The sequence below is a fragment of the Schistocerca gregaria genome, chromosome 4, assembly GCF_023897955.1.
Source record: "Schistocerca gregaria isolate iqSchGreg1 chromosome 4, iqSchGreg1.2, whole genome shotgun sequence".
NCBI classification, from domain to species: Eukaryota; Metazoa; Arthropoda; class Insecta; order Orthoptera; family Acrididae; genus Schistocerca; species Schistocerca gregaria.
Window position 1 is genome coordinate 654,866,930 of NC_064923.1, and position 515,861 is coordinate 655,382,790.

The 515,861-nt window shown below is 39.9% G+C and overlaps 2 protein-coding genes and 1 long non-coding RNA gene across 10 annotated transcripts; 2 read left to right on the forward strand and 1 right to left on the reverse strand.

Moving 5' to 3' along the window:
* Positions 1 to 17,923: 17,923 nt before the first annotated feature.
* LOC126267401 (condensin-2 complex subunit G2-like) lies at positions 17,924 to 284,146 on the reverse strand. 8 transcript variants are annotated; one of them, XM_049972609.1, is made up of 31 exons: positions 284,044 to 284,146; positions 274,273 to 274,475; positions 266,446 to 266,571; positions 263,132 to 263,281; positions 244,073 to 244,195; positions 229,836 to 230,009; positions 209,162 to 209,275; positions 207,742 to 207,933; positions 199,245 to 199,418; positions 180,267 to 180,449; positions 159,498 to 159,644; positions 147,755 to 148,124; positions 138,377 to 138,600; positions 136,367 to 136,636; positions 125,181 to 125,348; positions 124,907 to 125,088; positions 95,412 to 95,620; positions 89,668 to 89,855; positions 89,114 to 89,257; positions 88,879 to 89,022; positions 77,991 to 78,157; positions 58,369 to 58,620; positions 56,883 to 57,113; positions 55,779 to 56,033; positions 52,517 to 52,735; positions 42,760 to 42,993; positions 41,273 to 41,491; positions 36,996 to 37,229; positions 35,509 to 35,727; positions 25,823 to 26,053; positions 17,947 to 19,510 (listed from the first exon to the last, which is right to left on the reverse strand). In XM_049972609.1, the coding sequence occupies exons 2-31, from the start codon at positions 274,378 to 274,380 to the stop codon at positions 19,264 to 19,266; spliced, it is 5,898 nt and encodes a 1,965-aa protein (XP_049828566.1). In that variant the 5' UTR covers positions 274,381 to 274,475; positions 284,044 to 284,146; the 3' UTR covers positions 17,947 to 19,263. The 8 variants fall into 8 exon arrangements, with proteins under 8 accessions (XP_049828573.1, XP_049828566.1, XP_049828567.1 ...); XM_049972610.1 differs by lacking the exon at positions 52,517 to 52,735 and having other exon boundaries at positions 284,044 to 284,131; XM_049972615.1 differs by lacking the exons at positions 52,517 to 52,735; positions 55,779 to 56,033 and having other exon boundaries at positions 284,044 to 284,131.
* Positions 284,147 to 332,072: 47,926 nt separating this feature from the next.
* LOC126267404 (translin) lies at positions 332,073 to 334,790 on the forward strand. Its single transcript, XM_049972632.1, has one exon. The coding sequence runs from the start codon at positions 332,218 to 332,220 to the stop codon at positions 332,926 to 332,928; it is 711 nt and encodes a 236-aa protein (XP_049828589.1). The 5' UTR covers positions 332,073 to 332,217; the 3' UTR covers positions 332,929 to 334,790.
* A 34,281-nt stretch (positions 334,791 to 369,071) lies between these two features.
* Positions 369,072 to 372,490, forward strand: LOC126267406 (uncharacterized). Its single transcript, XR_007549002.1, has 3 exons — positions 369,072 to 369,596; positions 369,686 to 369,803; positions 369,960 to 372,490. It is a non-coding gene; the product is annotated as an uncharacterized LOC126267406 (long non-coding RNA).
* The last annotated feature ends 143,371 nt before the right edge of the window (positions 372,491 to 515,861 follow it).

Here is a 515,861-nt window from a genome sequence, read left to right on the forward strand (position 1 = left end):
TAGGAGCGCTCGGCCACAGCGGCCGGCTGTAGTAACAGTTGGACTGACAGATGGAATTTACATCTACATCTGCATCCATACTCCTCAAGCCACCTGGTGGTGTGTGGCGGAGGGCACCCTGAGTACCTCTATCGGTTCTCCCTTCTATTCCAGTCTCGTATTGTTCATGGAAAGAAGGATTGTCGGTATGCCTCTGTGTGGGGTCTAATCTCTCTGATTTATCCTCATGGTCTCTTCGCGTGATATACGTAGGAGGGAGCAATATAGTGCTTGACTCTTCGGTGAAGGTATGTTCTCGAAACTTCAACAAAAGCCCGTACCGAGATACTGAGAGTCTTCCACTGGAGTTTATCTATCATCTCCGTAACACTTTCACGATTACTAAATGATCCTGTAACGAAGCGCGCTGCTCTCCGTTGGATCTTCTCTATCTCCCCCATCAACCCCACCTGGTACGGATCCCACACTGCTGAGCAGTATTCAAGCAGTGGGCGAACAAGCGTACTGTAACCTACTTCCTTTGTTTTCGGACTGCATTTCCTTAGGATTCTTCCAATGAATCTCAGTCTGGTATCTGCTTTACCGACGATCAACTTTATATGATCATTCCATTTTAAATCACTCCTAATGCGTACTCCCAGATAATTTATGGCATTAACTGCTTCTAGTTGCTGACCTGCTATATCATAGCGAAAAGATAAGAGATCTTTATTTCTATGTATTCGCAGCACATTACACTTGTCTACATTGAGATTTAATTGCCATTCCCTGCACCATGCGTCAATTCGCTGCAGATCCTCCTGCATTTCAGTACGATTTTCCATTGTTACTACCTCTTGATATACCGTTGCATCATCCGCAAAAAGCCTCAGTGAACTTCCGATGTCATCCACAAGGTCTGTATGTATATTGTAAATAGCAACGGTCCTACGACACTCCCCTGCGGCACATCTGAAATCACTTACTTCGGAAGACCTCTCTCCATTGAGAATGACATGCTGCGTTCTGTCATCTAGGAACTCTTCAATCCAATCACACAGTTGGTCTGATAGTCCATATGCTCTTACTTTGTTCATTAAACGACTGTAGGAAACTGTATCGAACGCCTTGCGGAAGTCAAGAAACACGGCATCTACCTGTGAACCCGTGTCTATGGCCCTCTGAGTCTCGTGGACGAATAGCGCGTGCTGGGTTTCACATAACCGTCTTTTTCGAAACCCATGCTGATTCCTACAGAATAGATTTCTAGTCTCCAGAAAAGCCATTATACTCGAACATAATACGTGTTCCAAAATTCTACAACTGATCGACGTTAGAGATATAGGTCTATACTATACTTCTGCACATCTGTTCGACGCCCCTTCTTGAAAACGGGGATGACATGTGCCCTTTTCCAATCCTTTGGAACGCTACGCTCTTCTAGAGACCTACGGTACACCGCTGCAAGAAAGGGGGGCAAGTTCCTTCGCGTACTCTGTGTAAAATCGAACTGGTATCCCATCATGTCCAGGGGCCTTTCCTCTTTTGAGCGATTTTAACTATCTATCCCTCTGTCGTCTATTTCGATATCTACCATTTTGTCATCTGTGCGACAATCTAGAGAAGGAACTGCAGTGCAGTCTTCCTCTGTGAAACAGCTTTGGAAAAAGACATTTAGTATTTCGGCCTTTAGTCTGTCATCCTCTGTTTCAGGACCATTTTGGTCACAGAGTGTCTGGACATTTTGTTTTGATCAACCTACCGCTTTGACATAAGACCAAAATTTCTTAGGATTTTCTATCAAGTCAGTACATAGAACTTTACTTTCGAATTCATTCAACGCCTCTCGCATAGCCCTCCTCACACTACATTTCGCTTCGCGTAATTTTTGTTTGTCTGCAAGGCTTTGGCTATGTTTATGTTTGCTGTGAAGTTCCCTTTGCTTCCGCAGCAGTTTTCTAACTCGGTTGTTGTACCACGGTAGCTCTTTGCCATCTCTTACGATCTTGCTTGGCACATACTCATCTAACGCATGTTGTACGATGGTTATGAACTTTGTCCACTGATCCTCAACACTATCTGTACTTGAGACAAAACTTTTGTGTTGAGCCGTCAGGTACTCTGAAACCTGATTTTTGTCACTTTTCCTAAACAGAAAAATCTTCCTACCTTTTTTAATATTTCTATTTGAGAAAAACATACATCTGCTGAAGCGATGCTGCACTTGAGACAGATAACTGCAGTGATCTGACTTAGTACGGATAAAGAGTTGTCCTAACATGGCGGTGCTGCTAATAATTCTCACCGTAAGTCATCAGCATGAGAGGTGCAGAAGACTGCTGACATGCCTGCCTCTGGAGCACTGGGCGAGGGCCTTACTACTGCCGAGAGCAACTCTGGCCCTGGACGGCTACTAAGATGCACACCAGATCTGCCCTCGCCTCCAGACAAACTTCAGATTTTTTAAGTGACCTCCTGTGCGGCCTACTCTTTCCTTCCCACCTAACAAGACATGACCGCCAAAAGCTGAGTAATAACACGCAAGACAGTCAATGGCTTGATAGCTTCTTCCGCAAATATCCCGCCAAGAAAAACACATCGCCTTAAAACTCCAATGGCTTTCCGATCCAGCCCTCTTAAAAAAAAAAAAAACACTACTGCTTATGCACTGACTTCCTGCTGTCGCAAGCATCGTAATGAAAGAATCCCTGGTCATTTTCTTCTTCCTACAGTATTGTCAACACTTGCATCACCAAGTTGGCGACTGCTCCTTACATTCTACATTACGCTCACTAAATTAGTACGAGGGCAATCCCAAAAGTAAGGTCTCCTGTTTTTTTATATATAAGTACATAGACCTGCTTATTTCTAAAATGGTTTAAATCAGTTTACAGCTTGAACATTTATCTATTTTTCGACGTAATCACCATTTCTGTCGATGCATTTTTGTAGGCGCTGTGGCAGTTATTGTATGCCCATGTCATATCAGCTCGCCGCCATGCTGTTTAGAAAGTTATGAACCTCTTCTTTCACTTCGTCGTGGGAGCTGAATCGCTGGGACCACAATTAACGCTGAGAGGTACTGTGAGACTCTGAAAAAACTCAATCGGGCAATTCAAACCCCGGGAAAGATGAATGTGTGCACATTCTCCATGCCAACGCTCACTCAAACATCGCTCGGCGAACTGTTGCTTTCCTGCAACAGTTTCAGTGGAACATAATCACCCACCCACTCTATAGTCCTGACGTCGCGCCCAGAGACTATCACCGGTTCCCTAAGTTAAAAGAACATTTGGCCGGAAAGCGATTCAACTTCGACGACGAGGTGAAAGAAGATGTTCATAACTTTATGAACAGCATGGTGGCATGTTGGTATGACATGGGCATACAAAAACTGCCACAGCGTCTACAAAAATGCATCGACAGAAATGGTGATTATGTCGAAAAATAGCTAAGTGTTCAAGCTGTAAACTGATGTAAACCATTGTAGAAATAAACAGGACTGTGTATTTATAAAAAAAGGAGACATTACTTTTGGTATTACCCTCGTACTTCCCCGTAACATGGAATAAAATGTATTTCGTTGGTCAGATGACAAAGACAATGTGCCTTGTCATTGATCACAAGGATACTTCACTATCCCAAATTTTGACATTAGCTCCTCACTTGTCTTTAAATGAATATCCTGCATGTCAATCATTCTCCTTATCTTCCCAATAGTGGATCTGGCCAACATCATTGTCTTAGAATGTTGCATACTAATAACTAACTACAAAGGTCCATCATGCAATGGATAGAAGTTTTCAACTACTTTCTCTAGCCATGGTTTGATTTAATTGCTAAGGCCTTCCAACATTTCTAGTCATGACCTTTTCTAGATTAATTTTTGTCTCTATTAACTGTTTTTCTAATATGTGCACTCCATTTGCTTCAGTATCCTGTATTGATTTTCTATTATGTACAGGTTCATCTTTGTTTTCACATTTACTTCCACCATTCTAAACAATCAACTAAGTTCTGTACATGCCTGAATCCTAATTCTACTTTCTTTTCTATTTTGTCTATTCTCCCATTTATCTGAGAACCTAAAGCAAACAATTTTTCATATATTTGAGAAAATACTTCACCCATTTGAGAAAATTTTTCATTCGTTTGTATAAACTTTAATTCTATGCATGGACAGGTGTGTGTAAATGCTTTCGCTACACTGAAAGCCATGTTTGTGAATCCCACCACAATAATTAAAATCCTCACAAAATAGAGACAAGGACAAAAGTCAAGAAGGTGATAAAAGTTAACAATACCAGGTTTTCTTATTGAAGTTGTACCATCAAACTGACTTCATAAACACGCCGTATGAATTTGACAGCACGGTAACAATACACCACTAAAAATTGCTTTCCTATCTAAATTGAATCCACGTGTTTTGAATTAGGGAGTCCAATGTCGAGTTCATTTGGGCTATGTCTGCTGTCCATCTATACACCCTGTGTCAGCTGAACCAGATATAGTTGGCAGCCACACCAGCTGTAAGCAGATAGTGTTGCTTATCGCCACTGCATCAGTGTTGAAAGCCACTACACCCTGTCCTTGAACATCACAATTTGTTTTTCTTGGATCAGATTAATTAGAGCTCCAGAAAATCTCCTTTTTATGTTAATTCGACTGGAAAATATTGTGGAATGATTACTATAACATTTTACTCTGATGTTGAATGTCTTGATGACTCCTTGTTAATTGTTATAGCTATAAAAAATATCATGTTTATATTTTCCATGCATACATTACTAATTTTTTCAGATGTGCTTAAAGTTAAAATCAGTATTCATAAAACAACTTTTGATGTAGAAATTAAACATAAATCTGACTTTTGATGCATGTTACAAAATTCATATTGTACATGAAATTTCATACAATTCAGAACCATGGTACTTCCTTCTTGGTTGCACTGAATGTAGAAATATTGTTATTGGCACCCGTTGTACTCCCAGAACGAAAACATTTTCCAAAATGCAATCAAACTGCACTCTGTATGGCGAAAGAAACTGGTAAGGCAAGCGAAACAGACGAAATAATTCCCCCAATAATCACAACTAAACGAATTTCTGCTTGTTTTAATACAGCGACAGTTTTCACATCACGTATACTTAGCTGTTGGGCATCTAACTGAAGAACTTCACAGCATCAGGATGGCAACACTTAATAAGGCTTTGCAAATCTTTATATTTTAGCCTGGAAATTGGAAGAACAAAGAACAGAATTGGTCGAGTTAAATAACGTCGAACAGAAGATAACTGTGAAGCTATTGAGGATTAGACAAGAAAGCGATTCTGAAGTAAAAAATACCATTATAAGCAGGTGTGGGCTGTTTCAAAGAGCCCATCCATAGGTTGAAAATGACATTTTGTCCTTCTGATGCCAGTTTGTATAAGTTGTATAATATTTCAACATATGACACATTCAAGTAAACTGGTCAATATTAGCACTAAAGGGGGTGATACTACATCCTACTCTACACCAATGACAGCAATACATGCAGACTCTTACAGTAAAATAAATAATACTACTTGAAACAGAAATATAAACAGTTACTGTACAATTCTTTGCAAATGTAATTATGACTACTTAATTACTCAATGTATATAAGAACAATGTGACTAACACGAAAGATCATTCTTTTGAGTCCTTCAATTATTTCCCTTTGTTAGTTGGATAGAAGACGTGTTTATTTTATTTGCGCAGTATAAGATAATTACTTCGGCAGCTACACCCTTTCCTCATTCTTCAGGTACGAAATTGATTGTGATAAAAAAAATCAGTTTTTTTTTTTAAGAGAACCACTCACGGAGCCAGTTTTTAAGATCATTAAAGGATGTGACATGCTGTTCAGAAAGATCATACTTAATGCACTGAAATAAATGGTAATTAGAAGTTGCATTGTCTGTCAAAAAAGGCGGGTGGAGTAAGGCATCTGTATTCAGTCATATTATTTTTCTTTCTTTTCTTATATATAAGCTATATGTAAACTGAATGAGCTATAAACCAAAGACACCGCCAAAAGTAAATTGACAAGTTGTTTTGCAAGGGCAATGTTTTGATACATTGTTAAATATCTGTATTAAACAGAGTAAGAAATTTATTAACGCATGTATCTTCACCCTTTTGTTTCGGGAGTGGGAGCTTATGGACGTATGCTTGGATCTGTCGTACCAGCATTGTCAAAAACGGGTATTTAACCATTTATTAAGAGAATTATAAAAAGTTATTAGAAAAGGAATATTTATTCGCGGGTTTATAAGTTCAACTCCTATCTGTCCATCATTTCACTCGCCGTTGAGATCCTGCACCAAGAGTTACGTTGCTGACAAGAATAATAACGCCGTATTTGGAGAAGCGCTCTTGCAGCGACATTGTCACACTCAAGATTAAACACAGTGAAATTATTGTGGAGGTAATGATTCAAATTTGATAGGTGCCTATTGAACTTGATTTACTTATACTAAAAATATTGTGTTTAAGAAATTATAGACAGATTGACAATTTCATTGGTTGCGGTGATTATTTGGTACCGCACACTACTGGAAGCAGCAGTACGAAATGCAAATTATGTTTATTGACCTTGAATGTCATGATATACAAGGTCTGTTGATGTTGGTATCAGTTCAAGTTCACACAAAACTGTGCACAGATTCATAAATTACTTTCAAGAAACTAATGGAACTTTCATTGTATTTATTACATGTCCATGAGATTGGGAAGGATAAAGCCATTGAAAGAGCAAATTAAAATTAAATTCTTACTGCAAATGAGAAGAGTTGGGAATGCTGATTTCTGCAGTAAAGGTAGGAAGCTACTACACTGTTGTGTGTATATGGCCGTGCTTGGCACCTTCTCTCTGGCAGTAGATAACCAATTTTCCATCCAATTAATATCCTTTAAGGAAAGAGCATTTTTACAGAAAAGACAAAATTTTGTACAAAGTCATTAAACTGCAAGATAAGTAGTTTAAACTCTATAAGACTGTGTCAGATAGTAACCATGTTCATTAGTGAATACGCAGCTAAACCTACTTTAATTGAAAAGTACCAATAAAGACAAAATTTCGTTCATAATTTTGTTTTCACAATGGAGTCACAGAAAATGATCATTATTGAAAATTCATTACAAAATGCAATACCAGTATGCTAAGATGTGGGAAATCCGAGCTTGGCAGCAGGTGAAGGTAATGCGCCAACTCTGGAACTGGCCGATAGCTACCAAAACAACGAGTTTGGCGTCCCACTATCAATAAATGACGTCACTAGTAATATGGTTTGTTGGTTGGTTGGTTTAAAGGTGGGGCAAGGGACCAACTGTGAGGTCATCGGCCCCTTGTTCCTAACAAAACAATGCCACAAGTGTGAGAATAAAACGGATGAAACATATAACACAAAACGGAAAGAAAGGAAAAGTCAAAAGAACGAAGGGAAGGCAACGGACACCAAAAGGAACAAAAGAGGACAAGAAAACAACAGAGAGATGCTAGAAACAGAAGAGAGTAAAACATGAAAGCAGAAGCAGATTACAGTGGCTGGCCAACCACGAGAATAAAAAGGGAAAGCCAGCCACTCTGCAATACATTAAAACCTCCACCCTAAAAGTACTAGAGTGGAGGACACAGAGGGACAAAGGACATGCGCTAAAACCTACACAGAAGTATAAAACCCACTCTTATGGATAAAACGTAAAACTAAAGCTGCTGTGGATGCATTGTCGCCCAACACCGAGGCAGGGTGCTGGGAAAAGTTAAAAGTCTGCCGCAGAGCAGCTAAAAGTGGGCAATCCAACAAGAGGTGGACGACTGCCATTTGGGAGCCACAGCGATACTGAGGTGGGTCCTCGCGATGGAGTAGGTAACCAGGGGTTAGCCACGTATGGCCAATGCGGAGCCGGCAGACGACAACTGATTCCCTGCGAGAGGCCTGCATGGAAGACTTTCAAACATTCATAGTCTCCTTAATGACATGCAGTTTGTTGTGCATGCTGCTATGCCATTCCATCTCCCAAAGCCAGAAAAGCCTGTGGTGTAAGACAGAACGAAGGTCAGCTTCGGAGATGCTTCAGAAGCAGTTTCCGTGTCGCCTGTTTGGCCAGCCTGTCAGCAAATTCGTTGCCGGGGATTCCGACGTGTCCTGGGGTCCACACAAACACCAAAGAATGGCGGGACTTTCCAGGGCAAAGATGGACTCCTGAATGGAAACAACCAGAGGGTGGCGAGGGTAGCACTGGTCGATAGCTTGTAGGCTGCTCAGTACACAGGAGAAATGACTCGCCAGGCCATGAGCGGATGTACTTAAGAGCACGAGATATGGCCGCCAGCTCTGCAGTGAAAACACTGCAGTCAACTGGCAAGGAGTGCTGCTCAATGTGTCCTCCATGAACATATGCGAAGCCTACCTGGCCATCAACCATTGAGCCGTCACTGTAAACCACTTCAGAGCCCCGAAACATGTCAAGAATCGAGAGGAAGTGACAGAGGAGAGCGGTGGGGTTAACAGAGTCCTTAGGACCATGCGAAAGGTCCAGGCAAAGCTGTGGCCCAGGCGTACACCATGGAGGCGTACGTAAACGGACCACAAGTAGAGGTGGTAAAGAGAAGGAATCGAGTTCGGAGAGAAAGGACTAGCCCCGATCTGAGCTGCCGATGCGGGAGATGGACTGCCGTGGGCGGGAAATGGAGACAGTAATTTGGATGGTCAGGGAAGCTATGAATGTGTGCTGCGTAACTGGCGAGCACTTGGGCACATCTGATCTGCAGTGGAGGGACACCAGCCTACACCGGTACGCTGGTCACCGGACTCGCCCTAAAAGCTCCTGTCGCTAATCGAACCCCACAGTGGTGCACAGGGTCGAGTAAATGCAATGCTGAAGCCGCTGCCAAACCATAAAACACAGTCCCATAGTCAATTCGAGATTGGACAAGGGCTCTGTAGAGCTGCAGCAGTGTACAGCGATATGCACCCCAATTGGTGTTGCTCAGGCAACGGAGGGCATTGAGGTGCTGCCAGCACTTCTGCTTAAGCTGACGAAGAGGAGGGAGCCAAGTCAATTGAGCATCAAAAATCAGCCCTAGGAACTGATATGTCTCCACTACAGTGAGTGGATCATCATTAAGGTAAATTGTGTGTTCTGGATGAACGGTTCGACGATGACAGAAGTGCATGACACATGACTTTGCAGCTGAAAACTGGAAGCCGTTGGCTAGAGCCCATGACTGCGCCTTGTGGATGGCTCTCTGGAGGCGCCGCTCAGCAACAACAGTACTGAAGCAGCAGTACGAAATGCACACACCGTCTGCATACAGAGAAGGTGAGACAGAGGGCCCAACAGCTGCTGCTAGACCATTAATGGCCACTAAAAATAGAGAAACACTCAATACAGAGTCCTGCAGGACTCCATTCTCCTGAATATGGATGGAACTATGGGAGACACCAACTTGGACATGGAAGGTACGGAGCGACAGGAAGTTTTGATTAAAAATCGGGAGTGGTTCCCAGAGACGCCACTCATACAATGTGGCAAGGATATGATGTCACCAAGTCGTGCCATATGCTTTACATAAGTCAAAAAAGACAGCAATCAGGTGTTGCCGTCTGGAAAAGGCTGTTCGGATGGCAGACTCGATGGACCCAAGACTGTCAGTGGTAAAGTGACCCTGGCGGAAGCCGCCCTGACATGGAGCCAGCAAGCCACTTGACTCCAGGACCCGACCCAACCGCCGACATATCATACGTTCCAGTAACTTACAAAGAACGTTTGTGAGGCTGATGGGCCGATAGCTATCCACATCAAGTGGGTTTTTACTGGGTTTGAGCACCGGAATGATGGTGCTCTCCCGCCATTGCTATAGAAAGATGCCATCGCACCAGATCCGGTTGAAGATGACGAGAAGATGTCGCTTGTAGTCAGATGAGAGATGTTTAATCATCTGGCTGTGGATGCGATCAGGCCCAGGAGCTGCTTCGGGGCAATGTGCAAGGGCACTGAGGCGTTCCCACTCTGTATATGGGGCTTTATAGGATTCACTGCAGTGTGTAGTGAATGAAAGGACGTTCCCTTCCAGCCGCCTTCCAGCCGAAAGGCTGGGGGGTAATTCTTCGATGCAGAGGCTCAAGCAAAGTGCTCAGCAATGTGCTTGGCAATCGTGTTTGTGTCAGTACATAACACGCCAATTATGGCAACACCGGGAACAGCTGTTGGGCCTGGTACCCGAAAAGACATTTGATCTTTGCCCAGACTTGGAAGGTGATGTGTGGCACCCAGTGGTGGAGACGTATCTCTCCCAACACTCCTCCTTCCATTGTTTGATAAGGTAGCGTACACAGGCATGGAGCCGTTTAAAGGCTATGAGGTGCTCCGGGGAAGGGTGCCGCTTTATAGCTTCAACACTCCTTAATTTCTTCAGCGACTACCAAGGGACTGCCTTACGCCTCGGGCACCCTAAAGAGCGAGGGATCGCATTTTATGCCGCAGAAGCAATTGTGCTAATCACCTGCTCAACCATCACATCAATGTTACCGTGTGGAGGAGACTCAGTGGTGACAGCAGAGGTGAAAGTTATCCAGTCCGCCTGGTTCAAAGCCCATCTGGGCAGGTGTCCGTGTGCCTGAGGTCAGGGCAGTGACAGTAAGATGGGGAAGTGGTCACTACCACACAGGTCGTTACGTGTTCTCCAGTGGATAGACGGGAGAAGTCCTGGGCTGCAGATTGATATATCAATGGCCGAGTAACTACAATGAGCCACACTGAAATGTGTGGCCACCCTAGTATTTAAGAGGCAGAGGTCAAATTGCGACAGTAAAGTTTCGACATCTCTGCCTTGGCCAGTAAGTGGAGTACCACCACACATGGGGTTATGGGCATTAAAATCTTCCAGAAGTAGGAACGGTTTAGGGAGTTGATCAATCAGTGCAGCTAATACATTCAGGGGTACTGTACCATCTGGAGGAAGATATACATTGCAGACAGTTATTTCCTGTGTCGTCCTTATTCTGACAGCCACAGCTTCAAGCAGAGTTTGAAGAGTCATATGTTCACTACAGACCGAGTTTAGGACACAAACACAAACTCCACCTGACACTCGATTATAGTCGCTAGAGTTCCTGCAATATTCCTTATAGCCGTGGAGGGCAGGGGTCTGCATTGCTGGGAACCATGTTTCCTGGAGCCCAATGTAGATAGCAGGTGTAAAGCTTAACAGTTTCCATAGCTTAGGCAGGCGGTGGAAAAAACCGCCGCAATTCCACTGGAGGATGACATCGTGAGACTGGGAAGGTATGGAACATTCAATGAGGCAGTTTACACTTCAGTCACTGGCTGCCACCGATTTATTGCCTGAGCAGTCTGTATCCACTGTGTCTGAGGGTCTGGCGAGATATAGGTCCTAAGCAGACACCAAAATCTCCAACCCATCCTCAGAGTTTGTAGGTAGCAATGGTGTGGGCGCCACCGCAATTTCCTTGGTCTTAGGTGTTTCCTTTTTGGATTTCTCTTGCTGCTCCTTGGGTTTCCCTGGCTGGGAGGAATTCACTGACTCAATCTCTGGGACTTAGGATGAGCATAAAGTCCTACGACCAGCTGCTTTTGGGCTCTTCAACCACTGGCGGGTGTCGTCTTTCCCACTAGAAGAAACCTGGGAAGGGAGTGACCCAAGGGAACCCTTCCTAGCGAGAGAAGCCAAACAAGACCTATGCTTCTCTGGCGTAGAAGTGGGGACGGACGTCCCCGATGGTTGAGGGTTTGTTGCTCCCAAAGTAGATGGTACAGGAGCAACGGGAGGGGGGGGGGGGGGGGGGAGGGAGGAATGCCCCCACCATCAAGGGGGCAGGTGTAGTCTTCCAGCTCTGAGAGGTGACCTGGGTTGGCAGAGCTGATGGTGCCAGAACTGTTGTAGTGGCGGCGTAAGATGATGTCATACGCACAGGATGCAGGTGTTCAAATTTTCTCTTAGCCTCAGTGTAGGTCAATCTGTCCAGGGTCTTGTACTCTACGATTTTCCTTTCTTTCTGGAGAATCTTGTAGTCAGGCGAGCAAGGCGAATGGTGCTCGCTGCAGTTGACATAGATGGGAGGCGGGGCACATGGAACATTGAGATGTGATGGGTATCCACAATATTGGCGTGTGACACTGGAAGTACAGCAGGAAGACATATGGCTGAACTTCCAGCACGTTAAGCACCACATCGGGATATAGGGCTTTACATCACACTGGTAGACCATCACCTTGACCTTCTCGGGCAATGTATAACCATCAAAGGCCAAGATGAAGGCACTGGTGGCAACCTGATTATCCTTTGGACCCCGGTGGACACGCTGGACGAAATGTACACCTCGCTGCTCTAAATTGGCGCGCAGCTCATAGTCGGACTACGAAAGAAGGTCTCTGTGAAATATGATACCCTGGACCATATTTAAGCTCTTATGGGACATGATGGTTACAGAAACATCCCCCAGCTTGTCACAAGTGACTGGGCAGAGAAAGCTGTTTTGATCAAGACTGACCCAGGTCTCATTTTGGACAAGCCCTCCGCCACCCCGAACTTGTCTTCTAAATGCTCAACAAAAAACTGTGGCTTCATTGTCATGAAAGATTCCCCATCAGCTCTCCAACATACAAGGTAGTGGGCGAACAAGATCTGCTGCCATCCTTAGCCTGACATTCCTCCCATGGTGTGGCCAGGGAGAGGAACAATTTGAGGTTGTACTTCTGTGCGTTAAATTGAGCTCATGATCGCTTAGAGACTGCTGGTATTTCACCATCAGCAAGAGATGATGAACTACACTTCATCACGTGTCATCTGCCCTGATGTCACCCACTCCGACCAGGGGCCTCTCCATGGGTACCACCTAGCTGCAGTAAAGGCAACCTGGCACAATGGACATTGCCGGGAGTCCCGATGCCCCAGGGGGACGGGTATCTAGACCTTGGCATACGTGGAGAGTTAATGGCACAGGCATCAGTTGAGCGATCCTTATGTGGTCAGGGGGCTACAACCAACATGATACATGGTGGCCCTACCACAACAAACTGGCTACCGTGCTGGATATCAGGTGCAAAGAAGTCCATGGTCATCATCAATGCAGAAATCGACACAGCGTAGTGCATGGTGGAAAACGCACCAAGGAAGGTGTCCTCGCCCAAGAGATGGAGAATGCGCAGACTGCAATGCAACGACAAGAAAGTGGGCTAAAGATCTCAATGCACGATGGACACGATGCACCATTCCCCAATTGTCTCGCTCTTCGGGAAAAATTTGAAGTATGGAGGTCAAACCCTACAGGGGACCATCACATAAAGGCCGAAACGTGTGAAACTCCTTTTAGTCGCCTCGTATGACAGGCAGGAATACCTCGGACCTATTCTAAAACCCGGACCCGCAGGGGGGACCGGTAGTATAACCAATTATGATGTCAATAAAATAGAAAGAAACTTCCACATGGGAAAAATATATTAAAAACAAAGATTCCAAGACTTACCAAGCGGGAAAGCGCCGGCAGACAGGCACAATGAACAAAACACACAAACACACACACAGAATTACTAGCTTTCGCAACTGATGGTTGCTTCTTCAGGAAAGAGGGAAGGAGAGGGAAAGACGAAAGGATGTGGGTTTTAAGGGAGAGGGTAAGGAGTCATTCCAATCCCGGGAGCGGAAAGACTTCCCTTAGGGGGAATATGGATGGATGTGTGTGTGTGTGTGTGTGTGCGAGTGTACACCTGTCCTTTTTTCCCCCTAAGGGAAGTCTTTCCGCTCCCGGGATTGGAACGACTCCTTACCCTCTCCCTTAAAACCCACATCCTTTCGTCTTTCCCTCTCCTTCCCTCTTTCCTGAAGAAGCAACCATTGGTTGCGAAAGCTAGTAATTCTGTGTGTGTGTTTGTGTGTTTTGTTCATTGTGCCTGTCTGCCGGCGCTTTCCTGCTTGGTAAGTCTTGGAATCTTTGTTTTCAATTATGATGTCACTTTTATGGCGCTCGATGAGACAATTTCTCAGTTCTTACCGGGAAACATTTTGTCAAATAGTGAAACTGAAGGGCATGACAGCGAAAATTCCTTTGATTACTGGCTCTCAACATTGCGAACGCAAGAACAGGTAACAGTTCGTAAAAACAATGTAAATACTAGTGAGTTGCACAACTGACACAAATAACGCAACAAATAACACAACAGTTTACAAAACAACAGGAACTTCAGGAAAGTGTAACATATCTTAAAGGGTATGACACAGCAGTTCACAAAACATCAGGAAAGTATACGACAACAGTTTACACAGCAAGATCAGGCATTTAACGATTTCAAGAATAGTATTAGTCAACAGTTCAGTGAGATGAGAAAAACTATACACACTTCATTATCTGACGAACTATCTGGGAAGTTGACAGAGCCAGGCAAACAACTAAAACAAGAAATAATTAGCAACATATCCCGCAATATAAATATGTTAACGCAGAGTATCATCCGTAGACGATAAACATGTGCAACTTGCAGATGAGTTACAAAACCTTAGTGAAGCATATTCCAAAATTCAGGAGACACTATCCCAGTGAAAAATGTGATGGACGTACTCAGCGAGCTGCAAGACGTGTGCAAAAACTTACCTACAGAAGTACAAAATTTAAGTCTGAGTGTGGACCAGTTAAGTTTCGAGTCAAAATTTGCCAAAAAACAAAGGGATATGTGCAGATGTAAAGGAAATAACTGAAAAAGCTGAAGCCGGGATGCTGGATAAGGGCAGCACCCTTGCTGAAAAGATAGTGCCAGAGTGCAAGATTTATGCAGATACAGTAGAAGCAGCTCTAAAAGAGAAAAAAAGTCAATTTCTAGCTACAATAGATTCAGGTTTGAAGGAAGCAGAGGAAAGGTTAGGAGGCAGTATTCCTAAAACTGCTGACATTCCAAAACAATTGACAGAAAACAAACCCATGTTTTTAGAGAAGTTAGATACTTTCACTGCTTACCCACAATACGTGGCTGGCCCATCGAAGAAAAACAGCAACAGTTGCAGAATGCAACAACAGTTGCCAGCAGCTGTACCTGTCGACCAAGTGCAGTTGCCATGTGCTAGGTCACAAACGAACATATACACGCCTGTCACTGACAGTGCGGCATGTTTGTCAACATTACTTGCAGACGAGGGATTACTTAGGCATCGACAATTTCCGGTATTTACCTCTGAAGGGAAAACAACAAACCCTGTTGTCTGGAGCATTTTGAAATGTTTTACCTTGTACCTGGACCGAAGTCCAAAAAATTAGATTTGTTATTGGATACACACAGGGTGATGTTCTGCTATGGGCTACGGACATGGCAGAACATTGCCACTACTATAAAAAGTTTGAGAGAGGTCTTTTTATATCTATAGTGGTCTGAGACCATACAAGAGAGGCTCAGATGTTACGTGTTCAACCCAAATCCATTAAATAGCAAACATGGAAGCTTAAGGGGCTATTTCAAAAAATATTTGAATAAAACCAGATACTGGTATCTCAAGTAGAAATTCTGAAAATCTTAAAGAGCTGTCTACCTGCCCAGGAATAACTCCTTCACATTCCGGAACACGACACCAAATAGTTTCTACCTGTACTGGACTCAATAGGTTTGATATATGAAGAGAGACCAGTGCAACCCAAGCCTGTTAATGTGCAGATAGCGCCATTGGGATTCACGGACTAACAAGTGAACAACGTATTCATAGTACAACACGGATGGCAATCCACACAGACCTATGGTAATGGTACGGTAATTGCAATGGCAAAAGCAAAAGCAGTAAATTCAAGGGTGGATGTAAAAGAAATGGGCAAAAATTTGACAAAAACTACTAAATGGGCAAGTAGCATTCCGCCAGCCTGTACAATATGTACAGACACAAGCTACCGGCAATAATCAGCCGACTGCTTTGCAAATACATGACAATACCAGACAGTCAAATAATCCACAGACAGTGGGATTTGGCCGGCAAAGTAATGCACATATGCCAAATAACATGCAAAGGCAAAGAGAATCTGAGTTGAGAGCCTCACAGGATACTAACTGGCGTAATCAAACACCAACAGTCCATATAGTAGAAGTTACGCCTAACCCAGAGACCAACGCCACCATGACGTGCTGTGACCTGGGAGGAGAGTGGGGGCATGAGCTTCATCAACACTTGCTTCATCAGGTATGATCAAGGTAGTGAAATAAAAGATGACCTGTATCAAAGTAATGAGGATACTCAGGAAAACTTGACAGAGGACAAGATACAAGTTACTATTAAATCCAAAATATTTACCTTAGACGTACCCATTGTGCTTGATACGGGTACTATGACTAATTTGATATCAAAGGGATTCTTTCAAGAACTGAAGAAACGTGGGCGTATACCCAGACTACCGGTGCAAAATTGCAAGGTACAAACTGCAACTGGCCAGAAATTGAAAGGAGTCAAAATACAAGCTTTAATTCCTGTCCAATAAGGGCTGTTTTCTCTATAACACAATTTTTTGATTAGTACAGAAATTAATAGTTGACTGTTCAATTGATATGGATACATTTAGGACAGTCCAAGGACAAATTGACATTGGCAAGGGTCAAAGTCATTTCACAGTAAATAACCAATTATTTGCAGCAGACCTAATCAGGAGAAGTACTGACAGACATAAAAATTGAAGTTACTCATGATTTTGAGGTTCAATTGGTGAATCCCATGGTCATATTTATCAGCACATACAACAACGAACAGTTGGCAGCACATACAACAACGAACAGTTGGCAGCAGAAGAGGTAAACGTCGACATAATAAACATGAAGGTAAGTGAATCAAAATGCTTGTCTCAAGAACAGCAAGAGGAACTTAGGGACCTGATACTTGCTCGTATATGTGTATCTGAAAAAAGACTATGTTTCATTAAGAATTTTGTGTACAAAATGGAAGTTTATCCTCACGAAACTTTTTGTTCTACTTCATAAACCTGTACCATAGACACGGAGGGAAACAGTAAGAAAAGATATTAACAGGATGCTTGAATGAGGTGCAATGTAACCACCATTTTCCCTTTATTGTAGTCGTATATGGCTGTGAGTAGGCCAGATGGCACGATGAGCTTGGTCCTTGACACATGTAACATTAATAAGATCTTTGTATCAGTAAAAACATGTCCAGACAATTTAGAGGAACAGCTTATGAAATTACATTATGCTAAATTTATTACTATAATCGATCTCTGGTCCTCTTATTGGCAAATAAAACTACAAAACAAGTCAGAAATATACTGCCTTTGTATGTGGGGGCAGGAGCTTCAAATTTCAAGTATTACCATTTGGATTGAACATAAAGTGCAGGTGTATTTATCTCTGCTCTGGACAAAGTGCTAGGACCCGAACTTTTCAGTAAGGTAACAGTATCTGTGAAGGAGCTTTTAGTTGCCACACCAACTTGGGTAGAAGACTTAAGCTTAGTTGAACAAGTATTGAACCACTATTCCGAACATGGAGTTATAGCAAATCTCAAGAAATCTTAATTTTGTACAAGAAAAGGTAAAATTTTTAGCACTCACAATCTCTTCAGAAGGCATACTGCCATATCCTACAAAACTTGATGCCATTAGGAATTGTCCTTTTCCTCAAAACAAGAGGCAGTTAAAGGCATACTTAGGCCTAGTCTCATTTTTTCCAGGAAATTTACCCCTAATCAACTTATGAACAGTGATGCTTTACTCAATCTTCTCTGTGATGTAAACCTGTATAAACGTATATTTCAGAAACACACTTTTAAATCTTATACTTCCATTATGTGCACAGGCTTCTAGAATGCAAATGGCAAAGGAATTCAGTGTAGAGGTTGCCAAATATATTGTCATTTGAGCAGAGCACTTTATTGTGGCCATCATCTCGATTCATCCTGAGAGAAAAAGCCAGAAATTATTACGCAAAGATTCTAAGATTCTTTGTTGATTACCAAATTTTAATGGATACTCTTAGACAAGAAGATTCAGCTCAATGTCCATCATCAGAGTTCAAACCATGAATCTGTTGAGTAATACATGAATTGTCTTCGTAAAAAAGGCAATACTTTCACATAAACGAAAGCCACTTATTAGGAACTTGAATATATATCAAAATTTTAATTTAAACTATATTTTAAATTTATTTCATAAATATTTCAACTTTACAAAGATATTAAAACAAATGTGAGTAAAGAACATTGTTCATTTACTGAAACTTAACACTGATGAATAGGTACTAACGCGTGTATAGTGACAGTGAATCATAATACCTAAAAAATTAAAACCAAAATAACAAATTATGGAATAGTGAAATATCTATGACAGATTTTAATCCACACAATAAAATTTTTCTCACAATAAATAATGAGAATTAAGTCTTATTTACATATCACATAACATTATTTATTTTTTACACAGAAAACACTATAAAATTACAAAGTACGGCAATTTTATGTATGGGATATACTCTCTCTGTACAAATTTCAAATAATATTTTTATTTTTTATACATCTGAAAATAATTCTGTTAAAAAAATAATCACATTCACACCACTTATAAATTATGTACTTGATTTTGTGTGAAAAAATAAAACTAATTTTTGGTTCCCAGTTAAATATGTCAAAATTAATGCTTTTTAATGATAAAGTGTTGTGTTATCGTGGCTTTTGATTATGTCATACGTCAAATCTGTCATAAAAACACATCTCTGAGCAACACTGAATGCATGATTTCTTACAACAGTTCCATCAGAACTTGAGTCATTAATGAGGTTTAGAATTTTTTTTTAAATGTGTTGTTGTACTTAAAACTTTATTTTTTCATGGGTGTTAACTACTTTGATAGTAAAACCTTCACATAATGAACAATTTTGTAATTGAAAATCCACATGATTTTTATGTGGCATTCACTGTGTCCTAAGAAGTGAAGTACCTAGACGAAACCACAATTTTGCAAGAAATGTGTAAATGAAAACTCACTATACTTCTAACTGATAGGATAACAGTACTAACAGAAAACAGAATGTAATAAGTGTTGGTAGAGCACAACTGTCGAATATATAACATTAACTATTACTAATGATAATGTGTAGGGCGGGATGAAGAGTTCTGGTCTCCCAATCTCATAACTTTTATCAAAATGCAGAAACTTACACTGTTTTATGTACAATTCTTATTATAAAAATTCATAATGGGCAATGCATGCCATCTGAGAATGCTGACTATGGAATGCTTGTGGATTCATAGTTTGGAGACTACATTTCTCATGGCCTATTATAAGTTCTTGATTTTCTTTGACTCCTCCTCATTTTATTTGCATCTTCAGGATTCCGATTATTGTTTTTATTGACTGGTTGCTTTTGCGTTTCACATGCTTTTCGTTTTGCACCATCTGGAGGGTCAACTTCTTGCTCCTCTTCCATTTGTATATTGGTTGGCTCAGCTTCCTTTTGTGCTTTTTTCATCTCAGTGTGAGCTTCCTTTAGAACGTCCACCGTCTTCTCAAAAACTCTGCAATTTTGAAACCACAGAAGATAACATAAATACTAAGTTGCTTTGCTCAAAGAGAACCTAGTGTTTAGTGGTTTACATGTAAGAAACAATAAGTGATACTCTTAGTTTATGAGCATGGTAATAGTTTGGAAGTCTCTTATTTATTAACACATAAGATGGACTAAAAACAACTTGTCTGGTAGATGTAGTTGGTAGTGATCAAAGAAAACACAACACTGTCTAGTAGATGCAGTTAGTAGTGACCTAAGAAGTCAGTAGGCATCAAGAACAGTCTATTTTAATTTTCCTACTCGCATCAATCACCTATTTAAACATCTTCTTAGAGTTCTCGTTTTATCAGAGTCACGATGGCTTTGAAGCCAGTGTAAAGGAAACTGTGTAAGCCATGGTTTGTGTCACAAAAAAAGATAAGAAACAAAATGTCAACCAAAGGAACACTTATGCAATAAACAAGAGCCTTAGGCTCCTCATCCTGCCAGAAATGATTTCTGTAAGATTAGTGTCGTATCTCTTTCAGGACATGAGACAAGTAGCTCTAACAACATCATGGCAGAAGTTTTGCAGCCCAAAAAGGAAAATTGTGAATTTAATCTAATGTATACTTTACTGCTAACTTGTTTGAAAACAGAACATTGAGCTGACTCAAAGATGCAACTACAATATGAATCTATTAGCACACCACATCACTGAAATACTTTGAAAGCCTCTGATTTATTGATGAGTAAGATGCACTAAATACAATGTTACCTGGTAGCCAAAATTCGAAGTGACCAAAGAAGTCAACAGCTTTCAAAATCAGTCTGTTTGACCTTAGATACTCTCATCAGCCATCCAGTCAAGCGTCTTCTTAGACTTATTGGTTAAACAAAGTCACAATCGCTATGAGTCCAATGAAAAGAAAACTGTGTAAAACAAGTTTTGTGTTATAAAAAGAAGATAAGAAACAAAATGTGAACCAAACGAACTATTATGCTTTCCGCGGGATCCTCAGGCTGCTCATTCTGGCAGAAGAGATGACTGTAAGAGTAGTGCTCTCTCTCTCTCTCTCTCTCTCTCTCTCTCTCTCTCTCTCTACAAGAATGAAGTAGGCTTTAACAACATCAAGGTGACAGTTTTGCTGTCAACCAAAACTATACTGGAGCTTTGTATGAAAACATAAAATGGTAAGTAGACTCTGAATCAAACAGCAGACCATAAACAAATACTTCTTGGCTGTACAAAATTTTGGAATTCAACCACCACTGACTATAATGAGTAGGTCTTTTTTGCACAATTTTGCTCTCAAACCTCAGGATATTTATTATAAGCAGAAACTTGCAATGAAGTACTTACAACTCATTTTACAAAAATTCAAAATGCGCAATGAATTCCTTCAAGGGAAGGAACACGTTTCCGGTGTTTCACATTATTTTTGTTTCACACTAACTGGAGACTCAAGTTCTCACTCGTCTTCCATTTGTATATAAGTTCCATAGTCTTCTCGACAGGTTCACAATTTAAAAATACACAAGGTAACAGAAATACTAGGTTGTTGTGCTAGAAGGGAACAGAGTGTTTAGTGCTTTACAGCAACGAAAAGTTTTACCTTAGTTTATGATCACTCATATAGTTTGAAAGCCTCTTATTTATTAACATGCGAGATGCACTAAACACAATGTCACCTGACGCCTTAAGTTGGTAGCGACCAAGGTCGCTACCAAGCCTTCGAAAGGTCAATCTATATGATATTAGCTACTCTCATCAACCACCTAGTCAAGTGTCTCCTTAGACATCTTTGTTTAACAAAGCCATAATGGCTCTGAACACAATGACAAGAAAACTGTATAAACCATGTTTTGTGTTGCAAAAAGAAAATAACAAACAAAATGTGAACCAAAGGATCTGTTACACCATCAGCAGCTGTTATGCCATCTGCCAATTCTTACAGAAGAGATGTCTATAACACTAGTGCCATCCTCTCCCCCCCTCCTCCACCTTCTCTTCTCACTCTCTCTCTGCACAAGAAAGAAGAAGTGGCTTTAACAACTTCAATTTGATAGTCAGGCAACAGAAATTTTAAATTAAAGCTCAAGTATATAAACACTATTGCCAAAATGTATGAAAACAGACCACAGTAAGTTGACTCAGAGATACAACTGCAATAGGAATCAATAGAAAACTAGATAACAATACTTATTGGCAGTAGCAATTGAATTGTCAATTATTGAAATCAAATTAGTGAAAATGTTCAGTTTTCATTTTTTCATTGAATACTACATTTAAGTCTATAGCCAATCATTTGGAATTAAAATGAGACGTGTCACGGTACTTGAAATGATAGATATGGGTTGCATTTAACGCTGTTTGTTGTTGACACCAAATATATCACTGAATTCTTTTGTTTCAACAAATATTGCTCATACCCACACTGAAACTGTTTATATGCACTACTACACTCTGTTGATAAATTTGCCCCCTTTCCTTTATTGTGGCACAAACAGTCATTGTTAGTGTTGACTGTCTTTCATTTGAATGGCAGCTGAAATATAACTATGGCTCCAAAAAAGAAGAATAGCAGTGCAGAATATAACAGAAATAAGTTAAAGACAGCGCATACTAAATTACTACATATCAAAATTACAAAGAAAATTATGTTCCTGGGAAAGCAGTCACAGAATTATACAGGTAAATTTAATCTTACTTGGAACAATAGCATGAAAATGTGAGAGATGTACATAGCTATAATATTGGTTTTTATCTGCAACACGAGTCCTTTATTAACAATTTTGTTTCAACTGCAGACTGAAAAATTTATGGTTATGTTGACGTAAATCATCAAAATGATATTTTGGCAAAATTTCTCTGTCGTCGCCCTACCAGAGATGCCCAGGACTTACACCTGCAGCAGCTTACTGAAGCAAAGGAAGTAAATAAGAGGCATCCTCGGAAATTTGATCCAGAATGTGGTGACAAGAGTAGATATGCAATGTTTCTTTACCATGTAAAGCACAGAAGTGAAAGAAAACAGATTTGCAAGAAATTTTTCTCAGATGTACGTCCAGTGACGAAATTGTGTCTGTTTCGTACCTGTATATTAATAAAGTGAATGTCAGCTGTTGATAAAAGTGGGAAAAATCTGAACAATAAAAACACACCAGATTAGACCATTGCACAAATTCATGAGCAATATAATATCTTTCCCCACAAAAACTCACATTATTCACAAAAGAAGGTAACATATTTAAACTCTGAATTAAACATATGGATCATGCACATGTTCAATGAGAAATATGCAGATTGTAGAGTATGATGTTTATCATTATTATTGGGACAACTTTAATTACTCCATGTCTGTTGTAAATGTCAAGAGATCGAATTCAAATTTAAAAGGACACATTTAAATAAAACAGCCAAGCTTGCCGCCAGAGTGAAATTAACTTTCCTTAAGTACCATAGTTCTAAATTTTACAATTCACTTCGGGATGCTAACAAAAGATGCCAATCTAATGATTATGTGGGAGCAATAGTTTTTGATTTTATGCAAAACTTGCCACGTCTGCATACCCAAATCCAACAGATAGTCTCCCTGTGTCAACTGTGGGTGTACTGTTCCAGCACACATAATATGATAACCCAGGACATTCTACCGTGTACTTGTATCAACAGAGTTTAGCAAAGAAAGTTGCTAACAAAGTAATGCCTATATATTTTATTGCATAATAAATGATCTCAGTAAAAATATAGCCAAAATACTACAAATATAGCCAAACTACATTTGTACTACAAACATGTAATTGCAATATAAGAGGAAAATAAAAACTCATGATCACATTTAAACCCCTCATGAATGCATGGAACTAACAGCAAACATAAAAGGAATGTGACTGTAAAATTAATTAATTGACAGGAAATACTAGGTTTTGACGACTGGTGGCTCAAATATGTTAGAAAAAATGCTGATTCTTATAAGATAAGAGAATGGAATAATAAAAAAAAATCTTGTTTGCTCCCAGTACCTTCAAAAATATACACTGCCAGAAAAAAATTGAAACACTGAACAATAATTAATGTAGAACAATGGACTTTCAGGAATACATTTGTGTAGGTAACATATTTAAGTGATTAAACTGCAAGATCACAGATTAATGCAAGTGCAAGATAACCTATTATAAATGTGAAACACTGGTACGTTTATAACCGGTGTAAGCGCCAGAATGTTTGATGCAAGTATGCAAACGCACATACATTGTTTTGTACAGGTGCTGGATGTCAGTTTATGAGACGAAGTTCCATGCATGTTGTACTTGGTCAGCCAATAACGCTATTTGTGGATGATGGTGGTGTTGTACAATGACATCCACTATGCACTCAATTGGAGACAGATCTGGTGACTGAGCAGGTCAAGGAAACATGTTGATACTCTGTACAGCATGTTGGATTACACCAGTGGTATGTGGATGCACGTTACCCTTTTGGGAAAAACCCTGGAATGTCAGTACAACAGGTCAAATCACCAGAGTGATGTACAAATTTGCACTCTGGGACAAGCACGAGACTGCTCCTGCTGTCACATGAAATCACACTTCAGACCATAGCTCCAAGTGCAGGTGCAGGTCCAGTGTCCAGTATGCACTGGTTGACTGCAGGTCCTCAAACATCCTTTTCCTAACCAACATATGACCATCACTGGTTCCAAGGCAGCAGAACCAGCTTTCATCAGAAAATACAACACCCTGCCCTCCAATGAGCTCTCACTTGACACCAATGACATTGAAAATGGTGGTGGTTTGGGGTTAGAAGAATGCACACTATAGCACATCTGGCATGGAGCTGTTCTGGTTGTAACAAATTTGTAACAATTCATTGTCTCACTGTAGTGCCAAATGCTGCTCAAACTGCTGTTGCAAATGCACTATGATGTGCCAGAGCCCCATGTCAAACACGATGGTCATCCCCCTTGGCAGTGTGACATGTTGCATGGTCATCCAGAGCCCAGTCTTCTTGCGATCGTACATTCGTGTGACCACCACTGACAGTAAACATGTACAACAGCTATATTTTTGACAAGTCTTTCTGCAATATCACACAACCTCATTCAAACTCAGTGAAGTGTTGACAGTGGCGTGTTTATTGCCTTAAATACACTCTTGACTAACATCAACTCACCACATCCTTCTCAAAGGTAACTAACACTCATGACCGTTATGGTGTGTATTTAATGCAAATGTGATTTGCATCCTCATAACAGTGCTACTTGTGTCAGTCTTATGTGACTAATGTGAAATCTGAATAGACATCATGTTTCAGATGTCTACGTCATACAATTCCTTCTTTGTGTTGCGAATTTTTTTCTGTCATTGTATAGTACAAACCGTTCTATCTGTATAATACCTGGAGAAATGAGAGTTGGATGGGCTACTGTATGTTGATGATTAGCATGGCATACATTCTGTTTAAGAAAAAGGCACATGCCCATCATACCAGGATTAATGGACAGTATCCCAATGGCCTACCCAATTTACCAAATACCTATTTCCACAATGAAGATGGAAGATGTAAAAAAGTCGTTGAAAATGTGCCTGCTGCAGTGAGATCACTCCATGAGGAATTGCTTTCGGCCAGCAGTGGCTAAGTCATAGCTAAAGCACAGTTAATTACTATTGTTGTTAAAAGTACTTTATGCTGTTTTGTTACATCATGCTGGTATATTTTTAAGTGTTTGTACAATTAAATCACAAAAAAGTATTTGTACTGGAACTTACTGGCAGATTAAAACTGTGTGCCAGACCGAGACTCGAACTCAGGACCTTTGCCATTCGCGGGCAAGTGCTCTACCATCTGAGCTACCCAAGCACAAGTCACGACCCGTCCTCACAGCTTTACTTCTGCCAGTACCTCGTCTCCTACTTTCCAAACTTTACAGAAGCGAAGTTTGCAAAACTAGCACTTCTTTCTTTCAGGAGTGTTAGTTCTGCAAGGTTCGCAGGAGAGATTCTGTAAAGTTTGGAAAGTAGGAGACGAGGTACTGGCAGAAGTAAAGCTGTGAGGACGGGTCGTGAGTTGTGCTTGGGTAGCTCAGATGGTAGAGCACTTGCCCGCGAAAGGCAAAGGTCCCAAGTTCGAGTCTCAGTCCAGCACACAGTTTTAATCTGCCAGGAAGTTTCATATCAGTGCACAATCCGCTGCAGAGCGAAAATCTCATTCTGGAAGTATTTGTATTGTTTGTCAGTTGTTGAAACCAAATATGTCAATAAACTTTGAAAACATTAAAAATCAAAACGATGTACACTAAACTACTTCTCATTGAATATGGCAACCAACAATTCTCACCTTCTTTTACGAGTGCTCGATTTTCTGCCACTATGGCTAGTTCCATTTGCATCTTCAGGTGTTTTACTGACTGGTGGATTTGGTGTTTCACATTCATTTTGCTTCACACTATCTGGTGGCTCCACTTCTTGTTCATCTTCTGTTTGTCTTTTTCCTGGCTCAGCTTCCTTTCGTGGGTTTGTAATATCAGTGATAGTTTGCTTTATGACTTCCACCTTCTTCTTCAAAACACTAAAATTTTAAATATATACAAAATAACATAAAAACTAAGTAGCTTTTACAGTATTTAGGGAGCTTACACTGAAGAAAGAACAAGTGTCACTTTCAGTTAATGATTATTGAAATAAATGGAAACTAGCGACTGGTCCCAATATCACACATACAGCACTAAGTACCTATGGCTAAAGGGATTCACTCGCATATTGGTAATAGAAGGTACACACAAACTTTCTTTGTCAATCAGTCAATATATCAGTGAAAATTCTATCAAAATCCTTACAGCTGTTTCTGAGATGTGTTTTTACATACAGATAGAAAAATGCAGTGGTGGCTTTCTTACTTCATAGTTCAGCCAATTTGCACAAAATATTTATAAATTATACACCAATGCCTTCTTTGTGAATGTTTATCTATTAGGAAAACCATGTCAAAATCTAAAAGGTTAGCCTTCACATATGGACAGAAAAATGTGGCAGGGAATTTTTTAAAGTTAGTGAAACCCCTATTTTACTTTTTTGTGTGGTCCATACATAAAAAATGCGATACTGAGGAAAATGCAGGATGGAAGTAAAACTTTAAAACTCCAAAATATGAGCAAGAACATATGTAATTGGCACATAAGATAAAAAATCGTAATCCTCTCCAATAAATTGTACGTATAAAAACTGCATAAGTGAAGCAAATTAAATGTACAATACAATGTTTATACAATAATTTGTGGTAATGAATTTCATCAGTTCTTAAAATTCACAGATTTGTAACAGCAAGTAAAAGTGCGTCAAAAAACTGAAACAGGTATCTCGGTACAAGGTAATCGAGTTCTTTTCTGACATGCTACGACCACAAATTATATGACAAATCGCACGTCTTTGAGAGATCTTTATTTGGGACCACCCGGAAAAAAAGCAAAAATTGATGAACATGTTGAATTTAACTGAAAATTGTGAAGTATGATGAAAGACATCGGAATCTAACATATGGGGAAGGGGTTTCCTTGTGTAGCCAATGGCAGCACAACATACTCTGGTGACGTGAGGACCCTGAACTCTAGTATATTGCTTGTAAACTTTTCCTTGTTCATCGTGGTGAGTGGTCAAAGGGACTGAGTACGCTTCATGCTAGTTTTTGCGGGTAAGTCTTTCCGCTCCCGGGATTGGAATGACTCCTTACCCTCTCCCTTAAAACCCACATCCTTTCGTCTTTCCCTCTCCTTCCCTCTTTCCTGAAGAAGCAACCGTCGGTTGCGAAAGCTAGAAATTCCGTGTGTGTGTTTGTGTGTGTTATTTATTGTGCCTGTCTACCGGCGCTCTCCTGCTTGGTAAGTCTTGGAATCTTTGTTTTTAATATATATATATAGAGGGAAAAATATATCTAAAAACAAAGATGACGTGACTTACCAAACGAAAGCGCTGGCAGGTTGATAGACTCACAAACAAACACAAACATACACACAAAATTCAAGCTTTTGCAACCAACGGTTGCTTCATCAGGAAAGAGGAAAGGAGAGGGAAAGACGAAAGGATGTGGATTTTAAGGGAGAGGGTAAGGAGTCATTCCAATACCGTGAGCGGAAAGACTTACCATAGGGGGAAAAAAGGACAGGTACACACGCACGCGCGCGCGCCCACACACACACACACACACACACACACACACACACACACACACACACACACACACACACATCCATCCGCACATACACAGGCACAAGCAGGAATTTGTAAACACAAAGTGTTTGGGCAGAGATGTCAGTCGAGGCAGAAGTACAGAGGCAAAGATGTTGTTGAATGACAGGTGAGGTATGAGTGGCGGCAACTTGAAATTAGCGGAGGTTGAGGCCTGGCGCATAATGAGAAGAGAGGATATACTGAAGGGCAAGTTCCCATCTCCGGAGTTCTGACAGGTTGGTATTAGTGGGAAGTATCCAGATAACCTGGACGGTGTAACACTGTGCCAAGATGTGCTGGCCGTGCACCAAGGCATGTTTAGCCACAGAGTGATCCTCATAACCAACAAACACTGTCTGCCTGTGTCCATTCATGCGAATGGACAGTTTGTTGCTGGTCATTCCCATATAGAAAGCTTCACAGTGTAGGCAGGTCAGTTGGTAAATCACGTGGGTGCTTTCACACGTGGCTCTGCCTTTGATCGTGTACACCTTCCGGGTTACCGGACTGGAGCAGGTGGAGGTGGGAGGGTGCATGGGACAGGTTTTACACCGGGGGCAGTTACAAGGGTAGGAGCCAGAGGGTAGGGAAGGTGGTTTGGGGATTTCATAGGGATAAACTAAGAGGTTACGAAAGTTAGGTGGACGGTGGAAAGGCACTCTTGGTGGAGCGCGAAGGATTTCATGAAGGATGGATGTCATTTCAGGGCAGGATTTGAGGAAGTCATATCCCTGCTGGAGAACCACATTCAGGGTCTGATCCAGTCCCGGATTAGATTAGATTAATACTTGTTCCATAGATCATGAATACGACACTTCGTAATGATGTGGAACGTGTCAGCTTAATGAAAGATGTCTGTACAAGATATTACATTACACAAAATATTGCATGACACTAATGTTTAAGTTAGTTTTTTTTCCCTCCCTTAATGTATATCTAAAAATTCAGCCAATGAGTAGAAGGAGTTGTCATATAGAAATTCTTTTAATTTATTTTTAAATTTGGTTGACTATCTGTCAGGCTTTTGATGCCGTTTGGTAGGTGACCAAAGACTTTTGTGGCAGCATAATTCACCCCTTTCTGTGCCAAAGTCAGATTTAACCCTGCATAGTGAAGATCATCCTTTCTCCTGGTGTTATAGCTATGCACACTGCTATTACTTTTGAACTGGGTTGGATTATTAACAACAAATTTCATAAGTGAATATATATACTGTGAGGTTACTGTGAGGATCCCTAGATCCTTAAATAGATGTCTGCAGGATGACCGTGGGTGGGCTCCAGCAATTATTCTGATTACACGTTTTTGAGCAATGAATACTTTTCTACTCAATGATGAATTACCCCAGAATGTGATACCATACAAAAGCATGGGCATAGTGAGCTAATTTACTAAGATTCTTATCACCATAATTTGCAATAACCCTAATAGCATACGTAGCTGAACTCAAGACGTTTTAGTAGACCATCAATGCGTTGCTTCCAGTTCAACCTCTCATCAATGGACACACCTAAAAATTTTGAAAATTCCACCTTAGCTACAGACTTCTGTTCAAAGTCTATATTTATTACTGGAGTTGCGCCATTTACTGTGCGGAACCATATATACTGTGTTTTATCAAAATTTGAAGAGAGTCCGTTTGCTGAGAACCACTTAATAATTTTGTGAAAAACATCATTTACAATTACATCACTTAGTTCTTGGTTTTCGGATGTTATTACTATACTTGTATCATTGGCAAAAAGAACTAACTTTGCATCTTCATCAATATGGAATGGTAAGTCATTAATGTATATCAAGAACAGTAAAGGACCTAGGACCGAACCCTGTGGGACCCCGTATTTGATAGCCCCCCAGTTTGAGGAATCAGCTGTTGTTTTAACATTACATGAACCACTTATTTCAACTTTCTGCATTCTTCCAGTTAAGTATGAATTAAACCATTTGTGCACTGCCCCCCTCAAACCATAATGATTTAGCTTATCTAAAAGAATTCCATGATTTACACAATCAAACGCCTTTCAGAGATCACAAAAAATACCAATGGGTGATGCCCGGTTATTCAGAGCATTTAATATTTGATCAGTGAAAGCGTATATAGCATTTTCTGATGAAAAGCCTTTCTGAAAACCAAACTGACATTTCGTTAGTACTTTATTTTTACAAATATGGGAGGCTACTCTTGAATACATTACTTTCTCAAAAATTTTTGATAGAGCTGTCAGAAGAGAGATTGGGTGATAGTTGTTGACATCCGACGTATCCCCCTTTTTATGCAATGGTTTTACAATGGCATATTTCAGTCTATCGGGAAAACACCCTGCTCCAAAGAGCTATTACATACGTGGCTGAGAATCCTACTTATCTGTGGGGAACAAGCTTTAAGTATCGTGCTGGAAATGCCATCAATTCCGTAAGAGCTTTTACTTTTCAGTGAGTTTATTATTTTACTGATTTCAGAGGGAGAGGTTGGTGGAAATACAGTTGTTTCAAACTGCACAGGTATGGCCTCTTCTATTAGAAGTATCCTGTCACAGGTATGGCCTTGTATTAGAAGTATCCTGTCACAAGTGGGGCACTTGAATTTTGTAGCAAATGTTGAATACAAGAGTTTTATCCTTCTGCTGTCCTGTGCTATATGAACCACCAGAGTTTGGCTAGTGCTGTACATGATATGAGCTTATTTCAATACCATTGTTATGCATGTGTCTTTTTGGTACAGTTATCATGTCTGACAAAATGCGAAATAAAAGCACTGGACCCAGGATTCAGGATCCAGACACATCAAGAAAGAAAGCCAGACAAGGAAATGGACATTTGTGACAGTTCAGTAAGAGCAAACAATTCGGGTATAATGCTGAGTGCTCTGCTTGCTGGAAACTAGCTCCACACGTGAAGTCTCAACTGACAAGTTATTGTAATCAGACTATAATAATTGTTGTTTTTTAAGCATTTAAGACATATTGGGCAGTTAATAATGAGAGCGAAAGTTTGACGTAATGATGTGTGGAAGGATGAATGAGTACAGATGGGCAAGAAACCAATGTAGAATAACCGTAAAGCCTCTGAACTTTGCAGTTCAAGCTATGTAATGTTAAGAAGGAAACAGTAAATAATATATGTTTTTGCCATGCAAGGGAAGTCTTTTGTTGTAGACCGGTCACAGGAGATACCCAGGGCTGAGTTTTCCATAAGTTGGTAGCCATGTAGTACCGTGGCTATTTTTTGGGCACTGTTGAGAAAATAGCAGCTCTGCTAAGCCTGTGTTGAAAGCAATGGACAGATGACGGGTGATGAGTAACTGCCATGCTGATTTCATCAACAGGCCTGTTTCCCCACCAGAAGATGGGCCAGGTTCCGCCCTGTGATCCTGGTGACATAGCAGAAGTGCAGCACAGCTGTGGGCTGGCCTGGGTGTTACTATAACATTTATCTACGTAGGTGTTGATTCATACATGGTTAGAAGCATTGCATCAGTGTAACATATGTCCTACTAACCCACATAAATACTCATTGGTTTTAGCAGTGATACGAGCAGTCTGGCAGCACCCACTACAATGCGAGGGCCATGCCAGTGATAACCAGGTTATGGATCAAAAAGCAGGCAATGCCGTTCTGGTCCGACACGTCTACCAGACCAGATCCCAGAAGCAATAAGGAACCCACTGAGTGTGAGGTTAAACTTCGATCTCTAGTAAGGCTTATTTGAAAGTGTTGTGTTAACAATTATGACAGGAATAACATTAACTGCTAGTAATTCACCATCTGTATCAGGAGGGTGACAGAAAATAAGCATCAACGAGGTGCAGAGATCAACCTTCTATGGGAAGTATGAATTACACTTCACAAAATGGACATTGTCAGTATTCAAGAAATGTTCAAAACAAACCATTAATTTGCACCACAAACACTGAATGAAAAATGGCATACCAAGTGATCACAATGGTTCGGTCTATCAAGATTGAAGGTGGACTCCTTGGGAGTTAAAAACTGTGCAGGACATTCAGCTAGCTATACACTCTTTCAGAATGCATATCAAATCATACTGATGTAACAGGGTGATGCGAACTGATGGGATGTGATGGCATGCAACTGAAAGCGAAAAAGTCTGTCGAGGAGCTTATCATGAAACTGGGTACCCTTTAAGGTGCAGTTGCAGATAGTGTGATAAACTATAGGCACATAAAAAACTATAGGCACACAAAAAAATCCAGAATCTGAATTTGTCTAGTGGTTTCAGGTTGTGAGAACTGTGATGTCACACACTTTTCAGGAGGGATAGTTTGCTCTAAAGGAGTATGATTTTTATACACAGACTAGGAATCAAGCAAAAGCAATTTATTTAGCCAGCTATTCCCCAACAGCAGTGATCACACCACACTTGTAATTCTCTTGTGTCATTTTCCCGCTCTTGCTTGCTGTGATGTAAATATTCCCTACTGATCTTGCAAGATTACGCACACGCAAAAGAATCATAGGGGGCAAAGCACAATGAACTTCTCGTCGCAGCACAATAAATAACTTTCCAGCCAATTTACCATCCAGATTAGTAATTGGCATAATTGTCTATGAACGTGTTAAGGCACAGATGTTAGTTGATCTCAATACAACTATGTTGGTACCTTTAATTTCCAGGGTTCCTTTCATATGCATTTCCCCTTCAAATCCTGACTGGTTGGAGATGAAAACAAACTCTTTACTGAACAATGGAGTAAGTTTGTTTATATCATGTATATATATTTTTGGGCCAGTTCCACAGTTTTTTGTACATCGTCAAACTGACGCTTTATTTGAAATTTCATTATTTTAGGTCTATCATTCCTGTAGCACTATTTGAAGTTATGCAACCACCCACTGACTCCCTTGGAATCGCAGTAATCTATGTCACATGTAACTTAATGTGCATAACTTAGTAGGTCACTATCATGTACATCCTATAAATTACCTTGAGCATGCTTGAAATGCACAAACACTAGTTTTGTAACAAGTGCACCTTGTTCTGTCTTGAATATCCGTGGTTTATCTTATGTACTACGAGGTCATATTGCTGTGGACTTATTCGAAATCTGTTCATAAATGTTTTTTACTATGCTGTGGATGATCTTCCATGTACATAATTATGTTTACTACCCACTCCTAGGACAATGATTGTCTTGAACTATGTTTCACCAGAGACAGGATTTCTGGCTTCCTACCTGAGGAGGATGATGAATGACATGGCTCACCACCTGTATCAGTATCACTTTCATTTGTTAAGCACATGTCGTAATCTTTGTACTCCTCATGTAAATTTTCCGCACAGTCAAGTGTATACAACACCACACATTCCACTAACTCATCTTGCAGAAACGATAATATTTCATTTGCCACTTCTTTCTCGCACTGAGAAATTCCTCGGGCTTTTTTCTGGCAAAATGTCAACTGCAGCAACTATTGTTGTAGATATAACACAATGTTTGATTTGTTTATCGTTGCCATTGCTCAGCTCTTTATCAACATCACTAGCACTGTTATGAGTTACTTGTCGACTAAACAGTTCAACTAAGCCCTGTAGCCTCATGCTGTGCTCACCATTGGATACCTCCAGTTTCACCCCTGTTGCCATTAGCAGCCAATATTGTGATTGTATGGTAGACAATATATGAAGCATATAAACCTCTTGACTTTTTATGACATTGCACTCAAGGGCTTCCTTTAAGTCCATTACCTGGGAACTACTGCTTTGCGATGGGTAAGCCATTTCCTGGCTCTTTTATAGCGGCAGCTGAACTTCTGTCTAGCAGACCAGTGGTTCATCTCCAGGGAGATGTGGCTGCCCGCATATTAACACAGGGTAACTGCTCCAGCATCTGTCATTATTCCCCACCGTGTCGATCTCTTCTTCCAGATCATGGCTGTCGCCATAAGAATTCTAGAAGTCATACCAACTGTCACTTACCGCTTGATGCCACATGGGACACTAATTGCTAAATGGGCAAAACAGAGGTGTAACACACCAATGCAGTACCTAAATATAAATTTTTTCCTGCCTTATTAACAATGTACATTTAAATGAAGCGTATAAATATGTGGAGTAAATGATGTATATATGTTTTAGTAATTTCCTGTGTGCAAATACCAATGAAAGAGAATGTAAAGAATTGTAGGTAGGTTCACTGACCAATCCAGGGAATATTGTTATGCAAACCAAAGTGATTAATGTTATTGTCTTACTGACTATCTGCAACTCAGCATGTATATGGTGAGTAGCAAATTCTCATTTCATAATACTGTTACATCCCATCCTAGATTTTCTATTGATTGATTATCAAATTGAGTAATAGCTTAAATGAAAGTGAACAAAGAAGTCCCTTTGAGAGCTGATTATTGACAAATAATTTGACAAAGCAGTACAGTTAACAATATTTCATGTTCACACAATTTTGTGTGAGAAATAATTCATGCAACAAAAAGTTGGTTTTTTGATTTGGTAAAGCTATATATTTAACAATATTTCATATTCAGACAATTTTGTAAGAGAAATAATTTACGTATCAATAAGCCACCATAGCAAACTCCATAATCGTAACAAAAACCAGTTATCATTGTAGAATAGTACATTTAAATACTAAAATAATTCTTTTCAAAACGTTTTCCTTTTGCAAAACAGTATAACAGCAGAAACATCACAGTGAGAAAAGCAGTAGTATATAGATCTAATAATAAATTTCATGAAGTGGTTGCAAGTTAGCTTTTGCCCATGACTGAAATTTTTCTGGGTGATCATTGCGTTTTGATAATGAATGCAAGACTGTGTCTTTGCAACTGTCCACAATTGACAACTTGCTACAATAGTAATGTGATTTAATTTGAAAGTCAAGAGTACTAACTGATTTTGCTCACATTCAGTGAGATGTCGATCGTTCATTTACACTAATTTCCAAACAGAATCAGAATTAATTCACCAAAATTTCACTAGCTAAATTCATATTATTTTCCACATTTTTTTATTTCTCTCAATCGTTGTGGTGCAAAGTAAACTGCACAATAGCGATCAAGTTATGACAGCAGACGACTTCTTCCAGGTAATTCTGTCACTTTGGACTTGAAGCCGTATCCCAAACTAAAATCGAACCATTATCAACACAGTAATTTTTTAATTAGTCCTCCACCCAGAGAGAAAGGAGTGTGTTATACAGTCAGCATCACTAGGCATGGATGTCACAGCCAGCTGTGCGCTCTGCAGCCAGCTTCTGCAGCTGTCAGCAAGGCCTCTAAGTGGCATTCCATAGCATCACAGCTGTATGAATGTTGTAGCAAAATACTGCTGTTATTTCATTCACTGCTATAAGGCTGTGCTCCAAAGCAGTGAACGTCTGTGTTCTAGCACAAGTTGAATGAAAATGTTTTATGCTCCAGCTGTGTTATCCTAGCTGCCACCACCACAATCTCCATCCTCTGCTGCAACTCAACCTCTACAACATATTGATGCCTCACCATCAGGACATTACAACTCTGTTGCTGTCTTGTATGAAAACTATACAAACTGGACATGACTGATTGACTCAGATACATAATTACAATGAAAACATCATAACAAACTACCTACATACTAGTTGGTTGTACACAACTGCAGGATTACCATAACTGATAATGAGTATTTTGAAGTCAAACCTCATAACCTTTAGTATCAAGCAGAGACTTACACTACGTTACTTTGAATTTATTTTCTGAAAATTCAAAATATGCAACGAGTGCCTTACAAAGATGTAAACTACAGAATGCTTTCTAATGAATAATATGGCAACCAATATTTCTCACCGTCTTTTACGAGTACTCGATTTTCTTTCATTACTGCTGGTTCTATTTGCATCTCCAGGTGTTTTATTGGCTGAAGCCTTTGGTGTTTCACATTCATCTGGAGACTCAATTTCTCCCTCTTCCATTTGTATATTTGTTGGTTCAGCAGCCTGCTCAACTTCCTTTTGTGCATTTGTCATCTCCTTTTCCTTCAGACCTTCCACTGTCTCCTCAAAAACTCTGCATTTTAAAAGAACACAAGATAATACAAATACTACATTGTTTTGCAAAAGGAGAATATAGTGTTAGGTGTTATTACACATAAGAAAGAGGATGTGACACTTAGTTAACAATCACTAACAGAATTAGATATACCCTTACTTATTAGCCTGTAAGATGCTCTAAGCACAATGTCGTCTCGTAGCTGAAGTTTGTAGTACTAAAGAAGTGATAGCCATCAATGCGAGTCTGTTTCTACAGATTCTATCTAATCCCATAAACAACCTAGTCAAGTGTCTTCTCAGACATATTGGTTTAACAATGTCACTGGGCTGTAAACCCAGTGCAAAGAGAGCTGTCAACCATGTTTTATGTTACAAAAAGAAGGTAACAAATAAAATGTGAACCAAAGTACTGTTACGCCATCAGCAGAATCCTTGAGCTGCTCATTCTGCGAGAAAAGATGGCTATGACAATAGTGTCCCCTCCCCAACCTCTCTCTGTGTGTAAATAGAATCTGATGTATGTAAACCCTATTACTGAATTGTATGGCACTGTAAGTTGTGTCAGAGGTTCAACTAGATTATGAATCTAATAGCACACTAAAAAACAAATACTTCTTGGCAATAAGAAATTTGGAAAATAACGAGTAGGGACTACACTTCAGAATGAGATTTTCACTCTGCAGCAGAGTGTGCACTGATATGAAACTTTCTGGCAGATTAAAACTGTGGGCTGGACCGAGACTCGAACTCAGGACCTTTGCCTTTCGCGGGCAAGTGTTCTACCATCTGAACTACCCAAGCACAACTCACGCCCCGTCCTCACAGGTTTACTTCTGGCAGTAACTTGTCTCCTACTTTCCAAACTTTACAGAAGATCTCCTGCGAACCTTACAGAACCAGCACTCCTTTCTTTCAGGAGTGCTAGTTCTGCAAGGTTCACTTCTGTAAATTTTGGAAAGTAGGAGAAGGGGTACTGACAGAAGTAAAGCTGTGAGGATGGGGCCTGAGTCGTACTTGGGTAGCACAGATGGTAGAGCACTTGCCCGCAAAAGGCAAAGGTCCCGAGTTCGAGTCTCGGTCCAGCACACAGTTTTAATCTGCCAGAAAGTTTCAGGAACTACGGTGACTTATTTTTTGAACAATTTTTGCTCCCAAACCTCACCACTTACATTGAAGTATGTACAGTCCATGTCCTGAAAATTCAAAAGGAGCAATGAGTTCCTTCAAAGGATGTAATTTACAGAAAGGGATGAAACGAATAATATGGAAACCAACAATTCTCACCGTCTTTTACGAGAGCTCGATTTTCTTCTACTACTGCTAGTTTCATTTGTATCATCAGGTGTTTTACTGACTGGTGGATCTGATATTTCACATTCCTTTTGTTCCACACTATCTTGCGGTTCGCCTTGTACTTTGTCCTCCACCTGCCTATTTCTTGGCTCGGCTTCCTTTTTTCGAGGATCTGTAGTCTCAGTGCTCGTTTGCTTTATGACTTCCACTGTCTTCTTCAGAACACTGAAATTGCAAATATATGCAAGATAACATACAAATTAAGTGGTTTTTCCAGAAGACCACAGTATATAGTGAGCTTACATCTAAGATAGAATAAGTGTCACTTTTGGTTAATGATCACTGAATAGCTGGAAACTAGCAATTTGTCTCGGTATCGCACAGATAGCACTAAGTACCTATAGTCAGAGGACTTGTCTGACATATCAGTAATAGAATACACACACAAACTTTCCTCATCAATCAGTTTATCTATTAGTGAAAATCCTATTAAAATTCTTGCCTGTTGCTCTTGAGCTTTGTCTTTACATACAGACAAAAACACATAATGTTGGCTTTAATTCATCCTAATTAGCCAGCTGCACAAAATATTTAGGAATTACACACCACATATTGCATTGTGACAGTTTATCTGTTAGTGGAAACTGTATTAAATTCCCTATAGCAGTACATGAAATTAGATTTCGCATAACAGACAGAAAAATGTGGCAGTGGTTTTCAATTTAGTTATGTGTACGCACATGAAACTGCAGCTCTATTTTTGCTAGAAGATTAGAAATACAAATTTAAAAGGTTGTCATGCTATGTGCCTGAAGACAAAGCCTTAGTGTGCTGAAACTGACTGACTGACTGAGAAAACAAAATGGAGTGATGGGAGAGCTTTTTGTATGGATTGTTTGCTTTTGCAAAAGCTTCAACTCTATTTTTTCAGAATGACCTTTCCTTGCTTTCTTCCTTTCGTTGTATTTAAGCTTCCAACAAATGACTGCTTATGTTGAGAAGCAGTAGCATTTTCCCACCACTGAACAGAATGCTTCTCCAATTTAAGGTGTTTGTTAACATTATTTTTCTTTTCACCCCAATTCGATAATTACAAAATCAGCAGATTATTGATTTCAACCTTTTGTGGCCATTCACATTTGTCCAACCCATACTTTACAACACTAAGAATATAGCCACCAGAGTATTTTGTGTAGAAGTAGAACCAAAGATAGATCTATTCGCACATTAAGGAAGGACTTTCAACAAGGTCAAAAGATGTTGACAGGTTGTGTTTTCTTGTCGTTATAATGCAGAATGAGGACACTACAAATTAGCAGTCAGTTGCTATGGTAAATAAACGAGAATTATGACCAGCCAAGGAGAAAGTAATAGGGATTATCAATCCCTCAGGCACTGTGTGTGTTGTGTTCAAACTCCTTGAGGACCAGGATTAGTCTTTTCACTCACTTGAAATTAAGAAAGGAAAGCACCCAGTACTGGCTACTGCGAAGTTGCTTGTATAGATTAGCAGAGTACAGTGGACCTCGCCACACTCACTGCACCACTGTGAGAAGTAATTTATGTAACAACAAGTTAGTTTCTTCGACTTTTTAGTTAAGTGCTCATTAGTGACAAATACACTGAAGATCCAAACAAACTGGTACACATGCCTAATATCGTATAAGGCCCCCGCGAGCACGTAGCAGTGCTGCAACACAACATGGCATGGACTCGACTAATGTTTGAAGTAGTGCTGGAGGGAATTAACACCACAAATCATGCAAGTCTCTCCATAAATCAATAAGAGTATGAATCTCTTCTGAACAGCACATTGTGAGGCACCCCAGATATGCTCAATAATGTTCATGTCTGGGGAGTTTAGTGGCCAGCGGAAACGTTTAAACTCAGAGGAGTGTTCCTGGAGTGACTCTGTAGCAATTCTATCCTGCTGGAATTGCCCAAGACCATCAGAATGCAGAATGGACACGAATGGATGCAGGTGAACAGACAGGATGCTTTCGTATGTGTCACCTGTGACAGTTGTATCTAGACGTATCAGGGGTCCCATATCAACCCAACTGCACACACCCCACACCATTACAGAGCCTCCACCAGCTTGAACAGTCCCCTGCTGACATGCGAGGTTCGCGGATTCAGGAAGCTGTCTCTGTACCCACACAAGTCCATCTGCTCAATACAATCTGAAACAAGACTCATCCGACCAGGCAACATGTTTCAAGTCATCAACAGTCCAATGTCGGTACTGACCGGCCCAGGTAAGGCATAAAGCTTTATGTCATGCAGTCATCAAGGGTATACAAGTGGTCCTTCAGTTCCGAAACCCTATACTAATGATGTTTTGTTGAATGGTTCACACGCTGACACTTGTTGGAGGTCAATCACTGAAATCTGCAGCAGTCTGTGGAAGGATTGCACTTCTGTCACACTGAACGATTCTCTTCAGTCATCGGTGGTCCCATTCTTCCAGGACCTTTTTCCGGTTGCAGCGATGTCGTTGATTTGATGTTTTACCGGATTCCTGATATTCATGGTACACCTGAGTATGGTCGTGTGGGAAAATCCCCACTTCATCACTACATTGGTATTGCTGTGTCCAATCGTCAGCTATAACACCATGTTCAAACTCACTTAAATCTTGATAACCTGCCAATGTAGCAGCAGTAACTCATCTATCAACTGCACTAGACACTTGTTGTCTTATATAGTCGCTGCTGACCACAGCACCGTATTCTGTCTGTTTACGTTTCTCTATATTTGAATACTCATGCCTATACCAGTTTCTTTGGCACTTCATTGTAATTTGACAAAGGAGTATAGTTAACAATATTTAATGTTCTAACACAAAATTGTGTGAACTAATTTATGTAACAAAAAGTTAGTTTTTTGTACTTGCTAATCAAGTGCTGATTATTGCCAAGTAATTAGGCAAAGCAATATATTTAACAATACTTCATCATCAGACAATTTTGTATAAGAAGTAATTTATGTAACAATACGTCAATGTAGCAAACACCATAACTGCATTAACAAGCCAGTTATTATTGTACAACAGTCAATTTAAATACTAAAACTATTCATTTCGAAAAAGTCTTCCTTTTGCAAAACAGCTTAATAGCAGTAGCATCACAGTGAAAAATGCAGTTCAGATGCTATGTAACTGATAGCGTAAACTAGTAATTAATTCCGTGAAGTGCTTTTGTCCATGACTGAAATTTTTCTGAGTGATCACTGTGTATTGATAATGAATGCAAGACTGTGTCTTTGCAACTGTCCACAATTGACAACTTGCTACAATAGTAATGTGATTTAATTTGAAAGTCAAGAGTACTAACTGATTTTGCTCACATTCAGTGAGATGTCGATCATTCATTTACACTAATTTCCAAACAGAATCAGAATTAATTCACCAAAATTTCCCTATCTAAATTCATATTATTTTCCACATTTTTTTAAATTTCTCTAAATCGTTGTGGTGCAAAGTAAACTGCACAATAGGGGTCAAGTAATGACAGCAGACAACTTCTTCCAGGTAATTCTGTCACTTTGGACTTGAAGCCGTATCCCAAACTAAAATCGAACCATTATCAACACAGTAATTTTTTAATTAGTCCTCCACCCAGAGAGAAAGGAGTGTGTTATACAGTCAGCATCACTAGGCATGGATGTCACAGCCAGCTGTGCGCTCTGCAGCCAGCTTCTGCAGCTGTCAGCAAGGCCTCTAAGTGGCATTCCATAGCATCACAGCTGTATGAATGTTGTAGCAAAATACTGCTGTTATTTCATTCATTGCTATAAGGCTGTGCTCCAAAGCAGTGAACGTCTGTGTTCTAGCACAAGTTGAATGAAAATGTTTTATGCTCCAGCTGTGTTATCCTAGCTGCCACCACCACAGTCTCCATCCTCTGCTGCAACTCAACCTCTACAACATATTGATGCCTCACCCTCAGGACATTACAACTCTGTTGCTGTCTTGTATGAAAACTATACAAACTGGACATGACTGATTGACTCAGATACATAATTACAATGAAAACATCATAACAAACTACCTACATACTAGTTGGTTGTACACAACTGCAGGATTACCATAACTGATAATGAGTATTTTGAAGTCAAACCTCATAACCTTTAGTATCAAGCAGAGACTTACACTACGTTACTTTGAATTTATTTTCTGAAAATTCAAAATATGCAACGAGTGCCTTACAAAGATGTAAACTACAGAATGCTTTCTAATGAATAATATGGCAACCAATATTTCTCACCGTCTTTTACGAGTACTCGATTTTCTTTCATTACTGCTGGTTCTATTTGCATCTCCAGGTGTTTTATTGGCTGAAGCCTTTGGTGTTTCACATTCATCTGGAGACTCAATTTCTTCCTCTTCCATTTGTATATTTGTTGGTTCAGCAGCCTGCTCAACTTCCTTTTGTGCATTTGTCATCTCCTTTTCCTTCAGACCTTCCACTGTCTCCTCAAAAACTCTGCATTTTAAAAGAACACAAGATAATATAAATACTACATTGTTTTGCAAAAGGAGAATATAGTGTTAGGTGTTATTACACATAAGAAAGAGGATATGACACTTAGTTAACAATCACTAACAGAATTAGACATACCCTTATTTATTAGCCTGTAAGATGCTCTAAGCACAATGTCGTCTCGTAGCTGAAGTTTGTAGTACTAAAGAAGTGATAGCCATCAATGCGAGTCTGTTTCTACAGATTCTATCTAATCCCATAAACAACCTAGTCAAGTGTCTTCTCAGACATATTGGTTTAACAATGTCACTGGGCTGTAAACCCAGTGCAAAGAGAGCTGTCAACCATGTTTTATGTTACAAAAAGAAGGTAACAAATAAAATGTGAACCAAAGTACTGTTACGCCATCAGCAGAATCCTTGAGCTGCTCATTCTGCGAGAAAAGATGGCTATGACAATAGTGTCCCCTCCCCAACCTCTCTCTGTGTGTAAATAGAATCTGATGTATGTAAACCCTATTACTGAATTGTATGGCACTGTAAGTTGTGTCAGAGGTTCAACTAGATTATGAATCTAATAGCACACTAAAAAACAAATACTTCTTGGCAATAAGAAATTTGGAAAATAACGAGTAGGGACTACACTTCAGAATGAGATTTTCACTCTGCAGCAGAGTGTGCACTGATATGAAACTTTCTGGCAGATTAAAACTGTGGGCTGGACCGAGACTCGAACTCAGGACCTTTGCCTTTCGCGGGCAAGTGTTCTACCATCTGAACTACCCAAGCACAACTCACGCCCCGTCCTCACAGGTTTACTTCTGGCAGTAACTTGTCTCCTACTTTCCAAACTTTACAGAAGATCTCCTGCGAACCTTACAGAACCAGCACTCCTTTCTTTCAGGAGTGCTAGTTCTGCAAGGTTCACTTCTGTAAATTTTGGAAAGTAGGAGAAGGGGTACTGACAGAAGTAAAGCTGTGAGGATGGGGCCTGAGTCGTACTTGGGTAGCACAGATGGTAGAGCACTTGCCCGCAAAAGGCAAAGGTCCCGAGTTCGAGTCTCGGTCCAGCACACAGTTTTAATCTGCCAGAAAGTTTCAGGAACTACGGTGACTTATTTTTTGAACAATTTTTGCTCCCAAACCTCACCACTTACATTGAAGTATGTACAGTCCATGTCCTGAAAATTCAAAAGGAGCAATGAGTTCCTTCAAAGGATGTAATTTACAGAAAGGGATGAAACGAATAATATGGAAACCAACAATTCTCACCGTCTTTTACGAGAGCTCGATTTTCTTCTACTACTGCTAGTTTCATTTGTATCATCAGGTGTTTTACTGACTGGTGGATCTGATATTTCACATTCCTTTTGTTCCACACTATCTTGCGGTTCGCCTTGTACTTTGTCCTCCACCTGCCTATTTCTTGGCTCGGCTTCCTTTTTTCGAGGATCTGTAGTCTCAGTGCTCGTTTGCTTTATGACTTCCACTGTCTTCTTCAGAACACTGAAATTGCAAATATATGCAAGATAACATACAAATTAAGTGGTTTTTCCAGAAGACCACAGTATATAGTGAGCTTACATCTAAGATAGAATAAGTGTCACTTTTGGTTAATGATCACTGAATAGCTGGAAACTAGCAATTTGTCTCGGTATCGCACAGATAGCACTAAGTACCTATAGTCAGAGGACTTGTCTGACATATCAGTAATAGAATACACACACAAACTTTCCTCATCAATCAGTTTATCTATTAGTGAAAATCCTATTAAAATTCTTGCCTGTTGCTCTTGAGCTTTGTCTTTACATACAGACAAAAACACATAATGTTGGCTTTAATTCATCCTAATTAGCCAGCTGCACAAAATATTTAGGAATTACACACCACATATTGCATTGTGACAGTTTATCTGTTAGTGGAAACTGTATTAAATTCCCTATAGCAGTACATGAAATTAGATTTCGCATAACAGACAGAAAAATGTGGCAGTGGTTTTCAATTTAGTTATGTGTACGCACATGAAACTGCAGCTCTATTTTTGCTAGAAGATTAGAAATACAAATTTAAAAGGTTGTCATGCTATGTGCCTGAAGACAAAGCCTTAGTGTGCTGAAACTGACTGACTGACTGAGAAAACAAAATGGAGTGATGGGAGAGCTTTTTGTATGGATTGTTTGCTTTTGCAAAAGCTTCAACTCTATTTTTTCAGAATGACCTTTCCTTGCTTTCTTCCTTTCGTTGTATTTAAGCTTCCAACAAATGACTGCTTATGTTGAGAAGCAGTAGCATTTTCCCACCACTGAACAGAATGCTTCTCCAATTTAAGGTGTTTGTTAACATTATTTTTCTTTTCACCCCAATTCGATAATTACAAAATCAGCAGATTATTGATTTCAACCTTTTGTGGCCATTCACATTTGTCCAACCCATACTTTACAACACTAAGAATATAGCCACCAGAGTATTTTGTGTAGAAGTAGAACCAAAGATAGATCTATTCGCACATTAAGGAAGGACTTTCAACAAGGTCAAAAGATGTTGACAGGTTGTGTTTTCTTGTCGTTATAATGCAGAATGAGGACACTACAAATTAGCAGTCAGTTGCTATGGTAAATAAACGAGAATTATGACCAGCCAAGGAGAAAGTAATAGGGATCATCAATCCCTCAGGCACTGTGTGTGTTGTGTTCAAACTCCTTGAGGACCAGGATTAGTCTTTTCACTCACTTGAAATTAAGAAAGGAAAGCACCCAGTACTGGCTACTGCGAAGTTGCTTGTATAGATTAGCAGAGTACAGTGGACCTCGCCACACTCACTGCACCACTGTGAGAAGTAATTTATGTAACAACAAGTTAGTTTCTTCGACTTTTTAGTTAAGTGCTCATTAGTGACAAATACACTGAAGATCCAAACAAACTGGTACACATGCCTAATATCGTATAAGGCCCCCGCGAGCACGTAGCAGTGCTGCAACACAACATGGCATGGACTCGACTAATGTTTGAAGTAGTGCTGGAGGGAATTAACACCACAAATCATGCAAGTCTCTCCATAAATCAATAAGAGTATGAATCTCTTCTGAACAGCACATTGTGAGGCACCCCAGATATGCTCAATAATGTTCATGTCTGGGGAGTTTAGTGGCCAGCGGAAACGTTTAAACTCAGAGGAGTGTTCCTGGAGTGACTCTGTAGCAATTCTATCCTGCTGGAATTGCCCAAGACCATCAGAATGCAGAATGGACACGAATGGATGCAGGTGAACAGACAGGATGCTTTCGTATGTGTCACCTGTGACAGTTGTATCTAGACGTATCAGGGGTCCCATATCAACCCAACTGCACACACCCCACACCATTACAGAGCCTCCACCAGCTTGAACAGTCCCCTGCTGACATGCGAGGTTCGCGGATTCAGGAAGCTGTCTCTGTACCCACACAAGTCCATCTGCTCAATACAATCTGAAACAAGACTCATCCGACCAGGCAACATGTTTCAAGTCATCAACAGTCCAATGTCGGTACTGACCGGCCCAGGTAAGGCATAAAGCTTTATGTCATGCAGTCATCAAGGGTATACAAGTGGTCCTTCAGTTCCGAAACCCTATACTGATGATGTTTTCTTGAATGGTTCACACGCTGACACTTGTTGGAGGTCAATCATTGAAATCTGCAGCAGTCTGTGGAAGGATTGAATGATTCTCTTGAGTCATCAGTGGTCCCATTCTTCCAGGACCTTTTTCCGGTTGCAGCGATGTCGATGATTTGATGTTTTACCGGATTCCTGATATTCATGGTACACCTGAGAATGGTCGTGTGGGAAAATCCCCACTTCATCACTACATTGGTATTGCTGTGTCCAATCGTCAGCTATAACAACATGTTCAAACTCACTTAAATCTTGATAACCTGCCAATGTAGCAGCAGTAACTCATCTATCAACTGCACTAGACACTTGTTGTCTTATATAGTCGCTGCTGACCACAGCACCGTATCCTGTGTGTTTACATTTCTCTACATTTCAATACTCATGCCTATACCAGTTTCTTTGGCACTTCATTGTAATTTGACAAAGGAGTATAGTTGACAATATTTAATGTTCTAACACAAAATTGTGTGAACTAATTTATGTAACAAAAAGTTAGTTTTTTGTACTTGCTAATCAAGTGCTGATTATTGCCAAGTAATTAGGCAAAGCAATATATTTAACAATACTTCATCATCAGACAATTTTGTATAAGAAGTAATTTATGTAACAATACGTCAATGTAGCAAACACCATAACTGCATTAACAAGCCAGTTATTATTGTACAACAGTCAATTTAAATACTAAAACTATTCATTTCGAAAAAGTCTTCCTTTTGCAAAACAGCTTAATAGCAGTAGCATCACAGTGAAAAATGCAGTTCAGCTGCTATGTAACTGATAGCGTAAACTAGTAATTAATTCCGTGAAGTGCTTTTGTCCATGACTGAAATTTTTCTGAGTGATCACTGTGTATTGATAATGAATGCAAGACAGTGTCTTTGCAACTGTCCACAATTGACAACTTGCTACAATAGCAATGTGATTTAATTTGAAAGTCAAGAGTACTAACTGATTTTGCTCACATTCAGTGAGGTGTCGATCGTTCATTTACACTAATTTCCAAAAAGAATCAGAATTAATTCACCAAAATTTCCCTAGCTAAATTCATATTATTTTCCATTTTTTTTTATTTCTCTCAATCGTTGTGGTGCAAAGTAAGCTGCACAATAGCAATCAAGTTATGACAGCAGACGACTTCTTCCAGGTAATTCTTTCACTTTGGACTTGATGCCGTATCCCAAACTAAAATCGAACCATTATCAACAGCCCCCAGGGGCTCAGCATTCATTTGCTGGGTACGGGCTTGCCGACCCCGTTCCTGAGCTGGGGACTGGTAAGCGCTGCCAGCCCCCTGTCACCGTAAGCTCTGGGCATACTTCAACGACCACGGTGCGGCGCGGCGGTGGAATGTTGTGTGTCTCAGGGTGTTGGGATCTTGGCTTGTCCGCCCGGATCGCGAGGATGGAGAAACCTCTATAAACAACCCCTCAATCTCAAGGTGTGCTGCGTGCTGATGAGATGCATGGCTGTTGAGGTGGAACAGTCAATAACGGGCAACCTCTGGGGAACCTGCCGCACCTCAGTTGTGTAAGGCTTACATAGGCACGCGGGGCTCTGTCTAGGTGGGCTTCTAGTTCCCTAGCTGCTCGTGGGACCGAGATGGATCCTTCGAAATCCTCTTTTCCTCCTCCCAGTGGAAAGGGTGGGCTGCTGGAAGGTTCTAACACCCAGTCTCTGAAGAGGGCTCGTGCAGTCAGCCCCCTGACTGCAGCACATCTTTGACAAGTGAAGTCTTTAGTAACAGAATGCATTCTGGTACTCAGAATGTGTTTCTCATTGTGAAACGGAAGGACGGTAGTTTAGAGAAGGTTTCGCCCCTCTATATACAGAAGGGTCTGGAGGGCATCTGTGGCTCCTTAAAATCAGTGAAGCGTTTGCGTAATGGGACCTTGCTCGTGGAAACTTCCACTTCCCAGCAAGCCACGAACCTGCAAGCTGTTAAATGCCTTGGGGAGTATGCCATAGACACTGAACTGCACAGCACCTTGAATTATAGCAAAGGCGTTGTGACATGCCAGGATCTAGTCGACATTCCCAAAGACGAACTGCAACGTGAGTGGGCTCCGGAAGGTATCGTTGATGTTCAACATATCATGAAGAGGGTTGATGGCAATCTTGTGCAATCCAATTCTTATATTCTGAACTTCAGTAGCACGACACTTCCAGAACATATTAAAGCTGGCTTCCTTCGCCTTAGTGTGCGCCCTTATTTCCCGTCACCAATGCGCTCTTTTAAATGCCAGCATTTTGGGCATACCAACTGAGGGTGTAAAGGTGAAGCGACTTGTGGCAACTGTGGTAAGGCTGCTCATGAAGGAGTTGGCTGCTCGTCTCCAGCCAGATGTATTAATTGCTCTGGAAACCACCCTGTTTGGAGTAGGGACTGCCGAATATTTTTAGAGGAACGAAAAGTCCAGGAAATAAAAAGAAACAAGCGTATCCCCTACGGTGAGACCAAGAAGATCTATAAGTCGATGCAACCTCCCACATTTGCTACATCTTTCGCATCCCTGGTTCAGAAGCCTACTCCAAAAGTCGATGCCTCAACACAGGTGGTGAGTGTTGGCACTAACACCTGCAGCTGGCAGTGCACTTGCAACGCAGCCAGTGTTTCAGAGCCGGTAACCCCTACTCAAATGGCAGACAAGGGTACAGTGGCGAACTTGGGCCAGCCCCTATCGCCTCCAACAGCTGAGACTGTTCCCAAGCCCAGTGCACCAATTACCACTCCCACATCAGCTCCCCCAAAGCCCACCAAACCACAGAAAGCTCCTGTACAGCAGCAACACCGGGTCAGATCCCTTAGTAAGCCATCTGACCAAGCAACTGTTGTTTTTACGTGAGGCTTCATCTGACTCTTCCCCAGAGTTAATGGAATACAACATATGTGTGGGGCAATCATCTCGCCCCACACCTGCCCCTCCACCTGCTGCGGTCTCCCCGCCCCGTCGGAGAGGCAGGATGAAGGTGCTACCCCCAACATAGATGGCTCCCATACTTCAGTGGAACTTGCAAGGGTTCAGGATGCATGTGGAGGAACTTCGTCTTCTCTCTCAGGGTAGACCATTGTGTCTCTGTCTCCAGGAGACTTATTTCCATCCCTCATACTCCCATGAGCTGCGAGGCTATACACTCTACAAAAAGGATGACCTGCGTGGAGAGAGAGCTAGAGGAGGTGTGGGTATTTTCATCAGGATGGACTACCACTCCTCGCCTCTCTCGCTTATGACTACTTTACAGGCTGTCGCTGTGTCTGTGCAAGTACGTCACCTATTGACTGACTGTTCACTTTACTTGCCCCCACATGACGCACTTGATGAAGTGGCCCTCACCAACCTTCTTACACAGCTCCCCCAACCATTCATTATTTGTGGAGATTTTAATGCCCACAATGTGCTTTGGGGCTCTGCAATTACCTGCCCTAGGGTTAGAGCAATTGAGAGGCTTCTCCTGTCGTCCTGTGCCTACTTGCTCAATGGAGGACAGAGTACTCATTTCTGCACAGCGACTGGGTCGTTCTCGGCCATTGATCTCTCGCTTTGCTCTCCAGCACTTGCCGCCAGTGCTCACTGGGAAGTGGTCGCTGACTTGCATGGCAGTGATCATTTCCCCATCTGGATTCACCTGCCAGATGGCGTGGGCCCCGAAAGGAGACCACCACGATGGGTGCTCAGTGGAGCTGACTGGACACTTTATAGCCAGTTGGCCCAATTCGAACACTGTGCGACTGTTGAGGTGTGGGTGGATCATATTACCGAAACGGTCCACCACGCCGCTGCAGCATCCATTCCACAGTCCAGGGGTCCCGGAAGAGGCCACCTGTGCCTTGGTGGAGTGCCAAATGCCGCTCTGCAATCAGGACCAGGCGTGCAACTCTGCATCAGTTCAAGTCTCAGCCGACTGCTGAGAATCTTGCAGTATTTCGGGTAGCGAGGGCAAGGTGTCGCCGCATTATTCGTGAGAGCAAGAAGAGGTCATGGCAACAGTTCCTGAACACCATTAATCATTCCACCAAAAGTTCCATTGTGTGGGAGACCATCAGCAGAATTTCTGGCAGAGGAGGGAGGTGCCCCATAGCTGCTGTAATGAATAATGGCACTCTCCACACGGATCCGCGAGACATTGCCCAGACTATGGCAGCGTATTTTGCCACAGTTACTCAACAACCAGTCAGGATCCAGGTTTCCAGGGCCATAGGGCCATTGCTGAGAGATGTAGTCTGGACTTCCAGTCTACCTATCATGAAGTTTACAACTGCCCATTTTCTACGTGGGAGCTGGATTCTGCATTGTCTCGAGCTCGTGACACATCCCCTGGTCATGACAGGATCCATTACAGTATGCTATGGCACCTCACAATGCGCAACAAAGAAATCCTCCTCACACTTTTTGATGCAATTTGGGTGTCGGGTCACTTTCCTGACGCGTGGCGTGAGGCAGTTTTAATCCTTTTTTTAAAAACTGGGAAAGACCGCACGAGCCCAAGTAGCTAATGTAGTGTTGCCCTCACTAGTTGCATAGGGAAGACCTTGGAACGGATGGTCAACCGCCACCTTGTCTGGATGTTAGAATCCCGGCAACTCCTTAGTCGCTTTCAGTGTGGGTTCAGGAGGTTTCGTTCCACCTTCGATAACCTTGCCCTCCTGGAGGCGGCTACACAACAAGCTTTCCTACGCCGTCATCACCTTCTAGGTGTATTTTTCGACATTGAGAAGGCCTACGATATCACTTGGAGGCGTCTCATCCTGGAGCAACTTCACGAATGGGGTTTTCGTGGTTGTCTTCCTCTTTTTATTCAGTCTTTCCTCTAGCCACGATATTTTAGATACCGAATTGGTGACGTCCTGTCTGATCGCTTTGAGCAGGAGAACGGTACCAGGTCAGGAGGGTAGTTACGGGATGCAACCTGGTACAGAAGCAAATAACCAGAGCCACTTCCTCATCCCCTCAAACCCACAACCTCTCACAGAAGAACCCCAAAAGTATCCCACTTGTGACAGGATACTTCCCGGGACTGAATCAGACTCTGAATGTGGCTCTCCAGCACGGATACGACTTCCTAAAATCCTGCCCCGAAATGAGATCCATCCTTCATGAAATCCTCCCCACTCCACCAAGAGTGTCTTTCCGCCGTCCACCTAACCTTCGTAACCTCTTGGTTCATCCCTATGAAATCCCCAAACCACCTTCCCTACCCTCTGGCTCCTACCCTTGTAACCGCCCCCGGTGTAAAACCTGTCCTATGCACCCTCCCACCACCACCTACTCCAGTCCTGTAACCCGGAAGGTGTACACGATCAAAGGAAGAGCCATGTGTGAAAGCATCCATGTGATTTACCAACTGACCTGCCTACACTGTGACGCTTTCCATGTGGGAATGACCAGCAACAAACTGTCCATTCGCATGAATGGACACAGGCAGACAGTGTTTGTTGGTAATGAAGATCACCCTGTGGCTAAACATGCCTTGGTGCACGGCCAGCACATCTTGGCACAGTGTTACACCGTCCGAGTTATCTGGATACTTCCCACCAACGCCAACCTATCCGAACTCCGGAGATGGGAACTCGCCCTTCAGTATATCCTCTCTTCTCGATATCCACCAGGCCTCAACCTCCGCTAATTTCAAGTTGCCGCCGCTCATACCTCACCTGTCTTTCAACAACATCTTTGCCTCTGTACTTCCGCCTCGACTGACATCTAAGCCCGAACTCTTTGCCTTTACAAATGTCTGCTTGTGTGTGTGTGTGTGTGTGTGTGTGTGTGTGTGTGTGTGTGCGCGCGCGCATGTGTGTGCACCAGTCCTTTTTTCCCCCTAGGGTGGGTCTTTCCGCTCCTGGGATTGGAATGACTCCTTACCCTCTCCCTTAAAACCCACATCCTTTCATCTTTCCCTCTCCTTCCTGAAGAAGCAACCATCGGTTGCAAAAGCTAGTAATTCTGTGTGTGTGTTTTGTTCATTGTGCCTGTCTGCCGGCGCTTTCCTGCTTGGTAAGTCTTGGAATCTTTGTTTTTAATATATTTTTCCCATGTGGAAGTTTCTTTCTTCCACATGGGAAAAATATATTAAAAACAAAGATTCCAAGACTTACCAAGTGGGAAAGTGCCGGTAGATAGGCACAATAAATAAAACACACACACAGAATTCCGAGCTTTCGCAACCGGCGGCTGCTTCGTCAGGAAAGAGGGAAGGAAAAGGAAAGATGAAAGGATGTGGGTTTTAAGGGAGAGGGTAAGGAGTCATTCCAATCCCGGGAGCGGAAAGACTTACCTTAGGGGGAAAAAAGGATAGGTATATACTCGTGCACACACACATATCCATCCATACATCTGTATATGTATGGATGGGTGTGTGTGTGTGTGTGTGTGTGTGTGTGTGTGTGTGTGTGTGTGTGTGTGTGTGTGTGTGTGTGCGCGCCCGCGAGTATATACCTATCCTTTTTCCCCCTAAGGTAAGTCTTTCCGCTCCCAGGATTGGAATGACTCCTTACACTCTCCCTTAAAACCCACATCCTTTCATCTTTCCTGACGAAGCAGCCGCCGGTTGCGAAAGCTCGAAATTCTGTGTGTGTGTGTGTGTGTGTGTTTTATTTATTGTGCCTATCTACCGGCACTTTCCCGCTTGGTAAGTCTTGGAATATTTGTTTTATATACACACCTTGGGGGGGGGGGGGGGGGGGGGGGGGGAAGGATAGATATATACTAACACACACATATCCATCTATATATATAAAATAGAAAGAAACTTACATATGGAAAAAATATATTAAAAACAAAGATTCCAAGACTTACCAAGCGGGAAAATGCCGGTAGACAGGCACAATAAACTAACACACAAACACACACACAAAATTTCTAGCTTTCGCAACCAATGGTTGCTTCTTCAGGAAAGAGGGAAGGTGAGAGAAAGACGAAAGGTTGTGGGTTTTAAGGGAGAGGGTAAGGAGTCATTCCAATCCCGGGAGCGGAAAGACTTACCTTAGGGGGGAAAAGGATAGGTATATACTCACACGCACACGCACGCGCGCGCGCGCGCGCCCACACGCACACACATCCATCCATACATATACAGACACAAGCAGATATACACACACACACACACACACACACACACACACACCACACACACACACACACACAATGAAAACATCATAGCAAACTAGATACATACCAGTCGGTTGTACACAACTGCAGGATTACCATAACTGATAATGAGTATTTTGAAGTCAAACCTCATAACCTTTATTATTAAGCAGAGACTTACACTACGTTACCTTGAATTTATATTCTGAAAATTCAAAATATGCAACGAGTGCCTTACAAAGATGTAAACTACAGAATGCTTCCTAACAAATAATATGGCAACCAATATTTCTCACCGTCTTTTATGAGTACTCGATTTTCTTTCATTACTGCTGGTTCTATTTGCTTCTCCAAGTGTTTTATTGCCTGGAGCCTTTGGTGTTTCACATTCATCTGGAGACTCAACTTCTTCCTCTTCCATTTGTATATTTGTTGGTTCAGCAGCCTGCTCAACTTCCTTTTGTGAATTTGTCATCTCCTTTTCCTTCAGAACTTCCACTGTCTCCTCAAAAACTCTGCATTTTAAAAATACATGAGATAACTTAAATACTACATTGTTTTGGAAGAGGAGAATACAGCGTTATGTGTGTTTGCAAATAAGAAATAAGATGTGACACTTAGGTAACAATCACTGATAGAGTTTGAAATTCCCTTATTGATTGACATATAAGATGCACTAAGCTCAATGTCGTCTCATAGCTGAAGTTTGTAGTGCCAAAGAAGTAAATAGCCATCAACGTTAGTCTGTTTCATCTAATCCTATAAACCTCCAAGTCAAGTGTCTTCTCAAACATCTTGGTTAAACAATGTCAAAATAGCTATGAATCCAGTGCAAAGAAATCTGTGTCAACCATGTTCAATGTTACTAAAAGAAGGTAACAAACAAAATGTGAACCAACAGAACTGTTATTCCATCAGCAGAACTCTTGAGCTGCTCATTCTGAAAGAGTAGGTGTCAATGATAGTAGTGTCCTCGTTCCCAACCCTCCCTCTCTCTCTCTGTGGGAAAAAATTTTAATGACGTCGGGGTTATATTTTTGCAAACAACAAAAGAAAATTTTAAATTGAAGCTGATGTATTTCAAACACTATTAGTGAATTGTATGAAAACAGAACATTGATAGTTGTGTCAAAGATAGCATTACAATATGAATCTCATAAGCATATTAGATAACAAATACTTATTTGCAGCAAAAATTTGGAATTTAACAATTACTGACTATACTGACTTATTGTATAGAAGAATTTTGCTCCCAAACCTCATAACTTACACTGAAACTTCCCTCATCAATCAGTTTACCTATTAGTGAAAAATACTATTAAAATACTCACTGTTGCTCTTGAGCTTTGTCTTTATGTACAGACAAAAACACACAACGTTGGCTTTAATTCATCCTAATTAGCCAACCTGCACGAAATATTTATGGCTAAAAAATGGCTCTGAGCACTATGGGACTTAACATCTGAGGTCATCAGTCACCTAGAACTTAGAACTACTTAAGCCTAACTAACCTAAGGACATCACACAGATCCATGCCCCAGGCAGGATTCGAACCTGCGACCGTAGAAAAATTTATGAATTACATACCAGAGACTACCTGGTGACAGGTTATTAGTGAAAACTGTTCCAAAATCCCTACAGTAGTTCCTGAAATTAGTTTTCACATAACACGCAGAAAAATGTGGCAGGAGATTGCGATATAGTTATGTGTATGCACCTGAAACTATAGAATTTAAAAAGTTATCATGCTATGTGCCTGAAGACAAAGCCTCAGTTTGCTGAAACTGACTGTCTAAGAAAACAAAAGGGAGTGCTGGGGGAGTCTTTTGTCTGGATTGTTTGCTTTTGCAAAAGCTTCAACACTTATTTTTTCAGAATGGTTTCCTTGCTTTCTTCTTTTCGCTGTATTTAAGCTTCCAACAAATGAATGCTTATGTTGAGAAGCAGTAGCGTTTTCCCACCACTGAACAGAATGCTTCTCCAATTTATTTTTCTTTTCACCCCAATTTCATAATCACAAAATCAGCAGATTATTGATTTCAACCTTTTGTGGCCATTCACATTTGTCTGGCCCATACTTTACAGTGCTACATATATAACCATCAAAGTACTTCATGTAGAAGTACAACAAAATATAGTTCTACTCACGCATTAAGAGAAGACTTTTGGCAAGGTCAAAACATGTTGACAGGTTGTGTTTTCTTGTTGCTGTAATGCAGAATGTGGGCACTATGAACTGGCAGTCAGTTGCTATCATAAACAAAAAAGAATTATGACCATCAGAGGAGAAATTGATAGGAACACAATCCCCTCTGGCACTGTGAGTGTTCTAATCAAACTCCTTGTAGGTCAGGATTAGTCATTTCACTCATTTCAAAATAAGAAAGGAAAGTATCCAGTACTGGATACTGCAAAGTTGCTTGTATAGATTTCCAGATTTTTAAAAGAGGTAGTTCAAGCCTGAACTCTACTGGTATCTGATGCAACCACAGTTCAAACCCCCACCACCTCAAACTGGCATGTTAAAGAATCTGCAATCACTGTTTAGCTAGCACACAAATGTACGTGTTCCTCTATTCTAAAAATGATAGCTCCCATGGCTGATTACTACACTGCATTACACGGTGTGTACAGAGATCATTTAACCACCCTTATTAAAGGGGCAACAGAGCATCGAGTGCACTGACATGCTGTTGCATTTGTGCAGTTTCAGTTTTGCATACACATTCTTAAGCATATTATCTTTGCAAATTGGGCTTTCCCAGATGATATTAAATACCACTAACCAACAAGTCATTACAGTTTCGATATTTTTATGCAAAAAATAGTTCACTGGATACAAATAACTATGAAATAACATTTCTTACAAAAATTTTGTGTTTTTGAATTTTGAATCAGAATTCACAGTTATTGCAAGGTGAGAATTTTTAGGTCTTATGTAATACATATTATAGATCCTCTTATTTAGTATCATGTAAGATGTAAAAAACGAAATATTGTATGCTACCTGAAACTGGTAGTGATTAAAGAAATTAATAAACATTGTCAGTTATTTCTACAGGCTTAGCGATCCCCAACAGCCACCTAGATGAGTAAAGTCTTCAACTTTTTGGTGTAACAAAGTGATAATGGTGAAATTGGCTCTGACCTGCTGGTGTGTGTGTGTGTGTGTGTGTGTGTGTGTGTGTGTGTGTAAAATGTTTGGTATCATTAAAAATGTACAATAATCAAACAAAATGTGAAGCAACACATCTGTTACATTATCTTTGGCAATACCATTGGGTTGCTTCTCCTATAAGAAAAGATGGTTATGTAAGTCGTAGTCCTCCCCCCATGCCCACCCCCAACCAAGAAGTGCAATTATCACCACTAATAACGAATAGGTTGTGATGAGTATTTTGCTCCCAAAGTTTAAAACATTTAATATACAGCAGAAACTCACACCGTATTAATTTGAATGCATTTTCAGAATATTCAAAATATGCAACAATTGCCTTCCAAGGATGTGAACTACAGAACGCTTTCAAATGAATACTGACTGAGACTGACATTTCTTACCGTCTTTTTCTGTTTTTCAATTTTCTTCCAACACTGCCGGTTTTATTTTCATCTTCAGGACTTTGATTATTGTTTATATTGACTGGTGGCTCTGGTGTTTCAAATTCTTTTTGTTTTGTACTATCTGTAGGCTCAACTTCTTCTTCCTCTTCCATTCGTATACTGGTTGGCTCAGCATCCTGCTCAACTTGCTTCCGTGCATTTGTCATCTCCTTGTGAGTTTCCTTCGTAACTTCCACTGTCTTCTCAAAAACACTGCAATTTTGAAAACACACAAAGTAACACAATTACTAAGCTGTTCTGCTAGAAGAGAATGAATGCTTTAGTGGTTTACACCTAAGAATGAATAAGAGAGACTCTTAGTTTGTGATCACTGAAATGGTTTGGAAGTCTCTTATTTATTCACACTTAAGATGCACTGAACACAATGCTGTCAGGTAGATGTAGTTGATAGCAGCCAAAGAAGCCAGTAGGCATCAAGAACAGTCTATTACAATTTACCTACTCCCATCAACCACCTTTTCAAATGTCTTCTTAGAGTTCTCAGTTTATCAGCGTCACAATGGCTTTGAACCCAATGTAAAGGAAACTGTGTAAGCCATTGTTTGTGTCACAAGAAAGGGAAGATAACAAACAAAATGAGAACCAAAGGAATAGCTTGAGTTCCTCCTCCTGCCAGAAAAGGTGACTGTAAGAATAGTGTTATCTTTCTTTGCGCACATGAAAGAAATGGCTTTAAATCATGATACAAGTTTTGCAGCCTAACTAAGAAAACCATGAACGTAAGCTAATGTATACTCTACTGTTGATTTGTATGAAAACAGGGCATCAAGTTGATTCAAAGATACAACTACAATATGAATCTAATATCACGCCATATAACAAACAGAACTGACTGATAGAACTCAAATTTGGAATCCAACCAGTGCTGATGATTATAAGTAGGTTTTGATCCCAAACCCAATAGTATTTATTGAGTAGAACCATACATATACATACTTACAACTCATTTTATGACCATTCAAAATTAGCAATGACTTCCTTCAAAGGATTCAAGGTACAGAATGCTTCAAAACGAATAATATAGTAACCAACAATTCTCACCGTCTTTTACGAGCACTCAATTTTCTGCCACTACTGCTAGTTTCATTTGCATCTTCTGGTGTTTTGTTGACTGATGAAGCTGATGTTTCACATTCACTTTGTTTTGCATTATCTAGTAGCTTAACTTTTTGTTCATCTTCCATTTGTATGTTTCTTGGTTTAGCTTTCTTTTGTGGATTTGTAACCTCACTGCTAGTCAACTTTACAACGTCCACCAACTTCTTCAAACCACTGAAATTTTTAAAATATGCAAGACAGCATAAAAACAAAGCTATTTTCTAGAAGGGACTACAATATTTAGACAGTTTATACCTAAGCAAGAACAAGTGTCACTTTTGGTTAATGATCACTGAAATAGTTACAAACTAGCAACTGGTCCCAGTTCACCTAGGCAGCACCAAGTATCTACAATCTGAGGACTTGGCTGGCGTATCGGTAATATAATACACACATCAAATTTTCTCATCAATCAGTCTATCTATTAGTGAAAATCCTATCAAAATCCCTTCAGTTGTTTCTGAGATTTGCCTTTATATACAGACACGAAACACAGTGATGGCATTAATTCATCGTACTTCAGCCAATTTCTAAAAAAAAAATATTTATAAATTATATACTGCAGCCTTCCTCATGAATATTTACGTATTAGTAATCTGTCAAAATCCCTAAAGTAGTTCCTAAGATTAGCCTTCACATAGACAGAAAAATGTGGCAAGGGACTTTAATTTAGTTATATGTCTACATCCTCTTATTCATTAACATGTAAGATGTACTGAACACAATGTTGTCTGCTAGTTTACATTTGCAGTGACTAAAGAAATTAACAGCCATCAATATCAATTATTTACATAGATTTAGTGACTCCCAACAACCATCTAACCAAGTAATTTCTTAGGCTTGTTGGTGTAAGGAATTGGTAACAGCTTTGACACCTATGTAAAGAAAAGTGTGTAATATGTTTCTGTATCATGACAACAGTACAACAGTCAAACAAAATCTGAAGCAACACATATCACACCATTAGCAGGATCCTTGGGTTGTTCCTCCTATTGGAATAAATGGCTATGAATATAGTAGTCCCCCCTCTTCACTCTCGCTCTATGTAAAACAAGTGTTTACCACCAAGGTGGGAGTTTTGCAATGTAGTGCCAAATTTGTAAATGGATAGTTATGTAAACACTAATAGCCTTCTATGAAAATGAAACAAACTTAACATGTTTGGATGACCCAAAGATACAACCTCACAACAAACTAAATAAATGTTTGTTGGTCATTCGCAATTGTAGAATGACCACCATTGGTAATGAGTAGGTTGTGAAGAGTATTTCTCTCACAAACCCCATAATGATCATTGTAAAGTAGAAACTTACCCTGTATTACTTTGAAATCATTTTCTTAAAAATTCAAAAGATACAATGATTGCCTTCGAAGAATGTATACTTCAGAATGTTTCCAAAAGAATATTATGAGGACTAACAGTTCTCACCGTCTTTTAGCAGTCCTCAATTTTCTTCCCCTACTGCTGGTTTTATTTACATCTACAGGACTTTGATTGTTGTTTTTATGGACTGGATTGTCTGGTCTTGCCCTCTTTTTTTGTTTTACTCTCTCTGGCTGTTCAACATCCTGTTCTTCCATTTGGAGATCTGTTGGCTCAGCATCTTGTTCAGCTTCCTTTTGTGGATTTGTCAGCTCAGTACGAGCTTCCTTTAGGACATCCATCATCTTTTCCAAAATCCTGTAATTTTGAAAATATGCAATACAATATAAACACTAAGATCATTTGGTAGAAGAGAACACTGTCTGCAGAGTTTTTTCACCCTGGAAAGAAAAAGAGATTGTCATAGTTTTGATCATTAATAAGTTTGAAATCCAGTTAATGATAATTGAAATAACATGTTAGGTGCACTAAAAGGCGATGTTGTCTTTTAGCTGAAATGGGTTGTGCTTTGGAACAACGTATTTTTTCAGTACTCTTTAAACCACTCTATATAAGAAAAATATTTTAAAAACCAGAGATTTAGTTTTATCAAAGACGTCAAACTTCTTGAGAATTTTGTAGAACTGCTAATCTACGTTGTTTTTAACAAGCAAACGTGTAACTTCACTTGTCTGATAAATGTTCCTGTACCGTTTTTCTTGTGGAGCGTGAAGAGATTGATTGTAAGTCTTATGCACTCCAGTCTGGTGGCAATAATTACTCTATTCCTTATAATTAATTCTGTGTAATTGCTATACAACCAATTACTTTCCTTGCCTCCACTGTCATGAATAGAATTTTCATTGTATTCGTATGATATTCACAGGCCCTTGGTGTGAAATCAGAAGTGGACTGTTCGATGATAAAACGACACAACACTTTTTGTGTTCTGTGGTTAACTCTTCATTAATCAACACAGAACCCTTTCCCTTCAAAGATTAATATGCCTATCATTTTCTTTATCTTCCATTATCTTCAGTAAGATTGTTTTCAACTGATCAGTCACATGTCATCGTACAATGATGTAACCAAACATGTTCATTGGTCTGATGTGCATCCATATTTTTCTTACTGATGGTGGTAATTTAAATGTCTATAATTTTCATTTTTCAGAATTATCAACCAATTTGCACCTCATGGCCCTTTCATAAAAAGTTTTTTTTCCCACAATCATTGGGATGTACTTTCTTTCTGTGATAACTAACTTATACAAAGTAATATTTTTATTCACTATTTGTATTGTCACTTATCAAGAAACTTCTCACTGAAATATCTCAATAGCCAAGAAATGCACACTTCATCTCGTACCCAGTGCCCCCCCCCCTCCCACCCAAAAAAAAAAAATAAAAAAAATAGTTACCTCCAACAAAAATTGTGTGGTTTCTCTGTTGCACGTTCAATGACCAACATTGGAGAGGAATAACAAATGAATATTTAGAGGAAACAATGGAAAATCCACTTTAATATTTAGATGACATTCATCAAGAACAACGATAAAAAGAAATAAGAATAACATAATTCTATTGCTGGCATTTGCATCTCACGATTTTTTCGCTTGTATTTGCACGTTATGATTTTTCGAACATTGCAATGAATGGTCCATGATCCATATTTGGTCACTACAAGTTTTAATTTGCAAAAGATTTCAAACAGAAAATTTCACCATTTTAAAAACAGACAGAAGATGCTGTTCTGTTGTTTTATATTGTGGCATCCATCTTGTCATTTTGCATATTAAGTTAACTCTGCTGCAAGTAATTTAGTTGACTTAATAATAAGCATTCTTGTTGTGTGGTATGACTAAATTTGGGAAGTTAGTGAAGATGTATACCATGAATGATGTAGACACTGAACCTAAGGCTGATGGCGGTAGTGTTCTTGATCCGACAATGCAGGACGTGAATTCCGCCACCTCTGAACACGAATTGGATGCACAATTTCAATCTGGTGAGGAAGTTCAGCTAGCTAGTAAAACTAATGATCCATTTACAGAGATGTTTGACAAATTAACCATTATGATGAACGCTAATTTTGACTGAGTAGCATGGGAGCTGGCCAGTCAAATTAATACTGCTCTTGGTCTTGTTGCTACAGAATGAATGTAACAGATTAAGATGGAGATATCCAATTTAAAACAAGCCAACAAAGAAATACTGGAAATGGCTACAAGCTAACAGATGACATCAGTGTATTAAAAACGGCTCAAGTTCTGTTAGAAACTAATGTCAAACAGCTGACTGAGCAATTTAATGATTTGGCCACTAAACAGCAATGCACAATTAATGAAACCCTGGCTGCACAAGGAACAAAGTTTTCAGAAGAGTTTAACAGATGGATAAACAAAAAAGATTTTCTGATTGCCGGAAAATTTGAGACAGATGTTCTTGCAGTGGTACAGTCTGTTAGTACAGAAGTCTCACTAGAACCAAGTACTTCAGGTGGAACTATCTGAGATCAGGGTAAACTGAAATTCAGTAAATTGCAAACAGCTGTTATGTGATGATTTATTAACAATCTGTTTCGCTGGGTTAAAGCAGCATCTACAGGTTGTTAGCAATGTCACATAGATACAGACGTGGAGACGCCCGCACCGTTCATTGTCACGTATTCAAACCGTATGAAGAGGGGAAGTAATCAACAAATAATAAGTGGCAGAGCATTGGGGTGAAGAGAACAGCAGTTGAGGCACCTGTATTTGATCATCACAAGAGTAAAGCATTGGAGGTAGTCAGCTGTATACAGCTGCAGCTGCAGCGAATATGACAGAGGATGAGGCACCTGTAGTTGGTTATTGCGACGTTAAAGCAGATGTCTCATCCCCAGCACTATTCGCACCAATGCTCTGCTATTTATTATTTGATGAGACTTCCTCTCTTTATGGGGTTTGATTATGTGACAGGTTGGGGGTGTCTCCTCTATTAATGTGGCACAACTAACAATCTGAAGATGCTGTTTTAACACAGTGAAACCATTATTCAAGTCCAATTTCACATGAATTTCAATGGCCATAGCTGCCATATTATAAAGTTGTATGTGTTGTTGTGGTCTTCAGTCCTGAGACTGGTTTGATGCAGCTCTCCATGCTACTCTATCCTGTGCAAGCTGCTTCATCTCCCAGTACCTACTGCAACCTACATCCTTCTGAATCTCTTGGTCTCTCTCTACGAATTTCACCCTCCACGCTGCCCTCCAATAGTAAATTGGTGATCCCTTGATGCCTCAGAACATGTCCTACCAACAGATCCCTTCTTCTAGTCAAGTTGTGCCACAAGCTTCTGTTCTCCCCAATCCTATTCAACACCACCTCATTAGTTATGTGATCTACCCATCTAATCTTCAGCATTCTTCTGTAGCACCACATTTCGAAAGCTTCTATTCAATTCTTGTCTAAACTATTTATCATCCATGTTTCACTTCCATACATGGCTACACTCCATACAAATACTTTCAGAAACGACTTTCTGACACTTAAATCTATACTCGATGTTAACGAATTTCTCTTCTTCAGAAACGCTTTCCTTCTCATTGCCAGTCTACATTTTATATCCTCTCTACTTCAACCATCATCAGTTATTTTGCTTCCCAAATAGCAAAACTCTTTTACTACTTTAAGTGTCTCATTTCCTAATCTAATACCCTCAGCATCACCCGACTTAATTCAGCTACATTCCATTATCCTCGTTTTGCTTTTGTTGATGTTCATCTTATGTCCTCCTTTCAAGACACTATCCATTCCGTTCAACTGCTCTTCCAAGTCCTTTGCTGTCTCTGACAGAATTACAATGTCATCGGCAAGTTTTTATTTCTTCTCCATGGATTTTAATACCTATTCCGAATTTTTCTTTTGTTTCCTTCACTGCTTGCTCAATATACAGATTGAATAACATCGGAGAGAGGCTACAACCCTGTCTCACTCCCTTCCCAACCACTTCTTCCCTTTCATGCCCCTCAATTCTTATAACTGCCATTTGGTTTCTATACAAATTGTAAATAGGCTTTCGCTCCCTATATTTTACCCCTGAAACCTTCAGAATTTGAAAGAGTATTCCAGTCAACATTGTCAAAAGCTTTCTCTAAGTCTACAAATGATATAAACGTAGGTTTGCCTTTCCTTAATCTATTTTCTAAGATAAGCCGTAGGGTCAGTATTGCCTCACATGTTCCAATATTTCTACAGAATCCAAAGTGATCTTCCCCGAGGTCGGCTTCTATCAGTTTTTCCATTCGTCTGTAAAGAATTTGTGTTAGTATTTTGCAGCCGTGACTTATTAAACTGATAGTTCGGTAATTTTCACATCTGTCAACACCTGCTTTCTTTGGTATTGGAATTATTATATTCTTCTTGAAGTCTGAGGGTATTTCGCCTGTCTCATACATCTTGCTCACCAGATGGTAGAGTTTTGTCAGGACTGGCTCTCCCAAGGCCGTCAGTAGTTCTAATGGAATGTTGTCTACTCCTGGGGCCTTGTTTCGACTCAGGTCTTTCAGTGCTCTGTCAAACTCTTCATGCCATTTCATCGCCATCTACATCCTCTTCCATTTCCATAATATTGTACTCAAGTACATCGCCCTTTTATAGACCCTCGATATACTCCTTCCACCTTTCTGCTTTCCCTTCTTTGCTTAGAACTGGGTTTCCACCTGAGCTCTTGATATTCACACAAGTGGTTCTCTTTTCTCCAAAGGTCTCTTTAATTTTCCTGAAGGCAGTATCTATCTTACCCCTAGCGAGATAAGCCTCTACATCCTTACACTTGTCCTCTAGCCATCCCTGCTTAGCCATTTTACACTTCCTGTCGATCTCATTTTTGAGACGTTTGTATTCCTTTTTGCCTGCTTCATTTACTGCATTTTTATATTTTCTCCTTTCATCAATTAAATTCAATATTTCTTCTGTTACCCAAGGATTTCTACTAGCCCTCGTCTTTTTACCTACTTGATCCTCTGCTGCCTTCACTACTTCATCCCTCAGGGCTACTCTTTCTTTGTCCATTGTATTTCTTTCCCCCATTTCTGTCAATTGTTCCCTTATGCTCTCCCTGAAACTCTGTACAACCTCTGGTTCTTTCAGTTTATCCAGGTCCAATCTCCTTAAATTCCTACCTTTTTGCAGTTTCTTCAGTTTCAATCTACAGTTCATAACCAATAGATTGTGGTCAGAGTCCACATCTGCCCTTGGAAATGTCTTACAATTTAATACCTGGTTCCTAGATCTCTGTCTTACCATTATATAATCTATCTGAAATCTGCCAGTATCTCCAGGCTTCTTCCATGTATACAACCTTCTTTTATGATTCTTGAACCAAGTGTTAGCAATGATTAAGTTGTGCTCTGTGCAAAATTCTACCAGGCGGATTCCTCTTTCATTTCTTACCCCCAATCCATATTCACCTACTATGTTTCCTTCTCTCCCTTTTCTTACTACCGAATTCCAGTCACCCATGACTAGTAAATTTTCGTCTCCCTTCACTATCTGAATAATTTCTTTTATTTCATCATACATTTCTTCAATTTCTTCGTCATCTGCAGAGCTAGTTGTATGTATCTGAGACCAATTAGGGGACATAAAGTGTCTATTAAGGCAAGGCCTTCCTGAGTGAAACTACCCAAGTCACTGACCTGCATCACAAACTTATAGCAAGGAAAGCCACAATGCGTGATCTGTCATAGAGTGTGTCATGATGATGTAGGGCAAGTTAGCCCGCACACCAAATATTAATCTGAAACGGTGAGGGCAGCACCTATTTTGATGGCAGTGCTTTTAGAAAAAAATCTATGGCTTTGTCAATTTCAAATCTCCTCTCTAGAGAAAATGTCACCCCATCCTGTGGCTCTTTAAAAGCTTTTAGAGGGGTCCTACCCAAGACCTGGAATGTGAAACATATTTCATTAAATTTCACAAAGATAATGATTTTATAAACAACAAAAAGCATTAACTCATTTCACTATGTAACTTTTCATCTAAACAACAAAAAGCATTACCTCATTCACAGAATTTCACTATGTAAGTTTTCATCTATCACATGATTGTGTGTGTATATGTACACCGCCAGTTTCTGCAAAACCCCGCACAGTGTAGAATTTCCCTTAACCCTCCCAAACTGTGTGGAGGCCACCTTTTTAAGAACTAACCTCTAAATTTTTGTGCCCAAAGTTAAATGGATAATGTGAAAATTATGGCCTTAGACTCTGTTGAAGAGGAGAATTGGCACAAAATTTCATTCTAACATTATGTGACTGCAGTAGTTTGTTGGTTATGATTTTGAGCTGTTTGCTAAATTCTTTGTGGATATATACTAAAAGTCTATAACTTAACATAAGTGAAGGGGTCAAACAGAAACACAGCTTAAATTCAGTACTAATGCTTTTTCATAAACACCTTTATAGGATCAAAATATAAGTAATCAAAAACCTATGACAATTACATCCATCCTAATTTGGACGAATATTATATGGAAAGCAGCACCTCTCTCACATCAGTTAAATTAAATCTTTTCCTCTTAATAATTTACTCTCTTCCAAAGTTCAACGATAACTGACAACTACATAATCTTGTAATTCCTGATTGGAACAGTGACTGGAAGTCAGTGACTAAAACCCAGAACTCCACACATTCATTACCAGTGGAAAAGGAGATGGGACAGATGATTGTCCTACATTCCACAAGTGGGAAATCAAACTGAAATATTCTGTTGCTGTGACTTATGCTTACCATAAGTACAGCTGTGCTGAGACATGCATTGCAGATGTGCTTGCCCCTTTGTGAAGAGTCATTAGCACCTTTGTGGGTCTCTAAGATGTGGCTGCAGCTACCGCACCACTACACCAAGTCAATTAGCACACCAAGGCATTCCAGTCTGAATTCAATGTGTGCACTCTTGTGTCCTACCCCAATCTGCTTCCCTTGCAACATTCACTCACGCTCTGCCTCTCCCCCTTCACCACAAAGGTAACAGTTGCCAATCACAAAACTGCTGTCCAATCACAAGGACTTCATCTGACAGAGAACTCCACAAAAATAGCGCACCTTCTTCAGCCTCCAATGACAAAATGCAACCCTCCTCTACTACCAAGAAGTATTCATTTCAGTCCTGTGATATGACATCACACATCTTTATAACACCTGAAAGTTCTCCCGCCAATGCTCATAGCCTCACAACAGGGTTCAAGAAATTCAGAGAGGATCACTACAAGGCTAGAGTTTGTTTCCCGTGGTCCTCGCTCTCTACAAGCAGCAGATACATATCTTCAAAATAAGTCAGAAAACACGGAGAAGCACCCCCAACTCCTGCACTTGGCATCATATTGCTCTCCTACTGGACATTAGCAACAAGCAGTCATGTGGGAGGACAATGACTGCCGCCCTTGTTGGTTCCGGGTTGACCTCACTTCCCAGAGAGATAAGACATGAGAACTTACATCCCTCACTAGAGTTTTTTTCTGACTCTTGTTCCCATGAGCTACGCCCAAATGGGGAAGGAGAGAACTTACAAGCCATATAGAGAAATTCATTTCTAAATTCTCGTCCAATGCTGAAATTATGTGAACGCTGTGCCAACACAAACATGCATGACGTAACACCACCTATCAAAATCAATTTCAAACAACAATTGTCACTGCAAATTTCCAACAAATTCTGTCTCACCCATGATTTAGGATTTCAGTTAAAACTGATATGGTATATCAGATTGAAAGTTATTATGACTGAATGATGTGACTGAAAGCATGAAGTGTAGGTTGTTTACACCATAACTTCCAGCATTCAAGGGGGCGATGAAACATTACATTTTTAAGTACCCTTTAAACCACTCTGTACAACAAAAACATACCGAAAACCAGAGATTAATTTTTGTCAAAGATGTCAAACTTCTTGTGAATTTTGTACAACTGCTACCCTGTGTTGTTCTGATGAGTGAATTTGTAACTTCATTGGCCCGATAAACACTCTTGTACCCTTTTTCTTGTGGGAACTCAAAGATACTGGATGTCAATTTGTGTACTCATGTTTTCTGACAACAATTAACTCATTCATTATACATAATTGTCATTACTGCAAAACCAATTAGCTTCCTTATTTCATTGTCATGAATATAATTTTCGTTGCATTTGTGTAACTTTCCTCGGCAGACAGAACCCCTCTGAGATTAAATATGCCAATCGTTTCATTATCTTACATAATTTTCCATGTACACTGATTGTCACACATCACTGAACAATGACACCACCCAATATGCTCACTGGCCTGATGTACCCCACATTTTTCTTACTACAGGGGGTATATTTAAATATCTATAATTTTTCAAAATTATCAACTTACCTGCACCTTACAGTGTTCTATAAAAGAAATTTTTTCCACCAACACTGAGATGTAAGCTTTTTTTAAAATACATCAGTATCCTTTTCTCTGACATTTATGTGCCTTTTTAACATATTGTCATGCAGTTTCACATATTTTTGTATATTTTACGTATATGGACATCTTTATGCATCTTTGCGCTTATCCAGTTCCTCTCACCACCATCAAAAACTATTTTGCCCATTTCTGCATCATTCCTATTTCCTTTGCACCATTCTTGCCACAATAGACCTTTCATCCATCTTTCTGCATCAATTCAGAAAAGTATCCCTTTTCCTGGCTAAAAACCAGTCAGCATCCTGTTTCTCAAATGCTGTCTAACCCATGGAACCCCCAACCATGCTAACAGTAAGGATTCTTTTCTCTGGATCCCACCCATCCTTTCATAATGACTTACACCTTTTCAGATTCCACCAATTCCTGGCTCCCACAAACCTGGTACTTCAAAAACATATTTCCATGGCACAGGGATCCCACAACCACCTCTGCTCCCTCTGTAAGATACTACTATTCTGCAGTCCCTGCCCCATACATCACATCTCTGAAATTGAATTCCTTGCTTTCAGACACCACCTCCATAAGTTATTCAACCTGCTAACATTCTAGTACTGCCTCAGGACACCACTATCCAATTCCTATTGTACCCACAGTGTTCCTGCTCATTCATCCCCCCCCCCCCCCCCTCCCACAGCTGATAAACCATGCCTAGCTGACCTTTTCAACTTGCCACATCCCAAAAACTCCCTACCAACTCTCCAGCAAATCCAGAGCCAAAACATTCCTGTAACACAGTTGTTAACCTTTCCATCAAAACCCTCAGCTCCACAGAAGTTTCAGTCCTGTCCAAAGGTCTCACCATTAGCCATACACCCAAATTTAATAATGTTAGAATTATCAAAGATCTACTCTCCTTTTCCCGATTTCTGCAATGGAAGCACTTCTTTGCTGCCAATCCCTCCAGCCAAAACCATCCTAATTCCAACATTGAACCATGCCTCTTCCAGTTCATACCACCATCCAACTGTGATCCTCCCCCTCTGCCACCTAACCATCTGTTGGTCACCTTCTATGAATTCCTTACCCTCAATTTGGCCTCACCATCCTTCCCCAGATTCCTTCCACAGAATACTGTGACCTTTCAGTAAAAGAAAGAACAGCCATACAAAATCAAAAAACAAATCCTGCCTAATCATCCTACCTGCAGACAAAAGGTTCCACTACAGTTGTTATGAATTGCAGTGACTGCCTGGCAGAAGGCCTCTGTCAATTATCTGACTTTTGGTCCCTTCAACCCCCCCCCCCCCCCCCCAAAGCCAATTACCTGACTCCTCCACCAATAAACTCTGCCACAATGATCCCATCCCAGAAGTCCAACACAACCTCCAATCCTGCTTTAAGCCTTAGGTCCTCCCCAGAACATTTCCCTCTTCAACCCTGTGACACCCCACATATCCATCTACATGCTTGCCAAAATCCGTAAACCCAACAATCCTTGATGACCTACTGTGGCTGATTATTGTGTCCCCACTGAAATAATTCCACAACCTCCTCCCCTTTCTCATCTCCCACCTTGTTTATTTGCAGCCCTCTGCCAATGCATCTGCCAAATAAGTAAGCTTTCGTGCAAAAAGGCCTTCACTGGAATTAGACAACATATACCCATACATTCATGAAAAACACACACACACACACACACACACACACACACACACACATTGTCAAAAACTTCCTTGTTTGACAGTCTTTTTGTTGTACCTATCTGCAACTTCACATCTCCACCACATCTATCCTTTTCATAATACTGTCATTATTTCATCCTGGGTTTTCTATTGTTTAAAATTCAGTATTGACTTTTCCTCCTGTTAAAGGTGATGTTTGCATCAGACAGTACAGTCCTCTCTTTCTTTGTATGTGAAAGAAATGGCTTTATAATGACATTAAGATCACAGCTGCAAATCAACTCACCATTTCCTACTGCGTGAGGAACTTCTTGTAGTATTAATTTGTTGCTTGTACCTTCAGCCCTGATTCTTTCATTTACTTATGACATTTCTAGGCAACTACATTTTTTCATTGTTTGTTGCAAGTAGCCCATGCTGCCATGTCAGCTTCTCTGACTTACAATGGCAAGGATATCAGGTCACATGGTAATATGTTTTGTGCCATTTCAATTGCTGGACACATTTTCAGAATGGTGTGATGTGCATTTGTGGCATCAGAGAAGAGAAGTAAATTGGTCCACGCGCTACACTTCAATTTTATGATTTTAGGTTCGCAGTGCATGTAAACTTGCTCAGAATCTAAATTCTACAGGTACTTTCAGTGAGAACTGCTGTGCAGACAACTGTGTCTCCTTGCTTAAACTCATCAGTGCACAAAACTAAAAATGAATAAAAAGTTTGTTTGAAAATAAAATATGCTGCTCACGATTTTTGTATCTCGTCAGGTTTACAGACAGCCTGACTCGTATTACCAACCAGCAAACACACTTAATCTGACCTCATTGTAACAGTTTCATTACTAATTTCAGCTTCCTAGCACACCACAATCAGACAACTTAAATATGTCGACTAGAAAGGTGTCAGTTGTTTAATATTTGTGTGACCTGAGGCATGGTAATGGTCGGGTGGGGATGATGGGGTGGAGGGATTAGAGGCTGGAAACTGTGGCACTGACCAGACTTCATACGTTTGTCATTCCACCCTATTGTTTGGGGTCCTAAAAGGCTGGGTATAAGGCTCTTCATGACTGCTTCTGACAGCAGTCTAAAGCCCTTGTGGTGTACTTAGTCCAAGAATTTCAGATAGGAAGGTCACCACGAGCTGTACACCCTACAGCCAAAAACCACCTGTGGCCAAGCAATGGCACTGTAAGATAATAACCGACAGGATCTGCCTACCAGCAGGAAATGCTACTAAGGCACTTTCAACTTGTTTAGAAGCTTTAGAGACCTAACCTTGTGAGGCTGCAGTTGAATCCAGGCGAGTTTCTTGTCGAAGGTGAGGCTTGGAAACTTTAATGATTTCTTTAGTTTTAAGAGAGTATCGTACCAGTCACAATTTGGATTGATTAAAAACATGATGATAATAGTTCAAATGTACACATAATAGATTTATCTCGGACAATTTGAAACCTGCAGTTTATGTCTATAGTTTCAGCCCTCTTAACATTAACTGCAGTTGCTGAGCATCACAGGACTGGAATGTGATGGAGGAGGACTGAAATTCCAACAGTAAACAAGGGACATTAGACATGATATTCGAATTTACACAGTAAATTACTTTTGAAATGAAGTAACATGTTAAATGCACTCCAGAGGGTTACCATCATTCCTGGTACATCATTTTATGAACTGTTAACAGTGACACTAAAGTATCATTCTGAAAGGATCACACTATAATTGGAAAACAATCCCAACAGTCCCTTTCACACTGCACTGGCTGGAAGTTATCTCTGTCTGTATGTATGTATGAAAAAAATGACGAGGTAGCCATTCTAACATATGACTGAGCACTTGCCTATTCCTGTATTACAAGACACAGATAACATATGTGTTAACTACCCAATTTAAAATGCGTGGTTGTATTCTTTGACAGGACTAGAGCTAAAGTTCAGTTCTCTGCCGATTTTCACCTGTGTTGGATCTGCTAACTCTTTAAATTATAATTAGAGTTCAAAACTTAAGTGCTTTAATGCTGCCATTATGTGTGTGTGTGTGTGTGTGTGTGTGTGTGTATGTGTGTGTGTGTGTGTGTGTGTGTGTGTGTGTGTTTGAGGTTTACGGGCGCTAAACAGCGTGGTCATCAGCGCCCATACGCAGAGAAACAGGAACACAAGCGGCGAAGGGACGAAGACGGACGCCGAACAAGGAGAACGGCTAAAAGACACAGGCCTGACGCAGTTCCAAATGCGCACATACAGAGGCAAAACAAGAGGAGAAGAAACACACTAAAAAAGGAAAGGAAACACAAGGAAAAGAGAACAGATACCGAAGGGAAACAAGGAGGTAATCGTGACTGGCGGACCTCTTACCTAAAACCTGGGTGAGCCAGTCACCCAGCAGCACATTAAAACCTTCTCCCTAAAATCCGAGGCAACAGATTGGACAGGACACAAAACCGTAAGACCTTAACCACAGTCGCTGCGTCGTCTTGCAAAATAGAGGGCAAATCCGGTGGCAAGGAAACCACCGCCCTCTGGTCAGAGAATAAAAGACAGTCAAGTAAAATGTGGCGGACAGTAATCTGGACGCCACAAGCACTGCAGATTGGGGGGTCCTCCCGCCGGAGTAAAAAACCATGCATGAAGGGACTGTGTCCAATGCGGAGGCGAGTGAGGAGAACCTCATCCCGCCTGTATGACTGGTAGGACGTACGCCATGGTCGCGTAGTGGCCTTTACCAGACGCAGCTTGTTGTCAGAAACTGCCAACCACTCCTCTTCCCATTGATGCATAACACGAAAACGCAAAAGGGAGGTTACAGCATGGAGGGGGACGGCACATTCAACAACGTGAGGGAGGGAACATGCATCTTTGGCAGCCACATCCGCCAGTTCGTTTCCCCTAATACCCACGTGCCCCGGCACCCAGCAGAAAGAAACCTCCTTCCCCTGCCGTTGCAGGTGTAGTAGGGCATCATGGATGTTCTGGACGACCGTATCCGCTGGGTACAAGTGTTGCATGGTCTGAAGGGCACTCAGGGAGTCATAAAAGATGAGGAACTTAAGACTGGTAACACATCTCATCTGCTCCAATGCCCGCAAGATTGCAAACAATTCGGCATCGAGGATGGTAAACGCCGCAGGAAGCCGTAACTTGACGACTCGATTAGGGAAAACAACAGCACAACCAACAGAGTCCCCCTGTTTAGCGCCATCTGTGAATACAGGTACATGGTCCGGATGCTGGTTTAAAATATCGTAAAATAAGGAGGTAAAAACAAACGCCGGAGTGCAGTTCCTCCGGTTCTCCGACAAGTCTAGAAGGATGCTGGGCCTCTGGAGCAACCAGGGAGGCAGGCGAGTAAAACCTTGTCGTTGGGGGGCCACACGCTCCACACCAAGGGACTCAAGCAAATGCTTGGCACGAATCCCAAATGGTTTTGTTGCCCTGGAACGACTGGAAAAGAGACGTTCCATAGGTGGTCGGGCAACGGTAGGGTACGCAGGGGAGGTAGGACAGGCAAGGAAATGACACACCCGTCGCACCATGAGGAGTTTCCGCCGGATGGCGAGCGGCGGTTCCCCTGCCTCAGCACACAGGCTGGGGATGAGACTGGTACGGAAGGCACCAGTGGCCAGCCTGATACCCTCATGGTGTACTGCGTCAAGGATCTTCAGATATGAAGGCCTTGCTGACCCATACACGGTGCAAGCATAGTCAAGACGCGATCGGACGAAAGCCCTATAAAACTGCAGCAGACGCGCCCGATCTGCTCCCCAGGACCGATGGCTCAGACACTTCAAAATATTCAGTGCCTTCAGGGCCCGCACCTTGAGGTCTTTAAGGTGAGGCAACCACGACAACTTGGAATCAAAAGTGAGGCCCAGGAACCTCACAGTGTCTCTAAAAGGAAGAACGGTGTCCCTCAGACGCAATTCAGGGGAGGTAAAAAGACGCCGAGAACGATTAAAATGAACACACACAGATTTGTCTGCAGAAAAGGTAAAACCCGTCTTTGCAGTCCATGCCTCTAAGCGCTTTATCGTAAGCTGTAACTGCCGACTAGCACTGACAAGACTGGAGGAAGAACAGAAAACAGCAAAATCGTCCACAAACAAGGAGCATTGGGCAGGACTCCGGATAGTGGACGTGATACTGTTAATAGCAACGGCAAAGAGGGTGACACTTAAAACGCTGCCCTGAGGAACACCATTCTCCTGCACGTACAAATCCGATAGCACATTACCAACCCGATACCGAAAGAGGCGGTGAGAAAGAAAGGACCGAATGAAGATGGGGAGATGGCCACGAAAGCCCCACTCATGGAGTTGATTGAGGATAAGGCGGCGCCAAGTAGTGTCATACGCCTTATTAATGTCAAAGAAGACCCCTAGACAATGATGGTTACGTAGAAAGGCCTGCTGGATGGCGGCCTCAAGCAGGGTCAAGTTGTCTATAGTGGAACGACATCTCCAAAAGCCACACCGAGAGGGGCTAAGGAGCTGCCTGGTCTCGAGCAGCCAAACCAGGCGGCGGTTGACCATGCGTTCCAACGTCTTCCCAACACAGCTCGTCAAGGCAATACTCCGATAACTACTGGGATGCGTTCGGTCCTTCCCTGGTTTGAGGAGGGGAATCAAAATTGCCTCCCTCCACGAGTCAGGGTACGTGCCGGATAACCATATCATATTGAAACAGTTCAGGAGAACTTCCGTGGATGGCAGCAATAGGTGCCGCAGCATGCTGTACCGGATTTGATCATGACCAGGCGCAGTATCATGAGCCACAGACAGCGCAGAATCCAGTTCCCACATTGTGAAGGGGCAGTTATAGGGTTCAGAATTTAGAGACCGGAAGTCCAAGTGACCCCTTTCGATGGCAGTGCGGTAGCGGCAGAAATCTGGATCACAGTTAATAGTGGCGGTAGATTCCGCAAAATGCATGGCCAGTGTCTGGGCAATGTCTCTCGGCGCCGTGAGGAGACATCCCTGATGCAGCAATGCCGTGACAGGGAGCTGGCTGAGTTTCCCGGAAATCCTCCTGATGGCTTCCCATACTTTCGTAGAACTAGTGGAGCGAGAGATGGAATTCAAGAACGATTGCCATGACCGTCGTTTGCTCTCTTTAATCACTCGCCGCGCTCTGGCCCTTGCCACCCGAAAGGCCGCAAGATTGTCAGCTGAGGGACGGCACTTGAAGCGGCGCAGTGCTGCATGGCGGGCGCGGATGGCTGAGTGGCACTCAGTGGTCCACCAAGGGACAGGACGCCTCTTGGGATGACCGGATGACCGTGGGTTTGACAATTCAGCAGCATGTGAGATCACGGCTGCAACATGGTCTACCCATTCGTGGACGCTGGCACGGTGTTCCAAAACAGCCAATTGGCTGAAAAGTGTCCAGTCAGCTCTGCGAAGGTGCCACCGGGGCGGCACTGGTAATGCCACAGCCTCATCCAGGAGGCGAATCCAGAGGGGGAAGTGGTCACTAGAATGGAGGTCAGCTGCAGCCTCCCACAGAGCAGAATCCACGAGTGCTGGAGAGCAAAAGGAAAGGTCAATAGCCGATGACGATCCGGAAGCAGTACAGAAATGAGTGGGAGCACCAGGGTTGAGGAGGCACAGTTCTTCAGACATCATGACACTTTCCAGAATGCGACCCCTGGGGCAAGTAGTCGGAGAGCCTCATAAGACATTATGAGCGTTGAAGTCCCCCAGAAGAAGAAATGGGCGGGGGAGTTGGCTAATAAGGTCCGTGAGAGCCTCAGAGTCTATCGCATCCGGAGGTGGTAAATAAACTGAACAGACTGTGAGCCTCCGACCCACAAGAATGTCAACTGCAACTGCTTGCAAGTCGGTGACGAGAGGAGGTCAGATGAGGGGTGCATGTCACGGACAAAAACCGCAACACCACCCTTTCCCCTTTGCCCCGTCAGATCATCTTTTCGATATACGGTATAGCCGCGTAAAGAAGGAGAATCAGTGGCCCGAAAATGTGTCTCTTGGAGACATAAGCACAAGGTGCACTCTCGTATAAGGAGTTGTAATTCGGCCACATGCGTCCTGAACCCATTCAGGTTCCACTGTAATATGGGAGCCAGTGATCAGGGTGGCTGAACTTTCACCCTGCCTCTGTGCTTTGGAGGAGAGACCGTACTGGCCGGAGATATATTCCTGGGGCGAGAAGATCGCCCCCGGTCGACATCAATGTCCATAAGCTCCGATGACGACCCACGGGAGACAGTACGATGGCCTCGTCATCGGACCGAGGCTGACTAGTCTCCTCAGGTGGCAGAACCTTCATCTTCTGAGGCTTTGTCTTGGGGGGCTTGGAATGCAGAGCCTTGTCAACAGTTGGAGGTTGACTCGCCTGGGCAGAAGGCGCCATATGGGGGGAGGCTGGAAGTACCTCAATGTCAGCAACCACGGCCTTGTCCGATGTAGCGGGGAGAGCCGCAGATTGCAAAACAACCGCAGCAGCACAAGTGCACTGGCAAGCGCAGGTTTTAGTGCTAACACTAGCAACCTCCGTTTGTGTAGCAACAGTGGCCAGTTGTACCGGTTTTTTGAGAGCGGAAGCGAAAGATGTTGAAAACACAGGAGGTTGCATGGCCTTAAAGGGCTTCTTGGCCTCACCATAGGGGATGCGCTTAGATGTTTTAATCTCCTGTACCTTCCGTTCTTTGAGATAGATGGGGCAGATCCGGCTCCAGACAGGGTGACTCCCAGAGCAATTCACGCACTTCACAGGCGATGAACAATCGGCTCCGTCATGGGCAGGCTGACCACATTTACCACAAGTGGCTATCCCATTGCACCCCAACGTAGTATGCCCAAAGCGCTGACATTTAAAACAGCGCATTGGGTTGGGGAAATATGGCCGTACGGGCAAACGTAAGAACCCCGCTTTAACATGCTCCGGGAGTCTCGGGCAACTGAATATGAGAATAAACGAGTCAGATTTGACAAGGTCCCCATTGACTCGTTTCATAATGTGCTGCACGTCAACAATTCCTTCGTCAGCCCACTCAGATTTTAGCACGTCTATGGGGATATCCACCAAGTCCCTACACGTCACAACACCCTTACTATAATTCAAAGTGGAGTGGAGCTCGGTCTCGACAGCGTACTCTCCTAGACAATTTGCTTTCCGCAGGGCAGCGACTTGACGGGAACTAGAAGTTTCAACTAACAGAGTCCCATTGCGCAGTCACTTTACAGATTTCAGTGTTCCTGAAATTCCCTCAAGACCCTTGTGGATGTAAAAGGGAGAAACCCTCTCAAAGCTACCCTCCTTCCTTTTAATAATCAAAAACACATTCTGATTATCAGCATGTGCTCCGTTACTACATTCTGTTAAATCTCTAGCAACACCAGGCGCTGGAGGACTCGCAGCGCGTAGCCGCTTTTTCGATGGGGTGTGTTTTCCTACCAGCGGCCCACCCAAGCCACTGGTAGGGGGAAATGTAGAGGTCGAAGGGTCCATTGCAGTCCCACGAGCAGCTAGGGAACTAAAAGTCCGCTCAGACAGAGCCCCGCATGCCTGAGTAAGCCTTATACAACTGGGGTGCAGCAGGTGCCCCAGAGGTTGCCCGCTTGCGACTGTTCCACCCCAACAGCCATGCATCTTCTAGGCGCGGAGCACACCGAAAGATTGAGGGGTTTTTATAGAGGTTGGCCTTCCTCGCAATCCAGGTGGTCAAGCCAAGATTACCATTCCCCGCAGCACACAACATTTCACCGCCGCGCCGTACGGTGGTCGCTGAAGCATGTCCGGGGGTTACGGTGACAGGACACTGGCGGCGCAGACCAGTCCCCAGCTCAGGACCCCGGGGTCGCCAAGCCCGTACTCAGCAAGTGAATGCTGAGCCCCTGGGGGCGCCATTATATGTGGCTCTGCTAATATTTTACAATCAAAAGGACTCAACCCTCCAGGATCCCATATCTACCAAAGGTTACAGTTTGCCAGAAGGTAATATGCTCACTCATTAACTGAAGATTACGTATTATGTCAAAACAATGACTGTACGGACTCTCACCTACATAAGTTTTATATTGGAAATTTGATTGTCTTTCACAAGAAATTCTCTTGAAGTGTGGATTTTTAATTTAAACTAAATAAGTAATTACCTTCATCTCAAAAAATGAATGCAATGCTGCACATATTTCAGACTTCTCCAATTGTAGGAAGAAAACCCACAAAATTAAGTTGAAAACATACAAACTTGTGGACCAATGTTGAGATTCAAATAAATTTCACATGGCGTGTTAACACACTGACTGCTTGGTGAAGTCTTTGCTGTACACAATGAGGCAGAGAATTTTCAACATACGATGTAGTGAGAAAAAAATAAATAAAATTTTTTAAAAAATTGGTCGGTAAAGGGCACTGAATTAAAAGAGTTATGTTATTTGGATTATAAAAAAAGAGAAAGTTCTGTATAACATGGATGTACATTGGAATTCTATAAGGGCATGTGGAAAAGTAATTCCCCCAAATTTTTTATGTGGAAACTCTTAAAGCTTTTTAAATGAAACAAACATTATTAATATTCTACATCTTTATTCTTCATGACTACCGATTTGCAGCTCTCTATTGTGTGAGGGCTCCAAATTGTAGGGTGTAACATGGTGGTGTGAGACGTGTCTATGTCAGTACTTGAGAAACTGCATGCTCTAGTTTCGAATTTGAACAGTTCATCACACTTGGACCACCCTCTCCTTCAGCATGACAATGCCAGCATCTGCAACAATCCCACACCTTAGGTTCACTGTCATTAATCATCTTCCATACAGTCTCAACTTGATCTCATCCCATTTTCATCTGTTTCCAAAACTAAAAGAACAACTTCGAGGACTTCAGTTTCATAGCGATAAAGTGGTGTAAGCAGAGGTGACGTTGTGGCACCATCAACTAAGTCAAACATTCTACAGTATCAACAAACTGGTCTCTGATTGGCAGAAATACATTCTTCACCAGAGTGACTATGTTGAGAAATAAATACGCATACATGAAGAATAAAGATGTAGAATGGTACTTCCTGGCAGATTAAAACTGTGTGCCGGACCGAGACTCGAACTCAAGACCTTTGCCTTTTGCGGGCATGTGCTCTACCATCTGAGCTACCCAAGTACAACTGACGCCCCTTCCTCACAGCTGCAGTTCGCAGGAGAGCTTCTGTAAACTTTGGAAGGTAGGAGACGAGGTACTGGCAGAAGTAGAGCTGTGACGACAGGGCGTGAGTCGTGCTTGGGTAGTTCAGACGATAGAGCACTTGCACGCGAAAGGCAAAGGTCCCAAGTTCGAGTCACAGTCCGGCGCACAGTTCTAATCTGACAGGAAGTTTCTTATCAGCACATACCCCACTGCAGAGTGAAAATCTCATTCAAGATGTAGAATGTTAATAAGATTTGTTTTATTTAAGAAGCTGTAAGTGTTTTCACATAAGAAATTCAGAGCATTACTTTTCAGCACACCATCATACTAATGAATTTTTTCAGCACACCATCACACTAATGAATTCAGGTGAGTGATAGAAAAACATAAAACCAAGAAGATACACAAGGACACAAATGAGTCAAGTTCATTGTTAATAGAACGCAATTTTACTTACGTATCATCAGTTTCCATATCTGCTTCCTTTGAAATCTGTGCATGGTAGCTGACTACTGCAGACTCTGCACTGTTAAGCGCACTCTTAAGGCTTTCAACTGACACATACCTCCGGTAGCGTACAAAAAGGAGCAGTAACCCTAATGCTGCTAGTAGCTTTGAAGAATCCTGCACAATAATAAAATTGAATAAAAGTATATTTTATACATATCTACCCCAAGAAGAGATGTGTTTGGAAAGTACGGTTATGACACATTTCATCAACAGATAAATGCCTACTTACTCAAGAAAAATACTTGGTATATACACAAGTATAGTACCATACTACACATGTATACTACTGCGCTTCATGTGACCATCATTGCACATCAAGCTTCTGTATGCTCGTGGCACCCGTTCCTATTGGCTATTAACCTCCTTTGTTGCAAGTGTTTTCCTTCAAAATGGTGAAAATCAAGAAGTTACTCTTCACTATGTCATGACTATGGAATTGGCCTCTCGTCAAGAAAAGTCAAACAGCTGTCATAGCATCACCTGCAGTTTCAATTCCATTAAGTGGTGGGCTACCCAGATTTCATCCCATTTCATAACAGAGTAAGAATTCTTCACCTGCTCCACTCAGTCACCCCAAATGAAATTTCTTTTGCAATTTTCAGCTGACCCTTTTGTTGCTGCAGGTGCCTTAAAAAAGACACAGTGCCAGAGCTTTCCCCAGGTGCTGTAGACAACTTGATGTACACCAGTCCTTTTTTTTTTCAAAGTACTGTAGATACATGTAATTATGGTACAGATAGACCCTATAAATGACAAGACACATTTAAAAGCGGTGTTACTCAGTTACCTGTGGGATGTAGATGCCATAACACATTCACCACATATCATGCAGCTTTGTTGCATACTGCCCGACTTCTGGCTGTGTTTCTGCCCTATTTACCCAGTGGCTCTTCAGAGTTTCAGTTGTTTAGTTGGAATATGTAGGGGCATTTGTTCTTGGGGTCTCCTTTTGACATTTATGGTTTCTCTTTAAGTTTCTGGCTATTCTTCAAAACTGGCATTATTGCACAGTGGCAAATGTCATAGCAATAACTAGCTTAGAAACCCTGCATTGCCTGGGTATTTGTTTAGAGCTGTGCCCCGGACTTTGTATGTGTGGAATTTATTTTTGACTTATAAGCTTCTTTGTATTCAATGTTTGGGGTACTATGGTTGGGAATATGAACGAAGAACTTATTTGCTTAATTATCACAGGGGAGAGCCATGGAGAATTGGTCGTGTGAAAAGCAACTGACACAAAGGTCCACACCTGTAACACACAGCCTCTGGCCTTGTTTATGGTCACGGCAGAACATAAACCACCACGAATTTTACATGTTTAAAGTGAAATGGTAAACTGTCAGGAATAAGCAGGATGTGGGGTATAAAAATTCGCTAGCCTGTGCCACTTCCCATCAACATTTGCACTTCTGTACTGTTATGATGGAGAGAAGTGATGTTCTCGAGCTGCAGCAAGTCTCGCTTCATTGTATAATTGAGACCACATTGTCGAGGTCTTTTAGCCATTCTGGTTTATTCAGAAAGACTGTTCCCTAGGCATTTTTATGACCACATTGTCGAGGTCTTTTAGCCATTCTGGTTTATTCAGAAAGACTGTTCCCTACGCATTTTTATTTGTAAAAAAATGAAAGCAAAATGTTGTGAGAAGGAAACCACATCACAAAGCAAACTTAATAAATTCATTTTATCTAGCAAAGAATATAACAAAAACCTACTGAAAGAAGCAAAGTAGAGCCATTAAGTTTTTAACACACAAATTGAAATCAGTATATCTGTATACTTTAGCCAAGTAAATTCAGTGCTAGTTTGTATTTTTAGGATGACTGTGGTGCTTAATTCTCTCACTGACATAAACTTCCGAAAATACTTCTGGCCTTGAGGCAAAAAAGACTTCCATGGGAAGGAAGTCAAATATAAATAAAACCTATCACAATAAGCACAGCAACACTGCCTTGTTTTTAATGCACAACGTAAAATTGGTAAATCCTGGTATTCCAGTCAAGTAAATTTGCTGTTAGTTTATATTCAAAAAGATAATATTGCAGCGCTTAATTCTGTCACTGGCGTAAATTTCCAAAAACACCTCTGTCATTGAGTTAAAAAAAAAACTAACAGTGCCATCTATTGGTTCTTTTTGTGCTATGTAGTGAGGACTGAACTTCCTAACTACTAAGCTGAGCAGACAAAGTTAAATAAAACTTTAAATTATATATGTTGCCCCATACTAAGCTCAAGTCATCCACGAAAATTTGTCTAGTAGTTTTGGATTTTAGCTTGTTCAGACAAACAGACAGATGCAATAGTTTTAGATAAACTTTAAATCATTATATATTTGTTTCCATGATCCAATTTTGATGTAGTAAAGCCTACACATTACCCCAAGCTACGCTCAAATTACTAGTAAAACACTATGCAAACTCGTCTAGTAGTTTAGGAGATTATAAAGTAATTGGATAGCCAAAAGATCTACTCACCAACCGGCAGCAGGAGGCCACATATATAAAAAAAGGTTTTAGGTACGCAAGCTTTCTTCTGGCAGAAGACTTGAACCCTAAGGAAAAGGAGTAAAGGAAAAGGGCTGGAGAGGTTTAGGAATAGCCCACTGGCTACGGAATCTTGCATACCTAAAAGAGTTTTTTGTATGTGTGTTCTCCTGGTGAGTAGATTTTTTTTACTATCCAACTACATTATATTGTCAAAAATTGGTTATTTCCATCGTTATATTAGTTTAGGCGATTAGCATGTTCAAACAGACAGACATGAAGGTTTTATGGCTTTATTCTTAGTATTGATACACACTCCTGGAAAATGAAATAAGAACTCCGTAAATTCATTGTTCCAGGAAGGGGAAACTTTATTGACACATTCCTGGGGTCAGATACATCACATGATCACACTGACAGGACCACAGGCACATAGACACAGGCAACAGAGCATGCACAATGTCAGCACTAGTACAGTGTATATCCACCTTTCGCAGCAATGCAGGCTGCTATTCTCCAATGGAGACGATCGTAGAGATGCTGGATGTAGTCCTGTGGAACGGCTTGCCATGCCATTTCCACCTGGCACCTCAGTTGGACTAGCGTTCATGCTGGACGTGCAGACCGCGTGAGACGACGCTTCATCCAGTCCCAAACATGCTCAATGGAGGACAGATCCGGAGATCTTGCTGGCCAGGGTAGTTGACTTACACCTTCTAGAGCACGTTGGGTGGCACGGAATACATGCGGAAGTGCATTGTCCTGTTGGAACAGCAAGTTCCCTTGCCGGTCTAGGAATGGTAGAACGATGGGTTCGATGATGGTTTGGATGTACCGTGCACTATTCAGTGTCCCCTCGACGATCACCAGAGGTGTACAGCCAGTGTAGGAGATCGCTCCCCACACCATGATGCCGGGTGTTGGCCCTGTGTGCCTTGGTCGTATGCAGTCCTGATTGTGGCGCTCACCTGCACGGCGCCAAACACGCATACGACCATCATTGGCACCAAGGCAGAAGCGACTCTCATCGCTGAAGACGACACGTCTCCATTCGTCCCTGCATTCACGCCTGTCGGGACACCACTGGAGGCGGGCTGCACGATGTTGGGGCGTGAGCGGAAGACGGCCTAACGGTGTGTGGGACCGTAGCCCAGCTTCATGGAGACGGTTGCGAATGGTCCTCGCCGATACCCCAGGAGCAACAGTGTACCTAATTTGCTGGGAAGTTGCGGTGCGGTCCCCTACGGCACTGCGTAGGATCCTACGGCCTTTGCGTGCATCCGTGCGTCGCTGCGGTCCGGTCCCAGGTCGACGGGCACGTGCACCTTCCGCCGACCACTGGCGACAACATCGATGTACTGTGGAGACCTCACGCCCCACGTGTTGAGGAATTCGGCGGTACGTCCACCCGGCCTCCCGCATGCCCACTATACGCCCTCGCTCAAAGTCTGTCAACTGCACATACGGTTCACGTCCACGCTGTCGCGGCAAGCTACCAGTGTTAAAGACTGCGATGGAGCTCCGTATGCCACGGCAAACTGGCAGACACTGACGGCTGCGGTGCACAAATGCTGCGAAGCTAGCGCCATTCGACGGCCAACACTGCGGTTCCTGGTGTGTCCGCTGTGGCGTGCGTGTGATCATAGCTTGTACAGCCCTCTCGCAGTGTCCGGAGCAAGTATGGTTGGTCTGACACACCGGTGTCAATGTGTTCTTTTTTCCATTTCCAGGAGTGTAGATGACAGTAAGATGGACGTTTTGTGTCACAAAATGTGATGACTTTTACAAAATCTGAAGGTGACATTCTCTATATCCTACAGCACATCATTCTTTCCTTCCTCAAGAAGTTGTATTAACTCTTTAGAATTGAAGAGATGGTGAAACTTTCGAAAAAGGAGCAGCTTAGCAAAATGTTTATCTGAATCAATCTGTAGTGAATTTTATCTAGATCAACAGTTTTTCAATGGCACAAGCCTATTTTAGTTAAAGATCTTTATCTTTGAAACAGTTTATTCCATGCAAATCAAGTAGCTTGTGGGTGTAGGTCAATGACTAACAAAGTTTAAAGCCAGGAGGGTTATGGGAACGTGGAATATATTGCATGGAGAGTCCCCCCTGCACAATTCTGAAAATCTGGTGTTGGTGGGAAGGATCCCGATGGCACAGGCTGTAAAGCAGTCTTTAAACTGAAGAACATTATGTTGGGTAGCATGCTCAGCAACTATGTGGTCCAGCTGTTCCTTGGCCACAGTTTGTCGGTGGCCATTCTTGCGGACAGACAGCTTGTTAGTCGTCGTGCAAATATAGAGCGCAGCACAGTGGTTGCAGCTTAGCTTGTAGATCATTGGCTAGTTTCACAAGTAGTCCTGCCTCTGATGGGATAGGTAAAGATTGTGACTGGACTGGAGTAGGTGGTGATGGGAGGATGAATGGGACAGGTCTTGCATATAGGTCTATTACAGGGATATGAGCCATGAGGCAAGGAGTTGAGAGCATGGGTTGTGTGTGGATGGGTGAGTTTGATGGGTGAGAAGGATAGTGGGTAGGACATTCCTCATTCCAGGGCACAATAAGAGGTAGTCGGAAGTAGTCGGAACCCTGGTAGAGTATGGGATGCAGTTCCTCAAGCCCTAGGCGGTACCAAGTTACCTGAGGAATGCTCTTTTGTGACTGGATGGAGGGGGGGGGGGGACTTTGGGAGGTGAGGGCTGACTGGAGGGATAAGGCGTAGGAGATCTGTTTCTGTACAAGACTGGGAGGGTAATTATGGTCTGTGAGGCCTCAGTGAGACCCTTTGTAAATTTCGAGAGGGACTGCTCATCACTACAGATGTGACAGCCATAGATAGTAGGCTGTATGGAAAGGCTTCTCAGTACAGAATGGATGGCAGCTGTCAAAGTGGAGGTATTGCTGGTGGCTAGTAGAATTCATATGGCCAGAGGTGCTGATGTAACCATCTTTCAGGTGGAGATCGACATCGGGGAAGATGGCTTGTTGGATTGAGGTGGAACAGGTGAAGTGAATCAGAGAGAAGATGTTTAGGTTCTGGAGGAATGTGGATAGGGTGTCCTCACATTGGTCCAGATCACGAAGATGTCATGAATGACTCTGAACCAGATGATGGGTTTGGGTGGTTAGAAAGGATTCCCCTACATGGTCCATGCACAGGTTGGCATAGGATGATGTCATGCAGGTGCCCATCATCATGCTCCAGATTTGTTTGTAGACAGTGCATTCAAAAGAGAAGTAATTGTTGGATGAGAATATAGTTGTAGCATGTAAGTAAATAACAGGTCAAGCGCCAAAAAATGAAAATTTGAGTTAAAGGTGAAATTCCACTGTAACCCCAGTGCCAATAACATCTACTCTGATACAAGTGCCAGAACAGTGCAAACAGTATTTACAGCTGTCACAAGATGGCACTCACATCTAACACCGACATTGATGTTCAAATAACAAGTCATGCGCCCTATGTTATTGTCTTGGTGCATACTTGCGTGAATTGTTGACAGTTGAAGTAGTTCTGTGGTTTGTTTGCAACAATAGGACACTGCTGAAGTAATTATTACAGATACATAATACACAATATTGAAAAATGGAAAGGATAACTGCACCAAAACGGAGGAAGAGAGGTGAAGGTAGTGTTCAAACTGAAAGGAAGAAATTACGCAGCGAAGGAATGGAATATACTCGAAAAGACAGCACTGTGGTTCCAGCTAAAGAGGCTCCCAAGCACCATGTAGGCCTTGACTGCTGTTTTAATTTTAATTACAAGGGTTGGAATCTGAATAAGTTATGTTCTAATATTTTAATGCATTTAATTTGTTATTGAAACAAATTTCGTGTGGACAAAAATCATCTTTTTGATTATGAGGTTATAGTTAACTACTTGAATGAAATTATTTACTTACCTGCAAATACCTAGGCATGTTGATTTAAACATATAATATACACTGCTTCACTCTTTCAGGTCTCCTGTAAATGTCAGTTTAAGTGCAGGCACCTTTCATATGACCATTAACTTAAGGTGTTTAAGGAATTCTACTCACTAAAAATAACTATGCAGTGTCTCACATACATGTTTGTAAAGTGAAGAGGTGAAGATCAAAAGCAATAATGATAATAACGAAACTGCCCAGTTGTCTACTGAGGAAGGTGCAGGACAACTGGTCATCTCCAAGAAGAATAACGTAACTGTATGTTACACATTGCCTGATGGTGAGGTTCTTGCTTTGACCAACATTAACACAAATGATACAGAGTGGTGAAATTGTATATGAAGAAAAGCGAGGAAATAAGACAAAACAGCAGAAATATACAGAAGATGAAAAGCTGGTTGTTGCTCATATTAACACTACACCAAGACAAGAAAGCCACTATTCAAGGGAAAAATTGGGTGACACACAATACTTAAGTGAAGACCTGACTGTTTATCATTTATTTAAGGAATTTCAAAGGCAACATGAAGACACTTAACATTACATAATGCTTCTATGCAAAAGTCTTTAAATACAAACTCCCCAAGCTAAAATTTCATCATTTGCCAAGTGACACTTGTTCTACATGTGACCTTTTTAAAGCCAAATTGAGGTGTGATCCCAAAAATAAAGACAACAAACTGCAGCTAGAATGCCATCACCGAAAAGCAAAGAAAGCTTCGGATTCCATGAAAGCTGTCACAATCGAGAGTCAAGGGCCTAACTTTGAAGTATGTACAGCTGCAATGGATTTGCAAAAAGTGATTTCTCTTCCTTCATTAAGGCACAGTGAAATGCACTATTTACGACAGCTCTCTAATTACAGCTTTTGCATTCAAGTTGGTGATAATCAAACTGGTCACATGTTTCTCTGAGATGATGCCCTATGTGGCAGGGGTGGGAATGAAACTGCTTGCTATGTGCACAAAGCTTTTACTTCAACACTTAGTTGTAAAAATAAACTATTAATGTGGAGAGCTGTGAGCAGAACAAAAACAAGATGATGATGTTTCTGTGGGTTTACCTTACAGCAAAGGGTTATTTTGAGGAGGAGGAGGAGGTGGTTAGTGTTTAACGTCCCGGTGACAACGAGGTCATTAGAGACAGATCGCAAGTTTGGGTTAGGTAAGGATGGGGAAGGAAATCGACCGGCATTTGCCTGAAACGATTTAGGGAAATAACGGAAAACCTACATCAGGATGGCTGGAAACGGGATTGAACCGTCGTCCTCCCGAATGCGAGTCCAGTGTGCTAACCACTGTGCCACCTCCCGGGGTTGGAATGACTCCTTACCCTCTCCCTTAAAACCCAAATCCTTTCATCTTTCCCTCTCCTTCCCTCTTTTCTGATAAAGCAACATTGGGTTAGAATTTAATGTTGTTTCCTCAGTTGTTTCATAAAACTACCAATTTTTACGCAGAGTATGACTGTTGTAGTTGTTTGCACATAGTTTCTCACATATCCCTGCACTAGCACCAAGAGTCACACTGCACTAGCACCAAGAGTCAAATGTTACGTGATTGTTCGACCAAGGTCAATACCGTATTGAGTGCTTCGGCTTACTGGGAAATCTCAAGCTGACTTTGAATGCAAACATTGTTTGTCAAGCCCCATCCTTCTGGATTGTTCCAAATAAATTTGTATCAAACCTCAATTGCCAAAGCTTCATCTTTAAATGAAATGTGACCCCTATATGAGTCTCTTAAACAATGTAAAAATGTTTACCTCAGCAGCAATAGAGTAATCTGCGAATATAAACTCGGCCTCATATTTTTTGAAAGACAAATCTGGAAAAAAAACCTAAGCAAAGAAGGGAAAGCTGAAAGGTGGAAGGAGTACCATATATTCTGGAATAATTCACAGATGTTTTTCCTGAATTTAGTGGACAAAAAACTGGGATGTGCAGATTATTCGAAACAAGGTTGGTACTGATCTGCCTCCAACAATAGATCCCATTACACTATTGCATTGTTGCGGCCCAAGTCTGTGACATTTTATTAGCACATTAGAAGTGAAGTATTAACAACGTCTTTTAAACTTGTTAATTATGGCTACAAGTTCTCATTATTTCTCATACACTGTTAAAGAATAACTGAAAATTATCAAATGGAAAAATCAAATGGCTGGATTTGTCCCAGATTTGTGAGTGGGTGAAAAGGCATGGGACTCCATTCCACAACCATTGGTGGAAAATCCTTCAAAAAATGTGTCATAAATCCACTGTATGGAACAGAGGATAACACTCTATGGGAAGATGGTGATGACAATTATTCTCCTGTTAGTGATGACAATGAAAGTGATGAGGAATAGGGAGCATATGTACTGACTAAAATATTTTATTGCACATATTACATTCTTAAACATGGTAACATGCATATTATTTTTTTTTTTTTTTTGCAGGTAGGCCTAGACTCCCCCCTCCCCCCAGCTGGCGGGGTTAATGTAACCCGGCTGCCTAATGGGCCAGATGGCAGGCCCGCTGGCCAGCCAGCTGTATGCTGCTGAATAGGTTGCATTTTAATGATTCATCAACCTGTACAACAGCATGTGAAGAGTATGACATGGTTCTTCAAATCAATTGATACTTTGAACCCATCATTACATTAAAACAAATCAAAGCAACAACAACAACAAAATTTTTCCCTCCCTCAAAATTAGGATGCGCAGATTATTCGAGGGCGCAAATCATTCGAGTATATACATTATATAGAGGATCTACATAAGGGAGGTGAACTTGAAAGCAGTATTATAGAAGTGGACATCCGTGAAGATGAAATGGCAAATACGATAACACAAGAAGAATTTGATTAAGCTCTGAAAGATCTGATCTCAGTCAAAACAAGGCTCCGGGAGTAGACAATATTCCATCAGAACTAGTGATAGCCTTGGGAGAGCAAGCCATGATAAAACTTTTCCATTTGGCGTGGAAGATGCACAAGACTGGCGAAATACCTTCAGACTACAAGAATTCCAAAGGAAGCAGTTGCTGGCATGTATGAAAATTACTGAACAATCAGTTTAATAAGTCATGGTTGCAAAATACTAACATGAATTCTTTACAGAAGAATGGAAAAACTGGCAGAAACACACCTCAGGGAAGATCAGTTTGGATTTCTGAGAAATGTAGGGACGGTGAAGCAATACTGACCCTACGACTTATCTTAGAAGATAGGTTAAGGACAGCCAAACCTACATTTATAGCATTTGTGGACTACGACAAAGCTTCTGACAGTGTTGACTGGAATACTCTCTTTGACATTCTGAAGGTAGCAGGAGTAAAATACAGGAAGCGGATTGCTAATTAAAACGAGTACAGAAATAAAATGGGCATGAATGGAAAGCAGTAGTCGGGAAGGGAATGAGACAGGATTGTAAACCATCCCAGATGTTATTCAATATGTACATTGAACAAGCAGTAAAGGAAACCAAAGAAAAATTTGGAGCAGGAATTACAGTTAAGGGAAAATAAATAAAAACTTGGTTTGCCAATGACATTGTAATTCTGGCAGACAGCAAGGGACTTGAAAGAGCAGTTGAACGGAATGGACAATATCTTGAGAGGAGGACATAAGATGAACATCAACAAAAGCAAAACAAGGAAAATAGAATGTAACTGAATTCAATCATCAGGTGATGCTACAAGAATTAGATTAGAAAATGAGACACTTAAAGTAGTTTGCTATTTGGGCAGCAAAATAAATGATGAAGGTCAAAGTAGTGAGGATATAAAATATTTTCTGGCAATGACAAGAAAAGCACTTCTGAAGAAGAGAAATTTGTAAACATCAAATACAGATTTAAGTGTTATGAATCCTTTTCTGAAGGTATCTGTCTGGAGTGTAGCCATGTATGGAAGTGAAACACGCATGATAAACAGATTAGATAAAAAGAGAAAAGTAGCTTTTGAAATTTAGTGCTATGGAAGAATGCTGAAGCTTAGAGGGGTCAATCACGTAGCTAATGAGGAGGTATCGATTAGAGTTGGGAATACAAAGAATTTGCAGCGCAACTTGACCCCAAGAAGTGATCGGTTGATAGGACACATTCTGAGACATCAAGGGATCACCAACTTGGGAGAAAGTGTGGGTGATAAAAACTGTAGTGGAAGACCAAGAGGTGAATACAGTAAGCAGATTCAGAAGATGTAAGTTGCAGTAGTTATTTGGAGATGAAAAAGCTCACACAAGATAGAGTGGCACGGAGAGCTGCATCGAACCGGTCTTCAGAGGGAAGACCCCAACAACAACAAGTGCCATCATGATTTATTTTACTAATAGGCAAACCTGACAATATTTCACACAAATAAGAAAACCTCATTTTATCTCTGAAGATTAATATTACTTTCTTATTTATTATGTAGTCATCTGTGGCTCACCTCTTGATACTCTCTGGAGATATTCCTCTCAAGTGCTTGAAACATCATTTCTGTAAGAATTTTGTTGTTATAGAAAGATGTCACAAGCTGAGATGCTACGTATGGCAGATCCTGTACCTTCTTCAAGATTGCTATATTTTCTAGCTGCAAAAATGGTCAAATTAATGCTTAAGCATTGACTAACAAAAGAAACCACCTTTAAACATATTTCATCATTAGGTGCACTTGTCCTTACCAGTCCTGCATCTTTCTTCATTATTACTAAAATTGCAGTAACAAATTTGTTGAATGTTTTAACAAACAAATCATTCGAAACGCCAAACATTTTTGACAGTAACATCAGTGTATTAATCATTGCTGTTCTTGTTTCAGCAAAATTCTGTAAGATAAAAAATATGGTCAGAGAGGACTGTCAAGCTAATACAATTATTAGCATACAATATTTCAAAATCTCCACAGGAACTATTACTCTGTAAAACTATATATATATATATATATATATATATATATATATATATATATATATATATATATGTGTGTGTGTGTGTGTGTGTGTGTGTGTGTGTGTGTGTGTGTGTGTGTAACATTAAGGAATGTCTGAGTCACACACATTACAGGGTTGTGAATTCCGCACAACAAACTTGCACCCTAGCACTGATGGCAATGTGGGAATGTGCTCGTCTAAGGTGAGATGAGAATTTCTATTAACTACTGGAATTACATCATTATTCTGTTTTGTACAAAGCTTAGCAAAAATAGAAACTTATCTTTACTACACAAAAGTTTTACCTCAATATGTAATTTCAGGCCTTCTTTTGTAAATGCCAGGTCTGTCAGCGACGAAACACAGTCCCCCAGTAAATTAGCTACAGTATTGAAAAGCATCGATAAGTTCTTTCCACTCAGGATCTTCTTATAATAGTCAGAAATATGATGCATCACTCCACAAGCAGAGTAGACAAACATAACCCTACAACCTGCAAGGTTACAAATCAACCAACATTTAAAATAAGAATTAAGTTGTGCCATATTAGCATAGCATAAATTTTATGAATACTAGCAGTTTGTGATGCTTACACTACTAGTACAAGTCTAATACTCTTAATACTCTACCAGTGTTTTAAACAATAGCCAAAAAAGCAATATTAATGTGCCCATTACTTTCAATAACACCACTAATCCTTTAACAGCAAAGGTGAGGATTGACAATGGAGGAGAGCAGAAATGGAGGGGAAGGGGATAGATAATGATTGGTTGGTTGATTTAGTGGGGCGTTGTGGGGTGGGGGTGGTGGTGGGAGGGGGGGGGGGGGGGTAGGGACCAAACAGCAAGGCATCGCTCCCATTGGATTGGTGAGGGATAGGGAAGGAAGTCAGCTGTGCCCATTCAAAGGAACCATCCTGGTATTTGCCTGAAGCAATTTAGAGAACCACGGAAAACCTAAATGAGGATGGCTGGATGCAGATTGATAGAGGCCAACGACAGACTCACAAACAACACACCTCCAAAGCCCTCCTGGCCACCAGCATTTAGCTCAGAGTCAGGCAGCACATAGCGACCAGAGTAGTGCACATAACGGACTTGTACGTCGCCAGTAGTGGGGCTAATGTAGACTATTACGGAGAGCTTGTACCCCAATAACTAGCTTAAGTTAAAAAGCTTTCTTATTCTTATGAATAAAGAACCCAGTTAATACATGCATGCAGTTTGTGTTATAGAAAGATGATAACGGCCACCAAACAACATCCTCTCCTTGTTTTTGGTGGTACAGCTCTATAGGGACAACAAGACGACAAAAAAATTGGCAAAAAGTATAATTCAATGCAGATTTTGCTTGGTTCTCTTGTGTTTTAGCTTGCAGGGGTGCTTATTTCTATTTGCTAATTTCTTGTTGTATCTTGCATGTATTCCAGGAGGGGGGCCGCAGCACTAATCAAATTTCTCTTTTCAGCAGCTTTGCTTGCTTTTTTCTATAAAGTATTTGTGTAAACCATGACTACCTCCACCCTCCACCCCCTGCAGCTGCACCCCAGCTGCAGGTGGCCAATGTGATGGCTCTAAAATAAATTTTTCAGTTTCAGAAGCAACAAATTGTTGCCCTACTAATGACGGTACAACAATCTCTTGCTGCACAAGCCACATCGGCCGCACAACAACCGACTGACTGTGCCACTAACCAGCATACCAACATTCCGGCAATTTCACAAAACATAAGAGGAATGGCTCGAATACCTGACACAGTTCCAAGCACATTGTGAAGTTCATTGAGTTCAAGGTACTGTGAAGCTATAAAACTTCCTATTGACTGCAGAGTCCCCAGTGGTCAGGTTAATACAAAAACTATTCTCAATTGTGTCTCCCAATTAATTCAGTTTTGACAAAGTAATCGCTGCATTAACTTAACATTATGGCCAGCCAGTCCAAGTAGCTACAACCAGATATCAGTTCTTTTGCTTGCAGAAAAAGTCAGAACAGATGTACTGTCAGAGGTACACAGAATTAATGGGCATGGTCATGGAGTGCAAATTTATGTGTAGTTGTGGCAACTTTTACAATGACTTAATGATTTGGAATGCAACAACATGCAACACATAGTAGAATACAGGAACAGATCCTAAAGTACTCTGGTCCATCACTTTCTCGAGTATTACAAATCTGAGAGCAGTATGATTTGAATGAAACAGCGGCCGAAAAGTTTGACCAGGCCCCGATTTGTCGGGTCGAGTCACCCCTTGCTCGCGACCGCCCCAAGTAGCCACAACAACGAGCACATACACAGCCATGTGGACAGCCACATAGACAGATAAACAGGCCTGTGAACTTAGTGAAGTCTTGTGCTCAATGTTTCGCTCACCATAAAAGACAAGACTGCCCATCACATAACGCAAAGTGTTACACATGTGAAAAAAAAGGCCATGTCCAAGCAATTTGTTTGCAATGAGACATAAACGCCAATTTTGTCCGCTCTCAGAAAAAACAGGCCTGTGCACCTGCAGTGAATGTTGTGTTTTCCAAACCAACAACAGGTTCTGACAAAAGTAAGACTAAGGTTGTGCCTCTTTCTCGCCCTAGTGCTGTGAAACAATGTTCTAACAAACTATTTGTCTCATTATGCATTGCTGGCCATCGTGTGTACTTTCAATTAGACACAGGTGCCTCAGTAACATTGCTACATCATGCCACATGTGAACACTTGGCTCACCATGCCTTTCTAAATCCAGCGAGCACCTTACTGCTTACAACAGACAGGAAATTCCAGTGCTTGAACAGTGTAGTTTGCCTGCCACTTACATATCTTTCACCAGGAAGTGAATTTTACTGTGTTGCAATCAAGAGACAGTGAGAACATAGTCGGTTTTGATGCCTTTGATTTGTTTGGACTTAGCATCCATGACAATGTACTTTCCATATCCACTTGTGATCCAAAATACAGTGTCACTAGCTGGCTTACAGAATTTCCTGAACTATTATAGAAGTAATGAAAAACGCTAATAACTTTGTATCACATGTTACATTGAAATACAATGCACAGCCTAAGTTTTTTTTTGGGCCTGCCCTGTTCCAATTGCATTAAGAGACAAAGGTGCCAGTGAACTGAAAGAATTGCAAAATAATGGTGTACCTGCTCCCATTCACACTAGTCAGTGGGCAAGTCCTGTAGTTTTGCTGCCTGAGCCTTCTGGTCACAATCACATTTATGTTGACTTCAAGTCTACAGTCAACCCACAGGCAGTAGTTGACACTCATTCCTTACCTCACCCCGGGAAACTCATGGACAGGCTTGGTGCATGACATTAGTTTTCTAAGACAGATTTGTGTGATGCCTACTTGTAAATTCCACTGGATGAAGAATCACAGAAAGTGTTTGTTGTAAATACACACTTAGGACTGTTCAAGTATTTGCATTTGCCCTTTGGCAGTGCTTCCGCACCCACCATTTTTCAATGTTACTTGGAACAGCTGACCACAAAAGTGCTGTTTTGTTCAAACCACCTTGACAATATTCTTGTCTCAGGTCGTACACCAGAGGAACACATTGCCAATTTGCATACTCTTTTTCAAGTGTTGTCAGAAGCAGGACTCGTGTATCATCTCGAAAAGTGTGACTTATTTCAAACTGAACTACAGTACTTAGTGGTGATGGTTAGTGTTTAACGTCCCGTCGACAAAGAAGTCATTAGAGATGGATACAGTACTTAGGTCATGTGATAAGCAGTCAGGGTGTGCACTCCCTCCAACCTCATTTGCTTGCAACTGAGGCCTGTCTGTTCATCTCAATGTATCTGAACTGCAGTCCAGTACTAGGCAAGATGACGTGCTACATTCGGTTCATACCGAACGCCACCCAGATCGCAGCTCCATTGCATCGCAAGAATGTACCTTCTGTGTGGTACTGTCAAGATGCATTTCAGAAACTCAAAAATGCCTTGCTTAGTGACAGGTGTTTAGTGCATTTTGATCCCGCAAAGCCGGTACTTTTGCAAGTCAAGCTTCTTCCTACAGAATCGGCACAGCACCTTCACACAAAATTGGTGCACAAGACAGGCCTATTGCTTTTGCCTCAAAGTTGCTCACTCAAACTCAATGCAATTATTCTCAAATAGAAAAAGGGGTATTGCGTATGGTGTGACAAAATTCCATCAGTATCTATACGGACGCAAGTTCTATTTAGTAGCAGATCAAAAGCCTTTGCAGTTCTCGTTCATCTGTCACAGGCAGTTCCTAAACACACTGCTCAAAAATTGCAATGCTGGACTTAGTTGATTTCACAGTATCAGTAGGATGATGTGTACACATCTACGGCAAAGCATGACAATGCAGACGCTCTATCTCGCCTTCCGATTGGCTCATACTCTGATTTTTATGCATCTCCTGAATTGTGTAACCAAATAAATGCGCATAGCTCTGATTTGTTGGAATCTTTTCCCTTGCACCATAGAAAAATTGCTCAGGCCACGGAAGTAGACCCATATCTCATAATTTTGTTGCTTTACATTCACACGTCTTGGCCTCGTTCACTGAACAGTCTCCAGAACTCAGTTGTGCGTCGATATTTTGCACATCAGCATAACCCTTCGCTACAACATATGATCTACAACATATGAACACTTGTTGGCTCATAGTGATAGATTCTTTTAGCAAGTTTTCATTTGCGGTGCCTATGAACTCTACCACATCAGGAAGCACCAATCAGCATTGTCCTCCCTATTTTGCATCCAAGGTTTGAGAGCCAAGCTTCACACCCCCCACACACAGGAACAGGTGCTGAAACTCTTTCTCACTTCCTATCACTTCCACCATGAGTCAGACCATCACCAGCGGAACTTCGGCACGTTAGATGCCGTCGGACACTGCTACATCCAGCACAGCATTCGACACCGCCAATGGTCCACAAGTATCAATTTGCATCATGCGATCTTGTTCTTTTCAGGGTTTATGGCAACCGTTGGCAGTGGGAAAAAAGATGTGATCCAGGAACGCATTGGTTCTTCTATGTATTTGACTGCAAGTCCCAATGTTCTGCAGCGCCACCACCAGAACCAACTCCGCACATGTCATTTGCTCTGTGATTCTGCTGGTTTTCTTCCCCCCGATTCATTGTCTGACAGGACTATGCAGCCTTCACAGCTGCCCGATGGTGCCACCAGGGCACCCCAGGAGGAGCAGATGGACAATGCCCCCCCTCACTAATCCCATGGACCTGGACCCACCATCACTGTCGCCGTCATTGCCCCAGCACATGCGTCAGGCCTAGATGTGTGGCCTGACAGCAGTTTTCATGAGGATGTTCCCATTGCCTTGCAAGGCAGATGGTGGGGTATGGATGGGAGTACACCATCCTCCACAGCCATGGCTCCCGGCTCATCTCTATGTCCAGTGTCCTGCCTCCCTCCCTGTTGTTGTTCGCAGCCTCGTCCAGTGTCCTGCCTCCCTCCTTATTGTTGTTCGCAGCCTCACTACACAACAACGGTGTTTGTGTGTGTGTGTGGGGGGGGGGGGGGGGGGGGGTGGAAATGTGCTGGTATAAGCTGTCACCAGCACACCAGGCGGCAAAGAGGTTAGAAGATTGATAGAGGCCAACAACAGACTCGCAAACAATGCACCGCCATGACCTCCCAGCCACCAGTATTTAGATTGCTGCCGCGGACCAGAGGCCAGTCACTTCCAGTCAATTATACAGTGAGTCAATGAGCCAAGTCACCAGTCACAGCCCAGTGGGAATAGCAGTTGCAGTTAGCTCAGGAACTGATGGAGTCATTTGGGTGAGAAAAATTTCCTTGTCATCTATACTGTCCTTCCCGGTTGCAAGTAACTTTCATCCCTTCCTTTGCCTGCAGAGTGGGATGATAACATCAAGTGCATAGTACCAGGATAGTTGTGGAACAAAACACAAAAGTAGTTCAAAGTGAGTGCAGTAGGAATGGAAATAAAAGAATTCTAATAAATGATTCTGTGTAAATCTTTTTGTCCTTACTTTACAGTTACACCTCATACTCTAGAGAGAGATATTTCCTTGTCATCATGCTGCTTACCAGTGCGAAGCAGCAGTTTGCATAGTCTTATCACTTTTGATGTGAGTTTCACTGAGGCTTGTCCAAGGAGTATCATATTTGCTCCCACTTTTAGAACTTCATTCAACAAACTGACTAAAAGAGGCCCAACAGAGTCAATAATCACCCATTCAACAGCAGTGTCATCATTTGTCAATGGGAATTCTTTTGGGAGACTCGATACCAATATCCTGAAACAGAAGGGGCTATATTAGACTTACATACTCTGCCGCAGCAGACAAAGTACAAAAAGAAACTAAAGAAATATAACTCCACACTAACTTAAGATTTGCATAACAATACATATTAAATAAAAGGATGCACTCAAATCATAGATTCAATCATCAATAATTTCCACCTTCCTCTTTTCTTAAATGGCTCATACCTTATTTGAAATCAATATCTTTACACATCCAAAAACCATTGTTTCCTTGTCAAGTTACAGCACTCCCGATTTTTTTCCAACAACTAATCATATGAAAACTGTGAAACTTTTGTCTCTTCTCAACGTAATCTCTCTGCAGCCATTCACATTTTTCCCCACTGCCGACACTATGACTCCAAGGCTACTGTGAACACTTCTTTAGGAGTCTGATGCAGTAGTGGCATGGGTAGTGAATGTGCTACAACAGAGAGTGTCTTTCATCGCCAGACACAGTCAAAAGTTGCTAGGAACCAAGTCAGGTGAATAGAGAACATGAGAAAGCACTTCAAAGGTGATGTTCACGTGGGGGGGGGGGGGGGGGGGGGGGACTGCAGCTAGCATTTTCCTGATGCACTGGTGCATTGTCTCAATGAAAGAGCATGCACACATGCAGCCTTATCTGGTCTTTTTCATGCAATGCTAGAAGCAACTTACTCATCAAAACATTTTGGTAGGATGTACCTGTCACAGTGTTACCCTTTAGAACACAATGAGTAAAGATTACATCATCACTGTCCCAGAATGTGGCTACCATCATTTTTCCAACTTCCTCAAAGTTTTTTTGAGTGTGCATGCTTGTGTTGACTGGCACTTTGTTTCAGAATTGAAAAACAGCCTCCATGTCTCATACACTGTCACAATCAATGAGAGAAAATCCCATTAATGCTATCATGAAGCATCAACATTGCCTGGCAACACATCATGCATGCAGCTGTGAGATCAACCGTCAGCATTTGTAGCACCCATTTGGAGAACACTCTTCACATTTTCAGATCTTCATGCAGTTTTATGTGCACAGATCCCACAGATATGGCAACTTCGGAGGCGATGTATTCCACACTCATTTGGCGGTCTTTCAAAATAACTTTGCCTACTCGCTCGATCATGTCATCAAACCACTGGGACAAGACCAGTTCGCTGACAAATAATGATCTACCTGTTTGAACTGTTGCATACACGAATGCATGTTAGACAGATACATGACACCATCATCACATGTTTCACTCAACTGGCGATGAACTTCAATCAGTTTCACATAGCATAAATGGAGAATGATTAAATGACTTTCTTGTAAGTATAACGTTACTATTTAAAGTAATGAACCATCTTCACTCTTACCACTGCCGCTCGAGATGTGTGTGCTGTACAGTGCTGCCATTTCTATCACACATTCAGAAGAAATGCACATATATTTTAAAACAAACTACATGTTTCTGTTTCCAGGCCTAAGAAGAAGAAAAAAATATCAGATGTGTTATAACTTGAATGCAACTGTTAGGATGTTAACTGCTTTGAGCATTAACGTCAAATCATCACATACTTTAGTGGTGAAAACTGGGTATCCTTTACTCTTCATTTCCTTGTACAGTGTACCATAATGACAATGCAAGAATTTCTTTTATCTCATGCTGATGGAGGAGGAGGGTGGGATTGGGGGGAGGTGGGAGGGGGGGGGGGTGCCATAAAATGGAATGTCACTGACAATGTGAGATGGCTGGGAACTGAAAGGAAACAACAGAGGTTAAAAGAAATAAACTTGTGATATGAGAATGGAAAAATAACAGAATCCAATAATAACTACAAACGTTAATTTTATAGGTTTCCAAGTATTATTTAGTATTTTCTGATGTTGATAAAGATTTTGTTTTAAAGATACTCACTATGAAATTATCAGTCCATCTATCCTCATGAAATAAAAGGGAGAGAGGACTGCAAGCCAGTGCAGAGATGGCTACAGCTGGGAGTTCTCCAGGTCTAGCAACAGTGCGAAGAGGCACAACAACCCTCTCCCCTCAATCAATGTCATGGGTAAATTAGCTTGAAGAGTGGGTTTAAAGCCAGTGTGTTTATGTCAGAAGGGTAAAAGACACTGAATGTATATAGACTGACAGAGGTAAAAAGTAGCTGTGTGCATTAGTTCAGGGACGAAGTTTAACAGGTCACCTGGGGCTAGAACTGCAATGAAAGGCAATCCCTCTTCACCAACCTCAAGAACCAACGGGAGGTGACAAGCATTAAATTTTGTTATAAAATGCAGGCATAGGTAGTTGCAATGTGAGACAGTGTATCTGAGATAATGAAGTATCCACGTTCAGCCCAAGAGGTACTGCCAATACGAGAGTATGGGGCACTGTTGGAGGTGCTCTACAGATAAAATGGGGATGGTCTGCTTGTTGCAGGATGATTCTGTGTGAGAGGCTGGTGTGGTCAGTGGGTAAGCAGCAAAAGACAATTGCTTCTTTTTGAGTAGCCTGGAGTGAAATTCACATTTTCATAGTTGTCTCTCTGCTCACAGTTTGCCGGCGTGTGCGTAGTTTTTCATTCTCTTTTCCCAGAAATTCACATTACAATGACATCAATGTGTCCTCAGTGCCTGGTATTCCCAATTCTAATGTAGGCATTATAGCTGCCTCGTCATACAGTCTGTCAGTGAGCTCGTTTCCTGCTAAGACCATGGGGCTGGGTGGTCAAAGTAAAGTGATGTACATTCCCGCTGTGCGTAGCCCATATACTAATTTCTGGCTATTGGAGACTAGTACTTTCTGTGAATAGTACTGTGTTATCAGCTGTAGCCCACATCAGAAATCACTGCACATTATAAACTTCTAGGTAGCAAGTGTTCTGATGTGTTGTAGAGCTCTGGATATGGCTGTCAGTTCTACATGCATTTGGTGGAGAGCATAGTTTGTAACCCACATTTATGTGTAACCTTAACTGAAAGATAATTGACCCTTGAGCTATCTGTGTACATCAATGTCAACTACAGTGCAAAAAATGTACAATGTGCTGTACATGTGAAATCCGGAGCTCAATGTGACTAGATACTACTTTCTATGCGTCAGTTTTCGACGGTTCTTCTCAGAACAGCACATTTCATTCAACAGTGTGAAGCGAAACTGTTTCTGCTGGCATTTATCGGTTGGTATGATTTTCTTCAGTTTGACAGAATACTAGTGGCCGTGGTGTTTATCCCTCACTACTTATTCATGATACAAAAAAAGTTCAATGGTCCAAGGGCTGTTGAAATGGGACATCCAATCGAAAATGGACAGTCCCGTGACCTTTTTTTGCAAGCCTTTAAAAGGTACCACAATTCTTTTTCAAAGAGAAGGATGAGAATTGTCAATGCCTATTATGGAGTCGCACATCACTAGGTGTTGCAAATATGCTACATGGTTACAACACTATGCACACAGAATTTAAAGATTTAGTTTGTGATGAATGAACATTAAATTACAATGATAAACAGCTGATGTGTATGACATTCACATCAACAAGTACTTTTGATTAAATTTGCAGGTAAGAAAGATGAGATTCAACTGGTGGTACGAATAGCAGATTTTCTTAAGTCGCACAGTTTATTAACTATCTGCTTCAACAGTTTTAGATGGAATTACACAAAGAGTGTGGAAATATATATTACTGTGACGTATGTTTTTATTATTTTTGTACGTGCATTCTCTTGTACCAACAGTCAGAGCCGTATAATATTCCTCCTCATGATCAGTTGTACATAAGACTGCTCTTCATGATCAGTTGTAAAGTGGTCCAAAGTTCTGATTTCCCAATTACTATAATACGAAACCCACCTGTATTCAGGCCATTCAGCATTCCTTGCGTGGTTGCACTGCCACCCGACTACAATGCATTTCCAGTTTCCCTATCTTTCTGCTCAAACAATGTGGCATTGTAGTGTGCAGCCAAATGAGAGAGATACACTCCAATGCAAGACATCTGCTTGCTAAATGTTTATTTGACACTACAACAGTGAAACCATAGTCAGAGTACACAAAATTTTTCTCTAAAAAAAGGGGTTACATTACCGGTTTCAACAAACTACATCGTCATTTTCAAATGTAAAACATTAGTTGGAGAATATATAGTGGGAATTATGACCACATTAGCAGTTTCAACAAACTACATTTTCAAATGTTTTGTAAAACATCTGTTGGAGAATATATAATGGGAATTATGACCACACAACTGTCACAATTCCCATTACATATTCTACAACATGTTTTACATTTGAAAATGATGATGCAGTTCGTTGAAACCGGTAATGTAACCCCTTTTTTAAAGGAATATTTTATGTACTATGACTATGGCGTCACTATTGAAGTGTCAAATAAACATCATCGTCGTCATCATCATCATCATCATCATCATCATTTAAGACTGATTATGCCTTTCAGCATTCAGTCTGGAGCATAGTCCCCCTTATAAAATTCCTCCATGATCCCCTATTCAGTGCTAACATTGGTGCCTCTTCTGATGTTAAGCCTATTACTTCAAAATCATTCTTAACCGAATCCAGGTACCTTCTCCTTGGTCTGCCCCGACTCCTCCTACCCTCTACTGCTGAAACCATGAGTCTCTTGGGTAACCTTGCTTCTCCCATGCGTGTAACATGACCCCACCATTTAAGCCTGTTCGCCCTGACTGCTACATCTATAGAGTTCATTCCCAGTTTTTCTTTCTTTAATTTCCTCATTGTGGACACCCTCCTGCCATTGTTCCCATCTACTAGTACCTGCAATCATCCTAGCTACTTTCATATCCGTAACCTCAACCTTGTTGATAAGGTAACCTGAATCCACCCAGGTTTCGCTCCCATACAACAAAGTTGGTCGAAAGATTGAACGGTGCACAGATAACTTAGTCTTGCTACTGACTTCCTCCTTGCAGAAGAGAGTAGATGGTAGCTGAGTACTCACTGCATTAGCTTTGCTACACCTCACTTCCAGTTTTTTCACTATGTTGCCATCCTGTGAGAATACGCATCCTAAGTACTTGAAACTGTCCACCTGTTCTAACTTTGTTCCTCCTATTTGGCACTCAATCTGTTTATACCTCTTTCCTACTGACATTTCTTTCATTTTGGAGATGCTAATCTTCATACCATAGTCCTTACATTTCTGATCTAGCTCTGAAATATTACTTTACAAACTTTCAATCGAATCTGCCATCACAACTAAGTCATCCGCATATGCAAGACTGCTTACTTTGTGTTCACATATCTAAATCTCACCTAGCCAGTCTATTGTTTTCAACATATGATCCATAAATAATATGAACAACAGTGGAGACAGGCTGCAGCCTTGTCTTACCCCTGAAACTACTCTGAACCATGAACTCAATTTACCGTCAACTCTAACTTCTGCCTGACTATCCATGTAAAGACCTTTAATTGCTTGCAAAAGTTTGCCTCCTATTCCATAATCTCGTAGAACAGACAATAACTTCCTCCTAGGAACCCGGTCATATGCCTTTTCTAGATCTATAAAGCATAGATACAATTCCCCATTCCACTCATAACATTTCTCCATTATTTGCCGTAAGCTAAAGATCTGGTCCTGACAACCTCTAAGAGGCCTAAACCCACACTGATTTTCATCCAATTGGTCCTCAACTAATACTCGCACTTTCCTTTCAACAATACCTGATAAGATTTTACCCACAACATTGATTAAAGAGGTACCTCTGTAGTTGTTACAATCATTTCTGTTTTCATGTTTAAAGATTGGTGTGATTACTGCTTTTGTCCAGTCTGATGGAACCTGTCCTGACTCCCAGGCCATTTCAATTATCCGGTGTAGCCATTTAAGACCTGACATTCCACTGTATTTGATGAGTTCTGACTTAATTTCATCCACCCCAGCTGCTTTATTGCACTGCAATCTATTGACCATTTTCTCCACTTCCTCAAATGTGATCCTATTTCCATCATCATTCCTATCCCATTCTACCTCGAAATCTGAAACACTACTGATCGTATTTTCACCTACATTGAGCAACTCTTCAAAATATTCCCTCCATCTGCCCAAGGCATCCACAGGATACACCAGCAGTAGTCCTGACCTGTCCAAAATACTTGTCATTTCCTTCTTACCTCCCTTTCGAAGACTGCTAATTACACTCCAGAATGGTTTTCCAGCAGCTTGACCCATAGTCTCCAACCTGTTTCCAAAGTCTTCCCAAGATTTCTTCTTGGATGCTGCAATTATCTGTTTGGCTTTGTTTCTTTCTTCAACATAACTTTCTCTGTCTACCTGAGTTCTAGTATGTAGCCATTTTTGATACGCCCTCTTTTTCCTTTTACAAGCTGCCTTGACTGTGTCATTCCACCAAGCTGTTTGCTTCATCCTACCTTTGCACACTACTGTTCCAAGACATTCTTTAGCCACTTCTAGTACTGTGTCCCTGTACCTTGTCCATTCCTTTTCCAATGACTGTAATTGATTACATTCAACTATCTGGTACCTTTCTGAGATCACTGTTATGTACTTGTGCCTGATTTCCTTATCCTGAAGTTTCTCTACTCTTATCCTCCTACATATGGACCTGACTTCCTGCGCTTTCGTCCTCACAGTACCAATTTCACTGCAGATTAGATAATGATCAGTGTCATCAAAGAATCCCCTGAATACACGTGTGTCCCTCACAGCCTTCCTGAATTCCTGATCTGTTATTATATAGTCAATGACAGATCTGGTTCCCCTGCCTTCCCAAGTATACCGGTGAATGATCTTATGTTTAAAAAAGCAGTTTGTGATTAGTAAGCCCATACTGGCACAGAAATCCAAGAGTTGTTTCCCGTTCCTGTTGGCCTCCATATCCTCTCCAAATTTACCCATAACCTTTCCATACCCTTCTGTTCGATTTCCATCATGGCATTAAAATCACCCATGAGCAGAACACTGTCCTTGTCCTTTACTCTAACAACTACATCACTGAGTGCATCATAAAAACTATCCATCTTATCTTGATCTGTCCCTTCACAATGCGAATATGCTGACACAATCCTAATTATCTTGCTAGACACTGTCAAATCTACCCACATCAATCAGGCACTTGCCCGCGAAAGGCAAAGGTCCCGAGTTCGAGTCTCAGTCGGGCACACAGTTTTAATCTGCCAGGAAGTTTCATATCAGCACACACTCCGCTGTAGAGTGAAAATCTCTTTCTGAAAACATCCCCCAGGCTGTGGCTAAGACATGTCTCCGCTATATCCTTTCTTTCAGGAGTGCTAGTTCTGCAAGTTTCGCAGGAGAGCTTCTGTAAAGTTTGGAAGGTAGGAGACGAGATACTGGCAGAAGTAAAGCTGTGAGTACCGGGCATGAGTTGTGCTTCGGTAGCTCAGATGGTAGAGCACTTGTCCGCGAAAGTCAAAGGTCCCGAGTTCGAGTCTCGGTCGGGCACACAGTTTTAATCTGCCAGGAAGTTTCATATCAGCGCACACTCCACTGCAGAGGGAAATTCTCATTCTACCCACATCAGTCGTTCATTTACATACCTTATTGCAACTATGCTGGGTTCCATTTCTTTCCTGATGTAAAGCCCTACACCCCATTGTGCTATTTCTGCTTTGACTCCTGACAAGTAGACATTGTACTCTCCCACTTCCTCTTCTTTCTCACCCATTACCTGAATGTCACTAACAGCTAAACCTTCCAGCCCCATCTTACTTGCAGCCTCTGCCAGCTCCACCTTCTTCCCAGAACAGCCCCCATTGATATTAATAGCTCCCCATCTCATTACCATTTGTTTGCCAAGTCGCATCTTAGGAGTCCCTGGTTTGTCCGTTAGAGGTGGGACTCCATCACCTCCAAAGGTCCGAGGCATTTTGCTCTGATTGTTGCTAGCATAATATTTAAAGTACCAGGGAAGCAGGTTGCTAGCCTTACTTGCCCCGAGTCCCATTGGGTTTTACCCCTAACCGTTGAGGGACTAACCGGTGGATGTGGTAGTCTTTGCTGTATGAAAACAAAGGTGACCACAACTCAGAATATGTCCGAGATGCCCAGCCTTATTCCAAAGTAACTGGTATCCCGACTGCTGGGACCACTTACTTGGCCACTCATACATTGCCCGTGGTTCATGAACTAGGACATGACAACAGGAACCCATACCATGAACATTTAACTTATATTTAGTCACACTCCTTATGACAATTATGTCTGAATATAGATCTCCACATGTATGCAGATTTCTTGGTCATCCTTGGTGTACACCAGTTCCAAAGTACAGATAATCATGAAGGACTGAATAGAATACAAACTGTTAAACAATGGGATCTGTTTTTTTGGTAGTGGTTCACGAGCAATTGGATCCTTTGAATTTAGAACACAGTTGTGTACCATAAAAATAGTGATCGGACATCTGGTCATGATTGTGTAGCTGACTAGGAGTTGCTGGAGTCTCAGACTCCTACAGGTGGGACATCTGCTTCTCCAAGGAAATTGGCAACTGGACTTGTGCGAAAAGCTTCAGATCCACTCCTCATGTATTGCCAGATCTGCTTCTCAGGTGTTTCCAACAAAATGGAGAGCATTAAGTTTCCTCATACAGTTTGCCTTTAGTTGGCATATATGAGGTAGCCATCTTACTTTGTTACCCAACAGTGGATGCAAAAGGCAGAATGTTCAGGTATATGTATCACTTAATTCCTAAGTAGAACTCAGAGAGGGGATGCACAGAACTGAGTCTACAGAAATGTGTGACATGTGATTTTGCTGGTGAAAAACAACACTTATGTATTTGCTCACATTCAAGTGCGTTCCCTATGGTTGTCTGATGCTGAAATTCTCTAGTGTGCAATGATATAGACCTGTAATATAAGCAGATCTTGTCAACATATAATGCCAATGAGACAATAAGTATCACAATTGTTATAATTTATTGCTATCATAAAGAGGTTAGTACATAGTATGCAACACATGCAGGAAAATCAGGCACTGCAGATATCAGTACTAAGGTCTGTGCCAACTTTGATATAAAACAGTCAAAGTGATAGAAAGTTATCAGGCAGCATCAAAAATCCCCATTTACGTAAAGTGGATACAATGCGGTAATGTCGAGTTGTATTGTACACCTTTTGAAACTCAAGGGCACAGCTTTTGAATGTCACAGAACACAGAAATCAAGTACCTGTGATGTTCAAAGGTGTCATGGATTGCAGATTCGAGGTGCAGAAGATAGCTGTCGGCTGGGTTTCTTGGAAATTGAATTGGTATTGAGAAAGGTTTTTTGACTCCAGTCTCCTATAAAGTCACTTATCAACCATAATTTCCAGTAAGTCACATAAGCTGGTTGGTACACGAACTGGTTGGTAACTATAGACGTAATAGCAAACCCAGCAATGCTTCGCAATTACTAAATATGTATGGCAATTACTAAATATGTATGGGCATTCGACATACATCTTAAACTCCTTCTACACCTTCTCTCTGCCCATTTTCTCCTCTCCTCTCTGTTCGTTCATATCCTCTTCCCACCCCCCCCCCCCCTCCTGTGCACCACTTCTTCCTCCCCTCTCTGTTCACCTCCTTCTCCCCTCTCTGTTCATCTCTCCCCCCCCCCCCCCCCCCCCATATGCTCATTTCCATCTCACCACTCTCTGTGTCCTCTTATTGCTCTCTCTCACCTTGAGCATTGTTATTTGTTTTTGCAAACGAAACCTTGTTAGTGAAATGAAAGTGCTTAAAATGAATAGGACAAATTCTCCAGAAACATCACATGAAGATAGTCTTCCACCCAGTAACCAAAACATGGGCACTTCTTGGTAGTATATGGAGTCAGGTGAAAGGTTTTGTAGGGGGCCTAAAATTCTGAGGATTCCTTGAAGCTCCGCCTGGACATCAGGAATGGGATTACCTTGGCAAACTTTATATGTAGAGTTGTCTGAAAGCTGACACAGTCCCTCAGCCACATACTCCCGACAATCAAGTACCACGGTCGTGGAACTCGATCAAACTCCTGACCCCACCAACACCTTGCACTCCTACCTTCTACCTACTTCCTAAAATTCACAAACCCAAACATCCCGGCGGTCCCATTGTAGCTGGTTACCAAGTCCCCACAGAACGTATCTCTGCCTACGTAGATCAACACCTTCAACCCATTACATGCAGTCACACATCCTTCATCAAAGACACCAACCACTTTCTCGAATGCCTGGAATCCTTACCCAGTCTGTTACCCCCGGAAACCATCCTTGTAACCATTGATGCCACTTCACTATACAGAAATATCCCGCACGTCCAGGGCCTCGCTGCAATGGAGCACTTCCTTTCACGCCGATCACCTGCCACCCTACCTAAAACCTCTTTCCTCGTCACCTTAGCCAGCTTCATCCTGACCCACAACTTCTTCACTTTTGAAGGCCAGACATACCAACAATTAAAGGGAACAGCCATGGGTAACAGGATGGCCCCCTCGTATGCCAACCTATTTATGGGTTGCATAGAGGAAGCCTTCTTGGTTACCCAAGCCTGCCAACCCAAAGTTTGGTACAAATTTATTGACGATATCTTAATGATCTGGACTCTCAGTGAAGAACAACTCCTGAATTTTCTCTCCAACCTCAACTCCTTTGGTTCCATCATCAGATTCACCTGGTCCTACTCCAAATCCCATGCCACTTTCCTTGACGTTGACCTCCATCTGTCCAATGGCCAGCTTCACACATCCGTCCACATCAAACCCACCAACAAGCAACAGTACCTCCATTATGACAGCTGCCACCCATTCCATATCAAACGGTCCCTTCCCTACAGCCTAGGCCTTCGTGGCAAACGAATCTGCTCCAGTCCTGAATCCCTGAACCATTACACCAACAACCTGAAAACAGCTTTCGCATCCCGCAACTACCCTCCCGACCTGGTACAGAAGCAAATAACCAGAGCCACTTCCTCATCCCCTCAAACCCACAACCTCTCACAGAAGAACCCTAAAAGTGCCCCACTTGTGACAGGATACTTCCCGGGACTGGATCAGACTCTGAATGTGGCTCTCCAGCACGGATACGACTTCCTAAAATCCTGCCCCGAAATGAGATCCATCCTTCACGAAATCCTCCCCACTCCACCAAGAGTGTCTTTCCGCCGTCCTCCTAACCTTCGTAACCTCTTGGTTCATCCCTACGAAATTCCCAAACCACCTTCCCTACCCTCTGGCTCCTACCCTTGTAACCGCACCTGGTGTAAAACCTGTCCTATGCACCCTCCCATCACCACCTACTCCAGTCCTGTAACCCGGAAGGTGTACACGATCAAAGGAAGAGCCATGTGTGAAAGCATCCATGTGATTTACCAACTGACCTGCCTACACTGTGACGCTTTCCATGTGGGAATGACCAGCAACAAACTGTCCATTCGCATGAATGGACACAGGCAGACAGTGTTTGTTGGTAATGAAGATCACCCTGTGGCTAAACATGCCTTGGTGCACGGCCAGCACATCTTGGCACAGTGTTACACCGTCCGCGTTATCTGGATACTTCCCACCAACACCAACCTATCCGAACTCCGGAGATGGGAACTCGCCCTTCAGTATATCCTCTCTTTTCGATATCCGCCAGGCCTCTACCTCCGCTAATTTCAAGTTGCCGCCGCTCATACCTCACCTGTCTTTCAACAACTTCTTTGCCTCTGTACTTCCGCCTCGACTGACATCTCCGCCCGAACTCTTTGCCTTTACAAATGTCTGCTTGTGTGTGTGTGTGTGTGTGTGTGTGTGTGTGTGTGTGCGTGCGCGCGTGAGTGTGCACCTGTCCTTTTTTCCCCCTAGGGTGGGTCTTCCCGCTCCCGGGATTGGAATGACTCCTTACCCTCTCCCTTAAAACCCACATCCTTTCGTCTTTCCCTCTCCTTCCCTCTTTCCTGAAGAAGCAACCGTCGGTTGCAAAAGCTAGAAATTCTGTGTGTGTGTTTGTGTGTTTTATTTATTGTGCCAATCTACCGCCGCTTTCCCGCTTGGTAAGTCTTGGAATCTTCATATAACAGTACACATGTATATTTATTAAGCATATATATTTAAAAACTATGTAGCCTATGTCTGTCCAAAGGTTTATTAGAGTATTCTGAAAAATTTGAAGTAACCTGGTAAAGAACTTTTGGAGATTTCTGCTAATAATATTGCCCCTTTATATGGTAAATACACTGATCAGACAAAACATTACGACCACCGACCTACTATCAATATAAGCCTGTCCAGGCGACAGCAGCATCACCTGGCAAGGAATGACTGCTGGTCAGATACACACACGGTGCACATAGTATCATGAGCATGCTGTCTGTGTGTAGAATGGGGAAGGAACACAATCTATCACAGTTTGACCGAGGGCATATTGTGATGGTACGGAGGGTCAGATGAGCATTTTGGAAACTGCACGACGTGTCACATGTTTGAGGAGTGCTGTGGTATCTTCAACACGTGGGGAAACAAAGGTGAAACCTCGTCCAGGCATCGTGAGGTTGAGCGGCCACTACTCATTTCAGATGTCGGACGCTGTAGGCTGGGCAGACTAGTAAAACAGGACAGGCAGCAAACTATGGTGGAACTAACATCAGACTTAAATGCTGGGCAGAGTACTCCTGTGTCTTAACATGCAGCGCACAAACACTACTTAATGATGGGCCTCCACAGCCAATGACCAATGCATGTGCCAATGTTAACATAATGACATCAGCAACTACAACTGAAATGGACATGTGAGCATTGGCACTGGACGTTGACATACTGGCAGAGCATTGCATGGTCTGATGAATCCCGATACCTCCTTCATCATGCTGATGAAGTTTCGCAGGAGAGCTTCTGTAAAGTTTGGATGGTAGGAGACAAGGTACTGGCAGAAGTAAAGCTGTGAGTACGGGGCGTGAGTTGTGCTTGGGTAGCTCAGTTGGTAGAGCACTTGCCCGCAAAAGGCAAAGGTCCCAAGTTTGAGCCTCAGTCCGGCACACAGTTTTAATCTGTCAGGAAGTTTCAGTCTAGATGTAGATGTGTCGTCGTTTATACCAGTGCGTGAAAGATTTTCCAAAAATCTGAAGAAGTTGCTAATGTTGAAGGTACAGCATGACTGTGGGTTCAGTACTTCAAAATCATAGCCACTGTTAAGAAATTTGTGGGAGCTGAGAGGAGTGCAGATTGGCAATTGCATACACAATATATTAAGGATATGCCTCCCTATTTTTATGCCAGGGCCGTCTTTATACAAAATCATATCACTTATACTCAAAAAGAGATCAATGAACTGAAAACCAAATTTACTCTACAAGAATATGAGCATTTTGTTGTTAGGTATGGTTTAAATCCATATGTCAGAATTTTTTTGGCAGGGGCTTGGTCTGACATTACAAATGAACAAGCCTTAATGCAATTGATATCAATGACCAAGTTGGGCAATTCTGTGGTGTTTCATTTGCAGCTACTGAACAACATGTGGAGCTAGAAAAGCAAGAATGCAAACAGATGAAGGAGACGTCAAAAAATTATATGACTACTGCCCCCCTCCCCCCCCCCCCCCCTCCCACACACACACACACACACACACACACACACACACACACACACACACACACACACACACAGTCCTTTTCCTATTTATGAGCATGTTATGTCCATCAGCACTGGGACAGTAGTGATGAAAAGATCAACTGCCACAAATCTGATGAACTTCACAATTTATGCATTTCGATGATAACTAGCAGCAGCTTTGACTGTTTGAAATTTCGAAGAAGTTGAGTCCTACCTCTAAAGTGTACATCATATAAAATCACACTGCACAATGAGGTCATTCCTATCAACCCTGAAATGGTTTTTCAGAGAATCGCTTTCCACACAAAGTCCAATGAAGAGCTTCAGCACTATTAGCACTCTATCTATATTTGACAAGATATGTTGTTGTTGTTGTCTTCAGTCCTGAGACTGGTTTGATGCAGCTCTCCATGCTACTCTATCCTGTGCAAGCTGCTTCATCTCCCAGTACCTACTGCAACCTACATCCTTCTGAATCTGCTTAGTGTACTCATCTCTCGGTCTCCCTCTACGATTTTTACCCTCCACGCTGCCCTCCAATGCTAAATTTGTGATCCCTTGATGCCTCAAAACATGTCCTATCAACCGATCCATTCTTCTAGTCAAGTTGTGCCACAAACTTCTCTTCTCCCCAATCCTATTCAATACCTCCTCATTAGTTACGTGATCTATCCACCTTATCTTCAGTATTCTTCTGTAGCACCACATTTCGAAAGCTTCTATTCTCTTCTTGTCCAAACTAGTTATCGTCCATGTTTCACTTCCATACATGGCTACACTCCAAACAAATACTTTCAGAAACGACTTCCTGATACATAAATCTATATTCGATGTTAACAAATTTCTCTTCTTCAGAAACGCTTTCCTTGCCATTGCCAGTCTACATTTTATATCCTCTCTACTTCGACCATCATCAGTTATTTTACTTCCTAAATAGCAAAACTCCTTTACTACTTTAAGTGTCTCATTTCCTAATCTAATTCCCTCAGCATCACCCGATTTAATTTGACTACATTCCATTATCCTCGTTTTGCTTTTGTTAATGTTCATCTTATATCCTCCTTTCAAGACACTGTCCATTCCGTTCAACTGCTCTTCCAAGTCCTTTGCCGTCTCTGACAGAATTACAATGTCATCAGCGAACCTCAAAGTTTTTACTTCGTCTCCATGAATTTTAATACCTACTCCAAATTTTTCTTTTGTTTCCTTTACTGCTTGCTCAATATACAGATTGAATAACATCGGGGAGAGGCTACAACCCTGTCTCACTCCTTTCCCAACCACTGCTTCCCTTTCATGCCCCTCGACTCTTATGACTGCCATCTGGTTTCTGTACAAATTATAAATAGCCTTTCGCTCCCTGTATTTTACCCCTGCCCCCTTTAGAATTTGAAAAAGAGTATTCCAGTCAACATTGTCAAAAGCTTTCTCTAAGTCTACAAATGCTAGAAACGTAGGTTTGCCTTTTCTTAATCTTTCTTCTAAGATAAGTCGTAAGGTCAGTATTGCCTCACGTGTTCCAACATTTCGACGGAATCCAAACTGATCCTCCCCGAGGTCTGCATCTACCAGTTTTTCCATTCGTCTGTAAATAATTCGCGTTAGTATTTTGCAGCCGTGGTTTATTAAACTGATAGTTCGGTAATTTACACATCTGTCAGCACCTGCTTTCTTTGGGATTGGAATTATTATATTCTTCTTGAAGTCTGAGGGTATTTCGCCTGTCTCATACGTCTTGCTCACCAGCTGGTAGAGTTTTCTCAGGACTGGTTGTCCCAAGGCCGTCAGTAGTTCTAACGGAATGTTGTCTACTCCGGGGGCCTTGTTTCGACTCAGGTCTTTCAGTGCTCTGTCAAACTCTTCACGCAGTATCGTATCTCCCATTTCGTCTTCATCTACATCCTCTTCCATTTCCATAATATTGTCCTCAAGTACATCACCCTTGTATAAACCTTCTATATACTCCTTCCACCTTTCTGCCTTCCCTTCTTTGCTTAGAACTGGGCTGCCATCTGAGCTCTTGATATTCATACACTTGGTTCTCTTCTCTCCAAAGGTCTCTTTAATTTTCCTGTAGGCAGTATCTATCTTACCCCTAGTGAGATAAGCTTCTACATCCTTACATTTGTCCTCTAGCCATCCCTGTTTAGCCATTTTGCACTTCCTGTCGATCTCATTTTTGAGACGTTTGTATTCCTTTTATATTTTCTCCTTTCAACAATTAAATTCAATATTTCTTCTGTTACCCAAGGATTTCCAGCAGCCCTCGTCTTTGTACCTACTTTATCCTCTGCTGCCTTCACTACTTCATCCCTCAGAGCTACCCATTCTTCTTCTACTGTGTTTCTTTCCCCCATTCCTGTCAATTGTTCCCTCATGCTCTCCCTGAAACTCTGTAAAACCTCTGGTTCATTCATCTTATCCAGATCCCATGTCCTTAATTTCCCATATTTTTGCAGTTTCTTCAGTTTTAATCTACAGGTCATAACCAATAGATTGTGGTCAGAGTCCACATCTGCCCCTGGAAATGTCTTACAACTTAAAACCTGGTTCCTAAATCTCTGTCTTACCATTATATAATCTATCTGATACCTTTTAGTATCTCCAGGGTTCTTCCAAGTATACAACCTTCTTTCATGATTCGTAAACCAAGTGTTAGCTATGATTAAGTTGTGCTCTGTGCAAAATTCTACTAGGCGGCTTCCTCTTTCATTTCTTAGCCCCAATCCATATTCACCTACTATGTTTCCTTCTCTCCCTTTTCCTACACTCGAATTCCAGTCACCCATTACTATTAAATTTTCGTCTCCCTTCACTATCTGAATAATTTCTTATATTTCATCGTACATTTCTTCAATTTCTTCATCATCTGCAGAGCTAGTTGGCATATAAACTTGTACTACTGTAGTAGGTGTGGGCTTCGTATCTATCTTGGCCACAATAATGCGTTCACTATGCTGTTTGTAGTAGCTTACCCGCATTCCTATTTTCCTATTCATTATTAAACCTACTCCTGCATTACCCCTATTTGATTGTGTGTTTATAACCCTGTAGTCACCTGACCAGAAGTCTTGTTCCTCCTGCCACCGAACTTCACTAATTCCCACTATATCTAACTTTAACCTATCCATTTCCCTTTTTAAATTTTCTAACCTACCTGCCCGATTAAGGGATCTGACATTCCACGCTCCGATCCGTAGAACGCCAGTTTTCTTTCTCCTGATAACGACATCCTCCTGAGTAGTCCCCGCCCGGAGATCCGAATGGGGGACTATTTTACCTCCGGAATATTTTACCCAAGAGGATGCCATCATCTATGCATAAAACACAAGAAGCTATGTTTTACTAGTTTTTTGATGTCTTTCAAGGCCCAGCTGAATTCAAAATAGCAGAGTTCATTGTAGATGGAGGACTTTTGTCGCACAGAGTTGCATGGGAGGCAAAAGAACTAATTTCTTCCTTAATTACAAAATATGCAGATTATATTAAGTGCTTGTACAGTAGAAAGGTCACGACTGTCTTTGATGGATACCCTGATGTGTTAGATTAGATTAGATTAGATTAATACTTGTTCCATAGATCATGAATACGACACTTCGTAAAGATGTGGAACGTGTCAGGTTAATAAAAGATGTCTGTACAAGAAATTACATTACCCAAAATATTGCATGACACTAATGATTAAGGTTTTTTTTTTTTTTTTTTTTTTTATCTAAAAATTCAGCCAATGAGTAGAAGGAGTTGTCATCTAGAAATTCTTTTAATTTATTTTTAAATGTTAGTTGGCTATCTGTCAGGCTTTTGATGCTGTTTGGTAGGTGCCCAAAGACTTTTGTGGCAGCATAATTTACCCCTTTCTGTGCCAAAGTCAGATTTAACCCTGCATAGTGAAGATCATCCTTTCTCCTGGTGTTATAGGTATGCACACTGCTATTACTTTTGAATTGGGTTGGATTATTATCAACAAATTTCATAAGGGAATATATATACTGTGAGGTTACTGTGAGGATCCCTAGATCCTTAAATAGATGTCTGCAGGATGACCGTGGGTGGGCTCCAGCAATTATTCTGATTACACGTTTTTGTGCAATGAATACTTTTCTACTCAACGATGAATTACCCCAGAATATGATGCCATACGAAAGCAGTGAATGAAAGTAGGCATAGTAAGCTAATTTACTGAGATTCTTATCACCAAAATTTGCAATAACCCTAATAGCATACGTAGCTGAACTCAGACGTTTCAGCAGACCATCAATGTGTTGCTTCCAGTTTAACCTCTCATCAATGGACACACCTAAAAATTTTGAAAATTCTACCTTAGCTACAGACTTCTGTTCAAATTCTATATTTATTACTGGAGTTTTGCCATTTACTGTACGGAACTGTATATACTGTGTTTTATCAAAATTTAAAGAGAGTCCGTTTGCTGAGAACCACTTAATAATTTTGTGAAAAACATCATTTACAATTACATCACTTAGTTCTTGGTTTTTGGATGTTATTACTATACTTGTATCATCAGCAAAAAGAACTAACTTTGCATCTTCATCAATGTGGAATGGTAAGTCATTAATGTATATCAAGAACAGTAAAGGACCTAAGACCGAACCCTGTGGGACCCCGTGCTTGATAGCACCCCAGTTTGAGGAATCAGCTGTTTTAACATTACACGAACCACTTATTTCAACTTTCTGCATTCTTCCAGTTAAGTATGAATTAAACCATTTGTGCACTGCCCCACTCAAACCATAATGATTTAGCTTATCTAAAAGAATTCCATGATTTACACAATCAAAGGCCTTTGAGAGATCACAAAAAATACCAATGGGTGATGTCCGGTTATTCAGAGCATTTAATATTTGATCAGTGAAAGCATATATAGCATTTTCTGTTGAAAAGCCTTTCTGAAAACCAAACTGACATTTTGTTAGTACTTTATTTTTACAAATATGGGAGGCTACTCTTGAATACATTACTTTCTCAAAAATTTTTGATAGAGCTGTCAGAAGAGAGATTGGGCGGTAGTTGTTGACATCCGACATATCCCCCTTTTTATGCAATGGTTTTACAATGGCATATTTCAGTCTATCAGGGAAAACACCCTGCTCCAAAGAGCTATTACATACGTGGCTGAGAATTCTACTTATCTGTGGGGAACAAGCTTTAAGTACTTTGCTGGAAATGCCATCAATTCCGTAAGAGCTTTTACTTTTCAGTGAGTTTATTATTTTACTGATTTCAGAGGGAGAGGTTGGTGGAATTACAGCTGTTTCAAACTGTGCAGGTATGGCACAAGAGCACGGAATCAGCTGAGCGGCAACATAGACTCACTAAAAGATTAGATTAGATTAATACTTGTTCCACAGATCATGAATACGACACTTCGTAATGATGTGGAATGTGTCAGTTAAAGAAAGATGTCTGTACAAGATATGACATTACAAAATATTGCATAACACTAATGCTTAAGTTAGGTTTTTTTTTTTACCCTCCCTTAATTTATATCTAAAAATTCAGCCAATGAGTAGAAGGAGTTGTCATATAGAAATTCTTTTAATTTATTTTTAAATGTTGGTTGACTATCTGTCAGGCTTTTGATGCTGTTTGGTAGGTGACCAAAGACTTTTGTGGCAGAAAAATTTACCCCCTTCTGTGACAAAGTCAGATTTAACCCTGCATAGTGAAGATCATCCTTTCTCCTGGTGTTATAGCTGTGCACACTGCTATTACTCTTGAACTGGGCTGGATTATTAACAACAAATTTCATAAGTGAATATATATACTGTGAGGTTACTGTGAGGATCCGTAGATCCTTAAATAGATGTCTGCAGGATGACCGTGGGTGGACTCCAGCAATTATTCTGATTACACGTTTTTGAGCAATGAATACTTTTCTACTCAACGATGAATTACCCCAGAATATGATACCATACGAAAGCAGTGAATGAAAGTAGGCATAGTAAGCTAATTTACTGAGATTCTTATCACCAAAATTTGCAATAACGCTAATAGCATACGTAGCCGAACTCAGACGTTTCAGCAGACCATCAATGTGTTGCTTCCAGTTTAACCTCTCATCAATGGACACACCTAAAAATTTTGAAAATTCTACCTTAGCTAAAGACTTCTGCTCAAAGTCTATATTTATTACTGGAGTTGTGCCATTTACTGTGCGGAACTGTATATACTGTGTTTTATCAGAATTTAAAGAGAGTCCGTTTGCTGAGAACCACTTAATAATTTTGTGAAAAACATCATTTACAATTACATCACTCAGTTCTTGGTTTTTGGATGTTATTACTATACTTGTATCATCAGCAAAAAGCACTAACTTTGCATCTTCATCAATATGGAATGGTAAGTCATTAATGTATATCAAGAACATTAAAGGACCTAAGACCGAACCCTGTGGGACTCCGTACTTGATAGCCCCCCAGTTTGAGGAATCAGCTGTTGTTTTAACATTACATGAACCACTTATTTCAACTTTCTGCATTCGTCCAGTTAAGTATGAATTAAACCACTTGTGCACTGCCCCCCTCAAACCATAATGATTTAGCTTATCTAAAAGAATTCCATGATTTACACAATCAAACGCCTTTCAGAGATCACAAAAAATACCAATGGGTGATGCCCGGTTATTCAGAGCATTTAATATTTGATCAGTGAAAGCGTATATAGCATTTTCTGTTGAAAAGCCTTTCTGAAAACCAAACTGACATTTCGTTAGTACTTTATTTTTACAAATATGGGAGGCTACTCTTGAATACATTACTTTCTCAAAAATTTTTGATAGAGCTGTCAGAAGAGAGATTGGGTGATAGTTGTTGACATCCGACGTATCCCCCTTTTTATGCAATGGTTTTACAATGGCATATTTCAGTCTATCGGGAAAACACCCTGCTCCAAAGAGCTATTACATACGTGGCTGAGAATCCTACTTATCTGTGGGGAACAAGCTTTAAGTATCGTGCTGGAAATGCCATCAATTCCGTAAGAGCTTTTACTTTTCAGTGAGTTTATTATTTTACTGATTTCAGAGGGAGAGGTTCGTGGAAATACAGCTGTTTCAAACTGCAGAGGTATGGCCTCTTCTATTAGAAGCCTTGCCTCTTCTAGTGAAGATCTAGATCCTATTTTCTCCACAACATTTAAAAAATGATTATTGAAAATATTTCCAATTTCAGATTGTTTGTTAGTACACTTTTCATTCAGTTTTATGGCACTAAAGTCTTCCTGTGCTCTTGGTTGCCCTGTTTCCCTTTCAATAATATTCCAAATTGCTTTAATTTTATTATCAGAGTTACTGCTCTCAGACATGATACATATGCTTCTGGAGTTTTCAATAACTTTTCTTAGTACCGCACAATAGTTTTTATAATATTGAGCAATTTCGGGGTCAGTACTCCCTCTTGCTGCTAGATTCAGTTCTCTTTTACGGTTGCAAGATATTCTTATTCCTTTAGTTAGCCAAGGTTTTTTATATGTTTTCTTGGAATTATGTTTCACTATTTTCTTGGGAAAACGATTTTCAAATACCCTCAAAAATGTATCGTGAAATAAGTTATATTTCAAGTTTGCATCGGGTTCCATATACAATTCATCCCAGTCTAGCTCCTTTAGGCTTTCCCTAAAGTTTGCAGTATTTATATTGTTAATTGAACGCACTGCTTTGAAATTCTGATTTGATATACTGCATGGAGCTGTGTCATGTACTGCAACTATCTGTGCACCATGATCTGAAAGACCATTCTCAACAGGATAAGCATTTATGTCCTTAAACTTATCTTGGTCTCTATAAAAAAGTTATCTATCAATGTCCTGCTGTTCTTTGTTATCCGAGTAGGAAAATCAATGACAGAGCTCAAATTGAAAGAACTCAGTAATACTACAAGGTCATTCTTCCTATCACACTCTTTCAGGGAATCAACATTGAAATCCCCACAAATGATAATTTGCTTCCCCCTGTCTGATAGATAGCACAACAAAGCATCCAAGTTTTCTAGAAATAGCTGGAAATTCCCTGAGGGGGACCTATACACTGTTACAATTATGAAAGTGCCATCATTTAGTTTTAGTTCAGTGGCACATGCTTCCATATGTTGCTCTACACAAATTTTTTTAGTTTCTAAATGTTTTGCGCTGTGGAAGCTTTTGACATATATGGCAACTCCTCCTCTCATCATATTATCTCTACTTACATGTGCAGCTAATTTGTACCCATTGATGCCAACCTTTTGCATATCAGTGACAACGTGATGCTCAGACAGGCATTGTACATCTATTACATTCTCAGTTTCTATATCTTCTAAACAAAGCAGAAGCTCATCAATTTTATTCTTCAATCCCCCAATATTTTGATGAAATATACTAACATTTTTCATTTTACTTTTGTGAGTATCTTGAACTTTTTTAACACCTTTAGTTCTTGCCTGGCTGAGTTTCCCACTGGACACTGATCTTACACTAAAAAAGAGTTACCACCATGAGATGTAGTTCCTCCCCCCTTTAAATTTCCTGCTATCAGCCCAGCCAGTTTACCCTTCCCCTTCTTGTTGAGGTGTAGGCCATGTCTAGTATAGTCCCACCTACAGAGTGAATCAACAGGAACCACACCAATGTGTGACCCTGCATCAGATCCAAGTAGCCGTTCCAACTCCAAATTAACTCTCCTGACAGAAGAGCTCAAATGAGGCCGGTCGTGGCGCTCCAGAACCGACACAAACCCAACACTGGTATGACTCGATGCCGATGCAATATTTGCCAGGTCACTCTCTATGCTGTGCCCCGGATCTCTGTCAATACCATTGCCCGGCCCACCCACAATAACCACGGTATCTTCCTTAGTAAAGCCTCTACATAGTGAACCTAAGTCCTCTGTAACCTGCCCCAGTCCAGCACTAGGTTTGAAAAAACTTGTGACCTGGCATTCTGACCCTAATTCATCCTGCAGAAGTTGGCCCACACCCCTAGCATGCGAACTACCTAGCAACAAGACTTTCTTTCTCTTTGCACACTTCCCTACCTTCTTATTCAATTTGCTGCTGAAAGCTTGTTGAGCCCTGTCTACATCTACTTCTGTGAGAGGCTCATCAGTTTCCGACTGAGGCAACAGGTCAAACCTATTTTGTACATTAATAACAAAGCTGTCAGAAGAATTTCTTGGCCTGTTCCTTATGCCTGTTGCCACTTCCCACCCCTGTTTACCCTTCTCCCCCCTTAACCTGCACAGTTCTCGTCTAGCTTCATCTAACTCAGCCTGAAGGGCAGCAATTTTCCCCTCCTGTTCCACAATCTTTCCATCTCTACTGCATAGCCTACAGAACCACTGATGAGTCTCGCTCATTTTCCCAATTCCCACGCCACTACAATCTCCCCAATGAAAAAAGTTACTACATCCATCACACCAGACCCCAGAGCTAACGATTCTACGGCACGTCAGGCACTTTACACTCATGGTACAAATCGATTTTAGTGACAGAAAGACAATTAAGTTACCGGAAAACAATGAAAATACATGTACAAAAAATTAGGCCTACTCGCGACAATGTAAACAATGGTTCAGAAGTTTCTTACTGGAAATTACTTAAGAGATGACGATACTCTACAGATATAAAGGGCCAGCAAATGTATTTGGCACACTAAACTATCAGTAAATGCACTTAAAATTGCGGTATGAAGTTTAATCTGAAAGCTCAAAAGTTCGGCCTGACCGCGATATGTAAACAAAACGAACTTTGCGTGATTACTGTGAAAATACGCGAGTAAGACAAAAACTGTTAATGGTACGCTTGAAGAGCACTATAATTAACATAATAAATTAGTTTAAAGTGTCAGAAACAGTTTATTACTACTAAAATTACTTATCTTGTATGGGAGCTGTGACTCAAACGTCCGTATAGCAGGAGCAGGGCTACCAACAAAAGAACTACACCAACTGTCACATTTAATGAAACATCATCATTAACAATAGAAAAAGTTTTGTTTCTGTTGAAAAACAAAATAAAAAGGAGTTTCTTTACTGACTGTGCAATTTGGGGGTGAGCACTTCAATATTACACAAGTTGCTGAGGATGCTGATACTGTAATTGTAGCTACTGCTGCTGATACTGCTCAGCTCTCTGGCTGCGAATCTCCTGTGATTCTGACTGTTTCAGACCCATCGTTCCCCCAACATTTTTTTTTTTTATTGAAATCAGGCAAAGCCCGACATAGCAACATAGTCGACAGCCTCCTAAATTTCAAGCTGTATCAAGTATCAAAAGAAATATTCTGTTCCTACATGACTTCAATGGCTGTGACATGACTTCATTATTTTTTGATAAAGGGAAACAATTTACCAAAAGTAGAAAATTAAGAAAAAGATTGTACATGGCTTAACATTAATCTTGTACTCTAATTGAACATATGAGGGTCAATCCAAAAGAAATGCACACTATTTGTTTTAATCCATCTTTTATACTACATGTTTGAAAGTTTTACGGTGTGTAGATACATCCTTTAGGAACAATATTTTCATTTCTCCACATAATTTCCCTCCCTCTCAACTGCCTTACTCCCTCTTGGAACCAGCACCTGTATAAAATTCTGGACCAACCTGTTGGAGCCACTGTTTGGCAGCGTGCAGAAGGGAGTCATCATCTTCAAACCTTGTTCCATGAAGAGAGTCTTTCAGTTTCGCAATGAGATGATAGTCACATGGAGCCAGGTTAGGACTGTAAGGCGGATGTTTCAGTGTTGTCCATCTGAGTTTTTTGATCGCTTCCATGGTTTTTTGACTGACATGCGGCCATGCATCCACATCCTAAGAACCCACCTGGTGAAAACATTTTTTAACGTCAACACTTCCAGTATTCTGCAAACACTTCCTTCCCCTACCCCCACGTAGCTTGACAAGTTTTTCACTGTGATGCATCTGTCAGCAGTCACCAATTCGTTAACTCTCTGCACATTGTCTGGAGTGTGTGCAGTACGAGGCCTGCTGCTGCGAGGACAATCCTCAATATTCCTGTGCTCCCTTTCATCACATAACCTGCTTGCCCACCGACTAAATGTACTGCGATCGACAGCAGCATCTCCTTACACCTTTTTCAACCTCTTGTGGATGTTTCCCACTGTCTCATTTTCGCAGCACAGGAATTCTATGACAGCACGTTGCTTCTGACGAAGTCAAGTGTAGCAGCCTTCTTGAAGACATGCTGTAACAGTGCCACTCAAGGGAACAGGTTGAACTAAGTTTGAAAACAAGCAAGAAGAATGTATCTACACACTGTAAAACTTTCACACATGCAGAATGAAAACTGTATTTTTACAAAAATAGTGTGCATTTCTTTTGGAGTGACCGTCATATTTCATTTAATTGTATTACTTTAAAACTACTTTACATACCTGTAATCATATGTAATTCAATTTATTGTTAATTGAATTAAGTTTCTTTATTCCAAATAAAACAACAGTAAACCTAATAAAATTTGATAGATAAAAAAAATCTACTCACCAAGCGGTGGCAAAAGAAAACCATTTAAAAGTTTTGTGCAAGTTTTTGGAGCCAGTGGCTCCTTCTTCTGGCAAAAGGGTTGAAAGGAGAGGAAAGGGATAAAGAAAAAAGACTGGCGAGGCTTAGGAAATGGGGAGAGCGACAGAGAAGTCACCCAGAATACTTGGTTAGGGGAGATTTACTGGACGGGATGAGAGGGAAAGACTGATAATTGGGGGAAGATAGGGTAAAAATCAAAACAGAGATTACTGACCAGACATCATGCACAAGTTAACAATAGTAGTGCATTATAAGTGGTAGACATGTGAAATGAGGAGTGGTAAATAATAACAGGTCAGAAAACAGAAGATACAGAAACTACAGGGAATGAATACAGGAATAGTTACTGAAAGGAAAGGTTGAAATCGATGAAATTAAAATAAATTAAGGATAACTGGGTGGTGAGAGCCAAGGATATGTTGTAAAGTCAGGTCCCAACAGCAGAGCTCTGACATACTCGTGTCAGGAGAGAGGACACAGATGGCACGTGTGGTAAAACAGGCACTGAAGTCACAACTACCATAAATAAATTGGTACAACCAAGGTTGTAAACTAGGAATGCACAATGTCCTACTGCACAGTATGCTCTACAACATGATAGAGGTGACCTCGGTGCCTGTTTTACCACAAGTGCCATCTGGATTCTCCCCCAACACCAATTTCTCGGAACTTTCATTGTGAGAACTGACATTACAACATGTCCTTGGTTCTTGCCATCCAGCTACCCATAATTTAAGTTAATTTCTTCAGTCTCAACCCTTCCTTTCAGTAACTATTCCTTAATTTACTCCGTTTTAGTTTTCTTCTATCTTCTATTTTTTGACCTGTCTATTATTTGCCATGTTCCACTTCACATGCCTACCATGTATTTGCTTTCTGCTCTTATTAACTCATGCATGATGTTTGGTCAGTAATCTCAGTGTTCCTTAGTACCCTATCTTCCACCTTTAAACTCCCAGATTTTCAAACCTTGTACAGTGCAGTACTCAACAATCACTCGTTCTTTCTCATCCTGTCCGGTAAATCTCTCCTTACCAGGGGTTCTGGATGATTTCTCCATAGTTCTTACCATTTCCCAAGCCTTGCCAGTCCTTTTGCTTCACCCCCACCCCTTCCTTTCCCTAAAACCTTTCTGCCAAAAAAAGGAGACACTTGTTCTGAAAGCCTGCACATTTCTTTAACTTGTACTTGTGTTTTCTGCTGCCCTGCTTGGTGAATAAATATTTTATCTATCCACTTCTATTTTCAATGAAAACAATCGATTATTGACAAAATTGTTTAATTGGATAGATAAACAATCTACCCACAAAGCGGCGCCAGAACATACACATAAAAGATGGTTGTAATTGGCAAGCTTTCGGAGCCAGTGGCTCCTTCTTCAAGCAGAAACCTAACACTTTTCTTCTCATTAATACCCTTGTAAACAAATGTTTTGTCCTTTTCATATTATTTTTCTAATTCATAGTTTTCAAAACTTTTAGGATAGGGGTTATGTAACAGTAACAAGTAAATGCAAAATCTGTAAGAATTCACAGAGTGATTTACAGAACTGGTGCAGTGCCCAGCTATGTAATTCCTTCTCATCAACTGAACAATGGCGATATTTACCTATCAATTATGTTTTTTTTTTTTCACTTTTTGAAAACAAAATTTGACGATCTGCAATTTTTCTCCTGTAAGATTTTGTTTCCAACTGACCAATTCTCAGATGATGCTCGTTTTATAGTGATGAAACAAGTGTTTTTTGAAAAGTATGAAATATTACTGATGTAGCTTTTCTATAGTTAAGTTTAATCAAATAGCAAAGTTACAGTACTCAGTCAATGCAGAATTTAATGGTCTACATTCTTGATAGCCTTGGCTTTTTCAATTAAATGCTTAGTTTCAAAGAAATTTGAAGGATGGTGCGGGATACCCACACAAGAAAAGTTCAAAATTTTGGTGGTTTCCTCTCACCATGGTTGAATCCCAATAGGGGTAAACTCAGGTTATTCATATCAGAAGCCTACATTAATGATTAAAACAGTTTACAGGATTCCACAAATTTTTGGAAGACAGAATTCTTATTTTCTTGGCCTGTGGTGGATTTTTTAATGTTGTTTCAGAAAATAAATGAGATTCAAACAATAAACACTTTGTGTAAACCGGATGTCAGTCACACAAAATTTGATGTAAGCATTTGGAATGAAGTTATCTCACAGAATTGTGGTCCTTAGCAAAAATTTGTGAAGACTGCTGATCAACTTAAGTAGCATGCAGAAGAAGAAAAAGGTGGAAACCATGGCAGAACTGATCGCAATACCGAAAAAAAGGAAGTGTATAAATGATAATCTCGAAAGTGTACTTCAGGATTATTTCAATGGATTTACTTTAGATTTTATTGTTATCAATTAAAAACCTGTGGTGCCAAAAAGGAATCAGGATGATATGTAAAGAACTAACAAAAGTATCTGGCCTCTCTCTGCATTTTTATTCCCCCTGGACATATAGATTTGTATCCCAGTATTCTTCATGGTTGGATATCTTCTGTAAATTGTAAACCTGATTATCTAAAAGAGGTTTCCAACTATCTAAAACAGAATACCAGAGACAAACAATATCTTACAGAATTAACAAAGGAAAACAGAATGAAAGTTCTATTAAAAACATTACACACTGGGAACTGTAAAACAAAATCAGGTGAAAGGAAATTTAAAACCGTATGAAATCTTACCAATAAAAGAGGGGGAAAATGTTTCTCACTTTTCTGACCACTCCTATATATTTATAAATGTAGATTCAGAAACCTCCCCACCACTGACACATGTGACCCACCTTATGAAACAAACTTAGGAGGCAGAAACCAATCCATGCAGCAGCGATGCATCCCCCCCCCCCCCCCCCAATTCCCTCCGCCACTCATTCTCCTCGGGGCAGGCCGAAGCACCACACCACAACTTGGCACAAACAGCTAGCCTGTGTGAATACCCATGGCACTTGTCCCAGAACCAGAATATTACGGAACATAAATACCGCAGAATCTTTAGCGGGAATCCCAGCACCTCTCTCCCCACTTCCTCAGCAGGCCAGGGACATGCCTGGGGCATGTCTTAACATAAGGTGGTGATTCCAATTCCCCACTAAGCCACAGTACACAAGATACCACATTTAGCAAGTAATAACATTTCCTCACTGCTCCATTGAAGACACAAGCAGAGAGTACAATGTGCGTGCTCTCTGGTAGAGTTCTGCACTTAAATATGTGGTCATGTACTCTTACTTTCCTGTTATCTCTTGAAGTCTTCAGACAGCACCATTAGAGAGTGTTTCACTATTGTTGTTATACGGTTTTCTCTTTTCAGTATTCACTCTGGACTGATCTTGTACACTTACAACAACCTTGCTGTGGTTTGGATTCTATTTCAGGCCTGCCATTCACTATATGAATTTAATTCATTACCAGCCACTTGGGACTGTCATATGTTTCATCAGCCACTATGTGCTGAACGATATTGAACTTCTACTGCACAGGAATATCAACAATGTAGGAAAAGACAGATTGTTACATACCATAAAGAAGACACATTAAGTTGCAGACAGCCAGTATTAAAAGATATTTACACAGAGCTTTTGACCACAGCCTTCATCAGCAAAAGAGAAACAGGAAACATTCTGGCCCGAGCTGCCAGAGCTGGTAGTCATGTGTGTGTGAGGTGTGCTTGCTGTGCGTATAATGGTGAAAGTTATCTGTTTCACTTTTGCTGATGAAGGCTGTGGCCAAAAGCTTTGTGTATATGTCTTTTAACTGTGCCTGTCTGCAACTTAATGTGTCTTCTTTATGGTAAGTGATAATCTATCTTTTCTTACCTTATTGAACTTCTACTATCTAAGCCAGGCAGGGTAGTAGAGTGGTGACAAGTTCTTTCTGCTTTATATTACATTTCATTGACACAGTCCAATGAAATACTTGAGAGCCTAAGCATCAAGTTTTTGTCTCTGTTTTGGATTACATTCAGCAACACAATCCAATGCAATTCTTGACAGCCTACGCACAAAGTTTTTGTCTGAAAAGAGCTGCATTAATTAAAACCAATAGAGGAAAGACAGAATCAGGGTTCTACTAAAAGCATCAAACATTGAGAACTGTAAAACAAAAGTAGTTGAAAAGTAATTTAAAATCTGATAAAAGCTTACAACTAAAAAGAAGGAAAAATTTCTTACTTTTCTGACCAATCCAGTACAGTAGTAAAAGCAGACTCAGAATCAAATTTGTGCCCTTCTGAACCAATTTTTAGATATGGAATTAGCTTCAGATAACGTGAGAAGCATTCTATTATGAATTCATCTGACAGCAGACAACTGTCAAATGCAGAACTATGTTCCATGCGTGTTTCTATTAGTTTCTGAAAATAAAATAATAAAAACACATTCAGTATCATAGAATTCTTCAACAGATTAAATCTGAAAATAAAACCATTGTAACTATGTATCTCACCTTTACTCTTTCTAAATAGTTCCAGATCTCCACAATGAGGTTATAATGTTTTGCCAAAATTTTAGCATTGTTTGGAGGGTAACAAAATATTGCATTTAATACACGAAAGCCCAAAAGTGGATTTGGTTCACGTGCATCCTTAATTTTTACTTTTCTTCGTTCTGCTTTCTGAAAGGTAAAAGGAACACTTATCAGTTATGTACAACTTTTGACAAATGCTCAATTTAACAATACAAAAATCAATTACATCAATAAAGAATCAATGCACAAAAGTTTACGTGCAACAAACTATACTTTTTTTCCCCCCTTCCTTTAAACTCCAAAATTAAAATTCTATCTGAAATTGTAGCATACTAGTTCCCCTGATCTAATAGTCACGATTGGCAGCCAGACACTGGATGGATACAACAGAGCTCTTACGATGATGGTGGTTTCCAAAGACAAGAAGTTTAGATGAATTTTCATGTTTATTACACCAGGTGGACAACTATTAATACGGTCATTATCAGCCATTTGACATCCACTGCTGGATACAGAATTTTCCATTCATTGTGTCATTCACTTATGCAGATCCACATCGCTCCAGCACAATTTATAAAGAATTTGCTCACCTACCATTAAGCTGTCATCTTGGTCTTTTCTTATCCTTTGGAGTCCATACAGGAACTTCCTTGGACCACCTTCCATCTATTTGCTGAACTTCTTGGCCCATCTTCTACCCATTTGCCTAAGGCCCTTATAATGTCTCTTGTAGTGGTCTCTCCGCAATATTTTCAGAAATTTTATAAATTATATAACTCAGTACCTATCTCAAAATCTCTCTTCTTATCTTACCAATTTCAAAACTTTAATATATGATGATTATCAATGCAAAGTAGCTTCAAGCCCTATTATTCCTTGGAGCATCCATTTATTCCATGGAATAGCTTCTCTGCTATCTATATTTTCTCTTATAAAAAGAATGAAGGAGATCTTGCCGATTAGCCGTGAAAGAAGGAGGATGTATATGTATGTATTGTTGAGCGAGTTGCCATCTTGATGAGATTCTGTATGAGAAGCAATTTAATACATGAACTAAACTAAAATAAGTGTGTTCGCGTATTATTTAACTGATTATTATTGGCAGTGTCTGCTTACTACACTGTGCTGCACGGGATCAGTGGGGAACGTCTGATTTACATTGGACGAACCTGCCATTTTGTATGCTCAAGATATCCAGTTTATTACTTCCAAAAAATAGGCTAACACGGTCTTACCAGCAGATCTCCAGTCTTCCCCATGTGCTCACCAAAAGTTAATAATTATTACAAATGTTTTCAGGAGATGGACTGACATTTTTTGTCGCACCGAGACTTCGAAATTGCTTCACTGCCTTATGGAATTTAAGTTAAGCTCAATTTAATCAGGATAGAACAGTATTGAACTGTGTGAATGTGATAAGCCTGCGTTGTGAATGAAAATTCCCTTAATATACGCATATTCTTACTATCCTGATCAGTGAAGCTAAATCAGGCCGGTGTGAGAGAGGTTTTTTTTTAAATTTTAGATCCCACAAGAAAAATATTAAACCCTGTCCCACCCACCTGCACTTCTCTTTAATTACAGCTGTAATTACATCTCCTACAAAGCCCTGTTCCTTGTCCCCCCCTCCCCCCTCCTAGTATCTGCTATCACGATCTCTCCGCCACTTTCCTAGGAACCCTCTTTTTATGAAAAGTCTTCAATTAGAAGTGCATGTCTCACTGTCATTAGTCCAAACCTGGCAATACATAGTGACTGCAGACTTTACATTTCATATGCATTAGAGGTTTAGTTTTGGAAATCTTATTTAGATTACTAAAGATTGGAAAAGTAAGAAGGAACGCTGCACCTTGGCTAACTTAAGAACTAAAACAACTCATGAACCTCAGAGATGCTGCATACCTGGCATACAAAATTAGCCCACACAAAAAAAATCATGCTACTCACAAGTAGAAGCAGAACAGAGTCAGCCAAGATGTGAGAAATGCAAAACTCTGACAACAGAAATAGACTAGCTGTCTTATGGAAAAATGTGCATGGTCTTGGCATAGGCAACATAAAAACTGGTACTGATCCCATGGTTCCAGCCAAAGAAATGAACCAATACACCACGTCACCTACAAAGACAACTGAACCACAAGTGAAACAGAGACTCATTGATTAGTTCATAGGGGGTAAATGACTGTAGCCACAATAAATTCTATCTACAGCATGTTACTTGCAATACTGTCAGAAAAGCCATCAGATCAGCATCTACCAGACACAATGGCATCACAGTCCAAATGATAAAGGTTATTGGTCCACTACTGCCCATTATAAGAGATATCTTCAACCATTCCTTAATCAGAAGTGTTTTCTCTGTGGCCTGGAAACGGAGACTAGCTAAGCCACTGCCTAAAAAGAACATGTAACACAGCACCCTCTGATCACCAGCCTATTTGCATTCTTTCTGCACTGCCCAAGGCCTTAAAATATATATTCATAACCAGTAAACAAACAAGCTACAAACAACCAACTACACAAATACCATCAAGTTTATGTAAATACCACAGCACACCATCTGCCTTAATAAAGGTAACAGATGACTTCAAGCTCGCCGTGGATGTACAAGAGGCCACAACCACATGCTTCTTGGACTTCAGTAAAGCCTTTGGCGGTGTCAACTTCGACATTTTACTTGCCAAACTTAGCAGCCTAAGTTTCTCACCAAGTTTCGTGCAATGGTTTCGCTCATACCTAATGTATTGCCAGCAATACATCATGTCCAGCACCATAAGGTCACAATTGAAGCAGGGAGTATCAGGTGTCCCCCAAGATTCGGTATTAGCTACTACACTCTTTTCACTGTACATCAATGATGTGTCATCAGTTTTATCCTACTGCAAATACCATATGTCTGCTGATGTCTTCCAGTTGTATCAAAGGGCAAAACCAAGAAACCCAAAGACAGCTATGAGAATCTCAATACCAACCACTGGGCACTATCAACATGAGTGCAGGATATAAGATTAAAGGTCAAACCATCCAAAACCTAAGCAGTACTGACTGGTCATTCTAGGCTCATTAGCCCAAAATATCAAGAAACACTCCATCTTTAATGCAAAATGGGATAAATATCAACTTCTCTCCTTCAACAAAGAGTCTACGTGTAATAACAGATGAAAATCTAAATTGGACTGAACTGAAAAAGAAACTTGTAGAAACACTTATACTTCCTATTACTGGTTACAGCAATGTTTTCATGCAAGCCCTTTCTCATCACAGTTCATGCCACCTGGAAATGGTTATTAATGCCTGTATTTGTTATATCTGTGATGTTTGACTCTTCGATCACATTTCACTATTATATGCACATTTATCCTGGCTGCAAGCAGACAAATGCAGAGATATCCATACCCTGTGTCTCCTCTACTGTCTTATGAACGAACACTGTCCTTCATATCTCTCCTCCACCTTAACATTCTTGTCTGAACAATATGGCAGAAATACCCATTCTCATCACAGCAAAATCCTTTCTGTTCCACTTCATTGTTCAGTCACTTTCTCGACGCCCTTCACAGTACCAGGAACCTTGCTCTGGAAAAAATCTTCCGCATTACATTAAAGAACTGAATGATGTGTCTATCTTCACCAAAAGCAGTTAATAACATATCTACTGATGCAACAGTAAGGATTACCACTGTCCCTGTATGCACTAGTTACTCTTGTACATCTTTCTTTCCATCCAGATCTTCCTGATTTTGCAGTACTCTTCGCTGTTGGAGCATTCTTAAATTTCCTTTCCCCAAAACTCACTGCATCAGAGAAAAAATTCTCCTGGTCTGGTGTAAGAGAGGGCCTGATACTCATAATCAGATCAGGTTAAATAAATAAAATAACGTCAGGTCATATTTACTCTTGTTTTTTTATTGCCTATTTAGGCGTAGCCTTCAACTGGGCTGGAAGCGAGGGGCTAGTTGTTCTGAGGTTTTTAGTAATTTTATTTTTATTTATTTATGTATTTATTTTTTAATGATTTGCTTTTACATATTTTAGTCTTATAGCTTTTTAAGACTAAAATACCAGACCAATCTGTAATTCAAATACCTTGCTCTATTGCATTGTGGTCTTTTTTTAAAACTGTTATGTGCTTATTGATAATTTTAGTGAATATCTTTTGCAGGGAGGTGACTGATAAATCAATAATTTATTTTTGTCTTTTTTCCTCCCATCAAAAAGTAGTCAAGCAGAATACTTGCAACTTTGTTCCAATTTTAGGGATCTGTCTTCCTCCACTGATATTCCATAAACAATTTTGCAATTTATTGTTATATTGCTTTCCTTTGCACTTAACCATTTCTACTAAAATACCATCATCTCACATAGCCTTTACTTTCTTCATACATCCATCAACTTTATACACTTCATCTGGCATTGCTTAGGGAGGTCATTATTTTACTTCTTAACGATTTGTGTTCCTGTGTCATCTCTTTAACTATACAAACATTTAAAGAAGTTTTTGTACTGTCAAATAATTTTCTGCCCTCCGACTGATGAACTGTGTTGTCTAACTCACATAAGATCCTGTTTTGCCTTCTTCACAGGCCTACTGTTTTCCACTGTTTTGTGTTTAACTTTTTTCATAGTTCCACTGTTTCCCACAATTTGTCTCGTCATATTTTCCTTGTCCTTTCTCACAACTTCCCAAAGACATTTACAAATAGTTTTGTTCAATTTGGAGCAATCCGTTATGTTCCAATTATCCACTATTTGGAACCCTCATAAGAAATGATAATTAATACAGTGTGTACACGGACAAGGAAAAAGAATTCCCAGATTTTTCCTGGATATCCTGGTTGTGCTAAGTGACAGTAGGTTTTCCATAGATTTTCCCTCTGAACTGTAAAACTTACCAATCCTTATGCACGCACGTAGAACTTCCTGGCACTTTAGGGGGAAAAAAAAGGAGTAAGTTTTGAAAAGACCTTCGATGTGCAGCAACACATTTGCTGCATATTTTTGTATTACGAAAGTATAAATTCAAATTCCACCAAACACAGAACATTTGTTTCCGTAGCGTTGAAATCGAGATTGCAATGTCATTTCGTAAGTCAGTCATATCCCATGCCATGTGATCTCGCCAGCTGATGACAGTACACGAAAAGCTAAGCTTTCACATATAAAATTGGTCCCGAAAATTAATAAGCTACAAGAAAAGCTGAGATTTCACATGTAATATTGATATTTTTCTGCATGTGTTGATCTTCTGGGCTCGAAATTCCTCTAAGTGGCTAGTCCTTAAAGTGTTAAGTTTTAAACGAGAGGCTAACGCTCTGCGATTTAAGAAATTCATCCCACAGTCTCACACGTAACATAATTCATCTTGCGCAAAAAGTTTTACTTTGAAAGTAACACTTTTCAAACCACTATTCATAACATTTTCCCAAGATTGTTACAAATAGAATCGTTTTATTAGCTGCCAGAGAGTGCCAGAAAATAGGCATCATTGCGTATGTGCAGCTGCAGTAATGTAGGAAGCCCGCATGTTCATATGTATAAAGCATCAAGACATCTCACATTATACCATAAAAGAAACATGATATCAGAGGATACTCCAAGAGCATCAGAATTTTGCAAACCTTACTCAAACGCATAATTCAGTTTGAAGCACACATTGGTTTGTCGAGGTTCACAATCAAGCAGGCCCCACCTGATGCTTAGCTTTTCAGTGTGGGTTTTGGGATGTAAATTTTCTTGGAGTACCAGTACTGTACTCTCTCATGTTTGCTTCTTTATTATGCCATAATGCTGTACATGGCAGAAGGAGAAAACATTCACTTGAAATTCTGTGAACAATTGGAACTAGCCAACACTGTGGAACAAAATACTTCATTTCCAATAAATTGACTGCCTCACCGAAAAAGATTAATAAAGCCAAATTTCTTTAGAAAACTGACAAAAATTAACTTCATTGTTCTGCAAGGTGATTAACGCTTTACTGACAAAAACGTGGAAATGAAATAAAATAAAATCAGAAAACTGAAATTAATAATATATTTTTGCCTTCTGTAAATATGTGAATGTATTTTAATTCACTTGATAGCTCCTGGCCACAGCAACCCGTTTAATTTTCATTTGATGTGGGAGCTGTAAATGAAGAGGAAACAGTGAAATCACTTAATGTTAACAAGGTCAAACAAGGTCACGTGGAGACTACCCCCCTTCCCCACTACAATTCAGACACACTGCGCATGCGCGAATCTGGGAGCTAGGGCACACAAGAAAAATTTTTCTCGTTAGCATCTGGCGGCTTGGTACTACTGCCTGTACAGTTAACAGCCACACTTCAAGTATCCGGCAGCGGGAGAAGATACTACTCATACGTGAGTCAACTGCGCATGCGCATTAGCCCATTGGCAACAGCTAAAACGAACCTAATGTAAACACGTAGGCCTCACATAGCAAGCAGTTTATTGTCACGAAGCATTGTATAGCTTTTGCCCAAAGGACATTGGACATAGTTTTGCTGTTCGCAGATGCTTGTGCAGGCACAGTATTTTGTTGTTGTAAATGGTGCATTTCCTTTGCAACTAAAGTTCCTCCCCCCCCCCCTCTCGTTTATGTTTTATTGCTGCAATACTTTTCTCCTGTAGCAGGATATAGTAACATTCTTTGCTAGAGTATCAGTTCTTACCAGTCAAAACCACAAAAATTTAACTGAAGACTAAAACAATGAAAAATCCCCGATAATCCAAAAAATTCCCAGGTTTTTCCGGTTGAAAAAATTCTCAGGTTTTTCCTGGATTTCCCACTTGTCCCGGGTAATATACACCCTGTAATAGTTGCTTCACTTCATTTGTACGGCTTGGTAGGGTAGTGGAACACTGTCATTAAGGACAATGGATGTCTTGTGGAAGCCACAAAATAATTATAGTTTTTGTTAGATATTTGGCAACTTATTTGTTAACCTGTGATCGTAAGAAACCTATCCTGAGTATGAAATTACAGGACCCTACCAATAAAGTTTGTCAGTTCGCTCCCTACGCAGCACACGTTAGGACAAGGACCGAAATAATACCCAGCTACAGGATAATGGGGGAGGATCTTACAAAGTGAAAGCGAATGGTATCATTCATGGATGGAGAATAATTACAGGGTGTATACGCGGACAAGGAAAAAAAATTCCCGGATTTTTCCCATAAACTTTCTCCAGGATGAAAATACACTTTTTCCATGTTAAGTGACAGTATACTCTTCCTCGGCACTGTAAAAGTAATCAATCCTTTGAATGTTTATGGTTTTATATACAGACGTAGAATTTCCCGGCACCTTAGAAAATGAAACTCAGGGGGAAAAACATGTTTTGAAAGACCTTTGATGTGTAGCAAAATGTACGCTTGCCAGAAAATAGGCATCATTGCGTATGTGCAGCTGCAGTAATGTAGGAAGCCCGCATGTTCATATGTATAAAGCATCAAGACATCTCACATTATACCATAAAAGAAACATGATATCAGAGGATACTCCAAGAGCATCAGAATTTTGCAAACCTTACTCAAACGCATAATTCAGTTTGAAGCACACATTGGTTTGTCGAGGTTCACAATCAAGCAGGCCCCACCTGATGCTTAGCTTTTCAGTGTGGGTTTTGGGATGTAAATTTTCTTGGAGTACCAGTACTGTACTCTCTCATGTTTGCTTCTTTATTATGCCATAATGCTGTACATGGCAGAAGGAGAAAACATTCACTTGAAATTCTGTGAACAATTGGAACTAGCCAACACTGTGGAACAAAATACTTCATTTCCAATAAATTGACTGCCTCACCGAAAAAGATTAATAAAGCCAAATTTCTTTAGAAAACTGACAAAAATTAACTTCATTGTTCTGCAAGGTGATTAACGCTTTACTGACAAAAACGTGGAAATGAAATAAAATAAAATCAGAAAACTGAAATTAATAATATATTTTTGCCTTCTGTAAATATGTGAATGTATTTTAATTCACTTGATAGCTCCTGGCCACAGCAACCCGTTTAATTTTCATTTGATGTGGGAGCTGTAAATGAAGAGGAAACAGTGAAATCACTTAATGTTAACAAGGTCAAACAAGGTCACGTGGAGACTACCCCCCTTCCCCACTACAATTCAGACACACTGCGCATGCGCGAATCTGGGAGCTAGGGCACACAAGAAAAATTTTTCTCGTTAGCATCTGGCGGCTTGGTACTACTGCCTGTACAGTTAACAGCCACACTTCAAGTATCCGGCAGCGGGAGAAGATACTACTCATACGTGAGTCAACTGCGCATGCGCATTAGCCCATTGGCAACAGCTAAAACGAACCTAATGTAAACACGTAGGCCTCACATAGCAAGCAGTTTATTGTCACGAAGCATTGTATAGCTTTTGCCCAAAGGACATTGGACATAGTTTTGCTGTTCGCAGATGCTTGTGCAGGCACAGTATTTTGTTGTTGTAAATGGTGCATTTCCTTTGCAACTAAAGTTCCTCCCCCCCCCTCTCGTTTATGTTTTATTGCTGCAATACTTTTCTCCTGTAGCAGGATATAGTAACATTCTTTGCTAGAGTATCAGTTCTTACCAGTCAAAACCACAAAAATTTAACTGAAGACTAAAACAATGAAAAATCCCCGATAATCCAAAAAATTCCCAGGTTTTTCCGGTTGAAAAAATTCTCAGGTTTTTCCTGGATTTCCCACTTGTCCCGGGTAATATACACCCTGTAATAGTTGCTTCACTTCATTTGTACGGCTTGGTAGGGTAGTGGAACACTGTCATTAAGGACAATGGATGTCTTGTGGAAGCCACAAAATAATTATAGTTTTTGTTAGATATTTGGCAACTTATTTGTTAACCTGTGATCGTAAGAAACCTATCCTGAGTATGAAATTACAGGACCCTACCAATAAAGTTTGTCAGTTCGCTCCCTACGCAGCACACGTTAGGACAAGGACCGAAATAATACCCAGCTACAGGATAATGGGGGAGGATCTTACAAAGTGAAAGCGAATGGTATCATTCATGGATGGAGAATAATTACAGGGTGTATACGTGGACAAGGAAAAAAAATTCCCGGATTTTTCCCATAAACTTTCTCCAGGATGAAAATACACTTTTTCCATGTTAAGTGACAGTATACTCTTCCTCGGCACTGTAAAAGTAATCAATCCTTTGAATGTTTATGGTTTTATATACAGACGTAGAATTTCCCGGCACCTTAGAAAATGAAACTCAGGGGGAAAAACATGTTTTGAAAGACCTTTGATGTGTAGCAAAATGTACGCTTGCCAGAAAATAGGCATCATTGCGTATGTGCAGCTGCAGTAATGTAGGAAGCCCGCATGTTCATATGTATAAAGCATCAAGACATCTCACATTATACCATAAAAGAAACATGATATCAGAGGATACTCCAAGAGCATCAGAATTTTGCAAACCTTACTCAAACGCATAATTCAGTTTGAAGCACACATTGGTTTGTCGAGGTTCACAATCAAGCAGGCCCCACCTGATGCTAAGCTTTTCAGTGTGGGTTTTGGGATGTAAATTTTCTTGGAGTACCAGTACTGTACTCTCTCATGTTTGCTTCTTTATTATGCCATAATGCTGTACATGGCAGAAGGAGAAAACATTCACTTGAAATTCTGTGAACAATTGGAACTAGCCAACACTGTGGAACAAAATACTTCATTTCCAATAAATTGACTGCCTCACCGAAAAAGATTAATAAAGCCAAATTTCTTTAGAAAACTGACAAAAATTAACTTCATTGTTCTGCAAGGTGATTAACGCTTGACTGACAAAAACGTGGAAATGAAATAAAATAAAATCAGAAAACTGAAATTAATAATATATTTTTGCCTTCTGTAAATATGTGAATGTATTATAATTCATTTTATAGCTCCCGGCCATAAAAATCTGTTTTGTTATAATTTAACATGAGAGCAATAAACGAAGAGGAAACAACAAAATCACTGAACGTAAACACAGGTCACGTGGAGACACACCTCCCCACCACAAATTGGAGTGCTCTGTGCACAGCCCCGGATCTACAATATTTCCGAACTGGGGCAATATTAAGTAGTGGCGCCCAGCCACACTTCTGTAACCAGAAGCGAGAATTCCCATGTTTTTCCTAGTTTTCTCCCGGATGGAAAAATTCCCGCGTTTTCCCCGGATCTCCCAGTTGTCCCGGTTCGTGTACACCCTGAATTAAAGCACACACACCAATTATTTCAACCTTCATTTCCCTCCTTTTTTTTAACTACATATATTACAAGTAGGTCTTTCTGCCAATTTCGAAACAGTCACCATGATGCCTCTATCGTTCCACACCATGTCATTATTATTGATTTCACAAGATGTAAAATATAAAATCTAATGACTATTTCTGCTTTAACTCAGTTTGCATAACTTATTTCTTCCATTTGTATGAACTTTTTCAGTCTCATTGATAAATGTTAGGTTGTCATTCTACTGACTGCCATTAATTCTGAGGCACAGCAGAACAAATCAACACTGCATCAACATTAAGAATGTATATCAAGAAGATGTTTCCTCCATCAAGATAACATTCTAAAATGTTTAAGCAATTTGGCAGTTTGTAAGTAACTCAGTTTCCTCAAAGTTTTTGGGTCATACAAACTGTTGGACATTCCTTATTAATGATACATAAAATATAAAGAAATGATTCACTGGTGTTGTTAAGTCCAAGCTTATCTATCTCCATGAACCCAGTAGTTGATCTATAGATCAGGCTCCATCCATTCAGTTGAAATTTCCACAAATGGATAGTTCATAAGTAACATAATATAGGCAGTTTTATCATACAAGACTTTTTTATGTGAATATTAACTATCAATTTAAGAGCTGGAAAAATGAAAACGGTTAGCAAAATGTACAAAAACAGACATCAAGATCAAGAAAACTTAAGCATCAAAAAGGGCATACATGAAAAGCTAACAATTAGAAAAGAGGGAGAAAAATTGTGAAAGTTCTTTAATAACAGATTCACACCTATATATAAAAATAAAAACACACACACACACACACACACACACACACACACACACACACACACACATACACACACACACAAAATTACTGTGATCTGCACTGACATTAACACAGTAATTATATAGCCTCATACTAGAACGTAACATACCGGTTCACCATAACGAGTGGAGTTTAAATCTTCAGCTCTCAGTGCTTCATCGATCCAATTTTTGGCCATTTCAAGCAGTTCATCACCACGGTTCCAAGAGCAGAGCAGTGATACCAATTTCAACACTTCCTCATCTGAACTATCAACTGATAAAGCCTTCAACTGAGACAAACAGGTGCTGTCCAAGTGAAAGACAGGACGAATTGACTTCCTGACAGATTGTGGCATCAAACTGCACAGGTACAAGACTGAGTCATATGTGCGAGTTCCCTAAACATGGAAGAGATAATTAGTTGTAATCATTCTCAACAATAGTAAAAATTAAAACAGAAACATAGTTTCTATTTGTAAGACAATGAAGCACAAACAAATGGCACAATGGTGGCAACCTCATTTACATTCAATTACAGTTTTTCTCACTCTATGCATTTATTTATTTGTAATACTACATGTATGTATTTTGTGTGTGTGTGTGTGTGTGTGTGTGTGTGTGTGTGTGTGTGTCTGTGTGTGTATGTGTATGGTATTATGATAAGAGTAGGGAGAGGGTGAAACACAGTGCTGGTACACAGCCTACTTCTCGCAAATAGCATCAAAGTGGCTGCCAAGCTTAATGTCCCCATCCAACAGATGGATCATGTCAACAATGTCACATGCCCTCTCTTCATGAGACACTGCATAGAGGTTTGGTATTTAAACCAGGTCACTGGTGCAAAGTCTGGCAGTCAGGAACATTACAACACCACATCTCCTCCCCTTGCTGGCAAAATACCGGCACTGACAATTTTTTCCACCACCAGGATTCGAACCGGTTTATCCCCGGGCTGAAAGCCACTGCACAAGTGTGGATTGGCGACCCTGGTCACGGTCTCACTGGTTGTATTATTATGACCAGCCTTCCATTTTGGATATCAAAATAACTCCCACATTTTGAAAGTGTGATATATGTATAACAGAGTTAAAAAAGATAAGCTTGGCAAATAATATGTATGCTGCCATATTGGCCTACATTTTTTCCATACAGGACCATATAACACGCTATTAGCTACATAAGTAAACACACAAAGCCTATTCGTTAATTAAATAGTGGATATATGCATAATGAGGTCACAAAACTCTTCAGATTCCAATAAATGTTTCTTTTATGAATGATACATATAACTAAATTTATTTTTTAAAGCTTTTCCAAGTTTTCACTACTTCACGTAATTTAAAATACAGGTAACAATAAACAGACACACAGTAAAAAACACATGCTTCATGTGTCCTTCCAAGTAGTTGTTTCCATTTTATCTAAACACACACTATCACTCTATTGTGACCAAAAAACCTCAGAGAAAATATAGGGGTATCACAAGAATGATCTCAGTACTTTTACAATTTTTTCCTCATTACTTTGTTGCAGTCCAGAGAAACCAGCTGTGGCTGTTAACATACAAATTTCGGAGTGATTGTTGATGTGCTGATGTCAACTGACAGTCAAAAGTTAAGAGATAAAAGTAAAAGTGACTGACAGAATACTTATGAGAAGCAAGTCTGTTGCACGGATAAATGTATGAAGGGGGACGGGGGAGGGGAGGAGGGGGGGAAGGAGGAGCAGGAGGAGGAGGAAATGAAGGAGGGTACACAACATAAAACAGAAATCACACAGAACTACAAAACAGCAACCAGTATGGAGCATACTATTAATATTTACTGCAACATATTGCAAATGATCTTCTTATAGAAAATTTAGTTACAAAATATGACCAACAGTTGGTGTTATCTACAACATAAATGACGTTCTTAATTCTTCCAGCCACTGGAAAAAAACTGCCAATTCAGCTGAAAGTAACTATCTCCTTCGCCTGTTGTCCACAGCTATCACTCAAATTTAAAACTGTAAATGAGAAGCTGTCTTTCAAAATGCTGGTGGTGTTTTGATTCCCCCCAACAAGATTTCATGATTGGGATAACAAACATTTAGTGACACTTCAGAAATTAATTAAAAAGAAACAAACATCAACACACCTTGAAATAACGAAGAAAATCTGGGATGCACATCTTACACATAGTATACATCTTCTGCCACTGCTCCTTGTATTCAGCCTCTTGTTTTCTATGATCATGTATTGTAAGTAAGGTGGACACTATATCAATGAAAATTTCAGTAACCAATGGGTTTTCAAGAGATGTTTTGAAGTAGAGCTCTGTTTCTCCATCTGCAGCTTCAGTATTCAATGGTCCACTTGTTTCTGGAAATAATATATGAAGTATATGAAAACAGGTTTCCCACTTAAAAACACTGTATATGATTGGCTTCTTGAAAAGTAATAAAACTTCATTTAATAACACGTCTTTTCAATTTTTGTTTTTTCACTTAAGGTCAATTTTGCTAAACAGCATTACCCTACTTTGTGTACCTCCACCTTATTTGTGTGTGTGTGTGTGTGTGTGTGTGTGTGTGTGTGTGTGTGTGTGTGTCACGATGTGACATACATAAACTTCTCATTGTTTTTATATTTATTTAACAATGCATTGGCTTCAAGCCAGTATACTTGAGAGTTGCTTGTTTACCTCTTGCATACGTACATTGTTGTTTCTCTTTCTCACAGAATTATTACCTGAGGCATTACTTTTTGCGTATATGTCTACAATTCAGTCTCTAGAGTCAAAAAACAGTACAGGTTCTAGCCAACAAGTGTAGAACACTTTTGTCTCGACTGTTGTTGTTGTGGTCTTCAGTCCAGAGACTGCTTTGATGCAGTTCTCCATGCTACCCTATGCTGTGCAAGCTTCTTAATCTCCCAGTACTTACTGCAACCTACATCCTGCTGAATCTGCTTAGTGCATTTATCTCTTGGTCTCCCTCTACGATTATTACCCTCCAAGTTGCCCTCCAATACTAAATTGGTGCTCCCTTGATGCCTCAGAATATGTCCTACCAATCGATCCTTCTTCTAGTCAGGTTGTGCCACAAACTTCTCTTCTCCCTAATCCTATTCAATACCTCCTCATTAGTTATGTGATCTACCCATCTAATCATCAGCATTCTTCTGTAGCAGCACATTTCAAAAGCTTCTATTCTCTTCTTGTCCAAAATATTTATCGTCAATGTTTCACTTCCATACATGGCAACACTCCATACAAATTCTTTCAGAAATGACTTTCTGACACTTAAATCTATACTCGATGTTAACAAATTTCTCTTCTTCAGATACGCTTTCCTTGCCATTGCCAGTCTACATTTTATATCCTCTCTACTTTGACCATCATCAGTTATTTTGCTCCCCAAATAGCAAAACTCCTTTACTACTTTAAGTGTCTCATTTCCTAATCTAATTCCCTCAGCATCACCCGACTTAATTTGGCTACATTCCATATATTTTTCCCATGTGGAAGTTTCTTTCTATAGACGGGAAAGTGCCGGTAGACAGGCACAATAAAATAACACACAAACACACACACAAAATTTCTAGCTTTCGCAACCTATGGTTGCTTCTTCAGGAAAGAGGGAAGGAGAGGGAAAGACGAGGATGTGGGTTTTAAGGGAGAGGGTAAGGAGTCATTCCAATCCCGGGAGCGGAAAGACTTCCCTTAGGGGGAAAAAAGGACAGGTGTACACTCGCACACACACACATATCCATCCGCACATACATATTTTATGTCTCCTTGTGTCTGTATATGTATGGATGGATGTGTGTGTGTGTGTGTGTGTGTGTGTGTGTGTGTGTGTGTGTGTGTGTGTGTGTGTGTGCGCGAGTATATACCTATCCTTTTTTCCCCCTAAGGTAAGTCTTTCCGCTCCCAGGATTGGAATGGCTCCTTACCCTCTCCCTTAAAACCCACATCCTTTCATCTTTCCTTCTCCTTCCCTCTTTCCTGACAAAGCAACCGCCGGTTGCGAAAGCTTGTAATTTTGTGTGTGCGTTTGTGTGTTATTGTATTCTGCCTGTCTACCTGCGCTGTCACGCTTGGTAAGTCTTGGAATCTTTGTTTTTAATATATTTTTCCCATGTGGAAGTTTCTTTCTATTTTATTTACATCATTAATTTGTACCCAACAATTACGTTTGTTATTGTCTCTGTTGCATTTTGAAATCTTTTCTATCATCTTACTTTCTCTTTTTGTTTGTACAAGTAGTTTCACTTTGTATTCATCTTCCCTTTTTCCGTAATCTACCATACATTTTATCCTGCCTAATTATACTGAATAATATGTAATTTACTTCCAAACCATAACCTAAAAACTTTTAACGCTTTCAACATTACCGCTGCTATAAAATCCACTGCTCCAAGTTTACAAACATTTCGTGTAAACTCGTGAATACTATTTCACAGCTTCAGTTCCTTTCACCCATTAAACAACCATCTCAGCTATTTCCAACAACTTTTGTTTTATTTCCATTCCCGTTTTTCCCACAAAACCGATCATTTTTTAGCAGCTTCCCACAGGTTTGAACGTTATTATTTCTTTGTCAAACAATTGTTAGTCTCATATTAAAAACAAAGATTCCAAGACTTACCAAGCGAGAAAGCGCCGGCAGACAGGCACATTAACAAAACACACAAACACACACACAGAATTACTAGCTTTCGCAACCGATGGTTGCTTCTTCAGGAAGGAGGGGGAAAGACGAAAGGATGTGGGTTTTAAGGGAGAGGGTAAGGAGTCATTCCAATCCCGGGAACGGAAAGACTTCCCTTAGGGGAAAAAAAGGACAGGTGTACAATCGCACACACATACACACACATATCCATCCGCACATGTGTGTGTATGTGTGTGCGAGTGTACACCTGTCCTTTTTTTCCCCTAAGGGAAGTCTTTCCGCTCCCAGAATTGGAATGACTCCTTACCCTCTCCCTTAAAACCCACATCCTTTCGTCTTTCCCTCTCCTTCCTGAAGAAGCAACCATCGATTGCGAAAGCTAGTAATTCTGTGTGTGTGTTTGTGTGTTTTGTTAATGTGTCTGTCTGCCGGCGCTTTCCCGCCTGGTAAGTCTTGGAATCTTTGTTTTTAATATATTTTTCCCATGTGGAAGTTTCTTTCTATTTTATTTACAATTGTTAGTCTTATTTTCATAACCAGTCCTTTGAATACATTTACACGCATTTTTTTCAAAATTTTCCTGAATTTCCCCTCCCTTTAACGTGTTTTGGAGACAACACAGCTACCTAACCTTTGCACCCATTGTTCTTCACCAACCTAAGTTCAGCACAGGATCAACATAGCTCATCTCAAACCAACACTTTTTCGACTTTTTTCACACCTTTGTCTATCCCTACCTCACGTTACCCTTTCCACCTTCTAATACCATGTCAACCTCACAACATTCGTACAACGACCCCATTAAATTTTATTTACATTCCCTCCACAAACATGCCTTCACCCTAGCCAGATTACGCTCCCATATTTTATTTACTCAGGCTTTGTTTTTAATATAATATGGTATCTGTTCTTTTGGACATGTCCATCACACACACGCTGTGTGTGTGTGTGTGTGTGTGTGTGTGTGTGTGTGTGTGTGTGTGTGTGAGAGAGAGAGAGAGAGAGAGAGAGAGAGAGAGAGAGAGAGAGAGAGAGAGAGAGAGAGATGTGTGCCTGCTTGTGTGAATGAAAGTGTATGTTCTTCACTTGTGTGGCTACAGTGTTCGTAGTTGCTTTACAATTCTTTAGGGTATTTTTGTTCTTCATTGCAACTACAAAAACGTAGCAAAAGTTGCCACACAGGCCGCTAAAAATGCCTGGCTGAAACACAAAATTATTTCTCTATATACAAAGAAACAGACATTAAACCAAGAATTACATGAAATTCACCTTCAGCTAGCACAAAAATTAAATAATTCGGCTATTTTTGCTACCATTGTGGAAAATGTTGAAAGCTGTATGCCGAGCCACAAACCAAATGTAACTAAATAATAAGAAGCAAATTGAAAATCTTAAATTGCACCACACAAAACCCCGTAACAACAAACACATTAACACACATCATTTCTATCCTAGGGTGGTCAATCTTACAGGTACAACACTAGATGAAAATGAAAAACAGCTCTTAGAAAAAGGTCTAAAACACAATGTTGACTCACCAGCAAATGAACAATGGATAGAAGATCTCATTATAGAATCTGAACATATTCTCACTATAGAAGAAAAAATGAAAACAGCAGTGTAAACACAGGGCTAACTATGGAGTTGATAAAAGAAGAAACTAAAATCATAGCCACACGGGTTAAAAAAGAAAACAATGAATTCATAAATAATTGGGATGAAACAAAACTTAAAAATCTAAAGAAAAAACTGCAAGCAGAAAAGTCATTATAACAAAAGCTGATGAAGATCACAGTTTTCTCCTCATGAAAACAAAATAAAAAACTTAATGAAACCCAACAAACAGATTTCAAACACATGTTAAAAACACACTCAAAAACATAAGAGTACACATTTACAAAGAGAGAGAAACAGAGATTTAAAAAAAAATATAATAACTAAAAATAAAAATAAAACAACCACCCTCGAGCCCCCACATGAGTCTATCCAATACTAAATTTCAGAGCAGCTCCTACATACCTACTACAAAAACAAATGCAGTCACAGCTCACCTAGTATTATAAATTAGAAAATGATAGAACAATCAGAATTACCTCTCAACTGGTAGGACATATAATAGACACTAAAACCCCTAGCACAGCAACACTGCTCTCCTTTGACATAGAAAGTATGTACAGTTGCATCCCCATTAATGGAATGATAAAAACAATTGAAGAAAACCTGAAGACACACAACCAACTAACTGATGAATACATAGATGAAACAATAAAATTACTACAGTTAATAATGCAACAAAATTATTTTGAATTCAATCAAGAATACTAAATACTTGACCAATGGGCTCACCTATTTCAGGAACATTAATATTTGAAGACATAATAACAAAGAGAAGCTACAACGTATACAGGTACAGGTACAGATACACGGACGACATAACACACATGGAAGAACCTAAAAACAGAATACAGCAACGACACAAAGACATAAATACTGTACACAAAAACAACGTTCACAACAAAAGAAGAACAGCAAGAAAACTCACTCAACTTTCTGGTCATAACCATAAGGAAAGACAATAATAAACACACATTTGATATATACAGAAAACCCACAACAAGTGACATTATCTTAAATGCAACCTCAAACCACCCACAGAACCACAGAGAAGCATCAATCAGGTACATGTTAAACAGGGTGAACAGGATCCCCCTAAACACTTCTGATTATGAGAAAGAGCCAGCCATTGTAAAACAAATAGCATTAAAAATGGACACAAAGAAACAATGGTAGATAAAAAAGCTAAATAAAAAAATAAAGACACAAATAGGGGACAAAAAACAACAAAACTACACCAACTCATACAAATTGCACTACAACCAAAAAAAATGGCATACAAGGACCTACCACAACAAATAGGTAACATGTTCTAAAAAACAAGGCATAAACATTGCTTACAAAACAAACAACTCAATACAGAAGCACACTCCAAAACCGAAATCAAAACCAGACAGATACCAACAATCCGGTATCTATCAGTTCAGTTTCAGAGATTGTGGAAAGCTATACACTGGAATGACTGGCAGATCATTCGACACAAGATATAAAAACACATCAGAGCATTAAATACAGCACAAACCATTCAACATTTTCAGATCATCTAAAACAAGAACAGCATAGACCAAGCAATATTGAAACAGATGTGAATATCATAAAATCAGTAAAGACAGACACCTCCTCCCTTGCCAAGAAAATTTCCGCATACAAAAAGCATTAACACAAAATAAACAGTTGTTCAATGACCAAATAAAAATTGGAAACCAGACTCTATATAAAATGATTGATGAAATTACATGACAAACAGAAGAGCCTTTTCCATTCTTCACCCCCTCTGACAACCGACAACGCCCCCCCCCCCCCCAAAGAAGAAGGGGGGGGGGGGGGGGGGGGAATCACAATTTCCTTTCACTTCTTGCCCCACATCTCCTCCTGTAACCCACACTCCATCACACTGAATAAATAAAAAAGGTTGTAGGTCAAAGAGAAAGTAGTGAAAAGGTTATCTTGGCAACACTACAAAACATAAACCACAACAAATACTTAGAACTATGAAAACAAATGGAATTACAGTGGTGTGCATAAAGATGTGTCGTGAAAAACATAATAATTGCATAGTGCTTCAGAGCAACTAAACATTACACCAAAATTATCAGTGTCTAACGCGGAAAAGCAACGATGTAAGCAAGATATCAAGTGAAAATCACTGAAAGTACAAAACAACACCTTCTCAACGAACTGTTCATCGATCTAAAAGCAAATCAAAATGTACATAATTGAATTACAGGCCACTGATGATGCTTCATCTCAATAAAGCAAAATGCATCTGGTGAAAAAAATCACACATTTTTGTAGTTGCAATGGAAATGAAGTCCCATGCTTCTTCGACAGAGTGTAGGAGAACGATGCGGGAGACCCGCACCGCTGTACTAGGCAAGGTCCTAATGGAGATGGTTTGCCGATGCCTTCCTCCAACTGTAATGGGGATGAATGATGATGATGATGATGATGATGATGATGATGATGACGATGATGAATAAGACAACTCCCAGTCATCTTGGGGTAGGTGAAAATCCCTGACCCCACTGGGAATCAAACCCAGGAACCCGAGAAAGCTACCGCGAGACCACGAGCTGCGGACATAGTAGTTGCAACGACAGAACAAAAATACCCTCAAGAATGTGTATGTGTGTTCATTTTCTGATGAAGGCTGTGGCTGAAAGCTAATGTGCAAGTGTCTTTCAATTGTGCCTGTCTGCAACTTAAAGTATCATCTTTACAGTAAGTAGCAATCTATCTTTTCCTTATATTGTTAATATTTCAAACAAATGTTTTATTTGTTATTGACAAATAATGAATAATAATTTTTATGTACATTCGTTATTCCTCATTTGAATGAATTTCGCCCAACTCTGATTGGCAACATGCATAAGCTACTACACGGATCTGTCATTATACTATAGACTTTCAAAACATTACCAGCATAAATTCTGTATGTTATAAATTGGCTTCTTCTCCATCACTGTTGTTTATATATCACTTCCTAGCAAGTAGTCTGAGATTTTGCCCCTGCACCAAAAAGAGAGCACTTTGCACTTTGATATTACTGATCTGAAGACAAATTTTTCTTCTACACTAGATCATTCAATTAATGAACCTGGGCTGACACCCAAGATACAGTATCCATCTTGTATTTAAAGTGCACTGCACAATGCCTCCACTGAAGAGCAATGTGAAACCACTTTTCCTTATTTTGTACATGAAAATTCTCTGTTGTCTATATCTCTAGTCTTCCACAGTCATCTCAAGATATTTTGTTTCAAAACGATGGTTGGCAGCCCTCTTCTGAAGAGAATTCATTATGTGGTCATGTGAGGTGTTGCCCTCTACTGTTGATGAAAACCTGGAAACTGTTACCAGTCGTACACTACTTCACAGTTTGTCATAGGTACATCTAATTTTACAGACAAAATCAACATTATTATAATAATATATTAGCAACAGCGTCTGGTTTGGAAAAAGGCTTTCTTATCTACAAAGCATCCTGTTATTCAAACTCTTGTTTTCAACCATATTTTCGAGTTTAACCTCTCAAATTAATCTTTTCAAAATTCTGTGTTCCAAAAACTTGCAGGTAGAAGATCTGTAAGTCTCTGTCATAAATATAACTCTTGCATGATAGTTTTGCAACCCAGATGCCAGACACTACAATTATAATCCAACAGGAACTGCACAGCTACATCATACATGATGAATCTCCACTTCATATCAGTTCCCTTCACTTTCAAAATTAAACATTGAAGAGTGCAGGATGGAAGTGGTATGGACACTGGTACACTTCTGTACACGTTACCAAATGAACGTCCCCTGCCACATTTCTCTGTCTGTATGTGAAGGCTAATCTTAGAACTACTGTAGGGATTTTGATACAGTTTTCCTAATAAACTGATTCACAAGAAAGGTTTGTGTACATAATTTATTACCACTACAACAGACAAACAGTCCAGCTGTAGATATTTAGTGTTAACTGTGTACAGCTACAGAAGGTCACTAGTGGGATACTAAACATAATGCACAGAATAGAAACAGAGGGCGTAAGACTAAACAGAGGGCGTAAGACTGAGGAGTAAGTGACTGAAGAAAATAGAAGAGAGAGCTGAAGAAAATAGAAGAGAGAGCATGAAAAGTGAATGTAACACCAGACAAAAGTTGAGTGAGGGATAATGGGAGGACAAAAGAAAACAAAGAGCACTGATAGAGACTGGAAATGTTAAGTTGGTGAAATAAAGTCCCATGAAGCACTGCTTAAGCATCAAATTTCATTATAAGCCTCTTTTATTGAAAGTCAGGTATTTGAAACAAACTAATGCCTTTTGAACCTATACTGGGAGCTACTGATGGGATATTGGGTGCTTGCTTTCTGGTAGCAGCAGTTAAGAGTAAATTTTTATGACTACTGCAGATGTATAATTCTTCCCAGATTTAGCACAAGGATCATGATACCTATTGTGTCTCTAATTGTTGGGACACAACTAAACACATTTTACTGACCATTCTCATAAGGACATAGACCTGGATGAAAGACTGAAATATTGAAAACTGTTATGCCAAATATGATATGTTACTAATGTGATATCATTTGTCATAGTCTAGGCAAAATCTGACCACACACAGATAAGTAACCATTATACACCTGGTTGCTATTAAAATGTAGCTGACCAGTAAAACAGCTAGTTACTTACATTAGAACTCGAGATTGTAACTGACGGACGATGTGACGCAATCACTAAGCAATGTGTCACTGTAGTGGGTATTTTCTGTACTGATGTTGGTCAACACAGTTTTAAGGAGTAGAGCGCCACATTTTCCAGCAGTGCATTTGAGGAAAATTTGATGATCTCAGTTCGCTTTGTTTATCTAGTTACGGTCTGGTTTTAAGCACTTTTAGCTATGGATTGTTACAGAAAGTGATTTTACTTATTTTTGGAGTGTGCTGAAATTCACACTAAACAGTATGACTGATACAGTGAAGATAATATAATACTGTTACCTGAAGCATTACAAAAGTGAAAGGAAGCACACTGAGGACAGTGATATTGTGACGAAAATTAAATTAACAATGAAGATAAATTTTCCTAGTTAATGAGTCTATGAGACACATACATTGTCTTTATCAATAGCTTACATTAAAAAACAAGTAGAAACACACTATGATGATGTATGTATATTTCTTTCTCTGATTTTTTTGAAACACTTGGAAAATTGTTAGGCAAGTCATTACACTAAAAGAGCAACCATACACTTACCCAAACTTGAAACTGGGTCTGGCGAACTGATCCTTCTTTTTTTTGAAGCTGGAGCTTCTTTATTGTCCTTTGAAGTTTTGGGAGTAACGGTGGGTTTATCTTGCTCTGTGCCATTTGACACAGTTAACTTTCCACTGAACTCTGACTTAACATATCTCAATATATATGTCATTATAGAAAGTACTAACTGTACGCTTGACTCAAAGCTTAGTACAGATTTTGAATAGAAAAAGAATTTGCGACTTCCAATTGGGCTCAGCACTATCATATTCATTATCCTCTTCAGCGTAACTTCAGGACCTCTCTCGTACGGGTAGAAACTTTCGAACAATAACTTGACAATACGCTGAGCAACTGCTTGTTCATCTACCTGTAGAAATACAAAGGAAAGTTAAAATGGTATAGTATTAATGGAATTTTCTAAGCCAATTGTCTCACTGAACAGCATTTTGTACACTGAACAGCAACTAAATTATGAACAATTTAATACTGTATTTAACCTCCTTGTGCTTTTATGGTAAGATTTGTAATTGGCACCATACTGATGTATTTCTGAAATTTACTAATGAACCAAAACATAATGGTTATTACCTACTATGAGACTCAAGACCACCTGTGAAGTTGCAGGCAAATGGCACTGTGTAAAAAGTATATAAGTGGAGCAGAGATGAGTGGGGATTTATTCTAGCAACAATATGAGCCACAAATGGGGAAATCCATGGACATAAGTGACTTTGACAAATGGTACAATGTCATGAAACCAAACATCTCACGAATGGGAAAGCTATTTGGTTGTCGGGATATTAAATCATTAGCATCCCTAAGAAAAGTCACTGAACTGTAGTGTAACATGAGCAGGCATCAAGCTGTTGCACACCCCGATAATCACAGAACGTGGACTTAGGATGTTTGCCCATTCTGTAAAGCAGAAAAGATGGTGATTTGTGGCAGATATGATGAAAGAGTACAATACTGGTGCAGGCAAAAATGCCTTGGAGCACTCCATTCAGAGCTCACTGCCAAATGTGGGACTTCGCATTAGAGGACCTCTACATGTTACCACGCTTCCCAAAGATGTCATCAATTACAACTGCAATGGGCACAGGATCATCGAAATTAGAATGTGAATCAATGGAACCTGTCACCTGCTCAGATGAATCATATTTCTTTTTACACCAGATCATTAGTTATGTCTGCATATGGCTTGATCCAGGTGAACTGCTTCTCGAAACATGCATCATGATACACCTGTAGGTCAGTGGGGGCAGTGTTATGCTTTAGGGGACATTTAGCTGGGCTTCCATGGGACCTGTAGTAGTAATCAAAGACACAGTAACAGCTGTGGATGGTCTCTGTGAAACTGCCAACTGCCTGCATTCCCTCATGCTTGATAACTGCAAGCTATATAACTGTCCATGTCACACGGTCACAATCGTACAGAAGTGGTTTGAGGAGTATGAAAGTGAACGCATGCTGACATATTGGCAAACAAATTTGCCTGATTTGAACACACTTGAGACACTATCAGGCACAGCTCCACACCCACATACCAACAGCCCATAACTTATGGGAACTGTGTGGCCTGTGAATAGACAATTTGTGCTACATACCTCCAGAAACATACGAAAAACTTGTCAAGCCGGTACCATGCAGATCACTGCTGTCTTGCATTTCAGAGCTGGATTAACATACTATTAAGCAGTTGATCATAATGTTTGAGCTCATCAGGATACCGTATTTACTCGAATCTAAGCCGCACTTTTTTTTCCGGTTTTTGAAATCCAAAAAACCGCCTGCGGCTTAGAATCGAGTGCAACGTAAGCGGAAGTTCTGAAAAATGTTGGTAGGTGCCGCCACAACTAACTTCTGCCGTCGAATATAGGCATGCTTTGCAGGCACAAAGATAAATACTGGTGCCAAACGTCTGCATCAGTAAATATTTTTTTTTAAAAAAAGGAGGAAGACAAGCATTTTCTCTGCCCCAAGTTTCGACCACTGCATTTTTCATACATTATACAATGAAGTAAATACAAATCACGTATTGTTCATCTTCGAATGTAGCAGTATTTCAATGTACTACGAAAATCCGACTGAAAACACTGTTTGGGATGTTATCAATATGGCCAACTCTACGTTCTGAATTTTTTCCTACCTGTGAGAAGAGATCGTTGCTAACAGGAATTTTATGAATTGTGAATCACATGCAGTATTCTCCACACCATAAGAATAATACAAATATAAACATTTTGCCATTTTTTTTAAGTCCTCGGTAGCGCGCACAACAGCATTCCATGCCGCGAGCGGCGACAGGCCATAAACACTCATTAACAGAATGCGACAAACAATGCATGATACAGTACAATAATACATTTTCAGCTTAGAGTGATGTTATCACCTATAACATAGAGAACGACGCTTATCAGATCAAAGAAAAATAAGCAATCAATTCAAACCAGACGAAGCACCTGAAAAAGGAAGGGTACCCGTATAAATACGGACGGAACACCTGACGCATAGCAATGGCTACCTAGTAAAGCTTAACTGCAAAGCTTACGACTCGAACCAAACTACTGTAGCTGTATCGTCATTCATTTGACCTAAATTGTGTTTCGTACTACAATGGACCAACATTGTTTCGATTTGGAGGTGCGGCCTAAGACTTTTCTGTCCCCTTGAATTTCGAGTCTCAAATTTCACGTGCGGCTTAGATTCGGGAAAATTTTTTTTCCTTGATTTCAAGTCACATTTTTCGTGGGCGCCTTAAATTAGAGTGCGGCTTAGATTCGAGTAAATATGGTATATATGCATATATATTATTCCCATTTCAGTACAATGGGTGGATTCAAGGTAAAATATTTCAGGAGCAATGCTAAATAGCAACTTCCTCTCGGTATGTTTTAATCAATGATTCCTTCTTCCTGTGCATCTACTTCGAAAAGATTTTCTCTTTAATAGAGAGTTACCGTATTTACTCGAATCTAAGCCACACTTTTTTTCCAGTTTTTGTTATCCAAAAAACCGCCTGCGGCTTAGAATGGAGTGCAAAGTAAGCGGAAGTTCTGAAATATGTTGGTAGGTGCTGCTACAACTAACAACTGCTGTCGAATATATGTAGCGCTAGACAGGCATCCTTTGCAGGCACAAAGATAAATACTGACGTCAAAACCTATGCGTCAGTAAATAAATTAAAAAGGGTGGAAGACGATCTTTTTCTCCGTCCCGAATTTCGACTACTGCATTTTCGTCCCGAATTTCGACTACTGCATTTTCATACATTATCCAACAAAGTAAATACAATAAAGTATAAAGAAGAGCAGATAGAAGAGTTTGACAGTCTTAAATTCCTGGGATTACAACTTGACAATAAATTCAGTTGGGAGGAGCACACCACAGAATTGCCTTAACAAATCTGTATTTGCAATTCGAGTGTCAGCAGACATGGCGACAGAAAAATGACAAAGCTTGCATACTTTGCCTACTTTCATTCCATAATGTCATATGGTATAATATTTTGGGGTAACTCTATGAGTCAAACAAAAGTTTTCAGAGTCCAAAAGCGTGTAATACGTATTATTTGTGGAGTAAATTCACGGACGTCCTGTAGAAACCTCTTCAAAGAACTGGGTATACTAACTACTGCCTCTCAGTATATTTACTCCTTAATGAAATTTGTCCAAAATAATATGTCTCTTTTTTCCAACAAACAGCTCAGTTCATACATATAATACCAGGAACAAAAATGATCTGCACAAGGACTTAAAAGCACTTACTTTAGTTCAAAAAGGGGTCCACTACTCAGGAACTCTCATCTTCAATAATTTGCCAGCAAACATAAAAAATTTAGTTACAAAGAAAGATCAGTTTAAAAGGAGCCTGAAAGACTTACTAGTGGCCAAGTCCTCCTACTCCATTGATGAATTTTTTAACAGAAACATATGATGTATTGCATATATACTCATACTATTCTATTCCATTGACGAATTTTTTAATAGAAACAAATGATGTATTGTATATATATTCATACTATTAGTATTGTTCTTTCAGCTATTTATTTTAAAAAAAATGATATGTTCCACATCCATGAGGATCTCCTCAGTACGGAGGAGGCCTGTCACAGTTTGCGTTTTTGTGTTTTATGAGTGGTACTGTGCTGGTGGACGTGCTAGCTATCAGGTGAGATAGGCTGGGTGGCAAAGCAGCTTGTTAGTTAAATACTTTATCTTTTTACTGGACTTAAGAATACCATTTTGTGGTTTTTGGTGATTGAGCTTGAGCACCCACATGAACTTCAATTTTATTAGTGGGACTTGAGATAACTGAGAACTTTCTATTTTCCTGAGGTTAACATTAGGACTCACATGTGATGAACTTGCTTCTAGTTTCCCACTTATCATTTGGGACAGTGAACTTTAGTTTTATGTCACAATTAACTGTAAGGATCTATGTTGTCAGCCTTTGAGTGCTTGCTTATTAATTTCATGATTAATGCACTGTTAAACTTTGCACAAATGTGTTCCATTTACATTGCTCTGCTTTCTTTCATTTGAATTTGCAACTGTGTAGGCTACCATTCACAAATGTGTGAATCATTCACAACAAACATTTATTGAATTTAAACAAGAATTATTTATTTCTGTTAACATTATTATTCCCACAGGATTTATCTATGCAGTTTATTTCTAAATTACTTCACCAAACTATCTAACTATAATGGTCTATGCTTCAGTTCTGTAGGAAATTCAGAAGTTCCTTAATGTTGATTTAATATCGAACCATACGACACTGAAGTGGGTCAACCTAATTGTTTATGTTGTGTGTTGCCCACGACGAGAGTGGATTGTAAAACAACCCATGCAATCATAACAGGCTGTACAATGGGCATCAGAGAACGAGAAAGGAAATATCTGCTATCCCTTAATCAACTGATCAGTTTCCAATGAAATCCATTTGCAGTATAGCAACTCGACTTCAAGTACTGTGGACAACAATGCTTGACCACATACAAAGATTCACAACTGATAAGATTTACACTGATGTTTGTGAATGAATTATCTGATGATGACCTGGAGCAGTGACTAGCATCCTGCTGTGCTTTGATGATCAAATGATGTGTCTTACTCAAGAGCACTATTTTTCCATGAATTTATGATACATCACTGTTTATACAGGTGGAATGTGATTTTCTGGTCTAAGCAAGTTCCCCTTAATATGTAAGGGCTGGAAAGGAATTTTTCCATGAATTTATGATACATAACAGTTTATACAGGTGGAATGTGATTTTCTGGTCTAAGCAAGTTCCCCATAATATGTAAGGGCTGGAAAGGAATCTGCCTCATGTTATGATGCTTAAAGATAAGAGAACCATGGATAGACCATATGTGATTACAGCAGGGTGTGGCTCCAACAAGCTTTCCTATTCAGGAGTGCAAGTTCCTTGATGAATAATTTTGAGGCAACTGGATTAGCCTTGGTTCAGCAACCCCTCCAGCCTCACTGAAATGGCCGCCATGAGACCTGGGCCTTACTATGCCATACAACATCTTATGGGGACTGCACAAGTGTTGAGGTAGCCTTCCTAAGCAAAGTCTTGAGGAGCACTGTAAGATGTCAAGGACGACACGAAGAAACATAAACCTCATAAGTAGGTCTGTTGGACACATAGGTTTTATATGTAAGGACTCTAGTACATAATACTATTCTGACTTAAGAGAACAGGTACTTCTCAAACAAACTGTATATAAATGTGATTCTGTTAACAGGAAAACTACTTTGTCAAATATTTTGAAAACATAAGTCAGAAAAGAAAGTGGATGATATATATTATAGTCTTTCCTATTACTTTTCATATAAAGTGTGCCTGCGGAAGCTGTCGCCAGCACACCAGTTGGCAAATATGTAGTGCGAAGAACTATGCTAGGCGTTGGATCGAGCGTGCCTATCATGAGAGAGGCCAGAGACACACACCGACAAGAAACACCCAGCCAATGCCCTCTCAACAGCAAGTATTTAGGCCACCACCGCTGACCAGAGGGCTCAGGCACTGACTCACTAACTCATATTCCAGTTGGCATCTGTCAGTTCACATCGCAGGTTACAACAGTAAGAGGACTATTACAGATGAGCTTCTACCAGGATCGTGGATTCTATTCAAGTAGCAGCTTCTTGTAAATAAAGAACCACATAAATTCACATGTGCATTTGTGTTGCAGAAAGACGATACCAGCCACCCATAACAACAGCCTCTCCCTTGCTTTTATGGTACAAGGATACTACATAAAGAAGTTTAACAATTGCATATTTTAATCTGTTTACAAGAAAGTTTCTCTTTTAGTGCAGCACTGTGTACATCAATAAGAACATGATTTGTTGTGTTAGAACAACTCTTCAGAATTCTGTTTTTTAATGGCTTTTTTTTAAAAAAAAATTTCTGATGTATATAGAAAATGCTTATTAAAAATAGTTGCAATTTATGAATTATCAGTCATGTTATAGTCATTCTGTTCTGTTGTGATCTTCTGCACTGAGTAGTCATCCCAATACATGTGCACCTTCAGGGTGTATACAAAGACAAGGGGGAAAAAATCCTGGATTTTTCCCAGGAGAAAATACACTTCTTCCTGAGAGAAAATAAACATTTTCCTTGGTGAAAATATACTTTCTCTATATTAAATGACAGTGTACTTTTCCTCAGTGACAATATACTTTTCTTCCTTTGGGGAAAAAACTGTGAAAAATATAGAAATTTTTTAGGACTCCACAACTCACATGCCCATTTTTCTGAGTTCTTCCCTACATAAAACAGTTTTTTTCAATATTTCTGATGCTACAATTTTAAAAAATGTGGCAATTCCTCCTTTTTCCATACTTAATCTCCTTGCAGACCTGGCCAGAGGCTGGAAACTGTCCAACATGATGATTAATTTACATGAAGATGGTGCTAGCCTATAATCACACACGTTTAACCTTTTTTGCCTTGGTGGCAAATTGGTGTTTGAACAGACACAGCATATCAACCATCTCTACAGAGTTTCACAAAATACACTTAAGTTCATTTATGTCTCTCAGTATCCTGAGAAACAATCTACTTTTCTGAAAACTGTTAGCTATCCTGTGATTTCATTCTCTTTCCATTTCTTTCATGCAAATCCGTAATAACCTTGCACTGAGCAAAATAATGTATTCCTTCTGACTCCATTATCCAAAGGGATTTGACATTATATGCTGATGTTCTCATTAGCACAGTCAGCATGAAAGCGGGTTGTCTGTCCTTCACTCCCCATCATAAAGGTACATGCCACTGTTAGTAAATCCCCCATTTCCCAATTCCAGCAACACATTCAGAGACTTTGCTGCAGTCAGCAACAATCAACTCTGTTTACACATGTGACAGTCATTCAGTTCATTTAATGCTAAGTCATTAGCCCAGCTGTTTCCTGCTCTTCTCACTATGGGCACTTGATTAGTTGTATCAACAACTTTCCATAAAGTCTCTGGCTAAGTGTAGCACTTGATTTCACTATACTTGTTCACTGATACTATTTGAGTTAGTATACAATCATTTTGTCATTTGGTGACAGTGAAAGGAAGTGCGGACTCTAGGAAATGGAGTGCAAGTGGAGAAATTGGAATATTTCCAATATATTCTTCATTTGAGTTCAATAGGGGGGTGACAGCAGGGGAGGGAGCCAGAAACATTTGTGCCATGTATGGGGATAATGCCATTGGACAGACCACAGCACGAACATGGACTTCTCATCTTAAGGAGGATCATTTTGACATTAATGGCTCTCAACATTCAAAAATACCTTCAGGGTTTGATAACGATCATTTAAATGCATTAATCCACATTGATCTACATCAGTATACTCAAGAGCTGGCAAATGTGACGATATGCGATCATTCCACCATCGCACAACATTTGCATACAATAGGGAAGGTTCAAAAATAGGGTGTATGGGTCCAGCATGCTCTAAATCAGAATCACAAAAATCAGCGAGAGCCCTTATGTACACCTCTGCTTGCCTGTCACCAAATGACACAGGAACAACACCGACCATTCCTATCCTGTATCATTACTGGTGACGAGAAATGGTGTCTATGCTAACATGAGGAAAAGAAACAAATGGCTGAGTCAAAACGAAGCAGCAACTCCCTGTACAAAGATCTGCGTACATCCACAAAAGATAATGTTCGGAATCTGGTGGAACAGTGATGTGTGGTGTACTATAAATTGCTTCCCCAAGGTGTAACCATCATTGCTAACATTTACTGTCAACAGCTCAGATGTCTTTCAGACAAAATCCAAGAACAATGACCAAGAAGACTGCGTGAAGTGATGCTACTTGATAATGCCTGCTGGCATTCTGTTAAACTGTCGAAGAAAAGTCATTTTGCATCCATCTTATTCACTTGATTTTGAGCACTCAGATTTTCACCTTTTCTGCTCTCTATCAAACAACCTTAAAGAAACTTCTTTTCCAGATGAAAACATGCTCTGAAAACGGACCAATAAATTCTTTGCCTCAAAACCCCATGATTTCAACAGCTGTGGAATCAAAAACTTGCCCCAGCATTGGCAGATTGTTGTAAATAGTGAATTATTGATGACTGTGGAAAAGTGGTTTGAAACCTAGTACAATCGGGTTCGAAATATTAGGAATAAATGAAATGTGGATAATCTGGAGAATACAGAAACCAAACGAATATTTAAGGAAAATAAAATAAAATCTCAGAATGGGATAAAGATGAATTTCAATAAGCACTACGAAGTCTGAAGGATAGTAAAGGAATGGTAATCCCATCATAGCATCAAAATCCCAAAAGGATGTTCAAGAAAAAATTGACCAGTTCCTTGCTCTGGACAATTATAGACTGCTCTGAGAAAGAAGAATTCTCAAAGATTACAGTAAAAGTAAGACAACTGATTGTCAATAATGGGTTGAAATGCAATAATCCACACATCTGAATGACTTCCTATCCCATGCAAATAATAATAATAATATTTAATGTAATAATGAACATCTACAATGGAAAATCAGTCTTCATAAATGCAAAAGTAAAGCATTATATCACTGTAATAAGTACTCAAGCACTTTACACTGCAGAATGTATTGGTTGACTTAAAGTAGGAGAAATGAAGAGGCTCCAGAAAAAATTAAGAAAAAATCAGAAACATCCTTCGAAAAATTTTGAAGCAGAGGGTAACAAAAAATCTCTATAGGAAACTACAACAGCTTTCACACATAATTCAGGAAAAAAATGGCACTTTCTTTGGACATAAAAAGCAGTAGCTGAGACAGGTCTGTAGCCTATCGCTGATGTTATTCGAACTATACACTGAACAAGCAGTAACGAAAAAACCAGAAGAAATTTGGGAAAGTAATTAAGGAAATGAAAACTTTGAAGATTGCCGAGGACACTGTAGTTCCATCACAGTCTGTAAAGGACTTGGAAGATCATGTACGGAATTGATAGTGTCTTGAAAATAGATATAAGATGACAACAAACTGACAATAGGAAGAAATGTGTTTCCAGTGTTGGGGGGGGGGGGGGGGGGCTGGGGGGGGGGGGGTAGTGTAAATTTAAGTATTAGGAAGTCTGTCCTGAAGGTATCTATCTTGACTTTAGTCGCATAAGGAAGTGTAACGGGAATGATACGCAGTTAAGACGACATCAGAATAGAAGCATTTGAAATATGGAATGAATGCTGAAGATATGATGGGTAAGTTAGATAATTAACTGAATGAAATTGACTTGAATCAGGGAGGAGGGAAATTTATTGCTTAAAAGCGAGGTAAAGAAAATACATAATATTCTGAGGTATCAAAGAATCACCAGTTTGGTAATGGAGGGAACTGTGGGAGGTAAAAATTGGAGAGGAAAACTAAGTCTTGACTAAAGCAAGCTGGTTCAAATGAATGAAGGCAGCAATAGTTATACAGAGATGAAGGGGCTTGCATAGAAATGAGTAGTGGGAAGAGGTGCCTCAAACCAATCCTCGGTCTGGGAAGAAGATGAAGATGAAGAAGAACAAGAACAAGAACAAGAACAACACAACAACAACTACAAAGGAAACAGTAGAGTGGCAGAATAAAATAATATTGTGGGAAAACAAAAAAAGAAATACCACAAGGAGAAAGAAATCACAAACATTTGTTGTGCATGGTCCATAGTTGGATGGATTTGATAAAAAAAAGGCAAACAGAAACTTACTTAAAATAACTGTTCTGTTTTAAAACTCTTGAGGAACTAGGGAAGTGACAAACAAAACTGGGGATAAACCTAAATGTGAACAAGAAAGTTGTTACAGTTTTTAATGATTTGCAAAACATCCAGCATGGTGTATAAGAAGTCTGTAAGTGGACAATGGAAATCAAGTGGCGATTAGAAATCAACTATAAAGAAGTATGAGCACTATGTAAGAAACATAACTTCCTAACAATTATTAATGAAAGTGAAAGAACACCTAAAATAAAGAATGGAGTGAGTCAGGACTGGCTAATTTACCAAACTTACTCAACAAGTTTATTGAAGGAATTACTACTGTATCTTAAAGGATACCTTACAAAATGAATTAAAATACACAAAAAAACAATCCATGGACACACTATGGTGATAATATTGTTTTAGTGACAGATTCAATAATGAATACAAACAGAATGCAGAAAACAATGGCAGCCATGATGAAACAGTATAATTTGATAACAAACACTATTAAAATCAAACTGTTCATAACAGGGTGAGAGTGTTATCAAATCATTGCTCATGTCACGCCCAAAATCTAAGAATGAACAGGTAAACAGTTCTGCATTTAAAGGAACATCTTTTACCCTCTTTCTCTTGTGCCTTTGTCCTGCACTGCTGCAGGGTTGTCATGGTTACCAATGAATCTAGGATGGTTAATCCAAGCAACAGCTGGATGTCCTCCCTATCACCACCCCCTTGGACGTAACATGTATATCCAAAATGTCTGCGTGTAGTGTTACTCATGTGGGAGTGAGATAAAGTTTTCTAAATGCTTGCAAAACTTGTAGTTGAGGTGGGACTTAGATATTAGCCCAGTATTCACCTAGCTGGATGTGGGAATTTGCCTAAAAATTACATCCAAGCTCACCCTCACACTGGCCCTCATCATTAATCCACGGGTAGTTTCAACTTGAGCTCAGTGCTCCTCCCCATCCCAGAAGCAGTGCTTTGATATGCACAGCTATCTGAATGGGAAAAAGAGCATTGCTTATGATGATCAGAAATACACTCTGAAGTCATAAAGCAAGTAGCCCTTGTTAAATAGATATTTCACCACAAAAGAAGTCTCTAAATGAATATGTCACTAAACATCCAAATGTTGGCTAAATCTTTAGCTAGGTGTGCTACTTTATGGAAAGGAGAGTGATCAATGAGTGAAACAGATAAACAGCAATTACAAGCAACAAAAATGTGGTTATGGAAGAGAGTAACAAGGAGCATCTGGACATGGCGGGGCGGGGGGAACCTTGAACTCACAACTGTAGGGACTTACTTTGTGTATAGAGACATAGAATAACAAAAACTTACAAAATTAATATCGAACTCTGTATGACTGTTTGCACATGATTACTACTAAAACATGACATAGGACTTAACATTGCTTAGCTGAAGAAGAGTGTGTGTGTGTGTGTGTGTGTGTGTGTGTGTGTGTGTGTGTGTGTGTGTGTTTATGTAATGGAAGTAACTTCATGAAAAATATTTCAGAAAACGAGATCACCTCTAGCCTGGCAAGAAGGTGGTTGAGTGGTACAATCAACCAAAACTTTATTGAGCTGGCATCTTTACAGGCAACCAGCATCTCCACAAATGCAGTCCGGACTCTTGCATTGGTGTCATGAATTCCATCTTGCATATGTGGAAGCACCTAAAAACGAAAATGCTGCAATTAAACTTCACATTCTATATGTAAAGCATTGAAACTAAATAATACAATCTATAAAACAGAATAATGGCGCTGTGGCTAAAAAGTAACTGCATATCTCTCTTGGACCACAAATAAATTACAAATCAGTATACAGAAACAAGGAACACTAAATGCGAAATCATTTGTAAGCAAGCACTTCTACCTTCCAAACTGTTCTCTATCACTTAAAGTTACAGCGACATGAAAAGACAATTTTAGATATATCATTCACATTTATGCCACAACTTTAAATAAAAAATATTAAGGGCATACAAAAGGGGTTCTTAAGCAGCATGGGAAAACAACTATGCACATAATTTTAATTCCCACTTATATGCCCTTACATGCTGTATACAGGGTCATTCCATGATGATGCTAAAAACTTTCAGGGATGGTGGAGAAGGATAAATGTATACATTTGATGTAAGAGACTCCATTCCAGAAACAACAGAGTTGAAAGTTATTAGCGACAATCATTCCAATATCTCTGGGCAGTAGAAGGTGTCCAGTGTCAGATGTGTCAGAACAACTTTCATTTATAATATTTCACTTGCTCGTTTCCAGAAGAGAATCCCTCACCTCAAACCGATACACTTGCCTATCTCCCTCACCCTAGGAAGTTTGTAACATCACCACAGAATCACGCTGTAGATGACAAAATAATCAAATACCGAAGAAAAGGTTCTGATTTAGCTCTCCTTCACACCACATGCTCAGACTAAGCGATGGAATATGCTGTTAATGCTTTCTCAACACATTTTTCATTTCTGTTGATTCAGTTCAGGGGGTAGCTGCTACACTGTAGTATCACATATTTTCTTAGCTACATATTCATTAAGGTTTCATTAAATAGTCACACATGTTAGTAGAAATGTGTGAGTATTTTGATGAGGATTTTTTATGTTGGACTCCAATCTTAACTACGAACAGAGCTCTAAAACTTCAAATGGAAAGTGTGCTGATACATACCACTCCAAAGAAGTGATGTGCGTCCCATACCTTCTAACTGATGAATGATACACACAATGGAGAATTATAAAATCAGACACTGGAGACAATAGTGTGCCAGGGATACAAGTGCAGATACTGTGTGGGGTTGTTAATCTGATTCACAAGTGCTGAGCTCTATTAAAGGACAACACAAGTCTTCCACACAGTATAGCAATCACAGTAACTTTATGAGAGGAAATACCTGCTCATACTTGGGAATAAAAAGGCTGTGGATTGTGGCCAGCCTTGGTGATGTGCTGAGTTTCAAAGCATAGTAAGAAACAATGGAAGTCTAATCTCTTCCATTCTTTCTGGTTCAGAGTTCGGACATGACATATTTAACCAAGAAAGTTTAATTGTAAACAAGTTAAGGTATGTTTTGCGAAAACAACACTCATGCCAACACTACTAAAATCTCACACTTTATTTAGTAGAGATTAGAAATATGGTGTAATAATTCTTAAGAGCAACACAAGAACAGACAGATCAGAGGTGTGTTTGATACTTACGGGCACTAACAGCGAGGTTATCAGCACCCTTACACATATTAAAAGAAATGAAGTGGGTAAAATTAATACAATTGCTGTCACACAGTGACAAGGAAACCTATAAAATGACGCATATTCACTCACTCTCACGTCACTCACGTTGACTCACACAATCACTCAATATCACATACCTTAAAACAACAGAGAAAGGGTGAAAGGTGCTATACCTGGGGTTACAACGTGTAAAAAGTAAGAGGACCTAAAAAATCAGCACAAGGAAACGTGAGTGGCTGACCACTTACAAAAAACATGGGTGTTAATACATGGTATGTATTTCCTAAAATTTTAGGAAAAAAGTTGGACAAATCACAAAATCTTAAAACTGACCACATTCGTTCGAACGTTACTTAAAATATAGAGCAGATGTGTCAGCAAATCTGCTGCTGTCCTCTGGTCTGAAAATAAAACACAGTCTAATAAAATGTGGCACACAGTGATCTGTATGCCACATGCACCACACATTGGAGGCTCCTCTCGCCGGAGCAAGAAGCCATACACCGTAGGCTGTGGCCTATGCAAAGACGAGTAAGGAGGACCCCCCCCCCCCCCTCCTGTATATGTGGCTGGAAGGAAGTACACCACAGCCACAATGTGGACTTGACTAGATGGAGTTTAGCTGCAATGTGGACTTGACTAGATGGAGTTTAGCCGCAATGTGGACTTGACTAGATGGAGTTTAATGTCTGTCATTTCCAGCTACTCATCTTCCAATTGATGCACAAGTCCATACAACAGTGAGATGATAGCATCCAGGGGGATAGCATACTGAACTAACTGAGGATCACGACACATCTCCTTGGCTGCTATATCTATAATTTTGTTCCCCGCAACATCCACGTGCCCTGGCACCCAGCAGAAAGACACCACCTTCCCCAATCTTTGTAAGTAGATAATGGTATCATGGATATCCTGAACTATTTTTTTGGCTGGATACATATGTTGCAGAGAGACTGAAGGGCAATTTGGGAGTCACAACAGAAGATGAATTTAGCAGACATGACACAGCTCATCTCCCCCTGTGCCCTCAAGGCTGCAGATAATTCGGCACTGAATACTGTGAACTCAGGGGCAACCAAATCTTGAGGACACGATCTGGAAAAACAACAGAGCAGCCAACAGAATTCTCCCACTTAGACCCATCTAAGAATACAGTTACATAGTGGTGGTGCTCATTTAAAAAACTGTATTAAAGACAGAAGCAGGATTGCAATCCCTACTGTACTGCACTAAATCTAAAATTACTCTGTGCTCTGCAGTAACCAGGCAGCTCAAATCCCAGATTTTGGCCTGTCTGCAGTCCACACAAAGGGACTCCAGCACACACTTCACATGTATCTCAAACATACTCATTGACTGTGGATGATTGGTAAAAAGGCATGCCTCAGCTGGACAAGCAACATTATGGTACGCTGATGGATTAGGAGTAGCCAGGAATGTACACACCTGTTGCATCATGAAGAGCTGCTGTCAGATGGTAAGTGGTGGTTCGTCAGCCTCAGCACAGAGACTGAGTGTAGGGATTGTCCAGTAAGCATTCATGGCCAGCCTGATCCCCTCATGATGCACAGTGTCATTGATCTTGAGGTATGAAGGCCTTGCTGTACACTGTGCACCCACAGTCAAGCCACGATTGCATGAAAGCCCTATAAAACTGGAGCAGATTCACCCTGTCTGCTCTCCACACCTGTGACTAAGACATTTTAAAATGTTCAGTGCCTTTGGGACCTTTGAATTTAGGTTCTTGAGGTGTGGTATCATGTGGGAGCTGCATGGGCAGCTGTACCTGTACACGCCATCCAAGCTCTGTTCGACTCAATGCCCAGGCGTATCAAGGCCATTATTACGGCCAGAGGTTGTTGTTCTGGGTACTGATTTCTCAGGATCCATGCACCCAAATTGCATGAAAATGTAATAACATGTCTGTTCTAGTATAATATATTTGTCCAATGAATACCCATTTATCATCTGCATTTCTATTTCTTCTTGGTGTAGCAATTTTAATGGCCAGTAGTGTACATCTCCTTTGTCTCGCCAGAGATGAACATTCGACTCCTCTATGGGCAGCCATACCACACTGCCACAAGTGGCTTCTCCCTTACATCCTAGAGTTGTGTACTCAAAATGCTGGCATTTAAAACAATGCAATGGCTTGGGGACTTAGGGTCACATTTTTGGGTGCAGAAAACCAGCCTTGACAGGCTCTGGGAGTTTCGTGCTGATGAACAAGTTGTATTTGATCAGATTACCTTCCACCATTTTCATGATATTCAGCCAGTCTAAAATGCCTCCTTGGACCCACGCAACTTTCAGGTCATCTTTCGAGATATCCACCAAGTTCCTGCACACCACATCACGTTTGCTGTAGTTAAATGTGGTGTGGAGCTCAGTTTCAATGGATTATTCTGCAAAGCTTTTTGTTTTCAGCAGGTTTGTTACTTGTTGAAAACCAGAGGTTTCAACCAACATCGTGCCATCGCACAACTGACTGACAAGTTTTAAGATACCTGCTATGCCTTGTAAACGCTTCTGAATGTAAAAACATGAAACCTTCTCAAAACTTTCCTTTAATCTTTTACCAAAAAAACATTCTGTTCTGCAGCTGTGTTCTATTACTAAACACCAAACGACCCTGAACAAATCCAGAGCCTGTCACACGAGGCCTCTCAAGCAACTGGGTGTTGGTATCTACCAGCAGTCCACCCATTCTGTTGGGAGGAAGAGGAGAGAATTTTGACAGTTCTACTTTGGTCCCACAATCAGCTAAAGAAATAAAAATCCATCTAGAAAGAGCCCCACATACCTTGGTAAGTCTTATACAACTGAGTGGCAACAGGTTTCCCATAGGCTGCCCATTGTTCAAGCCAAGATCTCCATTCCCTGTGAGACTCAAATTTCCATTGCCACACCGTTTGATGATCACTGAAGCATGCCTAAAGCTTATGATGACTGAGAATTGGTGGCACTTACCAGTCCCCAGCTCAGGAACTGCACCATCACAAAGCCCATACACACAGCATTCCTATATCATATCTGCATAGTATTTGATATTGTAACAACAATATGAAATAGATAGATTTCTACTCACCACATGGACAACGCATTAAGTGGCACACGGAAAACAGTGAGCAGTGATCTCGGCTGGGGTAAGTAGTGGTAGTACAGAAGCGATGTGAGATGGGAATTCTGGAGGTAAGCAAGTCACAGGTGGGTAAGATATGTGAATGCAGCATGCAAAAGTATGCAGGGACACAGCAGAGACAATATACTGGACCGGTAGGTGCATTCGGGGAGAGGGGAGGGTGGATTAGAAAAGTATTATCATGTAATTTACTAAATAGAACATTTACAGCATCAAGAAGGTACACACATTCATACACCAGAATTAAATATCTCACAGCAGCAGCTGTAAGGCAGCATATAAAATCATGCCAGACAGGTTGTACACACTGGATATTTATACAGTGTATATTTCTGCTCAAAGTATCTCTGAAAATGGCCCTCCCCTCTCATCATCATGGAGCATCCAAACTACATCTGCCATCACCTGGCCATCAGAGAATACAAGAATTACGCTCAATTTTAAGAGGGGCTATGATGGCAGGTAGTATTGAGCAGATGTTGTCAATGAGTCACAGTGTCAAGTTCAAAGCAACCAAAGGGACAGTGGCACAGGGCATCCAATGAAAAGCTCTGAACCAGATTGGACCTCTTTGCTGAAAAACATGAACTGTATGTGTGATATGGATGACCGCATTCTACTTCAATGTTTTACAGAAATACAGAAAATGATGTGAACAAGCTGAAGATACAAACATCTTACATTTTAGCCACTCTTATTATAAGTAAGATGTTAGCTTGAAACTTTGGTGTTGTTGGAGCAAAATCACAACATTATGCCACTGACTGCTGAAAATAAGTAGCTTTACTGCTTTTTATTTAATGTCAATAAACTGCAGAATTTTTAGCTGCAAAGACAGGTTAGCAGAGTTGGAAGTTGAACTACACAACACAATGGCTATCAGAACAAAATCGGAGAAAATATTTTATAACAATAGGGTTGAAATTTGGGTGATAGACCATGTTGAATTACACACAACTATTCAGAAGAGACATCCACAGGGCATACAATGTACATTTGGTAAGATAAATGACTGAAGACAATAAGAATATGAAGAAAATAAAGCAGAAATTAATGTTGAACATATTCCATATTTAATTCACACTAGATGCCACAGTAGCTATCAGTGAAGAGTACAACCATCCAACATTTCTTTAATTGTACATACAGTTAATGAGAACAATCACAAACATAAATAGTTAATTATTAATGCACGACATTACAGAAGTAACACCAGATGAGATGTATAATGCCATTGTAATTACGAGGAAAGTGTAGACACTCGAAGATGATAGTGTTTAAACACAAATGCTTAGGACTGCAGCAAAAGTAAAACAAAATAAGCCTGCAAAATTAGTTACCAAAAATTTTGTGGTGTTAAATATCACTTCAGATGATTGATGTATAATGCTACATTTACCTATCTGACAAATGATATTCATAAACAATAAAACAATATGACAGACTATTTTATAGGAGAGTGTATGTATTGTGTTCTTTTATTGTTTATTTTTCACATGGTGAGTTATATTGAGGGATATAACATCTTCAAAGTGGAGTGGGTACCACAGTAAATCTGTGAGAGAAATTACCTGCATGGGTGTTTGTGCACATTATTTGTACCGCTGATCCAAGTTAGAGTAACTCATCAGTACTAAAGCAAAAGCCCCAATTGAATAATACTGAGATTGACTGGAAAAATAAAAACTGTGAATATATTCATTCTTATTCCAGACTGTCGAGCTCTTTTTAATAATCTGTCGTTTACCCATCCCCTGCAACATGGAAACCATAAGTCCACGAGAAAAAAGAATAGGGCTCTTTTCATAGGAAATTTAATGTAGTAATTTTGTATGGGAAACATTTTCAGTAGAAGCTGCAATTTTTTTAGTTATTACAGAAAAACACAAAAAGCGATGTCTAATTGCCCTCTCAGCCCCACACTCACACCTTACCAGAGAGAATTTTTAGTACATTGCTCATTGCACTTGTGTCTACCACTGTACAAAAATGTGTGACTATTCAATTTTTTTCCCCCTGATGTACCTTCATTGACGATTAATTTTATAGAAAATTACAGACAGTTCCTGAAATCTCTCACAGTATGATCACATGCTTCACAGTAGACAAAAAAACTGTACGTCTAGCAACCTCCTCCCCATAATGCAAAAGATATTCACCAAATGGGAAAATGTGCTAAACTCAAAGTTTACTTAAACCTCATAACATTCTTAGGCTTTTAAGATCCAATTGACAACACTGTGCAGCTGAATTTTATCCAGCTATCATATTCCTCATACTGATCTGAACCTCAAACCTCCTCCCTTGTTTTCCCTCACTCCCACAAATATAATATTTCTCAATACAAATATAATATTTCTCAATAACTTCCACTAGTATTAATATGAAAGTCATATTTATTTATTGTAAGAGCAAGCACAATTAATATCGAAATTGCCAGTTCAAGGAGTTTCACATGGTTCCTTGAATAGCGCTTCTCGAATTACTTTTATACATTGATTGTATTGTGACATCAACAGATAGCCTCAAATTTCTTGCCCCATCACCCTCACTGGTACTAACTATCAGATTAGCTAGTAGCTGTGTTGATGTAAATTGCATACTGTTACCACTATTTGTGGTTTTAACAACCACACCTCAACAGGAGTAAGGGAGGGCCTGGCTACTCTGCCAGGTGCCACTCTACAGAGCCATCAACAATCATGGCTGTCCACATAATGGATACAAGGTTTTAAAAGAAAATTGCCAAGAAGAGCATACTAGTTAGATTTGGCTCTCATGTTGTCACCAACTCTCCATATCATGTATCTAGACAATACTGTACAATCTGCGGCACCAATTCTTCAACTGGAGTTGTGTACAGTTCACTTTTGGGATGAGATCAGAAAAAGATCAAGGTCAGGTAATTTTGGGGCCAAGCTACAGGCCGCACTCAACTTACCTGTCTTTGACCATACTGATGTTTTAGGTGTCGTGTTAACATCCCCAGCAATATGTACCAGTGCTCTTTCATGCACCTACCACATTCCCCAAACATAGATCAGGGTTGAAATTTGAGCCCAACTAGGATGGAGACTTGAGTTCATATTTCAAACATAACTGTACTAACTAACTCAATACTTCATACTTAAGTCAGTGCAACCACACATATTTGCAATAATCTCACAAACAACTAATATGGAAACCCGTGTTAGGTGAAACACTTTTACTTTTTTTATTATTGTATTTACCCGTGTCAGTGTTCACTGTTTATTATGAAACATTCTGCGTAACTTTATCTGTAACTCCAGTCAACTCGTACAAACTCAATGTGACACACTAGTGAATGTTTCTGCACCAGGTCGAACTCACAGTCACTTTCAGTACATAATTGCACATATGCTACTGTGTCACTGTATTCCTTTCTACACACAGTGCATCATATGTAATGATATTCAGATGGTGAGGGCCAAGAACCAAATGTGTGTCTTCTCATACGTATTCTAGGCTGACACTAAGGATTTGTACCCTTACAAATGCCATTAAGAATGAGCAAAGACTAACATTCACAGATTTTGAGAAAACTTTTTAAAATCTATACTAAAAGTCATTGAGAAACCAGCATTAGTATACTGAAGAACTTAAATACATAGCTAGAACTTAAATACATAGCTTCAACAGCTGCCATCCCTTCCACAACGAAAAATCCCTCCCGTACAACCTAGTCACGTGTGGACAATGTATATGCTGTGACAAGAACTACCGTAACCAGTGTACTGAAGGCCTCACAAAGGTCTTCACTAATAGGCAATATCCTCCTAACCCAGTCCAGAAACTGATTTCCCATGCTATATCCTCATACACCCCTAATCCTCCCACCATTCCCCAAGAAACAGCTAAAAAGGAATGCACCCTTGTCACCCACTATCATCCTACACTGGAACAACTGAACCCTATCCTACCCCAGTGCTTTTATTATTTCTCATCCTGCATGGAAATCAGGGATACCATACACAAGATCCTTCCCATCCCTCCTAAAGTGGTGTTCATTGGCCACCCAATCCACACAAAGACATCCTAGTCCGTCTTATGCCACTCCCACTCCAACCCTAACACTTAGCCACAGGGATCATATCCCTGTGGCAGATCAAGGTGCAAAACCTGTCCAATGCACCCACCAGCATTTCCTACTCCAGTCCTGCCACAGGCATCCTACTCCATCAGAGGCTGTGTCACCTGTGTAAGCAGCCATGTCAAATACCAACTCCGCTGCAAATACTGCACAGCTTTTTATGGTGGTATGACTACCTCCCAACTGTCCACTAGAATGAATGTCCATTGATAAACCAGGGTGTATACATGGACAAGGAAAAAAAATTCCCAGATTTCTTAGTTAAAAATACACTTTCTCCCAGGTGAAAACATGCTTTTTCTGTGTTAAGTAACAGTATATTTTCCCTTATCAACCCTTTGAATGGTTATGGTTTTATACGTAGGCGTAGAATTTCCCGGCACTTTAGAAAATGAAACTCAGGGGGAAAAAAAAGACACGTTTTGGAAATATCTTTGATGTGCAGCAACGTGTACACTGCATATTTTCATACTACAAAAGTATACATTGGAATTCCACCAAACACCGCATGTTACTTTCCGAATCATTGAAATCGAGATTGAAATGTGCTTCTGTAAGCCAGTCATAGATCATGCCACTTGATCTTACCAGCCGATGACAGCGAATATTCAGAGCATAGGACATGTGATGCAGTCAGTCAACAGCAACATCACTGTTAAGTAGCACGAACACACAAACAGGAAAAGTTAATAGTTTAAATTAATATACATAGTATTGCTACAAGAAAAGCAAAGCTTTCACATATAATATTGTGTCTCTAAGGTTAATAAGCTGTAAGAGAAGCTAAGCTTTCGCATATATTTTAAGCTGTATCACACAAATGTGCCAGTAAAATTTTTAGTAAACACATAAATGTCTGATCTTCAGGGTTCAAAATTCTACTAAATGGCTCATCATCAAAGATTTGATTTTTAAGTGAGAGTCAAATGCTCTGCGATTTAATAAATTCATGGTACATTCTTGCACATAGTTCAACTTAAGTAAAAGGATATTTACTTTGAAAGTAACGATTTTCAAACCATCATTCACAATATTTTCCCACGACCTGTTAGAAATAGGTTTGTTTCAGCAGTTGCCAGAGAGCGTAGATAACAGGCAACACAGCACTTGCACAGCTATCATGATGTAGGAAGCCCATATGTACATATGTGTAAAACACTGAAAGATCATACATTATGTCATAAAAGAAACAACACATCAGAGGATACTCCAAGAGCATCGAAATTTTGTGAAACATACTAAAATGTGCACATTTAAAGTGCATACTTAAAGTGCACATTCTTATGTCCAGATTCCCAATGAAGTAGACCTCAACCTGCTATTAAGCTTTTTAGTGTGGTTTTCGGGATGTAAATTTTCTTGGAGCATCAGCACTGTATTATATCATGTTTGGTTCTTTATTATGGCATAATGCCATACGTGCTAGAAGATGAAAACGTGCACTTCAAACACAGCGAATAGCTGAAACTAGCCAGTACTGTGGAACTAGACATTTTGTTTCAAATACATTGATTGCCTCTGCAGAAAAAGTTAATACAAGTCAAATTTCTTTAGCAAACAGACAAAATTAAATTCATTGTTCCGCAGGGTGGTAAATGCTTGACTGTCAGAAAGGTGGAAATAAAATCAAATCTGAAACTAATGACATATTTTAGCCTTCCGTAATTATGTGAACGTATTTTAATTCACATGATAGCTCCCGGCCACAGATATCCGTTTTGTTTTCATTTGACGTGAGAGTGAAGGGGAAACAGCAAAATCACTAAATGTAAATACGGGTCACATGGAAACTACCCACTATAACTCAGACTGCTCTGCGCATCAGCCCTTGATCTACGATATTTGCGGACCGGGTCAATACTTGGGGGGGAAACGAATTTTCAGGAATATGTTCATCTTGTAGCACACATCTTTCTGAAAAATCTGAAACATAAACATGTGTGTTCGAGGAAATGTAAGACATATTATTTGGTCTTAAGTGTGCCAAAGTGCAGTGCCACGCCTCTTCATAAAGCATTCTTCTACTGCACGTCACTGTATTTCGCTCTGTGGAATTGAAATGTGTATATTTTGCAAAGGGAGCCATCAAACTATATTCAGGACAGCAGAAATTGAAATGTCCTGTGGTGCCTCTCCTGCTCCCAGTCACCCAGTTTGACAGCCTGCCCCTATTTTATATAAATAAAAAGTTGCAATTAATAGCAGATAGGATTATTTGTAATTGGGAGAACAAGAACTCTTCAGAAAATTTGCACTCTTTGTTGCCTATTAGCTAATAACTTGATGTTTTGTGTGACATAAAATTAAATATAGGATACATAAAACCAATAAAGACAAGAGATAAACATGAAATTACACATTGCCTCAATCCTTAGCTCCTAGCATTTCCTTCTCTCTAATCTTGCTACAGCTTTACATGCCGTGCTTTCCTTTCTGCGAAAGAATCTATTACCTCATCAAAGTTTGTCAAACATTTTGCTATATGAAAAATCAAAATGTCATTATCTAATACTGAAAAAGCTGTTAACACAAATTTTACCCAAGACTGGTGTGGTTTCTCGATCTGATTACATCTATTTTGTTACTGTCTGTGACATAAAACAAAATAGGCCTTTCTAATATTGCAGTAGTTTTGTAAAATCACACCAAATAAACGAGACTGATTTGGCACAAATGGCCATTTTTGTAACACAGAATATAATTCACGAAGTACCAATATAAAATGCCTATTAGGCCTACTACAAGCAAAAAGCTTTATGTTAGGAAATAGTTTCACATTTCATTCAAATGCACCAGTTTCTCAAGCATGAGATCGAAAAGTAGTATTACGAATTTTTTATATAAATTTGGAATAGTTTTATTCTTCCATAATTTGTGTGATGTCCTCGTTTCTTCTCCTTTCTCATTCTAACAAAATCTTGTCATCACCAATTCTGTAGCTATTCCTGCACTGTCAAAATTTGTCTGCCGATTAACTTCACTAACCCTGCCAGAATCACAGGTTTAGTTATCCTGTGATTATTTTCCGGTTAAGCATATTTACGTGTTTGTACAACATGTTTTCTGCATTACTTCCCGAATAAAACTAAAGCAGCTGCTAGCCAGGGGCTGTACAATTAGTCCTTACTAGTGTAGTGATCTGGCCAAAAATTTTCTGTCAACATTTCATTTTCTTGGATACACCGCCTATTATTCCTGTCAGTCATTTATTTCCATTCTGGTAGTCTGAATCTATGGATTTCGTTAGTAATTATAACATCGCTGATCATTCACAAACCCAATCAACCACATAACCAGACAGTGATTGGCACTCATCCACTTGGCTTTATTCTGCTCAGCTCATACAGCCCCATCTCCTTTTGTCTGCGGAAACTTTATTTCTAGATGCGACGAGGATTCTCCTGACAGACACATCACATATCCTATGCACGCATTCAAAAATCAACTTATGATTCATTTAGAGCTCATGCAAGTGTCTGCCAACAGCAAAATGTGTCAAAGGCCTTATGAAGACTATGCAATGTTTCATAAAAACAAATTGCCTCCGATGAGCGTGAAGTCACAACTGTTTATATTAGATTTGTTTTAGCAGTTATGAGAGGGCTGCGGAAACTTTATTTCTAGATGCGACGAGGATTCTCCTGACAGACACATCACATATCCTATGCACGCATTCAAAAATCAACTTATGATTCATTTAGAAAGCAACTTCAAAGTGTTCAAAAATGTTCAAAAACAAACAGGGAAGCGTTTCAAAATCATATGAATAACCGGTAGACAAACTTGCGCAGGATGCTAGGTGCTTTGTGAAACAAGTTTTTTTCCTCAATAATATGAATTTGGCGCCCTCTTTTCCTGGTAGCATTTAGCTGCTTGCTGCAACTGCTTGCACGGACAACAGCCACATTCCTGTAGCCAGAAGTGAGAGAATCTACAACTCAAACATAACTCAACTGCGCATGCGCAAGAGCCCTCTCATAACTGCTAAAACAAATCTAATATAAACAGTTGTGACTTCACGCTCATCGGAGGCAATTTGTTTTTATGAAACATTGCATAGTCTTCATAAGGCCTTTGACACATTTTGCTGTTGGCAGACACTTGCATGAGCTCTGTGTGTTGTTCTTGTATACGGCACATTTCCTTTTTTTTTCTCTCATTTATGTTTTATTATCCCCCCATGAACGATGGACCTTGCCGTTGGTGGGGAGGCTTGCTTGCCTCAGCGATACAGATGGCCGTACCGTAGGTGCAACCACAACGGAGGGGTATCTGTTGAGAGGCCAGACAAACATGTGGTTCCTGAAGAGGGGCAGCAGCCTTTTCAGTAGTTGCAGGGGCAACAGTCTGGATGATTGACTGATCTGGCCTTGCAACATTAACCAAAACGGCCTTGCTCTGCTGGTACTGCGAACGGCTGAAAGCAAGGGCAAACTACAGCCGTAATTTTTCCCGAGGACATGCAGCTTTACTGTATGATTAAATGATGATGGCGTCCTCTTGGGTAAAATATTCCGGAGGTAAAATAGTCCCCCATTCGGATCTCCGGGCGGGGACTACTCAGGAGGATGTCGTTATCAGGAGAAAGAAAACTGGCGTTCTACGGATCGGAGTGTGGAATGTCAGATCCCTTAATCGGGCAGGTAGGTTAGAAAATTTAAAAAGGGAAATGGATAGGTTAAAGTTAGATATAGTGGGAATTAGTGAAGTTCGGTGGCAGGAGGAACACGACTTTTGGTCAGGTGAATACAGGGTTATAAATACAAAATCAAATAGGGGTAATGCAGGAGTAGGTTTAATAATGAATAAAAAAAAATAGGAGTGCGGGTAAGCTATTACAAACAGCATAGTAACGCATTATTGTGGCCAAGATAGACACAAAGCCCATGCCTACTACAGTAGTACAAGTTTATATGCCAACTAGCTCTGCAGATGATGAAGAAATTGATGAAATGTATGATGAGATAAAAGAAATTATTCAGGTAGTGAAGGGAGATGAAAATTTAATAGTCATGGGTGACTGGAATTCGTCAGTAGGAAAAGGGAGAGAAGGAAACATAGTAGGTGATTATGGATTGGGGCTAAGAAATGAAAGAGGAAGCCGTCTGGTAGAATTTTGCACAGAGCATAACTTAATCATAGCTAACACTTGGTTCAAGAATCATAAAAGAAGGTTGTATACATGGAAGAATCCTGGAGATACTAAAAGGTATCAAATAGATTATATAATTGTAAGACTGAGATTTAGGAACCAGGTTTTAAATTGTAGGACATTTCCAGGAGCAGATGTGGACTCTGACCACAATCTATTGGTTATGACCTGTAGGTTAAAACTGAAGAAACTGCAAAAAGGTGGGAATTTAAGGACATGGGATCTGGATAAGATGAATGAACCAGAGGTTTTACAGAGTTTCAAGGAGAGCATAAGGGAACAATTGACAGGAATGGGGGAAAGAAACACAGTAGAAGAAGAATGGGTAGCTCTGAGGGACGAAGTAGTGAAGGCAGCAAAGGATCAAGTAGGTAAAAAGATGAGGGCTGCTAGAAATCCTTGGGTAACAGAAGAAATATTGAATTTAATTGATGAAAGGAGAAAATATAAAAATGCAGTAAATGAAGCAGGCAAAAAGGAGTATAAACGTCTCAAAAATGAGATTAACAGGAAGTGCAAAATGGCTAAGCAGGGATGGCTAGAGGACAAATGTAAGGATGTAGAAGCTTATCTCACTAGGGGTAAGAGAGATACTGCCTACAGGAAAATTAAAGAGACCTTTGGAGAGAAGAGAACCACGTGTATAAATATCAAGAGCTCAGATGGCAACCCAGTTCTAAGCAAAGAAGGGAAGGCAGAAAGATGGAAGGAGTATATAGAAGGTTTATACAAGGGCGATGTACTTGAGGACAATATTATGGAAATGGAAGAGGATGTAGATGAAGACGAAATGGGAGATAAGATACTGCGTGAAGAGTTTGACAGAGCACTGAAAGACCTGAGTCAAAACAAGGCCCCCGGAGTATACAACATTTCATTAGAGCTACTGACGGCCTTGGGAGAGCCTGTCCTGACAAAACTCTACCATCTGGTGAGCAAGATGTATGAGAAAGGCGAAATACCCTCAGACTTCAAGAAGAATATAATAATTCCGATCCCAAAGAAAGCAGGTGCTGACAGATGTGAAAATTACCGAACTATCAGTTTAATAAGTCACAGCTGCAAAATACTAACGCGAATTCTTTACAGACGAATGGAAAAACTGGTAGATGCAGACCTCGGGGAGGATCAGTTTGGATTCCGTAGAAATGTTGGAACACGTGAGGCAATACTGACCTTACGACTTATCTTAGAAGAAAGATTAAGAAAAGGCAAACCTACATTTCTAGCATTTCTAGACTTAGAGAAAGCTTTTGACAATGTTGACTGGAATACTCTCTTTCAAATTCTGAAGGTGGCAGGGGTAAAATACAGGGAGCAATAGGCTATTTACAATTTGTACAGAAACCAGATGGCAGTCATAAGAGTCAAGGGGCATGAAAGGGAAGCAGTGGTTGGGAAAGGAGTGAGACAGCGTTGTAGCCTCTCTCCGATGTTATTCAATCTGTATATTGAGCAAGCAGTAAAGGAAAAAAAAGAAAAATTTGGAGTAGGTATTAAAATTCATGGAGAAGAAGTAAAAACTTTGAGGTTCGCCGATGACACTGTAATTCTGTCAGAGACGCCAAAGGACTTGGAAGAGCAGTTGAACGGAATGGACAGTGTCTTGAAAGGAGGATATAAGATGAACATCAACAAAAGCAAAATGAGGATAATGGAATGTAGTCAAATTAAATCGGGTGATGCTGAGGGAATTAGATTAGGAAATGAGACACTTAAAGTAGTAAAGGAGTTTTGCTATTTGGGGAGCAAAATAACTGATGATGGTCAAAGTAGAGAGGATATAAAATGTAGACTGGCAATGGCAAGGAAAGCGTATCTGAAGAAGAGAAATTTGTTAACATCGAGTATAGATTTAAGTGTCAGAAAGTCATTTCTGAAAGAATTTGTATGGAGTGTTGCCATGTATGGAAATGAAACATTGACGATAAATAGTTTGGACAAGAAGAGAATAGAAGCTTTTGAAATGTGCTGCTACAGAAGAATGCTGATGATTAGATGGGTAGATCACATAACTAATGAGGAGGTATTGAATAGGATTAGGGAGAAGAGAAGTTTGTGGCACAACCTGACTAGAAGAAGGGATTGATTGGTAGGACATATTCTGAGGCATCAAGGGAGCACCAATTTAGTATTGGAGGGCAACTTGGAGGGTAATAATCGTAGAGGGAGACCAAGAGATAAATGCACTAAGCAGATTCAGCAGGATGTAGGTTGCAGTAAGTACTGGGAGATGAAGAGGCTTGCACAGCATAAAGTGGCATGGAGAGCTGCATCAAACCAGTCTCAGGACTGAAGACAACAACAACATGTTTTATTATTGAAGTATTATTCTGCAGAAGCGGGATACAGAAATATCCTTTGTTAGAATATCAGTTCTTAACAGTCAAAACAACAAAAATTTAACTGAAAACTAAAACAATGAAAAATTCTCTGAATTTAAACAAATTCCCGGGTTTTTCCCGCTTTTCTCCTGGATGAAAAAATTCCCGGGTTTTTCCCAGATCTCCCGGTTGTCCCAGGTCGTATACACCCTGCAAACTGTGGTCAAGAACTAAGTTGACCAGCCAGTGGCACAACATACAGCTGAGCACAACATGGTCAATTACAAAGACTGCTTCAAAACCTGAGCCCTCTGGATTATTCCCTCCACCACCAGCTTCTCTGAACTACGCGAATGGTAGTTATCCTTACAACACATCCTCTGCTCCTGTAATTGTCCTGGAATCAATCTCATGTAAGCCACTGTCCCTGCACCCTCCAACCGACAATTCACCCTTCCTTCATCCCGTCACCCACGCCCAATACATGTCCCCAAGTCGCCATCAGTATGTGCTACTTTCCACTGGCCATTACAATCGTGCCAGCCCATACACCTTTCACCCCTCCCTCCTGCATTCCTAGCCAGAAAACTAGCCGCCTCCCTCTGAGCAACTAACCACAAGCTAGCAAGTTCTCTTCTCTTCTACCAGACTTTCCCACAATAGTGCAAAATTCAGTGTATGTGTGTATGCAAACTAAAATTTATCTCCAACAGGTAACACTGCCCCTACATAATTCATTAACAAATCTTGTCACTCAACTATAGTATGCACCTCATCACACACACACACACACACACACACACACACACACACACACACACACACAGAGAGAGAGAGAGAGAGAGAGAGAGAGAGAGAGAGAGATCAGAAGGTTAGTGAGGTGGGACATGCATCTGCTAATGGGCACTGCCAAAGAGGGGGAACAAACTTTTCAAACTGCCAAGCCTTACAGTTGGCTGCTATTGGTGAATCCACTCCTTTGCAACAAGGAACTGAGGTTTTGGATGGAGTGTCAGTAGTCTATATGGAGATGCTACTTTGAGACTGGAACACAGCACAAACAATAATTTCGAACATAACTAAATTTAATAACTGTCTTCCCCTTGCATGTTCTTCAGTCACTTATTTTCTGAAAGAGAATGTAAAACAATAACATCATGAAAACAGACAATCATTATTATAATGGATTAACTGAATACATTTATTACTTGATACTGAACACTAAAAGAAATACAGACCTCAGTCCACTTGTTTTGATAGACATTTCTTTAGTAGGATGCCACATCCATAAAGCAACTTCTATGGAAATTTTTTAAGGGACAATATAAGCAGTTATTGATTAAAAGATGGTTATACCACTTATAGATCTACATCTACATCTACAGCTACAGCTACACCCATACTCTGCAAGCCACCTGACGATGTGTGGCAGAGGGTACCTTGAGTACCTCCCTTCTATTCCAGTCTCGTATTGTTCATGGAAAGAAGGATTGTCGGTATGCTTCTGTGTGGGCTCTAATCTCTCTGATTTTATCCTCATGGTCTCTTCACGAGATATACGTAGAAGGGAGCAATATACTGCTTGACTCTTCGGTGAAGGTGTGTTCTCGAAACTTTAACAAAAGCCCATACCGAGCTACTGAGCGTCTCTCCTGCAGAGTCTTCCATTGGAGTTTATCTATCATCTCCATAACGCTTTCGTGATTACTAAATGATCCTGTAACGAAGTGCGCTGCTCTCCGTTGGATCTTCTCTCTCTCTTCTATCAACCCTATCTGGTACGGATCCCACACTGCCGAGCAGTATTCAAGCAGTGGGCGAACAAGCATACTGTAACCTACTTCCTTGGTTTTCAGATTGCATTTCCTTAGGATTCTTCCAATGAATCTCAGTCTGGCATCCGCTTGACCAACAATCAACTTTATATGATCATTCCATTTTAAATCACTCCTAATGCGTACTCCCAGATAATTTATGGAATTAACTGCTTCCAGTTGCTGACCTGCTATTTTGTAGCTAAATGATAAGGGATCTATCTTTCTATGTATTCGCAGCACATTACACTTGTCTACACTGAGATTCAGTTGCCATTCCCTGCACCATGCGTCAATTCGCTGCAGATCCTCCTGCATTTCAGTACAATTTTCCATTGTTACATCCTCTCGATACACCACAGCATCATCTGCAAAAAGCCTCAGTGAACGTCCGATGACATCCACAAGGTCATGTATGTATATTGTGAATAGCAACGGTCCTATGACACTCCCCTACAGCACACCTGAAATCCCTCTTACTTCGGAAGACTTCTCTCCATTGAGAATGACATGTTGTGTTCTGTTATGTAGGAAGTCTTCAATCCAATGACACAATTGGTCTGATAGTCCATATGCTCTTACTTTGTTCATTAAACGACTGTGGGAACTGTATCTTTTTCGAAATCCATGCTGATTCCTACAGAGTAGATTTCTAGTCTCCAAAAAAGTCATTATACTCGAACATAATGTGTGTTCCAAAACTCAACTGATCAACGTTAGAGATATAGGTCTATAGTTCTGCACATCTGTTCGACGTGCCTTCTTGAAAACAGGGATGACCTGTGCCCTTTACCAATCCTTTGGAACGCTACGCTCTTCTAGAGACCTACGGTACACCGCTGAAAGAAGGGGGCAAGTTCCTTCGCATACTCTGTGTAAAATCGAACTGGTATCCCATCAGGTCCAGCGGCCTTTCCTCTTTTGAGCAATTTTAATTGTTTCTCTATCCCTCTGTCGTCTATTTCGATATCTACCATTTTGTCATCTGTGCGACAATCTAAAGAAGGAACTACAGTGCAGTCTTCCTCTGTGAACAGCTTTGGAAAAAGACATTTAGTATTTAGTATTTCGGCTTTTAGTCTGTCATCCTCTGTTTCAGTACCATTTTGGTCACAGAGTGTCTGGACATTTTGTTTTGATCCACCTACCGCTTTGACATAAGACCAAAATTTCTTAGGATTTTCTGCCAAGTCAGTACATAGATCTGTGAACTCTGTTCTCTATAGTACTATTGTTTGTATACATCCAGTTCATCAGTAGCAATAAATATTTATTTACAGTAGTCGGAATTGTAATATATACTGTGCTACTTCCATAGACATCCACTATATTAGTGGTATGATTTTATTACTGTGATTGTATACAAAATGACAATGTTCAAAATCATAAAGTTATAATGGACTACTAACAACGAGTACTGTCGACTACTTCTGTTACTAGAATAAAATACACACTACTTGTTTTGTAAATAAAACTGCCTCTTCCTGCTGCCATTTAATTTATTTATCCAAATGCACATTTGGCTTTCTGTTGTTCTAAGGCATCATCAGAGGGATCTATAACAACACAGTTTTGTTAGTTATAGATTATTAAACAGTTGAAGTCACAATAAAAAAGGGGGGGGGGGGGGGGGGGATTTACTTACGATTTGCTGATCTGCGTTTCATCACATCTGATCTGGAGGTCGCACTACCACTTTATTACTGACATAAAAGCACAACTTTGTGTTCTGACGTTCTTCACATTGTTCATCATGTTTCTCCATCTTTTTTGTGGTGTACTATTGTTCTTTTGCCACTTGATATAACTATTTCGCTGGACACTGCTTTTCACAATGTAAATATAGCAACTCCATTACGTGTTTCCCCCTCTTTGGCATGTGTACCTACTTGTTGCCAACCAAACGAAGTATATTTTCAAGACTAACTTCTATTCATGATGTTTATACCGTTTGTATGTAAGAGAGAGAGAGAGAGAGAGAGAGAGAGAGAGAGAGAGAGAGAGAGAGAGAGAGAGAGAGTTTTTGTGTTGGGCGAAGATTTGTGGTTTAAATTGTATGGTGTTGTACTAGCTGTTAGCATGTGGTTGAAAGCTTTGGTGACAGTTGAATGTGAACTGTTTAATAATCTAAAACTAAAAAAACTGTATTGTTATAGATCCCACTGATGATACCTTAAAACAAGAGAAAGGCAAAATGTGTTTGGATAAATAAATTAAGTGGCAGCAGGAAAAGGGAGATTTATTTACAAAACAAGTATTTATATGCTTACTACGGAGGATGTCCACACAAACAAACTTGTTAAAATACAAACTGTATGCAACAAAATACAACATTATTTTAACCATGTACTTACTAACTTTTTTTCAAAGTAGAACAACAGGAAAAAAAAGTTTAACATGAATTAACAAATGCTGAACTTGCAATGTGTATCACATCTTATTTTCAAAAGGAGAAAACATGAGTTCCACCTTAAATTGCTTTCACAGTATAAGTAGTGGACAAACCTTTTGCATGTATTCAGCACACAGTGGATTGACAACAAGTGCTCGCATTCCCCGGTATACACTCCTTCGTACTTCTGCAGAGCTAGAGTCCCAGGCCAGTTGTGTTATCACAATAGTCAACCACTGCTGGATAACTTCTGGTGGAATTACTTGCCAAAAATCAGATGCTATCTGGCAAATGTGCTGGAAAATGAGATGCTTACAATTCATACAGGATGACAGCTGGTTACTAAAGGAATATGATAGAATCTGTCCTTAATATCACAGAAAATTAACTCATTCACATCAATACATTTTATTATTATATAACTCATATTAGTTACAATGACATTTTACTTCAATCTTCATTAACAAACATGATGTTAATACATCACTAATTGCCTCTATAACCTCTGCAATTCGGCAAAGTAAGCCTGGAGCTAAGAACAGGCAGATCAAATTCAAGACTACAGCAATTTTAAAAACTTGTTGACAATGTTAAGGTACCTGCAAGAGACACTGTATTAATATCACTAAATTGTTTTACACATAATTTAATAAATGGATAAAGTTATAAGCAGAGTTAACTTCTTGCAAGTGGTTTTTGGTATCTCCTGCCTTCACTACACAGTACTCTTATCCACCACATCCATTGCTCCTTTATCGTGGCATACAGGGCAGCTTTAAAATGAACATCTGAATCACAAGAAATAAGGGTTTCGAGCCAGAAAAAGAGACTACTAAATAAAACATGTAACTTGAATAATTCTTTACTTGAATTACACACATATTATAAAAAATATCCCCACATATTAAGAAATGTAATAAGATACACAAAAATAATCCATAATAATAAAAACATATTTATTCAACAAAGTGAAGGGAACGCAGAGAGTTATAAAAACATAACAATTAGTAGTGGGCAACTACTGAAAAGATTATCTCAGGTATTGAGCTCTGCCTAATACGTACAAGGGCTCAAACACATTTCAGCACTGCTTGTGGCTCATATTCTGCAACAGATTTTATAATCTGCCATCCTATGATCCAGAGGAATGTTCACATTGATCTTTGCAATAGTGAACGTTACCTGATTATTGTACTGGCTCCAAATTTACACCACGCAGGTTGTTTACAATGTTGGTCTCTGCAAAGAGATGATTGGAATTTTTTCATTGCTAAAGTGCAGATCACAAAAAATACAGGGAAGAGGATTGATGAAGTAGTACGATATGCAACAAAAATGATTCTCGAAGTTGCAAACACTACAGTACCATTCTCTTCAGGTTCACCTAGATGGTAACATGTTCTGTAATGGTGCAAAGAGACCGTAAATGCCATCAGAGAATGACAATGAGCTCTATGGTGACATAGAAGCAACTCCCCTAGCAAAAATCTAATTTTATTCACAAGACCAAGGGCAAACAAAGGGAGAAAGAATGTTGGGAACAGTAGGTGTGTTCTATGACACCACATACCCTTGCTTCACAAGTGGGGTTCAAATTATAGTGGATTAGTGGACTTCAGTACATTAATAGAATCCAGGGATTTCTTGGTGGAGGAAAAATTGACACCTGTTCTTCTGAACATCGCTGGACATTTAGCAATATGCTGAAATGTCAGCATCTATGAATTACCATCCTAATTTCACTCAATATCGCCTTTTAAAAGAATGCAGTATTTCAACAGACCTATCAACCTACAATGTACCCTTTATAGCCTGTGAACTAAATAATACTTAACAAAGATGTAGGGATACATTTGCAGAACCAGACAAAATACACAATCAAATACTTTGACGTGTAGGTGAACATGGTAGAAACTCTATTTCAAAAATTTTCAACAAGATATGGCAAGACAGCCGGAAAGAGAGTATCAAAACATCTATGCTAAAACCAGGGCAAGGTGAAAGAAATAGATATAGCTACAGACTGATCAACCTAACAAGTAACTTGGGTTAACTATTAGAAAGGATGGATAAAGTGTGACTTTGTTATATTTGAAGACCTTGAACTACCACTAATCATCTTATATAGTTGGAGTTTGTGATTAGAGAGGCTTTTGTGCAACACCAACATTTTATCACAGTATGCTTTGGCTTCATGAGGCGTATAATAAAAAGTGATGGCATCACAAGTGAGCTTAATACAAAATCTTTTTTATCATTTAGATAGTTTAGAGCCAGGGTGGGCATGACCCTTAGTAACCAACATTTCCAGGACAATGGAGTCCCACAGGAATCAGTATTAAGTGGCACACTTTTTGCAGTTACAGTAAATGACACAGAACACACTGTGGGACATGTAAGTCATACCAGAATTATATGTCAATGATCTTTGTTTATTATTACAGTTCTGCATAGTTCTGGATGAGGATGGGCAGACTGTATTCTACAAACGTGCATGACACGCAAGTCTGCTGGTGAGAAATGGTGGCCATGCTTTTCTGCCCATTTCTGTCCTTTTGTATAGCTGTCTGCTGCTAGAAGTAGTGGACCAATACCATTTTCTAGGACTTTTTTTGATACTGAACTTCGATGGTTACCACTTACATGACAATTCAAGAATTTCTGCAATGAAATACTCTATACTCTGATTTCCTGCTAACTGATATTGGGGTGTGAATTCAACAACATTATTAAAATTTCATAAAGCACTCATTTTATCCTGTTTGGACTAAAGAAGCATAGTTTATGAGTCAGCAGGACTACCCATCTTGTAAATATTACACCGCGTCCACCACAACGAATTTGTTTGACAGTTGGAGCTTTGCAAGTTAGTCCAGTCGTTAGACACCTGGTAGATGCAGGAATATTAACACTGAAAATACAATTCCAACAAACTGTATTTAACTACACAATCATAATTAATCCATGCAAACCATCCCTGCCATCCCATTGTATTTTGCAATCTAAGTACCTGATCATTCCTCAACCTTCATAGAACAGATGCCAGCACACTATGACCACAAGACCTCTGATGAGAACTTAACTTGCTCAGATTTCCTGCAATAGTCTCAATTGCAAATTCTTCCTTGGTATATTCTCCAACAAGTAGTAAGGATGGGTCTATGGTACGACAGCAAAGTCAATATAACTACCAATTTTTTTAGCTGTACATTTTGTTCAGTCATCCAAGGGTAGCCACATTTTAATGTCCCATAACACTGATGACTCCAAACATAATGAAGATGCCAGCTACGCATAGATACATAGCCAGAATTAAGAACAACATTCTCCACTAACTGAATGTAGTATTTATACCACTGAATTAATACCCATAAAAGAACACTACAAAACATAATGATTTTACTGCAGCAGAATTTCATTATACACAGTAACTCCTTAAGTGCATTGCAAACAATATAAAAGTGCTATTGAGACATACACTGTTCTCTACAATTCATGAGCAACTGTATGCCCTCCACAGTACAGACGTGTCTACCACTTGTTTCTGGACATCAAGTCACATTGGCATTCAAATTGATGAACTGACTGACAAACTAGCTAAAGAAGCAATGGGAAATGGAAACACCTGAACTAAATATTCCTAGTACTGATGTAAGGACACACATTCAATGCTGTATCCTGAAGAAATAGAAGACGATTGCCAAGGTAACCAATAAACTGCAGATCAAGGTAATCCAATGAACTGCAGACCACCAAAAACACCAGCAAAGGCTGGTTAGAATTCGCAATGATGTTCAAGAAGGAAAGATAATGTTTTATGCTATGTCAGAACTGAACAAGCCAAAATAACTCATGAATTTTTGCTATGACACGAAGAAACTCTGCACTGCATCTGTGGAGAAGCATTAACAGTTCGCCACATCATCGAAGACTGTAAGCTACCCAAGACCTTTGATGTCAGTCAAACCCAGGACACCACCTATCAGGGATTCTAGCTGATGATGAAACAGATGTATATTATGTACTACACTTCCTATGAAGGACTGGATACTACAGCAAGATTTAAAGACAAAACGTTACATATTGGCTTAGAGGGTGGAGGGGAGGGGGAACATGTCACTACCAATTTAGCCCCCCAGATGCCACCCAATCCATTCTTGACACCTGAACCTGCAGTGGATGACTAAGTATCTGTTTACTGATTGTTGTAATTCTTCCTCTCCCCCTTTAATAGAATTGTGGTGTAATCTGGAAATATGATAGTTTTATGAACATCCATCCATTGGTGTGGAAAAGGAATGGAAATGCTCCCATTAATGATCCTTGAGGTGCAACAGATTTAATTAGTTAAAAACAGACTTCAGGTTGACAGTGGTGTGCTAAATACTTACCATTTGTTTATGATTATTCATGAAGGAACTGTCCAACTGTTGGACAGACCTGTACTGCCACACTGTTAAAGCCTTCACAGTAGAATCTTATGACTTACCACATGAAAAACTTTAGATGATCAATAAATATTTATGTTGCTTTCTGTTATCATGTCAGTTGGGAGCAGCATGTAGTTAATGCATTTAAAAACTGCAGTTGTTATTTCCAACTCGAGTGTTGTTCATTACACAGGACTTTTTATTTATAAATTCCATAATTCTCTCATACATAATGCTTTCCAGTATTTTTGAGATTATTGTGGAAATTTTAGTGAGTTTAATGGGTCTGTAGTTATTTATATTATCTCTCCCATTGTTTTTAGCATTCTGGTAAACAGAGCCCTTATAGGGTCACCTTGTTGCCATCCGTCTGTCTGTCCAACCATTAAAAACCGTTTTTCACAGAACAGATACACATATCAAGCTGAAATTTATGTCACTATCTCTTAATTTTCTCTGGGAAGACATTTCTTTTAAAACTTAAGATGAAAGCAGCTGTATCTACTTGGTTATCTTTTGGACCTGTTTGGACTTGTCAGACAAAATATACGCCTCACTGTGCTAGATTAGCTCATCATCTGAGTAAGGCTTTGCGAAAAAGAACTCCTTGTACCATATGCAAAGTTTTGTGTGAAGCAATAGTCACTGGTATGCCACCCAGTCTTTCACATTCCCTAAGTGCCTTACAATGTGCAGCAGAGAAGCTTTGATCAATAGTGACCCCATTTCACATTTTTACATGTATCTATTCTCCAAATTTATCTCTTATCTATTCCACAAAAAATAATAGCTTAGTTACTGTAAAAGTATCTCCACCTGTTTTCATACACAACATGAATTAAATAAATTGTGTCATTCCCAGTCATCTGGCTTGTCCCTCTTCCCATGGAGCAGCTAGTCTACAGAAAACAGTTGGATTGTAACTGTATACACTGAAGCATTTAGACCTATCTGTTGAGACAGGCAGAACAGTATGGCCATTACGACAGTTAGGTCTCATGTGTTTCATGTGTCAAATGCCCAGCCAGGTGCCACCTACTCCAATCAATGGCTCTACCACCAGGCACCACCCAGCCAAAGCAAAGGTCTCTGGGCACAATGGATGTAGCCGAGAGTCACAGTTCCCCAAAATCATGGGCATGCATAGGAATCTAGCAGCTCAGGCATCAGAAGTGAACCTGTGTTGTAAGAGGGCTCTACCAAAAGGATATAAATTGACCCTGCAATGTCGGGTTGGCTGTCGCTTTGAATTTTAAACACATATTTAATTATGTTAACAGAATCTTCCATTGGTTTTTGGTAGAACAACATTATAATAAATGAAAAGCACCTGTTTGCTTTTGTTCTACAATATACTCGTGAATTAGAGTAGAACACAACTTTTCATATGACATACACCTCAGAGATTCAACACGATGTCCAAAATTACAAAATAGTTTATTTGTCATAATAACCATCTTGTCTTTTGTTTTCATTCTTGGAGAGTATGGATGCTCTTTGACAGTGAAGCGATTATGCCAAAGCATCAAAGTCTCTGCCCACAGCATGTGAAGTCATTTACTTGTTGTCGCACCTCGCTATTTTCTTGTATTCCACACTTCACATTTAACATCTGCACATACAAAAACAAACACTCGCACATAGTAAATGTTCTGAAACTTACTCCCTATTTAATATTATTCTATCAAGACCTTCTTTTCCTGTACTATGCAAGCAGTGTGAAATATTGTTTGCCTAAACAGAACGTAACACTTCATATTCCCCCACTTAAATGAAAGATGTTTGAACCTCTCTCTCTCTCTCTCTCTCTCTCTCTCTCTCACACACACACACACACACACACACACACACATACAAAACCATTAATATACAACTATAAACAACCTAATTACTTAAAAACATTGGATATTATTGCCTTCTTTAAAAAGGAATAAAAATCTTTTCAATTTTGTTGTTTCATTTCAGTTAAATTGTGCTAAACAGTGTTACTATGCTTCGTATACCTCCATCTTATGTACTCCACATCCTGTGTGATGTGGAGAGTGAGTACCAGGTCACCAGCATTGTGAAGCCTAGTGCAGGGTTGGCTCAGGTAACTGACAGCATAAGGGAGTTATGTATGAATTTTACGAAGGAGGATCAGGCAGTGATAGTGGGTGGAGCAGAGAAGTCTTGATAAGAATGGGGAATGTGATGTAGGTGATGACCAGGTAAAGATAGCCACTCAAACTGGTGGCACTAATATGCATTTCGTGCAACTGATTCAGAGTCATGATCGGCCTCATCTTAATGCGGCTGTTAGGCCTGTTAACTTGGGGCTGGAGAGGGCACTGATGACAGATGGCATGGGTCACATTTCAGTGGTGTCAGTTGGGTCTATCAGTAGGTCGCGTTTCACAAGGCACGATCTGCACCTCAATAGGTATGGGAAGGAGAGGCTGGTAAAGCTTATAGGTGACAGTGTAGTAGGTGGTGGTGGGATCACTAATGGAACAATTCCTTTAGTAGTTGGTGTTAAGAGTTCCACCTTTTTTAGACTGAAGTTAGCTGATAGCTATACCTGCTTAAAGGAAGTCCCTCTAACTAAGGGCTCACCTTCAGAGAATGTCATGTTTCCAAGTAGACAAGGAATTAGCAGATTTCATCAGAGTATGGGAAGTATTAGAGATTAAGTTAGGGAACTGCTTATAGATGCTGACTCTGAAATTGTAGGTATATCGGAACACCACTTAAATAATTTGACAATTCAGAGGCTCCCTTTAGCAGGATACATATTAGCTGGCTGTTTTTCAAGTTCCTTGCAGGGTGAGGGAGTGGCTATGTAAGTAAAAAACAGTATTCCATTTAAGTCCACATATGTATCACAACACTGCACTGAACAGATATTTGAATGTTGTGCAGGGGCAGTTGAATTCCGTGAAACTAAACTTCTAATTGTTATTGTTTGTAGGTCCCCTAACTCCAACTTCAGAGCATTTCTGCTCAAGCTAGAGAGGGTTCTTGATTCACTTTGTACGAAGTACCAGAAATTAGTTATATGTCATGACTTCAATATAAATTTTGTATATGATGGTGCAAGAAAAAGGATGTTGGTAGATCTCCTAAATTCATATGATCTGATGCAGACTGTGTTTTTTTTTTTCTAACTAGGGTGCAGGGGAACAGTGCCACAGCCATAGACAATATTTTTATTCGTTCTTCGTTACAAGATGAGCATTCTGTTAGTAAAAGGGTGAATGGCCTTTCAGACCATATGCACAAATTTTAACATTAAAAGGCTTTTGCACTCAAACAAATGTCATATATAATTACAAACTATGTAGGAAAGTTAATCCAACAGCAATAGAGAGTTTTTTTAAACCTCATCAAGGAACAAGAGTGGCAGGATGTTTATAGTGCCAGTAACATAGATGATAAATATAATGCTTTCCTCAACACATTTCTCATGCTCTTTGAGAGTCGCTTTCCATTAGAATGTTCTAACGGGGTACTAGCAGTAATAGGCAGCCTCGGTGGCTGACTAGTGGGACAAGGATATCATGTATAACAAAGTGGGAATCATATCAAAATGTTAGAAGTAGTCACAATCAGGCTACAGTAGCCCATTACAAACAGTATTGTAATGTGCTAAAAATGTTATTAGGAAGGCAAAGAGTATGTGGTATGCAAATATAATAGCTAATTCACAGGATAAAATTGAAACCATATGGTCAGTTGTGAAGGAAACAGCACAAGGTCGACGTATAAAGTCAGTTCATACTACAAATATTTCTGTTACTGATAGATCAGATATATGTACAGTATTTAACAATCATTTTCTGAGCATTGCTGGTCAATTAAATAAAAATTTAGTTTCTACAAGAAATCATATAACTTTCTTAGCAAAATGTCTTTCTGAGATTGATGTCTAAAATACTCCTCTGTGATACAGACAAGGGGGAGATTGAGTCAATAATTAAATCACTGAAGACTACTGACTCTCATGGATATGATGGAGTGCCTAGCAGAATATTCTTCCGCAAGAAGTTATTCATAATGAAGGTCGACAAGGTAACCAGATGGTCAACAGCAGAGCGGCACCTACAAAATCCACATTGTACATTGGTAAGTAGGCATCGAGATTCGAGCAGCCAAACCAAACGAGAGTTAACCATTCGCTCCATCACCTTACAGACACAGCTGGTAAGCGAGATGGGTTGATAACTGGAAGGCAAGTGCTTGTCCTTCCCCGGCTTAGGAATCGGTACAACAATAGACTTGCGCCAGCATGTGGGAACATGTCCCTCAATCCAGATGCGATTATAAGTACGAAGAAGGAAACCTTTACCCGCAGGAGAAAGGTTCTTCAGCATCTGAATATGAATAGAATCAGGCCCTGGAGTGGAGGACCCTGACCGGGCAAGTGCATTTTCGAGTTCCCGCATGGTGAATGGGGCATTATAACTTTCACGATTCGAGGAGCAGAAGTTAGGTGGCCTAGCCTCCTCTGCCTGTTTTCGGGGGAGGGAGGCAGGCTGGTAATGAGCGGAGCTCGAAACCTCTGCGAAAAAGCGGCCGAAGGCATTGGAGACATCCTCAGGGGCCACAAGGATGTCATTCGCGACCGTCAAGCCAAAAACTGGTGAGTGACCCTTAGTGCCAGATAGCCGGCACAGGCTACCCCTGACAACAGAAAAAGGAGTAAAACTGTTGAAGGTGCTTGTGAAAGCAGCCCGGCTGGCTTTCCTGCTTTATTTAATAATACGACAACACTGCGCACGTAATCATTTATAATTGATACAATTCGCCACTGTAGGGTGGCGTTTAAAGGTGCACAAAGCACATCAACAAGCACGTAAAGCGTCTCTACATGCTGTGGTCCACCAGGGGACCGGTACGTGCCGTGGAGAAGAAGTAGTGCGAGGGATGGAATATTCAGAAGCAGTGAGAATGACTTCCGAGAGGTGTGCAACCTGACTATCGCAGCTTGTGTAAGTTTGATCCTGAAAGGTCGCCCTGGCAGAGAAGAGCCCCCAGTCTGCTTTGGAGATGTTCCAACTAGTTGAGCACGGAGAGGGGGTGTAATGCAGGAGATGGATAACACACGGGAAGTGGTCGCTCGAATATGTATCAGAAAGTGCATACCACTCAAACCGGCGTGCAAGTTGGGTAGTACATATAGAGAGGTCTAAATGGGAATAGGTGTGAGTTGTGTCCGAAAGAAAAGTGGGGGCGCCAGTATTGAGGCAGAAAAGATGGAGCTGGTTGAAAATGTCTGCTAACAGGGAGCCCCTCGGGCAGGATGCTCGAGAGCCCCAAAGGGGATGGTGGGCATTGAAGTATCTGGTTAACAAAAATGGTGCAGGTAGCTGAGCAATAATTTGCATCATGTCTGCCCTGGAAACAGCAGACAACGATGGAGTGTAAATGGTACAAATCGAAAATGTAAAAGCGGGGAGAGTAATGCGGATGGCAACTGCCTGCAGGCCGGTGTGCAATGTGATGGGATCGTAGTAAATATCATCCCGGACCAGCAACATAACCCCTCTATGAGCCGGAATACCTGCCACAGGGGGTAGGTCAAAACGCGCAGAAGTGCAGTGCGCCAAGGCAATTTGATCGCATGAGCGTAGCTTCGTTTCCTGGAGGGCTACAACAAGCGGACGGTGCAAGGGGAGCAGCAATTTCAAGTTCTCTCGGTTGGAGCGAATGCTACGAATATTCCAGTGAATAAGTGCCATCGTGAGAATAAAAAGAAAAAGAAGATGAAAGAAGGGGTCACCTTGAAGGCCGCTGAGGGCCTGGCTTCGAGCGAGCACGGCCGACGCTATCAGTAGGCGGACAGTCATCGTCCATTGGTTCTATAGGTTCATCGGCCATCTTAACAAGGGGAGAGGGAGCTTCCTCCGCCGATGAACGGCGAGATGTTCGGCAACCAGCGGTGCGGCCAGGTGAAATGGATGACAGCCTGGGGCGGGAACTGCTGGGTGGCGCAGGAGAAGAAATGCGCCGTAGCGGAGAAGGAGAACTGTGCTTCCTATGAGCCTTCTTGGAAGGTCGTTTAGTGGAAGTACTGGTCGAGGTACGTAGGAAGTCTGCACGGGACAGTTCTTCTTGAAGGCCTGTGGGTCTGACTTCTGGGTCTTCGTCTTGGCAGAAGCTGTTGAAGGCGCTTGCGTCTGAGGGGTGACGGGAGGAAGAGAAGACGTCGACCGGCCGAATGGACGACCGTAGTGCTGAAGGTCAGATCGCATGCCTGCGTCGCCATCTCCCTGGTAGTCCGAGGAGAGGCGAGGACAGTACTGTATTTCCCCGCTGGGAGCAGCGTGGGCTTCCTACTAGCAAATAGCTTGCGAGTAGCCGAGGTGGACACTTTCTCTTTGACCCAGATTTCCTGTATACAGCGTTCTTCCTTGTAGATGGGACAGTCGCGGGAGGACGCTGCATGGTCACCCTGACAGTTCACACAACGAGGAGACGGAGGTGGACAGTCACCCTCATGGGCATCCCTGCCAAAAGTGACACATTTAGCCGCACTGGAACAAGACTGGCGAGTGTGATTAAAACGCTGACACTGATAGCAGCGTGTAGGTGTCGGGACATAGGGCGAACAGAAATAACCTCGTAGCCCGCTTTGATGCGTGACGGCAACTGAACACTATCAAAGGTCAAGAAAAGTATCCGGGTCGGTACAAGGTCATTGTTGACCTTTTTCATGACCCTATGGACAGCCGTCACGCCCTGCTCAGCGAGGAAAGACTGAATCTCCTTGACAGTCAATCCGTCGAGTGATCTAGTATATACCACACCACGAGACGAATTCAAAGTGCGGTGAGCCTCCACCCAGACAGGGAATGTGTACAGGAATGTGGCCCAAAGCAGTTTTTGTGCCTGAAAGGCACTCTCAGTTTCTAGTAACAAGTACCGTTACGCAACCTGGTACAAGACTTGATAGAGCCGGCTGTGGCATCTACGCCCTTCTGGATAACGAAAGGGTTGACGAAGGAAAAATCCTTTCCGTCCTCAGTTCGAGAAACTACGAGGGACTGTGGGGCAGGCGGTAGTACTTTTGTCACTGGTGGCTGGTCAAGTTTCCGTTTTTGCGCAGAAGTCGAGAGAGAAGAAGAGAAATCCATTGCAGAGAAATCCTCCATGATTGCCAGCATCTCCAATGGTGCGCTCCTTCCTTGTGGGGACCCTCTCAGAGGGCACTCCCGCAATCGGCATGGTCGGAAGGTGTCAGCTCAGGCAGTCACCCCTCCCTGGGCCTGGCCTTTACCAGGGGGTACGTGCATGCCTTACTTGTCTACCCAGGGTGGGGAATTACGCGTTACCCCGTCACTGGCTACGCGTGCGAACGCATGGGTCGGCCTTCAGACATGCACAGGGAGGAAGGAAGAAGAGGAAAAAGAAGGGAGAGAGGGAGAGAAAGGACAGACTGTCTCAAACGCCGAGGAGGAGACCAGAGAAGGCAAGGAGAAGGAGGCAAGGGAAAGACTAAGTAAGACAGTGAGATGGAGAAGAATGAAGAAAGGAACCAACCAAGGGAAGGAAGAAACCAGAAGAAGTGAAAAAACCAAAATGACCGCACATATAGGTCGTGGAACCATCCGTCTCCGGATGCAGGTGCTAACTACCCCCTTGAGGGGGAGGGACTCCTTTTAGTCGCCTCTTACAACAGGTTGGAATACCTCGGCCTATTCTAACCCCCCCGGCCCCACAGGGTGTGTGTGTGTGTGTGTGTGTGTGTGTGTGTGTGTGTGTGTGTGTGTGTGTGTGTGTGTGCGCGCGCGTGTGTTTTGTATTAAGCAATTCATCTTCCTCTTGTATTGTAAAATTTACAAATTCGTGTAATCGTTCTTCCAAATTAGAAAGCATTTCAGGTGTGTTAACTATTTCTCTAACTTCTTTGCATTGTTCTAAGACATTTGCACACTTGTTCACCTCTGAGATTTGCTCTTTAACCTTGCTGAACTCTCTGACAACAAACTGACCTACTCTGTTAATTTTTCCATCTAATTCTTTGAACTGCTCTTTTACTTCCTTGCCAACTAAATCACACTGGTTACTGATCTCATCCTTCAACTCCTGGGTCAAAGAACTTAGTTAACTTAGCTTCTTTTCCTATGTGATGTATTGTGTTATCTCTAATTAGTTCTCCTTTCGTATTTACTACCTTGACAGACAGTTCATTACTCTTAGATTGTACTTTTGTCAGAATTCATTTTGTCAGACATTTGTTGTAATAAATCTTTAAATCATTCTGGAGACTCTGTGGCCATTTTTCTAGTAATGACTTGCTCGGGCCCGCCAAAAATTCTTCTCCAAACCCACCACGAAATTACTCTGTCATATTTAAAACGTTCTTTTATTCATGTGTCGACATTGTTTACTTGACATGCAAATTTAATTGATGTTGCCATAATACTTGTACCACAATTGTATAAGTTTGGTTTGTCTTCAGATTTGTGAATTGTTCCAATATTTCCTTTCACTTTTTTCTTAATGGATCATTGCTGACTTTTATGTCTGTACACTTAGAGTTTCTCCTTTTGTTTTGTTCTGGTTGCTCTTAGCAATGCGGTAATTTATCATTGAATTTCAAGGTTTTGCAAATTTATAGTTCTTTATTTGCTTCTTTTTGCTCCAATGCTTGATGTGCCAAATAAGCATTTTTCTTATTTGTTTAAGGTTTGATGTAGCTGCAGGCTCACTCCTTGAAGCTGCAGCTGAGTCAGAACACTTCATGAGATCTATCGCCCAACGTAATATCTGCCATATTTGCCTTTTTACTTTTTTAAAATCTGGTTGCCACTGTTGATTCTGTTTAAGTAGGGGTCCCACTAATCAGTGCCTCTGAAATCCCGTGTGTAGTAAAGGGAAGGCTCGACTTCTTCACATTCTGCACCTGTTATTGGAGCAAAAGAAAGTAACTTCTACTCATATCATGAAAAAGTACTTCCGCTACTTTCCTTTTACAAACATACATTTCCTTGAGTGGGTGTACAGATCATTAGAGTGACTTGTGAACTAGAGTAGAACACAACTTTTCATATGACATACCCTCAAAGGCTCAACATGACATCCAAGATTACAATATATTTTATTCTTCACAAAACCATCTTGTCTTTTGTTTTCATTCTTGGAGAGTATGGCTGCTCTTTGACATTCAAGCAACCGTTAAGCTGTGATGTCAAAATGTGAAAGTCCCCACCCACAACAGGTGAAGTTGTTTATTTATCATCACAGCTTGCTCTTTTCTTGTATTCCACACCTCCAATTTAATGTCCATACACCAAAAATAAACACTTGTGTGGTATATGTTCCGTGACTTCCTCCCTATTTAATATTATTCTAAAGAGGTCATCTTTCCTTGTACTACACAAGGAGTGTGAAATGTTTGCCTAATCAGCATGTAACACTTCACTGGGCCAGTACTGAAAACTGTCACTATGGGTTGGTTAGTAAGAAAAATAACACTTAGTCATCAATGGGAGATTGAGGCACAAGAAAGGAGACAGGTGCTAGAATAGCTTGATGCCCCATATTCACCATGCATGTTTTCATAAAACATCATGAGGCTCCTGAGGAGTCCCATTAATCTCTATCAATGATGAACCAGTTGATAGCAGAGCAGAACAAAATTCTTAACAAAATTCTTCTGACTATGGTAGTGAGGTAATTTAAAAATGAACAAGCATATAAAATATTTGAATGTAAAACCTGCTACTTTATTTGCTCACTAAGACCCCGCTGTAGTGGAAAAAAACAGTAAAGTAAGCATACAATACCTTCTTTCACTCCCACCTTTAAGTATAGAATCACATTTTTGCAAAAATCGAAAGAAGCCATTGGCACATTCCAATTGCAATAAAAGGGTAATTACGAAGTGTGTGAGAAAAGTAATGAGACTGACAATCCTGTGAGCAATTTGGCAACACTATGCTGTTCTGCTTGTGTCGACCGGTGTTTTCTTCCCTTCCAGATGTTCAATCTGAGTTTCAGCTCCATACAGCCATCACCACGTGTTTACTGATAGAGAAAGAGAGAGAGAGAGAGAGAGAGAGAGAGAGAGAGAGAGAGAGAGAGAGAGAGAGAGAGCAATCACTCCAATCATGGCACATGAAATACTACTAAATGGAGTATAATTTAACCAATATTGCTGAGAAGTGAGTGAAATATGAATGAAAGAGTGAAATAAAGTAAAAATCATTAATACATAGCAGATATAAATCCCCAGAACAAACCAAAATAATTGATGTCAAATGCATAATCTTTGCTGATTACCTAATATAATTAGTTTTACTACCTCTGATGCCACATTATACTCTAGAAAAGCTTCATGAGATCTCTTATGAGAGAAAGCAGTACATGAGCTCCAAGCAAACAGACTTGGGATCCCTCACTACCCTATATAGCAATAGCACTTAAGCTGAACACTAAGAACTTAGCAATCAGTTGTAAAATATGGTGTGTGCGACTACATGTTGTATGATGTTATTCAATTCCTCACTTAGTTACACCAGGATTTGCTTTCCACTCAGTTAGGATGGCATTGCCTGCTCTAACTTGCTGAAAATTTTTGCACATGAAAGATTTAATATTAGACTGTTTTCATCAACTGTAAACAAGAGTGAGAACCATTAAAGATAACAGAATCAATCTTCTGATGACTGTTAATCCTCATACAACTACTATTTTGTTGATAGGCAGACACTGTGCTTTTATAGCAACAGAATGCACATTCACTTAAGGCTGCTGTAACATAATGTGTTTTCGTTGCATACAACAATTGCCATGGACAGCAGGATCACCAGATCTCCTGCCAGTCGACCACATATATGAGGTATGTTCAAAAAGTAAGGCGATTTTATATTTTTATGAAAAAATATTTATTTATTCAGCAATATCCATGTTGTCATCTTCAAAGTAATCCCCCTCAGATACAACACACTCGTGCCAATGCTTCTTCCAATCCTCGAAGCACTTATCATAAGAACTTTTTGATACAGTCTTGAGTAATCCCTGCAATGCAGATTTTATTTCCTCAATCGCTGAAAATCTTCGACCTTTCACTGGTCTCTTCAGTTATGGGAACAGGAAAAAGTCACAGGGGATCAAATTTGATGAGTATGATGACTGAGGCACGACTGTTGTGTTGTTTCTGGCCAAAAAATCTCTCACAAGCAACAATGAATAAGCAAGCGCACTGTTGTGATGCAAACACCATGAATTGTTTTCCCAAAATTCTGGACATTTTTTTGCGTATTGCTTCTCAGAAATGACACATAACGTCAAGGTAATACTTCTTATTGATCACACAACCTTGAGGCAAAAATTCATGATGCACGCCACAGTAATTGAAAAAAACAGTGAGCAAAACTTTGACATCTGATCAAACTTGGCGTCCTTTTCTCAGTCTTGGCTCTCCAGGATGCTTCCATTGGGATGATTGGGCTTTGGTTTTGATGTCATAACAGTAAACCCATGTTTTGTACCAGTTACGACCCTCTTGAGCAATGTTACAGCCCTCTTGAGCAAATCAGGATCATCACTGACATCATTCAAGAGCTCCTGAGTGGTGCTCATGTACAGTCCTTCTGATCAAAATTGAGAAGTTTTGGAAGAAACTTCATGGACACATGCCTCACGCCCACAAGTCCAGAAAAACTGCATGATACGAGCCGACTGATATGCAAACATCCTCAGCAACTTCTCTCATGGTAATTCAATGATTTTCCATAACAATTTTCCTCACAGCTTCAATGTTATCATCTGTTGTTGATGTGCTGGGGAATTAAGAGCGAGGTTCATCATTGGCATCTATTCGGCCATCTTGGCTCTTTTTACTTAGAGCAGGCTCACTGTATGCCACTGTCAACATTTCAAGTGTTTTAAAGCACTTGATTCCATTTTTTTTTTTTTTTTCAAATAAAATTTGATGCAAATTCTTTGCTCCATTTTTTATAATAATCAAAAATTGCCAAGCAAACTAAAACATGTGGTACCATCTGGGCATATGGCCCTCTCAGTGCAGCAGGATGAGGACGTCACGTTGAATGGAAATGATGTTGAAAAATTCAGTTTTGTAGCCAAAAGATTGGGGAATAATATGGTGTATCGGAATCCTAAATAAAACCAACCTGCTTCCAGAAAAAAAAATGAAAAAAATAATAATATGTGCTGCATTACTTACTATATGTCCCTAGAACTTGAGTCCATTTTTTATGATTATAGTCTTCTCCCCACCTTTGGCCCTGGGGTGTTCAGTAGCAGTTTGAGAGATAAATGTAACATGCACATGGTATTAGATGTTTCCATGTTTACTCTGGCACTACCAAAGCATTTTCCATCATGCGAACTACAAGAGGGGAGTTTAAATTATGCCCACAAGAATGAATAAATAAATAAATTGTTATTGATGTTTATTAACAACATCTTTTTTTAAATAGATACTGATGTATATAAGTAGAGTCCAAAACCTGAAAATATCTTTTAGCACAGTATTAACAATACCAGTGTATTTTTTGTAACGTGTACTATATGGCCACCACAATTTTTTTTTTAATACAGATTTTTCTTAATTATTGAGTTTTGTTCACAACATATTTTTAAAGATATACAGATGTGTAAGAAGGGCCTTGAACCTGAGAATATGAACATGGCACCTGTTGCGAAATGTCATATCCACTACTAAAACTTAAGTTTCTGGGTCACATTTTATTAAAAATTCAAAACAATTATGGACTCTGCTATAAGAAGTTTTAAAAATATAAAGTACATGACCAGATTACAATATTTTCAAAATAACCCCTCAACCCTCCACCCCCACCCCCACCCCCCCTGTCTGCTCCTTTATCACAAAGGTTCAGGCACCAAGAAACTTAGCTGTTAAATGTGACAAGGACTCCCACATGAGAAATATTAATGAATTTCTATAATCCAGTGGACACTAAGCTTGCCTTCGTATTGTCAATATCTTATCACATCCCAGTGATTGTAGATGGTACAAAATAAGTCACAAGTCCAAAAGTGCTTTTCACTTACATAATTCTATATTTACATTGCTACTCTGTAGTTCACACTTGAGTGATTGGCAAAGGTTCATACAATCAATTGCAGACTACTTCTCAACAGTTACACTCTTGAATAGCACGAGGGAAAATTGAACACCTAAGTCTTTCCGTGTATCCTAACTGATAAGGACTGCATACCACACAGCGACACTTATGACTCTTTTTAATACATTTGTTATATCTCTCACGTGTTCTGCCAATAAAATACAGTCTCCTTCTCCACAACATTTTCTATATGACCGTTCCAATTTTAGTTGTTTGCAATTGTAATCACTAGGTATTTAGTTGAATTCACAACCTTTTAATTTATGAGATTTATTACGTATCCAAATTTAATTTTCCTTCTGAATAACTTTACTAGACAGTAAATGAGAGCATCATCTGCAAACAATCTAAGAGGGTTGCTCAGATTCTCTCTCCAATCATTCGTATAGATTAAGGACAGCAGAGTGACTGTAACACTTTCTTGGGGAACCCCAAAAATCATTAGATCACTTACAGTCAACTACTACAAATTGTGATCTTTCTGACAGGAAATTACGAATCCGGGCACACAACTGAATAACACTTCAAAGGCACGTAGTTCAATTACAAGTTACTTGTGAGGAACAGTGTCAAAAGTTTTCTGGAAATCTAGAATCAATTTGAGATCCCTTGTGGATAGCGCTTACTACTTCGTGTCAATAAAGAGCTAGCTGTGTGTCACAAGAAAGTTATTTTCTGAATCTGAGCTGGTTATGTGTCACTGGATTGTTTTCTTTGAGGTTTTCATAGTGTTGGAACACCAAACAAGTTCCAGGATCCTACAACAAATTAATATCATTGATATGGGTCTATAATTCAGAGGATTACTTCTATTTCCTCTCATTTGTATTGGTATTACCTGTGCAACTTTCCAGTCTTCAGGTATGGGCCTTTGTCAAGGGAGCAGATTTATAAGCAGTTGAATATGACTCTTAGAAATGGACTACTTTACCAGCATACTCCAAAAGAAAGCGAATTGGTATATAATCTGGGCCATATGACCTGTCTTTATTACACGACTTACACTGCTTTTTTTACGTTATTACTGGCCAAGAAAGCTGCTTATTAGTCCATGTGGAACTTGCAGATAGTCTTAATTAAAAAACTGTTGAGGTTTTCTGAGAACTGTGGCTATGAGTCATGAACACTAAGTGAAATTGCAAAGCATGACTATTTCATGTACAGTGATCAAGAGTTTCACTGTTTTCTGTGCTTATTTTATGCAACCTAACTTCTTGTTCTCTTATCATTGCTGCATTTCTCAGTGTTATTCTCTGTTTTTTTCCTCATCCAAGTCCCCCTTTAACTCGCATTTTAATGTTACAATCACCTTTCACCTTTCATCAATGTCTTCTGTTAGCAATATGACAAGCAAATGTAAATTGCAAAACATGACAAGTGGAGATGGGAAGAAGAGGAATTTTGTAGTGCTTCAGTCAATTAGACTTTGTAAAAATGGATGCTTTTTTAAATGGTCACAGCAAATCTTTACTGTACTTGCAGATTACTTTTTAAAAATTTAAGAACACAGATATATTAAGATGAGCCACGTCAGGAACTAATGAAATTTCTGTGGACTTACCCTAACAGCAATGATGCGAACAACATGCCATTTGTCAGTCAGAAGCTCCGTCATTATTTTGTGCTGCCTCTCCGCAAATGCTACATTCTTATCACGTCCTTCTCCACATCTTTCCAAAGGATAAGCATCCAGGAACACTTCAGCAGCATTACTTCTAACTGTGCTGTTTGGACTCTACAAACACAAAAATCTATGGTAACATTGCAGCTAAAAATACTACTAATCAATGTTATTTCAGTGGCAGGTACCAAGTCATAACACAAATTGTCTTACACGTATAAAAAGAATAAAAGGCTGTCACATTATACCTACTGGGTGAGACGTGGTTGAAAACTCTCTTAAAGACAGTATTGATCTTATAACTACAATTATTCAGTGTATGTTATACAGTGTATGTTATGTAGTCGAATTAAGTCGGGTGATGCTGAGGGAATTGGATTAGGAAGTGAGACACTTAAAGTAGTAAAGGAGTTTTGCTATTTGGGGAGCAAAATAACTGATGATGGTCGAAGTAGAGAGGATATAAAATGTAGACTGGCAATGGCAAGAAAAGCGTTTCTGAAGAAGAGAAGTTTGTTAACATCGAGTATAGATTTAAGTGTCAGGAAGTCATTTCTGAAAGTATTTGTATGGAGTGTAGCCATGTATGGAAGTGAATCATGGACGATAAATAGTTTGGACAAGAAGAGAATAGAAGCTTTCGAAATGTGGTGCTACAGAAGAATGGTGAAGATTAGATGGGTAGATCACATAACTAATGAGGAAGTATTGAATCGGATTGGGGAGAAGAGAAGTTTGTGGCACAACTTGACCAGAAGAAGGGATCGGTTGGTAGGACATGTTCTGAGGCATCAAGGGATCACCAATTTAGTATTGGAGGGCAGCGTGGAGGGTAAAAATCGTAGAGGGAGACCAAGAGATGACTACACTAAGCAGATTCAGAAGGACGTAGGTTGCAGTAGGTACTGGGAGATGAAGAAGCTTGCACAGGATGGAGTAGCATGGAGAGCTGCATCAAACCAGTTTCAGGACTGAAGACCACAACAACAACATGTTATACAGCAGATAAATATATTAGCACCCATTTCACATGCCTATTTTTTGTCATATTATTCAAATAAATACAATTTAAAGTTGATGAAATTAAGAAGATGCAACCTAAAGGTTGCTGAGAGTCTTGAAAAGTGCATTAGGCACGGACTCACTGGAATAGATCAAAGAAATACAAAAGAAGAATGATAGGTAACTTTGAACAATGAAACAGTGAAGTAGTAAATGAACAACCAGGCAAAAAAAATCAAGGCCTAGTAGAAATCACTGTAGAGCAGTGAGAAATTAAAATTAACTCATGAAAGGGGGAAAAAATAAAATTGCATCAAATGAAGCACGTAAAAGGGGGAAAAAACAGATCTCTAGAAATTAGACACAAAGGAAGTGCAAAGTCACAAAGTAAGGAATGGTTAGAGGAGAAATGCAAAGCTGTTGCAGGAAGAATGATTACAGGGAAGATAGAAGCCATGTACAGTAAATTAAAGAAACCCTTGGAGAAAAGAGAAGCAGCTTATGCACATCAAGAACTCAGATGGCAAGTCAGTATTAAGTGAAGAAGGGGATACTGAAAGGCTTGGGGAGAATATTATGGAGAAGGGAAAAGGGAGGGGGGGGGGGGGGATATGTAATATTGCAAGAAAAATCTGAAAGAGCAAACTCTAAACAACACACTTGGAACAGACTGAATTCCTTCAGAATTCTTAAAATCCCTGGGAGAGCCCCTGGCCTGCAAAATTGTTTATTTAATTTTATTTTTCTATTTTATTTTTCACCTACTACAAATCATTGGTATCAGGAAAGGTGGGTACTTCTGTTGCAGTTCGTATGTTATTGTTTTTTAAGATCAAGATTTTGGCAGTTTCATGGTGCCTTCAGAAATACAAGTATATTGGTACTGGGAGTACTGAGTAGTGTTGGGGAAAATAATAACTTTTCACTGCTAGTTTAATGCGAACTAAAATGTATATAGTCTTTAAGCACATCAGACAAAACAATTAGTCACCCTCAAAAGATATCATGCTAATACCATGTAACACTGCTTCTATCTTTGACTGTGGTCTCAGTTTGGCGAAAAAGAGAGCCCGTACGTTTTTATAGATATGGCATATCCAGCTGAAGACACTCATTCGATACAAATTCTACACATAAATTGGTAGCATAAGGAACGCAAAAAATATCTGGAAATGCATGATTTTTTGGAGCCAATGGTTGATGGGAATGGAATAAGGGATGAAGGAAACAGACTGGTGAGTAGGGATGGGAAAAGTTGACCAGTTGAAACTGATACTAGTATTTTAGTTCTGAATAAACGGTATTCTTCAATATTTGTTTGGTCTCAGTTATAATAGGTGTTTTTAATTTTTACTAATAACTGGGTAAAAAAATATCAATTAGCCACAGCAGCAGTGCTAAATTTTTTCACTTTTAACTAAACCTTTCTTATAGAACAAGTAATTTTTACTCATAAAATTTGTATTGCTTTGAAATTTGCATTATTATGGAAATTGCGAAAAGTGATGAGTGCTATTTTAAGAACAATGTCAACAGAAACAAGCAGCAAACACAGGTCATGAGAAATGAAATATCGTTACTGAGACAATAATGTACGGCTACCATGTGGCGAGGTACATAGTTTCTAACTGCCGTCATCAGATAACAGTTATATTACAGAATGGCACCATTCCCAGTCTGGAATTATTTTAGGAAGGTACAGTATCAATGAAGTACAATGCTCCAATTGCTTTACAAGATTAAAAATGGGAGCAGCCACAACCACATAACATAAGCAGAAAATGTCAGACTTAACAGTTAAGCCATAGTTTACAATAAAAATAAAAAGAAGCTGTCTGCTGCCTGTGTCTATGTAACATGCCTTTATATGCTTGTAGCACTTGAAAATGTACAAAGTAACACAAAAAAGAGTTCCTGAACCTCAGTTTTCACCCGTTAGCACTGGTTATTTGTAATGTCCAAATCATGGTATGAACTCCAATTCCAACATGATTTTTTAGCACAGTTTCAAAAAATCAGAATTAATAGGAGAACAATGGCAATTTTTTCCTAGTCAGCCACTTACAACTTTTTGAGAAAAGCAGCGAACAATGGCCAGACTAAGTTTTCTTTTATTTGGATGTTTAATATTTTGATTCTATTTATCTTGAAACTGAGAGAATCAAAATTTTTCAATCTTTTTTTTCGATTTCTACGTTTATTACAGGAACTGACAGGAACAAAAAACCAAAAATCAATTATTTCACAAACTGGTTATTTGGAGCAGTATTAATAATCCAGTTAAACTGACATTGAAAACAACCATTATAACTGAAAACAGAGTGTTTCAATGATAACCTCCATCCCTAATGGAGAGGTTTAGGAAATGTGAAGAGTTATGGAAATGTCAAGCAGAACCCTGGTCAGTGGACATTTACTGGGCTGAATGACAAGAAAAGACTGACTGTTGGTATCAACACAGAATGCGGTTCAAAAACTAGAAAGGTGGAATACAGGATAATAAGCAAGACAGATATTACTGAAAAAACATCACGAAACAATCATAAGGGAGGAAAGCTAAGTGCAGATTACATGGTAGATAGGTGACTGAATGCAGCATTCCTGGCACTTTGTTCCCTAAAAACTGATAACTCGATCACGGTGACTCCATCATTATACTCCCGACGGACAAGTAACCAACCAATGTGGTCATTCACCTATGGGAGTACTTGAGTGAGGATCTATGTCAGCTTTCTGACACTTCTACATACAACATCTGTCAGTAAGACCCCCACCCCTGTGGCACAAACTGACCTACAGTCCCTCCTTACAACATCAGGCCCCTCACAGGACTAACACCTCAATCCACAGAACATCTCACTCCACCCAAATCATGCTTTCTTCTACCTTCTTCCTAAGAAACACAAAACTGACCACCCAGGCAGTCCCACAGTCGCTGGCTTCGAAGCAACCACTGATCAACATCTGCAATAACAAAAAACTCCTTCTTCATTAAAGACATTAATCATTTCCTTGATCATCTGAAATCTATGCCTGTCCACTCTCACCACATACTTTGTTTGTCACCATCAATGACCCCTCCCCCTATACAAACATTCCCCAAGTACATGGTATGTCTGTTGCTGAACATTATCTCAACAAGTAACCAGTAGGTTTCAAACCTTTGACATGCTTCCTTCTCACCTTAATCAACTTTACACTTACCAACAATTGTTTCAGCTCTTGAGTGGCGCACGTACAAATAGAACAGGCCACAGGAATGAGGAGAGCTCTTCATTGGAACAAGGAGAGCTCTTTATTAATTAACCTTTTCATGACTCGCTTCAAAGGAGCTTGGCAATTATCAGGTTGCATATGTTGTGCACCACCCAAGTGAGGCGGACCTGGGCCTCATGAGCTGCCAGGTGTCTACACCATGAACCCAAGAATGTCAGGTCGTTAACAGTGGAGACTATAATTATTACAATGATTGTTATTAATCACAAGACACTTTTTGATGGCATAAGAATGTCTATGTAAGTTTTCATCTTGTATACGAAGTCGGAGCCAGATCTAAGAATTCAGTGATGTATAAGATTGCACCCATCTATGTTAATACACAGGAAAGTATTAACAGAATTTATTTCAATTCCCAGTTTTCTAGTGATTCAGTATGACTGACAATATTGGAAGTATCGTGTGTGTGTGTGTGTGTGTGTGTGTGTGTGTGTGTGTGTGTGTGTGTTAGAGAGAGAGAGAGAGAGAGAGAGAGAGAGAGAGAGAGAGAGAGAAAGTGGCACCACCAAGTAGGACTAGACACAATTTTTGATAAAATAAATGTACTCGTGGTCCAAGATACTGTGTTCCCAAACAGTATATGAAAAGTAGCAATTCTTGCCAAAACTGCCATTTTTAAAATCAAAAATTTAAGTAGTGGCAACTATAGCTGAAGGTCAAGGACATAACCAAAAAGAAAGCAGTCAGATGGAAAAGAAATTTTACAATAAAAAATTGTAGCTTTTTTCAAATGATGCTCTGGTGCAACTGGCTGCACTGTGACACCTCAGTATCAATGATAATACGAGGACCTCTAGCTGCACAATAAATACTAAAAAGACAGTGTTTTCTGAAGTTACACAATATTCAAAAATCTATTTGCCATTTCACCCAAAATCAGAGTTGTTAAAAGTGGTAACGAGGACTCACTGGACTTTGTGTACCTCATCATAAAAAGCAACAGTACCACAAAACAGTTAAAACGTCAAGTGTCCTTCAAAACAGTTATAGTGATCTGACTAAAATTAAAATTGTCACCACACGGTACACAGATACCACTTTATTACAGTTGTACAGGGACAAAATTACTATCTTACCATGTGATATATGTGACTTTTTTCGTCACAACTGTTTTTAAGTACTTGGAAATAAAAGGGAAGTAAGTAACAGTATCTGATACCCACCCTATCTAGAATAGCTCTCATCACCTCCCCTCCCACTCCTAAATATCTGCAACATTGTGGTCAGACCCAATGCTGCTCCTGCACCCATTTCCCTAAGCTATGGAGCCTACCCCTGTGACCGTCCCTGCTGTAAGACCTGCCCCAGACTCCCCCCCCCCCCCCCCAATCACCAACACCAGCTTTGTAACTAGCAAAACACCTACATCTACATCCATACTCCACAAGCCACCTGATGGTGTGTGGCGGAGACTATATCAAACAGAGAAACACATGCAAAACAACACATTTTGTATCAGCTATTACATAAACACTTTTCATTCTTCTATTTCAGTATGACTACCACCAATTTATCAGTAAGGATGGTGTATAATGGCAACACAAAACATCCTGTTGCAGAGCACTCTCTACAACATGGTAGTCATGACCTTGGAAGAACATCCCTCTGGATTCTCCCTTCCGACACCAGTTTCCCAGGACTTTGCAGGTGGGAACTGGCTTCACAACATGTGCTTGATTCTCATCACCCACATGGCCTAAATTCCGTTAATTTCTGTCACCTAAGCATTTCTTTTGAGTGCATATTTCTTTTCTTCGTTTTTTTTTTTTTTAATTGTTTATTTTCTGACCTGTCTCCCCCCCCCCCCCCACTCATGTGTCTACTATGTATAATGCACTTAGCTTTCCAATGTTATGATTTTTTCATGATGTTTTTCACTAATCTCTGCCTCACTTATTAGTCTATCTCCCCCCCCCCTTAAAAGGACACACTTTTGCTTTGGAGTGCTGTAGATGGTGCAGAACTGGTACCAGACAGCCAAGTGACTCTCTACCCCTGACACAGTGAAACAGTTTGTATGTGTCAGTCAATTGTATAGAATCAGACAGTAAAATGGGTTGCTGTGGAGATGTGACAGAATGACATCAAGAATCTATTGCATTTGGATGTGCCGATGATCACACCATGGATCATGTCACATGATTTGATGGGTTATCAGTAAAGACTTTCAGCTTGTCTACAAGGAGTGGTGTATCTTTGTGACGAAGTTGTTATGTACACTCTTTTCCTTCAATATGACAACAGTTGTATTCACAGGATATGCTTCTGCTTTAACAAACACTCAGGCACTCTATCAAACCTTGACTGGGCCACTAAATCAGCTTATTTTAATTCCATAGAAGGAGTGGGACTATTTGGGGCAGAAGCTGAAACTATCTTAGCAGTTTTGTTGCTCCAGGAGATCTACTCATCAGTGAGTGGTTTCTGAAATCAACGATTGTAAGTAATTGATTGAAAATATAATATGGATAGATTAAAAAAGCTACTCACCAAACGGTAGCCAAAGAAACACACCAAACAAGGGGAAACCTACTGGGTGGGGAGGAGATGGCGTAATATTTTAACTTGCAAACTTATGTAATACGCAAAAAACAAGTATGGTGGTAAAAACTACAAACCATGTAAAGTCTGTAATAAACACATTAGATTTCAATAACGTGTACCAATAATATGAAGCAGGTATTACTACCCTGAAGAAGTGGTCTGAATATTTTACACAGGAGATCAATACCTCTTCAATACCTCTCAGTACTGCTGGTATCTTTCCTTGCAGTATTATCACGATATTGGTACAATTTTAGGCATTGGCATCAATACTGAACATTGTATTGAATCTGGTACTGATGTGTCCTTATGTGGGATACATCAGACAGGCAAAATACCCCAGACTTCAAAAAGAATGTAGTAATTCTAATACTAGAGAAGACAAGCACTGTCAGGTTTGAATATTACAGGACCATCAGTTCACTAAGTCAGAGTCGCAACAAACAAGAATTATCGACATAAGAATAACTAGGAAAAGTAATACTCTCTTTTAAATTAATTTATCATGGAAAAATACAGGTGGGAAAGATTACCTATCACCTGCAGCTTTTACATAAACTAGGCTTCAGTTTTAAGAGTCAAATGACATTAAAGGCAGGCAATGGTTGAGCAGGGAGTGAGACAAGGTTGTTGCCAACCCACATATTATTCAGTCTGTACATGAGCAAGAAGTCCAGGAAAAGAAGAAATTCTGGAAGGGAATTTATGTTCAAGAAAAAGAAATAAAAATGTTAATATTTTTAATGATATTGTAGTTCTGTCAGAGAAGGCCAGGGATCTGAAAACATAGCATCTATTTTTGGCAAAACTCACACTGTGCTGTGGTGTGTGTGTGTGTGTGTGTGTGTGTGTGTGTAAATGATTAGATGTAAAAGTTTAAAGTTTGTGATTCTATAGGGATTTGGCATTGTCAAAAAAGAAATTGGTGGTTGGGGAGCTCTTTGACTGGAATGTTTGCTTTCGCAAAAACTTCAACAAATTTTCCTTCCAAAATGGTCTTTACTTTTTTTTATTTTTTGGATTCTATTTAAGCTTTTAACATATGATTTGTTTCCATTGAGAGCAGCAGCATTTTCATACCAGTGACATGGGTGCTTCTCTATTTAAGGTGTTTTTTTGACATTATTTTTCTTTTCCCACTGAATTTGATATTTGTTGCAGAACACCGATTTCGCCTTTCATGGGCATTCACAACCATGTGGCTCATATTTGGCAAAGTTACAAGTAGAACCAACACAGTGCTTAACTCAGAAGTAGAACCAAAACTATATCTATATTAAAAACAAAGATTCCAAGACTTACCAAGCGGGAAAGCGCCGGCAGACAGGCACAATGAACAAAACACACAAACACACACACACAGAATTACTAGCTTTCGCAACCGATGGTTGCTTCTTCAGGAAGGAGAGGGAAAGACGAAAGGATGTGGGTTTTAAGGGAGAGGGTAAGGAGTCATTCCAATCCCGGGAGCGGAAAGACTTCCCTTAGGGGAAAAAAAGGACAGGTGTACACTCGCACACACTCACACACACACACACACACACACACATACACAGACACAAGCAGACATATTTAAAGGCCTTTAAATATTACTCTGTCAAAGACAGGCACTCACCTTAAGGTTTCGCCACAGAATTGGTTCATACAGAGTCGCCAGCATGGAACGGACTTGGGTATTTGATTTATGAGTGTGGAATGCATGAAGTATGGTGAGCACTTTCTGACCTAATTGGCTCATTTCCAACACTTGCCTCTTCAAATCCATAATGCGTGCCATGAAGTCCTGAATCAAGTACTCTTCAATAAACTGAAACAGTATTTCTTTTTTAGTGTAGTTCAAGACTAAAAATAAATAACATTGCAAAGTAGTGCAGAGAAAGAGAACACAGCATCTGCATCTGAGTGGATCCTAACAGGGCAGAATAATTGGTTTCTTTATATTAAAATCTCCACTAGAAGATAAAAAAAACTATTATAATGATGCAAGTGAGAATTAATTCCAAAAACCTAAGGTTTTGTTGTCAATTACATCACTATGTTTTTTTGAGAAACATATTTTTTCTATCTTTTGTGATTCAGTCTCAGATAAATGGGAAATACGAGGGTTGACTGAAAAATAATGCCTCCACCTTCGTAACTCTTCAACAGCTGTCAGCACTGGTATGCGGCACATACTGGCTTGTTCTGTAGCCTCTTCTCTACAGCTCCAGTTGGCGGGGAGCCTTAGCATTGAACGGTTGTGTTGTTACAGTGTAAAGTATGGAACAGAAGGCTGGTCAATGTGATTTAAGCGACGTGCAGTCATTGAATTCTTGGCAGCAGAATGTGTCACCCCAAAGGAGATTCATCAGAGAATGAAAGCAGTTTATGGTGTGTGTATTGATGTGAGAACTGTGCATCACTGGGCGAGCAACATGAGAGTAGTTCCTGGCAAATTTCAAGTCTGTAAGCTTTCATTTCAGGAGTCAGCATCATGCACAGATCTTCCGATAGCCGAGCAAAGTAATAATGTGACCCACACGTTCCTGTGAAATGCCAATCGTGCTTGCACTGTCTCTCTGAATGATACAACGATCGTCCTGAATCAATCTGTCAACATTTTGCTTGTGAAACTCAGTGGGTGCTGTCACAGGACGTCCAACTCTTTGTTTGTCATGCAGGTCAGACGTTCACACTTCAATTTCTTTAAACTTACTCACCCAACGAGGCACAGTACTCACATCAACACAATCACCATAAACTGCTTTCATTCTCTGATGAATCTCCTTTGGGGTGACACCCTCTGCTGTCAAGAATTCAATGACTGCACATTGCTTAAATCACACTGACCGACCATCAGCGCAGGGTTACATTACTCTGTAACAACACAACTGTTCGATGCTAAGGCTTCCCGCCAACTGGGGCTGTAGAGAAGAGGCTATGGAACAAGCTAGTACCTGCTGCATACCAATGCTGCCAACTGTTCAAGAGTTAGGAAGGTGGAGACATTACTTTTCAGTCAACCCTCATATGATGACAGTATCAATGGGACTCACCTTCCTCATAGCTGTGTCTGCTACAGACCAGGCTGTATAATATATATCACCATATGCCTTGGCAATATTTCTATTGCATTCAAGAAGAAATCCTTTACAGACTCCATGCATGTCCTGTAACAACAACGTGATACCAACATAAACAGTAGATAATTCATTATGGAAAGCAGCACTGCTGAAAGAGTAATTAATGTAATTTCAACATGTCACTGCTGAGATACCAATGTGCCAGTCTCACAACTTGGACATGCTAGAGGCAGAGAATCATGGTTTGTTGTAAAACATTTAGCAGTTCTCAAAGTTTTTTTTCTGTTTTGTCAGAATTTTAATGTGTGCCTCACATTTTAGAACATTAAGACAATATTTGAGCACCAACAGTTCTGATTGGGTCAATGCTTCCTACATGAAGTATAGTAAATGTCATTCACTGGTCATGTGCACACACAATCCTTAAAGTAACCCCACAAAAAAGAAGTTCCATGATGTGACACTGGGAGAGCACGACAGCCATGTAATGGAACCATCAAGACTCATCCAGCTCTCAGGAATAGTGTCATTCAGTACGTCCTGCACAACAAATAACTTTCAGAGGCTCTATTAAAATGAAGCTTGCACTCTGTCAACATAGGTTTCAGAACAGGACGACGTCCTGTAGGAAGGTCTTTGACACTGCCTATATCTTTAACATTTTTGAACCATCTTGTTATGATTGTTTTTGCTGCTGGTACCCTTCCATACTGCACTTGTAATTCTGCAGTACCATTGTCACAGATTTGAATTCTGCATACCAGATGACACATTGCACTTCCTTCTTGGTACACAAAACGGGTCAGAACACTGTTGCAGAAACAACGAAACAAACATGCCAAATTTAAAAAGACACAAAATCCCCAAGATCGGCGATCTTTTACAGAAGCTCAAAATTTAGCATGGGCTTCAATGTGAGATGCTTAGTTTCCACAACGAAACTTTGTCTTGAAACCTTGCAGAAAATCCAAAGAGATACTGGTCATATGTGAAGTATGTTAGCGGCAAGAAACAATCAATGCCTTCTCTGTGGGATAGCAATGGAGATACTATCGAAGACAGTGCTGCCAAAGCAGAGTTACTAAACACAGCCTTTCGAAATGCTTTCACAAAAGAAGATGAAGTAAATATTTCAGAATTCAAATCGAGAACAGCTGCCAACAGGAGTAATGTAGAAGTAAATATCCTCGGACTAGTGAAGCAATATAAATCACTTAATAAAAGGAAGTCTTCTGGTCCAGTCTGTATACCAATTAGGTTCCTTTTGGAGTATGCTGAGGCATTAGCTCTATAATTAACAACCATATACAATTGTTGGTTCTACGAAATATCTGTACCAAAAGACTGGAAAGTTGCACAGGTCACACAAATATTCAAGAAAGGTAGTAGGAGTAAGCCACTAAATTACAGGCCTATATCATTAATGTTGATATGCAGCAGGATTTTGGAACATATACTGTGTTCAAACAATATGAATTACCTCGAAGAAAACTATCAACTGACACACAGTCAACACGGGTTTAGAAAAACATCTTTCCTGTGAAACACAACTAGCTCTTCATTCACATGAAGTTTTGAATGCTATTGAAAAGGGATTTCAGATCGATTTCGTATTTCTGGATTCCTGGGAGGCTCTTGACACTGTACCACGCAAGTGGCTTATAGTGATATTGCATGGTTATGGAATATTGTCTCAGTTATGTGACTGGATTTGTGATTTCCTGTCAGAGGGGTCACAGTTCGTAGTAACTGACGGAAAGTCATAGAGTAAAAGAGAAGTGATTCCTGACCGTCCCCAAGGTAGTGTTATAGGCCCATTGCTGTTCCTTATCTATATAAATGTCCACCCCCGGTAGCTGAGTGGTTAGCGCGACAGACTGTCAATCCAAAGGGCCCGGGTTCGATTCCCGGCTGGGTCGGAGATTTTCTCCGCTCAGGGACTGGGTGTTGTGTTGTCCTAATCATCATCATTTCATCCCCATCGACGCGCAAGTCGCTGAAGTGGCGTCAAATCGAAAGACTTGCACAAGGCGAACAGTCTATCTGACGGGAGGCCCTCGTCACACGACATTTCATTTCATCTATATAAATGATTTGGGAGACAATCTGAGCAGCCATCTTAGGTTGTTTGCAGATGAAGCTGTCGTTTATTGACTAATAAAGTCATCAGAAGATCAAAACAAACTATAAAATGATTTAGAAAAGATATCTGAATGGTGCGAAAATTAGCAGTTGACCCTAAATAACAAAAAGTGTGAGGTCATCCACATCACTGCTAAAAGGAATTTGTTTAACTTCGGTTACACGATAAATCAGTCTAATCTAAAAGCCATAAATTCAAGTTGTACTTAGGTATTACAATTACAAACAACTGAAACTGGAAGTAACACATAGAAAATGTTGTGGGGAAGGCCAACCAAAGACTGCATTTTATTGCCAGGGCACTTAGAAAATGTAACACATCAACTAAGGAGACTGCTACACTAAACTTTTCCATCCTCTTTTAGAATACTGCTGTGCAGTGTGGGATCCTTTCCAGATAGGAATGACAGAGTACATCGAAAAAGTTCCAAGAAGTGCAGCATGCTTTGTATTATCGCGAAATGTGGGATAGAGAGTCACAGATGTGATACAGGATTTGGGCGGGACATCATTAAAAGAAAGGTGTTTTTTGTTGCGACGGAATCTTCTCATGAAATTTCAATCACCAGCTTTCTCCTCCAAATACAAAAATATTTTGATGACACGGACCTACATAGGGAGAAACGATCACCTTGATAAAATAAGGGAAATCAGAGCTCGTACGGAAAGATACAGGTGTTCGTTCTTTCTGCGCACTATACGAGATTGGAATAAAAGAGAATTGTGAGAGTGGTTTGATGAACCCTCTGCCAGGCACTTAATAGTGATTTGCAGAGTATCCATGTAGATGTAGTTCTGGTCTGTTGCCATTCTGATGAACATCAAGTCAAATCTGCAACAAAGGACAAAAAGTGGAATGGTGCTGGGCCATACAGATCCTTCTCTCCACCACCAGCTTCACTGAACTACACAGATGGGAGTTATTCTTACAATACAGCCTTTGCTTCCATAGCCCTTCTGGCCTCTATCTCCATCAACCCACTGTCACCACACCCTCCATCCAACAGTTTTCCCTTCCTTTCTTCCGTCAACCCCTCTCATTTCACATCCCCACATCACCTTCAGTCCACACTGCTCCCTACTGGCCCTGGCAGCCATGCATCACTTACCTAGCCCATGTACCTGCCACCCCTCCCTCTCGCATTCCTAGCCAGCAAACCAGCTGTCTGTCTCTGAACCACTAGCTGCCCACCACCAAACCATCTCCCTGTCTCCTGCCTCTCACTCCCTCTACCCACCCCACACAACACAACTCCCACCACAGCCTAATCAACCTGCCAAAATGCAGCACTGGCACGGTTTATCTGGCTGGCACCACATAGGGAGAAAAGCGCACAAGCAAGTGCATGTGCATGTGTGTGTATTTTACTCTAGCTCAAAAAAGGATTACTCTGAAAGCTAACAAAGTTTCTTTTTTTTCTTTTTGTGTTTCTGTTGACAACTGAACATTCTGCTTTCCAGTGGGTAGTCTCCTTTAATCCAATAGTATTTATAACAAGGGAAAAAGGAATTCTGAGAGCTGCTAAGCATTTTACAACTAAACACAGTTCCTGTCTCTAATAATTTCCAAGTTACAATTTTTTGAGATGTTAGCAGAACTTTATGGGCACTCACTATATGTTTACATTTTAAACTGTTCTTTATGGCTAAATGAAAACTATATTGTAATGATGATACACAGTGCTTTTTTTGGCCCTTGTTCTTTCTTCACAATTCACGCTTGTTTACAGAAGTAAGTGTATCTCTTTTTTTCAGTAATATGAAAACAAATCACATACAAATCAAAATATGGATATTATTAACACATCCTTCATTATTTTAGTGTTCTATGGTCTGCCGTCTGTTTCTTTGGAGCAGATATAATTATTTATAAAACTATATGTAACTGATATCCAAGCATGAAATAAAATAAACATAATGCATGAACTCTTAATCTGCTTCATTTAATTCATCACAGATCAAATGAATAACATAGTTAATGGTACCTGTTCACTTGATGACTCCTGTTCACTTGATGACTCTTCTAGAATATGAGATAATTATATTGTACTGTTCCTCATCACAAACTGTTGACATTTCGCCTAAAGAAATCCTTCCTGTGAATATCGTCGATAAAGAAACAATACCGGAAAACTGAACAATTTCCTATTTTTCGTTTTTCAGTCAGACGATGTCGTTGACCGTACGCGCATCTGCTCTTCACACCGTAATGCCAAATTTTTAATTATTTACCATAAAAAAATTATCTAAAACAATACCACGTATGTGACATAGCAAATAAATAGATGGCAATACTGTGGAACTGTAGAGAATTAAATGCCACGTATCTACAATCTATGGATACTGTAAACAATACCACATAAATACAAAAGCGCGCACAGCCACAGCACATTGCTAACTGCCTTATTACATATTTAACAGTGCTCGAAAGTGGTTCCAAGCTTGTAGCTTCATTCTCGATAATCGACAGTGATATATATGACGATCTTTTTACTGAAGAAGAAATTGTTTCTCAGCTGAAATCAGCTCATGAAAGTGGAGAATCATTCTTGAGAATGACTGACAGTGGTAAGAAAATTGTTTTATTATTCACCTTTGAATGTTAGTAACATTGCAAGTGCCTTATTGTGATATAAATCAGAAAGCCCCCACTTCACTCATTCTGTGCTTTATTCATTTCTGCCAAAGAACAACAGGCAAAAAAAGTCTTAACACTCAAGTTACGTTTACCTAAGGAGAATTAATTTCGTATATGGGGTTCTCGGTTACTGTTCCTGCAACATCTAATGACGCACATAAATTTTCTTGGGATTATAGTTAATAGTATTACTGATGCCATCATTCTCATAAATACATGAATTTGAGTTTCCTCTTTGTCTGTTTAATTTAATTTACAAATATTTTTCCATCTAGAAACTTCAGTGGTTGTATCCAACAATGCTCAAAATGAAACCACAGTCGCGGTTTCCACTAGAGACGACAGTACTTCACACTCATTGCTATGCGATGGTGCTCATTGTTTGCCAAACACTGGATAAATTATCGGAAGATCATAGGAGCAATAATGATGCTGACAGTGAAGGCCAAGAATTTTATGGTGACACAAGGAGTGACAGGAAAAGGAAGTCTAAACCACATCCTGAAGATAGGAAGAAAAATGCCAGTACTCTGAGAATGCATGGACAGGCATATATTGGATACAAAAGAAGTCAAATTGGTAAAATCACTCATGATACTCCAAGAGAGGCACGAAAATTAGGTCCAACATGTACTTTGAAAATGTGCCAGAAATCCGTTCCAAGGAAGTGTCATCAGTTTTCTGCTGATGAGGGGCTGGCAGTCTTTAATACGTTTTGGGAAACAATGTCATGGGATCAGAGGAAGGTTTACATTATCAACTTTGTGGATGTAATTTCAAACAAACATCCAGGGAAGAACACTGGCGAATCCAGGAGAAAAGGGACGCTCATTTATCATTTGAAAAATGAGATGGGGAAACATAAAGTATGTAAAAAGATGTTTCTCAATACTCTTGGGATTAAAGAATGGACTGTCCAATATTGGCTGGGTAATTCCACACATATTGGGATGAGTCCTGATACAGAACCGTCACGATCTCGAATCAAACAGACAAAGAAGAAAGATGAAAGAATCTTCATGAAAGAATTCCTGGACTCTCTTCTGAAACTTCAGTCACATTACTGCAGGAAATCCTCCTCGAAGTTGTACCTTGAGCCTATTCTACAATCCAAACAACATCTGTATAGACTCGAAAAATGTCATGTGGAGAAGGTTTCACCATTAAGTCGGGCTACCTTTAACCTGATTTTAGAAGATGGTAATGTTAGCTTATTTTCCCCCAAGAAAGACCATTGCGACTTGTGTTGTAGTTACAGGCTTGGTAACTTGAGTGAAGACGTGTGGAAGCAACACGCAGAATGGAAAGAGCAGGCAAGGATGCAAAAGGATGCTGACAAGAAAGAAGCCCAGCAGCAGCTCTGCTCAGTGTACACCATGGTCTTACAGGCCACAAAAGCAGCTCTATTTTTAAGTGCAAGTGCAGTTTATTATAAAACTAAGTTGATTGTTCATAACTTTAATATGTATACTTTAGAAAGTCGTGATGCAGTATGATACTGGTTAGACAAAATGCAAGGTGATTTGGTTGCATCATGTTTTGCCTCATGCATCATGGACACCCTATCCAGAACGATTAAGGAAAATCCCATTCAAGTCATTCTGTATTCTGACGGCTGCACATATCAGAACAGAAATGTGATATTATCAAATGCTCTTTCAAAATTAGCAATTGATACTGGAGTATTGATTGCACAAAAGTTTTTGGAGAAAAGCTATACTCAGATGGAATGTGACTTAGTTCACAGCTCCATTGAGTGCAAGCTTAAAGGATGTGAAGTTACACTTCCTAGCCAATACACTCTGATATCTAAAGAAACGAGAAAAAACCCATAGGCATATGAAGTCCATTACCTAGATTATTTCTTTTTCATCAACTATGCAGAGAAAAGTTTGTGGCTGTACAACTCAATTAGACATGGAAGAGCTATAAAAATGTGCCTACAGTGCTACAGTACCGCCCAAATGGTATTATTTACTACAAGTGCTGTTTCAACAAGGTGTGGCAAGAATTACCGAGGCGTCCGAGGAAAATTATTGGAGATGTTTGCTTCCTGAAACTATACAAGGAAAGACTGAAAATCAAGAAATCAAAACAGGATCATTTACAACAACTTAAATCTGTTCTTCCTAAAGACTGTCATAGTTATTATGACAACATTCCTTATGAACGAAAATTATCGTGGAGGTAAGCGTGTGACGAGTATCAGTGCAGTGTAATTCTCTGTTGCTGCTTTGAGTGACGTTTAGGATTTTTCTTGAACAAATGTGCAGACATTATCGAAACTATGAAAACAGTATATTTATTTAAAATGTTTCTATGAAATCTTTCCATAAAAAATGATTAATGCTCCAAAACTTGTTCTTACTAGCTTTCTCAGCACCAAATACCAACGTAAATGTGTCAAGTTGTGCCGGGAGACTGACAAACAAATACCGCATAAGTAACAGATCATGGCATAAATACCAAGACAATTCCACGTATTTGCCATAATTAAGCTTTCTAAAGAGTATTTATTTTTTGGTTCACATTTTTATTTGATCCAATATTTCCTTGCATTAGGCATTTTAGACAGTTTTCTGTTTCTCGTGTAAAATTCTTATTTTGCTATGGTATTGTTTCTTCACTGACGATATAATGTATCTGACAATAACATGGAGTCCAGCACTCTGCCACCATCATCAGTTTGCTGGTTCAAGAAAAGGCTTCTTATGAACATGAGCTTCGCGCAAGCTACATTTATTTCAAAGACTTCAGTTAAGAGGGACACTTTAAATTATAGTACATGATCTACTTGGGTAAGTGAAGAAAGAGTTAAAATGCACTATCCCTAATCACATGCCAATAACATACCAAACTGATATTCAGGTACCTTATAGTAAAATGTTGCTGAAGTTCAATGCAACTCAAATGTCTGCACATACATCTACATACTCACTCCACACGCCACTGTACGGTGCATGGCAGTAAATTGTACCACTGCTAATTATTTCCTTCTTGTCCCACTCGCAAATAGAGTGAGGGAGAAACAGCTTTCTATATGCCTCCATATGAGCCTTAATTCCTCTTATCTTATTTTCATGGCCCTTGTGTGAAATGTGTGTTGATGACAACAGAATCATTCTGGAGTCAGCTTCAAATGCCAATTCTCTAAATTTTCTCAATAGTGTTCCTCAAAAACAATATTATCTTCCCTCCAGGAATTCCCATTTGAATTCCCAAAGCATCTCTGTGATACTTGGGTGTTCTCTGTAGCAAACCTAGCAGCCTGCCTCTGAACTGATGCAATGTCTTTCTTTAATGCAGATCCCACCACTCAAATAATACTATCTGCAGTCTCCTTTACAAATGAACTACACTTTACTACAATTCTCGCAATAAACTGAAGTCAACCATTCACGTTTCCTACTTCAATTCACTTTACTACAATTCTCACAATAAAATGAGGTCAGTCATTCGCCTTTCCTACTACATTGTTACGTGCGCACTGTATTTCATACAACTCTTCAATGTTATGCTTGGATAATCAATTGATGTGACTCTATAAAGCAGCACACTACTAATGCCATGCTCAAACATTACCATTTGTTTTTCCTACTCACCTGCATTAACTTACATGTTTCTACATTTAAAGCTAGCTGCCATTTGCCACACCAACTAGAAATTCTGTCTAAGTCATCTTGTATCCTCCTTCAGCCAATCAATGATGACACCTTCATACACATCAAAGTGTCAACAACAGCCACAGATTGCTGTTCACCCTGTCCATCAGATATTTATGTATACAAAAAATAACAGCAGTCCTGTCACATTTCCCTGGGGCACTCCTGACAATACCCTTGTCTCTGATAAACACTCATTGTTGAGGGCAACATACTGTGTTCTGTTACTTAAGAAGTCTTTGAGCAATTCGTATATCTGAGAACCTATTCTGTATGCTCATAGCTTCATTAAATGTCTACAGTGGGGCATGGTGTCAAATGCTTTTCCGCAATCTAGGAATAGAGAATCTGCCTGTTGCCCTTCATCGACAGTTCACAGTAAACAATGTGAGAAGAGGAAAAGCTGAGTTTTGCAAGGGCGATGCTTCCTAAAACTGTGGTGATTCTTGGAGAGAAGCTTTTCCATCTCAAGGAAATTTATGATGATATTATCAAAAGGACAGACTGCTTCTCACTATATACCGCAGACGAAGAGCAGCAGATGGCCACACCAAAAAGACAGCTAAACACTTGAGCTTTCGGCCAATAGGCCTTCTTCTAAAATAGACAACAGACAATAGACAAAACACACACACACACACACACACACACACACACACACGACCACTCTCCTTGGCCACTGAGGCCAGGTTCAGCATTGCAGCATCAACAGTTCTCACTGCTTCACTGACTCCTGCACAAGAGGTAACCATGTGATTCATTCGTGTTGCGTACATGTGAACCTTGACATAACCCCACAAAAGAAGTCTAATGACGTGGCATGAGGAGAGTGTATGAGGCTGGCCTCAGTGTCCAGAGACAGTGGTCGTGTGCGTTTTGAGTTGTGTTTGTGTGAATGTATGTGTTTTGCCAAATTCAGAAGAAGATCTTTTGGTCAAAATCTTGCACATTTAGTAGTCTTTTCGGTATGCATGTCCACAACTCAACATCTCCTCTTTATGGTGAGTAGCAATCTATTATTCTCAAAATATTGTTATTATCCCATCCTAGTTTTTCCACTGTTCAAGGAAATTTATTATAATCAAAATGAGAATATGTTCAAGAATTCTGCAACAAACCAATGTTAGAGAGACTGGTCTTTCTTACATACAGGAGTCACATGTATTTTTTCCAATCACTTCGAACTTTACTCTGGGTGAGAGATTCATGATAAATGCAAGCTACGTATGGGGCCAATGCCGTAGAGTGCTCTCTGTAAAGCCAAATTGGAATTCCATCCAGACATGGTGACTTAATTGCTTTAAACTATTTCAGTTGTTTCTGTAGGCCATGGGTGCCTATTACTAACTTGTGGCGACAATGGCCCGAACTCTGTCATAAAGGGAACTGGCTACTGCATCACGACGTGCCCTGTCACACGTCCTTGCTCACCAGGACCTTTTTGGCAAAAAACAACACAGCGGTTGTACCCCACCCACCGTACCTGCCAGATTTGGCACCTTGCGACTTCGGGCTGTTCCCAAAACTGAAACTCTAGTTGAAAGGCCATCGGTTCGACACTCTAGAGAGGATTCAAGAACCACCACTGGCGGGGATAAACACCATCAAACAACATGACTTCCAGAAAATGTTTGACCAGTGGCAGAAGCGCTGGGACCGGTGTGTACATATGGATGGGAACTACTCCAAGGGTGATGGTGACCATTAGTCCACAAGTAAGGTTTTCACCGGATGTCAGCACCAGTCCTGAAGATTTTGGATAGCACCTCGTATGCACGCACATCATCATAAACCTCAAATGGCTGTTGGTATAACAAAACTGCTGTGTGGTAAAACATACCCAACAAAAGCTTACTCCTTCCAAATTCAAATAAAGGTTAACAGCTGTTAGACACTAATTTAAACGGAAGCTACTACCAGCATCCAATCAGATAATGAGTTTGGTCACTCCTTCTGCCCTGTGCACAGTTGTCATACCTCTCTGCTAGTTTGCACTTGTGCCAAGCTTTGAACTAACAACGTCAGCCCTTAGAAGCTCCACTGTCAAAAACTTCGTTATTCTGTTTTAGGTACAGGCAGTACCCCTGCTGACTTCAAGTGCTTTGATGGAAAGGATTTTAGACCCCTAGTTATTATTTCCAATGTCGGAAATTACAATGGGAGGGGGGGGGGGGGAGGGGGTGAAGGAGACTGATGAGTCCATAAAGTATGTGATTTTATTTAATCCATGGCAATCCAACAAAAAAGCTATAATTTCTAGAATGACTTAGATGGCATAATGTGAGTATTTCGATTGCACAGCTTTCATTATTGGTTGGTTTATTCTAAAGCAGTTAAAAGTGCACTTTGTAAGTTGGTGTGCATTTGTGGTCACCTATGACACGACAGTCCTCATGGCACTTTCATAAGCCATCTGTTCGGCAATTTCAAAGAGTTTCATAAATTTTGAAGAACACTGTTTTCTGACGATTTGTTGCAGTTTAGAGAAAGTCAGTTGACACAATACTGCACAAACATTTTGAAAGTCCTTCTACATACGTAGCCTAATTTTCCCATAGAACCAAAAAAATTAAGATTGTTTCAAACTACACAGTTTTATGTTATGCAATGTTTTATATATTGCGCACAAGCTGGAACGCAGCATAATTTCCACATAAACCGATTTTAAAACCAATAGTGGTTCAAAAGTATAAAATATGGGAAATGTTATCCTTACAAAATTTGTTCATAGCAGGAAACAAATTGAGAGAATAAGTCTTACAACAGGGCCAACAGAAAGTAACATAGATGGAGGAAAACATAAAAATCTGGGAACGTAAGAACAGGTTTTATGATTATTATACTATTAGCTTGTTTATCTTTATAACACTGACTACATAATAAAAGTGTACTGTAGGAACACGAGAAAATGGCGAGGAGATAACAATGTCATCATCATTAACTTCTCTTCAGGTATTAGGCAGGAATTGCCTGTTACTGTAGAGAAGATGAAGATAATCACTCTGCAAAATACTTGTTGATTGCAAACTATCACTTACTGATTTGATGAAAATTTCTTCCCAGCAAGCCAAAGTTTCAAGTTAGGGAACAGGAAGAAGTCACATGGAGCTAAGTCTGGTGAATAGGGTGGATGAGAAACCAATTTAAAGCCCAGTTCATGCACTTTGCCACTGTTATCACTGATATGTGGGATGCTGCATTACCATGGTGAAAGATTCCTTGGGACTCCCAAAAAACAGTTGCCATAACCGTACCAGCTGACAAAATGGTCTTTGCCTCCTTCGGTGCACTTTCATCAGCCTTTCTCCATTGTTGTGACTCTGGTGTGTAATGATGAATCCAGGTTTCGTCAACATTCACAAATTGGTGTAAAAAGTCTTGCAGACTGGGGTTAAACATAACCAGGCACTGTGCTGAAATGCTGTGTTAGATGCATTTTTGGTCAACTGCAAACAATCACAGCACCATCCCGCACACTGCTTCTTCATAGACAGTTCTCCACACAGGATATTGTGCACTCATTCACCTGAGATGCCTACAGTCTCAGTAATCTCACAAGTTTTTATCTGGCATCGATTTTGTCAGTGGTTTCCTTTGTCGCGACCTCAACTGGACAGCTGCACCATTCTTTGTCTTTGATGATTGTACAACTATGTCTAAATTCTTTAACCCAAAAGTAAATGGTCTTCAATGATGGTGCAGAGTCCGTGTTAACTTCATCCAGTTCTGTTTTGATTTGTGCAGTTGTCTGACCCTTCAAATGAAAATGTTTAACAACAGCTTGAAGCTAGATTTTCTCCACTTTCTATTGCAGTCAACACACTGACCAATTCAGATGGATGTCAACAATGATCTGTATGCTACAAAAATATTCCAATCTTTCATGGAAATTTACCAAATTAACCATCCACCACCATAAATTATGTCAATTCATTGTCTAAGTGGGATGCTAACAGCCACTTATCTGCACTTTCTAGCAGAAATACTCTCTGAGTCTTCTCGATTGATTCATTAATTTTAGTGATCATAGTCATTATGATGACATTATGGTCACTAATCCCTGTCTCTATACTGATATCATCGATAACTTCAGGCCTGTCTGTAGTTACAAGGTGTAAAATATTTCCATTGTATATGGGCTGTTGAACTAGCTGCTCAAGACAGTTTTCAAAAAACATGTTCTAAAGTACTTCACAATACTGTCTGCCTGCATCCCCAGCAAAGAATCCATAGACATCAAAGCCTATACTTGGCAGGTTAAAGTAGCCCCCAACTGATATGGCATGATCTGAGTATTCTCACAATGATGACCATAGACTATGTTTGAATGACTCTACAACTGCCACAGCAGGATCAGGGGGCTGGTAAAACCATCAAACAATTAACCTGATTTCACATAGGAGCGTTATACGTAACCAGATGACTTCACTGTCACACCTGTGAATTCAACCTCAATACAGATAATATTTTTGTCAACTGGAATGAACTCTTCTCCTCCTATGGTGTCTGATCCATCTTTTTGATTTATGTTCCACGAATCGCTAAATATCTCAGAGCTCTGTACTTCAGGTTTCAGCCAGCCCTTGGTCCTGAGAGTGATTCAAGTGTGTGAATGAAAGAGACCATGTGCACTTCACAACTTCTCTGCTACCTGAATAGCTGCTACCTTTGTGTTCTCCACTTCTGAAATACCACAGGGCATTCTATAATTTCCACTCAGTAATGCAGGTTCAGAAATCTGCATCCAAGACTGTCAGGGGGTCGACAAAGCTTTTAATTGGGTCAACAAAGCCTTTATTTGAGACCCTCAGCTCCAAACCAAAGGACCCCAACCAGTTCTGGGTACAATGCTGCAAATTGCAAGCGCTGCTCACACACCACTCGTGAGGCCAGCAGCCTTCACCACTTTTGCCAGCTGCTTGTATGAACTGAGGACGGCTTCAGAAACCAAACTACAGACATCATCAGTGTCAATGAGAGCAACAACTTGCAGACAACTGTACCCTGCACACTCAATAGCTGCTAACAAGACTTCCTTCACACCTCAGATGAGGCCACCCAGCAGACATATCAAGTGCACATTTGCTTTCTTTCCAGCCCTCAACACTATCTCCCTAACAGTTCCCAATAACTAGCAAACCCCTGCCCTCGTGTGTCTGCTTCGATCCTGCTGAAGGAACAGTTACCTATCCACACACAAGGGCGAACAGGCTAGGCTAGATGGACAGCATTCACATTGGCCCTCCACTTTGAGTGATGCAAACATTTTAGCAACTGCCACTCACCCTGCAGTGAGGACAGATCCACCATGTCAGGTATACTGGACAGTACCCTAGCGGCCCTTCCCCATGAACCATGGACCTTGCCATTGGTGGGGAGGCTTCCGTGCCTCAGCGATACAGATGACCGTACCATAGGTGCAACCACAACGGAGGGGTATCTGTTGAGAGGCCAGACAAACGTGTGGTTCCTGAAGAGGGGCAGCGGCCTTTTCAGTAGTTGCAGGTGCAACAGTCCGGATGATTGACTGGTCTGGCCTTGTAACACTAACCAAAGCAGCCTTGCTGTAATGGTACTACAAACGGCTGAAAGCAAGGGGAAACTACAGCCGTAATTTTTCCCCAAGGGCATGCAGCTTTACTGTAGGGTTAAATGATGGTGGTGTCCTCCTGGGTAAAATATTCCAGAGGTAAAATAGTCCCCCATTTGTATCTCCAGGCGGGGACTACTCAAGAGGACGTCATTATCAGGAGATAGAAAACGTGTTCTACGGATCGGAGCGTGGAATGTCAGATCCTTTAATCGGGCAGGTAGGTTAGAAAATTTAAAAAGGGAAATAATTAGGTTAAAGTTAGATATAGTGGGAATTAGTGAAGTTCGGTGGCAGGAGGAACAAGACTTTTGGTCTGGTGAATACAGGGTTATAAATACAAAATCAAATAGGGGTAATGCAGCAGTAGGTTTTATAATGAATAAAAAAAATAGGAGTGCGGGTAAGCTACTACAAACAGCATAGTGAATGCATTATTGTGGCCACAACAGGCACGAAGCCCATGCCTACTATAGTAGTACAAGTTTATATGCCAACTAGCTCTGCAGATGATGAAGAACTTGATGAAATTTATGATGAGATAAAAGAAATTATTCAGGTAGTGAATGGAGATGAAAATTTAATTGTCATGGGTGACTGGAATTCGAGACTAGGAACAGGGAGAGAAGGAAACATAGTAGGTGAATATGGATTGGGGGGAAGAAATGAAAGAGGAAGCCGCCTGATAGAATTTTGCACAGAGCATAACTTAATCATAGCTAACACTTGGTTCAATAATCATAAAAGAAGGTTGTACACATGGAAGAATCCTGGAGATACTAGAAGGTATCAGATAGATTATATAATGGAAAGACAGAGATTTAGGAACCACATTTTAAATTGTAAGACATTTCCAGGGGCAGATGTGGACTCTGACCACAATCTATTGGTTATGACCTGTAGATTAAAACTGAAGAAACTGCAAAAAGGTGAGAATTTAAGGAGATGGGACATAGATAAACTAAAAGAACCAGAGGTTGTACAGAGTTTCAGGGACAGCATAAGGGAACAATTGACAGGAATAATGGAAAGAAATACAATGGACGAAGAAAGAGTAGCCCTGAGGGATGAAGTAGTGAAGGCAGCAGAGGTCAAGTAGGAAAAAAGACGAGGGATAGTAGAAATCCTTAGGTAACAGAAGAAATATTGAATTTAATTGATGAAATGAGAAAATATAAAAATGCAGTAAATGAAGCAGACAAAAAAGGAATACAAACATCTCAAAAAAGAGATCGACAGGAAGTGCAAAATGGCTAAGCAGGGATGGCTAGAGGACAAGTGTAAGGATGTAGAGGCTTATCTCACTAGGGGTAAAATAGATACTGTCTACAGGAAAATTAAAGAGACCTTGGGAGAAAAGAGAGACACTTCTATGAATTACAAGAGCTTAGATGGGAATCCAGTTCTAAGCAAAGAAGGGAAAGCAGAAAAGTAAAAGGAGTATATAGAGGATCTATACAAGGGCAATGTACTTGCGGACAATATTATGGAAATGGAAGAGGATGCAGATGAAGATGAAATGGGAGGTACAATACTGCATGAAGAGTTTGACAGAGCACTGGAAAGACCTGAGTCGAAACAAGGCCCCTGGAGTAGACAACATTCCATTAGAATTACTGACAGCCTCTGGAGAGCCAGTCCTGACAAAACTCTTCCATCTGGTGAACAAGATGTATGAGACAGGCGAAATACCCTCAGACTTCAAGAAGAATATAATAATTCCAATCCCAAAGAAAGCAGGTGTTGACAGATGTGAAAATTACCGAACTGTCAGTATAATAAGTCACAGCTGCAAAATACTAATGCGAATTCTTTACAGATGAATGGAAAAACTGGTAGAAGCCGACCTCGGGGAAGATCAGTTTGGATTCAGTAGAAACGTTGTAACACGTGAGGCAATACTGACCTTACGACTTATCTTAGTAGCTAGATTAAGGAAAGACGAAAGGGAAGCAGTGGTTGGGAAGGGAGTGAGACAGGGTTGTAGCCTCTCCCTGACGTTATTCAATCTGTATATTGAGCAAGCAGTAAAGGAAACAAAAGAAAAATTCAGAGTAGGTATTAAAATCCATGGAGAAGAAATATAAACTTTGAGGTTCGGCAATGACATTGTAATTCTGTGAGAGACAGCAAAGGACTTGGAAGAGCAGTTGAATGGAATGGTTAGTGTCTTGAAACATCAACAAAAGCAAAACGAGGATAATGGAATGTAGCAGAATTAAGTCAGATGATGCTGAGGGAATTAGATTAGGAAATGAGACACTTAAAGTAGTAAAGGAGTTTTGCTAATAACTTATGATTGTTGAAGTAGAGAGGATATAATGTGTAGACTGGCAATCGCAAGGAAAGCATTTTTGAAGAAGAGAAATTTGTTAACATCGAGTATAGATTTAGGTGTCAGGAAGTCGTTTCTGAAAGTATTTGTACGGAGTGTAGCCATGTATGGAAATGAAACATGTATGATAAATAGTTTGGACAAGAAGAGAATAGAAGCTTTCGAAATGTGGTGCTACAGAAGAATGCTGAAGATTAGATGGATAGATCACATAACCAATGAGGAGGTATTGAATAGAATTGGGAGAAGAGGAGTTTGTGGCACAACTTGACAAGAATAAGGGATCAGTTGGTAGGACATGTTCTGAGGCATCAAGGGATCACAAATTTAGCATTGGAGGGCAACATGGAGGGTAAAAATCGTAGAAGGGAGACCAAGAGATGAATACACTAAGCAGATTCAGAAGGATATAGGTTGCATTAAGTACTGGGAGATGAAGAAACTTGCACAGGATAGAGTAGCATGGAGAGCTGCATCAAACCAGTCTCAGGACTGAAGACCACCACAACAACAACCTCAGCAGCAGAGCCCTTGGATGAAACTAGTTATACCTGAGGTGTCCCATGCAACACACGTAATTATCCACCACCGCTAGACCCCCAAGGGAGCACCTTGAAGACGGCTGGCCAAAAGTACATTCAGCTGTTCATGAACTGCGGCAGCTCCTTCTGTGTCCACACGCAGCATGCACACATCCTGTCCATCCTAACAGGGCTAATAAAAAACTAAGCCAAGAGAGCAAACAGTGAAACCTGGCTGTGCAACTTGTTACACTCCTGATGTTTCACCCACTGGCTATGCCTTAAAGAGCCCTAGCTGTTCAGATGATATGGGAACTGTGCTACAAATCGCCTTACTTTATTTTCTACATTTGTAAAACGTGAGATTAAACCTCTTAAATACAAAAACATGCATGAAATTTAAGAAATATACTACTAAGAAAACACAGAAAAAACTAAAAATATAACTTGCCACTTTCTAGGTTTGTAATGGGTGACAGTTGTGGACTGATTGACACTTATTGGGGTGAAACAAACAGGCCCTGGCTTTTCAAAAGAAACTAATGAATTGCTAGTGTGCTACACACTGCATGAATTTACACTTACAGTTACAAAATACGAGACTGTAACAAAAAAAGAGTTCAGGACATGCAAAATTTTGCAGGGTAAGCCTGTGATTCACTAAGAGTAGTGGAAGATTTTGAAAGTTTGAAACAAAGGCTTCTCACAGTAGACTAGCAAGAAATGTAAAGCATAAATGATCAAAACATCACTCTAGTAATGGAAAGCTCAATCTATCCTTATGATACATCCACCCCAAATGATTGCCACATGGGTGACACCCCTGTGGAAGACCCAGGTGCAATATCTGTCCAGTACACCTATTCAGCACATCCTACTCCAGTACAGCCACAAGCTTATCCTAGCCCTACAGAGACAGGGCCACCTGTGAAAGCAGTCATTTCATATACCATCTCTGCTGTAATTTCTGCACAGTATTATCTTGTGGGCTTGACTACCAACCAGCTGCCCACTCAAATGAGTGACTGTAGCCAAGAGCAGAGTTGATCACCCAATGGAGGAGCACTCTAATATGCCCAACATGCTCAAGTTCAACAACTGTTTCACAATATTTGTCACCTGGATCCGTCACTCCAAACACAAATTTCTCTGAATAAGGCAAATAGATGTTGTCTTTGCAACATATACTTTGATCCTGTAATCCTCCTAGCCTCTGTTCCTGCAAGCCTCCTGCCCAACATCCACCACTATCCCTGCTCCAGGGCACTAACCTCACTCATCCAGCACTCACATCCTCTTCTCCTTCCCCCAGTCTATCTCCTCTTCCCAATCCCCTCTCCCATATTGTCGTGCGTTGTACATAACTGCCCCTGCATGCAGCCACAACAAACTCTCCAGTGCTGCGTTCCTATCTCATGTACCAGCTGCACCTCTGCTTCGCACTACTTGCCTGTGTATATGCTGCCTCTTCCTTCCAGCTGTCAACTACTCTTCGCCAATCCTCCCTCCCACTTTCACCCCACTCCACCTAACACATCCCCTCAGAATGTAAGTTACAGAGGCTTAGTAGTGACCACTGATACTGCATTAATATCAACATACTATAAAGGCAAATCAACAGTGTAATATGATCAAAACTTCTGTGTTAGCTGTGACAGAGGACACCACACAAAAGCCCATAATGGTTACTGCTTAACATCAGTTCTGTACAGTGACATAATTTAAGAAATCATGTAAGATGTTTGCCTACCTTCAATTTTACATTTACTAAGCATCTATGTCACATGTCTTTGTCACCGAGGTCACTACCGCACACTTGTGATGCGGTGTACAACTCAGAGGTATGCCGATTTGAGTCCCCCTGATAATGGAAGGAGAGGTAGTGGCATAAATTTCCTGATCACCAGTCTTTGCGCCAATGTCCTGGACAAAATTCCAAAGCTCTCCACAGTGTCTCAGGAAGTGAGAGCATGTGACACTGTTGATGGAGAGCTAACCATCAGATGAGGACATTAAACTTGGTGGCATCCTAGGTGCTATTCAAGAAGGTTAGACTATGTGCCAGCACTGTGTTTCACTCTTTCCCTTCCCTCCATTCATAACAACACGACCCCAACACTACACTGCATAATAGGACTACATACTGTATAAGCAGTCATTACAGTCATCCACATAACACAGATACACACCTGACTCTTCATAACAGGTTGGAGGAAGGCATCACCATCAAAATATATTGAAGGTGTTTTCACCTTTCAATAAACAAACTTTAAGAAGATTAAACCATCTCTTCGAGTGGGTGTAGGTATTGTCAACTGCATACTAGTCCATCACAAGCAAATAGCCAGCATACATGTTTACACTGGCTTCCATTTTCATCTGGTAGAAATACCCTTTTAATTAACTATTAGTCTGACTTGGGAATATTTGACCCCAGAATAGAGAAATAATAAAATATAATACAGTACAGAGCACTGCAAGATTTTGTACCTACAACCTATAATCCAGAAAAGTGAGGAATGTAACTTCAATTGTCATGTTAAAATAAAAATTAATCCATTTTTCAGGATTTTTTATTTAATATGTCAATAGCATCAGGAAAATCAGATATGATATGAATAACCTTACTTTGAACAAAGTCTAGGAACATCTCCTTGGTAACAATAGGTGACATCTGTGTGTTTGGAAACAAACTGTGGAAGAAATTTGTCATGGACTCACTTGATGTTCATTTGATATTTTGATTAAAATCAACTACCCCTCCCAGTGTCAAACAAATGTTTCACCAGAAAATTGTAAGTGATAAATTGCACAGAAAGTACCAATGGTTAACACCGAAGACAGGTCCAAAATCACACTCATTTTATCAGTAAGCACACTCTGAAGCCAGTATGAATCAAATCATTGATGACAAAGAAACTCTTGATACCAATTTTCACATTTTCGGAATAAGGAATAACTTCTTTTACACAAGGAGGTGGTTCTAAAGAAGTCTATTACTTATGAGTGGGTGGCATGCAAATAGTTGTGTGTAAAGATGAAACCATTCGAGTTTCCGAGGTAGACGGCTTTTGTTTGAGTGCTCCTCTCCATTCTGCTTTGACATTTTCAGCTTTTTAATGTCACAATTTTAGTATGTTTATTTACAGTTTGGCCAGTGAACATGTGAGCAGCCTTACAACTTTCTGAACACATTTGTCTTACTTCCCTCTACATGCGCAACATCCTGAAACTTTGTGCATCATCTGAGTATCCATATTAAATGTTCTGTATTAAATTGAACCAATTTTCTTCATTCACTACATGTTTTATTTCTAGTTTTTGCACATTTGTTGGAAACTCTAAAAAACTGCAAAACAGATCCCAAATCCAGCCATAGAGCTTCATTCACTTCTAGACTGAGATTTTCAGCAGTTACTGTCTTGATATAAATATTTTTTCCAACTTTCTTGAATTAGTTTTTGGTGAACTGCTTACAGGCACATTTCCCAAGCAAGGATGAAACCAGATCTCAGATTCAATATGACACAAAATGAAACAAAAGTCTTTCCTGTTTGTAAGTGCAAAGAGAAAATTTCACAACACAGCTTGAAATACAAATCTCACTTAAACATAATAAGTCAAATAACACAAAACAAATACAATCGACTGTCCAAGAATAGGTCGCCTTTGTTGAACTGTAACACCACTTGTACCTCACTCAGTAGCATTCACTTTAAACAACATGAAATAAAGGTACCAAATGTAAACTCAAATTACCTTAGTCAGTTCGTCATCCATGGTCAACACTAATGCTAGAAATTTGCATCCTTCTTTAGTTGTCAAATAATTTATGTTTCTCATGGCATCCAAAAATAGTTGACGATTCTTTGCAATATTGCTTTCCAGCTTTACAGCACTACGAAGCCCACACGCCCGCCGTACATCAGCTTTCTATTGAACATCAGTAAAATTAGTAATCATCTGCATTAGAACTAAATGTGAAACAATGGAAAGTTTAGGATGGAATAACAACAATATGGAAATGTTAGATTGCTACTCACCATGAAGAGCAGGCAGTGTCTCACAACAAAATGAATACTACAAATATTTGAGTTTTCTGACAGTCTTTCCTCAGAAGTAGAAGTCTCACACATTTAGCTTACACAATAGTAACTCGTATACACATAGCCACTGTTCCACCTGACTGTGATTATGTCTGACATGAGCAGTCACGTATGTGTGAGTACTGGTGTGAGAGTTCCACTTCTGAGGAAGAACTTCATTCAAAAGCTTAAATATTTCTAGTATTCTTTCTCGTGCCTGTATGTGACTCAACGTTTCCTCTGTGTGGTGGTGAGTAGCAATATATCCTTTCTACTTGTTGTTAGAAGTAAATATGGGTGATAACTTTGTAGTGTAAAACATTGCACTATAAAATGCTGTTACCTTACACAATTACTGGTCAAAGGCAACAAGTTTCTAGAACCTGAACATACATATGTGTCATAAAAAGCTGCATTAACTTCCTTGCCAGAGCTTCAACAGCCACCTCACTTATCCCAAAATATTTTTTAATGATTCCGTGTGGCCTGCTGCAGATAATTTTAAGCAATAAAATAAATTAAAAATTGACAGTTGGATGCAGCATGGTATCATTAAAAAAGATTTATAGCAATTCTGGACCCAGTTTCAAAGACAATATTTCCATAACAGAGTGCTGGTTGTCACTTTAACACTGCAAAAAAGATGCTGTTTGTAGAACTGGTTTTTTTTTTAAGTAAATTATGTTAACCACAAATTGAACTGGTGTCTGTGCACATAAGAAACTTAAAAGTAGCTTATGGTACCTTAATGCATTTTGGTTTTGTAGGTTTTGTGGGATCTGTTTTACTATTTTCCTCAGAGGTTCTGTGCACTGCAATTACATACACAAAAAATTCAAACAGTGTTTTGTTTCATTAACACTTAATATCTTATATGATAATATTAAATCCAAGATGAAACATATAAACATAGGGTATGAGGATAGATGGCCCAGGAACCCACAGAGGAAGCACAATTATGGACAGGCACCTGAGAAAGGTGTTAATTACTGTATTTCAGCAACATGACACGTGGTCATCAAACCATATGTAACCTCTCATTTCCATGTGCACACATACTGGGCAGAGAGGATATAATAGGCACACTTTTGAAGTAGTCTGTTATATAAAATAAATTTAGTACTTACAAATGAATATACTCACACAATGACATTGAAGGAACATTGTCAGGGAGGACAGACCATTTGGAATTACATATAAAAGGATCCTATCCAGTCACCAAATTATTCTATTTATTCCCAAACAGTTCTTCTGCCCCTCCTCCCTTTTCCCATATTTCTTCACTGGCAAATGACTTACCCCTTTTTGTTCTAATTTCTTTCCGTGGATCCGTCGCATCGTTAACAACCTGCAGATTACCCCCTCCCCCCCTTATAAAGTTAGTTGCCCGTACATCCTCAACTCAAATAAATATTACTACCATCACACAGATTCAAGCTATGCATCAGAGTATCTGTATAGTCAATAATGTTGGTGTGAAAATTGACTTGCCAAGGGCTCAATTTTACTTAAGGATTTTGATTTCATTTCAATTGAAGTTCCACCCTATTGTTAAGAATCAAAGTGTCATTATAGACAATAACATTGATTTTCCAAGAATTCAAGTTTACTTAAGGATTTCACTGGCATTTCAACTGAAGTTTCATCCAATTATTAGTCTCATTTTAAGAATCTCTTGTCTATTGTGCCAAAGCCTCACTATCCTTGAATGCATTTAATCAGCCTAAAATCCACAAACTATCTGAACTGAAACTGAACACACAGTCTTACTCATTTTATTTAAAAATGGTGCACTTTTTACAGTCATGTGTAAAAACAAACAATACACAGAGTTTTCATAATATCAGCTAATTTATCCTGTAAAGATATTTACATGAACTCTTTCAATTTTTACTGCAACACCAACATCTACATTCTGTAGACCACTTTGAACAGTACAGCAGAATTTGATACACCCAGGCATTTTACCAAGCATTAGAGTTTCTTTCTATTCCATTCACTTACAGAGGGCGCAAGAATTACAGCCTAAATTTCTCTTGACTGCTGTAATTAGTCTCATCTTGTCTTCATAATCCCTATGTGGGATGCTGTGGTATATTGTCACATAGAAGAAGGTGTAATAAGATGAATTATGAACACTAACTTCACTTAACGAAGGTTTATTCAGCACTTGCACATACAAGAGCGCGGAGTGAACTGCCTCTGACCAGAACACATACAGTACATATACAGCTACAGAACTTTCCAGTACAATGATTCTTGACATTTGTGGATACTTCTAGAATGTACTTGAACCGAATATAGAAATTAAAATTGTACAGTCCAGGTGAGTTTTGAACTCATGACCCTCCATGCAACAGTTTGGTATCATAACCACTACACCACTAGCTACTCAGCTTCTTCTGCGACATTGCTATCTCCTTAAGAGAACAGCGTCTCGGTGTTACGTCCTCCTAGTCTGGGAACGAGTCATCGGTTCTGCATACTCCGACTCCCGATGACTGATGCTCACCCTGGTCGTGATCTTCTTAGAACTTCTTTTGCCGCTATGCTCTTCGTCACCTTTTCGCTTGTTGCTCGTCGCTGGGGCGTCAAATTTACCCTGGATTGCAGGATCCTTATTGGACTTCATTCAAAGGACGTGAACTGTATCTCTGTTCTTTCGTCGTCTTGTGTTGGGGTCGAAATTTTCAACATCATAAGTAACATAAGACAACTGTCTTACAACCATATAAGGTCCAAAGTACCACCTGAGGAGCTTCTCAGAGAGACCAACCTTCTGAACAGGACTGAAGATCCAGATTAGGTCACCAGGCTGGTAGACAACAGGGTGGTGGCTCGCATCATACCTTCGGCAATCGTTTTCTTGAGCTTGCAGCGTGCGGAGTCAAGCTAACTGCCGAGCTTCTTAAGCTCTGGTTAAAACCTGGCCGATGTTATTGTCCACGTCATCAGGGTGTAATGGCAACACAGTGTCCATCGGAGTAGTTGCCTCACGCCCGTGCACCAGGAAAAATGGTGCAAGTCCTGTGTTGTCCTGTTTGGCGGTGTTGTAAGCAAATGTCATGAAAGGTAGCACCTCATCTCAGTTGCTCTGCTCAACAATGACAAACATAGATAGCATGTCGGCCAAGGTCTTATTAAGGCATTCAGGAAGCCCGCTAGTTTGCGGATGCTAGGCAATCGTCATGTGATGAGTAATGTTGCACCAACAGTTTATCTCTGTCACAATATTCGATTGAAAAACTTTCCCTCGATCTGTAATTAATGACCTTGGGGCACAGTTTTTAATACAATGTAATGGCGTAGGGTGTCAGATAATCAGTGCAAACAATAATCCATCTATTGCCACTACCAGATGTTGGAAATCGTCTGAGGAGGTCAATCCTACATGCTGAAAAGGCGTGTCAGCTGGTGGAATTAGTATGAGTTGGCCAGGTGGTTTCTGAGGAACTGCCTTTCTCCTCTGGCACTCTCGACAGTACGACATGTAGTGACAGAAACTCCTAAATAAACCTGGCCAGAAAAAACTCTTGTGGATACTACTGTATGTCTTAATAAATCCTAAATGTCCAGCCTCAGGTGTGTCATGGAATTTCTGTAGAACATCTAAGTGCAAGTTTTTAGGAATCACCGGTAGCCACCTCTTTCCAAATGGATCAAAGTTTTTCTTGCAAAGTAATCCATTAACTACCTTAAATTGTCCTTCCACATCCTCTGACCGAGTTAAGGCAAGCATAATTTGAGATATCTTGGTGTCCTCCTCCTGCTCAGCCAAGAGATCCTGGAGTGCAGTGAGACAGTCACCATCTTCATCAAAGTCTTGAAGGTCTTGCACAGGGTTTCTTGAGAGACAGTTGGCATCTTGGTGTTTTCTTCCACTTTTGTACACTATGCTATTGCCATACTCTTGAAGTCGTGGTGCCCACCTGGTGAGTCATCCTGTTGGATCCTTAAGACCTGTCAACCGATAAAGGGAATGATGGTCTATAACAACTTTGAATGGCCTTCCATAGAGATACTGGCAAAATTTGCTCATGGCCCAGATCACAGAAAGACATTCTCTTTCTGTAATTGAGTTGTTTCTCTCGGCTAAGTGTCCTAGAAGCATAGGCTATAACCTTCTCTTTTCCATCCGAAATTTGCACCAGAACAGCACCAATCCCATACCCACTGGCATATGTGTGTAGTTCTGTAGGTGCTCTCTCATCATAGAGACCAAGTACTGGGTCAGTCGTCAGAGCTTTTTGCAGCAATCTTGTTGAGCACCACCCCAGATAAATTTAGCATCGGCTTTTAACAACTCTTGGCTTTTATACAAAAGTGTTTGATAAAACAATGGTAATAAGAACATAATCCAAGGAAGCTTCTCACATCCCTAATACTTTTAGGAATAGAAAATTCCATTATAAATCTCACCTTTCCTGGGTCTGACCACACACCTTCGTTTGACACAAGGTATCCAAGTGTTTTGATTTCTTTTGCTCCAAAGAGACACTTTCTTGGAGTAAGTTTCAGTCCGCCTTGTTGGAGACACTTAAGAGCGGCCCTCAGTCTTTTTATATGTTCATCAAATGTCTCTGAGAACACTATAATGTCATCTAAATAACAAAGACACATTGTCCACTTCAGGTGACATAGAAGATTATCCATCATCCGTTCAAAAGTTGCTGGTGCATTACACAAACCAAACGGCATTACCTTAAACTCTTACAGACTCTCAGGGGTGATGAATTCAGTTTTCTCATGATCAGCCTCATTTACTTCAATTTGCCAGTATTCCGAGTACATGTACATGGTTGAGAAAAACTTATCCACTCTCAGACAATCTAGTGTATCGTCAATTCGTGGAAGAGGGTGAACGTCCTTTTTTAGTTATCTTATTAAGGTTCCTGTAATCAACACAAAAGCGCCAACTGCCATCCTTCTTCCTGACGAGGACAACTGGTAATGACCATGGGTGCTGCAAAGGCTGAATGATGTCATTCTTCATCATTTTCTCTGCCTCGTCATTAATTATTCGATGTTTCGTTGCTTACACACAGTAGGCTCTCCGGCTTGTTGGTTGATGGTCTCCAGTGCTTCACTGTCGATTTGTTTAATTTGCTCTTCACCTGTGGATTGAAGCATTCAGAGAACTCTTGAAGAATGGCAAGTAGCTGCTTCTGTTGTTCCTTAGCGGGATCTGGTGATAGTTGAGCTAGAAGATCTTGTCTCATAGTGATGGCCTTAAATTTCCCCGCAAACTCAGCATGGGAGGTTTCTATGACATTCAGCAGTTCTTCAATTAATGGCTCAGCGTTTGCTACGCATATGCGTCTTGGAAGGATCTGCGGTTCTTGGCAACAGTTAACTAGCCACAATTCACCGAATCTGTTCTTAAACGAGATGACAGTGGCTAGGATGACCAAGTTATTCTTCAGTGGTATGTATCTCTAATTCCACAACAAGATCCATGGGTTGATGCACAGCATGACACATGACAGTTACCTTTCTAGCATTGCCTGCAGGAATGATCACTTCATCCAGCATACACAGTCTCCACACACTCGAATGCGCATCTTCCTGTTCACAGTATCTCATCTCGTCTAGCATAATCTTTGAGTGACCACAATCTATAATTGCCTGAGAAGCTTTTAAAAAGTCCCATCCGAGAATGACGTCATGACTACACTCTTGTAAAATGATGAACTCTAAGAGCTGTGTATGGCCACTTATACCCACACAAATGGTACATCTTCCTGTAGGTTTTACATATTTCCCATTAGCCACCTTCAGCAGAGATGTTTTGTTATCGACGAATACAGTTTTCTGCAACTGGCAATGGTACTTCTCTGAAATGACTGAATATGATGCTCCAGAGTCCACAAGAGCTTGGGCTGGCTGGCCATCCATGAGAATATCAACATAGTTTCCTGTCATTTTTGTGGTGATCAATGGTAGGGCATTTTTCTCTTCGGCGGCCTCACCTCCAAGAAAGGTCGCACCCTTTAGTTTTCCAGGTTGCGGCAGCTAGGTGATCAGCTCAAGCTTCTAAATGGCGATGGAGACCTTGATCGGCATGTTGGGGAGCTTCCTCTCCAGCGGCTAGCTTGCACCGATGGTGACCTACGTCGTCCTGCACCCACATCATCTTGTTCATCTTCATCATCCCGGAGTTGGCATCGGCTAAGATCGGTCTGCTGTCTTCTGGCATGGGCGTCATCAAATGTCCACTGCCTTTCTTGACAATAGCACACCACATGTCCCAGTCATCTGCAGTGGAAACATACTGGTTGGTTATCCTGGGTCCTCCAGATGTCAGTCTTCCTTGGTGCCCAAACAGGTTCCTTATGCGGCATTGTAGGAACGCAACTCCACTTGGGTCTCGAATTTTTAAACGTTTTAAAGGGAAATGAAGAACAAGAGATAGGATTCAATGTCTGTTCCACTTCCTCTATTATGACCTCTTGAAGCGTCTCAGTTTTTTGCTCGCCGTGCAATCCAAGTGCCTTCTGAACTTCCTCTCTCACTAGCTGACGAAGAACACTTGTAAAATCAGTTGCTTCCCCCATCACAGACATCAATACATTTGGAAGCCATTCAAGCTTCTTGCGTGTATTTCTTTTCTGATGCATTGTCTCAATATACTGGCGCCATTTTTGAAGTCATCTGCTGTCAAAACCTCCTTCAGGAGTAGAGCTTGATACATGTCCTCAGCAACACTGTTCATGAGATGTGCAACCTTATCTTCCTCCTTCATTCTAGGATCCACTATTTTACACAGCTCCAAGACATCTAGAATGTACGATGCTGTAGTTTCTTCTGGACGCTGTGCCCTGTACTTTAATTTATCTTCAGCCTTGCACTTCTGTCGTTTTGTGTCGCCGAAATACTTGCGTAGTTCCACCTGGAATACTTCCTAGCTTGTAAACTTCTCCTAATTGTTCTCATACCATTACTTGGCAGTGCCCTCCAAGTAGAAAAATATGGTAGCCAAATACACAGTGTCATCCCATTTGTTAAATTTGGTTATATGCTCATATACCTTCAGCCACTTGTTTGGATCTTGGCCATTGTCACCAGAGAACCCAGAAGGATGTCTCATGTGGTGGCACACAGTTGCTGTCATCGTAACGTCTTCTTCTTCTGTCTCTGATACATTGCGATCTGTTGAACATGGCTCGAACTCAGGTTTCTCGCCACATAAAAAGCGGCTCAGTCGTGGCCTGATGGGAGCCACTGTGTCGTCAAGAACGTGCGTCATCACAAGTTCCAACACATAGCGCCTCCACCAGAATAATGTCACATAGTAGAAGGTGTAATTAGATGAACTATGAACACTAACTTCACTTAACGAAGGTTTATTCAGTACTTGCACATAGAAGAGTGTAGAGCCAGCCGCCTCCAGCCAGAACACATACAGTATATACACAGCTACAGAACGTTCCAGTCCAATGATTCTTGACTTCTGTGGATACTTTTAGAATGTACTTGAACCGAATATAGAAATTAAAATTGTACAGTCCAGGTGAGTTTTGAACTCACAACCCTCCATGCAACAGTTTAGTATCATAACCACTACACCAAGGTGCTACTCAGCTTCTTCTGCGACAATATTCCTAGGTTCATGTGCAGCAATGAAGGGCAAAACAACATTTTATATTGTACATTATCGGAAGCAAATTGTGTGTAAATTGCAGAGCCAATTGAGCAAAGCAGCACAGCTGTTAAGACACTGATGGCCTGATTTGAGTTTTCCATGTTTCCCTAAATCACTTCAGGCAAATGTAAGGACAGTTCCTTCATCACGGCACTGGTCAAACCACCTATCCTATCCTCATGGAGCACACTCATGTATTCTGTGTATATCTTTATTTTGAGATAGTGATTTTCATTGTATTACCAAGCCAATTCCTATACCATTGTGAGATGATCCTTTGATGAAAATATATACGATATTATATTTTTCATTTAGTGAAATGCAAAATTTCACATTTTTCAGTTTTGACCATTTAAAGGAAGTTGCCAATCTTTAGACCAGTTTGAAATCTGACTGAATATTTGCGCAGCTTTTTTTGGATAGTGCTTCATTATAGCTACCTGTATCATTTGCAAAATGAGTTAGGTTACAACTAATCTTATCAACCAGGTTATTAATTTACAATGCAAACAGCAAGAATACAACACACTTCCCTATGAAATACGTGAAGTCAATTCTACATTTGCCAAAATACTGTGTGCTCCCTACATAGAAATCCTCAATCCAATCAACAAATTTCATTTGACCTCCCATACAATCATACTTTTGTTGATATGTGTCAGTGCCATATTGAGTCACATGCCATTTTGAAATCCAGAAGTATTGCATTCACTGCACTGCCTTGATTCATGGCTTACAGAATTTCAGGTGTGAAAAACATGACTCGAATTTTGCATTGCTGATGTTTTCAGAATTCATGCTGACTGGCATGTAGGAGGTCATTCTGTTCAAGATACCTCAAAAAGTTTGAGCTTAACATACGTTTTAGGGTTTTACAACAGGTCAATGATTCTGGTGGATAGTTTTGTGCAGCACTTCTATTAAGCCTCTTGTAAATGGATGTGACCTGTGCATTCTTCAAACCACTGAGCAAAGCTTTTTGTTCACGGGATCTGCAGAATATTAAGGCTAAAAGAAGGCCTAAGTCATCCACAAATTTCGTATAGAATCTGATAGGGATTCCATCAGGCCCTGGGGCTCTTATCAGTTTTACATGATTTCACCTGTTTCTAAACACCACTATCACTAATATCTGTACCTTCTTTGCGAAGGTGTGAGAATTAAACTGGAGCACTACTCCAAGATCCTGCTTTGCAAAAGCACATTTGAAAACGGAGTCAGCAGTTTTGCTTTTGCTGTGTTACCATGGACTTCAGTGCCTGTATTATCAATGTGTGTCTGGACGCTAACTTTTGTTGCACTGACAGACTTTACATATAACAAGAATTTCTTTGTATAACAGAGATGCTGAGTCGCAATAGTCACAATAAAAAGATTCAGGTAATTAAAGCTTTCGGCCATTAAGGCCTTTGTCAGCAGTAGACACACATACACACATGCATACACACACACTCACATAAACGCAACTTCCACACGCATCTGCAGTCTCAGAGAGCTAAGACCACACTGCGAACAGCAGCACCAGTGCACAATGGGAGTGGCAACTGGGTGGGGGTAAGGAGAAGGCTGGGGCAGGGAGGTGGAGGGGTAGAATGGTGGGAGTGGTGGACAGTCAAGTATTGCAGTTTAGACGGACGACGTGAGAGAAGGTGTGGAGGGGGGAGGGGGTAAGAGCGGAGAGGAGAGAAAATAAAAGACTGGGTGTGGCGGTGAAATGCCGGCTGTGTAGTGCTGGGTGGGAATAGGAGGGGGATGGGTGGGTGAGGACAGTGACTAACGAAGGTTGTGGCCAGGAGGGTTACGGGAACGTAGGATGTACTGCAGGGAAAGTTCCCACCTGCACAATTCAGAAAAGCTGGTGTTGGTGGGAAGGATCCATACGGCACAGGCTGTGAAGCAAGTCATTAAGATGAGGGATATCATGTTTGGCAGTGTGTTCAGCAACAGGGTGGTCCACTTGTTTCTTGGCCACAGCTTGTCAGTGGCCGTTCATGCGGACAGACAGCTTGTTGGTTGTCATGCCTACATAGAATGCAGTGCAGAGGTTGCAGCTTAGTTTGTAAATCACATGAATGGTTTCACAGGTAGCCCTGCCTTTGATGGGATAGGTGATGTTAGTGACCGGACTGGAATAGCTGGTGGTAAGAGGATGTATGGAACAGGTATTGCATCTAGGTCTATTACAGGGGCCTGAGCCATGAGGTAAGAAATTGGGAGCAGGGGTTGTGTAAGGATGGATGAGTATATTCTGTAGGTTCGGTGGACGGCAGAATACCACGTAGGAGGGGTTGGAAGGAAAGTGGGCAGGACATTTCTCATTTCAGGGCATGACGAGAGGTAATCGAAACTCTGGCAGGGAATGTAATTCAGTTGCTCCAGTCCCGGATGGTATTGTATTATGAGGGGAATCCTCCTCTGTGGTTGGACTGTGGGACTTTGGGAGGTGGTGGGAGACTGGAAAGATAAGGCATGGGAGATCTGTTTTCGTACAAGGATGGGAGGATAATTACGGTCAGTGAAGGCTTCAGTGAGACCCTAAGTATATTTTGAGAGGGACTGCTCGTCACTGCAGATGCGACGACCACGGGTGGCTAGGCTGTACGGAAGGGACTTCTTGGTATGGAATGGGTGGCAGCTGTCAAAGTGGAGGTATTGCTGGTGGTTAGTAGGTTTGATATGGACGGAGGTACTGGTGTAGCCATCCCTGAGGTGAAGGTCAACATCTAGGAAGGTGGCTTGTTGGGTTGAGTAGGACCAGGTGAAGCAAATGGGGGAGAAGTTGTTGAGGTTCTGGAGGAATGTGAATAGGGTGTCCTCACCTTCAATCCAGATAGCAAAGATGTCATCAATGAATCTGAACCAGGTAAGGGGTTTAGGATTCTGGGTTTTTAGAAAGGATTCCTCTAGATGGCCCATGAATAGGTTAGCAGAGTGTGGTGCCATGCGGGTGCCCATAGCTATACAGCGGATTTGTTTGTAGGTAATGCCTTCAAAGGAGAAGTAATTGTGGGTGAGGATATAGTTGGTTATGGAGACTAGGAAGGACATCAATAGTAACGAGCAGGGCACCATGTGGTAAAGGGGCAGGAATTGTGGAGAGTTGGTTGAGGAAATTGTTGGTATCTTTTATATAGGAGGATAGGTTCCGGGTAATAGGTTGAAGTTGCTGGTCTACGAGAGCAGAGATTCTCTCAGTAGGGGCACAGTAACTGGCCACAATGGGACATCCTAGGTGGTTGGGTTTATGGACTTTAGGAAGCATGTGGAAAGTGGGAGTGCGGGGAGTGGTAGGGGTAAGTAGAGAGATGTACTCTGGGAAGAGGTTCTGGGATGTTCCTAAGGATTTGAGTAGTGACTGGAGATCCTGCTGGATTACTGGAATGGAATCACTGTGGCATGGTTTGTAGGTGGAAGTATCTAACAGCTGACGGAGTCCTTCTGCTGCATAATCCTTGTGGTTCAAAACAACGGTGGTGGTGGTGGTGCCTTTGTCAGCAGGTAGGATTATAAGGTCGGGATCAGTTTTTAGATGGTGGACTGCGGTTCTTTCTGTTCTTTCTGCTGATTTAAGGTTAGTTTGCATGTTGAGGAATTTGGGGAATGATGTTGAGGCAAGGTTCAAGGTTAAGAAATTCTGGAAAGTTAACAGGGCGTGGTTTGGAGGCAGTGGGGGTGGATCACGGTTGGATGGAGGAGTGAACTGAGTTAAGCAAGGTTCAATATTGGTCTTTGGTTGAGTCTGATTGGTCGGGATGGTAGCGGAAAGTGTTTCCACTGTAGGGACCAGGAGAAGGAGAGAAGGTCTTTAACTAGTCCAGTATGGTTGAATTTGGGAGTGGGGTAAAAGGTGAGGCCTTTGGGAAGGACTGATACTTCTGTGGGACTAAGGCGTCTGGAGAAAATGTTCATAACTGTGTTGCGGGTGTGTTTAGGTTCTGGGTACTGTGTGTGGTGGTGGGAGTTAGTTTTGAAGGGTGGGGTAAATGTAGTAGGTCTGCGAGACGGGGTTTGTCAGCTATGAGTGGGTGTGGGGGAGGTATGGAGGTGATTGTAGAAGTGGTAAACAGTGGTACTCTGAGGCGGGAATAGGAAGTGAGTAAGATGGAGAGCTTTTCAAGGTGACGTTGTGCATGTTGCTCAAGTTCCTGCAGGACAAGGGTTTCAGAGATGGCTACATCAGTACCTCTGTCCATATTAAACCTACTAACCAACAGCAATACCTCCACTTCGACAGCTACCACCCATTCCATACCACGAAGCCCCTTCCTTACAACCTAGCCACCCGTTTTCATCGCATCTGCAGTGATGAGCAGTCCCTCTCAAAATATACTGAGGGTCTCACTGAAGCCTTCACTGACCATAATTATCCTCCCATCCTTGTACAAAAACAAATCTCCCGTGCCTTATCTTTCCAGTCTCCCACCACGTCCCAAAGTCCCACAGTCCAGCCACAGAGGAGCATTCCCCTCGTAACTCAGTACCATCCGGGACTGGAGCAACTGAATTACATTCTCCGCCAGGGTATCAGTTACCTCTCGTCGTTAAACTAACATGTCCTAAGGACAACACACACACCCATGCCCAAAGGAGGACTTGAACCTCTGGCGAGAGGGCCCGCACAGTCTGTGACGTGGCACCTCAAATTGCACTGTGTAACTATTCAATCAGATCTTGACGAGATTTCAAATTGATGGAAAGATTAGCAACTTGCTTTAAATGTTCAAAAATGTAAAACTATACTCTTCGTAAGACAAGAAAACGCAATATCATAAGACTACAGAAATAACGAGTCATAGCTGGAAGTGATCAACTCATATAAATATCTGGCTATAGCATTTTGTAGATATATGAGATGGAACAATCACACAGGTTCAGTTGTAGGTAAACAAAGTGGTAGATTTCCGTTCATCCATAGGAGACAAAGGAAATGCAATCAGTCTACAAAGGAAATTGCTACAAATTGCTCAAGGACCCAAAATATTGGGTTAAGTCAAATGGTTTTCTCCTGAATGAGAACAAGACACAAAAAATGTTATTTAGGCTACGGGACAAAAGCCCTGTTAATGATCCCACTATGTAAAGTTCTTGGGGATATACTTAGGCAATAAATTATCCTGGGAACAACACATAAAATATATTAGTATCAAACTGTCTAGAGTAATTTATTTATTAAGATGTCTTATAAAATATGTACCAGCAGCCTATGTTAAGACTTCGTATTTTGCATTGTTCCAAAGTATTGTGTCATATGGACATATTCTCTGGGGAAACTCAAGCCATGTTCAAAATATATTACTTCTGCAGAAAAAAACAATCAGAGTCATTACATGTTCCCAGCATAAAGCACATTGAAGCCCTTGTTCGCCGAACTCAAAATAATGACTGTTATAAATCTGTGCATATACCAAGTGTTAATCTATACAAAAAATAACCTACATGAAGTAAAATGTAGAAATAATATCCATGGTCACAACACAAGGAAAAGCAAGTCCATATATACATCATAATGTAGGCTAGCAAAGACAGTCAATAGCTATGAGCTAGTGGGGCCTAAACTATTTAATAAGCTTCTGCAGACAGTATAAGATCTTCCAGAGTGTGAATTTAGAAAAACATTAAATAAGTGGCTTGTTGCCAACCCCTTTTGTGAATTAAAAGACTTCTTTGACTGGGAGATTGAATTGTAAGTCAATAATGCTTTATTATTCTGTTTATTAATGTAATGATTGTGCTGTACAAAAATTTGTCTTTTGTGCGAAAATTTGTCTATTGCTGTAATGGCCTAACGACAATAAAATTATCTTATCTTATCTTATCATCCTAGAATACAGCTCAAATAAGACTACCAAATAAGACTAACAGGAGATGCTGAACATGCACAGAGAAGGCCGGCATGAATAGTGTCAGGTTTGTTTGATTACAGGGTTGCTGACAGACTCTTGAAAATATACGTAAACTAACACAAGAAAGCTTACTTACAAAGTTTCAAGAAATGGCTCTAAAGGATGAGTCTAAGAACATACATCGCAGCCCCTTACATATTGCTCCTTTAAGGATTGTGAGGAAAAGATTAGATTAATTACAGCATGCAAAGAGGTATTTAAACACTCATTCTTCCCATGCTCCATATGTGAATGATACAGAAAGAAGCCTAATATTTAGTATAATGGGATGTGCCCTCTGCCTCACACTTTACAATGATTTACACACTACAGATGTAGACAAAGATGAACATAAGGGCATACTAATTAGTAAATAAATTGACTTACCGTAGCTCCTTTCTTTAAGGAGACTTCAAAAAGGTATTCAAATGTAACAACAATTGCTGAATTGTACAGTAGCAGCTTTCTTCTGCACCACTCTTCTGAGAGTTTGACAATTTTCTGCTTTATCTAAAATGGAAAGAAACAAATGTAAAATTATTTTCAGGGAAAGAATTAAAATATAGCATCAAGACAGTTAAAGTTAAATTAAAAGCTGTACACTATTCAGAGATAAAGCAGAATTCATTAGTCAAACACTCTCTCTCTCTCTCTCTCTCTCTCTCTCTCTCTCTCTCTCTCTCTCTCTCTCTCTCTCTCTCTCTCCCCCCTCAAGTACTGAGGAACCAACAGGCAAATATATATGGTTGGCTAACACTGACAGGGGTGGGCTCAGTGACTCGAACTCTTTAAGCTAAAGAGGAATAGATTGTTTGTATTCTACTTGCAGGGCTATCAGGCAAATGTAAACCTATTGTTGCAGCTCCATTACATAAATGACATCTTTTCTTTACTTCATCCATTCGGTACATTTTATCAGATATCGTAAGGGGATACCTGAAGCAAAGTAGAAACAGTGAACACTGGCTGCACTATGGTAGGAAAGAGGTAAAGATGTAGGTGCCAAAACACTAATCATTACTGTTAATTAATAATGAAGGTCAATAAACATTAAAGTTATCCATCTCAAGACAAACTATTTATTTGTCATGCCACAATAATATGCACACATTAGTATATTACTGTTAACGAAGAATGACTTTTGTAACAAGAAACGATCAGTCTCAAACAGACAGGAAAATATAAGAACTGTTAATCAAAATATGAAGCACCTACAACAGAAGTTGGAAGCCACTGCTCAGACTGATGCGAGTACACTGAGATCAGGGGTAGAGCTTACATCATCATTATTAAGTCCGGTACCAAAGTTAAGTGCGTAGATTAGTTATAAGTTGCAAATCAGTGTCAGGTCTTCCTACATTTTTAATTAATTATAATCTGAAAGATTACATGTTGTTCAGAATGCTACTGACAGTGTTTCGATATCCACACTGTATACAGACACTCACAGAGGATTCGGTGCTGAATAAATATAACTTTCTATAATCACTTTACATCATCCATGTAACAGTTTACCTGCATCCACAGAAAAAGTTACCTACTTGTTGAATTGCATGAACAACCACGCAGCTGAAAGCAACAGAGCTAACATTCACTAGTAGGTAGCAAGGAACTGGTTGTGGTAGCAACTCACTAAGGCCTTATGCCATTGATTCACTGAATGTACGTCATACAGTGTGGGAGTACAGTAATGTTCTTGCTACAGTTTTACGTTTAACAAAAAGATATATTGCATTGTGATTATGCGTTTACAAAACTTAACAATCATAACAAGAAATAATGATGTTTGTAATAATTTATCACGTGGTGACATTGCTTTGCAAGTCCAGAAAAAGGATGATGCTGTTATGTTCAAAACAGGCCCCAGGTGCTATAACTGGAATAACTATAATGCATGAAAAAGTAATAGGAAAATTTTGTCAAAGACAGAAAACTACCAGACCACATAGTGCACACATCCAAATAGCCATGTGATAAAAATAATGTGACAGGCTCACAGATTTTTAACTAAAAATAATGTGACTGGCTCACAGATTTTTAACTATATTTACACACATTATAAAATTTATGTATATATGTTCCCCATTCTCCTCCTAAACCACTAGATCGATTTCAACTAAACTTGGTACTCATATAATTTAGTATCTGAAAAGAAGCACTGTGTACAACAGGGTGGCATAGAAAAACAATCCAGTAATGTCTGGACCAGTTTCAACCAAATTTTGTATATACTTGACTCAATATTTGTATTATTTGTATAAATATATTCCTTGTATACAACTGACATGGAATACTTTAGAAGCATGCAGTGCAATTCGTCTCAGTGTTGTAGTGTTTCGAGAATTTTTGCACAAATTCTAAAATCACTTGGTCTTCCACTGACTTGAACACACAATATTTTAGATGTAAGTGGGAGAAAGGAACCCTTTCTACTGCGCGTCACCTGTCTGTGGGTGCAGGTTTGAAGTTTGCCATACGAAGACAGTAGACACAGCGGTCAAATGGCACGAACAAGTACTTGTCGGTCAGTCCATGGAAGTTGTAATGAAAACAATTGAGTGAAAAAAGATTTTTAGTAGCTTTCCACTTGAACTTGCTAGAGGCAAGACATGATTATGGCTCCTGTATAATAGAGACATGGTTATCATGTAAATGTAGCTTAATTGTTTCTAATGTGACACTACATGGGTGACTTACAAGTCAATTGTTTTACATGAGAAGTGTGAATTTTGTTCTTTGTGGAAGTTCAAACATACCGATAGTTGTTGAAAAGTATTCTTGGAGTACCTCATTATTTCACAAAGAGAGAGAGAGAGAGAGAGAGAGAGAGAGAGAGAGAGAGAGAGAGAGAGAGAGAGAGGGAGGGAGAGAGAGAGAGAGTCTTAAAGATTCTTGTGACTCAGATCACTCTTCAGAGAAGAAGTCGGTAGAGATTCCAGAAGCCAGCTATCCATAGACGAAGATCGGCTGCGCATTCCCAAGTAAGTCGACTCACATAAGAGAAGTGGGAAGTTTGCACATACAATTCACACACTCTCAGTCATCAAAAATGTTACAACATGGCAACTAGTGTCAAAGGACTGAAAAAAAACAGGACTTTTGAGTTGAAAAAGAGAGAAAAAGCTATGAAGTGTTGCGATAGCAACTCAGTATAACAAGGAGAGAGAAGCATTACAAGAAACTGGACAACGCCTAAAAATCAAATGGAGAAAATTGTAAAGGCAAATAAGGGAGAAGACATAAGAAAGTCACAACGTGAAAAACTGGAGAAAAGATCTCGACGTATTAGACTAAGAAGAGATACGCCTAGAACAATTTGACCAAGAAGGTCCAGTGCGGAGGTATACAGCTCTCACACACATTGCAGGGACGCAGATGTGATAACCAACCTACATCCACCGCCACCGGCAGCAGCTTCTGTTCACCGATGCTGACCTGCCGCCACATCAGCCCACCTGTTGTTGTTGTGCTCTTCAGTCCAGAGACTGCTTTGATGCAGCTCTCCATGCTACTTTATCCTGTGCAAGCTTCTTCATCTCCCAGTGCCTACTGCAACCTACATCCTTTTGAATCTGTTCAGTGTATTTCTCTCTTGGTCTCCCTCTACAATTTTTACCCTCCACGCTACCCTCCAATACCAAATTGGTGATCCCTTGATGCCGCAGAATATGCTCTACCAACCGATCCCTTCTTCTAGTCAAGTTGTGCCACAAACTCCTCTTCTCCCCAATTCTATTCAATACCTCCTCATCTCTAATCTACGAAACGCTAGAAATATAGGTTTGCCTTTCCTTAATCTTTCTTCTAAGATAAGTCATAAGGTCAGTATTGCCTCACATGTTCCAACATTTCCACGGAATCCAAACTGATCTTCCCCGAGGTCGGCTTCTACCAGTTTTTCCATTCGTCTGTAAAGAATTCGCATTATATTACTACACATACACAGAGGCATTCAAACAATCATTCTTTCCACACTCCATCCATGAATAGAATAGGAAGAAACCCTAATAACAGGTACAACGGGAAGTACCCTTTGTCATGCACCTCGCCATGCACCTCAAAGTGATGTGCAGAGTGTAGATGTAGATTATGATCAAGTTTTATGTACAAATTCTTGCATTTATGCTTTTACTCATATAATGTTAACCACGCAACATTCTTCTAGATCCACTTTCAATTTCATGTATCTTGCAAACAACACATGGTCTTTTTTTTTAATTTTACGTTCTTGTATTCCAAATAATGGAGATGCAACCTTCAGTTAATGTCCTATGTCACAATGAACTGTTTAATCATTCACTCATGGACATATCTATTACATAATCATGTAGCTATGTGCAACGACTTTAATTTCTTCCTTTTCCTACGTCATATTAGCAAGTCTAACACATCTGTTTCTTAACTGTCAACAAACGACTGGAATTATTTAGTATAAATTAATTTAACTCCTACATGTTCAATGAAAATACAATTTTTTGTAATCCTTTTTTTATTCATTGGTTACAGCCACTTTGTGTGAGCACATGTACCATTTTTGCTTTGTTGCACACAATTAGTTTGTAATCATATGTGCATCCAGTTAATCATTGTTTCATCTTTCTAGGTTGACATCTGTTATTTTATTGTATAGATACGAAGCAACTTCAGCATGCTCACTTTTAGTTTCTTATCAACACACAACAAGGACTATCAGGTTCAGTTAATTTTAATGCTTCTTTTATATGTTCAATAACAAAACACTGTCTGCTGTAATTGCATATCTTCTGTAGCCATGATCATAATTTCTGATTCTGTAATACTGATTATAACTACTACACAAAATCGTAAAATAAGTCATGTGGCCTTCAACACAGCTTCATTCACTAACCTCTATTGTTAATAATTCTAGCACGTTTATCGCAGCTCACTTGTAATTTTGTCAGCAACATACAATGAAAATTCACAGTAGCACAAGTTTATATGTCAACTAGGTCCACAGACGAAGAAGAGATTGAAGAAATGGATGATGAGATAAAAGAAATTATTCAGACAGTTAAGGAAGATGACAATTTAATAGTCACGGGGGACTGGAATTCAGTAGTAGGAAAAGAAGAGAAGGGAAAATAGCAGGTGAACATGGATTGGGGAAAGAGGAAGACAGCTGGTAGAATTTTGCACAGACCCTAATTTAAACATAGCTAATACTTGGTTTACGAATCATGAAAGAAGGTTGTATATGTGGAAGAGGCCTGGAGTCACTGGAAGGTGTATGTTGATCACATTGATTATTACATAAGGTTATATGTATCATTATATAAGGTGCATATTGATTATATAATGTATATAATTATAAGACAGAGATTTTGAAACCAGATTTTGAATTGTAAGAGGCAAATGTGGTCTCTGACCACAATTTACTGGTTATGAACAGTTGGTTAAACCTCAAGAAACTGCAAAAAGGTACAAATTGAAGGAGATGGAACCTGGGTAAACTGAAAGAACCAGAGGTTACAGAGTTCCAGAGGAAGCATTAGAGAACCAATGACAAGAAGAGGAGAAAGGAATTCAGTAGAAGTAGTATGGATAGCTCTGAGAAATGAAATATGGAGGGGAACAGAGGATCAATTAGACAAAAAGATAAAGGCTAGCAGAAACCGTTGAGTAACACAAGAGATACTGAATTCAACTGATGAAATGAGAAAACACAAAGGTTCAGTAAATGGAGCAGGCAAAAGGGAGTACAAACATCTTAAAAATGAGATTGAGAGGAAGTGCAAAATGGCTAAGCAGGAATGGCTAAAGGACAAATGCAAGGTTTTAGAAGCACACATGTCACTAGTGGAAAGATAGATACCACCCACAAAAATTATAGAGACCTTTGAGAAAAGAGAAACATCTGTATGAATATCAAGAGCTTAGATGGGAAACCAGTCCTAAGCACAGAAAGGAAAGGAGAAAGGTGGAAGAAGTGTATGGAGAGTCTGTACAAGAGATGTACTTGAAGGCAATATTATGGAAATAGAAGAGGAAGTAGATGAAGATGAGATATGAGGTATGATACTGCATGAAGAATTTGAAAGAGCACTGAAAGACCTAACTCAAAACAAGACCAAGGGAGTAGACAACATTCTGTTAGAACTACTGACAGCCTTGAGAGAGCAGGCATGAAAAAACTGCTCTATCTGTTGAGCAAGAGGTATGAGACAGATGAAATACCCTCACACTTCAAGAAGAATATAATAACTCCAATTCCAAAGGAAGCAGGTGCTGACAGGTGTGAAAATCACCTAACTATCAGTTTAAGTGATTAATGGAAAATCTCATATTAAGATGTGAAACAAATACTAACAAAGAGATATAGGGGCTGGCCAGTACTTACCTCAGCTCAATACAGCCGACAGATTCACAAAACAGAACAGAAAATTTACATTCCTAGCTTTCGGAACTTTGTTCCTTCTTCAGGGAGGAGAGAAGGGGGAAAAAGGGAAGAAGGGAAAGTGGATTCAGTTACCCACAACCCAGGTTATGAAGCAAGAGGGAAAGGTAAACAGAGAGGGTAGCAAGGTCCTGGGTGGTACAAAGTTATGAGAGGAATCCTACTCTGTGGCCGGAGAGTGGGATTTTGGGAGGTTGTGGGAGACTGGAAAGATAAGGCATAGGAGATCTGTTTTTGTACAAGGTTGGGAGGACAATAACAGCATGTGAAGGCTTCAGTGAGACCCTCGGTATATTTTCACAGGGACCGCTCGTCACTGTAAATGTGACAAACATGGGTGGCTAGGCAGTATGGAAGGGACTTCTAAACCCTCTCTGTCCCCACCCCAGACTCCTCCTTAGCCCCACCCAGTCACCATTCCCTTCATACACTGATGCTGCTGCTCGCAGTGTGGTTTCAGTTGCCTGAGACAGCAGTCGTGTGTGTGAGTTGTGTTTGCGTAAGTGTGTGTGTGTACTTATCTGTTACTATTTTTGATGAAGACCTTACTGGCTGAAAGCTTTATTTGTGATAGTCTTCTGTCTGCGACTCAGCATCTCCACTATATGGTGAGTAGCAACTTTCCTTTTCATAATAATCCAAACACTGTTGCTCAATTCCTGAAAGTTTTGTTCTTTCATACAAATTGCATGTTTTCTCAGGATCTACAAAACCAATTTGCTTCAAATTTTCAGGAGATGTTACACAGTCCCTTCTGCATAATGCAACACAGTGTTTTCTTTTTCCCCAAAAACCTGTATATTGTTGAATTTATAAACTAAAAGTGGCACTAAAAAGTAGTGAATTTTCATTATAATAGAAAAAAATTAATCTCTAACAACTGAATTAAAATTTTTAAAAATCCCTGAGTTAAGTTGTACAAAATACTCAAATAAATAATATGTAAAAATTTCAACTTCCTAACTCAAATACTTTCTGAGAAAACATTAATTTATAAGAGCTATTTTAACATTTCAGTTCCGAGGCCGCACTCCTGTAATAATCAACTGACATCACATACAGAAGTCTATCATCACATTCAATCCCAATGTACCCATGTGACTCAGTTAAGAAATTAGTTTCCACTTGTGACTTGTAGTGTAGTTCATTAATGTCTCTATTGAATCAATGGTTGCCAATTATATACTGTGATGGTGCAAATATTCATCCCACTGAGTTGTGCATCGAAAGACGTAATATAGTCATTGTCTACATAAATTGAAACCCAGTTGTCATGTGTTTATTGTGTCAAGGGACAACTGTTATTGTGACTGTCCTATCGGTACTATGCTGATGACTGATAGGCCAAAGGAGCTTGCCCGTATAACTCATTTAACATGTAAACAGGACCTCGTCATCACGCTCCAAGAAATGTAAAAATGCCAAACTGATAGAAAATTATACAGTGAACATTATTGTATCAAATTCTAAGAACCAATTATTACTGTAATTCCACATACAACTTCTCCAGAGACTCCAAGGACAACATGAAAGGTATTCATGTAAAAACCCTCGCAAAGTGATGACAAATTTATTTCACATTAGAATATGATAGCTAAAAATGGGCTAAATCTTAAGTCTGACCAATATATAAGAGTAACAGCAACTGTTTCCACAGAAAAATTTATTCAAGATTTACGAGTATCAGACCATGCAGCATCACTATCAAAAATAAATTTCAGCCTGTACAATAAAAACATGTAGGAATTTCAGTCAAGAAAATGTGGAGCTAGTTATTAAAAAATTAAGTCTTACCATGCGGTCAGTCAGCAAACACAAGTCAACAAATGACAACTACAATAAATTTTCAACTGAATTCATTAGTATATTCAATGAATGCTTCCCTCTTGTAACAGTACAGACTGAGTGTCCTTAAGTAGATCAAGGGTAATGAATGGAATTATAATGACTATTGTTAAGAGGGGGAAACTGCGTATGGAAGTAAAGGTTAATTGAAGTCCCGCTTTCTTAAATATATAAGCACATAAAAAAAAGTAGTTGAACTACACTCATGCTCATAAATTACGGATAATGCTGATACATGGTGAAACAACACTCTGGTGGGCAGTTTGTGGGTTTAAATAACCTCGGGGTATGACCATGCGATGCATTTGACCTGCGGTCATCGCACGGTGGGTTTGGCAGCAGTCCACATATACAGAGGTGTGTTGGTGCATGTCAAGAGTATGGTGCAGCGAGTAAGTGTGCAGATGTTTTCAGACATGCTAATGGTGACTGTGTGTTGAAAATGGCTCAAAGAGCACATATTGATGACGTTATGAGGGGTAGAATACTAGAGCAACTGGAGGCTGGTCAAACACAGTAGGTCGTAGCACGTGGCACAAAGTGTGATCTCAAGATTATGGCAATGATTCCAGCAGACAGGAAAGATGTCCAGGCGCTACAGTATGGGACGTCCACAGTGTACAACACCACAAGAAGACCGATATCTCACCATCAGTGCCCGCAGATGGCCACAGAGTACTGCAGGACCTTACTGCAGCCAATGGAACAGTTGTCTCCAGACACACAGTCTACAGACGAATGAACAGACAAGGTTTATTTGCCTGGAGACCTGCAAAGTGCATTCCACTGAACCCTGGTCACAGGAGAGCCCACAAAGCCTGATGTCAAGAACACAGTACAAGGTCATTGGAATAGTGGTCCCAGGTTATGTTCACAGACGAGTCCAGGTATAGTCTGAACAGTGATTCTCGCAGGGTTTTCATCTGGTGTGAACCAGCAACTAGATACAAGGGTCCCACCTTCCTCCTGACAGATGATAACGCACGGACCCACCGAGCTGCCATCGTGGAGGAGTACCTTGAAACAGAACATATCACGCAAATGGAGTGGCCTGCCTGTTCTGCAGACCGAAACTCCATCGAGCACGTCTGGGATGCTCTCGGTCGACGTATTGCTGCACGTCTTCAAACCCCTATGACACTTCAGGAGCTTCGACAGGCACTGGTGCAAGAATGGGAGGCTACACCCTAGCAGCTGCTCGACCACCTGATCCACTAATCCAGAGTATGCCAACCCGTTGTGTGGCCAGTGTATGTGTGCATGGTGATCATTATCTCATATTGACGTCGGGATACATGCGCAGGAAACTGGTGTTTTGTAGCACACGTGTTTCGGGACAGTTTTCTCACCTTATCACCAATACCGTGGACTTATACATCTGCATCATGTGTATTCCCTATGTGCCTATGCTATTGGTGCCAGTTTTGTGTAGTGCCATGTTGTGTGGCACCACATCCTGCTATTATCATTAATTTGTGAGCATGAGTGTGGCAAGCTTACTGCAAATAACAGATTCATTTCAATTTAAAGCAATCCACTTGATTTGTACTACTGATTTATTGAAACCACAATCAGTTTTGAGGTATTAAAATCTAATCTTCCGGTGTCAGTCGTGACTGGCATTCATAGTATATGGCTGCCCAACAGCCGACAGTTTTTATACACCTGAAGTTGGGATTCTAACATCCCAAAACTGGGTGTGGTTTGAATAAATCATTAGTACAACTGAACCAGATCTCTTTTGATTAATTAATCATGCCTCTTAATTGTGAACATACCAAATCTCATGCAGATTCATTTCAAATGCTAAACACAAATCAATGCTGTTTTGGTCTGTTATAAGGAGTGAAGCTGGCAGTGCAATGGAGAGAAATTTGTCATCTGAACTATTGATAAATGGTGGAGCTGTTACAGATTCCAATGCTGTGTGTGAATTGTTTAATGGTTTCTTCACAAATTGCAATAAAATTTATGACTGCTCACCACGAAGTAGAAATCCTAGTATAGCAGAGAGGAATTGCTAGGGTTTTAAGTTTTTCTGCTTCAGGTCCTGATATTATGAAAATTATAATGGCCCTAAAAATTTTAACTCTGTGGCTTGGGATGAAGTTTCCTCTACAATAACAGAAACAGTCTGTTACAGTATTGTTCATCCACTCTCTATCAAACTCAACCAATCTCTTTATGAAGGCAGGGTATTGTATACACACACCGTTTTGATTTTCCTACAATGCTATGGTCATTTAAATGTGCCTTGAGTCACTGACCTCTTACCGCTGCTGATGAGTTGCTGCCATATCTCGATGATTATAATTTTTTTGAATATTTATCATACAATATATGTGCCCCATTGCGTGCTATCATTTGAAAAAAAGAAGAAGAGCAGGAGGAGGCGAGAGAAAGGGAGAAAGAACACTAATCTCATTTTGATATCTTGAATAACTTATGAGATACACTATGTGATCAAAGTATCCGAACACCGCGCTGAAAATGAGTAACAAGTTCATGGCGCCCCCCATCGGTAATGCTGGAATTCAATATGGTGTTGGCCCACCCTTAGCCTTGATGACAGCTTCCACTCTCATAGGCATATGTTCAATCAGGTGCTGGAAGGTTTCTTAGGGAATAGCAGCCCACTCTTACGGAGTGCTGCACTGAGGAGAGGTATTGATGTCAGTTGGTGAGGTCTGCCATGAAGTCGGAGTTCCAAAACATCCCAAAGGTGTTCTATAAGATTCAGGGCAGGACTCTGTGCATGCCAGTCCATTACAGGGATATTATTGTCATGTAACCTCCCCACCACAGGCTGTGCATTATGAACAGATGCTTGATCGTGTTGAAAAATGCAATTGCCACCCTGAAATTGCTCTTTAAGAGCGGGAAACAAGAAGGTGCTTAAAACATCAATGTAGGCCTGTGCTGTGAAAGTGGCACACAAAACAACAAGGGGTGTAAGCCCCCTCCATGAAAAACACACCATAACATCACCACCTCCGAATTTTACTGTTGGCATTACACACGCTGGCAGATGACGTTCACCGGGAATTCGCCATACCCACACCCTGCCATCGGATCTCCACATTGTGTACCATGATTTGTCACTCCACACAACATTTTTCCACTGTACAATTGTCCAATGTTTACGCTCCTTACACCAAGCGAGGCATTGTTTGGCATTTAACAGCATGATGTGTGGCTTATGAGCAGCCGCTCAACCATGAAATCCACATTTCCTCACCTCCTGCCTAACTGTCATAGTACCTGCAGTGGATCCCGATGCAATTTGGAATTCCTGTGTGATGATATGGATAGATGTCTGCCTATTACACGTTACAACTCTCTTCACCTGTCAGCCAACAGACAAGGTCAGCCTGTATGCTTTTCTGCTGTAGGTGTCCCTTCACGTTCCCACTTCACTATCACATCAGAAACAGTGGACCTAGGGATGTTTAGGAGTGTGGAAATCTCGCATACAGACGTATACCACAAGTGACACCCAATCACATGAGCATGTTTGAAGTACATGAGTCCCCGCCCCACTCTCCTCTCATGATGTCTAATGACTACTGAGGTCGCTGATATGGAGTATCTGGCAGTCAGTGGCAGCACAATGCACCTAATGTGAAATCGTATGTTTTTCTGGGTGTCTGGATACTTTTGATCACACAGTGTATGGTGGTTGTTTATGACTGCATGATTCGCGATGCACAAGGACGTAAATGGATGTGTCGCAGGCGACCATCCTTTGGTTATAAACCCAAATAATTCAAGAACGAAATGATATCGATCCACTCCAAATTTTAAATAAAATTTCGATAACTTATCTACATTTCACTCACTGCTACACTGAGCTAAAATTAATAATATGTAAAGTTTGTGCAATGTGTTTTTATCTCTGTGCTCTGTGACCGCTTTAAATTTTCGTGCAATGTTGTACTCAATTTGATGCGGCAGAACTAGTATGACGGATAACGAAAAGAATTTCAGTATCGGGTCAAGATATCGGACTCTAAGATGTACAATTTCTTTTTTCACCTACTACCTTTCAAAAAATTGGATGATAAGTATTTCATATTGGCTGGAACACTGTCTCTCAGCACAGCCTTCAGTATTTCATGAGAATCACAGCCATAACAAAAGCCACCTCTACACAGAATGCAAAGTGCACAGCCACAGAAGCTTGAGGGTTAAATAGAAAACTATAGGCCTACCTCATTGTTAACCATTTTCTCAAAAATATTTTAAAGAGCTGCATGCAATCAGATAGAAAATTATAATTCATACCAAAAGGAATATTTTATGGAGTCAATTGGTCACAAAAGTTAGCAGAGGTCTCAATAAGAGAATGTATGTGTCAAGCATCTTTTGTGACCTTACCAAAGCTTTCGATACTGTAAATCGTGACCTGCTTCTCTAAAAACTGAAATACAATGGTTCTCAAGGAAAAATTCTTAGTTGGCTGTCACTGCAGTTGGCCAACAGAAACAAAGATTACTTGTTAATTATAGTGGCAATAAATATTATGAAAATGATAAGACTGCTACTTACCGTATAGAAGAGATGATGAACTGCAGATGGCTACAACAATATATATATATATATATATATATATATATATATATATATATATATATATATATATAGCGGGAAAGCGCCGGCAGACAGGCACATGAACAAAACACACACACAGAATTACTAGCTTTCGCAACCGATGGTTGCTTCTTCAGGAAGGAGAGGGAAAGACGAGAGGAAACCCACATCCTTTCGTCTTTCCCTCTCCTTCCTGAAGAAGCAACCATCGGTTGCGAAAGCTAGTAATTCTGTGTGTGTGTTTGTGTAGCGGGAAAGCGCCAGTAGATAGGCACAATGAATAAAACACACACACAGAATTTCGAGCTTTCGCAACTGGCGGCTGCTTCGTCAGGAAAGAGGGAAGGAAAAGGAAAGATGAAAGGATGTGGATTTTAAGGGAGAGGGTAAGGAGTCATTCCAATCCCGGGAACGGAAAGACTTACCTTAGGGGGAAAAAAGGATAGGTATATACTCGCGCGCGCACACACACACACACACAGACATCACTGTCTGATGTCTGCTTGTGTCTGTGTGTGTGTGTGTGTGTGTGTGTGTGTGTGTGTGTGTGTGTGTGTGTGTGTGTGTGGGCGTGGGCGCGCGCGCGCGTGTATATACCTATCTTTTTTCCCCCCTAAGGTAAGTCTTTCCGCTCCCGGGATTGGAATGACTCCTTACCCTCTCCCTTAAAACCCACATCCTTTCATCTTTCCTTTTCCTTCCCTCTTTCCTGACGAAGCAGCCGCCAGTTGCGAAAGCTCGAAATTCTGTGTGTGTGTTTTATTCATTGTGCCTATCTACCGGCGCTTTCCCGCTTGGTAAATCTTGGAATCTTTGTTTTTAATATATTTTTCCCATGTGGAAGTTTCTTTCTACTTTATATATAGGGAACATCTGAACTTTTGGCAAAAAAAGCTTTTTTCTAAAGTAGACGACGCACACACACATTGACACAAGCACAGCTTGTACACACATAACCACTATCTCTGACCTCAATGGCCAGAGAAACTGCTCATGTGGGTGTGAGCTGTGCTTGCCAGTGGCCAGAGACAGAGCTCACGTATGTGTGAATTGTGCTTGCATTAATGTATGTGTGTTGTCTACTTTGGAAGAAGACCTATTGGCCAAAAGCTTACGTGTTTAGCAGTCTTTTGTTGTGTCTGCCTGCAATTCAGTACCTCCTGTATACAGTGATGGGCAATCTCTCTTTTTCATGATATTATAACTATTCCACCCTGAATTTTTCCAGCCTTTCATCATGCCCTGGTATGCTACCCTTTCCTCTTTTACACAGCTGAAACATTTAAATACTTAAAAATCTTAATTACACATAAGCTAATATATCAAGAAAAATAATCGGTTTTTGAAAATACAATGTAACTGTATCGACAAAAATCTACTCACCACACAGCAGCAGGGCAAAAAATATATAAAGGTTATGCAAACGCACAAATTTTCAAATCCAGTGGATCCTTCTTCTGGCAGACGAGTTGAAGGGGAAGGAAGGATGATGAAGGAAAAAGACTGGTAAGCATCACAGAGAAGTCAACCAGGATCCTGGTAAGGGGAGACTTACTAGACAGGACATGAAGGAAAGACTGTTAGCTGGGGACTGCACGGGATGAGATTTAAAATCCTAAGAGCTTAAATGTGGAAGATAGGGTAATAAGCAAGACAGAGATTACTGACACATCAAGCCTGAGTTGTTAAAAAGTGGAAACCTAAGTACATCATATGTGGCACATATGTGTGGTGGGGAGTGGGGAAAAATAGACAGGTCAGAAAATAAAAGAAATAGAAAACTAACAAGGGGCAAAGAAAGCAATAGCTACTGAAAGGAAGGGTTGAGGCAGAAGAAATTAATATAAATTAAGATAATGTAGGCAGAGAGAAAAAAAAACATGTTGTAATGTCAGTTCTCACCCGTGGAGTTCTGAGAAACTGGAGTCAGGGGGAGAATCCAAAGAGGACATGTAATGAAATGGGCATCCATGTCATGACTGTCATATTGTAGGACATAGTCTGCAACAGGATATTGGGTGCTGCCAGTATACTTCCTCCAGCTGTCCATTCACCTTAACTGATAACTTGGTTGTTGTAGTAGTAGTAGTAGTAGTAGTAGTAGTTGTTGTTGTTGTTGTTGTTGTTGTGGTCTTCAGTCCTGAGACTGGTTTGATGCAGCTCTCCATGCTAATCTATCCTGAGCAAGCTCCTTCATCTCCCAGTACATCCTTCTGAATCTGCTTAGTGCATTCATCTCTTGGTCTCCCTCTACAATTTTTACCCTCCACGCTGCCCTCCAATGGTAAATATGCGATCCCTTGATGCCTCAGGACGTGTCCTACCAACCGATCCCTTCTTCTAGTCAAGTTGTGCCACAAACTTCTTTTCTCCCCAATCCTATTCAATACCTCCTCATTAGTAACGTGACCTACCCACCTAATCTTCAACATTCTTCTGTAGCACCACATTTCGAAAGCTTCTATTCTCTTCTTGTACAAACTATTTATTGTCCATGTTTCACTTCAATACATGGTTACACTCCGTACAAATACTTTCAGAAACGACTTCCTGACACCTAAATCTATACTCGATGTTAACAAATTTCTCTTCTTCAAAAATGCTTTCCTTGCGATTGCCAGTCTACACATTATATCCTCTCTACTTCAACAATCATAAGTTATTAGCAAAACTCCTTTACTACTTTAAGTGTCTCATTTCCTAATCTAATTCCCACAGCGTCAACCGATTTAATTCGACTACATTCCATTATCCTCGTTTTGCTTTTGCTGATGTTTGTCTTATATCCTCCTTTCAAGACACAGTCCATTCCGTTCAGCTGCTCTTCCAGGTCCTTTGCTGTCTCTGACAGAATTACAATGTCATCGGCAAACCTCAAAGTTTTTATTTCTTCTCCCTGGATTTTAATAACAACTCCAAATTTTTCTTTTGTTTCCTTCACTGCTTGATCAATAGACAGATTGAATAACATCAGGGGAAGACTACAACCCTGTCTCACTCCCTTCCCACCCACTGCTTCCCTTTCATGCCCCTCAACTCTTATAACTGCCATCTGGTTTCTGTAGAAATTGTAAATAGCCTTTTGCTTCCTGTATTTTACCCCTGCCACCTGCAGAATTTGAAAGAGAGTATTCCAGTCAACATTGTCAAAAGCTTTCTCTACGTCTACAAATGCTAGAAACGTAGGTGTGCCTTTCCTTAATCTTTCTTCTAAGATAAGTCATAAGGTCAGTATTGCCTCACATGTTCCAACATTTCTACGGAATCCAAACTGATCTTTCCAGAGGTCGGCTTCTACGAGTTTTTCCATTCGTCTGTAAAGAATTCGCGTTAGTATTTTGCAGCTGTGACTTATTAAACTGATTGTTCGGTAATTTTCACATCTGTCAACACCTGCTTTCTTTGGGATTGGAATTATTACATTCTTCTTGAAGTCTGAGGGTATTTCGCCTGTCTCGTACATCTTGCTCACCAGATGGTAGAGTTTTGTCAGGACTGTCTCTCCCAAGGCAGTCAGTAGCGCTAATGGAATGTTGTCTACTCACAGGGCCTTGTTTCGACTCAGGTCTTTCCAGTACTCTGTCAAACTCTTCATGCAGTATCGTATCTCTCATTTCATCTTCATCTGCATCCTCTTCCATTTCCATAATATTGTCCTCAAGTACATCGCCCTTGTATAAACCCTCTATATACTCCTTCCACCTTTCTGCTTTCCCTTCTTTGCTTAGAACTGGGTTGCCATCTGAGCTCTTGATATTTATACACGTGGTTCTCTTCTCTCCAAAGGTCTCTTTAATTTTCCTGTAGGCTGTATCTATCTTACCCCTAGTGAGATAAGCCTCTACATCCTTACATTTGTCCTCTAGCCATCCCTGCTTAGCCATTTTGCACTTCCTGTCGATCTCATTTGTATTCCTTTTTGCCTGCTTCATTTACTGCATTTTTATATTTTCTCCTTTCATCAATTAAATTCAATACTTATTCTGTTACCCACGGATTTCTGCTAGCCCTCGTCTTTTTACCTACTTGATCCTTTGCTGCCTTCACTACTTCCTCCCTCAGAGCTACCCATTCGTCTTCTACTGTATTTCTTTTCCCCATTCCTGTCAATTGTTCCCTTTTGCTGTCCCTGAAACTCTGTACAACCTCTGGTTTAGTCAGTTTATCCAGGTCCCATCTCCTTAAATTCCCACCTTTTTGCAATTTCTTCAGTTTTAATCTACAGTTCATAACCAGTAGATTGTGGTCAGAGTCCACATCTGTCCCTGGAAATGTCCTACAATTTAAGACCTGGTTCCTAAATCTCTGTCTTACCATGATATAATCTTTCTGATATCTTTTAGTATCTCCAGGATTCTTCCATGTATACAACCTTCTTTTATGATTCTTGAACCATAAGTTACACCAATGTAAAAGGCCCAACAGAGTTTACACAACAGCCAGTACATAAAATGTAGGTGGCTCTCCCGTTGCTATGTGCATGGCTGGTTTTAGTGGCAGCAGGAAGATGTGTAGAGCAAGTCTTAGAGTGGGGATGGCCACAGAGGCAGGGCCACAGAGGAAATGGGTGCAGAAGTAGCAGAGGGTCCTACCACAATATTGTGGAGCTTGGGAGGGGCAAACCTACTTTAGTTGTGGTGAGCACAATGTCAGACAGAATGGACCTCATTTCAGGTCATGGTTTTAGAAAGTCACAGCGTTGTCAAAGCAGCGGATTACTACATTCAAGACCAGGATAATACTGAGTGACAAGGGGGTGCACTCTTAAGCTGTTATTTGGAGGGATTAGCAGTACTCATATTAGATGTGATGGTCCGGAAATCTGCTTTTGATCTTGGCTTGTAGGGTCACTACAGCAGTGAAGGCTGAGGTGAGAATGGTGGTGCATTGCTGAGGATGAGGTCAACATCAAGTGAAGTTGCAGGGGATTCAGAGTAAGACCATGTGAAATTTAATTGGGAGGAAGTAATTATAGATTGCAAAAATGTTAACAGGTCAATTTCACCATGAGTCCATATGGCACGCAAAGATGTCATCAATGTATCTAAACCAAACCAGGGGCTGAAGACATGGATCCCAGGAAAGCCCCCTCCAAGCAACCTATCAAAGGTTTGGCCTTGGAAGGAGTCATCCCTGTTCCTGTGGCTGTGCCCCTGATCTGTTTGCATATCAGACCCTCAAAAACAAAACATTTGTTGGTAAAGTATAAAGCTGGTTAAGGTGAGAAGGAAGCATGTCGTAGGTTTGGAATCAGGTGGGCACTGGTTGAGGTAATGTTCAGCAGCAGACAGACTGTGTATACAGGAGATTTTGCTATATAGAAAAAGGTGGCTTCAAGCAAGGTGTGCGATGGGAGTGGGACTGCCATAGATTTCAGATGATCCAGGAAATGGTTGGTGTCTTTAGTATAGGAGGGAAGTCTTTGTACTATAGGTTCCAGGCATCTTTACTGTACAGACCCTTTGTGAGGCTGACATGTTGCACCCTCCTACCAAACCCATTCCTGCCCCATAACTGGCAAAATATATATTATCAAAGGGAGAGCTACCTACACTATTGGTCTTATACATTGGTACGACTACCACCAATTTATCAGTTAGAGTGAATGGGCATGGAGGTGTATACCAGCAACACACATTATCCTGTTGCAGAGCAAGGTCTACAACATGACAACCAGGTTGCCTGGTTCCCCACCTGTGCCACCTGGATTCTTCCCCAGATACCAGTTTCTCAGAACTGTAGTGGAAACTGGTGCTACAACATGTCCTTGGTTCTAACGAACCACCTCAAATTAATTTATATAAATTTCTTCAGTCTCCGCATTTCTTCTCATTAACTATTCCTTCCTTCATTCCCTTTTGGTTTTCTACAAGTTTTATTTTCTGACCCATCTATTTTCCCCTGCCCTCTACCTCTGTCACAAACAATGCACTTAGCTTTCCGCTCTTATTAACTGCTGAATAACATTTTGTCAGCAATCACTGTCTTACTTATTGCTCTAACTTCCACATTTAAGCTCTCGGGTTTTCATGTCTCATACGGTACAGCCCCAACAATCAGTCTTCTCTTCTCATCCCGTATGATGAGTCTCACACATCCCAAGGTTCTAGGTGACTTTTCAGACCTCTCCTCATTTCCTAAACTCACCAGTAATTTTCCTTCATCCTTCTTCGTCCCTTTCAATCTGTCAGCCAGAAGAAGGAGCCACTGGCTACAAAAGCTCGTAAATTTACTTAACCTTTATATGTGTTTTCTCCTGCTGCCTACTGGTGAGTAGTTTATTTATCCACCCAATTACATTACAATTACACACAAGCTTCCTATTCAATAAGTAGAACTAATTTTGCAAACCAATGCAAGTTTCTAATTTCCTTATGGGCCAAAACAAAGGGAACACATCTAAAAATTATCGCAGGTGCCTTACTTGCCACTTCTAGTTCACTATTCACAGGTCTTCTGTCAACAAACAAATTCACTCCTGCAGTATAAATTTTGAGAGCTTGCTTTAACTATCGTAGCTGAACATGATACAAAACAACAGGAATTAGTTTCAACTGAAATCACTGGTTATCACAATAAAGAAACAAATGCTCTACCTTATCATCCAGACAGTCATTTTTTAATAATCCTACAAGGACAATAAAAATCTGGCTTGAAAAATTTTCCACATTGGGTTCTCGTTCTTCCAATAGTTGATGTAGAAGGAAAAAAACTACATCCAAGAATTCAACAGATGTCTCTCGATCCTAAAAAAAAGAAGGAAAACATGAAATGATTAACAAACTAGGCACCAACCTTTTAATACACCAAAGAGATACAGAACAAAACTATATGTAAAATAGAGGGTGGTCAAAAAAAGTGCTGTATACTGTGAAAAATGCTAGTCCTCATCGAAACAAGAAAAATAGGTTAAATAAACATGGGTAAGGAAACGCATACTTTCCTAGATAAATACATGTTTATAGGAAGGGCTACACAATGCTTGTTTGCAGATATTAGCACTGTTGTTGCATTGGCATTCTGTGTAATGTGTCCGCAGGGTCTTTCACACAGTACTCTACCTACCATTAGGTGGTCTGCAGACAGTTGTGTGGTTCGAGTCATTTTGTAGGTTACATCAGTTTTTGTCATGTTTGTATCTCTTATGGCATAGTACTGTCAATCGTGGGTACGTATCATGGAGCTTTACCTTCTTCCAAATGTGGATTCACTTATGTGTTTAGTGTTATTGCACTGTTTGTACACACAAATTCTCCCTTCCATCACATGGTAGCAATGGAAGCCTACTACACAACAAGTGAAAAGGTGGATTTGATATTCTGCTATGGTTTAGCAAATGTATGTACCAAGCAAGCCCGTATGCTTTACATTGAAAAATATCCATAGCGCAGAGTGCCCTCTGATAAGCTGTTCGGCAGACTTTTCCAGTGTATGAGAGCTATAGGCACTGTTGCATCTCAGATGGTTGACAGTGGACAGCCCAACACATTCTGCACACCTGACCTGGTGTGCTGTAGTCAGTGGAAGAAACCCCAGGGACCAGTGTGTGACAATTAGAGGCAGCAGCAGAAGGCGTGTCTCACGCTCTTATCTAGGAAGGGGGAGGGGGGAATACTTCACGAACAACTGCTGTACCCATATCATCTAAGGCCACAGAATCATCATGGCAGACAATGGTTCTGTCAATGGGTGTTGCGGAAGTGTGCGCAGATCCATTGTTCACACCCAAGATTCTTTTTACTGATGAAGCAGGTTTCACAAGATAAAGTGTTGTGAATTTCCATAACCAGCACATACAGGCAGGTGTAAATCCCCAAGAAATTCAGGAAAGAGGGCATCAACACATTCTTAATCAAAATATCGAAACATGTACTTGACAACAGATTAATGGGGCCACACATGCTACTACAAAGTTTAACTGGGGCACATTATCTGGACTTTTTCACTAATGTATCACCTACCTTGCTGGAGGCTGTGCCACTGCAGCAACAAATACAAATGTGGTTCATGCATGATGGCGCACAAGCACATTTTCATAAAAATGTGCGCGAGCATCCAACATAGACATGGGGACACTTGAAGGAATTGGTCTATGCCACATCAATCGACTATGTGCGGGCGCTATAGTTCGCATCTTCAACACATGCCAGCAGTTACAACAACAACAACCGGGTATACTTCAAAGGGTGCATCATTCCTTATGATAGAGGGCAGTGGTGTACTGTCATGAATGGACGCCATGTGTTTATCACACAAAGTATGCATTTACGGACCCATGTTTATTGGACTTATCTCAGAAAATATGCATTTCCAGACCAAAGTTCATTAGAGTTATTTTTCTTCTCTTGATAAGTACTACCACCTCTCCAAGTACTTGGCAATTTTTATAATTCCCTGTATATAGACAGAAGGCATACCGGTATGATGACACAAGACAATTTGTGGCTAAAATACAAGTACAAGAACTTCAAACATTACGGAGATGTAAAACTTTACTCAGGATGGCCAGAATACACCAATTCATCAATCAAATAATCCTAAGGTATCTGAAATGGAAAACAATTTCACATTCATTAATAGGGGATGAGATATTTGAGCGCCACTGCAGTCCTCTTGTTCCTGATACAGAATATGCACAACATAGAATTCGTAGACTCAGATCCACCAGGTTAGCCGAGAGCGCTAATGCACTGCTTCCTGGACTCGAATAGGCACACCAGTGCCAGATCAAATCCGCCCGGCAGATTAAAGACGAGGGCCGGTGTGCCGGCCAGCCTGGTTGTGGTTTTTAGGTGGTTTTCCACATCCCACTTGTGAATACCGGGATGGTTCCCATGCCCCACCTCAGTTACATGACTCACAGACATTTGAAACACGTTCACACTATTTTGTGATTTACACTAGACGCAGACAGCTGGGGTACACTGATTACATCCCGGGTGGTACGGGGTGGGGGCAGGAAGGGCATCTGGCCATGCCTTCAAATTAAGCAAAGACCTAAGGAACATTCGAGTTCTGTTTGGGTTACGCCCTTTTACTCAGATCCAATAACCTGTAAAAAAAAATCTGCAAATTGATTTAAACATCCAATGTACCACATGTAATACTATAAGAAACAAAGAACTCTTCTTTTAAATTGGCAAATATTATAGTGAACATAACGAAACAAGTAAGGGGTCTACTTATTCAATTGTAATAAGTAAACAATACATAAAAATAAAGATAAAAGAATATTTCTACAGTGCATGTGTCTAATCCTTCAAGAGACACTGACAGAAAACTTACTCTATATCAAAACTCCTACTCAGTCACAAACTAGAGAGATTGTTACAAACTATGTCACTTATTTTGTAATACAAACTTTCTTCTAAGTTGTCTGTTTCACCACATTATGCTTACATTTACAACATTTTCATTTGCTTTTAATGCTTTCAAAGCTTCTCTGCTGCATTTAATTCCTCTCTGTTCATTTGGTTTCTCTACTAATTTTTCTGCTTATTACAAATTTCACTACTTCATTTGTTTAGAGAGCAAATACTGTATACTGTTTGGAAGATTGACAATATGAGACATTTCCTTTGCTTTTCCTCCAAGGCAGAAGGTGTCTCAGTTAAATGTTATCATCCCAACCACTCTCAGTTTATTTAGTTCTCGTCCATTCTGTGCTACTTTAAATATTCAAGCTTCAGGATCATATCCTCACTTTTTACCCCCTTCACTCTTTTTGAATAAGCAACCATTTAATCTTAAAAAATTGGTGTTCACTTTTTTTGTTTAGTTTTTTTAATGATATTTGCCACATATTTTCTGTTTAAAATTATTGGAGCAACACACAGTTTTTTAAACATGTCAAATGAGAACCATCAAAATCATGCAAAAGCATACCGCTTATCAGAACTTCAGTTCTTACCTGAGTACAAGCCTCCACTTCATCAGGAAACAAAATCTGCAGGTGAGCAACGGAATTGTCATGTAAACTTCTCCAAAACACATGTGATTCCTCCCGAGTAAGATTTGCAATCCCATCTTCTTTAACCTGAATCAAAATTTAATACTCGGTATTTTACTTCTATCTGAAGAGATGTGAAATTAACTTACTTTCATTACTTCTTCTACTGTCTAGTGAAGGCAACAGGTTCTGTGACTAAACCCATATTTAACATTCAAAGAGAATAAAATAAAATGTCACAAAGAGCTAATATTACAGGGACAACTAAAGCTCATTCATTAATAAAAAAATATATATCATCAGGCAATGCAATTCATTTGATCAAAACTGACATTCAAATCTTTTTATCTGACAAGGAGAGGTTCCAGGATGGGATTAACTTATTTATGTGGTGGTATAGGTTAGGGTCCAAGTATCACTCTGCAACCATTCACCCTGTTGGGCCCTCATTTGCAAGTAATCAACAAAAAAAATATTATGGAATTTCTTGTTTCAGCATGGCCTTAAACATACTACTTAATTTCCAAACAAGCACTGTAGTGTTGCAGTTAAGTTATTTGGCTGGTATACTGAAGCCTGTGAGTTTGATTGTCATCAGGTGAAACATCTTATTTTAATTAAAGGACTGTGGCTATTACTTTTAAACAATTAATTGGTTTAAATATAATTAGTTTTATTTTTAATCCTATGCCATATCATTTTAGTCATCATATTAGGTTTTTTATTTGCTCTCATTTTTCACTTCTTTTTTTTCTCTTTTCACTTTTAACTGAATAGTAGATGAGAGACAAAATAATCTATTTATAACGCCTGTCTAGTGGTATCAAAAATTTATTTTTCGGAACAGGATGAAAAATGTTTTGGATGGTAATAGTCACACAAACATTTAAAACAAATGCTACTGTCATTGTGGACAAAATAATGCAGATGAAGATTTTAAAAATGAAAGAAGGGATTATACAGAAAATTAAATCAGAGTGAAATCAGTAATACAAATAATGACTGAAATAACTTGCACAGACAATGTATCCTCTCTTCCCGTTACCCACCAGGCCTCAACCTCCGGTAATTTCAAGTTGCCGCCGCTCATACCTCACCTGTCATTCAACAACATCTTTGCCTCTGTACTTCCGCCTCGACTGACGTATCTGCCCAAACTCTTTACCTTTACATATGTCTGCTTGTGTCTGTATATGTGCGGATAGATGTGTGTGTGTGTGTGTGTGTGTGTGTGTGCGCGCGCGCGCGCGCGCACGCGTGCCCGAGTATATAACTGTCCCTTTTTCCCCCCAAGGTAAGTCTTTCCGCTCCCAGGATTGGAATGACTCCTTACCCTCTCCCTTAAAACCCACATCCTTTCGTCTTTCCCTCTCCTTCCCTCATTCCTGATGAAGCAACCGTGGGTTGCGAAAGCTTGAATTTTGTGTGTGTGTTTGTGTTTGTTAGTGTCTTTATCAACATACCAGCACTTTCGTTTGGTACGTTACATTATCTTTGATTTTAGATACAAAATTACAAAAAGGAAGAAATGAACTCAAACTACAAGTTCAATTGAATAAAAAATAATGGTGGCAGTTGTTTCAAGAAAGATGTAAAGAAACTAAACTGGAACCTGCAACTGTGATAACCCACAGATATCACCTCAATCACACCAGCACCTCATTGTCCATTAAAATTCAGCAGGACGTTAGTCACTGGCCCGTCACATGTATTCAATCAGGTGCAATGGCGCAGGGTGGATAAGATTGGCTGCAAGGTGGCAGAACTATTGGACAGCACTGATAACTGTGCATCATCTACATCTACATGACTACTCTGCAATTCACATTTAAGTGCTTGGCAGAGGGTTCATCGAACCACAATCATACTATCTCTCTACTATTCCACTCCCGAACGGCGAGCGGGAAAAACGAACACCTAAACCTTTCTGTTCGAGCTCTGATTTCTCTTATTTTATTTTGATGATCATTCCTACCTATGTAGGTTGGGCTCAACAAAATATTTTCGCATTCGGAAGAGAAAGTTGGTGACTGAAATTTCGTAAAAAGGTCTCGCCGCGACGAAAAACGTCTATGCTGTAATGACTTCCATCCCAACTCGTGTATCATATCTGCCACACTTTCTCCCCTATAACGCGATAATACAAAACGAGCTGCCCTTCTTTGCACCCTCTCAATGTCCTCCGTCAATCCCACCTGGTACGGATCCCACACCGCGCAGCAATATTCTAACAGAGGACGAACGAGTGTAGTGTAAGCTGTCTCTTTAGTGGACTTGTTGCATCTTCTAAGTGTCCTGCCAATGAAACGCAACCTTTGGCTCGCCTTCCCGACAATATTATCTATGTGGTCCTTCCAATAGTGGCATCAATAGTGGCACGCGCAACTGCCGCCCAGCTCTACCATGTGGAAACATCATGTGTTGTTCTATTTAATGCTGGAGTACAGTGGCTTTTGCCTCATTCAATAATTGTTTATACTCTTGTTTACCTCACTTTGCACACATATCATTATATGTAGACTGGTACTGATCTGACTACGTACTTATAAGGACCATGTATTGATCGCATTCACAGTACCAGTGATTGTAAATTATTGGCATTCTTTAACATCTATGCTATTTCTTTAACATCTATGCTATTACACAAGTGGCAACATGTAAGAATTATTTTTCAGTGTGCCACTGTCCTGTGGCAGCAGCAGTAACACATGGCCCTGATGGACAGAGCATTGATGGGACTGACAATGCGGCCTAAAAATTTGCCGGCCTACCCACCACCCTTTCCCATCTCTGACGAGGCTACCGTAGACTGGGAATCGTATGAGAAGTACCTAGAGAAACAATTCACAGCCTGCACCGTAACTGACACTACCTCCATGAAAGCTCTCTTTCTGTCAGTGGTCTCCCCCCATATGTACCATTTGTGAGGGAAGTTAGCTCCCCTTAGGATCAGGTATCTTTATCATTCAATGAAACATGTCATTTACTGACTTCAAATTATAACAAACATACTCATGTGATTTTCACAAGAGTGTATTTCAATCAGTGCAAGGAGCAATGTCATCAATCACATCACACTTGGGCAGCAGAACTGTAGACGTTAAGTCTCAAGATCAATTTCATTATTACTCAATCTAAGGAAGCCATGATTTGACACGCTATCATCAGGTCTTCCCCCCCCCCACATATAAGTTGGCTGCCAAAGGACTTTGCAGTTTGAAGATTCCACCTTGGGAAGTGAAGTTCAAGCATTTGAAGCTTCTCATGCAGTTGGCCACCACATATTCTTGGGCTGACACAGCCACTCTGAACTCAGTGAACTCAGGCAGTAAGAGGCATATACATTCTAGTATACCTTTGGAAATAAGTGTTGTGATAGTGCAGTAATCCCAACCACCATGCTCCAAACAAACACGGCAACAGCAGAAAATTTTTCGCAAGTCCTGCCCTACTTGTTTTGTACAACATAGTCGGCCGGTTAGTCTGTAACATTTGGTATTGTGCCATTTATGTAATAATAAATGTCACTGCAACAGCGTGCAATAATCAATCGGCTTCCACTGTGCCTCTCACATCTCAACCTGCAGACATTAATGTTGACAGTAACACATTTGAAGCTATTGTATCTGCTTCTAACAAACTGTTAAGTGGTAGGAAGGGGAGAGGTGCAGGGAAGGAGAAAAGCATAGGGAAGGAGAGAGATGAGGGGAAGGAGTGGGTGGAAGAGAGGGTAGGGAGAGTGTGTAAGGATGGCAGGGAGAAGGAGACAGGGGGAGGAGCAAAGAAGATGAAGGGGAAAGGGTCATGCTCGGAAGGAGTGGAAATGAAATTTTGAAAGAAAGGGGAAAGAGAGAGTGAATTTTTGAAAGAAAGGGGAAAGAGAGAGTGAATTTTTGAAAGAAAGGGGAAAGAGAGAGTGAATTTTTGAAAGAAGGGGGAAAGAGGGAGTAAGTTTTTGCAAGAAGGGGGAAGGAGACGGAGAGAATTTATGAAGGAAGGGGGAAGAAGTGGGAGTGAATTTTAGAAAGAGGCGAAATGAGTGAGGGAGTGTGAGTTAGGACTGGAAAGAGGGGGAAGAAGTGGGGTGAGGATAGGAATGGCGGATTGGAAGGACGGGGAAGCAGTGGGGTGCAGATGGATATGTGTGTGTGTGCGAGTGTACACCTGTCCTTTTTTCCCTCTAAGGTAAGTCTTTCCGATCCCGGGATTGGAATGACTCCTTACCCTCTCCCTTAAAACCCACATACTTTTGCCTTTCCCTCTCCTTCCCTCTTTTCTGAAGAAGCAACCGTTGGTTGCGAAAGCTAGAAATTCTGTGTGTGTGCTTGTGTGTTTTATTTATTGTGCCAGTCTACCGGCGCTTTCCCGTTTGGTATATTAAAAACAAAGATTCCAAGACTTACCAAGCGGGAAAGCGCCGGTAGACAGGCACAATAAAATAACACAAAAAAACACACACACAAAATTTCTGGCTTTCGCAGAGGGGGGGCGGAGGCAGAACGGTGGCGGAGGTAGAGTGGGGGCGGAGGTAGAGTTGGGGGTGGAGGTAGAGTGGGGGCAGAGGTAGAGTGGGGGCAGAGGTAGAGAGGGGGCGGACATAGTGAGTGAGCAGAGGTAGAGAGGGGGCGGTGGGACAGTGGAGAGAGAGGGGGAGCGGAGATGGAGCAACCAGAGGGGGAGAGGGTGCAGAGGGGAGAGGGTGCAGAGGGGGAGAGGGTGCAGAGGGGGAGAGGGTGCAGAGGGGTACAATGGGCTGACTTAGAGAGGTGGCAGAGGAAAGAGGGGGCAAAGGTGGAGAGGGGGAAGAGGGAGAGAGGGGGAAGAGGGAGAGAGGGGGCAGAGGTGGGGTGGGGGAAGAAGGGGCAGAGGTGGGGTGGGGGAAGAGGGGTCAGAGGTGGGATGGGGGAAGAGGGAAAGAGGGTGCGGAGGGACAGAGGGGGGAGGTGGGATAAAGGGGGGGCGGAGTGACAGAGGTCACGGACTGACAGCGAGAGCGGAGGGAGAGAGGGGGTGGAGGGTAGCCATTACATGCACTTTTTTCCACGACCTGTTGCTGAAAATATCCATTTTTTGGACTTAATTTCTGTACTACAGTGTTGACCATGCTCATAAAGCTGAAAGTGGTTTTTAAGATGAAAAGAAGCACTGTCAGTCACATACAAGTGTTTAGGAAATGCACGGCCTCTACATGCCACATCATCAATTATCATGGTTACAGCATAGCATGTATGTGCACTGTCATGAATGAGATCACTGACAGTTGCAAATCATTGTGATGTTCCAAGGAAATGAGCAACACATGTGAATATTGATACCTGTGATGTGTGCCAGTGGTAATTTTGAATTTCTTTCTGCAAAGCAACAGAACAGTTCTCAGCAAATTCGAAATGAAGAACTAAGGAGTCAGTATTTTGGCATGTTGCTGATTTTACTTCAAAGCAACAAAACAGTTCTCAGCAAAGTCGAAATGAAGAACTAATGAGTCAGTATTTTGGCATGTTGCTGATTTTACTTCTGCTATGGCCTGTGTTTGAATCCTCTGGATATGATGGTGACCTATTCCTTTCATGACTCAATGCTTAACCTATGCAACAAACTTCTCTGGCTATACTGTCTTCTTCACCAATTCTCCTCCCTCCCACTATGCGTCAGTTATGTCATTGTCAGTATCCTGAGGGTGTAAAGTTTCAACAGTCATCACTTTAGCACGAGAACACATTGCACACTCCTGCAAGCAACATTTATCTTGCGGCTCTTGACACATACACGAAAGCATCAGTTCCATCTCTGTTTACTTCTTTCCTGTGGCACTGCTTATGGCGAAACAAACACATTTCAAATTAGTGCAGTAAATACGTGTACATACTTTGCTCGTTGACTTCACCCATTTTGGTCATAAGGAGTAGAATTTTGTGAGACCAGATTTTAAATTCGGGTTCTCCTTTTTTCATTAGAAAATATGCTTTTCTTATTGATACTGTCACATACCTTGTTAGCTTTTTCACCACTTTCACTGACAGACATAACATCAGCCTGGCTAAGACTTTGCCTGCAGCAATCTTTGTCATCACTTAGGTAATGTTCCAGAGAAACAGGAAGCATATCATCTTGCAACGGATGCCCACAATAAGAACCTCGGCATGCCCAAATACCTTTCTCATTCTTTATTTTACAAGCTTTTGAAATCAAATAATAAGAGGAAGTGTCTGCTGCTGCTTAGAGTAGCTATCTGGGATCAGTGTCAGTACCTTCTCAGTATAGGCGGGTGCCGAGATAGCAGTATTTAGATTTTGAAACCCAACATCACATTTCATGCAAATGTCATTACCTTCAGGTTCTGCGCTAAGTACATCTACATTATACACTTCACAAAGTTTTGAAGATGTTGCTTGTGTAAAACTTGTTTCAATTTCTTTCACTTTTCTTTTTACACAGAGTTTTCTTCTTGCACTTCTTACCTTTACTGGATGTTTAAGGGGGGAAATAGTAGGGGCTACAGCAGGAATGCTAACATTCAATGCGTCAACTACTTCACACCCTGGAATATAAGCAGCTGCACTCTCTTCTTCAGTTTCACATTCGGGTGATGGTGATCGTTCAGGTGAGTTGCCACTAAATTTCTTCTTGTGGTGAGTGTTGTGATGCTAATACTGTTACTTGAGGACCAAGATATTTCTGCAATACCTCTGACAGATTTCCAAGAGCTGTGAAGTGTTTCCACTTTTCTCGAACACCATATTTTTGTGTCTTTTTTTCGTAGGCCACACACTTCACTCTTTCATTACTGTATTTCCTCTCTGACATTGTATCTAACAAAAAATTCAAACCAAACACAAAACAATGCAGAATGCTTTATGTCAAGTTATCACTCGTTTGTTATAAACAGATGAGCACTAGGAACAGTGTTGCCAACACGCATATTTTACACTAGGAATTCGGTGATGCAAAATATGCAGAATGTTGAAAAATTTTTAACATTTTACACAGAAAAATATTGCCCATTGTGTTTGCACTGACTATTAACACATCAACCACACAATATTTTCTGTAATTCTCACAAGTAGTCAGATGGGGGTTTTCGAGTAGCCAAAATACTTCGTAAAAACTCATAAAAATGCAATTTTTTACATTTTTAGTAATAAATATTTACACAAAACAGATAGCTGGAGCAGAGGACTTACAATTTATAATTAAATCAGTAGTATCTGGTAATATGACAGAAAAGAAAGCATTCTGTGATTCAATTAGAAAAAAAAAGTTTTTAAGTGGAAAAATTAATGTAGATTTTGTATTTTCGTCTTAAATTTTGTAAGTTAAAGGAAGCCCAGAACTGTATGGGTGTCAACAAAATTTCAACACACTAAGAGGGACCTTTAATGCAAAACATCTGCCAGGTACCCAGCACTTTTGGTTTCTTAGTTTTTTTTCTTTTTTTTGTTCCCTTTCTTTTTAAGACTTATTTACAAAATATACATTTTTCAAAGGGCCTTGCAATTTACAAAACTTAAGATAAAACAAAAATACTTTATTTCTTAACACTTATGACATAGAGGTCTAATACACATTTTTTACAGAGAAATTCATGACCACGAGCTGACATGACCTGTATGATTTGAGATAAAATCATGCTGTAAATCACTCCATAATGAAATTGGAACTATTCAAATGGGACTTGCAAAACCTTATTCCTTAACAGGATTTTTGGGTGTTGTCATTACTTAGTTCATCACAGAAATTCTGAATAAAAATGCAATGAACGCATTTAACATATTATCTGATAAGACATACCTTTTGAAGTAGTTCATTTGGTATTACAGGGTGCTTCTGACTTTCAAGAATGGTGTAATATTGTTCAGAAAATTTCTTGGACGCTTTCCTTTTCCGTGTCAGTGGCATAATGGTTAATACTGGCTACTCACAACTGCATAGATGGTCTCAGCAGAAGTAGGTACTTAAAAGTTTGTCATTGCAAACTTCCAGTTGCAGTTCTCCTACAAGTGCAAAATTAAACTTTAGTGTCCAATCCCAATCACTTCTAAAATGAATTTATAAATCAAGAGAGAGAGAGAGAGAGAGAGAGAGAGAGAGAGAGAGAGAGAGAGAGAGAGAGAGAGAGAGAGAGAGAGACCAGAAAAAGTATAACGACTCATCACACAATCAAATGCAAAATTAACAGTGAAATTATACAAGATGGGATAAATAAAATATGGAAACATCTTATTAGATAAAACATTTCTGTTTAAGCTGACAACATACATCAAATAAACACAATGAACGTGGAGCTGGTACATCGCAAACAATATCATTTCCCTAAACGGTCCTGCAGCTATACCTGATGCTCCTACAATAACCATGCAACTACATTGCACTGGTTAGACAAATACTGGGCCTGCAATTGGAAGGTGGACTGGAGTGGGCGAATAACATCTGTACTGTCAGTAGCATTTAGGGTCAAATAAATCTTAAAAAAACATTTGTTGTTGTTGTTGTTGTGGTCTTCAGTCCCGAAACTGGTTTGATGCAGCTCTCCATGCTACTCTATTCTGTGCAAGCTTCTTCATCTCGCAGTACCTACTGCAACCTACATCCTTCTGAATCTGCTTAGTGTATTCATCTCTTGGTCTTCCTCCACGCTGCCCTCCAATACTAAATTGGTGATCCCTCAATGCCTCAGAACATGTCCTACCAACCGATCCCTTCTTCTGGTCAAGTTGTGCCACAAACTTCTCTTCTCCCCAATCCCATTCAATATTTCCTCATTAGTTATGTGATCTACCCATCTAATCTTCAGCATTCTTCTGTAGCACCACTTTTCGAAAGCTTCTATTCTCTTCTTGTCCAAACTAGTTATCGTCCACGTTTCACTTCCATACATGGCTACACTCCATACAAATACTTTCAGAAATGACTTTCTGACACTTAAATCTAAACTCGATGTTAACAAATTTCTCTTCTTCAGAAACCCTTTCCTAGCCATTGCCAGTCTACATTTTATACCCTCTCTACTTCGACCATCATCAGTTATTTTGCTCCCCAAATAGCAAAACTCCTTTACTACTTTAAGTGTCTCATTTCCTAATCTAATTCCTTCAGCATCACCCGACTTAATTCGACTACATTCCATTATCCTCGTTTTGCTTTTGTTGATGTTCATCTTATATACTCCTCTGAAGACACTGTCCATTCCATTCAACTGCTCTTCCAAGTCCCTTGCTGTCTGTGACAGAATTACAATGTCATCAGCGAACCTCAAAGTTTTTATTTCTTCTCCCTGGATTTTAATACCTACTCCGAATTTTTCTTTCGTTACCTTTACTGCTTGCTCAATATATAGATTGAATAACATCGGGGAGAGGCTACAACCCTGTCTCACTCCCTTCCCACCCACTGCTTCCCTTTCATGCCCCTCGACTCTTATAATTGCCACCTGGTTTCTCTACAAATTGTAAATAGCCTTTCACTCCCTGTATTTAACCCCTGCCACCTTCAGAATTTGAAACAGAGCATTCCAGTCAACATTGTCAAAAGCTTTCTCTACGTCTACAAATGCTAGAAATGTAGGTTTGCCATTCCTTAATCTTTCTTCTAAGATAAGTCGTAAGGTCAGTATTGCCTCACGTGTTCCAGTATTTCTACAGAATCCAAACTGATCTTCCCCGAGGTCGGCTTCTACTAGTTTTTCCATTCATCTGTAAAGAATTCATGTTAGTATTTTGCAGTTATGGCTTATTAAACTGATTGTTCGGTAATTTTCACATCTGTCAACACCTGTTTTCTTTGGGATTGGAATTATTATATTCTCCTTGAAGTCTGAGGGTATTTCGCCTTTCTCATACATCTTGCTCACCAGATGGCAGAGTTTTGTTAGGACTGGCTCTCCCAAGGCAGTCAGTAGTTCTAATGGAATGTTGTCTACTCCGGGTGCCTTGTTTCGACTCAGGTCTTTCAGTGCTCTGTCAAACTCTTCAGGCAGTATCGTATCTCCCATTTCATCTTCATCTACATCCTCTTCCATTTCCATAATATTGTCCTCAAGTACATCGCCCTTGTATAGACCCTCTATATACTCCTTCCACCTTTCTTTCCCTTCTTTGCTTAGAATTGGGTTTCCATCTGAGCTCTTGATATTCATACAAGTGGCTCTCTTTTCTCCAAAGGTCTCTTTAATTTTCCTGTAGGCAGTATCTATCTTACCCTTAGTGAGATAAGCCTCTACATCCTTACATTTGTTCTCTAGCCATCCCTGCTTAGCCATTTTGCACTTCCTGTCGATCTCATTTGTATTCCTTTTTGCCTGCTTCATTTACTGCATTTTTATATTTTCTCCTTTCATCAATTAAATTCAATATTTCTTCTGTTACCCAAGGATTTCTACAAGCCCTCGTCTTTTTACCTACTTGATCCTCTGCTGCCTTCACTACTTCCTCCCTCAGAGCTACCCATTCGTCTTCTACTGTATTTCTCTTCCCCATTCTTGTCAATTGTTCCCTTATGCTGTCCCTGAAACTCTGTACAACCTCTGGTTCTTTCAGTTTATCCAGGCCCCATCTCCTTCTTTAGCTTGAGTATTTCCATTATTATAATCATGTTTGTGAACAATAAAATAGCTTAATAAACCATGCACGTGTTTCAGCTTGGCAACAAATCAACAAAAATAATAATATTTCTCTCTGATAAAATACAGATCAATTAAAAAGGGGGAAGTTACATCATAAAAGAGAGAAAGAGAGAAAGAGAGAAAGAGAGAGAGAGAGAGAGAGAGAGAGAGAGAGAGAGAGAAGAAGGATAGCTGAAAACAATATAGAATCCCAACAAATATACCTCCAACAAAATTTTATACCTATTGTTTTCAATTACCCCTAGTTTTCAAATACCCCACTTCATCCTATCAATTTATTCTGGCAAAGATTTTGGTGTTCACTGTATACTTACCAGTGGCAAAATCTATTACACTGTAAGAGTGTGTGTCATTTCACAAAAAACAATTTTAACTACACACACAAGTTTCCACTTCTCAAACAACATGCAGTGTTTACACGGTATATTATGAGCTGTTAGGCAGTATTTTTAACAATTTACATGCTGGCAAGCAAACATGTTTTCTTTTTATTTTTTTTATTATTAATAATGTCGGCATTCATCTATTCAGTTAGCCTTGTTTCTGCATGATGGAGCTCCTTATCAGTGGAAATATATTTCACCAGTCCAATTTCACAACCTGTGAATGGGTCACACGAGATCCATTCCCTGATTACTCATGTTTCTACTTTTAGGTTATTAATGTTTGGGTTGGGTGGTGGAGAAAAAGGAGGGAAGATTGGGAGTCAACACTGTATCAATAATGAATTGAAATAATGTCTACTGAAATATTATTTTTACAATTCATTGACCAGTCACAGTTCCACAATGCACAACTGCAAGATGTAGTTATGTTTATTTACACATTTGTCGTACACTTATTTAACATAATGTGATGCGTACTTAATAATGTAAGGGGTGTTTGGGATATTTCATTTATTTCGGATGAAAATGTCAGCTGAATGTTTTGTTCATAATATGTCATATATTTCTTGTGGATGGTGGCTTGTTTACTGGACCACATAGGTCTAGGGAAATGGTGAAACACGTAAAGGAATAAAGTTTTGGATTTTGCAACACAGTAAAAATGTAAATGCAATTTTTTTCTGTGGCAGACTAAACAGTAACCTAGCCTGAGATCTAGCTTAGGCAATAGTCTGGTTGAGAGGAGACAAAACAAGTAATTGAGCCAAACTTTTTTTTTTAAAATAATGTTGTGCATACCATAGCCTTATTTACGTCCCTCATCAACACTGCTATTTTTCCACTACGGTCTGCGATTTGTAGATCTTAGCATGTCTGACGGTGTTAATGAGTAGAAAATTGCTGGTTCAAAGCCCGTATTCCTGGAGAGCTCCCTTCAGTGTGCCAGATTTTATTTTGCTAATGTTTCTCATTTCTTAAGCTTGTATCTCTGCTATGTATATGATGTATATATATATATGCTTGTGTCTGTGTATGTGCGGATGGATATGTGTGTGTGTGCGAGTGTACACCTGTCCTTTTTTTCCCCTAAGAGAAGTCTTTCCGCTCCCGGGATTGGAATCACTCCTTACCCTCTCCCTTAAAACCCACATCCTTTCGTCTTTCCCTCTCCTTCCTGAAGAAGCAACCATCGGTTGCGAAAGCTAGTAATTCTGTGTGTGTGTTTTGTTCATGTGCCTGTCTGCCGGCGCTTTCCCGCTTGGTAAGTCTTGGAATCTTTGTTAAATCCGATGGTTGCCAGAGCTAATATATCAATAAAAATAATCAATTTTTGAATATGTAATTGTATGGATAATAAACCTCTCTACTAGCGGTGGGGGGGGGGGGGGGGGGGGGGAAGAAAACCATGACACACACACACACACACACACACACACACACACACACACACACACACACAGAAAAGTTAAGGAAACACGCAATATTTGAGAGCCAGTGGCTCCTTCTGGTGGAATGGTTGAAGGAGAAAGAAGACGGGGGGAAGGAAAATGACTGGTTAGGTTTAGGAAATGGGGAGAGTTATGGAAAAGTTGCCCAGGACCACATATGTGGGCAGGCTTACAAAAACGATGAGGAGCAGAGATTTGAACCTTGATACTTCTGAAAGCAAGCCCTAGATTATCAGATTTAGAATAGATGGATGTGGCTGTCTAAAATTAAAAAAAAGTTAAAACTTGAAGTGTGCTGGGCACTCGTAACATGTAGGTTTATCACTGAAAATAAATGCAATACAGGTTACTGATAACCTCCAACAAGTTGTTCAAGATAAAATTCTGTGTCTGGGAAGCAAAGTAGCACAATTTCAATGTAGCCTAAATCATATCTGTAATAGGCCTGCTGGGATACAGCTTCATTTGCGGACACTGCTCCAATACATGGTGAATTACATAGTGCTTAGAAGGCATATCTCCATTTCACACCAGCTAAATCAGCCAGGAACTGGAGCAGATTTGTGTGTCCCTTTACAAATTAAGCAGTGGGAAGACATTACAGTCAAGGTGAAATTGCGGGAATTAAGACTAATCTCTACAGCTGTATGGTATATAATTCTTATTTAACTCAAATTTGAGGCTCCTCATGATAGGTGGTGTCCCCAACATCTTGGTTGTGGAGACAGATTGATCTGGCAGTTAGTTCCTAATTTATTTCATAAACCATATTCACGACAAATGGTGCTCACATTGAACATTTAAAAGGTTCTTGGTAAAACTGTTTGAGTTGCTCTTTCATTTGACATGTCATTTTTGACTCTAAGTTTAATATAATAAATATTATAAATTGTTAAAACCCCGATATTCATTTATAAACACCCTGTATTTAATCTACATTTGAAAACACTTCTTCTGCCTGGCTTATATTTTATTTCAATAGGTAAATTGTCAGAGTTTTATTGCTGCACATTTCTCCCTTTTCTGTGCATGAGGGTAACGTAGATTGATTTTGTGTCTACTGTTGTACCTGTGAATCTCTATCATACACTAACTCAGATGGATTATTGATAACAACTTTCGTAAGTGATTAAATGTACTGTGAGGCAGTGGTCAATATCTCCAGCTTCTTAAACAGATACCTACAAGATATAGCATCTATGTTAAGTCACATACATATAACACACTTTCCGTTATATATCACCGTAACGTCATGTGATTGGCACATATTATGTAAATGCATCATATAACAGCTCTCAAAAACATAAAAGGAAGCCACAACTTAGCCCTTATTGGAATCTCAACTAAAAATGCAAATGGAAAATGTTTTTAAATGCAGTATAATTACTTTTTAACAGCTCAACACTGACAACCATTTGAAAAAGATCCCATTAAGCATTTACAAATCGTCCTCATCGAAAATTTGAAGACAGGAAGCAACAAGTACCCAATGCCAGCGGGCCTGATACGACAAAATATTTTATATTGATCACATCCCTCAAATTTTACGTGAAGAGTGTCTCGTACAAAAAGCTGCAAATGGTACTTCTGTTCGAATTTATTCATTAGACTAAAGGCGGAAGAATCAGCAATGATCAACAACATGAGGATGCAGAAGGCAATGGAAACCACTGCATTAAAGACACGTAACGTGTATCCACTGGACATGTGGCCTGTAGTTGAAGAAGTGTCATGATGATCTCTCCATTGGCAAAAGATTCCGGAATAGTCCCCCATTCGGATCTCCAGGAGGGGATTGCCAAGGGGGAGGTTATCATGAGAAAAATATTGAATAATCAACGAAAGGATAATGTTCTACGAGTCGGGGCGTGGAATGTCACACGCCTGAACGTGGTAGGGAAACAAGAAAATCTGAAAAGAGTACGGGTCAGTGAAGTGAAGTGGAAGGAAGACAAGAATTTCTGGTCAGATGAGTATCGGGTAATATCAACAGCCGCAGAAAATGGTATAACAGATGCAGGATTCGTTATGAATAGGAAGGTAGGGCAGAGGGTGTGTTACTGTGAACAGTTCAGTGACCGGGTTGTTCTAATCAGAATCGACAGCAGACCAACACTGACAACGATAGTTCGGGTATACATGCCGACGTCGCAAGCTGAAGATGAGAATGTGTATGAGGATATTGAAAGGGTAATGCAGTATGTAAAGGGGGATGAAAATCTAATAATCATGGCAACTGGAATGCAGTTGTAGGTGAAGGAGAAGAAGAAAAGGTAACAGGAGAATATGGGCTTGGGACAAGGAATGAAAGAGGAGAAAGACTAATTGAGTTCTGTAACAGCTAGTAATAGCGAATACCCTGTTCAAAAATCACAAGAGGAGGAGGTATACTCGGAAAAGGCCGGGAGATACGGGAAGATTTCAATTAGATTACATCATGGTCAGACAGAGATTCCAAAATCAGATACTGGATTGTAAGGCGTACCCAGGAGCAGATATAGACTCAGATCACAATATAGTAGTGATGAAGAGTAGGCTGAAGTTCAAGACATTAGTCAGGAAGAATCAATGCGCTAAGAAGTGGGAAATGACGAGATACGTTTGAAGTTCTCTAGTGCTATAGATACAGCAATAAGGAACAGTGCAGTAGGCAACACAGTTGAAGAGGAATGGACATCTCTAAAAAGGACCATCACAGAAGTTGGGAAGGAAAACATATGTACAAAGAAGGTAGCTGCCAAGAAACCATGGGTAACAGAAGAAATACTTCAGTTGACTGATAAAAGGAGGAAGTACAAACATGTTCCGGGAAAATCAGGAATACAGAAATACAAGTCGCTGAGGAATGAAATAAATAGGAAGTGCAGGGAAGCTAAGACGAAATGGCTGCAGGAAAAATGTGAAGACATAGAAAAAGATATGATTGTCGGAAGGACAGACTCAGCATACAGGAAAGTCAAAACAACCTTTGGTGACATTAAAAGCAATGGTGATAACATTAATAGTGCAAAGGGAATTCCACTGTTAAATGCAGAGGAGAGAGCAGATAGGTGGAAAGAATACACTGAAAGCCTCTATGAGGGTGAAGATTTGTCTGATGTGATAGAAGAAGAAACAGGAGTCGATTTAGAAGAGATAGGGGATCCAGTATTAGAATCGGAATTTAAAAGAGCTCAAATAAGGCAGAAGGGATAGATAACATTCCATCAGAATTTCTAAAATCATTAGGGGAAGTGGCAACAAAACGACTGTTCACGTTGGTGCGTAGAATATATGAGTCTGGCGACATACCATCTGACTTTCGGAAAAGCATCATCCACACAATTCCGAAGACGGCAAGAGCTGACAAGTGCGAGAATTATCACACAATCAGCTTAACAGCTCATGCATCGAAGCTGCTTCCAAGAATAATATACAGAAGAATTTGAAAAGAAAATTGAGAATGCGCTAGATGACGACCAGTTTGGCTTTAGGAAAAGTAAAGGCACGAGAGAGGCAATTCTGACGTTACGGCTAATAATGGAAGCAAGGCTAAAGAAAAATCAAGACACTTTCATATGATTTGTCGACCCGGAAAAAGCGTTCGACAATATAAAATGGTGCAAGCTGTTGAAGATTCTGAAAAAAGTAGGGGTAAGCTATAGGGTCATATACAATATGTACAACAACCAAGAGGGAATAATAAGAGTGGACGATCAAGAACGAAGTGCTCGTATTAAGAAGGGAGTAAGACAAGGCTGTAGTCTTTCGCCACTACTCTTCAATCAGTACATCGAGGAAGCAATGTTGGAAATAAAAGAAAGGTTCAGGAGTGGAATTAAAATACAAGGTGAAAGGGTATCAATGATACGATTAGCTGATGACATTGCTATCCTGAGTGAAAGTGAAGAAGAATTAAATGATCTGCTGAACGGAATGAACAGTCTAATGAGTTCACAGTATGGTTTGAGAGTAAATCGGAGAAAGACGAAGGTAATGAGAAGTAGTAGAAATAAGAACAGCAAGAAACTTAACATCAGGATTGATGGTCACGAAGTCAATGAAGTTAAGGAATTCTGCTACCTAGGCAGTAAAATAACCAATGACGGACGGAGCAAGGAGGACATCAAAAGCAGACTCGCTATGGCAAAAAAGGCATTTCTGGCCAAGAGAACTCTACTAATATCAAATACCGGCCTTAATTTGAGGAAGAAATTTCTGAGGATGTACGTCTGGAGTACAGCATTGTATGGTAGTGAAACATGGACTGTGGGAAAACCGGAATACAAGAGAATAGAAGCATTTGAGATATGGTGCTATAGACGAATGTTGAAAATTAGGTGGACTGATAAGGTAAGGAATGAGGAGGTTCTACGTAGAATCGGAGAGGAAAGGAATATGTGGAAAACACTGACAAGGAGAAGGGACAGGACGATAGGACATCTGCTAAGACATGAGGGAATGACTTCCATGGTACTAGAGGGAGCTGTAGAGGGCAAAAACTGTAGAGGAAGACAGAGATCGGAATACGTCAAGCAAATAATTGAGGACGTAAGTTGCAAGTGCTACTCTGAGAGGAAGAGGTTAGCACAGGAAAGGAATTCGTGGCGGGCCGCATCAAACCAGTCAGTAGACTGATGAGAGAAAAAAACACTAAGGTAACGAATACAGACATTGTTATTCTCACATTGTCATTCGACTGTAGCACAGACTGTGTGTTTTCTGAGATTCTTGCAGTCAGGAAGCAGAAACTTTTTTTTCCTTTTAAATACCAGCGCCTAATCACAACTCACGATTATACAAGTTACAAACGAGCTGTAGATTACCAACATCACATTACAATGGCATTACAAGAGTTTTACTCTACAATTCGATCCTGTATAAAAAAGCCTTTCTAGTTCATACTTAATTACACACTACAGGGCAAGCTGAATAACCTGTGTTTCTGGTAAGAAATAACTAAAAGTTTATAACAATTTCTGGGGCGGAAATAATATCTTCGGTTTCTTTTTTTTTGTTAGCAATAATATCTGTATTATACAACAGTAATGCTCCATTCCATGCAGAGCATCAAACTCATTCACTATTTATACTGAATGTCTTTCGTAATTAAAGTCAATATACAAACCAAACAATCGTTAACTTTGGCGCAAAATTGGTTCAAACATTCTGTTTATAAACTATCAGCACAACGTTACCAAAGCTTCTATGAATACAAAGATACTCCTATTCATAATACACGTCTTCTGCAGATGTCGCCACCACTATGATCTTTGGTATCATTAATAGTAATTTAGTCAACTGAGAGCCATTTTACAATGAAATACAATTCGTCAATTTAATACTAAGAAAAACGTGATTAATATATACAAACATGTGTGCAATATACACATATCTTTATTGAACGGGGGACAAGTGTCGGTCGGAGGACACATCCCAGCATTTGCCTGAAGTAATTTAAAAATTCACGGAAAACCTAAATCAGAATAATCGGAATGAGCTTGAGCCCCCATCTTTGCAAATATGAGGCCAGTCGCGTGATATAGTTCTATTTAAAGTCGCGTTTGCATGGGCAACAAAAACTTCCACAAATATTCACTCAAACCGTCGCCCTCGAAGGCCAGTGATTGTTCCACCAACGAGATCTGTTTTCCAGCTGACACTTAATCCCAGATAACATCAATTGAAATCAGTCAAGCAGCCATAAACGTAATGAAAATATAAAGTTCCACAGATCTTTTCAAGATGCAAATATCTATGATGTATATATGCAGACTGAAGCAACGAATGAAACTTTGTACCAAGGCCAGGATTCCAACCTGGGTGTTCTGCTCACTAGGCGGATGCACAAACCACTACACCACCCTGGCACAATGGATTCGCACATCTACACAGACTACCCTAGCACGCCTCCCCCCATTCACACCTCAGCTAACTTGGTATTTTCCCCAAACTTGAACACCATTGCAGAGGTTCTCCATTTTACCATTTGTACCAAATTGTCATTCATTCCCTTAGTCTACATACATGCATCATAGATGTTTGAGACGTGAAAAGGTCTCTGCAACCATATAGTTTCATTTGATTACAGCACCTAGACTTGGATTTCAGGCAAGATCCCCAGTTCTTTCAATGCTGATGTCTCTTCCAATACAGCTGGAGAGCCTCTGCAATACTGTACAAGTTTAGGGAGATTACCAAGTGAGGTGAGATATGAATGGGAATTTGGATTGGAGGAGGATATGTGCAAGGGTAGTCTATGCAGTTGTACGTAGCTACTATGCCAGGAAGGTGTAGAGGTAGCTCATGTGTCTAGGGAGTGGGAAAATGGGATCAAATCCCAGTCTTAATACAAATTTTCATTTGTGGCTTCAGTCCACATATGTAAGTTGTAAATGTAGTTGAACAGATTTTAGCTCAAGAGCTCACAGGAACTTTAATGAAAAGGACATTGTATCACAAATATGCATTTCTCACATAAATCATTTGGAGATACAGACACCCTAATAACAGTGTTGTGGAAAGAGAAGGAAGTGCCACTGGAAAATTTGATGAATGAGTAAAACTACTTTTAAATTCGTTTTGATCAATATTTTTTGTTCTGTACAGAAGTCACATACAATTATCTGAGGGGACATGGCAACACACCATAATTTCCAAGTGACATGGAGATATCTGGAAACTGTACTTCTCTATCATTAATATAGTGTGCTTACTGAATTCCTAAAATCACAATTTCCAGCTTTTTATGTCCAATTCTGGTTATTAAAAACTTTCTGGCAGACTAAAACCGTGCTCCAAACCGAGACTCGAACTCATGATCTTTTCCTTTTGCAGATAAGTGCTCTACCAACTGAGCTACCCAAACACTACTCGCAACCAGTCCTCATAGCTTTAATTCCGCCAGTACCTCGTCTCCTACTTTCCAAACTTCATAGAAGCTCTCCTACAAAACTAGCACTTCTGGAAGAAAGGATATTGCAGAGACATGGCGTAGCCACAGCCTGGGGCTGCAGAGTGCAAGTTCATTTTGGAATGCTCGGTAAATAAATACCTTAAAGGTAGAGCTACATTGGAAAATAAGGCATTTTACTTGTAGTCAGGCAGCAGCAGCTGGCCGTGACAGACGCAGTAACAGAGAAGTATCCGATTTTGCTACTTTTACTAGTTCCTAGCCAGGAGTGAATTTTATAATATCATCTGTGTGCTTTAATAGTTCAGATTCTGGTATTTATGCTTGTTAATTTAATATCTAATAGCCACAGTTCTCGAGTTTTTGTTTGCGTCGGAAACTAAACCGAGTTTGTGACATATCACAAGTTCCTATCAGGGGTGACTTATTTTGTTTCACCTGAGTGCTTTGGTAGCCAGGTTTTTGAATCTCTATATAATAATCTAATTTATTAGACACAGTTCCTGAGTTTTTGTCAGTTTCTACAGTAGAGTTCCGCAGCACATGCCGATGGACTGTTTATCTGGATACTTTAGTTTTTCATCGTCTTTAGTATGGATACAGACTGTGATTTTTGTGTGTGGTTCGCTCTCAGCTCCAGGCTGTGATGGCTTCAGTTACACAGTTTGAGGCTGCAGTGGATAGGCACCACTGTTGTCAGCCAGCTGTTGGGATCCAACAGAGGTCCTGCACACCCAAGTCCTCTGATTGGTCCTCACTGGTGGCCAACCGAGTTAATCTTGAACTGAGACTGACCCCTTACCAGTGGTCGTGTGAGAGGTCACTCTGGGGCATAGCAGATGGTGAAAGGCTTCTCAGGCAGCCACATGGAAGGCCTCCCTAGTCAGTCTGACAAACAGGTTCCATGTGCTGTCTGTGGCTGACACTGTCGCTGAACCAGATGCCATCGCCTGTCTTGTTCATCTACATCTTTATCTACATCTACATGATTACACTGCAATTCACATTTAAGTGCTTGGCTGAGGGTTCATCGAACCACAATCATACTATCTCTCTACCATTCCACTCCCGAACAGCGCGCTGGAACAATGGACACCTAAACCCTTCTGTTCAAGCTCTGATTTCTCTTATTTTATTTTGATGATCATTCCTACCTATGCAGGTTGGGCTCAACAAAGTATTTTCGCATTCTGAAATTTCGTAAATAGACCTCGCTGTGACGAAAAATGTCGTTGCTTTAATGACTTCCATCCCAACTCGCGTATCATATCTGCCACACTCTCTCCCCTAATACGTGATAATACAAAACGAGCTGCCCTTTTTCGAACCCTTTCGATGTCCTCTGTCAATCCCACCTGGTAAGTATCCCACACCGCGCAGCAATATTCTAACAGAGGACTTGTTGCATCTTCTAAGTTTCCTGCCAATGAAACGCAACATTTGGCTCGCCTTCCCCACAATATTATCTATGTCGTATTTCCAACTGAAGTTGTTCGTAATTTTAACACCCTGGTACTTAGTTGAACTGACAGCCTTGAGAATTGTACTATTTATCGAGCAATCGAATTCGAACGGATTTCTTTTGGAACTCATGTGGATCACCTCACACTTTTCGTTATTTAGCGCCAACTGCCACCTGCCACACCATACAACAATCTTTTCTAAATCGCTTTGCAACTGATACTGGTCTTCGGATGACCTTACTAGATGGTAAATTACAGCGTCATCTGCGAACAACCTAAGAGAACTGCTCTGATTGTCACCCAGGTCATTTAAATAGATCAGGAACAGCAGAGGTCCCAGGACGCTTCCCTGGGGAACACCTAATATCACTTCAATTTTACTCGATGATTTGCCCTCTATTACTACGAACTGCGACCTTCCTGACAGGAAATCACGAATCCAGTCGCACAACTGAGACGATACCCAATAGGCCCGCAGCAAGATTAGAAGTCGCTTGTGAGGAACGATGTCAAAAGCTTTCTGGAAATCTAGAAATATGGAATCAACTTGAGATCCCCTGTCGATAGCGGCCATTACTTTGTACGAATAAAGAGCTAGTTGCGTTGCACAATAACAATGTTTTTTGAAACCATGCTGATTACGTATCAATAGATCGTTCCCTTCGAGGTGATTCATAATGTTTGAATACTATATATGCTCCAAAGCCCTACTGCAAACCGACGTCATTGATATAGGTCTGTAGTTCGATGGATTACTCCTACTACCCTTCTTAAACACTGGTGCGACCTGCGCAATTTTCCAATCTGTAGGTACAGATCTATTGGTGAGCGAGCAGTTGAATATGATTGCTAAGTAGGGAGCTATTGTAACAGCGTAATCTGAAAGGAGCCTAATCGGTGTACAATCTGGACCTGAAGACTTGCCTGTATCAAGCGATTTCAGAGGAAAACTCTCAGCCTGCAAAATCTGGACTATCCCACAGGCTAGGATTGTTGGTAGTTCGGAGCTTCAACGTTAGGCCCATTATGAGGCCCGTTACGGATATGGCTGCCAAGAAGGGGAAGAAAACCAGTGGGCACTCTGTACACTCTGTCTGCATGTTGGGGGGAGTCATTCCAGACTTGGAACGGGTCACCCTGGATGACATGAAGGGCACAGGGAGCAGCCAAATACAGCAGGTGGCACACGTCAGTACCAATGATGTGTGTCACTTTGGATCAGAAGAGGTTCTCTCTGGTTTCGAGTGGCTAACAGAAGTGGTAAAGGCTGCCAGTCCTGCTTGTGAGATGAAAGCAGAGCTGACCATTTGCAGCACAGTCGATATACCAATTGCAGACCTCTGGTACTGAGCCGAGTGCAGGGTCTGAATACGAGGCTCAGACGGTTCTGTGACTGTGTAGGCTGCAAATTATTTGGCTTGCACCAAAGAGTGGTTGGGTTTTGGGTTCCGCTGAATGGGTCAGGAGTTCACTATATGCAGGAGGTGGCTACACGGGTAGCAGGGGCTGCGAAGCGTGGACTGGGCGGCCTTAGGTTAGAGGGTCTTGGGAAAACACAAAAAGGGCTTCAGCCACAACGGGTGCCTTCCAAACACAGGAACCATCCACATAACAGCTGTAAATTGTCGTAGCTGTGTTGGGAAAGTATCAGAGCTCCAAGAGTTAATAGAGAGCACTGATGCTCAAATCGTTATAGGCACTGAAAGCTGGCTAAAGCCGGAGATAAGCTCTGTCAAAATTTTTGCGAAAACCGAACGGTGTTCCGAAAGGATAGGTTAAACACAGTTGATGGTGGCGTGTTTGTTGCTGTTAGAAGTAGTTTATCTTGTCGCGAAATTGAAGTAAATAGTGTGCTTGTGAGCTAGTATGAGCAGAGATCATTGTTGGCATCTGGAATAAAATAATAATTGGATCCTTTTACCGACCTCCCAATTCAGATGATACAGTTGCTGAAAGATTCAAAGAGAACTTGAGTTTGACTTCAAATACCTGACTCACATGATTATAGTTAGTTGGTGGTGACTTTAATTTACCATCGATATGTTGCTGAAAATACATGTTTAATTCTGTAGGTACACATAAAATATCATCCGAAATTGTGATAAATGCACTCTGAAAACTATTTCGAGCAATTAGTTCATGAGCCCACATGAATAGTAAATAGTTGTGAAAACACAATTGACCTCGTAGCAACAAATATTCCTGAGTTAATAACGAGCATCAAAACGGATACAGGGATTAGCGAACACAGGGTTATCGTAGCGAGCTTGAATATTGTAAACCCCAAATCCTCAAAAAATAAACAAAGGAAAAATATACCTATTCAAAAAAGCAGATAAAAATTCACTTGACATCTTCCTAAGAGACAATCTCCACTCCTTCCAAATTAACAATACAAGTGTAGACCAGATGTGGCTTGAATTCAGAGAAATAGTATTGGCAGAAATTGAGAGGGCAGGAATTGAGAAGGCAGAAATTGAGAGGGCAGAAATTGAAAGATTTATACCAAGTAAATTAACAAACGACTGAACTGATGGCCCTTGGTACACAAAATTTGTCAGAACACTGTTGCAGAAACAAGCACGCAATATTTAACAGATGCAAAATCCCCAAGATTGGCGATCTTTTACAGAAGCCTGAAATTTAGCGCGGACTTCAATGCGAGATGCCTATAACAGTTTCCACAGACAAAGTTTGTCTCGAAATCTGGCAGAAAAACAAAAGAGATTGTGGTCGCATGTGAAGTACGTTAGTGGCAAGAAACAATCAACGCCTTCTCTGCGTGATGGCAATGGAGATACTATCGAAGACTGTTCTGCCAAAGCAGAGTAACTAAACACAGCCTTCCAAAATGCTTTCATAAAAGAAGACGAAGTAAATATTCCAATATTCGAATCGAGAACAGCTGCCAACATGAGTAATGTAGAAGTAAATATCCTTGGAGTAATGAAGCAACTTAAATCACTTAATAGAAGCAAGTCTTCTGGTCCCAACTCTATACCAATTACATTCCTTTCAGAGAATGCTGATGCATTAACTCCATACTTAACAATAATATACAACCGTTCGCTCGACGAAAGATCTGTACCCAAAGATTGGAAAGTTTCACAGGTCATACCACTGTTCAAGAAAGGTAGTAGGAGTAATCTACTAAATTACAAGCCCATATCGATAACGTTGACTTGCAGCAGGATTCTGGAACATATATTGTGTACGAACATTATGAATTACCTCAAAGACAATAGTATATTGACACACAGTCAACACGGATTTATAAAACATCGTCCTTGTGAAACACAATTAGCTCTTTACTGGCATGAAACGTTGAGCGCTTTTGACTAGGTTTTTCAGATCGATTCCGTACTTTGTGGATTTCCATAAGGCTTTTGACACTGTACCACACAAGTGCCTTGTAATGAAATTGTGTGCTTATGGAATATCGCCTCAGTTATGTGACTGGATTCGAGGTTTCCTGTCAGAGAGGTCACAGTTCATAGCAACTGACAGAAAGTCATAGAGAAAAACAAAAGTGATTTCTGGCCTTCCCAAAGGTAGTGTTATAGGCCCTTTGCTGTTTTTTTATCAATATAAACGATTTGGGAGACAATCTGAGAAGCTGTCTTAGGTTGTTTGCAGATGATGCTATCATTTATCGACTAATAAAGTCATCAGAAGATCAAAACAAACTAAAAAAGAATTTAGAAAAGAAATCAGTCAAATCTAAAGGCCATAAATTCAGCTAAATACTTAGGAATTACAATTACGAACAATTTACATTGGGAGGAACACATAGAAAATGTTCTGGGGAAGGCTAACAAGAGACTACGTCTTATTGTCAGAATACTTAGGAAATGTAACAGATCTACTAAGGAGACTGTGTGCACTACACTTGTCTGTCTTCTTTTAGAATACCGCTGCACATTGAGGGATCCTTACCAGATAGGATTGATGGAGTACATTGAAAAAGTTCAAAGAAGGGGAGCATGTTCTGTATTATAGAGAAATAGGGGAGAGAGTGTCACTGAAATGACACAGGACTTGGGGTGGACATCATTAAAACAAAGGCGTTTTTCGTTGCAGCGGAATCTTCTCACCAAAATAGAGTCACCAACTTTCATCTCCGAATGCGAAAATAATTGTTGACACCGATCTATATAGGGACAAACGATCACCATAATAAAATAAGCGAAATCATAGCTCGTACAGAAAGATATAGGTGTTCGTTCTACCTGCACGCTATACGTTTTTGGAATAATAGATAATTGTGAAGGTGGTTTGATGAACCCTCTGCCACTCACTTAAAATTGATTTGCAGGGTATCCATGCAGATGGTGATATTACTTAGCAGTTAGTCTTTATTTTATATTTAAGGTAAGTTCAGATTCTGATAGGTCACTGGTGCAGTAGTAATAATGTATCCCTTATCTAATTTTGAAACCAAATTTTGTACTGTAGTACTAAACAGTCTTAATTAATCATTACACCAGGAAGAACACTGTTGTACTTAAATGGGAATTTTAATAATGTGAAGAGGAGCTTCAAAACTCTGAAGTCACAAACAAATTTTCTGTTTACACTTCATCTTAATAGTTATACTCAATGATTAATTTAATAAATTACTGTCTTATACTGAAGTTAATATAACTCTACAATACAAACCATTCTGCAATAATATGAACCTCAGGAAGACAATACTCTCAGATGCAATGCTTTTGGCGTTCATTGCATCATGTTGAATGATGTGTTACTTTATTGTAAATTATTGAGCATTAGGAATTGCTGAAGCCAAGAATGAGATTCTTATCATACGGTTGAGGAACATTTTAGCACTTCACAAGTTTTTATTTATGTAGCTGTAGATAAAGTGTGCTTTTTTGATAAAATTGTGTTGATACACGTATAAAAACGACTGAAGACATGCGTTGTCCAATGAATGCAAGCATAATGAGATCATAACCACTAAGGGCCAAATGCCTTACATTCTTCGACAGTGGTGGGGCAAGCTGCATATACTAAAGTAAGTAATATGGCTTTTGATCCTTCTGACTATCAGGCAGACAGAGAGCTAGTAGGATGTTTCCATAGACCGTGTGGCTCGCCAGTGCTTTCTGGGGAGGACGCAAGTGCAAGTTTGTGTTGTCAGTCTCAACGGAATATAACTTACAATGTTCTTATATTTTTACGTTCTTGAAACAAGTTAGCATAATAATATCAAAAATAATTATACACTGTCCATTTCACATTTCATCGCATAGACACGTTACTCAAGTTGTGGCTGTAACCTGCGACTGCAGCTGGGCCTGCGCATCTTTGGTTGGTCAGGTTTATGGTGACATGGGCGGAATTCGGTGCCGTTGTTACCCAAGGTGCACCCCCAGCCACAGCAGAAGTAATGTTATTGTGGCTCCTCAGTAGGAGGAGCAAGAAGAAAATTAATAGTGTTTCTGCAGCACACAAAAGTAGAGATTGTTACATTATTTTGACTAACAGGCGGCTTTAAGCTCCAAAAAAATCCAAACCTTATTTCAGTTTAAATGTCAGTCACTCTGCACATGTTTTGCAATTTATAGAATGGGGCACACAAAAACGTGCAACTGTTTCAAGAAACCCATCAGTGCAGATGAGAAACTCACAGTTTTCTTCTAAATTCCACAAATTTTTGGCAAAAGTTATTTAAAATCAAGTTTTTTTCTCTTTCCCACAATTTCGAAGATATAATTACTCTTTTTTTACACAATATGTGAGTTTTATTTATTCATTATTTCTTATTAACAGTGGGTGTCTTCAATTGGTAACTGAAATACCTTCCTCTCACGCTATCTCACATTTCTCCTTTAAGGAAAGGGGAGTGAAACATTTGGAAACTAGCCATTTATTGACACTCTTGTATATTATTTAGATAGTAACTTCAGATTAGTACGCAATCACTGGAATAAAAATCCTTATTTACTCTTCCACCATCGATGCATTTACAGCAACATAGTGAGAAATACATTGAAGTGACAATAGTTATGGGATAGCGACATGCACATATACAGATGGCAGTAGCATTACATAAAGAAGGTATAAAAGGACGATGCAATCATGGAGCTGTTATTTGCAGTCAGGTGGTTCAGGTGGAACGATGGCTGACGTGGTTATGGCCACACAATGGGAATTGGCGTTATGGACTGTGGCAGCACACAACTTACGCCAGTGCCTTTACTAACCCCTTTAGCACCTCTCCAGAACTCGTGACAATATCGGCTAGACTCAATAGGACTGAAAAACTGTGTACTTTTCAGATGAGTCCCGATTTCAGTTAGTAAAAGTTGATTGTAGTGTTTGAGTGTGGAGCATGCACCAAAATGCTGTGGATCCCAGTTGTCAACAAAGCACTGTGCAAACTGGTGGTGACTCCATAATGGTGTGGGCTGCGTTTACATGGAATGGACTGAGTCTCCTGGCCCCAACTGAAACGACCATTGACTGGAAATGGTTATGTTCAGCTACTTGGAGACCATCTGCAGCCATTTATGGACTTCATGTTTCCAAACAAAGAGTGAATTTTTATTGATAACACAGTTGTTCATTATTGGGTTGTAGATCATTCTGATCTGTTCGAGCAAATGATCTGGCCACCCAGATCGCCCTAGATGAATCCTATCGAACATTTAAAGGAATTAATCCAGAGGCCAGTTTGTGCACAAAATACCTTAATACTTTCGCAACTATGGACAATTAACTATAAAGTTAGCATTGATAAATATTTCTGCAGGGCCTTCCAATGATTTGTTGAGTCCATGCAACATCGAGTTGCAATATACCAGGCAAAACGTGGTTTGACGTGATATTAGGATGTATCCCATGACTTTTGTCACCTCACTGTAATTTGATATCAGCAGTATTTTTAAAATGCCAGCTGCTTACAAATTGTAATAATGTAATAAAAAATTAACATTTTAATTTAATAAAAAAGGAATACATCATGTTGTTAACATCATCAGTTGCAAATACACTCCTGGAAATGGAAAAAAGAACACATTGACACAGGTGTGTCAGACCCACCATACTTGCTCCGGACACCGCGAGAGGGCTGTACAAGCAATGATCACACGCACGGCACAGCGGACACACCAGGAACCGAGGTGTTGGCCGTCGAATGGCGCTAGCTGCGTAGCATTTGTGCACCGCCGCCGTCAGTGTCAGCCAGTTTGCCGTGGCATACGGAGCTCCATCGCAGTCTTTAACACTGGTAGCATGCCGCGACAGCGTGGACGTGAACCGTATGTGCAGTTGACGGACTTTGAGCGAGGGCGTATAGTGGGCATGCGGGAGGCCGGGTGGACGTACCGCCGAATTGCTCAACACGTGGGGCGTGAGGTCTCCACAATACATCGATGTTGTCGCCAGTGGTCGGCGGAAGGTGCAAGTGCCCGTCGACCTGGGACCGGATCGCAGCGACGCACGGATGCACGCCAAGACCGTAGGATCCTACGCAGTGCCGTAGGGGACCGCACCGCCACTTCCCAGCAAATTAGGGACACTGTTGCTCCTGGGATATCGGCGAGGACCATTCGCAACCGTCTCCATGAAGCTGGGCTACGGTCCCGCACACCGTTAGGCCGTCTTCCGCTCACGCCCCAACATCGTGCAGCCCGCCTCCAGTGGTGTCGCGAAGGCGTGAATGGAGGGACGAATGTAGACGTGTCGTCTTCAGCGATGAGAGTCGCTTCTGCCTTGGTGCCAATGATGGTCGTATGCGTGTTTGGCGCCGTGCAGGTGAGCGCCACAATCAGGACTGCATACGACCGAGGCACACAGGGCCAACACCCAGCATCATGGTGTGGGGAGCGATCTCCTACACTGGCCGTACACCTCTGGTGATCGTCGAGGGGACACTGAATAGTGCACGGTACATCCAAACCGTCATCGAACCCATCGTTCTACCATTCCTAGACCGGCAAGGGAACTTGCTGTTCGAACAGGACAATACACGTCCGCATGTATCCCGTGTCACCCAACGTGCTCTAGAAGGTGTAAGTCAACTACCCTGGCCAGCAAGATCTCCGGATCTGTCCCCCATTGAGCATGTTTGGGACTGGAAGAAGCGTCGTCTCACGCGGTCTGCACGTCCAACACGAACGCTGGTCCAACTGAGGCGCCAGGTGGAAATGGCATGGCAAGCCGTTCCACAGGACTACATCCAGCATCTCTACGATCGTCTCCATGGGAGAATAGCAGCCTGCATTGCTGCGAAAGGTGGATATAAACTGTACTAGTGCCGACATTGTGCATGCTCTGTTGCCTGTGTCTATGTGCCTGTGGTTCTGCCAGTGTGATCATGTGATGTATCTGACCCCAGGAATGTGTCAATAAAGTTTCCCCTTCCTGGGACAATGAATTCACGGTGTTCTTATTTCAATTTCCAGGAGTGTAGTTTCAGTCTCTTGTGGCAAAGTCTGAAATTTCTCATTTTGCCACACGGGTACCCGTGCGGTCTGAGGCACCTTGTCATGGTTTTGCACGGCTTCCCCCATCAGAGGTTCGAGTCGTCCCTCGGTCATGGATGTGTGTGTTGCCCTTAACGTAAGTTAGAGTTAGATCCAGTATTATGTAACCCTAGGGACCGATGATCTCAGCACTTTGGTCCCCTAGGAACTTACCACAAATTTCTCATTTTCCAGTTGCATGTCCATCACAAAACTGGTTATTCTGTTTTTTCATTCCACTGAAATAGTAAGTTAAATGTTCTATAGATTATTTGAAAGATTCTATTATGAAAACAGAGCACAACTGCACCTACATCAGCAGATCATCAGTAGGAAAGCCAAGTGAAACCTACTGTGAACCAGGCTGCAATTTAAGTCACTAATCTACGTTTTGGGAGAAAGTTTTCACACAAATGAAAGTTTGGAAATTTTGACCTCAATTAATATATTCTGAAACTTAGGTGAAAAGTATCACTGCCAAGCCCGTGCTAGTCTTAACACAGTCACTCACAATCCCTTTCACTCACGTTAGCAAGTTTATGGTGTTGCATTTCCCAAAAACGTAATAGCTACAGAAATCCTGATTGTTTTGATTGATAATGCTCGCCAAATATTAAGTCTGTCGGTACCAAACGCAGTCACAGTTTTTTAACCACCTACTTACTCAATAAGCAACGCGGAATTTATGTCTTTTCTCATCACAAAATTCACTTAAAATTTCAGAAATTTCTAAACATACATCGGAATAGTTATGCCGTCACTTTACAACACTTTTGATGTATGAAACACTGCTAGATCCGGCAACTTATCATTTCCATTGGAACTACTGTTACACACGTCCAAACTGTTTCATAGCTAGGCTTCCACTCTCTTCTCTAGAATACTCTAAGTCTTCTCTACAAGCAGAGGAAGGCGTGCGAAGAATATTGCTTTACCATTGGTCAGTTTACTCAACAGCCAATAGCAAAACAACATTCTCAATCTGCGCTTTTCATCAATAACCAATAGCAAAATAGTAAACCTAACGACTGTACTTTTTACCGACGTAATTATCTAATATGCTGAAGTTTTGCTTATGCATAAAGTTATTTACTATTTTTATTTATACCTGAATTAACTTCCCCTTTACCATAAACTTATCTTTACAAATCTATTCCACAAAAATTCCCTTTGTTCTTCCATACTTCTTCGAAATGTTCCCACACTAAATCCTAGTACGTAACTCGTTAAACAATTATCTTAATATTAATCTTAAACCACACTCACGCATCATTCATACTGCTAAAACACATTTATAACATTTTACATACACAAAAAGGAATAATAACGATTCGAAATGATCTCAAACGGAACGATCACGTTACACAAGTAGCTGTTAAGGTGGGGTTTATTGGTAGAGTCCTTCAACAATGGAAATTGCTTACAATACTTTAGTTCGTCCAGTCTTAGAGTATTATTCTTTTGTATGGGATCCTTACCTGTTGGGTCTGATTCAAGAGATTGAGAAGCACCAAAGAAGAGCGGCAAGATTCGTGACTGGTACATTAAGCTATCGCGAAAGCATTACAAATCTCATAGAGAGTTTGAAGTGGGACACACTTGCAAACAGACAACGCGATAAACGGAAGAGGCTGGTCACTAAATTCCAAAATCCGATCTTCGCCGACGATGTAGAGCATATTACCACCAACTTTCAGATCGGGCAATGATCACCATTCAAAGATAAGGGAAATTAGAGCTCGTACTGAGGCGTTCAGACAGTCGTTTTTCCCTCGCACAATCCGCAAGTGGAACAGAGGGGGGAAATATGAGTTTGGCGCGAATAGCGCCCTCCGCCACACACCGCTTGGTGGCTAGCGGAGTATAAATGTAGATGTAGGTATGCTGATGGATAAGCTTTCAGCATCCAGAGTTACAAATTTAGCTTGAAGTCACACAGTCAGATCATTCATAGTGTTAATATGTTCATAGTTTTCCTTTATGAAATAAGATTTTTCGAATGAGTGCTTTTCAGCTAGAAAGGTGTGCAGTTCTCTCATTAATTTTTAGATATGACTATTAATTGATTTCACAAAAGGCCTGATCAGTGTTCTGATCTTGTGAATAACAGAGTTTATAAATACAGTTAATTCAATACTCTCATACAGTTATTTCTCTTTCAGTAACAAAATTTACAAGCAGGACATAGAGCTTGCAGTGGGAAGCCATCTTAATGGCCTAGTAACTGAAATTTTCAGATGGTTCAAATGGCTCTGAGCACTATGGGACCTAACGTCTGAGGTCATCAGTCCCCTAGAACGTAGAACTACTTAAACCTAACTAACCTAAGGACATCACCCACATCCATACCCGACACCGTAGCGCTCGCGCGGAACTGAAATATTGATCAACAACATAGAGAACAAAATAATGAAACCAAAAAATAGTATTACAAGCAAAATTAAATTCTATAAGAGGTATTTGAGTGACACTCTTATTCTGTTGGAACAGGAGATGAAATAACAATCCTTTTTAATAAATTCAATATCCCGTTCAGTGTGGAATATGAAAGGAACAACACTAAACCTTCTCTTGAGATGAAAATATCAAAACAGAAGTAGCAGGTGTCTTTCCACATTCATAGAAAACTCACTGGTACTGACATGACTACACCAAACTACTCTATGCATCCCACCTGTCACAAAAAAAGTTACATATAGTTATACAGAGCCCACAAACTTCCGCTTCACCACTTCATCATACAGAATTCCAGCGAGAAATAGAAAACATAAAATGTATTGCAGTAAACAACTAGGCCACTTTCCATCAAATGGTCTCACTTGTAGACTTTGTTACTGGAAGAGAAGCTATTCATTAATTCAGAGTCACAACAAATAAAAACAAACTGAGTAAACAACAATAAACTATACGCACAACCCAATAATGAAATATGTCAAAATGCCTTATCTGGGTATAATGTCTGATAAAGTAGCTTGATTATTCAAAAACACAGATGTAAATATCAACTTCAGCGCCACCAGCAGCCTAAATAGAAGGCTTATTCAGAATATATAACTGTTAGACACAGATCATGATGCACGTAGCATTTACAAAATTACCTGCAGCCAATGCAACAACTATTATAACACAGCAGACAGGCACCAATTTCAGGACTCGATTTAAAGAACATATAGGTTACAACAGGCTAGAGAAATGTAACAAATAAGCAGCAGCAACACACATTTATGATGCAGTCCACCATTTGCAAATTGAAGACAATCTCGGAATTTTGCACAAACTCGAAAAAAGAAGAAGAATATACACCATACAATAAATCGAAATTTTCATTTGTAATATGAAAAATTGTGATACTATTGTTAATGAGGTAACTGAATTCAAAACCTCAAAATTCTTCAATAGCCATAAACCAGTACTAATACAATTGATTTCAGATGTACCAGAGTGGATAAAACGACTACCAGACTGTCAGTATCGCGAATACCACTGGAAAGGAACGATAGTCGATGTTAGTAGTATACCGTTAGCATAGCCTGTTCTGTTAATCGTGCGAATGGAGCCGTCTACTTCCTGTAGAATCTCTGGAACAGTTCTGAAGCGAATGGTTCCTTCATCTTCGCAATCAAATCAAAGTCACAATGACTTAAGTCTGGGGAGTATGGTGGATGGTACAGTACTTCCCAGTCCCATCGTCCGAACAGAGCAACCACAGCTTGCGCTATATGCGTCCGCGTATTGTCGTGCAAGATGATTGGTGGGTTGTGCAGAAAGTGTCGCCGCTTGTTTCGCAAAGATGGTAGCAGGAGATGATCCAAAACGAACAGTAATACTGTGCACTGACGGTGGCATTCGCTTCAGAACTGTTCCAGAGATTCGACAGGCAGTAGACCACTCCATTCGCACCATCAAGGTAACAGGCTCTGCTGACGGTATACTACGTTTTCCACATCGCTGGCAACGGGTTCTACACAACGCTGGTGACTACTTCCATGGACAGTAATAGGTGCAAACATGTAACTCTTTTGTATCGGTTGTGAATAAGTAGTTGCCACTATTAAAGTTCCAACCTTCGAATTTCCGTTCACTTTATATTTAAGTTAGGTACTTGTACATATCACATTCCAATTTGGTTGCGCCATCTGCCAGCCTGTGACGCATGTGCACAGGTCAGTGCCTCCTCTCTTACTACTGACAGCAGCACGTATTGTTGAGCGTGCACAGCTGAGCTGTAAGCTAATTCTGTTTTTACCTTCGCTTCTATTACTTCTCATTCCTGTTGATTTTGTACTTCCGTGTACAAATCAAAAGAATTACTTATACCTATACACATTACTTTATCATAAAATACACTCCATAAAAATTACATTTAGAGTTATGTACGTTATGTGCACTTATCTTGTGATAGAAAGAAAAACGCTACCTTGCTTCATCATTCTATAACTGCTTCTATATCTTTGTGAGAGTGGAGATCCTTGTCTCTCCCTGTATTCTCATAGACTAATCTGTACCTTCCAGGGTAAGGTATTTTAGAAATTATGTGTGGCCCTGAATAGAGTAATTGCCACTTCTTATTCAGTTTGCCAGTTTTTGTCAATTTAGGGTGCGTCCATAAGAGGACTCATTGCCCTTCAAAAAATAGTGTAACACATTTCAGTTTCTTATTATAAATTTTCTTTCTATCCTCAGCCCTGTTTTCTAGAGCAACCACGGCTTGTTTGATTTTGTCTTGTAGTGTTATTTCTTAGTGAGTACCTTTGGTGTGGGGGACTCTCACTCACTTGTTTGTTTTGTCTGGAGCATCAATTCGTTGGGTCTGAAACCTGTTGAACAATGTGGAAGCCTATTGACTACTAGCATGAAAGGAGTTACATATTCTACCCATCGGGTGTGTTTCTGAGGAGTGTATGTCCTAATAATCTGGTTAAATTCTTTAAAGACTCATTCTACGGGACTTGCTTCCTCTTGAAAAAAGCTTACTAATACATTTTTTATGCCCTGTGAGGTCATATTTGTTTCCACTTTTGTCCAACGAAATATGAAGCATTATCAGCTAGGAGTACCTTTGGTTTACCTGTTCTTCTCAAATAGTCTTCCTCAATTCTTTTTCTGATATCTGTGGCTGTTGCATTTTTAATGTCATACATTTTGACATGTTTCGAGAAAATATGATATAATGCTACTACATATCTTACACCTCCTTTACTTCTTGGATAGGGACCAGCTACGTCCAGCAATACTATATCTAGAGGGTTTCTTGTGAGTTTTGGATGCAGCTCAGTATATTTGGACACTTTGCACACTTTCTTAATACCTGTAGCACTTGCCTTCTCAAATTTGGAAAATAATAAAGTGTGCAATTTTTCAGTACATTTGCCTACTCCATAATGTCCCCATACTTCATCAACTAGCCTAATCTATGGTGCAATAGTTTACATGTTAAAAGAAATGAGAGTGACTTATGGTCACTGTAAACTTTGGTACTCTTAACCCACAAAAAATAATCAGACTTTTTAAGTGTCCATATTACAGCTCAACTTTCCAATTCTGACATAGAGCAAGATTTTTCTGCTTCTGATAATGTTCGACTAGCAAAACTGATGACCTTGAGTACTTTTTTACCTTCTTCTTCTCGCATCTGGAACGAGCATGTGCCTAGCCACTGAGATGAGGCATCTGTCCACAGACAAAATTCCTTGGACGTATCAGGGTGGCTAAGAATGTTTGCATTGACTAATGCTGCTTAATATTATTATTGTCCTCCAGACACCTATCGTCCAATAACCAGGGACTATTTTTTCGTAGCAAGTTGAGTAATGCATCACTGTTCATCTGTTGCTGTGGTACGAATTTACTAAAAAAGGATGTTACTCCTGAATAAACTTTAAGTTGTTTTATATTCCTTGGAGCTGGACAACTGTGTATGGCGTCAATTTTTCCGGATCAGGTAATATACCTTGTTCTGGCACAACATGTCCTAAAAATTTGACTTGCTAATTACCAAAACTAGACTTTACCACTGATTTCATTCTTTTACTTTCTGTAGTCAGTGTAGGAAACTATTGATGTCTGAGCAAACCTTCATCTGCAAAAATATACTAATGGCCGTTAAAATTGCTACACCAAAAAGAAATACAGATGATAAACGGGTATTCATTTGACAAATATATTATACTAGGACTGACATGTGATAACATTTTCACGCAATTTGGGTGCGTAGATCTTGAGAAATCAGTACCCAGAACAACCACCTCTGGCCATAATATTGACACTGATACACCTGGGCATTAAATCAAACAGAGCTTGGATGGCGTGTACAGGTACAGCTGTCCATGCAGCTTCAACACGATACCACAGTTGATCAAGAGTAGTGAGCGGCGTATTGTGACGAGCCAGCTGCTCGGCCACCGTTGACCAGACGTTTCAATTGGTGAGAGATATGGAGAATGTGCTGGCCAGAGCAGCAGTCAAAAATTTCTGTATCCAGAAAGGCCTGTACAGGACCTGTAACATGTGGTTGTACATTATCCTGCTGAAATGTAGGGTTTCGCAGGGATTGAATGAAGGGCAGAGCCATGGGAAGTAACAAATCTGAAATGTAACGTCCACTGTTCAATGTGCCGTCATTGCGAACAAGAGGTGACAAGACGTGTGACCAATGGCACTCCATACCATCACGCCGGCTTATACGCCAGTATGGCGATGACGAATACATGCTTCCAATGTGCGTTCACCGCGATGTCGCCAAACACTGATGCGACCATCATGATGCTCTAAAAAGAACCTGGATTAATCCGAAAATATAACGTTTTGCCATTCGTGCACCCAGATTCGTCGTTGAGTACACCATCGCAGGTGGTCCTGTCTGTGGTTCAGTGTCAAGGGTAACCGCAGCCATGGTCTCTGAGCTGACAGTCCGTGCTGTTGCAAACGTCGCCGAGCAGTTCGTGAAGATGGTTGTTGTCTTGCAAACATCCCCATCTGTTGACTCATGGATCGATACGTAGCTGCACGATCCGTTACAGCCATGCGGATAAGATGACTGTCATCTCGTCTGCTAGTAATACGAGGCCGTTGGGATCCAGCACAGCATTCCGTATTACCCTCCTGAATCCACCGATTCCATATTCTGCTAACTGTCATTGGATCTCGACCAACGCGAGCAGCAATGTCGCGATACGATAAACTGTAATTGAAATAGGCTCCAGTCCGACCTTTATCAAAGTCGGAAACGTGATGGTACGCATTTCTCCTCCTTACACGAGGCATCACAACAACATTTCACCAGGCAACGCCGGTCAACTGCTGTTTGTGTATGAGAAATCGGTTGGAAACTTTCCTCATGTCACGTTGTAGGTGTCTCCACTGGCGCCAACCTTGTGTGAATGCTCTGGAAAGCTAATCATTTGCATATCACAACATCTTCCTGTCGGTTAAATTTCGCGTCTGTAGGACGTCATCTTTTAATGGCCAGTACTGTAGTTGATAGACACTTGGTATTTTCTGTCGTATTCATGTTTTTATTGTACTTACCTGTAACTCCGGATGGTAATTTCTCAGGGGTTGGAGTTGTGGGTACGTTTACATTTCGCGACATTTTGTGAAACATATACACAAAAAATTTTATTCAAGTTTTCTTTATATACAAAATTCGTTAAAAAAGACAGCTACTAGTTTCATGAGTGTCATTTGTCGCAATAAAAGTGAAATTAAACGTTTCTAAATTGTATTTAACTGACACATTTCGTATTGTTTACTAGCTAGATAGACGCGATATAGGCATACATTTTCTGAGCTATAAACGTTTAAAAACCTGACCAAACACGTTTGATAACGTAAATTATCTATAATCAAAGTAATCATTAATTCATTCTGTCATTGTATCTCTAAATCAGTACAAATACAACAACGACCTTTGTGCCGTTTTTTGTTTACAAACAGCCAATCTCGAGTCCTTGACAAATTTAAAACATTATTCAAACTTAATTATTCTTTCTAAACTGACCATGAATGAGAAATGTGGGAGCTGTTATAGGGTAGTGAGTAGAGGAATATGTTACCAATCTTGTAGGAATTATTTCCACTGCAGGGGGATGCAGTGGGGAGAATGTCAGTAGAACAGAAGAGGCTCTCTCCTGGAACTGCAGTGTATGCAGTAGAAACATTTTGATTGGGGAACAGGAAAGGAAAATTGTGCTGTTCAGGCAGTTGGAGGAAGCATGGAAGGAAGTAATAAGAATCAAGGGAAATAAGGGGGAGGATGGAGGCTGGGAACTGGCAACCGGTAGGAGGAAACGAAGAAAGTGAACGCGATCTGACAGTTTTATCATCAACACCAAAAGCAAATGTCTACCACTGCCAGAATTAAGTGGAGAAGAGCCTCAGGTAGAACGAGGAGCAGGAAACGTGCAGCACACTTAAACTGAGGCCAAGAAGCCTAGGAATGTACAAAGTATTAGGAAGAAGAAAGTGCTGTTTGCTAGGTAGTAGCCATGGGCGAGGTGTAGGCCCTCAGTTACATGAAAGTTTAGGAGCACCGTACCAGGTCACCAGTATCTTCAAGCCAAATGCAGGTCTAAGTCATTTGATAGAGGACTTAGGGTCTTTATGTAAGGACTTTACGAAAGAGGGCCATGTAGTGATAGTGGGTGGAACAGGAACAGTTTAGACAGGGATGGGGCATATGACATAATTATCTGCATGTGATAGCTTCCTTGACTCATAGCACCAACGTACACTTGGTTGAGCTGTTCCAGTGTCATGATCGACCACACCTGTATGGAACTGTGAGGTGAATCAGTGTGGGATTAGGGATGGCTCTGAGGACAGCAAATGTTGCTCATGTTTATCTGGTGCCCATTGGGACTATCAACAGATGGGCCTTTAGTAGGCATGGAATACATCTAAACACAACTGGAAAGAGAAGGCTGGTACAACTGATTTATGAAAGTATAGGAGGTGGATCTCGGGCCACACTTTGTGAAATACCTATTGTCATAGGTAGGAAAAGTAAGTCATTTTTAGGATAAATCCATACAAAAGGTTCCCCTGCCTAAGGTGTATCTCCAGCAGTTTAAAAAATACTGAAACAATCACTCACAAGACATATTTTAACACTCCAAACATCACACATACCAGATGTCACAAAGGAAAACAAACCATTGGAAAGAGTAACATGGGGCATTCCGCAGACTTAACAATCATCCATCAAAACATGCAGTCAACAAAAAATAAAAATACAACTATTAGAAGTTGGGCTCCAATCTTTGAGCTGGACAGTAGTTTGTGTCACTGATGACTGGAGTGGAGACACAGAAATCCAACACATAGTATTATCATTGTATGAAGGGGCAAACTCTTACTGCAAAACTGCTTCAAGGGGTGGAGGATCATGCATTTATATCAGAAAAGGAACACAGTTCAAATCAAGAAATGATCTCAGTACAGTAACTGAAGACAAACACTTTGAAATATCAGCTACTGAATTAACAGGGCTTGATATCACCAAGAAATTAATCATTTTATGTGTGTATAGATCTCCCAGTGGTAGTGTGGACACTTTTTTCAACAAACTAACAGAAGTTCTAGATAAGATCTCAAGTACAAAGGTCAACATAATTCTGTGTGGGGACATTAGCATCACCCTAATATCATAAATGAATCCAGCAGTACTCTAATAAATATTATTCATAGTTTTGACATGTTCCTATTGATCAAGAGTGCAACAAGAGTTACTAAAATGACTGTATCAGTAATTGACTATGTGACCACAAATATGGACAGAGAAAAATGTGACGTAACTGTAAAGGATATCAGACTATCAGACCATCTCTGTCAAGTAACAATACTAAAAGCAGGCATCAAATCATTCCCTAAACTACAAGCCTACAAAGGACATCTATCAGAAATCAAAATAAAAGATTTTTCAAAAGAACTAGCAAAACAAAGCTGAGATGAAGTGTATAAGGAAAACCATTGTGAATATGAATTCTCTAAATTATCCACATTATTTATATTGAACTTTGAAAAGGCATTTCCAAAAATTATGCATGTCTGTATCTACATCTCACAAAAACAGATGGATAACAGCAGGTATTAAGAAGTCCTCCCAAACATTTAAATACCTCAGTTCCATGAAAAAGAGATCAATGATCCAGAATTCTGAAATTTTCATCACAGATACAAAAAGATATGTACGAAGGTGCTGATTGCTGCAAAAAAGTAATTTAATGACAAAATAATATATAATGCAGAGGATAAAAGCAAAGCAGCCTGGGATGTTATAAAAAAGGAAACACGGAAAGGCAATCATACTGCTAGGGCATGGGGATATGGTAATAAATGATCCATAACACTTAGCAAACTATGTAAATGACCTTTTTTCAAGTATTGGAGAGACGTTACAGCAAAAGTCCCCAAACCACATATAACACCTGTAAATAATGTTGCACTAAATACAATGATGTTACTTCCAACCACAGAAAATGAAGACAATAAAACTGTTCAAAAACTGAAAAATAAAAGTAAATAGGCTTAGATGAAGTACCAATGTGCGTACTGTAACAAGATTATAAAAGGCCCCTTAACAAGTATAATAAATGAATCCTTCACATCAGGGACATTTAAAGAGCAGTTAAAATAGGCAAGAGTTGTACCTTTGCTTAAGAAAGGCAAGGGAGAAGACACAAAAAGTTACCATCCCATTTTCCTGCTGTCACCATTCTCAAAAGTAATAGAAGCAATTATAAAAGACAGATTAATGACTTACCTGCATAAATATAACCTTTTAACCGAATTACAGTTTGATTTCTGGAGCGGCAAAAAGTCAACCATAGTAGAATTCAGAAAAGTTGTATTTGATGCTCTTGACAAAGATGAGTGTGTCACAGCCATATTTTTGGATCTTTCTAATGCCTTTGTTACAGGCAACCACAAATACTATTAAAGAAATTAGAAGTATTAGGAATAAGAGGGGTAGCTAATGACTGGTTTTGATCATATCTAGCAGATAGGGTACAAAGACTACAGATAACAAATACTTCAAATAGATCTAAGCATTTAGTAAAACACTTTTCAGAACAAAAATACATTAATACAGGGGTTCTGCAAGGTATCACATTAGGACCAATACTATTCCCGATATACATCAATGACCTCCCAGTAGTGATACTCATGGTATTATAGTCACTGAGAAAACAAGAGAACTCCTTTCAGAGAAAGCAAGTGAAACTCTCAAGGAAGTTTATGATTGGTCAGTAAGCAATAACATGACACTCAACATAAAGAAAACTAATGCCATGAATTTCAGTTTGAAGAGGGAAAATAACAATGTTAAATTAAATGTAGATGGCACCTTTATAGACCATGTAACAAATTCAAAATTTCTAGGAATGAATATCGATTCTCAGTTGAAGTGGTGTGGACACACAAAGGTACTCGCAAACAGGATGTAATCAGCATGTTATGCCCATAGAATCCTATCATAAGTGTGTAACATGCAGTGTCTATTAGTTTCATACAATTCATATGTTCATTCAATTCATTGCTATGGCAATTTTTTGGGGAACAAATGAATAAAATATTAACAAAACACCAGAAAAGAGGCAAAAGAATAATAACCAACAATTGCAGTTGCATTATAAAGGTCTGTTCAGAACACCTGGGATTTTAACTACTCCATGTGAATACATTACCAGTCAGCTGTACACATCAAAAATAACATAGGTAATAACTGCACAAACAGCTTTTAATATCACTGGTATTTAAAAATAATGTAATATTAAATTTATTGCTTTTACTGGTGACAAGCTTCTAAAATGATATAATGGTGTATAGAAAATTTTTGCTTATGGATGATGAAATTATATATTCCACCAACCAGCATCAGATCCCCATCAGACTGACGAGAATGTTGACCAACAGCATTCTGTAGAGGCTGAAGACCGATCTAAAAATTACGCACTTTATGTAATTACATTGCCCTGATACTGATAGAAAAGACTAGTTAAAGATATCTCAGGGATGCTGAAATAAAAGTCTGATATAGTAAGAGTCGTTTTAACACTATTAGCGTTCGACTGTGTCCATCAAACAATTCGTTGGCAACACCCCATCGCTGCAGCCTGGAAAATTTCTAAAATGTTGCATAATAATTTGATACATGAAATTAATGAAAAAGGAAAGTACAGTCTTAATTAATACACAGCTTTTGAAATTAAAGTAGCATAACTATTTGCTAAAGTTACAGAGCGGCACTTACATGTGTGAAACAGCCACCGAAAACAAATGAGAGAGAGAGAGACAGAGAGCTCACAACTCCTGCTTTTATATAATCCAAAAACAAGTTAGGTGACTGCCTTCAATTTGCTTTACAGTTTCGATAGATAAACATTTCAGTGGAACATTCATTCACAGAACAGTAATAAAAGATAAATAACTTACATTAAATTGTGACTTTTTCCTTACTTTACAGATTTATGTAAACAGAAAAAATAAATTCTTAATGTATTTTAGCCTTAATTAAAAATTCGAGTGTATTCTATTAATTATTCAAAAAGTAACATTCAAGCGTTGTCCATGACCATGGAACAAGAGCTAGACTAAACTTACATTTACCAAGAAAAATCTCTAAACACCATTTTCTGCCAAGGAATAAAACTGTACAATAAATTACCAAAAGTAATTAAAGAAACTGCAAAAATACACTTATTTAAAAAGGCAGCTAAAAAGTACCTATTATGCAATACATTTTATACATTGAAGGAGTACTTAAATAAAACAGGGTAGGGCTTTGGTAAAAAAAAATTATACAAATAAATAATAATAATAATAAAATAAAATAATAAAAGCAAAAATTGACATAACAGACGCATCAGACAGGGATACATTCAGAAGAAAAATTGACAAGTGGAAGTTTACTTCAGAGACGGCACCAAAACCATACCGACCAAAGTGGACTGAAGAAAGAAAGAAGGCCTTTGGGGAGAAAATGAAGAAATATTGGCAAAACAAGAAGAACCTAAAGAAATATTGATAAATCACCTGCTTATCGTTCTCCTATGGGGACATTCGCTAATAATAATAATAATAATAATAATAATAATAATAATAATAATAATAATAATAATAATAATAATAATAATAATGATTATAAAACATCCAACATTTCACATAACTCCTTCACACTATCTTTTTTCCTTCTTGTTTTTCCTTTTCTAGAGTGAAGTGTTATGAAACAATGTGTGTATAGTGTGTGCAGTGACTGATAGTGAGATATGAGTGAACAGTGTGGCATTACATTATTTAGTAAGTTATTTGTAAAAAAAAGTATTGAATACCAGGAATAAATCTAATCATTGTCTCTAACTAGAAGTCTGTAAATGTATGTACATACAAATTAGCTTAATTTAAATTGGTCTAAACTTGTAAATACTTTTCCATGCCCTATATCCTTCTAAAAAGAGATCTGTGGTTGAATAAAGCTACTACTGCTACTAACAGTGCTACTACTACTACTACTACTACTACTACTACTACTTGCACTCTACAACTGTCACTGGTACCTGCTGTAGGACTCACGACCATTTGTGTTTTGTGGTTTGTTCACTATAGCCTGTGTATTATTTACATGCATATTTCGAGATCCAGTAATATTTTCTTCTAAAAGATTGAGGATCCTGCCTTCTGCAGCTAGTAGCTTAATGTTTACCTTGTTCACTATTTCATTTTCTTTTTTCTGAATAGCTTTTTCTGCTTTATCTGTGTATAACTTGCAGTCGGTTACTAACTGCTCTGCAGTGGTATTACTCTTAGCTAACGTACCTGCTTCAGCTTAACTAATGATAGCACTGAGATTTTCATTGATCTTCTCTCTCTCCTTCTTAGCACATGTTGAGTCAACTTGTAATGTTGTATAAGGAGGTTGTTTGTATTGTTGCCCCCAGATGATAATTACATGCAGTATTTGTCAGGATTTGTAAGCAGTGGGGCCTTGAGGTACGGAAATATGTGATCACTGAGAAGTAAGTTTAAACAGTTTATTAACAAAAGGCACCCATCATCACTGTGTATGACATCCTGACACTGGCTAAATACAGTTGTATCGACAGGCTACATGGTGAGCTAAGAGAAGAGACATACTCGCACCCGAATCCACACTAGCTATCTGGCCTGCTTCGAACGGCGGCCAGTGGCTTACTCTCCTGTGGCGCACTGCGGCCAGACACACGTCTACTGACCAAGCAAACTCTCAGGATTCCAAGATAGATCGACGGGTGAGCGTGTGTTAAGTAATGTAAGGCTATGTGCAAACCCGTAGACCCTTACATCACTCTCCCCAGAGAGAAAGAGCAACCATAGGTGGCTCAAAACTACCTCATGGCCGTTATGAATCAATTTCGCCATTTGTGACGTCAGCAGGCATTGCTACATGTATTTCATTTGCAGACACAGTGACGTTCGATACATAGAAGTGAGCTTTCAGGATAACAATTTCATACACGACAAATGATGTTGACAAAAGACAAATTAATAAAAGCAATAAAAGCACAAAACTGACAATGCATTAACATTATTGGATGGATCAAAGGACTTAATTCTATTTGCTGCTTCAATGAAGTTTAACTCATTATTGGAAGAAATTACATTTTTATGGATATCCTTAATTACATAATTGTCTTCAGAAAAAATTTATAAAGAATGCTCTACATATGTTAATATGTATGAGTCATTGCAATAAACAGATAACATTCTCGTTAATGGCAAATGTCCAGTTGCTTGAAGTGTAATTGGAAATACACTAGGCATATCAAATAGTTCACATGATAAATCACAATGTGTGACATTCAAGACTGATCCATTATTATTCAATTTGAGTGTAAAGTGTAGCCCAGGTGTATTATAATTTTTACATGTAAAAGTGACATTGAGGTTGGAGTTAAATAAGAAAATTATATCTTCAGAATATCGTTTAAGAAATGGATGATAAAGATGTGTTAAAATTCTAAGACAATCATCTCTTGTGGGATGAATCATAAACAATTCTTTTCACAGCTGTGCACTACTATCTAAGAATACTGCCTATTCAGAGCTACTTAACTTATGATTACGTTTACACATATGTAAATCATTTTCATTTAGGGACAAAAAGTATCTTCAATCCTTGCTAATCAGTAGATAATGATTTAGAATGTAGTTTACATAAATGCCTGCCTGTCTCCATTTAACAGGGTAAGTATAAATCTTATACATTTCAAAATTATGCTTTTATCTAGCAATGGGTATAGAAACAATAACAGATAATTCATCTTCGGGCATTAAAGAGTGTGTGGTGGTTAACTTGTAGTAAGCATATAAATTGTGAGGGTTAACAGGTAAATCATAGTATATGTTGAACCTAGCTTTCGTTCAACTGCTAGTTGCATCAGTAAAAATTGTTCTGGATGTAGTAGTACACTGCTCAAACAATCATTTGAACTACTTTCTAAGGCTACCCTTAAGTTAAGGACATCACTTCTAGCATTTGATGAACTATCAGTAATCGTTAACAAAAGAGTGTTTAAATATATGTGTACACTCACAGCATTTAATCCTTGGAGTAGTTCTTGGATATCTGCGTTCATTTCATGACGAATTACGTGGAAATGTGAGATAAATTTCTTTATAATCTGTTCAATGAAAACTGTGTGGTTAGTAGTGGTTCGTTGCATATTCTTTTATATGATAGTTTCATTAGAGAGGTGAGTTGGACTGTTTTTCAAGAGCTAATATTTTGACTTGAACTTCCAGTAGATCCTGACAAGTTAAATTACCAAATACAGTACGAAGGGTACTCCCTCCAAATCAGACCAGGCACATTTACTCCAAATTAAAGTTTTGTGTGGCCAAAGCTTTAAAAACCAGTAAATCTCTTGTTCATAATTAGCAAATGTAGACTCTCCTGCATTTGGGCTGTGATACAGTTATTATACCAAGGTCTACTCATTTCCAAAATTGTATTATTACCCTTAAGAGAACGAATTAGATCAATTTGCTTCTTTACATAATTGAACTGTTGCTGGATTTCACTCAGATTGTACTTGAGTACAAGTTTTGTATTACTTGTTGAAACTACCATGTCTGATCGTGGTTCAGACAAAACACCTGTACTCTGTGGTACTATTACTACAGTATTGGTAGAATATGCTATCATAGCAAACATTAGAATAAGAATGACACAGTTAATAAGTTCTAATTACTAGAGTTAACAATGAACATAAAATAAATGAGTTTCTTGTGAAAACCTGTGGAATAAAAGGTTTAGTTTCACTTGTGCACCTGTGTAATAGCTCCAATACTAAATTTTCACAGCACATTCACATAAGCACATGGCTATAATAAACACACGCACTGCACTATCACACACTACACACTTTTATGCAGACTGTAGGGGAGTCTGGAACAGGATCCTTTAGAATGTGCCGATGCCTCAGCCTTGAAGTCTGGACTGCGACATCGCGATTCTCGCTTCCTGGGTTTGAGAACAGCTGGTCTGCCTCTCGGTTGGACCTCGTCGTCTTGCGATGCTACAGGAAACCTATCCAGAAATGGCTTTACGCGTTTGACATGAACGACAAACGAACGAAAGGGCAGTTGGAGCATAAGAGTGACTGGCGAAAACACCTTCAAGATTGGATATGGTCCTTTCCAAAACTTCTTAAATTGTTTGACTTGACTCTTCTTTAACACCACGTTGCTCAGATACACAAGATCTCCAACTCAATACTATAGCACTGCTGTTTGGCGGTCGTGTTCTCTTGCTTGCAGAAGAAAGGATTGATGATTTCACTGTTTCACTCCCCTCCATACTTCCTTTAGTTTGCGTGATAGATCCCTTATGTGTTCATTGCTGATTCTGGCAGTCGATTGTGCAAAGTCCAAGGGTGAATACATTCTTCTTCTGTAGACGACATCATATGGACTTAGGCCAGTTGAGCTGTGCGTTTTGGCATTGTAACAACTTACCAAGTATGGTAATCATGCACCCCAATTGACGTGTTTGCTGCCCACTTAATGGCTAACCATTTTAATAATTGTTCTGTGGACTAGCTTGACTCTTCCATTTCCTTCAGGGTGTACTGGTGTATTCCTTAACTGGGTTATCTGCATGAGCTTACAAGTCTGTTCAAGTAGTTCACTCATAAAATTCGTTCCTTGATCACTAATTATACTTAATGGTGATCCAAACTTAAGAATCCATTCTTTTACAAAAACTTTAGCTATAGTCTCATCACTCTGATCAGTTATTGGTATCATGAGAAGATAGCTAGAGAAATCATCTAACATAGTCAATATATATTTGTTTCCATCTTTAGTCTTAGGCATCTGTCCTACAACATCTAGTCCTATTCTTTCAAATGGTTCACTTGTCTCTGGCAGTTCTTGCAATGGTGCTCTAATTTTTCCTACATTATTCCGTCCATTACGGGAATCACATTGTGAAAGAAACTGGAAGACGTCAGCTTTATGGCTCAGCCACTAAAACATTTGAGCTATTTTAATGTTTGTTGCTTTTTTACCGCAATGCCCTGATAATAAATAATTGTGTTGTTATCTCTTGATTTGCTCTTCCACGCTTTCAGGAATAACAAGGCGGTTTCCTTTACTAGTGATTTCGTACAATAATCCATCTATTTCAACAAAACGTTGATCATTTTTCCATACTTTGCAGTGTGGATCTTCTTCTTGAGCTGCCTTTGACTCTTTTTCTCGACTTATTGTAACACAAACATTGACTATTCGACTTATTGCATCAGGATTCAGATGTTGTTTAACAGGTCGGTGAATAACCTTATATTGGTACTCAGTCAGTCTTAATGCCGATCTTGTTAATCTGAAACTTGTATACTTTATGCTCAATAACCATTTAATTGCGGCATGATCTGTAATAACTGTCAATTCTCTTCCTGTTAAGAAATATCTGTTATGTGTTATACCAAAAACCCAAGCACAAAGCTCCTTCTCAGTAGTAGTATAACTACATTCTGCTTTGTTTAATTGTCTGGAAGCAAATGAGATTGGATGTTCATGACCATCAACTTCATGAGGCAAGATTGCACCTATGGGAAAATTGGATGCACCTGTTAAAAGAATAAAAGGTTTACTGAAATACGAATAGGCTAACACTGGGGTTGTGGTTAAAGCAGTTTTAAGTTCTTCCGTTGCCTTTCTCCCTTCTGTTGCGCAATTAATTGTGGTTCCTTTCTTCAATAGCTTTGTCACTGGATGTGTCATATTCGCATAACCGGCTATAAATCGTCTGTAGTAATTTGACAATCCCAAGAATGTTTGTAGTTCTATCAATTTTCAAGAAAATTCTTTACATCTTCAATTAATTGTGGATCAGGTCGAACACCTTCACTGGTTACAACATAACTTTGCTTTGTGGAAAATGACATTTATCTATTGATAAAGACAGGTTTGCGCTTCTTCTTATATGCTCAAAAAAAGCTTGTAGTCTCTCAGTATGCTACTTCATGTTTTCACCAAAAATTATTACATCATTAAGGTAAGGACTGTGCAGCTGGTCCCGATGCACTGTTAACTGGTGTTAACCACTTGTTAAATCACATACTGAAAACATTCGACATCTGCCCAAGTAATCGAAGATTTCCACTAAATTTGGTAAGGGGTAAATGTGGGGTTTGGTCACAGCAATCAAAAATCGGCAATCAACACAAAAACGGAACTGTGGTTCTCCAGAAATTGATTTCTTCTTTACAATTAGAACAGTCGAACACCACAGTGGGTTTGAAGGATCTCTTAGTTCTATAATTCAGGCTTCTAATTGTTCTTTAACTATATGTTCTACCAACTCTGACTGATGGTATTCGGTAAGGTTTCTGTCTGATTGGGGCTGTATCCCCTGTATGAATACGATGCTGAACTACATTAGTGATAGGTAAATTTGCACTTTCTCGGAATAAATCTGCATACTCCATTAAAACAGGTGCTAAAATCTTCTGTTCATCAGCTGTCAAATGTTCTATCTTCTTCCAAATCTTGTGCTTCAGTTCATTATTAACTTCGTTTCCTCATTGCAATTTTGCGGTACTGTTACAAAAATCTGTGTTTATAACTGCAGTGTTTGTTACCTCTGTATTACGTCACTTTTACTTAAGCTCGACATTTCAGCAACTTTAGTTTCTCTTGGCAAAATAACATCCTTGTTGCTCATATTCGTTATTGTAACCGGGACTTTTGCGGCATTTTGTCTCATCATTGTAGCGACACCTACGCTTCTAGCAACATAACAATGCATTGTATCCAGTAACTCACTTTTCTCGGATCGCTCAATTAATAACAAAGTTCCTTCCTTGCATCAGGGTGACTTAACTTCAACGTAGATTGTCTTTCCTGTTGCCTTATCAATTTGCTGAGGCTGATCAATTTGAACATCGACTCAGACGGTTTGAACTGATGCATCGTTTGGGCGGTGCATTCCCGAGACGTCAGTAATGCTGCTCCTTTGAGTACGATCTGAAGAACGATTTCCTAGATTGTAGTTGCTATGGCCTAGTATGATCTTTCTTACTGCGATAAATATCTCTGCCTCATCAGGGGACAAGAAATCAAATCCAAGTACACTGTCGTAAGGCGTTTCGTTATGTGAAACTACTTGCACTCTTTCTGTGTATTTATCTTTGTTTTCACCTTCATCTTGGCCTTGGCCAAGAATTAATTCTACGTCAACTTCTGCATAGTTATGTAGTTTTTCTCCGTTTAAACCTCGCACTTTTAATAGCGACGGTTTCAATTTAGCCCGTTTATTACATTAATGAGGTCTGTGCTCGTGTGTCAGTAAGTAGTTTGATGTTTCTCCCACGATATACAGCACCTATTACGAAGTAATTTTCGGTCTGATTTTCGCGGGAACCAACAAGAACCAATGTCTCTGGCAGGTGGTGGACGGAGTATTGGCCCATACGACCCCGCACTCGTTTAAAGTTCTGGCAGATTGTCTATTGTTCGTATTACCTTTCTTCTTGTTGCGACAATCTCTCGAAACATGACCCTGCATCGCGCAATGATAGCAGATTCTATTCTCGTTACAATCTTTACGCTTGTGACCCAGCTTATTGCTTCTGTAATACTGTAATGTGGTGTTGAAAACTCTGCGTTCTTGTTTCTGCATCTCATTCGGTCGTCTTAGTGCTTCAACGAAACCAACAACTGATTCTACTGCTTCCTGAAACGTTTTACATCGAGCCAATCTAACAGCTTTGCTTACTTCCTCTCCGTACAACCCATGAATAAATGTGTCCAAGGCTCTCTCGTCGGCTTCGAACAACTGATTGCGATTTTCATTTTCATTTTCTACTAACTAGTACATTTGAGCATTGATGTTTCGAATTCTGTCGGCAAACTGCACAATAGATTCGTCTCGTCGCATTCGCAAACTGTAAATCTGCTCTCTGTAAAATCCGATCGCGTTTTTACATTTAAATCTCGGAACAACAACCGTTCTAAACTCATTGTAATATTCTGTTTACACGCAAGTAGGCTCCGCGATAATGAAATCTTGTTGTACTCCATGAATTCTTAATTTGGCAACCACTAGCTTATCGGAGTCTGTCCATGATCCTAACAGGACGGCACCTTCAAGTTTACAAAAAAAAGACTTTCTCATCATCTTCGGGTTTCCCGTTAAACACTGGTACTGATGGCAATAATGAAAAATTCTTTATTGTAGTTGTACTGCATGAACTATCATTTGACCGAGCGAGGTGGCGCAGTGGTTAGCACACTGGACTCGCATTCGGGAGGACGACGGTTCAATCCCGTCTCCGGCCATCCTGATTTAGGTTTTCCGTGATTTCCCTAAATCGCTTCAGGCAAATGCCGGGATGGTTCCTTTGAAAGGGCACGGCAGATTTCCTTCACCATCCTTCCCTCACCCGAGCTTGCGCTCCGTCTCTAATGACCTCGTTGTCGACGGGACGTTAAACACTAATCTCCTCCTCCTGAACTATCATTTGACAAGTCTTTCGGAATGGTACACTCGCTTCTTTCTGCTTTTAACTGCCGAAGCTTATCATTAATAACAGTTTGTAGATCGACAATGTTACTGTGACTGGATTGCGGCATTTCGTCTAATTAAACGCCAATGAGTCACTCAAGAGTAAAATAAAAAGCCATCACTGCCTTTCGTACTCTAGCCGGAGTAGAGCAACCTGAATTCCAGCATTGGATGTCCCCACGTAGTCGGAAGATGTTCATGCTGCTACTCGAAGTTCACGTTGTGCTGCACTTATTCAGGACTGTAGATTTTCCGTAATTATCCCCATGCTGACACCACCTCTATAAGGAGGTTGTTTGTGTTGTTGCCCCCAGATGATAATTACTCGAAATGTTTGTCAGAATTTGTAAGCAATGAGTCCTTGAGGAACGGAAATATGCGAACACTGAGAAGTAAGTTTAAACAGTTCATTAACAAAAGGCTGATTATAAAACATGCATGCTACATGCACCCATCATCACTGTGTCTGACATCCTAACACTGGCTAATTACAATCGTATCGACAAGCTACATGGTGAGCTAAGAGAAGAGACAAATTCGCGCCCCGAAGCCGCACTAGCTATCTGGCCTGCGGTGGGCTGCGGCCAGTGGATTACTCTCCTGTGGCGCACTGTGGCCGGACGCACGTGTACTGACCAAGAAAATTGTCAGCATTCCAAAATAGGTCGGCTGGCGAGCGCGTGCTACGCACTGTATGGCTACGTGCAAACCCATAGGCGCTTACAGCTGCTACCCTTAAAGTAAGTTCTTCTACAGCTAGAGGTACACCTTTATAGTCTTTGTTTAGTTTGTTAAAGACAATGGTTACCTTGTTTACTGTCTAGCACCTGGTTCTGTGTAGCTTCAGTGTTTGCGTTCTCATCTGTGATTTTCGTTATCTGTTACTCTACTAGATCATGATTGTCGTTAAAAGAATCTGCCTTCTGTTTTAGCTTCTTAATGCTACATTTAACTTCAGAAAGTACTTCATGCTTTACTGGTTTATTCATATGATTCAATTTTTAGTCGATTTCAGTGCAAAAACTTTTGGTTAAGTCACTAAACTTCTGTGAGACCGTGTATTGCAAATCCTTGAATACTTGTTTTTGTTCTTATTTCATTGTATTTAGATCTTGTGTGATGGTGTTCAGATTATCAATTTTGGTATTCATATCTTGTGTCATATAACTGAAATTGGTGTTCATATTACATAATTTCGTGTTTATTTTAGATAATAACTGCTGTGGCAGTGCATCAGTTGTACTGCTGTGGTTGCTGTCAGGTTTACTTTCCAAGTTAATGTTTGTGTTGTGAAGAGGAGGTTTTGTAACATGTTGTCAAGATCCATATTAGTATTGTTCTCCAATGTTTCATTAATGATCGGTATATCGGTCTGGGAGGTGCGTGACATTGTATGTCAATTGTAAACAAGGATATTCTGCTGTGGAGCGTTGCTATCATTTGCCACACCTTTGACACTCATCTTTAACCTACTTAAACTTTCTGTGTTAGGCATGCATGGCGCTTGAACTTCAATTGGTCGATTGCGCAATTCCATGTCCTCTTGGCTGATTGCGTTTCCACTATTGTTGACAGCAATGGATAAATACTTTTTTCGATGTTGTATAAATATTCAAAAATAAACATTTCAGAAAAAAATTGAAAATGTTATATGCTAATTATTAGACTTGATACTTGTAATTTACGCGATGTCAAAGCCTGTTTTACATCTACTATGACATTCAAACTACTGTGTTGTAATTCTTTATGTTTTACTAACAATGCATATCACACTGAAAAATTTATGTAAATATTCCACAATAAAATACAAGGAAGGAATAATGAGGAAAATGTTTCTATCTACATGAAAAGAGGCGCTACCAAAGTAACCATGCAAGCAACTTGCCCCCCCCCCCCCCGCCCCTCTTGGTCATTCATGCAACAGAAAATACAGAGAATTATTTTTTATGACTGAGAACAGTGCCACAGAAATTTCTTATTGTAAAAGCCTTTAACAAACCCTACTTACAACCAGTGTCCTGAATTCGTGGCACTTAGGCCACCAGTTATAATATAAAAAAATAATTAAAAGAAAGAATGAAAGAAAGTGATTGGTAATTGTATTTTCGCTTACAATGAGAAGAGAATATTAATACAATTGCATTATTATGAAATGTTCTGCATGTACAAAATTGTGTTATTGTTCATTCACTTTACCTTGCGTCGTTTCTTTTTCTAACTATATATATATATATATATATATATATATATATAAAGCTTCTCCTTCGGTTAATTTTATGAAAATATGACTGTGGACTTCTGTTCCTTCATTTCAATTGTGGATGCAGGCAGCGGACCCCCAAGGAACACCAGTGCCTCTCAAGATGATATCAAATATGAAGGAATTCTTCTTAACTTCGTTCTATGTCGTTTTAATATAAATACTGTTATTCAGTCTTCTCTTATTCAGAAACACATACGATAAAAAAGATTTGTAGCCCGTCATACTCCGAGCAGTAAAGTGAATCCAAAACTTCTGCATATCAGAGAGTGAAACAAAGTGATATACAAAAAAGTGAATAATGCTTTATGGTCATTTGTCTGCACTTAACTGAGCATCCATAACTAATGTCTTTGCTGATGCTTATTGTAATTCTTTCATTATATCATTATCAGTGTTTCATTTTTTAATAAATTTTAATTTTACCATATCAGCTTACCATAATATAACTGATTGACAATGACACATGATACTGAGGCAATGGTCAATTTCGCTGACACGGCATTTGCTGGTTGACATGCAAGGGAACGTTCAGTTGTTCCTGTGGTGAAAAGAGTGAAATGGAGAGAACTTTTGGTAACATTATTCCTCACGCTACTGACAGGGCAGAAGTGCATATGTCCATTCTGTCAGTGAAAGCCCAGTGGCTACCCGTTACCATATGCTGCTACAGTCAATTTTTGAGAACCCCCTCTGTATTTCTTACTCTACCACCACTTTACCACCTTCTTCTTGTCAAAAAGTAGCCATCCTGGAATAACATGGACTGAGTCACTCTGACAGTTCCGATCTATCAGGCCTTTTCCATCCAACAATAAAGAGGTATTGCTCCTCCTTTGCCACAGTATTCCATACTTAGCTTCACCCTGGTTTACCGTAAGTTATGTCAACGAAGCAGATAACCAATGTTTTGAAGGACGAAATGATGTATCGATGATCAGTCAGCAAGTGTTTGTGAAGTTCTAGGGAGAAAACGCTTTCATTTTGGACCACATTAGGCCTCTGCATTTACCTCCTGCCGACGCTAGTCCTTTTACCTCACCTTGTGGCCTTCACAATTACACATCAATGTCTGTCACACATCTCTGCTTTTCCCACTTTTATTTTGAGGAGAATTGAGTGGCCCACTCAATTGTTATAGCTCAAGTAACGGATAAAGAGAGCACTTTTTTTCGCTGAATCACTTACACACGAAATGAGTAGAAGGTTACCGATTACCCTCCTATCCTCCAGGGACGTGCTCTGGCGTGGTGTTACTAGCAACCACCGAGAACATGAGATGGTCATAGTATTTTCTTCCGTTTCGTCTTCATGCTGTGACTCATCTGTTTTCTGTCGCCTTGCTGATCACACAGAGACACACATGACTACCCACTCACATCCAACAATTACATTATTTGTACACATCTATTTTAAAAGGAAAAACGAGATTTCAGTCTAAGTTCTACCTCTTCTGGTCTTGTTAGCCAGTGTTCGCTGGTTTCAACCCTTCAGTTGCAGGTAGCATGTGTGTATTCAAATAGATGCACATATCTCTGCTGCCTAACGTCCATTAGGTTGGCCATAACATCCAATGTCCCCTGTTTGCCTGCCTTCGATTACCACCAGAAATTTGGTAACTACCCCATCTCACCAGTTGACAGTGTGTCCTCAGAACCATCAAGCATAATACACTCCTGGAAATGGAAAAAAGAACACGTTGACACCGGTGTGTCAGACCCACCATACTTGCTCCGGACACTGCGAGAGGGCTGTACAAGCAATGATCACACGCACGGCACAGCGGACACACCACGAACCGAGGTGTTGGCCGTCGAATGGCGCTGGCTGCGCAGCATTTGTGCACCGCCGCCGTCAGTGTCAGCCAGTTTGCCGTGGCATACGGAGCTCCATCGCAGTCTTTAACACTGGTAGCATGCCGCGACAGCGTGGACGTGAACCGTATGTGCAGTTGACGGACTTTGAGCGAGGGCGTATAGTGGGCATGCGGGAGGCCGGGTGGACGTACCGCCGAATTGCTCAACACGTGGGGCGTGAGGTCTCCACAGTACATCGATGTTGTCGCCAGTGGTCGGCGAAAGGTGCAAGTGCCCGTCGACCTGGGACCGGACCGCAGCGACGCACGGATGCACGCCAAGACCGTAGGATCCTACGCAGTGCCGTAGGGGACTGCACCGCCACTTCCCAGCAAATTAGGGACACTGTTGCTCCTGGGGTATCGCCAAGGACCATTCGCAACCGTCTCCAAGAAGCTGGGCTACGGTCCCGCACACCGTTAGGCCGTCTTCCGCTCACGCCCCAACATCGTGCAGCCCGCCTCCAGTGGTGTCGCGACAGGTGTGAATGGAGGGACGAATGGAGACGTGTCGTCTTCAGCGATGAGAGTCGCTTCTGCCTTGGTGCCAATGATGGTCGTATGCGTGTTTGGCGCCGTGCAGGTGAGCGCCACAATCAGGACTGCATACGACCGAGGCACACAGGGCCAACACCCAGCATCATGGTGTGGGGAGCGATCTCCTACACTGGCCGTACACCTCTGGTGATCACCGAGGGGACACTGAATAGTGGACGGCACATCCAAACCGTCATCGAACCTATCGTTCTACCATTCCTAGACCGGCAAGGGAACTTGCTGTTCGAACAGGACAATACACGTCCGCATGTATCCCGTGCCACCCAACGTGCTCTAGAAGGTGTAAGTCAACTAGCCTGGCCAGCAAGATCTCCGGATCTGCCCCCCATTGAGCATGTTTGGGACTGGAAGAAGCGTCGTCTCACGCGGTCTGCACGTCCAGCACGAACGCTGGTCCAACTGAGGCGCCAGGTGGAAATGACATGGCAAGCCGTTCCACAGGACTACATCCAGCATCTCTACGATCGTCTCCATGGGAGAATAGCAGCCTGCATTGCTGCGAAAGGTGGATATAAACTGTACTAGTGCCGACATTGTGCATGCTCTGTTGCCTGTGTCTATGTGCCTGTGGTTCTGTCAGTGTGATCATGTGATGTATCTGACCCCAGGAATGTGTCAATAAAGTTTCCCCTTCCTGGGACAATGAATTCACGGTGTTCTTATTTCAATTTCCAGGAGTGTACAATGGAAAGAGCTATGAATCCTGCTTGTGTTCAAACTAGGTTTATCGACCAGCAGAATTACAACTCTACGCGTTTTTCGATCCCTGGTGCTTTACATCACTTACAGACGTCACTGCTGCCCATTGATGACTAATGTGATACATTGGTTGAACACATCTGATTGACCTTTTGTTATGTGTCATATGTACTCTAGAAGGATCGATGATTTACTCCCAGTCAAGTCATACATACCCAGTGTACTGACTTATTTCAGTTGCTCCCTAGTCTGATACACAGCTATTGATTCTAGGCACACAAAGCGCTAGTCTGGGGTTCTCAAAAGAGGAAATGTCCGTAACGGGCATAACTTGCTCTGAAGGCAGTATCTGTTTTAACCCCCTCATTGCAGAAAATATCCCCAAGAGGACATCTGTATTTGTTTTGCTGTTACTCCACCTATCCTGAGGTGACCTCTCATCTCGTCTATTCCCTTGCATAGTGTTATTAAATTTATCCTGTATGACTTCGACTAGATAGAGACTACACACATGCGCAACAATATTCTCAGTTTCTCTAAGACTTCCAGTTAGCTCTATATCTCAGTGGAACCCTTAGTTCTACTGTCGGAAATCTAACAATGGAGCTCTTGTCCCCACGAACCTAACTTGCCAATAGGGTTGCACTATTTTCTCTAGGGGAAGGACCGTTAATTCATCACTTTATGGGGCGTAAAAGGCAAAGCAAAACATAGACAGTGCACCAGCGACCGAGCTGCCATATACTACATCTCTTATTTACACATGGATTGGGCTAGACAGTCTTCAGCAACATATCGGCGCCCTGTATTCACGTGCAATGCGCAGTGAATTTGTAAGAGCTCGAAGTCTTGCCCCTTGGGCTTCTCTTTTTGTTTTACTCTTATACACGCACCAGTTTTATCCTTTGGAGACTTATACGGTAAATAATGGACACTTATACGATAAATAATGCAACAGATCAAGTAAAGAGACTGCCTAAGCTATACCTGTCAGTCCTTGTTTGAAGTACTGCTGCATGGCGTGGGATCCTCATCAGGTAGGATTAATGGAGTACATCGGAAAGTTCAAAGAACAGCACGTTTTCTACTGACGATAAATAGGAGAGAGAGCGTCACGGACATGATATAGCATTTGGGATGGACATCATTAAAACAAACGGGTTTCTCACTGTGGCGGGATCTTCTCTAGAAATTTCAGTCACCAACTTTTTCCTCTGAATGCGAAAATATTTTGTTGACACCAACCTACATGGGAGAAACGATAATCATAATAAAATAAGGGAAATCAGAGGTATCTCGGAAAGATATTCTTTTCAAAGACACTGTTTGAGAGTGGAATAATAGAGAATTATATTGAAGGTGGTCTGATGAAAACTCTGCAAGGTACGTAAGTGCGGTTTGTAGAGTATCCATGTAGATGTAGATGTAGAGTGACACATTCTCCCCCTTGACTACTTTTGATACTGTGAATCTTAAAAGACACATTGCTGCCATGTAATAAAGTACACCTGTGCGAGATCCTATTCTGAACCGATGGCAGTCTGAAGTGGGAGTGTCATTTGAATTTTCTCTAACATACCATGTTGTGCCATTCAGTCACACTCGACAGCTATCTGCTATGTCTTATTACTGTGCACCTCCTTAGTACACTGCCAAATACGCTTTGTACACACCACATCATTTACACTAAAAAGTCATTCCACTTCATTCAGGGAGAATAATTAGGCTTTATTGCTATAGTTCTACTGCTCAGGGTTAAGAAAACTGAATTTATGGCGCCTCAGAGTCAGAATACCACAAGTAATTGGTTTCCATGTCACACCTGATACCCATTTTGCTGAACTACCCTATTAGCCTCCCGCTTCTCTTCTAACCACTATTGGGAAATATATACTGTTGTCTAACTATACACCCAACTTACAGCAGAGCCTACTTGGATTTTTCCATTACTTGCCACTCCAATCAGTACTTCCCGCTGTCCGATCGATTTTGTTGACTAAATTCATTGGTCACAAGATAAACGATTTCATGCATCACATTACACTGCTTCCACATGAACACCAACTCATATGATCTGCAAGTTTCAAAACTCCACGATGCCTCGCATTTCCCCCTCATTTCCACTTTTGAGTTGACGCAAGGCATTGTCATTATAGTTGTGTATGTGGCTCACGCCATCAGCTGTTGTCCAAGTTCGACTTTCCACGCTGGCACATTCCACATAGTGTACTTCACCAGTTCGTTCAACAAAATACTGGCGTTCTTCCTGTTCTTATGTGAAATATATCTTTTGCATTATAATCTGATTAACAGTGCTAGGACTTATTCGCACTAATGTTACACAAGATGGTGCTGCTACTAAAGCTTCATAAACAAGTGGTAACCCCATTCACCAAGACTCTTCAGTACCATCGCACTCTCATCAACTGCTGGCGATCCTTACTATGAGGTGCTGTATTACGTTTGCTCTACTTACACATGTTGCTAGTGTTCCACAGTTCCAAAGGGATCCATCGTCATCAGGTTTGACGTTTGAGCAGTTGGACAACGTACTGTACACTCCTCATCAAGTCAGCACTCTATAGTGGCCGACTTGGACTTGGCCATTTCAAAAGAAGAAGAAGTAGCATCTCAACAAATTACCAATCGTTTAGTGGCATGCGAAACATTGCCACAAAGGCAGGGCCAAAGCGGAGTGCTTCATACCTTGTATCCACACCTATTATTGCCTTTGTTCAACACTATCACTTGATACTGGGGTAAGGAACTGGGAAACTGCAGTATTCCTAGCCGAGACCAAACCCCTCTTTGCCCTCATACCATCCTTCCATCCTTACAATACACAAACCACGTCCCTGTCAGAGACTGTTTGTTGTTTTCTTTGTCATAACCTATATCAATAGTTTTGATTTGCTCTCAATCTCTGCCCATGTCTCAGATCTACCATGTCATCATAGCTAACAGTGGACTTCTGTTTAACATTTCTTGCAACAAAGGTACACCCACTGTTAAGCTTTGTGCTCATTTCACCTACTCCCACACTGCTAGTTTTCGGCCTTTTATGTTACACTTGGATGAAGAACCCACTATGTTACAGTACCAAGAAAGCTTACTGGTGTTACCCAACAATACTAAGGCTCGACGTTTAGACTCAGTTAACAAATTATTAGATAAAGAACATGGACAAATTACTCTTGATCTCACAATTGCGAACATAATTAAATGGAACGACAAAGATTACTTGCACCAAGTGATTGTTCCCAGTGCTATGACTGTTCCTTTAACTCTTCCTTGTTTGTCTTGTAGTATGGATCTTGTATACCCAGGGCCACGGTGAAGGATTTTAAGCCACAACTTCAACCAATACCTGAGCAACAGCCATTGGGCAAATATCATGGTTGATATGGTTCAAATGGCTCTGAGCACTATGGGACTTAAAATCTGAGGTCATCAGTTCCCTATAACTTAGAACTATTTAAACCTAACTAACCTAAGGACATCACACACATCCATTTCGAACCTGCGACCTTAGCAGTCACGCAGTTCGGGACTGAAGCGCCTAGAACTGCTCAGCCACTTCAGCCTGCATCATGGTTGATACCTAGGCACACTTCAGGCATGGTCTTCCGTTATGTTAAAATGTAGAGGTTAGTAGTTTGTGTTACTAAATTGATGTTCCTTTTAAATGGTCGAATATTCAGTCCTGGCGTGGGGTCATACAGTCACAATAGTGGACAATTATGTATTAATTGTTATTTGTAACTGAACACTAAACGTCCTGCGGGTTATTGGGCAAATTTTATTAAGAAATGTAGATAATTATACACTCTTGTATACCATAGTGTCCAAGACTGCATAATTGTCTTTATTTGTTGAACAAAGCCTGTTATTTTCCATTTATGTTAATAACATCTAACCTATTGTCTCTGGACCCTGAATTCTTCCGTGGACCCTCCACTGATGCAAGCCCTGTCCTTGAGCGTTATAATCGCATGCAATCTGTGAGACATATTCAATGAGCTGGCTGACCTGCCTATGGCAGCACCAGCCCTATCAGTTTCGACTGCAGCGTACACTCTGGCACCTGATCCCTCCCTCCCCCTGTGCACCACTCAGCTGCTCTCTGGCTGACTGCACCAACGATGCCCTTCATTGGCTTTGACAGCAGTCGTCCTCCTGACACAGCCGTCACACTTAAGTATCACATCAGCAGGCCCACATCAAGATCCAACTGACAGGACCACTTCTCTGTAATTGTGCTTAATTTTGTAACAAGTTCCTTGTGGCTTGACTTTCACAAATACCAAAATCAATTTAAACAAGTGTCATGAATGATTTGTAAATCATCCCCTTTTTAAAAGATTTGCTGTAATTCAATCCCCCCAGTATCTCTAAGTTCCCATAAATGATGGTAGAACTTTCCTCAGGATCCATTTAAATTTGCATTCACATTTATAATTTGAAATTCATTTTTAGGAAACGTAAAAAGGCTCTCATGAAAGAGAGAGGAAGTGTGCATGGTGAATAGTTTTATTGAGGGGAGAAGTGGTTTCCCAATTTTTTTCAATTTTTATATTTTAATTGTCTTTCTTATGACATACGGTAGTGCTTCATTGCTGAGACAGTGGCTGAGCCCGGGCTGTCATAATACTGGATGTTTTGCATAACATCCATGCTCAGTCCATGTGAACATCGTCCCATGATAATACCACTGACTAGAGACGCTATGCTCAGTACTGCTGTTGGACAGACTCTCAGTGAAGCACCCTCGGCCCACAATGGGAGGACTGGGGAGCAGTCAAATGGAGTGGGCCAGATAGGTTCATGAGAATTTGTTGGTACTGAGAATGCACTCTTGCTGGGCCAGTCGGTCCATGACGGGATGCAACTAATAGTCCCTCCCATTGGGGGCGCAATGCTTCTCAGTTTAACTATTGCAACCTCCTGTTGCCATAGCGAGTTTGAGTTTAGTGTACCCATTAGGCATGGGCTGTTGGAGAAATAAAACCTCAATGGTGAATGCAAACAGTCCTTTCTTTAGATCATTTTCTCCCACCACCACCAAACGCCCTGCTTCCTGCTTATTTTCCCACCCTTACTAAGTCCAGCATGTACACTATGCTGCTAGGACTGTGAGGATCAACATGGTGTGAGTACAACTCTCAAACTGTGAAGATTTCTGGAATGTGTCCAGTGAGGTGGCAGCACTCTCACTGCCTTTCTACAAGCCTACCACATTCTGGAATATCTCATAAAGGTGGTATTCAAGGGTTTTCCTTGTTTGGCAGACCCTAATTTCCTAAAAGAAGAGCTGGAGAAGCTTGGGTTTGACATGCAGACTGTTTAATGCGTCAAGTCCCTCCAGACACAGAAAGACTGGCCATCTTTCCTGGTCATTATTGTCGACAACTTGAAGAACAGGAGACTCTTCAACTGAAGTTGGTGGCCAACACAACAGTCACCATAGAAGCTCAGTGCTTCTCCTAATTGAGGGGTGAAGACGTGAAATGTCACTACTTCTTTCCAGAAGTGTGCATGAAGTGCACACGCAACCATTCAATCATCAACTTCCTGCTACCAAAATGCACCAGTCTTAAGTGCAAGAACTTCGGTGACACTCATTTGCGATCTACCATAGCTGTGAGAAGTTTAGGGCCACAGTAGCTCGTCAGTGCGGCATCCTGTACATGAAGAAGGCCTACTGATCCGCCCAACCTCCATGCCCAAGCACTTGGACAGCAGAGAGTCCACCAACACCGCCCTGACGCCGGCCAGTGATGTTTCCTACACGACTTCCACCACAAGAAGTGAGAGAAGAAGGCACTCTCGCACCAAAAATCGTGCTAGAGGCGGCACACTAGAAGAGCAGCCACGTTGAGAGAAACCAACAAACTCGAAGGTGGCAGGAGTGTAAAGGCTTCGACCACTGTCTGCGCTGATTCTGCTCCCAATCATCCCCATTGTGACCAATAACGACCTGGCTGCACTAGTTGCCTCAATGTCTGCAGTCCTTGACAGGGTGTCACACATTGCCGAGAAGCTGTAAAAAGTCTCAAAGGCAGTAACGCTGATTGTCCAGGCACCGTAGCCAGCTGGAACTCAGTCAACACAATGAACCTTCTACTAACGCTGTCTGCACCTGGAGCAGCAATGCAGACCAACCACTGGTCACCAGTGAGCTGTCAGCACTGCAGCTAGCATGAAGCCACAGCCATCTGAAACGGGCACAATGATGATACTAGAAGAAGTGAAGTTTTCCAACAATGACGGTTCGATGATTCTGCAATCCCAGACATGTAAGCTTGGGGCGCTGCTACAAAGGCATACACCTTAAGTGTATCGTGTAAAGTGGGCTTCAATTAGAAGAACAAAAGATATCACATAAATAACGAATTATGAACTTTTCCATAAAAATGTCTGTCTTCTCACACTTTGGCAACCAATACCCTTTATAAAACAGCCTATTAAACGTCCAACTTATAACTGAACTTTGAACTATCCTAACGTGAGTGAAAAGGTTAGACAAAGGAGATCGGTGATGTATATTTCACTATACAAGGATACAGTTTAATATCGATCTGTACTTGTAAAGATAATCTCATATGTGATACAGTAAATAATTAACTTTATAAATGTTTGCAAACTACCATAAAAATATAGAAATAATAACAATAACAATTTTGAATGTATTTTCAAAATTATCAACATATGTTTACGACAACTTTTTAATGTTTTAATTTTCAGTCTGAAAGAATTTCTCATTAGACGTTTTTATAACTGGATTTAAACAAATAATTTTTACCATATATTTAAATATAAATAAAAGTCAAAACTTTGTAATGTGTAGAGAATATCAGTGGATTGTCTGGTACACTTATTCAAATGTGTCAAGAGGTATACTAAAGAAAAAATGTATGACACGCCAGTTCCATTACAGCCTCTGTTTTATACTTTCATGTTTTCCCTTCTGCCTGTCTGTAAAAGCGAGTCAGCATCCCCTTACAATTACTGATTAAAAAGCAAACTCATTATATTATTTATAACCATAATCTGCTTTGATGCCAATGAATGCAGGTACTATGTGTGTCATTTTTTAAATCTCTGAATGTGTACAACTATCTATGAAACACAGTATTCTCACTGCTCACTTCTATTGAATAAATACTTCACTTACTTTAGGTGCACTGCATCACATGGTATGGTAGACTGTCAACTGTCTGATGTGTGATGCTCCAGGCTCTGTACCATCCAGCCCACTTAATCTGACCTATTTAATGACTATCATACAATCTGGCCTATTTAATGACTATCATAATAATACTTCTCCAGGATGAAATGAGGATTAAATTAGTGTAGGTAATGCACTATTCTAAAGCTTTGGCAAGCAGGTGCCAGTGACAATGCAGTGTGGGTGTGTGGCCTTTCGAAATGTTTTATTAGTCTTTTGTGCTTCTAGCACATCTGGAATCACAATTATAAGGTGCACAATGTATTTTTATTATCATATCAATTAGCAGAACAACTCTTCAGTAAATAATATTTGGAAACTCTCTTCTAATGCTCATAAACAACAATGCACACACGTAGAGAGCAGCTCTTTTTGGTCACCCTGTGTTCTTTGTTTCTTCAATTGTATATGAGATGTCCAAAGTGGATGTGTTGTTAAACTGTTGTTTTGTGCGATCCGTTGTATTTTAATTAAAGAGTCCAATATGGGTGATACACAAAAAGCATGTAGTGAATGTGGATCAGAAACAATGGCTTGTAATGTCACTGTATTCTGGGTCTTGTTGTTGTGGTCTTCAGTCCAGAGACTGGTTTGAGGCAGCTCTCCATGCTACTCTATCCTGTGCAAGCTTCTTCATCTCCCAGTACCTACTGCAACCTACATCCTCCTGAATCTGCTTAGTGTGTTCATCTCTCGGTCTCACTCTGGGGTAGCAGACAAAATTAGGAAGTAGGGGTAGGAAAACGTACTTTGGAGACGAAGAAAAATCGATCAGAAATTGAAAACTGACAGATGCTGAAAAATAGACACAAACTAGTGCGAGAAAATCTACTTACAAAGTTTCAGGCAGTAGCTTTGAGAACTTAATGTAAAATATACTGCAACCTCTTACACATTTCTCCTGTATGGATGGCAAGGACAAGATCAGACTAATTACAGTGTGCACAGAGTTGTTAAGCAATCATTCTTTTTGCACCACATACATGAATGGTAACGGCCAAAAGAAGCTAAAATATGTGGCGTAAGCCTGTGAGCGGACTATTGGCCTGTCTGCTAGTGTAGTTCAGCCTTTCTATCTGTCGTAGCACTTGGAGGGGGAGGGCTGGGGAGTATCTTGCCCTGGCCGCTCTTTCCCTCAGGAAAGAGCCACAGTACTCAATTTGACAGTAGGTTGAGTGGACCAGCGGCCATCCTGGAGCGATTGGGACGAGGAAAAATCCTCACATCTACATGTATGAGAATCAGGAACCTCCAGGGCCAGAGTGTAGTGCTCTACCCACTAGATCACAGCCATGAATGGAACAGGAGGAAACCCCAATAACTGCTACAATGGTAAATACTCACTATGAAGCTCTTCACGATTGATTCCCACTGGTCGACGTCAATGGAACAGAACACAATGGCAGACAATGTCTCCATCAAATGGAGGTGTGTTCACACTAGATCAAATGTAAACAAAACATTACTTGGCTTAGCCCACTACCAAACAATGAAATAGAAGTAATGAGGTACCATTGGTGACACCAAAAGTCGGAATATAGTTCCAGAACTTACGAACTAGCAATGATAATGTTTATTAATCGGCAAATAAAACTTCATTGTGATTCTTCTTCATAAAGTTTCTTTTATGTCACTGAGAAGTTAAGGTTCAGCAAGAGTGTCGCCCAAATATTACATAATGTCGACATTTTCTTGCTAACAAAGATATATAAATAAAAACGAAAATTGTAATGCAATGATTACCTTATTTATTGTGTTTTTTTCTGTGTAAGTGCTAACTAATATAAAAAAATAACATTATTCTTCTAGTTCAGTACAGATGTATTTATGACTGTTAAAAAGGTTATTTGATTAAAACTGATTCATCATTTTATGTTCATATTTTTACACTGTGTAGGCTTTCTCCCTGTTCAGGTATTGGAAAACCGAACTCATTTTTCACTCCAGATATCTGACCTTCTTACGTAAAAACACTCAATGGAAAAAAATGCCCAGGTTGTCGTGGAACATTTGCATTGTGTCACGAACACAAAACAAAATAAAGATAAAGAAGGCGTAATGGAACAAAATCCACGACCATATAATTAGTGAACGCCTCGAAAACAGGTTAACTACTGATGTTAGCAGACGACGATCCCGTTCCCACCAACATCAAAACTGTCTTCCCAAGAAATCTTGATCTTCTATTTACTTTCTGCCCTACCCCATTGCTTTACTGCATTTGTGGTAGGCATCATTTGGAATGCTTAGCGACTTCTTAAAATCACCTGCGGTATCTCCTTCGACCAGCATTCCTGGCCGAAGTAGTACGTAGCTGTTAATAATGAACAGAGGGATCTTGCGACGTGTGGCTTCGAAAAAGTTTTTAATAAATCAACGAATAATTCAGTTTTCGACAAAATCGTGGAGAATGTTAGTAAACATCGCGGTATGTAGATAACATTTTAGTCCACCATAATTTATTTACAAAAATGAAGAAAATACAGAAAGTCTCAATTTTTGTGTATTTTATTAAATATATTAATGTCAGCATGGAGACTAGGAACTGCATCCATACACTTGAGAAGTGGCATTCATGTTCACTTAAATCTTCAAAGACCAAAGTAGACTCCAGTGATCTGGTGCCAAGGAGGTTTCTTAACCTCCTTTACTTTAGTTGTTTTTGTTTTGTATTATGCTCTTTGACGTCGAGTAGTGTTTTCTGACGCTAGTGCTGTTGATTTGTTTTCACTGTTGTAGAAGGCGAGTGTTTTGTGACTAGGGTGCTCATTTGATGCAGAAGTGAGCCGAGACAATTTCCGTGGTAATGGCAAACTCAATAACGGAGATCTTCTCTTCCTATCAGGAATATCTGAACAACGAACAAGATTTGAGGGACGAAATACGTAACATTGTTAAGGACATAGAACAACATGCAAGAGAAATACTAACAATTCTTCAAGCTATTCACCAAGAAGGAGGGATTCGTGAAATACCCAAGTGCTGTGAAGCTGCAAGAAAGCAGTTCAATGAAGTGCAGCTCGCATTTACTCGACTTGGTAACGCAATCCCTGCTGAACAATATTATCGTTTTAACGATCACTGGCGATATGCTGTTCAACGGCTAGCATTCCTTGCAGCCTTGACAATTTACCTCGAGACGGGAGACTTGGCGACTCGTGAAACGGTAGCGGAGGTACTTGGACTTAAGACACGCAGAGATGCAGGTTTTCATTTAGATCTGGAAGATTACTTGATGGGCCTGCTCCAGCTTTCATCGGAACTGTCACGCTTAGCAGTCAACAGTGTAACCATGGGCGACTATGTTCGACCTCTTCAGATTTCACGCTTTATTGCTGAGCTGAGTGCCGGTTTTCGGCTTCTGAATCTAAAAAATGATTCACTCAGAAAACGATTTGATGTTTTGAAATACGACGTGAAGAAGATAGAAGAAGTTGTTTACGATTTGTCGATACGTGGTTTGAAACCTCCAGAGGACCCCGAAATCAAATGCAGTGAAAGTGCTACGACGAATTAGTGTATGTAGCTTTGTTTCATTTACGACTGCTGACACACTGTTTATCAAAGGATTATGTTATCACTGTGCAACGTAATCCGTAAAATTTGTGATGAGAAAACGGTTTATTTATTTTTTTTGTGCGTGAAGATTTCTGAGCCTAAGTGTGATTAGCACAATATTTGTTAATGTGCTGTATAGGCCTAGTACTACACAGGCACTGCTGCCAGTTTACGATCAATATTTGGGTGAATGTAATCACCATTTAGGACGTATGTATGATGTTTTTGGAACCCACAGTTGATGTGAGTAATGAATAGGAAAGCTGTTCCTCAGTTATACTGTGTTTAAAGCATTTTTTAAAAGAAACATTAAGGATTAAGGACTCGTTGAAAAATTTGTGGTTTCTGACAAATGATTTTCCTAAACTCAGCACATGATTAAATAGTATTCATTTCTACAGTACATAGGAGCAGGAGTGATGCAAGTTTGTTGCATAATTTCTTCCGCATTTAACCGTTCAAATCGTGTACATGTGGGGGAGAGAGAGAGAAAAAAATATTTATAGGCTCAATTATGTAAACATATACACTAGAACATAATTTAAGCTTACTTCTCTTACATAAAAAATACATGGTCTATGAAATGTTGAGCCACCATTGAGTCACTATCCTTGATTAGCAGACTAACACCTGGGGTTTATAAGGGATGTTGCAATTCGTTTACTGTTTGTTCGATTCGCCTGGACATTAACTATGTAAGGGAACTCTTATCTGTCTGAATTATCAGTGTGTGGTATTTACTTTAAGGGATTCTGCAGAATATTTCTCTTATGGCTTCAAAATTCAGTGAAACTGTTGAATTCAATTCCTTTCAGTTTTTATTTAAAATTGGTTACTGTTTCTTAATTTTAGAACTGTTGTCACAATTTAATGACTGTATGACATGTTTGCAAAGCAGACAGTTACTGAGGCCCTTAGATTTGATCTAAATAATGACTGCTTAAAGCTGTCCATGTAGCCGCCACTGTTATTTTTTAAAAATTTGCCTGTGCGTTTTTGGTTAACTGGTAAGAATCTTCAAAGCAGCTTGTAAAAAAAAAAAAAAAAAAAAAAAAAAAAGTTGTCAGTAGAAATTTGTGCTCATACATGGAATGACAATAAGATGGAGGCTATAGGCAGTTGTCAGTGGGTATTTGAAAAATTTAAATTGTATTCTTGTTGTTTCAAACTGCACTGATCTCTTAATGACAATATTATAACAGGTTATTTTTATTTCAGTACACAACAGAATCATTTGTCACCCATAGATTTATTCCAGCCTTTCACACATCTTGAACTCTGTTAAATAGAATGATGCAGTGTGAGAATTAGGCATGTAGTAACCACTAAAGCTGGAGAGTTGCGAGTGTTTGCTGGTTTTAGTATATGTGCCTTTAACTGTTTTTCCTGCAATACATGTAAGTCATTGGTGATGTTCCAGACTGTGCCTCGAGTGTGACTTTTCTTAAGATAAGATTTGACATCTAATTAAAGTAATTCAAACTGCATAACGTGTGTGACAAGAGGAGGGGAATGCAAGTAATACTTTGACAGACTGTCATTTTATGGTGTCTGCCTGCATATTTATTTTTTATTTTTTTCTGACTGTGCCTATTTTATCATCAGCTACAATACATATATTTCCTTCTGCTGTTGGGCATCTGTTTCTCTGGAATGCAAGAGACATTTAAGTCAATGTTGAGGTGCACTTAGGTGCTCATAATGTATGATAATATATTGCTTTTATCTGATGTAATATTTTTCTCAATAATTATGTAGCTATTGTAGCTTCAAATTATATTGGCTGTAATTGAATAATTATTAAAATATTGTAGTCATAACCGCAAGACTTTTATTTTGTTTGATGTAGAAAGAGTAGACACAAGTGGGTGTGCATTTAATTGCAAAGCATTTGTTTATTACTTTCTGCAGATAAAGTGACAAAAGTTAAGTTCAATATTATTAGTTAACATTATCAACATTGGTGAATAACCTAATGAAAACAATTATTCCTGATATGAAGATGACAAATACTGGACGGGATGCACAATCAGAGAAAAGGGCAACTGCATACTGTACAGAGAAAGTGTTGATCAGGAAGTACATTCGAAAAAGATGTCAGACATTATAATTTGTATTTTGATGTGTGTGTGTGTGTATTCTTTGTGGTGATATTTGCCGCAATTGAGATAACATGCAGAGTTAAAAATTTCTGGAAGTAAATCTGTAGACTGATATTGCAATTTCTGTTGATAAGCAACAGTGCTGCATCATTGGCTATATTGTGCAAAGAAAATAACCTTATATTGCTGTATCATGACAACTAAAATTTTGTGACAGACTGAGATTGTGGCCTGGATCTCCTGTTTAACTTGAGTAGTAGCCTTAACACATTACTACCACATGTGTAGTGATGGATGTTTACTGCCAGGCCTTGGTGTCAAGCCCGAGGCTCTGTTGTGGCCAGCAGCAGATACATGGTGTTGGATGTAAGGCTCTGCTGTTAGCTGTTGTACATCATATTGTTATCCAGCTTGTGTGTGACGTATATAACCTGATGTGTCCTGTCAGTATGATTGTAAGGCTCTTGTAAGTTATTCCTCTCAGACCATAAGTGACTCCTTCATCAAGTAGAGATACTGTTGTCATATGCACAAATCTAGGAACAAACATGGCACTCTTGCATTCATCAATATTGTATGCCCTAGATTGCATGTGGCAGTTAGTTCAGTAGCCTTTCATATTCAAGGAACTATTGAAATTAGTGAAATTAATTCACTAATGGTATTCTGTGATGATGTTATATGTAGCATCTGGAAGTAATAGGAGGGAAAAATCACAGACTATGATAGCCAAATCTCATTATCAAATGTCACTTGTGCGACGAACCACAAGGGTCATCAAAATACGAAGATATCTAACATATATATGGACATGTCACTTGTTAGCTATAATTGGTGTTTGACAGTGTAAGTGGTGCATAGTTGGACACATTCCTGTTTTACAACTTATTTTGTTTTACTGATAACATTTTATAATGAGAATTGACATCTCAAAACTATCATCATCTTCATAAATGGATTTCAGCCGTGGCTATTAGAAAAATTATTATATCGGTTTACAAGTAGGCTAAATCATCTGGCTGCACAACACTCAGACATTGTGTTCTCTAGACTGTGTCATGAGGAAGAATCGACATAAGTGGTGTAAATCTGTATATATTCACACAGCTGACAGAAGATAATACTGCAGGATGTATTAATTACTATTTATCATTAACCAAAAATAGTCTATTTGTCAGCGAAGGCAGTCTATATATGAGAATAATATAATTAGCACGAAAGCAGCTACCGGTACTGTGAAGGGCAACAAAATAAGAGCTGCTGCTGCTTTGTCAGTTATGCTAAATATCAACTACTGTTTCTTAATCTTTGCTAAGTACACTTACATATATCAATGGAATAAATGTCATCTACTAACTATAAGAATAGAGGTTTGTTTTTTGTCTCTCATGATAATGGCATTCTGACCTTTATCTTCTTGCAGTCAGCAGGGTTGTAAAATTTGTAGTTGATGTAAAAGGCATTTTAAATGTGCAGTTTTTCTCAGTGTCTTGCTTCATATCTGCCTAGAGTTTATTAAACTAGAAATCCTCTATAAATATTTTCCTAGGAGTCAAAGTTTCTGCGGGAATTATTTTCATGTCATCCCAAAGTTATTTTATTAGTAGCCAAGAATACCATTAAGGAATAGATGAACAGGCAAGTGAGTTAACAACTTCGATATTTGTGCACTGATGACCTCGCCATTGAGTGCCATACGTTCCTGTTCCAAGATATTATGAAACACATCTTCTCTACTGCTTTACTCAGTAATTTGATTGCTCACTTTTACTGAAATAGTGATTTATTGACTTCAGTTCTGTTGTTCCAGGTGATGATTCCACAGAACATTGAGGAGTGAAAATGTGACAAATGAGCAATACCCTAAATTTTCAAGTAGACACCATGAGACATTCTCGAAGGTGTAAAACTTATTGTATTAAGCTTCTTCATTAATTTATCACTGTGCGGATGCCATTCTAACTGTCGCATATGTGAACATGAACAACTTTTATGTATAATCTTTGACTTTTTGGATGAAATATTTCATTTGAACCAATTCTTGCAGTTAAATAAGTAATACTAATCTCCTAGGTAGAAAATGTAAAAATGAAATAGGCCTATTTGATAATGAGAATATTAGACTTATTCTTCATCTGTGTATGAGCTACAACTGACCACACTTATTTAACCTGTTTCTCCTTTCTTCCACGTTTCTCTCATCATTTCTCAGTGTTTCTCTCTTCTTTCTTCTGTCCAAGTGGCTCCAGTCTTCTTGGTTTTTTTTAATGGAAACCTTGGGAATTTGTAATTTTTTCCACTTGCTGAGTAATTTTTTTTTTTACCTATCCAGTTATAATGCGGAGTAATTTGTAGTTTGTCCATTTCACTGCCAACTACTTTGCACCAGTGAACTAAGTGAACAGTCTTTTTGTTAGTCTGTTGGAATTCATCCTTTGGATGTGACAATGGAAATCTATTCTCCTTTTCCTAATCATGTCTGTAACTTTTTCAGTATGTTTATAAAGTTCACTGTTATGACATCTTGTGTATTGTTTTTGCTCACTAACTGATCCCAAAATTTTCCTGGTATTTTTATTTCTGTGATTTCCAGTGCTTCCATCATCATCCTTTCGGTTTGGCATTAAACATTCTGCTGCATAAAGTACTTCTTGGCAAATTACTGTGAAGTAGTTAGCTTTGAGAGACACTGATTTCTTGTATACATACTTAGTGAGGTATTACACTGTTTTTGTCTTATTAACCCTTGCTTTAAAATATTTTTTTTTTTTTTTTTTTTTTTTTTTTTTTTTTTTTTTTTTTTTCCCCTCTCTAAAGTGTCTTGGCTTCTCTACCTTTACGATTTCTGGTCCCAAGGGCAGAGTGCTTTGTGCCTCTATCTGCTCATCCACACTGAAAGGTCACTGGTAGGATGACTCATAATCTTGGAAGTCCCCCAATCTCCACACATGTTCACTGCCAATGCATTGCCCACTCTCCACCATGAGGAGGCGGTTGTTGCATTTTTACCTTCATAGAGTGTGAGGACATAAGGCTTTTCTCATTCCTCTTTGGTACTTTCAGAGAGCGAATGTTTGTATTATTGTTCTTGTTATTCATTCAGTCACCTTGTAGTGTGCTGCATTGACAGTTTCTCCAGGCTCCAAGACATCCAATGGAATCACACCGTGGCTATCCCAGAAGACTGTGCACATCACTTTGCCTGCAGAGAGCTGTCTTGAATTTCTTGTTGGGCAGAGAATTCGCTTGTCGCCATTCCATGGACTGTCTTTTGGATTCTGGCTCGTGATAGTGACACAACGTCTTGTCTCTGCTGACGATGCTGTTCAGAAAATTGTCATCTCCAGCTTCACATTGGTCCAGCAGGTCCTGACAAATTTTCATCCGATGAGTTTTTTGGTGTTCTGTAAGCATCTGCGGGACCCATCTCGCACGGACTTCGCAATAACCAAGATGTTCCAACATAGTTATAAGGCATTACAGCTGATATTCAACTTTGCAAACAATTCCATGGTTGTTATTCTCTGATCAGCACAGATGAGTTGATAAAGACACTCTTCATTGTGAGGGATGACAGCTGTGCAGGGTTGATTGGGCTGTGGCTTGTCATGCCCACCCTTTTCACCACATTATTAACAGCTATTGAATCATCTCCATACATCTTTAGTGAGCATCAATGGATTTCAGTTGGCGCAATTTCTTCAGCAGAGAGGAATCCAATCACACATTGCTGTTTTATACAAATGTCCATATCAAAGTCCATTTTGCAACAGTCATCTGCTGGCACCAACAACTGTAGAAATATGGAATCACTTGTAAATGAAAGAGGAAGGTTCAAATATTAGCACTACACCAAGAACATCTGGTGCTGGCATCAAAAACATAGGAGGCATTACTTAATGAACGACCCTCGTAGATTTTCATGGGGGCTGAGGATGACATGGCAGCCGGTTGGTACTGTTGGGCCTTCATGGGCTGTTGAGGATGAGAGGAGAGATCATAAAGGACAGTGGCTGTGTCTTAGTATATATAAATTGAAGATTTAAATTCAGAGTAAGAGTCCACATTAATTTTTTGCACTTTTTTTATAACATTGATCTATCCATTCATTGATAACTGGTTTTGGCTTTTGCCATCATCATATTCTGTTGTAAAAGTAAATTGAAAGCAGAGTGTTAGAGAAACAAACTACACAACTTTTACTGGATATGTACAGTGCAATATACCAACGTTACATGTGTTTTCTTTAGACTGTTGTATCCTGTCAGTTATATACACCATGTATATGTGGTGTGTGACACCAGATATATTTTTAAAAATAAGTAGCAACCACTGTTAAGTGCTGGTGTAACCTTAGCACACTGGTTTTAATCATATGTGCTCACTTCTTTTTATCGTACGTTTAGGACAGTCGCGATCGTACCATTACTGTTCTTCGGCAGTGGTAGCTACTTGTTTTTTTTTTTAAATATGCACATGCCCTGTGTCATAAAACACACGCATGTACATCCAACAGGATACAACATAACCAAAGAACCACACAAAGCTGGTATGTTGTACTGTACATATCCAGTAGCTTTTGAAGTTGTTAATTTCTGTTATTGTTCTGTTTTCATTTTATGTTTTAGCATACTCTGATGATGGCAGTAGCTGAAACTGTCTATTAATGCAATTAATATTGGGGTCTTGATCAAACATCAGAAAAAAAGAATATCTCAGTTTTCATGTTCAGTTTTGCAAGGACATCATTTTGTGATCTTATATGATACTAATTCCAGAAAAAATATATGTTAAATCATTGAGTGATTATGAACATAGCTTAAGGTTAGTCCTTTCGAGTCAGGACAGGATTTTAATATACTGCTAGATGCATATTCACTGTGTTAAAGTTTTTGATCCTGTTTGGAGTTTCTTAACTCACCGTAAGAGATAGAAAAAGTTTCAAAATTAAATTTATAACAATGGTTTTGTGAAAAAAGAGGTTATAGTTATTCATTTGTGTTTTATTAATACTGACCAAGTGACCTGACCTAAAACATTTTAGAAGTTAGACATAGTTAAAAATAGTTTTACTCTGTGTGGAGCTGTTCCTACCACTTTCTGTGATATGAAAATAATATGGTGCTGTCACGATCACTTTGGAATCATTGCTTGCAAGATGGTTGTAGTAGTTACACCAGCATTTCTGAAATCTTTTTGATAAGCAGACCCTTTTTAATTTCCACATTTGTTGTGGAACTCCTAGTTTGTTTCTGTAGTATATTTTTAATACAAAATTCTGTAAATGAATTCTTTGCAACAAAATTGACAGTGGCATATGAGTATTTATTTACTTCAAAAAAGTGATTTCAGTGTTAATCCAAAAATTTACTGTAACATACTCAAACAGGACATTTAAATTTTAATGAAATGAGTGCTTTTGTTTCTTACTTTCACAGGTATATTTAGTATTAAGCTTTATTGATGAAAATTGATTTGTCATGAAAGGTTTGGCATTGAGTCTGTTGCAGTATTTATACTCCGTCGATACATGAGCTGAGAGCCCCATGTCATAACTAAACGTAGTTGCAAATGTAAAAGTACTGTACCAATATAGGCTTTTGTGACAGTTGAGAGTATTTCTCTTTTAACACTTGACTGCCGTGTGGCCACAGCAGAACTACACACCTGACTCTGGTGGAGGCCAAAGCAGAGAGCTGTGCTGTGTGCCTGACCCGGCCTAATGTGGTGGCCAAACATCCAACACGAAGTGTGAGTAGTCGATGTCCTACACTTCACAAGAATTCCACTAACAGGATTAATTGCAGTTTTTATTTCAACAGTTAATCAGATGCCAGTTAAGCAGTAGTTTTGTGCTGTACTGACATCTTCAAAGGAAATGCAGTGACTATAAATGGGAATTCATATAGATTTTTAATTTAACTTTCATTTGGAACATAGTGATTAAAAGCATAGGAGACCAAATATTGCAGCTACAGTAGTACTGTTGGCAGATATTTGCATGAAAGAGGATCCTCTAGTAATATGTTTTGTCCTGATACTGAACTATTATAACTAATACTGAAAGTCCAACTACATGCTAGATTAATCCATTTGTAATGAAAATTTGCATTGTGCAAGTTGCTACTGTAGACCTACTTTAAAGGATGGCTGGGTCATGTACTTATAGTAGAAGTGGAACACATTTTAAAGCTACAGGAGATTTGATCATATTTGGTATGGCACAAATGGTAAATAGGGTATCTAAGAATGTAGCATCAGTTTTAGACCATGTTCTTGCATATAACAAGGAAAACTGTGAATTGTTTATAAAAGATCTTGGACTGTCTGATCATCACTATCAGATAATAGAACTAAAGACACCTTTTGTAAAACTTGCAGAATTGCAGGCCTATAAAAGGATCTACTATGAACGTAAAATACATACTTTTCTAGGGCACTTTCAGATCAGCCCTAGGATGAAGTGTATATGGAAAACAATATAGGTGCTAAGTGCTATCAATCCTGCACATTGTTTAAATTAATTTTTGAGGAGTCATTTCTGAAAGAAGCAACTTGCAACAGCAGCAAGTAAGGAAAATAGACGGATAACTGCAGGTATTAGAAAGTCCTCCTCGGCACTTAAATTTTGCAGTTCTTTGCAAAAGCTCTGTACCGATACACAGGTCCTAGATTACTGCCGAATGTACAAAAAGATACACAGATTCTGAAATGTCCTCAGAATACACATGCAAATAAGAAAGAAAAATACTTTGACCATTATTTGGCAGTGAGAAATCATTAGGGATGTGCACCCACATAGCTGCTGGGTTGGATTGCAATGTATCTCCCCTTTCCCACTTAGCTGAGTGGTGTCTATTTCAGGAGCCTTGTTTTGTATTAGATCTTTCAGTGCTCTATCAAATTATTCTTGCAGTATATCTTCCATCCCATCCTCATTTACTTCCTCTTCCCTTTCTGCATTTATTGTCTTAAAAGTTCATTTCTCTTGTATAGCCATTCTGTATATTTCTTCCACCTTTCAGCTTCTCTTCTTTTCTTAGTCACGGATTACCATATGAGCTCTCAGCCTTAACACAGGCCTTTCCCTTTTCTCCAAAGGCATCTGTAATTTTCCTATAGGAGGCATCTGTCTTTCTCCTAGAAATAAGTACTACAGCCTTGCATTTTCCCCATAGCTGTAACTGCTGAGCCATTATGCATTTTCTGTAAATTTCATTTCTAGAGACATCTTTATTCCCTCCTAACTGCTGCGTTCGTATATTTTCTGCTTTCGTCAGTTAGGACCTTTTTTTCCGTCATATTTAAACCTCTGCTGCCTTCATTATTTCATCTGTCAAGGCTACCCGTCTGTATTCTATTGTATCTTTTTTCCCCACCATTCTTCCTGCCATCTCATTTCACTGATTCCCACTACATCTAACATCAAACTAATCATTTTTCTTTTTAAGTTCACTGACCTACCTACCTGATTCAGGGATCTAACATTCCATGTCCTGATGACAAGGTCCTCCTGACAAGGGAACCTCCCCATCGCACCCCCCCTCAGATTTAATTATAAGTTGGCACAGTGGATTGGTCTTGAAAAACTGAACACAGGTCAATCGACAAAACAGGAAAAAGGTGTGTGGAACTATGGAAAAAATAAGCAAAACATACAAATTGAGTAGTCCATGCTCAAGATAGGCAACATCAAGGATAATGTGAGCACAGGAGCGCCATGGTCCCGTGGTTAGCGTGAGCAGCTGCGGAACGAGAGGTCCTTGGTTCATGTGTTCCCTCAAGTGAAAAGTTTAATTTTTTATTTTGAGACAATTATTATCTGTCTGTTCGTCCATCCGATGCGAGGTAACTGCGCCGTAGTAAGGGGACGCTACACCTAAACAAACATCGAAACAAAACGTATGTTTTGACACAGCACAGGGAAAACTGTGCGACTGTGAAACTGTTGCATTCATTTGTTGCAGTTTATGTGATAAACTCTTATGTAATCATCACTTTTTTGGGAGTGATCATCACATCCACAAGAAAACCTAAATTGGGCAAGGTAGAAGAAACTTTGTATCTATTCGCCAAGTGTACAAGTTAGGTGGGTCGACAACATATTCCTGTCATGTGACTCACATTCCGTCACCAGTGTCGTATAGAATATATCAGATGTGTTTTCCTGTGGAGGAATTGGTTGACCTATGACCTTGCGATCAAATTTTTCGGTTCCCATTGGAGAGGCGCGTCCTTTCGTCTACTAATGACACAGTTTTGCGGTGCGGTCGCAAAAAGCAGACACTAAACTTATTACAGTGAACAGATCATAATTTTGCAAAAATAAACTTTTCATTCGAGGGAAGACTTGAACCAAGGAACTCTCGTTCCGCAGCTGCTCACGGGACCACGGCGCTCCTGAGCTCACGCTATCCTTGGTGTTGCCTATCTTGCGCATGAACCACTCAGTTTGTATATTTTGCTAATTTTTTTTATAGTTCCACACAACTTCTTCCTGTTTTCTCGATTGATCTGTGTTCAGTTTTTCAAGGCCTGTCAACTGTGTTAACTTATAATTAAATCTGAGGGGGATGCGATGGGAAGGTTCCCTTGTGAGTAGTGCCTTCCCAGAGATCCAAATGTGGGACAATTTGGCTCCAAAATATTTTATCCAAAAGGATGTTGTCATCACAAAGGCTTCCAGTAGAGCTGCATGCCCTCAGGAAATATAACTGTTGTTGTTTCCCCTTGCTTTCAGCTGTTAGCAGTACCATTATAGCAAAGCCTTGCTGGGTGATGTTAACGGTCAGACTGTTGTACACCTACTGATAAGGCGACTGCCCTTTTCATTTGTTGTATTTACATCCATGATATGATATGATTGTATGTTTAACTGATAAATGCAAGCTGTACCACCTAGGCAAGGTCTGTTGTTCGTGGAGGGGGAGAGTGTTTGGGAACAGATGTTAAGCAGTTGGAGAAAAATTGTGGAAACTCTATATGAATTGTATAGTACCATATTGTTTAGAAATGGAACAGGAAAATGCTCTCTAGCAGTTGAAGAGAAAAGTGTTAAATTTCCCAATAATATTATTATCCATTCTTTTATTATTCATAAACGAGAGCTGTACTAAGTTAAGCAAAATGGTTGCAATCTGCCCATAGCATATGCATTAAGAGCATTTTACATGTCTGATCCTTAGAGACATTGAAAACAAGAGAAAATAATGTTTATGTGCCACATGTAGAAAAGGACATTAAGATAAGTGTATGATTGTGCAGGTAAGATAACCATGTGAGCAGTCCAGCTTGAGCTGCCAAAGCAAGTACATGGCAGCTAGGTCCATTTTCTGATTTATGAAATTTATGATTCCATTCCTTATTCTACTTTGTTTTTGGAAAACTACAAACATTATGTTCAGAATTGGAGCCTTTGGGATCAATATATTGTTTGGGAACATTAATTTGAAATTTATGTCACTCTTTTTCATATTCTCTGAAATTTTTGGAAACCAATTTTTATCTTTGACTTTGAACAACATTTATTATCCTATAAAATTGTGATTGTTTGTTTCACCAATAACTGACAAGTATTTCAACATTTTGCATTTTTGACATGAAAATTCCATTCCAAAATTATCTTCAAAAATATGTAATTATTTTGTTCTTATAAATTTTGTTTTATTGTTTCTATTAACTCAGGCTTGCAGTGAAAACGTATCAATGGTGCTCAGCATCAAAGAGTTGTATTGTCTTTGTTTAGTATTTTGAGTAAAAGGCTTTGAGCAGTTATGGAGAGAGAACAATAGTGGCAAGTTGAGTCGAGTCTTGCAGAGGCCATAGAGTGGGGCTCCATTTTTTGGACCTGGTTACTGTAAACACTGTGTATAACATAAATATCATTTTCACATAACAGTAAAACTGTTAATGAAACATGAAACAAAAAAGAAAGCAGTCTCATGAACTTTAAAATCAGTTCATATTTAAATGTGGCTGTCTTTAATGAAGATCTAAAAGTATAAAACATGAAACTGATTGTTGAAAGTGTTGGATCTAGCAATAAATTATGAGATTATTTCAATTGCAAATTAATATCTTCACTGAAACTCACCAGACCTCAAGAATTATGTCTCAAATACTTGGACAATGAGCTAAGCCACACATTCTTCGAATAATCAAGATGAGCGCTAAAACTGTTTTTTTAGCTAATGCAACAACCATTATTGAAGCTGCTATTCTTACAGTAGTTTCCCATCTCATTTACAAATCGGACCATACCGATATATGAATGTGAATTCTTCACTTACATCATCAAAATATATTCTTATTGACTGGTCTGAGGGGACAGTAGTATTAAATGAGGGGTCTCGTGCCAGGATCCTTTGTTGTGAAGATATTAATTTTGTTTTGTATCCCAGATAATAAAAAATAATTTATTCTGAAATATGATTTAAAAAAGAGATTCTGCAGCAAAAATACATGAAAACTTTTTGAACCTGGACATGAACTTTGAGGACCATGCTAGTTTCAAGAATAATCAAGATGACAAATGAAAATGAAAAAGCCATAAGCAGACTTGCAAACAACTTAGCAGAGCAGAAACTGAAATAAGTGTAAAAGGACCATGACTACTTATTTATAAACCAAACAACTCATAAACATGCTAACAAAAATGACTATGAGTGAAGATTCAATAAATTGGTTGAGAGCAGTTTCAACTAAAATGACAGATTTAAGTTCTCAAATGGCAGAATTTCTAGGCCATTTAGGTTCTAAATTAGAAAACATGGAATTCAGAGTAGAATATACATTAAAAAGGGAAAGAAAAATGATAGTGACTCTTTGAAATTAGAACTGCAGTGTACAATATTTTTACTTGGGGGGAGGGGGGGTGTCCCCTCAATGCTGACAGTCACATGGTTATTGTCATTTGGTCACCTTTCTGCCAGGCAGTACATCAAACAGTTCCTGTTGAGCCATGTGATGGCTGTTGCATATGGTGGTGGCCCTGAATTCCTTCTAATGCCAAGGGCTATATGGAGGGTGTAAGCAGGAATGTCTTGCAAAGCCAGGCATTGAAGTAATGGAATGGCCAGTGGTGAGACCCAATGTAAATGCCATTGTAGGTATGTGGGACATGCCTGAAAGTTATTTGTGTTTGTGGTCATTCTGTTCCACCTTAGACATTCCAAGAGTTCTCCTGGACTTTCATTGAAGAATGAGAACGGGTACCACAGGATAACCTCAATAGACTTACATGGTGCCATGTCATATAGGTGTCAGAGAATGATAATCGCTCACAGAGGGCATATACCTTATTGAAGCTCTCAAAGTCTGATGGAAAGCACGAAGATGATGGGGTGAATGATTTTTTTCAACTTTGTTTTTTACACCTGTTGGACATTTCAGTTCTTTTTATGTAAACTATCTAGACTGTAAAGATGTTTTGTTGTGTACTTAGCTTTTGAAAGCTAAAGGTATAATTTGGTAACCTGCTCCTCAATTAGTGCTTAATGGAGTATGGCAGATGCCCAAAGCCAAGAGCACCCAATTCTTGTGTGCAGTTTATTTGGACAATGAACTGAGCCACAGATTCTTCAAATAATCAAGATGACTGCTATAATTGTGTTTTAGCTAATGCAACAACTATTACTGGAACAGCTATTCTACAGTACTGTTTCCCACCTCATTCTGTGTCACATTTACAAATCAGACAGTACTGTTCTAGAAATGCAAATGCTTCAGTAACATGGTCTGAGGGATAGCACTGTTAGAGGTGCTTGGACTGACTGCTGAAGGGGAGTGCTTGTGCTGTGGCATTGGCACAAAGCAAATTATTGTGTGTCTGTCTTATGATGTTAACAAATTGTTGTGTCTTTGCACCACAGCATGAGCAGACGAGGCAGACAGAAGAAAGCCGAGCAGTGAAGGAGCCTTTGCTTGTGCAGCTTAGTGTGTTTGCCAATCAGCAGAAGACAGAAAATGACCTTACATCTGTCCTTCCTCTGTATATGCAATGCACAGATACAGGATGGATGGAGTTGTATGATGCCACAATCGAGTTGCATGCAGTGAGTTGGCCAATTACAGAGCAGTCAAGAGTGCTGTGGTCATCCACATCGTAGAAGTGTCTATGAAGATTACAACACCAAAGCAACCAAGGCATCAGTGAGGTGCCTTGGATTTGCAACAAAAAGGCAGTCTGAGAAGGGCTGTTTCTGGTCTTCTCCCCTGATGCAGCAATCAAGCTGCATAAGTGGATGAACAAGATGTCATCGCTTTGTATCATTGCCTTGCAACTGGCTACTGATAGTGATGACACCTTCAGACTGTGGAAGCTTCTGGGATCCCCTGTGATGGTGGATGCTCTCACACCAGGTCTGGACCATAAGCCCCAGTGCTTCATGTTCCAACAAGGAGGACATGTTGCCAGTTACAACAAAAAGGACATGTTGATAAGCACTGTCGCAATACTGCAAGATGCATTGAGAGTTCAAGTGAGCATGACAGCAGGGGTGCAGCCATGGAAAAGAAGAAAAACTGATGTACATCTACTCTACTGTTGTGGGCATTATGCTGCCAACTGGGAGGCTGTCCGACTGTTACAGGGTGCAGTCAGACTAGTGGCGAGATGGCAGCCCCAGTCGCAAAGCCATACTAATGAAGGCAGATGATACCTATGAGAAAAGCCAAAGCATTTAGAGTGGGAAGAAGAATTGGCGGCAGCTCCCCCTATCTGCAAATGGCCAGAATCTCTTAATTGCCTGTGACTGAGAAGCTGTGGAACAGTACTGTGAATGCTACACTGCTAGATGAATTAGGTGAGGCAACGGTGATCTTCAAACCCACCATGGTGGCAGAGAGGGTTGCATTCTGAGCCAAGTTAGCTGCTGAAATGGAGGAGGCCTGCCTCTAGCTGCAGTAACTACATGTGTATCTTTCATGCGGCCTCTGTGCTGCCATATGAGAAGAGGACTCTGGTCCTGCCACAGCGCTTCAGTGGATGGAAGGGAAGGGCACAACTGAGCAGGAGATACTGACCTTTTCCGTCATTGGCTGGCCACTCAGGCTGATGAAGTAGAAGACACACCAAAACGCATGACTGTCACTACGGCCAATATCCAGTGGAGTCAGTGTGGCAAAATGGAAGGCATCTATGGGAAAATTCTATGAGACATCTTGCAGAAGATGCAGCGTAAGCAGAAGTAGTGGCCAAACAGCTGGACACACTGGTTAACAAAGAAATTGTGCCAGCAGAGCTCTCTCCCCAGCAAAGCCTGGATGGTGAGGGGGTGGCCAGCCCACCAGCCTTGATGCAGCTCAGAGGGATGATGGTGGGAAAGAAGCTGCAGCCAACCTGGGCCTGCTGCTGCCCCCATTCACCACTGCCAGAGCACAGCAGAGGGAGCTCTACAGCAGCGCAAAGTGCTGTTGTGTCAATTCACGCAGACCTCTTTATGACGAACAAATAACTATGACACAGGTATTGAGCTGCATGATGCTTACTACTAACAAAATCCACCCTTGCGTGATATGTTGCAAATAGCAAGCAAGTCCACTACTGTCCTTACTACCCGTTGAGACCATCACAGAGGTTTTTTCCACATGGCACTTCCCCCCCCCCCCCCCCTGCCTTTAACATGTTTTTTTTTTTTTTTTTCATGTGTTTCTGTCCTTGTGAAGCTCATGATGGGCCCATATTAGTGGGTAATCTTATCCTGATCTATGGACAGTATCACAGTCTTGCCTCCCGTAATCTCCTTGATCTGAGTAACTAACCCTAACAGAGGTGACAGTAGAACTTTTTTGATGGTCACCATGCTCGTATTGGCATGGAGTGCTCCTCTCTTACAGTAGTCTGAGCCCAAAAGAGCACTGAACAGTTTCATCACAGTTTCGTGATTATATGATAGGTGGGATGGGATGAAATCAGGTACTGAGCAGTCCTCTTAATGTCAGAGTTCTTAGGAACATAAACTGTCATGGAATAGAACTGAAAACACACACACATGAGTTCCAGCACAGCACACCACACCACATATTGCAACATCTTACAATCCACATGAAGTATGTTTGGAAAAAATGGGTAATATATCAGAAACATTACAAAATAATCCAGCAGATGTAACAGCACTGTGCCAGAGCTTTCCATACACAGTGGAAAAAAGGAATATTACAAGCCCCACAGTCTGAAAGAGTATGACATGGAAGATCTGGGAAACATAATAACTGGAAATGTCTGTACAAAGTTAAACATACTAAAAGGCCCATTCTATTTACTTAAAAAGAAGTCTCTCGCAGTACTCTGTCAGAAAAGGTAGTTTTCCCTCCCTTTAAACTGAAGAAGGTAATGGCACACCTGATAGTGGAAATCATTCAAGTAATAACCACAGTACTTGGAACAAAACAGTTGTTACAGCTACCTAAAGAACAAAACAACACTAATGGGAGATCCCATTCCATCAGTGTCATTACTGAGTGAATTGAGTGGTCCCTTCTTCATTACTGCAACTTAATGCACAAAGGGGCATAATGGAACTCCATTTGGTCCATCTCATTCCTGTATGTAGAGTGGATCAAGAATGATATTAAAGATAAAGAGCCCCTGTAGCACTCTGAGATGAGGAACATGGTTATGAGCTAATTAGCTGTCTGTATCTAGTGCAATTAATATTCTAAGCTACGTATTATCCTTTTATGCAGTCATAATTTTAACATGTATAACATCTGAACACTTCCATTATTACTAGATGCAAGGAAGTATTTCTATATCTATACAGTTCACAAAAAAATATAGTTGAATAATGAACAATTGTTCCATAAAAGGACATATGAGAACTATTATGTAAGCTGTCATTTTTACTGTTGACATAACACCACAAAATGGCCATTGCAGAAATACCTAAACATTGTATTCAAATATATATTTTGAAACAACTGAATGGAGACAGGAAGAAAGAATGGCTAGTTGGTGGATGAAGGGCTTACAGTGCTGTGTAGTGACAAATCTGGTAACCGTAGACAATACAGTGCTCAAATGTTAATATAGCCAAATGAGCACATTGGCAGGACTAAAATGTGTGGTACAGATATAACCTCTGAGTTAAATACCGAAATAAGAGGGTTCTCTGATTAGCCCTTCTGTTACCAACGAGAGTAATGGAATGATCCCAGTTACATTTTTTTTATATATTTAGGATTTCACACGTGTTTACAGTTTGAAAGGCTGAGCATTTGCTCAAAATATATCTATTATTGTTTTTCACTAAATATCGCCAAATATTCTAATTCCATGTATATGGACTGAAGCGGTGAATGAAAATTTGTATCGAGGCCGGGAATCGAACTTGGGTCTCCTGCTTACTAGGCAGGTAAGGCACTAAGCCACTTAGGCACAGTGGTTCACACAAATGCACAGATTACCCCAGCATATCTCCCTCATATCAGTATGAAACCAGTAAAGTTCCTGAAATTGTGTAATTTCGTTTGCGTAAGTACCTTTACCTGGGTGGATTCCACATTTATGTTCGATGTTGAGGCACTGTTCCGCAACATGAAGAGCCTCGCCGTTTCTGTTCATTTGTAAGGGGGAATTTACAGTAGATTGGGTTGCAGTGAGAATTTGGATCGAGGAGGAAGGTGTGGTTGAATTCTCAGCCTTGGTACCAATTTTCATTCACCGCTTTAGTCTATCTACATAAAATCATATCTGTATGAGACCAGTAAAGTCTCTGAAATTCTGCCATTTCATTTGTATGAGTACCTGCACCCAGATTTCAGGCTGGATCTACCCATTTATGTTCGATGCTGAGGTGCTGTTTCAGAACATGGAGACTCTTAGGAATTCTGTTCGTGTGTTAGGGGGAATTTACAGTAGACTGGGGTGCCAATGAGAATTTTAATCTTAGAGGGAGATATGCTGAGTTGATGTTCCAGAATGTGTAGAGCCTTGGCAATTCTATTTGTGTGGAAGGGGAAATTTACAGTAGACTGCAGCAACAGTGAGAATTAGGATCTAGGATGGAGGCATGCTAGTATAATCTGTGCAGTTGAGTGAACTGCTGTGGCTCAGTGGCTAATGCACTTGCCTAGCAAGCAGGAGATCTGGGTTCAATTACCAGCCTTGATGCAAATTTTCATTTGACACTTCATCTCTGAAATAGTGTCATTTCATTTGTGTAAGTACCTGCTTTGAGTCACAGGCTGGGTCTCCCATTTACGATCAATGCTTGAGGCACTATTTGAGAACATCGAGAGCCTCGGCAATTCTGTTCATGTGAAAGGGGGAATCTATGGTGGCAGTGAGAATTTGAGTCAAGGAAGGAGATGTGCCAGGGTAATCCATAGAGCTGTGTCAACCGCTGTGTCAAGGTGGCTTAGTGGCTAATGCACCTGCCCAGTAAGCAGGGGACCCTTGTTCAATTTCTGGCCTTAGTATAAATTTTCATTCATTGCTTTGGCCTACATACATAAAATCATATCTGTGTGGCACCTGTAAGTATCTGAAAATGTGTCATTACATTTTTATAAGTACTTGCCCCTGGTTTCAGACTGGATCCCCCAGATACATTCAATGCTGAGGTGCTATTCCTCGGCAATTCTGTTCGTGTGTTAGTAGACTGGACCAGCAGTGAGAATTTGGATCAATGAGGGAGGTGTGCCAGGCTAATCCGTACAGTTGTGTGACCCACTGTGCCATAGTGGCTTAGTAGCTAATGCACCTGCCTAGTAAGCAGGGGACCCAGGTTCGACTTCCGGCCGTGGTACAAATTTTTGTTTGTCGTTTCAATCCATGTACATAAAATCATACCTGTATGAGACCAGTAAAGTCTGAAATTCTGTCAGTATCCTAATTCCAGTTTTGATTTGTTTTCCATGATTCATGTGTGGTGTTCTTACTGCCCACCACCAGCCTCCAACCCGGGAACATGTACTGTGCAATTGCAGTAAACAGAAATTCATTTATTGCCTTGTTATTCCATGCAGAGGCAATAGTAATTTATTGTGTTATTGTCATGCTGTATTTTTGAACTAGGAAAACAATGAATTTATAACCCTTCTTTCTTGTTATTTTGATCTGTGGCATTCTTAGCATCTACTTCTGAGGGTAAATGTGGACGAGCATTAGAGTCTACAGGAGTTTGAAAAGATTATAAATACTAGTAATTCAGATTATCTGTGTGATGCAAGTCATGGTGTGTAACTTTTGTGGTATGATGAAAATGAAAACAATTGTGTTGAAGTTACAAAGGTGTTGATAGTGGCATAGAAATGAGTGAAATGCATCAAATGACAGAGCCCCCAGGGACAGAAAATTAATCCGGATTTGTCACTGAGGTTGAAGGTCCAACTTTTTCAGGTATGTTCAAATCTAGAAGTAGACTATCTTGGCATTGTACACCCTTCAGTCAAGGATGAAGCGCGGATCAAAATACTCCCTGACAAGAGCCTGGTCTACTAGATAGTGTTAAAAATATGGTTCAGTTGTAAACATGTATGTTCTCTTTCTTTCCTGGAAAACATGCTTGAAATAATATGTAGGCATATAAATGGCATACAAATAAAAAGGTCAAGAAGTTTCTGATAAATACAATGAAACTTATCCAGAATAACCTAAAGAATGGCACGACATAACACACCAGGAGTTGTTAGCATTTATTACCATACTACTGGCTGCAGGAAAGGCTCATGGGAATCACGTTTGTGCTTCCAATTTATGGATTGGTCACCCAGCTTCTTTATATCCGTTTTTCACGTTTTTTTATGTCATGTTTCATATTTAAACAATTATTAGCTTTTTTGAGGTTTAATGACAAAAGAAATTGCAGCATTAGAATTGCAGACACTAATGACGAGCTTCAGGCCATAACAGATATCTTTGTGAATGTATGCTTCAATAATTACAGTCCTGATAAATATCTAACTGTTACTGAATGATTGGCAAATTTCCATGCCAACTGCCCATTTTGAGTATACATCTACATCTACATGACTACTCTGCAATTCACATTTAAATGCTTGGCTGAGGGTTCATCGAACCACAATCGTACTCTCTCTCTACCATTCCACTCCCGAACAGCACGACGTAAAAACGAACACCTAAACCTTTCTGTTCGAGCTCTGATTTCTCTTATTTTATTTTGATGATCATTCCTACCTATGTAGGAACTCAAATAAAACAACAAAATATTTTTGCATTCGGAAGAGAAAGTTGGTGACTAAAATTTCGTGAAAAGATCTCGCCGCGACGAAAAATGTCTTTGCTGTAATGACCTCCATCCCAATTCGCGTATCATATCTGCCACACTCTCTCCCCTATTACGTGATAATACAAAACGAGCTGCCCTTTTTTTTGCACCCTTTCGATGTCCTCTGTTAATCCCATCTAGTAAGCTGTCTCTTTAGTGGACTTGTTGCATCTTCTAAGTGTTCTGCCAATGAAACGCAACCTTTGGCTCGCCTTCCCCACAATATTATCTATGTGGTCTTTCCAACTGAAGTTGTTCGTAATTTTAACACTCAGGTACTTAGTTGAATTGACAGCCTTGAGAATTGTACTATTTATCGAGTAATCGAATTCCAACGGATTTCTTTTGGAACTCGTGTATCACCTCACCCTTTTCGTTATTTAGCATCAACTGCCACCTGCCACACCATACAGCAATATTGTCTAAATCGCTTTGCTACTGATACTGGTCTTCGGATGACCTTACTAGACGGTAAATTACAGCATCATCTGCGAACAACCTAAGAGAACTGCTCAGGTTGTCACCCAGGCCATTTATATAGATCAGGAATAGCAGAGGTCCCAGGACGCTTCCCTGGGGAACACCTGATATCACTTCAATTTTACTCGTTGATTTGCCATCTTTTGCTACGAACTGCGACCTTTCTGACAGGAAATCACGAATCCAGTCGCACAACTGAGACGATACCCAATAGGCCCGCAGCTTGATTAGAAGTCGCTTGTGAGGAACGGTGTCAAAAGCTTTCCGGAAATCTAGAAATACGGAGTCAACTTAAGATCCCCTGTCGATAGCGGCCATTACTTCGTGCAAATAAAGAGCTAGCTGCGTTGCACAAGAGCGATGTTTTCTGAAACCATGCTGATTACGTATTAATAGATCATTCCCTTCGAGGTGATTCATAATGTTTGAATACAGAATATGCTCCAAAACCCTACTGCAAACCGACGTCAATGATATAGGTCTGTAGTTAGTTAGATTACTACTACTATCCTTCTTAAACACTGGTGTGACCTGCGCAATTTTCCAATCTGCAGGTACAGATCTGTCGGTGAGCGAGCGGTTGTATATGAGTGCTAAGTAGGGAGCTATTGTATCAGCGTAATCTGAAAGGAACCTAATCGGTATACAATCTGGACCTGAAGACTTGCCCGTATCAAGCGATTTGAGTTGCTCCGCAACCCCTAAGGTATCTACTTCTAAGAAACTCATGCTAGCAGCTGTTCATGTTTCAAATTCTGGAATATTCCATTCGTCTTCCCTGGTGAAGGAATTTCGGAAAACTGCGTTCAATAACTCTGCTTTAGCGGCACAGTCGTCAGTAACAGTACTGTCGGCACTGCGCACCGAAGGTATTGACTGTGTCTTGCCGCTTGTGTACTTTCCATACGACCAGAATTTCGCGCGTCTGTAAATTTTAGACAATCTTCGGGATTTCGCTTTCTTCTGAACTTCACATGCTTTTTCCGTTGCCTCTGCAACAGCGTTCGGACCTGTTTTGTGTACCACGGGGGATCCGTTCCATCTCTTAGCAGTTTATGAGGTATGAATCTCTCAATTGCTGTTGCTACTATATCTTTGAATTTGAGCCACAGCTCGTCTACATTTGCATAGTCAGTTAAGAAGGAATGGAGATTGTCTCTTAGGAAGACTTCTAGTGACACTTTATCCCCTTTTCTAAATAAAATTATTTTGCGTTTGTTTGTGGTGGATTTGGAAGAAACGGTATTGAGCCTAGCTACAACGACCTTGTGATCACTAATCCCTGTATCAGTCATGATGGTCTCTATTAGCTCTGGATTGTTTGTGGCCAAGAGGTCAAGTGTGTTTTTGCAACCATTTACAATTCGCGTGGGTTCTTGGACTAACTGCTCGAAATAATTTTCGGAGAAATCATTTAGGACAATCTCGAAAGATGTTTTCTGCCTACCACCGGTTTTGAACAAGTATTTTTGCCAACATATTGAGGGAAGGTTGAAGTCCCCACCAACTATAACCGTATGAGTGGGGTATTTATTTGTTATGAGACCCAAATTTTCTCTGAACTGTTCTGCCGCTATATCATTGGAGTCTGGGAGTCTGTAGAAGGAGCCAATTATTAACTTAGTTCTGCTGTTAAGTATAAGCTCCACCCATACCAATTCGCATGGAGTATCTACTTCGACTTCACTACAAGATAAACCACTACTGACGGACACAAACACTCCACCACCAATTCTGCCTAATCTATCTTTCCTGAACACCGTCTGAGACTTAGTAAAAATTTCTGCAGAACTTATTTCAGGCTTTAGCCAGCTTTCTGTACCTATAACGATTTCAGCTTCTGTGCTTTCTATTAGCGCTTGAAGCTCAGGGACCTTCCCAGCACAACTACAATTCCAACTGTTTCTTGATCCAAGCACTTCCTGTATTTGTCATACACCCTTTGAGATTGCAGCCCACCCCGTACTTTCCCGAGGCCTTCTAACCTAAAAAACCGCCCAGTCCGCGCCACACAGCCGCCGCTACCTGTGTAGCCGCCAGCTGAGTGTAGTGAACTCCTGACCTATTCAGTGGAACCCGAAACCCCACCACCCTATGGCTCAAGTCAAGGAATCTGCAGCCAACATGGTCGCAAAACCGTCTGAGCCTCTGATTCAGACCCTCTGCCTTCATCTTGTAAGCAAGACCGGCAGCCTTCACCAAATCAGATAGCCACTGGAATCCAGAGAGAATTTCCTAAGATCCAAAGCGACACACGTCATTAGTGCCGACATGTGCCACCACCTGCAGCTGGCTGCACCCTGTGCTCTTCATGGCACCCGGAAGGACCCTTTCCACATCAGGAATGACTCCTTCCCGAATGCACACTGGATTTCTTCCCCTCCTTAGCCGCCATATCCCTAAGGGGCCCCATTACGCACCTAACATTGGAGCTCCCAACTACCAATAAGCCCACCCTCTGCGATCGCTCGGACCTTTAAGGCTGAGAATGATGCTCTGAAATAGGGCAGGCAGCTGCATCTGGCTCAGCCAGAGACAGTGCCTGAAACCTGTTTGTCAGACGCACCGGGGAGGCTTTCCGATCAGCCTCTGGGGAAATCATGAACAGGGAAGTATGGAATAAAAAACTTGGTATGTGCAGATAGATATGTATAAATATAAAAGTATGTACGAGCATCAAGGACAACCAAAGAGAAGTAAATCAAGGGCAACATATTATGTGCTGAACCATATTTTCAGTGTGAAAGGGGAAACATTACAGTTTTTTTTCCTTCCATACCACTAGCTGAAAAATTGATGGGTCACATGTTAATATTAGATGGAACTCTGAAGGCCAACAGAAGAGAAATACCACTACAGTTTTTGCCTAATGCAACAAAAGGAAAAAAATTATCATTATTTGAAGGCATAGATAGGACTACTATTATATATTCTGCTTTCAACCCAGGACCATGTGGGGACACCTGCAATGAAAATCCAAGTACAGCACGACAAGAATATTGATAACAAATTTTTATTGCTTCTGCGTGGAATAAAAAGGCTATAAATGAAATTCTGTTCACTGCAAATTGCATAGCAGATGCTACCAGGTTGGGAGCTGGTGGTGGGTAATAAGAACACCATGCATGACTCACAGAAAACAAATCAAAACTGGAACTAGCATAATGACACTATTTCAGAGACGTTACTGGTCTCATAGAGAGATGATTTGTGTATATATACTGAAGTGGCAATGAAAATTTGCACCAACACTGGGAGTTGAACCCGTGTCCCCTGCTTACTAGGCAGGCTGGTTAGCCACTAAGCCACCTCAGCACAGTGGTTCACACAACTGCAGGAATTATCGTGGCACACCTCCCTCCTTGATCCAAATTCTCACTGCTGCTCCAGTTTACTGTAAATTCCCCTTTAAACATGAACAGAATTGCCGAGGATATCCATGTTCTGGAATAGAAACACAGCATCAAATGTAAGTGGAGAATCCAGCCAGAAGCCAAGGTGCACGTGCTAATAAAAAAGAAATGACTCAGTTTCAGAGACTTTACTGGTCTCACACAGACATAATTTTATGTATACAGACTGAAGTGGCAAACAAAAATCTGTGGCAAGGCCGGGAATGAAACCTGGTATCACACTGAATTTCGCCCACTCGAAAATTAAATTTATGTAATAAACTGAGAATCAGTGTTCATCTTCCTTGACCTGAAATAGTGGCTAATAGATGAGAAAATTTGCTTTGATATCTGAAGAAAACCTACTACGACTAACGATATTGTTCATGTGTCTTCCTGACATCCCTATAGGCCTAAAATTGCATTTTTTCATGCTATGGTTCACCAGATGTTTGAGGTTCCTTTAGTATCATCAACTGTTTTTACAGAACTTAATAACCTCAAATATATTACTTTCAGTAACGGTTATCAAGCCAGTCTCTTGGAAAAACTATACACAACAGGAACTAACAACTACTCTAGCATATCTTTACTGAATAAAGATGGCCCTACTGCAAAGAAATATTTTTCCGTTTTGTTCTTAGAGTCAGTTTGCAAGGTTATTTAAAAGATAAGACCTCCATGTGGAGTTCACCACTAATAATCTCACTCACTTCGTACATAACAAGCAACCTTGTATTGATAAGTATCTAATAACTGGGATGTACAAAATTCAGTGCAGCGTATGCCCAGTCTTTTATGTAGGACAAACAGGAAGGAAAGTTTAAGACTCAATTCCATGAACATTTATTCTAAAGACAGGGAGAATGCTTATAAGTCAACGCAGAACGTCTTAAAGCTGAAAAGTACTTACACCCCCCCCCCCCCCCCCCCCCTTGGTTTAGTTACTTAATATGGAGATCTTGCACACAATGAATAAAGGGAGCAAACTGGGTCTTTTAAAAGAGAGAGAAATTTATAAACACTCCTACCTGGGCTGCAAAGATCTGCTGAATGATCAGTTCTCACTTAGAAACTAATTGTTTTTTTGATAGTATTTCCTCTCTTTGCAAAGAAATTGTAAAGTGCCTATTTGTTTAACCAATAGTTTATATCACACGATAAAAGTGGCCATTTGTGCGTGTTGATTCAAATGTCTTGTAACCTTCCTATTTGTTTAATGCTTTTTACTACATATTAAGATTGACCGTTTGCGTCTCTTGTTTGTTCATTTTTTCCTCAACTTTTGTTATCTAGGCAAGATGTATTGGTGCTTTTTATCGTAATTTATTTTTGTAAATATGTTTTAACTGTGATGGCTAATCAGAGCCACAGTCCACCTATCTGTATAGAGGTCAGTGTGCCTAAGACATTTTCCCACATTATGCCATTATCTGGCTAAGATTTTAAGTTACCTAACATAGACATGTTGTGCTGCAGCTAGTATTTATAAGATCTGTAGGTAGAGGTCCTAAGACAACTTGTAAATACTCACTTGAACCTCACACTCACCATTGATTCAGATGTCTCAGCTTGCATGGGTCCACTTATTTATGTCGCTGAAAACTAGGATCCACCGGCCAGCTTCTGCATCAAGATACTGGAAAGTTGAATGTAGCTCAACTTCTTCATCGACCGATGGCACTACCATTAGCTAATTATTAAATAAATCTGAATATTGAACCCATTCTTCAGCCCTTTTTTACAAGCTATGGCATGTTTGTGTAATAATTTATATGCTGATCCGCACTTGACATACAGTCATAATCACGTTTCATTTCTTTAAGATTGGTGTTCAATTTTGTTTGACTTATGTTGTAGATACAAGTACCCTCATCATGCTTAGTCTTTGTAAGCTTTAGGCACACTAGCACTCATTGCTTCTGATAAAAGTGAAATCTCTTATAGCCAAACTATGTCTGTCTATGCTAACCATTTTATGTCTTGTGATTTTTTTAATATTTTACTCACGATGCGCAGCTTTTTATGTCGCCATATCTTCACATTTTTTGTGTTACTTTTTAATTCCTTGACAGTGCTGTGTAAAATAATATCGTATGTGGATGACCAGTGATTGCCACTGAATCTTGGGAAGAGCATTGTACGTGTATAATCTATTTATTACTGTACAATAATTGTTAATAATCTGCTATTAATTGTGATTCAATCTTGATAATCACTACAATCTTATTCCATACACATTTCTTGTAGGATTCTATCCTCTGGAGTTTGCTTAATGATTGCTTTCCGGTGTAAGTTTAATTATATGGTCTTCTGCGGATGACAAATTAATTTGCCAAAACTAATAAAGTAGTTAATGTAATAAAAATTAGTGCAGTTGATTGACTGATTATTTCTATTCTTGAAACGTGCTTCACAGCTGCTGATTGACAGACATGAATAAAGAGAAATATAAGTTAAGGAGGGCCATTGCTTGTTTAAAAGGAGAAAGTTTGGATTAGGAAGTGGATGCACCTGATAAGTACAAAACTTCTGAGGAATTTGTCTCAAGTTTTCTAGGAGAATACTGCTCAGAAGAGAAAGTGATTTTATAGAAGCTTTTAAGAAAGCTCCATGGTATGGTAGGAGAATCACGGAGCGTATGCGAGACTGCTAAGTGAGGTGGATCAATAAAATGAAACATTTGGATCCTACTTGGAGTGATAGGGCTGCATTAGAGATAATAATGGGGATGTTACTAACAAAAGATGTGGATTAATGGGGCATAATGATGACGATAATAATAATAATAATAATAATAATAATAATAATAATGTGAGGGATGTCAATACATAGCAAACAATTTGTTCTTTTCACATAAATTGAGATTCTTAGTGTCACCAGGAGAACTGAGAGCAGAAATAAATGTGAGAGGCAGAGAAGGAAGAGAGTGAATGAATTCTAGGTGAAACAATAGAGGTCACGACAAGAGAATTTCAAATGAGAAACAGCACCCCACAACAGTGAGGATCCATGCTGGGGCAAGTCAAACATTCAGGCATAGCAGCGTTACTTGCCAAGCTGAGACAAGAAATTTAGTAATATACACAGATAAATAACACTACTGATGGTGATAGGTTATTGGAAGTCAGAATTCGGTGACTGAAGAGATAGTGCCTGAAGTTAATTGTAGAAGTAGAGTCAGTGGGTTCATGTATGGAAATGTTTCCACAAATGTATAATTGAGTTAAAGAGTATTAAGAAGTATGGGGAGGTGAGAGAGAGGAAGATAGTGTTGATAGTGAGAAAGGAGGTAGTTGTGAAAGTAGTTGTGCAGAAGAAGAAACACAAAGGGATATATTTCTATTACATGGTAGCTTAAAGGAAAATAATAATGAAGGAGATGGGTAGATTTCTGAAACTGTCAATGAGAAGACTTCTACAAGTTCTATGAATAGGAGAGCAAGGTGCCACCGGTAAAACGGTGCATCGCCACTTCAGTCTCAGCAGAAAAGCAGTTTAGTAACAACACAACGTGCAAAGATTGCAAAAAAAAAAAGAACGTGTGCTTAAAGGCATCCCCTGCGTGAAATGTAACTTCTGGTTGCTTAAAAGTGTGTGAATGTAAATCTCAAGTTCATAAATGACGATATTAGAGGGTTATGTCATAACTGTGTTACTGATGAATGTAAGATATTCTCAACGCGCTAAATTCAAAAGACGAAATTATCGAGTTACTGAATAGTGACATTGAGAGTCTCAGAAAAGAAATAGCAATCTTGAAGCAATAATATGTGAAACTATTACATGAAAAACGATTATGGATACATGGAAACTGTGAATCAATGAAGGAAACTGGAAAAAAGACAGTCAAACTCAAAGTGTTAAAGGTGATATGCAAACCGAAAAAAGTGATGATAATGAAGAAAATCGTGTAGAAAGAAATACAAAATATGTCGAACTAGAAATAAATACATAGATTGCAGTAACGTACAAAAACAAAGGAAGAAAGCTTCAAGAATGTGGTAAACAAAGCACCGGAAATGGATTCTTAATAACAGGCAATTCACTAATCAAAAACGTTGCAATACTGAATGCTGCTATTGATGGCTGCCCAGGGATACGTATAATCAATTAAATAATCGCTTCAAGGACATGCAGACAACTAAACAAAATGCATTCCCGCTGGAAAATCACAAAAAACTATAAAGGTATATTCATCCACGTGGGGACAAACTTGGTGCGAAACAACAGTGAAGAAGAGATCATAAACGATGCACGAAACCCAATCCGGACGACAAAAAACGTGTACCCAGAATCAAAGTTAATTGTAAGTCGTATCCTGCACAGAAGATCCATAAGCGAAAAATACATAGACAGGATGAACAACCGCATCAGAGAGCAGTGCAACAGCCTTAGTGCAGTTTTCGTGGATTCAAATAAATTGATCAGTGATAAATGTGTAGGACAAGATGGGCTGCATCCAAACAGACTAGGATCGGCAACATTCAGTAATATGTATAATTATATTTGTTAGATCACACTTAGTGATAGAAACTAGTACTGTATGCAGAGATGGGAGTATAAAAATTGATAACGAAGTTGAAACGAAAATACGCATCGTTTCAAAACAGATGCCATTTGGGATATTCAAAAAAAGTAATAATACGTTCTTAATGCACTTGAACGTAAAAACGTTAAGTTCAAACTATACAAATGGCAGAGAAACAAAACTTAATGACTTGCAAATAATGGTCAGTGATCAAAGCTTAAACAGGTGCCACAGCTAGAGACCATGATATTTATGAAATCAAGATAGAGGATAAAACTATTGCAAATCCTGCTCAATTTTTTTAATTATTTAATGAATTCTTTGTAAATGTAAACAAATCAAATGTAGCAGAATTTCATCATCAGTGAGCAATTTGAAGGTCAATTTTTCAGTACATTTACCAAAACTGCTGTAAAAGATATAGAAAATGTGATCTATCACTAAAAAATAAAACATCAGTAGGACAGGTTGGGATACCAACAAAAGTGTAAAAAAACAATCTCTAATGTAACTGCACAGCCACTAACAACAACAGTTAACCAGTCCCTTCAAGAAGGTTATTTTCCAGCCACACTGAAGTATGCAGTAGTTAATCAACTGTTAAAAAGCATGAAAGAAGATATGGGAAACTATTGCCCAGTTACTATCAAAAATGTAATGGTAGTCACCAGACAAATTGGCAATTTTGTAAAAAAATTTAAAATAATCTCAAAAAATCACTGTGGATTTCAAAAGGGCAAAACCACATTGTCTACCCTAAATCATTTAGTAGACAACTCACTGTATGCCACAGTATTAAGTTAATGGCTTGACATTCTGTGTTGATAGACAATAAACTTCTATTTTGTTCTATTATGATGTAGATGTGGAGGAGAAGGTTAATGTTTTAATTATTTGTGAAGATAAAGGAATGGCAGCTTTCAAGGAGAGGGAAAGAAGTTTATGCACAATTAGAAAAGAGTGAGGAGAAAAAGTAAAGTTAGGTTGTACAGACTGAGAACATGGCAGTACTGAGAGAGATTTATTACATGAAGAAGCGGAAGTTGATAATATTATATCTGGACAACTGTCTGTAAGAATAAGAGCCTGTGATGGAGCAGAAAAAGCTCTTTTGGATGCTACTGTGAAATTAGTGCAGTTGCTGAAGAGTTTTATAATTGCATAAAGGCTGATAAGGAAGGATTGGATGTGCTAGTATTGGGACTGAAAATAGTGGGTGTTTTGAGTAAATTGTGTAAAGCTATTGTGTGTCAAAATATTTTGGAGTTTGAACTTAGGGGTAAATCTAGCCCATAGTTTGTGGCGGTACCTGTTCTGAATGTGAATATTACTCTAGGAATGCATTGGTTAATGGAATGCAGATTGAGGGTTAATTGTGGAGACAGTTTTAAAAAAGTTTTGGTAGTGAAGGGTCAGAAGCAAAAGCAAATTTTGATGAGGTGGAAGTGATAATAACCATTTAGTAGGATGACTAAAAATAGGATTTGATGTTGAGGATTTAGAAATGAACCTACACTATGATGGTGGTGGAGATGAGGGAGGAATAATGAAGAACTGAAAAACCAACTGGGGAAAGTAGATGGATTGAATGAGCAACAGAAAGAGAAGTTGAGAAAAAATTATAGGCGAAGAGAGAGGTATTGTCTGATGAACCAGGATAAGAGCTCTGACTGTAAATTAGATGTGTAACCACATGAACCTTTTGCTGGAAAATTTTCTTCTATACTATTTGCCCTGAGAGATGCAGTGTACAAAGAAACTGAGAGGATGGGGTAGTGTGGTGTTATAGAAAGGAGTAAGAGTGAATACAATAATCCACAGATCATTTTGGGTAAAGAGGTGAAAGGGTACAGCACTGCGCGACATTGAATAGATGTACAACATACTTCGTTGTTCTTGTCAGAACCACGTTTTTTTTTGTATAACAGTACCATTTTATTTAATACACTGAAGCTGGATATCAATGTAGGAAAGAAGGGCAGTTTGTGTGTTTAATTATTCAGATGTGCGCTTCCTTAAAATAGATCCCTGAATCCAGTTTGGTAGTATTTGTGAACTGAATGAATGGCTGGTCGTCTGCTGACCACAGATATTGAAGGTAGATTAAATAATCGTCTTTGAGACAGTTCTGTGGTCATGTTTGGTTGAACCAAAGAGAGGAAGTGTACCAGAACACAAGAGGCCCTGGAATGTGACAGAAGTGTGGGATGACAGAATGAACGGCCATATTTCAGCACTCTGTTGCTGGTTCCTGAGCTGTGAAAATGTGCTTTATGTGTGCTCCAGAAAAACAAATTTAAATGAAAATGGTATGCATTTGGAATATTTAAGGGGGATAAACTAATAAACTCTCTTTTCAGAAACTTTTGGTGGGAGGCTCATATCATTGTTTGGAAAAAGATAGGCAGGTAAAAAAATTCACAGGGAACATAGGATTCTTTGGAAGTGGCAGAGAAACCACATGTTGTAATTATAAGATGAAATGCTAGTGTGTCGTAGTATTAAGATGAAATACTTGCATGTGTAAATCTAGCTGCAAATAATTAAGATTTACATGTGCAGAACTTGAATTAGAGACAATCACTTCCACATGGTGAGTACAGTGTGAGTCTCAACCTGACTACGAGACAATAAAAGGAATTAGAAGTGCTTGTCCTAACATTCAGTTGAGGATCCATGTGTGAGATAAATAAGATAGCGAAACTTCCATTATGAGATACATTTGTGTGATGTCAGCTTGATATTCAGATACTCAGAGAGTGAATTAAGGCAAGTCAGATGTGCATAAATCCTCCAGAGTTTGTGGTATGAAAATTATTACGTTGGTCAGTGACGTGTGAATCTGGGAGGACTGTTGTTTGATAGGGGAAAGCAGAGCGAGCAGATAACCAAACATTTTATTTTTGAGATGTGTTTTATACTGTCAGTGTGATTTATTTTGTGTATTTAATCTGTGTGATTTGCATGAGACAGTAGCGAATTAGTTTCAAATACGGTGGGTCAAGCATGATTTTTCCTAACAGCATGAAAGTCAGTAAATTCGCTGTGTTGCTACTGAATGAGGTTAAGAGAGTGTGGGAGAGAATGAAGTAGCGAAAGATTCCTTACCAATCCAGAAAGTGCACAGTAGCAATAAACAGAAACATTACAAGACCGTAGAATAGTAAAATGCTTATGTTATGTTATTCCCATTGAGTGGAGAATCCTTTGTTTAACTATTGTGTTTAAGTGTAATACAAGAAATTTTGCAACATTAGCGTGAAAGAATTTATTGTAATAAAAGAAGAGATATATGAAACAAATAGTAGTCTTGATCATTGAGTTGTGGGCAGCCATTTTGTTGAGGTATTTTACTATAACCTTCATTTTCTTGCTGTGATGTCCAAGGTTTGAATAAAATATGTACCACAGGAAGGAAATGTGGTCTTGCCAGCATGAAATTAGCCCATCTGAAATGTGCACAAGCTATTAGACAGATGTGTAATCCATTCTGTTGCATTAAGAAGTAAGGACGAGAATAAATTATACCTTAACTGATAGGCCCTAGGGCTCATATTTCAAGCATAGTTGCAGTGGGTATGATAAATCAGGAAACTATTTCTGATGTATGAACAATAATTTCACTTGCTTGGCAGGCCACTCATTTAGTAGGCCTGACTCTAGATGCGACAAAATATGGTAGGAACCTCCCAAACGTTGGTAGTATCAGAGTGGTCATAGATGCTAGGTTGTTGAATGCAATAGTTAGTAGAGAGACTGATTGCACAAAAAAATATGGATGGGATATTGCAAAAATACTGCAAGATTTGAAACTGGTTACTGGCTTGATTTGACTCTGGTTACTGGCAAGTACCACTTGCAAAAGAGTACAGGTAGTATACTGCCTTTTTAGTGAATGGAACATGTTACTGATACACTTTGGTTCCATTTGGGTTGAATATTAGTGTGAGTGTGTGTGTGTGTGTGTGTGTGTGTGTGTGTGTGTGTGTGTGTGTGTGTGTGTGTGTGTGTGTGTGTGTTTTCATAAGAGCACTAACCAAGTCTTACTACAGAGTTGATTTCCAAAACAACAGCTTATGTGTATGACCTGTTTGTTGCCACTGAGTCTTGGGAAGGACAATATAACCTGTTAAATGAGCTATTTTAAGCTTTGAGAAAAGAGGCATGACCCTTTGGCTTAAGAAGTGTGAATTTGTGAGAAAGGAAATAAAGTTCTTAGGTAGCATCTTGTCCATCACCAGCATTGGAGATGACCCTGAAAAGATAAAAGCAATAAAGGAATGTCCATTTCGAAAGGATCCGATGCATTTAAAATCTTTCTAGGTTTGTGTAATTTTTATAGCAATATTGTGTCCAAACAAATGTTCAGTAACCCATGTTGAGTACCAGGAAGGTTTTAACCACCTTAAGTAGGCCTTGAAAGAGAAGAGAATGTTTTACCATTCTGACCTACTTCGACTTTTTTGTTTAGGGACTGTCTATAATGGATGAGATACTGGAATATAATTGTTTCAAAATTTTGGGGATGGCAAGAAAGAAGATCATTGGACTATTGCCTTTGCAAGCATATCATTGACTAGGTCCAATAGAAATAGGAGTGTGAAACTTTGGTGATAATTTGGAGATTCAAAAAGTTCAGAGATTATCTGTGGGGAAACAAAACTATCATTTACACTGATCACTTACTGATTGCATTTTTCAAGAAATTTAGACAAACACATTCATAATTGATGAGGTGGAAAGTATTTACACAAAAAATTTAATTTGAAATCAAGTGTGTCAAGGGCACACAGAACAAAGTAGCAGATGCATTATCCAGATTACAACTGGGACAAAATGATGAGATAGTACAAAATGTAGAGGAGGATCATCCAAAACTGTTTTATACAAAAGGTATTCAAGGAGACAAGAAAATGGAAGAAATTTGTAAATACACGAAAAGGTATCAGAATCATGATGGGATATGGAAGGTGATAAAAGTGGACTTAGATCAGCCAAATGGTAAAATTATATGTCAAAATACTAAGGCGCATGATGGGGTTTTGTTTGATGAAAATCTGGAAGATAGGAAGGTATGTTCACCCAGTGAGTATATAGCTGACAAAACTGATTACATCGATTTGAGTTTTGGACATGTAGACCCTAAGAATTGTATACAAAAACTACGAAAGTGTGTAACTTTTGACAACATGGTAAGGAGGTTAAGTAAGTGTGTTAAAATGTGAGACAAGTGTTGGAGAGCTAAGGTTACTTACCCAGACATGTAGGCATGCTAGGCAAAGTGTGAAACAAAATGATTTAATGGAATTGTTAGCAGTGGATTTTTATGTCTCTTTGCCAAGACGTTGACGTTAGGAGATTTTGCCTATGTCTTTGTATTGTTGGAAGTATTCTGTAAATTTATGAAACTCTTTCCTTTATTTAAATCAACTGGGAAAGCATTATTGACTGAGTTAAAAAAGGACTGTTTTCAAACAATGGAAAATCCAGGTTACATTCCAAAACGACTATTTTGTGAGATTTGTACACCAAAAGCCATACTTTCTGATAATGGGTCACAGTTTACATGTAAGAAATGGAAAGACGGTCTTACTAGCTATGGATAACACTAATATTTACATCAACATATTATCTGGTGGGGAATTTTGCAGAGCATTATATGAAGGAAATTGGACATTTGTTCCACTCATACTGTAGCAACTATCGTAACTTGTGGGCAGATATTATACAGAATGTTGAAGATCTAATAAATAATGTAATTCATGATTTAACATGATTTATGCCTTATGAGATTATGAAGGAGAAAGGTCTTTGAGTTTTGTAAAGGAGAAACTGGCTTTTCCCACTAGAGATGAATTAAGTTGGGATGCAGGAAAAAAAAAAAAAAAAAAAAAAAAAAAAAAAAAAAAAAAAACAGTGGGGCAGTTGGTGAAAAGGAAACTGAGGAGAGGTAAACAAGGTTGATATTAAAGTGGGAGATTTAGTGTTAGTTATGATGTATGAAAAAATTTCTGAGAGACAAATGTTGAGATATCAAAATTTTTTTGTGTGTACAAAAGTCCGTTTGAGATAACTTGTATATCACACTTGAATGCGTTCTGTTTACACTACCCAAAGTCAAAGGAGGAATTCGGCCTTCAGGGCACACTGGATTTGAAACTGTATAACGTCAGAGTAACACAAACAAAGAAGGTGAACACAGGGATAGCAATAAATTTTCGTAGTGAAGCTTGTGGTCCTGAGGAGAAATGAATGGTGGTGTAGGGAGTATATAATTTGTTTTTCAAAGTATAAAAATGAAAGATTCAATTTTTTAGGTTTACAAGGTCATTTAAGGCATAGAATATTCCATAACGTGATGAGTATTAATTTCACAGTAGTTCAATGTTTCTGAATTTGTTTACAACATGCTGATAGAAATATTACTATGAAAAGTAGCAATAGACGAGAGTTAAGTCAGATTGTGAATAGAGATGGAATATGTAAAACTATCTAATTTTCAGTATGTCGCATGTGCTACTAATAATAAATAGCTCAAAAGACTACTTGTATCACGAAATAAAGTAACAACAATGATTTCCATAGCACTTGTAGCTAAAGAACTAAATGCACAGAAACAGGGTCTTCATATATGACGATTTAAGAATCGAAAACTCACGTAAAATGACCAAAAACAATAAAAGCTAAAAAGGTGGTTATTTGAGGTTCTATGTAAATTATTAATCAGGGGCGGCTTCTGATGTAGTGCCGCTGTGCCGTGCCACCACTTGTATAAAAAAAAGAAGGAAAGAGTAATCTACGTGAACTGCGCATAAAACATTGTATCGGAGTGTGTATTTTCTTATTTGCCGTGCACCCTCTCTCAGTAGTTTTCTGAAGCTTAGAGCCAACTAAAGATTGGCACCACTGCCCTAATAATACTTTGTGTGAAAGGCTCGGCCATTCGTTTCTACATGCTTCTTATGACACAACACACTGCCCTAATTAGTGGTGGGCAGGAAATCGCGTATGTTAGAAATCACAGTGATTGAGAAGTCACAGATATCACAGTAACAACTTTACAAAATCTAACTGCGATTTCAGTCACAGTTAGCAGTCGCAAGTAGCATTTCACAGTAAACGCCGAATTCCATACTGCTTTCTGCGATTTCAGTGACAAATCGCAACTAAGAGTCGCAAGTAGCATCTAAAAAGCGCAGTTAACAGTGCCAACTATTGGCCGAAGTTTGTACTACGCTCACCTCTGCGACACGCTATCGAGTCTAACTGCGATTTCCGTGACAAATCGCAACTAAGAGTCGCAAGTAGCAACTAAAAAGCGCAGTTAACAGTGCCATCTGTTGGCTAAAGTTCGTACTACGCTCATATCTGCAACACGCTATCGAGACTAACTGCGATTTCTGTAACAAATCGCAACTAAGGCTGGGTTTACACTAGCAAGTCGCTTGCAGAAATTATTTCTGCAAGTTATTGCGATCCGCTTGCAGCTGTGTTTACACTACAACGCAAGAATTAAGCAAGATTCTTCCGCAAGTTCTTTGGCAAGAAACTTGCGTCAACAAGTTGCAGATACTGTTTACATATGCTTTCAGTACCACTACGAGTGTCTGCCGAAGTATAAAATGACAAGTAGGCGTGTGAGATATGCTGCAGCTCTTGTAATTGTAATGAGATAATGAGAAGATCGTAATATGGTGCCTATAATAACCTTTTGCAAGAACTTAGTATCGAGAACATGGATACTTTTGAAAACTTTTGCAGAATGTCCTCAAATGATCTGGCGTGTCTGTTGACGTTAATAGCTCCCGTCATATCAAAACGAGACACAAAGTTCCGTACTGCTATTTCAGCAAAGGAACGTTTGCTTGTCGCTGTACGATTTATAGCTACAGGTGAGCTACAAATGAAATAGTCCTTTTTGTTTATTTGTATGAAACATGCAACCAAAACAAGTTTAAATTTTGAAATCTTTTCTTTGTAGGAGACTCATACATGTATGCTGATTTACTTGTTTCGTATTCCGGTCAGCACGATTTCTCTGATCGTACGTGACGTATGTAGAGCCATTTTTGACGTATTGAAGGGAAAATTATTTGAAGGTATGTGAAAACACCACGATGAAACTAAATTTTTATTGAAATAAACTGCATTTTACTGAATGATATACTTATAAATTTTTTTCTAATGCTCATAAAATGGAAAGTGACTAGCTAATTAAATAGAACATGTAATAATTACACATCATCTGTTTCTAGACCCCTGAAACAACAAGCGAGTGGATGCATGTGGCAAAGGGGTTTGAAGAGAACTGGAACTTTCCACACTGCATTTGGGCATTGGATGGGAAGCATATTGTGATGCAAGCTCCAAAAGACAGTGGAAGCTATTATTATAATTATAAACATTGCCACAGTGTTGTATTATTGGCACTTGTAGATGCCAGTTACAAGTTGTTATACATGGATGTAGGCTGCAATGGAAGAGTTTCAGATGGTGGTGTATTCATTACCTGTTTCTTATCTTCAGCCTTGGAGCAAGGGCGTCTTGACATTCCTCTGCCCAAACCACTTCCTGGCAGAGAAAAGGACAACCCCCCTATGTAATCATGGCAGATGGCATTTCCAATGAGGTCATATTTAATGAAGCCCTATCCATTCCATAACCGACCGGGTCCCAACCAAGTTTTTAATTACAGGTTATCGAGGGCCAGAAGAGTTGTGGAAATTTTTTTGGTCACATTGCACAACGTTTTAGGATATTGAGGCGTCCATTGTTGCTAGGTCCTGAAAAAACCGTGACAATAGTTTCAGCTATATGTGCCCTACACAATTTCTTAATGGATAGAAAAGATGGCAATTATGCAAACCGAAGTAATTTTGATGTAGAGGATGTACAGAATGGTGAGGTAACAGGAGCCTCATGGAGGAATGAAGAGCAGGGAACACACAATTTAATCCCCATTCAAACAGGACAATGTAATAGAAATTCTCATGATACTAGAGCAATTCGTGAAGAATTCATGAATTACTTTGTATCGCCATTAGGTGAAGTACCTTGGCAGTACAGATACATTTAAAATGTGAACTGTAGACTTGGAAAATATACTTGCTGCCTGGGACTTAACATTTATATCCTTACCATTAAGTTCAATAGTGATGTTCTTTTCTGTGGCTGGCTGTCCCAGCACTCATTTCACTACAATACATATGGCCCTATGCATGTTTTCGGAGTTACTGATTTCTAAAATTACATACATGTTCCTGGACTTTATAGTAAAGTTTCTCAGTAATTTTGAGTATTTTTTTTAACGTGCAATTTACTGCAATACCAGTTGAACACTTATTTACCTAATGTTAAATTGCAAAGATTAACTGCAGTGAAAAGAAGTATAAACCCTATCAATATCTACAAAGAAGCCTGTTAGTAAGTAGTGAAATTCAGTTTAAGATCAGAATTGGAGCTTGCACTACTTGACCAAAGATGTGCATAATTATGTTCCACATGGCCATAATGTATGGGCACTCAATGTAAATACAGCTGCACAGAAGATAGTTCATGTGTATGGTATTTGATGCAGTAGGATATTCTATGAAATCAACTATTAATGAATAATATATTTACAAATTAACAATTACGATGAACAAACAAGGAATCGTCTATATTTTGGTTTTTTTACAGAACTTATCTTACCTTTCTGTAATACCTTTAAATTGTGAACTGTGTGTTCTGTATGCTTATTCCATTCCAACCCTTAACACATTTTTAGAGGCAGGAGAATATTCATTCATATTCCATTTACATTATGGCACTCTTGTCTTGTATAAAATCTCACATTTAGATAACTGTATATTATTTTATTCGTAGAAATTGTAGATGTAATCAGTGACAGTACAAAGTAACAGAATGGCACTGGCCCAACTGCATTTAAGTTATTTGAGGAATCAAAATGTAAACAGGTTCCTCCAACATTACTGCAAATTGGTATTCACAATACTTGGTAATTTATGTTCACTATTTTGTTCTGGATGGTAGCAATATGTAGGCAATGTTTTTTATTGGAGGGTAACATGGGAAATGGCAGCAAATATGTCCGATAGACTATATTTGACATGCAACCAAACATTTCAATTTTGAAATAAACTATAGTCTGCACAATACAATTTACACAAGGAGCTGTGGAGGCCAAGAAAGGATTACAACCCACCTTTGAGTTTCTTTACAAAAATTCTTTCCTTAATTGCAGTTTTGAAAATAACTGTTTTGCATATAACTTTCACTAGGAGATCCAGGTCAGGTTAGGAATTGAAACCCACTTTGTTTCTCTACAAAAATTCTTTCTTCGTTGCAATTTTGAAATATTTTGCACAGTACAATTACAGTTTCCACAAAGAGTTGTGTAGGCCAAGAAACTAAGCACAACCTACCATTCAGTTTCTTTATGAATTGTCTTTCACTTGTTATTAATATAATCTTACATTTGTGGCTAATTATTTTGGCACAGAATTTGAATACAACAACTTCTCATACAGTCAGTGTTAGTGTACCACATTTAACTTTCTAGCTAATAATCATACAGATTTAGTAAGAGTTTACTGTTCCTACATGTCAAACATTTAAAAAAATCAATTTCTGAAGATGTTATTTGTAAGACCTTAACAAAGCCCAAAATGTACACATTCCAGTGAGCCTAAATTCACCAATCATTACAGGTTTACTGAGCCATTTTTTAAGGTTGTTGAATGAACACTACATTCTGAAAATAAAGTAATGTTCTATTTCGGTGTCATACAGATATTCTATTATCATTATTCTATGTTTATAAAATCTGTTACATTAAGTATGCATTGACTGGCAGCACTTTTCTCTCTCACTGGCGAAACTGGAGCGGATGACATTTCTGCACTGTCAATCTTGCTTATTTCAATGATGTTTTTCAGAATCATTGTTTTCAGTTTGTTTGCATTTTTTTTCATTCTTTAGTGACTGCAGCTCACTAGCCACATAATCTCCAAAGGTTTGGAAACCATCAATTTCCTGGCCCAGAATTTTTTCTGCCTTTTCAATGAGCCCATTACCAATTCCTTTAGTCTCCTTTCTTTTTCGTTTCTTCCCATCATTAGCAACAGGCACATCATCTCCTGTAACAATTTCTTCTTCCTGCAAAAAATAACAAAACTGAATATAACAGCAGGTCAAGGAATACAAGGGGCAAACAAAAGGAACATAACTAAGTTTCCATACAGTGTTGATAGACTTCATTGGAAGCATATTGCTCAAACTACAACCAATAGACAGGTGAGGTTATTACAATTTAAGTTTACAATGTAAAATGTGACTAATACATATTAATTATACCATTTTGTACTATCTGTGTTAATGTTATGCGAGAACAACTATTGTGTATTAAAGTAACAGTCAGCAATCAAAAGATTGTTTTGAACATCACAGGGCTTTACAAGCCCTGGTTCTGTTGGTGGTGGTATTATGAAAATAATTTGTTTACATTCCCAAAAACTGGATCTACTCAATACTATGCCTAATGATCTTACTGCAAATGTTTACCTTTGCATACATTCCACATGAGAAACAAATTTGCAGAGACTAATATAGTTAGTTTCATGTTACGTGGATTATTTAGCATGATAAATTGTAACAATGTGGAAGGAGTCATTATACATAGCAAATTAATTTGTGAACATGTCTACATGCTGAACATTTATAAGGCACATATATTTTTTATATCCATAAAAGTTTAGAACATACAAACTAGTTATTGCCCACCACTTACTGCACATCACAGTAAAAGAAATTCTACGGAAAAGGAGTTGTCAAAGAGAAACGTTTTCAGTTTCTTTTGAATTTTTTTACTTAGTTATCTGTCAGACACTTCATATCACTGTGTAAGTAGTCAAAACTTTTAGATACAACATGGTGCACTGTAGAGTAATGAATGTAATTTCACTAAGGCGTAAATATACTGTGAAGTAGTAGTCAGAATACCCAATACCTTAAACTGGTGTCTACGGGATGATTGTGGGTGAGCATCACAAATTATACTTACAGCACGCTTTTGGACAATGAAGACTTTCGTACTTAGATATGAGTTGCTCCCAGAACACTATTTCATATAAAACTGTATGAAAATACGTCAACTTATTGATTTGTATCTCCCAATGACTAAGTTCAAATGTGGATGAACTGAGTTGTTTTAGGAATCCAAAACGTGCTTTTTCCAGTTTTAATTTTCATCAATATGGACACCTAAGAATTTTGAAGTTTCCACCCAATTCATTATTTCCTCACAATCTATTAACTTACCACTGGTGTGATACACACCTGGACGTGCAGGACTGATTTTTTTTTTCTTTTTAAATTGAGGGTGGGACCATTTGCAGAAAATCAGGCAATGATACTTTTAAGAACTCTGTTTACCAATTCTTTTGTTGAAGAATGCTTGGATTGATTACAATACTAGTGTCATCAACAAAAAGAACTAATTCTGCTTTTTGGATATTAGCTGGAAGGTCATTCACCTACATGAGGAACTATAATGCTGGAAGGAGATAAGTGTTGTGCTGAAGCATTCAGTAGAGAAATACTTAATTATTGGGCTCTGAACAGTGATATTATGCTAGACAATCATTACGTGTTATAAGAAGCCTTTAAAAAATATAAACCCACCCAAATCTTTGCCACAAATATTGAGGAAACAGAGAGTGGTGTAAAAACAAGGTTCTCAAACATCTCAAGGGGGATAAATAAATTATGAGAGTACACCGTCACAGTATTTAGCAGTTAATTCTTTAACATGATACAGATAGGTGGTAAAAGCCAAAATTGAAATCTCACAATGAAGAGCAGCCTACCCCACTTTTACTTCCCAACAAGGAGCTACAGTAAACAAACAAGGAATCACAGCTTAACTTCACAGCTACTTACCTTTGTTGATAGCGAAGATTCATTGCAGAAAAATACGGCCACTGAGAATCCGACACTATGCCAGGAGAGCTGCTTTTTATTTTCCTAACATGAACATTTTGAGATACAGAGCTGTAAAGTTAAATGAGCGCTGAAAAATCTACAGTTGAGATACCAGAAATATTCAAGCAAATGGCTTCTTGCTAGAAATGAACTTTTATTAATGTTTGTTTGGAGTATTAATTTCAGAAGCATTATAGACAGAAAAGTGGAGGTAATGGACTTGTACCACTATTGAAATAAGCCCTTCACATTATATGACGACATGCACATTCAGCATCAGTTATGATTGGTCAAACACAGCTGTGACTCTGAATGTATTATATTAATAAGAAGCAACATTGCCTTTTTCTCCTGAAAATATCAAGTAACGTAACAAATGTGATTCTGCTTCCAATATGACAATTTTGGTTAATACTCCACATGTCTACAGGACTTTGCAATGTTAACACAGCAGAACTCAGACATCTGTATAAGTGTAGTGAAATGAAAACAGCATTATTGAGTCATATGAATGTCTCACATTTATTCCAGCACAGTTCAAGACTCGGGATAAAAATTTTGCCCCTGGTGTTCTACATGGCAACTTCACACACATGAACTTTTTGCGCGACACTACAACCACCTACATAAGTAAGCTTTCCCTGTGTTACTTTCAAGTACTGCACTTAAGCTATTCCTGATTTAACTGGAAGATCTGTACTTCCCACTTTCAAATCAACAGCCTCAAAAAGCATATTCTATACCTTGTACCTCGGGCTATGTTACAGGTCAGTGTCACACCAAGATTGTGGAGAAGGGAGAACTCTAAGTGCTCTGTCGAGCCTCCATCTTTGCTTGAAACAGTTCTTTGTTATATTTCATACTGTACGGACACAGTGTCAAGTGTGTAAATATATATGAGCTACGACATATATGGGAAATAAGTTTTCTATATCCCAATTACCTATTCCGTTCCCATAGTGGTGATTCCAAGGTTCGTTCGTGTTTTGTGTCTTCCGCGCTGGTGTTTATGTAACAGGTTAATTGCCCTATGCAATGACCACGCCAAACAATGGCTTGTTCGAAGATGTGGTAGCACCACTCTGCTCACCAAGTTTCGCCATTTCTTCGCCAACGGCTGTGCGCTAACTTCATTAGTTTTCAACGGTTGACAACTACGCCATTAGAGTGAACAACAGGCTTCACGCCACTGGATTATGCCCACCCAACAGTGAAATGTGAACTGAACAATATTTCGAATTGTGTCTCTTGAAATCGAGTGTTTCAAGAACAAGGTGATCTCCATTCAAACATGTGTTTAATCACCCACTGGCATGTTACATCACTTAATGTTGGGCTGTGTTCAACGCCGCCATTACTACATACCGTGCAGGATGCATTCGATGCATGTGGTGTTCCAGTTGTGTCCAATTTACATGCGCAATTCAGTGTTTCGCGTAACATGGACCCCTCACCTCGCCTCAGTGGCCTGCCGCATGCACTACAGTCATGTTTTGCATCAGATAGTTTCCACATGGGTGGCATTCTCAACTCCCCCCACCACCCTGTCACTTGCATGTGTCCCAATTTCCGGTCGCTAAACTGCCTGCCACTGCGACTCCCACAGCACTGTCTGTGGCTCCCACATCGGTCTCTCGCCCTGTTCCAGAAGCAAGTCATTTCCATCCAGCACTCATCACTCACAGTCCAGTTTCCGGGTCCCCCTCGTGTGCCATCCATCTGCCCATTTACACAGTACCATCTGTGCCTGCCACGCCATGTTTTCGTGACACACAGTCAACTATGCCAGCTAGCGCTACTATGTATTCGCTCGCCTGGTTTAAATCCGAATCTACCACACCAGCGTCTGACTTAACCTAAGTTCAGCCGCTACCCAAGGAGACACTGAAACCACTGTCGTCACCCCCTCCTGGCCGCATGCTGCAGCTTATACGAGGACAACCCGGCATCGTGGTTCGCGCTCGTCGAGTATCTGTTTGAGTTACATCATGTGTCTGATGACAACTCAAAGTTTTTGTGCTTCATAACACACCTCTATCACCACTCGGATTTGATGTTTGACCTGCTCCTTTCGCCACTGCCTGCACCAAAATACGAGTTTGCAAAGAGGACTATAATGGAACGTCTTGCCTGCTCGCCACAAGAGTTAATAATCAACATTCTCTAGGAGGAGCACCTGGGGGAACACATCCCCTCACAACTCAGGCGCCGCCTTCCATTACTCATGAACGAGCATACCATGCCTGACGCCCTGCTATGGGCTGTTTGGTCTGCCAGACAACAGACCGATCTACAGATCCATCTATTACCACACTCGTTCGAGTTCATTGGCTCCCGCCTACTCATCGCTGACCAGTTGTATTCGCTGCTGTGGCAACATCAGCCAGTTCATTCCACACTGTTCGCTGGCACAGCCGCCTCTTCATACAGACCTTCGGACGGCAGAAGCAGGGCTCACTCCACCATCAACTCCTCTGCTTCTCCTGGCAGCGTCGGCTCTCTCTCCACTGTCCGAGCACTCCAGGATCGCCCAAGCACCTTACGTTCTGGTCTATTTACCGGAACAAATCAACGACGACAAGCCGCCCCCACTGTCACAGTCTCCACCTCCTCCTCACCCTGCTCACCCTTTCTGCTGGTACCACAAAGTGTTTGGCGACGTCACCAAGAAAAGCAGGTTGCCATGCCAACACCCAAACGCCGACCACAGGAACTATGAGACGCCGAGTCCTGCAGGGAACCTAACAGGCATCCTCTTACGTTACACTCCATTCACTCGTCGGACCGGCCGAGTGGTCGACACCGGTGCTGACGTGTTGATCATACCTATTTCGATGGCTCCACTCTACATCTACATCTACATTTATACTCCGCAAGCCACCCAACGGTGTGTGGCGGAGGGCTGTGTGTCTTCTTCACAGACGAACTCACTTCTATGAGCTGATAACGCAACGACGTTACCTACCTCAGGCTCAGTAAAGGTTACGGTGATACCATCTCGTTCTCTACATTTTCCGTGGACGTTCTACATTGCTGACATCGATGAACCAAACCTCAGTATGGATTGTATAGCATTATTCAAGAAAGCTTGCCCTGTGTGTATGACAAGATGAAATTGCCATTTGCCAGTAGTAAAAGATATTTTTGAAAGCAGGGAAAAATCTTATTACTGTTATGGAAGTCACTGAAACAAGTGAGAGCATAAAACTATCTTCTACTGTTGGAAAAACTGGGTCATATAAATAAACACTGCAAGATAACGAATTCATTTTCTGGCTATCATGTTCTATAAGATAATGCCTCATGCAGACATACTTTTTAATCAGCTCCAGAAGAAGATAACCAAACCGACCAAAGCAATGAAAAACAACCAGAAGTTTGAAGTGGTAATGCAAAACATCAGAGATGACATTTGAGCTATGGCGGCTCATATCGACAGTGCCACTCTGGTGGTCTATCTTTACTGCCACAGTCATGGCGGTAAGCAGCGCCCTCTGGAACCTACGCCAGGAGTAACGAGGCGAGGTCCTGTGGGGATGTGCTCTGGGACGTCGTGGAAGATGGTTGTCGGGTTAACGCAGCGAGTGTGGGACTGGACCTATCGCATGGAGGTATACAAGTTGGCTCTGAATGGAAGGGGCCGTAGCAAGCAGCGGAAAGCGGGTTGTGTGAAGGAGTAACGATTTTTGCATTGGATGTCCTAGTGGTTCCCGAGAGTTGCGGTGGCTGCTTTCGGAGAAGAAAATTGATAAGAGCTTGTGTCTACGTTCTTTTCCATACGATGTTGCTGCCTGCCGTTATAAAGGGGTGAAAATCAGGCACTTGTATTGACTATATGGGAACTGATGTACAATTAGATTTCTGATTGAGTCTCACTTGTACTGTGACAATTTAGAGGCGAAAACTGGGTGGTTTCATTAGGTCTGGTTCTTTGCTGTGCAACTAAGGGAGTCAGTTATTTGGGGTAACTGAGGGAGCACCATTATGTTGGTCTAAGTGAAACGTTCTCCACGTTTTGTCTATCGCTTTGCGAATCGAAATCGTGGGGGAGTACACACGTGAGTAATTTGCTATTGTATTGATGGCTATGTTAAAAAGACTGTTCTCTGGTGTGTTAAATCATGCGCTGATTTGTAGCCAATCTAAGCAGAAGTTACCATTGCTACTTGCTTATGTGCTATTGTCCCTATGGTTGGCGTTGTTTGTCTTTTGTTTGTGGGTGTGCTCACGTTTAAAAAAACTAATTTCGGCTACTATTCATAAGGGTTGACTAGTGAGGAAATTGCTTAAGCTTTTATCGTATGCTGGTCTGTTTGCCTTTCACATTGGCTTTCTATGCAGTAACTGAATGAAGGTGTATGGTGGATCAAAATTGTAGGCTGACTAGTATTTGAATTGGTGTTGAGTTTAAAGGCGAGATCAGCATCCCGCCAAACCCGCACGCTGCGTGTGGTTAAATGTTCCGCTATTGGGGAGCCGGCTCTCTGTTCTTGGATTGTGTAAGGATACGTGACGAGTGCATCGCTGTAGATTTCGCATGCTAAATTGCGGGGTGTCGGTGACGTCCTAGTGCTAGACTTGTGATGTATATTATGTTGAAAGGGAATTAACTGTACCAAACTTAAGAGAGCTTTTAGTTTGTTTTAGGTCTGTACACGGAATGATGTTGATATTTTGTCGATTGCGGCAATAACTTTCTGTGTGGGGAGATCCTCTGAGGGACTTGTACTGTTGCAGTGCAGTCCATCTGAAACGCGCGGCTTAAAACTTGGGACTGCAGCACTCTGATGTTATATATTACTGTTTAATCTTAAATGTCTTGAACGTAATATTGTTGTTGAGAATTAAGTAATTTTGATCGCTGATTCCTTAAGGGAAGTATTTCGTTTTAAAATATGTGCTCGGTCAGAGCCTTTTTAAATATGATTGTAACTCATCATTTTTGCCCTCCACTGCTAAATTTGTGATCCCTTGATATCTCAGAACATGTCCTACCAACCGGTCCATTCTTCTCGTCAAGTTGTGCCACAAATTCCTCTTCTCCCCAATTCTATTCAATATCTTTTCATTAGTTATGTGATCTACCCATCTAATCTTCAGTATTCTTCTGTAGCACCACATTTCGAAAGCTTCTCTTCTCTTCTTGTCCAAACTATTTATCGTCCATGTTTCACTTCCATACATGGTTACACTCCATACAAATACTTTCAGAAACAACTTCCTGACACTTAAATCTATACTCGATGTTAACAAATTTCTCTTCTTCAGAAACGCTTTCCTTGCCATTGCCAGTCTACATTTTATATCTTCTCTACTTCGACCATCATCAGTTGTTTTGCTCCTCAAATAGCAAAATACCTTTACTACTTTAGGTGTCTCATTTCCTAATCTAATTCCCACAGCATCAACCGATTTAATTCGACTACATTTCATTATCCTCGTTTTGCTTTTGTTGATGTTCATCTTATATCCTCGTTTCAAGACACTGTCCATTCCATTCAACTGCCCTTACAAGTCCTTTACTCTCTCTGACAGAATTACAATGTCATCGGCGAACCTCAAAATTTTTATTTCTTCTCCATGGATTTTAATACCTACTCCGTATTTTTCTTTTGTTTCCTTTAATGCTTGCTCAATATACAGATTGAATAACATTGGGGAGAGGCTACAACCCTGTCTCACTCCCTACCCAACTGCTGCTCCCCTTTCATGCCCACTGACTCGTATAACTGCCATCTGGTTTCTGTACAAATTGTAAATAGCCTTTCGCTCCCTGTATTTTACCCCTGCCACCTTTAGAATTTGGAAGAGGGTATTCCAGTCAACATTGTCAAAAGATTTCTCTAAGTCTACAAATTCTAGAAATGTAGGTTTACCTTTCCTTAATCTTTCTTCTAAGAAACGTCGTAAGGCCAGTATTGCCTCATGTTGAGGGCAGCGTGGAGGGTAAAAATCGTAGAGGGAGACCAAGAGATGAATACACTAAGCAGAATCAGAAGGATGTAGGTTACAGTAGGTACTGGGAGATGAAGAAACTTGCACAGGATAGGGTAGCACGGAGAGCTGCATCAAACCAGTCTCAGGACTGAAGACCACAACAACAACAACAACAACAACAACAACTCATCATTCAAATTTTCTAGTCTTGCCTTCTTAAAACGCTTTCAGTTAAATGATTGCTGTTGACCTGTTTAAATGTTTGAGTGACTTAGGGAGAAAATATTATTTTGTGGTTTGTACTGATTGTTCCTTTTGGGTAATACCTGACTTATGTGTTCAATAAATGTGTCTAGTCAATGGTGATGCACTGTTCTATTGCTAGCCTACTCCTTCCACTCCACAGCCTATTGAGCTGCTTTGTGTCGAATTTGTGTTCAGAACACCCCTCTCACCCGACACCTCAACGCTGACCCCGTCCTTAACGAGATTAGTTTTGAAAATGGTGACACGATGCCTGCCAAGAAGCCATGGATTCTTGATGATCATAGAAAAAGAGATGCTTTCGAAGTGTGCAATGCCATCCTTCCTGAAATAAAATTACGTTTTAAGTTCACTGGACACCTCTTTGCAGCCAACTTATTTGATGTAAATCAGTTTGACCAATACATCACAGATTTTGCAGACAAATACCTTGTAATTACAGTCATGTATACATTTCCGGGAAAGTTTAAGGGTAAGCTTCAAGTCTTCTATGCTAGGCCTGAGTTGAGAGCAGTTGATGGCGCAGTTCCATTTCTTTCGCCGATTCTATAGGATGGAATCTTGTGACACATTCGACAAGACTGTTAAAGTTTTGAAATTGCTAATCACGACACCTATCTCTACATCAGAAGCTGAGCAGTGCTTTTCAGTGCTCAAAAGAATTAAAACGATCCTACAAAACACCATAAAAGAAGAACGACTGAGTCCCTTAGGGATGCTATCCTGTGAAAAGTCGTTCGAGTGAAAAATCGGAGATTTCAGTTTGAGATTATGCTAATAAAAAGGAGCGACGAATCGATTTGCTGTATCATTCCTATCAATTACGTTGAAGCTGTCTTTCCAAAGTTGGTTGTTGCTGCTTTTGGTGAGTACAATGCCTTTAATGTTGCTAATGTGATTAAATTTGCTTCACAAAATCCAAATTACAAGTTCGAATAATTTATACATCCTCTATTATTTCTCATACTGGCACTCATGTTGCAGTGGACACTTTTCTGGTAGCCGGCCGCGAACGTAAAATAAACGGGGAGTTCTGGCTGTCGAGGGGACAAAAGCGGAGTGGGTGGACAAGCCACACCTACCTTTCACAGGGCTGGCAGCCTACGTCCGTGTTCTGTGTTCCCGGGAAGGCAGAACCGATGTAATAATGTACAGTCGTGCTCAAAAGTATCCGAACGACCTGAATTGCATTTCGTCTGATTTTCATACAACCCTCATAACGCAGCTGTCTAGCAGGTCCTCTAATCGCTCCTCGGTAAAGTCGTTTGACTATTGAAAATGGTTCCAACAAATCACCACTAGAAAACACTGCTCTGTATCGCAATAACTCAAGATGTAAATTAATACCACGACACTACAAATATCAGGGAACACCTTATCACAGATAAGACTGTTCTTAAGGCTTGTAAGCTCACACTTATTACAATAAATGACATACCTGAAATGTTACCACTCTCATTATTACGTCAGATAGGTACTGCTCGTAGTAAGTTCGTCGTATTCATGATTTCCTCTTCAAAATAACATACCGTACTTATTATTTAACACAAAATGACATTAAAAATTTAAGTTTTTCACGAGTTGCTAGTTGAGAATATGTATGAACTTCAAATGACACGACGAACCGTCTCATTCTGCATATGGATTCAAACCCAGGTCATGCAGACTCACCAAAGATTTCGTGACCGATGGAAACTAACAGTCGTTCCTGACTAGGCATACAGGGAGTGATATACCTCGATTTTAGACAGTATCAGTTAGGAAATATCAACTTTAAATTACATAAGGTAAATATTTTTGACGGACGCGAATTCCTACCCAGCATCTATTGTCCCTGTTAACGAACTACAAGAGGTGTTAAATATTGCTTCTTCACAAGTAACTTACTTGAAATGCCATGAGGTAAAGCTTTGTGTTGGACAGGGATTCGAACTCAGAACCTAATCGGATTGTTATCGGAGCACAATCAACTATGACATTTCGGATTTTCTCGGCAGTAGCAAGATGTTTTAACTACAATGACGAGACGAAACATTAATTTTTTCTTCCCAGGACTCCAACCTGGAAACTATCGCTGTTATATTCTAGAGAAAACGAACGTTAAATGTGGGTTTGTTTCACCAGCAGCGACATGTGAGCATGTTTGGACTAGAAATAATATCACGAAGAGTTCAGTGCTGACTGGTAATCGAACCCCTCATATATCGTTGTTGACTACACACAAAGAGACGTCAGGTACCGAATTTTTCTCCACCAGCAGCTCGGAATAACATCCTTGAACTTAGCAGTGATCTCGCAAATAGTTCTGTGTCTCACTGGGAGTCAAAAACGTAAGATATCGTTATTGTTGACAACAAATGAAAATACATTAAAAATCAAAATTATTATTCACCAGCAGATAGGTGTTCTCATGCTAGAGCTTAATAATACATAATGAAAACTTAAGTGCCGGACCAGGATTCGAACCCATTCATGCGCAATATGTGAAGATGTTGAGGAATCTGCAGTTTTGAACAAACAACAAGTTGTAGTTGAGCTGTGTTGTAACGAAGGGATCAAATTCCGCGTTAACGGCGATCTGAGTTGCATTCCCAGTTCAGAACCAATTTTATCGACATACAGAAGCTCAAATAAAAGGTGGAATAAGTGTCCTGTGGCCCTACATACCGTTTGCTTCGTCACTAGAAATAAATGACTAGTATAAGAAAAGTTACTGATGATAGAGTTTCTACATGTCGCCACTCCTGACTTTATTGCGGTTCAACCTAATGTCTGTAGAGAAGGAATATCATGTTTAATGTGAATTTCAGACCACAATGCCATTATACCTTCTTCACTTGGCGTAGCCAGAAGAGAATAGAATCTGTCTTTCCCTATCCAAAATCATCGGCAGAAGTTCGAATCGAACCCAGACCATGAGTATATGAACCTATCAGCAGTCCGATAGATCACCAAAACTTCTTCTCTGGGGCCCATTAATCTATTGTTCCTTTCCACTTGAGCTACACCACTGTGCTATCTGTTTGTTGAAAACGCCATGCATTGCAAAAGAATAAGTGTAGAGCACAGTGGAGAAAACGTCACGAGTTCAAATACATTCATTGCTACATCTTTAAAACGCAGTTCTGCTGTCTGCTGAAGTTATCAATCTAATGGAACTTTGAACATAATTCCCTTCACTTCTCAACCCAAAATAGTCGCATGTGGATAAAGGGCCAGCTACTGCAACATTTTGTTCTTTTCGGGTTTAATAGACAGCCAGGCAGCAGATGCATCTCGAAACATTTGTATTATGTATGTGGAGAGCGCATCGTGTCAAAATACGTCAGAAAAGTTTTTCTACATTAGCTGTCGTGTGGTAGTGGCATTTTATTCTTCTTCAAACCTTGTTTGACAGCTTTGGCTCAGAACAAGTTTTCTAGATGCATGTAATCAATAAACATCATGTGCATTGTCAGACTGTTATAGATAACATCAGACAATTCGCATATATCGTTGATGATTAATTTCTCTCTCATCTTTACTATTGTTTAAACAACACTAAAAGAAACCCTACGAAAATTGGGCATTACTTTATAAGAAATGAAATAAAACTACCCATGATAACCTTATGACGAAAGTCTGTTTTAATAAAGCGGAGTATCTGTAACCCCCCCCCCCTCTCCCCCAAGAACCATGGACCTTGCCGTTGGTGGGGAGGCTTGAGTGCCTCAGCGATACAAATAGCCGTACCATAGGTGCAACCACAACGGAGGGGTATCTGTTGAGAGGCCAGACAAACGTGTGGCTCCTGATGTGGGGCAGCAGCCTTTTCAGTAGTTGCAGGGGCAACAGTCTGGATAATTGACTGATCTGGCCTTGTAACACTAACCAAAACAGCCTTGCTGTGCTGGTACTGCGGACGGCTGAAAGCAAGGGGAAACTAAAACTACGGCCGTAATTTTTCCCGAGGGCATGCAGCTTTACTGTATGATTAAATGAAGATGGCGTCCTCTTGGGTAAAATATTCCGGAGGTAAAATAGTCCCCCATTCGGATCTCCGGGCGGGGACTACTCAGGAGGACGTCGTTATCAGGAGAAAGAAAACTGGCGTTCTACGGATCGGAACGTGGAATCTCAGATCCCTTAATCGGGCAGGTAGGTTAGAAAATTTAAAAACGGAAGTGGATGGGTTAAAGTTAGATATAGTGGGAATTAGTGAAGTTCGGTGGCAGCAGGAACAAGACTTCTGGTCAGGTGAATACAGGGTTATAAATACAAAATCGAATAGGAGTAATGCAGGAGTAGGTTTAATAATGAATAAAGGAATAGGAATGTGGGTAAGCTACTACAAACAGCATAGTGAATGCATTATTGTGGCCAAGATAGACACGAAGCCCACGCCCACTGCATTAGTATAAGTTTATATGTCAACTAGCTCCGCAGATGACGAAGTAATTGAAGAAATGTATGAAGAAATAAAGGAAATTATTCAGATAGTGAAGGGAGACGAAAATTTAATAGTCATGGGTGACTGGAATTCGGTAGTAGGGAAAGGGAGAGAAGGAAACGTAGTAGCTGAATACGGATTGGGGCTAAGAAATGAAAGAGGAAGCCGCCTGATAGAATTTTACACAGGGCACAACTTAATCATAGCTAACACTTGGTTCAAGAATCATAAAAGAAGGTTGTATACATGGAAGAAGCCTGCAGATACTGACAGGTTTCAGATAGATTACATAATAGTAAGACAGAGATTTAGGAACCAGGTTTTGAATTGTGAGACATTTCCAGGGGCAGATGTGGACTCTGACCACAATCTATTGGTTATGAACTGTAGATTAAAACTGAAGAAATTGCAAAGAGGTGGGAATTTAAGGAGATGGGACCTGGATAAACTGACTGAACCAGAGGTTGTACAGAGTTTCAGGGACAGCATAAGGGAACAACTGACAGGAATGGGGGAAAGAAATACAATAGAAGAAGAATGGGTAGCTTTGAGAGATGAAGTAGTGAAGGCAGCAGAGGACCTAGTAGGTGAAAAGACGAGGGCTAGTAGAAATCCTTGGGTAACAGAAGAAATACTGAATTTAATTGATGAAAGGAGAAAATATAAAAATGCAGTAAATGAAGCAAGCAAAAACGAATACAAACGTCTCAAAAACAAGATCGACAGGAAGTGCAAAATGACTAAGCAAGGAAGGCTAGAGGACAAATGTAAGGATGTAGACGGTTATCTCACTAGGGGTAAGATAGATACTGCCTACAGGAAAATTAAAGAGACCTTTGGAGAACAGAGAGCCACTTGTATGAATATCAAGATCTCAGATGGAAACACAGTTCTAAGCAAAGAAGGGAAAGCAGAAAGTTGGAAGGCCTATACAAGGGCAATGTACTTGAAGACAATATTATGGAAATGGAAAAGGATGTAGATGAAGATGAAATGGGAGATACGATACTGCGTGAAGAGTTTGGCAGAACACTGGAAGACCTGAGTCGAAACAAGGCCCCAGGAGTAGACAACATTCCACTAGAATTACTGACGGCCTTGGAAGCGCCAGTCCTGACAAAACTCTACCATCTGGTGAGCAAGATGTATGAGACAGGTGAAATACACTCAGACTTCAAGAAGAATATAATAATTCCGATCCCAAAGGAAGCAGGTGCTAACAGATGTGAAAATTACCGAACAATCAGTTTAATAAGTCACGGATGCAAAATACTAGCGCGTATTCTCTACAGACGAATGGAAAAACTGGTAGAAGCTGACCTCGGGGAAGATCAGTTTGGATTCCGTAGAAATGTTGGAACACGTGAGGCAATACTTATCTTAGAAGCTAGATTAAGGAAAGGCAAACCTACGTTTCTAGAATTTGTAGACTTAGAGAAAGCTTTTGACAATGTTAACTGGAATACTCTCTTTCAAATTCTGAAGGTGGCAGGGGTAAAATACAGGGAGCGAAAGGCTATTTACAATTTGTACAGAAACCAGATGGCAGTTATAAGAGTCGAGGGGCATGAAAGGGAAGCAGTGGTTGGGAAGGGAGTGAGACAGGGTTGTAGCCTCTCCCCAATGTTATTCAATCTGTATATTGAGCAAGCAGTAAAGGAAACAAAAGAAAAATTCGGAGTAGGTATTAAAATCCAGGGAGAAGAAATAAAAACTTGAGGTTCGCCGATGACATTGTAATTGTGTCAGAGACAGCAAAGGACTTGGAAGAGCAGTTGAATGGAATGGACAGTGTCATGAAAGGAGGGTATAAGACGAACATCAACAAAAGCAAAACGAGGATAATGGAATGTAGTCTAATTAAGTCGGGTGATGCTGGGGGAATTAGATTAGGAAATGAGACACTTAAAGTAGTAAAGGAGTTTTGCTCTTTGGGGAGCAAAATAACTGATGATGGTCGAAGTAGAGAAGATATAAAATGTAGACTGGCAATGGCAAGGAAAGCGTTTCTGAAGAAGAGAAATTTGTTAACATCGAGTGTAGATTGAGGTGTCCAGAAGTCGTTTCTGAAAGTATTTGTATGGAGTGTAGCCATGTATGGAAGTGAAACATGGACGATAAATAGTTTGGACAAGAAGAGAAGAGAAGCTTTCGAAATGTGGTGCTACACAAGAATGCTGAAGATTAGATGGATAGATCACATAACTAATGAGGAGATATTGAATAGAATTGGGGAGAAGAGGAATTTGTGGCACAACTTGACGAGAAGAATGGACCTGTTGGTAGGACATGTTCTGAGGCATCAAGGGATCACCAATTTAGTATTTGAGGGCAGTGTGGAGGGTAAAAATCGTAGAGGGAGACCAAGAGATGAATGCACTAAACAGATTCAGAAGGATGTAGGTTGCAGTAAGTACTGGGAGATGAAGAAGCTTGCACAGGACAGAGTAGCATGGTGAGCTGCATCAAACCAGTCTCAGGACTGAAGACCACAACAACAACAACATCTGTACACAAGCGTGCCTCTATCGAAAAGAATTAGTAAAATACTACTGACTTAGATTTCGATTGGGTCTGTGTTTGATTGGTATGCTGTGTCATACTCAAGAGGTATGCAAATGTAGCATTTCATAAATAAAGTTATGTACTCCTAGAAGCCCAAAATTTGCTTGTCAGCAACGGAAAGAGGCATTACCTGTTTTGCAGCATTTTAAGTTTTTACCGTTGCACTATGAGCCGAAAGTATTTTCTTGCGTTTTCCTTATCGATGTTTGATCTGACTGCTTGTAGCTCCTTCACAGAAGGGATAAAAACTTGACAGAGAGACTGGAAGCGCGAACCAGAACAGACGCTTTTGTACAGGTCAGCATGTTACCACAGAGCTAGCGAAGAAGTATGTGTATGGGATTCCTATTACGAGGTCAATAGTGACTAGAACTCGTAAATCGCTATTTATAGGAGAAGATTAGTTGCGATTATCACTTGCAACGACTTTCCTGGGCTGAAAACCGTAAATTTACAATCTTTTGGTACACCTCAAGCGATAATAACCCAGATTATTCATTGGAAATGACAGGAAAAATCAAGTGAACGTTGGGGCTTAAATCCGTGCACAATAGGATGTAACTGGACGGTCACAGAGTTGCCAAACATATCTTGCCTTGTTAGCAAATTTCAGTTACAGTACCAGCAGGAAGAAGAAGAACCGTATGTTTGTACAGAGGGGCTGGTAAGTGACCACAGCTGGCATCTCAAAGACGCGGCTGACACGACATGAAATACGTAATGCGTCTGATTCGCATTTCTGTAACTAGGTTTAGGGACTGAAGCGTAGTTACTAATAATGCTCAGGACTGACTGTAAACTAAACACCATACATCAGTAACTCTCATAGTTGTTTTTATATTTCTTTCGTAAGTGTAGGGTACTCAAAACTAAGAAACTCGTTCATGGACGTTTTCGTGCCTCGCCGATAGTCGAGCACAACAAACAAGTAAAAATAAAAATCAATGTTTGTGCATGTGTGTGTGTGTGTGAAGAGAGGGAGAGAGAGATAAATATAAAAAAGAGAGAGAAAGAGAGAGTAAATAACTTGTAAAGAAATAACATCATGGTATGTAAAGAAATCTTTCATTGAAATGACACATTCCACATCATTACGAAATGTCGTATTCATGATCTATAGAACAAATATTAATCTAATCTAATCATATTGCTGACTAGCTATGAAGAGTCATGAATTACCGAAATTTTCGCCAACATCAGTAACCAAATCTAAACTTGAAAATAGAAGACCACAGTTTTTGTAATAAACCGGAACTCCTATCAAGCCCCTTTCGTCTCTGTTAACTAACCACGAAAAATGTCTGATATACGTCCATTCAGAAGTTACAAAGTGTGCATGCATTTAAAGATGAAGTGCATGATGTGAAGTTCTGTGACGGAGATACGAACCCAACACGTAACTGGATTGTTCACTAAGTAAAATCAAATGTTATGTATCGGTTTTTCTTACCAGTTGCTAGGTGTTTTACTCTAAAATAAGGATATAAATTTTTATGCCTGAGCGACAATCGAACCGCACACCTACCGTCCTTCTTCAACATCCACGAATATAGCTTAAGTATCAATTGGTTACTCACCAACAGTAAGATGTATGCGTGTTTGACCAGAAATAACGACACCTATTGCGAATGTTGGCAACACATAAACAGACATTAAAAATGCATGCGTGAGTGTTTGACCAGAAATAACGACACCTAATGCGAATGTTGGCATCACATGAACAGACATTAAAAATGCATGTTGATTTTCACTAGGAGGACGGTGGGCATGTGATAGGGCTTGAAATGAAATTATGAATATTTTTGTACTGGATCAGTATTCGGACCCACATACTTACCTTTGCAGGAGACCTAGAGAAGATTCCAGTCTCGGGAAAAGTAACGAAATGGCTGAACTATACTGTTGCGAGAGATTCAGATCCTCGAGAGAGGAGATACGAATTCAAATCACAGTCCAGCACCAAATTTTTCAACGCATGTAGTTCAATCAAGCACAAGTAAAATAATAGCCTTGTTCCTTTCAATGGCTATTGGTTCATCAAATGAAATAAAATTTTCTAATATAAGTAAGTTTACTGGCGACAGTATTTCTGTTTATCATGACTTTCACCTACGTCATTTCCCAACGTAAACCGGCTGTGCCCAGTTGGTAATCAAGGAACGTGATGTTTAATGCGGATTCTGAATTATAACGTCTTTCTGTTGAGGTTACCAGAGGTAAAGTAAATCTGTCTGTGCCTCTTAAAAGTAAATGCCTGAACCCACGCATTCCACCTGTGATAGTTCGTTCCACCAGACCGATGTGGCCACATTTACCAGCCCCAGGAGTGTGCTGTAACGGATCATACGCTCAGCTTACAAAATTAGTGGAATAAATGCGAGTCTATTAAATGGTTAAGTAGAAGCAAGTTTCTGACGCGGAGATATGCTATTCTCATGTCAGCAGGATGTAAAGACTCTTATATGCATCAAAGCCTCGATGTGAAGCCATTTTGAAATTTTCACTAATTCAGCAAATTTCTTAGTTTGAGAAAATCCACTGTGAAGTGTGAAGTTTTTCTTCATACCGTTGCTGGAACACATGTGCTTGAACATTATTTAATGCCTTTTGGTCGTTATAGAAATAGTTGCCCAAGAACAGGTTCTTTCCCTGACTACGGAATTCTTCTCATGTTAATATCAAACATCAGCAATTAATCGTAGATTACATTAAAACTGAAGTAATTGTTGAAGACGTCACTTGACAACAAAAACGCGCTGTCTTTCTTTATTTAATTGCACCTAGAAATGACTGTCGAATACTGCCAAACGAAAAGCCAGGGGATCTTACTGCCTTCCGATATACGTCGCTGTCAGTTCTTCCGTATGATTTGGTCGACGTGACCTGTTTCAAGTTGTGCGGGACGGATAATGTTTTAGAAAATCAATGGTTTTCCTTTGCAACAAACAGAAAGATTTTCATTCTAAGCTATCCAAGTTCAAATTTTTCGCAATATTAGTTCAAATTTAATATTCGCTTCCGTAGAGTGGGAAAATATTTCACAGTTGCAAAACCCGCATCCGACCCATTGACCTTACACTTAGTCACCGACCATAAATTCTAGCTCAGAGTGACACCAGTTTAAGTAACCTAATGTAGCGAAGACTGTTTGCCAGTGCTCTTTCACACCGGAAAATTCGCAATTAACTCATTGGGCTCCATAAGTACACTGTAACAGTAATTTCTGTGTGAATGCAATGCATACAGATTGTAGAATCTAGTGGTGCTCTCTCTTCCACTTCTGTATACAATATGCCTGATTTAAACGGGCCCTTTATCATTACAGGCCCTGGGCAGTGCAACATCATACTGACAACAGTAATGTGCTTTTACTGTTCAGTTTATCTGATTTTGTAATCATTTAAATAAAACATGACCTTCCAGTGTACGTTTTCTCCCATAAGACACATTATGGCAATGAAGATTGAAGCATCAAAGAGAGACCATTTATGTTGTTTAATTTTTCTCATTTTCTGTTTATACCAACTTGAAGGCACTACATTCAATCCAGTTCTCTTTGCTTTGGTGCAGGGACGCGCAAGTGGCAACGCAGGCACAAACAAGAGATCCTCAATTTTAATGCCAAGTAGAAGCCACAGTGGCTACATGGCGGCAAAGTGATAAATAGCAAGACTACGAGTATGAAGTCTTCGGCTTCGACCCCTGGTCAGTCCCACGAATTTTATCTCCCATTTTACACTTATTTCCCCTCAGGCAGTGTTCGTTGATGTGAAAAATGCCGAGTTGCACAGTGGTCCGAAAGCCCACGTTAAACTGTTCACCTATTAAACTGTTCACCTATTAAATGTCAAGGCAAATCAACTCAAAGGTCGGAGGAAAGCAACAGCATACCACCTCCAACAGGACTGTGCTTATTAAAGCACTGTGGTGTTCAAACCAATCTTCTGACTTATGACTGTTTTACTTTAGTGTGGGTTCCAAAGTTAATGATCTTCAGGTTGTTAACATTTTTGTGTTTTCATGCTGTAGCTTTAATACCAGTAAACGTAAGTAACCGGCCGAGCACTGTCACCGTTCGAGTTGTCAAGGTGGTAGATGACGAGGCTGTCGACCCCAGTTAAAATCTTGTTCATGGCTATGTTTCAGTTGAATACCCCTTTGTGCCTTTCTGTGTATTTCAAGATATACTTTTATACACTTGGTACGCATCCACATTGATATCTGATATAGCTGTATTTAGCAACGTGAATCAGATGTTTTCCGAGCAATATATCGGACAATACGTCAGTGCAGCGAGATTTCGTTTTTGTGTTGCACATGGTGCAGGAAATATTTGTGTTTTGCTTGCTTCTGTGATAGGTTTCGCCCCAGTGAATGCGAGAAAGCTTACGAATAGACTGTCAATAACTGGAATTACGCAATTAATACACTTAAAAGGTGTATTTTCGCATTATACAACCCGATTAAAATAACTGTAAATAGATTATATGCCTACTTGCGTATCACTCGCGCTTCTTGATGCTTACCTCAAAAAATTAAAATAAAAATAAAAAGAGAGACAGAGAGAGAAAACAGAAATGTATTTCAAATATTAGCTCGATGACGTCATGTTCGTCTCGTGATGTAAACCAAGGATGGTTGATAGGTAATATCTCGTTGTACTAGCGATATGTATGGCTATAGGGTTGTCTCTTTTCCCTCTGCAAACAAACAGAACAAAATTCAGTAATAAAGTGGTAAGAACAGCTACGCAGTGCGCCAATTAAACACTCAGCCTTTCTTGGTTATTTTGTTAATCGTTAACAATTGTCTGTAATGCAGTAAACATCCTTGATTACTGATTTGTTACTACTGCCTTTGTTATTGTTATTCGTTATCTCACTACAACTTTCCTATCACTCATTGCTGCCGATGCACACAACAAATGGATCAGGATGAGTGGAATGTGGGATGTTTCGTCACGGAGAATATACACATTTATCTCGCCGTTTTGTGTTCAAGGTAATATGAAAATCTCAGTTAGAGAAGACAACAATGGGATGCCGATGATGCAGGCAATAATACTCAACTATATCTGTCGGCTTAACACCATGACGACAGACAAATTGGCCTCTCAGTGTATTTTGATTATAATTTGTTAGCCTTCTTGCGACCTCGTTCTAATATCCCATGGGAGCAGGCATAACATTTTGCTTTTTGAACACCGAGCAGTAACACACAAAGTAGATGGAAGGATTCAAACAAACAATCAGACCCATGGGTGTAGATCCAGTTTATCATTAGAAGACTAAACTAGAGGGAAACATTACAAAAGCAATGAATACGCTGGTTAGTATACATTATCTGTATAGATCTGAAGATGAAAAAGCGCAGATCTGCACAGTGCCCGCATCTGCACTTTAGTTTCTGTCTTAATAGGCATAATTTTTAGTTTCATCTCTTCTGGATTTCCAAATGTATTGATTATTACGTGGCACAGAATAATTAGTTAACTGTATCTCTTATAGCTTCCATTCACACCAAACTATTTCTACGTTCTCGTGCAATTCATGAAATTCTCCTTGTGTGATCACAAGACTGCACATAGATGCAATTGATTTCGAGGTGCGAAGTTGATTCCAAAGACTTTTTATTGTACTGAAATAATCTTTTGTTACAAAGTAAGAGTCTAAGTGTTTTATTAGTATATATTTTGTGGGAACCTTAATTGTGATGGAAGTTTACACACCTGAATGTTTGACACAACTGGTAAGAGAAAACGCTGCATATTAACATAACCCCACGCCTCCTCTTCATATCCTCCTATGACATGAGCACGAGATTCTCCTTGCATACCGCTACAGAGCTGTTCGTAGCTCAACTAAGAATTGGCAACATCGTCACAAAAATTTGGCAACACTGTGACAGTGCAATCAGTTCCACGTATGGTACTGAAATGATTCGCTAAATTCCCGTGATATTCCCTTTCCATTTGAATGACTCATGCTATATAGCCCCTAGACACTGAGACAGAAAATTCAGTTTTTTTGCTAAAGAAATGCTATTCTTCATGTAAGTGACAACTTCTATTATCGTTCGCTATGCGTTATGAGGCTGAGCGACCAATACCATGATGAGAGTGGCGTGCTGGCAGCAGTGTGTCATTAGCCCCGTGCCCTCACCCGTATCTTGTGTCGCAACAGCTCAATGAGTCGTCAGTTCTAGCCGTAGCAGGGATCAGCATGTAAAAGCTTTTTTCCTGATTTATTTTATGGACCTGCGAATTTCCAGAAAAAATTCTGTGACGAAATCGGAAGAAAACCTTTACACATCAAGTTCTCTTGGAAGCTCGACACAGTAAGTTGTGTTAATGGTCATAGATCTCAGCTTTCTGACTGCCAAGCTGCTTCACAATACAAGCATCTCTGAAGAAATTCGAATCCACCGTCAACGATACAAATTTCAATATTGTTCTTCACTTAAGACACACAAGCTAGGGTGATGAGCATGAAGGAAATGAATCTCTTGATTACTATAGGGCCTCTATGCTAAATTTCCAGGAACTCTCTGCAGACATTTGGCAACAGCGTTTACAGCAACTTAGTTTTTCTCTGGGTAGCTTCAAATATTGGCAGTTTTGTCGCCTTAAATCCAATTGAATATTTTAAATATCACTTTTGAAGAGCGTTCACTTTTCCATTAATTAATGTATGGACCGCAAAACAAGCAATTTGCCTGAGTAGCTATAGAGCAGGTTCTGAGAGGTATTGACACAATGCTTCGCATCCATTGACCATAGTGAATCAAAGAAAGAAACCTAACACATAACATTGCATTTACTTTCTGTGACTTGACTAACTCATATGAATCCAGTCAAGACTTCCTCTGGGAAGTGCCGTAGTCTACAATATTGCCAGATTGCCATATTGACGGACATACACTACTGGCCATTAAAATTGCTACACCACGAAGATGACGTGCTACAGACGCGAAGTTTAACTGACAGGAAGAAGATGCTGTGACATGCAAATGATTAGCTTTTCAGAGCATTCACGCAAGGTTGGCGCCAGTGGCGACACCTACAATGTGCTGACATGAGGAAAGTTTCCAACCTATTTCTCATACACAAACAGCACTTTGTAACGTTGTTGCATTAATATGTTATGTAAGCGGTGCTGATAGACAATAAAAGCGTGTTAAAAGCTGTGAGCTCTCTGAGGAAGTTAACCTTGCATTACTGCGCAACTGTTTCATCCGGTATCCAACTAGCTTACCAAATTCCCAGCCAGACTAACATTAATTATAATCTTTTAATAGTCATACGAAAACTGGCGATATATATATATATATATATATATATATATATATATATATATATATATATATATATATATATATATATAAGAGAATTTAAATAAAAATAAACAAATCAGTTTATATTTGAAAATTTATTTTAACATTGATCATTGAAATTCCAGCATATTAAACTTGAGTCATAACTAAACTAGTGCCTTATTTAGGATTGTGACAATGTGAGTTTGTCATCTTACAGAACACATAACACATCAAATACGGGGCCAAGATTGGAAGACTGCATACAACATTGCATTCATAAAATAACACACGAAGAACGTTGAAACATATGCAAGAGGAAATTAACCACAACCAACCGATTCAATTTTCTTCCAAAGAAGTTACGTTTGTAGCGCAATCCTGTCCGTCATGTAATTACCACTCACTGGTATACTAAATTCATACTAACTCTCTGAGAAATCTTCCCGAAAAGAATAGCTGAGGGCTACTTTGATGATTACACCACATGCTTCACGTGGTCAACTTGGTTTACACAAAGAGTGTAACTCCATAATAATTTTGATAATTAAAATAAATTAGATCGAAAAGCAATTTACAAAAGAAAACTCTCGAACTGGTTACTATCGTCTTACTATTAACCTGATGGTTCAAACAATTATATAAGCACGTGGTACTGGTCTTACAAGGTACACCCCACGTGGGTTGAAAATAAAGAAAAGTTGCTACATTGAAAAATATTGTTAAGACGAGACGTTATAATCTCAGGCACATTCGCATTTAAGATTGATGATCTTAGTTAGAGTTTCTGATCAACACGTGGTTCCACTTTACTCACAAAGTAGTGACAAAGCAATTACTGGAAGATATTCTGAAGTTGACACTCGAAATACACTGCGTTGCAATTTAAGATAACATTAGATATTTTAGAGCTAAAACCTGAAATAAAGGTGATTAAATTTTCAGTTAGGCTGAACTTAAGAGATCCATTGTCCTGCGGACTTAGCAGACACGCACTTAGCCGGAGATCTTACCACTTCAGACGCTCGCCGCGGACAGACTGACCTGCGCTCCTACCAAGGATGCTTCCGTATACAAAACGGAAGTGACCAGAGGGGCAGCTTCCTATACCAACATGACAAGGGACGGACAGGACAGTACTAAGGATAGATACCTCTTTGCTTCTAGAAAGCGTAGCTACCTGTTCCGACGTTGGTCCTACTGCTCTCTAGCAGACAGGCTTGTCTGCTACCTTCAAGCATGCAACTAGAAATACATTTGCTCATTCATTCTTTCACACAGAAGGGAAGGGGGATGACAGTATCTTATCATACACAGTATATAAAAGAATGCGGATGTAGGTTCCGTATGAGACTGTGTGACATGAATTACATATATGAATTAGATATAAACTGTGCTTTAAAGTGTAGTAGTGTGACAGATCGTTCTTGCTTATGTGTAAAAGTAACACGTTCCACTGATCAGTCTCCTCGCAGATAGTCAGAAACGCTACAGTAAATTTAGAAGAGGAATTTATGCCGTAAATGACAACAGCTTCAAGAAATTAACATGAAAGGAATCCAACAGAGACCTTTCAAGTTGACCGGCGTTGCCTGGTGAGATGTTGTTGTGATGCCTCGTATAAGGAGGAGAAATGCGTACCATCACGTTTCCGACTTTGATAAAGGTCGGACTGTAGCCTATCGCAATTACGGTTTATCATATCGCGACATTGCTGCTTGCGTTGGTCGAGATCCAATGATAGTTAGCAGAATTTGGAATCGGTGGGTTCAGGAGGATAATACGGAACGCTGTGCTGGATCCCAACGGCCATGTGTCACCAGCAGTTGAGATGACAGGCATCTTATCCGCATGGCTGTAACAGATCGTGCAGCCACATCTCGATCCCTGAGTCAACAGATGGGGACGTTTGCAAGACAACAACCATCTTCACGAACAGTTCGACTACGTTTGCAGCAGCATGGACTATCATCTCGGAGACCATGGCTGCGGTTACCCTTCACGCTGCATCACAGACAGGAGTGCGTGCGATGGTGTACTCAACGACTAACCTGGCTGCACGAATGGCAAATCGTCATTTTTTCGGATGAATCCAGGTTCTGTTTACAGCATAATGATCATCGCGTCCATATTTGGCGACATCGCGGTGAACACACATTGGAAGTGTGTATTCGTCATCGCTGTACTGGCGTATCACCCAGTGTGATGGTATGGAGTGCCATTGGTTACACGTCTCGGTTACCTCTTGTTCGCATTGACGTCACTCTGAACCGTGGACGTTACATTTCAGATGTGTTACGAACCATGGCTCTACCCTTAATTCGATCCCTGCGAAACCCTACATTTCAGCAGGATAATGCACGACCGCATGTTGCAGGTCCTGTACAGGCGTTTCTTGATACAGAAAATGTTCGACTGCTGCCCTGGCCAGCACATTCTCCAGATCTCTCACCAATTGAAAACGTCTGGTCAATGGTGGCCGAGTAACTGGCCCGTTACAATACGCGTCACTACTCTTGATGAATTGTGGTATCGTGTTGAAGCTAGCTGTACCTGTACACGCCATCCAAGCTCTGTTTGACTCAGTGCCCAGGCGTATCAAGGCCGTTATTATGGCCAGAGGTGGTTGTTCTGGGTACTGATTTTTCTGGATCTATGCACCCAAATTGCGTGAAAATGTAATCACATGTCAGTTCTAGTATAATATATTTGTCCAATGAATACTCGTTTATCATCTGCATCTCTACTTGGTGTAGCAATTTTAATGGCCAGTAGTGTAGAATTCTGAGGGGAGCGTGACTGTATTGTCCACCTTACGTGAACGACTCGGCGGTCAATTTTTTTGTCTAAGACTATATCTACAACACATATTGCACGCTGAAGACCCAGAAACATGAAAAAAAAAAAAAAGTTTATGAGAGCAACGTTAACTATAGCGTTCGAAGTATTCATCGTATTGTATACGTGTGTGTAAACGCCTTCTAATGCCCACTCAAGGAAGACAAGGATACACAGTCTAGCTTTAATATTATAAATACGCCTCAGTTCGTGAGTGAATTCAGTCTTAGATTGATAATCATTTTGAATATTTAACAGTACTGTGCCCATTGGTGTTAAACTCGTTTTCAACCAATGATTCCCACAGCTACAGGAACACTACTTGCTATACTTCTTAGACAAAATACTTACGCAGCGCTATCAGACGAAAAGATCAACCTGACACAAAATCTGGGAAGTTTGTTTTACAACCTTCGTACCTAGATAAATAGCTTTTTCTGTTTCAGATATCTGTGAACGTTGCTGCATAAGACGATTTAAGAAGAAACTAAATTCCTTCAGCTACGACAATGTTTAAAGAAATCGTCTTAACCGCACTAAATCATGGTTTGTGAATCGTTTACCAGCCGTACTCTGTCGCATTTCGCTGGTTGGAAGGCAGAAAGCTTACTGACATATATATCACACAGGGAAAAGGGGGATGAAATGTTTCCCACTGGAAGGTCATATTGTTTTATTTAAATGAGTACAGAATCAAGTAAAACGAACAGTGAGGTTGTCAGTAAAAGCACATTACTGTTGTCAGTATGATGCTGCACTGCCCAGGGCCTGTAATGAAAAACAAGGCTTGTCCTCTAATAAATCTTCTTATATAACGATTCTGAAAGATTATTCTGGATAACAAAAATGCATATAACTCTACTAACAAAGGTTGTTCATTTATATTCAAAATTAGCAAGAGATTTCAATTGCACTCAACGAAATTATTTATTTTAAAATATTGTCTACAAAATATTTGGAAAATTTCGTACACTCACACTAGTTGCCCCTTGTAAATGAACAGGCGTTTGACTACTAAATAGTTTCCACCTAGAATAAATCAACGTGAATATAAATTTATTTGAATTTCTTGAATGAAAACAGTCTTGGTAAATTTTTTTATTCAAGAAATTAACAAGTTGATATGTTCGCTGTACCAACACAACAAACATGGATTGCGAAGAATTTTACAATTTTAATTACTCATACTACAACTGTTGGACTAGAGTCCATATATCTGCATCTACAAGTACATGGATACTCTGCAAATCACATTTGAGTGCCTGGCAAGGGTATATCGAATTACCTTCACAATTCTCTATTATTACAATTATTATAGCGCGCTGAAAGAATGAACACCTATATCTTTGTGCACGAGCTCTGATTTCCCTTATTTTATAGTAGAAATCGTTCCTCCGTATGTACATCGGTGTCAACAAAATATTTTCCGCATTCGGAGGAGAAAGTTGGTGCTTGTAATTTCGTGAGAAGATTCCATCGCAACGAAAAAGCCTTTCTTTTAATGATTTCCAGCCCAAATCCTGTATCATTTCTGTGTCACTCTCTCCTATATTTCGCGATAATACAAAGCATGCTGCCTTTCTTTGAACTTTTCCAATGGCCTGCATCAGTCCTATCTGGTAAGGATCCCACAGCGTGCAGCAGTATTCTAAAAGAGGACGGACAAGCTTAGTGTAGGCAATCTCCTTAATAGATCTGTTACATTTTCTAAGTGTCCTGCCAATGAAACGCAGTCTTTGGTTAGCCTTCCCCACAACATTTTCTATGTGTTCCTTCTAATTTAAGTTGTTTGTAATTGTAATTCCTAGGTATTTAGTTGAATTTACGGCTTTTAGATTAGACTGATCTATCGTGTAACTGAAGTTTAACGAGTTCCTTTTAGCACTCATGTGGATGACTTCACACTTTTCGTTATTTAGGGTCAACTGCCACTTTTCGCACCATTCAGATATTTTTTTAAAATCGTTTTGCAGTTTGTTTTGATCTTCTAATGACTTCACTAGACGATAAACGACACCTCCATCTGCAGACAGCAGAAGTCAACTGCTCATATATTCCTCCAAATCGTTTATATAGATAAGAAACAGTAAAGGGCGTATAACACTACTTTGGGGAACGCCGGAAATCCCTTCTGTTTTACTCAATGACTTTCCGTCAGTTACTACGAACTGTGACCTCTGTGACAGGAAATCACAAATCCGGTCACATAACTGAGACGATATTCCATAAGCAAGCAATTTCCCTACAAGCTGCTTGTGGGGTACAGTGCCAAAAACCTTCTGGAAATCCAGAAATACGGAATAGATCTGAAATCCCTGGTCAATAGCACTCAACACTTCATACGAATAAAGACCTAGTTGTGTTTCACAAGAACGATTTTTTGTAAACCCATGTTGACTGCGTGTCAATAGACCATTTTCTTCGAGGTAATTCATAATGTTCGGACACAATATATGTTCTAAAATCCTACTGCATATCAACGTTAACTATATGGGCCTGTAATTAAGTGGATTACTCCTCCTTCCTTTCTTGAATATTGGTGTGACCTGTGCAACTTCCCTGTCTCTGAGTAAGAATCTTTCATCGGGCGAACGGTTGTATATAACTGTTAAGTGTGGAGCTAACCTAATTGGAATACAGTCTGTACTAGAAGACTATCTTTTATTGAGTGATTTAAATTGCTCCACTACTCCGAGGATATTTATTTCTACGTTACTCATGTTGGCAGCTGTTCTTGATTCTAATTATGGAATATTTACTTCATCTTCTTTTGTAAAGGCATTTAGGAAGGTTGTGTTTAGTAACTCTGCTTTGGCAGCACTGTCTTCGGTAGTATTTCCATTGTCATCGCGCAGAGTATGCATTGATTGTTTCTTGCCATTAACACACCTCACATACTACCAGAATCTCTTTGAATTTTCTGCCAGGTTTCGAGACAAAATTTCGTTGGAAACTGTTATAAGAATCTCACATTGAAGTCCGCGCTAAATTTCGAGCTTCTGTAAAAGATCGCCAATCTTGGGGATTTTGCGTCTGTTTAAATTTGGCATGTTAGTTTTATTGTTCCTGCAACACAATTCTGATCCGTTTTGTATACCAAGGAGGATCAGATCCGTCGTTTATTAATTTATTTAGTATATGTTTCTCAATTGTTGCTGATACTATTTCTTTGAATGCGAGTCACATCTGGTCTACACATATTATTAGTTTGGAAGGAGTGGAGATTGTCTCTCTCTCTCTCTCTCTCTCTCTCTCTCTCTCTCTCTCTCACACACACACACACACACACACACGCACACACGCGTGTGTTTGTGGACTTACATGTCGTTGTATGTACATACTAAATATGCATACTAAAAAAACATACATACTAAAAAAAGCATTACACACACACGAAACATAGCGATTCCTTGTACTATAATGTTTGATAATATACCGTTCGAATTCATCATTGCACCTTATTAATGAAAATCTTTTTATGGTACTGAGTAATACCCAGAAGTTACCAACTAACATTATGGTCGGAATCCCTGTAGGGCGATGAACCAATTGTATGTGGATGGAGGGATGTAGAACCTGTGCCCCAATAGGAGAACAAAGAAAGGGAAAAGAAGAACTAGGAGTGTAAGGACCGAAAAAGGACAGCAGACAGACCCCGTGTTTGGTACCATTCCCACCCCAGACTAACCCTCTGGTGGAGATTCTTCTCTGGTAGACCAGAGAATAGTGGTGTTAATCGATTCTACAGAATAGACACCACCACCATCACTAACCCAGCCCCGAAAAGTGGTTTCTACCCCCTACTATGGAATGCTAATGGAAAGTTTACCTACTTCGATCTCTGGTGGGAAATGAGAGAATAATAAAAGTTGAAACTATTGTACTAAATCATACACCTGATTGTTCAAAGATTTCAGAAATAATTGCCCATTTCTGTAGAATAGGAATGGATTCGACTTAATTACTAAGTACAACTACCCTTACTCAACAAAACTCATACAACCCATTCCATTTCGTTAAAAAAAAACCACAAGCTGTTTCCTACAACAGTTATTCCAGCTACATACACTTTTCAATGAAAAAGTAGAAATCCTCCCACAGCATTCGAGAAACAGTAAAACAATCCATTCAAAATCACAAAATTTTTCAAACTTCAAAATTATACAAAGTTTCAGCCTTTCTGGTGACCCAGTAATAGGTCTAGTTTAATATTCCATATTATCTGGCCATTTAGGACAACACTTCTATAGATCACAGACTATAGAAAGGTTAAAATTTTATCCACTCACAATTCTTACAATCGCTTTGGCATTTCAGGTAACCAGGACCCATACTAGATATATCTCTAGTACTCTTCACACAATAATGACAGATTCAAACATTTTCTACACCATGGATAGCATCTTTCCCAAATTTGGCTGTCTGCATGTACACTTCAACCCATATCCAATCAATACCTTTTGGATTCACCTCCCCTTTTAAACCAGACTTTAAAGTCAGTTCGATTTGTTCACTCTACATGTAACACAACAAAACATTTGAAAGTTGCTTCCAAACACCTACATTTTGCTTACCTTTAATATTGCGAGCACACATGCCATGCTGCTCATTTTTCAGAGCCTCCTTTTCAAAACCTACTGCTACATCATAGCCCCTAGTTGTACTGACATCACTGATTGTCTCTTCCTTATGGGTACCCTTCTTCCAAAGCTGAATTGTGTACAACCTGCTGATACTTATGACCTTTCCCAGTCAATAGACTTGGCTAAATAGTGAATAAATTCTCCCTTCATCAACAAATTTCTAAGGTTATACAATATACTAATTACACTAGACAATTCTGAGATCATTTGTATTGTACTTACCTTTCTCTTGCTCACTGATGAGAAGTTTTAAGTCTTGAACACTTTGCATACCTTTATCCTTCCCTGGTCCCAGTCAGTAAAAATAACTGTTTTGGAGTGCAACTTATTAATTATTATGAATGGCGCCTCATATAAAGGATGAAATTTGCTTACAATTTTTTCACATTTGTGACTCCTAACTAAAATCAAATCACTCACCATGTACTATATGGGTGTATCTTTCTCCTATCTCTTTTTACTTCTCTCAGCCTGTCACGAGTCATTCACATTATTGTGCCATGACTCCTGTGTACCAACATCCTCCTGTGACCAATCAACACACTTGAGGAGGGATTCTCCTTTTATTTGTTCTCCCACTATTTCCATTAGGTAACCTTTCTAATCAAATGTGGCAACTCATTTAGTACCTTTTCATATTCTCTCATCATATCTATCCATTTTGAATGTCTACCCACATAATAAGTCCAACAAAGCCTGCCCAACTCATGCATGACACTTGCTGCTGGATTACTTTGTGGATGATATTTAGAAGTTAATATATGGTTCACACCTCCCCATGCCAAATATTCTTGAAACTGCCTGGTTAAAAATTGTGTTCTTTTTTTGGTTTATATGCTTTTTTGTATGATCTCTTAGTTTCATTGTAACACAATGAGATGCTAGGTACAATTTTATTAGTTTAGCCCGGCATTCCTACACCACAAATATACATGTATAGAACAAAACCGTCCGGCCGCCATGTCATCCTCAGCCTACAGGCAACACTGGATGCAGATATGCAGGGGCACATGGTCAGCAACCACTCTCTCGGCCGTGTGTCAGTTTATAAGAATGGATCATCTACTTCTCAATCAGGCAGCTCCTCAGTTTGCCTCACTAAGTCTGAGTGCACCCCACTTGTCAACAGCGCTCGGCAACCCGGATGATCACAGCCTGACAGCATTTAATTTAGGTGATGTGATGGCAACCGGTGACCACTGTGGCAAGGATGTTGGCCCCATAAGTACACACTACGTTATTAAATGAATGCTATTGTATGGGATGCATAGTGACAATCTATGTGAGTTGTGTTTCCGATGAAACGGTATTCAATTGTATCAGTAAGACTTTGTCATAAGGATTAAATATATAGTAACTGACTGATATTACATTGTTCACTTTCTAAGTTTTTACAAAAATGTTTATATATTTCTCATATTTATATGCTTTTAGAAGATAAACAGCAGATTTGCTCTTTTACCTTGCGTTTTGGTTTGATTGGAGACCTATAGGTAGTCGAGACAGTGCATTAAGTATTGTATTATCTTTCCCCTTTACATATTTAGTGGAATTGAAATGAAGTCCCATGCTTCTTGACAAATCGTAGGGGAATGATCTGGGAGACCCGCACCGCCATACTAGGCAAGGTCCTAATGGAGGTGGGTTGCAGTTGCCTTCCTCCGACTGTGATGGGCATGAATGATGATGATGAAGACGACACAACAACATCCAGTCATCTTGGGGTAGGTGAATATCCCTAACCCCACTGGGAATCGAACCCAGGACCCTGTGAGAACGCTACCGCGAGATCACGAGTGGTGGACTACATATTTAATATGTAAAGTGAAATTGCTTTAGAAAGAGAATCCATAATGTTAGCATACTGTGTTGAAGTTCGCTCTTTAACAGAAATGTCAATGCACTATGGTCTATATGTCTTACTAGCTCATATCCTGTTACTAAATATTTAAATTTCTTGAGTGCCCACACTAGTGATAATGTTTCCTTTTCTGTAATGCTGTAATTTCGCTCATGTTTTGTGAACATTCTACTCGCAAAATCTATTGGCTTTTCATATAATGTGATTAATCACATGTTCTTGGAATATGTGACAGGCGACCGCCATATGAAAAGTAATGGCAAAATTTGAGTGAACCAGTAGCTGACACATGCCAGTGCTTCTTTTATTTTTGCAATTTCTTCAAGATAATATATATCCCTTCTCCACATTGTGTACCCTTTTGATAATTTCATCAAACTTAGTACATTAAGCACTGAATTGACAATGCATTTTCTGTAGAATCCTACCATACCTAAAAATTATTTGAGTTGTTTTTCATTAGCAGTTTCTGGGCACTTTGTGATTGCATCTGATCTGTGTGGATGTGCCTGAATACCCAGAGTATTTACAATGCGCCCCATGAATTGCCCCTCTTTGCTACCCGTTAAAGTTCACCCTGAATAAGAGTACTTTCCAATTCTTTTTTAATCATTCTTTCAAAATTTTCCTTTTAATTATTTCAGTATCAAATTGTTATTAAGATTTCCAATCACATTTCTAGTTCCCCCCGCCACTATTCATGCTGTAATGATCTATTTTTTCATTTACTATATGTAATAGTACAGTGCTCATAATAACAGAGCATTTCAATGTCACAGTTATCTGACTGTAAGCAGCTATATCCATAGAAGTTATCGCAACCAAATTACTGTACTTGCACACTTTAAACTTTCTATTCATGTGATCACAACCACTGCACTTTGAAAAAATATCAGAATCCACAGACTTACGGCGTTTTGTGACTCATGGGCAGCTGCAAAGATGGTTGCTGTTTGGTGTCATCTGCTGCTATTGATTTCAGCCTGCTCTCTAACGGCGGTTTGGCGAGCTGTGACCTGGCTGACAGTTGCCAACCTCCTACACTCTGAACAATGCATAGGACTTTCGTCATGGGGCATCCATATATTGGTAGATGTCTAAACATTCATGGTGGTGTCTGTTTGTCCTATATTGTGTCTCCCTACCATGTTCGCGCAACGACACTCTGAGCGTGTTTTTTAGGGAATTGACTAGTTTGAACCTGGGACCTGTTGCTGGTAAGGAGACGCCAGACCACACATGACATGTAGAATTCAGAAGAGTTCAGTGAGACAAGCGATGATATAACCAAATACTAAATGATCTCAGCGTCAGCTCCACTGCACTCCCTGTAAAAGAATCTTAATACTAACTAAATATAGTGGAAAGGGTTCAAGGCTTTCCTATTTTTAGTTAGCTGGTAAAATAACGTCGAAAAAGCAGTTAAGTTTACCATTGGAAATTTTATTTTACTCACAAAACATCATTTATAAATTGCACTATTGATAAAAGGAAATGTTTTAATACAGGATGGTAAAAACCAACTGCGTTCAAAAAAAATGTGAACGAATATTCCCTGAATGGGTTTCCAAGTTCTACAATCGATCGAAGGATGACCTATGCCATATCACATCTATAATCTAGGTTTAATTTAAGTTTCACAAAAGAGAAAACTATCAAAATGGTCTACAGTGACCCTCAATTATCTTTAATTACTTATTTAACTTGTCGTAAATTACAGTGGCTGATGTGGCTTCTCAATAACTATATAAAAGAAAAATCATCGCGTTTCAGATCTGTTCTTCAAGTGGCAAATGTGAACACCATGAGTTTTAATTAACGATCGACACTAGTATTACGCAAAAAAGGGGTGTAACAGATGAGTCTTCTGCAGTTCTAAGTGAAGCCTTATGCGCTCAAAAATGCGGCATCGCGTGCGTTCATTACCTTGTCGGTGTTTAGGCAGCGTCAGGGCGACAGCGGCCGGCGCACCAGCCATCCAGCTCGCCGTCTCGGAACTAACCCTCCTCTACATCTACATCTACATCCACACTCCGCAAGCCACCCGACGGTGTGTGGCGGAGGGTACCCTGCGTACCTCTATCGGTTCTCCCTTCTATTCCAGTCTCGTATTGTACGTGGAAAGAAGGATTGTCGGTATGCTTCTGTGTGGGCTCTAATCTCTCTGATTTTATCCTCATGGTCTCTTCGCGAGATATACGTAGGAGGGAGCAATATACTGCTTGACTCTTCGGTGAGGGTATGTTCTCGAAACTTTAACAAAAGCCCGTACCGAGCTACTGAGCGTCTCTCCTGCAGAGTCTTCCACTGGAGTTTATCTATCATCTCCGTAACGCTTTCGCAATTACTAAATGATCCTGTAACGAAGCGCGCTGCTCTCCGTTGGATCTTCTCTATCTCTTCTGTCAACCCTACCTGGTGCGGATCCCACACTGCTGAGCAGTATTCAAGCATTGGGCGAACAAGCGTACTGTAACCTACTTCCTTTGTTGTCGGATTGCATTTCCTTAGGATTCTTCCAATGAATCTCAGTCTGGCATCTGCTTTACCAACAATCAACTTTATATGATCATTCCATTTTAAATCACTCCTAATGCGTACTCCCAGATAATTTATGGAATTAACTGCTTCCAGTTGCTGACCTGCTATTTTATAGCTAAATGATAAGGGACCTATCTTTCTATGTATTCGCATCACATTACACTTGTCTACATTGAGATTCAATTGCCATTCCCTGCACCATGCGTCAATTCGCTGCAGATCCTCCTGCATTTCAGTACAATTTTCCATTGTTGCAACCTCTCGATACACCACAGCATCATCTGCAAAAAGCCTCAGTGAACTTCGTATGTCATCCACCAGGTCATTCATGTATATTGTGAATAGCAACGGTCCTATGACACTCCCCTGCGGCACACCTGAAATCACTCTTACTTCGGAAGACTTCTCTCCATTGAGAATGACATGCTGCGTTCTGTTATCTAGGAACTCCTCAATCCAATCACACAATTGATCTGATAGTCCGTATGCTCTTACTTTGTTCATTAAACGACTGTGGGGAACTGTGTCAAACGCCTTGCGGAAGTCAAGAAACACGGCATCTACCTGTGAACCCGTGTGTAAGGCCCTCTGAGTCTCGTGGACGAATAGCGCGAGCTGGGTTTCACACGACCGTCTTTTTCGAAACCCATTCTGATTCCTACAGAGTAGATTTCTAGTCTCCAGAAAAGAACTTCTCCTTACTAAAATTTACCGAAGTTGGTTTAAAAAAACTATCTGGCTGTGTTTTAATCTGACCAATCAGGGTCTCAATGTTAACCTTAAGCTCCGCCTACAAAAATTCTGTCTATCCAATAAGAAACGTTATACTTTTCGTGGTGGGGCAATGTTTTTAAAGTTTGCAACGTAACAGAGACGCTAAAAAGTCTCACGCTAAAACCTGCAGCTGGTGTGGTCCTTTTAGCGTTATCGTAAGATCTATACTGTTCTTCTGGAGGGCTCTATCTTTTAACATGGGCTGGGGGTGGTCCTTGACGTACCTGAGACACGAAAAAGTCTCACGCTAAAACTTGCAGGTGGTAGTGGCCCTTTTTGTGTTATCGTAAGATCTGTCCCGTTTTTCTGGAGGGCTCTAGCTTTTAGGCTTTTAACATGGGCTGGGGGGGGGGGGGTGGTCCTTTACGTAACAGAGACGCGAAAAGCCTCACGCTAAAACGTGCGGGTTGTGTAGTCGTACAGGTAGGCTGGCGGCGTGGGTGTCCAGCCCCTCCCTTATCGTAGGGCCTTCTAGCTTAACACGGTTCTGCTCTCGCCTTCTGTTCTCGTTTCTTCCCTTGGAACTGCATCTGCCTCACGGTGGGAAGGTACGACATGCATTTAGGCATTCTTGTGTTAGTCTGTGGTATTCCATTTGCTCACTCGTTACTCGTATTACTTTGGTTAATTTAATGTCACGATTTATTCCGAGCTATGTGACATACTACTGGATTTGCTTATCATGTCAGGGTTTTCATGGAAGGTGTTGGATTTGCCTGACACCTTACAGATGTACTCGTCTAATGTTGTTTAATTGCAAAACAACTGAATTTCAATAATGATGTAAATATATTCATACATCAACCGAAATTCCAGTTTGTAATATTGTTCAATTTTCCTGAATTCCACTCTTTGTAGTTTTGACTGCTTGTTCTTGATGTTTCAATGTCGCACAGGAGTTTGTATTGGCCCTTGAATAGTAACTTTAGGATTGGTTAGTATTGCTTGCTACCAACACCTGCTACTTCGTTACAATTGTTACTTCTGGAAAGAAGAATGTATTGTTGCGGCCACATGTAGTAAGCATTGCTTCACGCAGCGGAGAACGACAAAACAGAGGCACACCGGCGACCGAGGCGTTGCGAAGTAAGCACGCACAGATAGCCTGGCTGACAGCAGCAGTCTACCAACAGGCTGACGCAAGGATGCACACAGACCGAGCGCTGAGCGAAGCCTGGAGAGTGCTGACTAACGGGAAGTGAGGCCAGCACGCTAAGTTACGCTGCAATATACTGTGTAGTAATAACAAAAAGCCACCACTGAGGGTAAGAAACGTCCTCCTGCCGGATATAAATAGTGGAGCGCAGGCAGCAACAGACGGAAGCCATTAGGAAGCAGTTCGGATCTGAGGATAGACGTGGTCCGTGTCCGAATGTTCAGTCTTCGTAGGTGGCGATTCCGGGAGTCTTTTCCGGCTCGCAGGAGTCATCCGTTCGTCGCCAGATGTCAACTTCAGCTCTGGAGGTCGGCCTGAGTTCGGTCAGCACCATGGCTGACTAACTACAGCGAGAACCTCCAGCAGGACCGGTCGCAGCGCGGTCTTGGTCACAGGCGCAACCGCCAGGGACTGACGCCCGGACTTCACGGCAACTCACAGCGCGTGGTCCGTCCATGACGGGACTTCGCGGACATCGCGACTGACGGCTTCCCAGTCGCCGGGGGAGCAGGCGGCGACAGTTGACCTCACAGTGACGCGGCTCTGTGGGTGTGCCTGTACTGGGGCGACGAGTTCATCTCAACCACGGGGCATCCTGGCTTCAGCCGGGCACTGGTGGCCTGAGGATCCCGAGTGCGATCAGCGGCGCGCGTTGCGCGCATTGTCGGAGAATCTACACAGCAGCAGCCAGGCGGAGGTATCCGCAGGACTGGGCAGCGACGACGAGGGAGAAATTGCAAAGAAAATTCAATAAATATTTGTAAAACTCCACGCTATCTCAGTCTTTGGCGCAGCCACTGTGTTTGCTGCTAACAAGTGGTGCAAAAGCCGTGACAGTATAATTCGATGATTACGTATTGAATGGTTAACAGAGGCTTCTTATATTAGCACTGTAACTTTCATGGCCAGATCTTCCTCACTGTCGTTAAATCTTGTTACCTAAATTTCAGTTTGATGTACTGATATTACTTAATCGTTTTCCAGTTTGTTCCACACCAGGGTAGCTATGAGTGAAGGTTCATTTATGTTTTAAGTTACCTCGTTGTGGTTTTCAGCTCAGAGATGTCTGCAAACCCGTGATTTGTTAAATATTCTTCTTATCTATAGAATAACTTAACTTTTACTGTAAACTGGGGCTCGGCAACTCTGATCTTTTAAGGCTTAAGTGCCTTGCTACAGGAGACTTCCTGGGTAAAGAAATAACAAGTGTCTTTTCAAGACATAGATATGTACATTACTGATATAAACTTCTGGTCATTGGTATTCCTTGACAGCTTGGCTGGGACAGAGGACCCTTCGCCCCCTTTGATTACTTTATTTGTCAAGACTGAAAGTGATCAAAAGTATCCGCACACCAGGCTGAAAAGTCTTACAAGTTCGTGGCGCCCTACATCGGTAATACTGGAATTCATTACGGTGTTGGCTCAGCCTTTGCCTTGATGACAGCTTCCACACTCTCGCAAACATACGTTTAATCAGGTGCTGGAAGGTTTCTTGGGGAATGGCAGCCTATTCTTCACAAAGCGCTGTACTGAGGAGAGGTATCGATGTTGGTCAGTGAAGCCTGGCGTGAAGTCCAAAACATCCCAAGGTTTTTCAATAGGATTCACGTCAGGATCCTGTGCAGGCCAGTCCATTACAGAAATATTATTGTCGTGTAACCACTTCGCCACATCCCGGGCATTATGAACAGGTGCTAGATCGTGTTGAAAGATGAAATCGCCCTCCCCGAATTGTATTTCAACAGTGGGAAGCAAGAAGGTGCTTAAAACATCAATGTAGGCCTGTGCTGTGATAGTGTCACACAAAACAACAAGGGGTGCAATCCCCCTCCGTGAAATACACAACCACACCATAACACCACCACCTCCGACTTTTACTGTTGGCACTACACATGCTGGCAGATGGCGTTCACCGGGCATTCACCATACCAACACCCTGCCATCGGATCGCCAAATTGTGTGCCATGATTCATCACTCCACAGAATGTTTTTTTTCACTGTTCAACAGTCCAATGTTCACGCTCCCTACACCACGCGAGACATCGTTTGGCATCTACTGTCGTGATGGGTGGCTTATGAGCAGTCGCTCGACCATGAAATCCAAGTTTTCTCACTTTCTGTCTAACTGTCATAGTACTTTCAGTGGATCTTTATGCAGATTGAAATTCGTGTGTGATGGTCTGTATACATGTCTAACTATTACACATTACGACTCCCTTCAACCAAAAAATGGTTCAAATGGCTCTGAGCACTATGGAACTTAAATGCTGTGGTCATCAGTCCCCTAGGACTTAGAACTATTTAAACCTAACTAACCTAAGGACATCACACACATCCATGCCTGAGGCAGGATTCGAACCTGCGACTGTAGCGGTCGTGCGGTTCCACTTCTGTATGCATTTGTGCTGTATGTGTCCCTTCATGTTTCTACTTCACTATCACATCTGAAACAGTGGACCTAGGGATGTTTAGGAGTGCGGACACCCAACCACCTGTTCGAAGTCCGTGAGTCACACGGAGCGCCCTATTCTGCTCTCTCACGATGTCTAATGACTACTAAGTTCGCTGATATGGAGTACCTGGCAGTAGGTGGCAGCACAATGCACCTAATATGAAAAACATACGTTTTTGGGGGTGTCTGGATGATTTTGATAACGTAATGTATGTGTTCAACTCTCTGGGAATGGCTGTGAGAGCAGGTGGAATACCTCACGCAAATAATAAAATACACAAAACAAGAGTTGTCCCCTAATAAATCTTGTTACTCAATAATTAAAACTTTATATTCTGACGATTATTCTGGATAACAAAAATTGCATATAAATATCTTAACAAAGCTTGTTCATTTATATTCAAAATTAGTGAAAGATTTCGCTTCCTCTAAACGAAATTATTTATTTCCAAACGTTGGCTACAAAATATCTAGAAAATCTTGTACCCTCACAGTGTCCACTCACAGCAGTCTTTCTCCAATCCTGGCCAGACAAAGCGATCTGTGATGAGGTGTTACATAAATCATATGCTGGGATGATACAGGTTGTGAAAAGATTTGAAGGTAATGTTCTTCAATCTTGCTGGTAAAAACGGCTGTGGTTTTGCTGTTGACAAATCACAGTATAACTTGATGCCAGAGCCAGGAACCTTGACTATTTGCAAGTCTAATGATGAAATGTTTCCTGCAACAGCTGTTGCAGTTCCTGGTTGGTACACTGTGCTTCTACGAACTCTACATAGTCAGCAATGAAGAAGCTACTGACTCAGGAGAGATAGTCTGTTACCACATTCTTGACCCCAAATATGTGTTGGATGTCAATGCTGAGCTGTTCGATTAATGTAAGTTGGTTATGCTGCTGTGGCCAACAGCTGTTGCTCTGCCAAAATGCATACATAAGTGGCTTGCGGTTGGTGAAGATTGTGAACTCTGGGCTTCCAGTTAAGGTTGGAAGTACTGATTGCCTCAGACAACACTAACATAAGCGATCCACTTCTGTTTAGATGTTGACAGTATTCACAAGAAAAAGGCTAGAGGCTGCTTCGTGTCATTGCTGCACTATCGCTGTCTGACTCACATCTACCACAAATTCTAACGACACTCTTGGTTCACAGTGGACCAACAACGCAGCGTCTGCTGTGGCTTAGTTGAATGCAGCAGTCATACCATCTTTCCAAGTTATTACTGCATTTATTTTGCATTTCAGACCAGCAAGTATGGCTGTTATGGTCCTTGAATTTCTGCTACTCATGGTAGATGCTGTGATGTACCTTTTGCATTTCTTGCTTTTATGTTTTAGTTTACTTTAAAGGGAAAGATAAAAGATGAAGCGGTAGCCCAGCGTAGAGCCTGCACCTACCGTCATATATTTATGATTTTCAAATGTTAAAAAACATAACATGTTTCTCCTGTTCCTCAGTAAGAGGAAGCACTCGCTCTCTGCTAGTGAACGAAGGTAAATGCACGTTATTTTAGAGCGTAATCAGAGGTAGCATTTTAGTTATGTGAATGAGTGAAAAGTCTGTATTTTTATGAGCATAAAAAAAAGAATATAGTATTATTTACTAACTGAAAGATTGTATGAGTCATTATTCCAAGTAGTACTGTAATAAGAAGAACTGAAAGTAACCTGTGTACTTCGGAGTCTTCACGAAGATCCGATTAACGCAACATGGACACGGTCAAGATTCTTTAGCTGGATACGGCGAGCGGACGTAGTACAGGGTGACTCAAAAAGAATACCACAACTTTAAAAATGTGTATTTAATGAAAGAAACATAATATAACCTTCTGTTATACATCATTACAAAGAGTATTTAAAAAGGTTTTTTTTTCACTCAAAAACAAGTTCAGGGATGTTCAATATGGCCCCCTCCAGACACTCGAGCAATATCAGCCCGATACTCCAACTCATTCCACACTCTCTGTAGCATATCAGGCATAACAGTTTGGATAGCTGCTGTTATTTCAGGTTTCAAATCATCAATGGTGGCTGGGAGAGGTGGCCGAAACACCATATCCTTAACATACCCCCATAAGTAAAAATCGCAGGGGGTAAGATCAGGGCTTCTTGGAGGCCAGTGATGAAGTGCTCTGTCACGGGCTGCCTGGCGGCCGATCCATCGCCTCGGGTAGTTGACGTTCAGGTAGTTACGGACAGATAAGTGCCAATGTGGTGGCTCTCCATACAGTTGATTGTGGAATTTGCAGCTCTCTGCTAGCTCTGCGACTCGATTTTCCTGGGCTGCGAACTAATGCTTTCTGGATACGTGCTACATTTTCATCACTCGTTCTCGGCCGTCCAGAACTTTTCCCTTTGCACAAACACCCATTCTCTGTAAACTGTTTATACCAACGTTTAATACACCACCTATCAGTAACACCATACTTCGTTCGAAATGCACGCTGAACAACTGTCGTCGATTCACTTCTGCCGTACTTAATAACACAAAAATCTTTCTGTTGAGCGGTCGCCATCTTAGCATCAACTGACGCTGACGCCTAGTCAACAGCGCCTCAAGCGAACAAATGTACAACTAAATGAAACTTTATAGCTCCCTTAATTCGCCGACAGATAGTGCTTAGCTCTGCCTTTTGTCGTTGCAGAGTTTTAAATTCCTAAAGTTGTGGTATTCTTTTTCAATCACCCTGTATAATTACCTGGTAAGCACAAATCTACAGCAAGAAAAAGAATAGTTCGTTCATTCAGAACTAATATGAATCCATTTACGGGCATAGCCCAGCTTACTGTGGTTGTCTGAGTGGCAAAAAATTAGTCTCATTAATTCCATATATCCAAACATTTTTTTTATATATTTATTTATTATATTATAAAGTGGCGACCGTGACAGGACGATACTCAGTGGGCATAACTGCGAGTACTAGTATTGTTAAGACAATGAATATACATGTATGTTAATAATTTCTGTGTGTTCCATGTGTGCTGATGACATAATCGTCGTAATAATTCATGGTGACATGACGGAGACGATGATGTAACAGTGGAAAAATACTAACAGTAAGAAAAAGAAATAATAAATAAATTAGGAGAAAGAAGACAATAGTACCAAGAGTGGAAAACAAAGCACAGTAGAGGGAGTACCAGTCACAAGACAACAATAAGGTTGGACCGCGCAAAGCTTGTAGAAAATGCGTTCCTAGTAGACCCAGGCAGCTACTTCCTAAAATCCGGAACCTAAAGCTTCAGAGGTTAACACAACTGGAGTCAAGTAGAGAGAATGTCATTTCTTTATCAGTACGAAAAGCATATTGAGCGAGCAACAATTGAGACTACAATTACATATAGTTGTATACGCATTCTGCCGCTCGAGAAATTGCGCAGAAGTAAAATTCAAACAGAGAAAATATTAATTTTGATAACTGCAGAGGCGTAAGAATTTCTGTATGGATGGACGAAACAATAAGGAAATGTCATTCCAAAATCAAATTGCCAATATAGTAGCCTTGCATTTGAAAACGCAACAATGAATCGTTTGTAACCATCAAGAGCGATAATTTGGATGCTGGGAGCGACATGCCATTGTTGCATTCGACGAGCATGAATGCGGAACTTTTCATTGCAAGTAATACATCGATTCAGTATACGAAATTAATGACACGTCAAGGCAAAGGAATATTTTAAATGAAAGTAGTAAGCGCAGTATAGACGCAGATGCTGACAGGCGTAGGCCAGAAGTGACTAGGGAAGATATGCAAGCTTTATTTCGAGCCTTAACAGACATGAATTCAAAAATGTCGAGTTTAGAAACAATACAAGCAGACATGAACACAATTCAAAGAAGGTTAGGTTAGACACGATACAAACAGAAATGAATAATATGAACGCAGAAATGAGCGCAGTGAAGTCCGAGATCGGAAAGGTAAATACAAACATGACACACATTTCAGACGAGGTACAAAATCTGAACACAGAACTCAATAATCTGGGTACGAAGTTCACCCAGCAGATTTCGCAAATCTCCACGGAAGAGGATAGGAAAATTAACGAACAAGTACAAACTTTAGTTCACGATATGAGTGAGAAATTAAAAGGTATAGTGGAAGAAAAATTTGAAACACTCACACACACGTGCGGACAGGAGATATCCGGAATCAGAGAACCTCAGGATAATTTACAAATGCAAAAGAATACGCAGGTTAATATTGATAATGTACAACATTGATAATGTACTATCAGAAAGCTGCAATCTTTCTGTGACGACTTACCAGAAAATGTAGAGAAAATCACAATGGCGACAGGATTACTTAATTAGAACATAAGATAATCAACCCAGACACTGTGCTACTTTACGAAACAGTAAAGGGTAATACAAAAGATGAAAACTCAACGTTCGAAAAATGCGAACCTCAACAGCGTACTTATGAGGAAACGGTGAAGGAAGTAATGGGAACAAGGAAGAAGAAGTTTTAAAACGCGTAGAACATGATATCAAACAGGTTGAACAAAGATTAATGACCGAAATAGTTCACAAACAAAGTGCGGTAATATCATCGCCGGGGGCGGTAAGCGGAGCTATAAACAGCCGTCCGCCCGTGAGAGAAATCAGTGGCGCGAACGTGCCGACGCGCGACGTGAGCAACGGGCAAACCTTTTCTGAAACAGATATGTCACCACCGCATGTAAATGCTGTTCCGTCCTGCTGGACAGCGTTGCCAATGGAGGAGAGTTTAATAAAACATCGACAGTTTCCTGTATTTGCAAATGAAACAAAGCGAACGCACCCGGTAGTGTTTGTCCGAGCCTTTAGGAATGTACTGCCTTGGACATGGACAGAAGCTCAATAGATCAACTATGTGGTAGGACACACAGGTGACGCCCTTTTGTGGGCTACAGAGATGGCGGAACTCTGCTAGACATATGGTCAATTTGAGAATGCGTTTTTAGATAAATACTGGTCAACAGCTATCCAGGAGAGATTAACACGGAAGGTAATTAACCCAGTATAATATCATCCGGAATTCGGGGGGCTAAGAAACTATTTTAAAACATATGTAAACATGACCAACTACTGCAATAATCCGATATCTCATGTCGATGTATTGAAAAACTTAAAGAACAAGTTACCTGCAAATGTTAGGGAAAAATTAGTAACCATTCCCGAAAATGACATCGAGTATTTTCTCTTAGTGATCGACTCAATAGATATTCATGAAGATGGGCAAGCCATGCCTAATTATCGTAACGGCAATGAACACAATCCACATGGGTAGAACAACTACGGTAACGGCAATGGATTTGGAAACTATAATAGTTGTGTGCGTATGAATGAATAATATCCTTATGCACCGCCGCGCCATAACGGAAACTCATACAATCGGTTTACCTATCAGCCACAGGGTGACCGAAGGTACGAAAATAAATATCAGCCTCATAGGTACGGCAATAGCCGAGATAGGAGAAATTCGAGAGAAAACTTTAATACTAGGCGACAAGGAAATGCAAATTACCAGGCTCGGAATGTGGAACACAGGGATCCGAGAGAGAACCGGCAGCTCGTACAGTCAAACCAAAACAACCGGGATACGAACTGGCGAGCACGCGGACATACGGTGAATATAGTAGAAGTCGGTCAAGGGGGGGGGGGGCTAATGGGGGGGAGGGGGTTTGGGGGAATGGAATATGGCTTAACAAAAGGAGAATTGGGGTGCTCCACCGACAAATTCGTAAAATTTGATGTTGCTTAAAGCAGTTTTTGGTAACTGTTTTGGAGTTCAGGGTAAAAAATGTGTATTAATAAATAATAAGATACCCATTTTAAGTTAAATGATATAGATTGAATTAGGTAGTAAGCTATTTGCCGCTCTTATTCTTTTGTTAAAATGTATTTGGAATACATTGCAACCTATATTGCTACATAATTGTAAAAAAAAATGATTGAATCTGTTGGAGTCATATATTTGCTGATTTCTGAAGCCATTTTATCCAGTGTAGTAAGACACTCCATCGGGGTGGGGGTGGGGGGGTGGCACTGTAGCACCCATAGCCCTCCACCCTCCACCCCCCCCCCCCCCCCCCCCCCCTTGACACCGCCCATGGAAGTGACGGCAGAAAATGAACAATACCTGTCCTGGCCCAGGAAATAATAATCGAGCATCACTAGAGGAAGAAGGTAATGAACTGTCAGTGTGCCACAGTAATAATATTAGCGACATAAACACTAACACAAACAGAAATAGAAAGGAGGAAGTATACACTGAATCAATGTATGATAAGGAAGCAGAAATGAAGGAAGATTTATTTCCTGAAGAGAAAGAAACAACACGCAAGAGAAGTGGAATTATTCAAGCAGCAATAAAGGTTAAGGTGGGAAACGTAGATGTACCAGATGTTTTGGATACTGCCTCGTCAGCAAGCCTGATGTCAACCAAATTGTTTAAAGAGATAGCGCGGCGAGTAAATGTACCCACGCTACCCGTAGAGAACTGTAAGATCGTAACGGCGGTGGTAAGTAAATCTAAAGTTATAAAATTACAGGCCAGCATACCCATTAGCATATATGGTGTAATTTTGCAGTTTACTGTCTTGTTGGTAGACGAACTTATGTAGTGAACTGTATACTTGGTATGGAGGTGTTCAGAAGATATGGGGTAAAAGTAGACATCGGCAGTGTGAAAAGGCAATTTCACGTAGGAGAGCGCACACTGACAGTGGACTTAATGATAACTACAATGACAAATAAGATGAGGCAAATACCTGACATTAATGTTAAACTTATCTACCCTCAAATGTTAATGGAAAATGCAATGGAACTTGATGATGCTGGCGGAGAGATGCTCTATGAGCAAACAGTAGACAGTAAAATAAGTAAATCCAGTTGTCTTAGCTATGAACAGCCAAGTGAATTGACAAAATTGCTCTTTAAGTATCATAGCATTTTTCGTAAACAACCCAGTGTTATTAAGGGATATGAATATAAAATGGAACTGTACCCGCATGAAACTTATTGTAGAACGTCGTATGGCATTTCTTGGGCAAAGAAAGAGGCAGTAAGACAAGAAACAGAGCGCATGATTAGATGGAAGGTTATTGAAACATCGAACTCACCTTACTGCAGTCCGATTCTCGCAGTTCGTAAAACTGAAGCAACGGTGCGCGGTTGGTGTTAGACGCGAGAGAAATAAACAAAATCATCGTTGCCATAAGAACAAGGCCAGAGAATTTAGAAGAGCTGTTATTGAAGTTCCATAGCGTTAGCTACTTAACATCCCTCGATTTGAAGGCTTCATACTGGCAAATTTTATTACATGAAGAGAGTAGAAAATATAAACTTTCATAAATGCCGGGAGGAGCTGCCAGTTTAGGGTGCTACCTTTCGGATTAAATGTGAGCGCTGGTGTATTTACTAAGCATTATATAGAGTACTTGGAACAGAATTGCTTAGACAGGTTACATTCTGCGTTGACGGTCTATTAATTGCGACTCAAACGTGGGATGAATATGTAGGTATTTTGGAAAAGGTTTTTCAAAAGTTTGATGAATACGATGCCACAGTTAACTTTAAAAAGTCTGAATTCGGAAAAGGCAAGATAAAATTCTTAGGGCATATCATTTCACCAGTAGGAGTTCTGCCTGACCCCAGTAACTAGATGCGATACGCAATTTCCCAACACCCTACACAAAGAAACAATTAAAATATTTTCTGGGTCTGCCCTCGTTTTATAGGAAATTTCTGCCCAACAATTGTTGAACAGTAGTTCACTATAAAACTTACTGTGTAAAAAGCACAGTTAGTCGTGGACTAAAGAATGCGAAAATGATTTTCAGCAAATTAAGCAGGTGCTGATTAATGCACCTATCCCTAAACATCCAGATATGGAGTTGGACTTTTGTTTAAGCACCGATGCTTGTTATCAGGGGCCTGGAGCGTGTCTGTTTCAAATAATAATAAAAGATGGTAAAGAAGAAGTCAATATAATCAGTTTTGCTAGTAGAACCCTCACAGAATGTGAAAGATCTTATTCTGTAACTGAGCTAGAAGCATTAGCGGTAGTTTGGGCGTTTCGCAAATTTCAATATTACCTTTGGGGAAAACATACTAAAGTTTACTGTGATCATCAAGCTTTGTCCTTTCTTCTTACGTGTAAATTGTTACATAAGAGAATAGCGAGGTGGTGCATGTATGTCCAAGAGTTTGATTTTGAAATAGAGTACCTAAAAGGGGAACAGAATGTATTGGCAGATGCCCTATCACGGTTACCCCAAGGCCTCACTGATTTCCAGGAGTTACAGGAACAAACATCAGATTTCAAGGTACTTTTAATAAATGATGGAACTTTTAATTCATATTATATCAAAATGTGCAAGAACATGCAATGCTTGCAGGAAGAAGAGCCGAGATGGAGCAAGATAATAAAAAATGTAGTCTAGACCGTACGAACATTTAGAGCAGTATTACACTATATATAATGGCGCTCTTTTCCATAGAAGAGATCGACGAATGGATAAGTGCTGTGTGCATACCTCAGGAATATATGTACAACTTAATTCAACACACGCACCACACATGAGGACACTATGGAATGCTAAAGTGTGCTGCCAAAATTTCTGTGTATTGTTATTTCCCTAATATGACGCGACGTATAGAGCAAGTTATCAGTAAAGGACGTGTCTTATCCTACTACACCCGATAATATCAAAGCAACCAAGGGACCTTCTTGCACCTATTGACACTGCAGGACCTTATCCCCAAGCCCGCGGCGGGGTCACATACATCGTAGCCGTGTATGACGTTTTCAGTATCTCCAACTATACGCAGTCAAAACAGTTAGGTCTGGACCACTTATAAGGCGCATTCTAGAAGACTACGTGCCACGGGTTGGGCAACCCCGCGCAGTACTAACTGATAACGCATCAAATTTTACAGGTGACCACTGGAAATCATTTTTGAAATCACAAAACATAGTATCCAAGTTCCACATGGAAGCAAGCCCTATCGAACGGTGCTTTCGTGAATTTAATAGGTTTATCCGGACATATATACCACAGAATCAAAAGAAATGGATAGAATACCTGGGTCCGTTTCAGGATATAGTAGATCACCTAATGCACACGTCAACAGGGTACACATCGGCCGAACTTATGTTTGAAAAGGTGGAACTATATGAATGGGCAAAACCGATACCTAAATTAGAGCCCAAAAGCATAGCCTTAGATGAGAAAGTACGACGAGCCTATTAACATTGGAAGAGCAAGCTCAAATAAGGAAAGGAATTTACTATAGGAAATTGAAAATCGTAACAGAATTCCACATTGGACAGGAGGTACTTCTAAGAACTTATCCAAAATCATCGAAGTTAGAAGCATTGAGTAAAAAATGGCAATTGTTATATGTTGGTCCATATATCATTGTTGACAAGCCACATCCGGGTGCTGCTTCACAGGAAATATAAAGAATGGTAAGATAAAAGGCATACATCCACATAAAGACTTGTTGGAATTTATTAAATGAAAATTCAAGTCTCGTTCTTTCGCTATCTGTGTTTATCAATAAAACACATGAACGTAGAAGGTTTGTCGCTCTTTGATGGATAAACCGACTGACTCTCGGTTCCTCTCCAGCTAGGGGGTACAATACTTATATTTCCGGTACCCTCTCCCTCTTTTACTATCCTGTCTAGCCAATAAGGAATGTTCAATTTTCTTCTACTATCTAACATGCAAAGAATGAGATACAACCTAGTGAATAGAAATTTTCCTTGTATTTTGATATTAAACTTTCTTAAGACTTAAATATCTGTAGAAGCAACGAAAACCTTTTGAGAGCCCTCAAGGAAGCACGGAATATATAACAAGAACTAAAACAACTATACACAATACTGAATGAGTGAAAACGATTAAATGACGTAGTTATACTACACCAGGGGAAACAACTTGAATAAGAGTGATAGAAAAGAAAGGAATTCACAGCGCGCGAGCTCTTAGCGAGAGTCTTAAGCGGTGAAGTGTACTGAGACGCGCAGCCGCGCTTAAAGCGGAGCGTACATTAACAACTATATGCGAATCGTTGGGGTAGAGTATGCAAAATGCAAAGTTGAGTTCTGTGTCCTCTTTAAAGAGCGCAAGACACACTGCGCACCGCGACGGTAACCATTTTAGAATTTAAGCGAATAGGCATCGACGGCTCGCAGCCAGCTGGACAAAACAGAACGATACGAAACGGAGTATCTATCAGCTGATTACTAAGACGTAAATCTGTTACACAAACAAAACGAATAGAGACATTTATTTGAAAGTTGGGGGTGATACTGTAAAAAGCACTAATTTTAAGATTATATCATTAGGTTAAGCATACGTAGTTTTAAGAAAACTAGCGCACCGGCGCAAGTAAATTATAGGGAGCATAGAGTACGACAGACATGTGAACTTAACATAGGCTACTGAATGTACATAGTTAGAAATAGGTGTGTGAAATCTTATGGGACTTAACTGCTAAGGTCATCTGCTAAGGTTATCCTAAGGAGAAACACACACACCAATGCCTGAGGGAGGACTCGAACCTCCGCCGGGACCAGCCGCACAGTCCATGACTGCAGCGCCTTAGAACGCTCGGCTTATTAGGTATAAGTAGAAGTATTCAAAGTAGAATAGGATACACACAGAAAATGGTTTATCCGACTATGCACAACAGAATTAAGACAAGTTTAAAAGAGAAGTAACAACATGTACACTTAAAAGAACGCCATTTGCACAGAACTTAAGAACTAAGCCGTTTACATGCAGCATGTAAGTTAGCGATGATGCGAAAGGTAGAATGAAATATACACATAGAAAAATGCTTGTGACTGACAGGTAAATTATAAAATAACATATCGTACAAAATTTAGCGAGAGGAGCAGTTATGCACTTACAAACTAAACTTCTTTACAGACAACATTAGAAGTAGCGAGTATGGTGTACAGGGAGAATATATACCTACAAATCTGATATTACAGAACTCATTTATGTTAGATGCATTAATAAGATGGTACTTTATAGGAAAAGTATAAGCAACAGAATAAAACTGTAAACATGAATCGTACAACACGCGCGAGATAAGGTAAGTAAATACGGAAACCAACCAATAGGCACACAACGTAGGTACATGAACTTAAACAAAATAACTGAGGTAAGTACTGTATGTTTAAAAAGCAATATGGAGAAATAAATGAATTTCACTGCTGTATAATACTAGGAACTAGAGAGAGTGTGGAAAATTTTAGATTCAACTGGAGGTATTAATTAGTTAATCTATGTTAGTGGTGACATATGTTGAGTGAAACTGGGAAGAGAATGAAAGTGTACGAGAGTAATATGAGTTTATTTATATTTGTGGGCCGGTCGGAATGGCCGTGGGGTTCTCGGCGCTACAGTGTGGAGCCGAACGACCGCTCCGGTCGCAGGTTCGAATCCTGCCACAGGCATGGATGTGTGTGATGTCCTTAGGTTAGTTAGGTTTAATTAGTTCTAAGTTCTAGGCGACTGATGACCTCAGAAGTTAAATCGCATAGTGCTCAGAGCCATTTCAGCCATATATTTGAGGGAAGAAATAAATAGGGGGGGGGGGGGGGGGGGGGTGCTAGTGTGACAACCCCACAGGTAGCACATGGCTATAAGTGGGGATTTGTGAAGAAGATTTTTAACGAATAATTATATGGGTATACGGCGATGGATATGAAGAGTAATATTACAGGGTTACCTAGGAAAGGGCCATGAAGGCGACGCAAGAGAGAATAGATTATACAGTTTTAAGTCATAGAGTAATGATTGTATGAGTGTGTAAAGCGAAGTATGACGATATATCTACGGTAAGTAATTGTGAAAATGAACATCTCGAAGAAGCAGTGAAGAGTAAAGAAGAAACAGTGAAGTCAATAGCAACAAACTTACATGATACATTTAACGTACACCACAGAACACTAATTTGTTATGCATAGATCAGTATGTAAAACAACTTTCTATGTGTAGTTATGAGTATTGGGACAACGCCGGTTCCAGGTCACTCTGCATTGTTGCCATATGTATCCAAGCTGGCGGCGATGACGTCACCCAAGATGGCGAGAAGTTTGAATTTTGGCGGGAAAGTGGAGCGAAGTTCAAATTCCAACAGGATAATGCACCACACCTCGGTTATCTCTACTAAACAAAGAAAATGGCTGAAGAAAAGTCACTTGGGGTACCTCCATTAACCTAAGTCATCCGACCGCCACTTCAGCCTACGAACTGGAGCCAAGTTTGAATTTTGGTGACAGGATAGGTAACTTGGGGTTTTGCTACTGGCGCGAAATATTGGAAACTTGTACTAACTTCAGTCGACTCCTCCACCTAAGGATTCGAGGGAAAAAGGACTTGTCTTTATTATTGACCGATTTCAAGCAGATGTGTTCGCCACTAGGTCCAGAGCCCAACTGGCTTAGTTCAGATCGCCACCAGCAGAGTGCACTCAAATTTCGTCAGATGATTAAGCAAGTACCATTATTCAAGATGACTGTATACATTCCTTCACCATGTGCCCTAGGACATACGACCACTGCATGGCCCCATTACATAACCCAAGATCATCTGCTCTCTCTCTTGTCCGTTCATAACTGCGTACAGTTCGCGTCAGCAGCATGCGAGCGAGTGACAACTGATGTCACAAGCTCCAGCCTGCACCTTCATACTCTCACTGTAGATAGTCTTCTGTAAATGTCCTAACTAAAGTAACACCCACATTGTGCATCTAACATATGAATTACCTAAGTACTTAATTCCATTCCAATTTTAATGTACCACTTTGATAGTCAATGAACAAATGAAAAATTTCAGATTTTCCCACAAGGGCGCAGAGTTCCTTCATGATGTAGCACCCCCCCACCCCTAGAATGCTGCTCTCTTAATGGCTACTCCATTAGTAACGTGACTCTACGCCATAGAAGCTATATAAAGCTGTATAAACCAAACCACAACCCAACTCTCCCTCTCTTTGCTCCTATAATTGATTCAGTACGTGTGTATGTCGTCGTCAGTCTACTTTCTTTCAATATGAGGTGTACAGGCAGCACCAACAGCACCGACAGTGCCAGTGGCAGCAGCAGCAAATGATGTTGTGTAGAGTAAGTTCAGTTACCTAGTAAGTACATTTTCAGTGTTCTGATATCTCCATCCATTAACTCAGTGTATGAGTGTTATATCTTTTCTGAGGCGCATTCTATACAGAGTGCTTCGTCCTTCAACAGATTGTGTGTGTGTGTGTGTGTCTGTGTGTGTCTATGTGTTCAATGTCTCTATGTTATATCTGTTTTGGACCGCTCTCTATACAGGCTTGCTAGATCTTTTAAGAGATTGTATGTGTTTGTGGGTCTATGTTATATCTGTTTTGGACCACTGACTGCTGCACCCCTTTAGTGATTGCACTTGTTCTACAGAGATTTTCTTGCATACTCGATATTATTCTTGGTCTTTTCCATCTTCCTAGATTACATCCTGGAAATGCTGGAAGAGCTTGATCAGCAGCTGGAGTTCGAGAGGGCTCAAGCACAGCTTGAATGTAAGTAAGTACATTTGTAACAAAAACGTAGTTCTTACATCAAATAATTTCCTCTAATATATAATCCTTTTCTAAATGTCTAGATTGAGCTTTCTTAGACATAGTCTTTTCTTTTCCTTCTAGATGATGATCATTCCATATATAGGGAGGAGTGCGCCGAGGACAACATGCAAGGCAGGGGTGAAATGGCGGCCGCTGCAGAAAGCCGCCAAATTATGGAGCTTTTAGAGGAGGAGCTCGATCTGCCTGAGTGAGTGGGAGATCTGACTGAATGTGTGAACGTGTTTCTCAAACCATGGAGCCAGACCGGAGAAGGTGAATATATTTAAACATTACCATAAAAAAAATGTTTCAAAAATGGCTCTGAGCATTATGGGACTTAACATCTGAGGTGATCAGTCCCTTAGAACTTATAACTTCTTAAACCTAACTAACCTAAGGACATCACACACATCAATGCCCGAGGCAGGATTCGAACCTGCGACCGTAGCGATCGCTCGGTTCCAGACTGAAGCGCCTAGAACCGCTCGGCCACACCAGGCGACAACATTATCATTACAGCAAATAATTACCATTATTTAGTCTTATTACATTATTTATTTCTCTTTCAAATCTAGATCATTAAATTTTTTTTCTTATTTATCTTACAGGCATACACCTGGCATGTGCCGCATACCTAGAGCGGTGGTTGCAGGTGCGGGAATCAGGGGCACACAGCCACAGAGACATGCTCCACCTTGTGTAGCCCCCATCAGAGCTGTGCGAGAGGCAGCAGCCGCAGTGCCTCTCCCTGCACCACCCCAAGTCCTCTGACGCCCATGCGCAACACAGTCGACAGGAGAGGAAGAAGAAGATCAGCGGCTGCATCGGTCTCCCACCCCACTGACCAGTAGTGGGAGCATCGCACCCCAGAGGCCATCGCCACAGCCCGGTTGCTTCAGTCAGCAACCACTGCCCCTGCCTCCTCCTCAGCCAGCTCTCCCCCACCTGTAGATGACACGCCATCGCCAGCCCCATCTTCCACCCACTGGACACCTAGTTGTAGTACTAATAGTAATAGTGATTATCCTGTGGCTAGGGGTAGTGCTCTCCCCCGCACTATTGATTGTGAAATGGATGAAGAAAATGGCGTAATGACCTCCCAATAACACTCTGCAGTTGCTAGGGCTTTTGAGGGATGCATCTCTTTCACTAGGATTGACAATCCAGAAGGAAGGTATCGCGACCCTGTCGTGTTTTTAGAGGCGTGCCTTCCTGTCTTGGAGACCGAGCTCCTCAACGTCCGAAAGTATCCGAGATTTAACGCCATTAAGTGCATTGCAGTATTATGCTGCGAATAGAGTCACCCCCTAAACATCAAGGAGACGCAGAGACAACAACTCTGCACTTGCACTATGTATGGGGTGATAATGGCGTTATTGCTTGGAGCACATTCATTACTGAGTGGTATCGAGAATCCATCTTGAGTGCTATTATGGACCAGTTTTCCAAGATGGAAGTACGCGGGCCTGCTAAAGCACTCAGTTGTATACCACACCTTGACATCCATATACATGTCTACGATACAATAAATGCAGTGTCCAGTTATATTAAACTCCCTAAGGATATTGAGAACAAGCAGGCATGCATTAATGTCCAAAATACAAAAGATCAAGGTTGCTTTGCTTAGTCAATCCTGTCTTGTGAGAGAAATTACAATTACAAAGATAATCCTAGATGTCTGGGCAGTTACAAAGTCAATGATATTAAGACATATTATAACTTTGATGGTATAGAGTTCCCTGTAAAGATCCAGGCCATAGCTAATTTTGAGACTCAGAATACCGGAAATCGGTTCACGTTTATGGCCTGGAGCAGAAGAACAAGAAGGACAAGTCAGATGAGCAAGACAAGCACACAGTAGTCGGTCCCCTCCTTTTCTCAAAATTGGCAGGTGATCCAGAGCTGCATGTAAACCTGCTGCTCTTCTCTGAAGGTGACAATTATTACTACGTCTGGATTGAAGACATGCCTCGACTCCTTTCCTCCCAACTAAATAAAAATTGTCATAAAGAACATAATTGTTTAAGGTGTTTGAATTATTTTTCATCTCAAGAGTTGTTAGCAATACATCTATTAGATTGTGCTTCCAAGGACGCGGTACGTGTGACTATGCCCACTGAGGAAAATAATTTCATTAAATTTCAAAATGCTCACCACTACCAGCGCTGTCCATTTTGTAGTGTATGCTGACTGAATTTCTGCTGGCTCCTATTACTCGCTGTGAAGGGAATCCCTTAGCATCACACACAAACTTCACACAAAAACACGTACCTTATGTGGCAGCATTTCAAATTCTATGTGGATATGATTCTAAACTTAACCGCTATCAGTCTTATGTAGGGAACGATACCGCGGTTTGGCTTCTCACTGAGGTTGAAAAACTTTCATGGGAAGTTGATAGGCTCTACAGCTCCAACATTCCCATGACCAAATCAAAGGAAAATGATGAAATGTATGAAAAGGCGGTTAATTTCATATTTGTGGGACAGCCTTAGATAGAAAAGCGGAAACTCCTCGTAGAGACCACTGTCACCTTACGGGTAAGTTCTGCGGTGCAGCTCACACCGCATGCCATTTTAAGTATAAGTTACCTAGAGACATACCCGTCTTTTTTCATAATTTGAGGGGGTATGACGCTCATTTTCTCGTTGAGCACTTGGCTAATTTCGGTATGAAGAAAGATCAGGTCAGTGTCCTCCCTGAAAGTGTTGAGAAGTACATTTCTTTCTCAAAACGAATGACACCAAAAATTACGCTCTGCTTCCTTGACTCTTTACGCTTTATGCAGACTTCACTCCAGAAACTTGTTGAAACTTTACCTTGGAATAATATGCAAATCCCTCGATCTGCATTTCCCGATGAGGAAAAGTTCCAACTTGCGACTAGGAAAGGAGTTTTCCTATACCAATATGTTGATAATATGGCAAAACTCAATGAAACCAGGGTTCCCGACATATCTGCATTTACCAGTACTCTCACAGGCGATGCCATAACTACAGCAAATTATGAGCATGCTGTGAATGTCTGGGGGAATTCAACATCCCCAATTTGGAAGAATACGCAAGGTTATACATGGACTCAGAAGTGCATTTGCTTGCAGATGTTTTCGAAAAGTTCCTGAGTGTGTGTATGACCACATCCTCTCTGGACCCCACCTCTTATTACACGGCATCTGGGTTGTCCTCGGACAATATGCTCAAAAAATGGGGCATGGCATTGAACTTTTGACTGATGCTGCAATGCTTCTATTTTTTGAAAGAGGGACCCGTGGGGGAATTTGTTAATGCGTTCACAGGCACACCGAGGCAAATAACCCGCAGATGGGTGTCGAGTTCAATGCATCCCTTGATTCTAGTTACATTTTGTACTTAGATGTGAACAACTTAAATGGGCATGCCATGATACAGCCACTGCCAGTTGGTGGGTTTCGATGGGTGCCCGAAAACGAATTGAAGGGGTTAGGTGGACAAATATTGGGTCTTGCACCCGATTCTGATGTCGGGTATGTGCTTGAGGCAGACATCACATATCCTAATAATTTGCAAGGAGACAAAAGTGACTTGCCGTTATGTCCTAAGAAACAAATTCCGCGAGGAACCACCATCCCTAAACTGTTGGCTACTCTTGGCGATAAGCAGAGGTACATTATTCATTATTGTAACCTCCAGTAGGGCCTCAGATTAGGACTGAAGCTTGTTGGAATCACCCGGGCAATCTCCTTCTAGCAATCCCCCTGGATGAAGGAGTATATTGAACTAAATACCGAAAAGAGGGCGGTAGCGAATAATGGTTTTGAAAAAGAGTTTTATAAATTAATGAATAATGTACGAAATGAACACGATATTTTGATTGGAACCGAATGAGAAGGGCGTTATCACGTGAGAAAGTTTATAGCCAGGCCAAATTTTAAGAGTGCCACTATCTTCAATGAAAACTATGTTGCTTTGGAGATGTCGAACACTGCACTAGGGTTTATGAAACCTATCTATTTGGGGATGTGTATACTAGATATCTCCAAATTCTACATGTATAGATTCCACTATGAGTTTGCGAAACCCCATTTTGTACAACCAAAGTTACTTTATATGAATACAGACAGCTGTATCTTCTGGATCAAGAACTGCGATCCATATCAAGTAATTAGGTGCAATGGTAAAGAATTGGACACGTCTTCTTATGAGGCTGATAATCCTCACAGTATTGTTCCTCAGAACAAGAAGGTTAACGATCTCGTGAAAGACGAGTTGAATGGTTTACTGATTGTAGAGTTTGTGGGATTGAGGTCCAAAATGTATGCATATCGTACAATAGACGGTGAAACGTCCCCTTAGAACAATTATACAAAAATGTGCTTAAACTGACACACAATATTTTCTTAGCGCAACGCAATCTGACTTTCAGTAATCCCTACAAGAGAATGGCCCTGACTAAATTAACCTATTCGTTTCACAAATCACTTACCTCACAAAAATCTTCGTTACTCGAACTACTGCAATACAGCCAGCGTCACTACTGCCATCTAAATAAAAGATTCAAACTACTGAAGGAACTAACTACTAATAGGCATAGTTAGCAAATGAAAGAGTTTGATACAGAACAAACAATGTATTTACCTTACTAGTATTCAAAAGTCATAATATATATAGCAGTTCATGACATCCAGTCTTACAAATTTCCAAACTCCGCCATCTCTCTCCCCACATCCACCACTGCTGGCGGCTCACCTCCAACTGTGCAACGCTACACGCTGTTAATAGGCAACTGCCCAACGCTACAATGGCGAGTATTACAACAATGCGAACCAGCCACAAACTGCACACCGCACTGCCAGTGATTTTCATACAGAGTGCTACATGGCGTTACCAATATAAGAACCTAAACAGCCTACTTACATAGCTCTCACGCTCCCTCACAAAAAATTTTAAAATTTGTTTTGGGCACTGGCCAATACAGATTTGAAATTTTTTTCATAATTATGATTACAATAACAAAGAAATCAAATGCACTCACTTGTTGATACAATGTTGGTCAAAAGCTAAAATTTTCTCACAGTCCATAAAGACAGTCCTGATCATTCATCACAGTAAAATAACAGTGTTTTTCTCAAAGACTGAGAAATAAAAGAAAATGCACTCGAAAGTAGAGGATTTCTAAGCAGTCTTGAAGAAGTAGTGTTGTCCTTCCAACGGAAAGACAGTGCTGACTCTTGACATGCAGACAGGTTATGGGCCACAACAGAGCAAACCCACAGCAGTCAGTTGAAGTTGAAGACTGTTGGTAGGTAGGTCATCACAGACCAGACCTACTGTAGTCCTGGTAGAGATTATGGTATTGGTGGGCCACCAGAGGTGCAGACCCACTGTATTCCTTGTAGAAATAATGGTATTGGTGGGCCATCGAAGGTGCAGACCCACTTCAGTCCGTGTAGAGAAGACCAGCAGCCATCTGTTGCGACTGTGCAGGTGCACAATCACCATAGAAGAGTCTTGCGGAGAATATAGCAAGTCCATAAACCACCACTTATGCACGCACAAAGTTTTTGGAATTGTCCTTAGAACCAGCAATGCTGTTAATCATCCCTTGCTGAAATATCAACACACGTCCAAACACTAACAGTCCTCCTTTTTTCACATATTGTGGATATACTATGACCAACAGAAATGTGTGCAGTGAAATGTAACTTACAAGTTGCTTAATTTGATGAACTGGTGTCAATTACAATTTTATAACATAAGAATACAATAACGAAGGTACAAAATACATAATTAAAAGATGATAATACAGATAACATTTGTAGTAAAAAAGGCTTTACAAAAGAATAGAAATAAACATGCACATCAGTGTTACAAAAATTATGACATAAATACATACATAAAGATCAGAATAACTTTTGAAACATCAACTTCACATATGAGCAACAAAACAGAACAGATAAATAATGTCTAAACATCTTTACAAAGCAAATAACATATTATCAGAAAAATTCTACAACGTAACTCTCATCAGATAAACACATAAAGACAGGAAGGACACAAATACCCAAAGGTACACAAACACATAGTGGTATAACGCAAGAGGAAAGAGCAGGGTTTGTTTTCAGTGTGACATTTGGTACTGCAGTCCAACCCAAAACTTCATTCCATAGATCTTTCATTTTATTTCAACATTTGTTTCCACCAAAAAAAACCCTATCCCAGCATGCTTTCTGTATTTATATGTTCACATATTTCTTACCTCATTACTTATTTTCCAGTATCTTACCCCATCATTTATTTCCAAGAAAATCCTATCTATACCTGCTTTCTGTACATTTTTCGTATAATTTCTCAATGCATTTCTTCCACTTCATCACAACTCGTTCTCTAATATAGTCTACCCCCTCTTAAGCTAACTTAAATCTACTGAGTTCAGATGCTAAACTAAGGGATGAGACAATGCAGCAGCGCAAAACAATTAACACAAACAGCAGTGACAAAAATGGAAATTTTCAACAAGCAGCAGCAAATGCAATAACTTATATCTAAACATGACAAAGCTTAAGCAGAAAAAATATTACAGTAAAAATGGCCATGTTTAATACCTATGTCACAACATAATACTAGGGTGATGAATCACCTTAACTTACACTACTACACTCATGGAAATTGAAATAAGAACACCGTGAATTCATTGTCCCAGGAAGGGGAAACTTTATTGACACATTCCTGGGGTCAGATACATCACATGATCACATTGACAGAACCACAGGCACATAGACACAGGCAACAGAGCATGCACAATGTCGGCACTAGTACAGTGTATATCCACCTTTCGCAGCAATGCAGGCTGCTATCCTCCCATGGAGACGATCGTAGAGATGCTGGATGTAGTCCTGTGGAACGGCTTGCCATGCCATTTCCACCTGGCGCCTCAGTTGGACCAGCGTTCGTGCTGGACATGCAGACCGCGTGAGACGACGCTTCATCCAGTCCCAAACATGCTCAATGGGGGACAGATCCGGAGATCTTGCTGGCCAGGGTAGTTGACTTACACCTTCTAGAGCACGTTGGGTGGCACGGGATACATGCGGATGTGCATTGTCCTGTTGGAACAGCAAGTTCCCTTGCCGGTCTAGGAATGGTAGAACGATGGGTTCGATGACGGTTTGGATGTACCGTGCACTATTCAGGGTCCCCTCGACGATCACCAGAGGTGTACAGCCAGTGTAGGAGATCGCTCCCCATACCATGATGCCGGGTGTTGGCCCTGTGTGCCTCGGTCGTATGCAGTCCTGATTGTGGCGCTCATCTGCACGGCGCCAAACATGCATACGACCATCATTGGCACCAAGGCAGAAGCGACTCTCATCGCTGAAGATGACACGTCTCCATTCGTCCCTCCATTCACGCCTGTCGCGACACCACTGGAGGTGGGCTGCACGATGTTGGGGCGTGAGCGGAAGACGGCCTAACGGTGTGTGGGACCGTAGCCCAGCTTCATAGAGACGGTTGCGAATGGTCCTCGCCGATACCCCAGGAGCAACAGTGTCCCTAATTTGCTGGGAAGTGGCGGTGCGGTCCCCTATGGCACTGCGTAGTATCCTACGGTCTTGGCGTGCATCCGTGCGTCGCTGCGGTCCGGTCCCAGGTCGACAGGCACGTGCACCTTCCGCCGACCACTGGCGACAACATCGATGTACTGTGGAGACCTCACGCCCCACGTGTTGAGCAATTCGGCGGTACGTCCACCCGGCCTCCCGCATGCCCACTATACGCCCTCGCTCAAAGTCCGTCAACTGCACATACGGTTCACGTCCACGCTGTCGCGGCATGCTACCAGTGTTAAAGACTGTGATGGAGCTCCGTATGCCACGGCAAACTGGCTGACACTGACGGCGGCGGTGCACAAATGCTGCGCAGCTAGCGCCATTCGACGGCCAACACCGCGGTTCCTGGTGTGTCCGCTGTGCCTTGCGTGTGATAATTGCTTGTACAGCCCTCTCGCAGTGTCCGGAGCAAGTATGGTGGGTCTGACACACCGGTGTCAATGTGTTCTTTTTTCCATTTCCAGGAGTGTATATAAGTTACTCAGTCATTGACAAAAATTATGTATGCAATTCCTGTGAAGGGAAATGCCTTTTTGTGCTCCCTCGTTTTTTTGAAGTAGGTTATAAAGTTATTATTTACTGGATCTGTAGGCATAAAATATTTATATTAGTACATCTATTAAATTTTATTTTAACCAATGATGCAGTGCAGCTAGAAACTAGATATTAAACAAAATGAGCAATCTCTCAACTAGAAAGACAATAGATGTAAAATGTTTCTCATCATTTCATTAGGCATTATAGTAAATATCGTAAATTAAGAGCTCCACAGCATAATAATATGTTTTCAAGTTTGAGCGTGTCGTATTTGCGATGCTTTCTACAAAGGAATGTCAATAGTGAGGATAATGGCCTCTTTTTTTTTCTCCACCTGTGCCTCTGAAAGGCACACACTAATGGCTTGTTTCCAGGTGGCTGTCGCGCAGCTGGGTGCCCATGCCGCATTACGTGCAGGTGGTCACTTAACTTTCTTACCGAAACATTTACGACACCAGTTTCCGCTACAGTGGCAGTCTCATATAAAAAATTGCACAGGTCAAGAATTTGCGTTACAAATCTGTAGAAACAAAATCCTATTGATATAACAGTGTCCAAAAAAAATTTCGTCTTCATTGTAATACGTTCACGCATTTACATACATTTCATAACTCTTAAAGTACGATTCTTGGTTTCCAACAACCTTTCTCGCAAACCAGAGTCCCTAACCACTACTCATTATTCCTTGCTTTATTACACATATACATATTCGTAGACACTTCTTCAATATTTCATCATAACAGATACGTAGAATAATCAAATTCCCATATAGTATCACCTTATTGATCATAAACATACCGCAACAGCGTAATACACATTGTCATCATAACGTCATAAAACCTCAGCTAAATCTCAGAATCGTCGTAGCTTCCTCCAATAATTTCAAAACCTAACAAAAATTCTCTGCTCATGTCAAAAGTGTCATCTACGTCAAACGTACTTTAAGAATCATGATCCCATACGAAATACATCATTCAAAGCTCTCATGGCATCACAAAGGTTTCGAAAAAATATGAACATTTCACAAAGTATAGACAAAATACAATTTCATAAGTGTGAAGTTATCCAACTGTGTAATTTTGTAAACATCTGTCACTGATGTAGTAAAAAGATGTTTGTTTCTCTGTCAAATAATCAGATAGCTGTGTAATTCTGTGTTAGAGAAATATGGTACCGATGTGTAAAATTGTATTAGCAAATACCAGTACCGATGTGTAAAATTGTATTATCAAATACCATATTAGCTAAGGCTCCTTGTGCTTGCCAAACACATGATACCCGAAGTAAGTGTGTACCCCCCTGAGGATTAATGTAATTATACCCTCAGGCGTTATAGATTACAGCAATCGTATGAAATGTATCAGGGAAAACCTTTATAACATTTTAATTAAAAAATCTTTAAAAATAAATGTTTTAAGTACAAAATTAATCACTCAAATACGTTTACTGTAGCGCTAAACTGTGCGTCATGTTGTAAGATAATCTCTGTGGAAGTGTCGTAGTTATCGTCCTTCGAAAGCTAAGTTGTGCAGAAGTCAATGTACTTACTTCATGATAAACAAAAGTGAAATGCTTTGCATATAGATATCGTAGTTACTACGCTTATTGCCGTCATGAAGTAAGTACTGTACTGTAACGTATTGTTGTGCTACAGAAAAGGCTGTCTCAGTGTAGCTATACCACAAAGTTACTACTAAAACATGTTTTCCTTTCCAGAAGAATTCAGAAAAACTGTGCAGATATAAAGCAGATACACCGCAAAAGCAACATTGTAAATTGTCACTCATTAGTAGCGTCGTGATATAATTGTGTAGCTGTCACATATACTAACCACTGTGTCATCTGGTATCTCACAGAAAGTACTTTAAATCCAGAATGTATTTTCAAGTAAACCAAAATGTTGCATTAAAATTTCATTAGCAGTACTGGTAAATGTTCTAAGCATGTGAGCCTTATGGTCGTTACGTAATCGTGCCACTAACAAGCATTAATGTACACACACACAATGACACTGTGTCGTCTGTTCACTATAACAATGCATTCGTAATTTATGTTTAAATAAGTTCTCTTGGTTCTTGACTGGATATTTAAATTCAAACATTGTTGCATGTTAACAATTTCTTAAGTCTCACAAAGCATACTATTAATGTAAAGTGAAAAGTTATATGGCAAAGACAAAGTTAAAAAGCAGATTATCTTTCAATAAACGGTTTTACATGTGAAATGTGGTGCAATCTTTTACTCTTCCTAGTACGCAGAGTTTCAGTTTCAACGCAATCATCATGTGGTTACGTCGGTAAGGAACACTGGAATTTTGCTCAAGGTTAGCTTATGCTATTTTTCTCTGAGCCAGCCGGCGCACGCGGGTGCCTGCGGTGCGAGTCATCGTCTGTCTCTTTGTTGACGCGCGCCGTTATTGGGATTAGGAGACCTAACTTCTACAAATTCACCTTGACGAGAAGGCCCTGCCGTGTTTGAAGCTCGCCAGTTCTGATGGAATTCCGGTCTGTCGTTATGATTATATCGTCTGCCGTCATGTCGGTACTTCCTGTAGTTTCTTTCTTGTCGGTTAAGTGGTGGAGAATTTCTCCCTGAATTATCACTGCACGGTGGACCCTTGCGTCTGAAATTATTCTGTCTCCTGTGATAATAATAGTTCTGGTTGCCATATTGTCTGTTTCTATGATTGTCTGTGTGATAGTCATTACCGCGGAGAGGTGATCTTTCCCTGTAATTATTACTACTCTGCCAACGGTTGTCATACGGTTGGTGTCTGTTTTGGTCACGATTTACGTTGTACGAATAGCCTTGTCGTGTATTATTTCTGTCATCGCGGAATTGTGACACCTGTGACCTGTAATTGTTGTGCTCCTGTTTTCGCGTTCCGCGATTGTCAATTTCAATTTCCAGTTCTTGTAACAGTCCCTGAAAAGCTTCAATGTCGTCTTTGTAACGTCCTGTCAAAATAATATGTCGTAAATATTCAGGTAATTTAGTTAAGCAAATGCGGATGAGTTCTGAGGGGCTGTATAGGTTTGACAGGTACTGATTCTTGTGCAACAAGTCTTCAAAATATTTCACAAGACTAGAAAATTCAGATTGTTCGAAATGTTTCATCATTATGATGCTATGTTTTATTCGGTCTTGTGTAGCTTGAGACCAATATGCTGAGAGGAAGGCATGATAAAATTCTCCTTCACTGTGACAATCGTGAATGACCGATCGCATTCTTACAGCTGGTTCATTCTCCAAGTAGCCACACATGAATTCTAACCTGTGCTCCAATGACCAGTTGGGAGGAAAACAACGAGAGAATTGATGGAGCCACGCTTGTGGATGAATGTTGTTGCCAGAATTCTTAAATGAGAGAATTGATGGAGCCACGCTTGTGGATGAATGTTGTTCCCAGAATTCTTAAATGTTTTGAATTTACTTGCAGTAATGAACAGCTTATAGTCAAAATCATCGTGTCTGCGAGTAGCATATCGGTCATTGTTACGTCGTGTCGGCGGTTCCATCCCAAAATTCGGTGCACTTTGCCAATTTCTTTCATGATTTCCGAAATACCCTGTGTTATTATTTTGTGGGTTTTCCGTATTTCTAAGTTCCTCTTCCCGTGTTGGAGCGCGAGTGTCCTCTGAAATATGTAATTTTTGTATTACCTGCGTCAACTGATCTTGTACTTCCCGGATTTCTCTTTTGTATTGCGTATTAATTTGATTCTGATTTTGTTTGAATTTCTTAATTTGTTCATACTCTTCTGTGTCAGTGATGGCTACAGGTCTTGTGTATTCAGATAATCATCTACCTTTGCAGATAAATTGGTGAACTGACCCGAAAGTTCGGCTACTTTCTCCGATAGTGAACACATTTCCTCAGTGTGTTTTTCTGAACCAAGTATCAGAGCGTCCATTTGTGTTGAAGTCGAATCTACTGTGTCCGTTAAGTTTTCCTGAGTTCTTGCAAGTTGCGTAACCGAATCGGTGGATGCAACTGAGTCCATTTTAGCTTGCAAGGTGTCGTGATTTTCACGAACAACAGTTTGCAGTTCTTTCATTGCTACTGCGTGATTCTGTAATGCATTTTCATGCCGCGAAAAAATAGGTTGAAAATGCTCACAAATTTGTGTTTTTACGTCATTAAAATTTTTTTGACATTTCGATTCAATGTTATGTAACTCAGTAGTTAAATCTTAACGTGTTTGTTCAAGTGTGGTGTCTAACTTCCGAAGATTTTGTTCCATTGTGTCTAACTGTTGCTGTGTTTGTCTCTGGTGTTGTTCCATTGTGTTAACTTTTGTAGATTTTGTTCAATTGTGTCTAACTGTTGCTGTGTTTGTCTCTGGTGTTGTTCCATTGTGTCTAACTTTTGAAGCTTTTGCTGTGTTTGTCTCTGATTTTGTTTCATTTGTCGCATTAATTGCAATAATAATGTGTTAGTGTCTGGAATCTGTTCCTCTACGCTTTTTGGCAGTGCATTTGCACCGGCAACATTCACATTTTGACAAGCAGAAAATGTGTCTTGACTTGTTTGAGAAAACGGTGTGGACGCAAAACCTGAATGTACAGTATTTGCAAGATTGTGTCCTGTTATTTCGGATTCCTGACGCGAGCTGTTGCCTGTTCACTAATTGTTTCACTGCCTACGCTATTATTTGCATCCCGCTCCATTTTCCTATGCACTATTACCAAATTACTACTTTGAACATTAGTTAATTCATTACATGGTGGTGCTAACACACTGCTTTCGTCTTCATTGTCATTTCTCAGTTTACTTTGGAGCCTAGTATTACGTTTTTCACACGCCATTATTGTCACAATATTTCACACCACAACACAGAAAAACACAATTTGAAGAGCAAAAATAAGAGAACATAGCAAATAATATCTAGTTAATTGCAAGCGCAGCTGTGAAATACTTGGTGCAAATCTACATGCATGCCACAACCGTTTTACTGGACAACAATGAAAGACTACAACTACAAAGGAGATTCTCTCTACAATTACGCGCTAGCAATAAACAAAATCTACACTAATTACACAAACTACAAGAAAAAAATCAGAAGATTCCAGTGAGGTATCCTCGGCTGAGGCTCGACATATGAAACGTCCCCTTAGAAAAATTATAAATGACTGTGCTTAAACTGACAGACAATATTTTTTTAGCGCAACGCAATCTGACTTTCAGTAATCCCTACAAGAGAATGGCCCTGACTAAATTAACCCATATGTTTCACAAATCACTTACCTCACAAAAATCTTCGTTACTCGAACTACTGCAATACAGCGAGTGCCACTACTGTCAGCTAAATAAAAGATTCAAACTACTGAAGGCACTAACTACTAATAGGCATAGTTAGCAAATGAAAGAGTTTGATACAGAACAAACAATGTATTTACCTTACTAGTATTCAAAAGTCATAATATATATAGCAGTTCATGACATACAGTCTTACAAATTTCCAAACTCCGCCATCTCTCTCCCCACATCTACCACTGCTGGCGGCTCACCTCCAGCTGCGCAACGCTACGCGCTGTTAACAGCCAACTACCCAAAGCTACAATGGCGAGTATTACAACAATGCGAACCAGCCACAAACTGCACACCGCACAGCCAGTGATTTTCATACAGAGTGCTACATGGCATTACCAATATAAGAACCTAAACAGCCTACTTACAATGGGGGCACTCAGAGGCGGGCAAAGGGTGTTAGACGTGCGACATCTCGTGATCTTACAGTTGAAGACTATTTGCATTGTCTGTATGGTCGCAGTGTTCAAGGCGCTCATCCACACATGATTCAGCAAACTAGCATTCGATCATGATGTCACGAAGTGTACACTGTGTTGCAGTCTGAAGTCGGATTGTCTCCTCATGACGATAAAAGAGTCATTTGTGAGAATGGGGTGAAAACCCTCCCATACTCACACTATTTATTTGAAGTGGAAGTGGGGGTGGGGGACTCTGGTTGATTGATAGGGAGAGAATGAGCGTGTGAATGCAATGATTGGGGGGGGGGGGGTATGCATGGAATAGTATGGCTCTTTTATTGCAGTGTAAATATTGGATGAGCGTGTTGTGTGGTGTGTATCAGTCTGCGTGCTTCCGTGTGTTTCTGATTGTGCAAATGAGCGTGGGAGCCTGTGTTAAGTGTATGTCTGTGTAAATTTATATTCATTATTTTGCCAAAGAGAAAAAAAATCACAAAAACGAAGAAAAAATTTTAAAACTGAAAAGTTATTTAGGAAAACGTCTCTATTTATGTAAATATTTTTCATCGTTATTACTACTTAATATGTCAAGAAAAAACAAAGTTTTTTGCACTTGATACGTGCTTGCATGTGAGTGGTTATAGAATAGATTTTAGTTTGTAAGTTTCACTACCACTAGCCATCCAGTCAGAACTAGTTTTAAGCATGTGAGTTCCACCCAATTAAATTGTTTATGTTCACTTGCTTGTGGTAGTGGAAAATGTTTAGAGCTATCGACTTCAATGAAATATATGTTCACTGGCTTGTGGTAGTGGAAAATATTTAGACCCACTTACTTCAAAGAAATATATGTTTACTCGCTTGTGGTAGTGGAAAATGTTTAGAGCGACTTACTTCAAAGAAATATATGTTCAATTGGTTGTGGTAGTGGAAAATGTTTCGAGTCACTCACTTGAAAGAAATACATCCACCTTTACTTAAAAATCTTTTCTTTTTTGGGTGGAACTTCACTAGTGATAGTATTTGCCGTGTAAGATAGTGTAATTAGCTTGTAGCAGTAGTACCTCTGCATTAGTAGTAAAGTCATATATAATCTAAATTTCAATCATTCATCTGAGGCAGAATGTTGATACTTTTGTCGAAAAATTGCAATTCTGAATAATGTATCTGTAAAGTGGTGTAATGTAAAATATGTATCACATATCTGCAAACAGCAGAAGGTTGATATTTTTCGTCAAAAAATGTGAATCTCAATCATGTATGTGTAAACTGTTATAATGTAAAATCTGTTTGACATATGAAGGGCTCATTTCAATAGTGGTACAAGTCCATTTTTGTTCATTCTGAGATACAGAGACCTGAAGTATCTCTGGTATCTCAACTGCAGATTTTTCAGCGCTCATTTAACTTTAGAACTCTATATCTCAGAATGAACAAAAATGGACTTGTACCACTATTGGAATAGGTCCTTCATATGTGTAAACTGATATTTCGCACGTGTTGGGCCATTTCCGGGGCGGCGATCACACACGCGCTGCTGGTACATGACGCACTGCCCCTGAGTGCTCACTTTTAGTTGCTTCCCTGCAGGTGAGCTGAAAGTGCATCTATTAATTACGAAGGTAGCGTTACTCATCAGGTGAAACCGCGCTCAGAGACTCAGACAGTTCCAGTGGACTGCGCTGCAGGTACAGTATCGCCGATAAACTTACTTGCTATGGACGCGGGTGTCAAAGAAAAAAAAAAAAGAATACAAATATTGTTATGGAACAAAAAAATTATTTATTTCTCATCCAACTTAAAAAAGTAATTTTACATTCTCACATGCAGATACAATAGCACTTTTTTGATAGATGTTCTTGGGTCAATGAATAGATGGACAGCCGTAGAATTTCAGGTCTTGAATAGAAGCAAATTTAAATATTCGCTGCATCCAGGAGATTTTGTCCTTTCCCTTCACGTAGACTACGGTGTCCATGTGATCGAATAATTTAAGTGCAGTCACCATGTCTTTATAGGGTATTCCAGAATCATCCCAGTGAATTCCATGGTAGAAATGAGTTAACCACTTTGCACTCTTCCTCATCATAGTGCCCATCACTTGCTTGAAGGGTCTTGGTGATGAGATATTTGCAGCGAATGTCTCTGTTATTACAGCATCTTGTGTGTATGCTACAAATGCAACCTCTTTAAATACGAACTGTCTACGCTCACTGTCATAGACTCCTTGAGCGTCTACAATGATGTCCACTTGGTGACACAACATCATCAAATGATCTATATATGAGGCAGTACCTATTCATTTTTACAGCTTGCTGCTCAACACCTGTGAATGGACACTACTTGATTACACTATCATGTAGAACTAAAGCATATGCAGCAGTGTGTTCTAGGAAATCTGTCAATGATTCAAATTCAATTCGCACATCGATAGGTCCAAACTTAATTATCTCATTCTGTTTAGAGCAGTCTATTACAATGATTGGTGAAAGCTCTTTGAATTTATGTGGACCTTGTAGACACCCCCCTTCCTCTCCTTCAGCAATTTCATATTAGGAAGGGCAAAGGCGAAACCTTGCATACTTGTCATACGCTAGGCTGTATATATTTTGATTCCACTGCAGATGTAGACTGTCATATGGCTAGAATTCTGAATTGAGATAAACTTTGGCATTAGTTAACTTGCAGTTACCAAACAGGGCGGAATCATGTGCTGTATTACCTCTTCTGTCAGTCTGAAACGCAAGTATGAAGAATATAGGTGTCTCTAGATGGCTGGAGGTTTTAATAGCCTGTGTTTGTCTGCTCGCTGTCGGTAACACTGGGTACTCGAAAATCTCCCATGAGCGAAATGTCAGTGACAGAAATGTACCTGAATTCAAGACTTTTAAAAGCTTCAAATGCTCCTCGTCAGATACACTGATGTGAGGCATTTTCCATATTATCTTGTTTATTGTGACCATATTCTCCTCTTGAGCACCTTTAATGTAAGAGCTATTGTACGTCGCACTCCGCACCAGAATGAGTTCTTGTTTGGCTTTCATAATAATCTGCCTCATGTCCTCAAAGTATCCCTCAAGCATTTTTAGAGGTATGCATGAACTAAATCGCTTGTACTCTTCAACTGCTCTATCTTCTGGCTCGTCTATGAACCATCCTGCAGTTTCTAAACTATGCAAATCTGCTGGTGATGTCAAGATGTATGCTATAAGGGTTGATATTATGCCTACATTGCGTGTGCAGTCGATCCCAGAGTCATTGAGTTCATAGCATAATTCTTGGAAGAGGAATGCCAAACCGCTAAGTATCAGCTTGGATCCCACTATATCGCTGTCATCAGTTTTCTTGAGTGACCTCTCTAGATATATGAAACTTGCTCAGAAGCGTGAGTGCGTCTTGGTGCTGGATGACAATCTTGATTTTATCATGCTTGTTAAACGTGCTTGAAGCGTAAGGTTTATGAGAGGAGTATTCCTGACATGTAATTCTCTCATCATACTCTACTGGACTGGTTATATTGAGTGATGACGTCATTGCACAGCTTCAGACCAACCGATTTAAGAAACTCGTAGTTCACGGTGTTATCACTTTGCTGTTCAGTAGCAAAGTGGCATTCTGTGAATTGCGTACACTTGTTTTATACCGTACGCCCATCCTGTCTTAGATGCTATCGTACAATGATTTCCTCGCCACGAAAGTCAACAAGTTGATTATTCTGATCCACAATACGCAGCTCCAAAAATAGTCCAGTGTCTGAGCTGTCACTGAAAGATATACTGCATTGACAGGGGTCTCAACAATCTTATACTCCGTTGCAACTGAGGGGAAGAATCCATAAATAGTGTAAATTAGACTATTGTTGAGATAGGAGTTCGTTGCACTCGACACGTGTGGAGCTGACTGGGAGTATGTCCACTGTCTGATCCGACTTGTAAAATTTACTTGGATCCTTCTTCAAAATCTGCCGTTTGTGAATCCCAGCAAGCAAACTATTGAACCTTTCTGGTTAAAGTCATCGTTGCATTTACAGTCCTTATTTCAGATATAAGTGTATTGATGTTTGCACGTAGTTCAATACCTTTTCCAGACTGTTTTAAGACTTCGTTTAAATCGTCGATTTCGTATGCACCCAGTTCTATTTCCAGAATATCTTTTTCTCCATTACTATCGATATGCAGTTTATTGTTAGTCTCAGTGATATTCGGGATGCTGCAATCCAATCAGTGCAATACTCCATTGACCAGCACTCAAATCAATTGGTGGGAAGTAATTTGCAAGCAGTACAGATGATCGTCCTTTTAATGTCAAAGTGTACGACATTGCATCTGAACTTCAATTGTTGAATGGGTCTGAGCACTGTGGGACTTAACATCTGAGGTCATCAGTCCCCTAGAACGTAGAACTACTTAAACCTAACTAACTTAAACATATCACACACATCCATGCCCGAGGCAGGATTCGAACCTGCGACCGTAGCGGTCGCGCGGTTCCACGCTGTAGGCTAGAACCGCTCGGCCACTCCAGCAGGCGAATGTTTAAAACTCCTCCATATATAGCGTGCTTCTTCTTTGTGAACGTCAAGAGAAACATGATGCATAGATGTCGACAGAGATGTGTATTAAAGTCCTGATAGCGTCGATAATTGTAGAGTACGTGTCTTCTGTGAGTGAAGTATTGTTGTAATTCTTTTGGTGGCTACAGATCACCAAATAAGTCGAAATAGTACACGGTATCCGCGTCTTTCATAACGTACCCCACCCAATGGGTGCCGGAGCCTCCAGCAACATCTAAATTTACAATACCGCATTACCAGTTTTCCACATATTTTTCGGTAATGTATCCCACATAAACACACAACGGAATCTTAGTATCTTGAATTTATCTCTAACACACTTAAGGTCTGTATTTGTGAGTGGTCGATCTGGTAGGACAGCTAATGGGCTTTTTTTAAAATTTATGAATAGACTAAGACCTTTCCTGTATGGTTTCAAGTATAGTCCTTTTCCGATGACTGCGGCTTCCATCATGTGGTTATGTCTTCTCGCCTCTTCTAACTGCGCTTGGTAGTTTATCGCGTTCTTGACCGTTCGAACAATAGCTGCAGCACCACCGGCGAGGCAACCTTTTGCCGAGAGCGAGGAGAGCGCCGGGTTGAGAAAAGGAATAAAACCGCTGGATGTCTTGGGCATTGGCAGAACACAAGGTGCTTTAACTGATCCTCTTCTTCTTTGGACATCTTTCTGATTCATTGCGTTTTAGCTGCAGACATCGCTGCCTGGAGACAGTTCTTTAAACAGCCCTTCTTACTCTTGTTCTTCTTCATGTTTAGTGCGCAATGTGCAGCGTTCATAACTCGCTTGACATTCATCACTCCTAAACTCAACTTGATTTTTCCACACATGGATTTATCACCTGCAAATGCTGATATGCACTGACCTATACCAATCTCCTTTCTTCTCCGTATTGCCTTAGCCTTATCAGCTAAAATCCTATCTGCAATGTGACGACTTGATAGATCTTTAATTGCTGCGTATGCAATATCGTGTTCCATACACGCTTCGTCGAGCAGATTGACTCCCGTCTCGCCTCGCGCCTGGCGTTTCTGAAGCTTTGTCCCAGGCCCACAGTAGTTATACCCAGACATGTGTAATTCCACAGCTAGATTGTCTAGAACACCACCGCCTCCTCTAATGGCTCTTCTAGCATGCATGGGACACTACTGTGGTGGTTGTGGGCAATGAACGTCAATTATATAGCAAATCGCCAGCATCAATCCGACTGTTTTGTGTAGCAAGAAAACCAAGCCATTTTGCTAGTGCCTTATTTCCCCGGCGTCTTATGACTCTCTCCACGAGAAAAACATTTTGTTCTGAGCTTTTCTGTATCTCCTCAGTGTAGAAGGAGCCCGCAATTTCTTCACCTTTACTGTCCTTCAATATATAAGTTCTAGGATTCGTTCGTTGCACCTTTGAAACTTTAAATGTTTCAGTTGACAAGTTCGGTAGGTATGATTTCTCAAATGTCGTCTTGTGTCTTGAGATGCGCACCAAGTCACCTACATTAAATTTCTGTTTATGTGGATACAGCATCTTAATGCGAAAGTACACGGTATCCATGAGTCCATTATCACGAGCATCGATTGGTCTCATTTTTATTGTGCTATGTTTGGTTCTGTTATATTGAGCAATTATTTCCAGTTGGATATCTGTCCATTTGCATGAGCTGCAAAGGTCAAAACGGATCCACATTCGACCTTTTATTGTTCTGTTCAGGCGCTCCAGGATACTCGCCTTCAGGTGATTGAATGTCGAATAGTCATGTATTCTGTACCGCTGCATCACTGTCTTGAAATACCTATTGTAGAACTCCCCACCGCGATCGGTTTGGAGATTCTCTGGGCATCGATTCTTTCCTGTCTGTAGCAAATGCTTAAAAACATCAGCGACATTTCCACCGGTTTCTGTTTTGATGAGTTATGCCCAGGCAAATTTGGAGTATGTATCAATAATCATGAAAATGTATTTCAGACCATTATTCTTACGTGAATATTGCCACATATCTACAAGATTAGCTTGCCACAAGTCATCCAACCCTTAAATCATAACATGCCTGGAAGAGTATGTTTCGTGTGCTGGCTTGCCCAGTTATCGAACTACCATCTCCATACTTATTCGATGATACCTCTGTCTCAAAGCCCCGAGATTATAGAAACAACCTCATTTGAATGAGCTGTATTACCTGCAGCAGCTGATGCCATGAGGAGCCGTAGTCGATCTATTAGTTCGTTGGGGACGTCATTATATATATATGTATATATATACTGAGGGATTCGATTGTTCACTGCTTTATGCTCAATGTCGATACCATCACTGCTGCTGCCACCATGTTATTGTTTTCATCTTCAAGTATTGGCCTTATAATGGTTTTATATTTCTTGTTGCTCAGGGTTTTCATGATCTTGTGTACACCAGTCATGTGCAGTATATCACAGTACATGTCCCTATCATTATCTGAATAATTTATGGGTCTTTTGGTAGGGCTCAGGAAAATAAGATTCATTAAGCTGGGTTTTCTGTCAAACCATCTATAAACGATCTGTATTTTGTCTTCAGTTACAGTTATGGGATGTGAACCCCATTTGTACGGTCTTCCCCTGTCTAACAACCCTACCACAACAAAGGTAAAAAATTAATTATGATTTGTAGAGTTGCTCATGCTGTTAAATATTGCATTTTCGGGCAAAAAAAAAGTTATATTATGTGGCAGTTGTCATTAGAGCACAGTTAATAAAGTCATTTCATGAAATAATGGATAAACTAGGCACTCATCTTTTCGTGTTTCCCACACTGGTCTCGTTGTAAACTCATGGCTCAATCGTCGAAAATCTAGGTAGTGATGATTCCAAGCTTGGATGCAAAGAGGCGTGGGTGTTATTCTGCCATATGCAAAAGTTTTGTAGATGTGTTTCATAAACCTTTCTTGAAGATTAAACTTTTGCAAGTTAGCACAATGGTGATGTAAAAAAAGTAATCAGCACTCCGAATTTTAAGGGACTTCTTTTTTGTTATTTTTGTTGCAATATCACGTAACACACAAAACATCACAATATAAAACATAACTTGAAAATATCTATCTCACTGTTAAAGTTCACATTTCATAAACTGACTACAATTTGCGTCTTTTCAACATGACTACTAACACTTGACTCTCTAATAACCGCTTACACACCCAAAAATCAAAGTTACAAGTACATCAAAGATCATAGTGACAAAAAAGAATTCACATAAAAATAATATCATTGCAATATAAACATATCGATGTATCAAAGTACCTCTACATTAATGAAATCACATCGGAATGTTGTCTCAGAAATATGTTAACTACTTTACAGAACCACAGTAGAATATTGCTGGTATCGAGAGGTTGAGGTGAGGTGCCGTAATAGTTACGTAATTCAAGTTCCATTACAACACTCCCCCTCTACCCCTCCCCCCCCACACACACACAATTCCATGCACAATCTGCATGGGATTGGGTGTCCCAAACAGCAAAATAATGAGGTAGTAAGTTACAGTAATCATTATATAAAATAATAGTACCTTTGAAACAGTACATAGAGATTATTGATCCTCATGGTGTAATACTAAAGAAATGAAATGTAACAGATTAAAAGTTCTTTAATCATATCTTTTCAAACTTGCAAAAATTGCTAAATTTTACAACAGGCCTCCCTTCACTTTCTTTACATCAGTACACATAAATATCAAAATGCAATAGGGTTATCAATACAAAATCAAATAGGGGTAATGCAGGAATAGGTTTAATAATGAATAAAGGAATAGGAGTGCGGGTAAGCTACTACAAACAGCATAGTGAATACATTATTGTGGCCAAGATAGACACGAAGCCCACGCCCACTACAATAGTACAAGTTCATATGCCAACTAGCTCTGCAGATGACGACATAATTGAAGAAATGTATGAAGAAATAAAAGAAATTATACAAATAGTGAAGGGAGACGAAAATTTAATAGTCATGGGTGACTAGAATTCGGTAGTAGGGAAAGGGAGAGAAGGAAACATAGTAGCTGAATATGGATTGGGGCTAAGAAATGAAAGAGGAAGCCGCCTGATAAAATTTTACACAGGGCACAACTTAATCATAGCTAACACTTGGTTCAAAAATCATAAAAGAAGGTTGTATACATGGAAGAAGCCTGGAGATACTGACAGGTTTCAGATAGAATACATAATGGCAAGACAGAGATTTAGGAATCAGGTTTTAAACTGTAAGACATTTCCAGGGGCAGATGTGGAGTCTGACCACAATCTATTGGTTATGAACTGTAGATTAAAACTGAAGAAACTGCAAAAAGGTGAGAATTTAAGGAGATGGGACCTGGATAAACTGATAGAACCAGAAGTTGTACAGAGTTTCAGGGAGAGCATAATTGAACAGTTGACAGGAATGGGGGAAAGAAATACAGTAGAAGAAGAATGGACGAAGTAGTGAAGGCAGCAGAGGATCAAATAGGTACAAAGACGAGGGCTAATAGAGATCCTTGGGTGACAGAAGAAATATTGAATTCTATTGATGAAAGGAGAAAATATAAAAATGCAGTAAATGAAGCAGGCAAAAACGAATACAAACGTCTCGGAAATGAGATTGTCAGGAAGTGCAAAATGGCTAAGCAGAGATGGCTAGAGGACAAATGTAAGGATGTAGAGGCTTATACCACTAGGGATAAGATAGAGACTACCTACAGGAAAATTAAAGAGACCTTTGGAGAACAGAAAACCACTTGTATGAATATCAAGAACTCAAAATGAAAGCAAGTTCTGACCAAAGAAGGGAAAGCAGAAAGGTGGAAGGAGAGTTTAGAGGGTCTATACAAGGATGATGTACTTGATGGCAATATTATGGAAATGGAAGGGAATATAGATGAAGATGAAATGTGAGATACGATACTGCTTTGACAGATACTGAAAGACGTGAGTTGGAACACGGCCCTGGGAGTAGACAAGATTCCATTAGAACAACTCCACCATCTGGTGAGCAAGATGTATAAGGCCGGTGAAATACCCTCAGACTTCAAGAAGAATATAATAATTCCAATCCCGGAGAAAGCAGATGTAGACAGATGTGAAAATTACCGAACTATCAGTTTAATAAGTCACAGCTGCAAAATACTAACACGAATTCTTTACAGACAAATGGAAAATCTGGTAGAAGCCGACCTCGGGGAGATCAGTTTGGATTCCGTAGAAATATTGGAACACACGAGGCAACAATGACCTTACGATTTATCTTAGAAGAAAGATTAAGGAAAGACTATCCTATGTTTCTTGAATTTGTAGACTTAGAGAGAGCTTTTGACAATGTTGACTGGAATACTCTCTTTCAAATTCTAAAGATGGCAGGGGTAAAATACAGGGAGCGAAAGGCTATTTACAATATGTACAGAAACCAGATAGCAGTTATAAGAGTCGAGGGGCATGAAAGGGAAGCAGTGGTTGGTAAGGGTATGAGACTGGGTTGTAGCTTCTCCCCAATGTTATTCAATCTGTATATTGAGCAAGCAGTAAAGGAAACAAAAGAAAAATTCGGAGTAGGTATTAAAATCCATGGAGAAGAAATAAAAACTTTGAGGTTCGCCGATGACATTATAATTCTGTCAGAAACAGCAGATGACCTGGAAGAGTAGCTGAACGGAAAGGACAGTATCTTGAAAGGAGGATCTAAGATGAACATCAACAAAAGCAAAACGAGAATAATGGAATGTAGTAGAATTAAGTTGGGTGATGCTGAGGGAATTAGATTAGGAAATGAGAGGCTAAAGTAGTAAAGGAGTTTTGCTATTTGGGGAGCAAAATAACTGATGGTGGTCGAAGTAGAGAGGATATCAAATGTAGACTAGCAATGGCAAGGAAAACTTTTCTGAAGAAGAGAAATTTGTTAACATCGAGTATAGATTTAAGTGTCAGGAAATCGTTTCTGAAAGTATTTGTACGGAGTGTAGCCATGTATGGAAGTGAAACATGGACGATAAATAGTTTGAACAAGAAGAGAATAGAAGCTTTCGAAATGTGGTGCTACAGAATAATGCTGAAGATTAGATGGGTAGATCACATGACTAGTGAGGAGGTATTGAATGGGATTGGGGAGAAGAGGAGTTTGTGGCGCAACTTGACAAGAAGAAGGTACCAGTTGGTAGGACATGTTCTGAGGCATCAAGGGATCACCAATTTAGTATTGGAGGGTAGCGTGGAGGGTAAAAATCGTAGAGGGAGACCAAGAGATGAATACACTAAGCAGATTCAGAAAGCTGTAGCTTGCAGTAAGTACTGGGAGATGAAGAAGCTTGCACAGGATAGGGTAGCATGGAGAGCTGCATCAAAACAGTCTCAGGACTGAAGACCACAACAACAGCAATCTGTTAATCTGTAACACATTGTATGCAAGAAAAACTCATAAAATTTTTGAATCTTAGTTACAACTATGTACATGAGCACAGAATAATTCTATTGGCAATGTAATAAGAAAAGTATTAAAAAAATTTCAAACAAGAGTCCAATTGTTATTTTCAGTCCATCATTTATATATAACTCACTGTCCATTTCACCACTGTAGTTCCTGTTCTCCTAGTTAAGTTTTTCCTCTAATAGCATGTCCATAGGTATTCCCTTAACATAGTTCCTTTTAGCTGTTGGGTTCTTTATCTACACAGGTAGGCTTTACTCTTCAGTTCAGTATAAGTTCCTACACAAATATTCAGTGTTATATTGTGTCACCAAGAATGATCAAACACTAGTAGAATGTCAGAAAAGAAACAATATGAAAGAGTTTAATAGTCTAACAATTATTTATATTCTATAAAAATTCTACAGATTACAATACATATTAAATTTCACATTTTCTAACATTACTTTTTTAAAAAATCTTGTTTGTGACATGTCATAAGCAAGCTTTTATTATTTATAGGCCTTCAACATTCTGATTTGAAAGTAATTGGAATTTTTACTCTACTAAAATATGGTATGATAGCGTATAAATAAATTTAGAAATTAATTTTAAAGTTATTCAACCAGATACAGTTTACTACTTTAACATGGAAATTTGTAACAAAGAAAAGTATTACCAGACAGCATTTAAGAAAACAATTGCTTGTGGATCTGTATTGAAGAGCATGAGGACATGGTACAATTATAGACACTGCAACAAGGGATGAGCGATACCTCCAAATGTGTGGATGGAAAATAAAGATAGAAATAGGTACTACTGGATAGTTTAGTCTAGCCCCCTTTTATCAGGAAAAGAATAATAATAGAATAAAATCAGTGACAGGCAGTTGGATAAGAAATAAAAGGGGAGGGCTCAAAAAATATGACAGAGCAGAATATCAACAGCTGCCCACCAATATAAAATACAATGCAGATATGGCAGAACAGACAACCGTGATAATCCCACTACAGTAGGTTAAGAAACCCATCACTGATATATATTGTCTATCCCAATATTCACCCCCCCCCCAATACAAATCCAATCTAACTGTAGCACAAAAAGCGACAATATGACATGTAAAAAGGAAGAAAAGTGCTCAGGGCTGCACTGAGTCTTACAAAAACAGAAGAAATATTATTGTAACAGGTAAGAATAAGATATGACAGAAGTAGATGCTAGATTTTACAACAATCATCCTCATCATCATAATTTGCAAAATATCAAAAGGTATCACACTAATCCTAAACATGTTATATACAAAGAGAAAACTAAGAAAAATGAAAATTGTTAGTATCTGTGTGTTTCCTCCATAGGTAGACAGAATGGTTCATCAATAATACACAAAAGAATGATTGAATTCCATAGTGTGGAAAGTTCTTCTCAATTTCATACACCCCAACTGTCAAGTGGGCAAATAAGCAGGCATAGCCTGTCCATAATATTCCAATTTCAGTCTTTTCATAATGTGTCCAAGCACAAACTCCTGTGATTTCCAACATATAGGCTCAGAAAGTGTAATAACAGCAACAAAGTGTTTTTAGCATAAATGACATCAGCACATGAAGAAAATAGTCACAAATTTAAGCATGTACACACAATAGGCTCTTCCATAAACAATATATTACCAAAATGAGTAATTGTTCATGACTCCACTGCTCACCACTCATACCGGGAACTTCCTTAGCAAGTCACACTACTAAAAGTTCAAGAGTATTTTTAAACAATAGTAAGCACAAAATATGAATGTCAAAATATTCTCCAAAATGTCTAATGAGTAAACTACAACTAAAATAGCACATGTCCTACCACACAAAGAAAATAAAATGCTGAAGCAACCATCAAAATATTTTCTTATTTCTAGGCAGATATTCAATGAATAGTGCGTATGTTACATGTCATCAAAATAGAAGTTACATTAAGTAAGCTTCAGTACCATATATATTTTCCATATCATATGATAGGAAACAAACTTCAAAAACAATATAAAAAATGAAAAATTTTCCTTGTATTCCAGGTTATTGAGATTTGCAAATTTCATTCTAGGTATCAGACTTATAACGTTTCAATTCAGTTACATTCCTCAAACCAAATAATTTCCTAGACATTGGATAGATCAATCTATAAGCATTTGGGTGAGGATTTTCTTACACCTCAAATGGTTCTGCATAAAAGTCAAAAAAAATTTTTTAGTTCTGAAGTCATGAGTTTAGATTTTTCTCTCATTTAAAAATTTGACAAACTGGCAAATCTATGTGTTCAGTAATAAAGCTAGTAGGTCTTTTGTTATACATAATTTCGAATGGTGAAAAGCCAGGGGATGTACATTGCAAACTGTTCATTATGTCTTCAAAATCATTTAGATATTAAGTCCAATTTACATGGTTCTTACTACAATATGTTCTGCACAACCTCCCTATTTAATTTAGATGTAATCTGTTTACTTGTGGCTTTCCTTAATGGATACAATTTGATGAATTTTCAGAATATATCAACAATCACAAGGATATATCTGTAACCGCCTTTTGACTTGGGGTGGGTTCCGTAAATGTGGGAAACTGTCAGCTCTAAATTTTTGCTGGGCAAAATAGTTTGCATCATCCCTCTGCATGTTTGATTACTCACCTTTACTCTTTGGCATCGGTCACAGGCTGCTGGTTTTTTCTTCACTCTTCTGGCAATATTATAAAAGTAGACTTTTCTGAATCTTTTGTATGAATTTAGAAGAACCACAATGTCCTAAGCTCTCATGTATATACTTAGCTAACGTGTCAATGTGCTTCTCAGGCGAACATAATTTCCAGTCATCCAAATCAGGTCTTAATATTCTGAACAGAATCCCTTTGTGTACCTTACTATAAACATCTAACTTTTGCTTAACTCCGAAGTAACTTCTTACCAATTTCCAATTTTCATCATGATTTTGGTGTCTCCTAATGTCACTACAAATTTTGAAAGTTTCTCCTTCCGCTTTGATCCCCTTCAAATACATAATTTTGAAATTTTTGTCATCAATACCTGTTTCATTATCAAAATTTAGCCCAATATGTGAACTAGAAAGTGCATCAGCAATAACATTTTCCTTCTGCTTAATATATTTAATTTCATAATCGAATTGTTGTAAGAATAATGCCCACCTGGTGATTCTACTACGATAAATCCTACACTCCTGTAATTAACTTAGTGCTTTGTGGTCAGAGTAAACAATCACTTAGTGTCCAAGAAGATAATTTTTAAATTTGTTGAAAGCCCAATGTATAGCCAAAAGTTCTTTTTCAGTCACAGTGTAAGCCTTTTCATACTTTTGTAATACTCTACTAGCAAATGGTGTTCAATATGATCTCTTACAACTTTTTCCTGAAATAAGTGTGCACCTAATCCTGTATAACTGCTGTCAGTCATCAAACAGAAGGGCAAAGACATTCAGGCCTATATAGAATTCTGATCTCTGAAAGTTGTTTCTTTATCTCATCAAATGGTTTTTGACAATCAGATGACCAATTCCAGACAGTATTTTTCTTCAATAGATCACATAAACATTAAGATTGCATAGCTTGAGTACTGACATACTTTCTGTAAAATCCAGCAAGACCAAAAAAAGATTTTAATTGTTTTTTATTTTTAGGAACAGGAAAATTCTCTATAGCTTCAACTTTTTCTCTGTCAGGTTGAATCCCCTTTTCCAAAATAATGTGTCCCAAAAATTTCAAGTCACTTGCCCCAAATTTACATTTTTCTAACTAAGGTCATACCCCCTTCTCTTAATTTTGTACACACCCATGTTAACAATTCAAAATGTTCTTCCCATGTTTTTCCAGAAATCGAAATATCATCTACATATACAGTAAGTTTAGACAGTAGTTCATCTCCCAAAATAAGATCTAATGCTCTAATAAACTTAGCAACAGGAACAGTTAGTCCAAATGGTACAACACAGTAATGATAACATTTTCCCCCATACTAAGATGCAGTGTATTTTCTAGAATTTATTTCTAAAGAAATTTGGTGAAAGCCTGAAGTTAAGTCTAAGCTGCTCATCAATTTCACACATTCAAATTTATGTAACAGTTCATCTACACTCCTGGAAATTGAAATAAGAACACAGTGAATTCATTGTCCCAGGAAGGGGAAACTTCATTGACACATTCCTGGGGTCAGATACATCACATGATCACACTGACAGAACCACAGGCACATAGACACAGGCAACAGAGCATGCACAATGTCGGCACTAATACAGTGTATATCCACCTTTCGCAGCAATGCAGGCTGCTATTCTCCTATGGAGACGATCGTAGAGATGCTGGATGTAGTCCTGTGGAACGGCTTGCCATGCCATTTCCACCTGGCGCCTCAGTTGGACCAGCGTTCGTGCTGGACATGCAGACCGCGTGAGACGACGCTTCATCCAGTCCCAAACATGCTCAATGGGGGACAGATCCGGAGATCTTGCTGGCCAGGCTAGTTGACTTACACCTTCTAGAGCACGTTGGGTGGCACGGGATACATGCGGACGTGTATTGTGCTGTTCGAACAGCAAGTTCCCTTGCCGGTCTAGGAATGGTAGAACGATAGGTTCGATGACGGTTTGGATGTGCCGTGCACTATTCAGTGTCCCCTCGATGATCACCAGAGGTGTACGGCCAGTGTAGGAGATCGCTCCCCACGCCATGATGCCGGGTGTTGGCCCTGTGTGCCTGGGTTGTATGCAGTCCTGATTGTGGCGCTCACCAGCACGGCGCCAAACACGCATACGACCATCATTGGCACCAAGGCAGAAGCGACTCTCATCGCTGAAGACGACACATCTCCATTCGTCCCTCCATTCACGCCTGTCGCGACACCCACTGGAGGCGGACTGCACGATGTTGGGGCGTGAGCGGAAGACGGCCTAACGGTGTGCAGGACCGTAGCCCAGCTTCATAGAGACGGTTGCGAATGGTCCTTGCCGATACCCCAGGAGCAACAGTGTCCCTAATTTGCTGGGAAGTGGCGGTGCGGTCCCCTACGGCACTGCGTAGTATCCTACGGTCTTGGCATGCATCCGTGCGTCGCTGCGGTCCGGTCCCAGGTCGACGGGCACGTGCATCTTCCGCCGACCACTGGCAACAACATCGATGTACTGTGGAGACCTCACGCCCCACGTGTTGAGCAATTCGGCGGTACGTCCACCCGGCTTCCTGCATGCCCACTATACCCCCTCGCTCAAAGTCCGTCAACTGCACATACGGTTCACGTCCACGCTGTCGCGGCATGCTACCAGTGTTAAAGACTGCGATGGAGCTCCGTATGCCACGGCAAACTGGCTGACACTGACGGCGGCGGTGCACAAATGCTGCGCAGCTAGCGCCATTCGACGGCCAACACCACAGTTCCTCGTGTGTCCGCTGTGCCATGCGTGTGATCATTGCTTGTACAGCCCTCTCGCAGTGTCCGGAGCAAGTATGGTGGGTCTGACACACCTGTGTCAATGTGTTCTTTTTTCCATTTCCAGGAGTGTATGTTTTCTGGATGATCATTTTCTCTTTTCAAAAATTTGTTAAGGTGCCTAGAATCAAGCACAAGTCTAGCACCTCCTCCATGTTTGGAAACCACCACCAAAGGATTATTATAATCACTGTTACTTCTTTCGATTATACCCCATGCTTCCATTTTTTGTATCTCACTCTCTACTTCTTTTCTTTTTCCAAAAGGAATACTATAAGACTTGAGGAAAAAAGATTCATGATTTTTAAGGTGTAAAGTGCATTGATAATTCCTGACTCTTCCAGGTTTTTCATTGAAAACATTTTGAAATTCCCACAATAAATTTTCCAACTGTCTCTTTTGATCCAAATTAATGGCTTCCTCTACTTTACTTTTAACTAGGTTTTCATAATTCTGACCAGAAAAATTTAGCTCAGGTTTGTCATCATAACAGTACAAATTCTCTTCATAGTCTATGATTTTCCTGACGTGACTGCAACTTTCTCCATAGTGTATAATAAACAGTTGTGTGCACACAGTAATATTGCTTTTGGGTTCACACACAATTAACTTCATCTCACTCCAGCTAAATGCAGCACTTACCTTTAACACCCAGCCCATGCCAAACAATATGTTCTCTTCTAAACTTGGAATAACAAGAGAGCCCTGCTCAAATTTTACATCTTCAATTTCATATGAGAAAAATACTTGACTTTACTGTGTTTGCCTGTAGCTTCTCTTATCTTTACTCCCATCACAGGGGCCTCATCAAAATCAACACTGCTTTAATTTTATTTCTGAATATTTATGAAATGGCTGAAATAGGACTCCCTTTATCAATGAGACATTTACACTCCTAATTGTTTACTTTAGCTTTAATGTATGGACACCATAATTCACATTCTTCTACTTTTTCTTTTAATGGTTCATATAACAGGTCATTTTCAATTTCTTTAAAATTACCCTCATCATTTTCCTGATCAGTTTTTAATAGCTTAACACACACATTGACACTTTCATTAACATCATCTATGGATGCAACAGGTTGAGCATACATAAGATATTCATTACATTTAACACTTTGCCACCAGTGAGGATATAACCTTCTACAAATTTTAGCTAAATAGTTCCAAAACTCTTCCATATCTGTTTTGTAATTGCAACTGTTCCATAATATTTTTAAGAAATTTTCACCTTTTCCTTCAGAACTTGTATGTGAGTTTAAATATGTCATACTGTTAGCTGGCACAACATTACAGTCCTCTGCTACATTAGATTGGTTACACTTACTTAACTTTACCTGTTCTTCAGCTGCATGAGTGTCCACTTCCTCATTACTAACCACACTTACCTCATCACAACTATCAACTTCATTATCACACAGCTTCACTACTTCACTTCAAATAATCTTGACGAATACCTGATACTCACACACAGCATTAATCTCATCATTACTTACCTCCATACGACTCTCAACAACAAAATCAAAATCAAAACTTTCCTCATCATGCATCCTATCCACAGTCACATTAAGTTGCATCTCTCTCTCTTCACATAACTTCTCATTTTCACTAAGTAACTTAATCGAATCAGAGCTGTAATGTTTTTCTGATACTTCAGAATTCAAAAATGGTTCAAATGGCTCTGAGCACTACGGGACTTAACATCTATGGTCATCAGTCCCCTAGGACTTAGAAATACTTAAACCTAACTAACCTAAGGACATCACACACATCCATTCCTGAGGCAGGCTTCGAACCTGAGACCGTAGTAGTTGCACGGCTCTGGACTCAACGCCTAGAACCGCTAGACCACTGCGGCTGGCACTTCAGAATTATATAGATTTTCATTCTCTACCCAATTATAAAATTCTGGCACAATTGCAATATTCTCATCTGGCTTGTTCTCAGAAGTAGTTACCTCATTGCTTTCAACATGATTATTTTCTCTTATTGTATCCCAAAATTTCTGATCAAAATTTAAAGTATTAATTTGGTGTTGAACATGAGTGTCTGTTATTTGTGGTGTGTATTTGTTTTGTCTTTCACTGGTTTTATTATAATAATAATTTACATTTCTCCTTATTCCTCTGTCTGTAAATTTCGAGTTGTTATTGTAGGTCCTATTGTGATTAAATTTTCTCGCCCCAAAACTGCAGACCCTCACTGAGGCGGTCCAGAGTTTTCCTGCCTGTTTTCTCTGTTTGTTGATCTCCAATTTTGTTCCCCCCTGTTTCTGTCATCCCAACTGTTTCTATTTCCAAAATTTCTATCCCTGTCTCTGTCATTATCATTATGTTCTCTATTGTTTCCCCTGTATTATTCATGTCTATTGTCTCTGTATTCTCTCCTCTCTCCATACCTGTTTGAATACCACCCTCCCAGTTGGTGTCCACCATTGTTAAAATTTTACATATTCCCTCTTTCTAATGCCCTATCCAATTTATCCACATATTTTAAAAAATTTTCCAAAGAATCATTAGTCCCATGAACTAAATCCCATTGCAATTTTTCAGGAAGCCTTCTTTTCAGCGCATCTATTTGTGTTATTTCATCAAAAGGTTTATCTAAATGTATTAATTTTCTTAATTGATCTTTACAAAATATCTTTCATGGTGCCCACTCTTCCTCTGAAAATAGGTATATTCTAAATTCAGATTTAATCCTCTCCTGTTCAGAATGTGACCAAAATTCGTTTAAGAAGCTTTTCTCAAAATTTGCAAAGGTTTCCCACTGATCGAAATTTCTGTTAGCCCAGGATAGGGCCTCCCCTTCAACAAATTTTTTGACAAATTTAATTTTTGAATTATCAGACATACCTGGCACAAAATTGTCCTTGCAATGATGCAAAAACTCAACTGGGTGGAAATTATCACAAGGAAAACCTTTCACTAACAAGTTCGACCATACTGGTCCATGACTGAACAAATTTTTGTTAACAACATATTCTTCAACTTTATTTATCTTAGTTTTTAATGTGTCTAATTTATTGGTAAAATTTGAGTCGAAACTGTTAACCTTTTTCTCAGCGCTACTGATTGCATTAACATTGTTTGCTTTCAGTTCATCTAATTTTGCATCTAGTGATTCATTTTCATTTTGAAGTTCCTGAATTTCCCTGACTCTGTTACTATTTTCAGCAACGAATTCAGTTTCAAAACCAATTACTTTTTTCTCGATTCTATCACCTTTAAGTTACTTCCAGTTAATTTTTGACCTCGGTTAACTCAGGTTTTATTACATTTAATTGCTCATTCAAATTCTTCCCTAACTTTTCTTCAATTTCAGCATTCATTTCAGATTTTAAGTTATTTATGTTTTCATTGTCCTTACTCAGGAGTTGCAGAATTAATTCTATTCTATTAAGTTTTTGTTCCCCCCCCCACTATTTGTTCCCCTTTATTAATTTTGTTCATTATTAACTCTTAATTAAAATGAACCAGTGAAAATGACAATACCAAATTACAAAATTCCTTAGAATTTTTACTTAACTTATAGCTGAAGCCTTCTCCATTGCAATCCAGTCGTAGCGTTTATTTTAAATCCTTTTTTGTCCCATTTTTTTGCGTCCATTTTTCGTCCTGGGCTGTGTCTCCCTAATATTTGATTGTTGGGTTTTTGTCGATATTTTTCATAACAGATTCACTATGTACTTTTCCTGAAACACATCTACAGTTAATTTTTGAATATTTGGTGCTGCCTATCCCGGCAAGTGCGTCCGTGTTCTAACAACCCTACCACAACAAAGGTCAAAAATTAATAATGATTTGTAGTGTTGCTCATGCTGCTAAATATTGCATCTTCAGGCAACTACAAAGTTATATTATGTTGCAGCTGTCATTAGAGCATAGTTAATAAAGTCATTTCATGAAACAATGGATAAACTAGGCACTCATCCTTTCGTGTTTCCCATGCTGATCTTGTAAACTCATGCCTCAATCATTGAAAATCTAGGTAATAATGATTCCAAGTTCGGATGCAAAGAGGCCTAGGTGTTATTCTGTGTTATTCAGAAGTTTTATAGATGTATTTCATAAACCATTCTTGAAGATTAAACTTTTGCAAGTTAGCACAATAGTGATGTAAAAAAAGTAATCAGCACTCCGAATTTAAGTTACACTTCTTTTGGGTCTAGTTTAGCAGGGGATACAACCCGTCGGCTTTGACCAATGACGTCCGAATTGGCCAGAGAGCATGTATTAGGCCAGTATTACACTATCAAATTTCTTTGTCAAAGATTTGATCAAAGATGTGATCAAATATTCCTTCAAATATATTTGACAAAGATCTTTGATGTAGTGCTAGAAGGGGTATTACACTGTCATCCAATTTTCGTCAAAGTTCAAGATGGCTGACAACAACTTGTTATTAACCGCTGCAGTTGCACGTACCACAATTGCATTGTGTGCACATGTGGAAAAGAAGTGGGGGTAAAAAAAGGAACCATGCATACGAGGTTGACAGTCTTAAATTCCTGGGATTACAACTTGATAATAAATTCAGTTGGGAGGAGCACACCACAGAACTGCAGAAACGCCTTAACAAATCTGTATTTGCAATTCGAGTGTTAGCAGACATAGGCAATGTAAAAATGAAAAAGCTTGCATACTCCGCCTACTTTTATTGTATAATGTCATATGGGATAATATTTTGGGGTAAATCTTCAAGTCAAACAAAGGTTTTCAGAGTCCAAAAGCGTGTAATATGTATTATTTGTGATTTAAATTCACGGACTTCCTGCAGAAACCTCTTCAAAGAGCTGGGTATACTAACTACTGCCTCTCAGTATATTTACTCCTTAATGAAATTTGTCCTGAATAATATATCTCTTTTTCCAACAAACAACTCAGTCCATACATAAAATACCAGGAACAAAAATGATCTGCACAAGCACTTAAAAGCACTTACTTTAGTTCAAAAATGGGTCCACTACTCAGGAACACTCATCTTCAATAATTCGCCAGCAAACATAAAAAAAATAGTTACAAAGAAGGATAAGTTTAAAAGGAGCCTGAATGACTTACTAGTGGCCAACTCCTTCTACTCCACTGACGAAATTTTTAATAGAAACAAATGATGTATTGTATTTATTCATATTATTAGTATTGTTATTTCAGCTTAAAAAAATTGACATTTTCCACATCCACGAGGATCTCCTCAGCACGGATCTATGGAACGAAAAACTAATCTAATCTGGGTGAAGCCGTGGGTTTTACGACGACACGATAAAAGCATTCAATAGAACTTGTTACGTGATCTTACAGTGGAAGACGTCAAGTTGTACATCAATTACTTAAGAATGAATGAGCATACATATCTTTATGTGCTCAGTGAAGTGTATTCTCATATCACAAAGCACAATATTCACATAAGAAGTGCTACATCTTCAGAAGACAGGCTCACTACTCCGATTCCTTGCTGCAGAAGAGGGTTGGGTTAGGTTAGGTTAGGTTAGGTCATGTCTCCAATCTTCTTAATCTGTTTTTGTATTCAGGGTGCCTCGCGTTGTAAAGCACCTCATCAGCTTCATACATCTCTATTAATTTTGTAGTTGTCAGGACACACCAGTTGTATTTACCGCAATGTTTATAAAAACACTACAGACGACAGAACGCTACAGCGATGCTAGCGCTCCATGTGGTAACATGTGACATTGCAGTGAACAGAAGACAAGCGATTTCTTTGATCAAATCTACAGCGAGGCCCTACATTTGATCAAATATTGGACGACATTTGACAAATTCCCTATTACACCATCAAATATCTTTGACAAAGATATTGGACAAAGAAATTTGATAGTGTAATACCGGCCTACAAAGATGAAAGAGCTGAAAAGAACGTTCAGAAACAAAGGAATGCAAGAGAGAAAAACTGTACTTCACATATATAAGGGCCAGTAGTATTTTCACGTTAACGATATCGCGTGTTTGTATCTTAGCGTTTCTTCGCAAAATACAATGGAAAGAAATGAATGAAATACATTACTAGCAAAGAATACATCACGTTACATGTATGTCAGCTGTATCTCGAAACTCTTTCGAACTGTATTGCTTAAGTGCAGTACGGGATGCAAGTTTAGCGCACGTCGATTTCTTAGTTTTGACTAGCATGGTTGTCCTGTTGTTCACTTGAACTATGTATCCCCTGCTTCACTAAAACTTAAATGAAACACAGAATACAAATTAAAAGCTCATAGTCTCCGCTATTACTAACGGTCTATTCTTACGTACATATCAGTAGTACAGATGACAGAAGGACCTATGTATGTAATATATATACATACGTAGGTCCTTCTGTCATCAGTAGTACTGATATGTACGTAAGAATAGACCGGTAGTAATAGCGGAGACGAAATAAACAACACATCTACGATTTGTATCCCGTGTTCCATTTAGGATTTATTGAAGCGGAGGATACATTGTTCAAGTGAACAACAGGACAGTAATGCTAGTGAAAACCAGACCAGACTTCCGTTGAACACTGTATACGTACACTGGTAACGAAAAGGTGGAAATAGACATATGTTACATTTGCAACCTGTACCTCAATTGAACTACACGGAGATAAGAAGACGACACATGTAGGCCTACAATTTGTGTCCCATACTTCACTACGGGGTACAGTTTTTTTGTTGCCATGGACGCTAATAGCACCCCATTCGTTTAAAAAAATGGTTCAAATGGCTCTGAGCACTATGGGACTTAAATGCTGTGGTCATCAGTCCCCTAGAACTTAGAACTACTTAAACCTCACTAACCTAAGGACATCACACACATCCATGCCCGAGGCAGGATTCGAACCTGCGACCGTAGCAGTCGCGCGGTTCCGGACTGAGCGCCTTAACCGGTAGACCACCGCGGCCGGCCCATTCGTTAATTGAGCTATATAGCTTTACGCAACATTTGTGTCTTGCTCGCCAACTAACTTATATAGTGTCAGTGTAAAGGCGAAGTGAAGGATGGGATACAAATTTTAGTTGTGTCGAGAGTTTCGCCTTTAATATAGCAAGTACACATTCGAAAATTTCGTACTGATACTAGTGCTGGGAAACGAAAGAAGATCGACAGCTGAGAAATTTCTATTACGTAATTCACAATACGAAAATACACATATTGGTGGAATAAAACACTGAAATATGTCAAGATAGTGAAATACAGTAAAAGAAGCAAATTGGAAAAAAAAGTGAATTTACCGGGCGGAAAAATCGAGGAATAACCTAAGCTCGCCTACACAGACAGTAACGAAAATCACATACCCACACTCACAACAAACTCATCACGAAACCCGTCCCCCCTCTCTCTCTCTCTCTCTCTCTCTCTCTCTCTCTCTCTCTCTCACACACACACACACATACACACACTCATTCACCCCCCCCCCTCCCCCCCCCCACTGTGAAATTAGCTGTGGTATTTGGGACGGTACATTTCCTCAACATGTTTAATGAAACATTTAAACGGGCAATATCTGCAGAATACTTTATCTCCACGAATACTCGTCTAGGTGGCTTTGAAGTGTCGAAATCTGACGTTCCCCTTTCCCTATAAGAGATTTCACCGATGACCAGTAACCCTCTATACCGTTAGCGCAGGACCCTGTGGATAATGATCTAAATTCAATGTTGTGGTTTACTACAAGATGTTGATAACCCCTATCGCCTAAATCCCTATATGACGAAAAGTCATGTGAAATAAAATAGAACCCTTTGCAACCTGATCTTCAGTTACGCTAACCAAAACTTCCTTACTTCTACTTGGTACTATTCGGAGTTACCCCCTGTTGTACTTCCTTTTCCCAAAATGCGACTCGTCAATTTCGACCATAACACCGCCCCCCCCCCCCCCCAACGGCCCCCTATATTTCATGTACTCCCCACAAACTTCCCTACAAAACGAGTACTAATCCACAACTGTACGCTTACTCACACGACATTCATGCACACAGAGCCACACAGGATATCTCCAACACCAACAGTACGTAATTTTCATAATGCCTCTCGAGGCGAGCCTAGATTTTTCGAACCACTTCCCTCGTCTAATGGACCACCACAACCGATCTTTGCTGCAGCGTCATACGAATAAGTCGTGAGTATGGCGACTTCATACACTGGTGAGGCGCATATGTTCGCCGCACTCAAGACATTGGACGTATTCAGCAATGAGACCACACACTTGCAAAAAACAAATTGTGGTCAACATGTCTTCGCCTATAGCTTGTCTTAAACAGTCAAGATTCATTGCAACACACAAATCCATTCCTATAAACGAAAATAAGACACTAAAAATTGTTCTACAATAACAAACTAATACTCCAAATTACCTCAATATCATTACGAATAAAATTAAGTACCATTTGAATAAGACAACCAATTAATTTAATTAAATCACACGATGAATAATTTAAGGAATACCAAGCGATCGCTTTTAGATTCACATTCAATTATTTTAATGTACAATGATAGCGCTTATCGGGATCACAGAACTGTTTTATCATCTATGCCTCGAAGTGAAGACATTACTATCTATGACTAATGTATGACGTCATTGGTCAAAGCCGACAGGTTGTATCCCCTGCTTCACTAGACCCCTTATTGTTTATTATTTTTGTTACAGTATCATGTAACACACAAAACATCACTTCACAATATGAAACATACTTGAATATATCTTCCTCACTGTTAAAGTTGACATTTCATAAACTGACTACAATTTGCGTCTTTTCAACATGACGACCAAGACTTGACTCTCTGATAACTGCTTACGAGCCCAAAAATCAGAGTTACAAGTACATCAAAGATCATAGTGACAAAAGAAAGAATTCACATAAGAATAATATCATTGCAATATAAACATATCGATGTATCAAAGTACCTCTACATTAATGAAATCAAATCTGAATGTTGTCTCAGAAATATGTTAACTACTTTACAGAAAAACAGTAGAATATTGCTGGTATCGAGAGGTTGAGGTGAGGTGCCGTAATGGTTACGTAATTCAAGTACCATTACACCTGCTAACGCCGAATGTTCTATCTATTTGACCTGGAGTGTGACGAATAATGAATTCATCAATTGCAACACCCTCGTTATCATTCGTTTTGTTTTTGCTGAGAGCTGTCGGAGAGATTCAATAACCGGCTTAAAGGTCTCTCTCGTTTGCTGCCGATCTGTATGCCCTAACCTCAGTAGCCGTAATTTCTCACGACCTGCTTTACGCACCTGAATCACTTTCTGCTTCGTCGACATCTCGGTGTATGCTAATCAGACATCTCAGTGGCGTGAGACTTTATATATCCACTCATTTTCTTCCTCCTCTTACTACACGATCCTGTCACCATTCTCAACAGCCAGGAAGTCTACATCTATTTTCCCCTGAAAAGCATCGACCCTTTTAGTTAAGTCGGTTACTTTCATACTGACTCTGGTAATATGTTTCTAGATCCCTGCACATACCTGTAACTTTATGCGCCATAGCTTGAATTTTCGCATACAAGTATAAGTGAAAGTTCTGCTGTGTAGCCAGCTGTGGTGTCCGAGCGGTTCTAGGCGCTACAGTCTGGAACCGCGCGACCGCTACGGTCGCAGGTTCGAATCCTGTCTCGGGCATGGATGTGTGTGATGTCTTAGGTTTAAGTAGTTCTAAGTTATAGGGGACTGATGACCTCAGAAGTTTAGTCCCAAAGTGTTCAGATCCATTTGAACTATTTTTTTCTGTCTGTGTACACCCATCCACTCGGGTTGAGAGGTGGAAATACGCGCGAATTTGTCCCTGGTGTTGCGTAGACGGATGTACCAACCTCTCCTACCTTGCTAAATATGCAAACATTCTTGAAAATTTCGCCTGTATCTTCCATCACTCAGTTTTCTTGTCTTATCAATAACGAAAACCCCATACTGTGAATGGTTCCAGCAATCTGCACATATGTTCACAAAATCATTGAACGACATGTCTGTTCCGACATGTGCTTGGTCAATGTGTTTTAAATTCAAGTTGTCTTGTTTGAAGACTATAATGAGGTTTGCGTTATCCCTAACAAGCTGTTTGGCGATTCGGGAATATGTTTGACTTAGATAAAATACATCTGCACCCATATGACGACCGAAACAGAAGTGTTTTCGAATTTGGTCTTGGTTTTCCATGCCAACACAAATATGACAACACAAATATGAAGACTATGTATGACTTTGCTTTTTCAGGTAGATGGATGTCAACGCTTTCACTGAATGTCGTTTGTGTAGCACCATCTACACCACGCAATATTTCTTGCGATAGCTTATACTTGGATTGAAACAGTGTTTTTGAGAATACACAAACATGTTCAAATCAAACCTCATCTACATGTGTTAGCAGAGTCTTGAGGACGTTAGTCTTCCTGCAATTGGAGGGGTCTACAGTAATAGCTCATATATTATCAGGAAGAAGAATTCCATTCTTCTTGTTCTTCTTCTTTGGTCTTCATTTGAATCTTCACAGGCTCAGTCACTGACAACAAAGTCCTTATGGCGAGGGTGCTTCTCAAGCCCGCCGTGATACTAAATGCGCCAGGTAGATACAAGTAGTTGTCTTACATATATAGAAAAATACACCTGAAAGGTCAATAATAGTATTTGTGTGTAGCCAATGTAGTTCGATCACTTAACGGATTGAGCTATATAGACTACACTGAGGAAACAGCTATATATTTTACTCATGAAGAGTAACATGACCATCATCTCAGTAACTCGTATAGCATTGAAAACATAATTCTAACATTTTGATTACAATGAGAAAGTGGAATGAAATAAAAGGCAAACACGGTTTGAGATTATACATAAATTATTTATTTAAAAATCATACATTGGGTGTAGTATTTCAAGACTATCATTAGAATATGTACGTATCTTCTTCACACCTGTGCAATATTTACCAAATAAAGCTTTTTGGTGGGCAATAAATTCAGCACATATCTCACTCAAGCCAATAGGTTGGTCACAGTACTCTGGTTTTTTACACCCGCATTTCATCTGCTTGTCTTTAGCTTTAGCGGTCATGAGCGAACAAAGGTGCTGCTTAAGGTCGTCAATATGTATACTATCCACACGTAGGGAGTTTACGACATCATTGTATGCAGAGCCTATGCCAGGCAACCAACGATTCAGTCTCTCCAGCGCAATATGTATGTCAGAATCTAGATCGTATAACTTCATAACAGATGTCTTAGATAAACGTAGTTGTCACCTGATTTCACACATAATGCACAGTCATCATACACCGTTATAATAGAATGTGTTGCATCAGTAAGACGAATGTGTGGGGGAGAATGAGTTGGATAATATTCGGTGGTCATCTGCTGATTGATGTAGCGCTCTGCACCACATATTTCATCAACATTCGAACTCGGAAATTGGCACCTTCACACATTTGGATACATTTTAAATTTCCATTCTAGCATGCATCCCCCAGACATGATGCACCTCAACAGCAATGTTCACACGTTGGGGTCTACTGGGAGTTAAATAGTATGTGGAGGTGAAAAGCGTGGCTGCACTCGAGATCTTCTTCTTATCTACAGTATCTTCACTCTGTGGGTGCGCTATCACAGGAATGTTCTGCTGGGATGATTCATATGTTGGCGCCCAGTACTGACCTCGATCTCGTTATTGGTTAACACCGCAGCAGCAGCATGTGTCGTGTGCAGGTCGTGTATCCTCATCACACAAGTCGATGAGTGGGACGGAGAGCAGCAACTCCTTGTCCTGCTATATGCGCTCCATGGGCTATATGCGCTACAGGGTTCAGACGCAGTGGAGGCTGTTGCTGTAGGTCTCGATGAAATGGCAGGCAAGGCTGATGCAGGTCTGGATGTGTTAGTGGAGCTAGGCATGTTCGAGCTCGACCCTGTTGAACAAAGACGAGTAAACATTAGATGTGGGCCAATACGTGAAAACTTTGAAAAATCATAATAGTAATAAGGCTAACAAGAGAGTGAATAATGTGATGTGTGATACTTACTTTTCCGTTTAATCCTGTTCTGCATGACTGTGCTGGAGAGTGACTGCTGTTGACGCTTCATGGTTCTTCTTCTTCTTCTCCCACTGACTGACTGACCAAGACTGAGGCCAAGCAGCTGCTGAGATTAATCTATATCTCCTACAATGACGTCATCAGATACTTCAATCATATTGGCTCAAGTCGAACATGTGGCTTGATTAAGGGTGCCTATTGGCTCCCGCTATTTCCCCCACCTCAGAACATCATCAGCTGACGTCACGACAGTGCCCTCTGGTGGCGGCGATATGAACGAGACCCACACCATGTGGTGGACACAAACTGTATATGGCCATCTTGAATAACAGTACTTGTGTCATCACCCGGCGTCATGGTAGCACCCTCTGGTGACGACGATATGAACTAAGCCAGATGAGCTCTGGACCTCTTTGTGGACACTCTAGGTGCCGCAGTCCTGGATAACAGTACTTGCATCATCACCTGACAACATGAGATAGCCCTCTGCTGGTGGCGAACTGAACTAAGCCAGTTGGAGTCCAGACCCAGTGGTGAACACACCTGCATGAAAATGCTAAAATAATAAAGACAAGTCCTTTTTTCCCACAAATCCTTAGGTGGAGGAGTCGACTGAGCTAGTACAACTGTCGTTTCTTTCGTGCCAGCAGTGAAATCCCAAGTGACCTATCCTCCCACCAAAATTCAAACCAGGCACCAGTTGGTAGGATGAAGTGGCGGTCGGGTGACTTAGGTTAGTGGAGTTAGGCCAAGGGTCCTACCTTCCCACGATGTTCTTCACTTAGTAGAGATAAGCATGGTGTGGTGTATTATCCTGTTGGAATTCAAACTTGGCTCCAGTTCGTAGGAGGATGTGGCGGTCGAGCGACCTAGGCTAGTGGAGGTAGCCCAAGTGACCTTTATTCCCGCCATTTTCTTTGCTTAGTAGAGATAACAGGTGTGGTGCATTATCCTGTTGCAAATTGAAATTCGAGCCATTTTTCTGGGGGAGAGGGTTGTGGCACTTTCCTACCAAAATTCAAACTTCCCGCGATCTTGAATGACGTCATGGCTACCATCTTGGATGATGACATGCGCTTTTCCCAAGTCTACACAACGCCATCTTGGGTGACATCATCACTGCCATCTTGGATACATCTGGCAACAATGCAGAGTGACCTGAAACCGGTGTTGTCCCAATACTGTTGTGAAGGTAAAAATGCACAGGAGGTCAGTCCTGCAAGACAAGAAAAGAAAATCCAAATATTCAGAATAAATGCAAGATTCTTTCTGATTTACTTATTAGTGTGTAAGATGTTGCCTAACATGGAGCCCATATATGAGATGTGAACGTGAATTGGGCATTTATTTGTCAACTTTAATATTGTCAATGCCTATGTAAAATGTATGTACTATTTATGTACTATTTTCCATGTGTAGTTGTGAATGTGAAAACGCGTAGGAGGTCAGTCCAGCAAGACAAGAAAATGAATATATAACAGAATAAATGCAAGATTCTCTAATATGCTTATTAGTGTGTAAGATGGTACCTAACATGGAGCCCATGTATGAAATGTGAATGTGAATGTGACATTTATTTGTCAGGCAGTAGCAGCAGACTGAGACATACGTAGCAACAGGGAAGTAACTGTTTTTGTGACATTGACGAGTTCCTAACCGGGACCGAATTTTATTACATCATTTGTGTGCATTAATAGTTCAATTTCTTGAGCTTCTGCGTGTAAATTCAATATCTAATAGCCAGAGTTCTCACGTTTTCCTTTGCGCCAGAAAGTTATCCGATTTTGTGACATATTACAAGTTCCCAATTAGGGGGAAATTATTTAGTTTCAGCTGAGTGCTTCGGTAGTTACGTTTTTGAATATCTGCATATTACTAGACATAGTTCATGCGTTTTCGTCAGGTTATACAGTAGAGTTTCGCAGCACGTGCCAATAGTCACATTTTAGTTTTCAACGGTCTTTAGTATGGCCAGTGACTGTGATTGTTGTGTACAGATGCGAGCCGAGTTGATGACACTTCACTCTCAGCTTCAGGTTGTGATGGTTTTGGTTACACAGCTTGAGGTTGCAGTGGATGGGCACCACTGTTGTGGGCTGGCCGTTGGGATCCAACGGACATACAGCATGTCAGAGTCCTCCGATCAGTCCTCACTGGTGGCCAATCCAGTTACTGCTCACACTGAGGGTGATCCTTCACCTGTGGTCGAGTGGGAGGTCGCCCCAGGGTGAAGCAGGCAGCGAAAAACTTCCCAGGCAGCTGCACGCAAGGCCTCCCCAGTTTGTCTGACAAATAGGTTCCAAGTACTGTCTGTGGCTGACACTGTCGCTCAGCCAGATGCTGTCGCCGGTCCTGTTTCAGAGGAAAACACACAGCATGCAATATCCAGGCAATCGCAGAGAGTGGGATTACTGGTAGTTGAGAGCTCTAACGTTAGGCGCGTTATGGGGCCCCTTAGGGACTTGGCTGACAAGAAGGGTAAGAAAACCAATGTGTACTCCATGTGCATACTGGGTGGAATCATTCCAGATGCGGAAAGGATCCTCCTGGATGCAGTCAACTGCAGGTGGTTGCTGACGTCGATACAAATAATGTGTGTCACTTTGGATCAGAAAAGATTATCTCTGGTTTCGAGCTGCTTAGTGAAGTGGTAAAGGCTGCCAGTCTTGCTTGCAAGATGAAAGCAGAGCTGAACATTTGCAGCATAATTTTTGCTTTAGGAATGGTCAGTTTCCTGAGCAATTAAAGTACTCAGTAGTAAAGCTGCTTTATAAAAAGGGAGAAAGGGAAAATGTAGATAGTTTTAGACCTATTTCTATGCCATGAATGTTTGCAAAAGTTATTGAAAAGGCTGTGTATCTAAGGATAATTCATCATTTTATATCATACGATTGGCTATCAAATATACAGTTCGGCTTTGGGAAGTCATTTAACAACTGAAAATGCTACATTATCTTTTCTCTGTGAGGGACTGGATGGGCTAAACAAAAGGTTTCGAACGCTTGGCGTATTTTTTGGTTTAACTAAGGCATTTGATTGTGTTGATCACAAAATCTTGCTCCAGAAGTTGGGCCATTACAGAATACAGAGAGTAGCTCCCAATTGGTTCACCTCTTACTTTAGCAACAAGCAGCTAAAGGTCATTACTCACAATGTTGATAATGGGTGTGATGTGGGATCTGAGTGGGGTACTGTCAAGTAGGGGGTGCCCCAGGGATCAAGGTTGGGGCCGCTCCTGTTCCTTATTTATATAAATGATATGCCCTCTAGTATTACGGGTAGCTCTAAAATATCTCTGTTTGCTGATGGCTCTAGCTTGGTAGTAAAGGATGTTGTGTGCAACATTGACTCGGTTTCAAATAGTGCAGCACATGACATTATTTCATGGCTTGTAGAAAATAAACTAAAGTTAAATCACAGTAAGACTCAGTTTTTACAGTTTCTAACACACAATACAACAAAACCTGACGTTTTAATTTCACAGAACCGGCATATGATTAGTGAAACTGAACAAATCAAATTTCTAGGTGTTCAGATAGATACTAAGCTGTCGTGGAAAGTCCACATTCAGGATCTTGTTCAAAGACTTAATACTGCCATTTTTACTATTCGAACAGTATCAAAAGTGAGTGATACTTCGACGTGAAAATTAGTCTACTTTGCTTATTTTCATTCACTTATGTCATATGGTATTATATTTTGGGGTAACTCTTCCCATTCTACAAGGATATTTTTGGCTCAGAAACGGGCGGTTCGGGCAATAAGTGGTGTGAGTTCACGAACCTCTTGTCGACCTCTGCTCACGAGTCTGGGTATTTTGACATTGGCCTCTCAATATGTATATTCATTATTGTCGTTTCTTGTTACCAATATTAGTTTATTCCCAAGAATAAACAGCTTTCACTCGGTTAATACTGGGCAGAAATCAAACCTGCATTTGGATCAGACTTCCTTAACTCTTGTGCAAAAAGGGGTGCAGTATATTGCTGCATCCATTTTCGATAAGCTGCCACTCGAATTCAAAAATCTTAGCACTAATCCACTCGCTTCCAAATCGAAACTGAAGAGTTTCCTCATGGGTCACTCATCTACTCTGTCCAGGAGTTCCGTGAAAAATTAAGCTGATTCTTATTGTATTGCTGATAGCGTTTACTTGAGCTTATGGACTGACTTTTTTCTGGTTCAAGAACATTTATTTTTATCTGTTATTACTTTTATGTTGTAATTTCATGTACTGACACGTTCCATGACCTTGGAGATTTACTCCTCAATTTGGTCCTATGGAACTTGACGTGTAAATAAACAAATAGAATATTCGACAGGACCGATTGCAGACCTTTGCTGCAGAGCCAAATGGAGGGTCTGAATCAGAGACTCAGACGTTCCGCGACCGTTTAGGCTGCAGATTCCACGGCTGGCACCAAAGGGTGGTTGGGTTCCAGGTTCCGTAGAAATAGGTCAGGTGTGCACTATACGCAGGAGACGGCTACATGGGTAGCAGGGGCTGTGTGGTGTGGACTGGGTGGGTTTTTGAGTTAGAGGGTCTCGGGGAAACACAAGTAGGGCTTCAGTCACACAGGGTGCAGGCTGAACACAGGAAGAACGTAGATACCGGAACCATTGTTATAACAGTTGGAAATTGTCGTAGCAGTGTTGGGAAAGTACCAGAGCGCCAAGCGCTAATAGAAATCACTGATGCTTGAGAGGTGGCATGAACCCACTCTCATATTTCTATCTTACTTTAAGGAATTCGATTTTCCTCTCTAATTGCATGCGGTGAAAAGTTGCTTTTCCTTCACATGTGGACTTCCCACGCAGCGCCTCTTGTAACCCGGGTGGTCCGGTGACCTTGAAAGGGTTAAGCTGACGGGTGTGAGAGAGTCGAGTGGATGCTTTCCAGAAGCCAACATTGTCATAAGAGCGGGGGACAGAGCGGCTGGGCTAGAGATTCCTTTACTTTGCAGAAACTTAGTGAAATCACTTTCTGGCGGGCTACCAGCGAGGCGTGGGAATGACTTGTGTTTCCAGGCAGTCTTGGCGGGCAAATTCCCGCGTTTTCTGCAAAATAATAACTGTGATTGGCTTGCCCAGGGGATAGCTCCGTGACGTAGCAAAATTGGCCCAGAAATTGGCGCCAAGTTTATCCATTGGTGGAACAGGAGTGCTTCAGCAATAGAGCGGAATTTTCTGCCGGTTCTCGAGTTGCTGATTGGAACGTTTAACCATGGCCACTGTGGTGGGGGCGGGAATGTTCTGTGTTTGGCTTGTATTGTTTGGCTATTGAGTGGAGTCGGCTCTCGCCTTTCAGTCGGGGTAGGTTACAAGACTGAACTCTCGCTGCTCTGGACAGCCTGCCTTCCGTTGGCTGTCTAATATACTTTTATTTAATTGTAACTGTTTGACGAAGTTGCTGAAGTTTCGATTTCAACGTAACTCTCCAAGTACAGTTGGCAATTGAGCGTTCTGCATACAAGCGGCCTATGTTGTCCGTCTTGAGCAGTTTTGGCTAAAGTTGACTGTATCGGAGTTACTGTGTGACTTCACTTGTTAAAATCCATCACTGTACCATCAGTGATTTGTATTGATAGGAAGTCTAGTCTGGAACAACCACACTATGATAATTTGTTTCGGACTATACTCGCGACATTATCATCTCCACGACTGGACGTCGAAGCAACCAGCCATCGCATCCGGTACGCCAGATCATGTCTTTGCAGTCAAGAAGACAGCTTGGTAATGTACGTCCGCAGCACCGGCAGATTAGGGAATTTTGTTCTTTGATAATCAGAGCTCAGCAGAGCGCGCTTGTTGCCGCCTTTTCTTACGTGGGTCTGTCTTGGATGTTCATTGTCTGAGTTCTCACTACTGTAACAGCAATTAATGTTGGGTTGGCTGGGTGTTTCTCTTAAGATTTGAGTTGCAAGAAATTGGCTCCACATACCCCTTGGTCATAAACATCACAAGCTAGTTTACGGACAACTGCACCTTCACAGCATTTATTTGAGTATCCAGTTTGACACAATGTAAATGTTTCATGTGTTGCGTTTATTATTTTGAGTTTAGTCATAATAAATCAAATTGTTATTTTGGACAGAAGTTTCCTTCTGTAGATCGGTAGAGCAACCCTTTCATTTCTCACCACGTTAATGAAACTTATTTATCAAATTAACTTCTATCAAATTAAATTATTGCAGGTGCCAAACTCCTTCCTACTCCACTTTCAGGCTTGATTAGAAGCAGTTCGCGTTTCTTCTTAATCCATGTGCAACAGCAAAAGTTGGAGTTAGAAAAGGGGGGCTTAGAGCATCATTTCCACATGAAGATTCTAGAAGAATTTAGTGTTAAATACACTGCAAGCCCTGGCACCTCGCATGCTCAAATCGTCATAGACACTGAAAGCTGGTTAAAGCTGCATATAAGCTCAGGCGAAATTTTTGCAACGAACCTAACGGTGTTCCGAAAGGATAGGCTAAACACAGTTGGTGGTGGCGTGTTTGTTGCTGTCACAAGTAGTTTAACTTGTTGCGAAATTGAAGTAGATACTTCCTGTCAGTTAGTATGGGCAAAGGTCATTGTTGGCAACCGTAATAAAATAATAATTGGATCCTTTTACCGACCTCCCAATTCAGATGATACAGTTGCTGAAAGGTTCAAAGAAAACTTGAGTTTGATTTCAAACACATACCCGACTTATATGATAATAGTTGGTGATGACTTTAATTTACTCTCGATATGTTGGCGAAAATACATGTTCAATTCCGGAGGTAAGCATAAAATATCATCCGAAATTGTGCTAAACGCATTCTCTGATAATTATTTCGTGCAGTTGGTTCATGAGCCAACGCGAATAGTAAACAGTTGTGAAAACACACGAGCATCAAAACCAATTCAGGGATTAGTGAACATATGGTTGTCATAGCGTGACTGAATATTGTAATCCCCAAATCCTAGAAAAATATACCTATTCAAAAAAGCAGATAAAAATTCACTTGACGCCTTCTTGAGAGACAATCTCCACTCATTCCAAATTAATAATATAAGTGTAGAGCAGATGTGTCTTATATTCAAAGATATAGTATCGGCAGCAATTGAGAGACGTATACCAAATAAATTAACAAACGACGAAGCTGATCCTCCTTGGTACACAAAACGCAACAAACATGTCAAATTGAAACAGACGCAAACTCCCCAAGATTGGTGATCTTTTACAGAAGTTCGAAATTTAGCGCTGACTTGAATGTGAGAAGCTTATAACAGTTTCCACAACGAAACTTTGTATCGAAACCTGGCAGAAAATTCAAAGAGATTCTGGTCATATGTGAAGTATGTTAGCGGCAAGAAACAATCAATGCACTCTCTGCGCGATAGACAGTGCTGCCAAAGCAGAGTTACTAAACACAGACTTCCGAAATGCCTTCACAAAAGAAGACGAAGTAAATGTTCCAGAATTCAAATCGGGAACAGCTGCCAACATGAGTAACGTAGAAGTAAATATCCTAGGAGTAGTGAACCAACTTAAATCACTTAATAAAAGCAAGTCTTCTTGTCCCAACTCTATACCAATGAGGTTCCTTTCGAAATATTCTTATGCATTAGCTTCATACTTTACAACCATATACAACATTCGCTCGACGAAAGATCCGTACCCAAAAAGACTGGAAAACTGCACAGGTCACACCAACATTCAAGAAAGGTAGTAAGAGTAATCCACTAAATTACAGGAAAACACCGAATAACGTCGATATGCAGCAGGATTTTAGAACATATATTGTGTTCGAACATTATGAATTACCTCGAAAGAAAAACGGTCTGTTGACACACAGTCAACATGGGTTTACAAAACATCGTTCCTATGAAACATAACTAGCTCTTTATTCACATGAAGTGCTGAGTGCTATTGAAAAGGTATTTCAGATCGATTCCGTATTTCTGGATTTCCGGACGGCATTTGACACTGTACCACACAAGCGGCTCGTAGGGAAATTGCGTGCTTATGGAATATCGTCTCAGTCATGTGACTGGATTTGTGATGTTCTGTTACAGAGGTCACAGTTCGTAGTAATTGACGGAAAGTTATCGAGTGAAACAGAAGTGATTTCTGGCGTTCCTAAAGGTAGTGTTATAGGCCCTTTGCTGTTCCTTATCTACATAAACGATTTGGGAGACAATCTGAGGAGCCGTCTTCGGCTGTCTGCAGATGATGCTGTCGTTTATCGATTATTAAAGTCATCAGAAGATCAAAACAAACTGCAAAACGATTTAGAAAAAAATATCTGAATTGGGCGAAAAGTGGCAATTGAGCCTGAATAACGAAAAGTGTGAGGTCATCCACATGAGTGCTAAAAGGAACTCGTTAAACTTCGATTACACGATAGATCAGTCTAATCTAAAAGCTGTAAATTCAACTAAACACCTAGGTATTACAATTACGAACAACTTAAATTGGAAGGAACACATAGAAAATGTTGCGGGAAAGACTAACCAAAGACTGCGTTTTATTGGCAGGACACTTAGAAAATGTAACAGATCTACTAAGGAGACTGCCTACACAACGCTTGTCCGTCCTCTTTTAGAATACTGCTGTACGGTGTGGGATCCTTACCAGATAGGAATGACGGAGTCCATTGGAAAAGTTCAAAGAAAGGCAGCACGCTTTGTATTATCGCGAAATATGGCAGAGAGTGTCACAGAAATGATACAAGATTTGGGCAAGAAATCATTAAAAGAAAGGCGTTTATCGTTGAGACAGAATCTTCTCACGAAATTCCAATCACCAACTTTCTCCTCCAAATGCGAAAATATTTTGTTGACACCAACCTACATAGAGAGGAACGATCACCATGATAAAATAAGAGATTCAGAGCTCATTGGAAAGATGTAGGTGTTCATTCTTTCCGCACACTATACGAGATTGGAATAATGGAGATTGTGAAGGTGGTTCGATGAACCCTCTTCCAGGCACATAACTGTGATTTGCAGAGTATCCATGTAAATGTAGATGTAGAACTTTATTATTGTCAAGGTATGTGTACTTGAGGTAGCATAAGGGTATTAAAACTCCACTGACATGCATGAAGTGACCAAATTGTGAGCCCAAATGTAACTAAGGGTACTGTATACTGTCTCCCTAAATAAAGAGACCTATTTCCGACAGTACACTGTAGGGGGGTATTTGTAATGTACCTTTTTCATTTCTTGCTTTTATGTTTTAGTTTTCTTTAAAGGCAGAGAGAAAAGGTGAAGCGTGTGGCGAAATAAATAAAAAAATTAAATTTATTGAAAAGAGGAAAAATTATGGACATGGAATTGTAACTTCAGAATTTTTGAAAGGCCTTTTTTACAGACTGTATTGACCGGCTTGAATGCGGACAAATTCAGTGGTGCGTGAAATATGCCTGTGATATAATTAACCATTCTGATTAATTACATTTTGAATTCTATGTCATTGTTGATTTAATGAGAGTTATCACGTTAGAGGTAGAATTAGTCCTTCTGCCACAATATTAATTCATTAGTCGCCATCAAAGTTCTTATCTTTGTTGACCGTGTGTATCTTCCTAAGTCGGCATCGGTTCACGTCACGAAGACGGTGGAAACCAAGGAAATACAATGCTACGTCACTTTAAATAATTTTCGTAACACTTCGATACTTCTCACTATTTTTTTTATTCATAAGACAATAAGACTTGCTCTGCTTGTCGCACAAACCATAATTACTACCAATATGGCTACTTTTCTGCACACACCAAAAATTAGGTCCATCCTCCACGAGGCAACAATCGAAAGTGTCCCTTAGCTCCTTCTTGGAGTATGAAACAAAAGAGAATCCAACGTGAACATTACAAAGACTATAATCTACAAGCCTCTCAATTTAATCTTTGGCGCAGCCTTTAAGGTAATGTATGTCTCTGCGTCGGAATGTGTCATTACAAGCGGTAGCCCAGCATAGAGCCTGCACCTACCATCATTTGTTTTTGATTTTCAAATGTTAAAAAAATGTAAGATTTTTTCCTGTTCATCTGTAAGAGGGAAGAGTCGCTTTCTGCTAATTGAACGAAGGTAGATGCACGTTATTTTAGAGCATAATCAGGGGTAGAAATTTAGGTAAGCGAATGAGTGAAAAGACTGTGTTTTTATGTGCATCGAAGAAAAGAATATAGTATTATTTAGTAACTGAAAGATTGTATGAGTCATTATTCCAAGTAGTACTGTAATAAGAAGAAATGAAACCCACTTGTGTACTTCAGAGTATTCATGAAGTTCCGATTAATGTAACATGGTCACGATCTGGATTTTGAAGGTGGATACGGCGATCGGACGTAGTATTATTAATTGGTAAGCACAAATCTGCGGCAAGAAAAAGAATATTTCGTTCATGCAGAACTAATATGAATCTGTTTATAGACATAGCCCATCTTATTCTACTTGTCCAAGTGCTGAAAAATTAATCTCATTAATTCCATATATCCAAACATTTTTTAAATATTTTTATATTATATTATAATGCCAACAAAAAAATTAGTGTCCTTAGGAATCGTCGCAACTCCTTACCTGTGGAAGACCTGAGGATCTTCAGAATAGTTTCCACTTTTTCAGGTATTGGTTATGGAAACTCACAAAGAATGCATCAGCCAAGAAAATTGACTTGTATCTGACAGAATACGCACTTTGCCATATTCAGCACAATGCCATACTCAGTGCTCGAAGACTTCAACAAGATGATGGAGATGTTCCTCTGGCGAGGCCGAGAATACCAAGATGTCATCAAGGTATGTGAAGCAGAATGGTAGGCCTTGCAAGATGGGGTCTATGAATTTCTGTGATGTCTTTGTAGCGTTTCTTAGGCCAAATGTCATGAAATTACTCTCAAAGAGGCAAAACGGTGTAGTTATAACTGTTTTCAGGACATGTTCCTCGGCCATGGTTATTTGTGTGTACACCTTGGCGCAGTCAAAAACACTGTACAGGCGAGCACCACTCACCATGTAGAAATGGCACTGAAAGTCGGCCTGGTATTGTTATGGCATTCAGGGCTCTGTAATCACCATAAAGCTAACATGCACCACTCTTTTTCAGCATTAGTTGCAGTGGTGAAGACCAAGAACTACTGGATACCCTCTCGAATCATGCTGTGGAGTTCTGCCTTCGCAACTTGAAACGTAACAGCCCATTAAGACCAACTTAAAACGAACATTTTCCAGTCTAATTCAGGATCGCACATGTAAACGAAATATGTAATTCGACTAGAAAAAATTACAACTGAGAAAATAACTGTTTAACCTCCTTCACTTCAAAGTGTAGAAGCTCTGTAAATGAAGGGAACTATTCCCATGAAGGGAGCCTCTTGTAATTAATAAAAAATGTAAATGTATTATTGTAATTTCTTATCTGAGAATTTATTCTTGAATAAAATATCAGAGGTACTAATATCATATTGTACTAGCTGATTTCGAGTAAATATACAATCAGATATGTATTTTCAATTTTTTGTATCGATTTTAATTGTTAATTAATCAAATATTCATTTTAAACAATGCTAAGGATTGTTCAGGATTGTTAAGAAAGTATAAATAGTTACAGCCATAGTTGCAGTGGAAGTCAGTACTTTGTGTGATATGGGACAGAAAGTATGTAGCTTGTTGATTTATTTCATTATTGTAAGTATGTTACAACTTATTTCAGATTTGTCAAGATGCCTTTATTTTGTAACTGCAATAAATATCAAATGAAACACTATACTTGATTAAATTTTATTTTTACTTTGTAGTAAAAACCTACAGTTACTGTTCCAGGACTTTTGCTGCGACGGATTACCAGCTACGATGAGTAAAAATGACCCCTAAGTACGTTATAATTGGTGTCTGGAGCTGAGGTACAGTGTAATTCTGTAACCTAATCTTGTATTTTGTTTCAGAGTTAACCTGCTGGTTGAAATAATATTCCATTTTTTCGAGAACAGGACAGAGATGTAATGATAGTTACATGAAAACGCAACTTGGAGAACCAATTGTAAGTACAAAATTTATTTGAATTTTTACTTTTGGAAATTGTTTTTCGTCTGCATAGTCAGTATGGAGAATATAGGGAGGTTAGCAACAATAGGGAAGTTGACGATAATAGAGAAGTTAATGGAAACTTGCAAAACAGCGTAGATATTACTGATAATAATGTAGTTGATCAAGACAATGAAATCGGAGAGGATAGTGATCACAGTAGAGTATGTTCACTTTTTTGTGGATTTGAATGTAATGTATCAGCCTTGGATAGGTTTGTTCAATTTATGGAAGAACAAAAAAGATCAATTGAAGAACAGGAAAAGATAATTGAAAAATCGTTTGATGAACAAAAACAGTCAATTGACAAGCATAGAATCACTCTTGATCAAAAGCTTGATTCGATCGATAAAAAATTAGACAAGCGTGGACCCCAGATTCGCGAGACTAAAGAGAGTTTAGATAGATGCTGGGAAAAAGTAGACGAGAATACCAAAAAGTGTCGACTATAGAAGGGGAAATTGTTACCTTAAAACAGGAATAACAAAAATTCGAAATGCAGTTAGATTCCAAGGAAAATTTAGAAAAAAATGCTACTTTTGAAGTGTTACAATTAAAAAAGCTCCATAAAGATGTAAAGAAATTCACAGAAACAGACCAAAATATACAAAATTTCACTAAAATTCCAAATGAGAATCTCGCAGAGTTAAAAGATGATGTAGGCACTTGTTTAGGCGAAATTTCGGACTTCAAATCTAAATTTCAGAAAATCGAAGAGTCCATTGCTGTGAAATCTTTCTGTAGTTAGTCCATTGTGGCATAATGTTAACATAAAAACATTTTCAGGGGAGGGCAATATACCTCCAGTTGATTTCACGTACCAGATAAAAGACAATTTCGAAAATAAAATGACTGATAATTTGAAAATTAAATTTTTTAAAAGTTTTTAGATGGAGAGGCTTTGTCATGGGCGAACCAAGCAATCAAACCTGAAATGTCGTTTAATGAGGTAGAATGAGCTTTCATGAAGAAATTCTGGTCAGAAACTAAACAACCTAGAATTAAGACAGAATTTTTGATTGGACCAAATTTCAAACCGGGTAATGGATGCATGAAAAACTTTTGTGAACAACAGTTAAGAACGTTGGTACATCTTGTTAAACCACTTGATGAAATGATCCAAATAGACAAATTAAAACGTAGATTGCCGAACAGAGTACAGTGGAGTTTAGCGTGTGAGCCTGACGACACCATTTAAGAATTTTTAAGATTTGTAGACAAATTGGACTTAGCATGGGAAAGAAATGACATCTATAATGACAGGCAAGATGACAGTAGAAACAGAAGCAGAGCCTTAAAATTTCAGAAAGGGGAGGAGTAAAACAAGCAGGACATACCAAAACCATGAATCCAAAAGACAACCTGAAGTGAACAGAATAAATTTTGATAGGGAATTTTGGGAGAATTTTCTGTCTGAAGACAAAGATCAACAAAAAAAGAAAATAAAATCCAAATTAAAACTAGAACAGAACATTTTGACAATTATTTTAACAGTAGTAATGCAGTAGTAGTTGTTGATAGTGATGAGAACAGATCTGATGAGTATGGTTTAATGAGAATGTTGAGTGACTGTGAAATGATTGAAAATGCGAATACTGGTGCTGTATGTGTGGAAGTTGATGTTCATGTGCTTGGTAATGGAAATGAGAATGACAGACTAATTCCAGATGAAATTGCAGTAGATAATGATAGGAAAATGAGGATGTGGTAGAACAGAGTAGTCACAGTGTTGTAGTTGTTGAAGTGTGTGAAGAGAGAAATGAGTTTGGTGTTAAAATAATATTAAGTGTGATGATAATGTTTCTGATGAGAGTGTTTCAGATGACGATCATAATGATGTTGTGATCATATGTTACTTACAGAACTAGATGGGATGGAATATGTAGAAGTTAAAATTGATGATTTGATGCTGAATGATTCTGGAATTTCTGGTGTGTGTTCGAGTAATGAGTTAGAAACCAATAGAGCAGTGCCTGGTAGATTAATGTTAACACTTTATGTTAGTGATGTTGTGTGTGAATGTGTTTTGAAAATAGAAAAGAAGATCTGATTTGTGCTACAGAACTAAGTGTAGTCAGTGAATATAGTAGCATATGTCAGTCTGGTGATCAAAACTGTAATGTCTTAAGTGAAATTTGTCAAAGTGTGTACTCAGATGACAAAATTGCCATGAAAAATATGGCACAGTCTCCAGGTGGTAATACGATTAGTAAATGTGTGCAATCTGTAGTAAGATGTAGTGATTGAGATAAAGTGGTGAAAATAGCTAGTGACTATGACGATGGATGTAACCATAGTGGCCAAAAGTTTGAAACCATAAATGAAATTTATCAAAATGTGCATTTAGGAAAGGAAAATTCTTTTAGAAATTTGGAACAGGCACCAAATAGTAGCTCAGTTAGTGAATGTGCACACGTAGTGAAGGAAGGGAATGTGATGAAATCAGTAGCTTGCAGACAGTTTTGAGGGAGCTTTGCAAAAACAATTAGGTAGTTAATGAAAGTACCACAAAAGTTAATAAACAACCAGCAAATATGAAACTTCCTGGCAGATTAAAACTGTGTGCCCGACCGAGACTCGAACTCGGGACCTTTGCCTTTCGCGGGCAAGTGCTCTACCATCTGAGCTACCGAAGCACGACTCACGTCCGGTACTCACAGCTTTTACTTCTGCCAGTATCCGTCTCCTACCTTCCAAACTTTACAGAAGCTCTTCTGCGAAACATGCAGAACTAGCACTCCTGAAAGAAAGGATACTGTGGAGACATGGCTTAGCCACAGCCTGGGGGATGTTTCCAGAATGAGATTTTCACTCTGCAGCGGAGTGTGCGCTGATATGAAACTTCCTGGCAGATTAAAACTGTGTGCCCGACCGAGACTCGAACTCGGGAACTTTGCCTTTCGCGGGCAAGTGCGGTAGAATGACAACTCCTTCTACTCCGTAGAGGAATTTTTAGATATAAATTAAGAAAACAAAAACTAACAAATTTATAAAAAAATAAAAAAGAAGTTGTTCTATTAACTTAATTATGTTGTAAATTAAATTAATTATGTCATGTATTGGAAAATTTGACTCATTCCACATCATTACGAAATATCGTATTCATGATGCATGGAACTAGTATTAATCTAATCTAATCTAATCTAATCTAACAATAGCATACTTTAGTCTCAGGAACAATCCAGTGCTGGATGGATTCATTGAATACGTGGCACAGTATTTTGCTTATCGGCTTATAGCACTCCTTCAGTAATCTTGAAAAGATACCATCTATTCCAGCAGAATTCTTACTCTTCATCTCTCTAATTATATTCTCAATTTCATGTACTGTAACAGGAGGCAATTTAATCTGTTTGGTTTTTTAAATAGCTTTTTGAAGGGATAACATTGCTTTATTAACAGAACATGTTTTTCCAATACTGCTGGTGCCAGAAAATGGTTGTTAAAAATGTCAGTGATTATTTCAACATTGCCATGAATGGTATCATTTGTTTTAATTTCTATTGTATTTTATGCAGCAGGGATTTTACCTGTTTTTCTTTTTATTATACCCCCTTATGGTTTTAATTTTGTTATTAGAGGCAAAAATTTCTGAGTTTATAGAAATACTGTTTGCCCTTCTTAGAACTTTTTACAGATAGAGCAGTATAGTTTGTAATATTTTTCCTTTTCTACACTATAACTGAATTTGAGTGAGGCATACAGATTCCTTTTCCTTCAGCAAGACCTCTTAATGCCCAGAGTTAGCCAGTTTTTATTAGAGTAGGTCTCGTGTTTGGATTTGACAGTCCTTTTAGGAAAGGCCACTTCGAATAGGCAGATAAATTCATTTACAAAAGCATTGTACTTGTCATTATCATTGTCAAAGAACTCAATCTGGTCCCAGTCTACTTCTTGTAGGGAATTACAGAAGCTATTGATAGACTTGTGTTAATTACTCTGAAAGTTTTACTGTAGGAATTGTTCTTACAAAGAAGGCTAACATTATCAATTGAAAGTAGTTGACCATTATGGTCTGAGAGCCCATTCAATATACGTTTTACATTTATGTTTAGAATTCTACTGCTGTCTAAGAAGATGATGTCAATTCGACTTGTAGAATTAGCTGTGACTCTAGTGGGAAAATCCTCCAGTGCTGTTAAGTTAAAAGAGTTAATTAAATGTGATAAATCATTTCTTCCCATGTTATCTGTAAGAAAGTCAACATTAAAATCACCTACAATTATAATATCTTTTGTTTTTGCAAAGAGATTATTTAACAGAGATTCTAACTGTTTTAGAAAAATACAGATTTCATCTGCAGGAGCCCTATAAAATTAAAGGACAGTAATTTCAGAGAAATCAGTACAGATTACAACTCCACATACCTCATTATGTTGATCAATACAGTATTCACTCAAGTCTAAAGATCTATAAGCTATTTTGTTGTGAACGTAAATCACCAATCCACCCTTATCTAAAGAATGTCTACAGTAAAAAGCTGCTAGGTTATAGTTATTCAGTTGCAGTGTGTCACAACCAGGTTTCATAAAGTGTTCGTTAAAACAGATTACATCAGCATTATTAATATAGTCCTCATCTAAAATGTTAATGGATAGATCATCTAGTTTACTTAATAACCTTGAATGTTCTGATTGTAAACAGCAAATTTAGTAGCACTGGCTGGAGATTTGAGGTGTTTGATTGGGTTAGTCTCTCTTAAAGTATTAGCATTAGGCTTACTTGGAGGTGTATTTATGACACAATTTTCCTTTTCTTGTGATGCTACCATAAAAAATTCTCACTACGAACTGCAGCTTTTTTGGACCTCTGGCTCCTCCTCTTTGCAAGTGGCACTTCTCCTTGGGTTGGTGAAGAATCCTTGTCTGTTAGGTGCTCTGGTGGTTCTGCAGCAGCTGCAAGTGATACTCTGGGTGCTGATGATGCTTCATCTTTTGGCTTTGGAACTATTCTTGATGTCAGTATATCTTCCAGAGGTGATGCTGGGAAAGCGGCTTCTGCCTGTGGGAGTGATGATATCCCCTGGCCTTCTTCTGAAATTGTTGGTAGGTCTATTCTGGATTCTGAAGTGACTTCTTGAATGACCATTGCAGCAACAATATTTGTTGATGCTAGTACTACTGTTGCGACCACTTTTGATGAGGGTGATTTTCCTTCAGTTGATTCAGGTTTTGCCTCTCTTGGTGAAGTCTCTGTTGTGTCAGCAATTAATCCTGGCAATGCTGCCAAGGTGTTGGCTATCTTGAATTCGCTGATGATGGTGAATTTGCTAATGCTATTAATAGTGGGTCCACTGTTGGGAGTTGAGTTGTTGCAGTAATTTTGGAAAGTTGAGCTGGTGCATATGGTGGTGTTTGCTGAGGTTCTGAAGGTTGAACTGTTCTAGACGAGTAATTTATTTTTTTGGTACTTACAGGCAGCATTTCCAAAATTTTTCTGCAGAGGCGTTTCTTCCCTTTCTGTTAAGGTGCAATCCATGTCTTGTTAAGCTGTCTCTAAGTAGGAAGTCGACAGACAGAAACTGAGTATTTAGATCCAGTATACATATATTTTCAAACTGTTCATTAGCCTTTGTTATTTCTTAGTTTACGCACGATTCAAATGTAAGGTCATGTCTATGTGGAATGCCCATGACTATCATTGTTTTATTATTATTAGAATCAAGTATCCTCTTCAAGTTTTGGACAGCACTCGAAAATTCATTTTTATAAACGTCTTTGGCTCCCCCGCTATTACTGCATATTCATTTATATTTGTTTTCAGTTTCGTACAAGGGTGCTCCTGGTTTCACATAACTGCAAACTTTAACATCATGATCTTCATGTAAGATTTTTTGCTAATCCACGACCGTGGCTATCCAAGTGGATGTTCACCTTAAGGGATTTCTTCCCTGACACGCCTTTATTTGACAATACAGTAGCAAATGAGTATTCACTATTTCTATTCTCTTCAAGAACACTGAAACGATTATTTAATGGCACTTGGACGATAGATTCGTTTGGTTTTCGACGAGTGAACTTTTTAGGCCTATTAAACTCAGCACAACTTTTATTTGGCGATGTATTAACACTGTTCAATGACTGAAGATATATCAAGTCCTGTTTTAGCTTTACTATGTCGTTGCACAGGATGTCAATGTTTTTTTGGTTGGTTGCTAATTCACACAGAATATCATCCAAATTTTGTTGCAAAGGTCTGTCTTTACCGAGCTGATCACTAACATTTGTGTATACACGAGAGTTTACATATTCTTTTTTCCCAGTGTTTTTAATTAAGATATGGCACGGCACACACAAATTATCACACACTGCATTGCATTACTCGCACAGAAAACACTTAAACACCTGATTTTTACTACTAAAAACAGAACTCACCAAATGTGTATCTTCTCTGGGCGCCATCTTAACTCTTCATATCATAACTATAATTGATCCTATCACTCTGCTAATGACTGTTTATTTATAAGTATTGTCATTATATATATAAAGGGTGAGTCACCTAATGTTACCGCTGGATATATTTCGTAAACCACATCAAATACTGGCGAATCGATTCCACAGACCGAATGTGAGGAGAGAGGCTAGTGTAATTGGTTAATACAAACCATAAAAAATGCACAGAGGTACGTTTTTTAACACAAACCTACTTTTTTTAAAATGGAACCCTGTTACTTTTGTTAGCACATCCTAACATATAAACAAATACGTAATCAGTGCCGTTTGTTGCATTGTAATATGTTAATTACATCCTTAGATATTGTAACCTAAAGTTGACGCTTGAGTACCACTCCTCTGCTGTTCGATCGTGTGTATCGGAGAGCACCGAATTACGTAGGGGTGCAAAGGGAACGGTGATGGACCTTAGGTACAGAAGAGACTGGAACAGCACATTACGTCCACATGCTAACACCTTTTTATTGGTCTTTTTCACATGTACGTTACCATGAGGGGTGAGGTACACGTACACACGTGGTTTCCGTTTTCAATTATGGAGTGATATATAGTGTGTCCCAACATGTCAGGCCAATAGATGTTCAATGTGGCGGCCATCATTTGATGCACACAATTGCAATCTCTGGCGTAATGAATGTTGTACACGACGCAGTACATCTAGTGTAATGTCGCCGCAGACTGCCACAATACGTTGTTTCATATCCTCTGGAGTTGCAGGCCCATCACGGTACACATTCTCCTTTAACGTACCCCACAGAAAAGTCCAGAGGTGTAAGATCAGGAGAACGGGCTGGCCAATTTATGCTTCCTCCATGTCCTATGAAACGCCCGTCGAACGTGTACCTCACCCCTCATGGTAATGTACATGTGAAAAAGACCAATAAAAAGGTGTTAGCATGTGGACGTAATGTGCTGTTCCAGTCTCTTCTCTACCTAAGGTCCATCACCGTTCCCTTTGGATCCCTACGTAATTTGGTGCTCTCCAACACACACTATCGAACAGCGGAGGAGTGGTACTTAAGCGTCAACTTTAGGTTACAATTTCTCCGAATGTAATTAACATATTACAATGCAACAAATGGCACTGATTACGTATTTGTTTATATGTTCAGATGTGCTAACAAAAGCAACAGGGTTCCATTTTTTAAAAAAGTAGGTTTGTGTTAAAAAAACATACTTCCGTGCATTTTTTATGGTTTGTATTAACCAATTACACTAGCCCCTCTCCTCACGTTTGGTCTGTGGAATCGATTCGTCAGTATTTGATGTGGTTTACGAAATATATTCAGCGGTAATGTTAGGTGACTCACCCTGTGTATATATTGTCTTTGCCTAATATAAAATTTTTTAACATTATAAACACATGAAAGATGTCTTTTAACTTAATGTAAGACTTATATATGCCATGACATTTGAAAGGGAACTTCTATATCACTTGGCTGAGATTCCAGTAACTTTAATTTTATATCTCAGATCTGCTCCTTGCTTAATTTGAAAATGTAACAAAAATTTCTTTTGTCATTATCACACTTGACTCTGTGATGTTTAGCAAATATATTGATGCATATGAAAGTACCTTACATAATGTGTACTTTGTAGCACTTGGATGATCTGCCCAATGAGGCAGTTGACTTTATTTTTTTTAATATAAGATATGCTGTAATTCGAAGCATTTGGCTACCTTATTTCTATTTTTCATATTTATATAATAATTTATGTTTGAGCAGCCACAGATATCAGAGGAACACAGTAATTCTGTACCTCGCTTTAGTAATTTTCATGCATATACCTCTATTAATTATATCATTCTAATTTACTGTGTCCAACGCCTGCTGTTGTTGACTAAAGCTTAAGAATCCGGGAAACAAGCTAGTATTTCTGCACTATTGAAAATAGTGAATTTACTTAAATATATATAATGCTCAAGCCAACTTACCAATGTATAATGCTCAACCATATAATTGTCATGATGTATGTGTCACTTATGTACCAATTTACCAATGTATAATACCTAACCATGTTTTGTCATGATGTGCCAATCATTTATGATTCATTTATTGTGTATTCTCATCCAATTGGTGAACACATACCTGTATATAAGGCCAACCACATAGTTGTTCATGCTGTTTCAGTAACTTATAAAACACAACTAATATGATGTATTAGTCACTTATTCAAGTCATTGTTTATTATCACTCAAAGTAATATGTAACCACACTCTTATGTCTCATTCTGTTATTGTTAGCACTTACTGTGAAGGGAAAAAGAACAAATACATTAATTAATATTTGGATGATTGTAAAGGATGGAAGTGAAACGTTGGAAGTCTCTGGACAAATGAAAAAAAGTAAGATTGATCATTGGTCAGACATTTCATCCCATAAAGAAGTCTTCATACTGCAAACTTCAAGATTCTCTAGAAAGCAGTCTGCGTACTGCAAACTTCAAGATTCTCTAGAAGCAGTCTCTGTACTGCAGACTTCAAGATTATCTATAAAGCAACCTGCATACATCACACTTCAAGATTAACTATGGAGCAGTCTGTGTACTGCAAACATCAAGACTACTTACATTTATGTAAAGTACAGATATTAGTGCATTTACACATAGGAATTTTGTACTAGTTTGAAACTATGAGTTACATGTTAGCTCATGCAGTTAAGAAATACCTTGTTCTTTCCTTGTACTATTGAGTAATAATTTTTGCATAATGCTTCATAATTAATTTACATTTTTAATAAAACATAAGATTTATCTCATACCATAAGTAAAATGCTTGTTCCTCCAGTTTATTGTAAAATGAGCATTGTTACATAGACCTGTCAGAAAAGGTTTTGTTCAACTTTCAGTTTCACAAATGCTTTTGGGTGTTGAAACGTAACAGCCCATTAAGACCCAATTAAAACGAACATTTTCCAGTCTAATTCAGGATCGCACTTGTAAACAAAATATGTAACTCATCTAGAAAAAATTACAACTGAGAAAATAACTGTCTAATCTCTTTCACCTCAAAGTGTAGAAGTTCTGCAAATGAAGGGAACAATTCCCATAATGGAGCCTCTAGTAATTAATAAAATATGTAAATGTATTGTTGTAATTTCTTATCTGAGAATTTATTCTCTAATAAAATATCAGAGGTACTAATAGCATATTGTACTAGCTGATTTGGAGTAAATATGCAACCAGATATGTATTTTCATTTTTTTTGTATCGATTTTAATTGTTAATTGATCAAATATTCATTTTGAACAATGCCAAGGATTATTCAGGATTGTTAAGAAAGTATAGACAGTTACAGCCATGTTGGCGATGGAAGTCAGTACTTTGTGTGATGTCGGACAGAAAGCATGTAGCTTGTTGATTTATTTCACTGTTGTAAGTATGTTACAACTTATTTCAGATTTGTCAAGATGCCTTTATTTTGTAACTGTAATAAATATCAAATGAAACATTGTACTTGATTAAATTTTATTTTTACTTTATAGTAAAAACTCACAGTTATTGTTCCAGGACTTGTGTTGCGACTGATTTCCAGCGACGATGAGTAAAAATAACCCCTAAGAACGTTATAAACTGCTAAGTGATATAGGGCTAAGATGTCGGGGGGCCCTCAGCGATCTGTATATAGAGAATGGTGTTATGCATACCTGGGAGTCTTGTCAGGTTGGGACATATCGAAGCAGTGTAGCATACTTACTGTCAGTGGCTTCAATCAGCTTGGTGGATTGGATGGTGGCATGGCACCGAAATTCCCCAGTCCCAAGCTCAGTTGTGTAGTCGACCAGGCGTAAGTCAGGCAATAGATTGTAGTGTGCCAAGTATCAGACCCGATCATTGGCTCCGGACGTCCATGATCGTGAAATTCCACACAAACATGATAGTTTTGGTGGTGCATGTATTATGGCGAAAGGGAGGTAATGCTGCATGGGCATACTGACCTCTCAATCTCAGAATACGGTACATTCACCTGCCAATGTTGCTGCAACACAGTATTCTTCCCCGTGTGCTTTCTGTCAGTGGTGCTTTCGGCCCAGGCTTGACATTTATGAATAACAATTCATTACTATATTGAACAGCACGGATGAAGGATCTCCTGGGATTATAGGATATTTGGTGAATGGACTGGCTTCCCCAACTCTCCTGGCTTAAATTCCATCGAGCATGTGTACACAATGTGAACCCAGCTTTTCATTCTGGACACAACTGTTTCAAGGAATATCACGGGAAATAGCTCTTAATTGTGTTTCAGTTGAGAGTAATAACCTATTAGAAATGTTCAAGGACCATCTAGAAAGGTAGAAGATATCAAAATTAATACTGACAACAGAGGAAAATAAAAAGACAGCATGCAAATTCCAAAACGAAGTACACTAGAGCCATAATAATGAAAAAAGTACTTTGATACTTGCAGGAGCAATAAGAAACAAAATTGAGGAAATGTTATTACCAAAATAACGTGGTGCCTGCTGCTATTTTTTTTTCTGTAGAAATGTTTCACTTTTCTGGACAAAACTAATGACATTACAGAAACAGAGCAGAAAATACTATGATTAATATTTTTCGTAGATACTGATGGAAAGGTTCGTGGCTAAATCATTACATAAAAAGTAGAAACAAAAGAATAGTTTTATTAACAACTCTGTGTGTTATAAACTCCTGTCACACCTAGAAATTCCGTCATTACCATAGTCGGTCATCATTCTGTCATTGTACAAACATCTGTGAGGAAAGGAATTGGCTTCAAACGTTTGTTATTGAAGAGTAATATCAATGTGCTTTGGTAGTATTAACACAAAATGCCCCAAAACGGACATTCGTAACACTATAGTCACAGAAATAACAAAAAAAGAAACTGATGATTAATAAGAACATCAACAACATCCAGACTTATATATTCAACTACAGAAATCTGTAATTATTGATACATGTTCAATTACCCGAAAGTTCCTAAATGCAATGTAACATATACCGCACAGTTAAAAGGAAGTCACACTTGATCAAGATCCGTGCCACGTTCCATTATTAACCAGACATAACGTCTGAGAAATAATAATAATAATAATAATATCAATACTATCTGAACATTCAGTGCTAATCTACAAAACAGTGTCCAAACAGATCAATACTTATATGGCAGCAATTATGAACCGTGTTCAGAAAAGCAGGTCAAGGAGTCAATTAGAAGTCTGTAATCGTCGTACTATTGGTAATGTGTACACAATGCGAAGCCAGTTTTTCATTCTGGACATAACTGTTTCAAGGAATCTCACAGGAAATAACTCTTGTGTTTCAGTCAGGAGTAATAAGCTATTAGAAATGTACGAGGCCATCCAGAAAGTAAAGAACATTTTGGGACACAAGGCAATCAGTAACAATACAGAAATTGAATAAACATGTTTTGGCGAACATTGTCTACTTTTCCACACAGATGTCTTTGACATTAAGGCACTTGTGGCGCATTTGCACTAGTTTGTGTATATCCTCACACCATGTAACTGCCTGGCCAGGTCATGACAGCATCTTGCAGATCAAAGTTTGCCAGGAGTTTAGCAGCAAGACGCTACTTAATTTTTGAAAGCAGGAAGAAGTCTAACAGTGCCAGGTCCAGAATGTAGGGAGGATGCTTGAAGATGTCTCACTGGAATTTTTTATGTAGTGAGGGTTGTGTGTGCCAGACAGTACGCAGATGTGTATTGTTGTGCAACAGAACAAGTGCATGTGAGAGCTTGCCTCTTCTGCGTTTCTGGATAGCCTGACTAAGACATTCATGGGTACCACAGTATGCATCACTACTGACTGTAGTGAAGCACTGCACGATATCGACAAGTAGGCCGTGGCTAAGCCATGTCTCCGCTATATCCTTTCTTTCAGGAGTGCTAGTTCTGCAAGGTTCGCAGAAGAGCTTCTGTAAAGTTTGGAAGGTAGGAGACGAGATACTGGCAGAAGTAAAGCTGTGAGTACCGGGCGTGAGTCGTGCTTCGTTAGCTCAGTTGGTAGAGCACTTGCCCGCGAAAGGCAAAGGTCCCGAGTTCGAGTCTCGGTCGGGCACACAGTTTTAATCTGCCAGGAAGTTTCAGGACACCTTCACTGTCCCAAAATGCAGAAGTGTATGTTCATATGTGTGTGAATTCCTAAGGCACCAAACTGCTGAGGTCCCTAGACTTACACAATACTTAGACTAACTTACGCTGAGGACAACACATACCCATGCCTAAAGGACGACTCGAACCTCCTGCGGGAGGGGCCGCACAATTCGCGACATGGCGCCACTCCGCGTGGCCAATGCAGAAGTAATCAGTTGTGAGTTCAGCAGTTTGTCTGAACTTGTGTGACTTCAGTGGCATCTGACGATGAAACCTCTCCAAAGCCTGTCGCTTCATTGTTTACCCATGTCTCATCTTTTGTGAACATCTGATCAATAAAAGTGTTGCCACACCTTTTGTAACATCCCAACAACGCTAATGCAGTACCTATTCTCACAGATATCTGATCAACCGCACACACTGTACACAGGTCTTACGGTACCCTAAATGTGCTGAGTCACAATTTCAGGCACAACTGAACGAGACACATCCTGACATTGCTCAAGCACATCGCTAAAATTGAGTAGCCAGTTCTCTAGAATGATCATCCACTTTTCATTTGTGCACATAATCTAGCTCCGCAAGGCATTTAATGGCTTTGGCGGGGGATACTTTTGGTACCAACAACTGATTCCCATATCCTGTTCCACACGCGAACAGCACATGGGAAGAATAATTTCCAGTAAGACTCGTTGTTAGTTCCAATACCTCGAATTTTCTCGTCGTCGTTATTATGTGAGATGTATGTGGGAGGAAGTAATATGTTGTGTGACTACCTTGGAAGTGCACTCTCGAAATTTCAATAGTAAACCTCACTGTGATGTACAGCGCCTTCTAAGCCACGTCCTTCGTCAATGAGCTACATTTCCTTAGATCCTTCCTATGAATCTCAATCTAGCATCTGCTTTCCCTGCTGTTTGTTTTATAAGGTCATTCCACTTAAGGTCGCTTTGGATAGTTACTCCTAGATACTTTACAGCAGATATTTTTCCAGCAGTTTCTCATCAATAGTGTAGTTTTACAGTAGCGACTTTCTTCTATGTAAGCACAATATGTTACATTTACTTACGTCCAATGTTACCAACCATCTGTACGTCATTTTCCAAATCAATATTTTTTTTAGCATTGCTACTTTCTTATAGACAACCACATCATCTGCAGACAGTCTCTAAAAAGGGGGGGGGGATGTTACAGAATATGTAAACATTTATTTAAAAAAATGATTACAGCCATATTTATTAATGTACAAATCTTAAGTACAAATCTAAAACTTTGCATGTGTAAAGCAAATGAGCTGTGCTTTAATAGAAAAATAATAAAATATGCAGAATTAATATTTTGCCAGAAATTTGAATTTTTAATTTTTATTGTCTTTATTTAAAAAGAAATAACTCAAATTCCAATCATTGGATTAATCTGAAAATTTTATTGTAGTGTCCCGAGAAGGTTATAAGACCAGTGAACTACAGTTATTAATTTATGGTACAAATTGTATCATTAACTGAGTTTTTAATTTTGCACATCCAATATTAACCTTTTTCTACGTACAGTCATCTAAAAATCGGAATTTAATTGCAGGCTCTCTTATTTTTTAGTTCCAGAGACAAACACATTGTGAATAGTTTCTGAAAATTTCGTAGCATTAGCGCATATACTTTTTGAGTACTTCAAGTCCACAGAATGTCTTTTTTGACCATATAATCGAAATAAAATTACTGAGGCCTTTATTTGCATTTTGTGTCTTTCCATCAAGACACTTCAACAAACAATCAAGGTTTGCAAGATATCTCAATGTGGGTTTCATTGCATTTGTAAAAGGTACTGGTAATGAGTTTTATGTCACAATAACGCAAATAATGGCAGAATTGAAATGCTGAAGAGCGTTGGTACAGATCCTGGTGTGTTTACAACAAAAGCATGTTACACCATCGACGAGAGCAGGGTCAAGAAAACTAACAGACCAGTGCCTTACCTGCAAATATGGGCCATGCAGATTCGAAGGGGAGAGAAGAGAAACCTGGAGAATGCGGAGTATCAGTATGGAAGATTTTAAAATTGAGGTAAGCTTATTACATGTAGAAGTATGAGAAGTAAATCTTTGAACCTCTTGTTCTCTGTTTTACATTTTTTGTTATTAGAAGCCAGAGATATAGACGTCAGCCAAAGATATCTAAAGAAAATAGTCTCAACCCTGACAAAAATCTGTTGAAGCAAGCAATTTCCCAAATGTCGGAAAAGGTGCAGAGTTAATCATTAACTATTTAAAGGCATTTCTAAAGCTGCTATCACGACAAAATTCACACACAACATAGGTTAAACTGTGTAGATCAAGAAAATATTTTTGAAAAATAGATTTTTGGAGCAAAATCCTTTACATCCCCCTTAAGAGAACCCAATATCACTTACAGACATTGCAAACCATGCTGGTCCTATCACACTCCCTTGGGGTACACCGGAAATTACCTTTATATCTGTCAATTTTGTTTCAATAAGAGCGATGTATCGAGTTCTTGCTGCAAGGAAGTCTTGAATCCAGTCACAAATCTGGTCTGATACTTGAGAGCAGTATTTTTTTCAGTAACAGCAGTGTGGGATGGTGTCAAATGGCTGCCTGAAGTAAAGAAAAGGCATCAACCTGAGCGCCGTTGTCTATAGTGCTATGGATCTCAAACGAGCAAAGCGACTAAATTTCACAAAATCTGTTTGCTGTTAGCTGGTTGGTTTGGAGTGAAAGGGACTAAACTGGAAGGTCATCAGACCCTTCATCTCTTAAGTGGCAAACCAGAAGTGGTTATCAAAGGAAGGAAGCGAAAGGCATATCCAGCAAAGTGCAAGTGTAACAAATGCAAAAGGCCAGAAAAAAGACATCAGAGACAAGGCGTTAAATGATCAGTTAACACAAAGTATTAAAAGCAAGTTACAAAAAGGGACCCCTGTGGGGGGGGGGGGGGAGGAGGAGGAGGAGGAGAGGGATTCCCCACCAACCCCTCAGGCTGTCAATTAAGCTAATAAGCCCTACCTTATTTGGGGGGGGGGGAGATAGATACCATCTTCCTGGACAAGACACTGGATCACCCACATTGGCATCATCTGCTAGCATCAGAGGTAGCGTGTTAGGAAGAGAAAGATGCCACCTCAAAGCAACCAAATTACCACAGCCTATGAAAAAGTAGGACACTGTCTGGTGAACTCCGCATCAGCATTGAGGGGTATTCTCATGTTGGAGTATGTGGCCAAGGGTCAGCCAAGTACTGTAGTTCCAGCAATTGATGGCATATGAACAACCGAAGATCTGGATCTGAGATCCCCATTTCCAGAATTGACATCCAAGTAACCAGCTTCGCCAACCAGTCAGTTCGTTCCTTTCCCAAAATTCCAACATGACTGGTAGTCCAAATTATGATGACTGACCATGTAAATTGTTGGGGGTCAGAGACAACATCCTGCATAACTGTTCTCAGTGGGTGAGGTCAGTAGCATTGGTCTATAGCCTGAAGGCTTTTAAGGGAGTCACTACAGAGGAGGAGGAGGAGGAGGAGGAGGAGGAGGAGGAGGAGGAGATTAGAGTTTAACATCCTGTCAACAATGAGGACATTACAGATGGAGCACAAGCTCATTTTAGGGAAGAGAAGGGAAGGAAATCGGCCATGTCCTTTCAAAGAAACGTTCAAGGCATTTGCTTAAAGCGATTTAGCAAAAGCACAGAAACTAGGTCAGGATGGCCGAATGTGGGTTTGAACTGTAATCACTGCACCAGGTCATTCGATGACTACAGATTAGGATCCTCTTGGCAGTGCAAGAACAGCAATGGCTAAGGGCTAGTTTAATGGTCCTCAATTTAGCAGTGATGACACTACAGCCATCTGGCAAAGAGTGAGTACACTGCACTATGCATGTGTGTATGAAAAGCCTGTTTATCTATTGAGCCATTGAAAAATACTACTTCTGAACCCAATTACGTCTCAATAACAGCCATGAAAATATGGCGAAAAATAGTGGGGTGAATGAAATATTTCCGACCAAAGGAAACTTGGAGACGAATCCGAGATTGGGGCATAAGCCACAGGGAGAGATGTGATGCATCTCTGTCCACAGCTGACGGTGTAGGAAGTTGCAGTCCTGAACAGAGACACTAGAGTTGTGCAGCAATTGTAAACCCAGTTCTGGGTCGCTGTTATGGTAGGTGGACCTCCCTTCCAGGGATAAAAGGACACATTAGTTGGGATGTTCAGGAGAGCTATACGAATTTGTAAAGTATAAGTCAGCAGCAGTTGTTGGCACCTCATACGAAATGGAGGGACTCCAGCCTCGACTAGTAGTCTGTTCACAGGGCTAGTTTGGAAGGCTTCTCTCAAGTCAGATCCCACAATTACGACTGGAGTGCAGTTTTTGCAATGCTGAGGATGACGCTGAACCATACGCTAGATTCTCATAACCAAGATGGGAAAGAATCAGGGCTTTGTAGCGCCACAAAATGGTAAAGCAATCTCAACCCTAGCTAGTGTTACTGGGAGATGGCGAAGGTTGGGAAACCATATCAGCCAGGAATCGAAGACCAATCTTTAAAATCGGTGCATCTTAACTACAGAAAGTAACTGATGCCTAGGTAAAGCTCTGGGTGTGAATGGGTAGTATGGCAGTGACATAATTCTTGATGGCCGAAAACCAAAAGCCATAGGTTCTAAGCCCATGACACCTTCTGTATGACACCTTCTGTATGACACCTTCTGTATGACACCTTCTGTATGACACCTTCTGTATGACACCTTCTGTATGACACCTTCTGTATGACACCTTCTGTATGACACCCTCTGTATGACACCCTCTAGGCGATGCTTAGAACACCCATAGTAGAGGAACAAAAATCGTCTGCATATATGGAGGCCGATTCCAAACATACCACAGCTGCCGCTACACCATTGATGGCCACCACAAAGAGGGGGACACTCAGTACAGAGCCCTGTAGGATCCCGTACCCTTGGATATGGGCAGTACTAAGTGAAGCACCAAATCGAACCCAGAACTTACTGTTTGACAGGAAGTTCTGATCAAAAATCTGGAGTGGACTCTGGAGACCCCAATAATGTAGCCTAGTAAGTATGTCGTGATGCCATGTCATCTCATAAGCCTTCTGTAGGTCGAAAAAGTCAGTGATGAGGTGCTGTTGCTGTGGAAACACCATCCACATGGTGGTCTACTCGAGGTGAACCAGTGGGACAGCCTTTGCGGAAACCACCCTGAGATGCAGCCAACAAGTCCTGAGACTCAAGGAGCCAACACAGCCATGTGCTCACCACATGTTCAACCAGCTTACAGAGGACGCCAGTAAGGCTGACTGGATGATAACTGTCCATTTCTAGGGGGTTCTTACCCGATGTCAGACTGGAACTATCGCGCTTTCTCGATACTGAAATAGGAACTGAACCTCATCCTAGATCTGATTAAGGAGGACAAGGATGTGATGCTGACAGTCAACTGATAGATGTTTCAACATGTACCTGTGGACATGGTCAAATCCTGGAGCCCTATCAGGGCAATGGGCTAAAGTACTTGAGAGTTACCACTCACTGTATGGAGCATTAGACACAAAGTGAGCAAAAGTATCTGGACACCTGGCTGAAAATGAGTGACAGGTACGTGGTGCCCTCCATTGGTAACACTGGAATTCAATATGGTGGTGGTCCATGCTCATGACAGCTTCCACTCTCACAAGCATACGTTCAGTCACGTGCTGGAAGGTTTCTTGGGGAATGGCAGCCCATTCTTCACAGGGTGCTGCACTGAGGAGAGGTATCAACGTCGGTTGGTGAGGCCTGGCATGAAGTCCAAAACATCCCAAAGGTGTTTTTTAGGATTCAGGTCAGGGCTCCATGCAAGTCAGCCCATTACAGGGATATTATTGATGTGTAATCACTCCGCCACAGACCAAGCATTGTGACAGGTGCTCGATCGTGTTGAAAGATGCAACAGCCATCCCCTAATTGATCTTCAACAATGAGAAGAAGGTACTTAAAACATCAATGTAGGCCTGTGCTGTGACAGTGCCACACAAAACAATAAGGGGTGCAAGCCCCCTCCATGAAAAACATGACCGGACCATAGCATCACCGCTACTTACATGAATAATATACAGAAGAATGGAAAAAAAATTGAGAATGCACTAGGTGACGATCAGTTTGGCTTTGGGAAAAGTAAAGGGACGAGAGAGGCAATTCTGACATTACGGCTAATAATGGAAGCAAGGCTCAAGAAAAATCAAGACACGTTCGTAGGGTTTGTCGACCTGGAAAAAGCGTTCGACAATATAAAACGGAGCAAGCTGTTCAAGATTCTGAAAAAAGTAGGGGTAAGCTATAGGGAGAGACGGGTCATATACAATATGTACAACCAAGAGGGAATAATAAGAGTGGACGATCAAGAACGAAGTGCTCGTATTAAGAAGGGTGTAAGACAAGGCTGTAGCCTTTCGCCCCTACTCTTCAATCTGTACATCGAGGAAGCAATGATGGAAATAAAAGAAAGGTTCAGGAGTTGAATTAAAATACAAGGTGAAAGGATATCAATGATACGATTCGCTGATAACATTGCTATCCTGAGTGAAAGTGAAGAAGAATTAAATGATCTGCTGAACAGAACGAACAGTCTAATGAGTACACGGTATGGTTTGAGAGTAAATCAGAGAAAGACAAACGTAATGAGAAGTAGTAGAAATGAGAACAACGAGAAACTTAACATCGGGATTGATGGTCATGAAGTCAATGAATTCTGCTACCTAGGCAGTAAAATAACCAATGACGGATGGAGCAAGGACATCAAAAGCAGACTCGCTATGGCAAAAAAGGCATTTCTGACCAAGAGAAGTCTACTAATATCAAACATCGGCCTTCATTTGAGGAAGAAATTTCAGAGGATGTACGTCTGGAGAACAGCATTGTATGGTAGTGAAACATGGACTGTGGGAAAACCGGAACAAAAGAGAATAGAAGCATTTGAGATGTGGTGCTATAGACGAATCTTGAAAATTAGGTGGACTGATAAGATAAGGAATGAGGAGGTTCTACGCAGAATCGGAGATGAAAGAAATATGTGGAAAACACTGACAAGGAGAAGGGACATGATGATAGGACAGCTGCTAAGACATGAAGGAATGACTTCCATGGTACTAGAGGGAGCTGTAGAGGGCAAAAACTATAGAGGAAGACAGAGATTGGAATACGCCAAGCAAATAATTGAGGACGTAGGTTGCAAGTGCTACTCTGAGATGAAGAGGTTAGCATTGGAAAGGAATTCGTGGCGGGCCGCATCAAACCAGTCAGTAGACTGATGACAAAAAATGTATTTTTCAGTACAGGTATTTCGTTCATTCCAAGCAAGGTTCAATTCGTGACGTAATCGTCCAGAAACGAGTTGACAATAATCTGAATCTGTTTTAGCAGACTAATAGTTTCTTTCACGGGGTAACATTTTATTGATTATGAACTACAAGTTCTTGAATTTTATTTAGAATAGAGTTTAATTATTAATTGCATGCCATAATTTATCTGTTAAATATAAATGTGTTTTGATTTTTGTATGCAGCTAAAGAGAGTGAATTTATTTGCGGCTTTTACTCTTATACGAGTTCCCATTTACAGTGCTAAAAGTGCGCGTGTACAGTTCGCTGACCTGTGCAGTGAATTTCATTTTGTGATTTTTAGCCGAATAGAGACAAATCCAGTTTCATTTAGACTTCACGTGAGTGAGAGTGTGTGTGTGTGTGAGAGAGAGAGAGAGAGAGAGAGAGAGAGAGAGAGAGAGAGAGAGAGAGAGAGAGATATCCCGTTATTACAAAAAGTCGTTTAGCCCATCAGGGGACATTGAAACCTGCACGCTAGCACGTGGTTGAGCTTTCCATTAAATCACGTATAAAAATTCCAAACGTGCTTGCATAAGGTTTGAAATTACTTTTTGAGACAAATACTGATTTTTGATAAAAACGAACCGAAAATTTATTCAAAATATCGAGGTTCTGTTTTAATTTAGACACATCTCACCTTGTTGATAAGGTTGTTTAGCAACACTGTAATGCAAATCAATTCATTATAATGATTTGTGACGTTGTAAGTCCCATTTCACATACAAACTGTTACACGGAATTTGCTGATCGAATGAGAGTATAAGAGTTTTTTTCCAAAAATGCCAATAAACCAGCGGTTTCAAAAGTTAAATTACCAGCTGTTGTTTAACTTCATTTATATTGCATTTCACTGACGTACACAACTCTTATTGATAAATTAACATTAATCGCAAGCCGATTATGAATAGTCACCAACACTGCCAAGCAGCAGTTCACATCACAGCCAGTTATAAATGCAATTGTAACTGGACGGGCATTACTTCATTAAAACAGAGCAATCAGATAAGATAAACTGTACCAGGTGGAATTATTAAAAACTTGGGGACGTTAAAACAGAGCAGGTTATCTGAACACTATCATACATTATTATTTCACATTAACTGGACAAATTATTAGTCGGAAACGAATTCACCCACAACAAATTGCCCCACGCCACTATTAAACTTTTATCAAGACTTCACAGGGATCAAGAAACAAGAAAAGAAGAGGCACAAGAGGTAGAGCCTACACACCAGTGGGCAACATTCCCTTCAAAATACGCACTTCTGTCAAATTTGGAAAAGGTGGCTGGTCAAATCCAATATAAGGAACCATACAATCAATCGTTCATGGGAGGTGAAGATAGCACAAGAAGTGAAACTAGAATTCTAGATCAATTCCATGAAAAAAGTCCAGGTAGGGTCTGGACCAAAAGGGCCAACCGATGTACCTTCAGAGATTATAAGAGAGACTTAAAAGTGTAGGTTTAGGCACAGAGTAACATATACAGAGAGGAAGGCCCCCTAAACCAGTCCCGGGGATGTGCTCGTAGTTCCGTTAGACGACAGTAGATGTCAGGCGTGTCGCCTGCTTAGTTTCGGGAGATCACGCTAGAGGCGCTTCGGCAACGGCCTCCCTGACGTCAAGGGTAGTGCGGGGGGAGGGGGGGACAGAGGGGAGAGACCGAGAGAGGTCGCATCTGTGGAGGCTGCAACAAGCAATACTTACATAGAAAATTTGGGCCAAAGCGTTCGGCAGCGAGCGCTTCCGCGTGACGTCACTGTCGAGAAGAGACGATTTTTTCACGTTCGCGCATGGCAGTATTCCGCTTAAGCCATCATTAATTTACTAAACTGAAGGGCGATGTAATAAGATATAAGTTCGGTTGAAGCTTACCTACACAGGGACTTATTGTTTCCTACGGCAATGAAATTATCAATTGTCTTTAGTAATGACAGCTGTGTAACTACGTATTATGGGTCACCTTGACATATACATTCTATTGCTTAACATTTTCTATGAGATAAGTTATAACTTGGCATCCTTCAGTCTTTATTACACATTTTTAATAGTACAGGAAACGCAACAATCATGAGAGCTTTCGGTTTCTAAACGCAGTTTTTTCGTCACAATCAGCAATAGTGTACAACATTTTTTTCGTGCAGATATAAGTAGAAAGGAAACGATGTAATTCCGTTTGTCATTCCTGCGTTTGATGATTCTGAAGCTTCAGTATTGATCGCCGTGCTTCAACAATTCAACAACAACAAATTAAATACCTTCATCCCATCTGGAATGAACTGCGGAAGCTCTCCATGTGTGTGCTCCTTTCTGCCGCTGTTTAGCCCTCATTGTCTTTGACGACGTGTTAGATGCCTTATACGGATGTAGGTACATTAATGATCTTAGTGTAAACTGCGGAGATTTCTCGAGAAATAGTTTGAAGTTACCGATTAAAAGTTTTGGCAGGTTTTTATTCACATCTGCTTCTTTACACAGAGATCTGCGTTTGAAGAGACGATTAAGCTAGGAGGAGATAGTTCCTTAGTTGCCCCAGAGCTTATAGAACCTTTTGATGCTTCTATTATCTTGTCACTGTGATGTCCAAGTGATTGCTCTGTGGAGTCGGATCTGGAAGAAATACATCCAGTGACGTGTTTTTGCGTTTCTTTCGTGACCAGCAGTATACAGACTGCTTCCAGGCTCCATATAAACCACATGCCATAACAACCTGTACCTTTCAAATAACTTCCGGGAATTCAGCCAGGTAACACTTTCAGCGACCGCCGATATTTCGGCGGGAGAACACCCCGCCACTTTCAAGGCAGTCGCTGAAAGTGTTACCTGGCTGAATTCCGGGAAGTTGTTTGAAAGCTGTATAATGCAGGAGAAACTCAGGTCTCTCAACCTGTACCAGGCTATGTGGTCCGCATATGGCGTCACTTTCTTGGTCGTGGCATATGCCAATCATTTCATCAAATGCTCTACACACAAATTTTATGTTTCACTTAAGCTTGTTTTTTGCTTACTCGTGAAGTGCTTTTGGCAAAACTTCTGTACTTTACTCGTCAGCACTGTGTAGATACGTCATGCTTTGCATTACTTCCTCTGTTTGCTTCACGCGTGAAACAGTAATAGCGGATGACAATATACTGAGAACGAAAAGTAAATTAAAGGCTGAATTGCTTTCTCTCAATGGTGATAATTCATTAAGTTTTTTTCATTTCATCCTCGATAATACCTTTCTCTGATTCTATGCTTTGATCTTTTTCTAGCATGTTAAGTGCACTTTTACGAGCTTATAGAATTTGCAGTCTGCTATAAAACCTATTTTGGTTCAAGTTTCTTTAATTCAGCTTGTAGATACTGTAAAACGTCCTCTCTAAAGTTTTTGCTACATGCAGTAGCATTTTTAATGGTATTGCTGTCACTACTGCTACAGAGCTGGACCTACCGAGCAAATGTTTCAGGAATTCGAAGGAACTTACGACAAGTAATACTACTGCCCTTTAGTCTTCTGATTACAGTTCCCACAAACAGCCGTAGGTCAATTCGGCATTATTAATGTCAAACATAACGAACAAACTCGAAAGAAGACAAAAATAAATAGCAACACATGAAACTTCATCGCTTCAACACGTACAGTGCGCGCGAACTGCGCCGAGCTTAATCAACGGTGACGTATTGCGCATATCGGAGCAGTTCTGCACAGACACTATGGGCTCTACCTGAGGCATCAAAGCCTGAGACAAGTTCTTCACAGTACGTTGAGAAGACAGACCTTTTGAAATAAGCAATGCTGGAAAGTACATCTAATAAATAATGGAAAGGAGCGCCGCAATAAAATTTGCGCTTCTCCGCTGTGCGCAATTTTGGCTGATTCTCTAATAGGGAGCCGTGATGAGCCAATATTCGTAACTAGGTTTTATGCTGAAAACTGGCCTTCTATAACAGACGTTACAACATAGTGTCACAAGACAATTCTGTTGTAATTCTGCATACAGCTGCAACTGGCGGCGGTAACATGCATTGCAATTAAAGATCTCTACTTTATCCTCATTTCGTAGGACATAGGAAATGAATAAAAACGCCGACCAGTCACATAAGGATAAATAATCTGCTTGAATACGATTACACAAATAATAGCTCCTTTAGTCAGCTCATGCCGATTCATAGAATGATTTTTGGTTCGGTTTGTTTGTTACGAAGAGTTTGTTTATCGTTGCTAATGACTGAGTTAGGTGACAATAATTCGTTTTCAGAGTCTTGTACATTGGCTAATGCTTGCTTTTATGTTGTTCTAGCCTCTTAATAGAGACAGTGTGCAGTTCTGATCGATCGTTTGTGAAATAATTCCAACCTACTACAATGAAGAGAACATTGATATTGTTGAATGGAATACCAATTTTGTTGTACAATGCCAACAGTAATACGCTGATAACAGCTTGATTTGCTTTTTCCTTATAGTGCCGTCAGGTCACAAAATGAGTTTATCCCCTATATTACGGAAGACATAACGAGGTTCTTCTTTGTAATATAAGTCCTAACGGTAATATTACTTAAGTTTTTCGTTTAAATTAACTACTCGTTTCTACACAGTAAAGATAGATATGACAGACCAGTTTTTGCCGACTATGACTAAAATGCCAGAATGGTTTAGTACAACTGTCTCGACGAAGCAACTAGTCCCCTAAAAGAAAAGCCATACAAGAGGTAGCAGGGGCAAGTGTTATAAAGAAACATTTCCTTTCCTTTGAGGGCGGATTGTTCGAAGAATAAGAAAATTTGAATAGAGTAAGTTACATGTGGAGGGATGGGTACATGGACGTGCAAATCAGAAAAACGTTACATTGTGATTAAGAGGAAGATCTATTTCATCACATCACATAGAAACTGACATCGATTTATAACATGTTATCCATAGATATTAAATTCTTTTGCGCTCAAATCATCATGTTAGGAAAAATCGCTTCCACGAAAAACTTCAGATCCAAACAAAATCATATGATAGATATGGTATTAAATATAAATGTTCTCATTAAATAAAGAACCTTCCGCAGCGACTAGATGTCGCTCAACTGGATGATGCTCTGTGCCGGCATTTGAGGGGAAGTGGTGGTGGGGATTTCCACTGCTACGGCCTCGTGTGCAGTTACCTGCTGGCCGCTGTCCGAGCAGTTTCACTCCCCAGCGCCATCCCGTGTCATCTGACAGAACTGCTGTAAACCCCCCCCCCCCCGTCCCGCACACCTGACCAAGTCAACAGGCCATTACGGAGGTTGCCTGTCTGGATATCATTATCTGTGGTTTAGGCTACAGCACACAAAGAGGAAGTAGTGCTGGAAACGCTGGTATCCCTTGGTAACCAAACCCGTACTCACCAAAGAGTGGTGCCCCTGGGGTCCATTTGCGGAATCCATGCTCGTTTTTATATAGACGAGATTTTCGTTCTGCAAAAACTTGCTGTCTTGGGTATAAAACATGTTTCATAATTCTGCAACATACTGACATCAGCATCAATATAGGCATCTTCTTGAAAATGGGAATGACTTGCACGTTTTTCCAATCGCTAGCTACGTTCATTGGTCCAGCAATCAACCATAAACTTGTGCTAGAAGGGGAGCAAGTTCTTTCGCGTAGAATGGTCTTGATGTCTTTCCACTATTAAGCGATTATTGCTTTCTTATTACGCAATCAGTTTTTTTTTTTTTAAAATATGGTGTTTCGAAGTTCGTAGATGTCAGCGATACAGATGGCCGTACCGTAGGTGCAACCACAACGGAGGGCTATCTGTTGAGAGGCCAGACAAACGTGTGGTTCCTGAAGAGGGGCAGCAGCCTTTTCAGTAGTTGCAGGGGCAACAGTCTGGATGATTGACTGATCTGGCCTTGCAACATTAACCAAAACGGCCTTGCTGTGCTGGTACTGCGAACGGCTGAAAGCAAGGGGAAACTACAGCCGTAATTTTTCCCGAGGACAAGCAGCTTTACTGTATGATTAAATGATGATGGCATCCTCTTGGGTAAAATATTCCGGAGGTAAAATAGTCCCCCATTCGGATCTCCGGGCGGGGACTACTCAGGAGGATGTCGTTATCAGGAGAAAGAAAACTGGCTTTCTACGGATCGGAGTGTGGAATGTCAGATCCCTTAATCGGGCAGGTAGGTTAGAAAATTTAAAAAGGGAAATGGATAGGTTAAAGTTAGATATAGTGGGAATTAGTGAAGTTCGGTGGCAGGAGGAACAAGACTTCTGGTCAGGTGACTACAGGGTTATAAACAAAATCAAATAGGGGTAATGCAGGAGTAGGTTTAATAATGAATAGGAAAATAGGAATGCGGGTAAGCTACTACAAACAGCATAGTGAACGCATTATTGTGGCCAAGATAGATACGAAGCCCACACCTACTACAGTAGTACAAGTTTATATGCCAACTAGCTCTGCAGATGAAGAAATTGAAGAAATGTACAATGAAATAAAAGAAATTATTCAGATAGTGAAGGGAGACGAAAATTTAATAGTAATGGGTGACTGGAATTCGAGTGTAGGAAAAGGGAGAGAAGGAAACATAGTAGGTGAATATGGATTGGGGCTAAGAAATGAAAGAGGAAGCCGCCTAGTAGAATTTTGCACAGAGCACAACTTAATCATAGCTAACACTTGGTTTAAGAATCATGAAAGAAGGTTGTATACGTGGAAGAACCCTGGAGATACTAAAAAGTATCAAATAGATTATATAATGGTAAGACAGAGATTTAGGAACCAGGTTTTAAGTTGTAAGGCATTTCCAGGGGCAGATGTGGACTCCGACCACAATCTATTGGTTATGACCTGTAGATTAAAACTGAAGAAACTGCAAAAATGTGGGGAATTAAGGAGATGGGACCTGGATAAACTGAAAGAACCAGAGGTTCTACAGAGTTTCAGGGAGAACATAAGGGAAAAATTGACAGGAAAAAGGGAAAAATTGACAGGAATAGGGGAAAGAAATACAGTAGAAGAAGAATGGGTAGCTCTGAGGGATGTAGTAGTGAAGGCAGCAGAGGATAAAGTAGGTACAAAGACGAGGGCTGCTAGAAATCCTTGGGTAACAGAAGAAATATTGAATTTAATTGATGAAAGGAGAAAATATAAAAATGCAGTAAATGAAGCAGGCAAAAAGGAATACAAACTTTTCAAAAATGAGATCGACAGGAAGTGCAAAATGGCTAAACAGGGATGGCTAGAGGACAAATGTAAGGATGTAGAAGCTTATCTCACTAGGGGTAAGATAGATACTGCCTACAGGAAAATTAAAGAGACCTTTGGAGAGAAGAGAACCAAGTGTATGAATATCAAGAGCTCAGATGGCAGCCCAGTTCTAAGCAAAGAAGGGAAGGCAGAAAGGTGGAAGGAGTATATAGAAGGTTTATACAAGGGCGATGTACTTGAGGACAATATTATGGAAATGGAAGAGGATGTAGATGAAGACGAAATGGGAGATACGATACTGCGTGAAGAGTTTGACAGAGCACTGAAAGACCTGAGTCGAAACAAGGCCCCCGGAGTATACAACATTCCATTAGAACTACTGACGGCCTTGGGAGAGCCAGTCATGACAAAACTCTACCAGCTGGTGAGCAAGATGTATGAGACAGGCGAAATACCCTCAGACTTCAAGAAGAATATAATAATTCCAATCCCAAAGAAAGCAGGTGCTGACAGATGTGAAAATTACCGAACTATCAGTTTAATAAGCCACGGCTGCAAAATACTAATGCGAATTCTTTACAGACGAATGGAAAAACTGGTAGATGCAGACCTCGGGGAGGATCAGTTTGGATTCCGTCGAAATGTTGGAACACATGAGGCAATACTGACCTTACGACTTATCTTAGAAGAAAGATTAAGAAAAGGCAAACCTACGTTTCTATCATTTGTAGACTTAGAGAAAGCTTTTGACAATGTTGACTGGAATACTCTTTTTCAAATTCTAAAGGTGACAGGGGTAAAATACAGGGAGCGAAAGGCTATTTATAATTTGTACAGAAACCAGATGGCAGTAATAAGAGTGGAGGGGCATGAAAGGGAAGCAGTGGTTGGGAAAGGAGTGAGACAGGGTTGTAGCCTCTCCCCGATGTTATTCAATCTGTATATTGAGCAAGCAGTAAAGGAAACAAAAGAAAAATTTGGAGTAGGTATTAAAATTCATGGAGACGAAGTAAAAACTTTGAGGTTCGCCGATGACATTGTAATTCTGTCAGAGACGGCAAAGGACTTGGAAGAGCAGTTGAACGGAATGGACTGTGTCTTGAAAGGAGGATATAAGATGAACATCAACAAAAGCAAAACGAGGATAATGGAATGTAGTCAAATTAAGTCGGGTGATGCTGAGGGAATTAGATTAGGAAATGAGACACTTAAAGTAGTAAATGAGTTTTGCTATTTGGGGAGCAAAATAACTGATGATGGTCGAAGTAGAGAGAATATAAAATGTAGACTGGCAATGGCAAGAAAAGCGTTTATGAAGAAGAGAAATTTGTTAACATCGAATATAGATTTATGTATCGGGAAGTCGTTTCTGAAAGTATTTGTTTGGAGTGTAGCCATGTATGGAAGTGAAACATGGACGATAACTAGTTTGGACAAGAAGAGAATAGAAGCTTTCGAAATGTGGTGCTACAGAAGAATACTGAAGATAAGGTGGATAGATCACGTAACTAATGAGGAGGTATTGAATAGGATTGGGGAGAAGAGAAGTTTGTGGCACAACTTGACTAGAAGAAGGGATCGGTTGGTAGGACATGTTTTGAGGCATCAAGGGATCACAAATTTAGCATTGGAGGGCAGCGTGGAGGGTAAAAATCGTAGAGGGAGACCGAGAGATGAGTATACTAAGCAGATTCAGTAGGATGTAGGTTGCAGTAGGTACTGGGAGATGAAGCAGCTTGCACAGGATAGAGTAGCATGGAGAGCTGCATCAAACCAGTCTCAGGACTGAAGACAACAACAACAACAACAACAACAGATGTGGAGAAAAAGAGGGACTGTGTTACCTTCTTCCGCGGCGAAACGATTTCGGGAGACCTAATTCAGCATTTCGGCCTTTCCTCAGTTACCTTCCGTTTCGGTGTCTATCTAGTCACTGAGTGAATAAATAGAGGATTTCGAACCATTTACTGATATTACTTAACACCAAAACCTGTTACGGGTTTTACTCACGATTGGGAGACGAAGTTGTACTTTCAGGGACATTGAACACTTCTCTCACTGTTCTTACTCAAGTTTTCGCTTCGTATAGCTTTTAATAGCTAGGTTTTTACTTCGCTCGAATCTGATGTGAAGTTCTTAGATGAAGTCGTCTCATGATATCTCCCGAGTCAAGACGTCGTTCTGCGGCAATGCTTCAACTTTCCTACTTGCCATCCTCAGATCATCGTACCTTCCTGGTAAAACCTGTAGTCATAGTTGCTGCCATACCCTTATGATCAATAATACATTCCTCTACATTAAATGATTCGATAAGTTCAAGTATGTTCACTGATTGGTTTCAGACGTTATAGTCACGAGTTGATTATCTACTAAAAGTAAATTTCGGAGAAGGCAGTCACAATAACGTCACACGAATACCTGTCTCGGGCACCAGTTTTGATAGCATGACCCTCGCAGTGCACACCTGCCAGTACAAAGTCATTCCCAATTACATCAGCGGGATCAGAAAAATTATTAACGATATTTTGTAAGTTCTTTCTAGAGCGCTCTATCACTGAACTCCTGACCCAAGTGGTCGATTACCATTTTTGACTGACCTTTGATGTTTACCTTTACCCAGGTTACATATTTGACATACAAGATGATACGCCACCGCCATTGGCGACTGAACTACCCTTACGATAAATATTCATACCTGAACTTAAATTTCGCTATTCACTTCTGCTTTCAACAAAGTTTTTGTTCCTAATACTATCTGCACATTATAACCTTCCATAAGCGATACACCTTCTGGGATCTCTTCTTGAAACATTTTTCTACATCTGATCTGTGAGGATGAGCATTCTCTCAGAAAGTTATGGTTGATGTAACTTTGATGTTGGCAGGCAATCATTCCTGATGCCAGGGGGACGGGGGTCTAAACTAAAAATTTCCTATGTGCACGCCATGAATAATCTTCTACTCTCGTAGCCCCTTGCTACTTGACCTCAAAAGGAGATCATTACAACTGTCCACCAGGTAACAGTTGTTGAGAAATTTACTGTCGCAGGGCTGTCTGAGCCTCTGGTTTAGACGTTCCACTTGCTTCAAACCAGATGACCACATTTCATATTCAATACGATGCTACAAATAGATAGCTTGGCCTGCACCCGTGTGTGTGATGCGCCATGCCTTCACTGAATCAGCCATCCACGGGAAGGAGCTGAGGATAGCCTCAGACCCCGAAGCAGCTGCAGCCAGTTGCATCCAGTGCACACTGGTATTCTTTCCCATGACACCATCTGCTACAATTGTTCGGTCTGGGCAGCACATCTGTGATGACAAGAGGATTGTCCTGAGCAGTCTGTCGTGAACATGTTCCATTCTTAAACATTATGCACCACATCCAGACACTGGGTGGATTCATTACAAGGTTGCCACAGATGGTAACAAATTTGCAGTTAATGTCAAAGTCTTTAACATTTTCTACCAGCAGAAAACTAGTAACATCTCGCACATCACAGTATAGGGTTCACAAACAACACAGACATGACAGTCACAGCTGTCTCTGCACTTATCATGTGCCAAGGTGCAACAACTCTCCACATCACAATTAACATAAGAAACCACAGCTGCTACACGACAGGCGCACAGACTGTGTGCAAACGTCTATTTTCTGGATGGACCTGGTACTTAATACATAAATAAAATATACATCCAAATTTTGTAAATTCTTGTATTTATTTTCTTTTGTATCAGCTAGCCATCACCTTTCAAAAAATCCAACATTTAGCACAGGCCCACTGCAGCATATGTGCTACATACTGATTACAGTAATCATGATCAATTTTGGTGGTGATAAATTTACAGTGGATGAGAGGGAAGACTTGTTCCAAGTAATTAAATGTATCGTGGAAGGTTGTCCCCCAAAATCTGGCCTCAAGTCTGAAGATGGTCAAGTTATATGATGCCACTTTGTTATGCACATAAAAAGAAGTCACATTTCTTTATTTTACATAGGCAATCATGTTTGCAGACACAGAAAAACTGTTTTGTGTTCTTCCTAGTTTATCTTTTAGACTGATTTCAAATTTTATAAGATTACAATTCAATCCTTTTAAAACTGAGCTGGTATCCATTACCCTAAATCAGTAGTAGTTTGAACTTACCCTAGGTCTCTTGCCAAGTGTTTTATACTTTTCTTTTTATGTACTGTACTGCAACAGTAAAAAAATAAGGTTCATGTATATGAAAGTAGGGTCATGGCAATAACAGTGTCAATTAAATGGCAGGGGTTCTAGAAAAGTCTTTAGAACAAATTATGACTGACTGAAAGAGTTAGAAAATTGCTTCTAGTATTTATTGCACTCTTACAACCAGATTTAAGACCACACTGAAAGGGAAATCTGTGAAGAATCAGTCATCCAACAGTATTTATTTCCAAAGAAGATAAAATGTTAGTTAATCACATCAATAAATGGCAGTTTTAGTTTCACTAGTTTAAAAGGACCATAAATTTGAAGCTTCATAGTATCTGACGCTGCATCCACTTGCTAAATTGCTTCTGCCTCAATATTTTTGGTATCACTATTAAGGCACAAAATCCTTTGTTACAGTAAACATCTTAAGGTATCACGGGCAACATACAATCTTTTTGTAATAAGCAGAGCACAGAAGTGCTTGAATAAAGGAAGGATACATTAACATGTGTGATAGGAATGACAAACCTGTTTAACACTGAGGGATAGTATGTACCACTGTATTTCGAGGAGGAAAGATCCTGTTACTGAAACCTACCACCTCATTACGGTGAGTGGGTAAATTTCTAACTGCTACTTTTAAAGTAAAGTATGTTTCTCGTTACTTACATAGCCAGAAAGTTATGCATGTTAAATAACTATGAGTTCTAATGCAGTAGTGTCATAACACTTGCTTCCTCTACTACGTAACACTACTTTGCGTAATTACTCAAAGGGAATTTTTTTCTGTAATGCATTAACTCTTATACCTTCAAGCACTCACTGACACGAACAGTAAAAGTAATCAAGTTAAGCTTTGCAAGTTTAGCACTGCTGTTATCTCAGAGTTTCCTAATTCAGAGAACATTGAGCTAGCTCGGCAGACATTCCCCGATTACTGTCAAATAATACCTAGACCACTCACTCAACGCAACAACTTAGTCAAGAAACACAATGCACTGTTTTAACAGAAAGAAAACTACTACTCCAGGCATAAAAGTGTTAGTCATTATTTAAGTTCATATGTGGTAGTGTGGAGCTGTAATACTCAATCAAAATATCAGCAGAAACATTTATATTTTCAGAAGTGGTTTATATTAAAATGTGGGCTTTTAAGTTAGGACTAAAGCAGCAAACAAAACACGCACTGGCAGTAATGGAAAAAGCCAAAAAACAGACAATGTAGTGACTCCCATGGTAGGTCTTCAGCACTACTCACCTGTCCACAGATTATTCATTCTTCTGTATTATACCAAAGGCAGCACACTTTTTACAACCTGGCAATACGTAATACCGGTGGTAACTCTGCTTTCATGTGTTTTTGGCATCAAGACATTGCCAGGAGATGGTAAGTAGAGAGATCTTCATGCATTCTGAAGAACATTCATATACGTTTTAACTCACTAAACAACAGACATGTTTGGAATCTGATATTCTTGTCCAACCGCGACATTGGGCAGAACTGGTGGATTATTTGACATTTTCCAAATCAGATTTTAAATATTTCAGTGCTGTTGAGTGTAAATTCCTTTTTACAGAGCATAGTTTGCTACATACGATTATGATTTGGATTCCAATTCTAGCTAACAAGAAGGCCACAGGATTCCTTTGTCTGCATGATGGAACCAGTTTATTTCAGAGATCTTACAACACTAGACTAAATGGTGCACATCCAACAACTAGAAAAGAGAAAATTATAACCAACCAACTGTAAATTTGTCAAAGCAGCGCAAAAAAGTTGAAAGGTACTGGGAAAAGAAATCTGACCAACATTTCAGTTTTCCATATATATATGCTCTTTTGCCCCAAGGAGGAACCGCACTGTATGCGTGCGTGCGTGCCCTAGCTGAGAAATAGGTTTTTTAACAGCAACTACCAAGTGAACAATGGATTTGCAAGTCAGTCTGGCAAAACACCTTGATTAATCGCAAAAATATAATTGAGGATTGTGCATGTTTAGGATAATTGCAACAGTGATAAATATTTTGCAATATCTGATGTTTGTGCAGATTTGTGTTGCTGTAAACGGGTCATTTGATTCGATTTATTGTATTTTCTAAAAATAAGCATTCAATTTTTACAATAACACAGAAATTTCAGAAGTGTTACAACATTATGCAAAATGTTTATCATATACTGCGTGTGAGAAAAAAACCTAAATAGGTATGCATTAAAACAATTTTTTGTTTTCTATGTAAAATTTGAATTTTGTTGATTACACCATTGTTTGGGTGAACAGTTAGACGTAAGACTGACTAAGCAAGCAAGTTGTTGTGACTAAATACTTCGAAAACAATCTTACGGGACAAGAATTTATTAAATCATCCCTTAGAAGAAGCACGCACCACACCAAAACACTTTGTAGTAATGTTAAACAAGTGAAAGTGGCAGATGATATGGTGTCTATTTAATGAATATTTTGAACACTTAAAGAGGATTCAGTGAAGATGTACCCTGGAACACAGATGTAACTACAGTGAGACGAACCTAAGTGAAAACCCTGGAACAGTGAACATAATTTGCAAGACCTGTGTGCAATATCTGGGCAAAATTATGAACAGCTCAAAAACATGGAATTTCCACATCCTTCGTGGTAATGCTGTGGGGACTTACCACAATTTTATTTATTTATTTTTTTGAGCTGAACATCTGGAAAGCATAGACCGTCAATTGTCCTGTAGGATATCACAGTAGGCACACAACGCAAGGATAGCTTTATGCTTCAACATTTGAGGATTGGTTTATGATACTGTAGTTACTCAGAAACAAGACTGCAAGACATTAGTGACTCTTGACAAATTTGTCATGTAATAATCCAAAAATATTAAAACTGTGCTAAGAAAATTAAATTAGATTCATGCCTCTTCCTTCAAGAGCCTCCTGCCAGACAGCTGCTGGATGTGGCGTATGTATCTCTAATGAAGAAAGCTTGTAGGTACATCGAGACAGTGAATGGAATAAATTAATTGTGTTTCACAACATGAAATGCTAAGTGACAAAACACGTTGCACTAAAAGTTTGTGAAACACTACACTTATTGGGGTGACACTTATTACCCATCGACTACAAGACAGCGCTTAAGTTACAATCATAAGCCCTTCTGAAGAGGGCATGATTGTGCTTATCGTTATTTAATGCTACAAATATTCAACAGTTTGGCTGTGGTTTTTCAACATAAACAATTTCTATGGAATGAGTCCAGACAGTTTACACTTCAGTTACTCTTACAAAGCACTGCACAAATTTTTGACCTGCTATTTCTTCTGCTGAGGAGCTACTCACTACAGTAAGTTGAGTTGGTGAGAATGAGTGAATGACATTAAAAACTTCACCATGAGAAGTCTATTTTTTATGACCACCAAGTACAGTACTTTATTCACTTTGGTACATGATTCTGCTTGAGGAGTATTCAGGAGAAACATTGCTGTATTTCAAGTGAGAACAGTCACTATCAATGATGTGGCAATGGGTGGTAACTACTGTATATGGTAGACAATGTATTTGGAGGAATGGAAGGAGCCTATGATAAGAAAAATCCAGACATGTTGTTCTGACATGTTCAGGGCAGAGATGAATTTATCTGCAATGTCTTCTTCATTCCTTATGGATTCACTAACCCTGCAGATGGGCATGAACTGAGCACATCACACACTTCAACTTAAGAAATAAAGGTTGCAACTGGTTAACATATGGCCATGTATGGAGCTTGGTCCGTAACCACAAGTAGTTTTTCTAACTAGGTACAAGTAGGCCAAATTGATTGCATTACTGTACTGGAACTGGCTTTCTGCAGCTCAGACATTTTTAACAACATGGGCTTAATATTCTCCCCTGTTAAAGTAAAAAATAAAAATGTTAAAAACATGTTGTTCCAGTGAGTACATGGTTTCATCCACAATAATTCCCCATGTCGCAATCAGACACTTTCTCCGCAATTCTTTGTATGGTTTTTTGGTAAAGAGCGCCACGTAGTTTTTCTTAAAGTACTTTTGTTGGGCATTGACATATTTGGATATTTTTCAAGAAATCCCTTGAAGGCATGACAGTTGAACTTACCGAGTGAATTCTTCCTCGTTTAAGTGCTGCAGACAAATCAAATTTTAATTCCTTCAAATTTTGGCTTTGCTGTCTCTCCATAACCAGCCTCCACCTCCATGTGAACATGTGACGCATTTCACAGCAACACACTTGCAGTCACGAACAGCAAGCTACTGATTCTCGTGGGATTGAATCACTCATTGTCAATTGCATTATTGAGGGCTACTTTATAGCGGTGAATCAAGAGAAGTGATTTTTCACACACACACACACACACACACACACACACACACACAAACACACACACAAACACACACACACACACAAACACACACACACACACACACACACACACACACTTTTCACTGTTGCAGATCTGCTTTCAACTCCCGTGGGGCATTTACTGAAAGAGTTATGCTTACTATTCGCACGTACACAGCAAGATAGGGAGACATTAACTGAAAGTTAGTTTATATTGATTAGAAATCTTTTAGCATAAATTCGAGTAAAACTTAAAGAAAGAAGGGGGGAAGGAGATTATTGGCATGGTTGTGGGGAAAAAGGAATAAAGGTACCAAAAATGGAACAAAGGTGCATGAAAAAATGCCTCTTTGCAACTAGAAACAAAATGATCACTGTAATACCTTTCTGAACACCTTTAATTTACCCTGAGACAAAAGGTGTGCACCTAAAAATCCTAACCCCGGTTATGAGAGTGGTAAATAACTGGATCAGGTTCAATATGCTGGTATTATGCCATGGCAATGGCAAGAATGATTAGAGTCAACAATAACAGAGTAGGTTAAGGAGATTGTTTATGCAAATTTATAATACCAAGCTATTTCAGGTGTAGGAGTATGTACTATACTGTATTGTATTTCTGTGGAGTGACTTGTACTAATGCTGGATTCTAATGGGAATGTTATTAGTTGCTACGTTTATGTTAGCCTGTAAGTCAGTGTGAGAGGGGTAGTTCATTACTATTTGTATAATGTGAACACTGTTTCAATTTATAGGACAAAGTTTTAGTTGCTTTATTAAATTGTGAAGTACACTGATTTAATTGAGAGGTCTTTGGTTTCTTTCGAAG

Bases quoted from the DNA above. Each gene is read 5' to 3' on its own strand.
- LOC126267401 (XM_049972609.1), bottom strand. From the start codon at position 274,380: ATGCCACTGACACGGAAAAGGAAAGCGTCCAAGAAATTTTCTGAACAA. The intron at 263,282-266,445 runs GTAAGAACTGAA...TCTTTTTTTTAG, and splicing joins AAGTGGAGGCTTGTACTCAG to GATCGAGAGACATCTGTTGA. The intron at 230,010-244,072 runs GTAAGTCAATTT...GATGTTCAATAG, and splicing joins CCTTAAAGAAAGGAGCTACG to AAAGCTGATGTACGGCGGGC.
- LOC126267404 (XM_049972632.1), top strand. From the start codon at position 332,218: ATGGCAAACTCAATAACGGAGATCTTCTCTTCCTATCAGGAATATCTG.